General features: G+C 40.4%; 11 protein-coding genes, 1 long non-coding RNA gene and 1 pseudogene across 26 annotated transcripts; 7 read left to right on the top strand and 6 right to left on the bottom strand.

The window, feature by feature from the left end:
• Positions 1–137,723: 137,723 nt before the first annotated feature.
• LOC137281465 (mid1-interacting protein 1A-like) lies at positions 137,724–451,451 on the bottom strand. Of its 2 annotated transcripts, XR_010956738.1 has the most exons (2): positions 450,673–451,451; positions 137,724–137,733 (listed from the first exon to the last, which is right to left on the bottom strand). XR_010956738.1 is itself a non-coding variant. In XM_067812706.1 (1 exon), exon 1 carries the CDS (start codon positions 451,324–451,326, stop codon positions 450,838–450,840), a length of 489 nt encoding a protein of 162 aa, XP_067668807.1. In that variant the 5' UTR covers positions 451,327–451,451; the 3' UTR covers positions 449,428–450,837. The 2 variants fall into 2 exon arrangements, 1 of the variants encoding a protein (XP_067668807.1); XM_067812706.1 differs by lacking the exon at positions 137,724–137,733 and having other exon boundaries at positions 449,428–451,451.
• LOC137281462 (beta-1,4-galactosyltransferase galt-1-like) lies at positions 207,853–212,495 on the bottom strand. The gene is made up of 2 exons (XM_067812701.1): positions 211,775–212,495; positions 207,853–208,825 (listed from the first exon to the last, which is right to left on the bottom strand). Exons 1-2 carry the CDS (start codon positions 212,146–212,148, stop codon positions 207,931–207,933), a joined length of 1,269 nt encoding a protein of 422 aa, XP_067668802.1. The 5' UTR covers positions 212,149–212,495; the 3' UTR covers positions 207,853–207,930.
• LOC137282396 (uncharacterized) lies at positions 222,404–232,457 on the bottom strand. Its single transcript, XM_067814143.1, has 2 exons — positions 232,431–232,457; positions 222,404–224,604 (listed from the first exon to the last, which is right to left on the bottom strand). Exon 2 carries the CDS (start codon positions 224,597–224,599, stop codon positions 223,115–223,117), a length of 1,485 nt encoding a protein of 494 aa, XP_067670244.1. The 5' UTR covers positions 224,600–224,604; positions 232,431–232,457; the 3' UTR covers positions 222,404–223,114.
• LOC137281434 (D-beta-hydroxybutyrate dehydrogenase-like) lies at positions 246,126–288,490 on the bottom strand. 4 transcript variants are annotated; one of them, XM_067812656.1, is made up of 9 exons: positions 275,602–275,643; positions 262,633–262,832; positions 260,497–260,618; positions 259,539–259,661; positions 249,521–249,624; positions 248,198–248,270; positions 247,709–247,770; positions 247,148–247,198; positions 246,126–246,581 (listed from the first exon to the last, which is right to left on the bottom strand). In XM_067812656.1, the coding sequence occupies exons 2-9, from the start codon at positions 262,779–262,781 to the stop codon at positions 246,489–246,491; spliced, it is 777 nt and encodes a 258-aa protein (XP_067668757.1). In that variant the 5' UTR covers positions 262,782–262,832; positions 275,602–275,643; the 3' UTR covers positions 246,126–246,488. The 4 variants fall into 4 exon arrangements, with proteins under 4 accessions (XP_067668757.1, XP_067668759.1, XP_067668758.1 ...); XM_067812658.1 differs by lacking the exon at positions 275,602–275,643 and adding an exon at positions 283,217–283,248 and having other exon boundaries at positions 246,128–246,581; XM_067812657.1 differs by lacking the exon at positions 275,602–275,643 and adding an exon at positions 267,973–268,034 and having other exon boundaries at positions 246,128–246,581.
• On the top strand, positions 251,912–259,347 carry LOC137281433 (inosine-uridine preferring nucleoside hydrolase-like). Its single transcript, XM_067812655.1, has 6 exons — positions 251,912–251,983; positions 252,987–253,168; positions 254,373–254,547; positions 254,717–254,833; positions 257,755–257,888; positions 258,719–259,347. The coding sequence occupies exons 2-6, from the start codon at positions 252,989–252,991 to the stop codon at positions 259,046–259,048; spliced, it is 936 nt and encodes a 311-aa protein (XP_067668756.1). The 5' UTR covers positions 251,912–251,983; positions 252,987–252,988; the 3' UTR covers positions 259,049–259,347.
• On the top strand, positions 275,660–292,599 carry LOC137281436 (mannose-P-dolichol utilization defect 1 protein-like). Its single transcript, XM_067812660.1, has 5 exons — positions 275,660–275,798; positions 277,674–277,739; positions 280,715–280,847; positions 288,464–288,668; positions 289,885–292,599. The coding sequence occupies exons 1-5, from the start codon at positions 275,693–275,695 to the stop codon at positions 290,110–290,112; spliced, it is 738 nt and encodes a 245-aa protein (XP_067668761.1). The 5' UTR covers positions 275,660–275,692; the 3' UTR covers positions 290,113–292,599.
• On the top strand, positions 298,127–309,786 carry LOC137281430 (transient receptor potential cation channel subfamily V member 6-like). The gene is made up of 2 exons (XM_067812650.1): positions 298,127–298,235; positions 305,357–309,786. Exon 2 carries the CDS (start codon positions 305,382–305,384, stop codon positions 307,485–307,487), a length of 2,106 nt encoding a protein of 701 aa, XP_067668751.1. The 5' UTR covers positions 298,127–298,235; positions 305,357–305,381; the 3' UTR covers positions 307,488–309,786.
• On the top strand, positions 315,576–329,674 carry LOC137281431 (D-beta-hydroxybutyrate dehydrogenase-like). 3 transcript variants are annotated; one of them, XM_067812652.1, is made up of 9 exons: positions 315,576–315,661; positions 317,076–317,230; positions 318,756–318,880; positions 322,896–323,018; positions 324,299–324,402; positions 326,948–327,020; positions 327,699–327,760; positions 328,071–328,124; positions 328,839–329,506. In XM_067812652.1, exons 1-9 carry the CDS (start codon positions 315,647–315,649, stop codon positions 328,929–328,931), a joined length of 804 nt encoding a protein of 267 aa, XP_067668753.1. In that variant the 5' UTR covers positions 315,576–315,646; the 3' UTR covers positions 328,932–329,506. The 3 variants fall into 3 exon arrangements, with proteins under 3 accessions (XP_067668753.1, XP_067668754.1, XP_067668752.1); XM_067812653.1 differs by lacking the exon at positions 315,576–315,661 and adding an exon at positions 315,821–315,992 and having other exon boundaries at positions 328,839–329,674; XM_067812651.1 differs by lacking the exon at positions 315,576–315,661 and adding an exon at positions 316,043–316,202.
• On the top strand, positions 332,012–333,010 carry LOC137280886 (uncharacterized; annotated as a pseudogene).
• On the bottom strand, positions 337,108–340,374 carry LOC137281432 (transient receptor potential cation channel subfamily V member 3-like). The gene has a single exon (XM_067812654.1). The coding sequence runs from the start codon at positions 340,372–340,374 to the stop codon at positions 338,269–338,271; it is 2,106 nt and encodes a 701-aa protein (XP_067668755.1). The 3' UTR covers positions 337,108–338,268.
• A 23,971-nt stretch (positions 451,452–475,422) lies between the features above and the next one.
• Positions 475,423–519,010, bottom strand: LOC137281428 (LIM and senescent cell antigen-like-containing domain protein 1). 3 transcript variants are annotated; one of them, XM_067812648.1, is made up of 12 exons: positions 518,713–519,010; positions 494,315–494,425; positions 485,847–485,892; positions 484,642–484,708; positions 483,321–483,513; positions 482,429–482,506; positions 481,638–481,733; positions 481,337–481,391; positions 480,691–480,783; positions 479,719–479,767; positions 478,914–478,989; positions 475,423–478,445 (listed from the first exon to the last, which is right to left on the bottom strand). In XM_067812648.1, exons 1-12 carry the CDS (start codon positions 518,721–518,723, stop codon positions 478,331–478,333), a joined length of 990 nt encoding a protein of 329 aa, XP_067668749.1. In that variant the 5' UTR covers positions 518,724–519,010; the 3' UTR covers positions 475,423–478,330. The 3 variants fall into 3 exon arrangements, with proteins under 3 accessions (XP_067668749.1, XP_067668748.1, XP_067668747.1); XM_067812647.1 differs by lacking the exon at positions 518,713–519,010 and adding an exon at positions 510,690–510,855; XM_067812646.1 differs by lacking the exon at positions 518,713–519,010 and adding an exon at positions 502,457–504,463.
• On the top strand, positions 512,822–519,042 carry LOC137281429 (uncharacterized). Its single transcript, XR_010956737.1, has 3 exons — positions 512,822–512,935; positions 513,787–513,844; positions 518,951–519,042. It is a non-coding gene; the product is annotated as an uncharacterized lncRNA (long non-coding RNA).
• Positions 519,043–525,832: 6,790 nt separating this feature from the next.
• Positions 525,833–575,791, top strand: LOC137281424 (sodium/hydrogen exchanger 9-like). 7 transcript variants are annotated; one of them, XM_067812642.1, is made up of 20 exons: positions 525,833–526,097; positions 531,735–531,979; positions 532,841–532,918; positions 533,329–533,405; positions 534,779–534,876; positions 535,910–536,015; positions 536,540–536,678; positions 537,656–537,761; positions 538,438–538,526; positions 539,544–539,663; positions 539,879–539,990; positions 541,240–541,393; positions 542,135–542,195; positions 543,366–543,455; positions 550,876–550,955; positions 551,402–551,510; positions 553,469–553,606; positions 567,778–567,795; positions 571,118–571,136; positions 575,047–575,114. In XM_067812642.1, exons 1-18 carry the CDS (start codon positions 525,839–525,841, stop codon positions 567,790–567,792), a joined length of 2,076 nt encoding a protein of 691 aa, XP_067668743.1. In that variant the 5' UTR covers positions 525,833–525,838; the 3' UTR covers positions 567,793–567,795; positions 571,118–571,136; positions 575,047–575,114. The 7 variants fall into 7 exon arrangements, with proteins under 7 accessions (XP_067668743.1, XP_067668742.1, XP_067668744.1 ...); XM_067812641.1 differs by lacking the exon at positions 567,778–567,795 and having other exon boundaries at positions 575,047–575,133; XM_067812643.1 differs by lacking the exon at positions 571,118–571,136 and having other exon boundaries at positions 575,047–575,089.
• Positions 575,792–576,716: the final 925 nt, after the last annotated feature.

The raw sequence follows: 576,716 nt of genomic DNA, 5'->3' as shown, positions 1-576,716 counted from the left end.
CAAAAAAGTCCAGTTATCTGGACGATTTAATGTATTCGGGTATGCAGGGTCTCATTGTGTATTCATGTAGAAGTGACCATAAACTTTGGAGGAAATTATTGCTGTTACCAGATGTGTGAAGATCTGAGTCACTGTTGAGATTTATTTTGATCTTCTTTCCATTGAGACAACATCGCATATATTAGTCAGACTACGACAAATCTGACTCTAATTGTGATAAGTAGGTATCCAGATCTGTCAAGTAACATTGGGTTGTAGGCATCTGGAGCTTGACGATAGGCCATTATCATGTCCAATGTTAGGTGACATCATAAGGAGCTCAGCTGGAGATGTTCAATCACGTATGGTTCATTTGAACTTGGGTTCAGTATTATCAAGACTGTATGTGTGACTGACATTCATCACATGTACTAGACTAAGGCTTAGTCTCTGAATATATATAATTTTGATAGTAACAAACAAACCCATTTTAAAAGAAGCCTCAGGGAGACCCAAGATTACTGAGGAAATCTAGACTTGCTTCAGTTAAAGAGTGAAAAAACACACAGAGAAACAAATCTCCAAATTTTTTGAACTAAAAATTAAAAGTGAACATAATGCAGTGGACTATAAGGCTTTAGCACTACAGAGAAGGCTTGGCATAAGGCAAAATGTGTGGTTCAGGGATGGTGAGGCAGACTACCTGTGCCATTATGTGCTTCCTTGTTGGTGCCACCTTTAACTGGTTGTACCATGAATTACAACATGCTGAAGTGAAACCATCAACTGGAACTCTCACATTGTTGAGGATTAGAAAATGGTGGCCGGTAGTATGGGCAAAGGTCAAGGTTGAATGTGGTCACTCTCAATAGTGATATCATGTCTTTTGTTTTATGACATTTCCATATTTGTACAAAGTGATGGCAGTGACCTCCATAGTTTGTTGTTTGCAGCAAATGCTTCAAAACATATACCATTCTTTGTTTATAATTTTTTGAAAATTCTATCCATTTTAACAATAATTATGGTCATGCTACATTTCAGGGCATTATCATTTGCAGAAGCCCTACGTTAAAGTATGATGGCACCAGAAATTACAGGTTTCTGGATAAGGGAGGTTCCACTTCACACATGAGAAGTCAAATGTGCCTCAGTTTCCTGTCAGTGGCCATGCTGGCAACGTAAGTATGAAGGTGTCAGGAATAACAGGTTTCTGGATAAGGGAGGTTCCACTTTAAAGATGGTGACTAAAATGGGCCACAGTATCCTGTTAGTAGCAGCAGGAGTAACATGTTTCTGGATAAGGGAGGTTCCACTTTAAAGATCTTAACTAAAATGGGCCACAACCTCCTGTTAGTAGCAGTAGGAATAACAGGTTTCTGGATAAGGGAGGTTCCACTTTAAAGATGTTAACTAAAATGGGCCACAGCATTATGTTAGTAGCAGCAGGAATAACAGGTTTCTGGATAAGGGAGGTTCCACTTTAAAGATGTTAACTAAAATGGGCCACAGCATTATGTTAGTAGCAGCAGGAATAACAGGTTTCTGTTTCTGTATAAGGGAGGTTCCACTTTAAAGATGTTAACTGAAATGGGCCACAATATCCTGTCAGCAGCAGCAGGAATAACGTATGTTTAATATCTACTTTTGATGTATAGCAGATGTTGGTGTCTCCCAGGTGTTGGTTGATGCAGCAGATGTCAGTTATATCATGGCACTGTGACAAAAATGTTATTCTCTAGTAAAGTTAAACAAGAATATCAACCTTTGTCCACATAATGAAATGTGGCACTAAGGCTTACACAGGTGAAGTTTGGCCAAATTACATAATTGGCCTAAAATAGGGTTGGTGTCTCCTTAAATATTCCATTTACTGAAAATGTTATTAAAGCATGTAATAACTTCTCAGTATTCACCCTTATCGGCCTCATTGACCACTACATTGGTCAGTGTTGGACGTCAGCCACCCCTGTACTGTACACTTTCAGCAATAAAGGGAGATAGAGTACATCGGTCAGTGTTGGACACCAGCCACCCTTGTAATGTACACTTTCAGCATTAAAGGGATGTTGAGTACATTGGTCAGTGTTGGACACCAGCCACCCCTCTTCAGTATACTGTCAGTCTTAAACTGAGGTAAAGCTCTCTGGTCAGTCTTGGATACCAACCATCCTAGTACTGTACACTGTCAGTCTTAAAGGGAGGTAGAGTTCACTGGTGAGTATTTGAAACCAACCATCCTTGTACTGTACAACAGCATTAAAGTCTTTGGTCGTAGAGTACATTGGTCAGTGTTGGGCACCACCCACCCCTGTACTGTACACTGGTCAGTCTTAATCGGAGGTGGAGTTCACTCATCGGTGGCTGGAAACCAGCCAGCCCTGTACTGTGCACTGTTGGTCTTAAAGGGATGTATAGCAGACTGGTCAGTGTTGGATTCCAGCCACCCCTGTACTGTACACTGGTCAGTCTTAAAGGGATGTAGAGTACACTGGTCAGTGCTGGACACCAGCCACCTCTGTACTGTACACTGTCAGTCTTAAGTGAATGAGTGAGTGAGATTAGTTGTATGCCGCACTCAGCAATATTCCAGTTATATGGCAGCGGTCTGTAAATAATCGAGTCTGGACCAGACAATCTAGTGATCAACAATATGAGCATCGATCTGCACAATTCGGAACCGATGACATGGGTTGTCAGTCTTAAAGGGATGTATAGTAGGCTGGTCAGTGTTGGACACCAGCTACCCCTGTAATGTACACTGTCAGTCTTAAAGGGAGGTACAGTAGAGTGGTTATTGTTGAACACTAGCCACCCTTGTACTCACTGTCGGTCTTGAATGGAGGTAGACTACACTGGTCATTGTGAACTAACCACCCCTATACAGTACACTGTCAGTCTTAAAGGGAGGTAGAGTTGTACACCAGCTATCCCTGTACTGTACACTGTCAGTCTGTATTGGTCAGTGTTGGATACGAACCACCTTTCTACAGTACACTGTCAGTCATAAATGGATGTAGAGTACACTGGTCAGTGTTGGACACCAGCCATACCTGTAGTGTTTACTGTCAGTCTTAAAGGGATGTAGAGTACTTTGGTCAGTGCTGGACACCAGCCACCCCTGTACTGTACACTGTCGGTCTTAATGGTTTGTTGTGTACATTGGTCATTGTTTGATACCAACCACCTCTGTACTGTACACTGTCAGTCTTCAACTGAGGTAGAGTACTTTGGTCAGTGTTGGATACCGGCCATCCGTTTACTGTACGCTGTCACCTTTATGGTATGTATAGTACACTGGCCAGTGCTGGACACTAGCAACCCCTGTTTTGTTGAAAGTCAAGTTTAAAGGGAGTAGAGAAGCCTGGTCAGTGTTGTACACCAGCCACCCCTGAACTGTACACTGTCGTTCTGTAACTAGACTACATTGCTCAGTCTTGGATACGAACCACCCTTCTACAGGTAGAGTACTCTGGTCAGTGTTGGATACCAGCCATCCATTTACTGTACGTCAGTGTTCGATACCAGTCACAACTGTACTGTACACTCACAGTCTTAAAGGGAGGTAGAGTACAATGGTCAGTGTTGTACACCAGCTATCCCTGTACTGTACTCTGTCTGTCTTACACGGGTGTAGTGTGGATTCGTCAGTGTTGTACACCAGCCACCCCTGTACTGAACTCCGTCGGTCTGAAAGGGAGGTAGAGTACATTGGTCAGTGTTGTACACCAGCCAATCCTGTCGCTGTATGCATATCTCAGGCACAAATTCAACTTGGGTCGTAAATGTGAACTGCACCGTAATGTGCATAGATGTTGTTAGTAAAGTTACGCATTACTTTATGTCCTGGAATTACGCCACCTACCTAGATGGAGTAAGCCAGGCATAGTCTATCGACACCGCAGACGGCACTTGAACAGAAACAGGATATTCAGAGACAGAATGAACCTTTAGGAATTGTTTGACGATCTAGATCTTCATAGTCAGTTCAGGTCTCGGAGAGTCAACATATTTAGGATTGTTCATTTACTCAGAGATGACATCCACCGTAGTGCTCATTGCCTTGCACTTCTGCGCTACAGGTTCATTTCAGAATGTTGTCGGTGATACCATCAATGTGCACCAGTTGACCGTGAGCAGAGTTGTAAGGAGGGAGTACCTGTCACTTCAATGTAACATGAACAATGGGGTATTTTTCCCCGATGCCAATGAATTAACACGTATTAAAGACAGACTCTTTGCTCCGTGAAAGATATTTGTATGTTTATACACCCCAGTATAATTACATGTTGTCTTATTATCCCCTGGCATGTAATGTGGGGGGATATAGTCAACGCCTCATCTGTCTGTCTGTCCGTCCATCTGCCCATTGGTAATCATTTTGTTTCCCAGAGCTCAGAAACTGTTCTATGTTTTTAGACCAAACTTGATAGATATGATAATCTATAGTTGTGCCTTTTGCTATTTACAGAGTTTGGGCATTGTTATTTATTTTTTGTTGTTGTTTTTCCAAGGTACGTTTTGGTGGGGTGGGCTTCATTTCTGGAGCAGAACTACAAAGCTGTTCTATGTTTTTGTGCAAAACTTGGTAGACATATCAATCAAAACCAAAGGTGGTGCCTTTCGCTATCTACTGGTTTTTGTGATTTATTATTTTCTCGGTTTCCATGGAAACGTTTTGGACATAGTCTCAAAAGTAAGAGGTGTCTTTCGTTGCCGTAGCAGAACTCAAACACTTCTTAATATATAGAGGATACTAAACGACCTTCCCCGTAATACCATTTTTATTAAACGAGTTAATGATTTGGTATCAAATGAGCGAAAGTGAGTTTGATGCTAAATCTTTAACGAGTTTAATGAAAATGGTATTTCATGGAAGCGAGTTTTGTATTCTGTTTATTACTCGCCAACATAAATTGACAGAAACTGCGGCGAAATTGCCTACAGTGTGAGGACCCTCAGCTTTTAAGTCAAGCAAGGTCTAGTAAAATCTCGACATCAACATTAGCAGTGTGACATCACAACTTTGAACCATTTTGACGTCATACGTCAAGCGATATTACACTAGTGTAATGTTGAAATGAAAATATTACACTGCAGTATCTTCCACGGGCGAGTAATAAAAGTCAGTATAACTTGGTAGATATGTGTGGCAGACCCCAAAGTGGTGCCTTTTGGGATTTACAGGTTTTTGTGATTTATTACTTTCTCGGGTTCCATAGAAATGTTTCGGACTTAGTTTCAAAATGGAGGGATGGTCTTTGTTTGAGGAGCACAACTCAAAAACCATTTCATATTTTTCAGATATATGAGACAGATCTTGAAATGGTGACTTTTGCTGTTTAGAGATATATGGCATTTATATTTTTCTCAAATACCATGGAAACGATTCAAACTTAGTCTTAAAAAACATCAAGTAACCTTCAGATTATTTGTCCTGTCAAACATGTGGGGGCCAGGGGGATATGTCATCTTCTGATGACTCTTGTTCTGTCTGACAAATAATTGAGCCATATCCATGTGGTGTCTACATGTGTACTGCAGTAGATGAGATGTAAATATTTCACCATTTGTTCATATGAAACTTCATGTATGCAAAGCAGGAGAGAGACGTGCAGATCATGAGATAGGATAAGTATATAAATGTATAATTTAAAGTTCAAATTTCCAAAATCATCAGAGCCATAGATGCATCCAGGGTCAAGTGGAGAGTTATCGGAATGTATACCCAGGAGATTATCAAGGATGGATACATGATAATTCAGGTAGGTTGTAACTGATTGGTGTATCAAGGGTTTTAGGTGTGGCTGTGGTGTAGTGGTAAGACTCTGTATCAAATATTACAGAATAAATGTATTTTCTAGTAATGGTAAAGTGGTCCAGTAGAATGGGATGGAAATCAGATTCACGATAGCTTGGGTAGATTTGGTTAACACAGTATGTGAAGAGTGATTTGTAGAAATTTCATGTTTGAAAAAGAGCTGGAGTGGTCAAACAGACTTTGTTGTGAGCATTTCATGTTCAGGTTGGTTTTGTTAGGGTCGGAAGGGTTAAACGTAAAACTTACATGCAACAGTGTCCCAAAATGGTGAAATAGTGAAATGGAAGCCAAATACATCAGAGCATGGGTAAATGTTAAAGCCGTACATCTTAAGTGTGGATTGTATAGCGTCAGGTTAGTGGTATTCTCTGGAAATGGTCAAAATATCAAACAGATTGTGCATAAGGACAGTGTAGATGATTGTTTTGGTGGAATGGTGGTTAAAATAGCTTCAGGTTTAGTTGATGCTCGTGAACTGGCCCAGTACACAGACCAGATATATCCTAGGTTGGAGTTGTTTACTACTGGGTGACTTCAGGATGGTTTGTATAGCTTCAGGTTCAGGTGATACTTGTGAACTGGTCCAGTACACAGACCAGATAAATCTTAGGTTGGAGTTGTTTACTACTGGGTGTCTTCAGGGTGTCCTTAGGGTGGTTTGTACTGCTGTAGGTTTAGGTGTTGCCTTAGGTTAAACAGTGTTAAAGGTTACTGCCTGGAAATGTGCTTGAATCAGCTATGTCTAGTGAGTAGTTACTGCATAACAAGGTAGATTAATCCAGTCTTGAGGGGATTTACAAAGCTTAATGTTTAATGACCAGATAGAACATAGCATGAGAAGATTTGTATCACAGTGTGTCTTCAGTATTATAGCTTCAGGTGAAGGATTTGCTTAAGAAATGGTGAAGTAGTTAAAACAATTTTCTGAAAATGTTCATGTGGTCAAATAGATCTGTTTGAAGACCCCCTTGTTGTTTTAACACAATGCGTAAATGTGCGTCCAATTAAACGTGTGTCCAATACTCACACATGTAGAGAATGGACACAGAAGACCAATTCATTGTGTCCAGTCAGACTCAGTATATTATTCATTGTATCTACAACACATCCAGGACTTCATAATGTGTTTGGTTTGTTTCATGTAGAGCGGTTTCATGCATCATTTCACCCATTAGCCCACATGATCAATGTTTGTTAGTCGAGGTAACATGCTGCCCAACCCCTACAGGTGACACATCTACCACCCCCCGGACTTCCCCCTGATGACAGATCCCTTCCCCCATCTGGTGACACATGTACCCCCAAGATGACAGATCCCCCTCCCACTTCAGGTGACACATCAATGCCCCTGAGACAGATACCCCTCCATTTCAAGGGACACATCTACCGACCCCACTATCCCCAGATGACAGATACCACCTCCCCCTTCAGGTGACACATCTATACCCCCTCCCCCCAGATGAGAGTTTCATCTACCTTCAGGTGACACATGTAGTCAGACCCCCCCCCCCCCCCCCACACACACACACACACTTCAGGTGACACATCTATACCCCTGAGATGACAGATCCCCTCCTCTTTCTGGGGTGGGCGTCCAAGTGATTGTTGGTCGAGGCAAAATGCCGCCCCTCCCCGCAGATGACAGATACCCCTCCCCCTTTCACATGACACATCTAACCCCTCCAAGATAAGAAACCGCCCACTTCCGCATCTGCCACCAATGACAGGGACTCCCTCACCATGTGACCAGGTAGATTCACCCAGGTGACACATTCTCTAATTTCCCCCATCCCCACCAATGACAGGGACTCCCTCACTCATGTGACCATGCTCACCCATTCTCCCCAAGATGAAAGGGTCCCCCTTCCCCAGGTGACACATTCTTCCCCCGATGACAAGGACTCCCTCCCCAAGGTGACACATTCACCCCCTAGATCACAGGGACTCCCTAACCCAAGTGACACATTCTCCCCCTAGATCACAGGGACTCCCTTCCCCAGGTGACACATTCTTCCCCCGATGACAAGGACTCCCTCCCCAAGGTGACACATTCACCCCCTAGATCACAGGGACTCCCTAACCCAGGTGACACATTCTCCCCCTAGATCACAGGGACTCCCTATCCCAGGTGACACATTCTCCCCCTAGATCACAGGGACTCCCTCCCCCAGGTGACAAATTCTCCCCTTAGATCACAGGGACTCCCTACCCCAGGTGACAAATCCTCCCACGGGCATGACAGGGGCCTCCTCCCCCATGACACCATGTAGATTCACCTAGGTGATACATTCTCCCAGATGTCATATTCTCCCAGGTGACACATCCTTCCCCCAGATTACAGATTCTCCCCCAGGTCACTGTGTAGATTCACCCAGGTGACACATCCTTCCCCTCAGGTGACAGATCCTCCCTTACCCAAAAATGACATATTTCCTTGAGGTTTTCATGTTGTTTCATGAGTTCAGTTGGTGAGTTAGAATTTTCCCAGTTTGTCAAGTCAAAGTCAAAGACGTTTACTGTATTTCAGGTCTCCGGCCCATATACATTGGAGTTACATGCATTATGTATACTAAGTACAAAAATTAAGGGAACTGATTCAATATATAGTGAACATGAATGTGACACAAAATCTCTTAACTACTGTATCCAAGCGCAGCACATTATCCACTGGAAACTGAGCCATGTTTAACTTCAATGTCAACTGTACATGATGCATGTGCATTGCTTGTTGCACGTGCGAGTAAGCGTCTAAAATTCACGTTGTTGTTGAGTCTCTCTCATTGGAAAAAATGCCACCAAAACATTACATGTCAAATGCACAGAAATGACCAGCAGTAGACATGATAGAGGGTGGGCAGTCCCAGGATTGTGTAGCACAGTTTTCCAGGAAATGAAAGAGCATCATTCCATGTCTCATCAATGTCTAACGGATGATGTGAAACTCAGACCTGGTTGTGGATGACGTTGTAAAACCACACCAAGACAAGACACGCTCCTGAGGACTATAGCTCTGAATAACAGATTTGTCACTGCTCCAGCACTGAAAACTGAGTTCTTTAGAGCCACGGGTGTGCAGATTTCCAACTCTACCGTATGCAGTAGGTTCCGTGACAGAGGTCTCAAATCAAAGTCCATTCAAAGGCGTGGCCATGACAGCTAATCACAGGCATCTCCATTTACAGTGGGCTCAACAACGTCCCAGGCTTAGCAACCGTTACTGGAGAAATTTGATGTTCAGCGATGAGTCCCGCTTTTGTTTGAGGTTCACTGACGGACGTATCCATGTATGGTGATGTCGAGGGGAGCGTTATTGTGGTAACACTGTACAAGAACATGATTCTTATGGTGGTGTGGTCCGTCATGGTCTGGGGTGGAATCTCATTCGATAGGAGGACAGATTTGGTTATCGTCCATGGAAATCTGACAGGTCAACGCTGATGTTGTTCCATTCGCTCAAAGAGGTCGTCGAAACTTTGTCTTTCAGGACGATAATGCTCGTCCTCACAGGGCTAGAGTTGCATTAGACTTTCTGCAACAAGCCGTTACAACGTTACCATGGCCTGCCAAATCCCCAGATCTGTCCCCTATTGAACATTTGTGGGACGTTTTAGGGTGAAGAATCCGTTGCATGGATCCCGCACCAGTCAATCTTGACGAGTTAAGCACAGCATTACAGCGAGAGTGGGGCTTGATTCCAAGGGGGACAATCCAGTGATTGGTGTCCAGCATGCCGTCAAGGTGTTGAGCTTGTGTGGCTGCACGAGGTGGACACACTTGCTACTAAGTCTATCGAAGCAGTTTTAAAATTGTGACCAATAATGAAATTAAACATGCTGAACATAACCAGGGGTTCCCTTAATTTTTGTACTTAGTATATATAAACTTGTGTGCTTCTCACTATATATTAAGTCATCTCTTGTGTAGCCAGAAAAAAAGCATTTGAGGTTTTCGTTTTGGAGGGACAGGTTTTACTTTTCTCTAGAAAGACGCCTTCCCAGGTTTAACTTTTCCTTACTTTATATGAACATCAAGATTCAAATGATACATGAGTGTTTGAAATCAATTGAAATATATCATTCAATATCAAGCTCAAAGTACAAATGTTTTCCGAAGCGGGATTGGAACCACAAGTCTCTGATTTGTAGGCAAATGCTCTCATGGCCACTGGGCCGTTGAAAGTGGTGGAGTTCAATCATCTACTTACAGTTACTGCCATTAACTTCATGAAATGGTCATCTACATCGTAATTCTCCATCATGGACGGTAGCCTTCTTCTGGCTTTTGATAGACAATGTTAAAACCACCATCCCTCCCCTTCTGGTTTAATTTACATAAAGGGCAAATTGTTTCATATCTGTCCATGGACACACGTCTTCCTTCATCATTAAGTATGATAGTCCTAATCTAAATCGTATTAATTACTTTCTCAAATTTTGGGATGTTAAAAGTGATCTGTACTTTTCTGGTTGGAGTAGGGTTTTAAACGTTCGATAGGAATCATAGTGTGAACTATTATCTATAACCGAATGCCAGTCTGGATTAAATATATTAATGGCTGTTTCTTGGAATGGATACAAAAAATTATTCACATCACCAATTGACTGATTTTGCCACAAAGTGGAGACTTTTGCTATTTACAGGTTTTCGTCATTTATTATTTTCTGGGTTTCCATGGAATCAATCCGGACTTTGTCTCAAAAGGGAGGGATGGGCTTTGTTTCTGGAACAGAACTTAAACATTACTTAATACCTTTCTGCAAATCTTGACAGATATTAGGGCAGACCCTAAAGTAGTGCAGATTTTGGTGATTTTTTATTTCTGGGTTTCCATGGAAACGAGCCTGACTTGTCTCAAAATGTAGGGATGGGCTTCGTTTCTGGAGCATAACTCGAAAACTATTTAATATGTTTCAGCAAAACGTAAGCACATATTTGAGGCAGACCACAAAGTAGTGCTTTTTTACAGTGTTTTGGCATTTATATTTTTCCCAGTTTCCATAAAAACAATTTGGACTTAGTCTCAAAATGGAGGGGTGGGCTTCGTTTCCAGAGCACAACTTGAAAACCATTTTATATCATTCAACAGGTCTTGACAAATATATGAGACAGATCTTGAAGTGATGCTTTTTGCTGTTTACAAATATATGGCATTTATATTTTTCATGATTTCCATCTAAACGATTCAAACATAGTCTGAAAAAATATCAGGTAACTGTCAGATGATTTGTCTTTTCAAATGTGTTGGGGCCAGGGGGATATGTCATCTTCTGATGACTCTTGTTATGTACAGGGATGATAACTGATATCACCCAGCTGCATGGAAATATACCAGTCTTGAACACCTTGTTAAAGCACTTATTCAAAAATGGCATAATTATAGATTGTGAACACTTCAACATTTCTGCAACAGCATTGTCCAAACCAGCTGATTTTCCAGTATTGAAGTGCATCAACACATTTCCTGATCTGTAATGGGCGAATCTAATACAGGTGCTTGGTGGGTCTAAATTATTTTCAAATGTTAGACTTATTACATTATCTTGCGTGTCAGTGCATGTGCAAAAATTATTAAAAACAGAAAGCCCCTTTAAAATGAGCAAGCTATGATGTTTTAGTAGTTGTATTGCCAATGATTGGCCTGTCCTTGAATCTTCATATATATTTCCAAAATGCTGTTGGTGAACTACTCGATTTGCAAAGTCTTTCTAATTTACATTGAAGCAAGTTTGATTTGTTTCTTCTACACAGAGTTTTGTATCTATTTCTTTCCTTACTGTAGAGTCTCCTGTTACAATGTTTTTGAAATGATTAAAATTCATGTTTTCTAAAATTCCTAAGTGATTTTCGTGCAATCCTTCATGCAGTTTTACACTCACAGTTTAGCAGTAGCATCTTCTGGGGTTTCAGTGTATGTTTCTTCATGCAACTAGCAGACTCTACAATCATGCATATGAAATTGTCAATAGCATCTTCAATGCTACTGTCATGTTTATCTAAAAATGTCTGAATTCCATTGACATAATTCATTTTTAGATTTTCCAAAAAAGTGTGACAAAGAGCATCATTCCAAATGATTTTGTCAAATAAACCTTCTGAGGAGGTATTAAGATTCAATGTTTTCAAGTTAGGAAACCTACAGATTAGTTCCAGTGGCAAATGATGAGATTCTAACTGACCCCCTATATTCAGCTTGCCGATATAGTGAAAGAAGTCAGGGGAAGAGATGAACTAGTCATTAACACTATCACCTTGTTGACCCACAAAGACCATGAATTCACCTTGTTCGTCTCCAAACTCTGCTATTAATGATAAATAGCTTAAATGCATAAGAAAGGTCTAACAAGTTTTGTCTTAACTTATTGATGACAGTATCATGTGACTTCCTATTATTAACTGTGATATCCTCATCTTCATCATCTTCAATGTTGATATTTCCCCAGCTAACATGACATTACTGGGCCAGTGCTGGCATCGTTCTAGCCTGTAACATTGGTACTGACATAACGTACACCAGTAGAGAGCCAGTATTGAACCAGTGCTTATTTTCTTTTAGTGGCCTGTTACGAGCAAAACTGTACCGGACCACAGAGGATGGCTACAGTAAACACATCACCACAATGCTGTACTGGCCCAGTACAGGCAGTGCACTTCCTGCCTGGGGAATTGTGGGAGATTATCTCAGGACCATGTTGCGAGAGAGGTGGCCAAAAGGTAGAGGCTGACACTTGCCATATTTCTGAGTGTAAACTGATGGAATGTGACTCTAAATAGTAACAATCTTTGTTCTGAATCACTTGTAGAGACTAGTTTTGCTACTCACGTTAAGTGTTGAGCTAAATTTTGAATAATAACATGCAGTATAACTTCTGCTGAGACAAAACCATTTTGAAAATTTAAAACATTCGGGCATTCATCATGTATGCCATGTTTTTATATCACTCAAACCCTGTTTGTGTATCTAATTCAAAAACATAAGTTCATTTCAGGAGGAATTAAAAAAAAATATAAACTGATATGGATAAACTTGTGTTTTGTTCTCTGCCTTAGGCCAGTTTGCCAGTTTTCAAAATAGTACAGGCCCAGTTCCAGAATGCCTTAAATGGGCCTGATGCTCTGACTTCAGAACTGGCCCAGTTGCGTGATGTTAGCTGGGTCTATTATCATTGACAAAAACCTGTGGGTCATTACCCTCATCTGTTCGAGGACCCGTGAAGGTCCCGGGGTAGAATAGGCCTTCAACAACCCATGCTTGCCATAAAAGGTGACTATGCTTGTCGTAAGAGGCGACTAATGGGATCGGGTGGTCAGACTAGCTAACTTGGTTGACACATGTCATCGGTTCCCCATTGTGCAGATCGATGCTCATGTTGTTGATCACTGGATTGTCTGGTCCAGACTCGATTATTTACAGACCGTCGCCATATGGCTGGAATATTGCTAAGTGTGACGTAAAACTAAACTCACTCACTCACTCATCTGTTCGAGTGTTCATGTCACCACACAACAATGTATGTGAATCACGTAATTGTGCCACATTAGATAATAAAAAGGTTACATTTTGACGGAGACTGATTATAAGATGAACCCGCTGGTGGGTATGTATGTACATAGTAAATTAATATTTCTATCAGTTAAGAATATATCCTTTGTGAAGTTAAGACACACCAAGTTATCAAAGTCTGTTTTTATCAACTTACAAGGCTTACTGAGTGACTGATAGACACATGCACACACACCAGAAAGTCGTCCATACTCGGACGACTAGATAGCAGGGCTGTAAAATATATCGTAGTTTGCTAACCAATCAACGTCAGTAACATTATCAAGAAATGCTACTACCAGACATATAACTTGAAAATCAAGTAAATAATTCATAAAATCTGGGTCGTGTATTATGGTTTTTTTCACGTTCCAACGGAGGAAGTTAAATGTTCCCTCGCTAACCTCACTGAAAGGCTTATCGTAGTGCATGATAATGACCCAAAACACACTGCGCGCTACACAAAACAGTGGTTGTCGGGCGAAAATGTTCAAGTTTTAGACTGGCCCAGTTACAGCCCAGACCTAAACCCAATTGAGAATGTGTGGGGAGTCATGAAGGACAGAATAAACCAAAAGGGACTGAGAAATATTGAAGATATGAAGGCCGAGGTGGTCCAATATTGGGATACCCTGTCACACGATTACCTACAAACTTTGATGGGTAGTGTGCCTAGGCGTATTCAGGCATGCATTGCTGAGCGAGGAGGTCTAACAAAGTACTAAAACAAGACTGAGACTGTAAAAGGATGATGCTTTAACATGTTTATGTAAGTAAAACGCCAGAAGTTAATAAACGTAATGAGTTACATGACGCAACATGATTCTCAATAATTTCTGGGAATACTATATACCAAAAATACATTTTGGTGGTGCCTTTAGCTATTTACAGATTTTTGTCATGTTTTTTCCTGGAAACAATTCAGACTTTGTCTCAAAAGGGGAGGGTGGAGTTCGTTTCCGGAGCATAAATCAAAAAACGTTTCATAATTTTAGACCAAAATTGATAGATACAGTAATCTCAACCTATGGTTGTGCCTGTTGCTAGTGACAGATTTTTGGCATTTTTTTTGGTTTTCTATGAAACGTTTTGGTCTTAGTCAAATGGTGCAGAGTGTTCGTTCCTGGAGCAGAACTCAAAAACCGTTGAGTATTTTTCTGCAAAATTTTTCTTTGACAGTCAGAATGTAAAGTGGTGCCTTTTCCTGTTTACAGGTTTGTGTGAGTTATCAAATGGAGGATCTTGAAGTGGTGCCTCTCTGTTTACAGATATATGGCGTTTATATTTTTCTTGATTTCCATGGAAACAATTCAAACTTAGTCTAAAAAGTCATTAAGTAACTGTCAGATGATTTGTCCTTTCAAATATGTAGGGGCTGGGGGGATATGTCATCTTCTGATGACTCTTGTGATTTATTATTATCTCGGTTTCCGTGGAAACATTTAGGACAAAAAGTTTCTCAAAAGTTATACGTGTGTTTCGTTTCCGGAGCAGAACTAAAAAAACTTCTAAATATCTGTCAGTAAACCATGGTAGCACAACTCAAAAACCATTTCATATCTTTCAACAGATCTTGACACATATATGGTACAGATCTTGAAATGGTGACTTTGCTGATTACAGATATAATTTATACTTTTAACCTTAAGTGAGATATGATATGATATGATATGATATGATATGATATGATATGATATGATATGATACGATACGATACGATACGATACGATACGGTACAGTACGATACGATACGATACGATACGATATGATATATGATATGATATGATATGATATGATATGATATGATATGATATATGACATGACATGACATGACATAATATGATATTATGCACACAAATTTGACTTCAAGGTTCTTTACACCCGATCACAGTTGGGCTCGATCCTGACACCTCAACCTCGCTGGGTCACTAGCCTGGCACCTTAGCCAGCTCACCTACCATACCCCCTGTAACTATTCTTTTAAATATTTGGGGGCCAGGGGAATATGTCAGCTTCTGATGACCCTTGTTTCATTGTAGTTGTGATATGATGCTGATTACCACTTTTCCAAGATGTAAAACATCATTAATTTGGAAGAACAACAAGTGTATAGGTTAGATGTAAAGTATTTTTATAGTCCTCCTTTTTGGAAGCAATGATATTTGAATCCAGCAATCCAGCAGGACAAACGGACTTTTTCTGTAGGTTGGTGCATTGGATCATAGACACATTTTGGTCAGTGTCCAACACTGTAAGTAGTGCAGCAGCATCAACATGCACATGCTATGTAAGTTAAGGCTTGCTAAACTTATTTGGAGTGCAGAAGTCAACAGTAATCATCATGCTCATGTATTTTTGTACTAAGGTTTGGAATGTACAAATCATGTTTAACATTTTTCAGCCAGGACTATCATGGACATATATGATTAATAGTCATTCTTCTTTAGTCAACACATTATATAGGTTGAGATAGAAAAATGTTATCACTAAATATACTGCCAGTGCCCTGTTGCCAATACCTGTGCATTGTAAGGAAGTCTGTCTTCTTCATGCACTAGGCTGTTGTGTTTGGGAGTTTGAATCAAACTTGGTGCTGGTGTGTTTCAACACCCTTGTTTTTTGCTGTTTTTGACAATGTTTCTTTTCACTCAAACTCAACGAATATTGAATTATATTTAAAGTGACCATTAAGTGCACAAAAACTTACATTTATCTAAGAGTATAAATGACTTCACCATGATTCAGTTTATGTATATATATGACTATCAAATTCTGTGATGTTCCCACTTTCTTTTTTGTTGTTGTTGTTGTTGTATATAATGAACAATATACAATTAAGGAAGAGTCAGTTTTTGAATAGTATGTCCTTGTACCTAAAATGTATTTTTTCACATCCATAGCTAAGCCAGTCATGGTACATGAACATGTCAATAAATATGGATTAGTATCTGTGGCTTTTGCACTGAATGTGTTTCTCTACTCTTGTTCATTTTCAGTAAATTTTATAACATTATTAACATTAATCACATAATGTGAGATAAAAAAAAAGAATGGTAAACATGACATTATGTATTACTATACCTCTCCATATAGTGTGGCATTTGATAACAACAACAAAAAATAAACAAAAACATGTGAAATACAATTGATCCTAATGATTGATATTGATACATTTCAGGCACAACCTGCAAGAAAGAAAAGTAAGGAAGTCGCAGTGGCTGATCCGTCTAGACAGCTGACTTTGTGTGCTGGCGATTAGGGTGCAGGTTCAAGTCCCAGGTGGGACTCAACCAAAAAAGTAGTAGAATTTGTACTTTACTAAGAAAGTGTAATCCCAAATATGACATACATTACATCTGATCACTTCCTAAATGGCAGTGTAATCACAATCAGTTATGCCTTGATATGGGAACAATAAGTCAAACTCAATATTCCCTATCTCAGGGAAAGGTAGTTGACAAATATCAAATAAAATATGTGTGATCTGATATGAGATATCAAATGTGATTTTTATGGTCATATCTAAAGTTTTAGTCACAGATGCAGAAGCATCTTCCTGATGCCTGATATAAAGGAAATTATTGTTGATGTAATTATTACTGAGACAGATACACAGAAAAGATGTATTTGACTTGCACGTTTCCACTGGTGAGGCAGTATATGCTCAGCTTTCTGTGAACCCTTAGTGCCAATACTATATGCCATAGTAACAATCAGACAATTCCCTCGGCTCTGTAGTGGCATGGCTAATGACATATTTGTCATTTTTCCATTCAGAGAATAAATGTATTTGACAGTTCAAAGGCTTCTGACAGATTTTAGCCGTAATTGTCCAATAAGACATTTTTATGTTTGATGTTAAATTCATTATATTTTTCTCATATTTTCCTCCCTTCAGGTTATCATGACATTAAAACCAAATGTTTTTTATTAATGATTAACTTCATATGTTCACAGGTTGTTCACCATTCATCCCATGTTGGGTTGATCGCCTAGTCCACATCAACAATTTGCAGACAGCTTGGAATTCAGTTGATGTCTACTCTTGCTCTCAAGTGAAGCATTATGAACTGAGTGCAGCGGCACTGTTGAATTTCTAGATTTAGCATTTAGTTAGGGTAATTCATAGACCCACTTGCCATTAATTTTAAAGGCATGTGACGAAAAAAAAAGTTAAAAATCTGTAAAAAATAGAAGTCTTGAGCAAGTACATTGAAATGTTAATGACAAGTTTGAAATGCAGTTTGGTATCATCAGCCCCGAGAACATGTCCAAATTCCCTAAATTATAGATTTTGAAGGCGTTATTCCATTTTTGGTCTCAGTCATCTGACGAATAAAAAAGCTGAAAATGTGTAAAAAATAGAAGTCTTGAGCAAGTACATTGAAAAGTTAATGACAAGATTGAAATGCAATTTGGTATCATCAGCCCAGAGAACATGTCCAAATTCCCTAAACTGTAGATTTTAAAGACGTTATTCCATTTTTGATCTCAGTCATGTGACGAATAAAAAAGTTAAAAATCTGTAAAAAATAGAAGTCCTGAGCAAGTACATTGAAAAGTTAATGACAAGTTTGAAATGCAATTTGGTATCATCAGCCCAGAGAACATGTCCAAATTCCCTAAACTGTAGATTTTAAAGGCGTTATTCCATGTTTGGTCTCAGTCATGTGACAAATAAAAAAGCTGAAAATCTGTAAAAAATAGAAGTCTTGAGCAAGTACATTGAAAAGTTAATGACAAGTTTGAAATGCAATTTGGTATCATCAGCCCCGAGAACATGTCCAAATTCCCTAAACTGTAGAATTTAAAGACGTTATTCCATTTTTGGTCTCAGTCATGTGACAAATAAAAAAGTTAAAAATCTGAAAAAATAGAAGTCTTGTGCAAGTACATTGAAATGTTAATGACAAGTTTGAAATGCAATTTAGTATCATCAGCCCAGAGAACATGTCCAAATTGCCTAAATTATAGATTTTGAAGGCATTATTCCATTTTTGGTCTCAGTCATATGACGAATAAAAAAGTTAAAAATCTGTAAAAAATAGAAGTCTTGAGCAAGTACATTGAAAAGTTAATGACAAGATTGAAATGCAATTTGGTATCATCAGCCCAGAGAACATGTCCAAATTCCCTAAACTGTAGAATTTAAAGACGTTATTCCATTTTTGGTCTCAGTCATCTGACGAATAAAAAAGTTAAAAATCTGTAAAAAATAGAAGTCTTGAGCAAGTACATTGAAATGTTAATGACAAGTTTGAAATGCAATTTGGTATCATCAGCCCAGAGAACATGTCCAAATTCCCTAAATTATAGATTTTGAAGGCGTTATTCCATTTTTGGTCTCAGTCATCTGACGAATAAAAAAGCTGAAAATGTGTAAAAAATAGAAGTCTTGAGCAAGTACATTGAAAAGTTAATGACAAGATTGAAATGCAATTTGGTATCATCAGCCCAGAGAACATGTCCAAATTCCCTAAACTGTAGATTTTAAAGACGTTATTCCATTTTTGATCTCAGTCATGTGACGAATAAAAAAGTTAAAAATCTGTAAAAAATAGAAGTCCTGAGCAAGTACATTGAAAAGTTAATGACAAGTTTGAAATGCAATTTGGTATCATCAGCCCAGAGAACATGTCCAAATTCCCTAAACTGTAGATTTTAAAGGCGTTATTCCATGTTTGGTCTCAGTCATGTGACAAATAAAAAAGCTGAAAATCTGTAAAAAATAGAAGTCTTGAGCAAGTACATTGAAAAGTTAATGACAAGTTTGAAATGCAATTTGGTATCATCAGCCCCGAGAACATGTCCAAATTCCCTAAACTGTAGAATTTAAAGACGTTATTCCATTTTTGGTCTCAGTCATGTGACAAATAAAAAAGTTAAAAATCTGAAAAAATAGAAGTCTTGTGCAAGTACATTGAAATGTTAATGACAAGTTTGAAATGCAATTTAGTATCATCAGCCCAGAGAACATGTCCAAATTGCCTAAATTATAGATTTTGAAGGCATTATTCCATTTTTGGTCTCAGTCATATGACGAATAAAAAAGTTAAAAGTCTGTAAAAAATAGAAGTCTTGAGCAAGTACATTGAAAAGTTAATGACAAGTTTGAAATGCAATTTGGTATCATCAGCCCAGAGAACATGTTCAAATTCCCTAAACTGTAGAATTTAAAGACGTAGTTCCATATTTGGTCTCAGTCATGTGACGAATAAAAAAGTTAAAAATCTGTAAAAAATAGAAGTCCTGAGCAAGTACATTGAAAAGTTAATGACAAGTTTGAAATGCAATTTGGTATCATCAGCCCAGAGAACATGTCCAAATTCCCTAAACTGTAGATTTTAAAGGCGTTATTCCATGTTTGGTCTCAGTCATGTGACAAATAAAAAAGCTGAAAATCTGTAAAAAAATAGAAGTCTTGAGCAAGTACATTGAAAAGTTAATGACAAGTTTGAAATGCAATTTGGTATCATCAGCCCCGAGAACATGTCCAAATTCCCTAAACTGTAGAATTTAAAGACGTTATTCCATTTTTGGTCTCAGTCATGTGACAAATAAAAAAGTTAAAAATCTGAAAAAATAGAAGTCTTGTGCAAGTACATTGAAATGTTAATGACAAGTTTGAAATGCAATTTAGTATCATCAGCCCAGAGAACATGTCCAAATTGCCTAAATTATAGATTTTGAAGGCATTATTCCATTTTTGGTCTCAGTCATATGACGAATAAAAAAGTTAAAAGTCTGTAAAAAATAGAAGTCTTGAGCAAGTACATTGAAAAGTTAATGACAAGTTTGAAATGCAATTTGGTATCATCAGCCCAGAGAACATGTCCAAATTCCCTAAACTGTAGATTTTAAAGGCGTTATTCCATGTTTGGTCTCAGTCATGTGACAAATAAAAAAGCTGAAAATCTGTAAAAAAATAGAAGTCTTGAGCAAGTACATTGAAAAGTTAATGACAAGTTTGAAATGCAATTTGGTATCATCAGCCCCGAGAACATGTCCAAATTCCCTAAACTGTAGAATTTAAAGACGTTATTCCATTTTTGGTCTCAGTCATGTGACAAATAAAAAAGTTAAAAATCTGAAAAAATAGAAGTCTTGTGCAAGTACATTGAAATGTTAATGACAAGTTTGAAATGCAATTTAGTATCATCAGCCCAGAGAACATGTCCAAATTGCCTAAATTATAGATTTTGAAGGCATTATTCCATTTTTGGTCTCAGTCATATGACGAATAAAAAAGTTAAAAGTCTGTAAAAAATAGAAGTCTTGAGCAAGTACATTGAAAAGTTAATGACAAGTTTGAAATGCAATTTGGTATCATCAGCCCAGAGAACATGTCCAAATTCCCTAAACTGTAGATTTTAAAGGCGTTATTTCATTTTTGGTCTCAGTCATGTGACAAATAAAAAAGTTAAAAATCTGAAAAAATAGAAGTCTTGTGCAAGTACATTGAAATGTTAATGACAAGTTTGAAATGCAATTTAGTATCATCAACCCAGAGAACATGTCCAAATTGCCTAAATTATAGATTTTGAAGGCATTATTCCATTTTTGGTCTCAGTCATATGACGAATAAAAAAGTTAAAAGTCTGTAAAAAATAGAAGTCTTGAGCAAGTACATTGAAAAGTTAATGACAAGTTTGAAATGCAATTTGGTATCATCAGCCCAGAGAACATGTTCAAATTCCCTAAACTGTAGAATTTAAAGACGTTATTCCATTTTTGGTCTCAGTCATGTGACGAATAAAAAAGTTAAAAATCTGTAAAAAAAAGAGGTCTTGAGTAAGTACACTTGGATGTTAATGACAAGTTTGAAATGCAATTTGGTATCATCAGCCCAGAGAACATGTCCAAATTCCCTAAACTGTAGAATTTAAAGACGTTATTCCATTTTTGGTCTCAGTCATGTGACGAATAAAAAAGTTAAAAATCTGTAAAAAATAGAAGTCTTGTGCAAATACAGTGGGAAGTTAATGACAAGTTTGAAATGCAATTTGGTATCATCAGCCCAGAGAACATGTCCAAATTCCCTAAACTGTAGAATTTAAAGACGTAGTTCCATATTTGGTCTCAGTCATGTGACGAATAAAAAAGTTAAAAATCTGTAAAAAAAATAAGTCTTGAGTAAGTACACTGGGATGTTAATGACAAGTTTGAAATGCAATTTGGTATCATCAGCCCAGAGAACATGTCCAAATTCCCTAAACTGTAGATTTTAAAGGCGTTATTCCATTTTTGGTCTCAGTCATGTGACAAATAAAAAAGTTAAAAGTCTGTAAAAAATAGAAGTCTTGAGCAAGTACATTGAAAAGTTAATGACAAGTTTGAAATGCAATTTGGTATCATCAGCCCAGAGAACATGTCCAAATTGCCTAAATTATAGATTTTGAAGGCATTATTCCATGTTTGGTCTCAGTCATATGACGAATAAAAAAGTTAAAAGTCTGTAAAAAATAGAAGTCTTGAGCAAGTACATTGAAAAGTTAATGACAAGTTTGAAATGCAATTTGGTATCATCAGCCCAGAGAACATGTTCAAATTCCCTAAACTGTAGAATTTAAAGACGTTATTCCATTTTTGGTCTCAGTCATGTGACGAATAAAAAAGTTAAAAATCTGTAAAAAAAACAGGTCTTGAGTAAGTACACTTGGATGTTAATGACAAGTTTGAAATGCAATTTGGTATCATCAGCCCAGAGAACATGTTCAAATTCCCTAAATTATAGATTTTGAAGGCATTATTCCATTTTTGGTCTCAGTCATATGACGAATAAAAAAGTTAAAAATCTGTGAAAAATAGAAGTCTTGAGCAAGTACATTGAAATGTTAATGACAAGTTTGAAATGCAATTTGGTATCATCAGCCCAGAGAACATGTCCAAATTCCCTAAACTGTAGATTTTAAAGGCGTTATTCCATGTTTGGTCTCAGTCATGTGACAAATAAAAAAGTTAAAAATCTGAAAAAATAGAAGTCTTGTGCAAGTACATTGAAATGTTAATGACAAGTTTGAAATGCAATTTAGTATCATCAACCCAGAGAACATGTCCAAATTCCCTAAATTATAGATTTTGAAGGCATTATTCCATTTTTGGTCTCAGTCATATGACGAATAAAAAAGTTAAAAGTCTGTAAAAAATAGAAGTCTTGAGCAAGTACATTGAAAAGTTAATGACAAGTTTGAAATGCAATTTGGTATCATCAGCCCAGAGAACATGTTCAAATTCCCTAAACTGTAGAATTTAAAGACGTTATTCCATTTTTGGTGACAGTCATGTGACAAATAAAAAAGTTAAAAATCTGTAAAAAAAAGAGGTCTTGAGTAAGTACACTTGGATGTTAATGACAAGTTTGAAATGCAATTTGGTATCATCAGCCCAGAGAACATGTTCAAATTCCCTAAACTGTAGAATTTAAAGACGTTATTCCATTTTTGGTCTCAGTCATGTGACGAATAAAAAAGTTAAAAATCTGTAAAAAAAAGAGGTCTTGAGTAAGTACACTTGGATGTTAATGACAAGTTTGAAATGCAATTAGGTATCATCAGCCCAGAGAACATGTCCAAATTCCCTAAACTGTAGAATTTAAAGACGTAGTTCCATTTTTGGTCTCAGTCATATGACGAATAAAAAAGTTAAAAGTCTGTAAAAAATAGAAGTCTTGAGCAAGTACATTGAAAAGTTAATGACAAGTTTGAAATGCAATTTGGTATCATCAGCCCAGAGAACATGTCCAAATTCCCTAAACTGTAGATTTTAAAGGCATTATTCCATTTTTGGTGACAGTCATCTGACGAATGAAAAAGTTAAAAATCTGTAAAAAATAGAAGTCTTGAGCAAGTACATTGAAATGTTAATGACAAGTTTGAAATGCAATTTGGTATCATCAGCCCAGAGAACATGTCCAAATTCCTTAATCTGTAAATTTTAAAGGCGTTAATTAAATATATTGTTAAGGTGATGTGGCAAATAAAATTGTTCATAATCTCTCAAAATTTGAACTATTGACTAGGTAGAATCACAACTTCGTAACAAGTATGAATGCTGTTTACTGTAATAAGCTTAGAGAACATCTTCAAAATAGTTAAAAGAAATAGTTAAAAACCTCAGACAGTAAGAACTTTTGACCCAGTACATTCAGAAATTGACCACAAGTTTGAAATGTAATTTACTATCATCTGTACAAAGGAAATATTGAAACTCTATAAACTGTAGGGTTTGCATGCTTTATTCCAAGTGCATGGGACTAATGATTCATGTATAATGTAGAGTCATTTAAAAAGAAAGGTACAGCATCATTAAGGATGGGTATCCCAGAAACTACAAGTAATTCCAATTACTTGTATTATTTATTTCACCAGATTATTTATGTCACCATGACATGCAGTATCACTGTCACAGTTCTTAGGTACTGATTGCTGCAGTTGTATGAACCACCAGTGGCTACCACATCAGTACCTAATGTAAACACCCCTTGTACAGACATCCTCTGTCAGTTTTCTCCTCATATTGACAATCAGTCATCAAATCAGCAGGATTAGAATGTGCTCCATATTTTGTTTCTGTTGGCCTTTTTGTGACAGGTAGCTTCCTATCATGAGTTCATAACAAAATACCAGATTATTTTATAGCCCTGGGGCTTTTTTTATAGTGGTAGCTAAGCTCTTGCAAATACAAAGGGTATAATGTTCAGTGTCATAGAATTGTAAATACCACATACTGACACATTCATTGTTGGTTAGCCAATGGCATTACTTGATTGTTGGATTCTTTTCGACAGACATAAAGGTATGTGTGTATACCAACTTAATGACTTTAGTACTACATATCATTATGTTTAACATGGTATTCTTCAAGCCTACTACTTGGGAAGATATGCAGCACTGTTTTGTTTTGTAATAAAACACCTTCAACAAAATTGATTTCTTTTGTCATTTTATGGGAAAATGTGACAATGGTTATGTTTTACCTGGCCAGCTGACGCTCTACAACATTTCTGAATACACAGACAAGTAACACCATGATTTGGACAGAAAATGTCCACTGTGACATGTTCACTGAGAACATGATTCAGCTGTCAGTGTTCAGCTGCATTTATAGGATGCCACAGATATTACCTCAATGCAAATATTTACAGTTGATATCCTTGATTGTGATATGACTGGTATGATATGAGGCATCATAAACAACTACCTCTCATTTTACACTTTATTCATATTTTCAAAAGCTGTCCCAAACATGTAAACTTCTGATGTCTTAAGAGTCACATGTGCATGTGGTACCTTTTGTAAAATGTACTAAAGGTGTCCTTGAAAAAGTGCTTCTCATGATGTATAAGCACACCTATATTTCAAGTTTATTATTAAAGAACAAGACACAACCCAAGCATTGATCACCAAACACCAAATTCAGCTCCAACACTGGGAAAGTCTGCAAACAACCCACCACACTGCTGAAAGTGTGTGTATGGTTTTACTTCACTTTTAGCAATATTCCAGCAATATGACGATCGGGAACACTGGACTTGGGTCTCCTGTTGATCAAACACTTTATAACCACCCATGCTAGAGGAGTAGAATTCATGCTCTCAAATTTTCTTCAGGTACATGCTCACCCACACTGCTTAGTGGAAACAAAACAGGCTCAGTGCTGAGGAAAATGTATATATTTTATATATTCTTTGGTTTTATGAATTTACTGGAATCACTGACTGACTATATAAACTGTAATTATGACTTGACAACAACAACACTCCATTTCCATGTCAAACTCTTTCATACAACGATACATAACTGATACAGTTTAATGAATGTACAGTGGTAAACATGTACAAGGAGTGCTTTCATTGATTTTGTCCATGCCAACCCTGGGGGTCACTTGGTTGACTTACTTTGGTGTCATAAAGAACATCATCACCCCGCCCCAGCGGTAAATTATCAACGGTACCTTACATAATTACGATCGATTTCTTAACAAACATTGGGACATGTCTTTATTTTCCGTAGTATTGAAATGGTAGTTAGGTTGAAATACACTCTCATTGCACGCTTATCAACTTAACACGACTGAGCAGAAGTAAACCGAATGCTGTTCAACTGAGAAGTTGTGCGTAATAAAGACGTACGACCTGGTTACATAAGCTCCGCCCACTAATGATTATTCATGTTCAGTCGGGACTTAAGACCTGTCGGGGTTTAAGGGCTCTACAAACGCCTTTCTTATGCACAACACTGGGGAAGTGGGACATCTCTTGTCTTCTATCGGAAATAAGCCTGCCATGTTTCCATGCTCGCGTCGCGCGTCCTCAATCGTCCCGCCATCGGCAGTTTGTCCGAAATAAATCTAACATCCCAAACACAAGCAAAGGCTTGTCTAGTGATGTTGTTCACACTATCTTCAGCCATATATGGGAGGACATTCGACATCAAAATTGATAAGTCTTCTATGGCAGTGAGTGAGTGAGTGAGTGAGTGAGTGAGTGAGTGAGTGAGTGAGTGAGTGAGTGAGTGAGTGAGTGAGTGAGTGAGTGAGTGAGTGAGTGAGTGAGTGAGTGAGTGAGTGAGTTGCTGGTTTAAAAAATGTTGTTATTCCGCTTTTCCCCCTGATTTCTTTCCGGAACAGTAAACCAAGCTAATGAAATGTAAGGCCTTGTATGTCAGTGTAGACATACTTCATATTGTGTACCCAGAGTATCACCACCACATTTTACTCCATTATGCAGCAGTGATGTCACAGGAGTAAACATTTATCATTTTCGTCATCGTTTCATTTTTTGTTGCTGGAGAAAGTCTGAAGTGTTTTTTTCCAGCAACAGTAAATTTGTGCACATGCACAGAAGTTGAGCGCCACTATTTTCATCGTGTCTTGATGCCTCCACTGAAGAAGATCAGAAATATAAACTATAAATGTTTATGACTGGATTAGCCTTCCATAGATTTTTGAACCTAAGATTGTCAAGATATGACAAGGAAAACATTCTGCACGTGCAGCTCCATTCCCCTAAAATCAAGTTTCACACACTTGGTTTCACCGGTCTGTTGTGAGATTCTCCTTTCACTTTAGAGTTAGTTAACTACCGCTGAGAGATGGCAGGTGATAGGCATAAAAATGTTAGCATGTCATGCAGGGCCGTTGCAAGACAAGTGGGTCGTCATCACAGCGTCATCACCCGTTTATCTGCCAAACATAATCAAACCAATGATGTCAATGTGAGGCATAGATCTGATAGTTACCATCGAGTACCCAGAGTAGTAGATCACAAAATAGTGGGTGGTGCACGTGTATATATTGAATTGCACGTTTATATCTTCCTTTGGTCAATCTGTGTCTGTATTTCGGACATTTTATTATCATTGAATTAGCCATTCCTGGTAGTGTTAGGGCGGTCCCCAATAAAAAACACTATCACTCCAGGAATACGTCACTTGGTCCCTTAACTTATCAGTTTTAAAAAGAGATGCAATCACTCCAAAAAGTAAGACTGCCTCGTTTTCCATCAAGAAATGCCGATTAATGTTTGAATTGTCCCACCGTGACCTCATCCAGATGTCAAAGACAGTTAACCGCAGGATTATAATGAGGGCCCGGCCCTGCCCGGCCCTGCCCGGCCCTGCCCGGCCCTGCCCTGCCCTGCCCTGCCCTGCCCTGCCCTGCCCTGCCCTGCCCTGCCCTGTTAATGGATACTCAAAGTGCCACAGAAGGCCAAATGTTTGTTCATGGTTTGTAATGGTGTTTGCATGTTCCTGATGGACCGTACATATCATATGTTTAAACTACAAAAGTTCGATTCTACGCACGCACGCACGCACGCACGCACACACGCACGCACGCACAGAGAACAAATACATACACAGCTTATAAATTCCAATCATGTTGATATAATAAAGCATGTGTGGTTGTTTTGCCAGTGACACAATGTACATAGTATGTCCGACGTTGTCCAACATATTGCAACATCAGTCGGAGTCAAGCAACCATTCTGCCTTACCGCCCGTAAGATACGAGCTTTACTCACCCCTTCCGTTACAATACATGTACAAAGCATTTCAACAGTGTTTTGTCATGTTTAAACCTCGGAAGAAGAGGAGCTAGTGTTGAATAGCTAACAAGTCTTTACATGTATGCTTACGGACCGTTCATACGTTGTGGCTAAGTGTGTGTCCGTATGTACGCGCGTGTGAGCGCGTGCGTGTCGGTGCGTGCGTGCATGTGTGTGTCTGAGGAAAGGGGTTTAGGGGTGGGGGCTCGGAGTGAGTCAATCAGTCAGTAACTCTCATGCACGCTGCCCTCCCTCCAAAACATCCCTATGCATGCAAACAAAGAAACAAACAAAGAAACAAACAAAAACAAATAAATAACAGCCTTCAATAACACCCCATACGATATAAGATGCATTTCTCCCCTCCTTTAATACAATGTGGCTGTTACTGTTGCTGCATCCCACCTCTCTTAAATGTGCCGACAGCATACACCAAGGTTGGTTTGTAACAAGGCACATTCACCAACATGCATGAGCAGGCAGGGCAGGGCAGGGCAGGGCAGGGCAGGGCAGGGCAGGGCAGGGCAGGGCAGGGCAGGGCAGGGCAGGGCAGCCCTTCACGCACGTTGGGGGGTGGGAGGGGGCACGTTGGGGGGGGGGAGAGTAAGGTTGGTTGGTTGCATAGTATAGCATGGCATAGGATAGTGGCTGCTCTTGGCTGTTCCACATGAACTAATCTCGCTCTTTCACTCCCCTAAACTACATTTGCTGTTATTTAGGCTTCACATTTCCAAGATATTTATGGCAATGGGGCGGACCTCTCTTCTCAGTGTTAGGGACACATTAACTGAATGACAGTAAAACAAAAGTCTTTTGCAGAAAACCGTACTGATTAATCTTACTTTAAACAAACAGTCCTCAATAACCCTCGTAATTTTACCTCGCCAAAGGAAAATTTAAGTCTCAGAATCTTATTCAACTTAGGATAAGTGATGTCTAACAAACGATCAGATAGATTCAAATTGTAACTAATTTTTAACTTATGAAAGATGTCCCGAAAAACTATGCCTTCTTTAATCACGTGTACGCATGCGCACTTGTATTTTCCAGTGTTTCATTTTATTGAAAAGATAGTAAAATGAACTACACCACAGACGGAACTGCCAGCACACTAGATTTTATTTTAAGGGTTACAATGCATGCTTTTGTTTGCTAATATTGTCACCAATTTTCAATTTTGGAGCCTTTTTTCTTCAATGGCTAATTTCTTTTGTGTCAGTCCGATTGTAAGTGTCAGTAATATCCAGAGACCGAGTACTTAGACATGGCCTACACGCCCACTGTTATCTCTCCCCGAGATGGAAACAATCTCTCAGCTGAATATCTGCCGCCAGAACTGTTGTGTTCGCGACGTGACGTCATATGTGACTATGATGACGTCATGACTCTGACCATAATGACGTCACGGCTGTGTCTTGACATTTGGCTGTGTACTTGCACCCAGTTGTTCAGTAACAAGTCGAGTGACTTGTTTACAAGCATCAGCTACGAACGACTTTTGACTGAAACAGTTTTGTAGCCCTTTGACATACCCAAATTAATCTTTAAAGTATCGCTCAAATTATTTGATTCAAATATCCATATTTCCCCCGGAAATACCGTCAATGCACCAACAACACATCAGTTTTATTATATTTGTAAAAGTGAAATACTGTAAATACTGATGAAAATAAAAAATGATATTTTCACTGAGTAGAATAACATGTTATTTCACTGAGTAAAATATCACTTTTGCACACTTACCCGATCTCGTGATCATTTACAAACAATGATAAAAATATAACAAAATATAATATTTTGTGAATGTTGTCAAATAACATACCAGCTTTGTCAGACCACGATATGAAATATACATGCCATTTGACAACACTAGCAAAATATCCTCCACGTATTGTGCACACATAAAATATTATTTATCAGGTCACGTGACCATCGCTAGATGACTGTGTACAAAGTAAGCACATTGGCATTTCAAATTTTTGATAATTGGATTCTATGAACAATAATTCAATGAATTCATTTTATCATTGTTTCAAAGTGATGGGAGTGCGGCGTAAAATTCAACTCACTCACTCAAAGTGATGGTTTGCCGGCGTATTTGTTGTATGGGGTTCAGCCCTCTAACGCAAAATCAGTCAGTCAGTCAGTCAGTCAGTCAGTCAGTCAGTGTTATGTTATAGTATTCCGTTCTAGACCAGCAGACATTCCATGCGACCTTTGTATATGATAACAGTTACAGTGATATGTGTTTAAAGTTTGTTTTGCAGGTAGTAACGCAGAACACAAACACCCTAGCATGACAATACAAACTTTCTAGAAACACACTAACACTGTAACCATTCTGCAACCCTTTCATCTTGCAGTTTTCAGGATAAATGTATTAATCACAAATATGCTCTGATCACACGAGGTCATCGGTCTGTCGTTGGCTAGTGGGCAAGTTGACAGTGGTCAAGATATACGTGTATCTGGCGACCAGTTCGCAGTCAGCCAGCTTGTTCGTTGTAACACTGTTCCATGAAGTTATGCTACATAGTTATTTTCGCCAAGAAGAAAAGTTATTTACAGCGAAATCCAGTTCTGTATGTGAGAGTATATCTTTAGCAAATCTAACACATATCTTTACAAGAAATGGATAAATAATGCAGGTTTTCGAAATAAAATACAGGTTTTCTGTAGCCTACAGTTTCAACAATATGTAACAGCCAGATGACATAAATTTGTAATTTGATTTTGTTTATTTTGAGAGCGAGATGCTGACGAGAGAGAAAATATTGCCAGAACTCGGGTAAGAGTTCTCAATTCTTCATAACTGAGTGAACAGTCGCATTCGTGTGTTTATTTCAAGACTAAAATAATAACATAGATTCTGAACTGTGTACAATATTTTGTTCTTTGTAGAGGACTGTGTGACTCTGGGTTTGGTTTGGTTTGGTTTGTCTGTGTTAGTTGTGCCCTCAACGATTTTTCTGTAGCCCAAACAATCATTCAGTACCATTTCAGTGGAGATGTGATCACAACTGTAGCGTTGAGTGCTTTAAGTATTTGAAAGTAATATTTTACCCGCCATTGCCGGTTTCTGTTCTGCAGACCACCACGGGCATATCAGTGTCTTGCCATACCAACTGGGTACACTTATCTATAGTGGTGAGTTTACAGTACAGAGGCTATGTCGTCAGCACCTCCAGTTGTATGACGTCACGCCGCCAGCGATGACGTCAGGCACCCCCGACCAGCCTCGCAGCCTGTCAGCTGTAGATAGAAAGAAAGACGTTTATTCCCCACGTGGTACTTCGTAAAGGTGTTTCATAAGAAAGTATTATGACATATATGTGTCATAACACCTTCGAGTGATTTGATTGGCTAATACGGGAACTTTGACATACTGGTACTGCTTTCATCACTCATTCCATTCATGATTTTCATTCAAAAGTTTTCACACCAGAGAGCATGTAAAACGAAAACATTTCTATGGAATTACATAAATTTATTTCATTTAGCGTGGTTACTAGCATTATTTTCAATTCTATAATAACTCAAGTTTCTGTAATAAAAACGAAAACAAAACAATCTATAAAAATAAGTAAACAAATACGTCTGTAGGTCTCTCGGGAGTGTAAACAAAGATGGCGTCGCCCGTAAACGTTATTGATTTCGTCAAAGTTGGCGGACAATTGGTTGGAAGTGTTGTGAATATTATCAATAGATTGAATACTTTCTGCGCAGTTGCATCTCTATCACTGCCACTGTCTGCCGCATCCATTCGCGTCCTCCCCCCAACACATATTGTCACTGCCATACCTCCCGTGGTTTCTTATGTAGGGGTCGAAAGCACTTCCCAGAATCTGAACACAATAGGCTTCGTTCGGGGTTGAAGGTTATGTTTCCAGACCCAATTTTCGGTGGAGTCTTCAACATAAACATCGAATCTCGATAAGTGGGAATTCCAAGCCGAGATAAGAAGGTGTCACTGGCATCCTACGCAAAGCGTCGCCGAATTATTTATAGTAAATCGTCCTCCGATGAAGGACATTAAGCTCATTTATTTGAGACATATAGTTCCCTGTTATTCACATTCATCTTTACTGTTGAGTTTGCCGCTCCTAATTAAATGCTCCCTAGAATCTTCCTCTTTGTGAACACTTCTCAACATGACGACAAACCCGACAGTGATGGCCGACTGACGTTCAGGCAAGATTTAGGTCACGTAGTCAAGTTAAAAATACTTAGACTTCGCAAGTGATTTGATGAATTATATTATTGCTTTTGAAAGCAAATCCTCAAATGAAAAGAATTAAATTTTCATTACGACTTGATTATGTCTGAATTGGTTTAGTTTCTTGTGATTAGGCGCCGTATAGGAAATACATTGCCTCTCCTGGAGTGATGCGGTTGACATTCCAATCAGCAATATGATGTATTAATCCGCGTTACATGGTTCTATACAGGAAAGCAAAACATTGCTTTATTTTAACGATATGTTCACTTTTGAGAACGTGGGTAATAAATAGGATACAAAAACCCCTTTCATATCAAGTTTATGTCCCGAGACGTCCATCTCCTTACCCACCTGTCCAGGGTATACGTGTTACCCATCCCAGTCCTACACCACCCCAGACTGTCCCCATCCTCACCTGTTGGTACTCGTGGTCATGGCTGTTCACCGGCTGTACCTGCAGGAGATACACGATGGTGTCACTGATCATCTGTCGGCAACTCTGCCTCTTTACAACACAACCAGTGAGGCTCATCTTGCTCACAGACGGTGCTACAACAGACAACAGAGGATATTCATATAATATGTAACATGTAATAAAGTGAGTAAGCCAGGTTTCTATATGTTACATGTTCCATGTTAGCAATATTCCTGTAATATCTTAGTGCTGGACACCCGAAATCGGAAATGGACTATCCAGTGATCAACAGCATGAGCATCGATCTACACAAATGGAATACGATGAACTGTCAACCCACCCAATCCTGTTAGTTGCCTCTGACGACAAGCTAGGGTTGCTGAAGACCAATTCTAACCCGGATCTTCATAGATAGGAAGACCTAACCTGTATGCATATGACATTTGTAGACCAAGTTTATCAGAGTTGTTGACCACAAAATAATACTGACTAATAAATGAGAAAATTACTTTTGTTTTAAATCACTGACATAGAGACGAATGACACCGTACAATATAAATGGTGGTAAGACTAATGACAGAAGCATTAATGATCTTACTTGAGTGATTTTGTTGTGGAGATCGTGTATACGTGTCCAAGCAAGGTCCCGGCCAGCTTCATTGCAAGCGTAGATGCAGAAATCATAGCTTGTCAGCTCAGTCAGGCGATTTACTTTATGGTTGTGAGCAGGACCACTGTATACTGTTTGAAGACTGAAAAACAAGAAAATGTTTCAGAATTTATGAGTGAGTGAGTGAGCAGTTTGTTTTTACGCTGTTTGTCGTAATATTCCAGAAATATCATGGCAGGCTTCACACATGTTGATGTACATGTTACATCTGACCACTTGCTAAATAACACTGTGTAGTCATGTTGACATATTGTGTCCATCCTTTTTTGTTTTGAGGTGGATTGTAGAAGTACACGCCACACATATAGATATTCCGAGCATGTTACTACCAAAATAACCACAATATAGCACAGATATCCACGCAACTGGTACATGCTCAAGGCGTTTAAACTAGTGGTCCTTTCATCTTGTCCAGTTTCCAGTAGCCTCTGGCTGGTATACCATAACCTGTTAACGCATCCCTGATGATATCATCTACTACCAACCTTCCATCGTCCTTCGCCATCTCCAGATGATAAGTGATCATATCTGGATTTCGACCCTCACCCCACTTCAGTTTGAGACTGTTGGGCACGACATTGACACACTCAATCTTTGGTGGATTTGGAGGCCAAGCTTTAGTAGTTACTTTACTGAGGTGCTGAAAGCTCCCACACCAATACTGTTGACGGCTTGAATGCGGATTCTGAAATATTGATCAACATGTGCTGATAACTGATAACCTCAGGAGTCAACTTGGGTATCATAGAGGTGTATAAATTGTTAGTGAATAATAAAACTCATATGAAAGTATAATAATAATCAAGTCTGGACCAGACAATCCAGTGATCAATAGCATGAGCATCAATCTGTGCGATTGGAAAACTATGACACGTGTGTCTTAAACTTGTATTTCTTTTGCTGTTCGGTTTATCTGAAACCCACCTGTGGGTGGTCTCTGGAAGGAGGTCCTCAGTTGTGTACTGACGGGCTCAATGGAGAGGAGCTGTTTTCCACCCATGTCAGTGTTGCATGAGATGATGTCACTGCCGTTATTATTGGGTTCCCTCCACATCAGCATGATTGGCGTGGCTGTGATGTGAGGTTTGGTTGCAACAATAGACGCTGGAATAGACGGAGGTGTGACACAGGAGGACGAGACCACAATAAAGAAACTGTGAGTAGAGTTAAACTTTAATTGTAGGAAGAATATTAATTCAGTGGAATTAAGAAATATCAATGCGCGCCTGAGTCAAATTGGACAGACTGTTAAACTGCGAGTCTTGGTTTTCATTTTGTGGTGAATGTGGGGCGTGGGTGTGGGTTAGCAAACTCTAAGTAGCTGCCGCGAAGCCATCGTGCGGGTGTTAAACACCAACATACAGAGTAAACATGGAGATGACAGGGCCAATCCGAACTGCTCATATGCGCTATAAACCAACAATATACTTAGGGACAGACAGTGTCGTTATGTGCCTTATACCCAACCATGCAAAGGTAATGCCTTTATGTGTTTTTTTTATTGAAACATTACCCCATTAGTGCCCCAGCTTGTGGTCTGGCTCGCTCACGTGGTTGTCGTCTTTGCCCTCCCGTGAAGTTGTATGTTCATGCTATTGATCTCTCGATCGTATGGTCCAGACTCGAATGTGTACATATAAGCATCGAGCTTGAAAGGTACTGAGTGCAACATAAGACAATGAGCAGTGCACTGTGCAACACTGAAACAGTCACCCTACATTGTATGAATGGTAGAGAGGGGAAAACACTCATATGACATGGCTTGGAAGGAAGACAGGCTGGCTGGGGGAAAGGGAGGCTCCAATACATAAACAAAACTTGACACATGTTGGTATCCCCTGTGATACCGATACAATGAGAATTCTCCTAGCAATAAATTATTGGTGCATTTTTCTTTGTTGGTTGAAATAGATTTAAATAGATATTCTTTTTATCTGCCCATGACGTTGCTTAGTTAAGTTAAAAACATTGTAGTAGGTCTTCCTACACCGTATTAATGGAGGGGTTGAATAAACACCCATATCTCATGGGCAGAAAGGCCGTGCAGCTGTTTAATCTCTGAATAATGGTTCATAGTTTTGTACAATGTGCGACAAGTTCAGACATGTTATTAAAGCCACTTGAGCAGGATAAATTCTATTAGCGACGAAAAAAAGTTGAAGGCGTGATGGACACAGGAACTTTATGGTACCAAGAAATACTTAACCGAGTACAGTATCACTGGGCTGTATTTGTTTGTTTGTTTTTTCGTTTGTCACTCCCTATCTAGTAATGAAGCTGTTCGTCCATATGGTCTCACCCTCCCTTTTGGTGTAAATAACGTGTGGTGGACAGGTTCGAACCTGGTTCATTGTGTCTAATGTGTCCAATTCTGAAAACATCCAGGATGATACAGGCTGTGCTAACTAAATGACGCGGCCTACAATTATCTGAAAAACGGCCGTCCTCGGAAATCGCGTGCCGCCTGATCCAAGTACGATTCATTTTAGTGATGATCTTGTTAATACCCGGATGTAGGAGTATTTTTCATACTGTATGTGAAACAATATTTTCCGGAACATGCCTTGAGCGTTTCCAACCCAGGACGTTCAGGATGGGAGTTCCACGCTCTTCCATGGACGTCAGTGAACTTCACAATTTCCCTAGTGATGCTTACATTTGTGGTGAATGGCGATGCATGTAGCGTATTCTCATATCGGGGCTCTCACCACTGGGAGAATGTTTGGTAGTGGGAGAATGTTTGGTATTGGGAGAATGTTTACCAGTGCGAGAATGTTTGGCAGTGGGAGAATGTTTGGTAGTGGGAGAATGTTTGGTAGTGGGAGAATGTTTGGTAGGGGGAGAATGTTTGGCAGTGGGAGAATGTTTGGTAGTGGCTGACATCACATGGCAGAGCGGTGGGTGTGTCATTTTCTGTGTCAGACCTGCTGCAGACCTGTGCTTCAATCTGGACTAAAATGTTACATCTCTAGATACACAATATAGACACTGCCTCTGAAGCCGTACACGGCCTGTTTTCATCAGTCCTTACATTTACTTGGCTTGATATACTGTAATATACTTAGTCTTGAAAAGCTATCAGAGTAAGCACAGTTTTTATACCAACAAGTATAAATAATAATCACAAGAACAGCAATCATATGTTTTCGGAACCGATACATAGTTATCGCAACGTATTTTGGTCTGGCATAAAGACGACCTCGTTCAGTATAAAAATCCGTATCCCAGAACCTTATTATGTCATAATACTGAGAGCAGAAAGGTAATTTTAAAAATTGAAAGTACAAAAACGGCAGAATTTACTTTATTAATTTCATCTTCAAATAAACACACGGATGCGGCTGTCCACTCAATTGTGAAGAATTCATGGGCTTTGCCCGAGTTCTGGCAATATTTTCTCTCATCAGCATCCCTCTCCTAAAATACACAAACTGAAATTACACATTTATGTCATCTGTCTGTTACTATTGTTGAAACTGTAGGCTACTGAAACTGTAGGCTATTTAATTTCGAACAACTTACTTACTTACTTACTTACTTACTTACTTACTTACTTACTAAATGTGGAATGCCAGTCCGTTTATACTTTCTAAAGTCAGTCATCGAGCGACATGATGACGGTAACGTGACCTCGTAAGTAGTAGTTTATATCTGCCTAATTCAATTAACCATGCGCTTTTGATGCATTCAATGTATTTCTGGTGGCAATATGGATATTTGACGTAGAGCAATACTTTGAAGATTAATTTGCGTTTGGCAAGGGACTACATGACTATTTCAGTCAAAAGTCGTTCGCAGCTGATGTTTGTAAACAAGTCACTCGACTTGTAAACGAAACACTGAACAACAACTGGGTGCAAGTACACAGCCCAAGGTCAAGACACAGCCGTGACGTCAGTATGCCCAGATATGACGTCACGCCGGCAAGGTAGCAGGTCTGGCAGACGTCCAGCTGTTCCCAGCCGACGTTTGTAAACTAGACACTTTTCTTGTGTTAGCAGCAGCTGGGTGCCGAGACGGGGACAGAGTCATGACGTCAACATAGCCAGATATGACGTCACGCGACGAGCGCAACAGTTCTGGCGGCAGATCTTCAGCTGAGAGATTGTTATCACCTCCGAGAGAGATAACAGTGGGCGTGTGTGGCATTGTCTAAGTACTTGGTCTCTGGATATTATTGTTCCACAAGATGAACACCCATGACACTTACAATCGGACTGACACAAACGAAATTAGCCATTGAAAAAAATGGTTCCAAAATTATAAATTGGTAACAATATAAGCAAAGACAAACATTAAAATAAACCCTAGTGTTGGCAATTCCGTATGTGGCGTAGTTCATTTTACTATCTCTTAAATGAAATGAAACACTGGAAAATACGTGATTAAAGAAGGTGTAGTTTGTCGGGACAAGTTAAAAATTATTTACAGTTCGAATCTATCTGATCATTTGTAAAAGAAGATTTATTCTACGTTGAATAAGGTATAGGCGAGTATAGTCTTGCTACCACCTACGATTTATACAGAAAATTTCATCTGCCATGATTGCAACACCTCCTTCCCTCCATTGTAGCAATGGTAGGGTAATAAAACTCATATGATACAGGCTTGGAAGGCTAACTGGCTGATTGCGCCTGGGTAATGTTGTACAGTGTTGGACCTGAGAAACATAGTATCATAGCTACAGAATCAACAATAAATATATTGTGTGCCCGATATTGCGTAGGGAGATGATTACCATTATCATATTAGAGGATGTGATTACAGGCTGTTTGTTTGTTTGTTTGTTTTACTGTTTGTTTTCATACCTGGGAATTTTTTGGAGGGAGGGCCGCGTGTATGAGAGTTACAGCTGACTGACTCCCCTACGCCCCCTTTCTCAGACACACGCACACACCGACACGGACGCACAAACACGGACGCACAAACACGCACACACCCGCACACGCACGCACATGCACTCATGCACGCACACTTAGCAACAACGTATGAACGGTCCGTAAGCATACATGTAAAGACTTGTTAGCTATTCAACACTGGCTCCTCTCCTTTCGAGGTTTAAACATGACAAAACACTGTTGAAATGCTTTGTACATGGATTGTAACTTAGGTGGGGAATAAAACTCGTATCTGACGGGTGGTAAGGCAGAATGGTTGCTTGACTCCGACTGATGTTGCAATATGTTGGACAACGTCGGACATACTATGTACATTGTGTCACTGGCAAAACAACCACACATGCTTTATTATATCAACATGATTGGAATTTATAAGCTATGTATGTATTTGTTCTCTGTGCGTGCGTGGGGGGCGTGTGTGTGTGTGTGTCTGTCTTCCTGTCTGTCTGTTTGTGTGTCTGTCTGTCTGTCCATGACAACCAGTGGAAATCCGGGTTTAGAACTGGTTGGGTGGTCAGGCTCTCCCTCACATGATTGGCAGATGTCATCGTATCACAACTGCGTACATTGAGTCTCATGCTGTTGATCATTGGATTGTCTGGATCATTTACAGACCGTCGCAAGAACATCGCTCAGTGAGACCTTAAACAGCGACCAAACCAAACCAAACCATTTCATCCATGACGGGCTTTTTAAGTCATGGACACGGCATACAAATCATTGAAAAGTGGCCAGCCGTTCGCATGAACCATTTACTAGAGGCAATCCTTGGAATTAATTGATGTCCAGCAGCCAGGAGCTAGTTGATAAACTTGTTAGGGTGTAGAAACATTCAAACACGTCTGTCTACATTGTATTCATGGAAGGTGTGGAAGAATGTTCATATCGCAAAGTGAAAGTGAAATGTGGCATGGCATGGCTTCGTGTGGCATGGCATGGTGGGATATTGCATGGCATGATGGGATGTGACATGTCATGGCGGCACGTGGCATGGCATGGTGGAATATCATGGTATCGCGGCACAAGGAATAGTATGGTGGGTTATGTCATGTTAAATGTGGCATGGCATTTTGGAATATGGTATGACATGGTGGGATGTGGCGAGGTGGGTCTGGCATGGTGGGATGTGGCATGGTGGAATGTTGCATGGTAGGATGTGGCATGGTGGAATGTTGCATGGTAGGATGTGGCATGGTGGAATGTTGCATGGTAGGATGTGGCATGGTAGAATGTTGCATGGTAGAATGTTGCATGTTAGGATGTGGCATGGTGGAATGTTGCATGGTAGGATGTGGCATGGTAGAATGTTGCATGGTGGGATTTGCATGGTGGGATGTGGCATGGTGGAATGTTGCATGGTAGGATGTGGCATGGTGGAATGTTGCATGGTGGGATGTGGCATGGTGGAATGTTGCATGGTGGAATGTTGCATGGTGGAATGTTGCATGGTAGGATGTGGCATGGTAGAATGTTGCATGGTAGAATGTTGCATGGTAGGATGTGGCATGGTGGAATGTTGCGAGGTGGGTCTGGCATGGTGGAATGTGGCGAGGTGGGTCTGGCATGGCGGGTCTGGCATGGTGGGTCTTGTATGGTGGGTCTGGCATGGTGGGTCTTGCATGGTAGGATGTGGCATGGTGGAATGTTGCATGGTGGAATGTGGCATGGTGGAATGTTGCATGGTGGGATGTAGCATGGTGGAATGTTGCATGGTAGGATGTGGCATGGTGGAATGTTGCATGGTGGGATGTGGCATGGTGGAATGTTGCATGGTGGAATGTTGCATGGTGGAATGTTGCATGGTAGGATGTGGCATGGTGGAATGTGGCGAGGTAGGATGTGGCATGGTGGAATGTGGCGAGGTAGGATGTGGCATGGTGGAATGTGGCGAGGTGGGTCTGGCATGGCGGGTCTGGCATGGTGGGTCTGACGTGTGGGATGTGGCATGGCATAGTTTGATGGGGCATGGTGACATAAGAGGATGTAGTCTGGCATGGCAGGATGTGGTATAAGAGGAAGTGGCATGTTGTAATATAACATGGTGGGATGTGGCATATCAGGAAGTGGTATGGTGGCATAAAAGGATGTGGTGTGTCGTAATATAACATGGTGGGATGTGGCATATTCGAGATGTGGCATGGTGGCATAGGAGGATGTGGTGTGGCATGGTGAGGTGAGATGGGGCACCACTTGACGCCATCACATCTATCCACCCACACACCTTTTCTCCCCAACTGCCTTTCACGACCAGTGGCATGTCTCTGGTGTAGTTGTGACTAAAACTATTTTCACCGAACTACTTGGCACATCGTGAATTGTAGACAAAACAAGACTTGGTTTGCTTGTGCTTAAAAGTGAACACTCTCAAGAAATCATTATCTTTTCACCATTGATAGTTAATACCGATATTATAGGAGTGAAAAACGAGGCATTACCTTTGGAGTGAGTGAGTGAGTTAGTGAGTGACGCTGACAAACTCAAACCATTTTTTGTCAAGTCATGGCTGCGCGGGAGTATGAGGCGACACGATGTGCGGCCTTCTTGAAAACATGACGTCAGAACTGGCGATGATGACGTCACACCAGTTGTACTTGAACAGCACAGGCTAAAAAGAGATGACAATTCGTCACATCAAACACAGTTCAGTCAATGTAACGTACACATTTTATAACTGTTGAACTTTTGCATGGGTCTACACATCTAATTAAACATCTCTGCTAAAATGGTTCAGTTTCACTGAGAACTTATCCTAAATATGTAACAGTATTTCGATTTGCGAAGCGACCCTTTGTTTACATGGGTTGTAAGGCTCCGCGTGCTGTCATCGAAGCGTAATGGATAGCAAACGATGCAGCCGGTTTGAAGTATATATATGTATATGTATTGTCAAACCTTACTGATGCAGTGCTAGAAACATATGTACGTAACATGGTATAACATTATGAAAACCTTGTCGAATCGCTTGCCTTATGCCAGCCTCAACTTATTAATGAATGTGCGCATTTGTTTACAAAGAAGAGAAAAGTCCGATCACGTGATATGCAAATTAGCCTGTGGCAGTGATGTTATGCGAAGGACTTCTCTACGCCGGAGTGTGACTTGAACTCTGCGACCTTGGTCCTGAGACGGCTCAGTGCGACGCTTTCTGTGCACACATTTCAGTCAAATTCGGCATGAAAACCACTGAACCTTTGAGGAAGTTTTCTGCCCAACGAGCGATCGCGAGTGTGTGACACTAGACTTGAAGACAAAGAAATGCCATAAATTAACTCCTACTTTCCACTCATAAATTGACACGGAATGCCTGTAGAAAGTGGCCAGGAAATGAGTTTTATATGTTGATAAATTAATCTATAGCTAGTCACGTGACCATCGCCATAATGGTACGAAGCTGAACCAAGAGGCGATAGAAAAAATCATGGGAGTATTTGTCACCGTTTTCTCTCTTCTAATTTACAATTTTGGTTTGAGGTAAAAGACTTACATTGCCAGATAATCCTTGTATTTGTATTACAGACACAAGCACGGGCAGTACGAGGCATCGTGAGTTATTTACAGCTTCTGATTCAAACGGGTGTGCCAGTTCCAAAATAATACAGGGTATATATTATTCTTATCTCGGTTCTTACCCATATTTTTTTAAGTGACTTAACCTTATTCTTAAACATTTTGTTACATATTGCTCCTGATCTTTACGTATCATATCCGTATCTTCAATGATGACACGTTCAAAACGTTCATGCTCCAAGGCACACATATGTTACACAAAACACACATGCATACCTTTGTTTCTGTGAGCCGTTTCAAACTCAAAGTGAACTTGAATTCGAATCCGACTCGCTACCGACTGCACCACAGTCCACACTACCCTACACACAGTAAAGTTTACTATTTATACACAAAATCTTCGGAAGGATATTATTATAGCTCACATACCCGTGCAATTAGTGCCTGCTCAAGGTGCTGCTATTTGTTTCCCTCGGTCATTGGCTGTCAATTTCAACGTCACATTGTATTATCAGTCTCAACCCCTCGGGGAATGTACAGCTGTTGCTGTCTCAAGGTGCACTGAATGTATTGTGGCTATCGCATCCTAACGAGGTACCCATTCACAGCATAATCACAGTCCGTTGTCCATGTTCACTGAACGTTGCTGTACCCACAACTAGATGTTTACACATGTTCATGTGGTCATCGTCTGGTCATATACCAACGGATTCGTAGGTTCATGTAAGTACACAGGGATTTGCACTGTATACAGAGTGTTGTGACAGCGCTGTAATTAAAGAGTCTGCACGCAAAAGTTGACTCCAAGTTTTTATACACACGGTCACAGGTGGGCTCGAACCCGACACCTCAGCCTCGCTGGATTTCTATCCTGCCCACCGCCCTTTCAGCAAAATTCCAGCAATATCAAGGCTCGGGTCACGGGAAACTCACTTTGCTCATTGCACCAATGTGTGTAACGGAACCCAGGCCATCAGCCGAACGAGAGAATGCTGTACCCACTAGACTACCCGGCAATGTTTGAAGCCCACTATTGCTCAGGCAATGTTTTGAAGCCACGTTGGAGTCACGTGTTGAAGTCACCGGGCTGTACCATAGAGGATCCAAACTAAAGAGACATGTGCTGGTGCCAACCAACCAGATGAGGAACAAATATCACATGCATTCATGGATGATATTACAGCAGAGCCCCAGACATGAAAGGTTCCTGACGAAGATGACGATATATGGGCAAAAAATATTTACAGATAGTTTGGAGAATGTTTAGAATGGCCGCTGTTGCTGCTGACAGAAGGATCGCTACTGAGCGTTTGGGAAAGATCGTCATGATATCGATCACTGGTTTGTCCGGACCAGTCAGTTTGGATGGGGAATTGTGGTTGGATGTGAGTGGTAGAAAGGTGAGGTGTATATATGCCACGAAGGCCGCTATACGTGTGAACACCAGCCCTGGCTTTTAATGCGCGGGAGCGTGCGGACTTCCTCTTTGCCGCGACATGTACGTGGATTCTTACTGCCTGGTACCCCTGAAGCACGACTAACCGCCTATGTATTCATAATATGATGCCGTGCTTCGTATTTGTTTGATCCGTAGGTAATAAAAGGCACCAAGTGACAATCTTGATGGACGGACAGAGAGCGACGACAGACATGTCTGACAAATCAGCTGTATTCCGGAATCAAATAACTTGAGAAGATGGGGTGCTTGGGTTTGGGATGGGATAGTTGTATATCCCCAGCAGTACGTGCTTGGACTTGAAAATATTGGAAAGACTCCAGTCTGCTGGATCGTCTTTGACACTCGCTCTCTCTTTCAGGAAAGGTTTTCTTTCATGAAATTACTGATACAAGAGATTGAAATTCGGACAGTTTAAGACACAATTAACATATGATGTAGGATTTCAAATACATCAGTAGTTGTGAGACATTCACATCTTATTTGTACGATTTGGTAGCGTCCAGAGTGGTTTTGTTAACCATGATAAAATATTTTTAGAATTTCTCCATAACATTTCACTAGCATTTTAAGAGTTGTGAAACTTATTTGAAAAGCAACAAGTACTTACAGATATTTTAAAAAACGAAACTGTTACGAAATGTCCTGAAAATGTTTTGAAAGTATTATGTTCTATGGCGATTCATTTGCAATACAAACGATTAATTGTAAATAAAAGTGTTGAGTCGATTAGAAACTAGTGATATTTGGGACGCTTCAAACCAAGCTTACGGCATCGACTTGGGCACGGCCACATGGCTGCGCCAGAATAATCAAGCCCTCAGCCGACTGGAACCCCGTGACGTCAGAACAGGCGATGGTGACGTCATGACCATTGTACTTGAACCTTGGTGCAGTGGCCGGTGAAAGCGTCACTCAGTGTGACCAAATTTCAAACCGCCTCTGCCAGAAAACATGTAATTTTAGAAAACGTTTTCTGCCTAGCGTGTATGTGTATGTTATCACATTTGGAGTTGAACAACTGCCATAATTTTTCTCCTAACTTTCAAGTATTAATATAGACACGGGTGATTCTTCAAAGGGAGACATATCCGGAAAAAGAGTTATATTACGTTGAACGTTCGATCTACCAAGTCATGTGATCAGCGCCATACTTGAGAACCGGCGAGAGGGCCACAGCTAGTTAGATGATACCAGTTCACATTTGGAACATTGGTAATATATAGCACATTTGTTTTTGCTGCAACCAGCAATGTTTAACAAGGACATGTGATACAAACTCAAGTTCAACCGTAATTTCAGTGTTGCCGTATTTTCAAGAAGTATTTTCTTACAATTTTTTTTAAAAACATAGCCTAGCTGTCAGTGCTGGTAAGTGGAACAAATACGTGTAATTTCCTGTGCCAACGGGGGACTTGAGGAATAGATACACAGGAAGAATACCTGTTTAAAGCCATATTCTTCAAATAAACTGGGACATGATTTGTGAGCAGGCTGTTTCCAGTGTAAAGTTTGTCACCTGTTACAGTCATCGCAGTGAGTGTGCAAGCTTATTGTCCCAACTCAAGGATTAACTTTAACGTCCAATAAACACCACCAAACAAATAATTTAATGCTTTTATTTCTGAAGTCCACTCCACCAATATGTAATGTACTTACTAACATCATTTCTCATCAACTCTACCCAAACCACAGCTTAAATATATTTCCCTCCCAGGACACCATACGAATGTCAAACACACAACACGTCATTGTGGCTGGTGTGTCCCTGTCTGTAATGACAGTAAAGATTGGAATAATGAAGATATTCTAATGTAATCTGACAGTGTGAATTTGATGGAGGCATAATGTTAACCATACCTGTAGACAATACAACCAACACACAACACTTAATAGCCCATACATATGTGAACAAATAAAAAAATATCATAATTTTAGCAAACAGTACTTTTAATTATAGATTCAGTTCACCTGCACTGTGCAAAGGTCACAGCACACTATATCCCTCAGATATTCTGCAAGTGTAGCATCCTTACCTCATATCATCATCCACCCTTCTGATACCATGGACCCTGTTGTGACCATACACCCTATATAGACCATTCACCCTACAGAGACCATTCACCCCACAGAGACCATTCACCCTACAGATTCACCCTACAGAGACCATTCACCCTACAGAGACCATTCACCCTACAGAGACCATTCACCCTACAGAGACCATTCACCCCATGTTGACCATCAACCATGTACAAAGCCACACACAACTCCCCTCGAAGCTACATAAACCACCTTGAATACGTGCAACCCTTTAGAAACTCTACAAATCCACTATTTGGATGGTCTCTGATGTGTATGGTCACTATTTGACCACCAGACCATTTACAGAAAATGACTATCTTGTAACTTCTCAAAGCCTGTTAAGACAGGCTGTCACCTAGATCCACCCATAAGAGGATATATCTGGCGACTTTCCAAACTCAACTTAACCACTTGACCATTTGAAGAAAATGCACGTTCAATACATCTCTTTCATCCCAGTGATGTGATTGTCTTGAAGTTATCCAGCATCATTTGCTGGTTATAAGAGTGAGTGAGTTTAGTTTTACGCCGCACTCAGCAATATTACAGCTATATGGCGGCGGTCTGTAAATAATCGAGTCTGGACCAGACAATCCAGTGATCAACAACATGAACATCGATCTGCGCAATTGGGAACCGATGATATGCGTCAACCAAGTCAGCGAGCCTGACCACCCGATCCCGTTAGTCGCCTCTTACGACAAGCTGAGTCGCCTTTTATGGCAAGCATGGGTTGCCGAAGGCCTATTCTACCCCGGGACCTTCACGGGTGCGCTGGTTATAAGAACAAAGTGGAACAGGTTTGTTTCTGTGTTATGCAAACCATTATGTCCAACTTGTTTAGATAAGTTCAGGGTCTAAATCACTGAATTGACTGATCCAGACGTACATATTTACTCTCATGATATAGCTGGAAATATTACTGAGAGCAGAAAACAAACAACCATACAGACAAACAAGCATTTATTGTTATTCCATTCTATACTAAATTAAAAGAATTTTGAAGGTAACTGAATAGTGGTTGAAATTTCAGTCTTGAGTGTTTTGAGTGCACCATCTTTTTTGTATGTAATTACGTCAAACCTGCAGATCAAATCAAACTTCACTTACGGGTATTTTGTGAAATCACAAACGTCTGGTTATTTGCAGTCATAAATAATCAAGTATGGACTAGACAATCAAGTGACTGATATGGTGAGTGAAAGACTGCACCTTGTGATCTTACTCGACCCTTGCTATGGTGTATATAGTAGTGTAGCGAACACTTACATAAACTCCACCTCTACTCCTGGGTATATTCTACTTTAGAACTGACATAATCAGGTGTGGAGTAGACAATCAAGTGACTGATATGGTGAGTGAAAGACTGCACCCTGTGTGATCTTACTCTATGCTTGCTGTGTTTTGCCAAGAAAAATGAAAAAGGCCCATCTATATCCCATCGATTGTTAACGCTAATATGCCTATCAGCAATGATCATGCCTACTTGGTAGAGCAGTGAGCCGGCCTTTTAATAGATAAATAATGGCCCAAACACTAGTACTTGAAATGTGTCCTCTTTGATGGACTTCGGATTTGTTTCTCTTACGGCAACAGCAGAGACTGTTTACAAACAAGTCTACAGTCCCATATTTGAACCGCTGTACAGGACATCTACAAAAAATGTAACGTTTTTTTCTGAGTCACATTTCAATAACCTTCGCCCTCAGGCATTCCAACTATTTGTGTCCACTGTCATGAGTTCCTCAGTTAGAAAGACTTCTAACTGAGCTGGGTGCTGAGATGGGGGTTTCCACTGTTTTGGTGCTCTTTGTCATGTTTTCATACGCAACCATAGAAAAAGGTCCACTTAGGGTGATACGTTTCAATGAAAGATTCCAAGATCATGTAACTAACAAATAAGTTGGTGCCCTTACTTTTCAATAATTTGGACATTGACAAGATTTCACTAATTTCCCGTGAATTGAAGAAAAGCTATAACGCATTGTGTCTGGCAATTGATGTACTGTGCTGTCATACTTTCCATGTTAAGTTGGTGTCATAATTGAAGGAATGAGCTACGCATGTATGTTCATTCATTTCATTTTGTTGACGGTCATATGTTTGTGACGTAGTTGTGGATTTAGCATCACTGGTGATAATACATGTTTAATTACAACATGGGTTTAGGGACCCTGTAGACAATACCATGCAGAAATGATTACAGTTTCTACAATTTAAAATCAAAGAAACCTTTGGGGTTTTCTTTTATCAGTGAAGTCCCCGAGTTATTTTCATTGTAAACAATAAAATATCGGAATTTCTGCACAAAAACTGGATCTCCATGATGACTTGGTTTTCTAGTTTGTTTACGGGCCACTGGCGAGTGGTGGAGTACTACGGTGTGAGACGTCGGGCTATAAATACTTTTCTAGGTATGAAGAGCGGCTGTTACCTACAGGTACATACTTGTAAACTGTGAAAGATACAGCACAATACAGTACAGTACAGTACGGTATGTTTAGTAAAACATTTGATGGAAGGGAGATAGATGCAGCTTCTCTAGCAATATGCAAGGCGAGCAATGCCACGGGGTAAAGGGAGATAACTCTCAGGAGGTTGGCTAGAGGACGATTAGAAGATGGTAATGTGGCGGAACGTTCAGTGAAATGAAAGGCTCAAATGCACACGACTGCACAAAACTTTAGTAAACTTTAGTAAAACACTGTGTAAACTTTGACTTTCACTGCTATTCCGCCCATGACATCAAATGTAATTATTTACTTCTGAAGACAATGAAAACTGGTTATTCTTAGGGACCCACCATCTCTTTCCCCGTGACCTATAAAACACAGGTACAGGAGGGGGCCATGTTTTATTTTAACTGAGATAAATCAGTGCACTGATGTGTTTCTAACATTTCCAGACATACACCTCAAACTGGAAGCTACAAGAAACACCAACGACACACGCTGTCCTCAAGCCACTGTCAATTGTCACTGTACTCATGACAAAATACTCATGACACACAGTACTCAGTTGTCACTGTACTCAATAGTCACTGTACTCATGACAAAATACTCATGACACACAGTACTCAATTATCACTGTACTCATGAAACTATACTGAAGACAGACTGTAATCATGACACTCTTTACTCAATACACATTACAGCCAAGAAACACTGCATAATGTATTCAAGAGACACATGGTACTGTATTCAATAGTCACGGTACTACTGACACTACTCATTACACTGTACTCAAGAGACACTGCGTAATGTATTTAAGAGACACCTGGCGCTGTATTCAAGAGCCACTGTACTCATGAAACTATACCCAAGACAGACTGTACTCATGACACTCTTTACTCAATACACAGTATAGTCAAGAGGCAATGTATTCAAGAGACACGTGGTACTGTATTCAATAGTCACTGTACTACTGACACTACTCATTACACTGTGCTCAAGAGACACTGTATAATGTATTTAAGAAATACATAATACTGCATTCAATAGCCACTGTACCCAAGAGTCACTAAACTAATGACACTGTACAAATGCGATACTGAATTCACAGATTCTCAACTCAAAATATGTTGCGCTCAAAGCACACTGTACCCAAGAGACACTGTATTCAAGAGATGCTGTAATCTACATACACTGTAGTCAAGACATGCTGTAATCTAGATACACTGTACCCAAGAGACACTGTACTCAAGAGGTGCTGTAATCTAGATAAACTGTAGTCAAGAGATGCTGTAATCTAGATACACTGTACCCAAGAGACACCGTACTCAAGAGGTGCTGTAATCTAGATACACTGTAGCCAAGAGATGCTGTAATCTAGATACACTGTAGTCAAGAGATGCTGTAATCTAGATACACTGTACCCAAGAGACACTGTACTCAAGAGGTGCTGTAATCTAGAGACACTGTACTCAAGAGGTGCTGTAATCTAGATACACTGTAGTCAAGAGATGCTGTAATCTAGATACACTGTACACAAGAGGTGCTATAATCTAGATACACTGTGACACAAGATATGCTGCAATCTAGATACACTGTACACAAGATATCCTGTAATCTAGATACACTGTAGTCAAGAGGTGCCGTAATCTAGATACACTTTACTCAAGAGGTGCTGTAATCTAGATACACTGTACACAAGATATGCTGCAATCTAGATACACTGTACACAAGATATGCTGCAATCTCGATACACTGTAGTCAAGATATGCTGTAATCTAGATACACTGTAGTCAAGATATACTGCAATCTAGATACACTGTACACAAGATATACTGTAATCTAGATACACTGTACACAAGATATGCTGTAATCTAGATATACTGTACACAAGATATACTGTAATCTAGATACACTGTACACAAGAGATACTGTAATCTAGATACACTGTACACAAGATATACTGCAGTCAAGATATAATGTAATCTAGATATACTGTACACAAGATATACTCTAATCTAGATACACTGTACACAAGATATACTGTAATCTAGATACACTGTACACAAGATATACTGTAATCTAGATACACTGTACACAAGATATACTGTAATCTAGATATACTGTACACAAGATATACTGCAGTCAAGATATACTGTAATCTAGATACACTGTACACAAGATATACTGTAATCTAGAGACACTGTAGTCAAGATATGCTGTAATCTAGATACACTGTACACAAGATATACTGTAATCTAGATACACTGTACACAAGATATACTGTAATCTAGATACACTGCACACAAGAGATACTGTAATCTAGATACACTGTACACAAGAGATACTGTAATCTAGATATACTGTACACAAGGTATACTGTAATCTAGATACACTGTACACAAGATATACTGTAATCTAGATACACTGTACACAAGATATACTGCAGTCAAGATATAATGTAATCTAGATATACTGTACACAAGATATACTGCAGTCAAGATATACCCATATAAATATATGGTCACTGGAGACAGTGAGTCTGACCACCTGACCATTTCTAGATTCCTGTAACTGTTAATTACAAAAGCCACTTTCAACAAACAATGTAATGAGGTCTGTTTGACCACTTGACCATTTCCAAAGAAAGCCATTAGACTGGCGCCACCTCGACCAGTCCCTATAGCCTGCGACCTCGTGGTATCGCGGTACTTGACATATCCGTAATCGGAAAAGAAAGTCTGAACTTATGGGGCCTTTTTTATTGTAGAATCCTATTAACATGACATTTAATCTGGAAAAATTATTATTTTAACTTCGATAGTGTTTCATTGAAAGCCATTAGACGAACAGAGTCGATTAACGTTTACCAAAGGGGAGAACTCCATCATATCGCGGTACACGGTAACACCAAAATACATTCCCCATCTCATGACATCACTTCCGCTACATTTTTGCTAAAATTCACCGCGTTATGATGCACTTGGTCACTAGAGATTTGACCACTTGAGCAATACCTTAAACCTGAAGCTACACAAACAAACCTCAAGGCAGAACAAAGACATAACATCTACCCTTACCATGATGTACTTGCAATGAACACATTGTATTTTATGCACCTGACCATTTCCAGGGATATACCTGTAGCCTGAGGCCACACAAGGCATACTTGGCACACGCTGGAACTAGTTTTCTGGTCACTATTTAGAGAAAACCTTTAACCTGAAGCTGCACAAGACACTCAAACCCCACTGAAATAAATATCTGTCCATGGTATCATGTAATTAGTCACTTTACATAAAGCTTTCCACCACTGGATGTATCTTTATGAGCATGTCACCAGTTCCAAAGCCTTTGAACTGAAGCTGCATCCTCAATACATTGAATGAAGACTTATCCATGGTATTATGAAGCTGGTCACTTAACAATCTGTTTGAGTGAGTGAGTTACTGAGTTTGGTTTTGGGCCGATTTTAGCGAATGAATGTTCCAGCAATATCATAGCGGGGGACACTAAAAATGGACTTCACACAGTTTGTCCACGTGTGGAATCAACCTTGGTCTTCAGTGACAAGCAAATGCTTTAACCACTAGGCTACCCCACCTCCCCAGAGTGTTTGACAACTTGACCATGTCCATTGAAGAATCTTTAACAAAACGTATATAAATTGACAACCCTGTGCTGGTGTGTATCTAGTCTTTGTATACAGTCTGATGGGCCACTAGACTATTTGCACAGACTGCCTTTAACCTAAACCTACACCATAATTCACAGTAGTCAATACCTACCTACCTACCTACCTACCTACCTACCTACCTACCTACCTACCTACCTACTTACCTACCTACCTACCTACCTACCTACCTACCTACCGGGTACCCATAATAGAAGGCGTCTGATCACTACACACAGTCCATATGACAGAAAGCGCAGTAATTAATATACATGGCAGGAATCTGCTCACCAAACACAGTCCATCTGATCACTTGTCCATTTGTCTTGAAAAGGAAATTATGCAAACCACACTCAACACACAATGTGATTAACCTGATGGTGTATATGGCTACTGGCCCACTCCTCTGAAATATGTTTACCTGAACCCATAAAATTTGCTCTCAAGACACGATGTAATTACAATCCTCTACCACACTTATGGGACTACGCAGTCAAGTGTATTTAAGTTTGTGTGTCAATAACTTTGTCTCAGTAGCTTAACCAGTTAATCTCACCTGTTTCCCTTTCACAACAACACAATCACCTATCTTTGCTTACTCTCTTGTTTTCTCTCAGTGCCTGTTGTCTCGCCAAAGGTCCTTACATTTAACAGCAAGTCAGCTTACATTTGTTATTCAGGGTGTCTGATAACTAATCATTGTTGTACCATCTCTAGAGGTCACCTTACATTTGTAATTCAGGGTGTCTGGTCACTGATCATTGTTGTACCATCTCTAGAGGTCAGCTTACATTTGTTATTCAGGGTGTCTGATAACTAATCATTGTTGTACCATCTCTAGAGGTCAGCTTACGTTTGTAATTCAGGGTGTCTGGTCACTGATCATTGTTGTACCATCTCTAGAGGTCAGCTTACGTTTGTAATTCAGGGTGTCTGGTCACTAATCATTCTTGTACCATCTCTAGAGGTCAGCTTACGTTTGTAATTCAGGGTGTTTGGTCACTGATCATTGTTGTACCATCTCTAGAGGTCAGCTTACGTTTGTAATTCAGGGTGTTTGGTCACTGATCATTGTTGTACCATCTCTAGAGGTTACCTCATATTAGGACTGTATATGTCCTCATATTTTGTGTGTTTAGTTCAGTTAACTGTGGAAACACACACTGCTAGTCAGTATTTGTCTAAATCTCAAATCATCAAAGAGGCACCATGTGCACTTCATCTCTATACTGCTCTGTGCAGCCTGTTACATCCAGAAATATTGTATCCTGAGGTGTCACATCCCGATTCCCTGATTTGCCTGCCACATCCCACCATGCCACATCCCACCATGCAACATTCCACCCTGCCATATCCCAGCACGCCATGTCATCTTCACATCTCGTAAGTTTGAACAGACATCTTGCCATAGTCTCAAACGAGGGCTCTGTGGTTTAGATTACGGCTCTTTCTCTGGCGCTTGAGTGAGTTTGCCTTGCTCGTCACACTTCATGCATACACGAGCGTCTCAAAACATCAATCGGTAGGGCACGGCACGGCCACAAGATGTCAGGGTAAATTACATTAATATTAACTGCTGTTGTTGAATGATGGTGTTAACACATCAGCATCGACAGTCACTCAACTGCAAAATGTGAACATGTACCTCCCAAAAACTGTAAATCGAAAAAAAATAACCATTAAAAAGCATCTCCCTCGGCTAGCCGATTTCCGCCAGTCGTTTGCTCCCCAAGCATGCTGATAATCAGATGATCAGGCATGATAACCCATGAAGTCTGGATTAAGGAAACCAGTGGTCGATAGCACGAACAGAAAGCCATGAAGAGAAGGGCAAAAGCAGTCACCCCGTCAGTCTTGATATATTGTACCTGTACGAGCAGCCATGTCATCATGCAGTTCATGAAACCCGCTACGTAGTACCTACACCTTGCAGTTTGTGCCAAATAGAAGATTTCGTCGGGTATCGTATTTTTCATGCATTGATCGTGTTGACATAATACAACATTCGTGTATGTTTGGCCGCTGATACCATGTTCCAAATTGTGCAACATTATCGAGAACCAAGCTGCCAGAGTGCCTTCCTACCCGTGCGATATGAACATTCTCCCACACCCTCCATGAATACAATGTAGAAAGACGTTTTTGAATGTTACTACACCGTCATAAGTATATCAACTAGCTCCTGCTTGCTGGACATCAGTTAATTCCAGGGTTTGCCTCTAGTAATTGGTTCAGGCGAACGGCTGGCCACTTTTCATTGATTTGTATGCATTACTCTATTTATGTGCTTTTGTTAAAAAGCCCGTTATGGATGAGTGGTTTGGTGTAGTTCTCACACAGCAATGTTGTCGCTTTATGCATCGGTCTGTAAATGATCCAGACAATCCAGTGATCAACAGAATGAATATGAATGTACGCAATTGGGATACGATGACATGTGTCAACTATGTGAGAGAGAGCCTGACCAGTCGACTAATTCGGCCAGTCGACAGACGCACACACGCATAGACGCACGCACAGAGAACAAATACATACATAGCTTATAAATTCCTATCATGCTGTAGTAATAGAGCATGTGTGGCTGTTTTGCCAGTGACACAATGTAAATAGTATGTGCGACAACACATATTGCTACGTAAGTCGGAGTCAAGCAACCATTCTGCCTTACCTCCGTTAGATACTAGCTTTATTCACCCCTTCCGTTACGACAATGTAGATAAGCGTAGATAATAACAACAATTTCAACAGTGTTTTCTCATGTTTGAATTTCGAAAGGAGAGGAGCCAGTGTTGAATAGCTAACAAGTCTTTAATTATATGTTTACGGACCGTTCATACAGTATGGCTATGTGTGCTTGTGTATGTACGTGCGTGTGCGTGCGTGCGTCCGTGTCGGTGCGTGCGTGCATGTGTCTAAGCAAGGGGGTGTAGGAGTAGGGGATGGGAGTCAGTGAGTCAGTCAGTCAGTCAGTAACTCTCATGCACGCGGCTCTCCCTCTCAAACATTCCTATGCATTTAAAGAAACAAACAAACAAAACAAATAAATAACAGCATCTAATCACATCCTCTGATAATAATGTTAATCATCTCCCTACGCAATATCGGGCACAAGATTTTTTATTGCTGATTCTGAAGCTATCATACTGTGTTTCTCAGGTTCAACACTGTACAACATTACCCTCTACAAACAGCCAGTCAGCAGTCCAAGGCTATATGGTATGAGTTTTATTCCACTACCACTTATTTCTACAATATGTGAAAGGAGGTGTTTCAGTGTTGCATTCATGGCTGATGAAATTGTCTGTATAAATCGTAGGTAGCACCAAGGTCATACTCGCCTGCTACTGCATGAGACGGCAAACATTTCGTGGCTTCACCCGGGCCAAATGTAGCGATGCTGTGAAAAACAAGCAATAGGAACCACCCATGACCTTATCCCCCTCATTGCCTGTCTTGACCATGTACAACACCAGTTACTTGACAACATCCTCCATTTGATCAATGAGTGAGTGAGTGAAGTTCGTTTGGAAGGGGGAGGGAGGGAAGGAAAACACTTATTTCATGCACTTGGTCATCACAGCTCATTGACTCATGTTTGCAGAAAGTGCAGTTGTGTTTTGAGTAAGAATGGTATTTTCCGATTATTAATCGAGTTGATATAATAAAGCATAGATGTCTATGTGGTCGTCATGGCTACGATACTATGTCCGCGTTATCCAACATTCTGTAACATAATACCGAGCCAAGATATCATACTTCTTTACTACTGATACAATGGTGTAAGTCTTTCAACAGGGTCTGTTACTGTTGTTGCATCCCACATCTGTTAAATGTGCCGCCAGCATACACTGAGGTTGGTTTGTTACAAGACTCATTTAACAACATGCATGACCGGGCAGGGCAACGCAGGGCAACGCAGGGCAACGCAGGGCAACGTAGGGCAACGCAGGGCAGGGCAGGGCACCCATCCTCGCACTGTTCATGATCACTGGCTGTGGCTATGCTATTTTTAAGGCGAACTGCTCTGTGTACAAGTAATGTCAATGTACCCTTGCAACTCTGTAGTGTAGTGTTGTGTAGTGTAGTGTAGTGTAGTGTAGTGTAGTGTAGTGTAGTGTAGTGTAGTGTAGTGTAGTGTAGTGTAGTGTAGTGTAGTGTAGTGTAGTGGTGCGGTGTGGTGTGGTGTGGAGTGGAGTGGATATCCTGTGTTACAGTGTACAACATTATTCAGAGACAAACGGTCCGTCCGTCCGTCCGTCAGTCAGTCAGTCTTCTAAAGCCATATGATATGAGATGCAATTGCGTTGGGTGTGGGGTGTGTTGGGGGAAGGGAGGGGATGTTTTTTTTGGTTGCATAGCATAGCATGGCTTACTTTAAACAAACAATCCTCAACAATCCTCATAAGTTTACCGGGCCAAAGGAAAATTTAAGTCTCAGAATCGTACTCAACTTAGAATAAATGTTGTTTAACAAACGATCAGATAAATTCAAATATAAATAATTTTCAACTCATGAAAAATGTCCCGAAAAACTACACCTTCTTTAATCACGTGTGCGCGTGCGTACTTAAATGCAATAAAATAAACGACACTACAAACGGAATTGCTAAACACATGGGTTTATTCTAAGGGTAACAATGCATGCTTCTGTTTGCTAATATTGTCACCAATTTTTAATTTTGGAACCATTTTTCCTCAATGGCTAATTCTTTTGTGTCAATCTGAGTGTTACGAGTGGTCAACCAGAGACTGATTGCTTTGACATGACACACCCAACCACTGTTATCTCTCTCCGAGATGAAAACAGTCTCTCAGCTGAACGTCTGCCGCCAGAACTGATGTGCTCGCGTCGTGACGTCATATCTGGCTATATTGACGTCATGACTCTATCCCCGGTCTCGGCACCCAGCTGCTGTTCACAAAAGAAAAGTGTCTTGTTTACAAACAACAGCAGGAACATCTAGACGTCTGCCAGACCTGCTACCTTGGAGCCATGACGTCATATCTAACTATACGTGACGTCATGGCAGTGGTCCGACCTTGGGCTGTGTACTTGCACCCAGTTGTTCAGTAACTCGTTCGGCGACCGACTTTTGACTGAAACAGTTTTATAGCCCTTTCACATACCCAAATTAATCTTCAATGTATGGCTCTAATTATTTGATTCCAGCATCCATTTTACCTCGGAAATACCCTGAATGCATCAACAACACATACTTGATTGATTTGGGCACACATAAAATAGTATTTCTCAGGTCACGTGACCGTCGCTATGTCGCTCGCTGACTGTGTAAAAAGTAAACTCATTGGCATCTCAAAATTTTGATAACTGCATTTTCTGAAAAATAATTCAATGAATTCATCTCCTTTCACAAAGCACTAAGGTCATCGCAGGTCACTAAGGTTCCCTTAAATTAGTGCGTTGCTAAAGAATGGTTAACCTTAGTAGAGGTTGCTTCATGAAAGGAGCCCCTGTACAGCGTGCGTACCGTGCCGTGCCGTTGAATTTTTTAACTGACTCTCTTTCCTTCCCGCGTACGCACGCATGCACGCACGCTCACTATATATCAGTATATTGTAGAACGAAGCCCTATTTGCACATCGGAAGCGTACACTACCGTCAGTCTAGCCAAGTGAAGACTACAGTTGTACAGTTCTTTCCATCAGTCAAGAAATGCATCCAGTGAACATGAATCGTCAACATAGTCGGCTCTAAACAACACCACCAGTATTATTCACATTAACTCATACCCCTTGACTAATTAGCGTAAGAAATTGATACAGCAGCTTTAAAACTAAAGATACTTATTTTCCATCAGGAACATTTACATCAACGTTTGAGTCGCTCCACCGTGACGTCATGTAATTGTCAACGGCAGTTTATGTCACGAGGGTGCTGTCTTCCCATATGCACCGTTGGTCGTTCTACCTACCTTGCATACCATGTAAAACATACCTTATTGATAAATTACTTCAATTACGGTTACGAAAGATTCTCAAAGTGCCAATGTTTGTTAGCATTTTAAGAGATCGGTCATGACTAACCATCATTAATTAATAACTTAGTTCAAAACGCTCAAAATATATGGTTACATGTATATAGACATACATGTAGTAACTAAAAATACTTCTATACCCTGATATAAACAAGATCATGGCTATTGTTGTGCTGCAAAAAATGAATCATTTCGTACTTTTATCGGGCTGAAAGCCACGTCGTCTTAGTTTTCGTGAACGGATGTTTTTCAGATATTTGTAGGCCGCTTCAGTTAGTTAGTACAGCCTCTAACAACCTGGATGTTTTCAGAATAGGACCTATGAGGCACAATGAACCAGGTTCGAACCTGTCCACCACATCTTATTTAGATCAAAAAGAAGGATAAAGACATATAGACGAACAGGGTCTTTGATAGAGTGGGAGGGATGTGTCAGTGTAGCGTCTAACACAAGCAAGCGTCAGAACCTAACCCAAAACGTTTTCTAAGTTGCCCACCAACCAGCCAGACAACCAGACAATCAGGCAACCAAACAAACAAACAAACGTCAACCGTTACAAATTCTTAGACTCATAGTTTCTTTATGGTTTACAGTGGTCAGGTGTGGTGAATTCAGTTTAGGACTACTAGGTACCATAAAGTTCCAGTGTCCATTGCGCCTTCAATTTTTGTTCGTTGGTATTAGAAACAGTTCAGGGACACCATGAGCACAAGTTCACCTCTGTCAAGAAAAACATTGAAATCTATCGGCATCTGAGTTGATGAATCCTGCTCAAATGGCTATAATAACATGTCTGAACATTATACAGGGCCAAACATGTGATATGAGTGCTTATTCCACCCCTCCATTAATACAGTGTAGGAATACCTACAACAATGTTTTGACTTAACTGAGCTGCCTTATGGCCACATGAAAAGAAAATCTGTTTTAAACAACAGAATTCGCCATTAGTGTATTTGTATGAGCATCCTTTTTGTATCAGTGTCAGGGGATATTCGATATTCGTGAAGTTTTGTGTGGACAGTAAAGTCAAATGTAGTTCCATCAACCTCTCTCTCATATCTTTACGTCACACTCAGCAATACTCCAACTGTATGGCGGTGGTCTGTAAACAATCGAGCCTGGACCAGATGATCCACTGATCAACAGCATGAACATCGATCTGCGCAATCGGGAACCCATGACATGGGTCCACCAGGTCAACAAACCTGACCACCCGATCCCCTTAGCTGCCTCTTACGACAAGCATAGTCGCCTTTCATGGCAAGCATGACTTACTGAAACCCTGTTCTACCTCGGACCTTCACGGATCGCCGACAGTCTATATATATCCGAATCTAGACCAGGCGAACGCAAGCGGGAGTATACCACTAAAGAAGTTATCCTTCCATATTGTGTCAAAATATCAATCTGATACATATATATGCCCACACGATACCGAGTTTTCAGTCATACTACTGTTGCGCAGGAACTGTGTAGGGTTTGCTTTAAGATAACACAGAAATACTCTATTTTGAGCTCTACGAAGGCCGCATAATTATTGACGCTCAAACACCATAATTAGCACATTCCTAAAGAAGCTATCCTTCCACATTGTGTCAAAATATGAATCTGATACATATATATGCCCACACGATACCGAGTTTTCAGTGATACTACTGTTGCGCAGGAACTGTGTAGGGTTCGCTTTAAGATAACACAGAAATACTCTATTTTGAGCTCTACGAAGGCCGCATAATTATTGACACTCAAACACCATAATTAGCACATGCCTACAGAAGCCATCCTTCCATATTGTGTCAAAATATGAATCTGATACATATATATGCCCACACGATACCGAGTTTTCAGTGATACTACTGTTCCGCAGGAACTGTGTAGGGTTCGCTTTAAGATAACACAGAAATACTCTATTTTGAGCTCTACGAAGGCCGCATAATTATTGACACTCAAACACCATAATTAGCACATTCCTAAAGAAGCCATCCTTCCATATTGTGTCAAAATATGAATCTGATACATATATATGCCCACACGATACCGAGTTTTCAGTCATACTACTGTTGCGCAGGAACTGTGTAGGATTTGCTTTAAAGTAGCACAGAAATACTCTATTTTGAGCTCGACGAAGGCCACCTAATTATTGACGCTCAAACACCATAATTAGCACATGCCTACAGAAGCCATCCTTCCATATTGTGTCAAAATATGAATCTGATACATATATATGCCCACACGATACCGAGTTTTCAGTGATACTACTGTTGCGCAGGAACTGTGTAGGGTTCGCTTTAAGATAACACAGAAATACTCTATTTTGAGCTCTACGAAGGCCGCATAATTATTGACGCTCAAACACCTGAATTAGCACATTCCTACAGAAGCTATCCTTCCATATTGTGTCAAAATATGAATCTGATACATATATATGCCCACACGATACCGAGTTTTCAGTGATACTACTATTGCGCAGGAACTGTGTAGGATTTGCTTTAAAGTAGCACAGAAATACTCTATTTTTAGCTCGATGAAGGCCGCATAATTATTGACGCTCAAACACCATAATTAGCACATTCCTACAGAAGCCATCCTTCCATATTGTGTCAAAATATGAATCTGATACATATATATGCCCACACGATACCGAGTTTTCAGTGATACTACTGTTGCGCAGGAACTGTGTAGCAATTGCATTAAAATAACACAGAAATACTTTATCTTCAAGCTCGACGAAGTCCACATAATTATTGACCTTCAACAACCATAATTAGGACATACCTCGATAGGGCATTATTCCATATTGTGTCAAAATATGAATCTGGTGCATGTATATACTGAGTCAATACAGAGGTTCCAGTGATACTACTGTTGCGCAGAAAGTAGGTAAGATTTGCCTAACAGCACAGAAATGGTCTATATTCGAGCTCGACGAATGTCGCTTAGTTAGGGACTCCCAGTCATGTTACTTTCCACAGGCCTAGAGCCGCCGTCTTTTTATATTGTGTCAAGTTATGAAGGTGATATACGTATATGCTGAGACGAAACAGAGTTTCCAGTGATACTACTGTCACGACATAACTGTGTAGGATTTGCGTTAAAATAACTCAGAAATGGTTTATCTTTGATCTCGACATAGTGTACTGTATTGAAACAAACTTTGGTGTCTTTGTGGAAGTTGGTGCCTCAAGCCATAGAGAAAGTGATGACATTTTGCTATGCGACCTCTGTACATCATGAATAGGTACTGTTTTCGGCAATTTTCAAGTCGAGCCGACCACCTACATAACGGTGGTCTTTCTATTAGTGCTATATCTCCTTATGAAATTGGTGTATTTTATTGAAACTTAATGATCACTTTTTGAGTTGGTGTTTCAAGCCATAGAAACAGTATGAAAATTCGAACTCGATTGATTTGCGACCTATGTACCTTATGAATTGATACCCTTTCTTGGCCATTTTTCAGAAGGTCGAGAGGAGAGAGGAACGATAACGCCCTGAGACACACTGAGGCGGAAATATACAGAACTATGCATATCAGTTAAGAACAACATCATGACAGGATTTAAAATATCCCGTGCACCTTGAAACATTTCACATGAAAATCTAACGTTTTCAGCTGATTCTGTTTTCCCTAACATATGTATACTTCTGATGAATGGTAATATCTGGCTTGAACAGATTACCCTTGTTACAAAGAAGTCCACAACAATTTACTGTTATCGTTTCTATCAATGATAATCCTGCATAACTCCTGCTGAAAAAGAACCGTTTGTCTTTTCTTTCTTGCCTTTTAATACCTGTGTGAGTTTTAACACCGTCTCAAAATCACATCCTCACCATCAGCATGTCCTGAATGAACAACGTCAATACAGTTATCAAACACGGAAGTCGGTCAAATGATAAATACAATCTCTATGAGTTGTCTCTTTCGTTCCACACAAAGCAAGGACTGCTTGTCATGGCCGTGAACGGAGGAATCACGTGACTGAAATCGACACGTGAATGACATGCGTTCTGAATCTGACCTAGATACGACATCCAACTGTTAACATGATGTAAACATATTTTATGATATTACATAGTCAGCTACATCTGTACCGTTTGCATGAACACATGTAGAGTCATCTTTCTATGTATCGTTGCCACAACGGCCATTCACTATACTGTGGTTAAGTTACAACTCAAGTTTAGAAGAGCTCTACCAAAATTATACAAATGTCCACCTCCTGAGAGGATAATGTAAATATGGCCCACGTGTCGCTGCAATATCTTTCGCTTACTGAGTTTTCATCAGCCCCAGTCTTGCAAGGATATCCAGATCATCATATGAATGTAAAACATCCAAGGGTTGGTCCAAGAAATATGCGTATTCCACAATTTGTGTATTTGTTTACATATCATGATTCTTTTGGATATATAGAGACACATGTTTTTGCCGTTATTTACATTATGTGTATTTATGAAGTGACTCCATAGGCTCCATATGTTGCCACTATGTATTTATAAATATCTAACAGACAGCGCCATCCATGGCACTTACTCCATGGTCCTGAATCTCTCAGTATTAAATGTTCATGTTCGGTGTATTTTCGTATTTCAGGCGAATACGTGTCTAGACTTACTATATGTTTATAGCGGGTGCCACCCATGGGGCAGACAGGATACACTCACCTTTCAGGAACACCTGGTGTCATCAGTATTTCATAGTGATTCATAAACACATGCTCTGTCATAGTATGGCATGGTGGATTAGCTGATTCAGACCCGATTTGTTTACAAACAACATAGAGTTGTAACACTGATGAAACAAATCTATGCCCATGGTATAGTTGTAACCGGGATGTGTATGGCTATATTGGCGACCAGACACTGATTACGGGTTGTGAAGTCTATATCTTTATTGACAGACACCCTGAAACACATGTTTTGGGAATATAAACCAAATTCAGGATAAACATACAAATATAAATAATTATATAGAATCATTCCATCTCGCAGATCATTTCAAACATATAAGAGATAAATCTAATATGAAAACACTACGAACAGACGCACATTAAGCAATGCGGTAACAGTTATATTGCCATTAACACGAGGACTGAAACCGCCAAGAACGATAACTCCTCCGGCACTATACAAACGTTTCAAATACGTCGTACCAACGTATACACAAATGTAATGAACGTGTTAAGCACATTAGACAAAATCTATCAACTATGTGATAAACATAGATACTTTATACATGTGACACAATAATATTATTCATATTCGGTGAGTGACACTGGGATGTAGAAAAGCCATGCTTCCCAAGATGAATAGAAGGCTGCTACAAGGACAAGCAAACCAAAGTCTCAATATTCTAAATATGTATATATGCAAACTACACCGTCCTTAGATGTGATTACAGTTAAATGTTGTGGCGCACGAGAATACTTCATTAGCACGGCCAGCTTAAGAAGTAACAACGTGGAGTCAAATCAAATAACACACTGTACTTCAGCATTGAGAGTAACCTATGCTGAAACTTTTCTATGCAATATGAACTAATATTCAGACACACAATTCATCAAACCTAAAAGCATTGGCCTTATATGTGAATAATACACCATGGTAGTCTACTTACAAGAAATGCCTGTGCATACTATTTACAATGTACCAATGTACTGTAATTTCATTATCATGAAGAGTATGACTGATACTAATAACATTGTCATGTAATGCATTACACATATACAATACTTGAATATTGTTCCTAACTTGGATCTGAGATGTTCTCTGTCTGTTGCTCTGAGATGCTGTCGAATTGAAGTGAAGTGTAATGGCTGACATGCAAGTAGTATTTTTGTGTTTAAGAGAACCAATCGACACAAGGGTCAAACAAGTCAGAGGACACAACACAAGCCATGACACAATCTCTTGACACCCCATATACCTGCAATGGACTAAGCACAGTCTAAAAATAACCATAGTCTAACACTTAAAAAGGACACTACTTGAGTTAAAACTATAGACAATGACAACTTCGAAAGAAGCGACCCGTGAAGGTTCCGGGGTAGAATAGGCCTTCAGCAACCCATGCTTGCTATTAAAGGCGACTCAGCTCGTAGTAAGAGGCGACTAACGGGATCGGGTGGTCAGGCTCGCTGACTTGGTTGACACATGTCATCGGTTCCCAAGTACGCAGATCGATGCTCATGTTGTTGATCACTGGATTGTCTGGTCCAGACTCGATTATTTACAGACCGCCGCCATATAGCTGGAATATTGCTGAGTGCAGCGTAAAACTAAAACTCACTCACTCACTCACTCGAAAGAAGCCTGACTTCATACCTGCCACGTAGTCACAATTGTACAATCGACACTGGGCACAGATGTTGAATGACTGCGGAAAGAGTTTTGTTCCTTCTATTGAAGATATACGTCAAGGTGTATGACATGTTACCATTGATCCTGAACGTTCTTCCGATCTTGCTTGTATACAGCCATGACGATGAAACTGCAACATGGGTAATCTGATTTACTCGAGTTCTGTTTGTTTAATAGACAATGTAAGTAAATTGTTTCTCCAGACCATACAAAACTTCTGCACTGCCAAGATGGCACCATAGAGTTCTAGGTAAACTACGTATTGGTGCAAGGTATCATCCCACCTGGCCTGGTGTTTGTATTTTCGGGGTTCTTTATCACTGCCTTTTTATTTGACATGTACATTCAAGTGAAACATGAATAAACTGTTTTGTCTTGCTGACTTTATTGTTTTACACTTTCCTAGCTGCATGTATATATCACCGTGCTCTGTATAAAACTGTGTATTAACCTCAAAAACCAGTGATTGATATCAAGAGCATCGATCAATGCAATTGGGATACAGTGTCATTTGTGACCCTGACGACACAAATCAGTTAGTTGTCTCTTAAGACAGTTTCTGGACGCCAGTTCTAACCTTAATTTCCATGGACTTAGCGCTGGTTCCAACATGTTTTCTGAAAATACACTAATGAAATTAACAGGGGAACATTCAACAATACACCTAAACCTGAGAAGTGAATACTGCCATGTACCCTCTGCCATTCTGCACCAAAAGATAGGTTATGTGGTGTAGCTTACTGTTATAATTATATGAATTCATTACAATAAATATTCAAATAGTGCAATGCCAAAGTATAATAATAGACTAACAAACAAAACAAACAATTTAAGCCTACAAAAAAATCATTGGACTCCAGAGAAAAGTAGCAATAAACATTATAAGGGAAGCACTGTTGAAAATGTAATCAATGCCTACAAATTATTTACTTCTATTCATTCTTTTCATAAATATGCCATTGCCAGAGACTAAAGTCAAAACATTTCAATATTTATGCAGTTTTATTAACAAAGATCTCCCATCTGTTAAAACTACTTGAAGCATAGATAACTTTATAGACATCATCCAGAAATAAGCCAGTATGATAGATTAATTCATTATCTCCATTCATATTGAAAAAGGAGTAGCTACAGTATGCAAGGTAAACGTTCAAGGAAACTACCAATACAATTATCATTAGATATATATCTGTACATCCCCTTTATTTGCAATATCGACACAATCTGTCATCTTTTCCATCACAGTATATCTGACTGCTTATGTGTTGTTTAACGCCACAATGAGCAATATTACGCCTCTCTGTAAATAATCACGTCTGGACCAGATAATCCAGTTATTGAGGACATGGGGCTCAATCTACACATACTGGGATACGGTGACATATGTCAGTTAAGTCAGCGAGTCTGACCACCCGATCTCTTGGTAGCCTCTTAAACTAGCAGCAGTTTCCATTTCTGAGTCTCTCTAACGCCCCTTGTCATTTGCTGAGTTTAAATAAAATGGAAGAACAAAGTCTATGGAGTAGGATGATTAAAAGAACTCTCAAGCATTAACTTGTGAAGTAAAGATTGTGTCCGTTAATTCTTTCACAGAAAGTTCAAATTCAAGCATCAGCCGAGTCGAAGTTGTCACAATCATCATTTTCCTCCTCTGCATCATGGTGGAATAAACCATAGAATTTGTAAGTGGAGATGTAGTTCCAACAAGATACTGTGATGGAGGCAGGTTGTTTATGCATTAAACACGGCACTTTAATATCTGTCTTGAATGGAGCTTTCTGTCGAGACTTGAAAGTGGAATCAGTGATTAACTCATTCAATTTTATAATGCTAACAGCTCTAACGAACTTACTGACATGACATAGAGTTCTGTTAATAACTAGATTAAAACCTCCATGAGACGGCCAGGCAGACTAGAAGTTAAAGTTGACAGGTACTAAGGTATACAATATCAAGCGTCCACGGCCTACTAAGGCAGGAATAACGGCCGTTCAATGCTCGCTCTCCTCCCCTCCGCTCCCCCCTCCCCTCCCACCACACACACACACAGACACACGCACACACACACCCCTCCCCAATCCACTCATGCATTCACACACTCACTCACTCAAAACTGCCGTCAATTTGTTAAGACAGAAGTAGTTCCAGAAAGGTTTCTTTCGTCAGGTGCATTTAGTTAAAAGATTATAAACTTTTCATTGACGGATATAGAGGCGTGTGCCCGATCTCCCGCCCATCTGGCAGCAAGTTGGCATACTTTATAACGCTCTAACACAATAATACCAAGCTGGGATAACCCCAGCTGCATCCTAGACATTAGAAGGTTAATAGTCACATGACATATCCCATCAGGTACCCATTTTCTGCTGCGTAAACAGAAAAGATCTGGAGCAAACCGACTTGCCTAAGGTGATACCACATATATCACGTGCTTCGTTGTGGGGTAGGACCGAAGTCCTAGAAAGTCTCAGGAGTTCAAGGGCTCTCAGTGACCATACCCGTCAAGGTCCGGGTTAGAATACTGATCGTCAGTAACTCATGTCGTAAGGGCACCTAACGGGATCGGGCGGTCAGGCTCGCTGACTTGGTTGACACCTGAAAGTGGTTGTCAATCGATCCCATTCTGTTCATCACTTGATTGTCTGGTCAAGACTCGCTTATTCACAGAACGCCGCCATATACCTCGAATACTGCTGAGTGCGGCGTAAAAATAAACTCCCTCACCCAGTACCAGTGCTGCGTAGTTTCAACTGATTTGTGGCTTAGGCGCTCTGTGCAGGACCACACGCCACATGTAATTATGTATTACTGCAGATTGAACTACCCCACCCCAACCCCACATCACTTGGCGATCACACATGCCGATCATACACATGTTTTCCAGCAGAAGTTCTGCTGATCATTTGGAGAGTACCTCATTATGAATCTTGATGAACCGAATCTGTTTCCTTGTCAAAACTAATCTTTGATGTATATTTATATATGGATAAAAGTTCCTGCGCTGGAGACACAAGGGGATAGTTGTAGCAGACTAGTGTTTAAGGTGCTGGCTGGATCAGCTGGTTTGCCCAGATTGATCCTGACAAATATTGTGTGAAGCCAGAACTGTTATCCCTTCCATCATATATTGGTCGAGGAAATGAAATATTTCATAATCTGCGCTCATTCATCTCTCTGCCTGTACGACCATAATTCCATTATTTATAGAACATGTTAAAACGATCGCCTGTAGCACATGGAAATGTTTCATCATATATGTTTGACGAAAGCGGCACGCACGCATGCAAGCATACATGTATTCATATCAAAGTTCATAACCCAATTGCACAGATAGATGCTGATGATATTGATCACAGGATTGTCTCTGGTCCAGACTCAATTATTAAGACAACACCTCCGTAAATCTGGAACATTGCTGAGCAGCATAAACATACACTCACTCACTCACTCACTGACTCACTCAGTCAGAGGAAAGATACATGCTGGCTTGGGTAGATCTAGATTACCGGGTGTCTTCAGTGTGATTTGTTAAAGGTATTCTCTGGATTTATAAATTTACAGATAAACATGAGTGTTACAACTTACAAAATATGATATTTTTACAATTCTGTGCCAGCAATATCAATGTATTCATAGTTTCAGTAATTCTTTCATTCAGAATCTCCGGTATTAAGATTCATTCCCTTACTGTTTATAGTAGGAATGGGACTGTAAATCCTTTTGCCTCATCTGTGGATCAAAGTGTCATTACCATTGACCCGTGAAGACTCTGGTTAGAGGTGGTCCTTAGCACCCCACGCTTGTCGTAAGAGGCGACAAACGGCTGACTAGACTGTATCCCAATTTTTCCTACAGATCGATGCTTATGGTGCTCATCACTGGATTGTCTGGTACGGCTTAACTAGTGAGTGTGCCAGTTTAGTTTTACGCTGCACTTAGCAATGCTCCAGCTATATGGGTGGTCTGTAAATAATCGAGTCTGGACCAGACAATCCAGTGCTCAACAGCATGAGTATCGATTTGCGTAACTGGGAACTGGTGACTGTTAACTTAGACAGAGAGCCTGACGAGTCGACTCTATTTTAGTTAGCCACTATCTTGAGTTACTGAAGATCAATTGCTGTCTGTTTTGTTTGATTTTGCTCACATAAGGACGGTAGTGCGTTCGAAAGGCAGCAGCTTACTGTTTTTTTTTTTTGTTTTTTGTTTTTTTGTTTTTTTTTTGGGGGGGGGGGGGGTTGCACTCGCAGAAGAGTGATAACTCGAAACCTCCGTATTCTTTGAGTGGCATTTAGAAGTTGGTGTTTTAAACGAGGGCGTTTTAGGTATTTACATATATATTAATAATGGTAAAGAAGTTATTTATTCAACAGATTTCTCCTCGTTGTTCACTTCAAATTCTGTAATGTCAGATTGTTATCAAAAGGCCGTCAACACAACGAAGTCCGTTTGTTTAATAAGTTCATTTGTACAAGGTCATTGTAATTCTAAGTAAAGAATATTCCATAATGTAACATAAAGTAACCAAATTTCAAATGTGTCTTTTTCTAAACTTTTACACCCTGCAGGGCTGTATTACTTATCACATATATGGCTGCGTTTGAACGCCTGGCTCGTTGTTACTGGAGTATGTTCCCAGATCTCTTAATATATTTAGCAGACGTCAGAAACTTATTATCCTCGTCCACATTTGCAAGCAGAAAACATATCATAACTTGTCATGTGAAATAGTTTCAAATTCATACATTATACGCTCCTGGAAGTTGATAGAAGAGAAATGCCGTTCCTGAACCGTGACAACAGTGTTCCAAACACCCCTGTTGCGTCTGGCAGAAAATCCATGCAGCCAAAGTTTGCCTGAAACGAAGAATTTTTGTTTTCGGTTATCTGTGCCCTTCGCTATTTCCTACAAATCGATTTTACCAGAATTATTCTATTACTGAAACAAGCGCAACAGAAGACTAATACCCCACAAGACTAGCCTGTTGGGGGGATAAAGGGAGAGAGAGAGAGAGAGAGAGAGAGAGAGAGAGAGTGTGTGTGTGTGTGTGTGTGTGTGTGTGTGTGTGTTTGTGACATGCATGGGGGCTGAGAGTGGCGACAGACTTAATGGCATAGTCGGGGTTGGAAATCCATGTAGTGTGCCCCCAAGGATATGTCCGGGGGGTTCCTGAGTGGCTTAAGACGAAGGGGACTGTGCAGTGTGAATTTCGTGAGCTATCCACGGGGGTGGGGAATACTTGGTTAGAAGGAGCGCTATGGTCACTTTGGTGTGCAGCGCCCAGGGGCAGGGTATTTTCTTGCGGTTGGAGGTCAGTGTGGTTGGGTGTGTGTCCTACACCGTCTGACATTTACCGTTTGAATGAACAGATTAAACCATCACAAATTCGATGCCAAGCTGAGTCACTTGTGGTACTGTAGAGGGGTTTAGCGAGTACCAATAGTAAACCACCTCCCCAACGTCTTGGTCACCATTTTCATCTAAATGTCTTCAATTTTTTTACTTGTAAAGATTTAGAACTGCAAACCGAAAAACAAATACTATTTTCTTCATGGAAACAACTTCTTATGTAAAGTCGGGTGAATAAAGCTGGCCAATCAGTGATGACCATGGCATATATTTCTGTCGCGTTTGCCTATCAATCGGTACAGTTTTTAGCGGGACTATAAAGGAAAGCGCCTGCGTTATTGCACCATTCTGCTCTTTCTGTGGAAGACACAAGCATCATGCCATCAAGTGTCATCCCCTCCTTGGATCTCTTTGCAGAGTACAATGCCTAGGTGGCTGCCTGGACTTGTTTTGGATGGCCATAGAAATGAACAGGGCGATCTGATCGACCTTAACTCAAAGTTGGGGCTACTATGAACCACTCTAGGAATAACGACGACTGTAAACTAACCCGGATAGTGGGGAGGAGGGGTGAGGAACGGCCGAGGTTCTGCATGGTGACCAAGACAGGGATAAGAGCTGGTGCGGAGATGCGGTGGGAGTACGGGGACTTAAGGCCTGGAGTTCGACAGCACGTTTATAGAACGAAACATAAATGTAAATGGTGATAAAATATCAAAACCGAAATTGAATGTGGACTGTGTCATCTGGTTTTAAAAATCGTCTGATGCACTAATTACACCAGGACACATATGACATAAGTAATCATTACTAAATGCTTTTGAATTATCCCCTCCCTCCAGTAAAAAGAAAAAATGCCTTTGTGATTGTAAAGGCAGTAGGACTAATCTCTTTTCCCTCCCATAGCAAATCTAAAATTATTTTGGCTCCTTTCACAAGCTCCCCTAAATCCCGTATTACAAATTTAACATGACCGTAATCCTCCAAATTGAAAATGGAAGTATAAAAGAATCTCTGTAATTCAGTAATGTAAACAACACTGCACTGAAGCCTTACACAACCATAACAATAATTATAAAGTCAAGTACGATGTCTGTCGCCATTGGAACACAGCCGGGGCATTTGCACACCAATATTGCAGCGTTATATTTAGGCATATGGACGGGACATGAAGTCAGGAACTTCAATATTGTGAAACAAAAAGTAAATGTGCTTATGTGGTGAGGGATTCAAAGGCAGGTCAACTGGTATCAAAACATTACACAGACATTCTACTTTACTTGATTCTGATGTATACACATCTACTACTTTTGTACTCTGTTAATATCTGATTCCTTACAACATTTCAGTTATTTCCATATATTAATTATTGCAAAGTTTTTATAATTCATGTCGTAAGTTTATTTTATATAATATTTGTGTAAATTATTAAATAAATTCCCTTTGCGTATAACATGACGCAAATAAATATCCCGCCATAGCCCAAGCTCAGGGGACTTTTGAACCATCGAGACGTCTCCATGGAGATGACCTACAAAGAGCCATCCGGTCGACAGCTACGCAGACCAGCCAGGAATTTGGAAAGAGATGTTAACATGTTGTGGCCACAAGGTATGAAATTTATTTATTTTGATAAATGTCTTGTGTGGTGTTGTTACACATGTATAGTCAGTCAACAGTTGTAATTTGCTGGCTTCTCATGGTGGCATCTCTGTCTGGTCCACACTTGATTTTCCACAAAACACCATCACATGTAGCTTGAATTTAGTTGGGTGCAGCGTAAAACAACAGTCAAAGTGAGTGAGTATGGTTTTACGCCGTATTTAGCAATATTCCAGCAATATCACGCGGTGGACATCGGAAATGGGCTTCACACATTGTACCCATGTGAGGAATCGAACTCGTGTCTTCAGTGTGACGAACCATAGGGCTACCCCACCGCCCCCAACAGTGAAAGAATCGCAACAAAATCTATAAAGCAACTTGTACTGACACCTATCAAACACCACTCTCACTTTAAACTGAACAAATTTACAAACTTAGTTTAAACAGAATATTTTAGACAATAGAATATGTTCTTTAAAAAATCTGCAACCAATGCAGCAGAAATGTTTCCTGAAAATGTGCACACGTTACAGTGCACAAAGGGCCTTGATAGTTTTCCCTGTGTATCAAATAATGCTTTTTTAAAGTTTTAAACAAAATATTTGACAAAATTTTGAATATTTGAATTGTATTGAATTTTGTGTGATGTTACTGAGATAATTGATGGTATTTCCACTCAGAGTGTCAAAGTAAAAACTTACATGACATATGTAACATGAACTAGTTTTCTAATTACTCCATTACAGCTTTCTTAAAAAAGTATTGCTTAGCTCTGCATACAACCAAGTAATGACGATAATCCTATTGGGAATCATGTAGGAGTGAGTGAGTGAGTGAGATGGGTGAGTGAGTTTAGCTCTACGCCGCAATCAGCAATATTCCACCTATACGGTGGAGGTCTGTAAATAATCGAGCTTGGACCAGGCAATCCGGTGATCACCATCACGAGCATCGATCTGCGCAAGTGGCAACATCTTTCACCCAAGTCAGCGAACTTGACCTCCCGTTAGTCGCCTCTTACGACAGGCATAGTCGCCTTTTACGGCAAGCATGGGTTGCTGAAGGCCTAATCCACCCCTGACCTTGACGGGTCGAATCATGCATGAAGCAGCACGAGTGAGTGAGTGAGTGAGTTGGGTTTTACACCGCTTTTGATACTATTCTAGCAATATCACGGCTGAGGGCACTGGAGATGGGCTTCTTACAACGTACCCATGTGGGAATCGAACCTTCCAGGTGATGAGCGAACGCTTTGACCACTTTGACACTTTGACCCAAAGCAAACCTTGAAGGCAGCAGAAGTATTGGGGTCAGAGTATTGGGGGCATTAGTATAACAAAACATACGATTATATTTAAACTGAACCGGAGCCCAAGCGAGATGAGAGGAAATACGAACTGCTTCGTTTAGGTCTCTAGCATTGCAGGAACAGGAAACAATGCAATTCAGGGATTGTGAGTCTAAGTTTGCACTCTTCGTACATGGGGCGTGGTTCGCGGTGGTCGGAAGTGATTGAACGTGATTCAGTATCATGTACAACCCTGTGCCTTTTTCATATGACATTGAAACTGAATATTACAAATGGTTTCTACAAAATTAAACCTTTCGATTGATGGAGTATTTAGCTACATATATCAAAACGTATCAGTTAATATTGTTTCCTTTCAAAAATTCTAAATTGCTAACTTCTAAATAAACAAGAACCTATGCTAATTCATAGATCCTTTATATATGGTGATTTGCAGTCGGGGTGAAATACTGGGCGAGTGAGTGTGACTGAGTTTCATATGTCATGCGTTCTTATTCATAAATTTAATATACTGTTTAAATTACACCTAGTTTCTTTGTACTTTATTTTAGCCGTTGTTTAATCATTTCAATTTGTCTTAAAATATTTTATTTAAGCTCAATAAAATTTCTAAAATTTGTCAGATTGAAAACACAGGCGCTGCAGTGGTATGAAAGAATGTGGATTCGAAAGTTTATATAGCCTTACAAACCCGAATGCTAGGGTATAAAATGGGGAGAGTACAGTGATATTCAAAATCACTCCTTCCATTTAAGTGGCATGCTCGAGGTAGACTTCGTGAGTGTCGGCTCTCTTATACTGCATGTTTCACCTTGCCGCGTCAGTTTCAACCGCGACCATTCACACACAGTCGCTCCCACTCACGGGGGACGAGCAGCCTATGACTAAGCGGCCTTAGCTAGGTTATAACACTTGGACAGACTGTAGATACACGCCTCAAAGTGTTTGGTTCTGATGCCGATGTAAAGCCCATGCAATTCTATGTAATGTGTGGCAATTCTAGATTACTGCTTTTTCTGATTACCAGAAGAGAGTCTCTTGGCTCTTTTCCATTAAGTGAATCTACAGACTGTTAGTTATTCAGTAAATTTTTCAAATTTTAGATACCATATGTTTGTCTGTCCCAAAGGGAACGACACTGCTCCCATTCCAAGGAGACAGTGAGTGAGTGTATTTTTCCGCTGCTTTTAGCAATATTGCAGCAATATCACGGCGGCGGACACTAGAATGGGCTTCACACACTGCAACCATACAGGAATTGAACCCGGGTTTTCGGCGTGACGAGCGAACGCTTTAACCACTAGGCTACTTCTGTTTTCAAGGACGTCAAAGTAAAGATAGATATCTCGAGAGCGAGTGTGTAAACAATGGAAATTGGCACACAAGTGTTTTTACAACGGGTAACCTGTGAGGGTTCCAGTTTCGAATTTAGGTATGGCTGTTATAAGTATCGATAGCATGGGTAGGGCGATGGATGTAGATCACTGTGACCTTGTTGAATACCTGGTTAGATCGATGGTCAAGTTGCCCATCACTGGGTTGTCTGATCCGTTCTAGAACACTAGCAGACAACAAGAATGTTGCGTAGGTAAGGTTTTTTTTATTAGGGTGAAATGTTGAGCAAGTGGGTGTCACTGTGTTTTCCGTCCACCATGCGGGGACTGTATCCAGTATATTAGTTTGATTTGAAAGTTCAAATGATGTAGATGGGTGGAAGCTGAATTTTGTTTTGCATCTATGGGTACAGATGTGTAGCGCTATATAGTCATGTCAAATGGACTCTTAAACTCTACTCTACGCATGTGTTTGTAAACTACAGGGTCTCACCCGTGTAGATCTGGGTTAAAATGAAAGGTGATTGGGGGATGTTGTGGTCAGGTCCGATGCTCATTATTACAGGTATATCTGGTCTAGAGTTGATAATTTTACAGACCGCGCTATATATAGCTGGAGTAGTGCTGGGCGCGGCCTTAACCAATAACCTGGTAACAAACTAGAAGGTAGGGGCTTCATGTTGCGTGGAGACAGCCAGTTTCCCTTCACGGGGGACATCAACTTCCATATACAGATTTATATAGATATTGACCCGTCAAGATTTGGGTTAGATTTGATGTTGAACAGCTCATACTTGTAGTAACCATATATCCCATGTGCAAATATCATTCAGCGGTTTGTCTGGTCGAAACTCGTTAATTTACACAGAGAGCAGCTGAGTGAGAGAGTGAATTAGTGAGTAAGTTTTGGTCCATCACTCTCGTCACATTGTTTCCTAATAGAAATGATCCCTGAAGGTCCCGGTGTAGAATAGGCCTTCAGCAACCAACGTTTGCCAATAAAAGGCGACTATGCTCTAAGAGGCGACTGAAAGGATCGGGTGGTCGGGCTTGCCGACTTTGTTGCCACATGTCATTGGTTCCCAACTGTGCAGATCGATGCTCATGTCGTTGATCATTGGATTGTCTGGTGCATACTCAATTATTTACAGACCGCCGCCATATAGTTGAAATATTTCTGAGTGCGGTGTAAAACTAAAGTCACTCACTCCTAGCAGAAATAGCTTACTCACACAGTGGCCATATCGGCTTGCTTTTTCCATCTTGGTGTTAAAGCGGATCGAGTGCGGGATGATAAATGTTGAACATACATTAACTAAACCCAATGAACCTGCATGTAGAATATGACCTTATTATTTCAGTATCGTTGGTTACATTCTAGTTTTAATGTGTGTAAAGTTGTGATATTCTACTTATTTTTCTGTCCTTTATTGACAGGTTTTCATATCTTTCAAGATTGAGTTTCTTATTAGTCCATAGATTTCATATTCGGAAATATTGCCCATGTGCCTTTAAATGTTCACTCACTTGTTTAAAACATAGTCTCTAAATATACAGATGCCAATTATAAAAATGATTTTATAGAAATACGTCAGGTGGTGAGGCTGGCTGACTTGATTGACAGGTTATCGTATCCCAATTGCGTAGATCGATTCTTATTATGCTGTTGAACACTGGATTGTCTGGTCGATGATTTACAGACAATTAGACTAAAGCTTACCTCAGCTTTTATTAGATTACTTAGCACCACAACGTGGCAGGATTTAATCAGATTTTGTTGAGGCCATGGTTAAATATTTCATTCTGCCTTACTTATTTAAAGCTCAACAACAATACATATGGGCGCATTGCAGGGGTATAAATCAGTGAGGATTCGAAAGCTTTATAATCTTTCAAGCGATTGCCTGAGTATACAATGGGGAGAGTACAATGTATGCTACTGTACCCCTTCCGTTTCCGCGGCTAGATGCAGTGTACTCAGACCACAGTAGCACACAATTTAAAGCTTTATCTCTCCAATGCTGTCTGTCCCGGTGTGTCGTGTCAATTTCAGTCACGTGAATTTCGTGCAACACAGTCGCACCTACTCAGGGCAGAAGGGAACTCCTATGTTGAGACGGCCTTAGTCAGGTTATAGAACTTGGACAGACTGTAGACAAGCGCCTGAAACTGTTTGGCTCCGATACCTATGTTGAGGCGACGTCAGCCAGGATATAGAACTTGGGCAGACTGTAGATAAGCGCCTGAAACTGTTTGGTTGCGATACCTATGTTGAGGCGACGTCAGCCAGGATATAGAACTTGGGCAGACTGTAGACAAGCGCCTGAAGCTGTTTGGTTGCGATACCTATGTTGAGGCGACGTCAGCCAGGATATAGAACTTGGGCAGACTGTAGACAAGCGCCTGAAACTGTTTGGTTGCGATACCTATGTTGAGGCGACGTCAGCCAGGATATAGAACTTGGGCAGACTGTAGACAAGCGCCTGAAGCTGTTTGGTTGCGATACCTATGTTGAGGCGACGTCAGCCAGGATATAGAACTTGGGCAGACTGTAGACAAGCGCCTGAAACTGTTTGGTTGCGATACCTATGTTGAGGCGACGTCAGCCAGGATATAGAACTTGGGCAGACTGTAGACAAGCGCCTGAAGCTGTTTGGTTGCGATACCTATGTTGAGGCGACGTCAGCCAGGATATAGAACTTGGGCAGACTGTAGACAAGCGCCTGAAACTGTTTGGTTGCGATACCTATGTTGAGGCGACGTCAGCCAGGATATAGAACTTGGGCAGACTGTAGACAAGCGCCTGAAGCTGTTTGGTTGCGATACCTATGTTGAGGCGACGTCAGCCAGGATATAGAACTTGGGCAGACTGTAGACAAGCGCCTGAAACTGTTTGGTTGCGATACCTATGTTGAGGCGACGTCAGCCAGGATATAGAACTTGGGCAGACTGTAGACAAGCGCCTGAAGCTGTTTGGTTGCGATACCTATGTTGAGGCGACGTCAGCCAGGATATAGAACTTGGACAGACTGTAGACAAGCGTCTGAAGCTGTTTGGTTGCGATACCTATGTTGAGGCGACGTCAGCCAGGATATAGAACTTGGGCAGACTGTAGACAAGCGCCTGAAACTGTTTGGTTGCGATACCTATGTTGAGGCGACGTCAGCCAGGATATAGAACTTGGGCAGACTGTAGACAAGCGCCTGAAACTGTTTGGTTGCGATACCTATGTTGAGGCGACGTCAGCCAGGTTATAGAACTTGGGCAGACTGTAGACAAGCGCCTGAAGCTGTTTGGCTCCGATACCTATGTTGAGGCGACCTCGGTCAGGGTTATAGAACTTGGGCAGTTCGTAGCAATTGGTGAATGTAAGTGAGACGTCCTCAAACGAATATATGCACGAAAGCCCATGCAAGTCTAGATTGCTACAGATTCTGAAAATGAACTAAGTCACTTTTTTAACTAGTTTTTATTCCATATTATTTAGTTAGTTTAATTAACGATAAATTCACGGACTCGCTAAAACTGCACATTTAATCCAAGCAATACTAATTTTAGTAGTATCACTATCGGCCCGTGAAGACAACGGAAAGAAGTGATCTTCAGCAGCCAATGAGGGGACAAACAGGTCGTGTGTTCTCGCTCGCTGACTTGGGTACGACGCTGAACAACGAGCTTAAGGCTGCATCACATTGCAGCAAACACACAGTTTTCAAATCACATTGAAGCAGTCTAGGTCGATGCTCATAACGTTGATCATTGGATTGTCTGGTCCAGACTCGATTATAGAGCACCACCATAAAGCTGGATAATTGCTGAGTGCCGTGCAAACAACAAACAAACTTTAATGGCATAGAGGAGATGTTACATAGATGGGACAGCAAGCAGCAAACAATCACTCTTATTTTAATTTTTTAGCTGTTGCTTGTGGCCTCGGAGGGTTACTTCCAAAAATATTAGAGGCCGGACTTTTTTAAATGCTACCGACCTCCGCTGCTTCTGTGTGACCACACTTTCTTGTAGTACTGCAGTAAAGCCATGCGGGATTAAGATGTAGCACTGCAGATTGTATATGTTTGAAAGTCCGACGCTCAGCCCTCAACACTGGTGGTCACAGCACAGATGGCTGTAACTGATAAGGTTGGTAAGCCACTTCCCCAGGATCAGGTAATGATGCCTGGTTATTCGAGTATTACTGTTATTACGAATGTTCTGGTTAGAAGGGGTATGTCACTGAGTGAGTGAGTTTAGTATTACGCCGCACTCATCAATATTCCAGCTACATGGGTGCGGCCTGTAAATGATCGAGTCTGGACCAGACAACCCCGTGATCAACAGCCTAAGCATTGATCTTCGCAACTGGGATACGGTAACACCTGTCAACCAAGTCAGCGAGCTTGAACGCCCGAACCCCTTAGTGCGTGTCTTTGAAGTGTGTAAACTCAAATTCATGATGACGAATGAGGACTATAGAATAAATTTTAGAACTTGCACAATTTGTAAGTTTGTGCCCAATCTTAATAATTATGTTTGTACACTTGACATGATGAACGTTCTCAAAATTTAGGCATTGAAAGAGAAAAATAAAATCTCCTGACAACATATGACTGAAACATTGCCAACCCACCACCAAATCCTCTCACACCCTGTCCAGTTAAAGGAAAGACCTCCAGTCCAGTACATTGATAACTGTGTTCTGCAACTGTAGATCTTCAAGCTGACATCATTGTTTTCATCAGGTCACTTGACCCATATCGTATCCAGCCCCATGAGATATTTTATCGTCAATGATAAAACTCCATACTGCAGAGACGCCAACAAATTTACATTTTATAAAAAAAAATCAGACCAGGGCTCATCAAAATATCGGGATTTATATTTTAATTCTGTTTTTAATTTTATTGTTAATTTTTAATATTCAGTATCCTAACTCTATTTTTAACATGTCAAACAATATTGGTGCATAAAGCGGTAACGTCGGCATGAGACACTACATGTGTATGTATATTTCTGAGGAATGTTTGCTCCGAATCAGACAATCCAGTGACAATGTCATTAACAGTTAGCTCTATCTATGCTTCCACAAATATCTATCCATGAACGTTAAATTTAAAAAGTTGCGATGCACGTAACAAAAGTTGTAGGCTAAGATTTCGTGTACACGATATGTTTAAATGTGTTAGCGCCTCTACACATACATCGATTTTGAATTGCTTAATTGTCGCAAACATAAAGTATCATTTTAAGTTTTGGGTCAATAAATTTTCAGTTGACATTCTGATGCCTGTTCATCTTGCTCTTCGTCTGCATCCGGCCGCCATTATAAAGTTTCGTGACATCGCATGTATTTCTTTTTCTACATAGTGCAGAATCCAGTTGGAGTATTAAAGATCAAAATCGCTAATATAAAATTCGTAGATTTCACTGAAAGGAATCTATGGAATCTAGATACACAACCCGTCATTGAAACAGTCACCCTTTAGAAAACAAGATTTCAATAATGCCCCGATTTCCAGGCCACACTGAGATTTGACGTCTGCCACAGTCAGCTGAGTCACTGCCAAGATGTGAGGACAAGGGTAATGACGTCATGTTTGCATATTTGACGTCACCGGCTTCAGGCCGCCTGTAGAACGTATAGACTGGTTCCCCTGCCCTATTCCGCGCTGCGCTATCGCTGCAGTACAGTTGCGTAGCCAGCTTGCTGAGCGTAGCATAGGCAGAGTACCAGTCTATAGAAGGTAAGATATGCCAGAGACAGCTTTTTATGTCTTGTGCGACTGACCACATGATGGCTCTTACTACTAACGACCTGTCCAAAGGTCTGATATTACGCCGTGGTTAGACTAACATCAAGTCTCTAAAATGAGTGCACACAGCAATATTCCAGCGGTGACTATGTCGGTGGTCTGTAAATAATCGAGTCTGCACCAAACAATCCAGTGATCAATATAATGAGCATCGATCTGCGCAAATGGCAACCGATGCCACGTGTAAACCGAGTTAGCGAGCCTGGCCACCCGGTCCCTTTAGAGTAGAGTTTCCTTTTATGGCGAGCATGGGTTGCTAAAGGCCCATTCAAACCTGGACCTTGAAAAGTCGGGGAGGATGGGTCGCCTCATGGGGATCTGCCGTCTGGGGGAGGTTGTGTCATCTGGGGGGAGGGTGTGTCACCTAAGGGTCTGTCATCTGTGTGAGGGTGTTTCTCCTACATGGGTACCTACATGGCCTGTTCTACCCCGAACCTTCATATGTGTATAAAGAGTTCCAACATTTTAGTCATTCAGTATAACAAGAGCCCAGTGACTTTCCTTATCTAGACTTGCTACAGCATACAGCATGGACTGCACTGGTTCGGGTCCGTACGCATGCCAGACTATACCGGGGAAGTGATTTTCATAAACATTGCCGACATAATAGCATATTATTGAATCTACTTCATGAATCTCATTCCATAAATTATATTTTCAAATGATGAACACCTTATATGTTTTACAATATCATGTTAATTGTGCTGTGTAACCCTGACAGGCACTGAAAGTAAATAGATCTAAGCTTGAAATCAATGCATAGTATCATGCTGATAAACATTTTAAAAAATAAAAAAAAAAACAAACCCCAAAACATATACATTCTAACTAAAATAAACGGTAAGTGACTTTCACCTCGATTCGCCCAGTTAGAATATTAATGAAAACACAGAGACAGAAACCTTTTTTTAATCCGTGGTACTCTTGCTGCATGTCTATCACGACCTTGAACTTTCTTGAAATAGAAAATGGCGGCAAGGAAGGGAGCACTGGAAACGATCGCGTCGATTTTTGCAGTTTATGAACAAAATGCGACATGTCATGAGATATCGTAGTACCATGTGGATACATAAGGTAGTGTTTTAAGTGTTTGTACCTTTCAGATATATTTATTTTGTTTTGATTACGTTGTAGAGAGATATAGCACAGCAGGCATGCGACTGCGCCATCATCCACTGTTGCCAGTGCTGAGCGCAGCAGGGACAAGCGTCAACAGGCGATTGATCCCAACTCCTCTCGCGAAAAGGGCAGTGTTTGTTAATTATTATGACAGCTGGTAAATCTGAATTACCAAAAGTCTTTCATCCATTCATACGTCGTAAGTGTATGCGATGTGAATTCTGTTATTTCTTTCTATATTTGAACTTGAACAACATCGCAGGAAGAAATTCCAAAAAGCTGAAACTCAGATGGTCTCGCAGCCCAAAATGTGTGCGGTTTTTTAAATGGTCTGTTTCCGAGGTATCGTTTGTTATCCCCCCGGCATTTAATGCGGGGTGATATAGTCGACGCCTCGTCCGTCCTTCCCCCGCCCGTCCGTCCGTAATCATTTTGTTACCGGAGCATAACTCAGAAACTGTTCAATATTTTTAGACCAAACTTGATAGATATAGTAATCTCAACCTATGGTTGTGCCTTTTGCTATTTACAGATTGTTGGCATTTATATTTTTTTGGTTTTTCCATGGAACATTTTGGTGTTAGATTTATGGTGGGGTGGGCTCAAAAACCATTCAATATTTTTCTCCAAAACTTGGTACATATATCAATCAGAACCTTAAGTGGTGCCTTTTGCTGTACAGGCTTTTGTGATTTACTATTTTCTCGGTTTCCATGGCAAAGTTTCGGGCATAGTCTCAAAAGTGAGAGGTGTGTTTCGTTTCCAGAGCAGAACTCAAAAGCTGCTTCATATTTTTCTGCAGAACTTGGTAGATATATCAGTCAGAAGCTGAAGTAGTGCCTTTTGCTATGTACAGATTTTTGTGATTTATTATTTTCTCGGTTTCCATTGAAACATATCCTACATAGTCTGCAAATGGAGGGATGGGATTTGTTTCCGGAGCAGAACTAAAAAAACATTCAATATTTTTCTGTAAAATTTGGTAGATATATCAGTCTGAACCTATAGTGGTGCGTTTTGGTATTTACAGGTATTTGTGATGTATTATTTTCTTGGTTTCCATGGAAGCGTTTCGTACTTAGTCTCAAGAGTGAGAGGTGTGTTTTGTTTCTGGAGCAGAGCTCAAAATCTTCTTAATATCTGTCAGTAAAACTTGGTAGACATGTGTGGCAGACCCCAACACATGATGCCTTTTGCTATTTACAGGTTTTTATGATGTATTATTTTCTCAGTTCCATGAACACGTTGCTGACTTCATTTCCGGAGATCAGCTCGAAAACCATTTCATATCTTTCAAAACATCTTGGCAGATATACGAGACAGATGTTGAAATGGTGACTTTTTCTGATTACAGATATATGGCATTTATATTTTTCATGAATTCCATGGAAACCATTCTGATTTCGTCTAAAAACAAGAAAAGTAACTGTGAGATGATTTGTCTTTTCAAATAAGTGGGGGCCGGGGGAATATGTCATCTTCTGATGACTCTTGTTTAAAAAAGTTGAATGGTTCTGTATTTATTTATTGAAGATGTTTCCAATAAAACATTGAGGTAGAGGCATGTTTTGGGCAAACTTGATATGCCAAGGGAAATGTTCTTCTCGAGGTGCAATACCAGGAGTAAGGTGAAGTGAAGTTAAGCCTTGTTCCAGTATCCCCTGGAGAGATGGTCAGATAACCACCCCAGGGGCTTATGGTTGTTATTTCACATATGCCACAAGTTCTAAAGCATACCTGTTTTAATTGAATTATTGTATACTGTTATAACCATGATTATATATATTATTCTACGATGTTATTACCCTCAGTAACTCGAAACTAACAACTGAACTGTTAATACCATACATCAAGAAGGATTTTCTATATCTACAACACAGAACACAAAAAACAGAAAATATGCTTTTGGCATATTTTGTTCTGAATTTCGAATTTTGTGCCCCAAATTTGACATATACTGTGAGCAATGATAAGTGATTACTATCTGTTAAACATGCAATAATAAAGAATAACTGTTTCCTACATACAGTGCAATATATGGAAAATACGCTGTTGGTAAAAGTTTTAGTGAAATGTTTATTTTTGTATTGTTGAGTACAGATATTTTTACATGTTGATTATTTTTCTAAAACAGACAAGAGATGACAGACCCCCAGGTGACCACCATTCACCCAGATGACAGACCCTCCAGGTGAACACAGTTCCCTCAGATGACAGACCCCACAGGTAGCCACTGTCCCCTCAGGTAAACATTTTGTCCCCAGGTGACAGACCCCCATAAGGCGACCCCCAGGTGACATACTCTTCCCCAGGAGACAGACCCGCATAAGGTGATACACTCTGCTCCAGGTGGCTCCCTCTCCCCCAGGTGACATACTCTTCCCCAGGAGACAGACCACCATGAGGTGATACACTCTGCTCCAAGTGACAGACCCCCATAAGGTGACCCATGTAGATACCCCCAGCTGACAGACCCCATAAGGTGATCCATGTAGATAACCCAGGTGATAAACCCTCCCTCTGATGACAGACACCCCCAGGGGACACACCTTCATCTAGGTGACCCTCAGGAGGTGACCCACGTAGATCCTCCAGGTAAAACACCCTTCCCCGGGTGACAAACCCTCCCCCTGATGACAGAGTGAGTGATTGAGTTTAGTTTTATGTCACACTCAGCAATTTTCCAGCTATGTGGTGGCGGTCTGTAAATAATTAAGTCTGGACCAAACAATCCAGTTACCAACCACATGAGCATCGATCAGCGCAATTGGGAACCGATGACATGTGTCAACAAAGTCAGCGAGTCTGACCCCCTGATCCCTCTTATGAAAAGCATAGTCACCATTTAGGGCAAGCATGGGTTGCTGAAAGCCTATTCCACCCCGGGACTTTCATGGGTACCCTGATTATAGACCCTCCCAAATAACACAGCCTCCCACAGACAGCAGACCCCAATAAGGTGGCCCACGTAGATAACCCTAGGCGACACACCCTCCCCCAGACAGCAGACCCTGAGAAGATGACACATGTACCTCCAGGTGACACACCCTCCCCCAGACAGCAGACCCTGAGAAGATGACCCATGTAGATACCTCCAGGTGACACACCCTCCCCCAGACAGCAGACCTGAGAAGGTGATCCCATGAGGGTTCATTGTGTGTATATGGAGATGATCTATTTGAATGGCATTTTAGAAATATGTTGAATAATAAGAAAGAAAGATTCTTATTTTTATTGTGTATGATGCTACATTTTGGTATGGATTCATATACCGTTGTGAAGCAAGAGTGATAACGGTATAAGAATCCATACCAAAACGTCGCATCATATACGGTAGAAGAAGGTGTCATCCATAAAGGATGTATATATAGAGAAACTGGGAATCTTAGTTTGCACCGGTTTCTATCAGATCACGTCATCTGATAAAAATGGATGCAGTTTGTTCGCAACCCACAGATGTAATAACATGTCATGTGTTCAAGTAACACACCTGCCTGTCTCTGTAATTGCATAATGAGCCAGAGAAAGAACTCAGTGCACAAATCTATGTATTTGTTTATGGTGTATAGCCTCACAGGTGTTAGGTTGAAGTTGCATGTGGTCAAGGGTTGAAGTTGTGTATTGCATTTTGTCATTAGCAGACAGGCAGGCAGACACATTGAGTATTGTCTGAGACCGAGAAACCTTTCAGTTTTCGAGCAGAGCAATCTTTAATGACCGTAAGTAATGTATGGCGGGGGTGGGGTTGGGGGGAGGTTGATGATGATTATTATGGAGCTGCATGTTCAATGTGAATGACTACCCCCAGCAACCCCCGTGCCTCCCTAGAATAATATAAATGACCCCACCCCACCACCTTCCATAACCATAAATGTTAAAGTCCCTTTGCAGTGAAAATAGTATTTCCAATGCTAAGCTTTCTTGAAAACTTGGTTTGCAACTAAGTATTGGACCAGTGTATTTTTATTACTGCAGACCCAAGATGCTTGTAGTCACAAGAAATATCCCTGCACCTATCAGTTGCTGTGTTTTTATGAGTCACCTTTCCAGTTCAAGCCGCGTGAACCTAATCCCTGCACATGCACTACGTGTGCACCGCAGTACAGCTATTGAAATCACTTTTCATGCCAGGGCTGTTGAGAATTTGTTACTGTAAATCAAAACCGAAATGTGTCCGAATCTGCTAAGTTGTGTTTTGAGTTACATGTGATCTTTAAGATAATTTATTATGAAGATATTTATTCCCTGTAGTGTGTTTTGTGATGTAAAAATGGACTCAGTCCATGAGTGTTTGCCTTTTGCAGAGCAAGGCTCTTATTCTTGAAGCGTTCGTAGCCCCAAGAATTCTTTACTTTGATCGTAGCCAGTGTGTTATCAATGGGCATAAGAAGTTTGTTAGGCTATGAACATTTGGAGAATAGCTAGCCTGATCTTTAAAACCATTCCAATATTTGCTTACCAAACTTGGTACATAGATAGGTCAGGTGGTGTACTGGTGCATTTTGGTAGATTGGCCATTCTGAATTGAATATTTTGGGTGTTTCCATGGCAACAAATTTGCCTTTGACTCAAATTGGTGGTATTCCTCTTTTCCTGTAAACCGTTGTTTCTTTACCAAATTTCACACTTACACATATCTAATGGTGAACTAGTGCTTTTTGGTAGTTTCAGAATTCTGATTAAAATAATGTGTATATTTCTGTGGCAAAAAATTTTGGCTTCAGCTGAAGTTTGTGGTATTGCTCCCTTATGGAGCAGAACTTAAAAACCTTCATTATTCTCCGTCCACTTTCCTATATATATGCCAAAATAGTTGACTTAATCATAGCTTGTAGACATATTCATGAAGAGTATTTTGCCATCTAGGGGATATTGATGACTTTGTCCTCTTTGAAAATGTACGGATATTCATAGAGTACATCCCACCAATGACAGAGGCACAGAGTTAATAGTCTTAAATGATTAATTTGTGAAATGCATACTTTATTCTTGTATGCGCTGTATTGTCTAAAAAATATGAATTATTCGGGCCAGTAACGTGTCTAATGGGCCAGTGACATTCTTGGGTCACTAGCCTGACTGGGTAGTGACAGTTTGAATCTATTTCTAACACTGCCCATGTATATACCCAGGTGACAAACCCTCCCCCAGATGACAGACCGCCATGAGGTGATCCATGTATATACCCAGGTGACACACCCTCCCCCAGATGACAGACCCCCATGAGGTGATCCATGTAGATAAACCAGGTGACACACCCTCTCCCAGATGGCAGACCCCCGTGAGGTGATCCATGTAGATAACCCAGGTGACACACCCTCCCCCAGATGACAGACCCCCATGAGGTGATCCATGTACATACCCAGGTGACACACTCTCCCCCAGATGACAGACCCCCATGAGGTGATCCATGTAGATAAACCAGGTGACACACCCTCTCCCAGATGACAGACCGCCATGAGGTGATCCATGTACATACCCAGGTGACACACCCTCCCCCAGATGACAGACCCCTATGAGGTGATCCATGTAGATAAACCAGGTGACACACCCTCTCCCAGATGACAGACCGCCATGAGGTGATCCATGTACATACCCAGGTGACACACTCTCCCCCAGATGACAGACCCCCATGAGGTGATCCATGTAGATAAACCAGGTGACACACTCTCCCCCAGATGACAGACCCCCATGAGGTGATCCATGTAGATTAACCAGGTGACACACCCTCTCCCAGATGGCAGACCCCCGTGAGGTGATCCATGTAGATAACCCAGGTGACACACCCTCCCCCAGATGACAGACCCCCATGAGGTGATCCATGTACATACCCAGGTGACACACTCTCCCCCAGATGACAGACCCCCATGAGGTGATCCATGTAGATAAACCAGGTGACACACCCTCTCCCAGATGACAGACCGCCATGAGGTGATCCATGTACATACCCAGGTGACACACCCTCCCCCAGATGACAGACCCCTATGAGGTGATCCATGTAGATAAACCAGGTGACACACCCTCTCCCAGATGACAGACCGCCATGAGGTGATCCATGTACATACCCAGGTGACACACTCTCCCCCAGATGACAGACCCCTATGAGGTGATCCATGTAGATAAACCAGGTGACACACCCTCCCCCAGATGGCAGACCCCCATGAGGTGATCCATGTACATACCCAGGTGACACACCCTCTCCCAGATGACAGACCCCCATGAGGTGATCCATGTACATACCCAGGTGACACACCCTCTCCCAGATGGCAGACCCCCGTGAGGTGATCCATGTAGATAACCCAGGTGACACACCCTCCCCCAGATAATAAACCCCTGTAAAGTGGCCCATGTATATACCCAGGTGACACATCCTCCCCAGATGACAGACCCCCATGAGGTGATCCATCTAACCCAGGTGACAAACCCTCCTCCAGATAATAGACCCCCATAAGGTGACTCATGTATACTCCTACATGACAAACCCTCCTCCAGATAGTAGACTCCATAAGGTGACCCACATATACCCCCACGTGACAAACCTTCCTCCAGATAGTAGACCCCCATAAGGTGACCCATGTATACTCCCACGTGACAAATCCTCCTCCAGATAGTAGACCCCCGTAAGGTGACCCATGTATACTCCCACATGACAAACCCTCCTCCAGATAGTAGACCCCCATCAGAGGAGGAGGTCGCATCAGGTAACCTTTGAGATTGAGTAATCAGAGCACAGTTTACCAAATTGCGAAAGTTGCCATTTATGCATACCCTTTCAACTTTACGTTGAAAAGGTTTGTACGTGAATGATTCTGAATGCTATTTTCCATACAATCACACATGGAGTATGCCACAACAGAGAGTAAATAGTCACTGGAAATAGCATTTTGTCAATATTCAAGGATGTCAACTTGCAGAAATATTAGCTAATGATAACTACGCGAATGGAAACCCCAGTGCATATACAGAGTCAAATTTAGACGTCGCCCTTGTGCCATTGGTGCATGATAGTTAAAATGATGCACCATTCCTTAACCTGGTGGGTCTGATTGGCACACTATAAAAATAATTTGACTCATATCAATCATGTAAAGATAAACTCTCCAAACTGTTTAACATTTACAATATATTTTCACAATTCCAGGCGATAAATCAGCATTCATAATCCCCGCAGTGCTGTACACGACTTCCCCACATTTAATGCCATGCCTAATTCAATGCATGGAGCTTATAATACGTTGCTTACTCAAGTCATGCTGTTTTGTTACACATTAAGAGTTATGTCCCCTACCCGTGTGTTTCCCAGGTCTGTATCATTTGCTGTTTTTCGAAACAAAAAGAACAAAACCTGATAGAGAAAATGCCAAAACCGTTGTGAGGTCAGGTGATGACAGTTCCATTTATTAACTGAGATGAAACTATAAAAAAACAATGATGTGCTGATCAATGTTAAAACTGAGGATCAGTGGGGACAAAACATCAACCCGTTCATTCCAAATGAAATGGCAAGGTTTGTATCAGTGGGTTCCCAATAATGTGTAAATACAAAATAACTTGTGCACATTGTCTGAAAAATGGAAAGCATAATGTTTTCACAGATGGAACTGATAATTTCCGTACTTCCACGATCAAGAGACATGCTGATAGTGCTGACCATAAACTTCCTGTCCAAGCTCAATGGTTGAAGGGACAAATGAAAATGGCAGTGAAAAATATGATTAATTGTAAGAAAAGATAGCAATTGAATTTAAATTATCACTTTAATTGAACAGCTTTTTGCATGACAAATTCCTTAAAATTGCAGAGTGAATGTCTCCCTTGTCTTTTCTTAAGACCCACCTACAATGGCAAATGTCCCACTATTCCTGTTAACCAAGAGCCAATGGCCCAGTTCTTCTGAAAAGTAACTTAGACACTGCATATATACTGAAGGTCAAATATCTGTGATTTTTGTGGATTTTCAATTGTTAGACTCAGTATAGGAGTTTAAGGAATAATACAGAGACTAAATTTTCTTTGACTGGGTTCTTCTGGCTTATGGTTAAAAATTGTAAAAAGTATTCTCAGAAAATAGTTCAAGTATACTTACAGTGTCAAAGTACATACCAGCATTGGTAGGTTTTACCAATCTTGCAGTTAATGCTGTTGAAATGACCCAGTGATCAAGTATACTATTTAATGTCCAGATACATGCTAGCATGGGTAAAGTTTGCCAAGCTTCCAGTCACTGCTAAAGAATTGGTCAAGTGGTCAAACAGACTATACAGTGTCCAGATACATGCCGGCAAAAGTAGATCTTGGCCAGACTGTACAGTGTACAGATAGAGGCTAGAATCGGTAGATTTTACTTTGTGTCCATTGTGTCCAGAAATGGTCAAATGATGAAACAGACTGTACTGTGTCCAGATACATGATAGCATGTGCAGATTTTACATCACTTCCAGTTAATTCTGTAGAAAGGTCAAGTGCCCAAACAGGCTATACCGTGTCCAGATACATGCTTGCATGGGGAGATTTGACATAACTTCCAGTTAATGCAGTAGAAATGGTTAAGTGGTCAAATAGACTGTACAGTGTCCAGATACATGCTAGCATGTGTAGATTTTGCATGGCTTCCAATTAATGCTGTAGAAATGGTCAAGTAATCAAAGAGACTGTGCAGTGTCCAGATACAGACTAGGATGGGGAGATTTTGTATAGATTCCAGTTAATGTGGTACAACTTGTCAGGTGGTTATGTAGACAGCACGGTGTCCAGATACATACTAGCTTGGGTATATTTTGTCTAGTTTCCTGTAGAAATGGTCAAGTGGTCAAACAGACTGTACAATCTCCAAATGGATGCTAGCATGGGCAGACTTTGCGTAATGTCCAGTTAATGCCGTAGAAATAGTTAAGGGTCACATGCAGTGTAAAATACAACTTTGCAGATTATGTACTTACCGAAACAAATCATTAAAAATGCCAATTCAACCTACAAAGTGGGAAAAAAAGTGATGATTAAAAAAAAATCAGAGTTCTTACGATTCACTATATTTTCCCCAGCGCTGAGGGAAAAAGTGGTTTCAACAGCTGTGTTGCGCTGTGCCCACAGCACATGCGCAGTGAATAGGTTTGTGGAGCTTGAAACAGAATGCATGCCCAGAGTATGAGGTCGTGAGCAGTAGTCTAATCTTGACTGTGTACACAAACAAGTAAATGATCTACTCGTTACATAAGAAAGCTCACAGAGAAAGCTCAATGTATGTTTCGGTGACACCTTAATGTCTGCCTGCCTGTCTGCTACAGACAATATGCAATACACAGCTTCAATCATTGACCACATGCAATTTGAACTTGACACCTATCAGGACATACACCATAAACAAAATAAATTGATTTATGACTCGTGCACCTGTCCTGTCTCTACCGAATTATGTGATTAGGCAGGTGTGATACTTGTACACATGACATGTTTTTGTGTCTGTGGGTTGCATACAAACTACATCCATTTTTATCCACAGAGATATAGACGATGCCTCATCCGTCCATCCATCCGTCCATCCATCTGTTATTTTGTTTCCTGAGCATAACTCAGAAACCGTTCAATATTTTTCTGCAAAACTTGGCAGATATGTGTGGCAGGCACTAAAGTGGTGCCTTTTGGTATTTACAGGTTCTTGTGATTTCTTAGTTTCTTGGTTTCCATGGAAACGATTCTGACTTTGTCTCGAAAGTGAGAGGTGTGTTTCGTTTCCTGAGCAGAATTCAAAAACTTCTTAATATCTTGTCAGTGTTACTAGGCAGATATGTGTGGCAGGCCCCAAAGTGGTGCCTTTTGCTATTCACATGTTTTTCTGATTTATTATTTTCTCCATTTCTATGGAAACATTTCTGACTTAGTCTCAAAATGGATGGATGTGCTTCGTTTCCGCAGTAGAACTCAAAATCCGTTTAATATTTTTCTGCAAAATTTTGTAGATATATCAATCGAAACCTAAAGTGGTGCCTTTTGCTAGTTACAGGTTTTTGTGATTTATTGTTTTATCGGTTTCCATGGAAACGTTATGGATCACAACTGCTAGTGTGTATTATTTTGTTTGACAACGGTATATGAAAACATACTGAAACGACGCATCAATTACAAGAAAAGAGGGTGTTACCCATAAAGAATCCTACTTTCCTGTGACTCGTCATACTTTTAAAATGCCTATCAAACAGATCATATTTCTGCACACACAATGACGCTACAGTGTATCAGCAAATGAACCAGCCAATCAGAAGCCGTCGTTACACTTGAGTGCACATCCACCCGCTATGACTGGGTTCAGTCTCCCGAGGGCTTTGTTCCGAGGAAGGTAAGCCAAAGTACAAAATATTGAACTTTTGAATCACTTATAATTTTGTTTTTTTACAAGCAGCAATGTACGTTATATGTCATGAATAAGTGATAATTGTGTTTCAATTATGTTTGAATGTTTGGTTGCATGTGACCTTTAAGTGGTTAAACAGACGGTACAGAATGCAGATGCATTCTAGCATGTGTAGATTTTGTACAGTTTCCAATTCATGCTGTAGAAATGGTCAAGTGGGCAAACAGACTGTACAGTGTCCAAATACATACTACCATGAGTAAATTTGCTTAAGTTCCAGTTAATGAGACCCGTGAAGGTCCCAGGATAGAATGGCTTGCCATAAAAGGCGACTATGCTTGTCGTAAGAGGCGGCTAACGGGATCAGGTGGTCAGGCTCGCTGACTTGGTTGACACATGCCATCGGTGTATAGAGGTGAGATACATGCTAGTTTCAGAAGATTAGATTACAGGGTGTCTTCAGAGGGTGGTTTGTGTAGCTTCAGTTTAAAGGTTTCTCTGGAAGTTATGAAGTAGTTGCATGGCGTATAGAGGCCAGGTATGTACTCACTTGGGTAGATTTAAATTTACAGGGTGTGTTCAGGTTGGTTTGTGCAGCTTCAGGTTAAAGGTTTCTCTGGAAGTTATGAAGTAGTTACACAGTGTTTAGAGGCCAGATATGTGCTTACTTGGGTAGATTTAGATTACAGGGTGTCTTCAGGATGGTTGGTTTATGCTAGCATGGGTAGATTTAGATTACAGGGTTGTCTTCAGGTTGGTTGGTTTAGCTTTAGGTTAAAGGGGATGGTGAGGTAACCCAGTGGTTAAAGTGTTTGCTATTCACACCTAGCTAGGGTTTGACTCCCCTATTTTGTGAAGGTAGGTAGTACAGCTTCATGTTAAAGGTGTTTTCAGGAAGTGTTGGTCAGACAGACTCTATACAGGCCAGATATATCGTAGCTTGTGTATGTATTGATTTTGTGGGGATGGTTTGCACATCTTCAGGTTCAAAGCATTTTCTGGAAGTTATCTATATGGAGTGTGATCCAGGTGGCACACCCTCCCCCAGATGACTGACACCCATCAGCCCCAGTTGTCTTTAAGAAGAGTGACCCAGGTGACACACCCTCTTCCAGATGACTAACACCCCTCAGCCCCAGTTGTCTATATAGAGACTGACCCAGGTGACACACCATCCCCAAGGTGACTGTCACCCCTCACCCGAAGTTGTCTATATAGAGATTGACCCAGGTGACACACCATCCCCAAGGTGACTGTCACCCCTCACCCGAAGTTGTCTTTATAGAGATTGACCCAGGTGACACACCCTCCCCAAGATGACTGACACCCCTCATCCCCAGTTGTCTATGAAGAGTGACCCAGGTGACACACCATCCCCAAGATGAATTACATTCCTTACCCCCAGTGTGCTTCTATGGAGAGTGACCCAGGTGACACGCCCTCCCCAAAATGACTTACACCCCTTACCCCCAGTGTGCTTCTTTGGAGAGTGACCCAGGTGACAAACCCTCCTCCAGGTGACTGACACCCCTCAGCCCCAGTTTTCTATATAGAGAGTGACCCAGGTGACACACCCTCCCCAAGATGGCTGACACCCTTCACCCTTAGTTGTCCATATGGAACGTGACCCAGGTGACACATCCTGCTTCAGTTGAATGAAACCCCTCACCCCTCAACTCTCTATGTGGAGAGTGACCCAGGTGACACAACCTCCCCAAGATGACTGACATGCCTCACCCCCAGTTGTATATAGAGGGAGACCTAGGTCACACACCCTGCTCCAGTTGAATGAAACCCCTCACCCCCACTTGTCTATATAGAGAGTGACCCAGGAGACACACCATCCCCAAGATGACTGCCACCCTCACCCCCACTTGTCTATATAGAGAGTGACCCAGGAGACACACCATCCCCAAGATGACTTACACCCCATGGCCCCAGTGTATCTATATGGAAAGTGACTCAGGTGACACACCCTCCCCAAGATGACTGACACCCCTCACCTCCTCACTCTCAAAGGCACTTATCCAGGTATGTGGGTTGGGGTTGAATGGATCAGGCTTCAGTGGTACAGATTCTATTGGGGACATCGTCCGATTTTGCTGGCGGTTCACCGCCCATGGCTTGGTGATAAGTTCATCGTCGTCAATGGTGTCTGACTAGTTATGAAGAGGCTGGACTGGCTTGAATCCCACGTATGGCTTGACTGGGTCCTGGTTTGGACTTCTTAGTGAGGCTGATCTTCTGCCAGTAGGTGTGGGTGTCAAGCTGGGAACCGCGATATGCGGCGGATATGCGCCAAGCAGTCGTTTTTCCAACTGTAATTTTTGGCGTATATAGTGCACTCATGTCAGGTATCTGAGTGTATGTTATTATCCCCCGGCATGTAATTCGGGGGGATATAGTCAATGCCTTGTCTGTCTGTCCATCCGTCTGTCCGTAATCATTTTGTTTCCGGAGCATAACTCAGAGAGCATTCAATGTTTTTAGACCAAACTTGATAGATAATCTCAACCTATAGTTGTGGCTTTTGCTATTTACAGAGTTTTGGCATTTTATCTGTTTGTTTTTCCATGGAACATTTTGGTGTTAGTCTAATGGTGGGGTAGGCTTCGTTTCTGGAGCAGACCTCAAAAACCGTTCAATATTGTTTTGCAAGACTTGGTACATATATCAATCAGAACCTGGAGTTGTGCCTTTTGCTATGTACAGGTTTTTGTGATTTCTTATTTACTCAGTTTCCATGGAAATGTTTCGGACTCAGTCTCAAAATGGAGGCATGGGCTTCGTTTCCGGAGCAGAACTCAAAACCTGCTCAATACTTTTCTGCAAAACTTGGTAGATATGTGTTGCAGACCCCAAAGTAGTGCCTCTTGGTATATGCAGATTTTTGTGATTTATTATTTTCTCGGTTTCCATGGAAACGTTTCAGACTTAGTCTCAAAATGGAGGGAGGGGCTTTGTTTTCTGAGCAGAACTCAAAAACATTTTAAGATCTTTCAGCAACAATTGGTAGATATGTAGGGCAGACCCCAAACTCGAAAACCATTTCATATCTTTCAACAGATCTTGGCAGATGTATGAGACAGATTTTGAAATGGTGACTTTTGCTGATTACAGATATATGGCATTTATAATTTTCATGAATTCCATGGAAACAATTCAGACTTAGTCTTAAAAACAATAACTAACTGTCAGATGATTTGTTCTTTAAAACATGTGGGGGCAGGGGGGATATGTCATCTTCTGATGACTCTTGTTTACATAGCGTGTGAGGGTGTGAGGCAGTGAAAATTTTGTAGGGCAAGTCACGCAAGTGTATGACGTTTTATCCATGTTGGATGATTGTGACGTCAGCTGTTTGTGACGTCACGTTGTGTCAAAGTGGTTTTGACTAAGTGATCCTTAAGAGTTTTATTTTTGTGGTAAGCAGCATTATGTGGTGAGGGGAAAGTGTCTAGGCAGATGTCTGAGCCACTTAATAGCTGCCAGCATTTTCTGACAATGGCATTGAGTTCCATGTTCATGGGATTATAGTTACTAACTAGAACCATTCTGTTGTTTTTTCGTGGTTCTTTTGTGGGGGAGGATAAGAGAGATTTCCTGTCCTTAAAGTCGGACCTGTTTTTTTTTGTTGTTGTATATATTTCTTTGGATACCCCCGTTTTAGGTAGTACTTGATAAGGCTGAGGCAGTGTTTTTCATATTCCTCAGGAGTTGAACAGATGCGTTTCAATCATAGAACTTGACTGAAAGGACCTTTCATTTTGTCTAGGGTGACAAGATGTATACAACAAGTATGAATGTGTGTTGTTTTTTTCACAATAAAGTGTGAACTCCAGTTTGTGGAGGTCTTTATTGTATGAGACCCAGGTGTCAAGAAATGTAACTTTTTTCTTGAGAATTCAGCCGTGAAGTTAATTGTGCGATGTGCACTCTTGAGAAAATCGAGAAATGATAGTAGGAATGCAACATATGTCATATTTGGGATTTCACTTTCTTAGTAAAGTACAAATTCTAGTACTTTTTGGGTTGAGTCCCATCCGGGACTCGAACCCGCACCCTCAGAGTCAGACAACTAATCGCCAGCACACAAAGTGAGCCACCTAGCCTGCTCAGCCACCGCGACTTCCACTGAAAAGAGTCGGACAACTAGTGGTCTAGACTCCATACTTTGTGTACCCCTCTGATGAGTGTAAATTGGCACGGCTCCCATGGCCGAAAGCTATGATTACATGATTGCAGGCGTGTTTGTCCTGGTATCCATATCATAAAAATGTCATCTATGAACCTCAGGTAGAGGTGAGGTTTGTCTGGGCATTGGGCTAGATGTTTGCTTTCTAGTTCACCCATGAAGATGTTAGCGTAAGAGGGCGCAAGTTTAGTGCCCATTGCAGTACCCCCAATTTGGAGGTAGTGATACAGGGGTACTGAATCCAAAACCAATTCCTACAGTGGGGACGCAGCAGTTCACTGGAAAAAGTGATTGGTTTTCTTTCCTGTAATTCCGGCTTTGGAACAGATCCCACTTCACTAGTGTTTGTGTGGTAATGTGTCCCAAGGGTGATTCTAGATTAAGTTCCTACAGCTGGGTTGCAGCAGTTGACTGAAAGAAGTGATTGATGGAAAAGACAGGGTGAATTTCAACAAACAGTTTTATCGTTCGGTCCGTGTGGAGCTAAAAAATCCAATTTAGTTCCATTGCTTGGTGGTAGTCTCCCATTCAGGGTGTGCCTTGAGCTGAGTGATGATAGTGTATCGATGATCACTTTTTTGATGATAGGGTAGATTGAAGTGATGAGCGACAGGCTTGTCCCTCTTATGTGTAATATCTGCAAAATGCTCAGAAAGTCTTGTTCTGTAAGCCCTTTTAGTTTCACCTACATATTGTATTTTGCATAAGTTGCAATTGAAGAGGTACACGACACTGGCAGTGGTATTCACAGGTGGAGTATTTACGGCCCGTGTGGGTACTGTAAAAGTACCAAGAGGAAATGAAATTGCTACAAACTTTGCAGGAATGAGGGTTACATGCATCATCAGTAAACTGGGCTGATATTCCAGCGATTTGGGGAGGCAGACGTGGGTAGTTGATAGCAGCTCTGACTAGGATATCTTTCAGAGTTTTGTTACGGCGGAAGGCCGTAATAGGAGCTGAAGGGAAAATGTGGTTGCAGATGTCTGAGCCGCTGAATAAGTGCCAGCGTTTATGAATGATGTGTTTGAGCTCTAGGTTCAACAGATTATAGTTGCAAACTAGTACCTGTTTCTTGTTTAGCCTACAACTTGTGCAAAAGTATTTTTGATGTCAACATTTCACACTTTTTGTCAGTTAGGCTGTCAGTTAGGCAAACTGATATATGTGCCTCTGAGTGTGCGAAAGACCCATGAAGATGCGTGGTAGAACAGGTCTTCAGCAACCCATGCATGCTTTTTGTAAGAGGCAACTAAGGGGATCAGGTGGGGAGACTCTCTGACTTCATCGGTTCCCAACTGCACAGATCGATGCTCATGCCGTTGATCCCTGGATTGTCTGGTCCATACTGGATTATTTACAGACCACTGCCATGTAACAGGAATATTGCTGAGTGCAGCATAAAGTTAAACTCTCACTCACTGAGCGTGCGGAAAGTTGTGGAAAGTGTGCTTGAAGTGACTGAGATAACTTTTGGTTTATGCAGTATCACAAATGTGTCTTATTTTGAATTCATATTTCACAGTAAAATAGGACATTTCTTTTGCCAAATGCAGTAGTTTGTGTCAACGATACTGTATTCCCCATGTAGCAGAGGGTATGCCCTACAATTATGCGTGGTGGCAAGTTCAGTTCCTCATTATCAAGAAAAAAGCAGCAATCCACCAACTTATGTGGGAATCTGAAATTCGGCTTGAAAAAACATGACAATTTATCTGTGATAATGCACATAATAGCTTGAGTGTATAGAATTATATGACAGAAAAGTATTCCAATGAATGATGTAAACCTTTGTTGACAAAGCAATACCTTATTAAACTCCTTGGGAAAAAAATGGATGGTAGTCACCGAATGGCGGCCATGTGAAATTTTGACAAATCCAGTAAATTGGTAACCAACTCCAAACTGCCGGAGCTCAATGAACAGTATGATATTGGTGGCATAAAACTGTACTCACCCACTGCTGCTCAAGGTAAATGACCTAGTGATTAAACTATGTAGTGTACAGGGTGCATGAAACTGTGCCAATTGTTTTATCAAACATATAGCAACTGTATGTGGTGAACCCTCTGATCATATGTAGATTTTGTCAACAGGTTGTCTTCAGGGTAGTTTGTGGAGTTTCTGTATACGGTCAAGTGGTGAACCACAACCTTTGGTACTTTTTGATTCTATGTCCTGAGAGTGGACAGATGAAGGGTGGTCCAGACTCGATTATTTTCTGACTGTCGCCTTATAGCTGGAATATAGCTGAATGAGGCAGAAAACTAAACTCACTCACTCACTCACTCAGATAAACTGTGTAGAGGCCAGATACATGTTGGCTAGGGTCAATTTTGATTACAGGGTGTTCTTCAGTGTAGATCTGGTAGCTTTTGTTTAAAGATATTCCATGGAAATGGTCAAGTAGTCAAACTGTATGGAGGCCAGATACATGTTAGCTTGGGTAGGTTTTGATCACAGGGTGTTCTTCAGGGTAGATCTGGTAGCTTTTGTTTAAAGATATTTCATGGAATTGGTCAAGTTGTCAGACAAACTGTATATTGAAACAAATGTCAGACATAATGTCAATTTAAGACAAAGGTGCATGTTGAAAGATATTTATCTCTAGACATTCCATGGCATTACAAACATGTTTATGCCAGTTCAGATGTCATAATTTCTGGACATCAAGTACACAGGGTAATGACAAATACATGCTAGCATTGGTGCGCTGTCATTACAGGTTCGAATGTGTGGTTCTTCTCAGTCTAAATAAACTTAATCTTCGTGTTATTCTTTTTCACTCCAATACTGAGTCCAACAAACCCTTGTAGCAACTCGCGTCAGGTAATCTTTGAGATCATGCAATCAGAACACAGCTTATCAAATCGCGAAAGTTGGATTTCGTTTGTTGAGAGGTCAGTGACTGAACCCTAAACCCTAAACAGTAGCAGTTGTCTGATTGGTTAAATCCGGTATGATATATCGCAGTTGATTGGATGGTCATAGGTCACTGAAAGGTTACCTGACATGACCATCTAGAGTTTGTTTGACTCAGTATAGAAGTGTAAAGAATAATTCTGAGACTAAATTTACTTAGACTGGGTTCCTCTGGCTAATGGTTTAACATTGTAAAAAGTATTCTTTAAAAATGGTTCAAGTATACTTACAGTGTCAAAGTACATACAGCATTGGTAGAATTTACCAAGCTCGCAGTTAATGCTATAGAAATGGCCCAGTAGTCAAGTAGACTATTTAATGTCCAGATACACGTTGACATGGGTAAATTTTGCCAAGCTTCCAGTCAAAGAGGTAGAAAAGGTCAAGACGTCCAACTGACTAGATACAGGCAAGCATGGGTACAGTTTACTAAGCATCCAGTTAATGCTGTAGAAATGGTCAAGTTGTCATATAGACAACAGTGACCAGATACATGCTGGCATTGGTAGATTTTACATGGTATCCCATTAATGCTGTAGGCAGGTCATGTGGTAAAACAGACTGTCAGGTGTCGAGATACTTGCTAGCATGGAGGGATTTTATGGAGTTTCCAGTTAATGCTGCGGAAAGAGTGGGTGGGTGAAGTTTTACGCCGCACTCATCAATCCAAATATATGGCGGTGGTCTGTAAATAGTCATGTCTGGTCCAGACAATCCAGTCATCAACAGCGTGTCCATTGATCTGCACAATTGAGAACTGGTGATATATGTCAGCCAAATCGGTGGGCCTGATCACCTGATCCTGTTAGTTGCCTCTTTTACTCCCCTGACATGTAATGTGAGGGGATACTGTGGACGCCTTGTCTGTCCATCCGTCTGTCCGTAATCATTTTGTTTCCGGAGCATGACTCAGAAACTGTTCAATACTTTTAGACCAAACTTAATAGATATAATGATCTGAACCTATGGTTGTACCTTTTGCTATTTACAGATTTTTGGCATTTTTTTTGGTGTTTTTTCCATGGAGCGTTTTGGCGTTAGTCTAATGGTGGGGTGGGCTTCGTTTCCAGAGCAGAACTTTCAATATTTTGTGCAAAACTTTGTAGATGTATCAATCAGAACCTGAAGTGGTGCCTTTTGGTATCTAAAGGTTGTTGTAATTTATTATTTTCTCGGTTTCCATGGAAACGTTTTGGACCAAGTCTGAAAAGTGAGAGGTGCGTTTCATTTGTGGAGCAGAACTCTTCTTAATATCTGTTACTAAAACTTTCTAGATATGTGTGGCAGACCCCAAAGTGGTGCCTTGTGGTTTATGATGTTTTTGTGATGTATTATGTTCTTGGTTTCCATGGAAACGTTTCGGACTTAGTCTCAAAGGAGGGATGGGCTTCGTTCCCAGAGCACAAGTCGAAAACCATTTCATATCTTTCAACAGATCTTGGCAGATATATGAGACAGATCTTGAAATTGTGACTTTGCTGGTTACAGATATATGGTATTTATAATTTTCATGAATTCCATGGAAACAATTCAAACAGCCTAAAAAAACAATGAGTAACTCTCAGATTATTTGTCCTTTCAAACATGTGGGGGCTGGGGGGATATGCCATCTTCTGATGACTCTTGTTCATGATTTCCAAAAGTTTCAAAATTAGCAACCTGTGAAGGTCCTGGGGTAGAATAGGCCTTCAGCAAACCAATGCTTGCTATTAAAGGCAACTGTGCTTGTCGCAAGAGGCTTGCTGACCTGGTTGACATGTCATTGGTTCCCAACTGCGCAGATCGATGCTGATGTTTTCAATCACTGGATTGTCTGGTCCAGACTTGATTATCTACAGACCGCCGCCAAACAGCTGGAATATTTCTGAGTGCGGCGTAAAGCTGAACTCACTCACTAAAAAATTAGCGTAAAAAACATAAAGTAACTGTTAGATGCTTTGTCCTGTCAAATTATGGGGGCTGGTTGGATCTGTCATCTTTTGATGACTCTTGTTTATAGTTTTCAGTTAATGAGGTACAAATTGTCAAGTGGTCAAACAGACTGTACAGTACTGGAATGGGTAGATTTTGTATACACTTTCCAGTTCATGCTGTAGAAAGGTCAAGTGATCAAACAGACTGTAGTGTCCACATACAGGCAAGCATGGGTAGATTTTACATAGTGTCCAATTGATGATGTAGGAATGGTCAAGTGGTCAAACAGACTGTACAGCATCCAGATACAGGCCAGCATGGATAGATTTTACATTGTGTCCAGTTAATGCTGTAGGAATGGTCAAGTGGTCAAGCAGACTACTGTGTCTAGATACGTGCTGATGTGGGTAGATTTTGCATAATTTCAAGTTAAGGTTTTAGAAATGGTCAAATGGTCAAACCAGTTGTATAGTGTCCCGATACATGACATCATGTGCAGATTTTGCAGAGTTCCAGTTAATGCTGTAGAAATGATCAAGTCTTCAAATAAACAAGAATTTCCAAATTCATGCTAGCATGGGTACATTTTGTATATTCCCTAGTTTATGCTGCAGAAATGGTCAAGTAGTGAAACAGACTGTACAGTGTGCAGATACAAGCTAGGATTTGTAGATTTTGCGTAGTGTCGAGTTCATGCTGTAGGAATGGTCAAGTGTTGAAGCAGAATGTACAGTGTCCAGATACAGGGTAGGATGGGTAGATTTTGTGTAACTTCCAGTCAATGCTGTAGAAATGTGTAGGTGTGAAACGACTGTACTGTAGGAATGTGTCATGGTGAAACAGACTGTACAGTGTCGACATACCTGCAATGATAGGTAGATTTTGCATTACGTCCAGTTAATGCTTTAGAAATGGTCAAGTCGTCAAAGAGACTGTACTGTGTCCAGATACAGGCTAGCATGTGTAGATCTTACATAGTGTCCAGTTAATGCTTTAGGAATGGTCAAGTGGTCAAGCATACTGTACAGTGTCCACATACAGGCTAACATGGATAGACTTCTAGTGTCTAGTTGATGCTGTAGAAATGGTCAAGTGGTAAGAAAGAGTGTACAGTGTTGAGACCCATTCTGGTATGGGTAGATTTCACATAACGTCCAGCTAATGCTGTAGAAATGGTCAAGGGGAAAAATAGACTGTACAGTGTCCAGATATATGCTAGGAGGGGTAGATTTTGTGTAGCTTCCAGTTGGTACTGTAGAAATGATCAAATGGTGAAAGAGATACATGAGAGCTGGGAGAGATTTTGTGTAGCTTCCAGTTACTGTTGTAGAATTGACCCAGTGGTCAAGTAGACTGTACTCTGTCCAGATACATGCTAGCAAGGGGAGATTTTATACATGTTCCAGTTAATGCTCTAGAAATGATCAAGTGGAAAAATAGACTGTACTCTGTCCAGATACATGCTAGCCATGGGAGATTTTATATAGCTTCAGGTTGGTACTCTAGAAATGGTCAAGTGGTGAAATAGACTGTACAGTGTCCAGACACATGAGCGTTAGGGGAGATTTTGTGTAGCTTCCAGTTATTGCTGTAGAATTGGGCAAGTGGTCAAATAGACTGTACAGTGTCCAGACACAAGCTAAGAGGGGTAGATTTTGTGTAGCTTCCCTAGACAGAGGAAATGAGTCTAGCTTTAAGCTGCACTCAGGAATATTCCAGCTGGTGGTAGTCTGTAAATAATCAAATCTGGACCAGAAAATCCAATGATCAACAGCATGAGGATCGATCTGCGCAACTGGGAACCAATGAGGTGTCAACCAAGTCTGAGCGTCTGACTCTGTGATCCTGTTAATCACCTCTTATGACAAGCGTATTCGCTTTTTATTCCCCCGGCATGTAATGTGGGGGATATAGTCGATGCCTCGTCTGTCCGTCTGTCCGTCCGTCCGCCCGTCCATAATCATTTTGTTTCTGGAGCATAACTCAGAAACCGTTCAATATTTTTAGACCAAACGTGATAGATATAATCTCAACCTATGGTTGTGCCTTTTGCTATTTACAGTGTTTTGGCATTTTTATTTATTTTTTTGTTTTGTTTTTCCATGGAACATTTTGGTGTTAGTCTACCGGAAGGGTGGGTTTCGCTTCCAAAGCAGGAACGCAAAACCATTCAATATTTTTCTGCAAAACTTGTTAGATATGTGTGGCAGATCCCAAAGTGGTGCCTTTTGATATGGAAATTTTTCAGACTTAGTCTCGAAATTGAGAGGGGTGTTTCGTTTGTGGAGCAGAACTCAAAAAACGTTCAATATTTTTCTGCAAAACTTTTTATATACATCAGTCAGAACCTAAAGTGCACTATTGCCACTTACAGGTTTTTGTGATATATTTTTTTGTCAGTTTCAAGGGAAACATTTCAGACTTAGTCTGAATCCATTCTTTATTTTTCTGCAAAACTTGGTAGATATACCAACCAGAAGTTAAAATGGTGCCTTTTGCTAGTTACAGGTTTTCGAAATTTCATAGGTTCTCGGTTTCCATAGAAACGATTCAGACTTTTTTGCAAAAGTGAGAGGTGTGTTTCGTTTCTGGCACACATCTCCAAAAGTTACTAATATCTGTTAGCAAAACTTGGCAGATATGTAGGGGAGACCCTAAGGTGGTGCCTTTTGCTATTTACAGATTTTTGTGATTTATTATTTTCCCAGTTTCCATGAAATGATTCTGACTTAGTCTCAAAATGGAGGGATAGGCTTCGTTTCTAGAGCACAACTCGAAAACCATTCATATCTTTTAACAGATCTTGGCAGATATATGAGACAGATCTTGAAGTGGTGCTTTTTCCAGATATATGGCATTTATGTTTTTCAAGACTTCCATGGAAACGATTCAAACTTAACCTATTAAAACATCATGTAACTGTCACATGATTTGTCCTTTCAAATATGTAGGGGCCAGGGGGATATGTCATCTTCTGCCGACTCTTGTTGTAGCAAGCATTGGGTTCTTGAAGGCCTATTCTACTTCGGACATTCAGGGATCAAAATCATCAAGTAGACTGTGTATGGAGGCCAAATACATGCTTCCTTGGGTAGATTTAGATTACAGGGTGCGTTCAGGGCGGTTTGTGTAGCTTCAGGTCAAAAGGTATTCTCTGGAAGTCACAAAGTAGGGTGTGTAAAGAGGCAAGATACATGCTAGTAAAGGGTAGATGCACATTACGGGGTGTATTCAGGGTGGTTTGTGTAGCTTCAGGTTAAAGGTATTCTCTTGAAATTATGTAGGAGACTGTGTACAAATGCCAGATAAATGCTGTCTTGTCTAGATTTAGGTTACAGGGTGTCTTGAGTATGTTGTGTGTAGCTCCAGGTAAAAGATATTCTTTGTAAGTCAAAAGTAGACTGTGAAGATTCCAGATGCATGCTAGGTGGGGCAGATTTAGATGTCAGGCTTTTTTGAGGGAGGTTTGTCTAGCTTGAGGTTAAATGTACTCTCTGGACGTGTTCAGGGTGTGTTCAAGGTGATCTGTGTAGCTCCAGGTTAAAGGTATGTTTTGGAAGTAATGACACAGACTGTGTGTAAAGGCAAGATACATGCTAGCTGGGATAGATTTAGATCACAGGGTGTGTCCAGGGTGGTTTGTGTAGCAGTTTAAACTTATCTGGAAGTCATGATGTGGACTGTGAATAGAGGCCACATGCATGGTAGCTTGGGTAGATTCAGGTTACAGGGTGTCTTCAGGGTGGTTTGTGTAGCTCCAGTTTAAAGGTATTCTCTTGAAATTGTTAAGGTGACTGTATAGAGGCCAGATACATGGTAGCTTGGGTAGATTCAGATTACAGGGTGTCTTCAGGGTGGTTTGTGTAGCTCCAGTTTAAAGGTATTGGTTTGAAATCGCTAAGGTGATTGTGTATAGAGGCCAGATACATGTCAGCTTGAGTAGATTCAGATAACAGGGTGTCTTCAGAGTGGTTTGGGTAGCTCAAGTTAGAGGTATTCTCTGGATGTTATGATGTAGGTTGTGTATAGAGGCCAGATACATGCTAACAGAGGTAGATTTAGATTACAGGGTGTAATAGATAAGTGTTGAGGATGGTTTGACTAGCTCTGTTTTTAACTTACTCTTTGGAAGTCATGAAGGAAATTATGTATAGAACCTAGATACATGCCAGCTGGGGTAGGTTCATATTACACTTTGTGTTCAGGGTGGATATGTAGCTTCATGTTAAGGGTGCTCTCTGGAACTCTGGAATGAAGTGAACTGTGTATACACACCTTGGTTCGATATGTTCCCATTCACTTTGTATTGGCTCATCCTCATATCAACCTCTTATGATGTCATTAGAGGTTGTTTTCAGATATCCTCTTTGGGTATTATCTTGTCTTCCAAGGGACTTACAATTAGAGTTGTGACGATACGCCCATGCCACGATACGATACGTATCACGATACTGGTAGTCCGATACATACGATACAATACGTATCATGATATTTTGTCCTCGTATGCAGAAAAATAAAAGTACTGGAAATAATGTGCTGTTATGTTATCATTTCAGGGAAGGTATTCTTCTACCAAAAAAATAAAACATGTCATCGTGAAAGATATTTTATTAAAAATGTTTGGCATGTTTCAGTAAAGTTGTGTTTTCCCAAACAATGGAACAGCAGGGATCAACATTGGCACAACTGTCTTTTTTGCACAGATAACAAAAAAATTTGTGAAAATTATCTTAGTCAGGGCATGTCCATGACAATATTTACCACGAAAATAGAAGCATGATAAAACTGCTAAACTCACAACATTTTCAAAGATTTCGAAAGATGTGGCAGTTGCTCATTATTCAAGATTCAACATTAATGATAACTTAACCACATTAAAAATAATGAACAACCACTTGTCAAGATAAGTCAAGTCTGAAATTATTGCACTTGCATTTCACAAACATTTGTGGAATATATCAGAACAGCTGTTCCCTTTATGTAATGCAAGGTAGGGGTCCAAAGAATTAGAAGATATATTTTCTATTTGAAATAAAATCATGATACTCTTGTAGGAAATCTCTAAAACCATAATATCTTTCAATTTGAAGGTGGCTGTTCATTCATCATGTCCACCCCATCCGCTATTTTTTACTTGTAAATACTGCAAAAAGTTGGCTTTGCATAGTGACCTGAAACATGACCATCCCTCGCTGTCGACTTGTTTATTGTAACGATTTTATTGACTAATTTTTATCAGGTATGGTATAGGGTTATTTTTAGGTATATAAGTATCATGTTGAATCGATACACGACAATCGTATCGATGTATCGTATCGTATAGCTCTTGAATCGCGATATCTGGCGTATCGATTAATCGTCACAACTCTACTTACAATATCAGTGTTTACTCTCGGTTATACATATTCTCCCTCGTGAAAAACAACATTGGCAATTCTTGAATATTTCCCTCGACTTCCGTCTGCAGAAAATTCAAGAATTACCTTTGTCAAAATGACAGAATAAATGAGCAAGTGTACTTTTTATTACTTTTTCACCACAACATGAATGACAAAGTTTGTAGCGATAATTGCAGTTACCGTTGTTGTTATGTACATGTTATAACCGCCTTCATGTCTATAATTTTCAGATTTCTGGTTCAATTTTAGAAGTTAGACTCAATTCGTAAGACTTGCCCTCAACACTGCGGTGTCCCCTTCGCTCCAGTTGTTCAGGTATTCCTTTCTCATACAGCTTCATTGCTGTAGTGACCCTTAGAGAGTGATCTGCCATGTGTCCGGTTGTACCTGCTTTACGACAAAGTTTGGGAACCACTTTCTGCAATGTGTTGTGGCCAGTTGGTTGACGGCTGTGCCAGCATGTATCTGTAGGGTGTTGTAGTGGCATCAGGTAGAACATCTCATTCCTTCCATCTGTTGAACATAGACTCATGTACTTCTTGTACAGCATTACGTGACAACGTGCTTTACATGACAACGTGCTTTACATTCACTTGCATGGTGTGTTCCCTCTTTAGGAGTTATCTTGCGATGCTTAAGTCCACCTTGACAGGTCTTAGAGATATCTTCTTTGTACTTAAGATATGCTCACTTTCCGGTAGGTTCACACAAGGTAATCTGAGATGGCTTTTAACGAAGACTTCTGTGTTCGGATCCACTTCTCAGGGAGAAATGTTTACCATTTAAATACACCATAGTACAAGAACTCTGGCGTTGTGACTGCCAAGAAGTTTTAGTTTCCATAGCTGGTGCTCTTCATCGTCCCTAATAGGCTTGGCTTGTTTCTTCTTTTGTCCCAATCCAGTATTAGTAATTCTCTTAAGTTCACCATCAAACACTCGAATTCTGGAAAGTTGAGAATGTCCAGATCTTGCTTAGAGGTAAGTTGAATGTGAGAATGAAGTAACATAACAAGAAACACAAGTGAAGACAGCGGGTATATCTCTCCATTCTACTTTCTTACTTCCAATACAAATCTACTCAACCAGAATGTTAGTTCTTCTGTATCCATATTATCCAGAGTTTTCATAATTTTCTCCTTGTTGAATCTGTTGTTATTTCGCCGGATTGCCCATGTGTTATATGCCCATTTGTTTCTACGACGGGTGTTCATGGGTACAGCAGTGCAGGCTGTTAGTGTGTTTAGTTGTAAATTACATGTTGTGTTTAGGGTGGTTTGTGTATCTCCAGAGGCCAGATGCATGCTGGCTGGGAGGGATTTAGATTACAAGGTGTCTTCAGGATGGTTGGTTTATGCTAGCATGGGTAGATTTAGATTACAGGGTGTCTTCAGGGTGGTTTGTCCAGCTCAGGTTGAAGGTATTCTCAGGAAGTCATGAAGTAGACTGTATGGAGGCCAGATACATGCTAGCTGGGGTAGATTGAGATTACAGGGTGTGTGCATTATGTGTGCAAGGTGTCTAGCTCAGGTTAAAGGTAATTTGTGGAAGTCATGAAGTAGACTATGTATAGAATCCAGATACATACTAGGTGGGGTAGATTCAGATTACAGGATGTCTTTAGGGTGGTTTGTGTAGCTTCATTTTAAAGGTATTCTCTGGAAGTCATGACATAGAGTGTGGATAGAGGCCAGATACATGCTAGCTGGTGTAGATACAGAGTACAGGGTGTCTTGAGGGTGGTTTTTGTAGCTTCATTTTAAAGGTATTCTCTGGAAGTCATCAAGTTGTGTGTGGATATAGGCTAGATACATGCTAGGTGGGGTAGATTAAGATTACAGGGTGTCTTGAGGGTGGTTTGTGTAGCTTCATTTTAAGGTATTCTCTGGAAGTCATTACGTTGTGTGTGGATATAGGCTAGATAAATGCTAGCTGGGGTAGATTCAGATTACAGACAGTGTTCAGGGTGGTTTGTGTAGCTTCATTTTAAAGGTATTCCCTGGAAGTCATGACGCAGAGTGTTTATAGAGGCCAGATACATACTAGCTGTACTAGCTGGGGTAGATTCAGATTACAGGGTGTCTTCAGGGTGGTTTTTGTAGCTTCATTTTAAAGGTATTCTCTGGAAGTCTTGAAGTAGTGTGTGGATAGAGCCCAAATACATGCTAGCTGGGATAGATTCAGATTACAGGGTGTCTTCAGGGAGGTTTGTATAGCGCATTATTTGAAAGGTGTTCTCTAGAAGTCATCCAGTATTCTCTGGAAGTCATGAAGTAGACTGTTGTATAGAGGCCAGATACATGCTAGCTTTGGTAGATTTAGATTACAGTTTGTATTCAGAGTGGTTTGTGTAGCTCAGATTGAAGGTTTTCTCTGTAAGTCATGACAGAGAGTGTGGATAGAGGCCAGATACATTCTAGCTGGGGTAGATCCAGATTAGAGGGTGTTTTCAGGGTGGTTTGTCTAGCTCAGGTTAAAGATATTGTCTAGAAGTCATGAGGTAGACTGAGTATAGAGGTCAGATGCATGCTAGCAGGGGTAGATTGAGATTACAGGGTGTGTTCATTGTGGTTTGTGTAATATGGTTTCTCTTGATCGGGTTAAAGGTACACTATTGCCCTACAATTCATTCCCCTTATACATGTGTTCAATGTGTGACACAACCCATGCCAATCACGCTGGTCAACATGTGCTACCTGGTGTGCAACCAGTGACACGCAGTTCGGAGGGGTTAAACTTTTGACCAAAGGAGGACCCATCAAAGATATATGCAATCTTTTTTCGAATTCTTGAGACATGGAGTTCTGGTTGTTGAAAGGTTTGTGTAATTTCACATTAACATTGTGGGTTTGTATATGAGTAGATGTGTTGTTTTTAATGGTTTATAATTATTTATGATGGCTTCCATGATCTTGTGTGAATACTGTGGTCTTAATGCTGGGAAGAGCAGCATGGGTTTTATTAATTATCTATTACAGGTAGAGACGCATACACATCCCCGCACAGTCATGTGAAAGGGACATAATGGCTGATGGGAGAGGGAAAAACTTATTATTGACTGCGGAAGTTAAAACGTGGCAGTAGTGATGTTTCCACTCGTCAGTTGAATATAATGCAAATGCTACTGTCAACATAATGTCTAATCAGTCAATGCGACATTATCTGGACATTTACAGTTAGCACATATGTTAACCCTAGTACGAAATTCTGCACTTTTGATTTGCGATTACACGCTTATAATTTTGTTTGTTTGTGTACTTTTTCATAATCAGCACATTGTATGTCATGAATATTAAAGTGGTAATTGTGTCTTAATCATGCTTGTGTTTGTGGTTGCATGTGACCTTTAGAAAATGCCCAGCTTGAAAACTGAAATGTTTTGACTCTTGTGTATGGAAACAAGAAAAACATGTTGATTATGATTAAGCAGTCCCTTTCACAGACAGAAGTCTGTTTTATTGACACGTACGTGGCTGTGTGCCAAAGACAATATGCAATACATAACTTCAATCATTGACCACCTGAAATTTGAACTTAACACCTATCATGCAATACACCATAAACAAAACAGGTTGTGTTCTGTCTCTGTCACATTATGTAATTACACAGACAAACTATACTTGTACACGTGAGACATATTATGAACAGAGATTTATTTATTCGAGTCTTGACCAATACAACACATAGCTAAAATACATGAAATAAGATTTTTGTTGTATTAGCCACCCACATGGACTATGGGCACTTTTTGCCTGCGTTTATACTTAAATCAAAGAAACCAAAACAGACAACACATTCCTCTTACAAACATGACATATACACACTTCCTACAATCAGTATAACTCCTTCCCAACACTCACACCCACATGCACACACATACACACACATATACACACTTCCTACAATCAGTATAACTCCTTCCCAACACTCACACACACATACACACACATACACACACATATACACACTTCCTACAATCAGTATAACTCCTTCCCAACACTCACACACACTCCCAACACACACACACATATACACACTTCCTACAGTCAGTATAACTCCTTCCCAACACTCACACACACATGCACACACACACACACACACATATACACACTTCCTACAATCAGTATAACTCCTTCCCAACACTCACACACACATGCACACACATACACACACATATACACACTTCCTACAATCAGTATAACTCCTTCCCAACACTCACACCCACATGCACACACATACACACACATATACACACTTCCTACAATCAGTATAACTCCTTCCCAACACTCACACACACATGCACACACATACACACACATATACACACTTCCTACAGTCAGTATAACTCCTTCCCAACACTCACACCCACATGCACACACATACACACACATATACACACTTCCTACAATCAGTATAACTCCTTCCCAACACTCACACACACATGCACACACGTACACACATATATAAACACTTCCTACAATCAGTATAACTCCTTCCCAACACTCACACACACATACACACACTCACACACATATACACACTTCCTACAATCAGTATAACTCCTTCCCAACACTCACACACACATGCACACACATACACACATATATAAACACTTCCTACAATCAGTATAACTCCTTCCCAACACTCACACACACATGCACACACATGCACACACATACACACAGAAAGTCATGTTATGATGTCTGTTGCTTGCAAACAAACTGCATCTGCTCAACCATGACGGACATAGGGACTGGACTAATGTCCACCTTGTCAGAATTTCTCCAAGCTAAACAGTGGGACATAGGGAATGGTAGATGCCTATCACATGCCGCTTTTTGAAAATACCCCGATAGTTCTTGTCTGATTGCAATAAAGTATCTCAGCAATGTAGGTGATTCGGATTTTCTAATGTCACCATGGTATAGTGAATGATCCACTTTGATCCTATATCTGTGTTTTGTACCTTGATCTTTAATCATGTAAAAAAATGCTAAATAATGAAAGTCTGACATACTTGCAAAACTTCATCCGATTTGAATCACAGAAAGGCAACTGCAGGAAAGAAATTTGTGACAAATTCACAATATCTATTGTAGGCTATACATCATACATATCGAAAGAAAGTCTAAACCATTAAGAGAAAGAAGCCGCGACATTAAATTATGCTGATATCATCACTTGCTTCATAACGTAGTTAGTACCTACAATCCAACTGTTGCACTCATTGCAATAAATAAGTTGACTAGCCATAGAACTTGGTTTTCCTTCACCAATATACTTCTAAAATGACTCAAAGAATACATCTTCAAATCTAAACAATTTCATAAATTATTCTAGACAATGATGTGCAATCAATCAATGAAATGTAGCTGCAAGCTCAAGGGTTATAAGCATCTACAACGCACATATATAACTGTATCCAGTTCTTGTGTCTTTGTCCCAGTGGTATATGTACTGGGGAAGTATTGACATGAGCAAAGGTCTTCTTGTTTACCAAACCAGGTTCTCAAGGAATAAAAATATGTTTAAGCCATACCTCACTCTCTGTGCTAGACCCCTTATACCTGATGTAATCAAACAATGGAACTGCAAGGTCTCTTAGCAATCACTCTGATGCAACATGTCATATTTGGGATTTCACTTTCTAACTAAAGTACAAATTCTAGTACATTGCGTTGAGTCCCATCCAGGATTCGAACCCGCACCCTCAGAGTCAGGCACCTAATCACCGGCACACAAAGTCTAGCCTGCTCAGCCACCGTGACTTCCACAAAAATGAAAGTTAGGCAACTGGTAGTCTACACTGCATACTTTGTGTACCCCTCTGTACAAGTGTAAATTGGCACGGCTCCCATGCCTGAAAGCTATGATTACACAATGCCATTTAGAAAGTGGTCAAATGCAACATATGTCATATTTCGGATTTCACTTTCTTGGCAAAGTACAAATTCTAGTACTTTTGGTTGAGTCCCAACCCGGATTCGAACCCTCACCCTCAGATTACATTCATTCATACATTCAAATGTATGGCTGAGTGGGCTAGGCGGCCAACTTTGTGTGCTTGCGATTAGGTGCCTGACTCTGAGGGTGCAGTGCTGGGGGAAAATGACTGAATCACTTGAACTCCGATTTTGCAGGGTTTTTTTCATCACGTTTTTTTTTTTCAACTTTATAGGATGATTTGTCATTTTTGGTGATTTGTTTTGGTAAGTGCATATCGAAAGATATCAGAATCTGCAAAGTTGTTTTTTACTTTAATCATCCGGGTACTCATAGGGGAAAAAGAATAACAAAAGCAACAACCAGTCCATTGAAGTTTCTCTGGATCAGAACCCCTTCCAGTTACGAGTCCACATCGCTTGACTATATAACTGAAATGCAAAATGAATTTAGATTCATCAGCATGTTACTTTCCTTGTGGTTTGCATGTGTCTAAATGCAAAATTTCCATGTATTTTTTATTCATGCTATGCAGTCTGCGTTATTATTTTCCTTATATGTCGGTAAAACATACAGACATTTCTTCAAGATCAATTTCACGATGCCTTACACCTACAACACCCTAACAATAACATCTTACCGCAGGAATTCACTAAACAATAAAAATGAATAAACAACAAAACAAGCAAACAACAAAAAAAATACAGAACAAACGAGAAAACAGAACATGTTTCAAATTTCGTGGGACGATGATGCACTCAGCCTTCCTTGCCATTGATCATATTTACACTAACAATTTATTATGTCAATATCTTTTTGTGGTTTTCCAACAGCACCTGTGGTTGTCCCTCATTCCTTACCTTCCTTTGTCAGTGCAATTAGTGGTACCATGCTAATTAGCTAATGCGGATGAGCATGCTCTGACAATAGCGTCTCTTGTATATTGCAGTCAACAATGATTGTGAGCTGTCCCTTCTCTTGAGCAATTATTCAATCAACGACAGGTTTTTAAGTGTAGACTGGATCACTAATGTGTTGAATGCCTTAGTGAAGAGAATCAATATGGAACAGGTGCAGAGAAACATATAATTGATACACTTTTTAAGCAAACAGATTCTGATAATAATATTCAGGTAACTCATATTACTAGTACATGAACAACTGCATGCAATGCACATACTGGTGTATCATTCATTCATAACAATATCAAATTAACAAGTTTCTTTTGAAATACAATGACAGAGGTTTAATATGTTTTGTGTCAGTGGATGCTAATAATTGATGCATTTTGGTGGAAGTGGACGGATAATGATATTTAGGTAAAAGCGGTTCTCTGCTTGTCTTGTAATAAGGACAAATGAATAGAAAGCGATATTCCTCTTCAGTGCAACCAAGGAGACATTTTGTACATAAGAGTGCACTGGGGCTATCATAGCAATTGAATCTGTCTAACTGAACTTTCAATTTATGAGATGCACAGCGAAACTTACAATATACCCTCAACGGGACTTTTTCGGGAAACAATTCCAGAAAATACTTTTCAACATTTCAAAACAGATTTAAAACCACTGTAATGTGTACACTACCAACATCACAGAATGGTGTTCCTGTGACCGCTGGACACAAACTCAAACCTATCCTAATGCTAGCCCACTGAATAAGATATATATCATATAAATCTTGGCCTCCTAGTTAGCATAAAATTTCACATAACCAAATAGTGCAAACTTAAGTAAGCTACATCATGGGGAAGTAACAAAACAAAATCTAAAACTTATGAAATGCAAGAAGAAAAAAACGGACCACTAATTTATGAAATACAAAACCAAAACATAGAAATACACAAAACAATTACCAACACGTAGTTCCTCCCTGACCACTTCTGGTAAATTTCTGAATTCATAACCTATAAAATTTTCAGTCATGCAACTATGAGGTTTTTATCAGTGATTTTCGTCAAATTCAACTGAAACTTGGTCTCGTGTTATTCTCTAGAAGTCATGAAGTACATTGTATGGAGGCCAGATACACGCTAGCTGGGGTAGATTAAGAATACACGGTGTTTTCAGGGTGGTTTGTCCAGCTCAGGTTGAAGGTATTCTGTGGAAGTCATGAAGTAGACTGTATGGAGGCCAGATACATGCTAGCTTAGGTAGATTAAGATTACAGACTGTGTTCAGGGTGGTTTGTCCAGCTCAGGTTGAAGGTATTCTCTAGAAATCATGAAGTAGATTCTATGGAGGCCAGTTACATGCTAGCTAGATTCAGATTACAGGGTGTTTTCAGGGTGGTTTGTGTAGCTCCATGTGAAAGCTTTTCTCTGGAAATCATTAAGGCGACTGTGTATATAGGCCAGATACATGCCAGCTGAGGTAGATTTAGATTACAAAGTGTCTTCACTGTGGTTTCTCTAGCTCATTTCAAATTATGCTGTGAAGTCACACGAAGTCCACTCCCTTAGCTCTAGGTTACAGGTATTCTCTGGAAGTCACCAAGTGGAGTGTGTATAGAGGCCAGATACATGCTATGTGGGGTAGATTCAGATTACAGGGTGTATTCATTGTTGTTCCTCTAGCTCTAGGTTACAGGTATTCTCTGGAAGTCACCAAGTGGAGTGTGTATGCTAGCTGGGGTAGATATAGATTACTGCCAAGTGTGTTCCGAATGGTTAAATGTGTAGCTCAGGTTAAAAGTACTGTGGAAGTTATGAAGTATTATGAGTATTATGAGTATTATAAAGTTCACAGATATGGTAGCATGCTTTGTTTTATATTACAGGTTGTGTTCAGGGGGATTTGTGTAGCTCCTGACTAAAGGTGTTCTCTGGAACTCATGGCACAGACTGTATAAAGGCCAGATACATGCTACCTTGGGTAGATTCAGATTACAGGGTGTGTTTAAGGTGTTTTGTGTAGCTCCAGGTTAAAGGTCTTCTCTGGAAATTGTTAAGGTGACTGTGTATAGCGACCAGATGCATGCTAGCTATGGTAGATTTAGATTACAAGGTGTCTTCAGCATGGTGTGTGTAGCTTAAGGTTAAAGGTGTTCCCTTTGGATCATGAAGTAGACTGTATAAAGGCAAGAGATATGCTAGGGTGTTTAGTTTTACATTGTTGGGTGTGTTTGTGTACCTCAGGTTAAAGTTATTCTCTGGAAGTCATAAAGTGAACTATGTAAAGAGGCCAGATGCGTGCTAGCATATTTACTTTCACTTTATATAAAATGTATTCTCTGAAAGTTATGAAGTAAACGATGTATAGAGGCCAGATACATACAGCTAGGGTAGATTCAAGTCACACCATGTGTTCAGGGTGGTGTTGTAGGTCCAGGGTAAAGGTACTCTTTACTCACCAAGTAGACTATGTATCGATGCCAGATGCATGCTAGCTTTGGTTAATTTAGATTACAGGGTGTTTGCAGGGTGGTTTGTCTAGCTCAGGTTAAAAGTGTTCCCTGGAGATCTTTAAGTAGAGTATGTATAGAGGGAAGAGATATGCTAGGGTGTTTGGTTTTAGATGGCTGTGACTGTGTTTTGGGTGGTTTGTGTACCTCAGGTTAGAGGTATTCTCTGGAAGTCATGAAGTAAGCTGGAGGACAGATGCATGCTAGCTTTGGTAGATTTAGATTACAGGGTGTCTTCAGGATGGTTTTTGTATTTTGAGTAGAGAGGTTTGTCTGGAAATGGTCAAGTGTTGGTTGAATAGACTGTGTACGGTCAGCAAATGGATACTAACATGGGTAGATTACAGGGTGTCTTCAGGGTATCTCTATCTTCTGCATAGAGGTTTGTCTATAAATGGTCAGGTGGTGGTCAAATATACTGTGTATGGTCAGCAGATGGATACTAACATGGGTAGATTATAGGGTGTCTTCAGGATGTTTTGTGTATCTTCCATAAAGAGGTTTGTCTATAAATGGTCAGGTGGTGGTCAAATATACTGTGTATGGTCAGCAGATGGATACTAACATGGGTAGATTATAGGGTGTCTTCAGGATGTTTTGTGTATCTTCCATAAAGAGGTTTGTCTATAAATGGTCAGGTGGTGGTCAAATATACTGTGTATGGTCAGCAGATGGATACTAAATTGGGTAGATTATAGGGTGTCTTCAGGATGTTTTGTATATCTTCAGTAAAGAGGTTTGTCTGTAAATGGTCAGGTGGTGGTTAAATAGACTGTGTACAGCCACCAGATGGATACTAACATGGGTAGATTACACGTTGCCATCAGGGTGGTATGTGTATCTTCTGTATAGAGGTTTGTCTGGGAATGGTCAAGTGTTGGTCAAATAGAGTGTGTACAGTCACTAGACAGATACAGGGTGTCTTTAAGGTTGTTTCCAGAATTGATCAAGTAGACTGTGTATATGGGCCACATACATACATGCTTGGGTACAGTTAGATTCGGGGGTGTCTTTAGGGCAGTTTGTGAAGTTGCAGGTTAATGGTATTTTCTGAAAGTCATAAAGTAGACTGAGTATAGAGGCCAGATACATGCTAGTTTGGATAGAGTTAGATTCGGGGTGTTTTAAGGCAGTTTGCGTAGTTGCAGATTAAAGGTATTTTCTGAAAGTCATAAAGTGGAGTATAGAGACCAGGTACATGGTAGCTTGGGTAGATTTATAGATTACCGAGTTTGTTCATGGTGGCCTTTATAGATTCAGATAGCATGTATCTGAGTATAGAGAAAAGATACATGCTAGCTTGGGTAGAGTTAGATTACAGGGTGTGTTCGGGGTGGTTTGTGTAGTGTCAGGTTAAAAGTATTCTCTGAAAGTCATTAAGTAGACTGAGTATAGAGGGCAGATACATGCTGGCTTGGGTAGATTAAGATTACAGGGTGTGTTTGGGGTGGTACCTGGGATTGACATGGGCTGTGATATTGCAAATTTCTTGTGCCAGTTGCTATAAAATCACACTCAAATTTATCTGCAGTGATTTAAAGTCATGTCTGGTACATTGAGAAATAATTAAGTGTTTAAATCTATTTTATTGAGAAAGGTGTTGTCATTATTTTGTTCTGTGAAAGATATTCCTGTTACTTTCTACCAGTTTTTAATCTTTGACACATGAAACACAATTTGAAAGCATGGAACTTCAGACATCGTTACTCAATGCGGTCCATAACGATCTGTGTTGCAAGGAGTGTGGTAAACTCTGAACCTCGCAGTACTGTGTTGTGCACAGTGTAGCGCAATATGGAGTTCGTGCATGAAAGTGCACATTAAAGACTGCACATGAAAGTGCATTTGTTGTTTATTCCTTTTCTTGTGAATGATCATGAACAGTAAATCTCCTAAAAATCTTATTTTTTGTTGGTCCCACATGAGATTTTATCTCACATCTTTCCTGAGTCAGGTTTATCCCTGTGGTTTGTGTAGCTTCAGGTTAAAGGTATTATTTGAAAGTCATTAAGGAGACTGACTATGGAGGCCAGATACGTGCATGCTTTGGTAGGTTTAGAATACAGGGTGTGTTCAGGGTTTGTGTGTGGTTTGTGTGGGTACAGGTTTGTGTGGGTACAAGTTTGTGTGGGTACAGGTTAAAAGTATACACTGGAAGTCATTGAGTATAGTCACCACTATCGGCATGAGACACTGGGTTTGCTGATGTTAGTTTACAGACATTGGAATTACGAGAGTTCAAAGTGTCTCTGTCACCGGTCCCACCACCATTTTCAGTAACCTTTGATTATTGGAAGCGAGGATTCACATTCATCAATACATGTTACTATCACACCTTGGTAAGACGTACTAGCTTATTTTTGTGTTTTCACAATTTTGCTGAGATATTGCCAATGTGACATTAAATATTCACTCACACTTTGTTGAGACATTTTCAAGATAGTCATTGGTTTCAAGTCTCTCTTACATTTTCTACCAGTGTCATGAATGTAGTTAAGTACTCATAGTTTGAGACAAAATGTAAAAGTTCATTATCTATTGATAAAAGTCACCTTTTAGTGTGAATAACTGTGACTTGATGGCTTGAATGATCTTTGATTCATTGTGATTCTTGATTGAAGTTTCTGGAGACACATGCACATCTTCACTCATCAGTGGCAGGCAATTTAGATTACAGGGTGAGGGTGGTTTGTGTAGTTCGAGATGAATGGTATTCTCTCAAGTCATCAAGTAGTCACATACACTGTGTATAGAGGACAGGTACATGCAAGCTGTGGTAGATTTAGATTACAGGGTGTCTTCAGGCTAAAGGTGTTCTTGGGCAGTCATTAAGTATGCGGTATAGAGGCCAGATACTTACAAGCTTGGATAGATTTAGATTCCAGGGTGAAACATGATTCACGTGCACTGTGTATAGATAGAGGCCATGTGCATGCAAGTTAAGGTTGATTTAGATTGTAGACGAGGTGCGATACAGAACGGATGGTGTAGGAATGCAAGGTTGAATATCTAAGGCATAATCTAGAAATGGTCAAGTGGTCAGACTGAGTGTGTATAGTAGCCAGATACATACAAGTGAGGTTATGCCTTGAATACATTGTGTCTTGTGGATGGTTCTTGTAACTTCAGACTACAGATATATCCCTGGAAGTATTCACTGGATCTAGGACAGTTTGTTTAGATTGTGGTTGAAGGTATTTCTCCTGAATAGCTCCAGTTTCTCAGTTAGCATGGTGTTTACCATGTGGATTGTGTAGTCTAGGTCAGTCAGATGGTTGAACCAGATATACACTACGTGGGTATTGCACAAAGATTTTAGATGTTTTCAGTTTTGATTGAGGTTATCCCCTGACCTCAAGACCATACCCCCCAACATGACAAGATACAGCCAGATGGCCAGTGACACTCTGATATCAAGATCCACCCTCTTTGTCCCATCCACCCCCATGACCAGATCCATCCCCCATCACCAGATCCACATGACCAGATCCACCCACTTTGGAATGATTCACCCAGATGGAATTTGGTTTACTATTGATACAAGGGCAGTGGCCCATTCTAAATTGGAAGATGGCTAATAATTCTAAAAATGGCACATTGTCAACATCCACCCTTATCACCATATCCACCCTCATGATCACATCCACCGTCATGGTTATATCCACCCATATGATTAGATCCTCCCTCATGATCACATTTTCCCACGTGACCATATCCACCCATGTGACTAGACCATCCCTCATGATCACATCCACCCTCATGACCATATCCACCCTCATGACCATATCCACCCATGTGGCTAGACCATCCCTCATGATCACATCCACCCTCATGATCACATCCACCCTCATGATCACATCCATCCTCATGACCATATCCACCCATAGGACTAGATCCTCCCTCATGACAAGATCCACTCACAGGTCCAGACCCAGCCTTATGGTCACATCCATACTCATGAACAGATCTACTCTCAGGTCCAGATCTTCCCTTAAAACCAGATCCACCCCCATGACCAGATCCAGCCTCAAGGCCACAACCAACCATATGACCAGATCCAGCCTCATGGTCACATCCACCCTCATGACGAGATATACTCAGGTGAGCAGATCTGTACACAGAGTGTAGAGTCAATTTCTTGACAACAGAGACTAATTTCTGCAATTCTTGGTTAGAACTGGCCCCAGTTAGCTCTACTTTGTTGTACCAGATAATCAGGTTTTCTGATCATGAGATGGCCAGGATCATTGCTCTTGATATCGTTTACTGGATTAACTTCGGAATTCCAACAAAATAAAATCAATTCAGGAAATCATTATTTCATTACAGTTTACAATCACCATGTTTATGAATCACATGATTTAAAGTCAAGGTTAAATTTAAGGATCATGTCAGGTTAGTTTTTTGTAGTTATGAGAGATTAAAATTGTTGAAGTTGTAAAGTTACTTGATATGTTGTCTGAGTATTTCAACTTGTAACATTTTCTGGATGATGTCTGACAGATCCAAGATTCTGGCAGCTATTCAAGATTCATTCCAACAGAATATAACAAGGCCAAGATGGATCCAGGGTCCTGATCTGAATGAATAGTGTTGTGTATTAAGTAATAAGGTTTTTCAGTTTGTGGATGTATGTGACTGTTATCAGATTGTCATCATGATGAGGCTGAGGATTTTCTGACTGGAATGCTGTTTTTATTGAGCCATGTCATCAGTGAGGGTTGGGTTCCAACGCTTTAGGCATTCATGTAGAATTAAGGGCTGTGGACTAGCCTAGTGGTTAAAGGGTTTGCTTGTTATGCCATAGACACGGGTTCAAATAGCCATGTGTGTACAATTTCTCATATCCCCTGCCCTGATATTGTTCAAATGTTGCTAAAAGCATCGAAAACTAAATTCATCACTCATGTAAAATTTTGGCTACATTTGCATGCTTTTATCAGTTTTTGGTTTGGTCCCGATCCTCCATCACAAAGTGAAAACTTTGCATTCAGGAGGGATCCATCTTTAAGACAGCAGTGAATAAATAATGGAATTTGGACCACACAATGCAGTGATTGACATCTACATGTTTTGGTACAGTGATGTCAGTGGATAAAGTGAGCAAGAATGACCACATGATTCAAGTAGTATTGTTTTCTTAAGGCAGTTGTTGCTGAAGATGTTCACAGATGTAGCTGTAGCATATATGTCTTTTGGGTAGTTTGAATATCACCTGTATGAAGTTTATCTTTATTTGGACATGATAAAATGTCAGATAGATTTTTGTTGAGGCCAGATACATGCTAACATGGGTCTACATGGTGTACTCATCAAGACGTCACATAGACTGTTTTCTGGGTGGTTTGTGTAGCTTCAGGTTTAAGATATTCTCTGGAGTCATCAAGTCGTCACATAGACTGTGTCTTCAGGGTGGTTTGTGTAGCTTCATGTTAAAGGGGATGGTGAAGTAAATGAGGTTAGTGCGTTTATTTACACCTAGCTAGGGCTTGATTCCCAAATTATAGTAGGGTGAGTTGCCCAGCTTCATGTTAAAGGTATTCCCTGCATGTGTTGATCAGATAGATTTATACAGGACAGATAGATCATAGAATGGGTAGATGGATAAGAAAGTGTTGTGAGGGTGAGTTGCCCAGCTTCAGGTTAGAGGTATTACCTGGAAGTGTTGGTCAGATACACTTATGCAGGACAGATAGATCATAGAATGGGTAGATGGATAACATCTGGGTGAGTTGGCCAGCTTCATGTTAAAGGTATTCCCTGCATGTGTTGGTCACAGACTGTATACAGGCCAGACAGATCGTAACATGGGTAGATTTAGATAACCGGGTGTTGTGAGGGTGAGTTGTACAGCTACAGGTTAAATATATTCCCTGGAAGTGTCGGTCAAAGACTGACAGGTCATAACATGGGTATATATAGATAGCTGGTTGCATAGCTTCAGGTTAAAGGCTTTGTCTGGGAAAGGTCAAGTAGTCATCATACATCATAGCATGGGTTGATTTAGAGTGAGTGCCTTGTAAAGTTTCAGGATAAATGTTTTAGCTGGAAGTGGTCAAGTGTCAAAACAGAACACAATATTGAGATTCTTTATTACAGGGTGGATGGATGTTGAGTACAAGGTGTCTTAAGGGTAGTTTGTATAGCTTGGGCTCAAGGCTTTCTCTTAGAGTGTAGGGACAAGGATTGATGTAGCAAGGGTGAGCTTAGAGCATTGGGTGTCTTCACATTTGTTTCATGGTCAAGTGGTCAAAACATGCTGAGCATAGTGACCATGTGTGTCATGGACTGGTCAAATGGTCACAATATACTGAGTGTAGTGACGTTGTATGTTATGGACTGGTCAAGTGGTCACAATATGCTGAGCATAGTGACCATGTGTGTCATGGACTGGTCAAGTGGTCACAATATGCTGAGCATAGTGACCATGGAAGTTATGGACTGGTCAAGTGGTCAAAACATGTTGAGCATAGTGACCATGTATTTCATGGACTGGTCACGTGATCGAAATATGCTGAGTGTAGTGACCATGAATGTTATGGACTGGTCAAGTGGTCAAAACATACTGAGTATAGTGACCATGTATGTCGTGGAACTGGTCAAGTGGTCAAAACATACTGAGTATAGTGACCATGTATGTCGTGGAACTGGTCAAGTGGTCAAAACATACTGAGTATAGTGACCATGTATGTCATGAACTGGTCAAGTGGTCAAAATATACTGAGTATAGTGACCATGTATGTCATAGCAAGAGTGTGTGTGGATTCTAGGGTGTCCTCAGTTTGGTGTTTTGGGCTTGTGTTGCTCTAATACTACCCCTCATCCCCAGTTGTCTATATGGAGAGTGACCCAGGTGACACCCCTATATCCAGATGTCAGGTACCCTTCATCTCCCATTGTCTATGTGGAGAGTGACCAAGATCACACCGCCATACCCAGACGACAGGTACCCTTCATCTCCCATTGCCTATATGGAGAGTGACCTGGTTTAAAAATCCCTTACCTGGTAGCAGCATTATTTTGCATTGCTGTTAACCCCTCCCTCCCCATCCCATTACTGTCGTGGACCATATGGAACTCTCCTGACCCTCTCTCCACTTCCCAACCACCTGTTCACTAGTGGTCTATTGGATCAAATTTTCTAAAAGTCTGTGGGTCTGCAAGTTTGATTTTCATCAAATGTTCAAGTGTATCTGTCTGCAGTCTACAGAGTGACCCAGGTGCCACACCGTCCCCCAGATGAGTGATCTCCCTCATCATCAGTTGTCTATATTTGAGAGTGACCCAGGCGACACACCCTCCACCAGTTGTCTATATGGAGAGTGACCCAGGTGACACACTCTCCACCAGTTGTCTATATTTGAGAGTGACCCAGGTGACACACCCTCCACCAGTTGTCTATATGGAGAGTGACCCAGGTTACACACTCTCCACAAGTTGTCTATATGGAGAGTGACCCAGGTGACACACCCTCCACCAGTTGTCCATTGAGATAGATGTATGCTGAATACCACAGGTGACACACCCTCCTCCCAGATGATAGACACACCCCAATTCCCCACTACCCTTTCAGGTGACAATGTAGATTCTCCAAGGTAGTACATCCATCTTACATTCAAATATTTCGCAATTTTGCATCGAGTTAATTGTGGAGGTTTCTTAAGTCCCCTGACCCTGAGACTGTCAGTGAGTAGGGCAACTCTGGCCATGGCACAGATCCACTTCACTGTTGTCTGTATGGTGATGTGTCCCATGGGCGATTCTAGATTTAACGTCCTACAGTTGAGTCGCAGCAGTTGACCGGAAGGAATGATTGGTTTTCTTTCCTGTAATTCTGTCCATGACACAGATCCACTTCACTGTTGGCTGTATGGCAATGTATCCATGTGTGAAGATGTAGATTCTATTTTCTCTCCTTGGGTTTTTAAGGCATTTCCTATTTTGAACTGATTCAGAAGTACACATGATAATTGTTTAGAATTCAGAAAAAAAATTATTAGTTGAATATTGATTGTCTTTGTAAGTTGTTTGACCCCCAAATTTTTGGGGGAATCAACCACACCCACAAATATAACTGTCATGGTGAACCGTGGTTATCCATTGCCTTGTGTTGTCAGGTATTGCTTACTCATTTGTGAATGTTTTGGTAGACAGGTCAGCTACTGCTTTTGGCATCACTCATAATTTATATCAATCACTGGATTGTCTGGTCCTTCTTGATTAATTCCAGGCTAATAAACAATAAACTAAACTCATTTTGAGAAGTCATTATATGATTACAGCTTATAGTCCCTAAGTTTGTGTGTCAAGGTGAAATTCAGAGGTAAGTTAGAATGTCAGGTTAGTTTCTGTCTTATTGTAAGAAATTATAGTTCTGCATTTTGTAAAATTATTTATAATTGTTTATATACTCTCTTGTATTATTATTTGATCTCCTATTTACTTGATTATTTTTATGTGCTATACTTATGATATATTACCGTTTCTGGTGCCTGCTATTGTGATATTACTGGAATATTGCTGGCATAAACCCGTACTCACCCACTCATGTTCAGGGTACTAAACTCAACAAAAATAGAAACTTTACTCCTTTCAAAGTCAATAATTTGAAGATTTTGGAAAATGGGTTTGAAAAAAAAAATTGGATTGAATTCTCTTGTCATTAAAGATGCCATAGCAAACAGAACATGTTTGTCATGGAATCAGTTCCACCGGAAATGCAACTACGTTGTCCATGATAGAAAACTATGAGTCACAACTTAATGAAATCATGACAATATCAGGTCTGTACTCCATGGGCGTTCACAACTGCGATACAACGTCTCCTCACCACTAAACATAACCCTATCCAATCTTGCTAGGTCCATCTTAGGTGCTGTTGTGCCCAGAGAAAACATCGGCGTCGATGGAAAAGGGTTAGAATCGGTACACGATATGGTTGCCGTGAATGAAGATGAGCAGAGTGCAGGTAATTTCGAATGGTTTTGGCAGTCACTCGACCTCCAAACAATACATTCCCAGTGGATGTGGCAGTGACAAACCTATTACGCAAATGACATAAGACAATCTGTCGGTCTTCTACATGTGACGTCACACGTGGTCGACCATGACGGGGTCAGTTAGCTGTGGTGCCAGTTTGATGGACACCTGTCTGGAGATTATGGATGGTCTGTCGACTTCATCCCATAACCCTTGCAACATCAGTGACGGACGTTCCAGTATTCAGCATGCCAGTGGCACATTCACGCTGAATGTTTGACAGTTGTAGCATTGAAAGTTAATGAATAATTAACCATAAAACCGTGTTTTTCTGAGATGAGTCTCTGCTCGGCTACCATGAGATCAACCGCACGTATATCAGTAGGTCGCATGACTTGTGGCATGTGGAAACGTGATTTTAGCACGCAGTGCTCTCCCCCTTGCTACATGGGCTTGACCTGTAGAATGAATGTGTGACGTAATGCCCTTGACAATGCATTTAACCATAGTCACAACAAGAACTCTTTTAAGAAAAGTTTCAAAACACTATTTGAAAAATAATGAGAGTCAAGTTTTTATTTTTGCTGAGTTTATCTGTAAATGGCCAAGTGATTAAAGTAAGCAGAGTACAGTGACCAGTTGCATCATGGCCAGGTTTGAATGTAGGGTGCATGAAGCTGTGCCAGTGGATGTCAAACATAACGTCAGATATCAACTGTATGTGGTGAACCCTCTGAGCATGGGTAGATGTTGTCAACAGGTTGTCTTCAGGGTACCTTTGCAGAGTTCCTATAAATGGTCAAGTGGTGAACCATGAGCTACCTCATAGCTTAGTAGGTAGTTTTTGGTTCAGTGTCCTGAGGGTAGCCAGATAAACTGTGGCCCAGGCTCGATAATTTACAGACCGCCAGCATATAGCTGGAATATTGCCAAGTGTGGCATAAAACTAAACTCACTCACTCACTCACTCACTCACTCACTCACCCAGATAAACTATGTACAGAAGCCAGATACATTCTAGCTTGGGTAGATAGATTAGAGGGTGTCTTCAGGGTAGATATAGTAGCTTTGGGTTAAAGACATCCCGTGGAAATGGTCAAGTGGTGTGACAAACCGCGTATAGAGGCCAGATACATGCGTGCTTGATAGATGTGGTTTGGTAGATCGGGTAGCTTTGGGTTAAATTAGAAATGGTCAAGTGGTCTGACAAACTGTATAAAGATAACAGATTCATGCTTGCTTGATAGATGTGGTTTGGTAGATCGGGTAGTGTTGTGTTAAATTGGAAATGGTCTAGTGGTCAAGGTAGAGACCATGTGCATGGTAGGTTGTTGCTAGAGGATTTGAAAGCATGATTCTTCAAGCTTATGGTTACATGTTGTACAAGATATTCTGTAGACAAATGGACCTACAGTGTCATTAGATACAGACCAGCATGGGTAGATTTTACATTGCTTCCACTTAATGCTGTAGAAATGGGCAAGCAGTCAAATAGACCTAAAATGTCAAGGTACAAACCAGCATGGATATATTTTGCATAGGTTCAAGTTAATTCTCTAGAAATGATATTCTCTAGAAGTCATCAAGTAGTCACATAAACTGTGCACAGTGTCAAAATACATGCAAGCTTGGGTAGATTGAGATCACAGGGTGTCTTATGAGGGTGATTTGTGTGTGTTCAGGTTAAAGATATTCTCTTCAAGTCACTATATATATGCATAGTCGCATAGACTGTGTATAGAGGTGAGATACATGTTAGTTTGGGTAGATTTAGATCCCAGGGTATTTTAGGGTGATGTGTGCGTCTTCAGGTTAAAGATATTCACTTCAAGTCATAATGTTAAGTCACACAGACTGTGTACGAAGATTGGCGGAGCATGACATTCATTGCGTTTGAGTGTCGGGAGACATAACATGGTCTCTTATCATTTCATGTTCGGTAATCTGTTTATAAGTCATAAATCGGTGCAGCTTTGAGTTTGATATGAACCATCAGTTACCTTGTTTAATGTTGCACAATCATAGCCATCTATCATGACCGAATTAAACTATGCCAAAGCTTATTATGTGTTTGTTTGTTATGATACGACACGTCTGTCAACACTGCTTGACTAAGTCAAATCTAGTTTTTGGTTTGTTGATGATTGAAACTGGAGGACTACCAAACTTATGTGAGACTTTTCAAATAGATTTCTATCCCTGTTTGTGTATCTTCAAGTTAAAGGAATTCTCTGGAAGTCTTTATGTATTGTCACATAGACTGTATAGAGGCCAGATACATGCATGCTTTGGGTAGATTTAGATTCAGGGCGGTTTGTGTATCTTCAGGTTAAAGATATTGTTTGGAACTCATCAAGTAGTCACATTAGACTGTGTACAGAATCGAAATACATGCACGTTTAGGTAGATTTAGATCAGATGGTGTGTTTAGGGCGGTTTTTGTGTCTTCGACTTCAAGATATTCTCTGGAAGGCATCAAGTAGTCACATAAACTTCTTATTGAAGCCAGATATATGTTAGCCTGGGTAGATTTAGATTCCAAGATATGTTCAGGTATGCTCTACCTATCTTCAGGTTGAAGGTATTCACTGAAAGGCTCCAAATTGACCATGGATGGCGGCAAGATACATGCAAAATGTGGTAGATATAGATTTTAGGGTGTCTTCATCATGTTTTGTGTATCTTTAGGTATTCTCTGGAAGTCATCAAGTAGTCACATAGACTGTGTACAGAGTCAAAATACAGGCACTCTTGAGTAGATTTAGATCCCAGGGTGTCTTTTGGGTGATTAGCGATATTCTCTGGCATTATGTATAGTCTCATAGACTTTGTATAGAGGCCAAATACATGCTAGCTTGGGTAGATTTAGGTTATAGAGGGTGGTCAGAGTGGTTTGTTTATCTTCAGGTTACAGGATTTATAAAAAAGTTAAACACTAGCCATTCTTATTGCATGATGTCATTCAGACATTTTAATAGATGCCACATCTGCACCATCCAGTTATGAAAATAGTTCTAAAATGATAAATATGCAAGAAAACCACTTTAGCCCCATCCATTCATATGCATATTTCTTTGGTTAGCGGTCTACCATCAGTGAGTGTGACATCATAACCGAGAGTCTGCTTTGTGTGTTTACATTTCGCTATTTGATTTGAAAGTGACACGCAGTGTTTTGAATGAAGTGTTGTTGTGGTTATTTATTGGAAGCTGACAACTGCATATCCAGTTTTGATGATTATTCTGTTGTGTAGACAACACAGATGTGCATTTCCTGAGAAATTCTATTTGACAAGAAGGGCATAGATTGTTTGGTGTCATCGTGCAGATTTCGAACCCCTCCGCACACACACAGTCATCTGTGTTCGCAACATTTTTTTTTTAAGACGTGTAAGGAAAGACCACAGTGTTGGCCAAATATGTATACAAATAGGTAAAACTTTATAAGGATTCTTGTTTTGGGTATTCCTTTTGACATTCTAAACAAACACAATGGCCGAAATGTCAGCTTGAGACCGAGAGAGTTGCATTCCGGAAGTGGTGTTGGTTGCAGTCACGCAGGTGAGTTTTAGATGTAGTTGTTTTGGAGCAACACAAAGACTAAAGTAGTTATCTATATAAAGAAACAGTTGATGTAAAAGTACATCATCATTTGTGCTCACATTCTCTTTTCGATCAGAGATATATTTTCACAGTCACAGTAACTGTTCCTCGGTAGAGCCAAGTCATCTATTTCCCTAGACAGGTGTGTTGTGTGTGTGAGTGTTTGTCATGGTGGATGGTTTGGGAGGGGTTTGGGCAAGGACAAATGAGAACTTAGAACATATGGAGGTGGTGGTAAGAGACAGTACATAATTACTGAAAAGTAAGTAAAAGTGAGTCAAATCAGATCCTTTAGGGACTGGCCCTCAACCATGTGAAAATGGTTGAATTGTGGGGTGGGGGGTGTTAGGGCTTGATAAAACCTTGACTTTCTCTCACTTTTTCTCTCCTAAAGGCAATGTACAATAAATAAAACACAAACGGCTGCTCTGCACTGGCCTAAAACTTAGGTTTTTATGAACCCCATGTAAAAACATCATAGCAGCTGTTTATGTTGGTTTCTTTTGACCCACTTTCATTAATGGGAATCAGGAAAATATGCTCATCCAGATAATGTACACTTTTGGTGGGTTTCTTGGCAAATGTAAAAATGTTGATTAAATGCTATTCTTAAGTTGTACATGGCAGCACTTCACATCTATGGAAACAGCCTAGATGCCTTGGAAAACCCAAGAGGACAATCAGCTACCTCTACGACCAAACCAAGAGGCCAAGCCAGTGAACAAGAGACCAACTCGTGGTAAATATTATTCTGATAATCAATAATTTTTGCCTCTCTCCTCCCTTTTGTTGAACTGGAACATTGCAGTTTGAAAAAAAAAACTGTTCCTCTTACTGCATGTTTTTCTCCAACTTATGAGTCAACACGAAGCAAAAACGCTTGTTTTTAATCTTCATATTTATCTTTCCTCTTAGCATTTGTTAAGAGAAAAGTACAGTGGAACCCTGTTTATCCGGACATTTTGGTTTCACTCGAAAATCGTCCGAATAGCGAGACGTCCAGCTATCTGGATCATACAAGCAAAAATTGAATTTTTTTCATGTATGTATATCAATAAATCAACAGTCAATAGTAAAGACAGTGAATCATCAGAACATATAAGTGTACCTAAAATACATGGAAGGCGGAACGCAGGTTACAAGTTGTCAGGTTATCACAGACGTAATCATGTAGCATGTGTGAAGCTCAGAAACAAAAATAAAGTAAGGTAAGGGGGGTGGGGGGTAGGGGGTAGGGGGGTGGGGTGGAAGGGCGGTAAGGCCTAGTCCTGTGGGTTTTTTTTAAATTTTGGCAATAAGAATTGGTGGCCTGACTAAAATGTTGGGGTGTAAGGTTTAAAATGTTTTGGGTATAATTGGAGATGTATATGATAAAATGAAATTAAAATATGGGTGGTTGAGGGGGGTGACGAATTTGCAGTGATATATGTACAATGGTTGGGGGGAGTGGTGATAAGGTTGTGTTTTTAACACATAATGGTGTGTGATAAAATGTGTTTTTGGTATGAACTTATTGTTTGTGTATGGTAAAATATATTGTGAAAAGAAGGATTTGAATGGGTTAAAAGGTTAAAAATGAGCTGGAGATTTGGGAGGCTGCGGGAGGGGATGAATGGGTTGCCAGTAGGGGAGATCGGGTAAGGCAGAGAGCGTGTGGCTGGGCACGGACGTCGGAGAAGATGACCGCGCACCGGCTTGTGGGACCGTTAGGTGGCTTACGGTACAGGCGAGAGGTAAGATGGCGGACGTGATTGCGGGATGTTGTGACGGAGAATTGTTGGTTTTAAATTTTATGGGCTATGGAAGAGTTTAGAATGTAGGTTGCTAGAGCGTTAAAGATAAGTTTTGGTTAGCCGGGTTGAGTAATGGGTGTGTGTTATGGTGGTATTTTGGAGGAATTGTGCTGTGTAGTTGGATGATGTTCGTCTGTTGTTGTTTACATTGGGTGAATATGTGTGTTATTGTTTCTTGTGTTTTGCAGTGTGGGCAGAGTCCATCTGGGTGTCTGTTTTGTCTGTATAAGTTGTAATTTAGGTTGGTGTTGCGTGTGATGAGGGTGTCTAGATATGGGGTGTCTTGCTTGCAGATGGACTTGCTTGAGTTGATGTTTTGTGTAAAGTTGAGTGTAGATGTGTATGATTTGATGAGTTGTTTGGTTTCTGTTTTGGAAGTGTGGAATGGTATGTGTGGTGATGGGTGGGTGGTTGCTAGTTTAGCTGTTAAATCTGCTGTATTGTTGCCTCTGTTATGTGTATGTGCTGGAATACAGACTAGAGTTATATTTTTGTTGTGTTTGTGGAGAGAGCTGATTTGTTGGGTGATTTGATGGATAAGGTCAGGGCGGGATTTAGAGAATTTGTTTTGTAGTTGTTTAAGGGCTGGGAGGGAGTCGGTTATAAGAAGGAGGTGGGAGGCTGGGAGGGTGGGGATAGTGTGGAGGGCTGTAAGAATAGCTAGTAGTTCTGCAGTTGTGTTGTTTAAATGTTTTGTGAGGTGGAAATTTGTGGTGATAGGTGGGGTTGTTTGTACATGTATGCCTAATCCTGTTATTTTGTTTGTAGAGATAGATGCGTCTGTATATATGTGTGTATGGTTAGGGTAATGGGTGTCCAAGTGAGTTTGGATAATGTTTGTTTTGGTGTGGGTGTCAGGTTTAGGGGTAGTGTTTAGTATGTGGGCTTGTAGTGAAGTATCTGTTTTGGGTGGTGGTAGGTGGTGAATGTAGCTTGCTATGGGAGGTGAGTGTTGTATTGTATTGAGTTGGTGTGCATGCAGCAGACTGGATAGGTGTCAGTAAAATGGTGCAATATTTTTATTATTTTTGAATTTTTTTAGGGTGGATTTTTTTATGTTGGTGTATTTTGTTTTTATGGTGTTGTAAATTGGGTTTTGTTGGGGCCCCAGCCCAGTAATTGAGTGCGGTTTGATTTATTTGTTTACTGATTGAAGGGATGCCTGTGAGTAGGAGGAGTGTGGATAGGGGGGTGCCAGTCCTGACCCCTAGGGCTAGTTTTAGGGCCTTATATTGTATGGAGGTTAGTTTTTGGAGGTTGGTGGGGCAGAGGGAGTGCAGGACCGGGGCGGAGTAGTCCAATTTCGACTGTATGAGACAATGGTAGATGTTTATAAGTGTTTGTTTGTCGGCTCCCCATGTAGTGCCATGGATACATTTCATTAAATTTAGATCTTTTTGACAGATGTTGACCAAAGTATTGATATGGGGAGTCCATGTTAGGTGTTGGCCAAACGTTACTCTTAAGAATTTTGCTTCTTTTTCGAAAGTGATTTTTGATTGTTTAGGTGCAGTTTGGGTGTATAATTTTGCATATGCTGTTTTTTGAAAAGAATGCCCACGTTTTTTTTGACATTAATATGGAACCCCCAATTATGGGCCCAATTTTGAAGGTGGTTTAGCATTCGTTGTGCTTTAGAGGTTGCTTGCATAATTGAGGTGGAGGAAATCCAAAAAGAAATATCGTCTGCAAATTTAGCTGTGTTTATTTCGGGCCATTTTTCGGGGAAGATATCATTAATCATAAAGTTAAAGAGGGTTGGTGATAGGATGCTGCCCTGGGGGTGCCATTTTCTAGGGGATATGGGTCCGAAAGAGTGTTGTGGGTTTTGACTATTATTTGTCTATCTTTAAGGAAATGGTGAATGAAATTTAGAATGTCTCCGTGTATGGCATTTTGTTGAAGTTTTTTGATGAGGCCGTTGTGCCAAACCATGTCGAATGCTTTACTAAAATCTATAAAAATGGCCAATGTGTATTGTTTCTGTGCTTGTGCGATTCTAACATCATGCTCCAAATGCAAAATGTGGTCTATAGTTTGTCGATTTGGAGTGAAGCCGCTCTGGTCCTGTTTTATGAGATCATGGGATTGTATATGATGTTTTAGCCTATTGTTTACTATGGTTTCCAGTGTTTTACAAAGATGTGACGTTAGTGATATTGGCCGAAATGAGTCTGGGGAGTTGGCGGGTTTCCCTGGTTTCAGGATTGGCACCACCTTTGCAGTTTTCCAGGAGTGGGGTAGGGTTCCTAGGGTCCAGGTTTTGTTGAATAGTGTTAGGGTGAGAGAGAGCATGTGGGGGGGAGTTTGTTGATGATTGTGTTGGTGATATGATCTGGACCCGGGCCTGAGGTTGTTTTCTTGTGTTTGAGTGATGCTTTTAGTTCATGTATGTTTATAGGTTTGTTGAGGGGTAAATGTGAGTGAGGTGATTCGGGGGTGAAAGTGATGTGGTTTGCGATGTGTTGTTGGAAGGTGGGTGGGTAGTTGGTGGAGCTGCTTGTGTCCGAAAAGTGGGCTACCATTGCATTAGCTTTGTCTTTATTTGTGGGGTGTTCCGAATGGTGGGGTTGAATAAGTTTTTTGGAATTTCCCTGTATGGCTTTAAATTTGTTCCACAGTTTTCCTGAATTTGATGGGTCGAGCCTGAGGGATGAACAAAAGTTTCTCCAAGTTTATTTTGGCAGCCCTGATAACATTTTTGGTATTTTTTCTGAGTTTTTGAGTGAAATATATTTTTGAACGGTCCCTCTTAGCTTGGTTGAGGGCCTTTTTTCTTGCCTTCCTGGCATTAATGATTTCTGTGCTCCACCAGGGGACTGTTTTTAGTGCAGGTGTGGGCCGAAAGGTGGGAATGCATTTATTTGTGATGTCAATTATGGTGTTTGTGTAGTTGGAGCTAAAGGTGTTTAGATCGTGGTTGTAAATGTCTTGTGTGTTAATCTGTGTTCCAGTCTGCCTTTTTATGGTTGTATTTTATTTCTGTGGGTGGGGGTGTGGTGGTGTTAGGTTGGTGTTGTGTTTGTAGCTGATTTATTGTTATTTTGATGGGGCAGTGGTCACTGCCCCAGGTGTCTTGGTGTGCCTCCCATAGGCAAGCTTTTGCTAGTGTTGGTGTGATTATTGTTATGTCAATGGCGGAAGGGAGCTGGTAGGGGGACAGTGGGATTCTAGTTGGCTGGTTTTCGTTTAAAGTGATAAGGTTGTTGTTGTCTAACCAGTCTGATAGGAGAAGTCCGATTCTGCAGGTGTAGGGTTTGGTGCCCCATGATGGGTGGTGTGGATTGAAGTCTTCGAGGATAAAGGTGTTTGGGGTGGTGAATTTGGAGATGCTATCTAAGTCTTTTATGTTTAATTTAACTGAAGGACGTCTGTATACGTTTATGAAGGTAAGCTCTTTATCTTTAATGGCAGTTTTTATAGCCAGGACTTCAAGGTCTAAAGTTGGTATGTCTATTTCTGAATATGTTAACTGACCAGCCCTCCTGCAGGGGGGGGGGGGGGGGGGGGAGGTTATTTACGAGCCGAGGGTGTCTTTCCGAATATAAAAAAAGCCTGGTATTTGAAATCGTTTCTGGGGGATAATTTCGTTTCCTGGAGAAAAATTAACTGGGGGGCAATTTTGTTTTGGGCAATGAGTGCCTTAAGCTCATGCCCGTTTGCGCGGAGACTGTTCCACTGCATCAGAGCCATGATCACAGTAATTTGGAATAGGACTTTATAAAAGATCATGAGTGGGGCACATAATTTTGACAGATGGGGTAAGTAAGCTAGAGCAGCTTAGTGGGGGTGAGTTTATGAGAGAGTTTTAACAGCTATGAGTAGACTGGCTAGAGGTTTATGATATAGGTTAAGTTTGCGGGCTAGAGTATGTATTTTTTTGGCAGTGGGGTTGGTAGGAGGGCTATGGTGGTGATGAATTCTATGAGAATGTTTAAGTTTTGATTGAGTTTTGGGGGGGTGAGTGTGATGTTGGCGTTAACTGACGGTGGTGGGGGTTTTGTGTTTGAGTGTGCGGTGTTTGATGTTTGCTGGGTATGTGGGTTTTGTAGAGGTTGCGCAAGGGTTGGTTTTGAGGTTGGGTTTTTGGGGAGGGTTGGCAGTTTTGGGGAGGGGTTTGTTGGGGGGGGGAGTGGGGAAGTGGTGGTAGAGGTGGGAAGGAGAGGGCGTTTGGTTGTTTTGGGTTGGGTGGGTGGTTGGGGCTTTGGATTGGGTTGGGATTGGGTGGGTTTAGTGGGTTTGGGTTGTGGGGGGGGGGCTTGGATGGGCGGGAGGGAACTTGGTACGGGGAGAGGGAACTTGGTACGGGGAGAGGGAGGAGGTGGAAGATGTGGATGTGTTTGAGGGGGTTTGTGATGAGAGTGAGAGTAGAGAGTAGTGTGTAATGTGGCGGGGGGCTGGTTTGGGCAGATCAGTGTGTCTGAGGTGCTTGTTGAGTTTGAGTATCTGTGTCTGTTTTATGGGGCATGTGTTTTGATTTGCTGTATGTCCTTGTGTTTTACAATGTATGCAGTATGTTGTGTATGTGCATTCTGTTATGTTGTGAGTGTCTGATCCGCATTTTGGACAAAGGGGAATGTTTTTGCATGTGTCTGTGGTGTGATTGTATTGGTGACACTGTGTTTACATTGTTGGGGTTTTTTTATTACTGGGTGTACTTTGTATCTGAGTGCTCCGAATGTAATGTATTCGGATAGGGTGGTGGTTTGAAAAGTTAGGAATGTGATTTGGGTGTTTGGATTTGTGGATGAGGACTGCTTTGTGTTGACGGATTTGTAGTGGAGTATTTGGGGTTGTGAAGTAATGGTGTTGGCGATGTTGATGTAGTCTTGTATGTCTGTGTGGGTGTCCCGGCTATCTAGATGTATGACTCCCTGTACCTGGGTAAGCCACCTAGGGTGTTCCCATTCTGGAGGGAGGAAGAATGTGGGAAAGTGATTTTGAATTCCCTCCCGCAGAAGTTGACATATTTGTAGGTGATGTTTGATTTCTTTAGGCAGATGGCGAATTTATTGGCGGAGTAGGTTTGGTTTAGAGGTGTGTTGGTATTTGTGGAAAAGGCCAAGAGGATTAACTTGTTGGGTGGTGGTTTGGGAGGGGTCTCTTTAGTGCATGTTTTTTTTTATTGTTTTGCTGATTTTCCAAAGGGGAGGTTTGTGGGCGTTTTTTGTTTTGTTGTTGATTGTTACTGGGGTTGGAGTTGGGTGGGGGCGAGTTGAGATCTTGAATGGGTTGGTTGGGGACAATTTCCTCGAGCTCTAGGCGGAAATCTATGGGTATGGGGTTAACATTTGGTAATGGCGATGTAAGTTTGGGGAATTCTTTGGTGGGGGTGGAGAAAAGTGAGGATGCTAGTAGTGGTGAGCTCATGGTGCGGCATGGGGAGGGGGGTAGAGGGTAGGGGGGGTAGAGGGGGAGGGGATTGGGTGATGAACGAAGCAAGAACAATGAGACAATATATAGGTAAAAACATATGAGGTTAACAGATGAAGGGATTTTTTATGAGAATTTACAATTTAGGTGATGATAGGGTATATGATAAGAACTATGTACAATTGGTTATAACGATAGTTGATTGATAAAAGGGACTTGCCCCGTGGGGAGGAGACCCCAGGCTAACGGTGGCCTCGGTTGCGCTGGTCGGCGACTGTGTACGATAGTCTTTGATCGAGGAGGAGGTGGATATAGTCAAGATGGCGACGCCTTGGCTGGGGTGAGGGTTGAGGGCTTGGGCTTAGCTCCGCATAGATCAACTTCCAATGTTGGAAAATGAATGAATCAATGCATTGCCACAGATAGTAGGAGTTGATTTATAAGTGTGATGAACAGTACAATTACAATGTAGTTAAGCGTAATCCTACTTAACATGTGTTTTCGTTACTGATGACATGTTCTCACACCAGCCAAATCCTAATGAACAACCAGAGTGACACGTGCCCCTAGTGTTTTGATGGTTAATTAATCAATTCACATCAAATGCCTTCTGATAGATTAAGTATAAAATCACATATTCGTGCGGTAAACGGTATTGATGTTACACATACACTTGCACATGTGCACAGATCTTTCCGTCCGGCCAACTGGATCATTTTTCAATGGAAATCTATGGGAATGGTTTGAAAATTCACTGCAGGGTCCGGTTAAGCGAGTACAATTACTGAACATAAGTTTCGTTTCACATAAAAATCGAAGGCGGGTTTTCTGGATATGGGGGTCTGAGTAAATGGGGTTTGACTGTACATGCCGGCTTTCACCTCCATGATATTGGTGTACATACTGTATTCATTTTTTTGTCATAAACAGTTTGTATGCAAATAAATTCTTTGATTTTATCATCGTATGTTGGTGTCTTGATTTGTTTGCTAGTCTTTCTTTGCTACTGATCACACTTGACACATTTCTACTACAACACAATGAAGAAATTTCTTTTCCAGAAGCTGACAGTTAAAGAGAGCGATACAGTACAGATTTATCTGAATTTATTGCATCTATTATTCTTTATTATATCTATTATCAGCTGTTAAGAAGGTTACAGGCCTATATCATTTTAGATTTTGTGTATGTTTTGCAGATTTTGCAAATTTTGCAGATTACACATGCGGGGAAATTGAAGATGTAATAAATCTGATGTTTGATGCACTGATATAGAGTCTTTACTGATATACTCCAAAAACATACACTATTGAATTTAGGGTACTTCAGTTCATTACAGTAGTGGGATTGAACTTGTCCACTTCCATGATGGTAAAGATATCACCATAAACCTTTACAGATAAATTTAATGGGAAGACACATTTTATGGAATAAAGTTACTTAAAAACCTTAATAAAATAATGAACCCTAAACATGTAACTATTTCAGTGTTTACATTCCCGATGTTTACCGTAAGGCAGGCTCAATATATTGATCGAACATTGAGATTATCTTGTTTGCAAATTTTACAATGACTGCTGAAAAATAAATTCTGTATCTGATCAGATTTCAATGAACATATTATAGGCAACTGGCTTGCATATAGGACTGCAGTAGTCTATTCGAAACGTAGTCAGGATCGAGATCGTCCTCTGTCTGTATGTTGTCAACTGGTGGAATCATCGTCAGTATTCATGTCAGTCTTGCTGCTAGAAATACTTCAAAATGTAAACGGTTGTATGTATGTGATATTATCTGTGTCTAGTATGTCATCCAAATCCAGGTTTGACTTCCTAGTCTCATTTATTTGATAAACTAGAAGCAGACCTCAGTAAGCGAACAGGTTCTGTAGCTCTATTTTTCGTGTCTTGATGTAGTGACTCTCGGGCACAGGCTCTGTAGCTCTATTTTTCGTGTCTTGATGTAGTGACTCTCGGGTATGATGTCAAGCAACCACACGACCACCTACCTCATTTTCTTCCAAAATGGCGAAATGCTTTATAGATTCACATTAGAAGCTGTAGAATGAAATATTACGGTTTAAAACTTTATTTTGTGTATATTATATGTATCTTGGTGTTAATTAAGATCGAATGTCAACAATGTTTAAAGAGCTTTTTGAGAATCCTTTAAAGATATTCTGTGGAAGTCATTATGTATAGTCACATTGGCTGCGTATAGAAGCCAGATACACGCTTCCTTGAATATTTCTAGATTACAGGGTGTGTTCAGGAAGGTTTGTGTCACTTCAGGTGAAAGGTATTCTCTGGAAGTCATTATGTAGAGTCACATAGACTGTACATAGAAGCCAGATACATGCTTGCTTGGATAGATTTAGATGATAGGGTGAACATGTGTACATTGTTGTTTGTATGCCTTCTGGTTGAATGTATTCTCTTGAAGTCATCAAGTAGACTTTGTGTGGAGGCCAGATACATGCTTACCTGGGTATATTCAAGTACAGGGTGTCTTCTAGTGCTTTGAGTAGCCTCAAGCGATTGGTATTCTCTTGAAGTCATGAAGTAGTGATGTTTTACCTTGTACAGAGGCTAGATACATGCTAACTAGGGTAGATTTAGATTACAGGGTGTGTTCAGGGTGGTTTGTGTATCTTCAAGTTAAGGGTATTGTCTTTGTCAGTAAGGAGAATGAGTATAGAGGATAGATACATGCAAGCTTGGGTAGATTCAGATAACTGAGTGTCTTAAATGTTGTTTGTGTAGCTCCAGGTTAAGGGTATTCTCTGGAAGTCATCTAGCAGACTTTGTATGGAAGCCAGATACATGAGCTCTTGAGGAGAATGTGTATAGAGAATAGGTACATGCAAGCCTGGGCAGATTTAGATTCCAAGGTGTGTTCAGAGTGCTTTGTGTATCTTCAGGTTAAAGGTATTCTCTGGAAGTCATTATGTATTGTCACATACACTTTGTGTGTGTGGAGGCCAGATGCATGCACGCTTGAGTAGATTCTGATTCCAGGGTGTGTTTTGGGTGGTTTTTGTACCTTCAGATTAAAGATATTCTCAAGCCGTCATCAAGTAGTCAACAGGAACGTGTACAGAGTCGAAATATGTGTTGGCTTGGGTCGATTTAGATTACTGGGTGTCACTTCAGGTGAAAGATATTTTCTGAAAGGCATGAAGTAGACTGTGGATGGAGGCAAGATACATGCAAGCTAGGGCAGATTTAGGTTACAGGGTGTTCAGGGTGCTTTGTGTATCTTCATCTAAAAGGTATTCTCTGGAAGTTGTTAGGTATTGCCACATAGACTGTGTACAGAGGGCAGATAAATGCACAATTGGATAGATTTAGATTAGAGGGTGTGTTCTGGGTGGTTAGTGTACCTTCAGCTGAAAGATATTGTCTGAAAGTCATCAAGTAGTCACATAGGCTGTGTACAGAATTGAAATACATGTTAGGTTGGGTAGATTTAGATTCCAGGGTGTCTGTAGTGTGGTTTGTGTATCTCCAGGTTAAGGGTATTTTCAGGAAGTCATTGCATATAGTCACATAGACTGTGCACGGAGACCAGATGCATGCACTATTGGATAGATTTAGATTAGAGGGTGTCTTCAGGGTGGTTTGTGTATCTTCAAGTTAAAGATATTCTCTGGAAGTCATCAAGAGGTCACATAGGCTATGTATACAGAATCGAAATACATGTTAGGTAGGGCAGATTCATATTCCAAGGTGGCTTCAGGGTGGTTTGTGTATCTCCAAGTTAAAGGCAGTTTCTGAAAGGCATGAAGTAGACCATGGATAGACACATGAAAGCTAGGGTAGATTTAGGCTACAGGGTGTGTTCAGGGTGCTTTATCTGTCTTCTCTGGAAATCAGTATGTATTGTCACATGGACTGTGTACAGAGACCAGATTCATGTTAGGTTGGATAGATTTAGACTCCAGATACATGTACACTTGGGTAGGTTTAGATAACTGGGTGTATTTGATGTGGTTTGTGTGTCTTCAGGTTAAGGGTAGTCTCTGGAGGTCATTACATATAGTCACATAGACTCTGTACAGAGGCCAAATACATATGAGCTTGGGTAGATTTAGATTACAGAGTGTGTTCTGGGTGGATCTGTAGCCTCAGGCTAAAGGTATTCTCTGGAAGTCATCAAGTAGTCACACAGACTGTGTTCGAAATACATGATAGCTTGGATAGATTTGAATCCCAGGGTGGCTGTATGGTGGTTTGTGTATCACCATGTTATTCCAGGTATTCTCTGGAAGTTATTATGTATTGTCATATAGACTGTGAATGGATACATGTTAGTTTTTGTAGATTTAGGTGACAGGGTGTGTTCCAGGTGGTTTGTGTATTTTCAGGATAAATATCTTCTCTGGAAGTCATTATGTATTGTCATGTAGATTGTGTATAGAGGCCAAATAAATGGACACTCGGGGAGATTTAGATTAGAGGGTATCTTCATTGTTGGTTGTGTAGCGTCAGCTTAAAGATATTCTCTGGAAGTCATCAGGATTCGAAATACATGTTAGGTTGGGAAGATTTAGATTCCAGGGTGACTTCAGGGTGATTTGTATATCTTCAAATTAAAAGTATTCTCTTTGTCAGTAAGGACTATGTGTATTGAAATTATACATGCAGGCTTGTGTAGATTTAGATTACATGGTGATTAAGTGACCGGACAAGTGGGACAACCCCGTTCGAAAGTGGTTTGTGTATCTTGAGGTTAAACGTATATTCTTTGGAAGTTATTACATATAGTCACATAGACTGTATAGAGACCAGATACAGCATGCTTGGGTAGATTTAGATCCCAGAGTGTGTACAGGGTGGTTTGTGTATCTTCAAGTTAAAGGTATTGTCTGGAAGCCATTATATACATACATATAGACTGTTTACCAGATCAGATACATGCACTTTTTTTTGTAGATTCAGATTCTAGGGTGTGTTCAGGTGAAAGGTAGATGGGTTCAATTTCTTCTCCAAAAGCTACTTGCCACACGGTAGGCAGGTTTCGTACAATGTAGGTAATGCCTTTAATTTGGGCACTTAGCCTTGAAAATCCTGGGGAAATTATATTTGCCTTAAGTCTAGAAAAGCCTAGAAAAAGTCTTTTAAGCCTTGAATTTCAAGTTGACCTCTTGAACACCGTAGGCCAGAAAACCTGCTTAGGCGTCACCAGGATGCCACACTCAACAATATTCCAGCTATATGGTGGTGGTCTGTAAATAATCGAGTGTGGACCAGACAATCCAGTGATCAACAACAGGAGCATCCATCTGGGCAATTGGGAACCGATGACATCTGTCAACCAAGTCTGCGAGTCTGACCACCCGATCCCGTTAGTCGCCTCTTACGACAAGCATAATCTCCTTTTGTGGCAAGCATGGGTTGCTGAAGGCATATTCTACCCTGGGACCTTCATGGGTCTTTTTTCTAAAGGCAGTTGTTGCTGAAGATGTTCACAGAGCTGTCAGTGTGGCACAAATAAAGCCCAGGTTCCCTGTACATGCAACTTTAGGTTCATGTTTAATTTGGATGGTCAAGAAATATTCTAGTGGTGAAAACGTAGTGATCACTTATTACAGGGTGCGTTATGTGTGGTTTGTTTTGCTTCAGACTAACTGTAATTCACCCTGAAATGTCAAGTCTTCAAAATAGTAGCTGAGATAGATTTTGTTTACAGGGTGTCTTTTGGGTAGATTGCATAGCACCTATATAAAGTTTATCTCTGGACATGGTAAAGTGTGTCAGATAGATTGTATGTTGAGGCCAGGTACATGCTAGCATGGGTCTACAGGGTGTCTTACAGGGTCTTGTTGGTAACACTGACTTCAGAAACTGGCAAAGGCAAACAAACTGTGTAGTGTGGCTTCGTGTATGAATTTGAATTTGACTTTGAGCGAGTGGTGTGTTGAACTTCAGGTTGAAAAAAGGTCAAGCAGTTGAAGCAAATCCTTGTTGTTGCTTAAGTCCTGGGTTTGATTTCCCACAAAGGTGCTCTATAATGTAACCTGCAAAACAGCAGGTAAAAGCTTTCCTCCTGAAATGGTTTACATGGTCACATTAACCAGATCAGACACATTATGACTTGGGTAGAGTTTTGTATTACAGGATGTGTTTGATATTGTTAATCAGAGCTCCAGATAATTTTTCAAGCAGTTCAAGAGTAGTTGCACTTTTTGAGGAGTAACTATCATTTTGTATACTCCTACTAGTTTAAAGAATTGAGTATTTTTACACAGAATGTGCTTTTGTTATCGGTTAATTAGTATGTTTAAGTATATCAATATAAATGGTTCTCAATAGGACCAACTTTCTAGTAATTCTTATATTGCCAAATAGTTGACAGCTATTTTCAAACACTCAACATTGAAGTCACTATAACAGTATATGTATATGTAGGCATTGCTTAACATTTGTGGACACTGTTGTAGAGTTCGGGCGCCTGGATGAATAATCATGCACCACTCAATTAAGTTAACTGAGTAAAATACGAGAGGTATTATAGACCCATTGGGTACTAAGTGAATCTTGTGTGGTTTGGGTACTCCCAGATTTTGACTTATGAACTAGTCATACACTTACTAAAGTGACTAGGTAGGAGACAGCATGGATATATTTGCAATACACAGTATTGTAATGGTGGTCTGTGAGACTATGTAGAGAGGATGGGTTGATCTTCTCCTCCCCCCCCCCCCCCCTTCGGCATGTAATGTGGGGGGATATAGTCGATGCCTCATCTGTCCGCCCGTCCATGCGTCCGTAATCATTTTGTTTCCAGAGCATAACTCAGAAACCGTTCAATATTTGGCATTTGGCATTTTTATTTTTTTTGCTTTTCCATGGAACATTTTGGTGTTAGTCTAATGATGGGGCAGGCTTCATTTCCGGAGCAGAACTCAAAAGACGTTCAATATTTTTCTGCAAAACTTGGTAGATATATGTGGCAACCCCAAAGTGGTGCCTTTTGCTACTTACATGTTCTTCTGATTTATTATTTTCTCCGTTTTTATGGAAATGTTCGAACATAGTCTCAAAAGGGAGGGGCATGCTTCGTTTCCGGAGCAAAACTCAAAAACCGCTCAATATTTTCTGCAAAACTTGGTAGATATATCAATTGGAACTTAGAGTGGTGCCTTTTGCTACTTACAATTTTTTGTTACTTATTATTTTCTCAGTTCCCTTGGAAACGTTTTTGACTTACTCACAAAAGTAAGAGGTGTGTTTCGTTTCCGGAGCAGAACTCAAAAACTTCTTCATATCTGTCAGTGTTACTTGGTAGATATGTGTTGCAGACCCCAAAGTGGTGCCTTTTGCTATTTCCTATTTTTTATGTATTATTTTCTCGGTTCCATAAACATGTTGCTGACTTCGTTTCCGGAGCACAGCTTGAAAACCATTTCATATCTTTCAAAAGATCTTGCCAGATATACGAGACAGATCTTGAAATAGTGACTTTTTCTGATCACAGATATATGGCCTTTATATTTTTCATGAATTCCATGGAAACAATTCAGACTTGGTCTAAAAACACAATAAGTAACTGTCTGATGATTTGTCCTTTCAAATATGTGGGGGCCAGAAGGATATGTCATCTTCTGATGACTCTTGTTTATTTATTTATTTAGATTAGATTTGTTTGTGAACTTGATACCATGTCAACTCCCAATCAGCTGTCACCATTTGGAGAAAATGGTTCAGATACTTTTTTTCCAGAAGTACTTAGATTGATTGAACAGACTTGAATTGTGCTTGAATTATTGGCCATCTTTACTCTGTAACAATGATATTGCCTATGCTCCAAAATAACATTGTTTCATCAAAAGCTTGTGTCCAAGAGGATGCATATGTTACATAAATATGTCCTGCCAGAATTTATTGTGTCAGAAACGTGGGACTCAGGGTTAGATTCATTCCTGCATGTAGATACCTCCACGTGACATCCCTTCCCCCAGATGACAGACCCCACAGGTTAACACCATTCCCCCAGATGACAGACCCCAGAGACAAATACTGTCCCCACCCCCACCCCACCCCCTAGTGTAAAAACCACAACCCCTAGATGACAGGCCCCCATAAGTGGACCTATGTAAGCACCCTAGATGGCAGACCCCAGAGGTGTCACGCCCTCCCAAGATGACAGACCCCACAGGTAAACATCCTCCCCCAGATGTCACACTCTCCCTTAGATGACAGAGCCCCCAGATAGACTTCACTTGGTAAACTCCGACCCCTCCTACCCCTGAGATGACCCCATGAGGTGACCCATGTAGATATAACCAGGTGCCACACCTTTCACCAGATGGAAGAATGGTAGATGCCTCCAAAATGAAAACAACAGATGCACTTCTGGAAATGCTCAAGTGGTGGTCAAATAGACTGTACAGTAACCAGATGGATACAAACATGGGTAGTTTACAGGATGTCTTCAAGGTAGTTTGTGTATCTTCTGTATAGAGGCTTGTTCTGGAAATGTTTAAGTGGTGGTCAAATAAACTGTGTACAGACACCACATGGACACTGAGATGGGTAGATTACAGGGTATCTTCAAGGTTGTTTGTGTATCTTCCATAGAGGCTTGTCTGGAAATCGTCAAGTGGTGGTCAAATTGTCTGTGTACAGTCAACTAATATGGGTAGAGTACAGGATGTCTTCAGGGTCGTTTGTGTATCTTCAGTAGAAAGGCTTGATTGGAAATGGTGTAGTGGTGGTCAAATAGACTGTGTACGATCACCAGATGGATACTAACATGGGTAGTTTACAGGGTTTCTTCAGGGCAGTGTATGTATCTTCTGTAGAAAAGCTTGTCTGGAAATGGTTAAGTGGTGGTCAAGTACATTGTGTACAGACACCAGAGGGATACTAATATGGGTAGATTACAGGGTGTCTCCAGGATGGTTTGTGTATCTTCAGTATAGATGCTCGTCTGGAAATGGTGTAGTGGTGGTCAAATAGACTGTGTACGATCACTAGATGGATACTAACATTGGTAGTTTACAGGGTGTGTTCAGGGTGGTGTATGTATCTTCTGTAGAAGAAGGCTTGTCTGGAAATGGTCAAGTGGTGGTCAGATAGACTGTACAGTCACCAGATGGATACAAACATGGGTAGATTACAGGGTGTCCTGGGGCTTGTTTGTGTATCTTCAGTATAGGGGCTTGTCTGGAAATGGTCAAGTGATGGTCAAATAGACTGTGTACAGCCACCAGGTGGATGCTAGCATGGGTAGAGTACAGGGTGTCTTCAGGGTGGTTTGTGCATCTTCAGTATATATGCTGTTCTGGAAATGGTGTAGTGGTGGTCAAATAGACTGTGTACAGCCACCAGATCTATACTAGCATGGGTAGATTACAGGGTGTGTTCAGGGTGGTTTGTTTAACGTCAGGTTGTAGGTATTCTCAGAAAGTGATTAAGTAGACTGTGTTAGCTTGGTTATATTTAGGTTAGAGGGTGTTGGTTTGGTTTGTGTAGCTTCAGGTTAAAGGTATTCCCTGGAAATCATTAAGTATGGTCACCATTGTTGTTACTGCTGCTAGAATGTCGGCATGAGACACGGAGTTTGCTGACGTTAGTTTACAGACATTGGAATTGCGAGAGTTCAAAGTGTCATTGGCACCTGTCCCACCACTTTTTTGAGTAACCTTTTTTTTCAGAGTGAGGATTGACATTCATCAATACATGTTACTATCACACCTTGGTTAGACATATTAGCTGCATTTTTTTTGCGTCACGATATGGTTGAGATATTGCCAATGTGATGTTAAATATTAACTCACTCACTCACATTGTTAAGATGTGACATTTTCAGTGTAGTCATTGGCTTCAAGTCTCTCTCACATTTTCTACCAGTGTCATGAATGTAGTTAATTATTTATATTTTGAGACAAAATGTAAAATTTCAGCAATCTATTGATAAAAGTCACCTTTTAGTGTGAATAATTGTGACGAATGTCTTGAATTATCTTTGATTTATTGTGATTCTTGATGGAAGGCCCTGGAGATGGTCGCACGTACATTTTCACTTGTCAGTGGCTGGCAAATCTTTTTGCAAGCTAATAGATATATATGTAATTACAGGGTGTGTTGAGGGTGGTTTGTGTAGCTTCAGCTTAAAGGTAGTCTCTGGAAGTCACATGTAGTCACTTAGACTGTGTACAGAGGCAACATGCATGCTATTTTAGGTAGAATATTATTACAGAGTGCCTTCGGGGTGGTTTGTGTAGCTTGAGTAGTCACATACACTATGTTTTGGGGTCAGGTACATACAAGCTGTGGTAGATTTAGATTACAGGATGTCTTCAGGCTAAAGGTATTCTTTGGCATTCGTCAAATAGGCTGTACAGAGGCCAGATACTTGCAAGCTTGGATAGATTTCGACTCCAGGGTGCAAGCAGGATGTCATGAAGTAGTCACGTAGAGCGTGTATAGATACAGGCCAGATACATGTAAGCTTGGGTAGATTTAGGTAATAGACCAGATGAGATACAAAACAGGTGGTGTAAGATTACAAGGTTGATTGTGGAATATCTACGAATGCACAATCTAGAAATGGTCAAGTGGTCAGAATAAGTGTGCATAGTGGTCAGATGTATACAAGTGGGGTTATATATTGAATACATTGTGTCTTGTGGATGGTTCTTGTAACTTCATGTTACAGATATATCTCTGGAAGCATTCACTGGGTCAAGGGTAGTTTGTGGTTGAAGATAAGCAAATCCCCATTTGCTCAATTAGCATGGTGTTTTGCATGTTCATTGCATAGTTTGAGTCTGTCAAATGGTTAAACCAGATATACATTACATGGGTATTGTACAAAGATTTTGGATGTTTTCAGTTTTGATTGAGGTTATCCCCTGACCTCATGACCATACCCCCCAACATGACAAGATCCACCTGGATGGCCAGATACACTCTGATATCAAGATCCGCCCAGAGTACCAAATCCACCCAAATGGTCAAATCCACCCATATCTCCAGATCCACCCACATGACCATACCCAGCCTTATGACCAGATTCACTTCCATGACCAGATCCACTATCATGATTACATCCACCCACATGACCAGATCCACCCTTATCACCAGATTCACTTCCATGACCAGATCCACCCACATGACCAGATCCACCCTTATGACCAGATTCATGTCCATGACCAGATCCACCCACATGACCAGATCCACCCTTATCACCAGATTCACTTCCATGACCAGATCCACCCACATGACCAGATCCACCCTTATGACCAGATTCACTTCCATGACCAGATCCACCCACATGACCAGATCCACGCAGATTACTAGATCCACCCTCTTGGTCACAATAAATTATCAACCCACATGGCCTTATCCACCCCTTGAACAAATCCACCCTCGTGATCACATCCACCTTTATGACCAGATTCACCTTTATCCACCCTCATGATCAGATATACTTGGGTGAGAAGATCTGTACACATAGTGTAGAGTCAATTTCTTGGTAACAGACTAATTTCTTTGATTCGTGGTAAGAACTGGCCTCAGTTAGCTCTACTCAGTTGTACCAGATAGTCAGCTTCTCTGACCATTAGATGGCCATGATCATCGTTCTTGAAATCACTTACTGGATTAACTTCGCAATTCCAACAAAATAAAATCAATTTAGGAAATCATTATTTCATGACAGTTTACAGTCACCATGTTTGTGAATCACATGATGTAAGGTCAAGGTTAAATTTAGGCATACAATGTTGGATTAGTTTTGTTTTTTTTAATCATGAGAGATTATATTTGTGTAAGTTGTCAAATTACTTGATATGCTATCTGAGTATTTCATCTTGTATGAGTGATAACATATTTTCTGGATGATGTTTGACTTGTCCAAGATTCCAGCAGCTATTCAAGATTCATTCCAACAGGATATAACAAGACCAAGATGGTTCCAGGGTCCTGATGTGAATGAATAATGTTTTGTATTAAGTCATAAAGCTTTTCAATGTGTGGCTGTATGTGACTGTTATCAGACTGTCATCATGATCTAGGTGGCTGAGGATTTTCTGACTGGAATGTTGTCTTTATAGAACAGTTTCCATGCTTTCATCAGTATTTGGTTTTATCCTGACTTCCATCGATATCACATAGTGAAAACTTTGCATTAAGGAGGAATCCAGCTTTAAGACAGCGGTGAATAAATAATGGAATTTAGACCACACTATGCAGTGATTGACATCTACATGTTTGGGTTCAAAGATGTCTATGGATAAAGTGAGCAAGGGTGACCATATGATTCAAGTAGTAGTTTTTTTGCTAAAGGCAGTTGTTGCTGAAGATGTTCACATATGTAGTTGTAGCACATGGCCCCGGTTCCAGCAGATGCAACCTTAGGTTCAGGTTTAATATAGATGGTGATCTGTTATTACAAAGTGTGTCGGTGATATGTTATTACAAAGTGTGTCATGTATGGTTTGTTTTGCTTCAGGTTAAATGTAATTCACTATAAAAAGTCCAGTGATAAATGACGTACCTCAGATAGAATGGGTTTACAGGGTGTCATTTGGGTAGTTTGCATAGAACCTGTATAAAGTTTGTCTCTGGACATGATAAAAAGGTCCGTTAGATTGTATGTTGAGGCCAGGTTCATGCTAGCATGGGTCTACAGGTGGTCTGACAGATTATTTCTATAGGTTCACGTGCCTAGATTTTCGAGGCCTTGTTAGTATACGATAGTCGTAAGTGCCATCTCTTAAGATTAACTTACGACTATCTATGTGCTAAGGGAGCTTTGAAAATCTAGGCCCTGGTTGGGCCACACACATTTCAAATTTTTGAACGGACTGTGTAGTGAGGCTTCGCGTATTTGAATTTGACTTTGTGTGAATGGCGTGTAGAACTTCAGATTAAAATTATCTAAGTAGTTTAACCCTTTCCTTTTGTTGGTTAAGCCCTGCGTGGCTTGGGCAGAGTTTTGTATTACAAGATTTGTTCAATATGGTTACCTAGTCAAATGGAATTTCTAAAGTGACCAGATTGATGCCGGTATAGGTATATTTGGCTTTCAGGTTATGGGTGGATTTGGTTTACAGGTATCTTACAGATGTGTTTTGTACCTGCAGCATGTAGTTTTCTGTGGAAAAAATCAGTGTTGGTTAAGGAAACTATAGAGAGACCAGAAACATGCTTGCTTGGGTAGATTTTGATTACAGGGTGTCTTCAGGGTTGTTTGTTTACCTTCATGTTGAAGGTATTCTCAGGGAATCACCTAGTAGTCACATAGACTGTCTTCCAGATGATTTGTATAGCTTGGACTCAAAGCTATCTCTCAGAGTATTGTGACAAGGATTGGCAGAACGAGGGTGTGAGGGAGTGTGATTATAGGGTCTCTTCAGGCTTGTTTGTGTAGTTAACAGTAGAAATCTTTCTCTTGAATTGGTAGAATGGTCAAAATATGCTGAGTAAGGTGACTATGTATGTCTTGAACATGTTCAAGTGGTCGAAATATGATGCGTATAGTGACCGTATGCCTTGAACATGTACAAGTGGTCGAAATATGATGCGTATAGTGACCGTATGCCTTGAACATGTACAAGTGGTCGAAATATGATGCGTATAGTGACGGTATGCCTTGAACATGTACAAGTGGTCGAAATATGATGCGTATAGTGACCGTATGCCTTGAACATGTACAAGTGGTCGAAATATGATGCGTATGGTGACGGTATGCCTTGAACATGTACAAGTGGTCGAAATATGATGCGTATAGTGACGGTATGCCTTGAACATGTACAAGTGGTCGAAATATGATGCGTATAGTGACGGTATGCCTTGAACATGTACAAGTGGTCGAAATATGATGCGTATAGTGACCGTATGCCTTGAACATGTACAAGTGGTCGAAATATGATGCGTATGGTGACTGTATGCCTTGAACATGTTCAAGTAGTCGAAATATGATGCGTATAGTGACCGTATGCCTTGAACATGTTGAAGTGGTAAGTATAGTTAACATAGTGGTGAAAATGTGCTGAGTATAGTGACCAAGTACGTATTATCAAGAGTGTGTTTAGATTCTAGGGTGTCCACAATTTAGTGTTTTTGGTATGTGTAGCTCTAGAACTCAAAACCCCCTTGTCCATATGGAGAGTGACCCAGCGGACACACCCTACCCAGATGTCTGACACTCCTCACCAAATACACGTTACCTTGGGTAGATTTTGAGTCCAGGGTGTGTTCAGGGTGGTTTGTGTATCTTTAAATTGAGGGTTTTCTCTTTGTCAGTCTAGAGAATGTGCATAGAGAATAGATACATGCAAGCTTGGTTAGATTTAGATTCCAAGGTGTCTTTAGGGTGGTTTGTGTAGGTTCAGGTTAAAGGGTATTCCCTGAAAGGCACCAAGTAGACCATGAATAGAGATACGTGCAAGATACGTCCACATACCACTGGCCTGTAAAATTACCTGGGGCGATAACCAAATCATCTGTGGTTAGTTGTCATGGTTACACCTTAACTTCAGACCTCTGCTTTGGAGCCTGTTACTTTGAGTAGAATTTGAAATGCGTATCCCTGAAGCTCTGCAGAATTCCCACTTCAAATCTGGGGCAGTGGCAAACCGTTTCCTCAAAGCTATGGTTCTCAGGAAGGTGTCTTGTCTGGAGGTGGATTTAGGACGTCTTTCTCTACCAGTCCTCATTTTAACGTCCCCTGTCTGACAATAAAGGTTGATGAGTCGTGAAATAATGCTTTCGGACTTACTGAAGAACCGAGCAACAGCATTCTGTGATTGTCCACCCTCTGGCATTCCACTGGCCTGCCATGTCTGTTCCTTCATCAGGTACTGACGAGGTGGCATTTTCGCAAGTGATAAAGGTTCCTGTTTGCCTACCGTCAGTTTTATGGCCAACAATGCATGTGCGGTTCATGATCCATGTGTATCAAGTACAGGGAGCAGGTTGCTACTTGTAGTGTCAGTCTGAAGTGGATTCAAACCTGAGTTGGAATGCAATCAGCACGCAACTTTTCTGTATCAATCCTTCTACTGTAAGTTGACATCAGGATTTCCCTTATTTCTTGTGCCTCATATATAGAAGTCAGATTCAGGTTATCTTGGGTAGATGCAGAATACAGGATGTCTTCAGTATGTTTTGTGTATCTTCATGTTATCTTTGGAAATCATCAAGTAGTCAAATAGACTATGTACAGAGTCGAAATGCATGTAAGCCTGGGTAGATTTAGATTCCAAGGTGTGTTGAGGGTGGTTTATGTATCTTCAGGTTAAATATATTCTCTGGAATTCTTCAAGTAGTCACATAGAGTGTGTAGAGAGTTGAAGCAGAGGCAGCTTGGGTAGATTTAGATCCCAGACTGTCTTCAGGCCTATCTTCAGGTTAAGAATATTCTCATGATGTATTGTCATAAGTCATTATGTATTGTTACATAAACTGTGTAGAGAGGCTCGATATATGAACAGTTGGGTAGATTTAGATTCCAGACTGTGTTCAGGGTACTTTGTGTAGCTTCAGATTAAAGGAATTCACTGAAATACATGGAGAGATTTCAGACAGGGATGGAGACAAGATACATGCACGGTTGGGTAGATGTAGATTACAGGGTGTCTTCAGCATGGTTTGTATATCTTTAGTTTGTATTCTTGAAATAACATGTGACTTGAATCTGATAAAAGTCTCTCAGCAAGATTAACAGCATGATCATTAAAGAGGGAAAAATGGTTCCAGCGTCCTGTTTTGAATGAATAGTGGTAATAAAGCTTTTCGGTGCGTGGATGTTTGTGACTGTTGTCAGATTGTCATCATGATCAAGGTGACTGATGTTGTTCTTACTGGAATGCTGTCTTTTTTTAGCAAAGCAGTGAGTGAGGATTGTATTCCAATGCTTTTGGGGTTCATGTAGATGTTGGGATAGGGCGACAGGGTAGCCTACTTGTCAAAGCGTTTGCCCATTACACATAAGACCCGGGTTCATGTCCCCACATGGGCACAATTTCTGGTATCGCCTGCCCTGATTTTGCTTGAATTTTGCTGAAAGCAATGTAAAAGTGGACACACTCACTCGTAATATTTTGGGTTTATATGCATGCTTTCATCAGTATTTGGTTTGGTGTTGACTTCTATGACATAAAAACTTAGCAATCAGCAGGATTCCAGGTTTAAGACAGCTATAGAGTTCTTGTTCTATTTCACAAAAAATCCAGTTGAAACAAATGTCAATTCCTCTATTTATTCTTCATAAATGCTGAAGTTTGAAGATTGACTGAAATAACAAAAAACAAATCTAAGTTTCTGTCCACAGTGAACTATAGAAAATGGCTGACATCCATTCACTGACAGAGTTACCTCCAAAAGCAAATAAAGACACTCAAAATTACCAAATTAGAATAATGCTACCCAAATATATACAACAATAAGCTTGAGTACATACCATTTTGTTTGACCTCCACATCCATCCAATCTAGTGTGAGACACTCTCACAGCCCAACTCTCTCAACCATATGCCTCTTAGTCACCCATGTGCTTCCCAGACACCCATCAAGAGTTACCCGACTCATCTTAGCCAAGGTAACTGAATCACCTCATAAATCCCTCTCTCTATCACCTCATAAATCAATCAATTAATCAATCTCTCTATCTCTCTGTGTGATATTGTCACATGGCTATAACCAAACATTCTCATTCTTACTCTATAACTCCTATGCACATTTTTATACATACATTAACTCACACTTTCATAATTTGATACTAACACTCAAAAACCTATACACTTAGCATACAAACTTAGTACACATATCATTTGCACTCAATACACTCACTCATGCTACCTAAATGCAACCACTCTAGACATTCATACCAACTTATATACAAACAAAATTAACCTGTTACCTGCACACTACAACAGCAGTGAATAAATAATGGAATTCGGACCACACTATGCAGTGATTGACATCTACATGTTTGGGTTCAAAGATGTCCATGGATAAAGTGAGCAAGAATGACCACATGATCAAAGAAGTTTAGTTTTCTTTCTAAAGACAGTTGTCGCTGACTATGTTCACATATGTAGTTGTAGCATATATGAGCCCAGGTTCCCAGCAGATGCAGCCTTAAGTTCAGGGTTTAATTTGGATGGTCTAGAAATATTCAAAAAGTAGTGATCTGTTATCACGGGGTGTGTTATTTATGGTTTGTTTTGCTTCAGTTATATGTAAATTCACTATAAAATAAAGTTTATCTCTGGACATGATAAAATGGCGTCAGAGAGATTGTGTATTGAGGCCAGGTACGTGCTAAAATGGGTCTACAGGGTGTCTGACAGGTGATTTCTGTAGGTTCTGGTTACTGACACTCATTCCAAAATGGTGAAGTCAAACAGACTGTGTAGTGTGGCTTTGTGTATTTGAATTTGACTTTGAGCGAATGATGTGAAGAACTTCAGGTTCAAAAAAGGTCAAGTGGTGAAAGTGTTTCCTTGTTGTTGCTTAAGTCCAGGGTTTGGTTTCCCACAAAGGTGCACTAGAATGTCATAACTGGACTAGGTAGGAGACAGCATGGATATATTTGCAATACACAATATTGTAATGGTGGTCAAGCAAACTATGTAGCGAGGCCAGGTACATGCTGGTGTGTGTAGATTCGGTCTACAGTGTTTGTTATGAATATTTGTGTGGCTTAAGTATCAAGGTTTTCTGTGGAAAATATCAGTGGTGGTCCGGGAGACTATGTAGAGAGACCAGATACATGCTAGCATGGGTATGTTTCATGATCAGATTAACCCCCATGACCAGATCCATCGTCATGGTCACATCCACCCAAATGACCAGTGATTAAATTGTTTGTTATTTACATACACCACATCAGTGTTTGACTCCCACATAGGGCACAATGTGTAAAAGCCATTTCTGGTGTCACCTGCTCTTAATTGCTGGAATATGTCTGAAAAGGGTGTCAAACTGTTCTCGCTTGATCACTCACTCACTCACTCACTCACTCACTCACTCACTCAAATAGAATGTATACATTTCAGACAGAGTGTTGCATGGGTGGATTTGGATAACTGGATGTTGTGAGGATGGGTTTCACAGCTTCAGATTAAAGGTATTGTCTGGAAGTGTTGGTCGGATAGACAGTGTACAGGCCAGATAGATTGTAGTCTGGGTAGATTTTTATAAGTGGGTGTTGTGGAGGGGGGGGGGGGGGGGATGGGTGAGTTGGACAACTCAGGTTAATGGTATTCTCTGGTAGTGGTGGTCATCAGATAGACAGTGTACAGGCCAGATAGATAATGTTTCTGTAGAGGTCATGAAGTAGAATGTGTTGTGAGAGTGGGTTTCACACCTTCAGGTTAAAGGTATTGTCTGGAAGTGTTTATCAGTTAGATAGTGTACTGGCGAGATAGATTGTAGCGTGTGTAGATTTGAATAGCTTGGTGTTGTTAGGGTGGGTTGCACAGCATCAGGGTAAAGGTATTCTTGGGAGGTGTTGGTCAGTAAGACAGTATACATGCCAGATAGATTGTGATTACACGATGCCATTTAGAAAGTGGTCAAATGCAACATATGTCATATTTGGGATTTCACTTTCTTAGTAAAGTACAAATTCTAGTACTTTTTTCGGTTGAGTCCCATCCGGGATTCGAACCCGCACCCTCAGAGTCAGGCACCTAATCGCCAGCACACAAAGTCAGCCGCCTAGCCCGCTCAGCCACCGCGACTTCCACAAAAATGAAAGTCGGACAACTGGTAGTCTAGACTGCGTACTTTGTGTACCTCTCTGATGAGTGTAAATTGGCACGGCTCCCACGGCCGAAAGCTATGATTACACGATGCCATTTAGAAAGTGGTCAAATGCAACATATGTCATATTTGGGATTTCACTTTCTTAGTAAAGTACAAATTCTAGTACTTTTTTCGGTTGAGTCCCATCCGGGATTCGAACCCGCACCCTCAGAGTCAGGCACCTAATCGCCAGCACACAAAGAAAGTGAAATCCCAAATATGACATATGTTGCATTTGACCACTTTCTAGTAAAAAAAGTATGGGACTCAACCGAAAAAAGTACTAGAATTTGTACTTTACTAAGAAAGTGAAATCCCAAATATGACATATGTTGCAGATAGATTGTATTCTGGGTAGATTTGAATAGCTTGGTGTTGTTAGGGTGCGTTGCACAGCATCAGGTTAAAGGTATTCTTGGGAGGTGTTGGTCAGTAAGACAGTATACATGCCAGATAGATTGTATTCTGGGTAGATTTGAATAGCTTGGTGTTGTTAGGGTGCGTTGCACAGCATCAGGTTAAAGGTATTCTTGGGAAGTGTTGGTCAGTAAGACAGTATACATGCCAGATAGATTGTATTCTGGGTAGATTTGAATACCTAGGTGTTGTGAGGATGGGTTGCACAACTTCAGGATAATGGTAAATTAAAGTTACAGGTTTCTCTAGAGGTCATGAAGTAGAATGTGTTCAGAGGCCAGATACATGCTAGCTTGGATAGATTTACATTGCAGGGTGTGTTCAGGGTGGTTTGTGTGTCTTCATGTTCAAGATATTCTCTGGAAATCATCAAGTACTCACACTGACTTTGTACAGGGTTGAAAAACGTGCAAACTTCAGTAGATTTAGATTACAAGATGTATTCAGGGTGGTGTGTGCTTTTTCAGGTTCAAGGTATTCTCTGGAAGTCATCCAGTACTCACACTGACTTTGTACGGAGTTGAAAAACATGCAAACGTGGGTAGGTTTAGGTTACAGGGGATGTTAATGGGGTTTGTGCTTTTTCAGGTTCAAGGTATCTCTCTGGCAGTGATAAAGTAATGACACAGGCTGTGTATAGGGGTCAAATATATTCTAGCTTGGGTAGATTTTAATTCTAGGGTGTCTTTAACCGTGGTTTTCAGGCTAAAGATATTCTCTGGAAGTCAAAAAGTCACATGCTCAGGACAGAGGCCAGATACTTGTTGACTTGGGTAGATTCAGATGCTAAGGTGTTTTGTGTATCTTCAGGTTAAAGGTATTGTTTGGAAGTCGTCAAGTAGTCACATACCCTGTTTGTAGAGGCCAGATATGTGCTGGCTTAGGTAGATTTAGACTGTTTACTATCCATCTCAGCTTGGGTTGGTGGCTGTCTGTTGGCATGGTCAAGTCTTCAGATAGACTAGATCAGTTCATTAACTGGATTTTTGCTTGTATGAGTTAGATGACAGATTTTCATATCTTTTAGCTTCATGTTAAATTTTAGAAATGATCATCAGTAACCCATGGTTCACAGTATCGGATGGTCAGGCTCGCTGACTTGGTTGACACACGTCATCGAATCCCTGTTGTAGATTGCTTATGCAGTTGATCACTGTATTGTCTCATCCAGAGTCAGTTATTTACAGACCACCACCATATAGCTGGAATATTACTGAGTGCGGCTTAAAACTCTCCTCACTCTGTCACTCACGCTTTCAGTACCGGCTGCACTGTGCCTTTACACACTGACTTGTGACCTACTTTGTTCCATTTTAGGTGTACAAGTATTGCTGAGGAACATGTCGGTTGAAGTAAAATCTGTAGCATTGAGAAAGATGTCCTTGAGCCAATTAGATGGCATAAGCATGTCATTGCACCTTCCTCAAAGTGTTCAAGTCTTTCAGAGCTTTGTCTGTTCCTTCTTGTAGAGTTCCCAGCCTGTAGTAATATACTTGATAAGCACACCCTGTACTGTGAGCTGATTTCCAATATTATCCCCCATTTTGAACTCCAGAGAATGGTGAGAAGGTCCACCTGTTCGTAGTGTAGTCTGGTTGCCCCCTGGACTTTTCACATCTACACCTATACACTTGAACCAGTGGGGCAGTAGGGTAGCCTTGTGGTTTAAGTGTTTGCTTGTCATGCCGAAGACCTGGGTTCGATTCCCTACATGGGTACAGTGTGTGAAGCCCACTTTTGGTGTCTCCCACCATGATAGTACTAGTGCTAAAAGCGACATAAAACTAAAGTGACTGACAGACTCACTCACTTTCAGCCAGGCACCAGCCCAGTAGAGCTTACTCTGAAATTCCACTGTGGTGATGAACATGTTGTCAGGTACCGTTTTGCAGGTGATGCTGATTGCTTGTGACACATTCTCCTTACTGGTTGTATTTATATTGTCTCTGCAGTCAGTATTCATCTTGCATTGCTCCATACCCGTTTCTATTACCAAATTCAATATTTCCTGTGTATGAGTGGAATGGCGGTGTTAGGCCATCTGTAACCTCTCTCTTGTATTCTTATAGGTGTGCCTTGTAGACAAGTCCATGGCAGTTTGCAGTGATTCACATTTCAGCTACCCTTTCATTGTCGACTAGTCGTATACCCTTCAAGTCGTCTTGTTTCAGGTTGTGCGTCTTGAGGTAGAGATGCCGTCACAGCCAGGAGTTCACAGTCCTCAGCATTAGACCTAGACAGTGTGTGGTATCTGTGGTGGAACAAGTGAGAAGTCTTCAACACTTGTCCTGGTCAGTTCAAGGTATCTAGGGTGGCACAACTGAGACGTCTTCAGCACTTGTCCTGATCAGTTTAGGGTATCTTAATGGTGGCACAACTGAGAAGTCTTCAGCACTTGCCCTGTCAGTCCAGGGTATCTGGAGTTGCGCTTTTGATTCTTCAGATTCAGAGGGAGTGGTCTTGGTGCAGTGTAACTTGATTCACTTGCAAACTCCTGTTATTGTGATTTTATCTCAGAGAACCAGTGAGGTCTGATTGAAAATGCCTCTTCTCTTCTCTTCACTTCTTTGTCTCTTTTTCCCACCTTCCAGCTCTTTCTCTCTCACTGACTCACTCGCTCACTCGTTTGGCTGAATACAGCTACCTGAACAACCCATCAGTTTACTCAGAAAAGTTAGTGGTTACGCAGTCACATGCAGGTGTCCTAGTATATTGTCCAGGGTGACACACCCTCCCCAGAGGACTGACACCCCTCACATCGAGGTGTCTGTGTAGATTGACCCAGGTGTGACACACCCTCCGTAGATGACAGACGCCCCTAACACGCAGGTGTCCATGATGTTTGACCCAGGTGTGACACTCTGCGAAGATAACAGACACCCCTCACCCCAGATGTCCATGTAGATTGACCCGGGCGACACACCTTACCCCAGATGACTGACAACACCCCAGATGTCCATATAGATTAAACTAGGTGACACATCCTACTACAGATGACTGACACCCCAGCTTTCTATGTAGACTGACATGGTTACACATACTCCCAGAGGGTAGACATCCCTCACCTCTAGGTGTCCGTGTAGATTGACCCAGTTGTGACACTCAATTTAGATGACAGATAATCCTCACCCCTAAGTGTCCATGTAGATTGATATGGGGACATACCCTCTCCGTTTGATGGACACCCCTCGTCCCCAGCTGTTCATGTAGTTTGACTCAGGTGTGACACCCAGCCTGGATGACAGACACCCTCACCCCCATCTGTCCATATAGATTGACCCATGGTGTGACACTTTACCCAGATGACACATAACCATCACCCGCATGTGTTCATTTAGATTGACCCAGGGTCACACCCTTTCCAGATGACTGACACCACTCCCAGATGTTCATGTAGATTAACCCAGGTAATACACCCTATCCCAGGTGACAGACACCCCTCAGCCCCAGGTGTTTATGTGTAGGAGAAAACATGACTCCGAGGTTTTGGTAGACAATGTAAGACCATCGGGGTCAGGAAATCCTGAGGGGCTCTGTTCGTATGAAGTTAAGAAAAGTAAAACCTGGGAAGAGGTCTGTCTAGCCAAAAGTAAAACCTGTCCCTCCAAAACAAAACCCTCAAATGTGATTAATCTGGAAAAACGAGAGATAATCCAACATATAGTGAGAAGCACACTTTAGGTGTATATGTAGACTGACCCATGTGACACACCCTCTCTGAAAGTTTGACACCCCAGGGGTCCACGTAGATTGACCCAGGTGATACACCCTATTCCAGATGACTGACACCCCTCATTCCCAAGTGTTCATGCAGACTGACCCAGGGGACACACCCATGTCCAGATGGCATACACACCTCACCCCCAGATGTTAATGTAGATTGACCCAGGTGACACACCCTATCCCAGATGACTGACGACACCCACACCAACCCCCACACCTGCAGGCTTCCATGTAGTTTGGTCTAAGTAATACTTCCTGCCCCCAGGTGACAGCTGCAGTCCCCCACTGCCATTTTAGATGCCCAGATACATGTCACAATGTGTAGATTTTGGAAAACCTCCAGTTAATGCTGTAGAAATTATATCAAGCTCTCAAATAGACTGTACAGTGTCCATATACATTCTCAAAGCGAGACCTGCGTTTTTCACACAAAAATTGATAAAAACACGTAAGAAATAGTTTGCCAGCTTCATTTGGATGCATGGATTCTGATCTACTTAATTTCAAAAGGTACCTTAAAACAATAACATATATAAAGAACCAATATATTTGGAAATGATTCGCGGTTTTAGTGAACGTATTACTTGCAAAAGATTTGGACGACACAGTTACTATTTTATTTCTGCACGCACTCACACAAAACCTACCGGGAACACTGCATGCTAGCATGGGTAGATTTTCCCAGGCTTTCATTTAATGCTGTAGAAATGGTCAAGTGGTCAAAGAAACTATACATAGTCCTAGTCCACAAGCTTTGGTAGATTTCGATTAAAGGATGTCTTCAGGGTGGTTTGTATTGCTTCAGGTTAAAGGGATTCAAGTCATCAAGTAGTCACATAGACTGTGTACAGAGACCAGATACATGCATGCATGCATACATACAGTGGTAGAGTTTTTTTTCAGGGAGTCTTTGTTGTGGCCTTGGCTTACACATTTTTAGAGGCTTGCCCTGAAATTTTTAAGGGTTGACATTGTCAAGAGCTTGTGCATCACAGCTTGAGTCCATTACAGGGTGTTTTCAGGGTGGTTTGTGTAGCTTCAGGTTCAAGGCTTTTCTGAAATGTTCATGGAGTCACTTTTGACAGATTTGGTGCATCATGGCCTGTGTTGAGTTTTTGTACAGTGTTGATTGCAGGTACAACATACACAGCAATGGTAGATTTTGACAGTATTTTGTCTTCATTTTGTGTAGCTTCACACACCATACCCCAGATGACAGACACCATCTCCATCTGCTCTGATGATATAGTTTGACCCAGGCGACACATCCTACCCCAGATGGCTAATACCCCAGGTGCTCATGTAGCTTGACTCAGGCGACACACCATGCCCCAGATGACTGACACCCCCCACCCCCATGTATTCATGTAAGATGTCAGACACCCCTTACCTCCAGGTGCTCATGTAGCTTGACCCAGGTGACACACCTTACCCGAGATGACTGACACCCCTGACCTCTAGGTGCTCATGTAGCTTGACCCAGGTGACACACCATACCCCGGATGTCAAACACCCCTCACACCTATTTGTCCATGTAGCTTGACCCAGGTGACACACCATACCCCACATGTCAGACACCCCTCATCCCCAGGTGCTCATGTAACTTGACCCAGGTGACATACCATATCCCAGATGTCAGACACCCCTCACCCCCAGGTGTTCATGAAGTTTGGCCCAGGCGACACACCATACCCCAGATGTCAGACACCTCTCTCCCCCAACTGTTCATGTAGTTTGACCCAGGTGATACACCCTACCCCAGATGACAGACACTCCTCACCCCCAAGTGTTCATGTAGCTTGAGACAGGTGACACTCTCTACCGGAGATGACTGCAAGGTCTTCCATGGAATTTCAAGTGATCAAGGAGACTCTATGTACAGTTCGTAGCAAAGGTAGGTTGAGATTACAAGATGCCATTGGGATGGCATGTTTAGCTTGAGGTTGAAGGTGTTACTGCTGAATTGGTCAGTTTATGATAGACTTCACAACCACCAGATTCCTTAAGGTTTAGATGGAAGGGTGTGTTGAAGGGGGTTTGGGCTGGTAAATGTTTCACATCCTCTAGGCAACATACTAAGAAGTGTTTCCATTATAGTAATGATAATGATAATAATGTGCACTGAACCCAAGCTGCCTGTGAGGTGCTAGAACAGTCATGGCCATCTCATCACAGAGGGTATCAAGCTGCCTGTGAGGTGCTAGAACAATCATGGCCATCTCATCCCACAGGGTATCCCTGTCACTTGCATTATCCCCCCTTATGGGTGCCTCCATTGACATGTTATACCCATACCTTTTCCTTTTAGTCAGACAGCACTACTGCAGAGCTTATTCTGGGATAATGCACTGATGATGAACCTCTTGTCTGTAATAGTTTCTCAGGACATGCTAACTGCTTATGATACTTTCTGCCCAGGCTTCAAAAAGTTGTCAAATAGACTGTCCACTGTCCAGATACATGCTAGCGGGGACAGGTTTCGTATAGGTTCCAGTTACTGCTGTAGAAATGGCCCAGTGGTCATGTTGACTGTACAGTGTCCAGATACATGTTAGCCATGGGAGATTTTGTGAACCTTCCAGCTAATGCTGTAGAAAAATGGTCAAGTGGTGAGAGAGACTGTACAGAGTCTGGATACATCCTAGTAGGGATAAATTTTGTATAGGTTCCAGTTAATGCTGTAAGAAATGGTGACGTAGTCAAATGGACTATACAGAATCCAGATACAAGCTAGCAGGGGTAGATTTTGTGAACCTTCCAGTTAATGCTGTAGATATGGTCAAGTGGTCAACTGTACATTGTCTAGATACATGCTAGCAGGGATAAATTTTGTATAGGTTCCAGTTAATGCTGTAGAAATGGTCAAGTGATCAAGTCGATTTTACAGTGTCCATGCAGATACATGCTTGCAGAGGGAGATTTTGTACAGCATCCAGTTAATGCTGTAGAAATAGTCAAGTGGTCAAAAAGACTGTAGAGTGTCCATATAGATTTTGTACACCTTCCTGTCATTGTGGTCAACGTGTCCAGATACATGCTAGCAGGGATAGATTTTGTATTGGTTCCTGTTAATGCTGTAGAAATGACCAAGTGGACAAACAGACTATACACTGTCCAGATAAATGATGGCAGAGGTAGATTTTGTGTAGCTTCCTTTTAATGCTGTGGAAATGATCAAGTGGTCAGAGAGACTGTATATTGTCCAGACACAGGAGAGCTTGATACATGCTACCTTGGCAGATTCAGATTACAGGGTGTCTTCAGGGTACTTTTTGTAGCTTCAGGTTAAATAAAGTATCTGGAAGTCATGAAGCAGGCTGTGTATAGAGGCCAGATATATGCTAGCTGGGGTAGATTTAGATTAGAGGATGTGTTCAAGGTGGTTTGTCTAGCTGAGTTTAAACTTATTCTCTGGAAGTCAACTGTGTATAGAGGTCAGGTATATGCTAGCTTGGGTAGATTCAGATTATAGGGTGTTTTTAGTTTGGTTTGTGTAGATCCATGTTAAAGGTATTCTCTGGAAATCATGAAAAGAACAATATAAAGAGGCTGGATACGTTCTAACTGGTAGATTTAGATTACAGGGTGTGTTCAGGGTGGTTTGTCCAGTTCACATTATAGGTATTCTCTCGAAGTCACCAAGTAGAATGTGTAGAGAGACCAGATACATGCTAGCTGGGGTATATTAGATTTCAGGGTGTGTCCAGGGTGGTTTGTTTAGCTCCAGGTTAAAGGTATTCTCTGGAAATTATTTCGGAGACTCTAACAGAAGCCAGATACATGTTGTCTTGGCTAGATTTAGGTTACAGGGTGTCTTGAGGATGTTGTGTGTAGCTCCAGGTGAAAGGTATTCTTTGTAAATGAAAAAGTAGACTGTGTGTTACTAAGACTCCAGATGCTTACTAGGAGGGGCAGATTTAGATTTCAGGGTGTCTTCGGGGTGGTTTGTCCAGTTCAAGGTTAAAGGTACTGTCTGGAAGTCATTAAGTAGACTGTGTATCGAGTCAAGAGATATGCGAGGGAGTTTAGGTTTAGATTAAAGGGTGTGTTCAAGGTGATTTGTGTAGCTGCATGTTAAATTTATTGTCTGGAAGTCACCAAGTAGACTGTGCATAGAGACCAGAAACATGGCAACTGGGGTAGATTTAGATTACCAGGTGTGTTCAGGGTGGTCTGTCCAGCTGAGTTTAAACTTACTCTCTGGAAGTCATGAAGTAGACTGTGCATAGAGGTCAGATACATGCTAGCTGGGGTAGATTTCGATTACCAGGTGTGTTCAGGGTGGTCTGTCCAGCTGAGTTTAAACTTACTCTCTGGAAATCATGAAGTAAACTGTGCATAGAGGTCAGATACATGCTAACTGTGGTATATTGAGATTTGCAGGGTGTCTTTTGGGTGATTAGTGTAGCTTCAGGTTAATTTTATTCTCTAGAAGTCACCAAGTTGACTGTATAGAAACCAGATACATCCTATGTGGGGTAGATTCAGATGACACAATGTCTTCAGGGTGGTTTGTGTAGCTTGGATTAAAGGTATTCTCTTGAAATCATGACACAGGCTGTGTATAAATGCAGGACAAATACTAGCTTGGGTAGATTCAGATTACAGTGTGTCTTCAGGGGGGGTTTTGTCGAGCTCAATTTGTAATTATTTTCTGGAAGTCCTGAAGTAGACTGTGCATAGAGGCCAAATGCATGCTACCTTGGATAGAGGTTACAGGGTGTGTTTAAGCTGGTTTGTGTAGCTCCAGGTTAAAAGCATTCTCTAGAAATCATTAAGGTGACTTTATATAGATCAGATACATAGTTGCTGGGGTAGATTTAGATTACAGGGAGTCTTCAGCTGGTTTGTGTAGCTTCAGGTTAAGGCTATCCTCAGGAAGTCATTAAGTAGACTATGTAGAGAGGCCAGATACATGCTGGCGTATTTACATTCAGCTTACATGGTGTCTTCAGGGCGGTTTGTGTAGCTGTGGTAAAATGTATTCACTGTAAGTCATGAAGTAAACGATGTCTAGAGGCCAGATACATGTTAGCTGGGGTAAATTCAGGTGACACCGTGTGTTAAGGGTGGTGTTTGTAGCTCCAGGTTAAAGGCATTCTTTGGAAGTCACCAAGTAGACTGTGTACAGATGCCAGATGTATGCTAGCTTCCGTAGATTTAGATTACAGGGTGTATCGGGGTGGTTTGTGTAGCTTAGTGAAGTAGACTATGTATAGAGGTCAGATACAGCTGACTGGGGTAGATTCAGATTTGCAGGGTGTCTTTAGGGTGGTTTTTGTAGCTTCAGGCTAATGGTATTCTCTAGAAGTCATCAAGTAGAGTGTGTACAGAGGCCAGATACATGCTAGCTGTGATAGATTTATAGTCAAGGGTGTCTTCAGGGCTATTAATGTAGCTTCAGTTAACTTTGTTCTCTGGAAGTCACGAAGTAGACTGTACAGAACCCAGATACATCCGAGGTGGGGTACATTCAGATGACACCATGTCTTCAGGGTGGTTTGTGTAGCTCAAGTAAAGCATATTCTGTGAAAGTTGTGAAGTAAACAATGTATAGATAACAATGTAAACAATGCAAGATACATGCTAACGGGGGTAGATTCAGGTGGCACCATGTCATCAGGCTGGTTCATGTAGCTTCAGGTTGAACGTATTCTCTAGACGTCATCAAGCAGACCATGTATAGAGCCCAGATACAGGGTAGCGTGTTTAAAGTTACAATACATCTTCTATTCAGGGTGGTTGGTGTAGTTCGAGGTTAATTTTTTTCTCTGGTAATCATGAAGTAGAGTGTGTATAGGGTCCAGATACATGCTAGCTGGGGTAGATTCAGATTACAGGCTGTCTTGAGGGTGGTTTGTGTTCCACCAGGTTAAATATATTCTCTGGTAGTCATGAAATAGAGTGTGTATACGGTCCAGATGCATGCTAGCTGGGGTAGGTTCAAATTACAGGATGTGATCAGGGTGGTTTGTGTAGCTTCAGGTTAAAGGTACTCTCTGGGAGTCATGAAGTAAACTGTGTATAGAGGTCAGATGTATGCTGGCTGGGTTAGATTCTGATTTGCAAGGTGTACTCAGGTTGGTTTGTGTAGCTCCTGGCTTAAGTTATTCTCTGGACATCGTGAAGTAAAGTATGTGTAGAGGCTAGCTGGGGTAGATTTAAATTACAGGTTGTCGTCAGGGTGGTTTGTGTAGCTTCAGGTTGAAGGTACTCTCTGGAAGTCATTAAGTAAGGAACATGTATGTATAGAGGCCAGATACATGCTAGCTGGTGTATATTTAGATTACAGGGTGTGTTCAGTGTGGTTTGTTTAGCTCAGTTTAGACTTATTCTCTGGAAGTGATGAAGTAAAATATGTATGTATACTTACAGGGTGTCTTCAGGGTGGTTTGTGTATCAAAAAATGACATATTTCCTTCAGGTGACCATGTTGTTTCTTGAGGTCAACTGGTTATTTAGGATTTTCCCAATTAGACAACATATGGTTTCATAAGCACATGATAGACATACTGTTTAGCTGCCAAATGTCATTGATCACTTTTCTTTAATGTGGTGGATTATGCAACAGGGGTTGTATGTGATCAGTAGACAAGGGGGAGATAATTTAGAACATTAGGTGGAAGAGTAAGCACCCTTGGTTTGCTTTTTGGCTATTGAAGCATCAGTGCCCAGCGGCCTACAAGGACAGAAACTGAGTGATAGCATACATGATCACCATATATGGAAGCCGTTTTATGAAAAGGATACCACATGTTTTTGTGAAATAGTGAAATTGTTCATGATTATTAATATGTTTGTTGAAGATAATTTTCCGAGATGTCATGTGATGTAGAGAGAGCTACCTTTGGTAGATGAGGTAGCACTACAGTGTCACTCAGTTCATTCAAGGTATTTAATACCTATGTAAGTACATCACAGTGGATAATTTGCTCAGGAATTGTCTTTATCCGTATATATGTTGGCATGTTGTGAGGATAATAACCTTGCAACAAGTGGAGTGTTTCCAGTGGTTGTCCACCTTTGTTCTGATTGTCTCAGACAAGAAGTGTGATCCCTGAGTAGTAATTGTACCAACTGCCAGTAAGATACCGATGCTGTTGAAGATGAGGGATGTCATTGCGCTCGAAGGCAGCAGCAATGGCGTCATGCCGTGAAACGGTCGCGTCTTTCCGTATCGAATGTTGCAAGTTTGAAGTAAAGACATTTTTTGATAGAAAAGAAAAATTAAGTGTAAATATAAACCCTCAGATCAGAAATAAATCGCGTCTATAAATAAAATAAGCCGCATGATTATTGTTATCCGTTCTTGAAGTCACAATAGATTTCGGAAGAACGAAGTGCAGGGCAGTTTTGGCGCGAGAATTACTTCATCATACCAACAGCGTATAATTTCTCTTCTTATGAACAATTAATGGCAAGAATTACAATATTCAGGTATGAATATTGAAATTAGAACTTGTCAATATACATGTCGTATTATTGTCAACGGCGGGGATCCCGTAAAAACATGTTCTGAGTTCACGTTCCGTTGTCGATCATAACTTGGAAGAATAGTTCATGCACATGTCTCCGGTCATAAATTTTATTTCATTAGTCAAAACTGACGTAGTTTTAGGGTCATATCGTGCTGGACAGGGAGTGACAGTGGAATGTGTTCTAAAATCGAGAGCATTGAATGTTTTCAACGAGAAGATCAACTTGCAGGTTAAGAAAGCTGTCAGAAGCATGGCGATATGAAAATATTTTTCCACATTTCTTTTATTTCTAGTACCGAGTCGACTGTTAATGTTTTTGACTGTTTTATGTTTTTGCTTCTTTATAAACTTTGCGGAAGACGTCCTTACGATAGTAAAGTATCTGCATGTACGTCTGATCGTGAGCAATCACGGGAGAAATTCAAAGAAATGAGACAATTTTGACAGGAAAACTTTACTTTATGGAGTAAATATGAATAAGGAAGACAAGTAGAAAACTTCCACAGTACCAACTGGTTATGCAGCTATTTTACGAAGGTAAGTTTTACCTTGAACTGTCCCGATGTTACTAAAACAACTCCTGTTAGGCACAGAATTGTTTAGCGTTCTTTCATGCATTGTTTGTTGTGTATATTATGAAACAACAACAAAAGTTATTAGACAAACACTAGTAATGCCACGAGAGATTGGATTTACTGATAATTTAAACTTAATTAAATATGTTGAAAACTAAGTTTATGCCTCATCTGTAATTGTTTACATAACAACTTATCAAACATAAATAAAAGTATTGAAGTTTGTAATATTTATTCTGTATTTTCTTTTTAATGTAGTTTACTCTGGAAATTTGTAGTGAATAAGATTAAACTTACTTCATGAACAAAAACTTCATGAAGTAACATATAACTTCATGAAGTATGAAATAACTTCATGAAGGTGAAGAAGTCTTCATGAAGTATGTCTTCATGAAGTAACAAAACTTCGTGACGTGTGAAATTACTTCATGAAGTTGACGAAGTGTTCATGAAGTGTGTCTTCATGAAGTAAGTTCATGAAGATTTAAGCTAAAGTTGATGAACACTTCATGAACTCTCCATGAACTCTTCATGAACTTCATGAAGACTTCATGAAGTCATGAACTGAGTTTCGCAGCGTCTGAAACCAAAGTTAGTCACTGAGCTGAGTCTTTCATGGACTCTCTGAACATTTATAAATATTATTTCAGCAGGTCTGTCTGTATTGCTCAAGCACAAACTGACCCAGCAAAATTGTCTTGTATTCATATGCAGCATTTAGATTTTAGTTTATAAGTCAGGGTTCTTTGTCATAGCCTACATATTATGTATGTCTCCAAGGTAAGAGTGTATTATTGGGTTCAATAAACACCTGTCAAACTGACTCTGACTGGAAGGGAGATAATCCAGTTCATACATCAGTTTGGTGGTAATGTAAGAGGCGGGTGAAAGTGGGAAATGTGGACATAACATGGCTCTTGCTTGAGCTGTAGGGAATATTGAACTCATATTGCAGGAATGAGCTGGAGTTCACTGACATCAGAGTTCTTTGTTGCTCAAACACTATCTGACCAAGGAGAACCATCATTGAATTATTTTGCATCGGTCCAGGTAGAGTTTTTACATCAGGGTCTTTGTCATAGACTGAATATTATGAGTATATAAATATTATTTTGGCTCAAATCCTCTCAAATACTAGGGAACAAATCTGTGGCTTGCAGTGACTTCTTCCGTTCCAAGTACAGTTTCTAGGTCAGTATTGGTTTGAAATAGAATTGAAACTGGTTGGCATGACATGACATGACATGACATGACATGACGTTACATGGCAGTCGGGTACTACTTGCATACTCTCCTGTCTTTCTCAATACAAGTTTTGAGCTTTGTCGTCTGCATAGGGTTCAGTCATGTATCATCAATATTATTTATCTTCCTCAGGATGGAACACGTTAGGGTTCAAGGCTGTGGTTTTTGTTACCCCTTAATGGTCCTACGGTTAGAGTGCTATTCAGATAAAGTCGACACCTCGTCTGCCGTCCATCCCTCTGTCCGTCCGTAATCATTTTGTTTCCAGAGCATACCTCAGAAACCGTTCAATATTTTTAGACCAAACTGGATAGATGTAATAATCTCAACCTATAGTTGTGCCTTTTGCTATTTACAGAGTTTTGGCATTTTTATTTTTCTGTTGTTGTTGTTTTTCCTTGGAACATTTTGGTGTTAGTCTAATGGTGGGGTGGGCTTCGTTTCTGGAGAAGAGCTCAAAAACTTCTTATATCTTTCAGCAACACTTCTTGAGCTGAACTCAAAAACCATTGAATATTTTTCTGCAAAACTTCGTAGATATATCAATCAGAACCTGAAGTGGTGCCTTTTGCTAGTTACAGGTTTTTGTGATTTCTTATTTTCTCGGTTCCATGGACACTTTTTGGACTTCAAAATGGAGGGATGGCTTTGTTTCTGGAGCATAACTGAAATGCTTCTTAATATCTTTCAACAGATCCTTTCAAACATGTGGTGGCCGGGTTGATACGTCATCTTTTGATGACTCTTGTTTTAAAAAAGCAGGAGCATATCCTTTACTTGGCAAGTTAACACTTTCTCATTTTGGTTGTAGGTTACATGATTTTTTGAAAGGACAACAATGAAAAATTCATGGGCATGATAACAATGCTTAACCGGTATATTGCAGTTCGAACTTCACAGTACTATATATTGCGGTATACTTTTTGTGAACTGGTTCACCCGATATTATCAGTCATTTTCGTGATGCAGCCGAAACTACTAATAACATTCGTATTTCCTTTATATCATTACATGTTAACCGACTTAAGTAACCCCTACTGATGCAACAAGGATATTGAACAATGGGCTTACTAATTTATCTGAATGAGAAAATGAATGGCAGGTATCATTTTGTCCGAAAAAAGAGTGGCTATGTTAAATTGGATATGCAAATCAAATATCTAGTGAAAAAACTAGTCCTTTAAAATTGCTTTTTGAGTCTTAGATATAAATTAAACAGAAACGGCTTAGAAAGACTGCGTATATAGCAGGGTGTGGAGTCATTCCACAGATGACCTTACCTTGTCAGCTTGCTGACGGGGTTAACCTCTTTGGTCATGTGGACAAGGCGTCCGACATGGGATCAAAAGGTCCGTCGTTCGAATCCCAGAATGGGACTTGGAAATTTTGTGGCCACTACAGGGGACTCGGAAATTTTGTGGCCGCTACACATATATCATTCATCCTTCCTATCTTTGACTACTGTGACTTCATTAGGAATTAGTAAACTCAAGGACAAGGATTAGTACTAGAAAGACTGATGCTCTTCGTACCACAAGTGAGACCGTCTGGGGTTTCAGTCATAAAAAATGACGAAGAAACTAGTAAACCATCTCTCTTTCAAAGAAGAAAGCATCATAAATTATGTATTTTTTATAAGATGGTACATGGGTCAGCACCAGAGTACTTAACAAGGTAAATGTTAAAAATGTGGGCCACAAAACTCTTTTTTGCCTTCGCAGTGCCAGAGACACTCAAGACAGTCAAAACAAAAAGCACTAGACTTGTATAATGCTATGAATCTCTCCTTTTATCTGTCATACAAGGCTCAAATAATCTGGACGAATCTGTAAATCGGCAGAATCTTTGTCTAAATTTGTTTTATATCTTACTAATCACACTTGCATTTCCAGAGCTATAAATACTTTAATTTGGCACAGGCTTTTCACAAATCATCATTTGGAAACTGAAACTAGGACACAGCATTTTAAATTTACACCGGTTTGAAAGACATACAAACACTTCATATTTTTGTCATATTCAGGTGACACAACTGACAGACAGAAGCACGCACGCATGCACCCACGCACGCATGGTAGGAGATCTTCATCCCACTTCAGGTGATAGTGCAGCTTTACCCAGGTGTGACATCATCTCCCAGGTGACACATTCTCTCTCGATGAATGAGAGGGACCATCACCCCACCCCACTCCACCCAAATGAGAGGTTTTCCCTACGCCAGGTTACCATGTAGATTTTACCATGTAACACACCCTCCCCCAAATGATAGGGACCCCTCTCCAACTGACACACCCTGCCCCAGATGACAGGGACCCCTCCACCTGCTGACACACCATCCCAGCAGATGACAGGACCCCCTGCCCAAGATGGGACATCCTCCCCTCAGATGACTCCCTCCCCAGGTTACCATGTATATGTAACCAGATAACTCATTCTGCCTCCAGATGACAAGGACCCCTTCCCCATTTAACACCCCCTCCCACAGATGAGACTGGCCCGTCCCCTATGTGACACAACCTCCCTGCAGATGACAAGGACTCCCTCCTCAGCTGACACATTCTCCCCCTAGATCAAAGGCACCCCCTACCCCAGGTGACCTCCACCCAGATAACAAGAATCCTCTCCCCAGCTGACACATTCTTCCCCAAGATGACAGGGACTCCCTACCCCAGGTGAAATATCCTTCTTCTGGGATAACAGGGACACCCTGCCCCTGGTCACCACGTGGATTCACCCAGCTGATACATTCTCGTAGATGACAGCGACGCCACTCTCAGTTAAACATGTAGATTCACCAAGATATCACATTCTCCCAGGTGACACATCATCCCCCAAACGATGGATCCTCCCCCAGGTGACCATGTAGATTGACCCTAGGTGACACATCCTCCCCCAAATGACAGATCCTCCCCCACGTGACCATGTAGATTGACCTAGGTGACACATCCTCCCCCAAATGACAGATCCTCCCCCAGGTTACCATGTAGATTGATTCTGGTAACACATCCTCCCCGACCCTGGTGAGATCCTTCCTTACCCCAAAATGACAAGTTTCTTTGAGGTGATCATGCTCTTTCATGAGTTCAGATGGTGAGTTAGAATTTTCCCAGTTTGACATGGTATAGCAAAGCTCCAGATATTTTTTCAAGCAGTTGGGTAGTTACATCCGTCTGTTTATGTATGAGTAATTGCATTTCTTAAGGAGTAACTAGCATTTTGTATATTCCCACTAGTTTAAAGAATGTGGTACTTTTGTGAAGAGTGTCTTCCTATTTCTAAATATGTAAACATAAGTGGTTTTCAACAGACCTAACTTTTTAGTAATTCTCAAGTATTTTCAAGTAGCAGGCAGTCATTTTTGAACAGGCAACATGGAAGTCACATGACTACTACACTCATCTCCAGGCAGTGGCTATGACTGTAATAGCATATGAATATATAGGCATGACTTCACTTTTGCTAACGCTGTTGTAGAGTTCGGACTCCAAGATGAATTATCATATGCAAACCAGTTTAGTTGATTGAGTAACGTATGCCTATTGGGTTTTAAGTAATTCTTATGCGTTTTTTGTACTCCCAGATTTGTAATTAATTGAGGAAATGTGATTTTTAAGGAGTAAAATATGCAAATACGCACATTATCTGGAGCTGTGATATAGTTTTCATTAACACACCATAGACATAGCATTTTTCTGCCAAATGTAGTTGATCAGTTTTCTTTGTTCTGCTTGAAAATGCAACAGGGAGTTTATTTGTATCTGGACAGTAGACAAGGGGGAGGTAATTTAAAACATTTGGTGGTAGAGTATGCTCCCTTTGGTGTGCTTTATTCTTATACAGCATTGTGAATTGTCTGTGCCTAGCTGGATACAAGGCCACTGCAGGGAAACCAGTATTTTAAAAAGACATAAAATGTTTTCTGTAATAATTAAAAAGTTCATGCTTATGAATATGTTTGTATGATTATGAATAGGTTTGTTGAAGTCATGTCTTCTGAGATGCCATATGGTGCAGAGAACAGCTACCTTGTTAGACTGGGTAGCACTACAGTGTGACTAAAGTTTCAGTGGTTACCTGCTGTGTTCAGAGGGTGTCTCGAGTAATGACCTGCAACAAGTTGAGTGTTCCAGCTGTTGTCCCAGCTGTGTTCTGAGGGTGTCACAGGTACCAGAGGTTGTATCCTAGGGTAATAATTGTACGGACAGCCTGTAGGAAAGATCTAAGATGTCATTGTTTTAAACCAAATCTAGTGACTGAGCTAAGAGAATCTTACATCAACGCTCTCAGCACTTTTGTCAATGTGGCTGACCATGGACATCAACTGACCAAGCAAAATTGTCCTGGACTAATTTCTTCATTTCAGTTTCAGGGTATAAGTCAAGGGTGTTTGTCATAGCCTGAATATTAAGAGTTTAACATTCAGATTCCAATCCTCTAACTGAAATACTACAGGAACGAATGTGAAGTCCCGCTGTCACTTCCTTTATTCCAAGTACTGCCATGGTATGGGCGGGACAGCCTTTTGATGGTTAGGATTCCTTGCTATGAGAGGGACACCACTTTCTGAGATCTTGGGGTTAGGATGCCATGGTATGGATGGGACACACCTTACAGAGTCTTAGGATCAGGCTGGCATGGTATGGGTGGTACACCCCTTACAGAGTCTGAGGGTTAGGCTGGCATGGTATGGGTGGGACACCCGTTACAGAGTCTTAGGGTCAGTCTTCCATGGTATGGGTGGGACACCTCTTACAGAGTCTTAGGGTTGGGCTGCCATGGTATGGATGGGACACCCGTTACAGAGTCTTAGGGTTAGAGCATGATCTTATGGGTTGGGCATCCTTTTTAGAGTCATAGGGTTAGATCATGATGGTATGGGTGGGTCACCCCTTTTAGAGTGTTAGGCATAAAGCATCATGGTATGGGTGGGTCACCCCTTTTAGAGTGTTAGGCGTAGAGCATCATGGTATGGGTGGGACAGTCATTTTTGTGTCTTAGGGTAAGGGCGCCATAATATGGTGGAAGACCCCTTTCAGAGTCTTTGGGCCAGGGCGCGATAGTATGAGTGAGGCACCCTTTTCAAGCTCATAGGGTTAGGATCTCATGGTATGGATGTGGCACCTCTTTAATGCTTTTTGGTTAAGGTTCCTTGCCATGTGAAGGAAACTACTTTCCAAGTCTTAGGGCTTGGCTGGCATGGTGTGTGTGGGACACCCATTACAGAGTCTTATGGTTAGAGCACTATGGTATGGGTGGGACACCCCTTTTAGAGTCTTAGGGTTAGGGTACCATGCTATTTGTGGGCACTCCTTTAAAGGTCATAGGGTGAGGGTGCCATGCTATGGAGGGGGCTAAGTTTATGGTGTTCTGGGTGCTTTGATATGGTTGGGGCATCCTTTTAATGCCCTAGGGAAAGGGTGCCCTGTGGGTGGGGAAGTCCTTTCTTTCGTAGGTGCCATGGTATCGATGGAAGACCTCTTTAGAGGTCTTAAGGGTTAAAGCACCATTGTGTAGAAGGGACACCACTTTCAGTATCTTGGGGTTAGTGTGCCTTGCTTTGGGAAGGACACCCCTTTCAGAATCTTCGGGTTGGGGCACCATGGTATGGGTGGGTCACTCCCTTGATTGCCTGGGGTTAGAGTGACTTGCTGTTGGAGTGACATGCTTGTCACATTCTTTGTGGGTTTAGGAGCCAGGGTGGAGGTCGACACCCCTTTCAGTATTGAAGCAGGGTTTCATTCCCTACATGGGTTGTGTGTGAAGCTCAGCTCATGTCTAGTGTTCTGCCATGATATTGCTGGGATATTGCTAAAAGCGGAATAAACTCCCAGCCATATTGTCCCAGTGTTCGGATATGTACAAAGAAACTTCTGTATTGACAGTCATAGCCACAATAAATTCATGTTAATAGTTTGCTCGTCAAAGAAAACAGATTTCATTTGAAATACCATAAGATGAGGCATTGTCTTGAATAGTGGCTTTGATGACAACACGCACAGTGACTGAGTATTATAGTCCATGGCATGAAATTGTGTGAAGAAAAACTGAAGTTCTCTTATCAGAGTACTTTTTTTATAAGGATCTAAATCATCAGTGCCATTACTCCAGTTTTGTGTATAATTGTAAATTGAGTGGCAGGTGCAACCTGTTGTTTAGTGCCACAAGTTTATTTCCTACCTGAGGTTGCACGGTATATAAGACAGTCCAAGTACATGTACATGTGTTTATTCAAGTAGTAATGATCATGAACGTTTTGGATTTCCCATGAGTTATCCAGACGATTTACAGCAAATGAATGTATCTGTGTATCCTGGGTCTCACTGTACATTCAAGTTGTAGTGATGCTACACTTTGGAGTAAATTATTGCTGTTAGCAGATATGTTAGCAGATATGTAAGGATCAATTACTGAGATTTATTGTGATTTTATTATCCACCGGAACAACGAAGTGGTGGGTTAAGCGACCAGGTATTTATTTGTATCCAACAGTAGACAAGGGGGTGGGGGGTAATTTAAAACATTTGGTGGTAGAGTATCCTCCCTTTGGTGTGCTTTTGTCTGATTCAGCATTGTGAATCACCTGTGTCTAGCTAAATACAAGGCCAGGGAAACTGAGTGATAGCCTGTATAGTTATTGCAGGGAAACCGTTATGTAGAAAAAAAGACATAAAATAGTTTTATTACAAGCAGGGGGCGCCTCGTCTGTCTGTCCGTCTGTCTGCCCATCCGTCCGTCCATCCGTCCATAATCATTTTGTTTCCATAACTCAGAAACTGAGCAGAACTCAGAAACTGTTCAGACCAAACTGGAGAGAGACATAATAATCTCAACCTATAGTTGTGCCATTTGCTATTTATACAGTTTTGGCATTTTCATTTTTTTTTGTTTTTCCATGGAATATTTTCGTGTTAGTCTAATGGTGGGGTGAGTTTCGTTTCCCGAGCAGAACTCAGAAACCTTTCAATATTTGTGTGCAAAACTTGGTAGATATATCAATCAGAACCTAAATTGATGTCTTTCGCTATGTACAGGTTTTTGTGATTTATTATTTTCTCGATTTCCATGGAAACATTTTGGACATAGTCTCAAAAGTGAGAGGTGTGTTTGGTTTCCGGAGCAAACTTCTTCATGTATGTTCTTGAGTTCCATGAACACGTCGTGGACTTCGTTTCCGGAGCACAACTCGAAAAACCATTTCATATCTTTCAAAAGATCTTGGCAGATATATCAGACAGATCTTGAAATAGTAACTTTTTCTGATTACAGATATATGCCATTTATATTTTTCATGAATTCCATGGAAACAATTCAGACTTGGTCTAAAAACACAATAGGTAACTGTCAGATGATTTGTCCTTTCAAACATGTGGTGGCCGGGGGGATATGTCATCTTCTGATGACTCTTGTTTAACTAAGGTAGAGTACACTGGTCAGTGTTGTACACCAGGTGCGCCTGTACTGTGCACTGTTGGCCTGTATTGGTCAGTGTTGGATACGGACCACCCTTCTACAGTACACTGTCAGTCTTAATGGGATCTAAAGTACACTGGTAAGTGCTGGACACCAGGCACCCCTGTGCTGTACATTGTTAGTCTAAATTGTTTGTAATGTAGATAGGTCAGTGTTGGATACCAGCCACCCCTGTACTGTACATTGTCAGCCTTTATGGTATGTATAGTACACTGGTCAGTGCTGGACACTAGCAAGGCCTGTACTGTACACTGTCGGTCTTTAACTAAGGTATAGTACACTGGTCAGTGTTGGAAACCAGCCACCCCTGTACTGTACACTGTCGGTCTTTAACTAAGGTATAGTACACTGGTCAGTGTTGGACACCAGCCACCCCTGTACTGTACACTGTCGGTCTTTAACTAAGGAAGAGCACACTGGTCAGTGTTGGACACCAGCCACCCCTGTACTGTACACTGTCCGTCTTAAAGGAATGTAGAGTACATTGGTTAGTGTTTGATACCAACCACCTCTGTACTGTACACTGTCAGTCTTCAGCTGAGGTAGAGTACTCTGGTCAGTGTTGGATACCAGCCACCCCTGTACTGTACGCTCTCAGTCTTAAAGGGAGATGAAGTACACTGGTCAGTGTTGGACACCAGCTATCCCTGTACTGCACACTGTCCGTCTTACATGGGTGTAGTGTGGATGGGTCAGTGTTGTACAATAGCCACCCCTGTACTGTACTCTGTCGGTCTGAAAGGGAGGTAGAGTACATTGTTCAGTGTTGTACACAAGCGAACCCTGTACTGTACTCTGTCAGTGTTAAAGGGATGTAGTGTGGATTGGTCAGTGTTGTACACCAACCACACCTGTACTGTACTGTACTCTGTCCGTCTTAAAGGGAGGTAGAGTACACTGGTCAGTGTTGTACACCAGCCAACCCTGTGTTGTACTCTGTCAGTGTTAGAGGGATGCATGTAGTGTGTATTGGTCAGTGTTGGACAGCTGCCAGCCCTATGGCCGTATGCATGTCTCAGGCATAAATTCAAATCGGGGTGTAAAGAGGAACTGCACTATAATGTGCATCCATGTTGTTAGAGAAGTTACACCTTACTTCACGTCCTGGAATTACGCCACCTACTTAGGTGGTGCAAGCCAGGTGCAGTCTGTCGATATTGCAGACGGTACTTGAACAGAAACAGGATATTCAGAGACAGAATGGACCTTTTGGAATTGTTTGATGATCTATATCTTCATAGCCAATTCAGGTTTCGGAGAGTCAACATATTCAGGATTGTTCATTCTCTCAGAGATGACATCAACCGTAGTGTTAAACAGAGATCCACTCTATCTCCAAAGTTGCCTTGCACAGTTTTCGTTGCCTTGCACTTCTGCGCTACAGGTTCATTTCAGAACATCGTAGGTGATACCATCAATGTGCACCAGTTGACCATGAGTAGAGTTGTTAGGAGGGTGTCCCTATCACTTCAGCGTAACATGAACAATGGGGTACTTTTCCCAGATGCCATTGAATTAACACGCATTAAAGACAGTCTCTTTGCCCCGTGAAAGAGATTTGTATGTTTATACACCTCAGTATAATTTCATGTTGACTTATTATCCCCTCGGCATGTAATGCAGGGGAATATAGTCGATGCCTCATCCGTCCGTCTGTCCGTAATCATTTTGTTTCCCAGAGCACAACTCAGAAACCGTTCTATATTTTTAGACCAAACTTGATAGATATCACCTCTTGCTATTTAAATCAACTTGGAGCCTTGCCAGTGGCACCGGTGGAACCCCACGGGCGGCTGAACCACTGCCAAAACACACACAATGGTTGCTGACGTCATAACGTCAATCATCAACACTTGCCCACTGTGACATCACACAAAAGCCACTCACACAGAGTGTATAAAGAGCTGCACAGCTAATGCAGAATGGTCTGATGAGTTCACTTAGAACGAAACCGGTCATCCCCTGCGACTAAAACAAGTGCCTATCCCACTCCGATGGGCCCACCGTCAGTTTCTCTTGGGTGGATTTGGTTAACACAGTACAATGTCAAACAGAATGTTTTGTGAGCATTTCATGTTCGGGTCGGTGTTGTGAGGGTCTGAAGGGTTAAATGTAAAATTTACATGTAGCAGTGTCCAGAAATGGTGAAGTGGTCAAATGGAAGCCAGATACATCATAGCATGGGTAAATGTTAAAGCAGTACGTCTTAAGGGTGGTTTGTATAGCGTCAGGTTAGTGGTATTCTCTGGAAATGGTCAAATTATCAAACAGATTGTGCATAAGGACAGTGTAGATAATTGTTTTGGTGGAATGGTTGTTAAAATAGCTTCAGGTTTAGTTGATGCTCGTGAACTGGCCCAGTACACAGACCACATATATCCTAGGTTGGAGTTGTTTACTACTGGGTGTCTTCAGGGTGGTTTGTATAGCTTCAGGTTTAGGTGATGCTCATGAACTGGCCCAGTACACAGACCAGATATATCCTAGGTTGGAGTTGTTTACTACTGGGTGTCTTTTGGGTGTCCTTAGGGTGTTTGTACAGCTGTAGGTTTAGATGTTGCCTTAGGTTAAACAGTGTTAAAGGTTATTACCTGGAAATGTGGTTGAATCAGCTGTGTCTAGTGAGTAGATACTATGTACGTAGTAAGTTAGATTAGTCCAATCTTTAGGGGGTTTACAAAGCTTAAAGTTTAATGACCAGATGGAACATAGCATGAGAAGATTTGTATCGCAGTGTGTCTTCAGTATCATAGCTTCAGGTGAAGGATCTGCTTAAGAAACATTGAAGTAGTGAAATCAATTATCTGAAAATGTTCATGTGGTCAAATAGATCTGTTTGAGGACCCCCTCTGGGGTTTAACACATTTCGTAAATGTGGTTCCAATTAAATGTGTGTACACTACTCACACATGTGGAGAATGGACACAGAATGCCAATTCATTGTGTCCAGTGGGACTCACCATATTATTCATTGTGTCCAGTGGGACTCAATATATCATTCATTGTGTCCAGTGGGACTCAATATATCATTCATTGTGTCCAGTGGGACTCACTATATTATTCATTGTATCCACAAGACATCTAGGACTTCATAATGTCTTTGGTTTGTTTCTTGTAGAACAGTTTCATGCATCATTTCACCCATCAGTCCACATGATCAATGTTTGTTATGAGGTAACATGCTGCCCTGACCCCTTCAGGTAACGCTCCCCATTCAGGTGACACGTCTACCACCCCCTTCCCCCCAAGTAGACAGATCTCCCCTCCCTCTTCAGGTGACACATCTATCACCCTCCCCTACCCCCAGACGACAGACCCCCCTCCCACTTCAGGTGACACATCTATCCCCCACCCCTACATGACACATAAACACAACAACCCACCCACCCAACCCCCACACCCCCCACACCCCCTTCAGGTGACGTATCTATACCCCTTAGATGACTGATCCCCATCCCCTTTCAGGTGACACATGTACCCCAGAGATGATAGATCCCCTCCCCCTTCATTAGACACATCTACCCCCAACATGACAAATACCCCTCCCCTTTAGTTTACCCATAAGATGACAGATGCCCTACCCTTTCTGGGTTGGCGTCCCAATATTTGTTGGTCGAGGTAAAATGCCACCCCTCCCCTTTTCAGGTGACGCATCTCACCCCTCCAAGGTGAGAAATCCCCCACTTCTGCATCTGCCACATCCTCCTCCTTTCCCCCATCCCCCCATTCCCACCAATGACTCCGGATCCTCACCCATGTGACCAAGTAGATTCACCCAGGTGACACATCCTCCTCCTTTTTCCCATCCCCCCACCAGTGACAGGGACTCCTTCACCCACGCGACCATGTAAATTCATCCCGATGACACATCCCCCTCCTTGCCCCCATCCCCCCATCCCCACCAATGACGGGAACTTCCTCCCCCATGTAACATGTTGATTCACCCAGACATTTTCCCCCAGAAGACAGAGACCCCTCCCCCTGCTGAAACATCCTCCCCCAGACTCCCTCCACCATGTGGCCATGCAGATTCATACAGGTGACATATCCACCTCCTTTCCTCCATCCCCACCAATGACCCAAATTTCAGCAGATATTTGAGGCGGACCACACAGTGGTGTCTTTTGGAATTGACAAAGTTTTGGCATTTTTTTTTTTCCCTTTTTCCATGGAAACAATTCGGACTTCCTCAAAGTGGAGGGATGGGTTTTGTTTTCGGAGCACAACTCAAAAACCATTTCATATCATTCAACAGATCTTGGCAGATATATGAGACAGATCTTGAAGTGGCGCCTTTTGCTGTTTACAGATATATCGCATTTATATTTGTCATGATTTCCATGGAAACGATTCAAACTTAGTCTAAAAAGACATCAAGTAACTGTCAGATGATTCGTCCTTTCAAATATGTGGGAACTGGGGGGATATGTCATCTTCTGACTCTTGTTATGTATAGGGGTGATAACTGATATTGCCCAGTTGCATGGAAATATACCAGTCTCGAACACCTTGTTAAAGCACTCATTCAAAAATGGCGTAATGATAGATTATGAACACTTCAACAATTCTGCAACAACTTTGTCCAAACCAGCTGATTTTCAATTTTGAAGTGCGTCAACGCTGCACAGATGTTCTGATCTGTAATGAGTGAATCTAATGCAAGTGCTTCTGGGTCTAAGTCATTTTCAGTTGTTACACTTATTGTATCATCTTGCATGTCAGTGCTTGTGCAAAAATTATTAAAAACCGAATCATTTCTAAAAACCCTTTAAAACGAGCAAGCTATGATTTTTACTAGTTGTATTGCCAATGATTGGTCTATTCTTGAAACTTAATATTTGTTTCCTAAACGCCTTGCTGAACTGCTTCATTTGCAAAGTCTTTCTAAATTATGTTTACGCAAGTCTTCTACACAGAGTTTTGTATCTGTTTCTTTCCTTACAATAGAGTGTCCTGTTTAAATCATTACGATGTTTTCTAAAATTCATAAGTGATTTTCATGCGTTTTTACAATCAAAGTTAGCACTATCATCTTCTGGGGTTTCAATATACGTTTCTTCATGCATGTAGCAGACTCTACAATCATGCATATGCATCAATTGCGTCTTCAACACTACTGTCAAGTTTATCAAAAAAAGGTGTGAATTCCATAGGCATAATTCATTTTTAGATTTTCAAAAAAAAGTGTGACAAACAGCATCATTCCATATGATTTTGTCAAATAAACCTTCAGTATTAAGATTCGACGTTTTCAAGTCAGGGAACTTACAGGTTAGTTACAGGGGCAAATGATCAGATCTGATCACCTATATTCAGCTTGCCGATATACTGAAAGAAGTCAGGGGAAGAGATGAAATAGTCGTTAACACTATCTCCTTGCTCACCCATGAAGGCGAATTCACCTTGTTCATGTCCGAACACTACAGTTAATGATAAATAGCTGAAATGCATAAGAAAGGTCTGTCAAGTTTTGTCTGAAGTTATTGATGACAGTTTCATGCGACTTTTGATTATTAACTGTGACATCCTCATCATGTTCAAATACACCAATGTTCATATTTCCCCAACTAACATCACATTGCTGGGCCAGTGCTGGCATCATTCTGGCGTGTACCCATCATTCTGGCGTGTACCCATGGTACTGTGCGCCAGTATAGAGCCAGTGTGGGACCAGTGCCTATTTTCCTTTAATGGTGTCCCTATCAGGCAAAACTGTACTGGGCCAGAGGTCTCTGCTTGTACTGAGCCTGTTTAAGGCCAGTGTGCAAAATGTATGTGAGTCACATAATTCTGCCACGTTAGACAATAAAAAGGTTACATTTTGACGGAGACTGATTATAATAAGACGAACCCACTGGTGGGTGTGTATGTACATAGTAAATTGATATTTCTATCAGTTAAGAATATATTCTTTGTGAAGTTATGACATAATATGTTTGGTTGTTTTTTTCAGCGTACCAGCTTCACTCAGTGACTGATGGACATACAGAGATGCCACCTTCCATACTGAGACAACTTGACAGCAGGGCTGTAAAATATATCGCAGTTAGCTAACCATCAGAAACTTTATCAACAAATGATTGTACCAGATATATAACTTGAAAATCTAGTAAATAATTGATGAAGTCAGGGTCATGGATTATGTTTTAAGTCCATTCATGTTCCAACAGAGGAAGTCAAATGTCCCATCATGACCTTTACTGACAAGCTCATCGTAGTGTATGTATGTCCTCACTACCAGTGTCAAGGCTACAAGTTCCATATGAATTAAAGTCAAGGCCTTGGCTGACGTCCTAAACAATGGGAGATGAAGGTTCAGTGTCGGTACGAGAAAATCTTAAGGATACACTTTCCACTTTCTCATTTGGGGCATTGATGTCATTGTACATAACGTCATGGTTCTGTTTTACCTGGTTAATGTCTGACTTGAGCTCACTAACCCTTTTATCCAGATCAGTGCATTTTGAGTTGATTCATTTAACTTCAGATTTCAAGTCGGATAGTCGTGATTTGATGTCATGTAGCTCGCTCATTAAAATATCTCTTCACTCTTCCAGTGTAAGCGGTCTGGGGTTAGTTTCGACGTCGTTTGAACATGTCAGTAGCAGTGATAACACCCATGGGTAGAGCTTGGCCTCCAAACAAGCAAGTCTGCTGTGCATGTAGGGCATGCTGCGATGTCATAGACAAACCTGGGTCACATTCAAAACTTGTGACGTCAAACATTACACAAAAGAATGTCGTTTAACATTTAAATTTTCACACCAGTTTATAACACAGAAAGATGCTGACAAATGGACCCCTACAGTAAGATCCAGATAAATAGTCTAAAGGTAAAATCCGAGTGGGCCAAGCATTTTGAGTACTCACTGTCTGTGTCAAGTGTGACTTGTCAGTCATGTACCCGTCTGGTGGGTAAAAGATCCAATTCTGACTCTGTACACCTTGATTCTAATCATATTCTCAGGTACAGAGTGTGATCATACACTTACTGACACACTACACCACGGAGGTGTATGTAAAGGTTTGGTTTAACACTCACGCCAGCAAGGGCACATGATACAATTTTCATTAACACACCATAGACATACCATTCAGATGCCAAATGTAGTTGATCAGTCTCTTTTGTTCTGGTGTATAATGCAAAAGGGGATTTATTTGTATCTGAGCAGTAGACAAGGGGGAGGTCATTTAGAACATTTAGTTGAAGAGTGGTTTTTGTCTGATACAGCATTGTGAATTGTTTGTGCCTAGCTGGATACAAGGCCAGGGAAACTGAGTGTCAGCATATATGATCATTGCAGCGAAACCATTATTTCAAAAAAGGCATATATTTATACTAAAGTATTTTCTGTAATAAATAGTTCCTGATAATGAATATGTTTTTATGATTATGAATATGTTTGTTGCAGCCAAGTCTTCCAAGATGACATATGGTGCAGAGATCTCAGTGTCACTCAGATCAGTCAGGGTGTTTCTTTGTGAGTACTTCAAAGGAGTTTTAGTATGCTGTTCCTTTCAACAGGAATTAGCTTGATCTGTCTGTGAGGATAATGACCCTGCAACAGGTTAAGTGTTCCAGTGGTTGTCCAGCTGTGTTCTGACTAACGGGATCGGGTGGTCAGGCTCGCTGACTTGTTTGACTTCTTCCTTTGGCTCCCAGTTGCGCAGATTGAGGCTCGTACTGTGATCACTTGATTGTCAGGTCCAGACTCGATTATTTACAGACTGTCGCCATATACCTATAATATTGTTATTATTATTGTTAGTAAGATAGAGATGTTGTTTAAGATCTGAGATGTCATTGTTTGAAACCAAATTTAGTGACAGAGCTAAGAGAGTCTGACATGGGCATTCTGACATTAATATTTTTGTAGCACCTTTGTCAATGTGGCTGACCGCAAACACCAACTGACCAAGCAGAATTATCCTGGATTAATTTCTTCATTCCAGTTTCAGGGTGTAAGTCCATATGAACACTTAAACGTTTGGATTCCAATCCTCTGACTCAAATATTACAGGAACAAATCTGAAGTCTCGCAGTCACTGTCTATGTTAGTTATATTAGTTGAGACACTTACGTGCTGCCATGACATGACAATCGGGGAACTACCTGAGTAGTTTCCTGTTCTTCTCCATACAAGATGCTATCTTTGTCATTTGCATAGGCTCCAGTCATTCATCATTAGTATTGTTTATCTTCCTTAGTTTGGAACACAGGGTTAGGGTAGCATGCTATGGGTGGGATACCCCTTTAAAGGTGTCAGGGTTTGGTAGCCCGCTATGGGTGCAACACACCTTTAAAGGTGTCAGGGTTGGGTAGCATGCTATGATACCCCTTTAAAGGTGTTAGGGTTAGGGTAGCCTGTTAGGGGTGGAACACCCCTTTAAAGGTGTTAGGGAAGCATGCTGTCTGTGGAATACCCTTTTAATGGTGTTAGGGTGCCATGCTATGGGTGGGATGTCTCTTTAATGGTCTTAGGGTTAGGGTGCCATGCTATGGGTGGGATGTCTCTTTAATGGTCTTAGGGTTAGGGTGCCATGCTATGGGTGGGATACCTCTTTAATGGTCTTAGGGTTAGGGTGTCATGCTATGAATGGAGCATCCTTTGGAAACTCTTAGGGTTAGGGCACCATATTGTGGGTGGGGAGCCCTTTAATGTCATTGGACCAGGATGCCTTGTTATTGATGGAACACTCCTTTCAGAGTCGTAATGTCTGGGTGCCGTGATGTGGTTGGGGCACCCCTTTAATGCCCTTTGGTTAGGGTTCCTTGCAATGGGAGGGACACCCCTTTCCTAAGCTTAGGGCTAAAGCACTATTGAATGGGTGGGACACCCCTTTCAGTGTCTTAGGGTTAGAACACTATGGTATGGGTGGGGCACCTCTGTGAGAGTCTTAAGGTTAGAGCACCATGGTATGGGTGGGGCACCCCTTTCAGTGTCTTAGTGTAAGGGTGCGATGGTATGGATGGAACTCCCCTTTTACAGTCTTAGGTTTAGGGCACCATGGTAGGGGTTGGGCACTCTCTTGATGACCTAGGGTAAGTGTGACTTGCTATTGGAGTGAGATGCTTTTCACATTCTTTGTGGTGTTAGGAGCCATGTTATGGGTGGAGGTCGACATCCTTTTCAGTATTGAAGAAGACCTGGATTTAATTCCCTTCATGGGTACAATGTGAAGCTTATGTCTTCTGTTCCTGTCATGGTATTGCTGGGATACAGATGAAAGAGAGATAAAACTAAAACCTCCCACTCCTGTCCCTGCCCCTGAGCCCATCCACACGTGCTGTCACTTCACAAAGTTCCCTGAGTGTGACCTCTGCCAGCAGCCATATTCTCCCAGTGTTCAGAACCATCAATTCGGGAACCTGTATTTGTGGGAATAGCCACAATAAATACATGTTCCTAGTTTACTCTCCAAACAACAGATTTCAGTTGAAATACAGAATGATGAGGCATTGGCTTGATTAGTGACTCTGATGACTACATGGACATAGACTGAATATTGTAGTTCATGGCATGAAATTTTGTGAAGTAAAAGGAAGGTATCTTATCAGAGAATTTTTTTCACAATGATGTTCTAAATAATCAGGCACAACCTGTTCTTGTCTGGTACCACGATTTTATTTATTACCTGAGGTATCATACACTTACTGACACACTACACCAGGGAGGTGTATGTAAAGGTTTGGTTTACCACTCACGCCACCAAGGGCACATGATACGTGCAAGAAGGTCTTAAGACATTGAATTAAACCGTAATATACATGTGTATATTCAAGTAGTAAAGATCATGAACATTTTGAATTTTTCATGAGGTGTACAAAAAACAAAAAAATAAAGATATCTGCATTATTTGCACTAAAACGAGTGTTTCAGACTATCCAGGGTCTCATTGTATATTCACGATGTCAGCATACACGGTGGAGGAATTTATTGCTGTTAGCAGATATGGAAGGATCAATCACTGTTTGTATTTCCTGTGATCCTGTTATCCACTTCAACATCGAAGTGGTGCCTTTTGCTTGTCACAGATTTTTGTCATTTTTATTTTTCTTTGTTTACATGGAAACAATATTATTCGTACATAGTCTTAAAAGGGAGGGATGGACTATGTTTTGGAGCACAGCTTGAAACCTTCTCGATATCTTCTCCAGAATATGTGCAGTAGACCTCAAGAGTGTTGGATTTTGCTATTTACAGAGTTTTGGCATTTACATTTATCCCGGGTTCCATGGAAACGATTCAGACCTAGTCTTGAACAGGAGGGTTTCCAAAGCACAACTCAAGAACCATTTGATATCTTTCAACAGATCTTGGCAGATATATGAGGCAGATCTTGAAGTCGTGCCTTTTGCTGATTACAGATATATGACATTAATATTTTTCATGACTTCCATGGAAATGATTCAAACTTAGTCTAAAAACACATGAAGTAACTGTCACATCATTTGCCCTTTCAAATATGTCATCATCTGCTGACTCTTGTTTGTTTTGAAAAGAAATATTTATTCGGTTATTTTCTTATTTCATTGAAAAAATATAGTTATAACTGTCAGAGGATTTAAAATGGACATTTTAATGCTGATATGTCCCCCAAGGAGGACGTTTTCTGAAAAACAATTTCCCAATTTGTCATAATATGGTTTTCATTAACACTAGACTACTGTTTAGCGGTCAAATGCGGTTGATCAGTTTCCTTTATATTTTTGGATAATGCAACAGGGGATTTATTTGTGTCTGAGCAGTAGACAAGGGGGAGGTAATTTAGAACTTTTGGTGGAAGAGTATGCTCCCTTTGGGGTGCTTATATCTGATTCAGCTTTGTGAATTGTCTGTGCCTAAGACTGGGCCCTAGGACTGGGTGTCTGCGTGACAGCATACATAATTATCGCAGGGATATGTAAAAAAAAGAGACATCAAATATTTTCTGCAAAATTTAAAAAAATCATGATTATGAATATATTTGTATGATTATGAATACGTTTCTTGAAGCCAAGTCTTCTGAGATGCAGAGAGCAGCTACGATGGTAGACTAGGTAGCACTACAATGTCACTCAGGTCAGTAAAGATGTTTGTTTGTAAGTACATCAAGGGATTGTTGGCAAAAAAAGCCTTGTCACAGGAAATTACTTCATCTGTAACAGTTTGGGTGTTCGTGTGGTTGTCCAGCTTTGTTCTGAGGGTGTCGCACGTACAGAGATGCCAACAACTCTGATTTTGGAGGAGTTACTCTGATTTTCAAATACAAAATCTGCTCTGTACTTTATAAATTTTGTGTGTTTGAAAGAATTTTAGTAAATAGCCATTTGAATTATTAGTATTATCTGGTTTTGGAAGCCCAGAAATTACATATCTCCAGCAGACTAAAACCACCCCCCACTGTCAAAAGAGGCCTCCCCATCGCACGCTCACCCCCAACTTGCAGCTTTAGGGCTTGAGACTTGCTTTGGGCAAGGCATCACTCTGTTTACATTTGATTCAGGTTTGGCATGTCTGTAGGTACCAAAAGGCTTGTAATAGTACTGACAGCCAGTAAGTCGAGATGCTGTTCAAGATCCGTAGTGCCCTTGTTTGAAACTAAATTTAGTGACTGTGTGAAGAGAGTCTAGCATGGATTCTCTGAACATTAATATTATTTTCAGCAATGTAGCTCAAACACCTGACCAAGAAGAAATGTCCTGCATTAAATACTACACTCAAGTACTACAGGAACAAATCTGAATTCTCACAGTCACTTCCTTCAGAGTTGCAGGCTTACGGTGCCACGCTATGGGTTTAATACCCCTTTAAACGTCTGAGGGTGAGGGTGCCAGGCTATTAGTGTAACACCCCTTTAAAGGTCTGAAGGTGAGGGTGCCATGGTATGCTGTGGGTGGGACACCATTTTCAGAGTCATAGGGTTAAAGTGGCATGTTGTGGGTGGGGAACCCCTTTAATGCCCTAGAGTTATTGTACCTTTTGTTGTAATATCCCTTCCACATTATATGTGGCGTTACGAGCCATGTATACCTGGGGTATATTCTGGAATAGGTCATAGTTCACCCCCAGCCCAGATAATACGTGTAATATAAGTGATTAAGAATGCTGCGATAATTTTCTTGTACTTTTTACACAATTAAACACTATGTACAATGCTAAAATGAGCTGATACATTCTCTAGACACAGAGCATAATAAGTCTTGGTTTTCAAGCTGAAAGTGGCAGGGTATGTCAGCCACTGCACTGACAGACCAACGGCAATGTAAATTCTGGGCTGCTACACCCTGGTTTCATTCCCTATGTGGACACAAGTCTGATGTTCCTGCCTTGATGTTGCTGGGATATTGCTTAAAACAGTGTAAAACAAAGACCTCCCACTCCTGTCCCTGTTCTTTTAACCGTCCACATGTGCAGTTCCTTCACAAAATCCTCTGATGTTTGTGGTCAGAAATGTATGGAGAAACTTCAATTTCTGTATTCAAAGTTAGCTTAAGAGAGTAATTTTTATGCAGTGATGTTCTAAATCATCAGTGCCATTACCCCAGTGTTAAGTATAATTGTACATTCAGCAGAAGGTGCAACCTGTTCTCGTCTGGTGCCAAAAGTTATTTATTTAAGGTTGCACCATGTGCAAGAAGGTCTTAATTCATTAAGTTAAGCAAATCTTATACATGTGTAGATTCAAGTAATAACAATCATCAGCAATGGGTATTTTCCTTGAGGTGCACAAAAAGAAAAACAATTCAGTTATCTGGACGTTTTTCGCAAAAGCAAATGTATCTGGGTATCCAGGTCTCATTGTATATTCAGGTAGAAGTGACCATACACTTTGGAGTGAATTATTGCTGTTACCAGATATGTAAAGATCAGTCACTGTTGAGATTTGTTGTGACAACATCATATTGGCAAATACCACTACGACTACGACAAATATGCCTCAAAATGTGATATGTAGGTATCTACATCCGGCAAGTAACATTGGCTTGGAGGCATCTGGAGCTTCTTAATGTAGTTAAAGTGAAAACATGTTTGTGTTGGTATGATCAAGGGTTTGCCTAACATTTACCAGACTGAATAAATATGGAGCAAACCAACTTGTGTACCAATGTAATCACTTGTGAAGCACTTGTGATCCTTTTGGTCTGTCTTCACAAATGGATCTAGGGATGGTCATGTGGTTGCTGGTGCCACTGCCATTGGCTCCAGAACATCTTCAAAACTGCCGTATGGCGAATCTGTTTTTACAGCAGAGACGAGTGCCATATAAACAGCTCTAAAATATTAAATAACCTGTCTAATTATACACAGGTCATATTTTCAGATTCTCAATCGTGTATCCTGGGTGTTAAAAACATCTTCTAAACATTCGTTTTTATGTAAAATTATTGAATTATTTAATGTTATTGCTACTGGCGAAAACAACATTGTGTGTTGTAGGTAAACAAGCCATGCTGGAATATCTGGTAACACTGGCTGATGCTGCAGCTAGAGCAGCACTCAAGGAGACTGTGACGCCACTTCTGCTTACAAACTGATCATCTGTGCTAACATCTGTATTTAATGCAAAAGTGGCACTCTCGAAGTAAATATGAATAAATTACTTGAAAGTCTTGTTATACCTTCTTGGGTTGTCATTTCAGCTTTGAAGAAGTCAGTATGTGACTGCTGGTTTGGTCATGCTACATATACTCATAGTACCTGTTGATCGGTGCATTCATTTATAGCTGACACGGACAGTATTATCATTAAAGCACCCGGATGTTATAAAATAACTGTGTTTTAAAGGGATGTGGGGTACACTAGTGAGTGTTGGACACCAGCCACCCTTATACTGTACACTGTCAGTCTTGAAGGGAGGTAGAGTACATTGGTCAGTTTTGGAAACCAGCCTTACCTGTACTGTACATTGTCAGTCTTAAAGGGAGGTAGGGTACACTGGTCAGTTTGGGACTCCAGTCACCCCTGTACTGTTCCCTGGTAGTCTTAAAGGGAGGTAGAGTACATTGGTCAGTTTTGGAAACCAGCCTTACCTGTACTGTACATTGTCAGTCTTAAAGGGAGGTAGAGTACACTGGTCAGTTTGGGACTCCAGTCACCCCTGTACTGTACACTGTCGGTCTTAAGGGGAGGTAGAGTACATTGGTCAGTTTGGCACTCCAGTCACCCCTGTACTGTCCCCTGGTAGTCTTAAAAGGAGGTCGAGTACACTGTTCATTTTGGGACTCCAGCCACCCCTGCACTGTACACTGTCGGTCTTAAAGGGAGGTAGGGTGCATCGGTCAGTTTTGGAAACCAGTCACCTCTGTACTGTACACTCTCAGTCTTAAAGGGAGCTAGAGTATACTGGACAGTTTCGGACACCAGCCATCCCTGTACTGTCCCCTGGTAGTCTCAAAGGGAGATAGGGTACTGTGGTCGGCGTTGGACAACAACCACCTCTACACTTACACAGTCGGTCTTGAAGGGAGGTAGAGTACATTGGCTGACAGTGTTGGCTATCAACCTCCTCTGTACTGTACATTTTTGTTGAAGGGACTATGGTCAATCATTACTCTTTTTGGTCTCCATGACGTTCATCAATGTGAGACAGACAGGATGCACATTCACTAAAAGTATGTGTTTGTTAAATATGATTCCCTACACAGTCTTTAATATATCTAGGTATTATAGTTGTTTTAAAATTCATCCCAAATTCTTTGGTACTGGTGAGGTTCCAAAGCGCATAAAATATATTAGTATATTAATTATGCTATAATTCTAAAATAAAAATTTAAAGACATACATTGACTGCGGTTTCTTTCAGTTCTATAATTATTTACCACTGGCAGATGTTTTTATCATGACATTGAAGATGAAAATGTTAACGTATTTATAAAGAGGACCACTTTTTCAATTGATTTCCCGTCTAAACTGCATTTCATCCCTGTTGCGCCACAGAAATTGAAACCCAGCCATGAATGTTTGAATATCATCCAGGTACCTATGAAGTAAAGATAACAAGTCCCAATATCCGAAACGGGGGGAATTTTGTAGGACTGGTAAAAAAATTGACCAGCCAGTCCTGTGGAGAGGCTAGATTTTCTACATCTTTCACTACAGTAATCGAAACCCAGCCTACAATTCTTAGCTATCAACCAAGTACTCAAGGGATAAAACAAAAGCAACAACCATACCAAGGAAATTGCTCTGGATCAGTATCGCTTTATAAGAAAACAGTTATGATGTCAGTTTGTACAATTCACTGTTTTCAAATTTCAGCTGATAGCTAAGTTTCATTCAGTTTTCACTGTGTTTCTCTCAGTTCATTTCTGCCACCTGAAGCCAGGGTAATTCTACTTCCGGTTCTGGCGAATTGTACTTCCGGTTCTGACGAAATCTACTTCCGGTTCAGACGAATTGTACTTCCGGTTCTGACGAATTCTACTTCCGGTTCTGACGAAATCTACTTCCGGTTCTGACGAATTCTACTTCCGGTTCAGACGATTTCTACTTCCGGTTCCGACGAATTCTACTTCCGGTTCTGACGAAATCTACTTCCGGTTCTGACGAATTCTACTTCCGGTTCCGACGAATTCTACTGACAAATTGTACTTCCGGTTCTGACGAATTCTACTTCCGGTTCTGACGAATTCTACTTCTACTTCCAGTTCTGACGAAATCTGCTTCCGGTTCTGTTGAATCCTCCTTCCGTATTGAAAAAAAACTCAACTTTCGGTTCTGACAGACTGTACATCCAGTCTTACAATACTTTAGATTGTACTTTTGGCACCAGAGTCCTGTGATCATCTACTAACAGCCTGTACGTGCGGCTTTGTCAATGTGTACATGTTGTACTTAAGGCCTGTACATCCTGACCCGCTCGATGTATGCTGTAGATGTTCAGACTCTAAACAACAATGAAATGTGTCATGAACATAATGAATAGTTTGATTGTTAAGAATTTGCCAGTCTGACGGTGATATCACCACATTAGCTGTTACAAGAGGACCACCTTAAAACAAGCTGCTTGTGTGCACCGGAGTATGTAGGTCTGTCTGTCACACAGTTCGCTGTGCAAGTAATAGTGTAACTACTACAAGCAAACACGTTTCCAAGCAACACAAGGTTCTTTAAGGGTCAAACATGGCTTTGAAGTTTTTTCGAGATAATTCCGTTTTACATGACTACTCTGAAATTTAAGACCTATTTCTTGATAAGCCTATCATTGGACACATCAAGTGAAATGAATACACAGCTTAGATTGTCAAATAGTAACTAATCTTTTACTGTATGGAGGATATAAGGTGAAAAACATACATGTGCCTTCTGTGATCACGTGGTGTGTGCATCCGTACTTATATTCTGTATTTCACTTCATGAAATAGACGGTAAATGAACACATCCACAATCGGAATTGCGAGACGAGAGTTTCGAGCCTAGCCTAGCCTAGCCTAGCCTAGCCTAGCCTAGCCTAGCCTAGCCTAGCCTAGCCTAGCCTAGCCTAGCCTAGCCTAGCCTAGCCTAGCCTAGCCTAGCGGTTAAAGCTTACGATCATGATGCAGAAGACCCAGGTTCGTTTCCCGCACGTGGGTGCAATGTGCAAAGCCCATTTCTGGGCCCCCGTTGTATCGCTGTAGTTTTGCGAAAAGTCAACTAAAATCTCTCTCTCTCTCTCTCTCTCTCTCTCTCTCTCTCTCTCTCTCTCTCTCTCTCTCTCTCTCTCTCTCTCTCTCTCTCTCACTCACTCACTCACTCACTCACTCACTCACTCACTCACTCACTCACTCACTCACTCACTCACTCACTCACTCACTCACTCACTCACTCACTCACTCACTCACTCATCTGAGAACAATCATATACAGAGACCCAAGAAGTAACACATGCCACATACGCCCACTGTGAACGAATTTTGACTTAATCAGTCACCGTTTTCCATACCCAAATTAACCCTCAAAGTATTGCTGTAATTATTTTTTTCAAATGTCCATATTTCCCCCAGAATATATTTTCCCCCGAATGCATCAACAACATATATACATCTTGTTAATTACTAGGTCACGTGACCGTCGCCGTGTAGCTCCATGGCTGCGTCCAAGGTAAATTGATTGGCGTTTAAATTTTAATAATTACAATCTATAGACAGCAAAATCTGTATCAGTGTTTCAGAATGATTGTCTATTTGTGTATTTGTTGTAACAAAAGACGTCAGCATAAATTATTGTATTTGCAGGTAGTGATACATAACACAAACACCATACACTTGACACAATGCAAGTTTTCAAGAAACATAGTAACACTTTAACAATCTTCCAATCCGTCCATGTGTTCATCGTAATAAACGTATTAATTATCGCTTTCATCGTCACAAATATGCCCACGCACCTGACCACGGGTCGTAGGTAGGGATGTGCAATCGACAAGTCGACAGTAGTCAATATACGTACGTACGTGTGTCTCGCTCGCGGCATGCCAGCCTGTGGTAACATTTTCCCATAAATTTATGTAACGTTATTACATAGTTGTTTTCGCAAACAAGAAGCGTTATTTACGGTGAGATCCAGTTCTGCATATGAGAGTATATCTTTAGTAATTCTATGACATATGTTTACAAGAAATAAACAGTTCACGTGCTCGAAATAAAATACAGGTTTGCTGTTGTCTAGAGTTTTAACAACATGTAACATTAATTTGTATTTTGTTTGTTTTCAGAGAGGGATGCTGACGAAAGAGAAAATTTAGCCAGAGCTCGGGTAATACCTCTTGATTCTTCATATTTGTTTGAACAACCGCATCTGTGTGTGTATTTAAAGAAGAAAAGAATAAAATAGAGTCTTAACTCTGTACAAGATTTTGTCCTTTGTAGTGGATTGTGTCATTCTGTGTTTGGTTTGTGAGACCACATGCAGCAATATTCCAGCAATATGACTGCAGTCTGTGGCACTCCAGTTAGTTACTGACATGTTGAACAATTGGGATAAGATGAATGACAGGATAGTCAAATCAGCGAGCCGGACCACACGATCCCGTTAGTCGCCTGTTGCCCGGATCTTCACCGATAGCTATCTGGACCAGCAATGGTTTTGGTTTTGATTGGGAAGAGCAATCTGTTCATTCTGCTACCTCTTTTTAACTGAGTTTGTGAGTCGGCTTAAATGTATTTATGAACAGAATTGGTACAATTCGCTTCAAAATGGCAGCAAATCCATGTTTTATTCTTATTTCAATATATCACTATCCAGGGCATTGTATTTAAATGTGATTTACATTAAAAAGTTTAGAGTAGCACTGGCGCAGTAGTTCACGTCATTTAAGTATTGAAACTAAGGTATTGTAATATAGATACAAATCATAGGTTATGTTTCCAGTGCGATGAAGGTTATGTTGAGGATGAGCACCACTTTCTCCTCGTGTTCCAAATTCAAACAGCTCCGCTTGAACCATTTACGAAAAGCCTTTTATACCACCCAAGTAAAGCCAAATTCGAACTCCTGTTTTCCCATACACAATGCAAAAGTTGTATTTAAGCTATGTTCTCTGGATGGTCCAAGAGGTGAACGTGGAATATTTTCTTCCGTGGTCGAATCGGGACTGTTGCACTGACGCCATTCAAAAACGTTCAAAGTGTATTACGTACAGTACTCTATGTCGCGAGTGCACCCGTAGGCGAATCGGAACTACAGTGGTTGAACATTTTGGACTCTATTGCCGTTTTGGTTACCGTACCCGGTATTGTTCTGTCTTGTGATTTAGGATAGGATAATATTTGGACTTTTTTATCCATACAGTGAAACATAACCGAGTACATTAAAATCATATGTTGCACGTGCGTAATAAATCCTAAAACGACTTTGATTGGTCAGTTATCCGAGCATGACCCCATTAGAATGTGTAACTACTTCTTCATACACAATTTTTACGACATATTTACTACGAATGTTCAATCTCGCTACTACGAGAACAAACCAAAGAAATGCTGTCAAATACAAAACGTTACAAACAAACAACTTTTCACACACCGTGTTTATTGATGGCTCGATAACGACAAGTGGAACACACGTCACTGGCGACAAACGGCTGACTAATCACAGTGCCCGCAAACATTTCATTCAGAAGTTGCACGACATTAACGCAGCTCCAACGCAAGTCATGCAAGCGTCTGGACATAACAATGTACAGAGTGTGAACAGCTATTCACATCTTTCTTATACACAACACTGGGGAAGTGGGAAATCTGTTGTCCTATATCGGAAATCAGCCTGCCATGTTTCCATGCTCGCGTCGCGCATCTTCAATCGTTCCGTCATCGGCAGTTTGTCCGGAGTAAATCTAACATCCCAATGCATGTCGTATACGAACACAAGCAAAGGCTTGTCTACTGATGTTATTCACACTATTTTCGGAGGTCAGATATACGGAGGACATTCAAAATCAAAACTGAGTCTTGAGACCGTTGCTGGTTTCAAATATGTTGTCATTCCTATTTTCCCCTTGATATGGTTCCGGTACAGTACACTAAGCTAATGAAATGTAAGGACTTGTATGTCAGTGTAGACATACTTCATATTGTGTACCCAGAGCATGACCACCACATGTTACTCCCTATAGAAGCAAGCGCCGTTATGCAGCAGTGATGTCACAGGAGTAATCATAGTTTCATCTTTTGCTGCTAGAGAAAGTCTGAAGTGTATTTTTCAGCAACAGTAAATTTATACACATGCACAAAAGTTTTCATAGTCTCTTGATTTCACCACCGAAGAAGATCAGAAATATAAACTATAAATGTTTATGACTGAACCTAAGCTTGTCAAGGAAAACATTCTGCACGTGCAACTCCATTTCCTTACCATATGAATCTTGAAAATCAAGTTTCACACACTTGGTTTCACCGGTCTGTTGTGTGATTCCCCTTTCACTCTAGAGTTAGTTCACTACCGCTGAGAGATGACAGGTGATAGGCATAAAAATGTTAGCATGTCATCCAGGGCCATTGCAAGGCAAATTGGTCGTCATCACAGCGTCATCACCGGTTTATTTCCAAACATAATAAAACCAACGATTTCAATGACAGTCATAGATCTCGCTATGACACTTACCTTTGAGTATCCAAAGTAGCAGATCACAAGAATAGTGGGTGGCGCACAACTTTTGTGCATGTGTATACATTGAATTGCACATTTATGTCTTACAATCTTCCTTCCTTTGATCAATCAGTGTCGGTACTGTTGTATGGGACATTTTATTATTATAGAATTAGCCATTCCAGGTAATGTGAGGGCGTTCCCCAATGACAAAAAACCAAATAAACAAAACTATCCCTGTTTTATCCAGGAATACGTCACATTGTCCATAATCCTTAACTAATCAGGTTTAAAAAGAGATATACTCACTCCAAATAGTAAGAAAACTGACTCGTTTTCCATCAAGAAATGCCGATTAATGTTCCCATGTGCACTGATGGCCGTCCTAATTTGCAGGTCATGACGATAATATTACTTACATTATATACAAATCTATGTTAGTCTACACTCAAAGTGCCACAAAAAGGCCAAATGTGTGTTTGTGGATTAATGGTTTTTCCATCGTCCTGATGGAGCGTAAATATCGATTGTTTAAACTACACCAATTCCGTTCTTATCATCACTCACCATGTTCAAATAAGTAATGCCATGATAAATTCCCTCGCCCTCCGAAAATGCACACGTCTGTTATGTAATGTGTCAAGTAATAAGTACTGACATTTAACAATTTGTATTGAAACACGGTCTGTATTAAGATTAGGAAAGTGTAGCAAATATTCAAACCCAAATGGAAACGCCTGCCTTACATTCAGTGGATATAATGATTCTAAGGATATAAATAATTTTGCACCAATGTATGTTTTTATTTTCCGACAGGTTGACAAATATCATCTGCCAACAGTTGACGAGTCGTCGATCGAACCATGAAATATATTCATGTCTAAATACAGTAATGTTTAAAACCTGCCAGTTCTGTACACAAAAAATATGTTTAAAAGTATGTTTAAAACTTGAGCATTCACGTTGTACATGCTTATCCGTTCAACATTTACCCGAATTTTTACTGTGCATGGTCTTTTAGCATCCCCTAGAGGGTGGACACGTAGACGGTGCACACGCCTCTGTGCGTGAATATGATGGTTGTCTGCTTCATCTGTGGACCAAAACAGGAATTAGACGGGATATGGCTTAGCTCTCTCTCTCTCTCTCTCTCTCTCTCGCTCTCTCTCTCTCTCTCTCTCTCTCTCTCTGTGCGTGCGTGCGTGCGTGCGTGCGTGCGTGCGTGTGCGCGCGTGCGTGCATAGTTTAAGAAATGACTTAAAAATGCGCTCGATTCTCTGGTTTAGGAGGAGAGGGGAGGACTGAATTGGTTACGGGAGTGGGAAAAATAGAGACACTAAAGCATTAAGCACTACAGTGTCCTATTTTTCATTCTATGGACAGTCAGTTTCTTTATTTATTGTGTAGATATTGATACATATAAGTTCATATGAAATCACTCAAAGATCGAATGATTCCCGATAGCTTGAATTAAACAAACCTAATAATCAAAGAATGTATATGTACTATAACATTTATGCAGCACAGTACATCGTGTTGCATTGCCCATGTCGATATACAGCTAGTTTGGGAGGGTTGGGCGATACCAGGCGACATATTACCCAAGCTACGCACACCCTTTCCTTTCACCTCTGCGTATATCTTATCATTCATACTTCGGGTAATGTTTTGTGATTCTTTGTACACGTGTATGTACAGAAATGTTACAATGGTACGTAAACCTTTTGGACATCCACTAAGCATGTGATGTTGCACTGTCCTGTATGGGTAGCTTACGACTGGTTTTTAGATATTTGTAGGCCGCTTCAGTTAGTTAGCACTGTCTCTCTTAACAAAGAGGAGGAAATGTAATTCTAGACACAATCAACCAGGTTCGAACCTGCCGAACACACTCGTTACTTTCATCAGAAAATTTAAATACTCGACGCTCTCTTGGTAGATGTGTGTATGTACCATTCCATGTGAGAAACAACTTTTAACTCATCAATGTTTACCTCGCCATCACCACCCAACATAACTATTTCATATGCTATGGCTATAACAGGTAATGACAGTGTATAAACGCCACGCCACGCCCGGTACCAGAATGTTCCAAAGTTCCTGAGTCTATCCAGCCCTCAACATTGTTTTCTTCAACTTTGTTTTCACACCTTCTTTATTAGATCTTTATCATGAAAGATAGTACGGGCTCACGGAAATTATGAAGACAATTTCAGTTCATTAATCACGCTCAAATGGCTATAATATCATGTATAACATATCCCAACTTACCGCACACTGTACAACACTACATAACATTACTCTGGTCAAACAGCCGTACTGCCTTTCCGCCCGTGATATATGAGTGTCTATTCCGCCCCTCCATAAATACAGTGTAGGAAGGCCAGCAACAATGTTTCAACTTCACTGACCATCTTCCAGAAATTTTTTTTTTTTTTTCAGCTTACCAAAAAGGAAGAAACAACTAGAGAAATAAAACATAATAGGTAAAGTACCAATGTCTAGAAACATCGCGTGTTATGTCCAACAATGTACACATTGGCTGGCTGGCTGGCTGGCTGGCTGGCTGGCTGGCTGGCTGGCTGGCTGCGGTCTGTAAATTATGGAGTCTGGTCCAGACAATCCAGTTATCAATTGCAATTGGCTACCGATGACATGTGTCAACCAAGTCAGCAAGCCTGACAACCCGATCCCGTCAGTCACCTCTTACGAAAGGCATAGTTGCCTCTTATGGCAAGCATGGGTTGCTGAAGGCCTATTCTAACACATTTAGATATCCCCCGCCACACGGTCAGTCGGCCTGCCATGTGATAAGAGTGTTTTCACCCCTCTACCATTCATACAATGCAGAACGAAAGTATTTGAATTTTGCACTGTGCACTTTTTTCACCTAGCCACCTATACGACTACGGTCTGGAAATATTTGAGTTTGTACCAAGCAATTCGGTGGTCAAAAGCACGAACGTCCATGCGCGCGTGGATATCGGTGACCTGAGAGCAACAGGACATTGTACTTAGTTTTCACAGCATGTGAGCGGTTTGGAGTTCGATCATCATCATCATCATCATCATCATCATCATCATCATCATCATCATCATCATTTTGTAAATGATATTTTCGCAAATCGGTCCTAATTTCCTATTTTTCTTTACCCCTTACACTCAAGATTAAGATCAGGGAGGGAGGGAAGGAAGGAAGGAAGGAAGGAAGGAAGGAAGGAAGGGAGCAAGGAAGGAAGGGAGTAAGGAAGGAATGAAAGAAATATCAAGTTACTTCTTGACTTTAGTATGTTTGCATATCTTGCATCAGTCTTCCAGATACACGAGTGGTGTTACAGAAACAGTGCATGTTACCTTGGATACTGGACCCAGGAAGCTATGCGTTCAACACTGTACTGTCTGACTGAAGTCTTGAGTGGCTATGACACTTCAAGACACGGTCACACGCACGCATTTTACTGAAACAAATGTTCATAGTTAAGACATAATGATATACTGAAATGGACTTTCTTCATTGAAGCTACGGAAATCTAGACTTGTCACATTTTGTAGACTTGCATAGGCTTTCTTGGATATATTTGCTTCAGGGTCTGTAGACAGACTTACGCACAGTCAATCTTCCTTCCATGCAGTTGCTGACTTGACTGTGTGTCCAGAACGCCACCCTATAGTCGCCATGGTGCCGGGTGCGGCGTTGAGCAACATACCACCACCACAATCACCACCACCACCACCACCACCACCACCAACAACAACAACAACAACAACAACAACAACAACAACAGCAACAGCAATAGCAACGTACAATCACAACCATTTAAGCCAATGAGATATGAATATTTTTCCTTGTATGATTACGCAGAAAGAACGTTTTTCAGTGTGGTATGGTGTGGCTGATAAACTTGATGGAAAATGCACTTATCGTCTTGTCCAAATAAGGGGTGGGGTGTCGAAGGACACACAAGTTTGGCTCCATAAACGGCAGTTTTCAGATACTTGCATCAGTCACTCTAACCAACCGCGTACGTTTCTACGTTACACTCAAAAACAACTAAACACATCCATGATCAACATGGGCACATCCATGATCAACATTGGGACACGCTGCTCAGTGTGCACGGTCGAGTTTCTTTCCATGTCACAATCTGTTCATACTCGCACTGACATTAATTCCTTCCCCCAAACAAGGTATTATAGGTGTTTAGCATAACCTAACAGTCCGTTGCTGAAGCTCGACACGCAAAACAAGACATGAACTTCCATGAAGAAAACCCAACGTACGCAACAACAACCTGCACTGGAGGGTCTACAGCAGACTATCATGTAGGTATCATCGCGGCTCTTCAGCTCATCAATGGTGTACTGTGTACAAATTAGCTTCATTTCATTATACAAACTTGTAAGCTTTATCTTGGCTCTCCAGCAGGCATGCAGCTGTAACACATGCGCATCTTACATTTATCATCAGAGTAATCAACACCTGCAACATATCAACATAGCTTCATTTTGAAATACAAACGTATTGAGCAAAAGAAAATCAAAAATTCATATTGTTAAGTGGCCGTGATATATTCCAGCGAGAATGGCTAATTCAAATTGAAATATAATTTCATGAGACCAAGCATGGCTATTTTCCACAGCTCAGGTTACATGCAACGCGTAGTCGGATGCAATGCTGACAGATTGTTTCACAGTACCGCCTCACGAAATTTCACAACAAAATAAAAAACACCGTTCATGCCATAATAGTTTGACTAATTTTACTAATGCGCACGTTGGCATTTCTTAATGACATCAAGGTAATGTCCTTTGTATATTTAAAGTTTGATAATCCTCTTGAATGTTTCTTGATTGTGGTTTATGAAAAGAATGTATTACGTTGTCGTAGCGCTCATTCATGTACATCCTGCTTCCCCTTCATTTCCTGCATAGGAATACCAGATGTCCACAAACAGTGTACATTGTTTAGAACATGAGCTTCAGGTGCATTGCTTCTTGAAAAGAGGAGCGCTGGAAGCTGGAAGCAATTAAAAGCTGGACACCCTCTTGGTTCTTGAATGATTAAAAAAAAAACGTGTCCAAATTGCAATAAGGAATGTTATTGTCGCAATCACAACAAGAACCCCCAAAATATTTTCAATACGTTTTGGGTCGTATGCATAATTAAAGAACACTGACCCGGAAGCTGTCGTGTTTACCACCAATTCCATCGTGTGACTGCGCTTTCCGGAATCAGCTTAGGGTCCGAAAATTCCACAGCCCGTGGTCGTGGCCAAAATTCTTGGCCTGAGCGCCAAATCGGCATTCCCGACTGGAACCATCGACATCGGTGGCAGAACACATCACAATCGGTGCCCTTTTTGGTTTTCTTGAAGGCACTTTCGGACACCGTTGCACCACCGCACCACCTTACCACCTTCCCATTCGCATGCCAACCGACCAATCGCCTTCGGCCACATCCTCAACCAGACCACTCCCTCCCCTCCGACACACATCGGAATCTCTTCGCCACAACCATCTTCTTTCGGCTGCTTTTGCAACCCACCAACCAACAGGTATCTACCACGCATCTAGAACACACTGGCCAACATGGCCAGACTTCAATCTAACAAACCCCAACTCGCATTTCGCACCACACTGACTGCCTTCACTTCATTCATCTACCATATATGGTCACGTAGTACTATCGCCCAACTCTCACCCACACACGCCTACTACGTTCGCGCTTTTCAGATACACTTCACCTGTATTCAGCCCTTCCACCATTAATTGTGCACAAACTCACTTTATTTTCTCTACATGCACCCATATTTTACAACGTATTCTCATTTTTATCACAGTTCCAATTCATCTCTCAAACACATTTCCACTTTTCACATTAACACACAGCAGGTCACTGTAACCTGCATTCCCAGGCATTCCTCCGGAAGCCGGAAGCAGCATGCCGCAAGTGCCAATCACAGGCCACGTCCCAATGTTTACCTCCGTCAGCTGATCATGGCAGCGTAGGAACGGAGGGCTTGTAGTCGCTTTGTTACGCCGTCGCTGGTTAGCGACGACTGTCACATGAATCTGGAGGTAAGTACATTAGTGTCTTTCGCGCCACATTTATTTTATTATTCATAACGCCCGTATGACTGATGTCTTTCTAACACTGCCATGTTTTGCAAGTGTACCTCTTTCGTGCAAGACAGTGTCACCCGTTTTCGTGCCGCTATGCCAAGTGGTTTTCGTGGAGAGGATGCAGGCATGGAACTTCTTGTGCTCTGCTGTGTATGATACATGAACCACCGTGCCTTTCAACGTATAACTCAACAACTCAAACAGAGCACAAATATCATATATGTTCCCTCATTCCCAAAACGTTTTACTTACTTTTTGGTTCAGTGCCCAATCTTATTGTACCAGCGCTTCGTTTGCTTTGGTTTTGTTTCAGTGTTTGCTTCATGTATTTTAGGAGTCTACGCATTGCGCAAGCTAATATCCCCGGGGTAGTTCGTGGCACAGAGCACACAAGGTCAATTGTCCCTTATGAATATTACTCACCTATGTCGTGTTTATGAAGGCGCATCTAATACAGTACAGTACACTCTGTTCAGCATTTCTCATACCAATGAACAGTTTCATTCTGGACAGTACAGAGCTGGGTTTCTTACAATCCGAAATGTACAGTAATGGTAGCCCATACTCAATAGAATTCCTTGCCTTTATTGTCTGAGATTGCAGCTTCTATTCGTAATGTATCTGTTTTATCAAGTCTACCACGGGATGAGTAGAAAATTACCCCAAAATTGTCCTTCTCCATTTGTACTTCACCTACAATATTTCATTCATGTATACAGTTAAAACACACTACAGTTTCTGGTCGTTGCTCCGTTCTTTGTTCCATTCTGCTCTAGACCTGTCCTGTTGCTGAACCTGTTGCTGAACCTGTTGCTGAACCTGTGCCTGAACCTGTTGCTGAACCTGTGCCTGAACCTGTGCCTGAACCTGTGCCTGAACCTGTGCTAAACTTGACAGCCAGTAATGTACTATGTGATGTAATGTATTCTGTGTTCAGAGCACACACATGGTAACCTTGGTAACAGTTCTGTAATTATTTCACCATTGTACGAACTCATCATCAAGAAAATGTGCAGAATCAATGCTTTGGGCTACCATGGTTTCCGACCATTAGTATCTGTACAGCAATGTGGGATCATCTTTGTTTATTTGGATGGTAGTAAGTGGTGGTCATTGTGTTGGATGTTGTTGCAGACCCTGACTGAGATGACGGTGCTGCCACTGACACAACCTCAGCAAACACCTCTACACAGCCCCCAGCGAGGGAAGATTGTGCAGTGCAGGTACGTTTGTATCTCCTAGGTCTGTCACTGTGCTCAATAGTGTTAGATACGTGTTATGTACAGTGTTTACTGCATTGTGCATCCCCTCTCCTCCTCTATTTTGCAAGGGATGCATTTTGCTGCCAAGCTCAGCATATGTTCACAGGCTGACCCAGGCTGCTAGCTGTGGGATATGGTGGTGATTACCTCTGCTTTCTGCTTTCCTGGGTTCCTCCGTGTAGTTGCGTGCAGATGGTGTCTTGAAGATGTTGCAGGAGGTGTCGAACCATGGCTGATGAATCTGTGAGTGGTGTGTGTGGATTATAAGTCGTCACTTCTGGTTTTTGTAGAGGGATATTGGTGAGGAGAGCGATGGCATCATCCCCAAGGGTAGATCACCCTCAACTGTATCCTCAGCTCTTGGATCCCCCTTTCCATCCAACAACCCTTTCCGATGATTTCTGTTCTGTTTGAATGCTGTCTTGACATGTGTCTTAACACCTGCTTTTAGATGTTTGTGTTGTTAACAAAGGTTCTTGAAAGTCAAGGTTTGCTGAAATGTGCCCATTATTTGCAACAAGGTTTTTTTCTACATACATATGTATGAAGTAATGTATACCGCATCTTTATGTGACGAATGAGACTGGTCTGGTAAATATTTCCCGTGTGAACACTTCACTCAGTGATTACAAATGTGCTAATTTTCACCATGATCCTTGCCGGAAATGGCCAAATATTCTTTGAATGTCTTCATTTACTGTGGCCTATGACTAGTTAAGAGTCATGAAGATAAGATGGGTGTTTCTCCAACCAACTCTCTCCTAAAATGTATATTTGTCATGTCATGTTAACAACTGTCCCTTCACGTTGCTGCCAGGATACTCTGTAACTCTGTCTGTGGCAAATATCACTTCCATAATGAGTAATTACACATAGACTGTATATACATCATGAATGGTTTTGGTAGTCAGGAACTTTGAGTTAGTTGCCTCCCTTACACTACTGTTTTCTTCCAGTATTTATAGGTGTCATATTTACCATGCATTACCAAATTTCATTGATTTACCCCATTTCAAGTATTTACGGTTTACAAAGACATTACAGTTTGATTTAAACACTGATATTTTTCAGTAGTAATTCTTGACAGAATTTACGACCTTGTATGTTGAGTGAGTGATGTGATTTGATTTGATCCTCCAATGTCTTTGTGTAACTCTTGAATGTTCCTGACAATTCCTGTCCATTCTTGCTTACATTATTTCACTGAATTCCTCAACCAAATATGTGCCAAAGTCATTATACCCTGGTGTTGTGAAAACTGTAAAACGATTATGAAGGTAGTTACCCTTCCAACTAAACATGTCTATTGGCCCAGTATATATATTACTTGGCTGTATTTGAGATTAGGCCTTTAAACCTGTAACTTGTGCAATTGTTTCTATTTTCAGTTGCTATGATTAGCAATGATTACTAAAGGTGATCACAGTATTTTGTAAAGTCAAGTTAAGAAATTTCTCCTGTGCAATTCCAATTGTTTTTAATTTCATTATGTCAAGAAAACACTTAAAGCTTCCGTTGAAGGTGCGTTAATGATGGTAAATATTAAGCCTCTCATTGTGATTAATCTGCTTTAGTAAGTACATGTAGCTGACTTTATGTAGATATTTCATATATTATTGTAGCATGTTCCTGGGCACTGTTCTTTGTTGATGTTCCCCAAGCAACTACCAGCATTTGTATGTTTCTAGGACTGCAAGGAAAGGTGAACGTGAAGAAACTTGCATTAACCTGTTGGTTTCTGATACTTAGTGTTTGTCATGTCTGGTCAGGGCTGATTGGGATGAAATTTATTCTGTTACATTAAATTCTTACTCTCTGCAAGTCATTCAAAACGTTTCGTGAAGACAGACAGAATTTTGGAGTTAAATGTTTGACAAATCTTATGCTGAATGTAGGATTGTTTTTGAAAGGATACAAAACCGGTACTTTCCAAGATCTTTCTGCTGTGGTAGCTTTTTTGCGTTTGTCTTTGACCATTTTGTTTAATGTAAGCTTCTAGGTTTCTCCCGGTGCCTCAGTTGCAGGTTCAAGGAGACATAGATCATGTCGATTTTACTGCCCTTGAAGCTGGGAGGCGGTGAAGGAACAGAGGCATGGGCGAGAAATGGACCTCCAGAGAAGATTCATCCAGGAAGCTTATCACAAACCGTCCGCACAATATGCGGAGGCACACGACCTACTCCCACCCCACCCCACCCCACCCCACCCCACCCCACCCCATCCCATCCCTTCATACCCCACCCCACCCAGCCTCTTGCCAGTCATTGCATGATCCTTCCGGTTCCCCCACCTGTTACATCCATGGCAGGTTTACTTGCCTTAGTTATGAATCTAATTGAAGGGATAAATATGGTGGTGTGGACTGCAGTGATTGGCTTTTGTCCTACTTAATTCACTCCCCTGACAGTCTCTCAGCCTCCTCTCCTCTCCTCTCCTCTCCTCTCCTCTCCTCACCTCACCTCACCTCACCTCACCTCACCTCACCTCACCTCACCTCACCTCACCTCACCTCACCTCACCTCACCTCACCTCACCTCACCTCACCTCACCTCACCTCACCTCACCTGTACAAGCTTTGTGTTCTGGTGCAGGGAGAAAGTCAACAATTAGATGTTTGCTCATTTCAAATGGGTTTGGTATCGTAAGGAAAACCAAGGAGTTTGGGATAAGTCACTATTTCTGAACTATTTTCAACCATTGACTGCTGGAGGTCAAAATTGGTGGGCAAATGTGAAAGAAAGTTATCTCTTCATTGGCAACAGAAATCTTCATTTGAAATGGAGTTGTATTTTAGTGTGTTGCAGCTAGATAGCTATAGAACAGCTTTAACCAGAATCAGATTTACAAATTATGCTTTCACAATCAGAATTACTAGTGAAGAGACAGAGTGTTCAAGTACTGTACTGTTTGACAATGCCCCAAAGTACTTGAGGATGAAATTTATTTTCTTATTACTTGCCCTCAATATGATGATCTTCGATCCCAACTGTTGAACATTTCCCATTATCTCTCCAATGAATGGAAATTTGTCCACATTATAACGTGCGAGAATCGGTCATTATTAGCAAAATACATCTTGAAGGCCTCAAGTGTGAGACAAAAGTACCCCTATAATCTGATGCAAGGGAGATAACTCCATCCTATTTCACAGACCATCTTGTCCACCTACAGCTGTTATGGTTCAGCTGTCTGACTTGTAACAACAACATAACATTGATCCCATTGATCGCTGTATACAAATATGATTTGCCATGACTCAATATGCCTTTTGTCCAGAATTTTGCTTCAAAATTGTCATACATCAATCTCGTTCAAGCTACTTTCCAATGCAAGAGAGTTTACTCTATCAACTTTTGTATTATCATTCTGTCAACTTATTATCATTAATATTCAGATGTGGAATGTTTCTGCTTGCATAAATATGCCAGTTACGCTCTTACCTAAAAGCACAAAAACAATTTGTTATATTGCTTGAACCCGGGACCTAAGTCCACTGCTACCGAAATAAGTTGAACTTGAACTTGAACTTGAACTTGTACAAGTGATTGATTTGATGTACACAAATTTAAGGAGGTTATGGCAGATAGTACTGTCCGAAATTTAGCACTGTAAAGTTTAGAATCCTCACACACAAGACAATTAATGGTACCTGCTAAGGGAGACAACTCACAGGTTTACGAACGCTTCATCTACTTTTGTTCATGGTAAACTTAATCATTTTATTTGTTCATGATGTACATTGTGATTCGAATTTGAAGGTATCGTCGCCTGAAGACGAACTGCACCTTGTTACTTCGTGCTGCTGTATAACAAGATGAGAAACAAGTTTTTACCAAGTGTTTGTAAAAGTGTGGCTCATAATACTATGTTTGAAATTTTAGCACTGTACATTCTAAAGTGTACACAAGTCACACAGTTGTCTGTGCACAGCAATGGGAGACAACTCACCATTGTACGAACGCTTCGTTTAGTTTTGGTGAAGGGGAAACGTACCATTATAAACGATAATGATATACTTTGTGACTTGCACGTATGTGTACTGTATGTGTGCATGTACTCTGGAGGCGTGTGAAACTGAGTAAAGAATGTGGAATACCCCAGCGGGGGGAATCGAACCCAGGTCCATGGGGTGACGAAGGAAAGCTGAACCACTATGCATTCCTAAGGCCACTCTTTCATGTATATAGATGTGTGTGTAAACATAGCAGGTGTTTAGTGTTAATAACATTGTTATGGCAATAAGTCGGTGGGGTAGTCAAGTGGTTACAGCCTTCGCTCGACATGTCAAAGACCCGGATTCCATTCCCCACATTGGTACAGTTTGTGAAGCCCACTTTCTGGTGTCCCCCTCCGTGATATTGCTGGAATATTGCTAAAAGCGGCGTAAAACTAAATTCACTCACATTTCATCTTAGACCGTAAGCTGCTTTTTGACCCATATATTAGAACCACTTGTTCACAGGTAGTTGAGGTTCCTTGCAATGAAAGTTTTACTGCTAAAAGCAATACGGATCTCCTCTCACTGTTCTGTTTCTGAAGTACATGTATCTTATAAGGTGTTCTCCGGTCACGAAGGGAGCATGGCTAGAGGTACCCTCGATGAACACAAACAAAGATCGAGGGTACCTCAACCCATGGGCCCCAAGAGACCAGTGAACAACGTATTTATCTTACCGAACACCTCAAGGTTAATTTTGAACTGTTTGAAGTACGGGCAAGAGATCGCACACTTCAGCCAACCTGGGTGAATCAAACAGTTCGAATCTTGCATCTTGCTGTTTTTTCCCTGCAGGTATTGTCCTAAATTAGTAAAGTCGCTGAGATGTAATTCCCCTTATCAATATTCATAGGGACAACATTTGAATGTTTTGTCAGAATTAATGTATGGGAAAGAGAGTTAAATGTTTTCGTAGCCATCGCTAGATTTTTTTTGCAGAAAATCAGATTTAGAGTTATCTCCCTTCCATCGATTTCTATTTGCGAAAAGCCATCGATAATTTCCGTGCATCATATGTCTTTTAATGTTATTCGAGATAAGGGCGTAACTACAACGATGTACCGAATGAGTTGCTATTGGTAGTGGGGTATATTGCAATGTACCTCGTGTGTAAGCGAGAGCGCTAAGCCAATTAGAAAACATTTATGTGTGAGGTAAGATAAATGATGCCTTAAAACAGTTGCTTGAAATAGGACAAGGTAACTATAATAGCACAACCGCGGGCTACTGGGAAATGAAAGTCTTGTCATGGACTGTCTTGTCATGGACTGTCTTGTCATGGACTGTCGAGCCATAATATACAGTTGGGGGAAACATGTGAAAGACTCATTGGTGATGCACTTGTGTGTTGCTTTGTATAATCACGGATTTATTTCGTTTAGTTATATATTTATTTTTCATGCGTATTTCGTTTTTGGAAACTAAGAACGACAGCAACTTTCATTCATTTACAAATACTACTCAGGTACCGGTCTATCCCTTTAGGCTAAGCGTGTGTTTTCATGTAAGCGTGAGTTTTCATACAATGCATCGTCAGGAATGAATATATAAGATTCGGGAATATAAAATATTCCTAGTTTAGTCTCCGTAAATAGTATGACATACGGTGGCAACGCTGTCTTCGCTAGGCTTTTCTGGGTCATCGTTGATAGAGCTTGTTTGTACGTCGAGAACAGTAACATGAAGTGTAAAAAATAGAGTAAAAAAATGCTAGGCATTCAGGATAGCGATGCCTGAAAGTCACCAGCCCACAAAATATATTTTAGCAAAATATTACAAAAATAGGTGATAATAAGACATTGTCGGCATGACATGAGTTTCATCATTTTCAGTCTAAGTAAACTTAGTCTCAGTGTATTTCGTTACACTCCACCACTGAGTCCAATCAAACGTGAGACGGTTAAATAGATTTAACCAACCAGACAACGGCTACTATTTTGGGATCGGAGGGTCTTTCAAAATATTCAGGTCACTGACACAGATCTCTTCAGAAACAAAATTGCTTGATATATTGCATGATCAGTTGTGGCGAATCTGTAAATCGATTATAGACAGGCGTCATGTAGCTGGAATGTCCTGAGGTGCAGCGTTAAACAACAATCAACCAACCAACCGAGAATCGAATCAACGAACAGTCTGCATTTGAATATATGACTTCAAGACTTGCTTGACCAGGCCCCCCTAAGTAATTGAAGGAATTACAGCAAATTTGAAGGAATTGCATCTCAAATGGAAACAAACGCAGCCCACTCGCGAAACAATTGCAGCAATATCGGTAATTTAGCGGTAATAATGGAAACACATCGGCCCTATCGGAAGCAATGTCGGTAATACTGGAAACACGCTCGGCCATCTTCGGAGATTTTTCGGTCGCGAGCGGAAACTCACGCAGCAAAACATGGCGTCGTTGGAAGAAACACCCGTCTCGGTGAGTTGTGTTTTTCGTTCCCACTATTACATTTTTATACCTATCCATCTTTGACAACCCGTGTTGAATGCGTTTAGTTATGAGGTGTTGTCGGGGCAATAGCTTATGTTTTTAGGAAAAGATAGTCACTCTAGAAGAAAAATGTGTTTAAATTTGTCAATTGCACTTCATAGAAAGAAAAATTATGGCTCATAAACTTCTTCATGGCGCACGTTCATGATGTTCGTAATCATCGGCACGACTTCGATGTTCAGGTGTAAACAATCTCCAGGGGCATGACTTGTGACACTGTTCTGCAGTGACAATCGTTTCCTAAAAACATAAGCTATTGCCCCGACAACACCTCATACCTAAACGCATTCAACACGGGTTGTGATGGATAGGTATAAAAACGTAATAGTAGGAACGAAAAACACAACTCACCGAGACGGGTGTTTCTTCCAACGACGCCATGTTTTGCTGCGTGAGTTTCCGCTCGCGACCGAAAAATCTCCGAAGATGGCCGAGCGTGTTTCCAGTATTACCGACATTGCTTCCGATACGGCCGATGTGTTTCCATTATTACCGCTAAACTACCGATATCGCTGCAATTGTTTCGCGAGTGGGCTGCGTTTGTATCCATTTGAGATGCAATTCCTTCAAATTTGCTGTAATTCCTTCAATTACTTAGGGGGGCCTGTTGACTATCCTAGAGTTTGGTTTTACTTTTCCTAGTAAGTTACTCTTCGCTGATCTCAGTTGTCGATTACGCTGATAAGGGCTGAGTAGAGACTTTAGATATTGAGGTGCGTCAGAATGATTGTGACTAATGTAAGTGGTTGCATATTTTTTTAATTTTAAAATTTTGAACTGTTTTCTATCCTTAATGGGAGTCAATAAGCGTATTCTTTCAGTACTGAGTGTTTAAAATGTGATAAATCTTTTTGACTCTCTCTATCAGTTCATGGCCGTACCGTGTTGCCGCTGAATCCTTCACCGTCTTGATTTTTGCATCAGTGAATTGTTTATAATGAAACAGTAGGCCCAATGATTCATTAACCACTTCACGGGTATATCCTTTCATTATGTCCTTCACTTCATGTATTTCAACATTATGCACTCTCATGGGGTTAACAATGAATTTGGCACGAAGGTTGTATTTCCATATCACCGTCTGACGCTGCCGTTTAAGAAGCATGTAGAGGCCGAATATTTTGGCTATTTGAATATCAGCACTTCTCATGCCATCAATGACGTCTGGACCGAGTTTATGCAGGAATGAATTCCGGAAGATGAATGCTCCTGCTCTTGAGTTGCGTTCAAGGAGGCTGTCCAAGAGTTGCTGCCATGTTCGGTGTTTGTATGGCAAGAGGATCTCATCAAGATCCTTGAACACGATGTAATCAGACGTATGCATGTTCCTGTAGAAACAGTCTCGAACGGAGGCGATCTGCCCATGATAATGTACATCAACATTTGGTATAAACCACGGAACTACTTTCACCACTCCGGCATCTCTGTACATGCGCAGAACAGCATCCACTTCCGGTGTAGCAGACGTGTAATAGATGGTAAAGTCACTTGCGCCTAGCATCTGGTCAAATTCAAGAGTCTGGACGACTTCTGTCGTGTGGCTGAAATTTGAATGAATCGGTGGTATGCAGACTGTGAATTTTGATTTAAAACTTCTTGTTGGTGGATAGTTGATCTTCAAGTAGTTGTTTGGGTTCCCTGCCGCGGAAAGCCCAATAAAATGTGGATAGCTTCCTTTCTTTAAAGGACAGGTTATTTCAAGGGTGTTGAATCTGGAATAAAAATGGGCGACATTAGTTAGATAAGAGTGACATATGATTCCGACTGCTTCCTCAACATTTCCGTACATTTCTATATATTTTTATAATTTAATACAGCTTTTGGACTTGCGCGTTTGGAAAAGGGGTCAGTTGTTTGATGGGCTTTTAGGAGTTGGAAGGTAACATTACAACGTATGGTATTGATTTACATTTACATATATTTACACCACGATGTTTTCGGGCTATTGCTTGCCCCTTCAGCAGTAACCCAGAAGCGTCGTGTTGTGAATATTAAAGAAGTTGTAAATCCATATGGTGATTTTAGTGGTCTCTCGTCGGGGTTGTTAACATTATCACAACCGAGATTTTCATTATATACATAAACTTGTCATGTTAAATTAAAGTGTAAATATATTGTTCATATAGGTGAAGTTGAAGGTCCTGTTTCGATGCATCATTTGGGTACAGCATGTGAAGCCAGTTGCTCAATTACAGCTCAAACGACAGCCTCTCTGGCCAGATCACTGTTCCTGTTTCGTCTGGATTACTTAACATCCGACTCGTGGACATATCTGGATATCAGCTGAACAGACTGCAGATGATACAGAACAGAACAGAACAGAACAGAACAGAACAGAACAGAACAGAACTTCTCTGCGTTGCCTCCGTGAAAGGATTGACTTTAAGATCTTATCTTTAGTCTACCAGTCTCATCACAACACTGCCCCTGCCTATCTTCAGTTGATGTTTGTCCCTCTAGAAATCTCCGATCAACTGCTCTTTACTGTATCAGAATATAAACTGAAATAAATTTATTTCGCAGCTCGATCCTTCTGTCATTCAGGCGCTTCATCGTAGAACTCTGTCCCTCAAGAGTGCACCTACGCTATCTGTCTTTAAATCTGGATTAAAAACATATGACTTCCGACGCTACTAATTGCTGCCATTACTGTTGCACGTCTTTTGTAAATATGCATATTCTGTTATGAGCTCTGAGCATGCCCTCAGTGATGTGGAACAGACAGACGCTTTATAAATGTCCCTCTTGTCCCTATTATTATGTTGATATTACAAATATATGTCTACATTGACTAGTCGGTTGTGGCCACAAGGCGAATTATACAGGAGCGTGTGTTAGAAATATATAGCGTGAAATGAATGTTAATATTATATAACCCATTCAGTGGTTGTCAGGTCATGCTGCAATATGTTTGTATTCTTCCGGGATACGTGCTTTGTCCTATTCCATTCGTTGTTACTGCATAGTGTGCACCAATCGGCCAAGCGTTGAGGCTATATGAAAAGACCTTTCATAGTAAAATATTCAACAAATGGTTATCTGAGTAAACTAATTCTGAATATTTGTGTTGATGTGAATACATGACGATAATTACCAGAGATGCCATACGGTCGTCTAGTGGTGGAAATTGGATTTTGGGCCAGCAGTTGTTACGTTAATCAGTCAAAGCAGAACTATTTTGAATAAATTCATTCCGAGCGAAATACAACCTGGCACGTTTGTCAACAACCTTACAGTGACTAGAACAAACGGTTAGGATGACATACTAGTAAGTGGCTATAAAACAGGTTATGATGACATAAGTGACAATAATAAAAGGTTATGATGACATAAATGGCGATAATCAAAGGTTATGATGACATAAGTGACTACAATAAAAGGTTATGATGACATTAGTGACTACAATACAATGTTATGATGACACAAGTGACTATAGTAAAAGGTTATGATGACACAAGTGACTATAATAAAATGTTATGATGACATTAGTGACTACAATAAAAGGTTATGATGACACAAGTGACTATAATAAAAGGTTATGATGACACAAGTGACTATAATAAAATGTTATGATGACACAAGTGACTATAATAAAAGGTTATGATAGTATTTAACTTTTCATTACGGCAGCTCCTAACTCCCACGCATCAATAGTTCTTGGATGACGTTCAGTTCAAGTGTAGTGGTCGCAACGCTTGGCCGATTGGTGCACACAATACAGTAACAACGAATAGAAAAGGACAAAGCACATATCCCTGAAGAATACAAACATATTGCAGCATGACCTGAATGGGTTATATAGAAATAACTTTCATTTCACGTTATATACACGCTCCTCTATAATGGATCTAGCTTGTTGTCACAGTCGACTATTGACTTACGGTTGCGACAACGGGGTTGCCAGTCGGGCAAGCAGTTTATTCAAGGAGTAAGAGAAGTATGAAGCAAGGCCGACTGGGTTTGTTTGTTAACTAATCCCACATGGCCAGGTACGGGTGTGTTGGGGGTGATGGAGGAGATGACCAAGACACAAGTGGACTATCATTTGTATTGTATGTTAAGCACACAAAACTTGACAAATTTATCAGTCACACCTAATACATGGCATACACAGCTGTACAGTGTAACTGATGGTTCATACACAACTGACTTTGAAGTCCAACAAGATGAGAAACAGTATCTCCATACTCCATCGTGGTGTTCCTTCCTGCTTGAAGATGGTCCATTGTCGCTATAGTCAGTGATGGCACAATATAGCACAACCACTATCATTACCACCATCAGCACCAGCACTACTACTACTACTACTACTACTACTACTACTACTGCTACTACTACTACTGCTACAATGGCGGCGGGGTAGCCTAGTGGTTAAAGCGTTCGCTCGTCAAAGACCCAAAGACCCGGTTCGATTCCACAAATGGGCACAATGTGTGAAGGCAATATTTGGTGTCCCACGCCGTGATGTTTTTTTAATATTGCTGAAAACGGTGTAAATACATACAACCACACCTCCTTCACCACCACCACCAAAACTCCTCTTCCTCCTCCTCCTCCTCCTCCCCCTCCTCATCCTCCTCCTACTACTACTACTACTATTACGACGACGACGATCACCACCACCATCAAGAACAGATGATGATGATGATGATTATACTTACGCCATTCCATGATGATCCCTCATTTGATGTATTGTACCTGCCACATGTTCCTCCCCAGCCTCCACCTTGTCCGTGACGTCATCAAGGAAGTAGTAGGAACACACCACCCTGCCACTGCTCAAGGTTGGACCTACGCTGACGATTCTCACCAGGTTGTCACGGCCAGTGTAATACGCGCTGAAGACGAACAGATCCGCCCAACCGCTGACCGATGTCCATTTGTGATTCACGACCGGTCCAAAGGGCACCAGATCTACCGTCATCCAAACATATACACTACAGCTCACGGCGCATAAAAGAATGAATAATGTTTTCTTCTTGAATATGTTCTTCATCTGGGCCAATCGTCTCCTCTGCGGTCTAAAACAAATCATGACTTTGTAAACTCGTAAACTGGAACTTACGACCGTGTAGGTTTTCACCAACAGGAACCAATCTGCATAAGGGTCAATATGTATTCATCCCAGAAGTATCACAGGTTAGTACGAACATGGCTATTGGCGTTCTCCAATTTCGAAATTCATTTGAACTTTGCTTATGCCATAATGAATTCTAGTCAAACGTTATGACAGTGAATGAATCCATCCAGGTAAACCCAGGTATCTCCATATCCCAATCCTGGGGGCCCGACAATGTTGTCCTTTTCCATCAAAGCCTAACAGTATGCAGGAAGATCGACCTCGAACACAACCCGGGCCTTCGCTTGGTTCAACGGTACAACAGCTTATAGCGAGACTACAGATTTGCATAGCTCACTGTCGCGGGCCGCCGCACACCCGAGTCAGCTCATGAATGAATAGTGTTGGCTGGTACCTCATGGTGACACATTGTCTGTGTGTGCAATATGTACAGACACAAACAAAAGGCGATCCCCTATTCCGGGTGCAAATATTGTCGTACTGGAGAAGGGGTGAGAGGGTGTTACCTAAAATGTATTCAGGCGCGTGAGACCGATAGGTGGGTGAGCTTTATATTTAGATAGTTTTGAGGACAACCTTTTCAGCAACAATCGTGTGAAGCCGGGGCTTTGTTAACATTGGTAGCTATGCGTTTGATATTCCTTCCTATAGGGAGGCAAATAATGTGTTGGAGAAGGGTGGAGAGGGTGTTCCTATAATGTATACCTTCCGTTAGGGGTGCAAATATTGCCGACTGTTTTCCGCATTTTCTACCATTGTTTTATTTGCGATCTGTGCAACGCGTAGACAAGCACAAGTAAAACATGCGAATATATTAAACAAATAGATAATATGTTATGTAGTTTTATCCTCAAGGAATGTGTTTGCTTGAAGCCATCATCTTGACCAATGTGATTATTGTAAAAAACACGTGACATGTCTGTTTGCATTTGAGGCCATCATTTCAGTAGGATTCTGATCTTACTCATTTGGGAAGATCGATATATCACAGGACACAGAAATTGTTTTGTTACTTAAACACTGTACAGAACAACATTTCTAATTTAGATTTCCGTCATATGCCGATCTCAGAAAGCAGTTCAGTTGAAAATATAATATCCGTTATCCTAGTTTACACAGATATTTCGTTTAAGTTAGGTAAAAATGGAAAAAGTGACAGTGTATACATGCTATTTACCTCCTTTTCCACACTTTTGCTGTATATTGTTTATGTTAACCACGATAATTATTACAGTTTTAATCATACCTTGTCAGTGGCCTGGTCAGGGACTAGCACCCTATTTAAGAAATACAGTTCGTTCTACCACCATGTATAGTGTAATAAAGCACACTTTCGCCCTCAGCTATTATAGTTAAAGCACGAGTTCGATTACGAGGGGGCAGACTGGAATGGCGCAGTGACGTCAACACTTTGTGACGTAATGCAAAAAGTGCACATTATCGTCTGATAAAGTATTGTCGACGTCTTTCACCGAAGCATCTTAGAATGCACATTAATTAGAAATAATTATTCTTTAGGTTTTCACTTAACAATATTGGTTTTCATTTTAACCGAGAATAATTTAAACATCAACCATAACTTCAGTTTTGCAGACATTAATTGAACATAGAATTGAGCTGTTCGAGTTGTTACATACTAGCAATGTTTTTTTTCTGTAAATCTGTGCCATAAATGAAGTGCAAAAATAAATCCACTGGGCGTTTCTAGGACTTCAGTCCTCTCCTATAACGGAGCACACGCGATACACGTGGTCTCACCTTAGGCAAATACGTTTGGTCAACCTGATGCAGGCTCGAACCCGGCGTCGAACTGATTAGGTGACGTCTTGGTTAGGGATCCGACGCCATTCCTTCAGCAGAACAGCTGCGTTCCTAGCCAGTGACTGATTTTGGCGGTTCCGAAAACGACGTCCCGGTTATTCTCAATGGTGCTCGATTAAGGACAGATCTTGAAGAGCTGGAACTTGTTTTCGCCACCAAAGTTCACTCCTCACCACTTTCGCTGCTGCCAGAGTGGCACAGCCTTGGTTCATCTCAATCTGACACGTCGGTGTTGACGCGTCAACGTCATGCCCTTGAAAGGTCGATCGGCACAGAGAACATGAATGCGGAGCCGTCTGGTCACACTCTGTCTGCTGACTGGATGTCCAGTATTGTTGGCGCATGATGACGTCACAGTGACGTATCGGTTCCTCAAGCGCAACACCCGTAAATACCAGTCTTCATGTTGTTTAAAGACCTTCAGTTTGTCACTCTTTGGCCTGTCTGCAGCACTGCCAGTTTGTCGTAGACGTGTAACAGGTCTTCCGCAGGTGGTTTTGCAGCATCCCATGTTCTTAACCACATGCTCTTGTGTCTGTTCCATCTGTAAGATACCGACTGCTCTCCTCCTCTGCTCTGGTGTTAAACGAGGCATGTTCCTGGTTGTCAACCGGCGAAATGATGTAAGAAAATAACTTTATGCACAGTTTCCGTTTTATTCGTGTAAATTCGTTTATTTTTTATAAAATACGAAATGCAAGTGTAAAATATTCTCTGGGAATAGACATATCATGTTCGAGAAAATTTACTGTCTTTTTTATTTTGACATTTATTTTGGCCGCTGGTTTATTATGCCATCGAGCCCAAATTACACATCAATGCTCGACCACGCTCATTGGGTTAGTTACAGAACGCCGCCATGTAGATGGAATATTGCTGCGGGCGACGTTAAAGAACAAAGAACGAAAGGAAAGAAACAAACAAAATGTGCAATAAGTATGTGGCCACGCTGTATTGTGAGTGAACATAAGTGACATTCTCAAGACACTGGAAATGTTTCTGTATTTTTATCATTATGTAAGCAGAGGTTAGTTGATTGATCAAAACTAAATATTAGTAGCATTATCATGGATTCGTTCAGTCGCGTGCATTCCTGTTGATAATCACATTTTAGAATTAGTGCAAGAGACATCTATGTTTGTTAAGATTAACTGCTTTACCAATACAATGTAATATCAGGTGGAAAGAAGCTTTGAACTCTGATATATTTTGTAAGGTTTGTAATGGTACATGGTGATGAAGTACACTTCCTGCTTGAATGTGATAGACCCGTGAAGGTCCGGGGTAGAATAGGCCTTCAGCAACCCATGCTTGCCATAAAAGGCAACTATACTTGTCGTAAGAGGCGACTAACAGGATCGGGTGGTCAGGCTTGCTGACTTGGTTGGCACATGTCATCGGTTCCCAATTGCGGAGATCGATACTCATGCTGTTGATCAATGAATTGTCTGGTCCAGACTCGATTATTTACAGATCGCCCCCACAGCTGGAATATTGTTGAGAGCGGCGTATAACTAAACTCACTCACTCACTCACTTTAATGTGATAAATATGCATCAAAAGGGAAAGTGAACTTACCTCTATCGAATAATTTAATGATTTAATTTTTAGCTTGTATATGAATAAAGTTAAAATAAACTTCCAACGACAAGCTACTTTTATTAAATTGTGTTAGATTTATCAAATTATCTTCAAAATGTCGGTCTTCTGTAAACTGACAACACAATGTCTGCCTATTGCCACAAGCAAAATATTTGTATTGTTTTTTGTACATGGGCCGATGGCCTACAAACTGAAATAATCTTCTTCGAGTGCATGGTGACTGACAAGTGGCAGAAAGTTATTTCTTTCTACTTTGCTACCAATGGTATTTACATGGAATATACAAGGAGTGTATCATATATACAAATGATTGTTCGGTCGGTTGGATATGTATTGTTACCTGCCATTGTCGGAACACGGTGACCTTTCTCCCTAAGTCGGGCGACGACGACATGTCTATGTGTCTTGGTCTATCAGCGTACGGAAACCGCCCAGCCTATTGACTGCCAGGCGTTGTCCGTGTGTGAGCAAGTCACAAAACGTTTTTGTCCCTTATATATTTTCACGGAAACGACTGCAATATATATTGCTCGGCGTCTGGCCCAGTTTTCCTTTTGTGATTTCTTCATGAATGATTTTTGGTACCTTCATGCATTCAGTGCATTCAAAGTGAGTTTGTATGACAACTTGAATACCAGCGTTTCTCACTAGATGTTATGTATGGCTGCATGGAAACGTGGACCCGCTTTGGACAAGTGGTTTATGTTGCGCATTATGTTATTTTTCTGTTGTTAGTTGTGATCATGGGACCCAAGACGATTCGGGTTAGAATCTTCAGCAATCTATGGTTATGGTAAGAGGCGGCTAGTGGAATCGGGTGGTCAGGCACACTGACTTGGTTGACACATGTCATCGCATCCCTGTTGCGTAGATCGATGCTCATGCTGTTGATCACTGGATTTTCTGGTCCAGACTCGATTATTTACTGACCGCCACCATGTAGCTGGAATATTGCTGAGTGCGGCGTAAAACTAAACTCACTCACTGTTGTGACCATGGTAATAGACGCGATCATCGTGTCTCGTTCAGGGAGCTGCTCAGTCTTCAAACAGCTGGTGGGGCGGTGGGGTAGCCCAGTGGCTAAAACGTTGACTCGTCACACAGAGGATCGGGGTTCGATTACCCACATGGGTACAGTATATGAAGCTCATTTCTGGTGTCTCCCGCCGTGATATTGCGGGAATATTGCTAACCATACTCACTGCATGACCTCAGCTGGTTTTCGAGTTTAGTTCTTAAACAATACAACAGTCGCTATTAGCGTCAATGTGGTATAACACCTTGGGCCAGAATATGTTCTCTCGTGAGGGAGTGATTGAGTTTTATGCCGTTTGAGCGATATTCTAGCAATATCACGGCGGGTGACACCAGAAATGTCCTTCACACATTCTACCCATGAGGGGAATCCCTTTAATACGCTTTAACCACAAGGCTACTCATTGTCGGATGCCTAAATCTGCGACATTCAATGGCTCCAGTATGCTACAAAAATCTCAGTCGACTGTGTTTTATGTTGTTAACCTATAACATGCGCATAATAAAATCACAATATCCCACGCAGGGCAATATAAAGGATATTTGTGGTGCCTTTGTAAACATTGTGTGGTTACTTTCTTTTGTACGTCAGCCAATATGACGAGGGTCTGTAAACATTCAGCAATATTCAAGATGTGCGTTTGCAGTAATAACAGTGGCTTACTATAATAACAGTGGCTTGTCTCGAATAATAGTGGCTTTTTTCTAATAACAGTGGCTATCTCTAATAACAGTGGCTTGACGCAAATAACAGTGGCTTGTCTCTAATAACAGTGGCTTGACTCGAATAACAGTGGCTTGTCTCTAATAACAGTGACTATCTCTAGTAACAGTGGCTTGACTCAAAAAACAGTGGCTTGTCTCTAATAACAGTGGCTTGTCTCTAATAACAGGGGCTTGTCTCTGATAAGAGTGGCTTGACTCGAATGACAGTGGCTTGACTCGAATAACAGTGGCTTGTGCCTAATAACATTGACTTGTCTCTAATAACAGTGGCTTTTCTCTAATGACACTGGCTTGACTCTAATAACAGTGACTTGTCTCTAATGACAGTGGCTTGTCTCTAATGACACTGGCTTGTCTCGAATAACAGTGGCTTGTCTCTAATACGTGTGGCTTGTCTCTAATACATGTGGCTTGTCTCTAATAACTGTGGCTTGTCTCTAATAACAGTAGCTTTTCTCTAATGACACTGGCTTGACTCTAATAACAGTGACTTGTCTCTAATAACAGTGGCTTGTCTCTAATGACACTGGCTTGTCTCGAATAACAGTGGCTTGTCTCTAATACGTGTGGCTTGTCTCTAATACATGTGGCTTGTCTCTAATAACTGTGGCTTGTCCCTAATGACACTGGCTTGTCTCGAATAATAGTGGCTTGTCTCTAATACGTGTGGCTTGTCTCTAATACGTGTGGCTTGTCTCTAATAACAATGGCTTTTCTCTAATAACAGTGGTTTGTCTCTAATGACACTGGCTTGTCTCGAATAACAGTGGCTTGTCTCTAATACGTGTGGCTTGTCTCTAATACATGTGGCTTGTCTCTAATAACTGTGGCTTGTCTCTAATAACAGTAGCTTTTCTCTAATGACACTGGCTTGACTCTAATAACAGTGACTTGTCTCTAATAACAGTGGCTTGTCTCTAATGACACTGGCTTGTCTCGAATAACAGTGGCTTGTCTCTAATACGTGTGGCTTGTCTCTAATTACATGTGGCTTGTCTCTAATAACTGTGGCTTGTCCCTAATGACACTGGCTTGTCTCGAATAATAGTGGCTTGTCTCTAATACGTGTGGCTTGTCTCTAATACGTGTGGCTTGTCTCTAATAACAATGGCTTTTCTCTAATAACAGTGGTTTGTCTCTAATGACACTGGCTTGTCTGTAATAACAGTGGCTTGTCTCTTATACGTGTGGTTTGTCTCTAATACGTGTGGCTTGTCTCTAATAACAGTGGCTTTTCTCTAATAACAGTGGCTTGTCTCTAATGACACTGGCTTGTCTCTAATAACAGTGGCTTTTCTCTAATACGTGTGGCTTGTCTCTAATAACAGGGGCTTGTCTCTAATGACACTGGCTTGTCTCTAATAACAGTGGCTTGTCTCCAATACGTGTGGCTTGTCTCTAATACGTGTGGCTTGTCTCTAATACGTGTGGCTTTTCTCTAATACCCCCTTTTGGATCCGTCCATGTACTTTGTACACTTATGCTGTCCTTTGTTGGTATTGTGGAGGATAACGTTTCGTTTGTGATGTCAACCTACTTCCCTTAAGTTAAAGGACCATGAAACTGCACGAAACTGCGACGATGCAGTGGCGTATAGACATTTCAGCGCATGCGTGTAGTAGTTCACTTACTGGCCTCAAAACTCTCCCCTTAGATGATCCCCATGACTTAGAATGTAGTGAATGGTTTTAATCGGTTATTCAGTCAATGTTAATTTGTGACAGCTGTATTGAATAATTAGACTTCATGTGAATCATTTCAATTCACAATTTGTACATGGTATGTGCATGCTTGTGGTCGAAATGTCTGGTGAGTGACTGCGATGTCAAGATAGTGGGTACAGAGCGGCATTTTGTGATTTAAAATGACAAGGGACTGGGAGGCCGGTATGCAACTTGGTTACGGCCTACAATTAATTATGGTGGGATGTCACGTCACAGTAGAAAGCAATGAAAATAACTATTGTATCCATTGAGGTACTGACGTTCGTTGATTGGAACAAGTCAAAATATTCATAATAGAACAGTATCGTTTCCTGTTTACTGGGTTCCGTCCTGTTGCGCAACTCAGGGCGATTCCAGAATTATAAGACTTATTCATTAAACTGGATACATATGATATGATACGTATAATGATTATATTATTATATATTGCAACACTAAGCTCCTTCTAATCCTTGCAAACACGTCGTACAACGTGCTCTGAAAATGTGACGGTCTGGTTTTGGTACGAACTTGATATTGTATCACATTGTGTGTTACAGAACTACACTGAATAAGCGCAAAATTCTTCCTTTCAGTTTACTCTAACTTCTGCAGCACTTTCACCAAGGTGAAAATGTGAGGGTGAGCTCTCTGCTTTCTCCTGTTGAGGTGGGAATGCCAATTCTCGAGATGGTTGCTCGTCCTCGTGTCTCGGGTCTCGAGGTGGTTCCATAATCCGACCCGGAACTTGACATTGTCATCCACCCAGGTGCTGGTGACGTGGCCATGGAAGGCGTCCTTCTGTGCAATGGCAGGGGCGTCATTCATGATCTCGGTCCAGGTGTCTTGAACCATGGCCGCTGGAAGGAGGGGAAGTGCTGCTGTTCTTCGCACCCAACTATTGACTTTAGGATCCTGCTGGTAGGCTTCACGTACTGAAGACGAGAGTCTCTACCTTCCTCCAGAAAGCCCGAGTGTAGTGGAAGTAGCAGCCACGGATGTCACAGTTGGGGACCAACAGCGTTGATGGCGGCAATTACAGAATCAGCCTGGATGACATCAGGCTGAAGGAGGGATCGTGTTGTCTGTTGTACATTGTGGCTCAGGAGACGTAGCTGACGTTCGTAGGTGCGGCGTTGGCGGTTTGGCAGCAGACAGAAGACAGAAGCAGATGATCTTGTCGGCCTCTCCGTCGTCTATGCAAAGAAAGGGCAGTCCATCAGAAGTTTCCTTGAAGCAGTCTGGTAGATCCACCTGGCCGAACATCTTGAGAAGTGGCGGCATCATCTTTCGTCTCTGCTTGAGTCCACTCTTCACTGAATAGAAGTGCTTGCCTGTCTCTGCTTCATTTCGGTCCAATCTTGAAATCTCCTCGTCGTACATGGTCGGTACTGGCGTCGCCGCAGAGCACCCGTCGCCGCAGAGCAATGGCAATCTTCAGAGCTGCTTGATCTTCCTGTGGCTGGTTTTGTGGGGACTGACTTCGAACAAACTGTCCGACTGTGATGCACTTACCAAGGCAGCCTCAATGAACACACTTCCAGTGTACGCAGGTCTGTCGTCTGTCGTTGAGTCTGTATCTGTAGCCATCTAGTAGTATCTGCCGTCCACCTTTCTGTGATGTACTCGACTTTCTTTGGGAAGCCATGTTTAGCACCGAAGAATTTGGTTACAAGCATTTTAAAGCAATACATTGTCTTTCTCTCTAAGAAAACCACTCCCAATAAATTAAACATTTCCTTCTCACTTTGTTTTATCCCTCAATATGTGTTTCTATCCTCCAACCCTATGAGATCAAGCATAGGGGCTGCTAATTGTTCTTTGCCCTCTGCTCCCCTAATCCAATTGTACGCATTAGTGCACACTAACCGGTACAGTCCACTTGAGTGCAGGTAAGCGTATCGCTGTCACAACAAACTTTGTAGCTATTATTCATTGTAGCTATTTGTCCATGTAGGCATTAGTGCACACTAACCGGTACAGTCCACATGTGTGCAGGTAAGCGTATAGCTGTCACAACAAACTTTGTAGCTATTATTCCCTGTAGCTGTTCTACCCTGTAGGCATTTGTAGATCAAACCACGAACAGAGCGATACCTAACATACAAACATACAAATGAATGAACACGTTATATAATACAGTGGATATGAAGTTTGTCCATTATGTTTTCGATAGCTTAGATTTTATGAGCGCGTCTTTTGAGAGTAAAGAAGCGCCATTACAATCATACACTTGAGTTTCTCAAGAATTTCTCTAAAAGGCAAACAATCTGTTAAAACAACACTTCATTCGGTCTCTGCTTGTCTTTGAAGACCTACCCGCTCAAGAGGCCACTAACGGGATCGGGTGGTCAGGCTCGCTGACTTGGTTGACACGTGTCATCTGCTCCCGATTGCGCAGATCGATGCTCATACTGTTGACCACTGGATTGTCTAGTCCAGACTCGATTATTTACAGTATTGATGAGAGCGGCGTAAAACTAAATTCACTCACTCATTTTGAAGACCTGTCACATTAAAGGGTTGGTTTTTTTTCTGAGAAACATTATCGCAACAGAATGAGGCATTTGATTCGTATAAAACAACGTTACAGATAAAGCAGCGTGGCACAATGGGGACCCAAGTCATCAGACATTGCAATATCCATAGATTGTAACCGGTAATTGGACATTAAGGTAGCCCAGTGATTGAAGTGTCCTCATGACCCAGGATCGATTCCCCACATGGTACAATGAACGAAGCCCATGTCTGGTATCTCCATGGTTACACTGTTGTAATAAAGCGCCGTAAAACCATACTCATTCACTACCACCGGTACTCGTCCATATGCCATCTACAAAGCGGCGGTGTGTAAACCAGAACATCTAGTGATCAACTTCTCTAGCATCCAATCGTCACGAAGAAAAGACGGGTTCGATTCCCTACATGGGTACAATGTGTGAAGCCCATTTCCCCCTGTCGCGATATTGATGGACTATTGTCTAAACGCCACACTCAGACCTTCAACGTGTCATCGTGCAAGTGCATCCATCACAACACTTGTTGACAAGCCATTACGGATTGTGAGACGGCACCTGAACGTGTCACTGGCATACATGGCGCTGAGTTGACGTTCCTGTTCCTCACCCGTTGGGGTGGACAGGGTTGGGATGTAAGTAAAATATTGCTTAAAGCGACAACGCCATAACTGTTCTGGTGCCCACCACAGTGATATTGCTGGAATATCGCTAAAAGCAGCGTAAAACCAAACTCACTCACTCCACGCCATAATTGCAGCTCTGATGCTCTGGTCTATTTTCGGAAACAATAACACGAAAGCAAGGTGCTGAATCCAACGATTTTAATACGAATATCATACACTTTCAACAATTTTACCATAAACACATCACACATATTTGACACATAAAAAAACAAGGACCACAGAGAGTTCTACCGGGAACACATCGAGATAAACATAGTTCGAGGGAATAGGGAGTGCATTTATATGTCACCGGTTGAGCAGAATGTCCTTCACATCCTAGGCGAATGGATGTACAGTGACGCAATGTGAAAAATCAGAAATATATCATTTGACACGCTACCCATTTGAAATAAAGGATCAATCCTTCATGCCATGACAGAAATATGAAGGAATCGTTTGGTCTTCGACTTGTTTTGAGTTGTACATCACCTCGTAGGTCACTGTTTGAAACAATAAATTACATCGAATTATAATATGTTTCGAAATATATTTTACAATACAAATAAAAAAATATTACAAGAAAAGATAGCAGCTATTCAATGAATATATACTATTATGCTGACCTTGCAAAATCTGGGTTCCGATCAACTACAGAGTTACGACAGGTGGTTGCAAAGTCATGAACGCTTGGTGCATCGGGACACAGTTGTGCGAGTCTCCGTCATGTGCATTCAAGGTCATCTCGGAATGTCTTAAAAGTTGGGGCAACGTGACCTTAGATGACATTAAATCACAGAAGCGGTTACGTTGATGTATATACAGGTCTTCATTGTTGGCAAGTTGGGTCTCCTGTCTAAGGTGACACTCTGTTAACGCTCATTCTCCATACCAGGTTCCCATCGATTTCATCCATGCCCATCCAGTCAAACCAGCTGGTAAAGCGGGCCCATGTCCCGTAAAAGTAGGGGTTTGGCTTGTCGAGGTCGGACTCTTTGAAGAACAGCGTTAGCATATCTACCGACCAGATTTCACGACCATTGCCCTGAAGGTGTGTCGTGTGGGATGTCTTGGCCTGCACTGACACTTTCTCAAGATGAGGCACCGATATCGAGAAGACATCGTCTTCCTTAAAGATTTCTTCTCTCTCGCCTGTAAACTTTGGCACGCTGACGGTGGCATTGGTAAAGGGGTTCTGGAAATATTGCAGTTCCTTCAGCGTTATTGGATCACGGAAGACCCCCGATACTTTGACATTGAGGAAAATGTCTGGGAGTCCAAAGTTATACGCCGATGCTTTGAACGTACCTGTGAGTTTAAAGAGTTCAATGGACTGTCTACCCGTAATTTCGCTGTAAATACTCCCGTTAAAGAATACGTTGGTGCAGTCTTTCGTGAACAGGGGTTCAACTCTTGGGTCAAGACTGTTGGCCTTTGGGGTGACGTGTTTTGTAATATTGACGGTTGGTAGAATTATGTCTGGCAGACCTTCTTTTCTCCGGCTGTCTATGACCTCTTTGATAACTTGCCATGTTGTCTCCGGAATTGGATTAAATACATCTGGGGGTTCAAAAAACTGGGGAAAGTTAGACTCTACGAACTCGTAAAGGTCTTCGGATAGATCTTTGAGGCCATTGAGGCACTTCCAGTTGCTTGACTGGTAATACAGATGACCCGGGGTGTCCCCCATCTGCATCCAAGGGAGGTACTGGGCACGTCGAAACCAAGACCCCGTCATGTTGAGGGAGGAGATGTTGGTTGTCGTCAAGACGTCGTAGTCGGAGTAGTACTGGAACAGTTCATCCGCTTGATAGATTGGACCAGCTGAGAATTCTTTATAATGAACAGGATCCAGTTGGTTCGGGTATTGTAAGAAGATGTCACTAGTAAACCCAAACTCCTGTTCTGGGAATCGAACCGTTGGGACTACCTCCACCCCGTACGTGAAGTTCATGTCGACAGGGTCGTTATGAACGTGGAAAATCTCGTTGCTTTGCTGGGAATACACGTTGTGCCAAATGTAGATTATCTCCCCTGTTACAATGTCTCGGTATACGAAGACTTCTCGCGTGAGCGAGAGGTAGCCGTTTCCGGTGTAGACCTTCCGGCCGACGTTGAACCCTTCAAAATAGAAGAGTTTTCTCAGCTTCTGCGAAGGTTGACGGCCATATACTGTTCCGTTACCGTAAAGTACGCCAACATCCACCGAGTCAGACGATCCGATTACTCGGATAAGGCTGTCTATGTTTGTCTTTGGGTCGTTGATGTCAAACGCTGTTGTTACTATGAGTACGACTAGGATTAGAGCAGGAAGTGACGTCGCCCATTTCAGGACAGCCATGTTGTCTGAAACAAAACAACAGAGGACTTTGGTTCGACATTTATAACAGATACTATATGTTGATCTGTTTTACTGGGTTTCGATCCGAAGGTAACACAACACACATTTTCTGGTGTCACAACACAGCATTTCGAACGAACGCTTTAACCACTTGGCTACCTCATAGCCCGATCTCATTAGTGAAACCACTGACTTGGACACAGTGATAAAGCTAGGATCATGTTCAGACCAAACCTGTGAATCCACGAGTAGTGAATAATGGCGCGAGGATACGACATTTATTTACGATATTATTTATTTATTTCTTCACCGAAATCCACATTACGCTGCGTCTACTTGCCATGTTAGGGACCGTCCGTAATTTATGACTAGGGGTGATGATGATATTTATGGAAGAGCGTGTATAATGTGATTTACCCCCATCCCCATCTCACTCTCTCTCACACTCACGCCTAAAATTAATCTCCAAAGTAAGTGACACCCGACAATCCCGCCTCCCTTCCCATATATTTCAAGCTTAATTTATATATATCTTGATGTACAAATTATGATAGGTCCCTTACTTATCAACGTTGATGTATCGATGACCTATTCTGTTATTCACCCACATCAAAACTGCACAAATGCTTTCAACGACACACACATGCAAACACATGCAAACAAATGCACGCACGCACACACACACACACATGCACATATAAGCACATACACACATACCTCTTTCCCAACGTATGTCTGTCTAGTGACCTGTCAGTAGTGACCTCTCACAGTTATTGCACGGAATCGAGGTCATTCCCTATCAAGTTACGTTCTGTGTAACACTGCTGACCTATATATCGGTTGTACAAATAATCATATACCTGTATAGGGGTCATCTCAATAGTTGGAGACACGGCGTGTCCCGAATAGGGGTCAGATCAGTGAACACAGGTGAAGGTAGATAGCACATAGGAATGATATAGTTCCTTTCAAAAGGTTCAGACCCAGTTATATATATGCTTACGTGGTTACATCAAAGACTGATTTCTCCACTAACTTGAGGGAACCAACTGCAAATCTTATGCAAATAAATCGCACGCGGATCATACATCAAATTGCTGAAAAAGGTGCAAATATCGTGCATGTGAATAGCCAATTTTCACTGATTTTTATCATTTATGAACTCTTTTCAACGTTACGAATTTGTTTTACAATTACAACAGTTCATGACATTGTGTAAACAGTTCCTTTAGGCAGTATGGAATATTTAGCACAGTTGCCTGAAGCAAGTGGCCATATTTATACTAGTGAGTGTAAACATTTGAAAGGAAGTTTCTTGCACTTGCCAGTTGCAGGGCTGCTGGTGTAGACTGGGTTAATAGCATTCGCGCGATCCCATGTGTGAAACCTATTTCTGCTTTCCACTACCTGACACTACTGGAATAGTGCTATTGTAAGAGTGCTGCTCACTCACTACCTCAGCCCGCTACAAGACACATTTCATTTGTTAATTCATCAGTTAATATGGTGAACGGAGGTCATTGGTGATAATGTTTTTCATACCCTCGAAATATTTCAACAGCTTTGTTTTTTCACAATTCGATACCGCTGACTCGAACCTAAAACGTACATTTATAGCATATGGAAACTTTATTTTTTTCATCAGTCGCTCCTGTGGTACCACTTATAATTTATTTACGATTTTAAAAATTCTATCTTAAAAAAATACAATCCGAAGCACCATGTGTGTACTTTCTTTTGTACGTCAGTATATTCACCAAGTGAGTGTGTATTGTTTTATGCAGCTTTTAGCAATATTCTAGCAATATCACGACGGGGTAGAAATGGGCAGCACCCGAATACCCATGTGAGGAATCGAACTCGGGTCTGCGGCGTGACAAGCTAACGCTTTAACCCTTAGGCTACCCCCCACAGTCCCTTATACACCAAGTACCTATGTGAATGCGTTAGTGTGCCATTTAAGTTTGTGGTCAATCACCGCACACTCTAGTTTTTCGTGTGTACCGGTCGTCCTGACGGCTGCTCCGTGTGGTCCGACAGGGCAGCAAGTGCTTAACCTTTCTGTCCAAACAGAAACACTCAATGTATTTACCGACAAGCCAAAGTCAGCACAACTTTGAATATGAGTTTTTCAAAGCATTATTCCGTCACTGTACCAAAGTATAAAACATATCTGGGAGTGTCTTATTAACAGTTAATGACAATCTTTATACTATTTATGGTATAAATTTATATTCACTGCTGGGAAAAAGAAAGTACACTTGAAACTTTAGTAAAATAAATAAATAAATAAATAAATAAATAAATAAATAAATAAATAAATAAATAAATAAATAAATAAATAAATAAATAAATAAATAAATAAATAAATAAATAAAAACTTTATCAAAATGTGTCCTGGCAGGGCTGATAAAATCCAGAACCCATATTACAGCACGGATCAATTTAAGTGGACACAAAAGCCGTCCAACAAATACGAATGTATATATCCCGGTAAACAGTGGTTGGTTAAGCACTGTAGGGCTTCAGTTTCACCGGGAACGGAAGAAGGTATGCTAGCATGGTAAGGATGAAAACCTATCTGGATGTACCGAGACAGAATCGTTGTACGTCGTTATCAGGGAGGACAATACCTGAATGCAGTCATGATCCTCAAACTGGGTTTGGGTTTGGAATGGGTTTGGGTTTAGTCAACTTTTGACGACCATTAATGGCGCAGATCCTTTCCATATGCAATACACATGATGATTTCTGGGCTGCAGTGAGGGTATATGGCATTAAAAAAGTGTTAGAGAAATACTAATACTTTGATGTACAAATATATATTTTTAGCCTTGCTTACAATCATCGTGGTGCTACAATCGTTTTGTGCAAGTGGGCCCTGGTTTACTGGGGAGACGAGGACTTTGCCCCTGTGGTACTTTCCACTGATAACTCGAGATACTGTCCAGGCTTCATCGTGGCCTAGACTACGAGAAAAAAATTCATGATTCTTACATAGCCGAACGTGATCATATGTTGGTAGTACCTGACCACACTTCAGTGTGATAACGTACGACATCTTCGTGACAGGGTCTTTGATATCTCTGTGATCAGGAGACAGATGTCCGCATGTAATGTCCACCCCTGTCACCAGATATTACCCTTTTGGACACATCTGGAGGCAGCTGCATATTGGAAACCAATAACGCTTGTTCTTTCGGCAACCTGACAGGTCTGTGACACAAGATTAAAACAATCTGCCTTCGACAACCAAGACGACGGTAGAAGGCTGCGATAAGGAAAGCATCTCTTGTCTTGAATGGATTGCTTCTGAGTGTTAAGTCGTCCACACCCTTTGGCGGCTGTTATGGCCTTTTACATGCCACCTTTTTTGCAGGGGCAGTGGGGTAGCCTAATGGTTAAAGCGTTCGCTCGTCACGCCGAAGACCCGGGTTCGATTCCCCACCTAGGTACAATGTGTGAAGCCCATTTTCTGGTGTCCCTGATATTGCTGGAATATTGCTAAAAAGCGCCGTAAAACTAAACTCACTCACTCAGGCACCTTTTTTGCATTGCGTGACACAATACATACTTTCGTTCTTGAAACTTGTATTTACACAATACTGTGTTCGGCTACCTCAGTGGGCCTGGAGTATAGCCAAGAGGTTAAAGCGTTCGCTCGTCATGCCAAAGACCAAAAGGGGCGTAAAACTAAACTAAGCTCACCATATCACTCAGGCACGCAATTTGATGGTACACCTTAAAAGGCGATCCTTTGGGAGTATAACATACGCGTATCACAGGTATGAACACAGAATAACAGTGTTTAATTTTCATTTTGTATGCGTTTGTTGGTGATGAACTTTGATCATTTTGTAACTTACTGTCAGAAAATTTGAAACATATTTATAGGGAATGTGGATGTGTGAAAACATTCTGGCTGAAACTGAAAGAATATATCAATGGTAAAACAACAGAAAAAGTTACCTTGACAAAATATATAGGCTTAATTGGCGGAAATAATACTGACCTAATGAACCATATACTTCTTGTTGGTGAATTATACATCCATGTATCAAGTATTAAAACCTTCAAGTTAACACTGAATAATTACATTTTATTGTGTTCATTAAAATTCCGACAATCTGATCGGTTAGCTGGGAACATTTCTTTTGATTTCATTTCCCAATGAATTTAAAAAAGCTAAGCCACGCCCACCAAACCGGACTACTTTCGGATTCATACAGTTTGCACATTGGTTTTTAGTTTCATACCTCAATGCAACGAAAGAAATACACAGTCAATCCTTAAATACATTTCTAAAAATATTAGCTTATATTTTCAAAACTGAAAAATGTATTGCTATTAAGAATAATAAAACATTACAATTTGACCGAAAATGGTCACCACTGTTGCCGTATTTCCAGTATGTATAATATCTACCCATATGAACTTCTGTCTTATTGTGTACTTGTACTGTTGCATTATGTATTTTGTGTATTTGTATCTACTGATTTGAATGAATAATAATAATAATAAAAATGTTCATATGCTTTATGACATTGCAGGGAGTGAGTGAGTGGGTTTAGCAATCCTCCAGCAATATCACGACGGGGGACACCTGAAATGGGCTTCACACATTGTACCCTTGCGGGGATCAAACCCCTTTGCAGAAAACAAGAAATTACTAGTAATTAGTCTATCCACTGTCCTAAACGTGACACGTGTGAACGTTAGAGTAATCAGTAAAACATAGTTACTACCACTGCAGATTAGATTACCAGCAACGCCGGACAAAGTTCTCTGGGGTCAAGTTTCAATTAACCTGTATCCACGTGTCAGTCAGGTAGTCCGATTGTGAGTCAGGCATCTTCGTTTTTTAAATAATTATATTATTTCAGGTAAGTTTTTGGATTTATTTTGTAAATATGTTGATCAATGTAAACCTGAAACGTCCTGAAATTATAGAACAAGAAAGACGGAATGAGGTTAAAAAACGTCTAAAGTGGATGACTAACATTCACCTGATTGGTGGGCGTTGTTAAGTCAATCCTGGTAATAGGTTAATCTTTTACATAAGCATGACAGTGTGTTGTACAATTATATACCAATGACACACTTACAGATAATGGAAATGTAATGAATATACATTACCAAATATCTGTACCTAATTTTAGCGCGAAGAAAATAGTTCTTAGAAGTGAATGTTGCACATTTTTAGATCCTTTTACCAACATTTTTCAGTTTCTATTTAATACTTTCTCACACGGTCTCTCATAATAGTATAAAGTATGGCTAGGTACTTTTACTCTTGTTGAACTCACATCATATGTATATATTGTGTATATTCAGGGAGACTTAGATAAACTGCTGCACATGTCTGTCTACATTTCATGATGTCAGACCTGGAGCTGCTGTGGTGGGATCCTTGTGTTTTTTCAGATCTATGAAACGTCTTTTAGCTCCTCAGAGTAAAGGGGCGATTGGTTAGCCTAATGCCCAAAACGTCCGTTCGTCACGCTGGAGACCCGGGTTCGACACCCCACATGGGTAAAATGTGTGAAGCCCATTACCGGTGTCGTCCGACGTGATATTCTTGGACTATTGCTAAAAGCGGCGCAATACTTAACCCACACACTGACTGACCTCCGTGTAAAAAGATAGCAATGAGCTCTCAGTCCCTTCTTTGACTGAGGTACTGAAAACGTGGATCGTTGAACATGGAAAATGTATGCGATGTTTCATGACGGACCGCAAGAAAACCTTTTCCGCGTATTGTAATTTAAATACGACGTTGATGTTAATAAGAAAACAGACATCTTGAACAATATGCCTGACTGTTATTTGCAATGTTGAAAACCAGTTACATGTACATCGTATTTCCTGTAAGACGGAAGTCCGATCTTTGCATGCAAAAGCTAAAATCTATAAAGATTTAGGCGAATGTTAAGTAGTTCTGGGAGCGGAGTGGAGTGGAGTGGAGTGGAGTGGAGTGGAGTGGAGTGGAGTGAACCGGAGCGGAGTATAGCGGAGTGAAGAGGAGTATAGCGCAGAGGAGCGGAGGAGCGGTGTGAAACGGAGAGGGGAGAGCGAAACGGAGAGAGTGGAGCAGAGTATAGTGGAGAGAGCGGAGCAGGGTATAGTGGAGAGAGCGGAGCAGAGTATAGTGGAGAGAGCGTAGCAGAGTATAGCGGAGAGGGCGGAGCAGAGTATAGCGGAGAGAGCGGAGCAGAGTATAGCGGAGAAAGCAGAGCAGAGTATAGGGGGGAGAGAGCGGAGCAGAGTACAGTGGAGAGAGTGGAGCAGAGTATAGTGGAGAGAGCGGAGCAGAGTATAGTGGAGAGAGTGGAGCAGAGTATAGTGGAGAGAGAGAGTTGTGGAGGTGAGGGACCCGGAGTAGAGTGGAGAGGAGCGGAGTTAAGTGGAAGGTAGAGGAGCTGAGTGAAGCGTGTGTGGATTTACACCGCTTTTTAGCAATATCTCAATAACGTCACTACGGTGGACACCATACATGGGCTTCAGACAACGTACTCCTGAGGGGAATCGAACACTGGTCTTCAGCGTGACGAGGGGACGCTTTAACCATTAAGCTACACTCCCACCCCGCTGAGGTAGCCGAAGACAGTATTGTGTAAATACAAGTTTACCTTAACTAAGAGATCACACACTGCCCCTGTTTGATGCCGTACGTAAAATGAGTCACACTGCATCCTGCTCACTGGTTACACCTGTTATGTGTTGTTTGCGCTTATTCAATGTAGTTCTGTCACGCACAATGAGATTAATATAATATCATTTCAGTACCAGACAGATAAAGCTTTCTAGCGGCAGAGCCTCGTTTTGAGATTTCCACGATTTCCAGATTTCTGTTTGTCAGAGCTCGCTGTACGACTGAGTTCGCTGTACGATGTGCTTGAGGGGATTAGAAGGAGCGTGGTGTTGCAGTATTCAAATACTTGGACGTATCAAATCATACTGATTGATATTTATGTACCCAGTTAAATGAATTAGTCTAAACATTCTGGACTGGTTATCGTACTAAGTTGTGCAATAGGACGGAACCCAGTAAAACAGGAACGAGACTGTTCTGTAATCAGTGTTTTGACTTGCATAGTCTTTTGTCGAATCATTTGGCTGTCTGTGAACAATATGTCGAAAATGTTAATCTTAGAAAGAAATGTACTTTTTTGACGTTGCTATGACAACAAAGCTACAAGTGTACTCATAATCGTGTTATTCCGAGGCACTCTTGTTGCAGTGGAAAAAATATAAGTAGGTGACAATGTTCAGAAAGACATTAAGACAATGCAGGTCCAAACCGGTAACTGGCGCAGTCCCTCCTCGCGATAGATATCTGACGTTTACTGTTAGTCTAACATCATAATGCCTTACCTCGGGAAAAATAAACGTTGAATAAGTGCAATTAAACGTCCCTTGTAATCTTGTATATTTACAAAAATAATACCTAATAACACTAATTCAGTCGCCCCGGGTCGTTTCGAAAATAGATTTCTACTTAAAATAAAACGAAAATGAAACGCTTTTTTGATTAATTCTATTGCCGAAAATTGCCAATCACAATCTCAATTTTTCAAAAATTATACGTGAAATAACACGAAATAGGACAAAACGCACACTTCCTACATAATAACAGTTATCTTGATGATAAGTCCAATACGACGGCACAAAACGGGTTAAATGCATCATCAACGAAGAATGCTTATCTGTAACGGGTATATTTGACTTCATCAGTGGCAGGTCACGCCTGTTTGTCACAGACAGTACCTCGCCAAATATGGTCACATGACCAGTGATGAACACCACAGCTACAACAGCGTGGACTACCTACCTGAGTGTTGTGGTCTCCGACTCACCCCACAATAGCCCACCAGACAATGCACGGTGGTTTAAATACGCTGACTTCCGACCTATAGGCTGTTTCATAATTGTTCTCCACAGGTCTGAGTGCGGCTTATCACTGCCGATATATGATCAGGTTTCGCGGACGCCTGTCAAATATGACCACGCCTCCACGACCCCGTGTCGTCGCGGCGGTAGCTGCCATTTATATGCTATACTACAAGTTACACATTACAACCTGTCGATGACGTATTGTGATAGATTGCATTGGCATTGCGAACTATGTACCAAAACATCACTGCGCTCTAGTATATTTCCTATACTATACTCTAGGCCTCCTGGCCCTGAAATACAATAACCTTCTGTCGGTCTGTCTGTCTGTCTGTCTCTCTCTCTCTCTCTCTCTCTCTCTCTCTCTCTCTGTGTGTGTGTGTGTGTGTGTGTGTCTATAACAGATTACAAAACGAAAACGGGTTGGGAGCATGCATAACGGCGGAATTCGAAACAAATACGGATTGTGATCTGGTTCTTTATACATTTCAAAACAATTAAATAAATGACAGTATCTGAATGTATGTAATAGTAATAAATAGTCCGTTAAAAAGGCGCTCATATCTAGACACACTGCCTGCTCACCGCGCTACTTATATTTCAATACCCCGGGCATTGTCGTACTCTCCGATACTTTTTCAACTCCCCGCGGATCATACAGCCACGCTGCCTGTTGGACGCAATGAACCAAACACTCACATTGTCAGCACATTCTGACTGGTACCCATTTTACAGCAGGGTGAACTGAGACACTGTGGGTCAAAGTATCTTGTCCAAGGATACTAGACAAATGTGCCCACCTCGGGACCGAAACCTAAGTGTCTCAACCGGGAATCGAACCCGGGCCTTCAGCCCGATAGGCTGACGCCTTACCACGGCACTATATACTGTAAATCATGAAATTAATGCGTCATAATGCGAGTGCGGGGGTCCAGCCTGAAATGCGTCGCAAAATTAATGTATTAAGTATATGATTGAGAGGAAGGGGATTAAAGGTTTTGAATCAGTGTTGGATTTGTAAACAATATAAGATGTAGGAGTTAACAGCTATAAGTGGAATAAGTGAGTGAGTTTAGCTTTACTCATCAGTATTTCAGCAATATCAAGGAGGGGGACGCCATTTCTGGGGATCACACATTACACCCATGTGAGAAAAAGACCCGAGTCTTCAACTACTAGGCTACTCCACTTCCCCAGAACAGCGCTGGGAATCAGACAGCAGCACTGGACTGGACCAATGTCTCCTTTTCAAAATTAATCCATATATTATAGATAATCCCTAGATACCATGTATCGCAGTGTAACCCTACTTAGTATACTCACACACTGGTGGTGGTGGTTTAGTGGTTAGAGTGTCCGCCCTGAGAGCGAAAGGTCGCGGGTTCGATCCATGACCGGGTCATACCAAAAGCATTAAATTCTGGTACTTGTTGGTTCCTGCCTGGTTCTCGCCATTAATGGGTAAAACAAGGACTGGTCGGCTCGGAGTCAGGGCCTGGAATTTCGAAGCTCTCTTAGCGCTAAGAGAGTCGTAAGTTTACGTTAAGTGTATGGCACCTACGACTAACTTCTCAGCTCAGCAACAATATTAGCGTTAGGATAGTAGAAAGTGCCATACATTAACATTAACTTACATCTTAGCTCTGAGAGACCTCCGAAAAACCAGGCCCTGGGTATAATGTATCTGATCATGAGGGAGGTAGTCATGCTCATCTTCGGCATGGTATCTCAGAATAGAAACAACTGAAGTCTGGGCCAGTAAAAGTAGCCACACATACACAATGAGAGAGTGAGTGAGTTTAGTTTTACGCCGCGCTCTGCAATATTCCAGCTATATGGCGGCGGTCTGATAATAATAGTAGTACTGGTAGTAATAGTAATAGTAGTACTAATCGTTAATGTCGATTAGTATTATTATGGTACAGTGGAAGCTGTCGAAACCAGCATCTGTCCAATCCGGCAAGTTGTCATCACCGGCCTAAAATCTCAGTCCCATGCAAGACTTGTACATTCACCATCAGCTCTACAATCCGGCACATTGTCTAAACTGGATGATTTACTTAGTCCCAATGAGTGCCGGTATAGACAGCTTCCACTGTAATTAAGAAATACAGTTCGCTCAACCACCATGTATAGAGTAATAAGGCACACTTTCGCCCTGAACTATTATAACGCTAAAGCGCTCGGACGCTAGCCCTGAAGTATTATAACTTTACAGCACTCGGGCGCTAGCAAAGCTACTCCCAAGGATGCCGAGTTCTTTTCAGGCGTACATTTTCATAAGGTTTGAAAAGTGAACGTTGTGCTAAAACTGAGGTCGCGTGGACTTGAATCTGCTAACGGCTATAAAATTGCACAGAAATGTAGAATATTACATTTTCTTCCCGTTGGAGTAAGTATAAGTGCGACTACCTCAGTGGTCTGAGAAATAGATATTGCAATATGTTCCTGTGCGTCAAAAAGCTGTAAGTTTGCCCTCTTTTCATCATGCACCGATTACAGCACTGTGCTACGATTTTTAAAAATTTTGCATCCTGACGGAAAGTGTGGGCGAAGAAAATACAACCTGATGTCTGAACGACATAAATGTGTATGAAATGGATTTATGTGGTAATGCATAAAATACATTAAAAATGATTCGCAATAAATGTCAAAAATGGATTTTCCACTAAGGTGTCAAACGACGTTAGAGAGGTAATACGCGTATAAAAACAGGGGGACGTAACTCCGCAACGCACAACACTAGGACCATTTAACTCAAATCACTTGGAGAAAATGTGTTGCAAACTATTACAATAGAAAGTTCCCCAATGTGAGCATATACCTTTTGGTAGTTTCGCAAATTAAAACAAAAGATGACATTGGACTACATGAGAAAGAAAGTAATAGAGATTTGGATGGCCCTATTCGATATATGTTATTTCCCATTTTCTCCTGTTTGTGCTGTTGCATAGTTTGTGCATTTTGTGACGTCGGAAAAAGACAGCATTGGTTTGCTGATTAGTATATGTGTCACGTAATCTTCACTAATTGTATAAAAGGCCTCGTCTTCCATGTCAGAATTCAACACTCTTTAACCAAAACATAAAATGAATGGTTTTACCATTTAAATAGTGTCCTGAATATATAAACAATTATACGGTTTGACTGCGTATCTTATTTTGAGCAAACGCGCACCTGTGTGGCATAAATTTATCGTAAATGAAAAATGATATTTCACAGCACCTGAATATTGTTTTGGGATATAAATGTTCATTGTTAATGATTATGTTCCTATTTCTCTTCCTAGGTATGCGATGAAAGGTGCTCAAAGATCGCTTTTACGTATGGAACTATTAAAATATGGATCTTTGGTTGGTCCACCTGGTCAGTCAATGTTCATAATTCTTTTGTCTATAAAACGACACAAACAAATTTGATGAACAAGGCAGTTCCTCTAAACATGTGTGCACATACATTTTATAAAATGCATAAATCGCTTTCATTACTATTATCAGGTTTACTTATAGGGTTGAATTAAATCGCTGTTTATCAACCTGTTCATATGAAACTACAAGATTAGTCCCAGCATATTGTACATCACAGGAACTGAAGCACATGTTGCTGTAATGGCTACATATGACCTTCTAACACTTGTATAAAGGTTAAAATATGATGTACTACACTAAATGTGCCATTTTCCTTTGTAAACAGTATTCAAACAATAAAAAACTTTCAGAGAATAAAAAACGCATATCCGACACTCATAAAAATAAAGTAGGGGAAGTTCATTTTTCTTATTTACGATTAAAAATATTTAGGAGATTTATCACCGTTTGCACTTCCTTACAACCATAGTTAATTGGAATATATATGTAGTCGCTTTTGAAAAATGATTGGTTTATGGCATGTAATTTGCATATATACGATTTTCATTTTATAACAAACGACTAGAAGCAAACACTAACAAATGTGTGATGCAAGATGAGTGTCAAAAATATTTTTCTAATTGATTTCTTGAAAAAGCATCAAAATCATGAATGCGTTGTGCGCGTGCACATCATGCATTGTGTTTAGGGGTGGCAATAGAGGGAAATGACGGTGCGTTCATAAGATGTCTGTCCTTGAAACGTTTGTTAACGTTTACACTTCCTATGCATATTGAAAGTTCAGGTTCCCCTACTTTATTTTTAAAGAGTATATATCCACGTATGATATGATAATGAACAAGGATATATGTAGATACTGAAATTAGTTTCACGAAAAATATCTGAACGATACACAAAATATACATCACAATACTGGAAGTCATCACCTCAAAGAAATTGCCTAATATGTACAACGATGTTAACGTTTGACATCACTACCTATGACTGATTTCTTACAAAATGATAAGCCGTTTTCACTTTTATTGAGAAACTAAAGATATCTTCAGTTGTTTTAAAGATATCTTGATTTGAATTGAAGATATCTCGAACTGAGATAATTTTAGATATGTCCAATAAAATTCATGATATCACGAAGTGAATTAAGGATATGTTGAATTATATTAACGAATTCTTAAAAAAGAATTGCTGATATTGTAAACTGAATTATAGATATTTCTAATACAGAAAATGTACTGAGGTATTACTGACATATAAATGTCTTAAACATGTCTTGAATTGAACTGAAGATATCCTGAAATGAACTGGAGATATCTTGAAATGAATTCAAGATATCTTTAATAGAAACACATTCAAGATGTCTTCAAATACTTCCGGCTACATATCCGTAAATACTTCCGGTTCGGAAAATGGCGAGTGACCATGCATGTACATTTCGCACATGCGGCCCTATACAGTGAAGATTTGATCGCGGCCGAGAACACTGCCTTTATATCCTACTCGCCATAAAAGGCGACTGAGCTTGTTGTAAGAGGCGACTAAGGGATTGGGTGGTCAGGCTCGCTGACTTGGTTGACACATGTCATCGGTTCCCAATTGCGCAGGTCGATGCTCATGTTGTTGATCACTGGATTGTCCGGTCCAGACTCGATTATTTACAGACCGCCGCCATATAGCTGTAATATTGCTGATTGTGGCGTAAAACTAAACTCACTCACTCACTCACTTATATCCTACTCAGATTTGTCGCCGTTATATGGCTGACATAATGCAGATGCGATGTAAAGCTCAGAACAAACCTGTTTAGATTCCCGTGGCCGATTACCCCTCGTCCTACACATTTTGGAAACATTTCCCGTCGGGTTATGACTGAAATGTGGATATCGATGTACTTACAGATAATTTCCCTGTTCAGACACGTAACTGTCATTCATTTCTGACTATGAATTTAGATAAGAATAGGCCGGTAAACCGTTCATTCTTGTATCAGCGGTACGAACTGACATGTTGACATGTGCGCAGTCTCCAAACGTCTATAGATAACAATAGGCCGGTAAACCGTTCATTCTTGTATCAGCGGTACGAACTGACATGTTGACATGTGCGCAGTCTCCAAACGTCTATAGTCCGTTTCTGAAGTGTTGTCATCATTGGTGGCACGCATTGCTCACAAATATTCCCCAAATTTAGATTTCTGTATTGTTTAAACAAATTCAAGCAAACCTAAATTCATGATAAGCAATTCATTAGCTATTACAATCATACGGTGCATTTATCTGGACAATATAGTTTATTTTATTGACTATTTATACTTGAACACGTGCTTATTTGTTGCCAGCATTCTATGACTAATTCAATATTGGATCAAGTACATTACAAGTACACGTATGGACGACCCAACACTCTCTGACAGACTCACAGGGTGTATATTTTACAGTAACACTGATCCCTGTGTGAAGAATCACAAGACAATTTTCGAAAGAACCGTGCTTGTGAGACAATATCCGCACTTCATTTAAATTAAACCTGTTTAGACGATTAGAACTGGTTAATCCATATCAAAAATCGGTATGCTTATATCTTGAACGGGAGTTAGGTATGCTTATCAACATACATCCACAGAGAGAGAGAGAGAGAGAGAGAGAGAGAGAGAGAGAGAGAGAGAGAGAGAGAGAGAGAGAGAGAGAGAGAGAGAGAGAGAGAGAGAGAGAGAGAGAGAGAGAGAGAGAGGTGGGGGGAGGGGACACGGGAGGAGTAAGTATCACAGTGAACCAAATTATTTAATTAATTCACTTTGGGGAGAATGAAGAATGAATTAATTCACCCGGAGTATGCAATATTTACGTATTTGAATCTGCACGTTTGTAGCGACCAGATGTGGGTTACGACCATATCTGGGATAAACAGTCCACAATTTCTTAAAACCCTATTTACTGCAGTACTGCACTGCTGCACGAGGACTCTTCCCTTGATTCAGGGATCGTTTGTACGTAAATATGAGATGTTAGTAATCAGAATGATTTTGACTATGTTTGTATTGTTCTTGTTTTTGTCGTTTTCATTATAAGTAAGAGGAGAAGCCAGAAATGCTGACAGTTATCGTTGTACTGTTTTACTTGACCCGAATCGCAAAGTGCCGAGACCTACTTATGGGTCGTTTTGACGTCTCCATATCCAAGGTCGCAGTCAAGGGAAGTAACTCTGCTGTACGGAGCGTCTTGGACCACCCATGAACCGTATGAAGACTCTAGATGAGATGCTAGATAGTGGTGACGATCCCGTGGAGTTGGTGTAGTTGGATAGGCAGCCGTGTTTTTACGTGCGCAGTAAGTTTTACGCCTCAGAATTGACATACGATGACATGTGTCTACCAAGTCAGCGAGTCTCACCATTCAAATCCCGAAAGTGACCAGTTTTAACCCCCGGTGACCATCTGCAGAAATTCTGCTCTTAAGTTGGAAGTTACATTTACAATATGAGCGTTAGCTAGATATCGGTTACTAGATCATCGCATCATGAATATTAGATAGATAAAGGTAACCTCATGGCTGTCCGGGTGTGAGGTCAGAAAACTCTCCGGCCAGTGAAACTCCGGCTTAGAATGGTTCTTCATAAACCGATACATGTAACATGATACCACGGTGATGAGGCTTAACGACCTCCACGACAGATACATGTCTTCGTATGTCAATCACCGGATTGTCTGGTCCTGATTCGATTGATTAAAAACAACATCTAAGCTGTTTCTGAGTGCGCTGTTTAGCAAACAGCAAGATTTTCGTTTGAGACAGAATTTCGTGCACGCTGGACAGATGATGTTGGGTCATTAGGCCAGTAGCGTTGTAAGTCTTAAGAGGTCGATATACTAGAGATAATGTAAGGAATGTTTGCTGAATATCGGTTACTGGATCATCGCATTAGGGCATATTTACGAGATAGATCTATGTCACCTTACCGCTTGGCACGGAAAGGTCACGAAGATCAATGATGGAATACATCTTAAACAACTTGTGTTCTTCGTAAAAGGCGACAGATGGAATCGAGTGATCACTGAGGTTGATGCGTGTTATTATATCCCCATCGCAGATGAAGGCTCATAATATCAATCATTGGATTGACAGGTCCAATGTCGATAATTAACAGACAGCCGTTATTTGCTTGTGCGATGGCTAAGCGCGACAAACAATACCAAATTAACATATCAAACCATAAAACGATCCCCAGTACCTTGTGCCTGTCGTGAAAGACTGAGTCTAGTTTTACGCCGTTTTAGCAATAGTCCAGCAATATCAAGGTGGGATACGCCAGACAAGGGCTTCACACATTGTACCTAGGTGGGGAATAGAACCTGGGTCTTCAGCGTGACGAGCGAATGCTTTAACCTCAAGGCTACCCCATCGCCCTCACACATTGTACCCATATGGGGAATCGAACCCTGGGCTTTGGCGTGATGAGGGAACTCTTCAACCACTAAGATACACTACAGCCCCGACAGAATAGGAATGGGGGGGATCAGGTAGGTTTGATGTCAAACTCCTCACCAACCTGCACTTGATGGCGTCCAATAATGGAGAAGGCGGTAAATATTGGTGTCTTATTAAGGGTGATTCGTCTAGATTGTTGACCGGTCACCGTGATACAGCCCAGATACTGTTCCCTGCGACGTAAACAGCACACTTTTCTCAGTACTGTGGTGCACGCATGTTTCCACCATGATAATTACATGTGACATACTGCCAGCAATCACGTCCCGTTCAACTACACTAGGACTGTTAAAATTCTAATCTGATATATTTATTTTCAGGTATATATTTTCACCTTCCCGATGTCTGGCTACATTGGACATACTGACAGACTTCTTGATTGAAAGAAAATGACATTCCCTTGGAGGGGGTCGTAAGACATAACGCACAATTGGAGAAGGTTATGGATTAATAGACATCTAATAATGACGTGATTACTGTGTATTTTTTCCCAAGGAGAGTCCTATACTAATGTACAAGGACTCGTGAGGGTAAATCCAAATTCTGACACGTACTTGCGGCGGATCAACGTTCACCAGGACATAAAAACTCACATAATCCATCGAGTTTAATGGGACCTGTAAGTCTCGGGAGGCGCTACTTCCGGTACTGAGCTTGTTTATGGCTCCCTTTGAGAGCACCAACTTGCGATATGCGAGACGGGGCCCAGCTTATTTCTGGTACCAGATTTCCGGTGATAAACGTAGTTTTCAAGAAACACTTCTGGTTCCAAGTAGTGTTTCGGCAAATATGACTTTACTGGACCGGTTCAGGTGTACAACCAAGCTTGGCTGTCACAGCTGTCGATAGTCGTAATGGTTGGCTAATTTGGGAATGGTTAGACCCACAGGGGTTTGTATTGCTGAAAATAATACATCCTGGGTCCAACAAGCCTACACTGACATCCACATACAAAAGGGATGTAACGCGCACAAAGTTGTCGAACACCCCACTCTCGATTATGGGCGAATTCTGGGTGGGAAATTGTGGAACATACAGTCGCGATAAGTGAAATAAAGCCAGATAAATTCCCTTTCGAATGAATCCAAAATTATCAAAATCGGTGCGCTATGTACCGAGTAACTTTTTTGCTTGGAACTCGGGAAAAGACAACCTTTTCATTTGTACCTGCCTACGAAAATCATCGCCTCTCGGGGAAGAAATACGATGTATTTCACATTAAAACACCCGATCGGCGAAAAACAACATTACAGTAATCGCTAGATATTCCGTTTTCGCTCTACAACCCCGCAGTTGAAATATGTTATTCTTTTACCTGTAATACACGACTTTCTTGGGAAATTAGCGGTATCGAGTGATGGAGTCCACCATGTTTGTCCTTCACCCTCAATAGGCTCGCACCAACACGATACATCGCACCACGACATAAAAATAATACTGGTGATTTATATTTGACCAATCAGAGAGCAGCGGCTGTATGTTCCACAATTTCCCACCCAGAATTCGCCCATAATCGAGAGTGGGGTGTTCGACAACTTTGTGCGCGTTACATCCCTTTCCTTCTTTATGTGTGTATGGATATCAGTGTAGGCATGTTGGACCCAGGACGTATTATTTTCAACAGTACAAGCCCCTGTGGTTAGATCGAATGTTTTTTATTCCTGCAAGCATTATCGGTTCCTTACTGTCACCTGAAAACCATGAAAATGCATGAAATATTGTTTGTCACCGGAAGCACTAAGGTCTCTCGAAGCGTCGTGACCTACGTATGGGAACCTATCTTTACGAATCATTGTTTCGTGGCCGGTCGTCACAACACCAAACATGTTTTGCATGATTTGCATACGGACGATAACATATATTTGAATACCGACCAATATCATGAGTGATTGAGTTTAGTTTTACGACTCACTCAGCAATATTCCAGCTACATGGCGGCGGTCTGTAAATATTCAAGTCTGGATAAGACCGCTGGCGTGAAATAAGAGTCGAGCTGTATTGTTATGCTGGAACAGTTTGCAAAAATATCGGCGAAAATAGATAGACACCCGTAATCGTTTCGAAATGTTTACAGAATACTGATTGTAATATGAGGAACTAATTTTAAAGGATGTAATATTTAGGTCGTTTTCTGGTGCTTTGGGTGACTTCATCAAAATACACCATCGCATTCGTCTCTCTTTGCTACCGATAGTCAAAATTTAGGCGGTCAACAGTCGATACAGAGTTTTGTCCCTTACACGTGTCAGGATCCGATGACCAATGATTATGATTCTCAGTTCGGATCACATGCCCACGTTCTGCCCAAAAGCCTGTAACATTCATGGCTTCGTTAAAAATAACATTCACACGACATGCTATGTTGCAACTGAAAAACCTTAACTCACTGATCTTAATTCCAATTTCTTCATACATATTACCATTATCAAATAAGAAGTTTCAATAATCATTGTCAAATGTATTGTCGCACATCTGGCAATCAGTCCAAATGACCCCATTTCTGTTTTTGCGTTTGGGCATAAGATATTTTCTTATTAAAAATCAACAAGATGATTTCACACTTTGGCCGTTTATCGCTCCACCAATACCGTTTTCACGTGACAAGGGTCATCCAACGGATGTAAGCCTCACCTAACCAGTATACATAAGACGATAAGACTAAAATTAAACATTCTTATTTGGAGAGATAAAAACAGATGAAACCACAAAAGAATATTCCCAAACTGTCTTTGACGGGACACATACAGGTGACGTCTCCTGCAAGCCTTAGACTGGTTTCTGTTATTTCCCGCAGCGACGGGAAGATCTGGAAGGAAAAACGAAGCCAACTTATGCCTGCCGTACAAGACGCGTTAAGGTCCGTTTATTACCCGTTCCACAGATACTGCCAGTAGTTAAACTTTGTTTTCCTGAGGTTTTACAACAGCAGCAGCAGCAACAGCAACAACAACAACAACAAAAGAAACATAAATAAAGTTATAATAAAAATTAAATAGAAGAAAAAAGGCATCATCAATAAAACAAAACAGTTGCACAATAAAACCAAAGATTAATACAAAATAAATAATTACCAAAAAGTCACAAACAAACAAACAAACAAAAAACTCCACTCCGCTCCAAACTACCAAAAATACCAACCAATCACCCCGCTCCCAGCCGCAACCCAAATTTTATCCCGCCGAAAAGCAAAACAAAAAAACCCTCACAAACACAAAAAAGCACAAACATGCTCACGCCCCCGAATCCCAAACAAAAACAAGAACCAAAAGCAAAACCCAAACAGCCTGTGACCCTCACTCCAGATAACATATCTGAACTCAGTTTCAGCAAGGTGATTATCGACTCTTGACCCCGCGTCACATGTGATATTTACTTAGAGGACAGTTTTACCTTACCAACAATGACAGAACAAACAACCGGCGTGATACAAGATCAGGAAGTAGGGGTACATCCACCCGATCACGTGCTCACACACACCTGGGGGTCTATTCCCAGTCATCCGAGTGCTTCCATCAAGCACGTGATTATGTTTTGCTGTTATCCGCAGATAACGTTGACCTATTGAGGATCAATTCCCTTGGCTGTCTACAGGCGGAATGAGTACTCGGGAGAGGAAGGCCATTGGGTGGGGGCAAGATGGTGGGAGGGGGTGCTGTTAGTTTTACCTCAAGGGATTGTTCCGTTAAACGACCCTAGCAGGTCAGCAGGTCAGCAGGTCAGCGTTATCCTGGGTGCATGTGTACTCATTACGTTACGGTCTGAGACCAAGGTGCAGTATGAAGTAATGTGATCAAGGCGTGGAATCACCTAGGTGAAGACACAGGATCGATCACAAGGTTGAACTAAAATGTAGCCGGGATAGGACAAGGAAATATGCAGAAATAGAATATGATAAGGGCAACGATTAAAGAACTGACAATGGAAAATGGCCAAAGAAAATGATCTAGGTATAGAATAGAATAGTTGATAAGAAACATCACTATCCAACTAACGACCCCCCCCCCCCCCTTTGTGGTCACGTAAAGAAAGCAAAGAAGGTTAAGCATTCCGATTTTCAACATTAAAATATTTAACATTACATATTATGATGCATTTAATACTAAAATATTGAACAGTGGCGTAGTCCTTAACGTATTTCGTTAAGTATCCATGAAAATCACATCAGCATGATACTGCCCTGGGCACACGTTAATTCTTCAATATAACTTCATATGTAAATGTCATTATATGATTCGCTGCACAACAACAAAGTGGAGTAATAAATAAAATCATATAATTTAGGGGCATGGTGGTCGAGCTGGCTAAAGCTGGCTGGCTGACAGTGACATCCAATGATCGATGGGGAAACAAAACGGCCTTGAGCAGGTGAACTGGATAAATAAATAAATAAAGGAATGAATGAATGAATGAATGAATGAATATATAAATAAATAAATAAATAAATTTTCACGTACGAGGGGAAGTCAATAAGTTCATAGAAGTGGGTGCTGATATATCCTTGGTGATGTTGTCATTGGTGTCATTATTGAGTTGATTCATCTGTGACTGTATACTGATACCCAACCTTCCTCGAGCATTTACTTGAGAATTAGAGCCTTTAAAAGACGATTACCCTGCACAAATCATGGAAACCTCCAAAACTGAGTTTCGTGCAGTTATCAAGTTTCTCACTAAAGAAGGTGTGAATGCAACCGAAATCCACAAACGCATGATCAATGTGTATGGCGAGGAAGCCCCTCAATATTCCACTGTGGCAAAATGGTCAGCTGAGTTTAAGCGAGGTCGCAGCTCCTTGGAAGATGACCCACGGTCAGGAAGACCTTCTGAAGCCATTACAGAAGATACAATTGCCCGGATCCAACGCTTAATTATGTCCGATCGGAGAATAAAGGTGGACGAGATAGCTTCAGAGTGTGGCATTTCACATGGAAGTGTTTGCACAGTGATCCATGAACACCTGCACATGTCCAAGGTATCCGCAAGATGGGTCCCTCGTAACCTAAATGCACATGATCGTCACCAGAGAGTTGAATCCAGTCGTGAGCTGTTGGACATCTACAACGCTGATCCTGATAACTTTCATGCTCGTCTGGTTACTGGGGATGAAACCTGGATTCATCACTGGGATCCCGAAACCAAACAAGAATCCATGCAGTGGAAGCACAAGCATTCTCCTGCACCCAAGAAGTTCAAAACACAACCTTCTGCTGGCAAGATCATGGCAACCGTTTTCTGGGATTCAAAGGGTGTGATTCTCATAGACTATAAACCACCTAAAACTACGATCTCAGGGGCTTACTATGCTGACTTGTTGAAAAGATTGAGAGCGGCCATCAAAGATAAGAGGCGTGGGAAGTTGACAGCTGGAGTCATGCTTCTCCACGACAATGCACCAGTCCACAAGAGCCGTGTTGCACAAGCTTCTCTTCAACAATGTGGCTTCGAACAACTAAACCATCCCCCATACAGTCCAGATCTGGCCCCCAGCGACTACTATCTGTTTCGCAATTTGAAATCTCACTTGCGTGGAACAAGATTTGCCAATGATGATGACCTCAAGGCAACAACAGAGGCGTGGCTGAGGGACCAATCTGAAGACTTCTATTTCAAGGGCATAGACAGTCTCAAAGACAAATGGGCAAAATGCATCGAGGTTCAGGGAGACTATATTGAAAAATAAAACCAATATCACAACCATTGTGTTCTGTTTTATATCGAGTTCTATGAACATATTGACTTCCCCTCGTAAATCCAGGTGGTTTGACCAACAAATGAGAAAAAAAGTCTTTTTTCGAAAATTTTATTCTGAAATTTCAACATAAACATTCTTTTCGTACAATAGTTATGAACGTTGATGGAAATAATACAAACGAACTTGTTTCGTCTGGGATAACACATTTGCTCATACGTGTGTTTTTCTCTACGAATCTCGAGTGTATTTCTCCCACAAATGTACTTCATACTGACTTCAAACGGATAACCAAACTGGAGTAATGAATGTTGGATGTCAGAGGTGTGATGCTTCACAAAATGAGCTCCGTCCTTCGTGTCGCTCTGGTCATAGATGGCATCTACATAGACTATATCAACAGAATCTGATTACGTAATGGATTTAGTTTCACTCCTCTTGTCCAGCTTGACTTTGCGCTAGTGAGCAACGTTCCCGCCGTCCATCAAGATGGCGCTTGCCGTCATGTTGTCGGCTGATGATGTGCACAGGAAGTCAACAAGACCACACACCTGTAAACAGACATGAGCGACAGGCCAGGTTGAGGTCAAGGTCAGAGATACATTCGTAAGGCTAATAACACATTACGTTCAATAAATATCTAACCGATAGTTCAGGTAAATATAAATAAAAAATAATGTGTCATATTTGTAGATAAAGCCATGACTAAGAAACAGATGGTGACTTGTCCAAGTTTAACAAAACCTCAAACCTGGCCTTGACCTTTGTGAAAATGTCTTTAAGAATAGGTACCGTTCCTCGGAAAGGTATGTCTTTAAGAATAGGTACCGTTCCTAGGAAATGTACGTCTTTAAGAATAGGTACCGTTGCTAGGAAACGTACGTCTTTAAACTCATGACAAATGGATGACCACATTCTGGATATTGCAACCGGAAGTATATACGTGAGTTTGACCTACAACCTAAAGCTTCAAGGCCATTTGCTAAACGAATACAATAGAGACGTCCACAATGAAAGCCACGGAAGTCTGAGGTCAGTCATCTTTGCGAAGGCTATGGAAAAACTCAACAGAAATATCTACGGTAGTCATTGGATACCTACCATAAATGTATCTTACCTCTTCAATTGTGACAGCTTTCTTGGTTGGATGCGCATTGGTGAAATGTTCCTACAAATAAATAAGTCTGTCGTCAAACATTCTAGAACACATAAGACTGGTTGGCAAAGGTTAAATGGTCGTCCTTTTGGTATAATGTGACCATCCCGGAAATATTTTTAGAAAGATTCTGTGTCGTGGGGACAAAGGTGGCCTCACGATTCCGTTTCAGGCACTTCTCACACAGAAGTTCCGACCTTCTGCTCTCCAGACACGTTTGATTCCACTACAACACGTAGTCGACAGCTGTGTGGTAACACGAGCTTTGAATTTTGTCTACGAGGTTTGTTTGTTGTTGTTTACTCGCGTCTGGACAAGATAATCCAGGGATCAGCAGCATGACCTATGGAATTGGGAAACGATGAAGAATCTCGTCAGCGAGTCTGATTACCTTATCCAATTGGTCGCCTCCTATCTCTAGCATAGGTTAATGAAGACCAGGTCTAACCCGGATCTTCACAGGTCACGAACATAAGACGGTAGGGGAGAGGGGAGGAGAGATATTCAAGAAGGTTTTCTTACCCTCGCAGCCTGGAAGCTTATTCCCTTTTCAATAGACAAATCCTCCATCTGCCGAATAGCCACTGAAAAGAAGATACATCACGAGTGTTACCCAGAAGTCACAACTCTTCCGGTTTTTGTTTATTGCTTATAGCCGCACTCAGCAATATTCCAGCTACATGACTACGGTCAAATGATGGAGACACGACAATCCAGTGATTGTGGTCACTGACATTATATTTAGATACCGATTACAAAATTTGATTATGACAATAATGTCAATTGAATTTATCAATCCAGAATCCCGTGCACCGTGTTCTCCGTTGACATTAATTGTGATATGAATCGAGTCTGGACAAGACAATCCAGTGACCATCAGGACCTGGCTACTCAATTTGGATACGATAACAAGTCAGCGCTTGTTACTCGATGTTTCTCGCCTCTAAAGACAAGCAACACCAAACAGGTTCAGAGCACTATAAATAAAATTCGAATACATATGTGACGTACTTGGAGCATCAACAAACCCAGGGCAGATCGCGTTGCACGTCACGCCGAATTCAGCAGCCTCTAGCGCCACGCCCTGTGAACAGCGAACGAGTGAGAACACATAAAAGCCGAAGGGATCGCTATGGAAGTAACTCCACGCTAAGCAGTCCGAAACAGTTCTAAACGATATGCATACATTTGTACATATACACTAAACGTCAAAAGAACCGTTACCCTCTTTTCTTCATGAATTGCTTAAAAACTATCAAACGTAAGTAGGAAGGTATTTGTTGACAAGAAAGCTCAACAACACAGCTCTATGCAAATCACGAAACATATTCTTGCGTTCGTACTTAGGTGAAAAGCATCTTTTTCAGATAAGTTATAAATTGTCCAATTTTCGACCATGCCGAAATATACCAATAACACTGATTTTAGATGTCCAAAAGAAAGGCTGAAATATCATTCTGTGTTGAGACAAAGACAGACCATTTAAAGTCCAAGACCACTTTCCAACTATTAAAACAAGAAACAACCGTAAAGTGTGTAAAATTGTAAAAGAAAAATTCCTATGATTTCAGTCTTTGAAACATTTTATGCTGATCTGCATTAGTATAAAAATGTAACACATTTTTGATATTGTGAAAAAATATATTGTGTTTAGGAACATCTAAAATGATTTTTGTTATCATTATTACGTGCAAAGTAACATGTTTCCATTTTCCGTTTACACATCGCAGTATCAGTCGCCAAAACGTAGCAATATTCAAGCAGTATTTGCATCAATTTCACGTGTAGAATGATTCTGTGGGATATAAGGAGATACTAGAATGCATGATATGATACACTAGTATGAGAAATATGCCACGATTAACAACTGAAGAGAGAAAAGAGCCACCGGAATTGGTGCAGATGGGGTCCACATACAATGCTGTTTCCAACGTCTCACGCTTATAAGATTTATAACAGTCTGGGGTCACCGTACGCAGACCAAGAACAGTGGACGTCCACGCATCACAAAGCCAGCCGAAAATACATACCTCCGTCATTATGGAAAAATGGTAACGTTTCTTTCGGCGTTCAGTCTACACAGGACGTAAGCTTGTATCGATTGCAGAATATACCTGGGCCCATATTCTCGAAACGTTCGTAACCCTAAGAATTCTTAACTTTGATCGTAGCCAATGTGTTAAGTATAGGCTTAAGAAGTTCGTAGGGCTACGAACGTTTCGAGAATAGCTAGCCTGGACACCTCTTGGAATATGTATCATCTTTTATCCTTGACCTTGGCATGCAACGTTTGACCCAGACCTTGACCTTCAGGCTCGCAAATGGACTACTGACCTTAGTGAAGCCCACGAGACCGGATTTAGCTGCGGAGTATGGAGCTTTGCCATTGGTGCTGATCACTGCCATCTGTGACGACATGTTGATGATGCGACCCCAACCTGTAACATACGTCAAAAGTCGTCACGGGGATGGTGAATACATTATGTTTTTAGGTACCTGGGCATACGGTGTGTGGAGTGGACGGATTTCCTTGTGGATGTGTTGCCATATGTAAAAGTTGGTGCGAGGGGTGTATGGGTGTGGGTGGCGGCGGGGCGTCGATATCGCACGGGTGAGTGAGTAATTTGGGTTTCACCTTACGTTAATAGTCCCCTTCACACTTGAGGCGGAATGAGCAGGAATACTGTTAGAATATGATTTTCTGGAGATTCCTGGAAATTCGAACCGTTCTAAAACATCTTACTGCATTACAACTATTCGGATCAATTCTTGTACCATGCCCGAATGTTTTGAACATGTTCAAAACTTTCGAGGTTCATTCGAAGTGGACAAATATCGAACGGCATTTGATGTGCAGTTTAACTGCATTCTAAAGTATTCGTACCGCATTCTAAATATTCAGAACATATTCGAGGGAGAACAGAAAAGACAAGTCGTTTCAAATCCTGTCAGGATGTCTTGAATGTGCCTAGAATGAGTCGGAATGTATCTCGATTGGTGCTGAACTTATGGAATATTCTTCAAATGTATCGGAATATTTCGACTGAAGTTGGAATACAACTTGACTGTACCTCAAATATACCCGGAATACAGACAGAACGTGCCGAATTCTCTTCAAATAATCCTTGACTTCACCAAAACACCACCGAATTGCATAAAACGTGACCTCCTACCTCTGACAGCATTTGGGAGTCGCATTCATACAAAGCTTGAAAAAATGTTTATTTTGACATTCTCACCCGAATGCGGTACAAAGTGTGGCCGATCCCTGTCAATTCGAAATAAGTGTGAAGGAGCCTTTAGCAATATCACAGCGGGGATGCCAGAAATGGGCTTAACGGACGATACCAATGTTGGAGTCAAACCTGGATCCTCGGCGTGAGAGGTGTTGTTGGACATATGAATATGCCAAATTAGAAGGTCATGAATAACGAGAAAGGTATGGTGGAAACTCTTGCCTGCTTGAACCTATACCGAAATGTTGCGTCGTAATATTATTACGACCTTGTCATCCATAAAGCATGACACGTTTCTTGTTGCTGGACATGTTCGATAACTCTTTAATCACAGGGCTACCCCACCGCCCTTCTAAGGTGAAACCGACACGAAAAGATCAGAGTGAAATCAATCCAGTGCATCAAACGTCAAAGTGCCCAACCAGTTGACGTACAGCTTAAGAATGACATGTGCATGCTCGATGGCATTAAAACATTTATGTAAGGTTCACTGACACTCAATGACACAGATGAAATCACTAATAAAAAGACATTCCACAGTCAGCCACGTTCAACTCCGAATACATAGAACATAATCAATACGGAGATTCAGATGTTGCAGGACTGAATGGCTCAGTAGCACAAAAACAAACACGAACCAATAATCATATTTCTGTTCTTAGCTCTATGTAAAGTATAAGTGAGTGAGTGAGTATGGTTTAACGCCGCTTTTTGCAATATTCCAGGAATGGGCTTCACACATTGTACCCATGTGGGGAATCGAACCAGGGTCTTCGGTGTGATGAGCAAACGCTTTAACCACTAGGCTACTTCACCACCACTGCAAATTATGAGCACGAGACCATATTGTACAAAGTTCCCGTTTGAACATGCTGACGACATATTAACCGTCACATTCAGTCCTGATGAAATGTAACAAACCAAGACTGAAAGATATTTCTTCACTCAAGTTTCCGAATAAGTTGTCCTTATGAAAGACCATTAGATATACCCCGTAAGCATACTAAAACAACAACAACAACACCCCTCACTGTCGATGAAATGAAAAACAAGTGACGGACCTGTGCGTAAAGTTTGGGAGTGAGTGTCATTTCGCTCAAAACTGACAATTTCCGAGTCCTGTCACCTGAAAAATCTGTTGGCCAAATATCAGAACCGATGACAGAATGACTATTTAACATAATCTTTTTACAAAAATATCTTTTGTTGTAATTTATCACACAATGCGTTCAATTAAACCTAGAATGTTGTTAGAAAATAGGTCATCAGAGTGCGTGTGCTTTCCAGTGATCCCTGTGATTTCCTGCAGCAAATACATCGCGTGCCCGCCCTTGTTTTTCTGACAGGCTCATCATCAAGCCAGCTTGGTTCCCGGGTCGACACTGAAGCGTTGGCGCAGCACACCCCGGGAACCAGGTGGTCGTGCAGTCACTGTGGGTCAGTATCGTCCGCGCAGCATCAAAAGGGGACCAGGCTAGCATAGCAGATCACGTGATTTGAATATTCACCAGTGACCTTCGTCTCTGCGACCTGCGAGCCGCACGGACAACAGTGTATTGAGGTATCCGTATTTATTTATAGTCAGATCATGCTCGCTGATTGTTTGACTGAAGGATGTATATGATACTTATCCTCATGATTTAAGATGCCATTAGAAACATATCCTTTAGATTCACATACTTTGACCTCGTTCAGTGAGCAGTGAGCTCAATTCCATGACCTAATTTTTGGACAAATGCATCATCACGCCCAGTTACATGCAATATTCTATAATTAATACTACCACGATCGACATAGTTTGGAAACGCAACCCTATGTTTTGTATGTATCATTTCTGTAGGTTTTCATGGCATTATTGTAATTGATATCAAGTCCGTCGTTGTGCTGTAATGTAAAGTATAAAACTGCTTTACTATGCTAATCGTCGCATCATGTGTACGAATGAAGTACTGTTTAGAATGAATATTCATGATAGTGCAGTTTTTTCAAAAGAGCTTCTATTGGCCAAAATAGAATGTGTTCTAAATAATGCAAATCAATGTCGTCACATTAAATAACATAATAATAATATTTCAATCGTTTTACATGTATGAAGCATAAAGTAAAACTGTCAAACCTACTGAAGATTTGAATCAAAATATTTTAAGTAAAGATATCGATTTCACAATTGATACAATTCGTGCGAACGTTGCACATGGCATGGAGCTAATAAGAAAAATTAGCAGTCTACTCGCCCTGTCTGAGTATGAACTATCGCTTCTTCATGATGAACTTGACATGCTTGGCCAAGGATTTGTTTATTGTTTAACGCCACACTATTTGACGTAAAGACGAGTCTAAATAAACGCGTCTGGACCAGACAATCCACTAACTGACACAATCAGCATCGATCTAAACAACTGGAATCTGTCCATCAGGTCCGCGTTCCTGACCACCCGACCTCGTTACTCGCCTTTTACTGTTGATCGCTAAACCTATTTACTCACTTATTATAACTTCCCTACACGCTGGAAAAAATACACATATTTTTCGTTAAATCTTTTCTCTGTTCTTGACTGTTTCAGAAATGGGAAGAAAACTAATTTTGGACGTTGACACTGGCATCGATGACGCAGCCGCCATTATCCTGGCACTGAGTCACCCGGATGTGGAAGTGCTTGGTGTCACGTGTGTAAGCGGCAACGTCCACGTGGATAAAGTCATTGAGAATACATTGAGAGTTCTCAAAGTGTGTGATCGACTAAATGTAAGTATTTCGGAAAAATGGGCAAGAAATTTTAACTATTCTATTCTAACTATTTTCGAAATACACAAGAGTTCACAGGAATATTTTGAAAACCATACATATGAAGATCGGGATGCCTGTGTATGAAATGAAGTCTGCCCGACCGACCGAGAAGGGCCACATTTCCACCATACGGTCTATAGCTAGCCAGTCTGATGGTCTGGTAGAAATGTAGGTGAGTAACTTCACAACATCTGGCTGTCTGGTCAGGTAACATTTCAGTTACCGTATTTTGGGTCAGTCAGTTTCCTTTGCCAGAGACATTCACTTGCGATCACATAATAAACATGTATGCAGTCTACAGTCTTGATATCTCAATATCTACAAATGAAATTAATAATCGTTCATGGCTTCTCGTCATATTACGAGGAAACAGTGTCTGATGACAATTACTGATTATCCTCGCAGTGACTTGGAAGGAAATGAGTGTATAAACGCAGCACTATATGTAGACGCTTTACATTTCAGCCAAGATTAGAATACAAAGGTTGCAAAATGTGTCAGGGGACGTATACTTAGCTAGGATAGATCTTCATATTATGAACATATGAGAAGAACGTAACATTCATCTTCAGGCGACTAACGGGATCGGGTGGTCAGGTTCGCTGACTTGGCTGACACACGTCATCAGTTCTCAATTGCGCAGATTGATGTTCATGTTCTTGATCACTGGATTGTCTGGTCCAGACCATTTTCCATGTGGAATGTTCCTAGTCCGTTCTTGCTGAAAACGGGCTGTGGGATAGCCTCGTGGTTAAGGCGTTCGCTCGCCACGCCGAAGGCCCAGGTTCGATTCCCCACATGGCTACAATGTTTGAAGCCCATTTTCTGGGGTCTCCCGCCATGGTTTTGCTGAAATATTGCTAGGAGCGGCGTAATGCTAACTTACTCACTCTCTCACTCTTGCTGAAAGAAATCCTGACATCTTTGATGAACAATGGGTAAGAAGGCTGTAACATCCCCACTTCCTATCCAACCCATACATATTCAAGACTCAGTTGAAACATGTATTTTTTATTAAATCCCAGTCATATTTTTTCAAATATCACTTGCAGTTTCAACCAAATACTGTGACATATTATGCTATAGGCTGTTGATGGATAGCGGCAAGGACGCATTGAGTCTCAACCAATATTAGATAAAACTCAGTTCACGCCATATTCAGGTTCCGGTCTTCAGGGGAGCGGATTCCCCGATTATACCTCACAACCGTGAACCAGCTTTCTTCCATGGCAACGACGGACTGGGGGAAACGGACTGGGACGAAGAGATCGACACAAGTGTCGTCCAATCAGAACATGCCGTCAATGCTCTTATTCGATTGGTCAACATGTTTCCAGGTACAAGGTCGTAAATATTACGCAACGTGGCACCAGCTGTCACCCTTCTCCAAACTACGTATTTATGAATTTTTTAACGTATTTTTCTAAATTGAAATATTTTTATTATGTTTTATTATTCAGCAGTCACGTGGAAAAGAAATCACATATTTACCATATTATCGTACAGGGGAGATTACTCTAGTTCCTGTTGGACCACTTACCAACATTGCACTGGCACTGAAAATAGACCCGGAGTTTGGCAAGAAGGTGAAGAACGTCTACATCATGGGTGGTAACTATAAAGGTATTATTAACCTGTTAACACATATAATGGGAGAAAAGCGGGCCTGTTAACACATATAACGGGAGAAAGGAGGGCCGGCATCCGCTCTCGACGGAACTGAGAGAATGTGTATTGCACATTTAATGTACCTCTGACATTTTCAAATGTGGGCCCATCAATGGAATTTTTTTCAGCAAATAAAATGGGCAAATATTAGTAACAATAGCAAATATACTCACTACTTGCAAAGGTAACGCAAGTCAAGTATAAAGAATTCCATGAAAAAGAACCGGAGTGACTTTAGACTGTATTAAAGGTCACATTTAACCAAAAAATACCACAAACAAACATAACTAAAACACAAGTATCACTTATTCATGACATATGATATACATTGCCGATTGTGAAAAAACAAATAAACAGAATTATAAGCGTAGAATCTCGAATGAAAAGTACAATATTTTGTACTTGGGTTTACTTTCCTCGAAACGAAGCACCCGGGAGACCGAACCCGGTCACAGCGGGTGGATGGGCACTTAAGTGCATTTATCATTGACTGGTTCATTTGCCGACTTAAGACGGCTCATTGGTTATATGTAGACGCGATCTGTTTGACTGGCATTTTAGAAGTATAGTGCTAGTGAGTAATAAGAAAGTAAGATTTTTTATGGATAACAACTTGTATATGATGCGAAGTTTCGGAATGGATTCATATACCTTTGTCAAGCAAGAGTGATAACGGTATAAGAATCCATACTGGAGCGTCGCATCATATACACTAGAAGTTGTTATCCATAAATAATGTATATAGAGATGTTGAGTTTTGTAAATACATGCTCTCTGCATATCCGTTCGATCCAACAAACAAACACGGAGATGGTGAAAGACTACGTGGCTGGAAACTGTCGTTCGTCCAAGTACAAAGCAGGACTTGAAACTAACAATCTGATTTTGCACTGGTTTCCGTCCGATCCAGTCATTCGTAAAAAATGGATGCAGTTTGTCTGCAACCCACAGACATAATAAAATGTCATGTGTACAAGTATCACACATGCCCCTCTGTGTAAATACATCATGTGGCACACAGAACCTTGCCATAAATTAATATATTCTGTTTATGGTGTATAGTCTGATAGGTGTTAAGTTCAAATTGCCTCTGGTCATATTGTCATTAGCAGACGGGCAGGCAGACACATAGGTGCCAATCAAACAGACACAGAGTTTTGTCTGTGACAGAGACAACTTGTCACAATCAACATATTTTCATATTAACACCATTTCAGTTTTCAAGCTGAGCTACTGTAGCAATGAAAGTAGCATTTCTAATGCTGCACTTTCTTGAAAGTTTGGTTTGCAAATCTGCCAGTATGGGACTGCAGAGCTAACATGATTGTAATCACAAGAATCATCTCTTGTTCTCCAGCGTCGAGCACAATCACTGCAGCGCAGCACAGCCGGCGAAACCAATTTTTTTCCCAGCGCTGGGGAAATTTAGTGAATCGTTTGAACTCTGATTTCGCGGGGTTTTCTTGATCGCGTTATTTTCAACGTTATAAGTTGAATTGGTTATTTCGATAATTTGTTTCGGTAAGTCCACACCGAAAGGGATCAGAATAAAAGCTGTGCATGTGAACTTTAAGATACCTTCCCAGCTTCGCTCAAATGGATCAAGTATAGGAATGTATACAGTGAGCGGAGAATACAGATTATGTACAATGATTTCTCCGCAGAAAACGTCACAGTGAGTGGAGAATAAAGACATGTACAATGGCTTCTCCCTAGGTACAGGAAACGCCACGATGAACGGAGAATACAGACATGTACAATGGCTTCTCCCTAGGTACAGGAAACGCCACGATGAACGGAGAATAAAGACATGTACAATGCCTTCTCCCTAGGTACAGGAAACGCCACGATGAACGGAGAATACAGACATGTACAATGGCTTCTCCCTAGGTACAGGAAACGCCACGATGAACGGAGAATACAGATATGTACAATGGTTTCTCCCTAGGTACAGGAAACGTCACGATGAACGGAGAATACAGATATGTACAATGGTTTCTCCCTAGGTACAGGAAACGCCACGATGAACGGAGAATACAGATATGTACAATGGTTTCTCCCTAGGTACAGGAAACGTCACGATGAACGGAGAATACAGACATGTACAATGGCTTCTCCCTAGGTACAGGAAACGCCACGATGAACGGAGAATACAGACATGTACAATGGTTTCTCCCTAGGTACAGGAAACGTCACGGTGAACGGAGAATACAGATATGTACAATGGTTTCTCCCTAGGTACAGGAAACGTCACGATGAACGGAGAATACAGATGTGTACAATGGTTTCTCCCTAGGTACAGGAAACGTCACGATGAACGGAGAATACAGATGTGTACAATGGTTTCTCCCTAGGTACAGGAAACGTCACGATGAACGGAGAATACAGATATGTACAATGGTTTCTCCCTAGGTACAGGAAACGTCACGATGAACGGAGAATACAGATATGTACAATGGTTTCTCCCTAGGTACAGGAAACGTCACGATGAACGGAGAATACAGATATGTACAATGGTTTCTCCCTAGGTACAGGAAACGTCACGATGAACGGAGAATACAGATATGTACAATGGTTTCTCCCTAGGTATAGGAAACGTCACGGTGAACGGAGAATACAGATATGTACAATGGTTTCTCCCTAGGTATAGGAAACGTCACGATGAGCGGAGAATACAGATATGGACAATGGTTTCTCCCTCGGCATAGGAAACGTCACGGTGAGCGGAGAATACAGATATGCACAATGGTTTCTCCCTAGGTATAGGAAACGTCACGGTGAGCGGAGAATACAGATATGCACAATGGTTTCTCCCTAGGTATAGGAAACGTCACGGTGAGTGGAGAATACAGATATGTACAATGGTTTCTCCCTAGGTATAGGAAACGTCACGATGAACGGAGAGTTCAACTTCCACTCGGACCCGGAGGCGGCCTTCATCAGCCTGCACGGCCTCAGTAACATCAATATTATCCCATGGGAGACTTGCATGGACGCAGAGATTCCATGGGTGCGTATATGTATTCCTGAGTGAGTGAGTGAGTGAGTTTAGTTTTACGCTGCACTTAGCAATATTACAGCTATATGGCGGCGGTCTCTAAATAATCGAGTCTGGACCAGACAGTCCAGTGATCAACAACATGAGCATCGATCTGCGCAATTGGGAACCGATGACATATGTCAACCAAGTCAGCAAGCCTGACCACCCGATCCCGTTAGTCGCCTCTTACAACAAGCATAGTCGCCTTTAGTGGCAAGCATGGGTTGCTGAAGGTCTATTCTACCCCGTAATTATTCCTGAGAATATGTAAGGGGGCATGGTGGCTAGGGGTGCTAAGAATATCAACTGTGGTGCAAAAATACAATAAATTCTTCTCTGTGAGAAAAAGCCCAATTATATTCCCTGAATAAATAGTTTGTCTGCCCGCCCGTTACCTGTCATTAAAGTGATATACAAATATTCGTATATCGATATTCCCTAATGGAAACGAGATCCCCCCAAAAAACTACATATTCAGGCGGTAAATGTACACAAAGTCACATAACCCAGAGGAAAAGTCTTGTTTTCTCTATGTTCAGATGCAGTTACGCTAATTCAGTAGGTACAGATTAGATAATTCCTCCTCAATACATTTTGCACATGGACGTTCCATTAACGGATTACAACTTGAGAAAACATTGGTGGATTGTGATGATATTAAAATTAAATATATGATTCAGCCCAGTTGTTATCAAGTCACGCTGACAGCTGACACGTTTTTCAAATTAACGAAATAATTAGTCTCATGTCAATATTTATAAGGCTGATGCACCATTTATAGAAACATCCTTCTTCCATAGGCCTCATACGACAAATGGATGTCAGCTGACACTCAAAAAAGCAAGTTTGTGGAGAGAATAACGAATTACTGGGTTGTGAAACGCGACTTTCGGAATACACGTGCGGGCATCCGGTTGTGCGATCTGAAGGCCATGGTTGCCTGTATCGACGAAACGGCGATCTTGGAAAAGAAGAAGGTTTATGCAACGATAGAACTTTGCGGCGCTGTAACAAGAGGGCAAATGGCTGTCGACTGGCGGGCACATTCTACCGAGACACCAAATGTCACCGTTGTGACTAAACTATGTACCGAGGCTGTGGCGCTACTGTTTGCAGATGCCCTGAGTTGATGAAACTGGGAACTGTGTTCGCAGTAGCCCAGAAACCGGTATTCGCCATTGCGAGGCGACTATGTAGATACAGTGATCAGGTTTGACTTGGGAGATGACAAGTCATTGAACCCCGGCGGCGAGAGGGTATATCTTTCTTATGTCTGATCCAAAATACTGTTTTGCAAGCTACTCTCGTGTTGCTGTAATATTGCTGAGTTGTTCAGTAATCGAAAGAATTCTCTGCCATTAGATATTAATGTAGACGAAGTATTAGGTGAAAATGTCCGGTTATAATAAACAGCCCTTTGTAATTATAATTGTCCCTTTTTGTTATGGAGCTTCACCGCTAGCTTTGACCTGTGAAGATCCGGGTCAGAACTGGTCTTCAGCAGCCCATGCTTGTCGTAAGAGGCGACAAACAGGATCGGGTGGTCACCAACCGATTCTGAAGACCAATTCTAACCCGGATATTCAACATTAGAACTCTAAATCACAAGATGGCACTCACCCTTCTGTTTCATCCGTGGCAGGAAGTGTTTGGTGAGAAGAAATGGCGCCGTCAGGGTTATTGCAATCATCTGGTTCCACTTCTCCAAGGGGTAGTCTTCGACGGCTCTAACGTACTGAATACCTGGAACATCGCGATGACGTAAACTCAGTTGGAGTGAGTAAGGTTTTACGCCGTTTGGGCAATAATCCAGCAATATCACAGTGAAGGACAGCACAACTGGGCATACCTATGTGGGGAATCGAACCCAGGCCTTCGGCGTGACGAGTGAACGCTTTATTTACTAGACTTACCCTCCGGTTACAGGTGTGAACTTCCCCGATGCAGTTCGAAGCAATATGTGATTGATTATTAGGTTAAAATATCCGGTTATAATAAACAGTCCTGTGTAATAATTGTCCCTGTTCGTTATGGAGCTTCAGAACTGGTCTTCAGCAGCCCATGCATGTCGTAAGAGGCGACAAACAGCATCAGGTGGTCACCAACCGATTCTGAAGCAATATGTGATTGATAAAATGTAATTAAGTTATGAATAAACCTTGTCGAAGATAATAGCCTCTAGCGACAAATATACCATTGAAGTCAGCGAGCATTCCGATCCAGTCGGGTGTGACATCATTCCATGACGGAGTGATTGTAACAGTGGCTGCATGCCCCAAATCGAGTATTCACTGTCACATATTGTTAGATAGTCATGAGCAAAATATTTTAGTCAGTACCTACCGAAGTGTTACCTCGCCTGATTAGCTCTGCAGTCATCGGCTATTATAAAACTTACCTTTGCTGTTTTGATGACATGCCTCTGAGATTGTTAGTTCAACTGCACTGAATTGACGTTATGCCGTTTACGTTTTCAAAACTCTCCTAGGCCTGTGTTCTGATTTCAAGGAATATCGCCGAGATCGTAAGCTCGCCTGTGTTCTGATTTCAAGGAATATCGCTGAAATCGTAAGCTCACCTGCATTGTTAACGAGGATATCAACCCCATCTGGGTGTATATCGCAGACCTTGTCACAGAAGTTTGCTATGGACACAGGGTCAAAGAGGTCAGCAGGAACATAGTCAACTCGACCTTTGTATCTGAAACACGCAGAGTGAGTGAGTGAGTGAGTGAGTGAGTGAGTACTTCAACGTTCCTTTAAACATCATTTTAGTCATATAAACATTTGTCAGTTTAATATGACGGGCGATGGGCGACCCGGGTTCGATTCCCCACATGGGTACAAAGCATGAAGCCCATTTCTGGTGTCTCCTGCCGTGATATTGTTAAAAGCGACATAAAACCCAACTCACTCACTCACTCACTTCATACGGGAGGAAAGCCAGACGTGAAGTAGGCCTTAAACAGTACCACCCAGAGGCACGTGTACGATACTGACAAAACTGCATATACATCAGTGTTAGTGCAGGTAGGAGATGGATGTTTCTAAGCCCATGTCTGAGAGGGAAAATATAGCAATGGTAGCGATGATCAATAATAACAAAGACAACACCTGTTCACGAGGGTGGGTATTTTGGCTAAGAATGGGTCATCGACCACTCGTGCATTTCGGCTGCAGTGACGTCACACGTGGTCAGAGCTAGTGAGTGAGTATAGTTCTATTCTAGAGCATTAGCAGTATTCTAGCAATATCACTGCTGGGGCAACCAGAAACGGGATTCACACGTTGTAGGGAATCAAACCCGGGCTTTAGGTGTGACGAGTGGACGCTTTAACCACGATTCTACCAAACCTCCCCATACCTTGTCAGTCTTGGTGATTTGCTGAAGGTGTGAGCGTCACAACATGTGCCAAAGTTCTGTTGTTTTTCATGTGACAGGGAAATAAGACCAGTAAGTTATGATATACTGAATTCCCATGATATACTGAAGGATATCACCTCATATACACGTCTCTGACAAGCACACAGTCTTCATGTGGAATCTCATTAAGGCCACTTAAAAATATTCTTATTTCTCATCACTTCTTAAAAAATAATAAATAAACAATAATAATGGCTATTTGGATTGCACCTTTTCCACACACTCGCGCATGCTCAAAGCGCTAACACATTATTACCCCGAACAACGCAAGCTGCCTTTGAGGCGTTAGAGGGTAATTAGTCTCACGACATATTTCACCGGGTACCCATTTTCTGCTGTGTGAACAGGGGCAATTTTGAACAAGCTCATTTGGCTGAGGTGAGACCACATGTGTCACATGTGCTTCGTTGTAGGGCAGGAACAAAGTCCTAGAAACCTTCTGGATTCAAGCTGCCAAACACGGTCACCCATCCAAGACAATCCGCGCAGAACGTTTCTAAGCTTCAACTGAGTTGTGACCTGAGCTCTATGCACAGGACCGGTCGGTCAGGCGTAGTTCATTTTTACATTTACTTATTTTCATGTCCATAGTCCCTTAGATTTCTGTGGAAATGCTTACCTTTCTCCGAGAAAAAAAATCAAAACTCAAATTTGTGGAACATACATGTACATTTTGAGATTGAAAGTAGCATTTTCTCTAGTGTAAAAAAACATCAATCAATCAAAATAAAAAATAAAAAAAAAATCTTAGGGCCGGGTCGAATTTTTGGTTCGGGTGGTAATGAGAAGCAAGAATATTTTTTATATATGGTCTAACAGAGAGGGATTTTCAAAATCTGTGTCTAGCCTCACTATAAATACCTCAGTTGCACACCTTACCTGTTACATATGAAGATGTGGTATGATTTACATAGCCACACGCATGTATAAGTATTGCACATAAGCAAATCTACTCGTATGTGCACGGGAATGGGGCTATAGAAATGACGTAAGTTTAGAACGGACTTGGAAAAGTCTCCCGCGTCCCGGAGTATGGCCCCGTTTGTGAGCGTTGCACTGTCGTTGCCTTGGTTACAGTGTACGCCACTTCCTTATGGGTGATCGCTTGCTTTGTGAACATTAGCCCCTTCACGTCACACGTCTTGACAATGATTAAAATTTACGACCCCGTAGTGGATCATGAAACCATGGCGACCTCTATTGTTCTTCATACTATCACTCACTGGTCTGAAGTTTCATACTGATAATTTTACAGTCAGTGGTGATGCAGAGTAGTGAACAGTATTCTTACTTTTTTAAATCCTTCAGGATGGAATCGATGAGCTCTTGGCTGCCCAAACCAGTCAAAATGATCGAACATCCTTTCTCTGCGAGATGACTGGCTATTCCTAGACCAATGCCCGTTGTGGATCCTGTTACCAAGGCAACTTTACCGTCCATGTCTGTCTGTGACGTAACGGATATGTGTGTCTTGTCTTCGGGTGTGCACCTCTGAATGTAGGAACATGCTTGTATGACAGTCGTATATATACAACTCAAGACTTCATTAATTACATAATACAAATGTTTCGTTTTCCTGTTATCGCCCTCAACATCCCAGGGCGTCAGTGGTTTATCGGCAGCCCGCTGGGTGGTTGTGTCATTGTTTCAGAACTGCCGTCAAGTAGGTTGTTATCTTCCATGTGTGTTGACACTGTGACGCAAGGTTAACGCACGTATTGAGTCAAGATATCCAGTGATTGATATCACGAACATCACATTACGTCATTTTGATAACATTACGTGCATTAACCAGGTCAGTGACCCTAACAACATAACCCCGTTAGTCGCCTCTTACGGCGAGTACAGGTTGCTAAGGAACAATATCTTACCTGCGTTCATTACCAGACGTGTTTGATGGTGGATTAACAAACAAGCATTGTTACTAGACTGAAAATCTCCTGTTCGCCCATATTGTTCTGGGGAGGTATAAATATCCACAAACACTGCTTAGAAACTATAGGAAAGTGGCGAAGTGGGCGGGTTAATTGGTATTGAATATGACTAGTAGAGGAGGGAGTCGTCACTTAGTGTGTGTGTGTGGAGGGGTCTCGAAATGTCAGGGGAAAAAAAGGCCACCTCAGGCCTGTTTGTGGTGGTGGAATTTATCCAAAGCTGATTTGCTGATTTTGCAGGTTAAGTGAACAAAACTAAAGGTATTCAATGCATCTAAAATGCTTGTTAAAATATTTTCAGTTATAAAATCTGTACGTCTAGACAATCTCCAACCACTATAAACGCTCTCAACCCAGTTGTACTGCCATTCGTGAGGAATCCTGACATTGATCCTCAAAGAAAGTCACGAAGTCACGTTCAGCCTGTCCTTCGAATTCCACTGTAGCAGAGAAGCACTTGCTGATATATGATTGTTTGAGAGCTATGACAAACCCACTCATGTGAGCTTACTTGGGCTCAGATAACATGCTTTACATTTCTGATACTTGATTTTTTTCCTTTTGTACATAGCGAATGGCTTCGCGTGTCAGCATAGCGCGACATGTACTTTACATGCGCTAAGGAGGAGGGCCGTGCGATAGAGGTTGAAACACGTGCACAGCTGTTGTTTTCGTGTAGATCGAGATTTTTGTTCGCATATTCCCGTTCCCAGGATCTCCCGTTATGCCGTTTCGGATCACGTGACAACATACGTGTTTCTTACTTAAACGATGGACACATTTTTTCGTATATTAACAAACTAAACTGTAAGTTCAGTACTATTAAGATTTTGCTTTTCAAACATTCGTTTTTGATGAAAAATGATTCCACTTCTTAAAGGAGTGTCGCCAGAACACATGTATTTTGATGCGCGAAACGAGTGTCAAATCAGCATGTTCCATTCTCCGGCTTTGAAGAAACGTGATGAGGATAAAAATAGTTTCTAACACTATGTTATGCATAGAGCAATGACTACCTGCACTAACCGTTCCGTTACACCCTAAGTGAATTCCGATATTATCGATCACCTCGTCGCGCCCTACTGATGATAAACCTCTGTCTTCCACTTACCAGCAAGTACTTGAGAGCTGATTTCCACACGGTAGGCTGGTATAGGAGGATTTTCCACTGACACACGTATGTGAAACGGACTTTACCTAAACAGACTAATGGTGCCGTGAATAAGACGCCAGTTATCTTCCTGGGCATAGATTTTCGAAGCTCTCTTTGCGCTAAGATAGTCGTAAGTCAATTTTAATGAATGGCACTCATGACTGTCTTAGCGCTAAGAGAGCTGCGAAAATCTAGGCCCTGGTATGTTAACGACGTCGAGGTGTTCGTCTATGGTAGGGCATGGGATTTACGACTCCTTAGCGCAACGGCCGCTATAAGTCTGGGTTCAAGTCTGGAGGTTAGGATCACCGTAGTTGTGTGTCTGTGTTACGACTACCCTAGCGCAACGACCGCTGTATTAAGGTACGACTGTTACGCGTACGGTAAGGGCGTTACGATCATCCCAGTGCTACGACAGTAATACGTCTTTGTCACGGTAAGGACATTACGATCACCCTAGCGCTACGACGGCCATACGTCTATGTTACGGTAAGAGAGTTACGATCACACTAGTTCTACGACTGTCATACATCTATCTTACGGTAAGAGAGTTACGATCACACTAGCTCTACGACTCTCATACATCTATGTTACGGTTAGAGAGTTACGATCACACTAGCTCTACGTTTGTCATACATCTATGTTACGGTAAGGGAGCTGCGATCACCCTAGCTCTACGACGGCCAAACATCTATGTTACGGCAAGGAAGTTGCGATCTCCTTAGCATTACGACGGCCATACATCTATGTTACGGTAAGGGAGCTGCAATCTCCTTAGCATTACGACGGAAATACATCTATGTTACGGTAAGGAGGTTACGATCACTCTCGCTCTACGACAGCCATACATCTATCTTACGGTAAGGGAATTACGATCACCCTAGCTCTACGACTGTCATACATCTGTGTTATGGTGGGAGAGTTACGATCACATTAGCTCTACGACTGCCATACATCTATGTTGCGGTAAGGGAGTTGCAATCTCCTTAGCATTACGACAGCCATACATCTATCTTACGGCAAGCGAGTTGCGATCTCCTTAGCATTACGACGGCCATACATCTATGTTACGGTAAGGGAGCTGCAATCTCCTTAGCATTACGACGGCCATACATCTATGTTACGGTAAGGGAGCGGCGATCACCCTAGCTCTACGACAGCCATACATCTATGTTAAGTTAAGGAAGTTGCGATCTCCTTAACATTACGGCGGCCATACATCTATGTTATGGTAAGGGAGTTGCAATCTCCTTAGTATTACGACAGCCATACATCTATGTTTCGGTAAGGGAGTTGCGATCACCCTAGCTCTACGACAGCCATACATCTATGTTACGGCAAGGAAGTTGCGATCTCCTTAGCATTACGACTGCCATACATCTATGTTGCGGTAAGGGAGTTGCAATCTCCTTAGCATTACGACGGCCATACATCTATGTTACGGCAAGGAAGTTGCGATCTCCTTAGCATTACGACAGCCATACATCTATGTTGCGGTAAGGGAGTTGCAATCTCCTTAGCATTACGACGGCCATACATCTATGTTATGGTAAGGGAGTTGCGATCTCCTTAGCATTACGACAGCCATACATTTATGTTACGGTAAGGGAATTACGATCACCCTAGCTCTACGACTGTCATACATCTGTGTTACGGTGAGTGAGTTACGATCAACGTAGCGCTTAGATCCCCGTAGCCAAAAATATTCCAGAATATCCGATAACATGAAAGTATCTTTGCCTGGGCTGCAATATGGATACAGACTGGTTGTTTAACGCCGCACTCAGCAATATTCCAGCTACATGACGTCGGTCAGAAAATAATACATGTAGTCTGGACGAGATAATTCACTGATCACCAGCGTGAGCATCGTCCTATGCAACTATGATAGCACATTTGTCAACCATGTCAGCAAGCCTGACCACCTTATATGCCGTTAGCATGAATAACGACAAGCATGGGTTGGTGAAAATCTCTAATCCGGATCTGCATGGGTCGGGCTGCAATATATTTGGTCAACCATTGGACAAGTCTCTGCTCCTCCCGCCGCCACAGAATGGCAGGGAAATTCTAAATTTATTCACTCACTTACAAGCTGTAGACATATCACTGTACTGAATGCATTGAGGTAACTTTATATCAACTAACACTTTAACCGTAATTAGGGGCAAAATCTAATACAAAGACAGTTTTCTACAGCAATCTTATTGCGGAGTCTAGCCCAGTGGTTAAAGCGTTCCTTCGTCACACAAAAATCCCGGGTTCGATTCCCAAGATGGGTAAATTGTTTGAAGCTAATTTCTGGCGTCTCCGGCCGTGATATTTCTGGAATATTGTTAAAAGCGGTGTAAAACCCAACTCACTCACTCACTCACAATGATAACATTTAACGTAATACATGTACAGTGGAAGCTGTCAAAACCGGCACTCACTGGGAATGAAGAAATAATCTGGTTTAGACAATGCGCCGGATTGTAGAGCTGATGATAAATGTTCAAGCCGTGGACGGGGCTGAGATTTTATGCCGGTGTTGACAACTTGTGTCTAGTACCTTTCATGAAAAAAATAAGAAAAAAAACCCCAAAGTATTAGTCACGGCCACATGCATATTCTAAGGATTAAAACCATGTTGGCAGATTATCTCTTAAAAACGTCATTCATGACTGTTAAATGTAAGAAAACCAGATTATTGTCTTGCAGTGCCTGGGTGAATATGTGGAACATATTCATGGACGTTGGGGTCGATAAGCAGATTCTGATCTCGAGTGCCGTACACGTAGGATCCAGCCAGAACTATATATATACTAAGTAAAGAGACAAAGTCCACAATAACACTGAACAAGTTTTAACCATCAGACCTTGACCTTGTGTCTCTGAAACAGACCTTGACCTTGTGTCTCTGAAACAACCATAGATGACTACTGTTATCAGCTGATTTTCGAAGTAGCACAACTTGTGTTTTATCGGATGTGACTTACACATGAAAATGTGCACTTATGAATAATTGCTTGATTGCCGTTTATGAATACAGTAATGCCAAGATTTGCCATAAATGACAACTCCACTATTCTGTTACGACGTTACCGTTCCCTTTATTAGGTATTTAAAGAGGATATTTTTACTCAACATTCATACTCTCTAAACGCTCAGTTCAACAATACAGGCCTAAAGGGATTAGATCTTTGTTTGGTGTTTAATATCACACTCAGCTATGTCCAGATATATGGTGTGTAAACAATTGACCTTGACCAGACAATCCAGTGATCAACAGCATGAATATCGATCTACGCAAATGGAACACGATGACATGTGTCAATCAAGTCAGGGAGTCCAAGTCACCCAGTTCCCTGCATTAGCTGGGGGAGACCAATTCCAACTCTTCCTGGGTGGTACATAAAGTTCTACTGAAACGTCGCATCATAATACAATTTAACTTGCCACCGATTAAACATATTGCCCTTAAATAACACTAAATATTGCTGAGAAAATAGATGTACATCACGATTCTTTCGGATAACTAACTCGGATAACCGTCAAAACGTACCTCAGACGTACACTGCCATACAGCACTTCGTAACACCTTGCAGTGCAGCGTTTGTCACTGAACAGAAGGTGTCGTTGTTACACATAGTGTCTGCGATTCTTCAGTTCTTATCTTATCTCACAACAGCATTCCATGTACCCAGACAACTGTCGGTCTACACCCAAAAAACACGGAATAACTCGTTTCACACATTTGCCTGAATTGCGTAGAACGATGCTCATGCTGTTGATCCCTGGATTGTATGGTCCAGAATCGATTACTTACATACCACACCCATGCGGCGTAAAATGAAACTCACTCACTTGTTTTTTTCTCACAGAAATTTTGATTTCAAGATGATAACAAAATAAGATATACAATACAAACAGATGAAAAATAACACTAATCACCCAAAATTGAATTATAAGAATAGTCTGTTTGTGGTGAAAACGAACCAATGAATATCACTTTAAGCGAAAACGTAAATCAAATAAAGTGAATTTAAGATAGCGTATCCTTATGATTTTAACTTGCGAACTGAAAATTTAAATCTTCGAATTTTATCCAACTTGTATAAAAGTTGTTTAACAAACGATCTCAGTTTCAAATCTCTTGTATTGTTTATTACAAGGGGGTAAGCGCAGCAGCTGGAACAGTGAAACAATCTACGTGTGGTACATGCTGAGTGTTAACTTAAACCAACCCTGCTTGTTCTCGGTGTTTCATTTAGTATGCATACCCCTCGTAATACAAACCAATAATAGCAATTTGAAACTATGATCATTTGTTAAACATCTTTAAACCTTAGTTTAATAAAATTCGGAGATTTGAATTTCCAGTTGGCAAGGTAAAGTTAGGAGGATTCGCAATCTTATTTGGCTTTATCTGATTTCATTTTTTGTTTAATGTGAACTTCATCAGTACGTTTTCATGGCAGATTATATAATCAGATGAAATGTTCATTGAGCAGTTATCCAACCTGCAAATGTTAATTCATGCTTTCATTAGTATTTATGTGGTTCACGTTTTGACAGTATAACTGAAAATATAAAGTTTGCACGGCATACAGCATTTTTATTGGACGAAAGGGCTCTCACGTGACTGCGAAACTGACGTTTAAAAGTGAACGAACGACACATACGATGTTCGTACGTTTTTGTCGAGACTGACGTCGTCATTGGCGGCCTACTTCCACCGTTCTCGGGCTAACCCATGGAAATGATCTACACGAACAAATTCAGGAATGTTGATTGTGATCATTTACTGTAGGGATCCAGGATTGAATAAGTGTTCTGGACCCGGCTGTTCAAAACTCGGTTATCTCAGCCGCCGGTTAACTCCAAACAGCTGGTTAAATCTTTAACACCGGCTTTAGCTTAACGGAACGTTAAATATGTGCCAGACTTGCTTCAGTTAATGCACTGTGGGAAGGGATGGGAGCCGCGTTCGAAATAACTCCTCCGGACTGGAGGACCTGCGCTGGTTGTTACTGTATCGGGTCGGCAGTTTCAAATATTTGCAGGCCCTGGTGGCATCTTTTCCCACAATTCCTTTCCTTTCTTAACGTTCTGGAATCATTCCCGAGCCATCATTCTACGATAACTTACAGTTTCACTTCCTGGTATTTCAGCGCTCTGCGCGTAAAAATGTCAACGTCAGCCTTTATCAAATAAAACCTTCTCTTAGTGCCACTGGCTTCGATTACTGATTTTGTACAAAATGTTTGACACTGTGTACAGTGTAGTCTATTTTGAATTTATTGGATTGACATTAACAAGCTGTGCCTGCAGATTTCATTCAGGACCTGTAGATTTTAAAGCCTGCAGGGGGCAGCAGGCCCTGATAGCCAACTGGCAAACTGGCAAATTAAAGTATTGCAAACGCTGAATGGGCGGAAGGTAGAATAACAGCCAGTCTCTGAAATGAAAATATTTTGCAGGAAAGAGTTTCTACAATGAAATACAATACAATAAAAAGGAGCCCAGAGACTTTCTTCGTTTTCAGAAACTGTGGTAATCTACACTTGCCAAACATTCTAGACTTGCACGGGGTCGATTGCGTATATTTTTCAGGGACTGTATGACAGACTAGTCGGAAAGGAAAATAATGCGTCTCTGGGACTGACATTGTCACATCAGGGTATTGATTTCTATAGCGGCGGGGAACATTTATAAAAATTTTAAGTTAGTGAGTGAGTTTTACGCCGCACTCGGCGATATTCCAGCTATATGGCGGCGGTCTTTAAATAATAGAGTCTGGACCAGACAATCCACTGCATAAGCAACGATCGGCGCAACTTGGAACCGATGACATGTGTCAACCAAGCCAGCAAGTCTGGGAACCTGATCTCGTTAGTCACCTCTTACGACAAGCATGGGCTACTAAACATTAGTATTCTTGAGTCTTTCTCGGGTAATTCATGAAACAAATAGTTAATGAGAACACAGGCTGCAGTCGTATATGTTGACATGATTCACAAGCAAATGACAATATACCGTTATGTATCTCGGAGGTCACTGCAAGTATTTATGGGTGTCCTTCTACCTGTCAACAGAGACATCCGAGTACGCCAGACTCGTTAAGTTATCAAATTATACACTGACGGCGTAATAGCATACACATAGTGGAGATATCACCCGTGGGACTTCGCAAACCAGTGACGTCAACGATCAACCTTGTCCCACAAGACGTTCAAAGGAGGTCTGGCCTCGCAGTTTCATTTACTTTCTTGGGTGACAAACTTGTGGTTGATACCAAGAGCACCACCCACATTGTCAGATATAATACAAGTATGGTCTGATCATTCAACTCCTTTAACAAATGTGCCCTCTGTACTTTAAAGCCGTTTTGAATAATATTTCAGTTATAACACGCCTTATGGACGGGTGAGAGAGTGAGCTCGATCTAACGCCGCTTTGAGGGTTATTTCAGTTATAATAGACCTTTGGGTCGGAGTGAATGAGTTACGTTAAAGCTGCTTTGAAGAGTATTTCAGTTATAAAACGCCATTGGGTCGGAATGAGAGAGTTAGGTTAACGCCGCTTTGAAGAGTATTTCAGTTATAACACTCTTTGTGGTCGGAATGAGTGAGTTAGGTTAACGCCGCTTTGAAGAGTATTTCAGATATAACACTCTCTATGGCCGGAATGAGTGAGTTAGGTTAACGCCGCTTTGAAGAGTATTTCAGTTATAACACTCTCTATGGCCGGAATGAGTGAGTTAGATTAACGCCGCTTTGAAGAGTATTTCAGTTATAACACTCTCTATGGCCGGAATGAGTGAGTTAGGTTAACGCCGCTTTGAAGAGTATTTCAGTTATAACACTCTCTATGGCCGGAATGAGTGAGTTAGGTTAACGCCGCTTTGAAGAGTATTTCAGTTATAACACTCTCTATGGCCGGAATGAGTGGGTTAGGTTAACGCCGCTTTGAAGAGTATTTCAGTTATAACACTCTCTATGGCCGGAATGAGTGAGTTAGGTTAACGCCGCTTTGAAGAGTATTTCAGTTATAACACTCTCTATGGCCGGAATGAGTGGGTTAGGTTAACGCCGCTTTGAAGAGTATTTCAGTTATAACACTCTCTATGACCAGAATGAGTGAGTTAGGTTAACGCCGCTATGAACAGTGCTGAACACTTAAAACAGTTCGGCAGGTGACCGATGTACATGAGCCATATCGCCCTTAACTGTCATAAGGGCAACTCGTTAGCCCAGTGGTTCACGTATCTGCTTGTCTAAGTCCGGGTTCGTATCCCTACCCGTGTACAAAGTGTGACGTGAATTATGGAGCTGGAATATATAATGCCTGGGCCTAAAAACATTCGTTGTGGTTCCGATTACCCAACCGAATGTCAATCTTGTTTAAAGATATCGATGACCCTGGTACGACAGTGTTTGATAAATGCATTAGCGTCACCAACCGTTTCAGATAACCAAACAAATCCAAAGCCGTATCTAAACGAAAGTTTACAAATACGGGTTGCTCAAGTATTTTTTACCCCTTAATATCAAGATGGACAAACATTATGAAGGATTTGGGGGGCCGACGATTCATTATTTTACATCAGAACAGCGAGAATAAGAATAAGAACTTATGTACAGAGGTAATCTCCCATATTCAGCGTAAACCATATCGGTGGGACAGGCCTAGTGGATAAAGCGTTGGCTGCTCACGTCGAAGACTGGTTCGAATCCCCTCATAGGTACAATATGGGAAGTCCATTTCTGGTGTTCCCCGCCATGATGTTGCTGAACTACTGCTAAAAGCGGCGTAAATACAACCGTAGTCAGTCAGGGTAAACCATATTATTACGGGCAGACATACCAACATTAAAAATCCTTTCACAAGCAAGATGTTGAATCTTTTCAGTGGCATAAAATTCCTTGTAGTCCAAAATCTCAGATACATAATGCTATACTTGGGAATCAATCAATTTGAAAAAAAATATAACCCATCTTTTCTAAGACCGAAATCGATTGAACTAAGGCCCCTTTCCTTCTACTTGTCAAAGTAACAATAGATGCATTCAGACTTATTGTATATGTACACAGCATTCCTAAATATTTATATTGGTTAACGACCGACTCGATGACTTGGTTGACACATGTCGTCCTATCCCATTAGTCAATGCTCACGATGTTGATCACTGGCTTGTCTGGTCCAGACTCGAATATTCAACGATGTCATATAGATGTAATACTGACAATGCGTCGTAAAACAGCAAACAAACCAAATAAGTAAAAGAGGTACTTGAACAAGAAGTGGTACCTTTTGACCCGTCTCGGTAAATGACCCCGACCTTAAGCTCTCGGGTAGACGCTGATTATCTACATCACGAATGCGATACAGTTATGTATGGAATCCGTCCAGACAGTAATGATAACATTCTCACCCACATACCTAGATCAGCAGAGGTATTCACTAGCCACGTGCCGTGACATATCGTATGAAACAACCGACTGTCGACATCACTTTGATAAGCTGTATAAAAACATTCTTTTTCTAACTTTCTAGACACACTCACGGTTCTACCTCTTTAGCTTTTAGCGTTAATTCTGTTATTAAAACACTTTTTTCTAATGTCCGCGTGATTTCACGGGCACCGCACGAAGGCCGCACGGTCATCGTGCGGGTATATCACGATCACCGTTCGAGATATTTTAACTAAATTATCGCGCGTCTACCGCAAGATCACCATCCGGCCTTCGTACGGTGGGCGGTGGCAGAGCGATGCCACCTGCGGGCTACAGGCTTACGATTTTTTTTTCAGATTTCTCAAAGTTTGCTGTTTGTATTACCGTCAACGATATATTTTTTAATTTGTACCCTACAATAAATGTAAACTTGACTCCTGAGAGTTTCTAGGACTTCAGTCCTTCCTCAAGTGAGTTTGTTCAAAATTGCCTCTGCTGACCCATCAGAAAATGGGTACCCGGTGGGAAAAGTCATGTGACTATAACCTTCTTGCGCCAAACAGACAGCTTGCGTTATCCGGGGAAATAAGATGCCTGCTTTGACTGTTAGCGCTATGAGTATTCACCTCGTGAGTGGAGTTTGGCGCGATATAAATGCACATATTATTATTATAAAATTAATGTTTACCTAACAACCTTAGTTTTCAACACAACACAAATGCTTGATAAACAATGACAGAACCTTAACCTGTACTGAGAGTTCGGTCCAAATTCACACCAATTTATCCCATTTGTGATCAACTCGTGTTATTCCGCGACAAGCCGACTAGCGATCTTCGTGGTGGTTACGGAAAGGGGCGAGTAGTGACGATTGCAGTTTATCTCACATTGCGATTGGTTAATACTTTGAAATGCTTAAGATCTGGAAGTCGCGGTGGCTGAGCAGGCTAGGCGGCTGACTTTGAGTGCTGGCGATTAGGTGCCTGACTCTGAGGGTGCGGGTTCGAATCCCGGATGGGACTCAACCGAAAAAAGTACTAGAATTTGTACTTGAAAGTGAAAGAAAGTGAAATCCCAAATATGACATATGTTGCTTAAGATCTGATTGGCTGGTTTTACATCTTGATCTGGCTGGGATAAAATTATCAGATATTTTGGTTGCCGTAGAAATTGACCGCCAATGTAATCCTTACTCAGCTGCAGGTTTTTCAACTAACCTCTGGGTTCACTGATGATCACACACAGGAGATTTCTGTGACGTCATATAATATGCTGGTAATTACTAATGTTCCAGTAATTGTCCGCATGAATTGTTTGTTGTTTTACGCAACAATATTCGAGCTATATGGCGGCTGTCTGTAAATTATTGACCTTGACCAGACAGACCAGTGATCAACAGCATGAGCATTGATCTACGTAATTGGGATACGATGATTTGTGTCAACCAAGTCAGCGATCCCGAAACCCCTACTCGATTGTCGCCTCTTACGACATGAGTTACGAAAGATCAATTCTAACCCGGAAGGCAGAGGCGGAAATAATGCTGATCAGGGATTGTGAGTGAGTGAGTGATTGAGTGAGTTTTGTTTTACGCCGCATTCAACAATATTATGATCCATCTATATGGTGGTGGTCTGTAAAAATCGCAGTCTGAATCAAACGACCCAGTGTTCAACAGCATGAACATCGATCGATGCAACTGGGATACAATAACATGTGTCAATCAAGTCAGCAAGTCTGATCCCGTTTATCGTCTCTTATGACATCCACTGGTTGATGAAGATCATGTCTAGCCAGGATCTTCACGGGTTAGGGATTGTGACAGACTAAAAGTGCTATAACTCTTCTCTTCAAAGTGTCCGAGTTCGTTTCTTCAACTACTTTCTACTAAAAATGTAACGTTTGGAACAACTATACATTGTACTTGAAATTTGACAAAGTACTATTGTTCGCTCTGTATTGAGTAGTTATTTTGTTTCTCAATGAAAACTTTCCATTTTAATTTCATCCTTATTTGTAAATATCGCCCAAGATAGTTATTAGGGTTCTTGATGATATATAAAAGTCACAAGTAACTGATATAAGGCATCAATCATTGAACACGTCAGCTAAGGACAGTTTGGGTATATCAGAGACAATATGTTATATGGTCTCTGGGTATATGGAAACGAATAACGGAACACAAGAAAGTACAAGAGATTCTTTTCTGTTTTCCATGTTTTTAACGACAGTTGTGTTGCACCAAGGGTGAAATTCTGGAACTAAGTAAAGGAACTCTTGTACTTTCATATTTTCCCTTAGTCGTGTCCATGAGTATACATACGTAAACTGGATTAACATCAAACAACATCTGCAGCATTCATATTAGATGAAACCCTGTGCAATGAGAGCCTGTCTATGGAATCTATGCAATAACGACATTATTCGGGTAGGCCACGTATTGAAAAACATGCTATGATACGAACATAGGCTGCTATTTGTAAACGAGGACTGATACTCGGAGGATAATTGAAAGTGTTGTACTATGAAGCGTACATATAATATATTCTATCCTGGCGAAGGTTCCCCAGCCAGATAACAGTTTTGGATCCCATGTTTTAAGCGCACTTTTACTTTAGCTGTCCAATACAGACGAAAACGCACTGGCAATTTACATGGATATTTGTTTTGAAAATGCTCAAATTAAAGTATAATACCCAACAACGCAAAATATCTAACTGTAAATTTGTGCCTACCTGTTAAAAGTAGGTCAAGTAGGGAAAGCTAACTCTTGACATAGGGGCGGGCAACTCTCAGCTCATTTCCGGTATAGTTGTCTGCTTAAAAATGGTGAATTCGAGCATCGTCCCGACTTTTCTTGTCAGCTGGGTTCAACTTATTGTTCCGCCGCCATGCTTCGACAAATTTTTCATCGACTTTGACTTCCTGGACGGTACGTTGATAGTTCGAAATGCATATTGGGATAATTTCTCCCTTTGATCGTAGGTCGACACGAGACACTTTGAAACGTGTCAATCATGCTCCCTTTGAATGACACAATCGGATTGTTCAAAGTGCACATAGCGCATTGTTCACGGCTACAAATCAAGCTATTACTCTCAGTTTCATATTTTGCTGAGAAATATCACTTATGAAACTACATCTTGTGATGTTTGTTTTGCCCCTGACATATAGAACAACCATGCATATTTATTATCATCCTGTTACGGAGTTTTTAGCCCATAGAGGGACATCCGTTGATTTCTCCCTAATCGCATGAGCATCTGTAACACATGACAAGTTTCTAACTTGCAAGAGACGACTAGATTTTAAACGCAAGCCGCAAGTGTCAGTAAACATTTCGTCATAGTCCGAACAAACACAGCTGTCCGAGAACTTACAACATCTGTTAAACACACTACAAATAACATGATTTATTAATGGGCTCTGCAGAAATGTATAATCGATTACATTTCTGACACTACTTATGGCTTGATTATTGATCTGTATGAACACAACATTGCAGGACTCAGCGGGTTTGCATTTGACCAGGTGCATCATTGTTAATCTCCTCTACTTCCAAAGCAGTGAAAGAGGCAGAATGCGTGCCACATTAACATGATTAGAATCGTCTTATGTGTGCCACTTGTTTCCTTTGGGTTATTTTTAGGATTAGCTCAGCTACTTTGTGTTCACAAACATGAATGCTGTTCATGTTAGTGAACACTATATATCTTAGTTGTAGCTATATAGGATTAGTCTGTGTTACTCCAGTCTCTATTGAAAGCCATTGGACCTTATGGAAAAAAAAATTGTTGAACATAGTCATTAGAGGTGGGATATATGAGGCTGCATTATGATGCATATGTTGTACTGTATTGCAGTTTGCAGTATTGTTACACAGCTTTTCCACTAGTTCAGGCTGAAGTAACTGTATCACCTCGTACATGTGTGCCAAGTAATCCGGGCTGAAATATTGATGAATCAGAAATAGTATTGATGGGAAGAATTATTAGTGATAGTTTATTTATGGCATCGATAAAATCATTCATAAACTTCTGTGATGAAATGGAGTTTTATTTTGCTAATGCAATACACCAGGTCAGCTTTTTATCATATGCTGCTTCAAAATTATATTAGTAATTGATTTGCATGATTTTGGGCAATGCCTCTTGAAATACCAGCAGTTTAATATCTAGTGAAGTATCATATGAAAAGTCTCTTCTTGACAATGTTCAAAGTGTGTGGTGACAGTGTGCAAAATAATTACTGGTCCACTAGCCCGTGCCTAGTAAAACTGCACTCAGGCCAGTTAATCTGCACAGTCATTGGCTAGTGAATTTTCATAGGGTCATTTTGTAGCTATACACTCTGTCGAATTTGTTAAGGTATAATACACTATTAAATCATGCAAGACCAATGTCCATCATATTAGAAGCTCCATGGTGTAACCAGTGTCATCTTACTTTCATCTATTTTTGTAATCATTCGTTTACTTTTGACATATAAATTTTGTGGGTGAGTAACTTTCAGGCATAGCTAGCCAGACAGGCGAGCAAAATTTGGAAACTGTCTCACACACTGTGCGGTGACTCCAAGGAATATTAGTGGGAGGGGGAATATTAGGGGCAAGAGATGTTTACATGGAATGTATAAGCAAAGTGACATTTAGAATATCAGGTTAAGATATCTTCGTACTCATAGTCATTTATTAATATTGTTTGTGTGTAAATATGTTGCATTTTCAAACAATCCTAGGAAAATGAATTGTTGGAATCCATTGCCAACATAAAATATCATTCTGTATTTGTTTTCTGTTTATTTTCAGGACCATGTTTGAAGATTGTTATAAGTAAATGTCTGGGATTTGCCATCATCGTCGGGTCCTGTATAGGTGAGACATCCAGGGCTTACTCTGGGATCATAACTTTAACATGTCAAGCAAACTGGTAAATGGGTGGTCGGGTAGCCTAAGCGTTTGCTTGTCATGCTGATTCCTCACATGGTAACAATGTGTTAAGTCAGTTTCTGATATACCATGCAATATTGTCTGGGTCTGGGTTTGATTCCTCACATGGTAGCAATGTGTTAAGTCAGTTTCTGATATACCATGCAATATTGTCTGGGTCTGGGTTTGATTCCTCACATGGTAGCAATGTGTTAAGTCAGTCTCTAGTATACCATGTGATATTGCTGTAACTGGAGAAACAGTTAAAATTTCTCCATTTCAGATGAAGTGCAAATTTTGTACTGTTAATGCATCCAGTACATTGATAAAGTATAACATTCTTTTCATTTTATATGGTCTAGTTATCAGTGAAATATTGGTTATTTCTGCAAGACCTTAAAGGTAGCTATTTATTTTATCTCTGTAATACGTAAATTGGCAAACTTGGCAAACTATATTCTATTGACTGAAACTTGATCTCAGAGCCTGTGAAGAACTAGATCCATGCTTTTTGGTCAATGTTCCAATGTTTCCAAACCACCAATGTATTGAGATCATACTTTTAGGATAATCTTGCTTAAATCTTCTTTTCTGTTTGTGCATTATGTCCAGGCAACTTTAAAGGTCACATGCAACCAAAAAATCAATTACAATTAAAACACAATTATCACTTATTCATGACATATAATATACATTGCTGCTTGTAAAAAGACAAATAAACAAAATTGTAAGCGTACAATCGCGACTCAAAAGTGCAATATTTTGTACTTGGGCTTACTTCCCTCGAAAGGAAGCCTTCAGGAGACTGAACCCAGTCATAGCAGGTAGGGGTGCACTCAAGTGTAACGACAGCTTCCGACTGGCTGGCTCATTTGTTGATACGCTGAGGGCGCATTGTGTGTACAGAAATATGATCTGTTTGATGGGCATTTTAGAAATATGGAGAGTCACAAGAAAGTAAGATTCTTTATGGATAACAACTTCATTTATTGTACTTGATGCGTTGTTTCTGTATGGATTCATATACTGTTGTCAAACAAAATCATATACACTAGAAGAAGTTGTTATCCATAAAGAACGTATATGGATATGTTGGGCTTTGTAAATACATGTTTTCTGAATTTGTGTTCGATCCAGTCAAACATCATCTCCGTAGAGATGGTGAACTACTGCGTGGCTGGAAACTGTCATTTGTCCAAGTACAAAGCAGGACTTGAAACTGACAAGAGTTTGCATCAGTTTCTGTCACATCCAGTCATCCGAGATAAAAATGGATGTACTTTGTTTGCAACCCACAGACATAAAAACATGTCATGTGTACAAGTGTCACACCTGCCTAATTACATAATGTGGCAGAGACAAGACTCGGGTGCACGAGTCATAAATCAATTTGTTTTGTTGATAGCGTCTAGCCTGATAGGTGTTAAGTTCAAATTGCATGTTGTCAATGATTGAAGCTGTGTATTGCATATTGTCATGAGCAGACAAGCAGGCAGACATATAGAGGTCAATAAACCAGACACTGAGCTTTCTCTGTGGTAGAGGTGTTTACCACAATCAACAAGTCTTTTTGATGTAACGAGTAGATTATTTACTTGTTTGTGTACACAACCAAGAATAGACTACTGCTCATGACCTCATACTCTGGGCATGCATACTGTTTCAAGCTCCGCGAACCTATTCACTGCGTATGCGTTATGGATGCAGCGCAGCACAGCTGTTGAAACCACTTTTACCCCCAGCGCTGGGGGAAATTTTATGAATCGTTTGAACTCCGATTTCGTGTTGTTTTTTTTATCGCGTTTTTTTCAACTTTATAGGTTGAATTGCCATTTTTGATGATTTGTTTCAGTAAGTGCATACCAAAAAGTATAAGAATCTGCAAAGTTGTGTTTTACTTTGCATGTGACCTATAAACAAACAGCTCTCGGTATTCAGATAGATTACTAGTAAAATAAACCAGCTCATATTTCAGAAAAGCAACATTAATGGATGTGAACTTCTTTAAAGTGAATAACACAACGTTTTTGGAGTGTATGCTTCCTGAAATGAAGGAGTAGGCATGCATACACCTGATGAAGCAGCAGGCATGCACACACCTGATGAAGCAGCAGGCATGCACACACCTGATGAAGCAGCAAGCATGCACACACCTCATGAAGCAGCAAGCATACACTCCTAAATGTTGTGTTATTCACATTAAAGAAGCTCACACCCATAGTTTACTTTTCTTGTGGATTCCACTTCTAAATGCCCTTCAAAGATTTTTAGCTAATTTGTTCCATGATTCAGTGGATATGGCTTATGTAAGGATATCTTTCATGACATGGATGGAACATGATACAAAGTGTCTATGGAATTTTGTTTTTTTATTTGGAAATGATGTAGAGGAATTTCCTATCAAATGCTGGTGAATTCATGGAACTGTCATGGCTGCATTAGGATACTGATTGAGGCAAATGTATTGATCAGATGATACAAAACGAGTAGTCTCTAATACACCATCTGTCTTGTGTCTGTCAATAACAGCTGTCTTATTAGCTGTGATACACTTTGATGTATAAAACGACTATATCACATATATCAAACTAAGAATAAGTCATCAGACATTCAGGTTTTATGTTTCCATTTTGCTTGATCATATTCCTTCACTGTTTTCCTTCACAAATCACATAAGATTTACTCACTCACTCACTCATTTTTTTAAAAACTCACTCTTTCACTCACTCAGTCTTTCGTGCTTGTCCTCTCAAATATTACGTGCAGGGTGTTACAGAAGAAATTTAAGAATTCTATCCATCATTCTCTGTGAGATTTTGCATTTTGCTACATAAATCTGATGTCTTCAGTGGTTTTAGGATAGCTGAAGTTAGAGAAAATGTGTATGTTTCTGGTAGTATAATACACCTGATTGTTTCCAGTCAAGGTTCCCCAAGTGGCGAAGATTCTGGGCGCCCGGAGTGGGGAGGGAATCAACCTATACGCCATCACATGTGAACTCATCGCCATATCGTCAAACTGGGCTTACGGATATGCTCTCAAATTTCCATTCAGGTAAACCATGAGGTCATACAGGCCCAGACTGCATACATATTTTGAGGTCGTACATGTTATCAGGAGATCACGCTAGTGGCGTAATGCCCAAATAATCACTCAGAGATTTCACACTATTTTTCAAAATCTCCACTCATAGTTTAGTGAATGATTTGCTGCAATGAACTCAAAGAGACAAAATCATAGTTTGACTTATATAGCATATTACCTGGGAGTAGAGGCGGACTGTTCGTTATAAGCATAACTTACTATGTTCTATTGTTACGAGAGTGTGCTTTCTGTAAATTGCAATATTATTGATTGTGTGATAGTTATTATTGGGTCACAATGTTTAGAGTTGCGAGTGATAGTATGGGTCATTTCGTATCACAGTTATATTATTTTAGCGGGACACCTTTATGGTAGCCCTTTAGATTTGCCTTCCTTTAGTATGTGTTTTGACTGTTGGTAAACACAAGGCCAAATGAGAAAGTTCAAAGTTAAAAGCAATGCGGTGTCACAGTGCTAAAACATTCAAGAATCTGTGACTGTACATATAAGGCTGGTCGTTGTGTTGACCACACACACATGGATTTACAGTCAGAGTTATTCCTCTGAGTTGTGTCATCATTCGGCCTACCTGCATCAGCCTTCCTCTTCGTCAGTGTTCAACCTACATTTAAGACCACTTGCTGAGTAACATTTAGTGTAACCATTTCACTGAAAACCAAGACTTGGTGAATTGATATTACATTAGATTTGACTCTTGTCTTGTACTGGAAACCTCTGTTATGAATATTTGTGTCTTGCTCTTGTCTGCTCAATACATAATATTGAATATTTTAGACTTGTTAGTGTTACATTTTGCTGGTTCTGAGGGGATTTCTTAACCCTTTTGCCAAGCCAAATTATTAACTGTAACACTGTCTTTTTAAATATTTTAGTATTTTTATACATATTTTCATTCACTGTATGTGCGGGATCATGTGAAGCATTGACTGTCCCAGGTAAGGCTTGCTATTGATACAGATCAATATTCGTTAACTAAATATCAGTCAGTTATGGAAAGGTATTGGAGAGGTACCTTTGAGTTTGAGCAAAAAGTTTGAAAGCTATGTTTTGCATAACTTGCGAGTTGTGAAATGTTTTTGATGGAACAAGGTTCTGAACATACAACAGATTTTTACTAATTTTAGTTTAGATTTTATGGAAACGCATGCACCATGTGAATGACCCCTTAAAATGAATGTAGTAACGTACTCCCCCCAAAAATTGCTGATACCCCCTATGTACAGAATTGATGCCCCCCTCTCCCAAGAACACAATAGAATATAGTATATTCACCCAGAATATGCAAATGAATACGCAGACTCAGATGATGATGGTATTTCGTCTCTCGAGAAAAAGATACTACACATTATGTCAGATTTTGGAGATGATGTTAAATTTATAATTATTGGTGATTTTAATGCACCGACTGTTGAAGAGCCAGATTTTGTTTTAAACGATGATACTCAACATTTGCCACTCCAGGAAGATTATAGAAAAGACAGTTTTGACATGAAAAGAGTATCATGTGATAAACAAACAAATAATTTTGGTAGAAGTCTTCTCAACTTGTGCAAAGTTTTCAGCCTTCATATTACTAATGGAAGGAAACCTGGTGATAAACTTGGTAATTTCACATGTATCACCCATTCTGGAGCCAGCATTGTTGACTATGTACTGGTATCGAGTGAATTATTTACTAGAATTTACGACATGAGTGTAACACCGAGGTCAGAGTCTGATCATCTCCCTATATCATGTCATCTCAGTGATGTCACCAAGCTTATGATAAGCCAAGCTGCGCCTAGCATACCCCTCTTGAAAGTGCCAAGATATATTTATAGCAATAGTGATAGACAACATTTCACTGATGTGTATACTTCTGGCAAAGTGATGGGGATGATCTCGGAATTCCTGGAGTATTTAGGTGGTGATATCAATCGTGCAGCCACCAAACTGTCTAATATTGTTGCTGCTACAGGGAGACAACTCAGACCGACCGTCTTTAATGTTCGAACGACTCTCAAACAACCACCCTGGTTTGATAACGATTGCCAACAACTAAAAACCATTAAGTATAGATGCCTTCACAGATTTAGGAAATTCAGCTGTGACGATAATCGAAGGAAGTACTTAGAATCAAAAAGAGCCTTTAAAAAGTTGTGCTGTCTCAAGAAAACTGAATTCGATAAGAAAGAAGCAGACGAGATCGCCTATGCAGCAAAACATGGAAATTGCAAAGAATTTTGGAAAAGGATAAAACAAGCATTTCGCACAAGTAATGACTCATGGGTTCAAGCCCAGGACTGGCAGTGTTACTTTAAGACGTTATTGAATCCTACATTATCCGAAACTACCCCTGTCTTCGATGAACATGTCAAATACTTTCTTGAACACCATTCGTGCCATGACTGTGGTGGGTTAGCTAACCAGGACATCTGTCTCAATGACGAAATTTCTGAAGCAGAAATTAAAAATGCAATTTCTAACCTCAAAAATGGGAAAGCACCTGGTACAGATGGGGTACCTCCGGAACTTTACAAACTGTCATCGGAGCTGATAATCCCATATCTGAAGCTGTTATTCAATAAGATCCTAGATGAGGGTATATTCCCATCACACTGGAATATTGGAATGGTCTTGCCTATATTTAAGTCGGGTGATAAGACTGAGCCATCAAATTACAGAGGAATTTCCCTACTAAATATCATGGGAAAAATCTTTACAACAATAATCGAGTCACGACTTAGAAAATGGACTGAACTCAATGAATTAATATCTGAATGTCAAGCAGGATTCCGTCCACAATATTCTACTACAGATCATTTATTTACACTACAGGCATTGTGTTCCAAATACTTGGGTAAAACAAAAGGTCGTTTCTACTGTGGATTCATTGACTTTAAAAAAGCATTTGACTTTGTAGACAGAGATAAATTATTATACGTGCTCGTGCAATGTGGATGTCATGGAAAGTTATTTATCTTACTCAAAAGCATGTATGCATCAGTGAAGGCCTGTGTTAAAGTTGGTAATTCAAGAACAGTAGCATTTGATACCTCCTGTGAAGTAAGGCAAGGATGTGTCTTAAGTCCCATACTCTTTATTCTGTTTATTAATGAATTTGCCACCGAACTGTACAGGTCTTGTAACAGTGGAGTGTTCGTTACACAGGATATACGAGATCTACTGCTACTAATGTTTGCCGACGACATCGTCCTTTTTGCCACGAGTGTTATTGGTCTGCAACGACAACTAAGGATCCTGGAGTCATTTTGTGTAAAATGGGGACTGGAGTTGAACTTAAAAAAGTCAAATATCATCGTATTTCGAAATGGCGGCATTCTTACAAAATCGGAAAGATGGTTCTTCGGTAATCAGCCTATGGAGGTTGTTAGTTACTATAAATATCATGGGATTGTGTTTTCATCAAGATTAATATGGACAAAAGCGTGTGAAACCCTTGCACAACAAGCAAACAAAGCCTGTCTTTCATTGTTTAGAATCTTTAGGAAAAACCAGGAAATAACATACTCTACGGCACGGATGATATTTGACACGAAGATAGCACCAATACTACTCTATGGAGCTGAAATTTGGGGACACAAGTATTCAGATTCAATGGAAAGGATTCAGATGAATTTTAAAAGATTTCTCAAAATTGGAAAATTTGCATCCAACAAGGCCATCCTCGGTGAACTTGGACGTTATCCAATGTATGTCTTCAGCCAAATCAATGTAATTAAGTTTTGGTTCAGACTGTTACACATGAATCCACAGCGTTATCCCATACAGTGTTATAAGATGCTCAAAGTGTTTGACGATTTGGGCAAAATTAATTGTGTGTCAAGTGTGAGATCTATTTTATTCAGAAATGTGTTTTCACATGTATGGCTAAACCAAGGCGTTGGCGATGTACAGTTATTCATCCTAACCTTCGAACAACGCATCAAAGATATAGCCTGCCAGACTTGGCATAATGATGTTTGTAGCTCAACTTTTCTAAAACACTATTCACAATTCAAATATAACCTTCACTTGGAACCGTATATCACTGAATTAAAAAACAAAAACCTAATATGTGCATACTGCAAATTCCGAATTTCCCACAACAATCTGAAGATAAACAAATTTAGATGTAAGAAAGATGCCGCAATAACAGACTTTGTGTGTACAGTATGTATTGCCTTGGAAGTTGAAGATGAGAATCATGTCTTTTTCAAGTGTAAATATTACGAATGTTGGCGTGAAAAGTATTTCTTACAACTTGGAAAAGTGTATAGAGGTCCATTAGCCTTAGAATCAATCCTCAAATCAAGGAACAGTCAGGTAATATATTTTACTGCCGTATTTTTGCATAATATATTCCAAGCAAGATCTGCACATAGTTGACCACTGTACATCGGTTAAATAACTGTATAACTGTATTATAGGTCACAAGGCCGATAATACGCAAATAAACTGTCTGTCTGTCTGTCTGTCTGTCTGTCTGTCTGTCTGTCTGTCTGTCTGTCAAAAAATAGGTGACTCTCCCCAGGACACAATAGGTGACTCTCCCAAGGACAAAATAGGTGACTCTCCCCAGAACACAATAGGTGACCACCCTTAAAATCATCATCACCCCCTTCTTCCCAATTTTCACTACTACACCCCCCAACAATAAATTATGAACAGTCCCTAAGAAGCAGACAATGTTTAAAGTCCTACATTTGTATACTCTGTGATTAATTAAAACTTAATTTCAAACTTATATGGTATATGATCAATAACACACTTTTCGTGTCAATAATTATTTATAATTTTGCCTTCTGACAATATTTCCCATGATTATTCATCTTAAGCAGAGTGTACCTAGCCCCAGATGCATATTCTAGTCACAAATGATCTGAGGCTGCTTACATTAAGTCTGATAAATCAGGTGAACTCCTTCAGACCTTATCGGGGGTTGATGGGACAGCTTAGCGGTTAAAGTGTTCACTTGTCATGCTGAAGGCCTGGGTTCGATTCCCACATCGACACAATGTATGAAGCTCGTTTCTGATGTCCCCTGTTGTAATGGTGCTGGAATATTGCTAAAAGTGATGTAAAACTGAACTCACTCATACAAATATACCCCATGGAATGGTATGAACACAATATAGTTCGAACTAATTCTCACTCACCTACCTGATCGTATGATGCCAAGTTATCAACATTCGCAATGTAAAAAAGGTTATATATATGTGAGTGATTATTCTAATACAGAATATCAGATAATTATCACCTGTTGTTACCATGGTAACAGATGTGCTTTTGGATGTTATTGATTACAATGTAAAACAGCAATATTGTGAATGTAAATATTAAGGTATGTTTTATTTTTTTGTCCAGTCGGTCGAACAGCTGTATTATGAACTGCCCAGTTCATCATGTTGACTTACTTCTTTAGGTGTGGACATTTCTCCAAATGAGGCGTTTCAGTTTGTCCTGTCATTTCTGAGAGCATTAATAAATTCAAACATAAATTATAATAAGGATTTCTTTCTCATGTTAATTGCAAAGTGAAACTGTTTCATGGTTTAGTACCAAATTTCCCATTCTGCCTGACAGTCCAGCGTTTTGAAATGTTTTTACATTTCATTGCTTACAAAAAGTCATATGTAAATAGAGTTCCAGGTATGCGGTGAATATTTGTATATTTGCATCATAATTCACCATTACCCACTTAACTATGCATGGCCAGTCAGTGTCTCCATTGTCAACTGTTTGTCTATACAACTGTATCTTTCCGAGGGCAGTTTTGGTGAATCAAACCTTGCATGAATTCAATCGTTTTTTCACAGTCACTGAAGTCACGTTTTGATGAATTTATTATAAAGGAGTGTTTTTATTCGAATTCACTGAATTGAGAGGCATTTTAGAATTTGGGACATACAATATTAAACTGACTTTATGCATAACAACATTTATTCTGTAACATGTAAAAAGTATTTTTCGTTTTTGTTTCACTGGTGCAGTGTCCCCTGGTGTGTCCCCCCTCATGTCCCCTGGTGTGTCCCCCTCATGTCCCCTGCTGTGTCCCCCTCATGTCCCCTGCTGTGTCCCCCTCATGTCCACTGCTGTGTCCCCCTCATGTCCCCTGCTGTGTCCCCCTCATGTCCCCAGCTGTGTCCCCCTCATGTCCCCTGCTGTGTCCCCCTCATGTCCCCTGCTGTGTCCCCCTCATGTCCCCTGCTGTGATATTGCTGGAAAATTGCTAAAAGCACAATGAAACCATACTCAATTCACCAAATACAGTGAATAGTATAAAAAAGATTGCTAATCAGTAATATTGTTGATCGGAATAATTATTCATTTTTTCGAAATGAAAATTGTGTAATTGATAATATTATAAGCAAACCATTGCAATGAAATAATTAAAGATTTTACTCAGCAAATACACAAAGTTTTGTTGGTAATCTAAGCATTAATATGTCACAACACACCAGCTATGTGAAATAATCTGATTTCATTCATTATGTTAGTCATTTTTGCTCAAAGCTACCTCACCGATATTTTCATTAATCAGTCAATGTTCATATGATATCTGTTAGTGAATGAGTTCAGTTTTATGCTGTTGTAGCTAAGTTCCAGCAATATCACAACGGGGGACATCAGAAATGGGCTTTGCACTATGTGCCCATAAAGGGAATCAAACCTGGCCCTCGGCATGACAAGTGAACACTTTAACCACTATGCTACCCCACCACCCCTGATGATCTATGTTGATGTCTTGTCTTACTGTCCTATTAATGAATAGGATATCCACTGCCCATTTATTCTTGTATTCATCACCCAGTATTTGCATTGTATTATTTGTGATATCATCATATTTGTCTCATACTGGATTTGCTGCAAAGCTAATGTTACTGACTGAATCTTGTCAATTCCCAGAGAACAGGGAAACATGCATGTTAAGTCCAGGTTTCTGTCAGGAAGACGTACATCATGGTTGTGATATATTCTACCTTGCCCATTTAGAAAGCATAATTCTTAGTGGAGGAAAAGAGCCTTCCTTTTCCTCCCACAGGCTTAGCAGGATTTTACATATCTACTTAATGATTTGGTCTTTCAAATTTGTGGGGTCCCAGGGATATGTCATTTTCTCATGATTCTTGTTCATTTGTGTTCGAGGTTATTTATTGATAATTGATACATAGTTCAAGATCATCTATCTCTGTTGTTTACATCTACAGCCAGTCCTTTTTGTGTCTGTGTCTATGCAGCCAGGTGATACAGGATGTTGTTCATATCAATTATTTAAAAGCTACTGCTGTGAGGTTTTGATATTGAGAGCAGATGTAAACATTATACAGGGATGAGAAATTTCCGCGGATCCGCGGAAATCCGCGTTTTTTTACATCCCCAGGGTCATTTTTCTGAAACGTCTAAATATATATACAGTGTTAATATTGATTTTAGAAGCCATATTTAGTGTGTAAAATGCCAAAATCCCAGGACCCCCGACTAGTTTTCAGCTGTAAATGAAAATTTCCATTCTCATCCCTGATTATACAAACAAAGCATGTCTCTCACCTGATCATATCCTGATTATGTTCAATCTGTTGCAGTGCTTATGGTGAGGCAGTGTTCCTGGCTTTCCAAACAGCGCTTATTGCGATGCTGGTTCTGTTCTACAACGGCAACACACCAAAGGCCATCATCTACGTCACAGTATATGCTTTCAGCATGATCTACCTCCTATCTCCGATGGCATCAATGGCGTTACTGTCGATGTTGCAAGCTGCCAATTCCCTTATTATTGCCATAAGCAAGGTGATGATAGTTAACAGTTATTTATTTCAACGAGACTTGGTACATTACAAACAGAATTTCTAGCAACACAGTAACTCTAGTGTTCATTTGTATACGTGCCTCTTATGCATGTATGTTTACATCGTACTTATGTCTCTTTACATCCTTTACATGCCTCTTCTTTCCTGTTTCCCTGTTCAGATTCCTCTGCTTGCCCATTGATATTCCTCTGCTTGCCCATTGACATTCCTCTGCTTGCCAGTTGACATTCTTCTGCTTGCCTGTTCAGATTCCTCTGCTTGCCAGTTGACATTCTTCTACTTGCCAGTTGACATTCTTCTGCTTGCCTGTTCAGATTCCTCTGCTTGCCCATTGACATTCCTCTGCTTGCATATTCAGATTCCTCTGCTTGTCCATTGATATACCTCTGCTTGCCCATTGACATTCCTCTGCGTGCCAGTTGACATTCCTTTGTTTCTCTGTTCAGAGTCCTCTGCTTGCCCACTGACAATCCTCTGCTTGCCCATTGACATTCCTCTGCTTGCATATTCAGATTCGTCTGCTTGTCCATTGACATTCCTCTGCTTGCATATTCAGATTCCTCTGCTTGTCCATTGATATACCTCTGCTTGCCCATTGACATTCCTCTGCGTGCCAGTTGACATTCTTCTGCTTGCCTGTTCAGATTCCTCTGCTTGCCAGTTGACATTCTTCTGCTTGCCTGTTCAGATTCCTCTGCTTGCCAGTTGACATTCTTCTGCTTGCATATTCAGATTCCTCTGCTTGTCCATTGACATTCCTCTACATTTCATTGACATTCCTATGCTTCCCTGTTCAGTCATCTGCTTGCCCATTGACATTCCTTTGTTTCTGTGTTCAGAGTCCTCTGCTTGCCCACTGACAATCCTCTGCTTGCCCATTGACATTCCTCTGCTTTTCCATTGAAATTCCTCCGCTTGCCAGTTGACATTCCTCTGCTTGCATATTCAGATTCCTCTGCTTGTCCATTGACATTCCTCTGCTTGCATATTCAGATTCCTCTGCTTGCCCATGGACATTCCTCTGCTTCCTTGTTCATATTCCTCTGCTGATCTGTTTAATCAATTATTTTTAATGACTGATCAGTTGTAATGAGCCAGTCTTGAATTGTGAGATTTTAACCAATTCCCAATACTTGTGCGATGTTATGGAAACAATCAATCACTCCAGAATGTGAATGTATGTGATGTTGTTTCAGATTATCCAGGCAGCTGCGAACTATCGGAACAGCAGCACAGGGCAGTTGTCAGCTGTTACCGTCACCTTGCTGTTTCTGGGGGCGTTGGCTCGAATCTTTACCTCTGTTCAAGAGACTGGAGATTTCCTCGTCATCTTTTCATATATAGTGTCCAGTCTGTTCAATGGGATCATCTTGTTTCAGATACTGTATTACTGGAATGTTAAACCTAAGCAGAAGAAGCAGTAGGGTGTGTCTTAAACTTCGAAGGATATATATTTTGTCCGAATACATAGTTTATTAAACATTTAGGAAGTATGTTTTGCGTGATTAGTTTACATCATGTTGATATACGCAAAAGAAACATATAAAAAATATTGTCGTTGTTGTGAGGTAAATTTCCTTTAGAGTTACCCTTGAACAAAGGTCAAAAGAATATCCAGAATTAAAAACACTATTTCACACCACACTTCTCTACAAATAAATAATGCATTTCTCTCATTAATATTAACTGTCAGCCCTCAGGAAGCTATCATGTGAGTTATTCCAATTCTTTTTAACGTACTTAGATTACAATGTTAAATGAATTGATGCATTGCTGCATTAAATGGACTCTCATACCTCTACTGGTTGAACATTATTTGAAGCAAATCACACAGTGTTATGTCCCTTGGAGCGATCTTTATGAATAACCTATAACTCCTTTGTCAACAGAACTCAGTCCTAGACAAAGTGACTCTAATGTTTGGTGGAAAAATGTATGCACAACTTGTTATTGAAACCAGTTTGGCAAATACTGAGAACACTGTATGTGATGGATTTGATATACGCAGCAATTGTATACATTCCACACATGGCAAAGTGTTTACTGTTTGGAAGCTATTCCGCCTCAAAGTTTCAGTTATCAACTTCAGTGAAGATGTAGAGGATATCAAGTCTTGTATTGCATAAATAGGAAGTTAAGGTGATTTTGCCTATGCCCAAATATGTATAATAAAGGTCAGATTATTGACGAAAATGTGTGACATTGTGCCTTTAATATATTTTAGACATATTTTAGTGTGTTTCTCTTTTTTCCATTTCTTTTAGATTTCATGTTTGTGCACTAAACCTTAATAAGCCTGACCTCACAAAATAAGTAAATCTGAGGGTAAATAACTTCATGGAACTATTTATGTTGTACTCTTAGAAGTTTAAATACGTCTTCATTTTGTGATGTTTTGGAAAGAGCGATTTTGATATTTTATTGTATAAACGTTTATGTCATGAGTGGGGAGCGATGGGGGAGCCTGGGGGTTAAAGTGTCTGCTTGTCATACAGTAGACCCGAGTTTGATTCCCCTCACGGATACAATGTGTCAAACTCACTTCTGGTGTCCCTGCCATGATATTCATGGAATATTGCTAAAAACGGCTAGATCCATACTTGTTGCCATTAGTTTCACTGCTTTTGAGAAGAGAGATTTGATATGACTGTAGTTAGGGTTGTTTGACACAACATTCCTGGATGTGTTGAGTGTTGGCTTGTGTCATTGTGTCATTTTGTCAGGTCTTGGTGCGAGCTGACACATAGTCACCAAGTGATACCTTGCAGAAAAACACCAACATGAACCAGATGTTAAGTACTTACGGTATTGCTCTTTGGTATAGTAAAGAACTTTATTCTATAAATTGAACTTTTAACTTCAAAAGTTGATATTTTCTTTGACTTTTCAACATGTTTCAAGGCTTGAAAAAACATCTGAAAGAAATTCTAGCTCTTGGTGACACTTTCATTTTTGTAGCTTTGACTTTCAGAGCATCCTTCAATCATGAACCTTACCAAAGATCTCCAAATTTGAAGGACCATTTTTCATGAAGTATATCATCATTGTTTGTAGCCAGTAACAACAACATTGTCTGATAAATATGACAGTATTGAGGCGTTATTGTATGATCATCCAAGGCAATCATTACCTTTATATGGAACTGATTTTAAGAGGGAACATATCTGTCATCTATGCGGAAATGGCAGCCTGGGGAGACAGCTCTTTATGAAGGGTAATTACTCCGTGTTACTTAGAATTGCTGAATATAAAGGGTTTGTCCATGTAATATGTTGGGGCTGTGAGGTAGCCTAGTTGTTAAACTGTTTCCTTGTCACGCCAAAGATCTAGGTTCTGTTCCTTACAGGTTGTTCAGTTTGACATCTAAGTGTGAAGAAATCGTCAGCAGTGTCCAAACTTCACAAATAGGTACAGATGGTTTAACGTTTTCCCTATTTGAGACTTTAGGCAGCGAGCTCCCTCATTTGATGAAGTTAACTCGACCAGCTGTTTGTGCCATTTGACCTCTTGGGTCATGCATATGTAGAGTAGCTCAGGTCAAACTGAACAACCTGTACATAGGTACAATGTGTCCATTTCTGGTGTTCCGTGCTGTGATAATTCTGGATTATGGCTAAAAGGTGTGAATTTTAATTTACTCACGTACTCATATATGCTCTCAAAATTAGTTCCATGTTCTTACATCGAATATCTTCGGCTCAAAGAGGGTACATGCTGTTGGTTACATGTTTTGGTTACATGATTCCTACTTCAGAGTATTTTGTAAGCAGTGTGTTTATGTGTATATTAATCAACCTGGACAAAGGGGCCAGTGAATCCTATCTTGTATCAGTATTCTGATGTCATTGTTCCGATTGTCAGCTGTGTATACTATACTCTGATGTACACTGTGAATAAATGATGATTAATTATTTGTATTATTGATAGTAGAAAGATTTGCTCACTGACTGTTCGAGACTGAGTTATTATGAAACATTTTTTATTACTCGCCCGTTGAAGATACTACAGATACTACAGTGTATTATTACCCACATGGTACTTCGTAAAGGTGTTTCATAACAAAGTGTTATGACACATATGTGTCATAACACCTTCCAGTGATTTCACTGGCTAATACGTGAACTTTGACATTACTGGTACTACTTTCATCACTCATTCCATTCATGATTTTCATTCAAAAGTTTTAACACCTGAGAGCAAAACGAAAATACTTCTATGGAATTAGATAAAATTTATTTCATTTAGAGTGGTTACTAGCATTATTTTCAATTCTATAACAACTCAAGTTTCTGTACATAAAACGAAAATAAAACAATCTATAAAAATATGTAAACAAATGCATCTAGTAGGTCTCTCATGAGTGTAAACAAATATGGCGTCGCTCGTAAAAGTTATTGATTTCGTCAAAACTGACGGACAATTGGTTGGAAGAGTTGTGAATATAAACATGAGATTGAATACCTTCTGTGTGTTGTTGTCAGGACTGCACAGTGACACACAACATCGAAAGACGTGCGGCGCTCTTGTATCTCTATCACTGTCAGCCGCACCCATTCGCGTCCTCCCGCACAATTATGGAGGGGTCAAAAACACTTCCCAGAATCTCAACACAATAGGTTTGTAATCGTCTTCGTTCGAGATTGTAGGCTGTATTTTCAGACCCAATTTTCGGTGGAGTCTTCAACATAAACATCGAATCTCGACAAGTGGGAATTCCAAGATGAGAAGGCGTCACAGGCATCCTGCGTAAAGCGTCGCCGAATTATTTACAGTAACTCGTCCTCCGATGAAGGACATTAAGCTCAACTATTTGAGACATTCAGTTCACTATTATTCACATTTATCTTTGCTGTTGAGTTTGCCGCTCCTAATTAAATGCTCCCTATAATCTTCCTCTTTGTGAACACTTCTCAACATGACTTGCCCGACAGTGATGGCCGATTGACGTTCAGACAAGATTTAGATCACGTAGTCAAGTTCAAAATATTTACACTTCGCAAGTGTTTTGATTAATTACATTATTGCTTTTGAAAACAAATCCTCAACTGAAAAGAATTAAATTTTGATTACGACTTGATTCTGTCTTAATTTGTTTATTTTCATGTGATTAGGCGCCGTATAGGAAATACATTGCCTCTACGCAGCGTACGTTTTCCTGGAGTGAAGCGGTTGACATTCCAATCACCAATATGATGTATTAATCCTCGTTACATGATTCTCTATAGGAAAGCAAAATAGTGCTTTATTTTAACGATATTTTCACTTTTTAGACCGTGGGTAATAAATAGGATACAAAACTCGTACCCCTTTCATATCAAGTTTATGTCCCTCGTGAAATAAACTTGACATGAAAGGGGAAGCTCGTCTAATATCCCATAAATATTTTTACGGCAATATTGCACTACTGTAATACCGCTTGACGTATGACGTCAATATGTTTCAAAGTTATGACGTCACAATGCTAATGCCGATGTCACAATTTTACTGGCCCTTCTTGACTCGGGGAAAGCTGAGAGTGATCACACTGTAGGGAATTTCGTGGCAGTTTCTGTCAATTTATGTTGGCGAGTAATAAACACGCTTCCGCAAAATATCATTTTAATTAAACGAGTTAATGATTTCGTATCAAACGAGCGAAACGCTCGTTTGATACTAAATCTTTAACGAGTTTAATAAAAATGGTATTACACGGAAGGTCGTTTAGTCTCCTCAATATCTCAGACATAACTTTGCAAGGCATACTGGATGTCCTAAGATAGGCCTATGTGAAGGTAGCTATCATGAGTAGCCTCCCTTTAGGTCAGCGGGTAGTCTAGTGGTTAAAGCGTTTGCTCATCACACTGAAGTCCTGGGTTCGACTCATCACATGGGCACAGTGAATTAAGCCCATTTCTGGTGTCCCCCACCTTGATATTGCGGGAATATTCCTCCAAATGGCGCAAAACCGAACTCGCTCACGCACCCATCTCCATTACATAAAAATATTTATTGACCAAAAGAACTTTTTCAAACATTCAACAGTTCAACAGTTTAAAAAAATATTGAATGACTGCTCCCTTTCCCTCCCATCTTCATCCACGTTCATTTAAGGATGCACATTGCTCAGTCGCTTTTGGTGACCTTCCCATAATTTTCATGACCACGTCGACACTTTAAAGACTCCAGCATGTTAAGCTACATGTTAAGCTTTTCGGGAAGATATTGTAAGAATTGCAGTGGGTACAAGTGTGTGAGGCCCATTTCTGGTGTTTCCGCTGTGATATCCTTGTGATGTTGCTAAAATTGGCGTAAAACCATATATACTCACTCTCTCACTCACTGTATCACAACTGGCGTAGAAAGAGGCAACTGAGTGGATCGGATGGTCTTGTCGTAAGATAGGTTAGTAAACCATGTCAAAACATTGACTAGAGAACAGTCTCGTTTCCTGTTTACTTGGTTCCGTCCTATTGCGCAACTCAGTGCGATAACCAGTACACAATTTTTAAACAGTGAACTGGATGCATAAATATTAATCAGTATGATTTGATAAATCTATGCAGGTGAATATTGCAACACTAAGCTCCTTCTAATCCTAGCAAACACGTCGTACGGCGTGCTCTGTCGTAAAGCGAGCTCTGACAAACGGAAACCTAGAAATCAAGGAAATCTCAAAACGAGGCTCTGTCGCTAGAAGAGTTTGGCGGTCTCTGACGGAACTGATATTACATCAACCTCGTTGTGCGTCACAGGATTACGGTGAATAAGCGCAAAAAATACATAACAGGTTTAACCAGTGAGCCAGATGCATTGTGACTTACTTTACGACCTCATCAAACAGGGACCGTCTGCAATCTCATAGTTAAGATATGCTGCCTGAACCTCAACATAAAGTATAGAAAGACGGTGTTGTTAAAGTTTATAATTACAATTCATTTATAAATATTTTCTTATGAAACAAGTAATTCAGTTAACTAGAATTGTTTGAAGTGTCGATTTACACTTTCACACGAGAAAATTCGGATCGGCTGAAAAGTAGGCCAGCGTCTGATTAGGTTAATGAGACTTATGTTTTGGTATGCCAATACCAGTTACCCACTAAGACGGCCGTTCCGCTCTACCGGGGTTGATGTGTGCTCAAGTTACACACTCGCTCGGTCCGCCTGGGGCTGCTAGGAGTGAGGGATCTGACGATCGGCTCTCATAACTACCACATTGCATTGATGTACTGGCACTCCTGCATACAATAAATAACTCAACACAAGGCTCTATACTCACATAGGTTTACTCGATCCCTCTCTTCACTACAAGCAGAGACCATCTATTATATGGTCTCTGCTACAAGTGACGCGTCCAGGACAGGATAGGACAAACTGTTTACCAGATATTGAACAGATCGATCGCAATGTAAACATTCTGCTGTCTCTGCAAAAGCACCACTCTAGTGCTGACGATATCTTTTTAAGGAGTCCGAGCCTGCTCCACCCATGCCACCCTATACAATCCCCCCAATTCGTTAACGTTACATCATTCCCTGGTCTCAGGTAGTATGTTTGGAAATATTCCTCGATCAAAATCCATTTAATTATTTCTTTAAGAAGCCCTCGTCTTAATGAAACTTATCGTCTTCTTTATACCTTATCTTTTAGCCAAGCAATAGTAGCATTGATCATATGACGAAATAACCTTATGTCTGAATAATAGACCTCTGGTAAGTTTCTTGTGCAACTCATGCAATTTTAGCCTTCTGACAGTTAGGCTGTCTGACATGTAACATTAATATATTTCTTAGTGCTGCGTTAGGCAACAAACAAAAGCCCGTACTGTTAACCCGCGTACTGTTAACTCGCGTACTGTTAACCCGCGTACTGTTAACCCGTTTATCGTCATGCCTGTTTATTTCTTTTTTTTCTCTATATGTGAGAACGTGACGATCTTCCCGTGGCAATGAAATATTAAGAAGATAAAACGGAAATTATGCCGACTTATGCAGCAAATAAATGTATAGCTTCGACGCTAGAGTTTAATTTCAGTTTTAACGATCTGCCTGTATCGGTTAATGAGTCTCCCTGAGCCAACTCCTGACACTATCACTACCTCTACACCTGTCCTTAACCCAACCGCTACCCATGTGCTAGACCCAGTCATTACCGCTGTCCCTGTCCCAATTTCTATCCCTGCCCTAATTACACCCATGTCCCAATCCCTACCCCTACCCCTATCCCAATCACTACCACTACTCCTGTCCCCAATACCTACCCCTACTCCTACTCCTGTCCCAATCTTAACCCTTACATCTGTCCCAATCACTACCCCTACACCTGTCCTTGACCCAGTCGCTACCCCTGCTCCTGACCTAATCACTACCGGTACTCCTGTCCCAATCACTACCTCTACCCCTGTACCAATCACTACCCATACTCCTGTCCCTGACCAAATCACTGCCCCTACCCTTGTCCCCCCACATTGTCCTGTCCTGCCTATTTGCACACGTCTCTAGGGTACCAATGAATAGTTTAAATGTTAATTTCTTTTAAAAAATAATGTATAACAAACATGGGCCATTAGACTTTTTTTCTTCGGAGGACAGAACTACTGAACATCCATGTACTCAGCATTCAGCCCAGCCTTGGAGCAAGGCTATGCCATGCTCTGCTTATGCAGGGGTTTTAACTACAGATCAGATTACATTCTGAGATAAGATTGTTCTTTCAAATCTCGGGGAATGCTGCTCAGTCCTAGAGAATGTGCAGTGTGCATTCAGAATGTCATTTCAAAAAGAACCTTGTCGGGTTTCAACTGGGCATGTTGCTACGAGCGACGTGTAGCTATATATTTCTGATGATTACGGCAAGTTAGCGGGGACAGAAAAAACATAATAGAAAGCTTCATTGCATAAGAACTGTGTGTTTCAACATCTCAACTTCTCACAAACGGTACTGTCATATCATGTAATGTTACTACCCTGAAGCAGCCGTTTCGAGCACATGCGTCATTAATGAATTATAAGTTTCTCAATCAATCTTGTTATTTTTACATATTAATCCATCACCATAAATATGACACAGCATGTTGTATATGTTTTGAAAACCAGTACCGCTTATCAAGATGGTCTCTGTAACATGTATCATTGTGTTGAAAACAAACAAGGATGAAATCTGGAGTTGTTCACTAGGGGATTTCGGAGATGATCATCAGCTTTCAAGTATTTCAACGTTACTTCTACTATCAACTATTTTCTCGTTATTTCAAGATTTTCAGAAACCCTTTTCAACTTCGGTCAAATTCACATACGCTGCAAAGGTGGCACCGTTAGGTGTCCGTAGATAACGCCGTTTTATTGGGACGTGGTCCCTTACACGTCCCAACACGATCACAGATCTCCCAACAGCCCTCTTATCGCTATCTGAATGTCACATCAAACAGATCAGTTCTATGCTTGGAGAAATTGTTTCTGTTAAATCTGACAGGGGGTTTGGTTGCAGCCTATTGCAAGAGCTGCGCCTGTTTATCGAAGGTGTACCTGTACGACAGTCCTTATAATCAGCTGCAGCTGCATTGGTATTGAGTGAGTAATTACTTACTTATGCTTACGTGTGGATACATTTTTCAGACATGGGCATATTTTATTTTAGTATCCATGTACGTACGAGGGAAACAGCCATCGGTTGAAACATGCTCAAGTAATGGCTCGTAAGCACCATATCCATATTCATGAACCTCTACCTTATTGACATGAAAGTAAAGATGAAAGACCCGACAATTTTCAGGATAATGGATATTTTTCTTCATTATTTTATTTTCAAATTTTATCTGTTTGTTTTTCACTTGTATTTCAAATAAATATTTTTCAATCCATTCTAGTGGATCTTGCCAGCTTTCTGACATAAACTGTAAAAGGTGTTGATTCTATTTGTTTATATATTTGTATATATGTGTCTTTATGAGGAATTCTATCAAGAATACAGTATTGAAACTATCTGTGCTTATGGCTACAAGATGCTAGAAATGGTGTAAAATTATGTCTTTTTCCCCAGTTCAGTTTGCTATCTGTGTTCAATTCTGTGTGATATCTGTGTTCAACTCAGTGTATTGGTATTAATAATTTAAATGGCACGGGGAATCGTAGCCATTTACTCAGCAGTGGTACGGAGACTCGTGGCTATTTACTTTGTTATCACTCTGCAATCTTACAAAGCCATTTACTCAACTATTTTACAGAAACTTGTAGCCATTTACTTATCAATCGCACGGGTCATCGCAGCCATGTGCTCCGCATTGGTACGGCGAATCGTAGCTATTTACTCCGCACTTTTACGGGGACTCGTAGCCCTTTACTCAGTAATCCTACTGAGAATCGTAGTCCTTTATTCAACAGTGTTACGGGAATCGTAGCCCTTTTCTCAACAATATTAACGGGGAATCGTATCCCCTTACTCAACAATCTTACGGGAATCGTAGCCCTTTACTCAACAATCTTACGATGAATCGTAGCCCTTCACTCGGCAATCTTACCAGGAATCGTAGCCGTTTACTCAACAATCTTACCGGGAATCGTAGCCCTTTACTCAGCAATCTTACGATGAATCGTAGCCCTTTACTCAACAATCTTACGATGAATCGTAGACGTTTACTGAGCAGTGTTACAGGGAATCGTAGCCGTTTACTCAACAATATTAACGGGGAATCGTAGCCCTTTACTAAACAATCTTACGATGAATCGTAGACGTTTACTGAGCAGTGTTACAGGGAATCGTAGCCGTTTTCTGAACAATATTAACGGGGAATCGTAGCCCTTTACTCAGCAGTGTTACAAGGAATCGTAGCCCTTTACTCAGCAGTGTTATAGGGAATCGTAGCCCTTTACTCAACAATCTTACGATGAATCGTGGACGTTTACCCAGCAGTGTTACAGGGAATCGTAGCCCTTTACTCAACAATCTTACGATGAATCGTAACCCTTTACTCAATAATCTTACGGGGAATCGTAGCCGTTTACTCAGCAATCTTACGATGAATCGTAGCCCTTTACTCAACAATCTTACGATGAATCGTAGACGTTTAATTAGCAGTGTTACAGGGAATCGTAGCCCTTTTGTCAACAATATTAACGGGGAATCGTAGCCCTTTACTCAACAGTCTTACGGGAATCGTAGTCCTTTACTCAACAATCTTACGGGGAATCGTAGCCCTTTACTCAACAATCTTACGGGGAATCGTAGCCCTTTACTCAACAATCTTACGATGAATCGTAGCCCTTTACTCAACAATCTTACGATGAATCGTAGCCCTTTACTCAACAATCTTACGGGGAATCGTAGCCCTTTACTCAACAATCTTACGATGAATCGTATCCCTTTACTCAACAGTCTTACGGGAATCGTAGCCCATTACTTAACAATCTTACGGGGAATCGTAGCCCTTTACTCAACAATCTTACGGGGAATCGTAGCCCTTTACTCAACAATCTTACGGGGAATCGTAGCCCTTTACTCAACAATCTTACGGGGAATCGTAGCCCTTTACTCAACAATCTTACGGAGAATCGTAGCCCTTTACTCAACAATCTTACGGGGAATCGTAGCCCTTTACTCAACAATCTTACAAAGACTCGTAGCCATTTACTCAACTATTTTACAGAAACTTACAGGGAATCATAGCCATTTACTCATCAATCGCACCGGGAATCGTAGCCATTTACTCAACAATCTTACCGGGAATCGTAGCCATTTACTCAACAATCTTACCGGGAATCATAGCTCTTTACTCAGCAATCTTACGACGAATCGTAGCTCTTTACTCAACAATCTTACGATGAATCGTAACCCTTTACCCAAAATCTTACGGGAATCGTAGCCCTTTACTCAGCAATCTTGCGATGAATGGTAGCCCTTTACTAAACAATCTTACGGGGACTCGTAGCCCTTTACTCAACAATCTTACGGGGACTCGTAGCCCTTTACTCAACATTCTTAGGGGGACTCTTAGCCCTTTAATCAACAATCTTACGATGAATCGTAGCCCTTTACTCAGCAATCTTACGGGGAATCGTAGCCATTTATCAGCAGCGAAACTGGAAGTCGTAGCGATATACTCAGCAACAGTAGGGACAATCTGACGGACATTTATTCAGCAATCTGACGGACATGTATTCAGCAATCTGACGGACTCGCAATCATTAAATCGTTTACTCATCAATGTTTTCCCTGCATAATGCAGATTGCCACCGGGCAATCCCATAGCTGAGACGTGTTGATCTTGGCGTTTCTGTGTTTTCGCTGTTTCGTTTTCTTTCAACGTGTTACTGAATATCCTAGAAGGGACACTTGTACCGAAAAAAAAAAATGAAGCAAAAAGTGGCGTGACAATCCGACAACGTGATATTTCGGCCATTTCTCTCGGCGCCCTCACATTAGTCAGACAACCCATTAGTTAGGCACTTGGGAAACCCTAATTACATGTTGAGTGAACAAATTTGCATATTCTGTCACCAACTGAGGAAATGGACTGATCACCTTTTACCCCATTTGTTAGACATAAAGATAAGGCTGAGATTATATGAGACCAGTTTTATTAACTTTAATATCATTTTCATGGGGTAGGTTTCCTTGTGCCGGTACTACTAAACGTATTTCGTGCGCATGACCGGAATGAAGCTTAAAGTTAGCAGGTTAGCGCACGGTTAGCAGGTTAGGGTTAGACACTACTATACAACAACAGTGTTATCGGTATAAGTAAAGTACTGCTTTTCATAATGTTTGTCCTTTTGTCATAACATCACATGCTTTTAAGTAAAAGTGACACATTCACTAGTACTACTGGCACGGTATGGAACTGCGAAGTTAAATGCGGCCAAACTTCACGAACCTTCATAAAAAAAGAATAAAATAAAAAAATAAATAAAATAAATAAAAAAAATCTTAAAAAAATAAATAAAAAAACAGCATCTAAATACTGCTTCTCACTCCAACTGCTCTTTCTTTTGGCCAATGAGGTGGATGATCCAGTGTTTGCCTTGCAGACAAGCCCTGCCTGCAAGCTGCAGATCCTAAGGACCCAGAACCACGAAGGGGCGTGGCTTTTGATCACAATGTGTATGCGCTGAATTTCATATGGAAGTAGTATTCATGGTTATTGTCGGTGAAAAAGCTGTCGGCTATAAGTACCTACAGAAAAAAAACGTTGTGGGCTCGAGTGGTTTTCAGTCAACTATGTTGATCTCCCCGTAGACCTTGGCAGAGGAGCTGCTCCGAAGTCAATTTGGACAGTACTTCAGCTTTTCGGCCTTCTCAATTTTCTTGAGAATGTCGATTAGTCTGCAGACACACGGGCAGCGACTCGAGAGGCTGACGTTTAGAAGGCTGTTAAATCCCTCAAGGCAGTTATTGGTCCTCGTGTGGAAGGCCTCGTGATGGTTCCACAAGGACAGCCTAAACAGAGTGTCATCATCCACCCACGACCATGTAGTCGCTGAAGGTAACGGCGGCTGGGACATCATGGAAAGAGTTTATCACGTCAATTCAGACATCCTGGATGATTGCCAGAGGACGCAGAAGCAAGACAGACGCACTACGAATCCACTTCTCAACTTCAGGGTCATCACGTTAGCTCCTTCACCATGAGCGAAATGAAAATGAACCAGTCTGAAGTGCATCCCCAGTGCACACAAGTCGTCCTTGTCTTGGTCTTGTTGTATTAGATAGCGATCAAAGGACACCTGAATTGTGCCTCTGTATGATGTCCCGGACTCCGCTTTCTGCAAACCTACCATCATCTTCAGTACTGACATTTTGGGAAACACACGTCCATAGTCAAGTAAATCCGCCCTGAGTTGAGAAGTCAGTCTCAGGATGCTATAATTGTTTGCATTGGTTTGTTAACAAGAATAAATAGACCACACCATCAACTATTCACACGGTTAAAAGTGATTACACTTTAACAGCCAAGGCTGAGGAGTCTGATCTTATTATGCAAAAGATAAGCCATCTAGGCCCAATTAGGACAGGTACATTATCAATTAGGTGTATGTTTGACTTTTAGGATGTCTGATTATGGAGGTATCACCTTTCTCTCATTGTCTGTATATTTTCTTTCTATTCATAGTCCAAATGGGATACATAGCGACATAGTGACATTTTTCAAAGGTAAAATTAAGTCATGTTGGCGTATTGTTGCCCCATCTACTCAGGGTTTGACTTCTTGTATTATTACTGGAAACTGTGAATGCATGACGTATGGGCCAGGACTTGGCTTCTTGTATCATTACTGGAAGATGTGATTGCATGACGTATGGCTGAGGACATGGGCTGCTTGTATCATTATTGGAGGATGTGATTGCATGACGCATGGCTGAGGACATGGGCTGCTTGTATCATTACTGGAAGATGTGATTGCATGACGCATGGCTCAGGACATGGGCTGCTTGTATCATTACTGGCAGATGTGATTGCATGACGTATGGTTGAGGACATGGCTTTTTATATCATTATTGGAGGATGTGATAGCATGACGTATGGCTGAGGACATGGGCTGCTTGTATCATTACTTTAAGATGTGATTGCATGACGTATGGCTGAGGACATGGGCTGCTTGTATCATTACTGGAAGATGTGATTGCATGACGCATGGCTCAGGACATGGGTTGCTTGTATCATTACTGGCAGATGTGATTGCATGACGTATGGCTGAGGACATGGCTTTTTATATCATTATTGGAGGATGTGATTGCATGACGTATGGCTCAGGACATGGGCTGCTTGTATCATTACTGGAAGATGTGATTGCATGACGTATGGCTCAGGACATGGCTTCTAGTCTCATTACTGAAAGATGTGATTGCATGACGTATGGCTGAGGACTTGACTTCTTGTATCATTACTGGAAGATGTGATTACATGACGTATGGCTGAGGACATGGCTTCTTGTATCATCACTGGTGGCCGTGATTGCACGATGCCGGGCCCTACTAACAATCAATGCCTGGTGACAGCATCCTGCCCAGCTAATGCAGTCCATGGGAGTTTCCTATGGCTGAACGATATGTTTAGTTTCTATTACGACAGCAACGGGAATGTATTTGGAACCGACGGTGTCAGCTGGAGGTTTCAAATGAAATATTCCCGTGCTTCAAATACTCAATAACACCGGGAAATTGGCCAACACATGATGTTTATCGACATTGTAAACAAAAAAGTAAACCAAAGGGGTTTTACTGTCTGCACTCGTTTACATGGAGTAGGGGTACAGCTGTGAAGTGTCATCAGCTGGCCGTTTCAGCTGGTTCCCATGGTACTGTCTGGAGTTGCTCATTTGTGACGTCATTCTAACTTTACGCCATAATATGATTTGAATGACGTCACCACAACAAAACAATTGTTTACGTGCAACATATGTCATATTTGGGATTTCACTTTCAAAGTAAAGTACAAATTCTAGTACTTTCTTCGGTTGAGTCCCATCCGGGATTCGAACCCGCACCCTCAGAGTCAGGCACCTAATCGCCAGCACACAAAGTCAGCCGCCTAGCCCGCTCAGCCACCGCGACTTCCGAATGAAAGTCGGACAACTGGTAGTTTGGACTGCGTACTTTGTGTACCCCTCTGATGAGTGTAAATTGGCACGGCTCCCACGGCCGAAAGCTATGATTACACGATGCCATTTAGAAAGTGGTCAAATGCAACATATGTCATATTTGGGATTTCGGGCTGAGCGGGCTAGGCGGCTGACTTTGTGTGCTGGCGATTAGGTGCCTGACTCTGAGGGTGCGGGTTCGAATCCCGGATGGGACTCAACCGAAAAAAGTACTAGAATTTGTACTTTACTTAGAAAGTGAAATCCCAAATATGACATATGTTGCATTTGACCACTTTCTAAATGGCATCGTGTAATCATAATTGTTTACGTGTCAATACGCAGTGAATAGTCTTGCAGTTTCCGGGAATCTAATACCATTTGATCATGTTTTTCAACCAATCAGATTACACAACACAGTAACTTTTGGTTTACAATACAGTTTTAACGGGATTTTGAAACCTTTATTCGTATTGAGCTGTGGCCCACCTCAGAGAGCAAGTGAGTGAGTTTAGCTTCTTACGCCACAATCAGCAAAATGACAGCTATATGACGGCGATCCGAAAATATACAAGTCTTGACCAGACAATCCTCTGATCAACAACATGAACATTGGTCTACACGACGGTATGTGTCAACCAAATTAATCACCTCTTAAGACAAGCCACCTTATACACAAAATCTACATTTGATTTTTATCTTTCCGTAACTTACAGGCAATATCCAATTTCATTACATGAATGTTAGAAAAGAGAACGTGTCAAAAGCTAACTGGTTGCTATTTGGGTTATTTCCAGGAATCAAAACTCAGAAGCGTACAGATTTCCCGTTGAACTTTGTATCCAAATTAATGGACAAGGCTGCGGACGAAACTGATTTGATTCATTATTCCGAACAGAACTTGTCGAAGAACCAAGATAAGACTAAGAACAAACCAAACTGACTGATGTGTAGATAAAGTTATACAATATATTCTTATTCATTTTTATCTCAGACAGAACAGTTTATTTGTGATCTCATTTTCTTTTTGTAATCTCATCTGTAGACAATATCCAATTTCATTTCACGAGAATGAGGATGTACCAACAACTAACTGGTTGTTTTTTGGTTAATTTCCAGGGCTTAAAACTCAGATGAGGGAAAGATGTCACGAAAGGGAAAAATCATGTTGGACTTAGCATCCATGTTAATGAACAAGGCTGTGGAGGAAGAGGTTGTGATGCGATATTTAGAACAGAACAAGGGAAAGATCAAACACATACTGAGCAATGATAGGCAGAAGAACAAGCTTAAAAAACGACAAGAGTCAGATTCCGGAGAGTCTATTCTTCATATAGCTGTCAGCTGTCGGAGGAATAAAGTTGCCAAGAAAATCTTTGAGTGTGATCCAGATTTAATCATCTGTGGTAGAAAGGATGAGGACTATCGTGGACAGACGCCTTTCCATGTTGCCATAGCCATGGCCAATCCTGAAACAGATGAGGGACAAGATCTGGTGGAAGCCATGATTGACACACTCGAGCATAACGATCTGCTCCGTCAGGCGATGGAATGTAGAGTTTCCGGAAAGAAATTAAGAGGTACTGTTATGTTAGGAGGGACGCCTTTGTCCATTGCTGCTTTGGATAATAATGAAACTATCGTTGACCTTCTTCTGGAAAAGGGCGCTGATCTAAATGCCTCGGACACTTTTGGTAATACCGTTTTTCACTCGCTGGTCCAAAACGCATCTTTCTACCCTGAGAAAGAGCTCAATGTTCTGAGAATGTTTGACAAGTTGGCCAAGCAGAGCGATGAGAGCAACAGGCAAAATGTACAACGAGAAAACGCTCGAAAGCTAACAGCACTGCATCTTGCTGCTGAGCTGGGTCTGTATAACGTGTTTAGGCACATACTTGATCTGGAGGATGCATACAAGTTCTTCTCCAGTCATGACGGTGTTTTTGATATCTACGAATGTGATATAACAGAGCTAGATAAAGCAACCTGGGACAGAGCCGTTCTGCAGATGTCACCTGACTACCGTAACACAGAACACAGAGCTGAGGGATTGCCAAAAGGCAAGCAGGACTCGTGGATAAACAGCTACTGGAAGAACCGGAGACATAATACGAACCAGAGTATTTTGGAAATCATTTGCAGTTTGGAGTTAACGACAGCCTGTGCGTTTCTGAACGACTTCAAGGTCCATGAAGTGGTATACCAAAAGTGGAACAGGTACTCACTCTTCTACTACCTTTTCCTCTTTCTTCACCTGGCACTAATGGGCATCCTAACCTGGTATTTGGATCTCAAAGTTGACGCCATCATGAATCCAGCCACGGCACAGAAGCAAACCTTGGTGGGTTTGAGTATCTTCTCAATCGTCATCGGTCTCTTCTATATTATTTTTGAGTTCCACAGGAGTCTCATATCGTGGCAGCCATTCCATCTAACAAAACTGCATCACAATGGAATGTACCAATGCATCTTTGTGCTGTTTGGTTTAGCATTACTGATAGACGCGTCGTGGAATGTTGTAAATGTGACTAACAATTACTGTCTGATAATAGCATTGATCCTTGGCTGGTGGTCAACAACCTTCTTCCTGCGTGGAATCAAGCCTTTGAGCCACTTAACAGTTATGCTGCAAAAGGTTCTCTATTGGGATATGGTGAAATTTATACCAATCATTTTCATAATGATAGTAGCATTTACAAGTGCATTGCACAGTTTCTTTGCGGAGACTCGTCCTGAGATGTTTGGAAACTTCTCTGTCAGCCTACTAACCACGTTCAGTCTCATGACTGGCCAAGGACAGCTAGAACAACTTGAAGGTTCGAGTCATGGATCTGTCACAGTCTTTGCTGTCTCAGTGATAGTCATTCAGATATTCCTCCTCAACATCCTCATCGCCATCATGTCCACCACATGCGAAAGCGTCAAGAATTCAAACAACCTCTTGTGGCTTCAGAGATTGTCCATCGTCATATTCATTGAAGGGATACTACCAAAACGGCTGAAGCCACCCATGGGAAGAGAGGATAAGACAGGTTATGGCAGTACCAGATATCTTATTGAAATTAACCGCTTGCAAGATGAACACTCCAATTACAACAAGAGCGTTGAACAGAATGGCAGTGCGAATATTACAGAAAAGTTGCGCAACTTCCTGAACCAATCCAAAGTTGGGGAGACAAGAACACGCCCGAACGGCACAGCGCCCCCTGTCCAATATCTGGACATTGATAACTATGGTAAGAGCACATGAACAAATAAACAGGGACAGTATTGTAATTTAATAATCATTCTGGAAGGTCACTGATAAAGTTACAATCAGTATCTGTCGGGAAAACCTTGATATGGCTGAACACAAGCTCTGTCGGATCGTTGTCAAAGTAGAAGTATCCCCAGTGATTACGTACAATTGTTTGATTCTTACATATTGCATGTTGTGATGTGTTTGTAACAGTTTGATTGATTCCAAATGTGGTGTTTATGTACATAGTTCTAGACACACCTATTGCTAGAAAGTAGAATCTCATTATGTAATTTATTTCTGAAAACGCCATGATACATATTTCTGACTATTTAGATAAAGTCTTATGGCGTTTCTTTTTAACTTAGAGTTTGAACCGGAAATTACCAATGTTTGTATGAATGTTAAATGTCAGAAATTAGGATTACAAACCATTACGTCTCCAGTGTCAAATAAGGTAGATGTAAATATTATAGTGTTTTGAGAATACTTCAGGTTTGATATTTTTCAGCAGTTGAAGAAACTGGGTTGTTATAATGTTAATTATTATTGGTATTCCAATGTATACCGATCATTTTCGTAATGATACTAGCATTTACAAGGATAACCTCCAACACACACACACACACACACACACACACACACACACACACACACACACACACACACACGTTTTTACGTTTTTACTTCCGCATTCCACGTTCATGTGGTGTCTATGATTCTGGACGTATAATTCTTTTAAACTTTGGAAACTCATTTTGCAAAATATTTGTGAAAACGCCATAATACATACATGTATCTTGTAGTTCATCATGTTTTAATGCACTAAATTAATAATGATTTTTATTTATGCAGTCTAAACCGAAAATTACCAATGTTTGTATACATTTATGGTCTCTTTTCTTCACTCCTCAATGCCGCGTGATTAGTGGACCGATTCTATAAAGAAGGAAGGAAAGTGTAGGGGAGGAAGGTGGAAGGAAGGAACGTGTAGGAAAGGAAGGTGGAAGAAAGGAAAGTGTAGGGGAGGAAGGTGGCAGGAAGAAAGGAAGTGGAAGTGAAAGGTCACATGCAACGTAAAATACAGCTTTGCAGATTCTGGTACCTTTCGGTGTGCACTTACCGAAACAAATCATAAAAAATGCAAATTCAACCTATAAAGTTGAAAAAAACATGATGAAAAAAAGCCCGCGAAATCGGAGTTCAAACGTTTCACTAAATTCCCCCCAGCGCTGGGGTGAAACTGGTTTCAACAGCTGTGCTGCGCTGCGTCCATAACGCATGAGCAGTGAATAGGTTCGCGGAGCTTCAAACAGTATGCATGCCCAGCGTCTGAGGTCGTGAGCAGTAGTCTAGTCTTGGTTGTGTACACAAACAAGTACATAATCTACTCGTTACGTAAAAAAACATGTTGATTGTGGTAAGCAGTCTCTGTCACGGAGAAAGCTCAGTGTCTGGTTTATTCACACCTATGTGTCTGTCTGCCTGTCTGCTAAAGACAACATGCAATACACAGCTTCAATCATTGACCACGTGCAATTTGAACTTAACGCCTATCTGACTATACGACATAAAGAAAATAAGTTGATTTATGACTCGTGCACCCGAGTCCCGTGTCTGCCACATTATGTAATTAGGCACGTGTGATACACATGACATGTTTTTATGTCTGTGGGTTGCAAACAAACTACATTCATTTTTTACGGATGACTGGATCTGACGGAAACTTGTGCAAACTCTCAGATTCAAGTCCTGCTTTGTACTTGGACGAATGACAGATTCCAGCCACGCAGTAGTTTACCATCTCTACTGACATGATTTTTTATTGGATCGAGCGCAAATTCAGAGAACATGTATTTTCTAAACCTAACATCTCTATATACATTCTTCATGGATAACAACTTCTTTTCGTGTATATGATTTTGCTGGACAACAGTATATGAGTCCATACTGAAACGACGCATCAAGTACACAAAAAGAAGTTGTTATCCATAAAGAATCTTACTTTCTTGTGACTGGCTATACTTCTAAAATGCCCATCAAACAGATCATCCTTCTGTACACACAATGAACCCTCAGCATATCAGCAAATGAAACAGCCAATCGGAAGCCGTCGTTACACTTGAGTGCATATCCACCCGCTATGACTGGGTTCGGTCTCCCGAGGGCTTCGTTTCGAGGGAAGTAAGCCCAAGTACAAAATATTGCACTTTTGAATCGCGATTGTACTCTTATAATTTTGTTTATTTGTTTTTTAAAAGCAGCAATGTATATTATATGTCATGAATAAGTGATAAATGTGTTTTAATTATGTTTGATTTTTTGGTTGCATGTGACCTTTAAGGACAGATGTTTGAAGGAAAGCCTCATGAGAGAGGACAGATGGCTGAAGGAAAGACTTGTGATGATGGACAGATGTTGAAAGAAAGACTTGTGAGGACGGACAGATGATTGAAGGATATACTTGTGAGGATGGAGAGGTGGTTGAAGGAGAGAGTTGTGAGGGAGGATAGATAGTTTAAGTAAAGACTTGTGAGGGAGGATAGATAGTTGAAGGAAAGACTTGGGAGGAAGAACAGATGGTTGAAGGAAATACTTATGAGGAAGGACAAATGGTTGAAGGAAAGACTTGTAGGGAAGGACAGATGGTTGAAGGTAAGACTTGTGAGGAATGACAGATGGTTGAAGGAAAGACCTGGGAAGGAGGATAGATATTTGAAAGAAAAACGACTGAGGGGGAGGACAGATGTTGAAAAACATATACATGTATATCAGTATTATTGGAGTGAAGGAAAGACTAGAGGAAGGGCAGAAGGTTGAAGGAAAAACTTGGGAGGGAGGATAGATAGCTGAAAGAAAAACGACTTAGGGGGAGGACAGATGTTGAAGGAAAGACGGGAGGGAGGACAGATGTTGAAGGAAAGACTTGTGATGAAGGACAGATGGTTGAAGGCAGGGTGAATTGTGAAGGGAAGTTGGAAGCAAACAAGGAAGGAGGAAGGAAGGAAGGTAGAAGGAAATACATGGAAGGAATGATAGATGTGGATGGAAGGATGGATGTGGCATGAAGAAATGTGGAAGAAAGGACGGTTGGTAGAAACGAGGAAGGTGAAAAGAAGGACGAATGGTAGAAGGAAGGAAGATGGGAGGAAAAAAGGAAAATGAAAGGAAAAAACGTTAGAGGAAGAAAGGTGGAAGGATGGAAGGAAGAATTTTGATGTATAGATCGTATACGGAACTAAGGTGGTAGAAAGGGTGGCGGAAGGAAGGGCGGATGGTGTAAAAGGTGGCCTTGTGGTTTAGACATAAACTAAGAGATCTTGTTCTTTGGTTCGGTACCTTGAATTTCATAAGAAAATGTCCACATTTCGGGAAGCGTCACAAGAGAAAAAAGTCTCAGCCACCATGCAATATAAGTACACATCTGAGTTGTAAAGTGTTTATGTGTACATGAACTTTATATGAAATGCACTTGTTAAAGTTCTTGTTTATTTTTTTTCATGTCGCTTGAAAGGGTTCATGGAGATTTCCTGTATCCCCTGATTTTTGTATTATGCTTAAGGAAAAATCGATATCTTGGTGTGACACCCAAATGCCTTTGACGAGACATAATTGTTAGGTTTTGTGTATTGTATGGTTTCTCAATTTATTATTATACTTACTACGGTAAATTACGGTAACCATTTCATTTCAACACTGATCCAAATTCATATCGCCTTTGATTTCTGAAATTTACCAGCGTTTTTTGATAATGTACAGGGAATAATACACTCTTCGCAAAAAGCAAGTGACAGGCAGGGGTGGATACAGCTTTTTGAGAAAGGGTATGAACACTCTTGACAAAGTGGGGTGGGAGTAGGGGATGGGGATGGGTGTGGGTAACGGGATTCAAACATAGGGATTATCTTAAGGGTGATTTTTGTCAACACATATCGAAATTAATATATCCATATGATTGGAGTGATTTCTAATAGTAGTTGGTGCCATGTAAATCAACCAGGCATATATTTCTATTATTGGAGCCCTTTCTAATAGTAGTTGGTGCCATGTAAATCAACTAGACACATATCCCTATTATTGGAGTCATTTCTAATAGTAGTTGGTGCCATGTAAATCAACCAGGCATATATCCCTATTATTGGAGTGATTTCTAGTAGTAGTTGGTGCCATGTAAGTGAACTAGACATATATCCCTATAAATGGAGTGATTGTTAATAGATGTTGGTGCCATGTAAGTCAACTAGACATATATCCTTATGATTGGAGTGATTTCCGATTGTAACTGGTGTCATGTAAAGCATCTAGAAATATATCCTTATCATTGAAGTGCTTTGTTATGCACAACCCAAAAGTTTACACTCACTAGTGCAAATGTAGCCTCTTTTTTCAGTCAGCTAGATTTTGCAAAATATTCCATATTGTTTAAAGGTACTGCTTAAACATGACCTGAAATATTGTAAAACAAATTCGTAACGTTGAAAAGATTAGCGCCATGAGTTCAGTAAATGATAAAAATCAGTGAAAATTTGTAACAATTTGCGAATGTTTAAGAAAGTTTTACACCAGAACGCAGCTATTCACATGCACGATATTCGCTCATGCATGTCAGCAATTTGACGCATGATCCACGTGCATGTCGGCGGCATAAGGTTTGCAGATGGTTCCCACCAAGTTGTTGGAGTAATTCATCTTCGATGTAACCACTTAATTATACATAACATATGGTAAATAGTTTAAGGGAGTTTAAACATTTGATGGATACAGGTTGTTCTGCTTGCCTGGAACTGCTCGGCCTACATGTGCATGGCCCGCACGAGGCAGGTCGAGTTTACTTCATTAATAGGGGAGCAGTTGCTATTGTTGTTCTATATACATACATGGAGACGTTACAGTGAGTGAGTGAGTTTAGTTTTACGCCGCACTCAGCAATATTCCAGCTATATGGTGGCGGTCTGTAAATAATCGAGTCTGGACCAGACAATCCAGTGGTCAACAACATGAGCATCGATCTGCGCAATTGGGAACCGATGACATATGTCAACCACGTCAGCAAGTCTGACCACCCGATCCCGTTAGTCGCCTCTTACTGGAGACGTTACAGAACTTGTCCCGAAAAACAACTCTTCTTAAAAAGCAACCATTTCGTGTTTTAACTGAGTTGTTTTCACATTCATTAGCTATCTAGTACAGTGTGCATTACATATAAGTCAGTTACTTTCAAAATCCGATTCAATGCTGCTCTTCACTGCTGCTCTTCACTGCCTAAAAGTCCGAGTAGGAAACATGAAACCAGCTATAATTAGTTAAAGGATGTTTCAAGGGATCAAAGTCTGGGAGTCACCCAAAGTTGAATTCGGGTGCGAAAGGTGATCATCATTTTAGTTTGACATCTTCTCACCTACTGGAATATTATTACTGAGTTGACTCAATGTCGCTTATTTATTGTGTTCAATTGATGCCACTAGTTAATCCAGTCACATCACACATAAGGCAGCATGGCGTATATCTCAAACAGCATTTCCATCATGGCAAATGCACAGCTTAGTCACTTTCTACATTTTCGAGATGGCACAGTTTCTTCTGAAAGAGTAGAATCTGAACGAAACACGGATGCCGGAACCAGGCAGGTCAGAGGTTCACAGCTAAAAAGGCCAAGTACCTCCACATTCACGATTGAGTCTCATCACCAGCAACTGAAGTAACTGGTGACCCCACTCTTATGGAATTTACTGGTTCGGTATTGCATTTATTAAAGTTAAGTTAAAGTTTAACCAAAAAATCCATGATGGTCTTGTGCAGATCAAGTATTATTTGTTATGTTATTAAAATACTATAATTCCATTTACAATTGAGTGCTTTATTGTTCATAAATGAAAAATGATAATGGTAATTTTGCTAAATGTGCACATGAATGTTTCCTGATATTGTTTAAATGTTTTAATTTCATTTACAATTTAGCGCTTTGCTTTTAGTATGACTATACACTTATTCCGCTTCTTTGTCGTTTCTGTTTTATGTATAACCCATGTAACTGTAATTTAATCCCACTGTAAACAGTCAGTGGAGCGTAGAGACTGTCTGGGCCTCCCTAGCAATTGTGTTTTGATACGGTGGCGATGGTCGACGTTCTGATAGTAAACCCTACACGTTGTTCAGTTTGGCCTGATCAAGTCTATACTAATGCGTTGCGTGATCGTGGCACAACTGGTTGGGTCTATTATTGTGAAGGGGTGCGCCTTTGTCAGATGACTGTCGACATGTCTAGACAGCCGAGACGAGGTCGCCGTTTGACATCTCAGTGTTGAGAAATCGTCAGCAATGTCCTTTAAACAAAACTTTCTTTAAACATTTAGCTACAGATGGTTCAATGTTAAATGGCTTTTAGTAAGTGTCCTTTGACATACAATATAATCGCACTGTAATATTTTGCATAAGTCATGGTTTGCTCCAAATATCCAAATAAGTCGCTTTGGCCTTTCGAGACAAAAAGCATTGTACCGATGTTTACGTTTCCTATCTCGTTACCACTGCCACTGTAGTTGCAGCAGTCATTTTTTAATTATGGCTGAGGAAAAATGGTCGAAATGGTACATAAAACGATAACCACGTGCACTTGAATGAACGCTCTCGGGATCCAGTGATATGGAGATCCGCTCTAACACACACAGACTAGTCGGACGGAGTTTCCGCGTCGTCGACGTTAGTGATAAGAGGTGATACGCCGAATGTTTGCTGCATACATCAAACACACGAAGAGGATAGAATTTCGGTGCACTCTGGACACCTATTGAAACAAATAGATCGTTTAAAAACACAGTTTTAAAGAAGCTCACTGAGATGGTTTAATGTATGTCAGTATGCAATGGCAAAACGTACTCTCTCACTCTCTCTAATAAGAGCATTCCGTGTAAAAGATGAAACAGATTATATCGAAGGCCTACCCTTTATCGATCAGTAAACAAACGTTGTTACCCCCTACATGAAAGCCGTGCATATTGTATTTACTAATAAGTGTTGTGTTCAGGAGGTGAAACCTTCCAATGTACGTCTGTTGAGCCCTTAAACCACATACGTCGCCTGGGACGATCCGGGTTAGACCTGATCTTCAGTTGGGGGGATATTCGTGCTTCCCAGGAAATAATTCTTCTATGACCCAGGGTCGGCTAATGGTATCGGGTGGCCAGACTCGTTACCTTAGTTGACAAATGTCATCGTTCCCATGTGCGTAGACCGATGCCCATGCTGTGGATCACTGGATTGTCTGGTTCAGTCAGAATATTTACAGAACACAGCCGTATAGCTGGAATATTGCCGAGTGTGGCCGAAAACAAGCCTCTCTCACCCACCCACTCACTCACTCAGCTGACGTGCAGCAACCCTATAAGGCACATTACTTTCATATGCTGTAAAACTATTAGTTGATCACGAAAACACAATACCTTTATCATTTACTTTACATTTTACTTTACATTTTACTTTACATTTTACTTTACATTTTTTACATATTTACTAACTCCGGATTATTAGCAATGATAAAGATGCAGATCAAATTCACAAACTGCATTCACACTGAAATCGTTGAAATACACACTCAGTCATTACTATAACCAGAAACCACATTATAAAGGTTAATAATGCATGGTCTGTTTAATAACCAAACGCGTCAACCTAATCCAAATGGTCGACACCCTGTACAGACACCGTTCAGGAGACCATTGTTTACGGTGGCGTAGACGTGGACTGGTTCCCCTGCCCTATTCCACGCTGCGCTATCGCTTCACTACAAGCTTTGTGTAGCCAACTTGCTGAGCGTAGCATAGGCAGAGTACCAGTCTAGCGTAGACAGCTTATTAGTGACAACTGTTACTCAGGACAATACTCTTTTAGACAAAAGACTGAGTATTAATCAGCAATAATAACATCCTGACAACTGACCCGTACTGAGATGCAGTGGCTATGAGATGCGATGGTACCAGGTATATGGCCACGCCTGTGCCATATGTATTCAAAATCGTCAATCCAAGACAAAGAGCCCTTGATTATATACAACTAAACAGTTATGTGTACATGGTATAACCTGACTACCCCTAAAACCACAATGAACCTACCCTATAACCTGATTAAGCCATGGCCGTACATTTGCAAGAGGGATAGACAGACGACTAATTGTAATGGTAGTAAACAAGGTGAGGTTTGTGTGCAATGCTATAAACCAATCCACCGTGCTGGTGTACACAAATCAAATATCATTTGTGATGATAGATTCCATCCTCGCTACAATGGAAATGATAAAACGCTTGCATTTTCTAAGTAATATATGTAAATATATGCGAATGAGGCACGTTGTTTGTACAAGTGAACCGTTAAGTACATGTATTTACATATAGAATGTCTTGTGTGGGAGAATGTCGGACACAGATATCAAAGGTCAGAGCGCTATCTTGCTGAACGCCTGGTTTTGGTAGACGGTCTTGTGGGAGGAATACATGCATTGTTGACAGTTATTTCGTCACGACGGTACGTGTCTCTTTAACTAAACGTCACTATAATGTTTAATGTGATTCGTGAACCTCGAGCTCCTATATGACAGTAGCGACAGACGGGTGATTTTCCCTGACACTTTGTTTTTGATTGTCCAGGATGCTTCATGTGTGAAGATGAGATGAGGTGAAATATAATTCACGTCATATTCAAAGCGGTCGTTCTTATATCATGACGTGCACGCACGTGAGTGTGTTTGCTTTACTGCTTTACTTGATGTGTCAGTACTTACGATGTTGCTATAGTGCTGGTCTGCTCAGACACAGTAAAGGGACACACATCCGATCAATTGTTATCTTATCACAAAAATGGCGGACACCAGGTAGAGTAACATAAAATACCATTACTCATTACTGTCTGGCTATGACGCCGCCAGCGATGGACAATGACTGTTCTCCGGCAGATGTTCCTTTTGGAGGAGGTCCAACGTGTGATTTGAACACTCATAGTTACTGTCGTGCTTCACATTTGCTCCTGTCACTGTTGTTTAGCTGTGTCTAGCACGTCCCATGGTCGTAAGCGATGACTAACGTGATCATGAGGCACGCACACCGAGTCATCGTTTTTTCCCTTCTCTCCTCAAATATTCTAGCTATATGGCGGTGCTCTGTAATTAATCGTGCCTGGACCAGGCAGGCCAGTGATCAACAGCACGAGCATCGATCTTCGCAATTTGGAACCGATGACATGTGTCAACCAAGTCAACGAATCTGACCACCCGTTCCCGTTAGTCGCCTCTTACGACAAGCATAGATCAGTTGTAACCAGGGTCTTTACGGCTCCAGGAAACAGAGACAAGTAATGAGGTCAAGCTGATGAGTGATATTGTGAACAAAATGCTCCCAGCGTATGCACACAATCAATTAGAGGAGTCGGACCATCCGATCGATTTACTCGTCTTTTTCGAGGTTTATTCCAATCTCATGGCACTTAAACAAAGAAAAAGGTCTGGAACTCATGCGAGTAGCATATTGTTCTTTTATTCATCCTTTGGTCCGTTGTTGCAAAATAATTAGATATCACTCCCAAATACTCACACAGTACTTATTTCGTCTGCAGAACTTCATGGAAGGCAAGGTTGCACTGGTTACCGGGTCGACATCCGGGTTCGGCTTAGGCATAGCCAATCAGCTTGCAGCGAAAGGATGTTCGATAATTCTCACTGGACTAGGTAGTCAAGAGCTGATAGACTCTATTGTCAACGATTTCAAGAGGTGAATAAAATATTCAGAATTTACCCACAGCATCGCTTAAAGGTCACATGCAACCAAAAACATCAAACATAATATAAACACAATTATCACTTACTCATGATATCTAATATACATTGCTGCTTGTTAAAAAACAAATGAACGAAATTATAAGCGTACAATCGCAATTCAAAAGTGCAATATTTTGTACTTGGGCTTACTTCCCTCGAAACGAAGCCCTCGGGAGACCGAACCCAGTCATAGCCGGTGGCTGTGCACTCAAGGGTAACGACGCCTTCCGACTGGCTGGTTCATTTACTGATACGCTGAGGGCTCTTTGTGTGTACAGAAAGATGTTCTGTTTGATGGGCCTTTTATAAATATGGCTAGTCACAAGAAAGTAAGATTCTTTATGGACAACAACTGCTTTTATTTTTGTACTTGATGTATCGTTTCAATATGGATTCATATACCGTTGTTAAACAAAATCATTTACACTAGAATAAGTTGTTATCCCATGAGAATGTACAAAGAGATGTTGGGTTTTGAAAATACACGTTCTCTGAATTTGAGTTCATCAAATACAAAATCTCAGCAGAGATGGTGAACTACTGCGTGACTGGAAATTTTTAAAGTTAGCACCAGTTTCCGTCAAATCCAGTCATCCGAAAAAATGGCTGTAGTTTGCTTGCAACCCACAGATATAAAAACTTGTCATGTGTACAAGTATCACACCTGCCTAATTATATACTAGTAATGTGGCAGAAACTGGGCTCGGGTGCACGAGTCACAAATCAAGTTATTTTGTTTATGACGTATAGCCTGATAGGTGTTAAGTTTAAATTGCCTGTGGTCAATGATTGATGGGGGTCAGTGGGTGGGGGAATTAAGTGAATCGTTTGAACTCCGATTTCGGGGGCTTTTTTCCATCGCGTTTTTTTTCAACTTTATAGACTGAATTGACACTTTTCATGATTTGTTTCGGTAAGTGCATACCCAAAGGTATCAGAATCTGCAGAGTTGTGTTTTACGTTGCATGTGACCTTTAAGTAATTTTATCAATAGTATACAAGTTATCAAAATATCTACATATATCAATGCTAGCAAAATATCATGATTGAAATTAGGAGAAACGTTCATGTCCATGTATACTTAGTTCACATGATGCCGCAATCTAAATTATAAATTAATTATAAATCTAGCTAAATTACATGACGGCGGTCATATGTAAGTGAGATAATTTCTAACACCTTTTTTCCCCCAAATTATCTAATAAGATTCTTATACTTTGTTATTACAATAACAATAATATTGTTATGACATTGAAACACGTCTTTGTCTTTTCAACTTAAGCTTGTGAAGAACCAAGTATTATCACGGCTTGAAGTGAGTGAGTTTAGTTTTACGCCGCACTCAGCAATATTCCAGCTATATAGCAACGGTCTGTTAATGCTCGAGTCTGGACCAGATAATCCAGCGATCAACAGCATGAGCAACCTTTTGTCTAAACGTCTTTTGAGCAGTAAATGTACAGTTTGGCCTCTTTCAGTAAGTACACAAGCAGAGTAGACTTTGTTCCAGTCGACCTGAGAACCACGGAGTCCGTGCAGGGATTCTGTGATAAAGTGACTTCGCTGTATCCGAATGGAGTGGACATACTCGTCAATAACGCAGGTAAAAGGTTTCACCCAGAAGGAGAACATCAGATACAATCATAATATTGTCAACTAGTGTTTATTCATACCAAACTTTTGCTTTTCCCCCACATTTGTTGATCTTGTGAATGTGACAAAAAGGACGCACTCAACAATATTCAGATTTCAAACAAGCAACAACGGACATGATAGCAGATGATTAACGATCAACGTTAAACGTGATAGCTCGAGTGCTCACCTATGTCAGTGTCGCTGTCTCCTTACTGCTGACCACAATGACATGACATAGCATGACATAGCATGACATAGCTGTATTACTGAGACGGTGAGATAGCTAAGTGGTTGAAGCGTCCGCTCTTCGCGCCGAAGGCCAAGGTTCGATTCCACACAAAGGTACAATGTGTAAAACCCATTTCCGGTGTCTCCCGCCGTGATATCGCAGGAATATTGCGTAAAGCCATCCTCACTCACTGTGATAGTATGGTTGCCTTTGTTTACCCCCCTACAGTCATGCAAGATGACAGTGTTGCCTTATGGTTTAAGTGTTTATGAGTGAAACCATAGACCGCATCGATTACCCTGGTTGTTGTCTGAAGCTATACACTAAATGCCAGAAGGAACGTTACCACCTTGCATTTATTAATTATTGAAAAAACAAAATATATAAAGATATGTTAAACGGCATTAGTTTACAAGAAAGAACAGCACAACTTTATGCAAATCACAAAAAAGAAAAAAATAGTAATAATTCTAATAAGTAATAATTAAAAATAATTAGTAATACATTCATATTTAGGTGAAATGCATCTTTTACAGACGAATTAAATTGTCCTATTTTCGCAAGGCAAAACATTGATTACAGAAGTCTCGTTTCCTGTTTACTGGGTTCCGTCCTAATGCGCCACTGAGAGCGATAACCAGTCCAGAATTTGTACACTAATTGATTTAACTGGATACATAAATACAAATTAGCATGGTTTGATACTTCTACGCACTTGCATATTGCAACACTACGTCCCTTCTAATCCCTTCAAAACATGTCGTACAGTGTGTTCTGTCGCACAGCGAGCTCCGGTAAAAGGGAAACCTGGAAATCGTGGAAATCTCAAAACGAGGCTCTGTTGCTAGAAAACTTTGTCGGCCTGGTACGAAATTGATATTATGTAAGTTTCAATGTGCATTAAAGAACAGATGCATTGTGAATCATGCATTTTTTACGACCTCATCAAAATGGGGTAGTCTGTGATTTCTTAGATAAGGTATGCTGCCTAAACCTCGACATAAAAAATTACGGTGTTATTTAAGTTTAAAATTAAAATTCATTTGTAAATATCATTTTCATGTGAAGCACGGAACTGGAATTCAGTGTCACCAGAGTTGTTTGTGGTGTCTATTTTCACTTTCACACGAGAAAATTCGGACCTGCTGGACAGTAGGTCATTGTCTGAATAGGTTAATGAGACTTGTGTTTCGGTATGCTATGCCGAAATAAACCAACACAGCGATTCAGATGTTTAAAAGAAAGGTTAAAATAAAATTATGCTTTGCGACAAAGATAAACCATTTAAAGTTTTCATTTTTCAACCATTGAAACAAGAAACAGCTGTTGTAGAGTGTGTACAACTTATAAAAGAATCATTCCAGAGATTACAGTCTTTTAACACATTTTCTGGTGATTTGCATTAGTGAAAACAAGTACAGGGTGTATTTGATGTTGTGAAAACGTGTTTGGGAACACCTAATATCATCTATGTTAACATTTATGCTTGCAAAGTAGCATGTTTCCATTTTCTGTTTACACACGGCAATACCTATCGCCAAAACGCAGCAATATTCAAGCAGGATTTGCATCCGTTTCATAAATTGGGATGGTGCAGATTGGAATGTCAAAGCTCCCGGATGCCACTGGATCACGGTTATAAGACGAATACAGCGCAATAGTGAGACTGTGTTCACCGTGACAGATCAAGAAATGGACGTCCACGCATCACAACAATAGCTGTAGACAGGTACCTCGTCATTATGGAAGGAGGGTAACGTTTGTTTTGGTGTTCAGTGTAAAATGGTACCTCACTGTACCCCGGGTATATAGAAGTCTCGCGTTAAACAAGCTCTGCAGTATATACAATGTCACATTCACCACGATTCCTTATTGAACTTTAAAATAAAATTGACGACTGAATCTTACATTAAACAGACGATTGAAATTTATAGCAAAATTAATGACTGAACTTTACAGTAAATGTAACGATAGGAATTTACTATAGTCATGGAAAGATTTAAGGGAACGCGTGGAATAGCTGTGACTTTTAATCTTTGAATCAGTAAGAGAAAAGTTCATACAGATAAAAAGGCTTATGTCAAGTGATGAAAATCAATATCGGGTGTGTGCCCCATGTCTCTGGGGAACTGCTTGGCATCGTCGTGGCATGCTGGGAATGAGTGTACGGATGGTACCAATCAGAATTCTACGCCATTCCTCCTGGAGAGCCAGGAAAAGTTCATCCAAATTGTTGGGTTGAACAGGTCTGTCCCGAACACTGTGGCCAAGAACATCTTAAAGATGTTCGATGGGGTTAAGGTCAGGACTTTTAGCCGGCCATAGCAATGCCCGGACACCTGCAGCCCTCAGTCTGTCCCGACAAACATTAGCGCTGTGAGGGTGGGCATTGCTGGACATTGGACATTGGACAACTCGAACATTGGACGTGCTGTACGCTCAAAGGGGATCACAATCGGGTTCATGATCTCGTCACGATGTCGTACACCTGTTATCCTGCCATCAACACGCAAGATCTGTTTTGTGGTTAAAGGTAAACCCACCCCACACCATAACAGAGCCCCCTCCATAACGATCATGCTGTTTGATGGTGCAGGCACTGTGACGTTCTCCAACGCGTCTCCAAACTCGAATCCGACCGTCATTATGGTTTAGTGTGTACCTGCTCTCATCACTAAACATGGTGTATCTCCACTGACGTACAGTTCTTCCTCCATGGTTCCGTGCCCACTGCAGTCTCAAGCGCTTGTGTTGCTCAGTCATGTTGATTCCAAGCAATGGACGGCGGCTTTTTAGACCAGCTGATTTAAGACGATTACGCACTGTACGTGAACAAATTCTGACGTGTGTTCTTCACCTGAATTCCGTATTGATTTTGGAGGAGGATTTGAACCTGTCTCGCAGAGCAGTAAGGCGTAGGGTCCGGTCATCCCGTGGGGTGGTTTTCTTTTTCCGTCCCCGACCACGCCTCATGTTGACGTCACCAGTCGCTCTATAGAGATTCCAAAGTCTGGATATCACGCTAACAGGCCTGTGAAAAGTTGTTGCAACCTGTCGTAATGACCTTCCACCATTAACAATGTCAACTGCCTCCCATTTCTGTGCCAAAGTGAAGTACTGTCTCGCCATGTTAACAATGTTTTTAACCGTTGTGTTTGACAGTGCACATACATGTAATGTATAAATCTAAGTGCATATAACTTTAGGAGCATGTAGTGCATGGAAAGTATTATGGTGGGTTTGAGTGAACTGCTCTTCACGAAAACGATAATACTTTGGCGCTGAAGTTAGTAAACAGAAATTTTGAATTGCCCTAAGAAACATGCGTTCCCTTACATTTTCCCATGAGTATAATTATAAAACTGACGACTGAACTTTATACTAACATTTACGATTGAGTCAACAGTAACACCAGCGACTGAATCTTACAAGTGACGAATGAAAGATATAGTTAAGCCGGCAGCTGAAGCTTGTAGTATCATTCAACATTGAGATTAATAGTAATATTGACTATTGAATATTATTATATTATTACAGTCGAGAACTGAAACTTACAAATACACTGGTTGGTATGCATGGCTGATTTTGTCACCCCTAGCAGTAAAATAAACTAGTCCACAGCGTTAATAGATGGAAAAAGCTAATGAAGAAAAGAATCGGCCTGGATTAATTGATCGTCCACTGTAGGGATGTAGGTGAGTCGTTTGATGCTCGTGACCTCTAGGAGTTGTCATCTCATCTTGTCATCTGGTAGGAACAATCTACAACGCTCCGGTGGAGGAACTGCCTCTTGACAAGTGGAATGATGTCATGACGGTGTCGGTGACGTCACCCTTCCTCCTCATCAAACACTTCCTTCCGGGAATGAAGAGAAAAGGTGAATATCGTGATAAATGAGCGGAAGTCATTGTAGACTATAGACTGAGCCAATTAATATCAAACCTTTTACTGCCATGAAAAATATCTCTGTGCGTTTCTAAGGATGAGACCCGTGAAGGTCCCGGGGTAGAATAGGCCTTCAGCAACCCGTGCTTGCCATAAATGGCGACTATGCTTGTCGTAAGAGGCGACTAACGGGATCGTGTGGTCAAGCTCACTGTGCTGTAAAATGTGAAGATTTGTTTTAGAACCTTCTATTGATTGTTAGAATTTCAAACATACGCACCTGTTTGTTGACAAAACGGCCTCCCTGATCCAACTGTTTTCTGGCGACCTTACGGGCGTCTTGTGATGATTGCACGTGCATTCCAACAGGTTTTTAAAACCATAATCCGCTATCAGTTCACAACAATACTATTATACCTGTATAACTAATCAACTGTAATCTTTAAAACTGAGCTTGTATTTCACATCTCTGGGAATATTTTAGTCTGACTTGTTTGGGGTCATTCACATATTTTTCCGCAAATTCAGTCAGAATTCCTTTTGGGGTATGATTGCAAGGTTACACGAATGTTCAGTTTTCGAAATAGTTTTTGGAGTTTCTGCTTTTGGATTTAACATAGCAATTTTAAAAAAAATAAAATAATAGGTTTATTTGCACATATTTTTAGAAACCAGAATTAAAACAAACAAACCCCATTTGTAATTAGTATATCCTTTTCAGAAACATAATTGGAAATGTAAAGTGAACATGTAGTGATAACTACGTCAGAATGTCTTTAACAAATATGTTCTCTTTCTTTTTGGTGTATCAGTGGGGTTTAATTTTTTTAAAAGGAATAAGCAAAAAGCAAACAAAAAACAAAACAAAAAAACAACAAACAAACAAACAAAACAAAAACAAAACCGAAATACAAGGTATGAGTCCGTGGATGATATTAAGTACCATAGGCATCAAATAGGAATAGAGTTACCGTTCCTGTTTGAAGTAGTTCTGCCGCCAATGTTAATACGCCAGTATGAAATCCTTCGAAGAGCCACGAGTCGCTATTCGTCATGACCCGGAATAACACGAGTTGGTCACGAATGGTTGCGACAATGATTCACTGTCGCTTCAGGTTCAACCAGGCCTGTGTGATTAATGTTCACCGGAAGGATTCAAATCTGGCGTGGACACTCAAATCTGGCGTGGACACCTTGTCTCTATACATATTTATTGTATTCGCAATTGTATGCAATATATCGTTATCGGGTATCGTTCCCGTGATGTTGCAGGTTGGGGACGCATTATCAACATGTCGTCACAGATGGGGGTCATCAGTCTGGCTGGTCGTTCGGCGTATTGCGCATCGAGATCGGGACTAATCGGTCTTTCTCGGGTACTTCCGTGTTGTGTGATCACCTGATTGTTGATTTGTAGTTATATTGTGACGGAATTGTAAATTGTCTCCCAGGTTTACATGACGGTACTTTGTTTGACACAAAACGTTTAAACAAGACTTTGTGTTTCAGAGTAGCGAATTACGTAAGGTTCCCGAATTTATAGCGTTCTTTTGAATGATCATTCGTTACCTGTTGTGTCTCTCATGGTAAAAAGGGGCGGAGGTGGTGCTCATGATCAGTTGTGGTAGCGTCCGCTCGCCACGCCGATTCTCCACATGGGACAGTGTGTGAACCCCGTTTGAAAGGCGGTTCGATCACCCATTTTGTGTTGGGGAGGTGAGTGAGTTTAGTTTTACGCCGCACTCCGCAATATTCCAGCTATATGACGGCGGTCTGTAAATAATCGAGTCTGGGCCAGACAATCCAGTGATCAACAACATAAGCATCGATCTGCGCATTTGGGAACCGATGACATGTGTCAACCAAGTAAGCGAGCTTGACCACACGATCCCGTTAGTCGCCTCTTACGACAAGCATAGTCGCCTTTTATGGCAAGCATGGGTTGCTGAAGGACTATTCTACCCCGGGACCTTCACGGGTGTTGGGGAGGTAGAGGGATCGTCAGTTTTGTACACATAACTAAACCAATAAACGCTGCACCGTTTGATTTACTGTCATGCGTATTGATGTATTGTTTAGTGTGTGTGTGTGTGTATGTGTGTGTGTATGTATGTATGTATGTATGTATGTATGTATGTATGTATGTATGTATGTATGTATGTATGTATGTATGTATGTATGTATGTATGTATGTATGTATGTATGTATGTATGTATATGAATGTAGACATGGTTTCTGACAGTGTGCACTCTGATCATGGGTTTGGATCATGATTTTACCCCAAGTGATCCCGACCCGTGAAGATCCGGGTTAGAGTTGATCTTCAGCTTTACATTCTTGTCGTATGCGACGACTAACGACATCATGTGGTCATGTTCACGCCCTGGTTTACACATGCCATCGTACCCCACGTGCATGGATTGATGCTCGTGCTGTTGATCACTAGATTCTCTGGTCCAGAAGCGAATATTTGCAGGTATATTGCAGGTATATTATTAAAAACAAACAAACCAACGACCTTAAGTGATTCCACTCCACGAAATTGTACCATTATCGAAATTCTGAAGATGGCATTTTGAATCCATTACTATGATGGACCGGTTATCAGGTTTAAAAATATCCATAGTTTTATGTTTTCTGTATCTGACTATCTCCCGTGACATCCCTCGCTGTTACGTAGTATAGTCAACTGGAGGGCGAGTTAGGATTAACTCATCGAGCACAGTTGTCTACAACTTGCGTCAGTTTATGCCTTACACATGAAACAGCCGAATTACTTAAAGAACGAATATACTGATATTTTTGTACTCTTTTAACCATTACATATGAAAGACTTGTGGTTAGTCTTAAGCGGAATACCAAACTCATTCTTAAAAAAATCTTGTGGTTAATTCATACTGAGCGATTGAAAGTTGCCAAAAAGCCGTCTGCTTCTCTCTCACCCGTTAACGAAAATCACAGACAGGTTACGTAACTCTGTCGCCAGAGCTCTGCGCTGACGTCATATGAGGAACGATTTTCAGTTAGTTGTATAGAACATATGTTTGAAGCTCGTCGTTTTACTTCTCGACGTGCCGAATTGTTGTGTTGCCGTCAGTTGCTCTTTGTGGTCGGATGATTTTTTAATTATAAGAATATTTTGACTTGTTAATATATATATAAACGTAAAACGACACCCATAACTTCACATATATATATTTGAAACACTTCACAGTACAACATATCTAGATATATAGATATATTGTACTGTGAAGCGGTTCAAGTTCAAGGGTCATCTAAAAATGTTCATAGTTTAAAAAAAATCATTAATGCTCGCAATGACACGATCGGCTATATCTAGATATGTTGTATTGTGAAGCGTTTCAAGTCGGAGGTTATCTAAAAAATCCGTTATCCTCGCATTGACACGAGCGCCTGTGGTCACCATGCATAAATTTCCATCGGACCCCGCAGTTCCGGCTAAATGGGTTGTTTGTGAGTGCGAAGCGAGCGTTGTGAACGCCTGCGGTATATACTAGATGGTTCGCCCTCAACCTCGCTTCCAGGACAGAAAATGCTATTGAGATTTGTTTTCATCGAGTTAAAAACCAAATCTGCTTACTACTCTTAGTAAGTCATTGCAGACCAAAGAGAATTTTCATGAACATACCGATTTCTTCCTTGGACGCGAGGTTGTGGTCAGTAACGTATATACACGGGGTCACGTACATATCTGTCGAATTTCTGATTTCAATTTCAGAGTAGTCAAATGCATTCGACCGTTGGACAGTACAATTTGTACCATTTGCGTCATTGCCAACAACTTGCCCCCACCCCTCACCCCCTCACAAAGTCCTCACGTGACAAGACATAGCACTAAATTGAAACAAAAAATTAATCGACGGATTAGGCCGTAACCATTTGTACTGACTGTGTTGATAGTGCGTGGCTCTGGAAGCAGCTCCTTATGGAATTACATGCAACGCCATCTGTCCTGGATTTGCCAACGCTCCAAGTAAGTATTGATTATGATGATTCTGATTATTATTATATCAAGGAGTAAACTGCTTTTCGTTGGACATGCGTAGATGTATATGTATGACAGGAGCTATAGGGGCTATGTGGTAGCTTAGTGGGTAAAGCGTTGGCTCGTCACACCGAAGACCCGAGTTTGATTCCCAAGATGGGTACTATGTGTGAAGCCAACTTCTGCTGTCCCCTACTGTCATATGGCTAGAACAACGCTGAAGCTAACTAACTCAAACTAACTCGCTCACTCTCCCAGGAGCTACAGAACAGTACAAGAGACAAGCGATAAATCTAGGCTAGGAGGCAGCATCTTGTGTGGTTCGCTCCAGATGCACCTGCAAACAGGAAATTAAACACATTCAGTGAGAGTGAGTGCGTGAGTGAGTTCTACTATAACAATACAAGTGGTGTGTGGTTCGCTCCAGATGCACCTACAAACAGGAAACTAACACATACAGTGATTACGTGTGAGTGCGTAAGTGAGTGAGTGTGTGAGTTCTGCAATGACAGTACTACTGTTGTGTGGTTTGCTCCAGATGCACTCGCAAAAAGGGAAATAAACACATACAGTGTGAGTGAGTGAGTAAATGAGTGAGTGAGTTCTGCAATAACAGTACTAGTGCTGTGTGGAGTCTTAATCAGACGTATGTTTGCTCTGTTTCAGTGAGCCACGGGCTGATAAGGGATTACGCTAACAAAAATAATCTCACGTTCGACGAAGCAATGGTATGTATTACAACGGTATCGTACAGTCAGCAAAGGGGTCTCTCCCCACCCCTCTGCATATTGAAACTGTCTCCGCAATAAGCTTGAATATAGCATCAGTATTGCTAATCAGTATTGCTTCTTACATTTAGTTTTATATTTCAAATTCTTCAAGGCCACGAACCATTCCTGACACCACTGATAGTCATGTGACAATTTTGACGATATTGACATTTTAAGTATGAATTCATATCCACCTTGAATACGGCATTGTTGATGTATTTCCTGTTCATCTTAATAACATTCTAAAATATCTACGTTACCATTTCAGCAAGTGTTTGTGGAAAAGAACAACCCCACCAAGAAACCGGTGGAAATTAATGAGGTACTTCTGCTTTACCCTTAACTGGATTAATTCTATCAAAACTCAATTTAAAGATGTGAGCAAATTAATGTTTAAATTAAAACGGCCTAAAACTAAAACTCATTCACTCGCTCATTCAATATTTAAAGTTTTGATGACGATAATGCTAACAGTCAAGGGGAGACAAGTTAACCAGACTTTATTTTTCAGAGTAAGGGAGATAATCCCTTACACCTGTTTTCACCAATAACGTAACAGTTTCAGTTGTTTCTATCTTACAATGACACTAACAATGACAATATTATGATACTGAGTGACAAATGGTTAACTTCAAAGTACTAAGTATTATCACGGGTCGAGGTAAGTGAGTTTAGTTTTACACCTCTTTCAATATCGTTCCAGCTATATGGTGGCGGTCTGTAAATAATGTGTCTTACGACAAGCATGGGTTACTGATGATCACTCCTAACACTGATCTTGACGGGTATCATGGCTTGAATGTCGAAACGTGCAATATATTCGTGCAATATCAAGGTGGGTTTACACCAGAAATGGTCTTCACACATTGTACTCAAGTGGGGAATCGAACCTGGGTCAGGTTGTTGTTAAAACAAGCCAACGTTTGAACAATACGCCTACCCTACCGCTCACAATGGATATGAGTACCACTAAGTATAGTTTGCCGGTCTTAAACGGAGGCCTTTAACTGATGGACTGACGGGTTGTTTTTTTCAGATATGTGGTCTGGTGGAGTTCCTCTGCTCTTCTTCAGCTTGCAACATGACCGGTGCACCCATCCTCGTTGATGCAGGATTTACGTCACAGTGACAACGATGACGCGAGCCTTCTCACATTCGTCAACAAGGAGTAATTTTCAGTTGTAATAAATGCTACTGATATTATGGAAAAGCACAACGAATGATGAAAGATTTCAGCATTGTTCTTCAATTATGACGGCATAAAACTATAACGATCAGCAGTGACAATTAGGATATATGAGAGAGGCTAGACACTTCTCAGGCGCTGACCAGGGTTGATCTTCGGACTTCTCATCTCAGATGCTAGCCTTGATTGTTGGTGTTGTCCGTTGGTCTTTGTTCAGCGCCATTCTGTGCCTCAAGATGCCTCTCTGTAGACGTCATCGACGGTGCTGCTTGTATAGGAACTTTTCCCCAGGCACACGTGACGACCAGTCAGTTTTGGTGGCAGTTTGCCAAATCACCACGAACTCAGTTAAGTCTTTAGCTGTTCAATTAGCCGGTCATTAGTCAGTCAATACATCAATATCCGTATCTTGTCAATTTGCCCTCATTATCACAAGCTCTTGACCAGCACTGACCGAATTGTGTCTTCCATGGAAACCAAGCGTGCCTGTCTATAAAACCTCCAACCACTTTGGCTGTTACAAGAGTCGTGTCATGAATAACACGGAATTGTCAATATATTTGCTGAATACGTAATACTGAAAGCATTTCAGCAACATCACGTTTATGTCAGCTTAGGGGGTGTTTAATGGGTTTGCTCGCCACAAAAAAACAAACAAAAAACAAACAAACAAACAAACAAAAAAAACCCGGGTTGGATTCTCCACATGGGTACAATGTGTGAAGTTTATTTCTGGTGTTCCCGTCATGATATATGCAATCGGTACGGCGTAAACTCACTCACTCACTCACTCGATCACTCACTCACTCAGACACCCACTCACTCACTCAGTACACAGTCCGTTATTCGTCAGTTCGACATAAGCGTAGATCACTGTATATGACGGCGGTCAGTAAATAATCGAGCCTGTTCGCCCCTTCTCTGTCACACTAAGTGAGTGAGTAAGTTTAGTTTTACGCCGCACTCCGCAATATTACAGCAATATGGCGATGGTCTGTAAATAATCGAGTTTGAACCAGACAATACAGTGATCAACAGGATGTGTATCGATCTGCGCAATTGGGCACCGATGACATGTGTCAAGCAAGTCAGCGAGCCTGACCACCCGATCCCGTTAGTCGCCTTTTATGTCAATCATGGGTTGCCGAAGGCCTATTCTATCCCCGGACCTTCACGGGTCCTTTCACAATGAATGACTACTACTTAACAGTCAATAAAAATGTCCTTTTTGAAAAATACGCATGGCTTGGAACAGGATCCGAATGGTTTAAGACGTGGCGTAGATTGTTTGATGAAGTTGTCTCGCTCGCGTGATCCACCATTTAGACTAACCAACTCTCTGTTGTGAGCAACGCGCGTATTCCTCTATCACGTGACTCAACGAATAGAGGGATATTAATGATATCAGTTACTCCTGTTCTGTGTCGCAATATGATAGTACTGGGCCACATCGTGTTGATTACGAACCCTTAACATGTATTGTTATCAAGCTATCTGCCGACATGGCTTTTCATCGAAACGTAATCTCCCCATGTGATATGTCAATATCACGGGACTTATGACTACACAATGGTTGATACGCATTATCTGGGTATATAACTCTCAAGCAGTTCAGCGAATGTTATCTCTACACCTCACAGCTTGAAATACAAGGTAAAATGCTATTTTTTATGTTTTAATGGTTTGCTCTGGTATTAAGGAAAACGGGAGTGAGTGAGTGAGTGAGTAAGATGACGTTGGTGTAACAATACTTTCGTTATAGCACGACATGTCGCAGGGAGGGATGAACTCTACGGGTATCGGACAGAAATAAGGAGATTTTAAGGGCTCACTTGCAGTTTAAAACATTGTCACTTGGACGCAACGTTGTCGACACTAACGTCAGTGTTGTTGTCACTACAGTTGTCGTTAATGTTGTTGGTCACTCAGCTGAGAGGCATTACCTACTACTAGTAGTAGTAGTAGTAGACGACTAGTAGACGATGACGTCGAGGACGACTGCGACTACAAGTGCTACTACCACTACTGCTGCTGCTGCTACTACTACTGCAACTACTACTACTACTACTACTACTACTACTACTACTACTACTACTACCACTACTACTGCTACTACTACCACCACCACCACCACCACCACCATCACCACAACACCACCATTATCCCTGCTACTACAGCTGCTACATTCAGTTGTACTGCCACTGCTACTACTGCTGCTGTTACTACTGCTGGCAACATTATCACTTGAAGCTGTCAATGTAGAGACATATGCCAGATATATAAGATACTGGTTCAAACTTCTAAACATGTCTCAAAACAGGTACCCCCAACTGTGTTACAAGATGTTAGTAGGTTTAGATGCAGCTGGTAGAGAAAGTTGTATTCTCCAGGTTTTGGAATAGTGTGGAAATGCCAAGGTGTTGATGATGTGGGTTGCTTTACGTATGAATTTACGCGTAGGGTTAAAGGTTGTTATACACAAAACATAGTGTTCTGAGGTGTCAAACTGCTCCAAACTAATTTTTTATGCAAAGTTCTAAAATGTCACTTTTTCCTGAGCTATACCTAAGCAGAATTGGAGAACTCGATATTATGCAAAATACAGGCAGAAGGCAGGGTATGGACAAAACATCCGTTTTGGCCCACTCTGTAGTTTAAATGCTATTGAAAATGAAATTCATTTTGTGTTTGTCCTGTTTATCATGATATACGTCTTAAATATTTTCCCTATTTACACGTGCGTACAATTAATCACAGTCAGACTCTTTTGTTACAGTCCTCTAATATTTCACTGTTAAAAAACCTGGCAAATTCTGTCACGATCGTCATATCTTTAAAATTTATGAAATGCAGGACCGATTGTAAATATTTGCATGTAATATGTAAGTGGGCCTGAGACCGTATTGCTGAAATGAATGAATTGAATTGAATTGTACTGCCACAGCTACTACTGCTACTGCTACTGGTAACACTATCACTTGAAGCTGTGCGCCACATCTTATACCCCTCGTCTGTTATACAGGATGTGGACTTGCCCTCTGGGATCCTGCCCCGGCATCAAGTGTCACCCGCTCCTGTTGTACGTGTCAGTCATTGTTATCGTTTCCCTCACAGCATATCTCAACCTGTCCAGTTTCAAATTCGGTTACCATAGCAACGACCTTGACGGCGTTGGTCAAGCGGCCATCTCTGATGTGGCAGGTGACTTTAACCCCGTCGTGTGCAGCACCTACAATGTGACGTCGGCGAATCCGATGGACGTTTTCCTCGTGAAAGGAACGCCAAGAATAGAACATGGAAATATTTCCAAACTGACAAGACAAACAAATGATTTACTTCCAGGAAATTTTGTAAACAGGAATTCCTTCTACCTTCTTGAAGGTTCAAAGGTTAAACTGACAGCGTGTATTGAAAATGGGAGCCAGGATGAAGACATTCAGATTTTTGTGTTCAAGGGAACTAACTCTTGGAACGGATGGACATTAGGGACTGGTTCTTGTAGTGACTGCTCAGTGCGTGTTATTCCCTTGAGAACAGAATGTAAAGACGGGAATTTAATTTTTCAGTATGATATCGTACACAGAGACACGTACTATATCACTGTCACGAAGGATAACGACCACACCATTACCTCCCTTGACGTTTCCGCGGAGCTGGAAGTGAACCGCACGACCTTTGACACCAGTCATGCGCAACAGGTATGTGTCGCTGCAACGCAATGCGTGCTGGATTTGACTGCCGGTGACACCGAAGACGTTGTGATAGAGTCTGGCGAGCTTTTGTCATTCGGCACAAATTGTGGACAACGTGTTGCGTTCTGGTTTGGAGTTTTTGCCGTGTTGCCTTTGGGTCTTGTCATAGTAGGGGTCGTGGTATTCCTCTCTTGTCGGAAAAAGAAACACCCGGCCACAAGTACAAGGGGAGGCAACTCCGAGTGCGATGACACAGTGAAACTAGTCCAGGGTAAGCGAACTGTCGCGTATGATTCAGTTATCTAAACGACAAACGTTCAAATATTATGATTTGATGGTGCGGAATGTGAAGGGTCGGAATCCTCCTCTGGAACTCTTATACATGTTTCATCTTGTATGAACAAATGAACAATAGTGATATTTCATGTTGTTGAACCAAGAAAGATAACTGGACTGAGTGAGTTTAGTTTTACGCTGCACATTGCACTGTTCCAGTGATATGGCGGGGGTCTGTAAATAATGGAGTCTGAACCAGACAATCCAGTGATCTACGCAATTGGGTATCAATGACATGTGTCGACCAAGTCAGCGAGACTGGTCTCCTGATCCTGTTAGTTGCCTCTAACGGGTCGCTGAAGGGTTGCTGAAGGGTTGCTGAAGATCAGTTCAAATCCGGATCCTCAATGATTTTATGCCACGTTAGCAATATTCCAGCAACATCACAGACACCAGAAATGGGCTTCACACTTTGTACCCATGTGGGGAATAGAACCCGGGGCTTTGGCGTGGCTAGGGAATACATTATTCCACCCATCGTCCCTGCTGTACATGTCATAGTCCACTGAAATGTTTTTTCCAAACTTTCTTGACAAACTAAAACATTATGACACAGATTCCGGAGAAAGTTCTACCAGGAGCATCCCTGTGCATTGGGGTGAAAATGTGTATGAACCAAGTACTCTCCTAGGATGGTGGTTCGAATCCCTGTGGACGTTAGTACTTGTTGTTGCCCTGCCTAAAACTAGGAGACTGGTCGGAGTTAGTGTAATGTGCAGGGAGTTTCAATGTTAAACTGTGACTTGGTATCCCAGAAAATATTGTTTTAAGATATTCCAGCAATACCACGACGTCCCTATTTTCCGGCAAGAAGTGGATAAGATTAATGCTAATTCCCATCCAAACATGTGGTCACCCCCCCTCCCCATAACCCCCACAGACTGGTGTAGGTTCTTTCACATGACATCTACAGTCATCTTAAGTCCAATGGTACGTAAATACTCCTTACTGTTAAAGATGACACAGACTACAATCCGAAGAAATTCCACTGATAAAGATTTATTTCCACATGTTTTACAGACACTAATTATCAGAAATCACTTCATTCATAAAGATATAATTCTAGATAGGTAACATGATATCAACCAATCACTACTGAAAATCACTCAAATGAAAAGATAAGTTTGTACAAGTTTTCACAAGACACTATCTTCTATTAGAAATACATCTAATCATAACGATGTGTTTCTGGCCAAAACACCAGCGCAAAGGTTGGAAGTAACAACTCAGGCAGAGATGACAGTCTACGAAACGTGAACAAAAATGGAGAACACACTGAACCCTATTCCCACACATAAAGCCACTGCAATAAAGTCACATCGTTCCTGCACCACCATAAGAAAGAAAACCAGATCGATCATGTTCTAGCCCGCCAACGCTGGAGGGGCTCATTACAGGATGTGAGAGCAAAACGAGGTGCAAACGTTGGATCTGACCACCACCTGGTATAGCAAAGGCAAAGATGAAACTAACAACAAGGGAAAAATCAACTTAATCTTAGGACCAGATTCAATCTAAAGAAGCTATAGACAAGGGGAACCAAGGAAGCATTCGAGATACCCTTACAAATCCGCTTTGAGGCTCTCCAGGAAGAGGAAGATAATGAACATCCTGTGGAGAAAACTTTGAACACCCTCAGTCAAGCCACAATACACGCCAGTGAAGCAATAGTAGACCAGCTGCATATTCCCCTCAGCCTTATATGACCCAATGGTGAAATCCCAAGGACCAATGGTGACTGGAGGAAAGATATCCTTGTGAAGCTGCCAAAAGGCAGCGATACATATTACACTGAGCTCTGAGGAAAGTGGAGAGACATCACTTTGTTCTTTATACCTGGTTCTCAAAAGAATCATACAGGATCTGAGTATGGATTCAGTGTAAGAAGGGTTCAGGAGAGAAAGGTGATATGCAGACCAGATAGGTACTCTCAGGATCGTCGTCGGTCTTCCTCTCTTTGTCTCCTCTCATCCACTTTGAAAAGGTGCTCGGCAGCATTCGACGGCGTGGACAAAAAGTCTATATGGAACACCCTACAACACCATGGGGTCAACATAAATAAACAATTTACAATATTTTTACGTGCAAAGTTGTCCATGGTGGTAAATTGTCTGAAGGATTCCGAGTAACAACGGGAGTTAGAAAAGGTTGCTTGCTATCACCTCTGCTATTCTTGTTGGTCCTTGACTTGGTCACAAAGGAAGTTAAAAGGAAAGGTTTTTAATGGACTCTCATAGTAGACGTGAGGACTTAGGCTTCGCAGATGACCTTCCTCTCCTTGCACACAAACTCCAGGACATGCAAGACAAGATGGGTGCACTGGGATCTGTCTTCAGCCGAGCCAGCCCCAAGATCGACGGAGATAAATAGCAACAACCACTACAAATTAACGGATAAGTAATTGAAGATTCCATCGACTTCACCTACCAGCACAACGAGTGGCAGAGACGAGGATGTCACGGCTAGGATTAGAAAAGCCCAATGTGCTTTTACAACATTAAGACCGATCTGTTAATTTAAAAGCTCTGTCTTAGCTCTGAAAACCAAGCTACAGATCATCAGTTCAAACGCTCTTTCTTTCCTGCTGTATGAAGGTGAAGTGTAACCCCAGCGCCTTCAAAATACAGACTTTCATGAACAAGTGCCTTTAACAGATCCTCCGTATCAAGTGGATTGATAAAGTCTTCAACCTTGACTTGTGGGAAGCAGCAGTCTGTCCAAAAAGGGTCTGGAAAAGGTACACACGGAAACTGGCTAAGCTGGGAGCATAGACGGTGACCAGTAAGTGTGGAGGACAACTGCTGAAGCCCTATACTCCTCAAGGAGTAAAGAGGACTAAGTGTAGTAAGCTAAGTCATTCTGTTGACATTTCTCCCAACTTCCATCCTTCCTTCCACCTTCCTTTCTTCCAACATATCCTCACCTCAATCAACCATCATACCATCTCTTGGCAGTGAACTCATGGAGGAAAGATAGTCATCATCGGATCGAGTTACATAACACTGAAAACATATTCCACGTCTTCAAAAACTACACGATTTCCATAATCAGTGTCAAACATCAAAAACATAAATTAACAATGAATGGAGTTTCAAATGTAAACTTATATGGAAATTATACCTATCGCCAACCTGCACAGAACTCTTAAGATAGCCACTGTTGTATTAAAGCCTAGGTGTCAATACTATGCTTTACGTTCATTCTCATAACTGTGTCCATGTCTTTCCAAACAGAATGAAGCTTTCTGTACCTATAATAGTTTTTTTCCGCCGGAGCGAATGACGAATAAGGCGCTGTCTGGGGTTCAGTTGTTTATTCTAATGGATCCAGTTGGATACTGATAGTTTCAAGTTTCAACTATTTATTGCCCTGAAACATTTAGGCAATTATGACATTTCAACGTATCACATGTCAGCCTTTACATTATGTGAACTAAAAGTTACACTTAGTACATTATGTCAAATACACTGGATTTAGACTGAAACTACAACGAATTTCATTTCATTGCCTTGTTGTACAAATGCCCTCTAAAATATCACATAATAGTATACATATTCTCACAGTACATAAAAAGATAAAACCAAGAGTAATACAGCTTAATATCATGAAACAAAATACTCAGACATGCACTCACATATATATGGTATACAGCCTATCGAGCACATGGCGCCGTCCTCCCCAACCACATGGCAATCGCTACAGTCTGTAGTACACAAACAGTACAGAAATTCAGTCACAAATCGCTTATTGGGCAATGATAATGTGCAAAGAATTGTATCATGAAGTAGAACAATTTAGTCTGAAAAGTAACTACAAGTTTGTAAAGATAATGTTACGTTTATATAAATATTACAGATTTATTAATGCTAATTCAACTACAATTAGAACACAATTACAGTTAAAAAGTGCTACAATGTTTCACTATGAATTAGATGATAATTCCCGCCTCACCCATACCAACAAGCACTGTAAAAATGCCACGCCAACGAGAAAATGGCTCACCTGTCTATCTCTGTATCCCAATGTGAAGTGAAGGTTAATTGCTCAGGTGCAACATGTGGAACCCACTGTTTGCCAATCAACCAATCATAAATCAGCATACGTGCTCACATGATAAACAATTGCTAGTGTCATGACCTGACATGACCTGACATGACACAACCCCTTGAACTATGAGCCTTGTCTGACATCCTTGACTTATATAAGAAATCTCAGAATAAAAGCATTTCTCATGAAATGCTACCTGTGCCATCAAGATACTTTATGAACTCTTTTACCACAAATAAACTGAATAATCTAAAAAAATACTACCACCTAAAACCTTTTTATGAACTGTTTTCTTTTATCTATATATAATTTTTTTATTTGCATTTTATAACTTATATTAAAATGACCACAACCATAACATAATGACATCCTTAAAACACAAGTGGGAAATTGATTCAAGCGTTTGTTAAATAAGTACATGATATATAGAGAATTATAACTCTACTATTTCATCACTGCTACATACCTTCAACGCAGCTTTGTCCACTTAAACTATTTGTAGCTCACACAGCAGAAAAATCCAGAACAGAACATCTGACCTGGCTGGGAGTGCTTTCAATATACATTTGCAGGTATGAAGAAAGTTAAAGTGGTCCTCTATGATGTATTTCCAATTTGAAATGACCCAGAAAAAACATAAAAAAGAATGTGACAACAATAAGTCAATAACTGAGTTCCTTAAACTGCTGAAAAATATCAAACCTAAAGTGTTACCAAAACACTATATTTACATCTACCTTATTTGACACTGGAGACGTAATGGTTTGTAATCCTAATTTAACATTCATACAAACATTGGTAATTTCCTGTTCAAACTCTAAGTTATAAGGCATAAGACTTTATCTACATAGAAATCATTATGAATCTAGTACAGTCAGATATCCTTGTGCACAACATATGTATCATGGCGTTTTCATAAATAACTTCCATTTTGAGATTCTACTTTCTAGCAAATGGTATGTCTAGAACTATGTACATAAACACCACATTTGGAATCAATCAAACTGTTACAAACACATCACAACATGCAATATGTAAGAATCAAACAATTGTACGTAATCACTGGGGATACTTCTACTTTGACAAAGATCCGACAGAGCTTGTGTTCAGCCATATCAAGGTTTTCCCGACAGATACTGATTGTAACTTTATTAGTGACCTTCCAGAATGATTATTAAATTACAATACTGTCCCTGTTTATTTGTTCATGTGCTCTTACCATAGTTATCAATGTCCAGATATTGGACAGGAGGGGCTGTTGTCTCCCCAACTTTGGATTGGTTCAGGAACTTGCGCAATGTCGATTTCTGTTCGACGCTGTCCTTGTCACTGGAGTCTTCATCTCGCAGACGGTTAATTTCGATCAGATATCTGGTACTGCCATAATCTGTCTTATCCTCTCTTCCCATGGGTGGCTTCAGCCGTTTTGGTAGTATCCCTTCAATGAATATGACGATGGACAATCTCTGAAGCCACAAGAGGTTGTTTGAATTCTTGACGCTTTCGCATGTGGTGGACATAATAGCTATGAGGATGTTGAGGAGGAATATCTGGATGACTATCACGGACAAAACAAATATCGGGACAGACCCACGTTCTGCTGCTGTCTCAAGTCCATCTACTTCGGCCTGACCAGTCATTAGCTTAAACATAGTGCTCAGACTGATAGCGAAATTCCCGAATGAGTCAGCTGCAGTCATGGCCATCGAACTGTGCATTGCACTTGTAAATGCTATCATCATTATGAAAATGACTGGTATAAATTTCACCATATCTCCAAAGAGAACCTTTTGCAGCATTAGTGTTATGTAGCTCCACGGCTTAATTCCACGCAGGAAGAAGGTTGTTGACCACCAGCCAAGGATCAATGCTATTATCAGACAGTAATTGTTTGCCACAGTTACAAAATTCCACCATGCGTCTATCAGTAATGCTAAACCAAATAGCACAAAGATGCATCGGTACATTCCATTGTGATGCAGTTTTGTTAGATGGAATGGCTGCCACGACATGAAACTCCTGTGGAACTCAAAAATAATATAGAGGAGACCGATGACGATTAAGAGGCTACTCAAACCCACCAAGGTTTGCTTCTGTGCCGTGTCTGGATTCATGACGGCGTCAACTTTGAGGTCCAAATACCAGGTTAGGATGCCCATTAGGACCAAATGGAGAAAGAAGAAAAGGTAGTAGAAGAGTGAGTACCTGTTCCACTTTTGGTATACCACTTCATGGACCTTGAAGTCGTTCAGAAACGCACAGGCTGTCGTTAACTCCAAACTGCAAATGATTTCCAAAATACTCTGGTTCGTATTATGTCTCCGGTTCTTCCAGTAGCTTTTTATCCACGAGTCCTGCTTGCCTTTTGGCAATCCCTCAGCTCTGTGTTCTGTGTTCCGGTAGTCAGGTGACATCTGCAGAACGGCTCTGTCCCAGGTTGCTTTATCAAGCTCTGTTATATCACATTCGTAGATATCAAAAACGCCGTCATGACTGGAGAAGAACTTGTATGCATTCTTCAGATTAAGTATGTGCCTAAACACGTTATACAGACCCAGCTCAGCAGCAAGATGCAGTGCTGTTAGCTTTCGAGCGTTTTCTCGTTGTACATTTTGCCTGCAATTGATTTGTTTGTGGTGTGCCAGCTTCTCAAACATCTTCAGAATTTCATCCTCCTTTTCTGGGTAGAAAGATGCATATAAAACCAGCGAGTGAAAAACTGTATTCCCATACCTGTCCGAGGCATTTGGATCAGCGTCCTTTTCCAGAAGAAGGTCAACGATAGTTTCATTATTATCCAAAGCAGCAATGGACAAAGGCGTCCCTCCTAACATAACAGTACCTCTTAATTTCTTTCCGGAAACTCTACATTCCATCGCCTGACGGAGCAGACGGTTATGCTCGAGTGTGTCAATCATGGCTTCCACCAGATCTTGTCCCTCATCTGTTTCAGGATTGGCCATGGCTATGGCAACATGGAAAGGCGTCTGTCCACGATAGTCCTCATCCTTTCTACCACAGTTGATTAAATCTGGATCACACTCAAAGATTTTCTTGGCAACTTCATTCCTCCGAGAGCAGACAGCTATATGAAGAACAGACACTCCGGAATCTGACTCTTGTCGTTTTTTAAGCTCGTTCTTCTTCGTATCATTAAATCTGTAACTTTTCAGTTTGGTTTTGTGTTCAGTCTTTCTCTTGTTCCCCAGCACGTTCTTTTCTAAATTTTGAATCAACTCAGCTTCGTTCACAGTCTTGTCCATTAATCTGGATACAAAGTCCAACATGAAATCTCTTCTCTTCTGTGACATATTTCCCGCATCTGATTTTTAATCCCTGGAAATTAACAAAAAGGCAATCAGTTAGTTGTTGCTACATCCTCATTCTCGTGAAATGAAACTGGATATTGCCTGCAGATGAGATTACAGAAAAAAATGAAATAAAAAAAAAATAGATAGTTCTGTCTGAGATAAGAATAAATAAGAATAACATGGAATGTTTCTACACATCAGACACTTATGACAACTCTTCCCGTAATAATACCGGGACTCAAGCTCAGGGCCAGACACCCTGCAAGCACAGTTTCCAGTAATCATACAAGAACTCAAGTTAAAAGCCAGACATCTTGCTATCACACCTTCCAGTAATGATACAAGAACTCAAGCTAAGAGCCAGACATCATGCAATCACACCTTACAATCATGATGCAAGAAGACAATCTAAAAGCCAGACATTATGCAATCAACTCTTCCCGTAATGATACAAGACCTCAAGCTCAGGGTTAGACACCATCCAAGCACAGTTTCCAGTTATGATACAAGACCTCAAGCTCAGGGTTAGACACCACGCAAGACAGTTTCCAGTAATCATACAAGACCTAAAGCTAAGAGCCAGACACCATGCAATCAACTCTTCCCGTAATGATACAAGAACTCAAGCTCAGGGTTAGACACCATGCAAGCACAGTTTCCAGTAATGATACAAGAACTCAAGCTCAGGGTTAGACACCATGCAAGCACAGTTTCCAGTTATGATACAAGACCTCAAGCTCAGGGTTAGACCAAGACATTTTCCAGTAATCATACAAGCCCTAAGGCTAAGAACCAGACATTATGTAATTACAGCTTCCCGTAATGATACAAGGACTCAAGAGCCAGACATCACGCAGTTACAACTTCCCGTAATGATACAAGATCTCAAGCTAAAAGCCAAACAATATGCAATCAACTCTTCCCGCAATGATACAAGAACTCAAGCTAAGAGCCAGACACCATGCAGTCACACTTTCCAATTATGATACAAGAAGACAAGCTAAAAGCCAGACATTATGCAATCAACTCCTCCCGCAATGATACATGAAATCAGCACAGGGCCAGACATCATGCAAGCACAGTTTCCAGTAATCATATAAGAACTCAAACTAAGAGCCAGACATCTTGCTATCACATCTTCCAGTAATGATACAAGACCTCAAGCTAAGAGCCAGATATCATGCAAGCACATCTTCCATTAATGATAGAAGAAGTCAAGCTCAGAGTCAGACATCATGCAATCACACCTTCCAGTAATGATAAAAGACCTCAAGGTAAGAGCCAGACATCACGCAGTCACACCTTCCACCTACAAGAACTCAAGCCCACAAGGGCTATAATATCATTAAGTACTGTCATTATGAATACATCCGAGTTTCAGAACAATATATTTACTAACAGCTAATCAACTTTAATCATTGGTCAGACGTTTCTGAAATCGAGGATGAAGACGTGCAATGGATGCGACGTTTCGATGTAGATTCTAAAACCGCTATCAAGCTAAAGATGCAAAACATATGCATATGGAGACACATATACATGGCGGGGATGTGAGTTTATACAACAGAAGGGGTTGATGTGTAGTGTGTTGAGATGAGGCTTGAGTGGGTAAGGGTGGGTTTTCTTGATTAGGTTTGATTAGTTGATCGTAAGCCGTTGGGATGTAATAACTTTAATCTCTGTTGATTGTCGGGCTGAGTCGTTTCGAGTTGATTACCTGTAAGAGTTTCCTTGTCTTGTTAGCTGACCGGTTGGTTTCCATGGTAGGACAGGACACCACACATTTTCAGCTTATTATCACATATGTTTTCTTTACAAAATGGAATCGATTTCTTAGGATAGGCAAGAATGAGTATTCTTAGCACTGGTGTTCTATATTTGACATAAGGAAGTGACTAAAATGCTCCCATTGCTTCCATTTCAAAAGCTTTTTATTAGCAGCATAAGTATCATGTCAAATCTTAAGTTACAGACAGACGGAAGGGAAGAAAGACAGACAGACAGACATTTTTATTCAGTGAAAGGCCATCGGCCCAGAATACAATCTTGATAATGTGTAACACATGAACACATTTCACAGTATGTACGGTCTGTGTCTTTTATTTACATGAGTTATCTGCCCCTAGCTAACAAGACGTGAGTCTCTGCGTTCCCCGATTAGAATGTCTAAAAGTTGAATTAAACATGATCTTCGACATTCGTGAAGACATAACAAAGTGATATACGGAGCATCAGCTAACATCTTCGCTACAAAATGGTTTCCATCGATGTCTACAGGGCAAGAATTGAACTACTTAAACAACCAAGAGGCACCCGCCAAGTAACACTCGAAGAACATGGCGAGTATTCACCAACAGTTGTCGGATATGATCTACATTTTAGACTTCTCCTGTGTGCAATGCTATTCTCGCTGTATCTCGGAATGAGCTTTGCTCTTGTTTCCACCTGTGAAAATTTTGATTTATATTCATATTTACCACAAGAACATATTTATGAAGTTTGTTATGTCAGTGACGTATCGCCAGGAGACACTGACTGGCCAGCTTGGCCAATTTACCCTCAGGGGACGCTGGACCATTGTTTTCTTGGTGGTAACCCTTTGCCGGCTGGGGTTGTTCATCATAGGATCCTTTGTTCTAACGACATAGAGATGAATCCCGGGCCCCTGACGCTTGAAGAAGTCAAGGAAACTCTACTGAAGGAAGTACGTAATGTGAAACGTGAACTTGGAAATCAAATTACCGCACTTCCTACCGAGGTCCCAGACCTGGGAAAACGCTCCGACAACCTGGAAACGAAGTTATCCAATCTTCAAAGCGACTTGGATAACATACGCCACAACCAAGAACTCATAAACGAGGACGTCAGTCTGGTAGAAGATGGACTACATGGAGCAGAAGGTCACTCAGTTCGACAGTGAGCTCGACAAGTTGGAGGCCTTCAGCAGGCGGGATAACGTCATTATCTACAACGTGACGGAAGAGAGGGACGAGTCCTACACCAAATGTGAGTCCAAAGTGATCGATGTCTTGAATGAACATGTTAAGACTAAAACATGGAATAACAATGATGGCGCCCCCACCTCCGTAGTGATGGTTCCAAACCAAGACCTCTTATTGCTAAGTTACAGTTTAGCGAGGATAAGGTTGACATCTTGAAATCTCGAGCAGCACTGAAGAGTAACGGCTACGGCGTATCCAGTGACCTCACCGTCAGACGACGTGAACAGCTAAAGAACGCGAAGGAACGGGGGCTGATAGGATGCTTCAAGAATGGAAAGCTGATTACAAGGTCACGCGATGATGAAACTCCACGCGAAACGGAGACACCCCTGAGAAGGGAACGACCAACGAGAAGTATGTCGCAGCGCGGTGGAAAGAAGAGGAGGTAGCAATCAGGCCAGGCCCAGGATCCTTTCACAGAGGGAACTACGAAGTTAGACACCGGTAATATTTATCACGTGACTTTCCTATCTTGGAACATTCATGGTCTATAAAAGAAACTTGATGACAATGATTTTGTTAATTACCTTCATTCATTTCACGTTGTATGTTTGCTGGAAAGTTCATCACAGACTTCATAAATCTAAACTGGTTAACAGGATACCGATTGTTTTTCGCCCCTGCAGCTAAGCTGTCGACATCTGGCAGACATTCAGGTGGTGTATGTGTATGTGTGAGACAGGACATTGCAAACAAATGTGCTGAACCGAAGGCCGAAATCAACAATCTTGTGTGTTTGAAGTTCCCCAGATCTGTGTTTAATCTACCAAATGACTTATTTCTTGTTTGTATATATGTACCCCCTGCGAACTCCCCTTTCTATGACCAAGTACTGATTCAAGATGTCTCATTGATAGACTAGAGTCGTTTTTATTGGACATCTGGTCTGATATGTCTATTTCACACGTACTGTTATGTGGCGATTTTAATGCTCGTACTAGTAATGAAAACAATCCTATTTACGAAGACCGTGATGAACTTGGTAATGATGATGTCTATACAGATGTAGATAATGTTCCTGCTGACCAGCGCGTGTCCCACGACAGTGTGGGTAACAAATTCGGGCGTGTGTTACTGAATCTGTGTTACGTTTGTTGTTTGTTCATAATGAACGGCAGAGTAGGAGACACAGGTAGAGAGTTTACGTTTGTTGGAGAAAATGGCTCAAGTGTCGTTGATTATTTTCTTGCATCTGCTGATTTGTTTGAATTCGTATAAAAATTAAATGTTGGTGATACACCTGATTCTGACCATTTTCCTCTGGAGTTGTCGCTCACGTTCCCTTCTACTTACCGGTCTAACCGGACAGTGGATTGCGCTGAGAGTTTTAGGAAATTTGTATGGGATGCTTCCAAGCAGGATGATTATATAATGTTTCTCAAAGGAAGTCTGGATGCCAACAAAGATTTAATATTTAGTAAATTAGATACTTCTCTTGAAGAGGGCATAGACAATTTTATAAAGTGTATTTTAGATTCGGCAGCTTGTAAGAGGAGACAGTTTAGACAAGGTGGTCTAAACCGTAAACCGAAATTCAACGAAGAGTGTATTGTAGCTAGATCAGAATCTAGGAAGGCCCTTAGGCAGTTTAGACGTTATCGCTCTGTGCAGAATTGTAGACGGTTTTGTAAAATCAGAAATAAGTGTAAGAGTGCCTGTAGAGCTTTCAAGCATGAAGTGCAAAACACAAGGCTATCTCGACTGAATAGTACCCTCCACAGTCCAAGGCTATTTTGGCAAAATATTCGCACCCTCCAAAGAGGCTCCCTACCCTTATCGAGTATATCACATGCAGAATGGTTTTGCCACTTCAGGGACGTGTTTTCTAAGGACGATATTATCTATGATGCACATGATGATACAATAGATACAGATAATGGATGTGACGAGTTTAGTGATGTTGATAAGTCTCTGCTTGAGTCTCCTATTACAGAATTAGAAATAGTTAACGCTGTATCTCGTCTCAAAGCTGGAAAGTCTGCTGGGGCGGATAATGTTATTCCAGAGATGATCAAAACTGCCTTGCCTGAGATAATGACGTTCCTTGTCAAAAGCTTTAACTTGGTATTTGACTCCAGATGTTTCCCGTCTGAATGGGCTAAATCAATAATTGTTCCAGTATTTAAAAATGGAAACAAAAATAACCGTAACAATTATCGGGGCATCTCTCTGACAAGTGTCGTTGGCAAAACGTTTGTATCTATTATCAATAATAGGCTAACCAGTGGTCAGATATGAGAGACCTGATTCCAGATTCACAAGCTGGGTTTAGAAAATAATACTCAACCTTTGATCATATTTTTACTCTATACTCAGTGGTCGAGCGATGTTTAACTTTTAGTAAAAGAAAATTGTATGTAGCTTTTGTTGATTTTAGAAAGGCTTTTGATTCTGTAGATAGAAATAAACTGTGGAAATGCCTTAGAAATAGGGGTCTTAAAGGCAAAATGTTTGATATTATCAGATCAATGTATTCAAATGTAAAGTCTTGCGTTCGATGCGATAATGTTTTCAGCGACTATTTTGATTGCCCTGTTGGTGTACGACAAGGTTGTGTTCTAAGCCCCATACTTTTTTCATTCTTTATTAACGAACTATATTTTGATATTATACTCTCTGGCAGGCATGGCATCCAGTTATCTCCTGATCTTGCTGAACTCTTTTTTTTACTTTTTGTTGACGATGTGATCCTAATGTCAAACACTGTTGTTGACCTTCAGAGGCAAATTAATAAACTATCACATTATTCAGATAACTGGCGACTTGACGTTAATCTCGAGAAGACCAAAATTGTTGTTTTTCGTAAGGGTGGCCCAACGGCAGCTGTAGAGAAATGGTACTTTAAAGGTGAACGTATGTCCGTTGTCAACGAATATAAATATCTAGGGATATTATTTATACATACACTAAATCTGAATAAATCTATCATTAATTTGGCAAGTAGAGGGGAAAAGGCTTTACTACAACTGATTTCTGTTATACCGGAGTTGGGGGTTGTTGGTCCCAGTATATTCTTCAAGTTGTTTGATTCCCAAGTGCAGCCTGTTCTCCTCTATGGATCTGAAATCTGGGGCTTCAAGAAATTTTATGTCACCGAAAAGGTTCACCTTCTTGCATGTAAAAGGTTTTTAAATGCTGGTATGCCTACCCCTAGTAGTATGGTGTACGGTGAATGTGGGAGATACCCTTTGTACATAATTTCTTACTCTCGCTGTTTAAAGTACTGGGGTAAACTAATAATATGCCCGAACATCGTCTGCCCCAAAAGACCTACAATATGATTGTTCATCTTGATAATATTGGTAAAAACACTTGGGCAACCAATATTCGCAGTCTTTTGTTTAGATACGGCTTTTGGATTCGTCTGGCTATCCCAAACCCTGGGCGATGTTAATGCATTTGTCAAACATTTTCGTACCAGGGCTATCGATATCTTTAAACAGGACTGGCATTCATCACTATATGAAAGTTCAAGATATGACTGTTATCGTGAGTTTAAATATCTACTTGAACCCGATCGTATCTATACAACCTACGTAATACAAACCTTCGCAATGCTTTTATAAGCCTGAGACTTGGTCTAAATGAGTTATGTATCAATCAAGGAAGATGTTCATCCATCATAAAAACACAAAGGCTCTGTCCATTCTGTAAACTGTAACACTGTTGAGAATGAATTTCACTTTTTATTCACTTTTTATCTGTCCTGTATTGTATATAATGATTTAAGGCAGATGTATTTCCCGCCATGGCTACGATCATACAAGAGTGCTACAAAGCTTTATTCAATACTTTCAAGTAAAGCATCCCTATCACAACATGAGACAGCTCTATTTATTCATCGTGCGCTCTTATTGAGAAGAGATTCACTGTAACGTGTTATATGCTGTATATGTTGTACATACTATACATATATGTTTTGTACATGGGCCACTGGAATTCATGCAATAAACTTATTGATGGATATTTACATGATATAGGAATAAACATAAATTTATTATCATATCCATATTTTCACTTTGTAGAATAGATATAAAATATATAATTGTGGGGGAGTCACTAAAATGTTTCTCAATATATTTATTCCTGATACTTGAGTATGCATCCCATACATATAACACATGCCATTCATCTTCATTTAATAAAGTACCATTAGATTTACAATATACACAATATCTTTCATTATATTAATATCAGAATACATCTGCCCCTTTTCACGGCTATTCTAAATTGGCAACATCTGAATCTAGCAAATATAATTCTTAAATATGAGGAAGCTCATTACATAACATGTATTTCTCTGCAGGTAACAGAGATTTAATATATTTATGTTAAGTACACTTACCATTGTCTTGTAAAGATGATTGCCATGACTGGAATACATTTAGGAGATAAACGTCATGTGTTGGCCAATTTCCGGGTGTTATTGAGTATTTGAAGCACGGGAATGCATTTGGAACCGACGGCGTAGTGTTTATGTTATTACCGCTGAACTACCGATATCGCTGCAATTGTTTCGCGAGTGGGCTGCGTTTGTTTACATATGAGATGCAATTCCTTCAAATTTGCCGTAAATCCTTCCATTTCTTGGGGGTGCTGATGAGCGTCAATACACGGCAGTACACGTGACGACGTCAAACGTCGGATGACGTTAGGGAAGAGCGTTGTAATTCATAAAAGAGGCTTTGTTCCAATTCCCGGAAGTTGAATGGAGACACAGGGCGGTTGGTTCATATCCGGTGAGTATGCTGTCCATTGCAAAGCCTCAACGTTGACGTTGGCGAGGAAGTTCTGAGTCAACCCTGTCGCACTGGTCGATTCCACGAGTCTGTTTTTCATCTCGATAATGCGGTGCATTCAGGTTTGCTGGAATGACTGCGAGTTTCGTTTTGTCTTCACTGCAAATTCCACCCCAAACTGTAATGATAAGAGACTTGCACACAGTCTATGAACACTTAGCCAGGTGAGCCAGACCGGTTTCCTACACGGATGTGCTTGCCTTCTTGTGAACCGCGCACACACACCTTGTACACATCGCTTTCAGCGTGCTGTTCAGTTGTCTATTGTTGATCCTCGTCCTTGCGTCACGTTGTTACATGGTGTCAGGAGTGGTTTCGTTAGAGGAATGGACAAACTGCATCCACTCTCACCTTCGCCTTTGAATCTTGGGAAGATCTGGCGTCAGTTCAAGCAACGGTTTCAGCTGTTTTTGATTGCTTCTCACAAGGACGGGATGGGTGATAAATAGTTTTTGTCTGCTATTGGGGAGGATGCACTTGAGATTGATAACACATTTCATTTTGAAAATGAAACGGATACTAAGAAACCTCAGCCAATTATAAATAAATGTGAAGCTTATTGCAATCCCAAACGTATCATCACCTTTGGGAAGCACATATTTGTTACCTATAGCCAGAAGGAAGAGGAGAAAATAGACCTGTTGTTACAGAATTAAAGAACAGAGCAAAAACATGCGAGTTTGGAGATTTGCATGATTCTCTCATCCGAGATAAGGAACTTATCCACTAGACTCGCAGCAGGTTTATTCCCTGGTTTATTGAGCAACAATCAAAATCTGGGTTCCTGACTCCGAGGGTGCGGGTTCGAATCCCGGATGGGACTCAACCCCAAAAAGAGTACTAGAATTAGTACTTTACTAAGATAGTGATATCCCAGATATGACATATGGAGCAATCAAAATCTGGATGTCGAAAATCTAATTGGAAAAAGTCCCAGAGTTCTAGTTCCCATTCGTCTGCGCAATCTGATACATGCTATTGTGGATTTACACAAGCTCCTAGAAGATGTCCTGTGTCTGGAAAATGATGTGATAAACAGAATCACTTTGCTACAGTTTGTAGGTCCAAAAATCAGTCATCGAAAGTAAAGTTCCCTTTGTTGAGGAAATCCAAGATGAACTCTTTGTGGATTCAGTTGATACAGATGTCGTTTCTGACAAAGACTTGGTAGTCTCCTTGCAAGTCAATAACACTCTCTTGCCAATGAAACTTGACACAGGCCATCAAGCTAATATCCTTTCTGAGAAAGATTTTAACAGGCTACTTGAGAAGCCAAGATTGCGTCCCTCGAAAACTAAACTCACTCTCATGTTGATATTCCTGTAATGGGTCAGACAAAGCTACAATGTTGTCACAAGAACACACAACTGGATCTCGTCGTGTTTGTTGTAACTTCAGAGGATGTCTATTCCAGGGTTGAAAGCATGTGACCAGTTGAATTAGGTACGTTTTGTTCTCCCTGTTGATGATGAGCTACCTCTAGATAGAGATGTAGTGTTTCAGAAACGTGCAGACGTGTAATGATTTGCACACAGTCTATGAACAATAAGCCACGTGACCCAGACCTGTCCCCTACCGAATGTGCCTGCCTCGCACGTGCTTCTCGCGAACCATGTCACCTTGTACACATCGCATTCAGTGTCTCAATTAAACTTGTGCTGTTCCGTTGTGTATCGTTGGTCCTCGTCCTTGTGTGACGAAAATTAAACTTACCGAAAATGCCTCAGTTCATGAAAGCAATTTTGTGCCAAACGTTTACCTGTCTTTTTCGATACACACGCTACCATCCTTCCTGAGAATGCAAAATAAGCTCTCGTCGGCAAACATGACCCATTCCCAGCCTAGCCGTTGCCAACATCGAAGACGCCTGGCCCACTCCAATCTGTTGATTCGTTGTTGAGGTCCGCCATAACACAGTATGGTTTGTCGACTTATCATGAGTCCCAGTGCCTTCCTTGCCGCTTGATGAAGTACCCGGATGTGGCGGTCCTAGTGGTCACTAGTGGTCCGCCGCTTCCTGGTCTCTTGTCCAACGTGTTTGACGCAACTGCTGCACTCAATTTGGTGACTGATTTGCGCGTGCATCCTACCCTTTTGGAGACGTGTGCGTTTCCCCAGGTTGCACAATTCCTACGACTCTCTCCATCTATCTCAATAGCTGTCAAACATGGCATTTCACTTGTGTGCTTTTAGCTGCTGTGATCCCAACGTGTTGAGCGAGGGGCTTTATACCGGTGCATTCCGTGCGCGTTATTGTCTGAATTGATCAAATGTCACCGGATTTTTTGATCGAATACTTTTGGTTTGGAACACTAGAAACGCTCAAATATGTTTTCATATTATAAGAATACTTAAGTGAAAACTGTATTGAAAACACGGTTTGTATCGATTTATAATAGACCGATCCAGTCTGTCAATCAAAGCTGGCGCATGTATATATTTCGGCCAATCAGCAGGCCGGGCGCGCATTGTGGATTTGTCACACTTATTTCCGGGGTCAAACGAAGTCTCCGAAGCGACGTGCTTCGAATCATGCCACTCACATTCGCAATATCTTTTATACATTGCTGCTATTTGATCACTACCTTCAACAGAACCATTTTAGTGACGACAAAAAAAAAAAAAATTAAATAAAATAAATAAAAAATGAGGTGGATCGAGCACTTAAATTGTCGGCACCATCGTTCTCGAAACCTGCGTCTGCTCGAAGTTGAGACTTTGCATGAATTTCCACATTTTCGCTCATGTGCAAAACCATTACCAATGGTTACCTTACAGTTTAAGGTTTCGCAAGTATTCCAAATACGGATGTTTGCCATTACTTCAACACTGTTTTTGCTTAACGGTTTAGTCAATACTGGGCATTGATTTGGTAGACACAAGACAGGCGAGAAGGCCGTGACGCAATGTAAACAAATCCGACAACGGTCTAATTTCGGTTAGAGACGACCAAAATTTCAAAACATGTTACATTAAAGTACAGTGTGTTGGATATGGTTGCCTTTGATCTGACATAATTTACAAAATTGTCACATATTTTATGATGTGGTCAAATTCAAAAGCACAATCTGAAGGGCTAGTGTGCAGTACACTATCTGTTAACAGCACAAAATATTTGAGGAGTAATATTTTTTAATCTAAGGGACAGTGTAAGCAGATGTCTATCACGAAATATCCAAAATATTAAAAGCATTTCAAATGAGTGTCTATAAAACCATGCCTTAAATATTTTGGAATTTCTATAAAGAGATGTGGGTCGAGACGAAAACTATGCGAGAAGAATAGTGACTTTCTGGAATATTGGAGGGAATTAAATAAAATTGCATTTCTTAACTAAGGGAATATTATTTGTCTTTAATTTTTGTTACAATATAATTTTTTTTCATGCAGGAAAGGTACACTGATACAACCGTCATTTTCATTACTTTACTGGAAATGATAGCAAGAGATCCTTTAAGAATCTCGCATCCTTTAGTAAACGTGGAAAGGTAATAAAATAAATAATACTATAATTAATTTATATAGAACCGGACATGCTTAGACAACACTATCGACATGTCATGGCAGAGCAATAACATGGCACTAACTTAGTTTCTTGGCTCCTGCTTTACGATGTTTTGTTTTTTTTAAAAATAATATATTCGCTAGTGAGATTCGTCTGAAAGTGATTACTTGTATCGTAACTCATATAAAAGTTATGTCAACATCCAGAGAGTTTGAAAAAAAGACAATAACAAATGCTACGTTTTGGCCACAAACTGGTCTGGCATTATTCAGTCTTGGAACCGAATAACTTACAAGCTCACAGTTGACTATTCATGCAACTGGAATGAATATTGAAACATAAATTTAACCCAGATTTGATGTAATGCTTCTTAGAAAACACCAGCTTTTGGGGAGGTTACCAGTGTTTCATGAGTGAGCCAAAGTGTTGTATATTAAGATGGACAAATTGTTCAAGATTTATTGATGCATGGTTATTTGGAAAATTACTGGTTTTCACTGGTCACACTGGTTTGCAGGATGTGAATGCTTTAGGGCGTTTTTCTAAAGTTTGTTAAGACTTTTACCACATTTTGAAACAACTTTAATATGTTTTTGATGACATTAGTAAGTACTCCAGAAAAGGATATAGATCAGATTTTGTGTTATGTCTTCTAGGGATATGGTCTCTGATATAATAAAACAAAGTACTAATCCGTTAGTAATTATCTCTGAAGAAACCTAGTTAATTGTTTTGGTAATTGTGGATCCTCTGTTCAGAGATTTCCAGTGATTGTTTCTGGAAGATGGGTCAGTGCACAGGTGCAGAGTGTATCTTGGATCTTCTTTGTTATAGTGGTGTTATATACCTGAACATAAAATCTGGCAGTTCATGAAGTCCAGTATTGTGGAAGTTTGTAAATTAGGATTCTACAACAAAGTATACACAGACAAATAAACTGTAGAGGTTGATTGAAAAAATATATTTCCATATATTCAGTGTCATTTTAGAATGGTGTACAGATTTGAAGAGGGAAATTTTACTGAGATTTGCTGAAGATTAGCTGCTGAATATTTGCTTTTGGGTATGTTCGGATACATCTACTAGTATGGATATATATTTTCTGCTTTGTTGGTCAAAAGTATAAACTCATGATTTCACCTAAATGATTGAACTAAATTTGAACATCGGATAAAAGATCGAGCTGAAGGCTCCTCGCGCACTGTTGACAATCTATTTATAGATACCTAAACGATCAGCAGCTTGAACATGTGGTTGTGTTGACGGTTATTGTAAAATTACGATAGGAATCTAGGAATAAAGCAAACAACATACTTTCCTGCTAGTACCTTAGACGTACGTGAAATGCCAGATAGATTAATCATTTGGAAAGAAAACGCTGGCCGAGACGATTTTTCATCGGGCATGTAACTCATTTTCACTCGCTAATTACAGTCTGTCAAATAAGATATATGGAATAATATACGCAAAACTTTCCTCTTTAAATATCATTCATAAACTACGGATATCAAAGTACCACAAGCCGAATTCATCAACACCCTTCTCACACGTTTCGCTGGCGGTGACGCCATTGTCAGAGGTCGTCACCATAAACCTAAAAAAACGAAGTGGGCGGGGCTTATCGGCCCGGACTGTATCGGTCTATTATTCCACCGTAGTATAGTTTCTTTTGGACGTTATTTTATTAAGCTGAAGTTTCAAGAAGTTTTTTCTTACAACACTCCTGTCTATGGTGGCTGATTCGGGCCATCGCTTTATCGCCCTGTAAAATCTGGGCGACATAGCGACAAGCGATAGTACAACACGACATTACGATATGGTGACACGATATAACGATATACCGATACAGCCAAAAGCGAAATAACGATATCACAACACGAAATGACGATAACAAGACACGATTTGGCGATAAGAAGACGCGAAATTGCAACAACTCGACACGACATTGCGATAACTAGACACGAAATGGCGATATCACGACACGAAATGGCGATAAAATTGGGCGACATTGCGATATGACGATAAAAGGTGACATTGCGATAAAGAGACACGATATGGCGATACAGTGACATTGCGACATAGCGATACAGCGACATTAATATAAGATATTGCGATATTGCTCCCTTTCCATTTGTGAAATGTGGAAAAGCGTGTAAGCTGATTCAGTTTTAGAATCTGATATGTGGAATATGTGAGATAAACCCATTTGTAAAACCATCCAGTTTACAGAAATAGCTACATCCAAAAACACGATGAGTGATGACATATTTCAAACTGTAATAGTTGTGCAGGCCATGGCCATGCTAACTTTGTAGGCTACAGGATTTCACCAGAACAGATTTGGCATCATAAGGGGCCTTTTTTTGTTCTTCAAGAATGGCGGTTGCTTATCAAGAAATGAAAATATGATCATAAAGAAAAATTGTAGAAGACTTTTTATTCTTGTATCATGGAGTTAAATGATCAACATACGAAGGATAGATTCGGTATTTCATGTTTAACTGAAAAGGAGAAACTAACGCAATATCAGCTGAGAAGATCTTTTAATGACACTTAATATAAGACATTTATTGACCAGCTTGTCTGGCGGCGGGCGGGTTTGGTGTTGGAGGGGAAGACGCCATTGATGAACCTTTAAATGACTTGGTTCTGTCTAGACATTACGTTTGTGCATCGTGCTGGGTGAGAGGTTCTAGTTAACCCGAACCATACGGAAAGTACCAAGGTTTTGCGAATAATCACTTTTTAAACAACATCGCTGATTGCAGAGAGAGAGAGAGAGAGAGAGAGAGAGAGAGAGAGAGAGAGAGAGAGAGAGAGAGAGAGAGAGAGAGAGAGAGAGAGAGAGAGAGAGAGAGAGAGAGAGAGAGAGAGAGAGAGAGAGAGAGAGAGAGAGAGAGAGAGAGAGATTAGAAACGAATACTTCACGGAACTGATTTTGCATGATTTGCAAGTGTCTCTTGTAACTATTGTCAGATGTTGAAACATACAGCATCACACAATGAAGCTTTCTATCATTTCATTGTCCTTCTCTATGCGCCTTTATGATTGATGTGGAGCCTGTCAAAACTGACCATGCAGGGAAACACTTACTCAGTGTGGCTTGTGGCAACTTGCTTAGCTGAGCCCCTGTAAGGTTCTTTGTTTAAAATCATATTCTTAATACACATTGCATATTCCCCGGGACTGCACAGTGTTCCCCGAGAATGGGTGATTCCACATAGAAGAACAAACAATCTAACAATACAGTCTGATCGCCCTTTCTTTCATTGACGTCAGCCCGTGGATGGGTGTCTGTGAGATCACATGACAGAGTACTGTTGTTAAGTGCTAGGAACAAACAAACAAACAGACAAACTGTGGAAGTATTGATATTGAAATCAATCTCTAGTGTTGACGCTGAATAATTCTGTCGCTTGAATGAAGATTTCCGCTAAATATGCCTGCATTATTCTGCTGTGCCTTCTTAGTACTTCATTGATATTTCACTAACACGGGAATATTGCCACATGTCACGTGGAGTGTGAGTGAATGAATTTAGTTTTACGCCGTGTTTAGCAATATTCCAGCAATTACACATTCTCTTCCCACAGAGGTTACTTGTCATATCTTCCTACGAACTTCTGTTCTAATACGGTCATATTTGCTGGTTCTCATAAAATCCTCTAGCGGCAAATAATCGCAACTCGAAGTATCTCCCTTCTTTCTGTCCAATCAGAACGCGTGATATATCGACCTACATCCAGCTTGACTTACTGCGATTTGTGTTGATGTGACACACAAATTTAATAGCTAGCTTGTTTGTTGTCAACGAGGGCGATGGAGACGCTATTGAATCGCCATTCATGGATGTGCTCTGTCTGGAAGAAACATTTGCTCCTCGTGTTGGGGAAGAGGTTCTAGTTTTACCGATGCATAAGGAAATAACAACCGAGGCCTTACTGATGATCACTTTTGAAAGAACGTCGCTGATTGCACATTTAAATCAGATGGCATCCAATCGCGAATCTTGAACATTCGCACCATGAAAGAGCCGTATTTGAACAGAGGTTCGTAGGAAGATATGACAAGTAACCTCTGTGGAAAGAGAATGGTAATTACACGGCGGAGGAAACCAGAAAGCGCCCGTGAGATGTGGAGTTGGATACCGAAGCTATACAAATGTTAGTATGTATGAATGTATTTGTACAGGATCTAATGATCAGCATCAAATTGAACAAATGGACACCGAGCTCCTGTCACTCGATACATGAATACCTGCCAGAAACGATACAGATATGCGGTGGCTATTTAATCTGTTCCATATCTGTCTAAAGTCATATGAGGTGAAACAAATGTCCTGTGCTCGATTTCCAAATACTTGCCACGCACGCAGGAAGAAGATATCTGTAAGGGCGAAATAGCCTTTATACATTGTACCATACGTTATATAGCCTTGTATATTTCCCACTGCTCTGCATGGTACATTGTACCATATGTTATATAACCTTGTATATTTTCCACCGCTGCATGGTACCACACGTTATATAGCCTTGTATATGTCCCACCGCGCTGCATGACACCATACATTATAACCTATTATATTTACCACTGTGTTGCATGGTACCATACCTTACTGCCTTGATATTTCCCACCGATCTGCATGGTACCATACGTTATATAGCCTTGTATATGTCCCACTGCTCAGCATGGTACCATACGTTATAGCCTTGTAAATTTCCCATCGGGCTGCGTGATGCTATACGTTATAAACTTCTATATTTACCACCATTCTGCATGTATACTTCTGACTCTTCTGTACGGCACTATATTATATTATGACTCGATAACGCTCTATAAAATTCACCAGTAGAATACGGATTTGTTGTAGTTACCTAACAGTGTAAGGAAACTATGGAATTACCCAATATTATAAGAAGACTAGATTTAATTACCCGGTAGTATAAGGATACAGCATAATTACCATACAGTATACAGCTGAGCCATTCACATTGTGTGAAATTGTACTACCATTAGTATAAGTAAAATTCACCAGTAGAATACGGATTTGTTGTAATTCCCCAATAGTATAAGAAAACTATGTAATTACCCAATATTATAAGATAATTATAGATTTAATCAGGACAAGGATACAGCATAATTACCATACAGTATACAGCTGAGTCTCAAACGTTTGTGGAAGTCACAATATGAAGTGAGAAGTTGTCCCTTATGATCATTTTTCGAATCTGTAATGTGCTATTACGTTAGCACTAATATCCGTATAAAATGCTTCAAATATATAGTTGCCACAAGATCACCTCGAATTAATCTAAGGGGCGTCAGAGTTGAACAAGAAATACAGAGAAACAGGTGGCGTGAAGGACCTGACGAGATTGGGCAGGCCAAAATGCACGACACTCTGAGAAGGCTGGTGCATCAGGAGACAATGTCTCAAGGAAAAAGGTATTCGACCCTGAATATAATTCGGGGTAGTCTGAAGCAACCACTGGGCGGGTGTCAGTAGAATGACCACCTCTAGCAGGTTACATAGATAGCGTATGTACCGTGAAGAAAACCGCTGCTAAATAAAATCCAGCGAAACTGGCGACTCTGCGTGTGCACGAAAGGTGAGACGTTTTGGAGTGCCACAATGCAAGAAGATACTGTACTCTGATGAATCTATCTCCAGTTGCTTTTTTTGTGCAACAGAAGGAGAATTAAGGTCCGAAGTTCAACAAACGAGAGAAATCGTCGATATTGCTTGCAAACGACCATGACACATCCGCCTCAAGGTATGTTTGGGGTGTGATATCTGCAAATGACTCGATGTGCAGAAAAAGGTGATTGGGACGTTGAACAGTGTTCGATAGTAATGTACTATAATCAAGGATATGGATATTAATGGTCATTTTTCGGAAAGAATACTACTGATTTCCTAGCTGCCAACGGCATCTAGGTTTTACCTGGCCCGGGAACTCCATAGGTATGAATCTCTTTGAATCGGTGCGGGACATCATTGGCAATAACGTCATCAGAGACTCTCCGACATCAAGGACTGTGGACATCTGTCCAAAAAGGCTGGTACAGTTTAACTTTACCTCTGACAATCTGTACCGCAATATGATGATGAGGGTAAAGGCAGTATTCTCTACAAAAGGTGGGGCAACATGTTACCGATTGTATTTCATGAATAAATACTTATTTCTAAACTGTCATTTATTTATTTATTTATTTGTTTATTTGTTTATTTGTTTATTTATTGAGACATATGATTGCTCAGTAATATCTGAATATCTGACAAATCCACAAAGTTATGGGATGCAACTGTAAAGACACATTATAATGAAAGGTGGGGCAACATGTTACCGATTGTATTTCATGAATAAATATTTATTTCTAAACTGTCGTTTATTTATTTATTTATTTATTTATTTATTTATTTATTTATTTATTTATTTATTTATTTATTTATTTATTTATTTATTTATTTATATTATTTATTTATTTATTTATTTATTTATTTAGACATATGATTACTCAATAATATCTGACGAATACACAAACTTATGGGACGTAACTGTAAAGACACATTATGATTACCCAACAGCTGAAGGACACTTCGTAATCACCCAAATGAGGACACGCATGCGCACGAATGGGTGTCTCGGAAACGCTGCGGACAGGTATACTAAAATATTTTTGATAAAACACAATTGTTCAATGGCATTTACCAAACATGTCAGAACACCCAAGCTATTCTCATGCTGCTAAACATACCTGCTCATACCTGAAGCTTGTATCTAAATTATATGAAAGTGAAAGTACTCACTCAGTACCAGTGCAGCTGCAGCTGATTATAAGGACTGTCGTACAGGTACGTCTTCGATCAACGAGTGATGGTTTCTAAAGTACCGTTAAACTTCACTGGTCTGTTACTTATAATGCAGCACTTGGCTATAATCCAACTGCGGTTCAGATTTTCCAGACTGAACTTGTCCCAACAGCCTTAACATGGCACAAAGGGTAATGCAACATTGAGATACTCTCTGTGTATTTGAGCTCTGTGAGCAGATTTGTGAAGCTGTTGTAAATGCACAAGACATAAAGGCGTTACCTACGGAAGGCTAACGGTGCCACATTTTAAAATTAAATTAATTAAAAAAGTTGTTTGTAGATGGCTTAAAGTAACGGAAAAATAAATTGATAACCAACCTTTCTTACTCATCCGTAAAGATCAACGCAATGGAAACATTACAATGGCACTCAAGAAACCCCATATGAACCTCACCCAACGTCTTTGTGATCCTCTTGGATGCCAAATTCGGTCTTGAGATCCATCTGTTCGAAATCTGCGGGAACTGACGGAGCACCTTTTTGATGAATGGTGGAGGATGCCAGTACGGGGAATTCGACGCTAGATTGCAAGTATGAGGAAATTTGTAGATGCTATCCGCGCCACAACCCTTATATGAGAAGTGTGTCATTCAGGACGGTGGCGTAGTCATGGTAACCAGCCTGTACGGCATTGCTGACATTATGGTAGTCTCCTCAGTTTTGTTTTCGTTTTAAAATGAGTAAAATATGTTAAAATTGCTATTTTAATTCGCGGAATCTGTTTTCCACATATATCATGTAAGAAAGTGGGTGTTGTGTCATTAATGGTCATGCGTATAAATGTCAAGGTTCATTGCGATGAGAAATGATAGACATTCAAAACATGGAAAGTACACGAGTTCCTTTATTCTTTTCCAGGTTTTTAGCAAGATTTCTATTGCACCGACTGGGAAATGCATAAAGGAACACTCATACTTTCATGTGTTTCCCAATTTGTTCCTATGAGTATATATGCATCATTGCTAAGACTCGTGACATGGTGAAACATACAGCCGTATACAACGAAGCTTTCTATCATATTTTTCTTCTGTCCCAGCTAACTTGCCATAACTAACTCGAACCTGTCTACATTGCGGATGTACCCACACTTTCTTTGTAGCAATATGTTTGGCTGAGACCCAGTAAGGTTCTTTGTTTGACAACAATATTATTAATGCACACTCCTCATTCCCCGGGAATGCGTAACGTCCCCCGAAAACAGCCTTCTTTTCATGAAAGTCACTCCATTTATGGGGCTCCTCCTGCTTGTCTATGAGACCACTATCTGATAGGCGCTATGAAACAAACAAACAAACAAACAAACATGAATCATCACACCAGCCATCTACCCGGTTGTGCAGTAAAGATCGTGATTTTCACTCTGAATATGTTTTGTGAAGGTCCGGGGTAGAATAGGCCTTCAGCAACCCATGCTTGTCATAAAAGGTGACTATGCTTGTAAGAGGCGACTAACGGGATCGGGTGGTCAGACACGCTGACTTGGTTGACACATGTCATCGGTTCCCAGTTGCGTAGATCGATGCTCATGTTGTTGGTCACTGGATTGTCTGGTCCAGACTCGATTATTTACAGACCACCACCATATAGCTGGAATATTGCTGAGTGCGACATAAAACTAAATTCACTCACTCACTCTGAATATCCAGTCTTGGTATTTTGAAGCTTGATCATGTTTGTTGCCACGAAAAATTATCATCACAGGTTTTTACGTTATTAAAAACTTTCATATTCATCCTACCTGTTTCATGCGCAATTTAGTTATTATAGGGATTAATGGAGGATTTCAAACTAGGGCAAAACAAGTTTCTCAGTGAGAACCTAAAGTGATGCCTTTTGCTATTCATTGTTTTGTTTTTTTGTGATTTATTATTTTCGTAGTTTCTATGGAAACGTTTCGGATTTAGTCAAAAGTGAGAGGTATGTTTCGTTTCCGGAGCACAACTCGAAAACTTCTTAAAAGTTGTCAGTGTAACTTGGTAGATATGTGTGGCAGACTCCAAAGGGATGCCTTTTGCTATTTACACATTTTTGTGATTTATCATTTTCTGGGTTTCCAACTACTCGGACTTAGTCTCAAAAGAAGGGATGGGACTCGCTTCCGGAACTTAACTTAAAAACTTCTTAATATCTTTCAGCAACACTTGTCAGATATGTGGCCCAGACCCTAAATTGGTGCCTTTTGCTTTTTACAGATTTTGACGATTTAAATTTAATGCCACACAACTCGAAAACCATTTGATTTCTTTCAACAGATCTTTGCAGATATATGAGACAGATCTTGAAATGGTGCCTTTTGCTTTTTACAGATTATGGCATTTATATTTTTTATGATTTCCATGGAAACGATTTACACTTAGTCTAAAAAAAACATAAAAAATTTCAAATATGTAGGGTCCGGTTGAATATGTCATCTTCTCATGATTCTTGTTTGTACAAGCTGAGTGGTCAATGTAAGGACCTAGGAATGTTCAAATTTTGTCAAGCATAGAGTGAACAGTTTAGGAAAGGGAATCAAGTAATTTGTTGAGATCAATTACCAATGAGTCACTGGTGTCAACTTGACGTTTATCTTGAAAGAGTGAATATGATTGTGATAGCAGTACATGTATGTATAGCATATATTGTACCGAAAATAAAGAATCCAGTCAATTGCATGTACGTGTAAATACAGAATTTATATCCCCTTATATATCGGCAAAATAGCTATTAAGAATTAATGTCATGATATAAACCAGCTACAATGCATGCTTGAAAAGTATTCAAGCAAGGAAACATTAAATTTTCCGACTTTCTGTATAATCCGACATCTTTTGCAGGTCCCAGTGAATGTCGGATTATACTGTCCACTGTCTATGTCGATATTTATCTTAACCGCAATCTTTATTAAGACAATTCCTATGTTTGAATCCCGTTAATAAAGCGGTGGTCGTGCACTAAGCGCAATCACGTCTGAAAATCTCTTGCAAAATGCAGGCAGAAAAAAAACGTTTCCACGTAATGCATGTCGGACATGTTAGTGGAGACATTCACTATAAAAGACAAAAACAAATTCATCATTACAATTGGAAATTTACGACGTAAAGCAATATTAAAATGCCACGACTGAATGCCACCGACCGAATTATCTCCATTGGACTCGAAGGAAGGGAAGTCCCATTCTGCAGTTGCTGGACCCTTCAGCGTAGACCATAGCACCATGCCTCGATATATCATCGATATACCCGGTTCCTTTTGACCCCAGCTCGACCCAAAGTAGGAGATCAAGACTGATCACTCCTGCACAGGACCGATTCCTCAGGGTGTTTCTTCTTTGTCACCAATGTGAGATTGACATCCAATAATCCAATCAGTCTTTTTAAGGAAAATCGGTGTCAAATTTTCAAGGCTTTTATTTCTTTCTATGAATCCGCATACATCATTTGGTTTTGTTAAATGTCTATAGGTTTCTTAAATCGATATAATTCAAGATACATCTCTTTTGATTAAGCTTATATCGCCCACACATTCTAAAAAGTTTTAAAATTATAGTACTGTTTTGGTTGCGTCCTATCCAGGATTCGATCCCGCACCCTCACCACCTGAGGGACACAACAAGAAAAGTAGTAGAATTTGTACTTAAATGATGATAAAGTATAATCCCAGATATGACATACGTTGACTTCATCTTTTTTTTTTCATCGTTTTAGAGCCAGTCCACGTAATTCTTCTTTAGTGTGTATTTGCATCTGATGATGATTTACATCTGTCTAGGGTTAGCTCCATCATGATTGTGTTACCTTTATCATCGGTATGTGTATTTATCTACTTTGAGCATTAAATAGCGACTGGCCCTATGGTTACCCGTAAATGAAGGAAAACGCTTGGTTATGACCCATCTCTTCCTCGATAGTTTGTTTCTCGTTAATATGATTCTCATTTACACACGTCATGCATAAATGACATTATAACTAAAAACAAAATCAGCTCGGGCTCATGGTAATAGGGACCCGTGCGTGCCATAAAAGGTGATTATGCTCGTCGTAAGAGGCGACTGAGCGGATCTGGTGGTCAGGCTCGCTGACTTGGTTGACACATGTCATCGGTTCTCAATTGCGCAGATCGATGCTCATGCCGTTGATCACTGTATTGCCTTGTCCAGACTCGATTATTTACAGAGTCACCTTTTATGGCAAGCATGGGTTGCTGAAGGCCTATTCTATATATCACGCCTACATGTACGTTCCAGCATGTCTACCTGAATGTTCCAGTATGTCTTCATGTACGTTCCAGCTTCTCTGCAGGCACATTCCAGCATGTCTACATGTAAATTTGAGGCATGTCTATATGAATGTTCCAGCATGTCTACATGAATATTCCAGCTTGTCTACATGAACGCTCCAGCATGCCTACATATACATTCCAGCATGTCCACAAGTACGTTCCAGCAAGTCTACATGCATGGATCCAGCAAGTCTACATGAACTCTCTAACATGTCTACGTTTTAGAATGTCTACATGTATCGATCCAGCATGTCTACATGTAGCTTTCCAGCATGTCTACATATACATTTCATTATGTCTACATGTAACATTTCATTCTGTCTCTGTCTCTGTCTACATGTACATCCCAGCATGTCTATATGTAACGTTTATTAAAATTAAGTGGTCCAGCATGTCCACATAAACGCTTCAGTATGTCTAGATGTACATTCCACCATGTCTACCTGTACTTTCCACTTTTTCTGCATGTACATTCCATCATGTCTATAGGCACTGCTAAAACATGTCAACATGAATGTTCCAGCATGTCTACATGAAACGCTCCAGCATGTCTAGATTACATTCCAGAGTGTCTACATGTGCATTCCAACATGTGTGCATGGAACTTTCCACGACGTCTACTTTCCAATGTGTCTACATGAATGTTGCAGCATGTCTAGATGCAACGTTCCAGCATGTCTTCAAACAACGATCCAGCATATCTACATTAACGTTGCAGCATGTCTACGTGTAGATTACAGCGTGTCTGCACGAACCCTCCAGCGTGTCTACATGTACATTCCAGCAGGTCTACATTTTACTTTCCAGCTTGTCCACATGTACATTCCAACATGTCTACATGAACGCTCCAACATGTCCACATGTAACGTTCCAGCATGTGTAAATGAACGCTCCACCACGTCTACATGTAACGTTCCAGCCTGTCTATATATAACTTTCCAACAGGTCTGCATGAATGCTCAAGCATGTCTATATGTAACGTTCCAGTATGTCTACCTGAAACGTTCCTGCATGACTACATGTCAGACTGTAGCATGCATGAACGTTCCATCATATCTACATTTAACATTCCAGCATGTGTACATATAACTTTCCAGCATGTCTACATGCAAAATTCCAGAATGTCTACATGCACTGTTTCAGTATCTCTCCATGGACGTACATAAAAAAATGTCTACATGAAAGCTGCAGCAACACTACCTGTACATTCCTGTATATTTAAATGAACTCTACAGCATGTCTACATGTAATGATCCAGAATGTACGTTCCAGCATGCCTACATGAAACCGTCCTTAAATGTCAAAATGAAAGTTACAGTATGTATACATGTAACTTTTCTAGAATGTGTACATGTGAGTTTGTAGCATGCCTACATGTACCTTCCAGCATGTCTACATGTATCGTTCCAGAATGCCTACATGTTACGTTTTAGAAAGTCAAAGTCTACAAGTAATGATCAAACACGTCTACATATAAATTCCGGAATATCTACATGAACGCTGCAGCATGTCTACTTGTACATTCCAGTATGTCTTCATGAACTCTCCGGCATGTCTACATGTAATGATCCAGCATGCACATTAAAGCATGGTTACATGTACATTCCAGCATGTCTCTATGGTCAGCATGTCTACAGGTAACGTTAAAACCTGTCTACATCTAACGTTCCAGGGTGAACGCTTCATTATGTCTTGGTGTACATTCCAGCATGTCTACATGTACGTTCCAACATGTCTACATGTAACGTTCAAGTATACCTATATGTACTTTGAAGCATGTCCACATGAATGTTCCAGCATGTCTACAAGTACATTCCAGAATGTCCATATGAACGGTCCAGCATGTGTACTTGTATACTTTAGATATAATGTTCCAGCATGTCTACATGTAATACTTCAGGGTCTCTACATGGACATTTCATGCATACCTACATGTACATTTCATCACGCCTACATGAACGTTCAAGCATGTCTGTTTGCATATTTCCGAATGTCTACATCAAAGCTCCAGGATGTCTACATTTACATACAAGCGTTCGGGATGTACATTCCAGCATGTCTACATGTAACGTTCCAGCATGTCTACATGTACGTTCTAGTGTGTCTACCTCTAACGTTCCAGCATGTCCATATGTACGGTTCAGCTTGCTTACATAAATTATCCAGCATGTCTACATGTACATTCCAGCTTGTCGGCATGGACATTCTACCATGTAGTAGTATATACAATGGGGGTTTTGGCTCACTTTCAAGAAATGTCTCTACAAAGCCTTATTTACTAAATAAGGCTTTGGTTGGACCATTAGCTCTTGCTACTATTACCCCTACTACAAAAAAGTTGGCGGTAATTACTGTGCCTATTACCGTGTATTGGTTGGAGGTAACACTGTGCCGTACGGTACGATCAATAATTCTTCTCTTACAAACCCCCTACCCGGCCCACCCCTCAAGTAGTACAAGTTAGGTTCGTCGGCTTTCATATCCACTTTATCTATGTTGTAAGTTTTGACTGACCATATAGGATCGGTGGCTCGCTTACGGCTATCGCCCTCGTGTTCCCCCGGCTGGTATAGATACCTCACTAGGGCCCTATCTGGTATCTGTTTCTCCTTCCCACGCAATGGAGCGGCCGACTCTGCAACTATTGATTTTAGTTTGATAGCGTCTGCCGGTTTCTTACCGGTGAGACGGGTGACTTCATGGTTGATTGCCGACACCACCTTGGATAACCTCGTGACCCATTCAGTCGATCGTTTTCCAGGGGTGGCCATCTCCCTAGCATACTGATGGCCGAACAAGCGCTCAGCCAAAGTCCTATTAAATCTTTCAACTATGGCTTGGCTGCGATGGGCTCCGGCCGTGCCACGCCTGACCTTTGTATCGTGTTTGGCTAGCAGTTGTGACACGGCACCCATGAACTCCCGTCCGGGGTCAACTTGCAGCTCTGTTGGCCACGTCAGCGGGCTGCGTTTGTATATGCGTTCGAATCCTCTGGCTACCTGGGCCGAATCTTTCGTGGTCAAGGGTTCGGCTTCCTTGTAACGACTGGCTACGTCCACTACGGTTAAGGCATACTTGTACCTCTTGTCGTGGGGTAGGAACAGTAGGTCTGCCTGGTGAACGCTATTAGGTATGTTAATACCGAACCTCCTTCTAGGCACGTAGCGTGGTGCCGGCAAATAGATCTGCCACAGGGCTTGTTTTTCAAGCCACGCTTTGGCTTCCTCCGGGGGTACTCGCGCTATTTTAGCTAGCTTATCTACTGCGCTAGCTCCTTTCCAGTACCCACGCGGGCTGTAGTAAATAGCCTCAAATTTTTTCATGTCCATACGCGTATGTGTTTATCCCATCAATAGCTATCCAACGTTTAGTGTCCATAGGCGACAGGGACGTCTTGTTTATAGTCAGTCCGTATATCTTATGTCCATCACTTCTAAGTGTGTTCATTTTATGTCTAAAGGTACGGGTCTTGAACAGGGCTTCCTTGAATCTGGCGTGTTTGATGTGTTGTTTCACCACATACTTCTTAACCCCCTTAGCCTTCCGGATCTCACTATTGTCGGCTTTCAGTATGGAGTACATCTTAGGTCTCAAACCTATGTACTCGGCTATGGGCGTGCCAGCACACTCGTCCTTCATCTTACCTAGGACCTTTTTATTTACTGTACTGTGTATGGCATGGGTCTTAGGGTAGTCGCTGGTGTCGTATAAATCGAGGTGTTTTTTCATGTCCTCGTACACGTCCTCGGTTCGAATCTCCATCAGCAGGGAATCCGTGTCAGTGTACAGCACTTCACACCTGTCACCGTACTGTTTCTTGAGCTCGTTGTAGTAAAAGTCGTACATCAGGTGTTTGGATAAATCGAGGATGCTCATCCCCACGTAAACAGGCCGGTTGAATTTTATGTGGCTTTTCTTCATGTGTAGGGCAACCAGGTTGTCTGTGAATATCTTACTACGGTTGAACGCAGGACTGGCTATCAATCTCCTGAGCTTGTCTTCCTCACTCGACCGAACCAGCTTCACGGTCACGCGTTTCCTCAGGTTCTCCATAGTCTTACCAAACACCGAGTTGTTCATGAGTTTGTAGAGATTTTTCTCAAAATCACTGGTGGCTTTTTTTCGTAGGTCTGTGTTCATTCTAATGTAGGGCTCCATCCATGGGCTCTGGTCGAACATGAGCACCCTGTGTATTTTGGTCAGCCTCATACCCAACGACAGGTACAGCTGTAGGTTGCGATAGTGAACGATGTACTTGGTCTTATTCATTAAGTTAGGCACGAGTTTTTCAACGTCTGTCACACGCCCACCTGACAAGTTATGTTGGTACTCAGACATCCAGTCTGGGTTAACCCTCATACGTTCGGGGGCCAGGGGGTAGCTGTTGTGTGATGTGTGTAATTCCTTGGTATACTCTAAGTCAACCTCGAGGATATACCCTTTGTTTGAATCTGGTGCAACCCCCATAACATCAACGTGGGGTACCCATTCGAATCCCCCTGTAGGTAGATACTGGCTCATGGCCCAGCCGTACAGGTTGTTTGCGTCGAGGTAGAGAATGTGATTGGTTGGTTTGTTAGGATCGTAACCTTTCACGTATTGATTATTTGCTTTCGCGCATCGTTTGGATACCATGGAAATCCCACCTCGCAAGCCTTTCTCAATGAATAGGTGCATGTCGTAATCTGTGAGCAATTCCAAATTAACTCCGGTCTTTTTAAGCAAGGCGTCCCACGACAGACCTGGGCTGGTGTAATACCATGCGGGATCGAGTTTATACTGCTTTAAACACGTCCGCCTAAACGTCTCAAACACGTCGGCTAACAGCAGTACATCTGTCCTCAAATACAGGTCGTGATAATCACCCAGGTTCTTACAACCCAGTTTATTCCATACGTTAGTCGCGTGCGAGTAATCATCTCGTGAGACGGACGCCTCATTCAGCTTGCTATAAAAGCAGTCAATAGGGGGTAGTCTGGTCTCGGTGAACTTGACCCAACTATCCATGTACTCATAGGGGTACACACCCTTCCTCATAAGCAGGGGTCTAGTCTCAGCGTCTGTGTATCGATCGGTGATAGGGAAGGTATTGTTGGCCTTGACCAGACTGTCGAGTGACGACAGGAGGAACTGAAACGAGTCAATGAACCTAAGTCCATTTAAGCTGAAGGAGATGTATCTCTCCATGTTGTTGGGGATGCACGTTATATTACCATCGATTTTCGCGATGGCCTGCATGATCAAGTGTGAGTCGTACCCTCTCAAGTTGTGAAAGACAACGGGGATGTTTATTGTCTTAGGGTTGATTTTAAGCTTGAGGTTGCACGCGTTGTGAGCGGCGCCTCTATACTTACCAGTTATGTGGCAGTGATCTCTCACCGAATCACCGTTAAGTGGTGAGTCACACACGTGACAGTTAGTGCTACTAGCGTGGGCTAGCCTGTCGACTCGAGTCAGACGCATGGGAGCGATTTTATACAATGCATTCCTAATAATTTTTTCTTCCTCCTGCAAACACTTTAGAAACCTTTCAGCCGCGTCAGGGCCCCTATACACTACCGGAGCTTTCGTTTCCCCGTCACAACGGACGACAATGTATCCAAACGAACAGGCTTTATGCTCTTGTGTCTTGTGGGTGAAGCTACCACTGGGAGCCTCGCCGGCGGCACCACTGGGGGGTGTGGGGGTATCCCCCACAACTAAGGCTTCGAAGTCGGCGTATATGATATAAGGCACAGACATTTGGTTCTTGTGGTTACTGAATTTTAGGATATTATCACCTTCCTTAGGCATGTCGACTCGTATGGCCGTCTGCCCCACACCTTGACAATCATCCCGGTGGGATTCTAATAAATCAGCTCGGGTGAAGCCATGTAGGCATCGTTCACAGAAGTGGGTCTTTTCTCTGTGTGCCGATTGATCATACAACAGCCTGCTAAAGTGTTTTATCCATGTGTAGTGATACTTGTCACCTCGCTGGATCATGAATATATTGATAACTTGGCGATCCTTCACCTGGCTGACCCTGTGTACTATTGTTGTGTTACCTTCGTGCCCAAAGACATTTATAGCCAGATTATTCTGTTTTTCTACTTTAGTGATCTGGGATATGGGGGTGGGTTCATCTATACCATCCCAGTTGAGACCATCGTCTTGGGGATAGCTAGAAAGCCTATCTGAATTAGCGCCAGCTGGAAATAAGGCTGACCTGATAGCTAACCTCAGGCAATCGTTTCCTCTATTCTTAACGTTTACTATGGCATGTTTGTTCCTATAGTAGGGGGGTAAGGCTAGGTATGATCCGCCTCTGAACGGCACGTAGTTAGCTATGTCTAGATAGACATTATCGATTTTATCTACAGCCCACCCGGACCCCAAGTGTGTGTAGCGTTCTAGGTATTCTCGTATCTGCTGAAAACTGGTATCGATTGATGCGTCAATGGTCTCTGTATGTGTGACGACCTCTTGTTGACCTCGGAAGTAAGGCTGAACATATTCAGTGGCCCCTGTGGGGCCCCCAACCTGCTTATCGAGCGACATTTTCACTGTGATCTGAAACTTGATACTTCCTAGGTTATTTAGTTCCTGGTTGACCTTATCAGCTATCAGAGGCTTGATATCTGTAATGTCTATGTTTCTATCAACGTGCATGCGCCAACCTCTCAAATAGTTACCTACAGCGCGCTCAGTGCGCACGAACTGTAGGTCAATAGCTCTATTCTGTCGTAATAATTCTACAAGCTGTGGTTTTCTCATACGGGAATACCCACCTAAACCCAAATCGTGTGCCTCGGCTTTCAGTTGTTTTATAGTGGGGCGTGCTACGGGGGCATGTGATAACAATGCGGTTAACCCGGCTCTCCCCAGGTTTGAATAACCCGTGTATCCAAGCTGTTTTGCTTGAGTTTTTAATTGTGTTACCGTAGGAGGGACTTCTAAACCTAGTAATCTCAACAATGCTGACTTCCGCATTCGAGAATACCCGATCACACCTCTCTGTTTTGCGACCCTCTTCAGCTCGCGTACAGTAGACATAGTGTTTACACCTAAGAGAACCAATGTCTAATTGCTTCACAGTAAAGGGAGGTAACCCTTTCACGCACTGGAGTCTATCTTGAGCAGTCACCTACGTTCTTTTATGTAGCCTTTTTTATTCTCGTAGATGAGTTGATGTCTGACTACGTTCGCTCCGTGAGCTTTACATAGACAGTAGTGCCCTTTAACCCCGATACCACACACAGAACACGTGTAGTTAGGACTTCCCATATGGAAACAACAGAACCCCTGATTCCTGCATTTCCTACCACAGGCCTCGGTCTTCCCCATAAGTATGTATTCGCATCGGTATGGAGCGGGTCTCATGTTTACTTATATAGGTATTTTAATTTAATTGCTTCGCAACCAACGCAGTAGCTGCTATACCCAACACTATGAAGCCCAGTTCACGATTCATTTGTCCCTTGGATGGTGTGTAGTAATGAGCGAGTGTGGGTTTATTGAGCGGTTCCAATTGTTTACCAGTTAGTAGGTAGTATTCTTTCATTGCTTCATCAACATCGTTGAATGTTTGAACGGCATGGTTTTCACGCTTGAGTTGTTCGTTAATGAAATCGATCCTCTGGAGGCGTTTTTTAGCGTACTCGGCCTGTGCCTTTTGTAAGTTCTCAATAGCGAGATCGTGTCGCTTCCTTTCTTCCTGTATTTCAGGCCCATCTCGCAGTTTCGAGAAGAGGAAATTACTCCCGGAAAATGCCAGGGCATTCACTAACGCCCCACCGACCATCATAGCTATCGTGGCCATCCCTATATTTATTTCATTATATTTTCAGGTATGATCCCTTGTTTTACTAGGATGTCTTTTGTGGCCATCGCCATACCAAGGTTCATTATGAGCATACCCATATCCTGCAGGTTGAAATCTAGCTTGATAGTTGGTTGTTTAAGCACCATTTTAGTCAACCGAGCGTACCCTACGGCTAGACTGGCGACCACTGTGGCGTGGTATGCGTCGTTGACGAACGTTTTCCCCTCAGACATTATGTATATGATATAAAATATTAAAATTATAACATGATATGCGGGTCTACCGTGGGGGTGGGTGTTGGGTGGTGGCTCACTGTGGGAGGGTACCCCCACGTATAACCACGAGATAGCCAAGGCAGCAGTTACACCTACAGCCAACAACAGTCGGGGGTTGGTCACTTTATGTTGGTTACACCACCGTTTTTTACCGGCAGCTACTCTCTTAGGATTCTTCTGTCTGGTTACTGTTGGGGGTACCCCCACTGGGGTCACTTCCCTCACTGGTTCCTGTGAAGGGGTCTCCACCGTCACCTCGGGAGGGGTTTCCCTCACTGGTTCCTGTGTCACTTCCGTCACCTCGGGAGCAGCATCCATCTATACTATTATTATTATTCTTTCTCTCAAATTGACAATGTTTTGCCGTGATAATCGCCGCCGTCACTGGAGCCAACAACATACCATATTTGTGGTACAGCCCGTAGCTGATAGAGCTCACGGCGTGTTCGATAAAAGGGTCTTTCTCGAGGTCCTCCCACAGGTAAAGTCGGCGCTCTGGTGGAATGGGAAAGAAGTATGACACAATACCGGTGTATATCTGGGTCATAGCCGATCCTATTGTTTTTGTCATTTCTGCTCCGAGCCGGGACTCGTATCTAGCGTACAGCTTATCGATTTCTTCGGCTGACATTTTGTGAATTTTATCCGGAGTGTAGTCTCCAAAGTAATGTTTGGCTTTGCCGCCAACAGCCAACGCCACCAGTTTCTCTCGCTTGTCATCAGTGGGGCCTGCCGGCGGCGTGGGGGAACCCTCCAACGACAATTGTTCGAGCAATTCCTCACACTCCATCTTATAATATAACAAGTAAGATTTAGTTTTAACTATATAATACCCGATGCAGACAAAACACAGAGAAATGAAGGTAAAGTTGCACACGACAAACACTTCAAATATCATAGCTATATACTTAGCTTTGCTTAGCTTTGCTTAGCATACTATATATGCTACTGGTTGGTCGGTCTTGAGCACGAGCTTTGCGTGTTTAGTTTCAGCGAGCTGTTTCTTCACCCGTTCCCGTTCTAATTTGCTCATCACATCGTTCTCTCTCAAACACTCCTCGAACGAATCCCTGTCCTTGCAGTGAAATAAGGCCACCCATCGTGTCTGCTCCCTGAGGTCTTTCAACACCGAGTTGAACTTCTGCTTTAGCACCCAGACGCTGTGATTTGCATGCCGGCCGGAGAAGGCCAGGTACGATAGCATGTCTCTCTTTTTTGTTATCTCGCGATTAGCGCTGCAGTCGTCCAGTATGAACAGCGTCGGTTCCCCTTTAAATTTCTCGTGAAGAGCTTTCAACCAGTCCTGCAGGCATGTTCCAGGGTCGATTTTGTGTACGTCCGGGTCCGTCATCACCCAAGGTCGCGCGTACGTTTTATTCATGCTCAGAGTAGGGCACATGATAACGATGTTATCGAACACATCCTTGTAGTAACCCTCCAACATATCCAACACGAAAACGGTCTTCCCACAGCCAGTCTGCCCGCACACTATGGTGCAGTGTGGGTCAGTGGGTAGTTGTGGGTACCCCCGGGGGGTGTGGGGGTACCCCCCATCAGTAGATGGCTTGCACGAATCTCCCATTGTCTATATTAAGTTGCGCGTCCATAATAACGTACAGATATAATTTCAACTTACCAGCGGGTTGAGCCTTCTTAGTAATCTGGATGGTTATCCCTTCGCTGCCGTTATCTATACGGCGCCCGCTACCGTGCAGTTTATCATCATCCGTGGATCGCATGTCCAACCATAGGGCGTACTTGGTGGTCAGGTATTCACCGATCTGCACGGAGCCGAGGTCCAGGTCCTTTGTTATGTAGTCCCCCACTGGTAGCTTTTTTATCTCATCCCACTGCTGGTGTGGTCTCATACCATGACTGAACAGCTGGTTGGGCACGCCCTCGATGGTAACTTCCACATTTTCAATCTCGGGGTTGAAAAACTTCTCGCTGTCCCTCCGGAATGGATCGTAATACTCCACGGGGACGACCAGGATACCTTTCATCGATCGCGCCGGCATGTTCAGGTTGATATTCCACACAGTGTTGCTCTTATCTCGCACAACTGATCTATGTCTCAGTACGCGATCGTACAGGATAGCCATCTTCCCAGAGTACTGGCTTCGAACCTGCCTGGCCAGCTCCGGGCTAGTGACCATGTCGAACTCCAGAGAGATGTTGTCTATGGCATAACTGGCCTCATCACCGTTCGGCGTACGCACTACTTTGCTATAGTCGTTAAACGTGAGCTCGTATTCGAGCCTATCACCCAGCGCGGCCTGGTAAAACGGCGCGTGTCCCGTGAGCGACTCGAAGTCGAGCGGCACGCAGAATCGATTCCCGTATGCTCGAGCGATGGCCTTTTCACCGTCCGATAGCTTGTCTTGCTGGTCTTGCGTGAAGACATACCCTATGCGCGCCCGGGTTGATTTGCTGATGCCCTGGTACACATCATTGACTCGTTCTCCCTCGCTTTTCCAGAGATCCTTGTAGCAGTGAAACACGTCGCTGTCGTCGATGCTCAGCACCTCGTTACCGCTGATCTTGACGGTCGTTTTCTTGATGATAGCTCGACCCACGTTACGCACTAGCTCGCGTTTGTCGTTGTCGGAGGTCAACGTGATATTGAACGCCAGTCGAACAGTGCCTGGTACAATGAGGTCATTCTCACCAAGGTTTGGAAATCTAACCAGCAGAGTTTGATTCTGGTCTATCTTGCTGGGATTGTTGGTGATGGTCACCGACTGTCGCACGGCTCTGGCCCCTAATGGCTCTCTCAATCTTCTGAAAGGATCTAATTTTCTACCGTACATTGTTATATAAATGAAATATATTTTTAATACTAATGGATGAAGACATACCTATGGATGATATGTGGGACGATAGTGCCCAGGCATTCAATGATGACCAGGAGACCTCATTCTCGCAAAGTGATGAGCTCCTTAAAGGCGCCGTCGACAATTATTACAACGCAGTTGAAAATAAATCCAAACTCAAGCCGTTGGGAAGGAACTATTCTGATTTTACCCTCAGCAATGGCACGCTGCGTTTGAAGTCTCGCCCGGAGATCGATCTCATGAATAAACGCACTAGAGAACCGCTTGCTTTATCAACATTGGCCGGTAAATATGGGATTGACTTTATCCGCGATGAACTAGGCTTAGAATATTACGGTGGCGCGCGACCTAAGATTCCTCCGAAGTTAGTTCAAGGTCTGGAAGGCATCAGGGACGCCCCATCGGATCAAAACATGACTTATGATATTAAAAAAGTGTTGACCGACTACGAGAACAAACCCTTCCCGGGTCTCGAAATTACCTTTCAGGAACTGCGGGGGTTGGACCTGTTGATGCAAACCATTCGTGGTCAGCTCTGGAAAAGCACGGCCAAAATGAGTGAGATAGACGACCACATCGCCTATGAAAAGAAAAAACTCGGTGAAACTGAGGACGAGTCTATGAAAGCCACCATCGAGGAACGAATACGTAATTTGGAAGATGAAAGGCAGACATGGTTGGAGACAGCGTCCGGCTACAAAGAAAAGCTTAGATCCCAGGTCAGCCGTGTGCGGGAAACCATCAATCAAGTCCTCCACCGAGACACCACGTTAGCAGACAGGATTCGGATATTATTCCGGGAGCAAGGGATCACCATCGCCAGTATTCTGACTGCATTGGATTTCATTATATCAACCCTGGTGGTGTCACTGACAGGGGGTACCCCTGTTGGACCTACAGGAGGCGGCGGAACTCCAAGTGGCGGTGGGGGTGTTAAAGACTGGATAAAAAAACTCGGGGAAGGCCTAGCTAAACTAGCTGGTAAAGCCGCCGAAGCCCTTCCCGGCATCCTGGGTAGCATCGTCTCGTGGTTGTTGGGCGCTCTGGCTAAAACTGCCATGTGGTTCAGTCAAAACATGTGGGCAGCCATCGTCGCCGTGGCGGGTCTGGTGTACGTAGCGGCTAAGAAATCTTTAACCAAATAAGTCCCAAAGCTACCCCACCAACCACCAGGGCCGTTTTACTATCAATATGCTGCTGAGCCTGAATATGAGAGTGTGTGGGGGGTACCTCCACATGAACTTTAGGCTCCGGCGGTGGCGCCACTATACCCGTTTCACGTGGTGGGATGTGTGGGATATAGGTGGTGTTAATATCGGGGTTGATACCCAACTTTTGATCCTTCGTGGCTATGACTATTTCGTTGTTATAACCCACCACTTTTTTTACTCTCAGTTGCATATCATTCGGAGCCATGTACAGCCCCACGGCGAACACGTAGTCGACTTTCGACCTGGCGTATTCTGACACGTTTTGGTAGCGTTCGATAGCCCGCGGGAGATCAACTGGAGAATTGATAGCATCCTCAACGTTGACAACGAATTGTTTCTGAGCGTCGTAAGCAGTTCCCTTACCGATGATGTTGGAACGCGTTTGCGACTGCGCGCCCAACAGCGCCCACACATACGTTCGAATCGAGTCGTTCAACCTGACTACCCCGGCATGAGTAAACCCTTTCGACGTGTCCAGCATGAACATTTTCCACCCGTCTGCGGTTGACTGCTCCACTTTCTGGATTTTGAAAGCAACACCACCTTTAAAGTCCATACGATCATCCCTCCATTCATTACTTGACAAAGCATAGCCCTGCTTAAGTATACCTCGTCTCACTAAATCATCACTAGCATCTTTCACTGGTTGTGGCCCATATTTGGCAGGTTTATGAACAAGATCCTGTAGTATATGGAAAAAACTATCCGAACTAAACATTTTTCGTTTCATAAAGTGTGATAGTATATATTGGTTAAATGCTTTTGCCGCGAACCCATCACTGTAAGGAATACCCAACCCGTGGTTCGGCCCCGGCAAACGCCAATCCGTCTTCGGGTTTATTTCGAATTCGTTGCAAATACGTTCGTAGGCCCGTCTATCGTACGGGTTGTTTGTTGCGTCCCACGCTTTGTCCTGTGGGAGGGGGGCGCTGATCTCTTTAAGGATACGTCTGACCTGGTAGTACACGTGGAACTTGAACACAGACTGACTCAGCGGTCCACGCCGATTCTGCCAGAACTGCATAGGGTTGTTGAACCAAGCGTGGACTGCCTTGACGTTAGTCACCGAAAGCTTATACTTATCAGGCATATCTTGTACAGACTAACAGAAACAAGACGGTGTCAAATCATTGCAACGCAGGACAACAGGATGTCATGCTGGTCTATTGGGCGAGGGCTTGACATTCACGGTCATCAGTCGACTTGTTCAAAACACACAAGACCCCAAATCACTATCAAACCAAGAAGGTTAAGGACTGATCAAAGCCAGGTCAGCCCTCAAAGGCATTTCAAGTTGTGGAACGACAAGCCTTGGGAGACGTTAGCCTTTCACTACAAATGGCGTCCTGAAGCACCCATTGCTCCCAAAAGACATATGTGCAATGGGACTGTAAGAAACCAGATAAAGGCACATGGGATGAGGACAAAAAGGGTGATCAAGCGTCCATCGTTGACTAGTCTACAAAAGAGAGCTCATTTGGAGTGGTGTTTACCCCGACGTAACTTGCATTTGATGTCCTGGAGGACGGTGCATTGGTCGGATGAGAGTAACTTTTTATTGCACGTTACAAACGGGCGCCTACGAGTTTGGGGGACAAAAAAAACCCAGTGCCTACGGGTCTAAGAACATCAGAACATTATCTCCTCGTGGTTGTGGATCTGTCATGTTCTGGGGTTGTCTCTCCGATGACTGTGGTCTGGACTTGGTAACTGTTCGTGAAAATCTCAATGGCGACTACGACATTCAGGACATTGTGGATCATGTTTGCAGGAACCATCGGAAGCCTCTCTGGGGCATTCTTGGACGTCGAGTGCAAGCACTGGATCTGGCATATTTTGAAACAGCAGTCATTCGTGCACAAGGTGGATGTGCACGCTATTACCATTTCTCATGTGACTTGTCTGAAGATGACAGAAAACATTTTCAGACTGACAGGCATTAACCTCTCCCATTTTGGAACACTGCAACCCCATAGTCGGACAGGGATATATTTTGCTGGCAAATATATCGTTGACGTTTTCATGTAATTCAAATGCATTCAAATTTTCATGATTTTGTTATTGTTTAGTCCAAAGTGGCAACTTTCAGGAAACAATGGAGTTTAAGTTTTCCAGTATACATACTAATTGTAATGGTCAATTAGTTTCCAGGCAATATGAAAACATCGTGGGATGCTTAGATAAGTTCCATGTGTATATTTCCAAAAATATTTTTTCAAATCTCCATTCCAAGATCGAGCCGTGACGTAAATCTCACCATCAAGATGGAGATGACAAGATATGGCGAAAGAAGAAGGAGAAGAAGAAGAAGAAGAAAAATCGTCCTTTACTTCATGTACTAGTACTGACAGAGAGTTCTTGAAGTGTCTGTTCCATCAGATTCACCATTTCTTTCTTGACTTGTCATCTGTTATATGACATGTGGAAGAAAATCAGTTCAAACCAAGTCTGTAGCATGGGACTGGCCAAACTACAGGTTCCACTACACTAAATTTATATCAATATCACATGCTGCCCGAGCGAGGACAGAGGCCTGTGACAGCTGTGATTGGATAAAATAGCGTAAGATGTGTATGTGTTTTAAAAGCACATCCACCCTGTTATTAAAACTGACCACAATTTTAAGTATTTAGTGCTGTCATTTTATCACCATGGGTTATGCTTATGTGTGTACATATATTTTGAACTATGTGACATTCGGTGCGGAGCTGGGGTTTCATGTGTTCCGTTTCCAAGTTGGCCACAACTTGTGTTTTATTGTAGCTTAGAGGCCAGACTGTGCCCATGTGTACATGAAATGGCTGTTGATAGCCTGGATTTTTTTTTTTAAATATAAGGTTACTATGGAAGTCTATGGGAAAACATTTGGTGTTGTGTAACCTACAGTCACAGGGAAGCACATGAGGAGTGAAGAAATCCTGAGGGTTTTATTGTTAAAAACCAAAACCAGATTAAATTATCAGTTTGATGTCATTCTCATCCCTCCTGATTTTAAACAAAACACCCCCTCCCTTAGCGTTTATAACATTATTTTTCCCACGGTCAGACCAGACCAACGTCGGACACTTATGTACCTAATCACCTTAAATACATAAAAATCCACTCTGACAAAGGGTCACACAGCGGTCAAAGTCACAAAAGGTCAAAGGTTATTCCATCTAACTTGCATGCGTGCAACATGCATGGCTTTTACGGTCGGCCCTCTTTACAGCAGGACAAGACCGCTAGGTCACAAGGGGCCAGGGTCCCGTTTCACAAAACTCTCGTAAGCCTAAGATCTCGTAACTTTTCTCGTAGCATTTTTACCTCCTATGTTACAGTATACCAGGTACAAATGCTACGAGAAAAGTTACGAGATCTTAGGCTTACGAGAGTTTTTTTGAAACGGGCCCAAGGATTGCCACTAAGGCAGCAGGGTGTAGAATGGATGGAGAAGCCAGCATTCTCGCCAAAACTCAACCCAGTTGAGTATATACCTGGGATGAACTCGGCCATCGTATGTACGAACACACTTACAAACTGGACTCCCAAGGTTTCTTTATGAACTTGATAAGGAGCATGAGAGCAAGGTGAACATTTTCGTCATATTTTGGGAGTGTGGGATGTGTGTGGGGTGTGGGATGCGGGCTGTGGCGTGTGGCGTGTGGCGTGTGTTGTTGGTCTATACAACTGATGTTTGCTTGTGCTGTTTGAACGTTTTGTCTGTATGTCACGTTTACCAACACATTAATCATTAAGATGACAATCTTCGTTCCATTATTTCTAAGAACATTTACCTGCTTGTGCTTTATATAATTTGACCCTGTATTAATGACGTCCGGTCTAAACATTTGCTCGTCACACCGAAGACCCGGGTTCGATTCCAACTTGGTTACAATGTGCTGCTCACAGCCGTGATGTTGCTTGAATATTGCGAGAGGCGACATAAAACCATACTCACTCACCCAGTCTTACGACAAGCGTGGGTCACGCGAATTCTTACCGGATCTCCACATTCATATCATGGAGGCAATAAGGACATGGAAAATCGTTGGGACCCTGGTCACCTTGGCGCAGGTCCCCTTCAACTATTGTTTCATAGATAAAACAGAAGTTAGGTTTGCACAGTACAATGCACAATGTACATGAAGACAGCGCATGGTTCGAGCTAATAAACTACCCAGTGGTATGCTCTAAGTGGGACAAAGCTGCGTCTCGTTATATAATCAACATGAATGATTAAATATTCATGAAAGGATTAATGTCTTAATGTTTTCATGAACATTAATATACACTTTATCATATTATTTCTGTGTCTTAAGAATGGAAAAGAAAACAATCATCAAATTTTCATCCGCATTATGCGGAAAAACTTTGACTGTTGGAGAAGGTGGCGGACGTTGGCTGCCTACAATCTTGTCTACCTCGGTTAGACATTAAATTAGCTGTTCTGTAGATTTAGAGCAAAGCTAAATACTCATTTAAGAAACATAGCCATATAGTCTGAGTTGACCAGTCGTAATGTCGTGAAATAAAACACATACCTTGATGCGAAACGTCCGGGCGAGCGAACACTCTGAAGTCTGTTTAGAAATGGATGGTTTGACTAGTTACGTAACTTGTTTGCGTTATGTCTCTAAGGCAATATCGATCTTGTCTCATATTGTTGAACAGCTTTTCCAGTGAAGCGCTGATTCCAAGAAACAGCGGGTTGTAACGAAAAACTCGCTGATGCGTGCAACGCCGCACATAGTTTACAGTAATTATTCTCCGTTCAGTCTGGGAGGAACAGGTATGATCAATATCGCTTCAGCAACCGTATGCTCAAAATGGTTGGCTTCGACTGAAATGATGACCACTGGAAATTCATCATATAGGAAAGACCATGTAAACAATACAATATATCACAGTACTGTGGCTGACAGCATGATGACTCGTGTGAGTGAATGAGTTTACGCCGCACTCAGCAATATTCCAGCGATGTGGCGGCGGTCTGGAAATAATCGAGTCTGGACCAGACAACACAGCATTATCACTGGTGTACACAATCGTGAACCGATGACATGTGTCAACCAAGTCCTTGACCACAGGATCCTACGAGTAACCTTTTATGACAAGCATGGGTTAATGAATATTAGTCCTAACGTGGACCTTCACAGATGAATTCAGCTTAATGAGCTATATTATATCTATCTCCACGGCATCATCTTTTGGGAGTTTAACAGTCTCTGGAAAAGTTGACATATATCGAAACGGCATCTTATTAGATATTGCTACGATTACTTTTTTATGCTTAAAGGTGTCCGTGAAAAAATCCGAGTGAAGACAAGATTATGCAGTAGAGTTTAGTTTGCAAGGGCCGTCAATGAACGTTGTGTCCTATATGACTGAAGGGTCGGTGGTATAGCCAAGAGGTTAAAGCGTTCGCTCGTCACGCCGTGGGCCCTGGGTCGATTCCCCACATGGGTACACTGTGTGAAAGCTATTTGTGGTGTTCCCCGCTATGATATTGCTGGGCCCGGGTTCGATTCCCCACATGTGCACACTGTGTGAAGGCTATTTCTGGTGTTCCCCGCCATGATATTGCTGGAATATTGCTAAAACCGGCATAAACACATTCACTCACCATATGACTGAGGGTATCTCAGTAACTCAGCGGCCCATGCTGAAGGGCCAGGTTGTCAGGGGTATTGACAACACATCTGACAACTAGTAACCTGCTATGAATTTCAGCCTGTACGTATACGTAGTAAATAATTACAAGCGACATCGATTGCTAATCGATTTATTTAGCTTTGAAGCGAGGCGATTGTCTGAGGGCAATCACGTATCCAGTAGACCACTGATGTGTCCGATGATGTAATTATATACAGAACTTTTTATATCACAAAACCAAATGCATAAAACTGTGCGGTTGTTTTTTGTGGTGAATGAGTAAGGTTTACACCGTCTTTAGTAATATTCTAGCAATGTCGTGGGCTGGGACACCAGAAATGGGTTGGAGAGCGACAGCAAGCAACATATGGTAAAAAGCAGTATCTGGAGTCATTCATTCACTCATTCATATCGATACTCATGTTGTTGATCACAGGATTGTCTGGTCCAGATTCGATTATTTCCAGACCGCAGTCATACAGCTGGAATATTGCTGGGTGGGACAACAAACTATTTATGCATTCATTCATTCACCTTTCTACTATCCGAGCTGGATAATGCTGCCTCACCAACTTTAAGCCATCCTTTGCTGTACGCCAATGCTGTTGTCCCTCTCGACACCGGTCACGTTTCCGGGTATTTGAGTTGGTAGCCTACTGCCAGTATGCCAGAATGAGTATAAGCAGTATAAACTTTACAGCTTCATCAATACTTCTAACATATTGTATGATAACAATGAGTTTGGTTTATGATAACGGATACATTCAATGATCGCCCATGCTGTCAACAACGTAATTCCATCAGCGCTCCTCGGTTTCTGATTAACGGGGTTTTTGTGGACATAAGTTGATGCACATTGACATGTACACTTTAAATGCACCATTCTCATTTCGTGTCATATTTCTGGATCGCATATGTATGTTTTAGAAACACCAGAAAGCTTAATACAAGTTTCATTTCAATGTGACATATGTCACGATATGGCTGAAAGCATGATGGTTCCTAAATAGAGATCCACTTCCAGCTCCGAGCTACTATGTTTAATGACTTTATTACCCACGTGGTACTTCGTAAAGATGTTTCATAACAAAGTGTTATGTGTCATAACACCTTCGAGTGATTTGATTGGCTAATACTTTGACATTACTGGTACTACTTTCATCACATACTCCATTCATGATTTTCATTCAAAAGTTTTCACACCTGAGAGCATGTAAAACGAAAACACTTATATGGAATTAAATAAAATTTATTTCATTTAGTGTAGATCCAAGCATTATTTTCAATCCCATAATAACTCAAGTTTCTGTAATAAGAACGAAAATAAAACAATCTATAAAAATAAGTAAACAATTACGGCTAGTAGGCCTCTCGTGAGTGTTAACAAATCGCTCGTAAAAGTTATTGATTTGGTCAAAATTGACGGACACATGGTTGGATGAGATGCGAATATAATCAAGAGATTGAATACCTTCAGTGTGTATGTTATTGGGATTGCACAGGAGCACACAACATCAAAAGGTGAGCGGCGCTCTTGTATCTCTATCACTGTCAGCTGCATCCATTCGCGTCCTCCCGCACAAACATATTGTCACTGCCATGCCTCCATAAGCACTTCCCAGAGTCCGAACACAATAGACTTGAAATCGTCTTCATTCGAGGTTGTAGGCTGTGTTTTCAGGCCCAATTTTCGGTGGAGTCTTCAACATAATCATCGAATCTCGACAAGTGGGAATTCCAAGCCGAGATGAGAAGGCGTCACTGGCATTCTGCGCAAAGCGTCGCCGAATTATTTACAGTAACTCGTCCTCCGATGAAGAACATTAAGCAAAACTATTTGAGACATACAGTTCCATGCTATTCACATTCATCTTTGCCGCTCCTAATTAAATGGTCCATATTACCTTCTTCTTTGTGAACACTTCTCAACATGACGACAAGTCCGACAGAGATGACCGACTGACGTTCACGCAAGATTTAGGTCACATAGTCAAGTTAAAAATATTTAAGTGTTTTGTCGAGTTAGATTATTGCATTTGAAAAACAAAACCTCGATTGAAAAGAAGTAAATTTTGATCCCGTCTTTATTTATTTTCTTGATCGGTTACAGGATATACATTGCCTCTACGCAGCGTACGTTTTCCTGGAGTGAAGCGGTTGACATTCCAATCACCAGTATGATGTATTAATCTGCGCTGTACGGTTCTATATGGGAAAGTGAATGAGTTTAGTTTTACGCCGCACTCAGCAATATTCCAGCTATATGACGGCGGTCTGTAAATAATCGAGTCGGGACCAGACAATCCAGTGATCAACAACATGAGCATCGATCTGCGCAATTGGGAACCGATGACATGTGTCAACCATGTCAGCGAGCTTGACCATCCGATCCGATTAGTCGCCTCTTACGACAAGTACAGTCGCCTTTTATGGCACGTATCGGTTGCTGAAGGCCTATCCTACCCCGGGACCTTCACGGGTCGCACAACAAATGAAAGTTCTTAATGAAAACCAGTCAACCCTACCAACAGAAATCACAGTAGTGGTGGACAATGTGACACCCGTGGCACACACGCCGAGAAAAGTCCTTGCTGCATTGATATACATGGCGAAAACAGAACTTAATCGAATGACCAAGCTTGGAGAGGTCGTCAAAGAGACTCAAACCACAACATGGGTAAATAGCATGTGGTGAACCTAACAACTTCATGGTAGATCCAAAAGCTCTCAATCGGGCCATAAGAAGAGGATATTATCATATGGGAATTGTCGAAGAAAATATGTCACGAATGCAAGGTGCCAAGTTCCTCACTGTTCTTGGATTTTGGCAGATTCAGCGTGATGAAAGTGTGTATCGTCAAAGGGATTCACTTGAGTCCTTTTTGGAGTGAAGTCGGTTCTGGGGGTATTTCACAGATCCTGGAAGGCTTGTCAGGCACAGAATGTGTTCTTGACAACATTCTGGTGTAGGATACAGATGTCAAACGACACGATAAAACACTTCATGCTGTTCTGAACAGAAATGCAAGCCGATAATGAGGTCGCATATGTATAGACCTTTTGAGTCAGGAAAGGACAGATGAATTCTACAGAATTGCCACATGAATATAAATAGTACACTTGTTTATCATGTACTAATACCCAACAGCTCTATGATACTTGAACATTTTCCGGACTCCACCAAAAACGTTGTTTAAGAAACTATTTTCATTGAAAAACACAAAAGTTGTTCTGCGCGGCGGGGTAAAACCATGGAAACGGAACAGCCAGTCATGACGGGGGACCTTTCGGTTCCTAGTCTGTCGTAGTGTCATAGTCACGACATAAAGGGATGACAAGTAGTGCCACAATTACCTGTTGTAACCCATCCCGAGACCAGTAACCTTGTTCAATGACGTCAGCTACCTTGTTGACACAGTTTTGCCAAGTTTCAGTCGTGATTTTGTAGAGAGATTCCTTAACCGTGCGATCTGAAATTTGTCGAGCCATGATATCATGTCACCTTTTTGACTGTTCGATTTCGGAGCTTTACTATCGGGGTATCCTGCATGCTGTGGTATGGGGCATACCACATACCAATTTTGTAGAATGATAAAATTTGCAATTCATCGGTCCATTTCTGACTCAAACAGGCTGAAGCCAGATCCCGAAAAGGTAAAAGCTGTCCAAAAGATGCTAGAGCCTGAAGATAAAACAGATCTGATCAGTTTCCTCGGTATGAAACAGTATCTGGGAAATACCAATATGTCCAGTGAAACTGCAGCTCTACGGGATTTATTGCCGAAAGGCATTGCATGGCACTGGGAAGAAAGCTACAAACACGTTTCAAGTATTTGAAGCAATGGGACCCCACTACTACAGTACTTTGATGATACCATGCCAGTAACATCATCTGTGGATGCAAGTTAGAAAAGGCTGGGACAATGTTGATGCAGGCTGACACACCTGTACCGTTTGCTTCGAGGTCAATGACAAGTGCTCAAAAGAAGTATGCACAGATTGAGAAAGACATGCTCGGTGTCCTACTTGGATGTGAGACGTTTCATCGGTACATCTACGGATAAACATTTCAAGTAGAAACAGATCACAAGCCCCTTGAAATTATAGTTCAGAAACCCCAGTGTAGAGCTCCTCAGAGATTGCAGATAATGTTTGTCATGTGTACATAAGTATGATTTTGAAGTTTCCTGCTGACCTTGTCAAAGAACTAATTGTTGCAGGGCATATCTTCACGCCAGCAATGTTTCTGTTGATGAAACCGAGTGTGATGTGAACCTCATACCAAAACCGTAGGTGACTTCAGAAACATAGAGCGAATTCAAGATTGGCACATCGAATGACCCACAACTACAACAGCTGAAATCTGTGATTCTGTGCGAATCGCTTGAAAAAAGAAATGATGTTCCATCAAATGCAGAGATTACTTAAATATTTTAGAACGTACAGCTGTTGACGACCTCATCTGCAAAGCCAACAAAGTTGTAGTACCTGAAATTTTTCATACAGAAATGTTAAACCGAATCCATTATGCTCATTTCGGACTGGCAAAGTCTTGTGCCTGGAATTTGCTTGAAAACAGAAATACATCATTTGACCACGGTCAACCTATTATCAGCTCAAATGCTAATGGGGAATTCCCTTGAACCAGACGTGAATCTAAACAAACATGGAGCTTTTTCCGTAAGTCCTAAGAAACCAAGGAAAGCAAGCTGGACGGCTTCCGAGATAGAAATCTTGGTATCTGAGGTGGCGAAGCGGTATCATTTACTTTCCAGCAGCTTCACATCCACAGTTACGTTAAAAGCCAAACCGAAAGCGTCGTGGGACGAGGTGGCAGCAATTTGAATTGACACAGTGACTCGGTTTTTGAAATGGTTTTGCATAGGCTACTAAATGACTTGAATAACCCATATATCTACATTATTAACCTTTCTGTGAACTGCAATTAACGCAACACCCTTGTTCAACGTATTTACTTAACAGTCTAAAATCTGATTATGGCTGTAATAATTTTTAAAATTCTTGCTATACAGAATAAATGCCAGTAGTGGAGCTCACCGAACATGGGAAGAAATTAAAAAGAAGTGCACAGATTTGAAGTACGTGTGAAAATTCTTAGATGTATGATTATCCTATATATCTAAAAACTATGTTTCAAGTGTTAGTTCATAAAAGTAATTTAAAATTAAAGGAGGTCAACAACGAAATAGACATACGAGAAATGTGAGCATTCCACTTCCATCAAACGACATGCCAATCGCACTGACGGGAGGCCACCCTCTAATCAGAAAGATATAGCCATGTAATTGTTAATTATTGGATATCAATATCTGGAATGAAAACATACGGTTTTTGTTATGATTCGTAACATTATAACATATCTGAGATTGACCTCTTTGCCGGATAAATGTGTGGGCTTTTTAAAATTATTATTGTTCCTGTAGTAAGTACGTCATATTTTTTCCTCTCCTATTAGATTTTGTCACTGATGCCGAAATGTCATGCTGATGGGCGTTAGGCGGTATTGACAGTGAAGAATGTTAGTATGAAATCTGAAGATACATAACTGTGTTCGTATTAAGTTCAGTATGGAGGTGTTGTCAGTTGAAGTTCAAGTCTGCTTTTAGAGTATTTCACTTATGATGCAGTAAGTAGTATTTGTGCACTATGAACCCTAATGTTGCAGGATTCACCGTCCATATAATGTGCAAATGTAGTGAATTGACGTCAGCAATAACAATTTATTATCAATTCACATTTAAATGTAGATAAAACAAAATTTACCAAAGACTCTCATAACAAATGATTTCCGTTACCCCAGCAAGTAGGGTATGTATTTAAGGCAACATGTGCCATTAAATTAAATGATGGCTAATTTTGAATATAATAATAATCAAAACGATGTTCACAAATATTAGTGAAATATGTTGGAATTCTGTCAAGCATACTGTTTGGATAGAAGGACTCGCTCAAACAAAACTCCGTTCATGGACACTCAGTAACGTCCGCGCGAACGCATTTGAAACTGACACTTTTCCTGCTGAAATCCGTGCACTTCGGCGTTCTACTTGAATGAGAGCTCTCTCTACATATCGAGTGTCTTTGGAATGTGTTCGTGTCTAATTTGTAGACGTATGATTGAAAAAGTTAGAGATTGCACATTTGATGTAACTTTTGTGTCGTGTCATATTTTGGACACACATATTCCTATTGGGAATAAAACTATAAACTATAAAAATTAAGAAGAGTGCTCTCTTCTCAGTTGACTCCGCATTTACCAGCTTCCACTGCGTACAAAATTTGGTAGCACAGCGTGGTTGTTAATCATGCCTTGTTTAACACTTTCCTTATACGTATTTCATACTTTTTGGACAGTGGATTTGATATTGGTGGTTGTATCATGTAAACAATAGAATATGTGAGGTAACTACACTGGTTGTGTCCCAGTGTGGTTCTTTTGAACAGTGTATATAGTGTGAACAGATCTGATTAATTCAAAATGTCACAGTCAAGTGATAAGTCCCCGAAAGGGACTAGGAAAGTTAGTACTGGTGCTGAGATCACATTAGAAACTGTAGCAAACCTTTTCCTTCCCTCCCCAAGACAAGATGAAAACAATGACGAAGATAAAGTTAAAAACACTTTGGTGAAATCGGCATTTACTAAATCAAAGGAGATGCTAGAGAAACTGATTTATAGTGAGCAAATCCCGTCATTGATAAGGTCAGTGCTTGTCAGGCTAAAGCTCTTGACGTTATGGGTGAGCTGTATGTGTTGTCTGACTGTTTAAGTGATAAAGATAACAGCGTGAAGATTATGCTTGAAGGTGAACATTTAGATGTGGAAGGCACAGCGGCTCAAAATGAAGCCCAGGGTTATCTCAAATCAAGGTCAGATGCTACATGCAACTGCTCAATGAGAGGTAAAACTGAACCCATATCTCCTACTCCCCAACATTTACAATCACCTCAAACTCAAGCTTCTAGGGGGGCGGTGGGGTAGCCTAGTGGTGAAAGCGTTCGCTCGTCACGCCGAAAACCCGGGTTCGATTCCACACATAGGTACAATGAGTGAAGCCCATTTTCTGGTGTCCCCCGCCGTGATATTGCTGGAATATTGCAATTTCGTAAAACTAAACTCACTCAAGCTTCTAGGCAACTTATTGATAGCTCTGATCAGAAGACACATGTCCACTCTCACTGTTATGACATTGGCAAAGATATGTGGAAACAGTTAAAGCGTGTATCGACTCCAGTATTTACTGATGACGCTAAAACATATGAAGCGTGGAAGGCAGCATTTATTGCTTGTATCGACCAGGCACCTGTAACTCCAGAGTACAAGCTGTTGCGTCAGTACGTTGGGGGTGAACCTTTGAAGGTCATTCAGGATTTAGGACACAGTGCCACAGCATATTACGTCTCTTTAGAGAGGTTGGATGTCATATTGTACTGCAACTAGTTGAAATATCTAATTTCGGACCAGTTCGTCCGGGAAAAGCGGCTAATGTTCAGCGATTTGCAGATATGTTGGATTTGGAAGTAGTGAACATGAAAGAATCCGATAAGGTTGAGGAGTTAGGTTATGGCTCATTGCATGTACAGCTGCTAAAGAAAATGACAGAATCAATGATTGGTAATTACCAAATATTGATCTATGAGACTTAACGAGAGGAGTCGGTTGAAGCTTTGCGTGAGTAGGTATTGATGGAAGCAGAGTTTCGTATTACAGTGGAAGCTGCTTCAACCAGCACTCATTGGGACTGAATAAATAATTCAGTTTAGACAATATGCTGGATTGTAGAGCTGATGACAAACGTGCAAGTAACGGATGGGACTGAGATTTTATGCCAGTAGAATTGTCCGGGAATCAGTGGTTGTTGCCACATTTTCCTGTCGTAAAACCAGATCGGACAACCATCAAAGTGAAAGTAGTTTTTGATGCATCAGCAAAGTGCCAGGGTATATCTCTAGATGATACCATACATCAAGTTCCAAAACTCAAAGGTGATTTGTTTGAAATCCTTCTCCGCTTTCGCAAATATCCCATTGCATAAGTGAGTGACATTGCAGAAATGTATTTTCAGATAGGCATAACTCCTGCATATCGTTCTTTCTTCGGGTATGTCTGAAACAAAAATCCCTGAAATTTATGAATTCACACGAGTTGTCTTTGGTGTAAATGCTTGACCTTTCCTTGCACAGTATATCTCCAGAGAGAATGCTCGTAGACGTGAAGATGTATTTCCAGGAGCTGAAGAAACTACAGCATGGACTTGGTGAAAGATATTAGGGAAAAGTAAGACTCTGTACAGACAACTTACAGAACTTTGGAGCAAAGGTGGAATGAAGTCCAGAAAGCGGATGTCGAATTCACCCAAGGTCTTGGAGATCATTCCTGTAGAGGACAGGGCACCAGAAGTGAACTTGATAAATGATGAGTTGTCGTTTGTTAAGACACTTGGACATGTTGGGATTGGTCAGAATGATGAGTTTTGCTTTCGAAGTTCCTCCTCAGATGATAAGTTCATACTTACCAAATGGATTTTCTTAGGGAAATTGCAAAGTTGTTGATATACTTGACTTCCTTTTTTCATTTCATATTCGGGCAAAAGTTATTATGCAATTGCTTTGGTTTTGTGGACTGGATTGGGATGTTGAACTCACAGGCGAGATGAAACGAAAGGCATCAGTGTGACTTTTAGAAAGGTAAGAGTTTAGAAAATTAGGTTTCCTAGATGCTTGCAACTGAACCTTACAGTTAAGGAACAACCATTGCATGTTTTTGTTGATGCGTCAGAAGATGCTTATGGCGCACTTGTCTACTGTGTAAATACGTACCAAAATGGTGAGGTTTCCAGCCAGTTTGTGGCTTCCAAGAGCCGTGTTACTCCTTTGAAAACAGCCTCGACCCCTAGGACTTGCATTAATGTCTGCAGTGCTTCTGAAAGACTGTCTTCGGAAACACTGACAGGTTGTTTATCAGCAGAAGAAATTCTTGATGCAGAAAAGCAAATAATAGTCACAATGCAAAGAATAGCATTTGAAGAGGAGTATTCTGCATTAAAAGGTTCAAAGCCCTTGACCAAAAATAGCAAATTCTTAGGTATGGATCCTTTCATTGATGATGATGGTCTCATCATTAGATCACTTGGCAGACTTAAGCATGCTGAGTTTTTGCCATACAAAGCAAGTTTTCCAGTAATCTTGCCCAGAACATACAGGGTCACCAAACTGATCGTGAAGCAACACCATGAAGATGCCAATCATGCAGTTAGTAATCATGCATAAGTTATCTCTTGTCGACGTTGTCATGCAAGGTTTGGGTCATTGCTGTGCGCGAGGAAATAAGGAAATGGGAACGCGAATGTGCATTTTGTCGTCGTAGAAATGCAAAACCTGACACTCAGATCATGGCTCCGCTCCTGAAAGTTCGTCTGAAGCAGTCTCTTTATCGTGCTTTGAACAAACGGGTCTGGATTTTGCGGGTCCATTTATGACATTTTGGGACGTGGAAAAGCAAGAAAAAACGTTATCGTTGCCTGATTACTTGTCTTGCAGCACGTGCAGTTCATCTTGAAATGGCGTATGAACTAGATACTGGTTCATTTCTCAATGCCTGCTATAGAATGACAAGTAAACGAGGATTGCCATCTGAAGTGATTTCTGATAAATTTACCAACTTTGTTGGAGCCGCAGTTGAAATGAAGCAACTAGTTTCCAAGCTAGATTCAGACAAAGTGAAACAAACTTTAGCAAATCGGGGTGTTCTTTGGCTTTTCAATCCACCTCAGGCTCCAAATTTTGCAGGTGTGTTTGAATCAATGATTAGGTCAGCAAAGACGGCTATTTTTGCTATCCTTGGGTCTGGAGATATTACCAATGAAGAGTTGATAACCGCTTTTGACGCTGCAGAAGGACTCATCAACTGCTATGCTCTTACACATCAAAGTGCACACCCTGCTGATCATCTTCCATTAACACCAAACCACTTCTAACATGACCAGTGTGGTGGAATCTTTGCACCAGATACGGCAGACACTACCTCTTTCAGTCCCAGAAAGAGATGGAGAAGGGTTCAAGAACTAGTTCGCCATGTTTGGAGAAGGTGGATGAAGGAATGACTACCTTCTTTCCAGTGTAGAAGGAAGTGGTTCACTAGAAGCAGAGACCTTCAGGTTAACGATGTAGTACTTGCCATTTCACCTGATGCACCACGCAGTGCTTGGAACATAGGAATAATTGTCAAAACATACCCTGGTTCAGATGGACATGTGCGTGTAGTGGACATAAAAGCTGAAATGAAAATTATAACGAGGCCAGTGTCAAAAGTATGTCTATTAGAGGTAACGAGACAGGATAGATGGAGAGGATGGACAGGACCAGATAAAGAGGAAGGACAAGAGAGGCAAAGAAAAGAGGAAGGACAGATGTAAAGTAAAGTGAGTGTTGTATATACTACCGAGATGTGATGATTCATATTCAAAAGGATTCCAGGATTGGTGTTATATCTGTGCAGGTTGACTAATATGTGTGTATACTCATGTTTTGAAAATGAGCTTCATTTTTAGGATTGGACTTTTGTGTATCTTCATGTTTTGAAAACAAGTGCAGATTAGCACGTGGTTGTTTTCACTTCGGTGTTCTACTTGAATGAGAGCAGTCACATTTTGGTAGCTCTCTCTACACATAATCGAGAGAATGTGTTTGTGTCTAATTTGTAGACGTATGATTGAAAAAGGTGGAGATTGCACGTTTCGTGCATCTTTTGTGTTGTGCCATATTTTGGACACACTCTTGTAATGTTGTGTTTGGACACACTCTGATAATGTCTTATTTGGAAACTAATCGAATTGTGTGTGTAAAACTATCTGTGCATAATGGGGTTATTCATATTGGGAATAAAACCATGGAATAGAAATTAGGAAAAGTGCTCTGTTCTCATTTGACTCCGTATTTACCAGCTTCTACTGGGTACCACTGTTGTTAATGTACCGGCCTTACTTCCATTCAGATTCCATTCATTTGGTGTGAAAATGGAGAGATCTATGCTGGACAAAATAATTTAGGGATATTGGTAGTTTTATAATTGATATTTCATCAGATTGACAATGAAGAAATAGATCATTACTCATAACTTCAAAATTTACATTTATCCCTAACTATTTTTGTCCAGTATATTATGATTGGTCATATAAAGCAAATTTTGATCTGTATTATCAGTTTTTTAATTGATTTTGTGTAATAACTCAAGTAAGTAAAGCTTGCAATGGATGTCGTTGTTGACAATTGATTTGGTAGTGTGCGCACTTGTGACGTGTGTGAAGACATTGTTCACAAGCTGCCTCCTTGTGTTAGCCCATCTTGAGGTTGAATAACAGCAGCGTGGATTTGTTATGCTTCTTCATAAAAAAATCTCCTCATCTACCTCAGGTGGAGGTGGCAGTCTCACGCCGATGTAAAGATTATGAAGATGCGCAGCAACATACACTATTTTGTGGCTAACCTTCACACTGTTCCACAACGCACGTGTTGATATTTTGTGTGGAGCTGTCAAGTGTTCCGCATTTAAATATAATTCATGATTAACAAACAGTCTAAACACTATCATTTTCTATTTCAACTTATTAAAGAAAATATTAAGTAAAAGTTATTGGCTATAACACTCTAAAGTAAATACCTAAATCTTGACTTCAAAAGGCCAAATCCTCTTTCCACAATATTACAGGTTCAACAGTGTTGTAATTCTCTTCAGCATGGGTTTGTGTATTTAAGAAAAGTACCCATTGCCAAGGACACATAAAAACCAATTTGATGATTATTACAACCAACATTAAACTATCTTTAACGACAATGTTAATGCATGTAAATTATTTGTTTACCCTTAGTCTCCAAGAAGCCAACCGTCAGGAGGATTAGTCTCAAACTCAATGCCAACAGCAGAATTCTGCAGGACTAACGAATCATGTGTCGGTCCTGGCCACTTGGAGACGACATTCAAAAATCTGTTAATAACAATATTAACATGATTTATTGCTATTCTTACTTTTCAAATTTTCATTACCAGTTCTGAAACAATGCATTCACAGAAGAGACTATTACAGTCATTTGACATTGCTTGTACATGTATCTATAAATGAGTGAAGGTCTGAGAAACATAACTTCATAGCGACAGGGACAGATTAGATATTACTATTATTACAATTGTATTTTACACATATTCCTCAGTTTTAAGGTTTTAGGGATTTTTTGGGGGGTATTTTTCAAGAGTGTGACATACATTTGTCTATATCATACGTAAACATTGTTACCTGAATTGTTATTTTCACTTCTTTATATCTAATAATTGGAAAGTTTTAACGGCTAATTTCCTGATTTACACTGACATTAATCATGGAAAATATTTAATATAAGACCATTTATGTCCCGCTCGAAGAAAACCTCATGATGAGCCCCTTTCCTCATGTCAAATTTCATAACCCAAAGCATTACCCCCCAATGTGATTAGTTACGGGAGCTTGAATGAGGGCCAAGGTCCTTTGTGATTTGGAGATGCGATGTTTTGTCCACGTGGAATGAAATATTTTGCAGTTTTCGATCTTTACCTGGACATGTTTTTGTCTGAAGTTGTCTTTGGTTCATTAGTGGGTATTTTCAAACACACCTCATGTCTGCGTCGCATATGGTCTGCATGTTAACGGCATGATAGCCCTTTCGGCACATATACACGGCTTCCTCTCGTTGGCGGGACACCTCTTGATGGGGATAATGGTCCCGTCAATGGCTCTCATAACATTAGGGAACCCAGAAATGGCAAAAAACTAGCACTTTACATCCCTTCTGGCAGCGACATCTTTGGGGAATGTTCCGTACCGAAGTACAGTGAAGAGGGCGTACACTGTCTCGCGTATCGTTACTGAAACGCTTGACTGTGAGACGCCATTCATATCGGCTAATTCACTCTGAAAAAGAACCTTTCTCCAGAAACCGTAATGTGATTAATATTTGAATTTCTGGAGGCAGGTGCACTGAACGCTGGGTGTACCGCCCGAGATACGGCCCCACCATGTCAACCAACTGCATGATAGCCATGCGTGGTATTCTGTATCTGCTAATTATCTCAGCATCATCAAGCGTGTCGAGCCGACGGGTCTCTGAACACTTGGGGCACTTACATTCTTCATGTCCGTCTTCATCAATCAATCTTAGCTCTATGTACGCCGCCATCATGCTTGAAGATAAGACCATGAAATAATGCTATGACAGGTATGAACCAGTCGTAGTTTTTGGACATAGCTGAGATATCTTAAGTGTTGACGATAGCTTCGAAAATATGCATTTACGACAGTTTCATTCTTACGTCAGAACACAGGCAAGTGGGTTGAGCAGCATAGAGAAAATGACCAGTTTCTTACATGCGAGCGAAGCGAGCAAAGGTTGGCAACGAACTTTCCTCGCATAAGTTCGAAAAATATTTTTCATGTGAAAATACAATATCGCTAGAATCAAAAGTATACACCCATTTCTTCACTGGGTTGTGTTCTCATATTTCCAAACCCATGTTTAAGAATTTCTCCCGTGGAATATTTTTTTATTCAACATTTTAAGCGAAACTCGTGGTAGATCAGACCGTTCTTCTCCTCCATTCCCCCTTCCAGCATCCCGTTCAACGGAGTGAAGGAACCGGAGGGTATTATTCCATATGGAATACTTACAGACAGTTACCTCCCCTGCTGCATTCGCCCATTACGCCAGAAGTGTTTTTATGTATGTGTATGAATAAATGTTACGAAAATTCTAACAATAACGACGACAGAAAAGACAAATAAACCCCAACTGTTTAAAAAAAAATGGGCAATATGGTATTTCTTTTTAATTTCTGCTTATTCTTGTTCCGTCACTCCGTTCATCCGGAAGCTGGCAGGGGTAGTGGAGGTGAAGAACGATCTGAAGACCACGAGTCGGGCTTAAAATGTTGAATAAAACATATTTCACGTTAGTTATAAACATGGAGTAGGAAATGTGTGAGCACAACCAAGTGAGGAAATGGGAGTGTACCTTTGATGATGGGGAAATTTTATTTTGAAATGAAAAACAGTTTTCGATCGGAAGCGAGGAAAGTACGTTGCCAACCACTGCTCGCTTCGCTCACATAAATGACGAATCGTCATATTCTCTATGTTGCACAACCACATTTGCGCCACAATTTGCTTGTGGTCAGACGTTAAGACACTCGTAGCGGTAAGACAGTTTCGAAAATCTAGGCCGGACAGCAAGTCAGAATTCAAGAAAGGTACTCATGGAAGCGAAGAGCTGTCAAATTAGTTGATACTAATACTTCAAGATCCTACAACGTAACGACGTCAGATGGACGACAATATCGACGCAATCGACGTCATCGGTGCACAACTGCTGAGAATCCAAAAGCTCAGCGAAGTCTAGAATGTGAAGAGACTGTGAACTGTGATGCAGACAATAAATCTGAGATTACAGACACTGTCTGTCACCAAACTAATAGATCTGGACGGAAAAGGAACATGGCGGAACCATATCATGACAGATAAGAACTATGACAGAAAGTCAACGTGGCGGAACCATATCGTGACAGATAAGAACTATGACAGAAAGTCAACATGGCGGAACCATATCGTGACAGATAAGAACTATGACAGAAAGTCAACGTGGCGGAACCATATCGTGACAGATAAGAACTATGACAGAAAGTCAACGTGGCGGAACCATATCGTGACAGATAAGAACTATGACAGAAAGTCGTCCATTAAAAAGATGATGGGTGTTGAATGTTGAAATTCAAGTTAAACAAGTTGAATAGTATTAATTGGTTGAAATCATATTTCAATATATCTTTCCAAGTTTGAAGAAGTTGAAGAGTTTATCTTCTTATTGTGAGAACTTATATAAATTGATAGTTAAATTTCAAGAACATATATCACACAGTAGCATCACGTGACCATACTCTGCGCCTAAAAAGTGTCTTGAGCGGAAGTTTCGTACGGTGTCCTCAGTATCGGTAGGTTTTTCTGCACGTGCCTTACCCCATCCCCAAACCCCCACCCCCAACCCCCACCCCCATAATACTGATTTTTACCACACAAGTAAGTAGTTGTTTAATAATACTGTAATTGTTAATATTTTAGAGGTACTCTGTACACAAAACACTTAACGTTATAATCTTAAATGTTCGCTTTGTCTATATATCGCTGAAAATCAGGCCAGTGTGTAATGTTTCGCAAATCATGTTGATGTGTTACCATTTATCATAATATATTTAGAATTAAAAGTTATTTTGACAATGTTTACTTCTAGACGAAGAGTTACCGAAGACACTGTGAAAGTCTCATCCAGATAGAGCACATAATACTTGCGCAATCTGCGATGAAACGAACATCAAGTATTTCTATGTGTGTACGATGTCAAGATGAATTTTGTAAGATGTGTAATTTTAGACACATTATTATCCGTGATACTTTTTGTTATAAGTATGGAATTCCAAAGTGCCAGCGTTTTTTCATGTTTTATGTTTTGAAGGATTTCACGCCAGGCCCAGTGTATTAAAATTTTCGAAACTAAACGACGTGTCGTTATTCTGTGTTCAACAAGGCTCAGTATGTGCAATTTGGTGGTAATGAAATATACTGCTCATTTTATAATATGTCTGTGAACTAAGATCTTGATTTGAAGACGACTATAAAAGTCTGCTGACCAAATAAAGCAGAAGTGTTGAATGAAAGATTCATTAAGAGATGTCAACAGCATCAGCTCCGAGCTGATTCAGCATTACACTGATATGACGTCTGTAACATCAAAAAAGCTAAAGAGAATTTTTCATCATTTTCCTTGAACATACAGATATATGTTGTGTCCAACCTGGACTTTACAGCTCTAGGTTTACATCTTTAGTAATGTAGTAATGTAGACCTAACTGCCCAAACAAAGTTTCATTGATAGACCTAATCTCTGTGATCCATGCGTTTGCATGTATCCGAATGGTGTCAAACAAAATCTTTGAAGGGCATCTATAAGTTAGAATTTACGAGATACACATTATCATTGACTGCAACTTCACAACATTCTAAATCAAAGACGTTGAAAAGCCCTGCCAGGAACCTGTGTTCCAGCTGGCATAACCCAAAGGGTCATTAAGACACGCAAACCTCCCCACCACAACAAAATTTTGATTCCATAGTTTTCAACATGTCTTTATTCAGACACGGGTGTTTATTCCACTTATTCTGAATAAATGCAATATAAAGTGTCAAGTACATAAAACGTCAAACGTTATTGCTCCATTTGGGGTTAACCGGTCCTGCTGCAGAATATATAGACTCCATGTCATCTGGAAACCGAAAAAAGTGCAAAGTTACTAGTGCAGACACTGTAGTGTGCACAGTCAAGACATGCTTGAACATCAAGACATATACAAATTGACATTATGGGGCTTGTAACTTTACAGGTTACATCTCGTGACATAACTACTGAAACGAGTTGAAATTTTCACCAGCAGATGCCAGAATAAAGATCATGTGAACCCACTGTCAATTTTTATAAAATTTCAGACATTGACTGTTCAAGATGAGGTTCTCAATCACAAATGCTGTGTAGTATGATATGATATATCACGGAGTTATTAGAACCAGTGGACATTAACGACGAAACCATTAAGTGTTTTGTGGACAGGGTAACTCTAAAGTCTTAACAACTGCAGTATTATTAAACAACTACTTAATTGTGTGGTAAAAATCAGTATTATGGGGGGTCCACGTTCAGAAAAACCTACCGAAACCGAGGACACCGTACGAAACTTCCGCTCAAGACGCTTTTTAATCGCAGAGTATGGTCACGTGATGCTACGGTGTGTATATCGCTTAGACGAGCTGAATTCGACGTTGCATATCAGAACTGATGTGTTGTCATATCAGATATGATTATGGATAATTGAGTTTATTCAAAATTAATAACTTAAGTTCGCTGTCACGATATGGCTGAGACATTGCCGATGTGACGTTAAATATCAACTCACTCACTCACTCCAAATATCGCCATATATTTGTGTGTGTTTTGACTTCAGAAATACCTCTTGCGATTTTGGACAAAACTGAGACGTAATGGAAGTGGCTTTACGTTCAAGTGCACATAACTTCTGACGTCACATATTTGTGATATGACGTAATGTATGACGTACTACTCAACACACATGGTAATGGCGCCACGTCGTGTCCTGTCATAATTTACACTATGGTTGACTTCGCGCGAGACCATTGGTGACTGACCCGTGAAGGTCCCGGGGTAGAATAGGCCTTCAGCAACCCATGCTTGCCATAAAAGGCGACTATGCTTGTCGTAAGAGGCGACTAACGGGATCGGGTGGTCAGGCTCGCTCACTTGGTTGACATATGTCATCGGTTCCCAATTGCGCAGATCGATGCTCATGTTGTTGATCACTGGAATATCTGGTCCAGACTCGATTATTTACAGACCGCCGCCATATGGCTGGAATATTGCTTAGTGCGGCGTAAAAGTAAACTCACTCACTCACCCCATTGGTGACTAGAGTCTATCTATACACAGAACGAAATCAGTATGGATAAACCATAATGACGTCACATACGATCTATAGCTCGACCGACGGCAAGGCGTGGGTTACTCTGGATCCAAGATGGCGTACAATTTTACAGACAGTCTCTAACAAAACTGAAATGAAATCGAAATGAAATAGTGATGTTTAATTATCCATGGCAATTTTTAAGTATGTTTTAATAAGCACTTCTGGCCAAAAAAGCCACAACATGTATATAGTACAAAAATTGGCACGTTGACAAATTTCACCACATCTGGTGCACTTGCTATCAATAACTTTGATTACCATATAATAGGTCTAAAATCCCTTGGAGGTCATTTGAGCGCACACTTACCGTTATTCTCGTGAATGAATATTTCATTATGTGTTACAGATGTCAGCCGATGGAGAGGAAAACGCCTCTCTTCAACACCGACTTCATCGTTGGACCTGTTACATTTGTCACACTAAATAGCATCAACACACTTGACGCCCAAGAAGCAGCCAAAAAATCACCCATTTGATTGATGCTGAATATAAGTAAGTTGTAGTCAATGTATTTTTTGGAAACTGATATGCTGATATTATAAAACAGTGAAATTCAAAAGTTTTCAAGTTTGGACACCAGACACCAGAAAGAATATAATTTCTGTACCTTGAAACTAATGTCAGCTAAAATTATCAGCTTTTGCTATTCTATCTTTGTATTTTTTTATTTTGGTCAGTTACTACTTCAGTGTGTTACTTGAGTAATAATTACAATATAACTGAACCATTGCTGAAAGCCATGTTATGTATTAATTCACTCATTCACTCAGGAGCTCTTTGATGCGCTAGCTAAGCATATTTTGTTTGTTTGGAAAAGGAAATGCTTACTCCCATTTGCTTCTGTTTAACAGGGTCCTCTTAAGGTGTCATCACTGTGGCTTTGTCTTCCATCCAGCCTGTGGAGAGTTTGAAATTGGTATTGACCGACAAGCAGTTAGACATTACTTCACTGCCTGTGCCTTGAAACATTTACTTCCACTAGAACAGTATGAACTGTTTCAAGGGTTACCATCATCCTGGAAATAAGAACAAAAGCTGGGGTTTATGATTATAAATTCAAGAATAGGTTGGGGGAATATACAAATTGTCATGCATTGCAAAGATGGTGAGAATACTATTTCTGACAATGTTAGCCTTGTAATTGTTGGTTTGATTCATAGGGGAGTGGTTAGAGCACTAGTCTTGTGTTTGGCAGCCTTAGTGCCAGGGGTTTGAATTTTGGTAAGGCATACACAAAATTAATATTTCATTGAGTGTGTCCATGTAGCTCAGAGATTGATGCTTACATGAAAGCCATAAACACTCGCTCATTTGTTTTCTGTTCATATCTTAAAGATACATAACAAGTGAAAACATGTACAAGTATATGCAAGATAATGTCAATTACTTCTTAACAGGTTATGTTTGCCTGATTACATTTTGTTTGTTCAGCAATCAAGTAAAGATCCTTGTTAAGAAAGGAGGCAAAGATGTCGTCATTCCTTGTCCAAGGGATATTCCTGATCTTTCGAAATAGTATTCGACATCACTGAAAACAATGGCCTAATAACCGCACATGAATACATTGGCAGTAATATGGCACTACTTTCGTTGCATGAATTTGCATAATGGAAGCTAATTTGTGTGATCCTGATTTTTTTCTTGGTGCCTTTGACAACAGTTTTGGAGATGATGAATTGTTTAAGGAGTTCATGAATGATGAAAATAAATATTTCATTTGTTTACCTAACAGAAAGCTTACATGCTTTTTTAAAGTAATGATTGAAGTGACATAACATTTCAGCCGAGCAAAAACATTTATTCAAAAAATTACATACAAAAGGACAGTGTTGATATGGTAAGTTCTGGTAATTGACTAATAAATAAGACTCAAAAGTTTTTGTAATTCTTAGAGACAATATTTTTACTTGCGAATAGGTTTCGACTTTCTCCAAGAACCTGAATCCAATCAGGTTGACAATGCGGCTAACACTGTCAGAATATCAGATCTGGCCTCGACAAGCGAGCGTCCATCAATATCGGCTGTCCAGAGTGGCACCAGCTGTCGCTTTGCAACGGTCAAGGATGATGAGCTACAACAAATCATTGATGGGTCTTTATCAAAAGCATCAAGCAGAAATACAGTCTCGGGAGTTAAACTTCTTCATGGTACATCCTTCCGACACTTTATAAACAAACAAGAAAAAATTCAGAGTCACCTCCCCTAAGTAGACTTGCGAATAGGATTTCACAAAATGTTTTTACCCACCATAATACATGAAGCACACACGTAAACACGGAAAACCATGCGAATTGACATACATTTTAACGATACTGTACAAAACTCTACTGCAGCATGGATAAAAATCTACAATATCTGCTATTTTAAAGAAAATTCGCTATCCCAAATGATGAAAAACATCTCCAAGAATGCAAAGTTGCCACACACATACACGAATCACTGCCTTCGCGCAACAGCAGTAACTCTACTGCCCCATGCCGGAATTGAAAACAGGGAAATTTGCAAAATCACTGGACATGAAAATGATCAAAGTTTAAAGTCATATTGCAGCGAATCGGGCAATGCACAGAAGAGGTCGTACTCAGCCATTTTGCAGGGGTCTGATCGCGAAAACAAGCAAACAAATGCCTCTGCGTGGATTCTCGTGCCGTTGCCACTCTTTCAATATCTAGGCCCTCTACACACTTGCAAAGTTCTTAAGTTGTGTCCGTAATGGGAATGTTTCAGAGTATACACAATTCCACCATAAATGTCATCTTCGTTCATCAAAACTAGGCCTAACTTGACACGATGACACCCATGCGGTGATTCATGATTGGACCAGTCCACGCAGTTACACGAGGTGGACAGGGTAGCAAAAAATGGATTTCTTTCATTGTTATTGTACTTCCAGGGGATATGACAGTAACTGAGATTGACATAAACACATATGTAATAAGTTATTCATCAAGTTCATTTAAAAATATGACTGAAAATTTTGTTTAGTGTATTATTTTTAAAAAGTTATTTATTTCGAGCATGACGTAACCTATCTGCCCCATTAAATAATAGAATAACCCTTCTGCCACAAAGTGAAGTGGATAAGAGATACATTTTGCTTTTGAGGTTGTTAGCAAATGTATACCATCCACTTGGCATATTTTGTGTTCTGTGATTTCCACAGCTCTCTGATAATATCAAGTGATTACAGTACTTCAAATATTATGTTTGTATGTTTTTATAACTTCATAAAACTGAGCACTGTGATTCAGCACCTGTAGTGCATACTCACAGATTCACTGAGGTGATATAGTTATTAAAGTAAACGTTGCCTCCATGAAATCGGTTTGCCAAGTTTCATTATGTCAATCCCTCCTATAGGGATACTTGTTCTGAAAGAACACTCTTCCACCGAACTGAACCTTCTTCTGAACCTTATCCGTGCTTTCATGTAGGTTTGTGATACAGACACAAAACCAATGTTGTGGTCCAAGCACACGGTTCAGTGGGGTATATTGGTGAATTGTGTGTAAAAGAAAATCCCACTCACTCATGTCAACTAAACACAGTCTTTGTTTTAATGAGGACCAGGAAGCTAAAATGCTGTGGTGCTATTTTTCTTCTTTTGTTTATTTTTTAGACTTTTACAAAGGTTCTATCATGTGCCAAATATGGCATTTTCTAAATTGATCCTGTCTAGACGTACTGTCGTTATGGGTGTAATACATGTATAGTGGGGGCTGTCTAAACCGGTATTCACTGGGACTGAAGAAATAGTCCAGTTTAGCCAATGTGCCGAATTATTGAGCTGATGATAGATGTACAAGCTACGGGTTGGACTGAGATTATATGCTGGTGTTGGCAACTTGCTTGATTGGACAGATGCCGGTTTTTGACAGCTTCCACTGTATACTAATAACAATGTTAAAGCAACGTTAGTTTTTTCAGAACTCCTTTGGAAAGTTGTTTCTCCTTTTGTTAATAAACTCTTGAAAGTACAAGTAGCTGAGATTTTTTCTGTACATTAGTATCACAGAAGTTTGCACGTTTCATTCACATGGAATCCATATAAACTCCAAAGTAGCCTCATCAGTAGGAATCAGACATATCTCATTAGCTGCAGTCGTCTAACCACACTATGGCAACCATTCTGGTAAATGTTTTGATAGTTGTTTAGATGCAGTAGTCCATTATTGCTGATGATGTGTTCAACATCATCATGTGCAAGACACAGATGTTGTGACAAATGCATGCTGCAATTATCATATAGCAGACATCTTCTGCATTGTGAAATGGGATTTCTCGAAGTTTTCTAAATCTGCCCTTTAGATGACCTATAGCTCTTTCGACTTTGTCGCTGACCTGAGAATTTCTTGTTGAAACTTCGTTGTTGACGTGTAATGTTTCCTCTACATCTGAAGGTGTAATAAGCCAGTTTCTAAGACTGTAGGCATTGTCAGCAAAAAAAATGTTGACCATTGCTGAAAAGCTGTCCTCTTACAGCTTTTTGATAGAGCATGGAATGGCGCAGAACTCCTGGCCAACCTGTATTTGCACTGATTATGTGCAGTTCATGATTCTTGCCAGAATTAAAATAATCCACAGTTACCTGGTTACAGCAACGGTTTATAATGTTTGATTAGTTCTGTGTGATCTTACCTTGTTCGCGTTATCACTATTGCCTTGATGACGTGAACATGTGACAGAAACTTTTATGTGGAGGATCACCTTGGGTATGAGTAGTGAGAAGGAAGCCAAGTGACGTCACTCATTTATAAACATTGTGTTGTGTATTACGCAGCAAAGATGGGAAAATATGAAAATTCAGTCTATTCAACCGTGTAATTTCTTACATGGTGTGTAAGAAACAAACTACTGCAGTTATCTTGAAACAACTCGTTGTAAGATACACGGTATCTGACAGACACCTCTGTCGTAATCCCCATATAACTGAACAAAAATAGTTTGGGATATATGTAAATTTTGAAATTATGAATAACGATCTATTTTTCATTGACACACTGATGAAATATTCATCATAAAAATACCAATATCCCTAACTTATTTTGTCCAGTATAAGTATACTGTGCTAGGAGGTATGGCTAGTGGAAATGGCTGTAAAGTCACTGATTATGACTGTCATGACGTCATAACCAAATTTTACTATGGCCATTGTAGTTACAAAATAGGTTCAATATGTCATACATATGTTAACGAAATTACATGGCACACGGTTAATAATGTGGAAGATAATAGAATATTAAATCCTCCGAGAAAGGGGAATGTCCCAAAATGGCTTAATATATTTGCGCACATGTAAATACGCGATGTGAATGATTTATTCAACGTGTTTCGCACTCTGTCTAGACTGGGCGTCCTAATTCCCCCGCTCACGCACATACGCGCAAACGTAGGCAAACACAGAAACACAACAAGGGTACACGTAAACAATTACAGGCACACCTTCAGTCATACACACAGTCAAACGCGTTACTAGGCAGGCATGTGTGTATATGTACGTATGTGCGTGTGTGCGTGCGTGCGCCCGCGCGCCCGTGCTTACGTGTGTGTCACTTAAGAACCTAAAAGGCAGCGTTTCCCTTAGACTGAAAACATGTTTTTAATCTATCCATTAATATTGCAGTTATAAACTATAATTTTGAATATTTTTGTTTTTTCTGGAGGACAAAAAAGATGCTAAATACGTCATTTGGAAGGTGTCATTTACTTTGCAGGAACCGCGATTCGAACACTAAACTCTCACTCTCACGACGTTTCGCAGCGAAAATATTTCCTGGGCGCCTGCGCAGAGCGTTATCTGACTATGTTACTATAAATAACCCCCTACCTCACTATCGCTTCAACCTTTCACACAATTTCTCCACAAAATGGTTAAGCCTTGGTTGAATGATGGAAGCAACCAGTCGCTTGTTTGATAGCATTGTCAAGATAATTGAATCACAGATGTGCAGATAATGGGGTGTAGGTATTTAGGCTTACAATGTCGCCGGCTGAATCGAGGCCGGCCCAGTCATGTGGATACTTCGTGTTGAAATGGTTCAAAATAAGTTACAGGCACTTACTTTAAAGGGTTCGAATCCCTTAAGATCCACAGGCGCCACCCGGCTTTTTTTCAGTGCCAGATATAAAATTCCACCAAATAAATTTTACTCAGTGGATTTAACCTAACAACACCGACAATTATATCTTATGAGAGAACGGAATATCTTGTACAGTGCGTCTAACTTAAAGGAGCGGACCGATGAATTGAAGTGTAACTCGACAACTAATAAAGATAAAATACCCGGTGAAATGCTGATTATAATCAAAACACCAGACCAACTCTGTGAGGATTTTGAAGAATTCATGACCTGAAAATATAAAAGTTGTTTAACAAACTATCACGAAAATATTGACAGAGTTTACGTATTTGTTACGGGGTGGGAGTGCAGCGAAAGGGACAGGAAGGTTCGTACTCTCCGCGCCCTGCCTGAACGTTGAGTTTGGCAAAACAGGCAAGCTTGGTTATGAAGTTGCTGTCGATATTTCCATAATTCCTAAAAAAATCCTAAATAAATATTGGGCTTGAACGGAAATAGAAAATAACTAGATTTATAACATTACACTTTGTCAGGAAAGCATGGACTCACAAAGGAAATTAGACGCATTAGTGTCCAGCTATATGTATTGTGTTCTCACTCCGTAACATTATTTTAATGTCGCTAAATATCGGACAGGTGAACAGTTTCATGGGATAACATGAAATCGGATTAATTTAAAATATTTTATTTTAATTTTTTTAAACAAATAAATAATATTATGTCATTACAAATAACATCATCTAACTATACCTATCAGTACATGCACATCTGTGACATTAATATGGATGGAAGGATGGATGCATGCATGCATGCATGCATGTATGTATAGTTAGATGTAGTGTATACATAGGCTTTACAATCTCACCCCTCGGAACGAGGATGTGGTATTTGCTCTCCATGCAGGATGACCCAACAAATATTGTGTGAGAGATGGCAATACTTTAATAGATACACAGTAACACTTGGTATATCATGACAAATAATCAACTCTTTCTACCGTTCCTGATTTTTGGACTTACTTACGGCACTAACCAGATGGTTTTATCCAAAAACAGATTTCTCCACTAACCTTGGGGAATCAAGCCCAAACTTTATGCAGATGAACTGATCGGGACCATGCTGAAAAACATACATATATCGTTTTGGTGTGCTTGTGCGTGTGCGTGCGCGAGCGCGAGCGCGCCTTGCGTGTATGTTCCTACATTGAGGTATATAGGCTTTCTAGAAACACCTCAAGTTACTGGAAACAGTCCCCAACAGCCAGAGAGTCCCAAACATACACATTCCTAGTTACAATTTCACCGTCTCACATCTTAACAATTTCAGTTTGTTCTTTCATCTGAAAATGCTCTCTCACGAAATATTCTTACATGTATTTAGTTTTTCTTCTTCTTATTTTTTTGTGGTCAAAATATATTTATTTTATTTAGGTCAGAGGCGAATGATAATACATTATTCAGCCAGTAGGGTAGTGTGATCGCAAAGAATATGATTGTCCGTAAACGACTACACGCCTTCCAAAGTGAAAAAACACATTAATTCCATTGTCTGTGTGTGTGTCTGTGTATGTTTGTCTATGTGTGTATGTGTGTGTGCACGTCTCTGTCTGTGTGTCTGTGTTGTCTATGTGTGTATATGTGTGTGCACGTCTCTGTTTGTGTGTCTGTATGTGTTTGTCTATGTGTGCATGTGTGTGTCTGTGTGTGTTTGTCTATGTGTGCATGTGTGTGTCTGTGTGTGTTTATCTATGTGTGCATGTGTGTGTGCACGTCTCTGTATGTGTGTCTGTGTGCGTTTGTCTATGTGTGCATGTGTCTGTGTGTGTTTGTCTATGTGTGTATGTGTGTGTGAGCACGTCTCTGTCTGTGTGTCTGTGTGTGTTTGTCTACGTGTGCATGAGTGTATGCACATGTCTGTATGTGTGCCCGTATGTGTTTGTCTATGTGTGCACATGCATGTGTTTGTGCACGTCTCCGTCTGTGTTTGTCTATGTGTGCATGTGTATTTGCACACCTCTGTCTGTGTTTGTCTATGTGTTCATGTGTGTATGCACGTCTCTGTCTGTGTGTGCCAGTTATATTCGGACATTTAATGTAATTTCCATAGACTATCATGGTATTTCAGAGTACATCAATAATTTTCTTGAAATGAGTTTAGGATGGATCTTTGTAAACTTTGACTTGGCAAATGTGAAATCTTCTGTATTTTGTGCACACCATTTCAGTTCAATTTTCCAACCACTGTTCAACTAATGACATCACGTTTATCAATTTACGCATGACTGCACAATGCACTACCCCATAGGCAGCCATGTTGAAGGAGTTCACGGCACTGGACATATGTTGATTAAATTGTTGCCATTCCATAAATACGTAACGAAAAATTAAACGGAAGGTATGTGATTGTAGGAAAGATAACTTTTCACAAATTCGTTTGACTTGGAACTTACGAAAATTAAATTCATGAAACTTATTTTGCTTCTCTAAACATGTAAGTCTATGCGAATTAGAAATATATCTGGCATGGGTCTGTATATAATGTATATTACTTTATTATCACAACTCTGTCTGAACTGATTCCGCACATACAGACTCAATGTGTAAAACCCATTTCTGCTGGAAAGTGATGTTTCTGGAAAGTTTCGAAAATCTCTCATTCATTTCCATAAAAAGACGAACACACTCAAGACATGTACGTATAATGTTTAAATACGGATGTGGAGGAAATTAAATGTACTAAATATGCCTTGTGGACGATGACTTTTTACTTCGCAGAAACCGCGATTCGAACCTGCAGCAAACATACAGCCACAGAGAATGCGCGGAGCGTAATCTCACAATGTTACTATAAATAACCCCCCTGCCTCTCAGTCGCTTGAACGTTTCACATGAATAAGCACATACAATCGTTCATAGAACCATGTGATGACACTGTTAAGATACGCATGTTTGTCACAGATGTATACGTCCACATCGCTATGGTCAGACGTATCTACATGTATTTAGGTTTACAATCTCGCCACCCGAATCGAGACCGGCGTGTGGATACTTCGATTTGAAATGGTGCAAAATAAGTCTTGTTAACTTACCCTACAGGGTTCGAGTCCTTTGAGATCCACAGGCGCCATCCGGCCTCTTTTTCAATGCCGCATTTGAAATTCAACCAATTAATTGTTACTAGATGGATTTGACCTGATTTAAATTGTATAACACTGGGAATTAAATCTTAGGAGAGCACGGAATATTTTGCAGTAAACAGATTCCCTTGATTTATCTGAAAGCAGGCGATGTTGTCCTCGGTTTGTGCTTTCCGAGCCATGACCGAACGTTGGGTTTTGCCAGCCTACACAGGCAAGCTTGTTTGTGAATTTTCCTATCGATATGTCCTTAATTCCTAACAAAATCCACCCTTGGGCTTGAAGGGAAATGGAAAATAACTGGATTTATAACAATATGTCATTACACTTTGTCACGAAAACATGGGACTCACTGTGAAAATTATACGCATATTGTACTGTCAGAAATATAAAAAAACTTTTTGGGGGCTAGCTCTGTATCCGTAAAATTTACACAATTGCAAATAGGATATGTCGAAATAACTCACTTCGGTCCAACTGGGCATTTAGTGGGATGCAAAAGAGGATATCTAAAAAAGCATGTAAAATCGGGAAAGATACGAATAGCTGCAGAAAACAATAGATCAGACTAAAGATGCCAATAAGGTCGCTCGGCCATGTATGACGACGGACCGTCGACAAACCTAGTATGAAATGCATGCGCTGCCTACTGCCACCAGGGACCATCTCAGGGACTTTCTGTGATTCTTCATTTGTGTTGAGTATGTCTCATCTATTGATTAACATCTTGTGTGTCTTTCTTTCATAAAATGTAGGTTGGTATACGTAAAAGAGTATGATACCTGATACCACTAGAAAAGCATCGTATTAAATGTCTCAATATAATATTATCTAAATGGCCTGACCATCCAAGATCGACAGGACTGGATATTATTTGTAAATTGTTAAGACATGCCGTGTACTTTCCCAAGTTTAATTCCCCAAGGGATTATCATAGGTTAGCTTATTTCTCTATATCCCAGCCCGACCAACATCGTCTGCTACACCCGTCCTGGTGTTGCTTTTGAGACGATCCCTATTACCTGTTTTTTTTATATTGATAGTGAGACTCCGTGGTAGCTACATCCTTCATAGTTTCGGGATGAACATTAATATCTTTACGACAGCTATCGTTTATAAAGAAGCAGAGTCTACTTTCAAAATTGTTATTTAAAAATCGCCTTTGTAATACAATGTCATTGCACACTCATTTGCATGAAGCTATGGTCTGTTCCAAAAAGTAGCTTTAAACTTTGAAAACATCCGCATTGCTTATTTCTACACTAATCCTTCTTCAGTTTTCTATTTTCCTACCACTGAAAACATCGCTTATAATGAAGCAAAGTCGGGCTTCAAAATGGGCATTTAAAAAGTGTTCTTTGTAACACAGAATCACCGCACACTAACTTGCGTAAAGCCACAGTCTGTTCCAAAAGAGTCGTTTTGGACATGGCTCATTTTTGCACAAATCTTTCCTCAGTATTTTCTTTTTATTACGTTTTCAATCTCCCTACCACTGGAACTGTAGTTAGGTCGAACTTTCTTTAACAAATACTTCATACTTTCAAATAACTACATAAATTGCAGAGATAAATGTGAAAGAAATGTGAACTTTCCGACAGTACTGTAGTTATGTATTCACCTCTCAGTTTACATAATTTTTCTAATATAGGTAAATATCAGATAGGTGAACAGTTTAATGGGAAAACATGCAGTTAATGCATTAATTTAAAATATTACAAGTTTGTTCTTTCAAAAACCCATTTCGTTTGCAGATCCTGGATTCGAACCTACAATATTCACCACAAGCGACAACCAAAGAGTAAACATACCATGGCATGCGCAGTAGGTAAAATCAATATGTTACTATAAATAGCTCCCTACCAGTCTATTGCTTCAACTTTTGATCGTCAAACGTTGTGCATGTCGCAAGTATTGGCTTAATAAGTGAATGATCCAAAAGTTTATGTGATGGCATTCCCAATATAAATAGTAAAGTCACAGATGACAGTATAGTTAGATGTAGGTATATAAGCCAACAATCTCGCCTGTCTGAGCAGGGCCGGCCCAGTCATGTGGATACTTCGCTTTGAATGGTTCAAATTAAGTCTGTCACACTTACCTTAGAGGGTTCGAATCCCTTAAGATCCACAGGCGCCATCCGGCTTTTTTGTTAATACCAGATCATTTCCAGTGCGTTATCGCATGTGTATCTCGATGTTAATCGTTAATTCTATTGCCTAGGTATGTGTCTGTGTATGCATGTGAGCATGTGTGTATACACGTCTCTCGCTGTGTGTATCTGCGTGTAAGGATACAGACTCTTTGCTAGTTATATTCGGACATTTGATGTAATTTCCATAGACTATGATGATATTTCAGAGTACATCAATAATTTTCTTGAAATGAGTTTAGAATGGATCTTTGTAAACTTTGACTTGGCAAATGTGAAATCTTCTGTATTTTGTGCACACCATTTCAGTTCAATTTTCCAACCACTGTTCAACTAATGACATCACATTTATCAATTTACGCATGACTGTACAATGCACTACCCCATAGGCCGCCATGTTGAAGGAGTTCACGGCACTGGACATATGTTGATTAAATTGTTGCCTTTCCGTAAATATGCAACGAAAAAGTAAATGGAAATAGAGGCGATTGTAGGAAAGATAACTTTTCACAAATTTGTAAAGTGTGACTCGGATCATAAGAAAATTAAATTCATGAAAATTATTTTGTTTCACTAAATTAACATGTAAGTCTATAGGAATTACAAAAAATATATCTGGCATGGGTCTGTATATATTATGTATCACTTTACGTCCGTTCGCTCATTCTCACAACTCTGTCTGAACTGAGTTTGATTCTCCACATACAGACTCAATGTGTAAAACCCATTTCTGCTGGAAAGTGATGTTCCTGGAAAGTTTCTAAAATCTGTCACTCATTTCCCTAAAAAGACGAACACACTCAAGACGTGTACTGTAATATGTACGTATAATGTGTAAATACTTTTGTTGAGGAAAAAAAAGTACTAAATAGTTTTTTTGGGCAATGACAATTTACTTTGTAGAAACCGCGATTCGAACCTGTAAATTCATTATCAGTCACCTTTGCGACACCAAACATTCCAACCGAGCATGCGTGGAGCGTAATCGCACAACGTTACTATATATAACTCCCCTGCCTCTCAGTCGCTTGAACGTTTCATATGACTAAGCGTAATAGTCGTTCACGGAACCAGATATGTATGTGATGACACTGTTAAGATACGCATGTTTGTCACAGATGTATATGTCCAGATCGGTATGGTCAGATGTATCTACATGTATTTAGGTTAACAATCTCGCCACCCGAATCGAGGCCGGCCCAGTCATGTGGATACTTCGATTTGAAATGGTTCAAAATAAGTCTGAAGAACTTACCCTAAAGGGTTCGAATCCCTTAAGATCCACAGGCGCCATCCGACTTCTTTTTCAATACCGCATTTGAAATTCGACCAATTGATTCTTACTAGATGGATTAGACCTGGTTTAAATTGTATAACACTCACAAATAAATCTTACGAGAGAACGGAATATCTTGTAGTAAACAGATTCCCTTGATTTGTCTGAAAGCAAGCGATATTGTCCACGGTCTGTGCTTTCCGAGCCATGACTGAACGTTGGGTTTTGCCAGCCCACACAGGCTAGCTTGTTTGTGAATTTTCTATCGATATTTGCTTAACTTCTAACAAAATCCACCCTTGGGCTTAAAGAGGAAATGGAAAATAACTAGTTTACTCGTACAATAGGGGAAAATACGAATGGCTGCAGAAAACAATAGATCAGACTAAAGATGCCAATAAGGTCGCTCGGCCATGTATGAGGACGGACCGTCGACAAACCTAGCATGAAATGCATGCGCTGCCTACTGCCACCAGGGACCATCTCAGGGACTTTCTGTGATTCTTCATTTGTGTTGAGTATGTCTCATCTATTGATTAACATCTTGTGTGTCTTTCTTTCATAAAATGTAGGTTGATATATGTAAAAGAGTATGATGATAGCTGATACCACTAGAAAAGCATCGTATTAAATGTCTCAATATAATATTATCTAAATGGCCTGACCATCCAAGATCGACAGGACTGGATATTATTTGTAAATTGTTAAGACATGCCGTGTACTTTCCCAAGTTTTATTCCCCAAGGGATTATCATAGATTAGTTTATTTCTCTATATCCCAGCCCGACCAACATCGTCTGCTACACCTGTCCTTGTTTTGCTTTTGAGACGATCCCTCTTACCTGTTTCTTTTATAGTGACTCCATGGTAGCTACATCCTTCATAGTTTCAGCATGAACATTAATATTTTTACGACAGCTATCGTTTATAAAGAAGCAAAGTCTACTTTCAAAATTGTTATTCAAAAATCGCCTTTGTAATGCAATGTCATTGCACACTCATTTGCATAAAACCATGGTCTGTTCCCAAAAAGTCGTTTTAAACTCTGAAAACATCCGCATTGCTTATTTATTCACAAATCTTTCCTCAGTTTTCTATTTTCCTACCACTGAAAACATCGCTTATACTGAAGCAAAGTCGGGCTTCAAAATGGGCATTTAAAAAGTGTTCTTTGTAATACAAGATCGTCGCACACTAACTTGCGTAAAGCCACAGTCTGTTCCAAAAGAGTCGCTTTGGACATGGCTCATTTTTGCACAAATCTTTCTTCACTATTGTCTTTTTATTACGTTTCCAATCTCCCTACCACTGGAACTGTAGTTAGGTCGAACTTATTTTAACAAATACTTCATACTTTCACATAACTACATAAATTGCAGAGATAAATGTGAAAGAAATGTGAACTTTCCGACAGTACTGTAGCTATGTATTGACCTCTCACTTTACATAATTTTTCTAATATAGGTAAATATCAGATAAGTGAACAGTTTAATGGGAAAACATGCAGTTAATGCATTAATTTAAAATATTACAAGTTTGTTCTTTCAAAAACCCATTTCGTTTGCAGATCCTGGATTTGAACCTACAATATTCACCACAAGCGACCACCAAAGAGTAAACATACCATGGCATGCGCAGTAGGTAAAATCAATATGTTACTATAAATAGCTCCCTACCAGTCTATTGCTTCAACTTTTGATCGTTAAACGTTGTGCATGTCGCAAGTATTGGCTTAATAAGTGAATGATCCAAATGTTTATGTGATGGCATTGTCAATATGTATATATATTAAAGTCACAGATGACAGTATAGTTAGATGTATGTATATAGGCTGACAATCCTGCCTGTCTGAGCGGGGCCGGCCCAGTCATGTGGATACTTCGATTTGAAATGGCTCAAAATAAGTCTCGAAAACTTACTCTAAAGGGTTCGAATCCCTTAAGATCCACAGGCGCCATCCGACTTCTTTTTCAATACCGCATTTGAAATTCGACCAATTGATTCTTACTAGATGGATTAGACCTTGTTTAAATTGTATTACACTCACAAATAAATCTTACGAGAGAACGGAATATCTTGTAGTAAACAGATTCCCTTGATTTGTCTGAAAGCAAGCGATATTGTCCACGTTTTGTGCTTTCCGAGCCATGACTGAACGTTGGGTTTTGCCAGTCCACACAGGCGAGCTTGTTTGTGAATTTTCTATCGATATTTGCTTAATTCCTAACAAAATCCACCCTTGGGCTTCAAAAGGGAAATTGAAAACAACTACATGTAGATTTATAACAATACCCTCTTTACGGTTTGTCACGAAAACATGGGACTCAAAGTGAAAATTATACGCATATTGTACTGTCGGAACAACTATCCAAAAAAAGCATGTAAAATCGGGAAAGATACGAATAGCTGCAGAAAACAGTAGATCAGACTAAAGATGTCAGTATGGTCGCTCGGCTATGCATGACGTCGGACCGTCGACAGACCTGGCATGAAATGCATGCGCTGCCTACTGGCACCAGGGGCCATCTCAGGGACATTCTGTGACTTTTCATTTGTGTTGAATATGTCTCATCTATTGGTTGACATCTTGTGTGTCTTTCTTTCATAAAATTTAGGTTGATATATGTAAAAGAGTATGATGATACCTGATACCACTAGAAAAGCATCGTATTAAATGTCTCAATATATCTAAGTGGCCTGACCATCCGAAGATCGAAGATGGGCAGGAATGGATATAATTTGTAAATTGCTAAAACATGCCGTGCACTTTCCCAAGTTTTATTCCCCACGGGCTATCATAGATAAGCTTGTATCTCTGTACCTAGCCTGACCAACATCGTCTGCTACTTCCGTCCTGAATTGCTTTTCAGACGATCCCTCGTACCTGTTTCTTTTATATTGAGAGTGAGACTCCATGGTAGATACATTCTTAATAGTTTCAGCATCAACATTATTATTTATAATTATCATTTATAATGAAGCAAACCTAACTTCTACATGGTTATTTAAAAATCGTCTTTGTGGTACAATATCATTGCACACTCATTTGCATAAAGCCATGGTGTGTTCACAAGAAGTCGCTTTAAACTTTCACAACATCCGCATTGCTTATTTCTACACTAATCTTTCCTCAGTTTTCTGTTCTCTTCCACTAAAACCACCGTTTATAATGAAAGTCGGATTTCAAAATAGGCATTTAAAAAGTGTTCTTTGTAATACAGTATCATCGCACACTAACTTGCAAAAAGCCACAGTCTGTTCCAAATAAGTCGATGTCGACATGGCTCATTTCTGCACAAATCTTTCCACAGTTAAGTCTTTTATTACGTTCCTATCACCCTACCATTGGAACTGTATTTAGGTCGAACTTACTTTAACAGATATTTCATACTTTCACATAAATTGCAGATAAATGTGAAAGAAAAGAGTATTTTTCTATTTCCGACTGTAATGTAACTATGCATTTCCTTTCACTTGATGTAATGTTCTAATATAGGTAAATATCAGAAAGGTGAACAGTTTCATTGGATAACGTGTAATTAATGCATTAATTTAAAATATTACACGTTTGTTTTTTCAAAAACCCATTTCGTTTGCAGATCCTGGATTCGAACCTACAATATTCACCACAAGCGACCACCCAAGAGTAAACATACCATGGCATGCGCAGTAGGTAAAAGCAATATGTTACTATAAATAGCTCCCTGCCAGTCTATTTCTTTAACTTTTTATCATCAAACGTTGTGTATGGTTTACATATTGGTTGAATAAGTGAATGATCCAGCTGTGTTTGTGATGACATTGCCAATATATATAGTAAAGTCACAGATGACAGTATAGTTAGATGTAGGTATATAGGCTTACAATCTCGGCACTCGAAGTGAGGCCGGCCCAGTCATGTGGATACTTCACTTTGATTGGTTCAAATTAAGTCTGTCACACTTACCTTAGAGGGTTCGAATCCCTCAAGATCCACAGGCGCCATCCGGCTTTTTTTGTTAATACCAGATCATTTCCAGTGCATTATCGCATGTACATCTTGATGTTAATCGTCTTTTCGACTAATCTTGATTTCTTTCTTTGAGCCGTATTTGATCGTTACAATATTTTGTGGACAAGACATACACGCAAGGTATCTTTTTAAGTTGCCCAGGAAAAAAATCAGGAATAAAAAAAAAGTTAAAAAGAAAAAAAGAAATAGAAAACAATCAGATGAATACGAATGTAAATTATGCGTTAAGCCTACACACCTGTTTATATTAAGCACACTTTGTATCAGTAGTTCTATTAACATGGTGGAAATGCACAATATTTTATAAAGATTCTATGACAGAATATTTTATTGAAATATCGAAATGCTACACGTGCCACATCTTCAGTCTGCCAAAGGTCACACTGATAACGAAGGTCCAAGACCAGTATCTTGTAAGTGTCAACAGATAGAGATAGGCTAATCCAATTTATCGTGTACTTCACTCGTGGTCACACTGATATCGAATGTCCAAGACCAATATCTTGTATGTGTCAGCAGATGCATCATGTCTTTCGCTTGTCAACGCCGTTGTGGTCAATTACGTTATGAAAATCTTTATGTAAATCTGACAGATAGAGTAACTTAACTTCGCAGTAGGTACGTTATCGGTACTCGAATTAGGCAATAGGATTTAGATACAACAACTTATCAGCAATATTATCAGTAAACCCGATTAGCTATGACAACTGGGAAAGGGTATAAAACAGGGACGACCACAGTCACAAATCATCCTGTGACTGTGGCGTAATAAACTCCTTGCTTATTCACTCAGGTAAGACCCTTTACTTTCTTCTACCTTGGAAAATCGTTACCATTACTGTTCAATGTTTTCTGCAATACATTTTTGCTATCATGACCACATGTTAAGATCCTTGGCAAGGTCGTTATGTTTAGGTGGAACGTGGTCGTTAATATATTTTAGACTGTATTACTCTCTATTGCTCTGTTCAGGTGCGGCGAGGTACCCTAGTGGTTAGAGCGTTTGCTCGTCACGCTGAAGGCCCGGGTTCGATTCCCCACGTGGGCACAATGTGTTAAGCCCATTGCTGGTGTCCAAAGCTATTGCTGAAATATTGTTGTGTAAAACCCAACTCGCTCCCTGTATTGCTGTTCATGTTTTGTCTGTTTGATAATAGTGGTTCCGTGGCTGTCGTAGAGCTTGTCGTGTATTGTTTCAATTGATGTATTATGAGTGAATATCTTCCCATGTTGAATGATACTTGTATAATGTATAGAGTGTGTTCGACACTGTGTATTTCATTATGTACTGCGTAATGTTGTTTTGGATATGCTAGTATTATAAGATGTATGAACGAAATTGTGTTGATGTTATGTGTTAGAAATGTGTCTTGATTTATGTAGTATGTGTCGTGTATATCGACGTATGATGATTATGTACTTTGTACATCAGCATATAATGATAATGTATTTTGACACCTGATTACTTATTGTCAATATGTTCTAATAATTATTTGTACCTTATCATGTAGAAATGATCCTGTGACTGTGGCGTAATAAACTCCTTGTTTATTCACTCAGGTTCTCGTGTTGTGTGTGGGTTGGTATAGTTACACCTCCTAGCTGCTAAGCGAGCTGATTCCCCAAACTCGCGAGTTAACAGTTCTCTATTTCGTTCCCTCGAAATATAGAATTAAATATGAATAGTAATGAGTGATAACTTCACTACTGTGATTTAGTTTATTTGAAAGTTTTTAACTGTGCTTTGTGTTAGAAATGTCACCTTTATTCTGTTTTTGTTTTTTTCATTTGGAAATCTACTCTTTTGAAATATTCCCATCGAGTAACATTTTCAAACAAATCCAGTTTTTCTTCTATTTGAATCTATATAGTCAAGACAAAATTAGTGATTTTATTCACGACAGACACAAATAATATTACATCATTCCTCTAGTGGAGTGTTATGAACAACACAAATGTGACTGGTCGTAATTTTGAAAAGGAACGCGTTCATAGCAAAGACTCACCGTCTATTCCAATTTCCGTCATCACTTCAGTGCCATATTAAACCTGTGCATATTCAACTTTTGGAGTGAGTGAGTGAGTGAGTGAGTGAGTGAGTGAGTGAGTGAGTGAGTGAGTGAGTGAGTGAGTGAGTGAGTGAGTGAGTGAGTGAGTGAGTTCCGCCGTACTCAGCAATATTCCCGCTATATGGCATATTAAACCTGTGCATATTCAACTTTTGGAGTGAGTGAGTGAGTGAGTGAGTGAGTGAGTGAGTGAGTGAGTGAGTGAATGAGTGAGTGAGTGAGTTCCGCCGTACTCAGCAATATTCCCGCTATATGGCATATTAAACCTGTGCATATTCAACTTTTGGAGTGAGTGAGTGAGTGAGTGAGTGAGTGAGTTCCGCCGTACTCAGCAATATTCCCGCTATATGGCATATTAAACCTGTGCATATTCAACTTTTGGAGTGAGTGAGTGAGTGAGTGAGTGAGTGAGTGAGTGAGTGAGTGAGTGAGTTCCGCCGTACTCAGCAATATTCCCGCTAAATGGCATATTAAACCTGTGCATATTCAACTTTTGGAGTGAGTGAGTGAGTGAGTGAGTGAGTTCCGCCGTACTCAACAATATTCCCGCTATATGGCATATTAAACCTGTGCATATTCAACTTTTGGAGTGAGTGAGTGAGTGAGTGAGTGAGTGAGTGAGTGAGTGAGTGAGTGAGTGAGTGAGTGAGTGAGTGAGTGAGTGAGTGAGTGAGTGAGTGAGTGAGTGAGTGAGTGAGTGAGTGAGTTGTGATTTCCGCCGCACTCAGCAATATTCCCGCTATATGGCGGTGGTCTGTAACTGATCGAGTTTGAACCAGACACTCCAGTGATCAACAACATGGACATCGATCAACACAATTGGGAACCGATGGCATGAGTCAGCCACGTCAGCGAGGCAAGCATGGGTTGCTGAAGGCCTATTCTACCCCAACTATCACGGGTCTCAACTTTTGGATAATTAATTAGTTCCACAATTGTTGTATGCATTGCTGTGTGTATAAAAGGTATATTTTGAATTTCAAATATCCTCAACCATTAGCATTTCTGGGAAAATTTGAAAATTCTAAAGTCAAATCAGAAAGATTAAATTTGTATCATGATAGAATGTAACATATAAGGAAGAGAGCTTTTACGAATGTCCACTCATTTATTATGAGGAACACAACGTTTCGGAGTATATCCTTCTTTGGAATGGTGGTAAATGTTCCAGTGAGATGAATATTATATTACCATCATTTCCAGCGTATAATCTCTGCTCTTGTATTATTCTGCAACGTTTCGGAGTATATCCTTCTTTGAAATGGTGATCAATGTTCCAGTGAGGGGAATACTACCATCACTGCCGTTGTAGCTATAATCACCTTTTTGTATTATTCTGTCTTACAATGTGTACTGCCACAGTAAGTGTTTTAAACAAATTTGTATTCATTTGAATGAACTGGGATTGGAGAAGGAGCGTTTCAGCATACCCTGTCCCCGCTCCCATACGAGATATGATTCAACATGATTGTGAAGTGTATGTCTGTTTAAAATTGGACACATTATTTATACTTTGCTTTTGAGTCCACCAATTAATAGAGTCAAGCCATTTAATTTAATCCCTTTGAACTGTTTTAAGTTTATCTGGCCTATGCAGAGTGTGTTGTTTTTAGGAAAACATCACTGATTGCATACACACGGAAGTACTCCACTGAACTGAGTTCAAGATTAGCGGCAAACTTTAATATGTGATTGGATTTACTTCAGTTAGAACTTTCAGTCTCAAGTGAGCTTTGAAACTGTCAAACTAAACCAATAATGTTTTGAGAATTAGGTAAGTCGCAAAAATATCATGACGCAAAAACGTCTGTTGGTCGCCATTCGCAAAAATATCTTGACGCAAAAATTTCGTGATTTACAGTAGTGAAAACGGAGGATATGACGACGTCGATATTGACTGTTATGTAAATAATATGTGTACACATATTATATTAAACTTCAACTATTTTCCAAGTAAACACAAATAGAGAATTACGGTGTCGAACAAGTCGTTTGTAGAAATATAAATCAATCATGAGGTTTTTATTGAGTTAATTTAATTATTTACGGTAGGAAAGCGTTGTGTGTTTTGATGTACTGCTGGTGTGATCCCTTTATATTGATCTGTATTGAGTTGTAAACTTAGGTACAATACACTGGTTAAATATATCACAATAATATTGTTTTACGTTTGTTTATTTCAGACCGATCGAATTCCGGTTTGATCTCTCATTTTCCATTTTGGCATCAACACGTAGCTCACTGGAAACCTCAACAAGTAATATGGTTCTTGTCAGTTTGCGTTATAGAATTCCAAGAGCATTTCAAGTATCAAATTCTGTAGTCACGTTTCTAATCTTCATCTCAAGAGGTAATTCCATTAGGAAATACACTCGGGATATATGTTCAATTCAACCATAAAATTATAGAGTGGTTTTAACGAACTTTAGATGCTCAAATGATTTTATAAAATCAATAGATCTAGATAATCCATCGGGGCTGATTTTACTGACGCTTTATGTGAATTTTGTATGGCAGGGGACGAAGATAAATATCATAAAATATACACTCATAAAAACAAAGTGAACACATTAAAGTACAAGAGTTTCTTTGTTTATTTCCAAACCCTCACTCACAGTGCAATACATACCTTGTGAGAAAACCTGGAAAAGCTAAAGGTAACACTTGTACTTTCATGTGTTCCTTTGTTTATTTCCAAACCTTCACTCAAAGTGCAATACATACCTTGTGAGGAAACCTGGAAAAGCTAAAGGTAACACTTGTACTTTCATGTGTTCCTTTGTTTATTTCCAAACCTTCACTCAAAGTGCAATACATACCTTGTGAGGAAACCTGGCAAAGCTAAAGGTAACACTTGTACTTTCATGTGTTCCCTTATTTGTTTCCATGAGTATAATTAATTTATGATCACTGTATTGAATACACGCAATGAATATACATAATAAATTCGTTGAGAACTGGTTACGAGGATGAGCGGTGTTATATCAAGGTTATACCATAATGTATATATCACGGTTATATCATAATGTATATATCAAGGTTATATCAGTATCATATTTGAGGTGAGGTAAAATGGGGTTTAACGTCCAACTTGAATAGTTTGATCATATGGCGACGCGCATGCGTGTGTATGGGTGGCTGCTTGTACTAGCCAAGACTTCAGTTGGTTTTATAGTGCCAACTCACTGAGATACCATGTCGTAGTTAAGCATGAATACCCCTCGCAGACACATTATACTGAGTCCAAACCGACCAGTCCTTTGACCATCAATTCCGAGTGCCAGGCAGGGACCAACACGTACCATATTTTACCGTATTTTGGTATGAAACGGTCGAGGATCGAACCCGCGACCTTCCGCTCTCGGGGCAGACACTCTAACCACTACACCATCACAGACGCGGTGCAGAATGTTTGGGGATTACCCGAAATGATAAAGGATGTGCAAATTAGTGTGAAACTCACAAGAAGGACGTGTTGGAGATTCGAATCCACGATGAGAGATTGCAAAAACGCCTAAGACAAGGACCCTACTATAGTTTCTCAAGGGCTAGATACTATTTAAACCATCAGACCTGTATAGTCCGAAACAAGCTTTATAACTACGATGCATTACTGAGATTTATTTCATAAGGAAATGTTACAGGAGCTAAAGGAGACAAACAGGTGATTTATCTTACTGTGAAGATTGAGGAACCAGTCGAAGTTACCGTGACACTTTTTGGCTGACATATTTCGCTATCGTAGATCGCAGAGCGGCGCATAACACGTATTTCTCGTCTTCAGTGATGCTTGCACTAAACGGTTTAATCACTGCAACTAACTAAACGACCGCCGACATAGCTGGAATATTGCTGAGTGCGGCTTAAAACTAAACTCACTCACTCACTAACTAAACCTATACCAACAAATTGGATAGCAAGGGTGTTATGATCTTCTTATGTTAGCAGACATATATATATATTGTTGTACCGCCGAATTAATGAAGCAAAACCATGTGTAACAAGCCAATCTGTTACCGCTAATTAACGTTCGGATACGGAGACTGAAGCATCGGATTAATGAATCAACAGGTAATGAGTTTAAATAGTAAACAAGATTGGTTACAGCCAGCTACTGTTCGGATATCGCGGGAATCGGATTGTCGGGGTCCAGACTAACGCGGCCTGACTGTGTGTATATATATTCAACTGGTGTGGTGCATGCGCGTATTGGAAAGTCGTGAACTCTTTTCCTAGATTAAAAAACGAACACATTCAAATATGGTAGCTTTTTCGGGTGGCATCGTGGTATATTCCACTCGTCGTACAAACTGATCATATTCGAAAACATAAGGAGCTTTAATGTTCGCCTTAAGTTGACCCGCTTGTTCTCTCCACTGTTGTAGTCCGTTTGGCTCAAAAGCGTTCCGATGAATTGCAATCTAACACGAAAACTAACAAACATAAAATACTCAGTGAATCGCTGATCATTATCAAAACACCATACCACCTCTGTGAGGCTTCTACAGAGTTTTTCTCTCAAAAATAAAAAGGTTCCATGAATATTGATTTGAGATTTCAAATAGTAGTCTCTTGTCTAGATTAGACAGATAATGTACGAAAAGTCTTGATTTGTTCTACATGCTTGCAGCCTTTGAAATACACCCCTACCCCTCCCATCACGTGACTAGAAAGAAACTCAGAATACCTAGTACAATCCATTTGCGACAAAACAAGCCGATGAGTCGTTAAGATCGTGGGCAATACACGTACAAAAAGAGACTTTAATGAAATAAACATTTTTTATAATAACTGTCCATCGGTGTACCTTGCCCTAGAAAAGGTAACAAAACCAGCTTTCAGGTTTTTAATTGATTCAAGAATTACAACTGAACGGAGGTCTTTAAGGAATCTTTTCTCCGGAGGCGGTGCATCCTGTGCCGACAGATGCTCTTTGTTGCTGTCTGAATTCTTTCCTTTGAACGAAGTTACGTATCATTTGGTGAATGTGCGCACTCTCCCCAACTCTGAGGACTCTGTGCTTGTCCCCAGCACGAAGGGCAAATGTGCTTTGGGTTATAAACAAACTTTCATCGGGATCCATCTTTCTTTGCAAACAGCCAACAAGAACAACTGAATTCTAAGTAAGCCATGTACAGAACACTTCTTCATTTTTATATGAAAACCCGTAGATTAGTTGAGCTCGTGCAGCGCGACACTTACGTGTGCATTGCGCTTTAATGTTGCGTCCGAGGGACACTTACCAAGTCAGAGCACGCTACGGAAACACCAATATACAGTGAAGATTAGTTGACCTTACGGCCTCGAACGAGCCTCACGAGCGAAACGTATCGACGGATTTCAGACTTTCTCCACATATTGACACAGTTCACTATTTGTTAGTGAGTGAGTGAGTTTAGTTTTACGCTGCGCTCAGCTATATTCCAGCCATATGGCGGCGGTCTGTAAATAATCGAGTCTGGGCCAGACAATCCAGTGATCAACAACATGATCATCGATCTGCGCAATTCTGAACCGATGACATGTGTCAACCAAGTCAGCGAGCCTGACCACCCGATCCCGTTAGTCGCCTTTTACGACAAGCATTGTCGCCTTTTATGGCAAGCATGGGTTGCTGAAGGCCTATTCTACCCCGGGACCTTCACGGGTCTTGTTACAAGGGAGGAGTACAAAGAAGGGAACAGTCAGGTGTGCAAGAAAAGGTTAGTGACGACGCAGCACAGGTTAATGACTTTATTAATAGCTTTGTCGGCACTTGTGGACGTGCTTCTCGAACACCTGGCTGTGCCTTTCTCCGCACTCCTCCCTCGTAACAAATACTAAACGGTGTCAATATTTTAATGATAGTTTGTGACACAACTTTATTTTTTATTGTTACGACAAAAAATCTGCAAAAGCGTCACAGAGTTGGTATGATGTTTTGATTATGATCACCGTTTCATCGAGTATTTTATGTCAATTATAAGTTTTCGGGTTAGATTGCAATTAATCGGTAAGCTTTGGGGCCAAACGGTCTAATAATATAACATTTTATAACATTTTTATATAAATGATATCTGCTTTGGTGCATTGTAGTATTCTGAGCCGGTGCTTGGTCCATGTACAGTAAAACATGGATATAGCGAGCAAACGGATATAGCGAACAAATTTAAAAGTCCCGTCAATGCTCCTTTTATAATATCATTAAAATTATACGTGAATAACGAACTCGTGAGTAGCGAATTAACGGTTATAGCGAACTGATTTCCTGACCCCAAGCCCAATTAACGACGTGAGTAGCGAACTCACTCAGTGTCAGCTCAGTGTCAACTCAGCGACTTAGCGGTATACATCAACCATGTGGGCGGTGAATCAACATTGTTTAACCTCGTTGGCGGTGAATCAACATTGTTTGATAGTCATTAATTAATTAACAAAAGAAACACATCGTGTTTAAAAGCTTGACTGATACACAGATCATGTACATAAAATCAGTACAAAGTTTGAAGATACAGTGTGTGACGTGACAGAATGTGTGTCGTTATATACAGCTGCATGAACACTGCCATCTATTGAGAGACAGAGGAAACGCTTCGGTCAGGACCTGCTGCTCCGGACAACAACACTTCTAAATACGTATACGAGATGTCCTTGGCCGCCATAACCTTGAATACTATACTGCGTGGAATAACGGGGTGTCATTGTAACTTTGGCAAATGTTCTCTGTCCATGGTCATATGTTATGGTCATCTAGTTTCATTGTCAGATGAGTGAGTGAGTGAGTTTAGTCTTGTGCGCTGGACTCAGCAATATTCCAGCTATATGGCGGAGGTCTGTAAATAATAGAGCGAGGACCAGAACATCCAGTGATCAACAGCATGAGTATCAACCACTGCAAGTGCGATACAATGACATATGTTATCCAAGTCAGCGAGCCTGACCAGCCGATCCCGTTAGCCGCCTCATACGCCAAGTGTGGGTAACTGAAAATCAATTCTAACCCGAATATTCACGGGTCCGTATATGATTGTAAGTAAAATACATCAAAAACCTCTATCCACACTGAATATAACATGGGTGGTTTAGTACTCAGTGAGTACTTGACAAAGTGTTGAAAAAGATTTAAACGAACTTTAAACCAGAATGAAAAAAGGAATTCAGGGCGTCGATGAGGAAAGGGGATTACTTCAAATTATGGAAATATCCTTATCATAAATGACGCCATGAACGCGTTAGGTTATGGACCTCTCAGCTTCCTTAACAGAGAGACTCTGTAGTTCTTGAACTATCGCCATCATCTGAGGCGAAGGTTTGTTTAAAGGGGAATAACTCTCTTCACCCTGTTACTCACAGCCGCCGAATGCTGACAATCGGCGTGCGAAATAGTTCCTAGAGTTTGCTAACCAGTCGGGTTTGCTATGCCTGAACTAGCCAATACTTTGAATGTAGAAACTAAGCAAATGAGAATAAGATAGTGTCACCATACACTGGTTTTATCATTATTTTTTTATTATTATCAGGCGATACTCTAGCATGATTTAAAAGTGTGTTACAACTTAAAAAGTCGGTGAGAGTGATATATTACTTGCAAAATGACCTCATGAAAATTTACTAGCCAGTCGGGCTAGTGGAGACTTACTGGTCCGGCTGGATTTTTACCAGCCACGGGCTTGCAGGCTAGTCGCTATTTCATACACTGACCACAATCATTCACATTGCTGACGTTTGCTGGAATGGTGAGTCACCGTGTACCAGACATTCGTAATCGAAATTTCGCTTTCTGACTTTGAAACAATGACACAAGAAGTATTATTATTGCGTCTCATTGAACATTTGAATAGTTATACAATATCTCCAGATTCCGGAGATGAGCCCGACTAAAGTGTGGTGTTTGCAATCCAGTGAACTCACGACCAAGAAATCCAGGGTTACAAAGACTACAAAATACATGTGATTACCCCGGTCTCCGAGTCATGGAACGACTATTGATGTTGATTAATGCTGGTTTGTTCAATCATTAGTCAAACTGTAATATTACTTTTATACAATGAAACAATTACGCATGCGCACTCACTCACTTAAAAACGCTCCCAAGCAGCGCCACCTGCGCCTATGACGTCACCAGACGGGAAGCGCCAGGTCGGATACACTTCAGTCTCTGAATGAAACGCCTGCACGTTCTTGGATCAGACGCAAGAATTTCTGGAACTGAGCCTTCGGCCCAGTTCCACCTCACAAGTAATGCGGTTGATGCCAAACTTTCTCTATACTTAGACCAAATCCTTTCTACACTGTTCTCGATTGATCTTCCTCTCCAGACAAGCGTTAAGCCATGAACGTGATGTTGAAACAATGTTTGAACCAAATGATTGTTTTCCAACATTCATATTTGGTAAGGCGAAAGTTCCATCCTTTCACAATTGTCGCAGTGGCTTAAGGGGCAAAGAGTTGCGTCCCTTAGCGCTAAATGGATCCTGTTAGAATCCAATATCTCCCTGATTATCTTGTGCTGCTTGCCTGCTCACCACAGTATCTACCAGGAGACGTCAAGAGTTGCGTCCCTTTTCCCCTCGAATGCCCGAGTTCGAATCCTAGATTCCCCTGATTGTATAGCTTGCTTTATCTCATAAATATCCCTAGGTAATTCCTACGGTTTGCTGGGTTTGCTGCGATCTCCTACCCGTTCCTTCCACCTGAGGGTGGTGAGGTAACCTAGTGGTTAAAGCGTTCGCTCGTCACACCGATGTCCTGGGTTCGATTCCCCACAAGGGTACAATATGTGGAGTCCATATCTGGTGTCCCCGCCATGATACTGCTGGAATATTTCTAAAAGCGGCGTAAAACCATACTCACCCTTTCCACCAGACGTCCAACACGCCCTGAGGACAAACAACATTTAAACAATCGCTTTATACAGGACTGCAGGTAGTTACGAGGGTCATAACTGGTCTTCTATAACCCAGGTTCGATTCCCCACATGGGTACAGTGTGTGAAGTCCGAATCTGGTGTCCCCCGCCAAGCGGCGTAAGAAAGTATTCACCCATTAGCTGACATTTACCTGTCAAATCGTACCGGGCAGTCAAAAAAGTCCCGTTGTTTCATGTCAGAAGCTTCTGCCACGGATACATGTTTTGGTTAAATGACAAATATGGATTCGTTTTTTAAGTGTGAGTTAGATTAGTTCAAGGGAGGTTTGGAAATGGTAAGTTGGAGGACTAAACGATGAAGAGCTACCATATTCCTTCTGTATATCTAGAATTCTTGTGAACCTTTGTGAGAGTAGTGTACTCCGTTTATTGCTAACGATGCTTAGGACCCTTGAACGCCCAGGCTTGAACTGGTCTTCACCCAAACCGTGCATGTCATAAGATGCGACTAACGGAATCAAGTGGTCTGACTGGCTGATTTGGCTGACTCATGTCATTGCATTCCAGCTGCGGACACCGATGCTCATGCTGCTGATCACTGGATTGTCTAGACCCGATTATTTACGGACCGCCGTCATATAGCTGGAGTATTGCTAAGTGTGGAATAAAAACAACAGCCAACCAACTAACCAACCAGTATGATTGTTTGCGGATATACAGCACTATTTTATTTCATGGAACGTTGTACAGTGATTAACAGGAGCATTTGTCACTATTGCAGCATATCCGGTCACTGCAAGATAAGTTAACCGTCGACTGTGGTTCCAAAACATAAACCTGCCACCTTCATAACACCTGCATCCCGTTCGGCATGTGAACGTTGTCACATATACTCTTAAACAAAGTAGTATTAAGTCTTAAACCTGAACTTTAAAGCTGTATAGGAAGCCGTAGAGTTAAGCAACTTTTCAACGACAGAACACCTTATAAACGCACCGCCATTTCTCTGTATCATTACCCCTAAACACAACACATGGAATGCACGTGCCTACCGCGGTAGCCCCATTCAAGTGCAAGAGGTGTCATTCTTGATTTTGACAGTTTTCAAGAAGGTTAATAAATCGTAGTTGATTATTAATTTTGACAATCATCTTGGATCGGACAGTATGATTTTATTTTATTCTTTTGAAAATTGTACACATGCAAACTTCAGGTAGTACACCAATCATCTTTCAAGAGCGATTGCTGTACAAACAGCTATGATCTCAAGGAAGTGCAGGTGGTGGTGCACTATCAAAACATTCATTTATATCACATCAGCACTGACTGACTCCACGATATCTCCCAATACTTCCAGTCGTGAAAAGCTAAATTAAAAACGAACTTCCCCTACTTTTCGTGAAGAGTATATATACATTTAACTACACGCCTGGGTGAGTAGCCATGCTGAATAATAACATCGCAAACATCAATGTTGACACAGCAGTAACATGACCACATGCGTTTTCGATTCTTTTGTTGTGTCTGTTAAAATTTCTGCACCCTTTAACAATCCACCTCACGCCATATGTCACGTGATGTCACGTGACACCGGTGACAGGCGCGTTAATGACGAATCGAGCGTCTTCGGTAACAGGTGACAGGCCAGTTTATGAATAAGTAACAGTGACTGTCGTTTATGGCATAAGTGTTTCAAACTATCGGAGCATATGGTTTGGATTTCGGAGTGATATTTGAATTTATTTTCCACTCTTGATTCTGTAAGCGTGTTTGTTGAAAGAGAATCGATATGTTGCATGCATCATCAAAACTTGTATTATATATGTCCGAATCCAGTATATGGTTGAAATAATGTTGAAATATTGAATATGGTGCCAATTGTGGTGGAAAGTGATGGTTGCTGTGACAACGTGGTAGACCAAAGCACCCGTGGTTGCATGATGTTGTACTTGTATTGTTCATTATTTGTCAGTTCGTATTAGTAAACACAGAATTGTCGTTTATTTATTTATTTATTTATTTATTTATTTATTTATTTATTTATTTATTTATTTATTTATTTATTTATTTATTTATTTATTTATTTATTTATTTAAGTTGTTGATTATTTGAGGGAGTGATTGGTTGGTTGGTTGGATATCTGAATGAGTGAGTTAGTCTTGTATTAAGCCGATTTCAACAGTTCCGTTACTTCGATGTTCGTGAACACACAATACTAAGAGAACGCTCGCTATTCACATTGTACATGTATACTGGACACAAATAGTCAGGGATATGTGTAAAGTTTTAAATTATGAATAATGATCTATTTATTCACTGACACACTGATGAAACATCAATCATGAAAATACGAAATCCCTAACTTATTTTGTCCAGTATATATACTAGCATTTCAGTGATAGCACATTGTGGCAACTCAGTGTGGGAAGATAGATTCAAGTGACGCAGCCTTCTTCACTACGTTGGTGAAGCCAGGAGAAAAGGTCGAAACTTAGAAAACCACTCAATACCTTTAGCTAGTAGATTCCACACAAGATATTTACAAACTGCCTTCGGGAGGGTGATACATTAAGCCTCGCGGAGAACTGTAACGGTTGCGCACTAGTGATAAAAAACCCGTCAACTTGGAAACTACAACTTCATTGGCAGTCATAACATCAACCGTCATACTTAACTTTCGGTTGTGTTCATGTGTTCATTGTTTTCATATAACTGTTGTTGTTTTCAAAATGTTGTGTCTGTTAATTTCTATAAGATTTAAGTAAGATTCGAATATCTCCTTTTTCGAAGAGTATAAAGAGTAACGTCTGATCGTGTATTCTAGATCTGCTACTTAAGCCATGCAATAAAAAGGCACATTTCATCATCCCATTAAATAAAGGGAAACAACCCTCCCGTTGTCATAACAGTTCACACCGGGTTACAAAATATAACACAAACAGACCAGCCGACCTAGCCAATCAGGTACCTTTGACCTGGGGCAAGCTCATGGCGATGAGAGGAATTAACTGTGTGTACAGCTTCAAGAATGGTATGTCCACCCACGCGACTGCTGGGGTCACAACCACGTGTACATGACGTCACAGGGGGTGTGGCTTGTCTTTGTGGCCATGCAGAGGTGGGATAGGACGAAATACTTCAAACTTGTTCAGTTCAATGTTTATGTTTTGTTAAACAACGATTTACTGAATACGTTATAAGTAATCAATTTTAAATGACAAAATCAAACTGGAATTGAGCACGTTAATTGCATGTTTAGATGTTGTAAATCGGAATGGTTTGAACAGAATGATTTGTTATGGGGACAGACACTGCGTCGATGGTTGTAAAATACAGTGCTTTTTCATGTCCGTGGTTGTGATGAAGATGATTTTTCTCCTCGAAACAAATACGATGACAACGGTTAGTGGTTGTATTTGATTTGAGTGTTTCCATCTGTTTTTCTTGAGTGCTAGCTCCATGATGGAATGCGGTGGAGGTTATACACGTTTACAGCCTTGGTGAAATCCACGTGTTATGGGTGAAGGGTAGCCTAGTGGTTAAATCTTTCACTCGTCACGCCGAAGACCCAGGTTCGACTCCCCACATGGATACAATGTGTGAAGCCCATTTTTTGTGTCCCCACCATCGTGTTGTTGTAATAGTGCAAAAATAAACTTGGCGTAAAACCATACTCGCTTACTCACTGTTGATGTCATGTTAAAAAATGGCATACAGAATGTCTAACCATCAGTTCAATTCACACACGATACTTTAAAAGCGGCGCAAAATCCAACACTCACTGTCACTCAAAGGTCACTGTCAAACTGGTACGTTATACTTGACCTTGACCCAAGGAAAGTGCATCAGTGCATGTATTCATGCAAATGGATTGTGGCGAAAGGCGTGACGTGTTCCTTGATATCAGGACATTTGATTGTGATATGTATTGACACAATTACGCCTGTCACTGGGAGTGACGAGGTCGTGTCATTTGGATAACAAGGTCTTGTCACTCTCATCATAGTTGGTTATCAGATACTACAGCAATCGTATCGTCAAGTCATTTTTTCATACTTCAAAATGGACCCGTGAAGGTAGAATAGGCCTTCAGCAACCTATGCTTGGCATACAAGGTAACTATGTTTGTCGTAAGAGGCGACTAAAGGGATCGGGTGGTCAGGCTCGTCGACTTGGTTGACAAATCTCATCGGTTCCCAATTGCGCAGATCGATGCTCATGTTGTTGATCACTGGATTGTCTGGTCCCGACTCGATTATTTACAGACCGCCGCCATATAGCTGGAATATTGCTGAGTGCGGCTTATAACTAAACTCACTCACTCAAACCAAACTCAGACTAAACTGTAGCCGAGACGTTCATACGAACAAAACGGACGTACGTGCAATCAGTTAAATGAAACACTTTCCGAAATACGTACGCTGATTTTTTTTTAAAATATCACAGAAGGTGTGCATTTTCATCTGTACATTAGTTCAGGTCATTAATGTACACATAACCAGTTTAATTATTGTGCACGATTTATACATTTAACCTTTGATAAATATACACACTTTCATAAATAACACACACAAAGAGCCACAACCAACAACCTGCCGTCTTTATCTCGTCGCTGTACGACTCAGAAAACGCCGATACGGCGTGAAACTCAACTCACACCGGACTCAAATGACCTACATCAACACAAACAACCTAAAACTGGACTGAAACAGGGCTCGAAAAGAATTCAAACATGATTAAAACAGTATCCAAACAGAACTCAAACAGTACTGAAACTGGGCTCACAAAAATGAATCACACAGATGTCAAACAATACTCGAAACGGACTCAAAAAATTCTGAAAAAGCACTCAAAACGTATTCAGACAGAACTCAAACAGGACTTAAACGGAACTCAAGCGAGACTCAAACAGGACTCAAAAGGGACACAGACAGGACAAACAGGACTGTTTTAACAGGCTACATTCAGCTACTTCACGCCCCTGCACATCTCATACAGACATTGTTCAAGTTGTTAAATGTTTTATAACATAAACATACAGCTCCGTCATTGTGTGCCATGGATTAAAGGATTCGCCGGACCATGTCAAACTGACCTCAAACTGATCCTTAATTATCTGTTTAAAAACTGCAGGCACAGTGTACTGCCTTATCAAGCTTATCCGCATGTTTTTGTCCACGTTAATCCACTGCAAGTGCCTCCTTGTAAATTAGCCTGTTTAAACGTTCAGTTAATACCTATTTGCTTTCTTTGAACTTCAGCGATGGGAACGACCACACAGTGGTTGTCTCCTAGTCAGCATTGTCTTTCAAAGGCTATGCTCGCCCACTGTCAAGGCATTGTGTATTTATGTTCACACTGTTAAACACGAGGATTTTCTTCTGTTTTGCTGGTCGCATTGTTGTCTATTGTTGTCAGCGTTAGATTGATTAATGTGTGTTTTGTATAACGAAGGCCATGTGCAGATCTGTCGTAACTGTGGTAACATTTACCGGCAAGTTTTCGTGATGCTAACGTTTGAAATGCTCAGAAATGTCACTCTTAAATACCCAGTGACCATGGTGTCACAATGTCACATGTAAACACAGAAGGGACACAATGCCACATGTAAGCATAGAAGGTACACGGTGTCACTTGCTAAAGCTAATGAACACAATTTAAAAATGTCACATTTTCAACATGTCATTTTCAACATTTTAGACACGAAGGAGGGGGGGGGGGGGGGGGGGGGGGGGGGGGGGGCACCATGCCACTTTTAAACTCGGATGGGACACAATGTCACATTTGAACACAGAGGGGACACAATTTCACACAGCAGTGCCAAGTTGGACACAATACCACATTTACACAGAGGAAGGACACAGTGTCACATTTAAACACAGAGGGGACACAGTTCACACAGTAATGCCATGGTGGACACACTAAGAGATCACAATGTCATACATAGATAACAACAGATCACAATGCCATACATAGATAACAACAGATCACAATGTCACACGTACATAACAACAGATCACAATGCCATACATAGATAACAACAGATCACATGTCATACATAGATAACAACAGATCACAATGCCATACATAGATAACAACAGATCACAATGTCACACATACATAACAACAGATCACAATGTCATACATAGATAACAACAGATCACAATGCCATACATAGATAACAACAGATCACAATGCCACACATACATAACAACAGATCACAATGTCATACATAGATAACAACAGATCACAATGCCATACATAGATAACAACAGATCACAATGCCATACACAGATAACAACAGATCACAATGTCACACATACATAACAAAAGATCACAATGTCATACATAGATAACAACAGATCACAATGCCATACATAGATAACAACAGATCACAATGTCACACATACATAACAACAGATCACAATGTCATACATAAATACATAGTGATCATAGTGACAAATAAAAGCATCAAATTGGACGCAAAGGCACACGTATGGAGTTAAAGACCACAATGTCACACACACATATGAAGAGATCATAATGTCACTCATAAATGCTCACTACGTCACACATAGCTAATTAGATATCACAATGTCACATAAATACTAGGATATCACAATTTCACACATAAATACTAAGATATCAAACCGTCACACATAAATAATTCGATATAACAACATCACAATAAATAATTAGATGTCACAATGTCACACAAAAAGACTTAGATATCACAATTTCACACATAAATGCTAAGATATCACAATGTCACACATAAATATTTTGACATCACATTGTAACGCATTACACAGGGTCATAAATATACTTGTTTATACATTGTCATACTCGTTGTAGCACGGTCGTAACTATACTCATGGGTACAGGGTCAAAAGTATACGTGTTAATATAGGGTCGTGCATATACTCGTGGGTACAGGGTCAAAAGTATACGTGTTAATATAGGGTCGTGCATATACTCGTGGGTACAGGGTCAAAAGTATACGTGTTAATATAGGGTCGTGCATATACTCATGGGTACAGGGTCAAAAGTATACGTGTTAATATATGGTCGTGCATATACTCATGGGTACAGGGTCAAACGTATACGTGTTAATATAGGGTCGTGCATATACTCGTGGGTACAGGGTCAAAAGTATACGTGTTAATATAGGGTCGTGCATATACTCATGGGTACAGGGTCAAAAGTATACGTGTTAATATAGGGTCGTGCATATACTCATGGGTACAGGGTCAAAAGTATACGTGTTAATATAGGGTCGTGCATATACTCGTGGGTACAGGGTCATAAGTATACGTGTTAATATAGGGTCGTGCATATACTCATGGGTACAGGGTCAAAAGTATACGTGTTAATATAGGGTCGTGCATATACTCGTGGGTACAGGGTCATAAGTATACGTGTTAATGTAGGGTCGTGCATACACTCGTGGGTACAGGGTCAAACGTATACGTGTTAATGTAGGGTCGTGCATACACTCGTGGGTACAGGGTCAAACGTATACGTGTTAATATATGGTCGTGCATACACTCGTGGGTACAGGGTCAAAGGTATACGTGTTAATATATGGTCGTGCATACACTCATGGGTACAGGGTCAAACGTATACGTGTTAATATATGGTCGTGCATACACTCATGGGTACAGGGTCAAACGTATACGTGTTAATATATGGTCGTGCATACACCCATGGGTACAGGATCAAAAGTATACGTGTTAATATATGGTTGTGCATACATTTGTGGGTACAGGGTCAAAAGTATACTTGGGAATATAGGGCCATACATATACATGTGGATGAAGGCTCATTAGTATACTCGGATATATAGGGCCATACATATACATGTACTCGTGGGTACAGAGTCATATAGCCTAAACAAGGTAAGAGGTGTGGAGACAGAGAATAACATGTATACAAACAGAGACTGGAAGGTAGTGATGTATTTTCATTTGAGGAGAGAGTTCGGCTGAGACTAATCCACTGCTTCACGTATCACGCGCTCGTGACGACATTGGATATGTCAATATCCCCTGGATATGTCAACACTTCGGAGAGAGTATTTGGTGCATGCGTGTTGTCAAATAGGCCTACGTCGCTGGCGTCCTACTCACTGACCCTCAGTTTTGTGGGTTTAAGTCTCTGCTTATGACGTAAACTTGCCCAGGTCAAAGGGAATCTGTTTATATCAGATTAGATAACACCAGATGACCTGCAAAGTCTTTTTTAAAAGTTTTTAGATTTACGACGCATTCAGCAATATCCTAGCAATATGTGGCGGTTGTCTGTAAATAATCGAGTCTAGACCAGACAATCCAGTGATCAGCAGCCTAAGCATCGATCTATGCAAATGGAATACATGTGTCAACCAAGTCATGGAGTCTGACAACCCGATCCGGTAGTCACCTTTCACGACAAACATGGATGTCTGAATATTCAAACGACGAAGAAGATAGGATGATTATGATGATGATGATGATGATGATGATGATGATGATGTGATACTATTGTTACAAACGACAAAAGGAAGACCTTGTTGTTTTAGTGGATAAAGATAACAGGATGAAGGCAGATTGGGCAAATGTTGTGACAACTGGAGAGCAGGAGACAATTGTGGCACTATATGATACTTTCATATGGATAATATAAAAAGTCTTCTCTTTCTCAACTCTGAAACTGTATTCGTCTCGTGGAAAAGTAATTCAGCTATCCTTTATTGTTCTCTTGTTCTCTAGAGTGGGTTTCGCTGAGCCCACAAAAGTGTCTGTCCCTGAAAGTTTGGTCAGCTACTTTGACATCTTTCTAAAACTAGTAATCTGCATCCATGTGTGTACTTGAGACCAGGGCCCGATTTCTCGAAACAAACTTAAGTTTTAACTCAAATTTCAACTGAGTTGAAACAGCTGAATTTTTATCTCAACTGCATTTTTTAGACTACAAAAAATCCAAACAACTAAAGAAATCTGTCCACCAAATTCAGACTGTCTACCATGTTTGAGCTGGATACCAATTTCCTTTCATTCTGGAAAATGCTTGTTCCTGCATATTCTCAAATTTAAGCAAAAACTTGAACTTAAATCAAAACTCAGATTTAAGTTTATTTCGAGAAATCGGGATCAGATATCCACACATGTGCTAATGAACCTGTGCCCTCATACATCATTATAGTAACATTTGTATAGCGCCATTATCCAGCTCACATGCTCAAAGGCTCCTTGTTTTTCTCTCGATCACTGGATGGAAATCTCAAGCGGCACATCGTATTATCAGTCACAACTCCGTGGGGAACACGTAATTCTTGCAGCCACTATGCGCACCGAGTTAATGTGGCTTCCATCCTTACGACCTACCCATTCACGGCTGGGTTGACAATACTTTGTCCAAATTGACTGCATGTCGCTGTACCCGGAACTAGGTATTTGCACGTATTCATGTGACTACCATCTGGTTATCTGTCAACGGGTTCGTGAGTTCTTTTAAGTGCACAGGGTTCTGTACTGTACACTAGAGGTTGTGACAACATTAACACTGAAAACGTCTGCACACAAAGCTGACTCCAAGGTTTTCACACCCGTGACAAATGGGTTCGATCCCTGCACAACCAAGCTCGCTGGATCACTAGCCTGGCCCCTCAGACAGCTTGCCCCATCTCAACGAATACGCATGGCCTTAGACTGTTTCTCTCATTCTAGAGAAAAATATAAAGACGGAGTCCACATAAGTCAAATTGACATCAAGCATCGGTCTGGGTCCATCTAGATATTTTAATGTTGCAGATAGACAGTTTTAAATAAGACCACTCTATATCTGGAACTAAAGGTTAGTCTGTGTGATATGAGTACTGGCATGCAGGGAAGCCGCCGCAGGTCACGTTGGCCTGTTATTCTGAAGCTGCTGCTGATGCAGGTTGGTAGTAGTTAACGAGGTAACCAGGCGTTCTCACCAACATCACGGCAGCGTGAGTATGTTGACCTTTACGGGAGAAAATGTGGATCATTATAGTTGTTGTGTCAGTTGGATAAGTGCCACTTATCCCGATCAGCTGCCCAGCAATCATGTTGACAGGGAGGACAACACAATAGTTGTGTTTGGCCGAGACTGTGTTCGTACTTGGCAATAACTGGCATTTATTATTACCATAGCAACCGGCTCTGCGCCTGATAATGTATTTGCAAGTGTAAACTTTCAGTATGTATTCACTGGTATTTGAGTCTGATAGCTTTGGTGTCGTATGAAAAGATACTTTGATTTTTTTCTGTGGAAAGGTAAACTCTGACGTCTTGCTTTCTACTCAAAGACAGTCTACGAAGTTCGTGTTTTGGCGTACTGATTTCCTGTACCGTACCGCTCTCTCCTCCTACAAACAACGCCCACCGTGCCAAGACCCTCTGGCCCCATTGACTGACCAAAACCCTCACCATCAACGGACCATATTTTGTTCCCCATCAGTCCCCACTCCATCACAACAGACCATACCACTCCATGGCGACATTGCCACACCATCATATCCCGCTATGACGCAACGTATCGACACCACATACCATCAGCACCACCAGACATTCTCGTCCCTCAACGCCACGTCACGCTACGTCACGCCAAGGTACGCCACGCTGCGTCACGCCAAGCGTCACGTCACGCTACGTAAAGGCACCACATTACTGCCACGCCACCCTATGTAAGGCCACGCCACGCGATATCACTGCCCTATGTAACACTACGCCATTCCGCCCCACGTAAAGTTACGTCACCTTACATAAAGTTACGCCACCCTACGTAACACCATGCCATGCCACCCTACCTAAAGTTACGCTACGCTATGTAACGCCACGCGATATCACCACTTTCTGTAATACCACGCCACGTTTCCCCACACGATATCACCACCCTCTATAACACCACGTGATTACACCCGACGTAATGTTACACAACGTTATGTAACGCCCCGTCCCGCGATATCACCACCTTCTGTAACATCACGCTACGCCAACATATGTAACGCCACGCCACGCCGCGCCGCGCCACGCCGCGCCGAGGCCACGCCGCGCCACGCATTGTTACACCACCCATTGTTACACCACCCATTGTACCGAAACATCGACATCGCGAGCCGATAGCCCAACACAACATCAGTGCGCATCACCACGCCGATTGTACGGCACAAAATATCATTCAGGCTACCATGGCAACCACCATGCACAGCGTAATAAAACCGGGGTATTAAAATGCCCCCGTGGTGTCTGACATACAGCCGATGCACAGACACAGCCTACAACGTATTGCTAAATGGAAACACCAGCTCTATAATCCAACTAAAGCTATATAATACACACTTGATCAGTCTAAAAGGACGTACGTACGTACGTGTTATTTGCGTAGGGCGTCGGACAAATGAACGGGAAATGAATTGTAATGAAGGCTAAATCACTTGATGAACACGGAAACCCATAAAAAGGTGTCTCGGTATACTAACCCATTGAAGTCAAGTATATATATACTCGCTTTCATTTTATGAAAAAAATGCATAAATGCATAAATAAATGCATAAATGCATAAATAAATAAATAAATAAATAAATAAATAAATAAATAAATAAATATACTACAAAATATTTCTTTATTGTGGTATTTGTCAGTCAAACCGATTTTATAGAAATCCAGAGACGCATTGTGTTGATTTTGTTTTAAGCATATCCAATAATATACATGTTTTTGTTTCGTTTAAAGCAATTTTCCGGCTGCATGCCGATCTGTAAATAATCGAGACTGGACCAGACAATTCAGTGAGTGACATCGAGAACAAAGATCTATGCAACTGGGATACAATGACACCCGTCAACCAAGACCGTAACCCAGGCGAACCTGACCACCCGACCGAGAAGCGTGTGTTGATGAAGATCAGTTCAAACCCGCATCTTCACGGGTACACACACGCACGTATGTGTGTGTGCGTATATGTGTGCGTGCGTGTGTGCGCACACACAGGAGTGGATGATATATTCCCAATGTATATATGCGTGTGATATTGTATTAATAGTCATTGTACTTGCGTGCATGCTTGCATATTTGTCAGCAACACAAATGCCAACATAGTCTACATATCTGCATTTGTACGGCGATATTCCCTTTGACACATTTTATGCAGTCGTGCAACGCGATATGTTTACACAGGTAGACATAGATGTGGGTTGACACGATTCCTATCATAACTCTGAGCCACCAGCTGACAACACAAACCATAAGACAACGAGTGCTTCGATTAACAGAAGCTCACAGTTAAACTGCACAGGCGCAGGACAGGTCTATTTAATCAGAGAACCGTACACAGTTTGAATCCGATGCACAGCGTGACATTGATTCAGCATTGTTTTGCTAATTGGGTTTCCGTGGGTAACAACCTTCAGCCATTCAACAAAACATAGAGCCACTGAAGCACGGTGGCGGTCCTTGGAGATGACCGTTGGTTGACCCTACTTTGATAAGCTTGGGTAGACTTGATGACAACATGACGTCCAAGCGCGTTTGTTGCACACAGCGAACTTCGTTTGTTTTGTTTGGCGTTTGTTTGGGGTTTTTTTTTTTTTTTTTTGTCACGATCTTTTCCTGTTTTTGTTTTGTTTTTTGGTTTCTTTTTTTCAAATTAAACTGAAGGCCAAAAGAAAGCATACACACATATTTAACAGTGGGTAAAATACCACAAAGTGGGAACGTTTGCTCCTCGGTGATGTTCGTACATAATACATGTCACCAAGTTGTATTTTGGATCTAAAACTACAGTGTTTTGCTGATAGTTTCCAACCTTGCAACCTGTTGATAAAGGTTGTAATATTTTGTTAAATATTCGTGACCATGCCGTGATATCGCCAAAAGCGACGTCAAACTAAACACTCCTTAACCGGTTTGACACGTTCCGGAGTCAGAACAACAGTCCTTCCTTGCTCCGTGAGGAAAAAGCGTGAATTATGAATTTACGTAAACAAGATATGAAAATCCGGTTTGCTGCACAAATTGTATTCGTTCTTTTTGTGAAATGGACTCAACTTACAGACCTGCAGAACATGTTTCGCATAATGATGGACAAATACTCTGATTAAGTTACTCTGACTCAATGCGTGGGTGCATAACAACCACCCGAATATCAAGTGATTCTCAAACTGTGTCAGATGACAGATAAGATAAGAATAGAATATCCTGTCACACACTATGGGCAGATGGCTGCACCCAGCACATCTACCCGTTCCATGATCAGAGAGTATCAGTTACAGCTAAGGCGGGACCAAATATAGTGTCACGGCGCTAAAGCTCACCTGAATGAGTCACCAGTTTCAAATATGAACGTCTGCCTGTTGTTTAACGCCGCACACCGAACCATTCCAGCTATATGGCGGTTTGTAAATAATGGTGTCTGGACCAGACAATCCAGTGATCACCAGCGTGAACATCGATCTACGCAACTGGGATACGGTGAGATGTGTCAACCAGTCATCGAGTCTGACCACCCAATCCCATTCGTCTTTTCTTACAAGTATGTGATCCTGAAGACCAATTCTAACCCGAATGATCAGCGGTTGTCATGTAGTGACGGCATGGGGCAATTCTAGATCTTCATGAGTTTAGAATATGGACAAACATACTGACTCACTCTGGCGTCAGTACTGAGACTGAAGTCATTTCTGCATTATCACTGAGGACAAGCTGACGTTAATCTGGCAGTGACGACACGAGGAAAACAGTACCACAATTTCAGCGAAGAAGTTCAGAGTCAAGTATTTCGTTCCGGAGAATTTGACAGCGGTGTCAAGGTCAAAATATCTCACAACAAAGCGGTATACGTGATTGAGTCGAATCCTGTTACTAACTTAACCGCCGTATTAAACAAAATAAATATACATTTAGAGGGATTATTATCACAATCAAAAGTCAGCTGTATAATAACATGGAATTGAGTTGAATTTCGCGAATTATGTCATTAAATGTGGGTACAGATTTTCATTGTGAACAAAAAATGAGAGATGTTGCGTCTCTGCTGACAATTATTTTCGAACCGCTTGAAATGTTGTATTTTTTTGTGTGTATCACCGTTCATTGGGGACAAAACACGTACAGTTTCGGCCTTAATTGGTCCGCTGGGTTTAGAAAAGATAGTATTTACAGAACAAGGAAATTACATTTGATTGAATTTAGGATAGGGGTCAAATAAAGGTCAGAATTTAGAATGTCGGAAACTACGAACATACATCAGATTGTTTAGTAACACTATTAGGGACATACGTGTATTTAACAAATGTCGTTTGAACGAAAATGGCCGAGAAAGTTTTCAGTATGGCCGAAGAGAAAAGGTCAAATCAATGTCCACAGTATAAATACTTAACAGGATATGAAAAAGCAAATACGCATGTTTCATTCCAATTGCGGTAGCGTGGTAGCCTAGTGGTTGAAGCGTTCGTTAGTCGCGCCAAAGACCCGTATTCGATTCCTCACATGGATACAATGTGTGAAGCCCGTGTCTTGCGTCTTGTAAGCGTAAAACCACACTCAGTCACTCTGCTTATGGTCTTAAGTAGAAGTTTCAATATATCAGCACCTGTATGAAGAGAAAATGTTGATCACGTGTTCATTGGTATGTCGTATACTGTTGTGTTTTGGGGTTTTTTTAGTATTGACGTCGGATATATCCGACTAGTAAACCACAACACTGAGCACCGTCACAACTACACGCATGGTTCGGACACTCGTGAATCCGGGGGCTGAAGTACACGGAAAGCTCGTGCAATATATATGAAATGTCACTACAAAATGATTACAGGTACGTCTGTCTGCAAGAAGAAAATGTTTTTGGAGAAAACCCAGAGCAGTTATCGAATCCAAGTGAAATATACCACCCCCACCCCAAGTCCCATCCCCAAACAGTGCGATCTCAATAGCGTTTTGCAGCCCTTATCAATAATACATGGATTTCCTGTTTAGAACCAACTTTGGGCGATTTAACATGAACGTTTGTGCGCGTGCGGCATATTCATCGCATTGCCTGTCACTGCGTGCTCGTGCACAGGTGTTCACAGCAATTCACAATGAAAAAGAGGCCAACAAGGGTGTGACGATTTAATCCAAACTGCGCATCGGCTCGGGCCAATCTCCACAGAACGATCCAAGCAATATGATTGTCTAATTGAAATAACTAAACATAGATTTAAGAAGGAGAGAGCTCATGTCACACGTTTGTGTACGATGAAACTGAATTTTGGTTGATGTATATTATACTGACTTAGCTCTCATTCCGTGATCGAGTGAGTGTGTGAGTTTGGTTTTACGCCGCTCCTAGCAGTATCCCAGCAGAATCTCTGCTTGGTACCCACGTGAGGAATCGAACCTTGGCGAACAGAGTGACTAGCGAATGTTTCAGCCATTAGGCTACCCAACCTCAGAAGAGATTGGGACAACTTGCCTTGACATAACAGGGCGGATACAACTTTATGATAGAGAGGGGTGTACAACATTGAGAAAGAGGGGTACATACTTGCAGGAGAGTTTGAAAGTGCATCTAATAACCTTTCAGGACAAAAATGGGGCGCACTCCTGCTCCTACCCACCACACCCCCACACCCCCACCCCCACCCCCACGCACACTAAACCAGCTCCCTCCCTAAAGTCAAGTCTATCATATTTCTGTTTCTGTCAGTCTTACACTCACCATTCATGTCCCCACACGCGCAGTGAACATTCTTCCTGCCACGTGTGTAACATCAGTGTAGCTTTTTCCAAATAAATATATCTACTTGACTGATTGTCTCATTGTAACCTTGACTGATGACATAACAAGCACAGTCACAACAAAGGAGAGATCACTCTCATTTAACCTCAAATCTAGTACTTTCCACACAACAAATAACAGTGGCTCAATGCGTCACAATATTTTTATGGAGCTTATTACAAAGATAATAAAACATATATTTAGTCCCTCCCTATCTGAAACGTGTCAGAATATTATTTTCTTAGTATTGTAACTAAAATTTCACTTGTAACGTGAAAATGCACAACTGCATACAAATCATGTCATCACCCGCTGGACTATCTTGACAGCTGAGATAATACCGTAGTGATATATTTTAGAAGTAAAAAAAAATAATGTAATTCCCGAAGAATAGCTTCATGGCAACTGTAAAGCATTACGCTGATCACGCCGCATACAAACATCATCGTCTCTGTGTTAAGAATGATTTGTGGTGAGTGAGTTTAGTTTTCTGCCGCAAATGTTGTATGGGTTGTTGGCCAGTCCTCTCTGTGTCACAGCTCGCTCACTCGCTCACGCGCTCACGTAAGATAACCATGTCAGAAGGCATAGGACACATCGAGTAAGGCACAATATCGTCATTGTACTTTCAGTAACGTTTTATCATTCGAGGTCAATAACAGTTCACAATCAATCCTCCCATCTACTGACCTTGTACTTAACAGCCAACAGCCTACACTGACTTTTGCACGGACTATACGTGTGTCAGGCACTGAGTTGACTTCATAGTCGGTTGTTTGAAAAACGCATTCACGGAATTTGCCGAACTGGCCCGAGTTCTACCGATCGTGCGTGTAAGAAAAAGCGACATTGCAAACTAACTAGGATATTGTGATATAAAAATCAGATAACAAATACCATTTACTAACATTACTGCATAAGTGCATCTCTGCCCGTTACGTAATGCGTTGTGGCTGTACAAGCCACACAGAATTTAAAGACATAACACTGTATCCGAGAAACTCGCAGTTTCGTCATGATCTCATATCGATTATTATCCATTAGTATGCATTCATGAACCACGCGTGTGTGGTTTCACGTATTGCACGAGGAGCACGCGTCACCATGAGCGGCCTGAACCCTGGACTCATTAGTACTGGAGCACCGTTACCGATTGCAGTATTGTGGGAAAGTAGGTCGCGATGTAACTGTATATTACGGTCTTTGCAGATAATAGATTTACAAAGTCAATTACAATATCACGTTGCGGCTCTGTACAGATTGAAATCGACAGACGTCATTTTCAACATTCGTGCGTTCGAATGGGGTCTATTTCAGGATAGATATAACGGCAGAGACAGGCAGTTTCTTGTCTTGAATATGACAGCTGTTAATGTCAGCATCTTGATATCTACAGTTGGTAACTTGAAAACATAATACAAAGAGATACGTGCGTACGTAATTCATGAATGTGAACTTATTCAGACAGACAGACAGACAGACAGACAGACAGACAGACAGACTTTGCCCTTAACGCTGAAAAGCTGAAGGCTGGGGATCCAGAGCCAAAACAAGTTGTGGGTCCTGATCAGAATGTGCAGGCCCTATTTTTTAACACTAAAATAGGAAATAATACTCTTAATTATTGGGGATGAGAAAGCTGTCGAACATGAGGACCAGTAGGCCCCTTAGGTAGGGTAAAGTAGGCGAGTTGTTAAAAGGTTCCTCCGCCACATCGAAGACCGGGTTCTATTCCCGACATGGGTACAACGTGTGAACAGCCATTTCCGGTGTCTCCAGCAGTGGTTTTGCTGGTATATTGCTAAAAGCGGCGTAAAACCCAACTCACTCAGTCCAATTCTCTTCATCACGGTGTATGGTATAACCTTCCCGGGGTTGATGACCTATGGTGTCCCCAGATAAATCACAAGGGATCTAGCTGGAGGGGTGTTGTTTTCAGTCTGGAGTAAACAACATGATGTATATTGACTACCCAGAGCTGACTCGTAGTAGTAAACCATATACTTAACCTGTCTGTGCCGCACTACAACACATTTACTTGACTGAATTGTATGTCAGCTACTGCTTGAGGCTACCTCACAAGTTACACACGGTAACATACAGGGTATATACTCAGCAGATTGTGGGTTACGACCGAACTGAAGGAAATACCCACAAGTGTGCGTACGTGCGTGCGTGTGTATGCGTGATCGAGACAATGTGTGTGTGCCCTCAGATTTAACACTTATGGCACTGTCCTCTTCCTTGTGAGATATATTTTAGAGATTACACTCTCTCAGTGCACTCTCTCAGCGGTGGCTGAGTGGGTTAGATGGCTGACTTTGTGTGCTGGCGGTTAGGTGCCTTACTTTGAGTGTGGAACGAATCCTGCATGGGACTTAACTCAACAAATGTATACTAGAACCTATACTTTATTGAGACAGTTTAATAACGGCTGCAACATTTACATCTGACCACTTTCTAGCTGTCAATGTGTATTCATAACTCATCTTTGTACAGTAATATCGTTTTATTGTGTGGGTGAAAACATATCCGGCATCCAGATATATATCCCAATCCAAACTTAATCCGTAATCCATCACGCAGAATATCAAATGGTAGGTCCAAAGTATGGCGTTCCAAAGAAACTATTTTCCTAACAACATTAACTTATTAACGACAAGTGTTTCTATCCAGGTTTCAACGCAGTAACCTGTTTTGATAGACTCCGGCTATCCGGAAGTTTCATTTTATAATTCCTTTGAACATTATTTTAAGAAAAGGAAATTCTGTGTGTTTCATTTTTGTTTTGCTTTGATTTTTTTCCCCGCTTCAGTATGTTACATTACATCCTTGGCCAGGCCAGACATATATTTTTTGATAGCACATCAACCACAATAGTCGGACTGACATGACATCAACATGTTGACAACGTTACCAAGTTATACTACTATAATACTTGAAGATCCGCTTAAATCTTCATCAACTAGTGTGGGTTCCAATCCCGCGGATAAGGCTCAAACCGACTAAATAAAGGTGGGGTGCATTTTATCAAACAAACCAAAAATAAATCCATGCCTCAGTAAATCCATGTTCACCCGGATGATGAACACACACACACACACACACACACACACGCACGCACGCACGCACGCACACACACACACACACAGAGGTAGATAGAAGATTGCGTCTTGGGCAAAATGTGTCAGCAGGACTCGCGTTAGTGTGTACTCAATTTTGAAAGACAAGCATGCAAATCTTGAGAATAAAATATGTTGGAAATGAACCAAGAAGCCCAGTATGCAATGAATTTAATATAATTGGTAATTTTAACTTTCTTCCTGTGAGCTTTTTACTAGCCAAAATTGTTACTTTTTCCGTGATTTCTTTTCCTTGTTTTCTTTGTTTCGGATTACCCATCACATGAACTAATCCATCAACCTCCTCTTGTCGATGTTAAGGCAATGCAGGAGTGGTCTTTTTTCTGGGCCCACACAAGGATGGCTTCACCTTGAACAGAGCTTTCCAATTTTCAGAATCAAACACCCTGTATAACCCACTCCCCGCAAAACCGGCCGGATTCTCCCTTAAACGTTCTATAACCATTTCAGACAAATGACTACTTTTTACTTTTCATCCGATCCGAATAATCTCGTGTGTATTTGAAAAGAGACACTACATTCGACTATGGTTACACTGAATTCCAATACATTGCTTCATAAGAAAATGGCAGTTGCAAATTCATCGTAATTTCAAAGTTTAATAAAATCATATTTCTGTATTTAATGACAATGTTTAGACAGCATGTCGTTCACTAAGACGTCACAGATCTAGACTGCCCCTGTTGGATGAAGTCGTACAATGATTCAAAACTCATCTGGCTTTCTGGTTACGCCTGTTATATGCTCTTTGCGCTTATTAAGTATACTTTGGCAACGTATGTATCAAAGATGTATCAAAATTAATATTACTGATTAATATCAATAGATCCAGTTGAATGAGTTAGTCTCCAAATTATGGACTGGTTATTGTACTAAATTGCGCAGTGTGCGCACCCCCACTTTCTCAAAAAGCTGCATCCGCGCCTGAGTATTCAACAGTGTAAATACAGTACATTAAGTGTAGGGGTGCTCCATTATCTGTTTATGTTCGTGAGTAGACAAAATGGGAATAGTCATATCTGGATTAGTCAAAATGGTGTGAGTGAGTTTAGTTTTACGCCGCACTCAGCAATATTCCAGCTATATGGCGGCGGTCTGTAAATAATCGAATCTGGACCAGACAATCCTGTGATCAACAACATGAGCATCGATCTGCGCAATTTGTGTGTGTGTGTGTGTGTGTGTGTGTGTGTGTGTGTGTGTGTGTGTGTTCCGTTTATTATTCCAACGCGTTTAGTGTCACAATACGTTATCAGCAACGCAACGTTCAAAGGGTGAATTCAGGAAATCCAGCTCCTCCGGTCGCCTTGGTGAGAGTGACCTATCTACAGCGTGCTAGCTTACAGGGTAATATAGCTCTTCCCTGATCACCTCGCCAGCATGACTGTCGTAATGTCGGTGGTGTGGGCGGTTCACACATTCAACAACGTGTTAAGGAATGCTCACAGAGGCGTTAAGATATTTAGTCTCGTAAGCCAGTGAGTTACCTGTTTTCGTTGTAGCTGAATCATCGTGTCGTCCTGTATGCCGGGAATAGGAACAACGCTTAGTCTCTGAATACGTATAATTTTGATTGTGAGAAATAAACTATTTAAACTGAAAAGAAGCCCCGGGGTGACGGGACTAGTCTGTCGTACAGACCCTGAAGTATATATATCCAAGAAAGCCCACGCAAGTCTAGAAAATGTGGCAAGTCTAGATTTCCTTAGCTTCAGGAAATGAAGAAAGCCTCAGGGCTCCATTTCATTATATTATTTTTTTTTCACCATGAACGTTTTTTCAGTAAAATATGTTCATTTCAGAGACTAGCTGTTAGTCTATGACTGGACCTGAAGCTGGGGAAATCTAGACTTGCTTCTTTTATATGGCTTTCAATTTGTAGGGTGGCTAGGATGGGTCGAACGGTAAATAATGTGATTCGGGAAGTGTGAGACAGACTAACAGTGAATATGAATGGCCAGTTGCAATGAGTATAGCTAGCCAACGATGTGACGTAAAGATGCACAAAGTAAAGTCTGTCTTAACTAACAGTTTATTTTGAAAACCCGTTTCTCCTGTGTTTTGTTGTCGAGATTGCCGGAAGTCGTTCTGTAGGGGATAGAAGAGGCGGATGCAGGGTAGACGTGATCTCTACCACGTTTGAAATGTTGTAAATTTGTGCCAAACAGGTGGGTTTTTTTTAATTTGGAAAGACACCTGTCTGCAAAACGTAGCTGCTCTGAAGCGGAATTTGGAAACTTTTATCAGTCTAAAATCAAACAATATCATAACAAATATTAACCAGTATACTGACCAATGTATGTAATGTTTCCATAAAACACTGCTGACTAAGTTTTCAACTTGGAAATAAATAAACACAACAAATAAACAATTATCATATTCCTGTCATGTACGGGTTATTTATGTACAGTTAGTTATGACTCATAATGGAAATTAGGTTGTGTTAGAAGGATATCACAGATGTAAGTGCAACTTCTGGCCTGACAAGCGTCAGGCTGTTCATGGATTGTAAACTTCTGAAGGAGTTGAGAATGCGATTTCACATTCTTCCGTTGTAGTACTTGTACGCCCTGCATGCAAATTTTGCATGGAATTGCAAAGTACAAATATATTTTGAGTCATGATGTTAAAAATATAGTCGCGTAGAGTCAACGATGCATGTTTGTGGAGATGAAAAGAAACATGGCTCTTATGCCATGAAGTACTCATTAACCTAGTCACTATAGCAACTGATGAAGCATATTGTTTTCCCTACTGCCTAGACCTCCCTGCAAGGCTAAAGCCCTAAATGGAGCAAGTCTAGATTTTCTCAGGTTCCCAGGTCACCGGGGCTCCTTTTCAATTTATATGGGTTTATTTGTGACTATAAAAATTATATACATCCATCGACTTAACGTCAGTCTACCGACTACCCAAATACAGTCTGGTCGCTTTCAAACAAATACGATCCGACCTTGTGCAGCAGACAGCAGTGACTGTACATACCAACGCATGCATGCGTTCATAATATCCCTTTGGTTTAGAATTTGTCAATGGCAGTCTATCTTGTCAAACTCCTGTTCATGTCATACCATGGGGCTGAATCAGGGATTTGTTGTCGTTAAAGCGATGACAGGACGTCCTCGCTATACCGCGCCCAATTACCCGACATTGCAATATGCATGTCTGTCGTTGAGCCAATCTGTCATTAAGAAGGGTTACGACTGATGTTGTTAAGTTGTTTTATGATGTTGGGCATCATCATCATCATCATCATCATCATCATCATCATCATCAGTTTAACACGAAATTAAGGTAAATGTCCGACTGGAGATCAATGTGAACTTTAAACCCACGAACACTTTTTATATTTGGTCGAGGCGAGTCAGGTGAGTTTTTGTCCACTTTTTCAGCACAAAAAAATGTATTTATCTGCTATTGCAGATATTTGCCCCTGCTGTCAACCATTAAGCTGCCTACCCGTGACACGTTTGGCGTATGAAATGCGTCGTTGGTGCTCATGCTGTTGCTGCGTAACCATGGTAACGCCGCCCTCAGCAATACGTTGGTTGTACACAGGCGTCCTCTATATAACAGTCTGCATAAGACACTTTAACTACTGGCAATGTGAGATTTACGGAGTGTTGTGACATGACAGACAAAGATGTCTTTATATTCGACATCTACTCATTCAGATCAAGACAGTTCTCAGTGAGATGAGTTTTAGACTTGATACAGAGGGGCATGTAATTTTTTGGTCACTGAGTTCCATACTCGCTGGTGGTCAGCTCAGTTGGGTACCCTAAATATTCTTTGATTGACCAAATAACTTGTACCCACCTCATTCACACTCAGCTGGGTATCCTAACTGTTCTTTGATTGACCAAACATAATTTAGTCAAAACGTTGGTTTCCGTGTTTGTTATTAATATTTAATTAGTAATATGAGAAACGATAAGAAAGTCCGCAAGTTGCCATGTTTAAGTTCTGAAATAGAACCTATGACTATACCTGTTGTTGTATCTATTCCAAGTTGCCTCTGTGGTAAGATTTGACATTTTTGTGTGTACGCATGTAAGATAAAATTTATTGAGTATTTACAAAACTTCAAGCTTAGTGTATACAACAGACTTCAAGGAATTGAATTTTCACATAAATATTTGCAGTATTTACGCAGACGCGCAGCTTGTTTGTACCCCTGAACGTATTTGAATGCTATTCCAGTTACCTCGTGGTGTGTCAGCTTGAGGAAGTAATGCGTGTCTTTGACTCGGTTGTCATACTGGTATGGTGCTGATGACCCTTTCGGGTGAACCGGGATTCGAACCCAATACGATAGTTTCTGGTCGCAACCCTACATGTCGGTTTTGGCTTTCGAAGGAACTTGGGCACCCGTGAATAACACTGATTCATGTCTGTCGCAATAGGTTCTTCCCATGATACAATCACTGCTTGTGGTGAGTTCATGATTCATCATTTAGTGTCAGTCACATGCATGTTTGCCCCTTGATGCAATCAATGAGTAACGTTTGTACCCCCTTCGGTAGAAATCAAAACATTTACCACTTTAACGGGGAGTGAATAAGAGCTTAGCATCATGTCAGCAATAGCATTCCGAGGACACTACAAATGGGCTTCAGACATTGTATCCATGTAACGAATCGAACCCGGGTCCTCGGTGTGACGAGAAAACGCACATACCACTCGGTTACCTCGTCGCCCCTTTGTACGATGTTTGGTGTACATGCCTCGGTTAAACAAACGATGCTAATTTCGTTCAAAATATTTATTTACAAATGGAATTAATGAGACGAGTTGCGGCTCCACATCACCGGGATTGCACAAGCCTGAGAAAATGGATACATCCAGAAGGGTGCTGGTCACACGGACCAGTGCATACTGACCAATCGGACACACCCCTGGTAAATAAATTACTGTATATGTACATATGTCAGTGTAATACACGTTGGTACTACACGGCAGTCTAAACGGTTTAGCATGGCAGATTCAAACTCGGACAGATTAACAAGTTCAGGTGTTGAATAAATTTTGTCTAACAGAATAGCGAGTATGATTTAACGTCGCCTTTAGCAATATTCCAGCAATATCATGGCTGGGGACATTTAAACGACCTTCACACTGTAGACGTGTGGGGAATCGAACAGAGTTTTCAGCGGACACTTAAACCACTGGGCATCACTGTCCCCGTCTGACCGAAAGCTGTATACGTTTTTCTACGTATGATAAACTGTTCAGTGAGACCGGTCGTCTTTTAGCCATGGCAACGGTTTGAATCGAGTTAAAAACAACAAAATTTACTGCAATTTTCCTTTTATAAACAGCTTTCAGAAGTCATTCCAAACAAAACAACGAGTTACCATTGTACCGGTTTTCACACCCAACCACTGAATCCTCAATATATGCAGGTGTCACCCGTTTTCCTGGAAACTCTGCCAAATGTCACTGTATATGAATCAACCATACCAACAGCTGAGCATGTTCAAGACAGAAAAACAGTCCAACCCGCCCTGTTCAACCGGTGCTCGAATGCGCTTGCAGCGAAATTGTTCTAAATGTTTGTTCTCAGCACACAGTGCTGTCTGGGATTGAGTCCACCTGGAACACAGTTCAGTGTCACGCAACACCACCCACCACAGACAGAATCTCGACTCCACCACAATTTGTTCTAGAAAAATAATTCCTTTACACCCGATCACACAAAGGTGGTAATTTCATCATATCCGTTTCAAATAAAAACAACTGTTTCAAAACAATTCATTAATAAACAAACTGCACGGAATAAAAAAATACACAAATTAGTTTTAGATATTACGACACCAGTCCTTTGAATTATTTCGTTTCGTCAGTTCATCGGATGAGATGTTCTGCTGGTTGCACGCTTGGTTCTCGTCCTAACACTATATCGAGATATCGTGGCGTGTATCTGGGGCGTGCCGCTTGTTCATGCCGGAGTTACTAGCGGCGTTGCATAGCACCTCGCTACCCTGCAGGACACATCGGGTAGCGTCTGTCTATTGAATTGCAATGTTTTGCATTTGTTAGCCTAGCGACGTCGCTCTCCGTCTGTTGCGTTCGGTCGCCTCGCTTCTGTACACGCCGCTCATTCTCATTATGATAATGTTCTGCAGATTCCAAACACACACATACCTTTCCAAAATCCTCACAGCGCAAACGATGATACTGACGACGTTTGAGTGACATCGTTCTCATATCTGCTAGACAAATATCTAGCAGTTTCTGTCAAATGATGCAACAAATCAAACAGACCTTTCAAGTGATGTCTAAAAGCTGCTGCCGTTTTTCTTGAGTTGTTGCCATTATCGTCCGACTCGCTTTCTTCTTTCGTTGCCTCTTCGCTCACACCGGTCGGGGGGCCCGTGATAATCTCTTGTTTGATAGCGTTCAGCATTGAGTAGAAACTGTACAAGTCCGCACCGGCAGGTAACGTGGGTAAAACCGCTTGGTTGTTGTTTTCCACTGTTATTTCGGGCCTGGCTGTGACTTCCATGTCTCTAAGCCGGCATGGTATCATAACTGTGTCATCCATTGCATTTACAGCTTGCACGAATCGATTGAGTGCCGCCAGCAGCGACTGTTGGTTACTGTCGCTAGTATGATACACTGTGTTCTCACGTCTGTCGTTCTCCATTGCGAATGTTTTCTCTCAAACGAACACCGATGAATGATACCGAATAGTCCACGATCACACTTTTATAAAGTATGTCTGTCGGTGTGCTTCTTACACTCTCAAGGTTGCCGGTATCCACTGTAAATTGATTATAGCAATACTTTGTTCCGGGTTCGTCTATCGCCGCCCTATGGAGGGGTGATAGGTTGTATGAATATTTTTCAAACCAATCGCCAAGATTCCTAACTTCCTCAAAACATTTGCATCAAAGACAGATTTATTTTTATTCTCGTAAATAAATCTGATTATGTTGTATGATTTGTTTGCACTTTTTTATTAAGAAATATAGATCGACTCACCCCCATAGAAAATAATGAACTAGTCGACACAACAGCTGAGAGGTTAGGTCAAAGTACGGCTCGCTGATTGGCTATTGCTGATCATGTTCTCTTGAAGTGATTCAGCTTCGAAGGGCGAGGTTGAACTAACACACCGAAGCGGAATTCCACATGTTAGTAGAGCAGGAACGAGTAGCAGCTCGCGCATAAAGCCGCTGATGAAATCGCCCGTGTAAACCGGTGCGTTGGGCCCCGGATAGTTGCCGTAACGACCGAAGCGTTACGATCAGCTCTCCAAATCCAGCTCTCCTGTCACGGAAACTGTCGACTTTTCACGACTTGTGTGGCATGGTTCGCTGACGATGATCTGTTGTGAATCGGACAATAATTGCCTGTTTTCTACAGTTTTACACACCTATTATTAAGAACAAAGCTTTTCTTAAGCCAGCATTGCCTTATGCGTAATTCAGTAAACTAAATAAGATAATAATGAGTACTTAGTATCACATTCATTAGGTAATATTGATGTACAGAAGACATCAGGGTGACAACATTTATCTGTTAGCATGTGGGCGGATTCAGGAATTTTGAAAGGTGGGGGTTCGAACCCCCCACTGGCTCCGCCAAAGAAAACAAAAATCCCTCAATGTGATCGTCAGCCATTATCAAAAGGGGTTTCCCTCTCTCTCTCTGAGACTGTCCTGTCTCACTTATACCCGAGAAGGCAGCGTAAAACTAATCTCATCATCATCAAATATATTTCTTGAAAATTCGTATCCGAACGAAAGCAACTCTTTCGGTGTTATTTTATACATTTGTGCATATACTAAGTATTTTAAAATTTCATAAAATTGCAAACCAAACTGATTAAAAACAGGTTGTCCCATTTTATCAAGTCTGTATTTCCGCCCTCCCTTCCTCTTGTTGGTTGAGATTGAAAGCGAGAAACATAAACTATGGATGGCCAAAACAGAATTTTCAACACTACTTGCAGGTAAGGAACACACGCACGATAGATGACATCAGGCACGATTTGATTCAGGCGGTCGTGAGGTAGATGAATCGGATCATTGCTTGAATATGACAGATCACGCCATAACAAACTGTCTTGTGATTATCTATCAGAGTGTGTGTCACATGTAACCAGTAATTGAATCTGCAATGTCACCGAATCCTCGATTTTATTTACATTTAGGCGGATGTGTGTCAAATCATGTTTATTTTTGTGTACACACATACCCGTATGATTTGGTCTGTAGGTGTTCATGTTTTTTTTGTGTGTGTTATTGTGTTTATTGGTAATTGCTTGTTGTTTAACGCCACACTCAGCAATATTCCAACTATATGGCAGCGATCTGTAAACAGGCGAATCTCGACATGACAATTCAGTGATCAACAGCATGAGCATCGATCTGTGGAAATGGAATACGATGCCACGTGTTAACCAAGTCAGCGACCCTGAGAGCCCGATCCTGTTAGTCTCCTATTACAAGTATGAATTACTGATCATCGCGGTACGTGTCCTTAATAATAAATGTGTTTTCCGTGTGATCGTTGCTGTCTGTGTCCATGTGTGTGTGTGTGTGTGTGTGTGTGTGTGTGTGTGTCCACATGGGCATGTATCTGTGTTCAGTTGTATGGTTGTCCGTCATAATACATTTCATACAAGTATGTACAATAATTTATGTTTATACTGTGTGTATTGTATACTATTACATAGTCTAAAAGTTTTAAAACTAGAGGTCGAATGAGGATGGCCGTTGTTTGCAAGGTTAGGATGTTGCGTATGGAACCAATATTTCGGAGATGGAAGTTACATGTTTTGCATAAGTGACCGATATGACTTTTCATGGTAAGATCTGAGCACAAATAAACACCAAGATATCTTACAGAGTGAGAGAACGGCACTGAGGTTTCTCCTATTTAAATGGAAGGAAGCTGACACTTATGCTGTCAGCAATACTGACGGCTTCTCTGTTTAATATCGTTTTTTACGCCGCTTTTAGCAATAGTCCAGCAATATTACGACGGGGGACACCAGAAATGGGCTTCACAAATTGCACCCACGTGTGGAGTCGAACCCGAATTTTGGCGTGACGAGCGAACGCTTTAGTCACTAGGCTACCCCCACCAGGAACTTAAGATACGACTGAACAGCAAGTTGTAGTGATTAGGCATGATTGATGCACGTCATCGTGTCCCAGTGAGCTTTACGGATCTGACTCGGTACTTTAACTTTAACCTCCCTGACCCCTTCACTATTTTGTCGTCGATATATGGCGATACCGATACGACGTTAGATTTTTATTTTCATGGTTGATGGTCGTCGTATCTCAGTCGCGTACATCGATTTAAACATAAAGAACCACATCTTGTAACTAAAACTGTGGGTCCATGTCTTTGATGACTTTATCTTTCACCCAGCAAATTATTGCAGTTGTCTAGCATTTTCCTTTAATCTCTGGATTGTGTGACCAAGATTGTTTACAGTTCGCCGTCATATGGTTTCCAAAATGCTGAGTGCAAATCTTAAGAACAAACAAAACAACAATGATGGAAAATAATTACAAACATGTAATTCTAACTGATATTGGCATTCCCAGTAAACATGACCGACAGCTGTGAGTGAGTGAGTGAGTTAAAATTTACATCGGCAATATCTCAGCCATATCGTGACGAGAACATCTAATATCAAAATTAATTATATGTCTACAATAAAACCTGTCAACGAAAGACAGTAAAACAACTTGCATATCACAAATGGAATTAAAACTAGCATGGAAAGTTAAAAACAACATCACCATTAGGACAATACACTATAAAATCAGGCTATAGATCGCCAACAACTGAAGGTAGATCACCAAACTAGGGACCATGGGGACTTACAGTACCTTTGCTACCTGCATGGACTCTAGTTGGATTTACACCATCTCTTCAACCGCTGGCGAGTATACAAAATGCTAACCAAAATTAAAACAACAAGAATACTACGATTAAAAACCTGGTAGATTTAAATTTACATCAAATGTTTGTGGACTTACGTACCCCCTCAGGAGGGCAATAATTTTACAATACTTCAACCCACTTTGAGGGTACAGCCACTAACAATTCTAGTTCCTAACCTAAACTACCAATCATTAAAATACATTTATATACTGAACATATTACTCAAAATTCAACCAAGAAATCAATTTCCTTTACAAAACCAATAATTAAATGAGCGCTGACTGTGTTAAAAAGATCCTTAACAGTTTTTACAGTAAAATACTTATCCCTTATGACGGAGAATTCAACACAGTCAAGCAGGATATGCTTGACCGTGGTTCTCTCATCACAAGGGATACAAAACGGAGGATCCTCAACCTTTAAAAGGTATGCATGAGTGTATCTTGTATGGCCAATACGACATCGTCGCAAAATGACTTCTTCAAATCTGGACTGACAACCCAAGTATGTATAACCAATGTAGGGTTTTATTTCATGTAGTTTATTTATACCTACTTGGGTGTCCCACTTCTTCTGCATCAGATCACGAGTGTAAGCTCTAATGCTAGCTTTGTAGTCAGAATAAGAAATGAGAAGTGGTGTCACAGATTTGTTGAGTGCTGCCTTAGCAGCAAGATCAGCCATTGCGTTACCGGAAATGCCAACGTGGCTGGGTAACCAACAGAAGACGATGTCGTATTGGCCAGTAGCAAGATCATTATATAATTCAATAATTTCACTTAAAAGTGGATGTTTACAAGAAAGATTTTTAATCGCCTGAAGGCAAGATAGAGAGTCGGAATAGATAATATATTGTTTATGTTTATGGCGTCTTTGAATATATTTAAGAGCTGTTAATACGGCGTTAGCCTCAGCTGTAAAAATAGAACTGTTGTCTGGTAATCTAGAAGATATTGTTCTGGATCCAATGACAGTGGCACAAGCTACTGCGCCACCGTCCGTGGACCCATCGGTAAATAAGGATTTATAACTGCTATATTTATGTTTCAATTCATTGTATTCTTGTTTATACTGTAATTCATTAGTTTCTGATTTTTTAAAAATGGTCAGTGTTAGGTCCACTTGGGGCCTAACCAACTGCCAAGGAGGAGAAGAAAGAAGGCGGGAAGGAGCCACATTTTCCAGCTCAATGCCGGCAGCAGCAAGAAACGGTTTAATTCTTAAACCAAGAGGCGGTACAAGCGAAGATTTCATATTGTATAAATCCTCACACAGAGGACTGAAAACACAGTTATATGCAGGGTTTGACTCACTGGAATATAATTTTGTTACATACTGTAAAGCTAGTTTGATACGTCGCTGCTCAAGAGATGGCTCATCAGCCTCAACGTACAGGTTGTCAACAGGTGAAGTTCGAAAGGAGCCAAGACAAAGTCTTAGACCTTGATGGTGAACAGAATCTAAAAGTTTTAGGTTGCTTTTACAGGCTCCACCATACACAATGGAGCCATAATCAAGTTTTGACCGGATCAGTGATCGATAAAGTTGCAGAAGGGTAGCTTGGTCCCCTCCCCATTTAGAATTTGAAACGACTTTCAACAAGCCAAGTGCCTTCAGGCATTCAGTTTTGAGGGATTTGATATGTGGTAGAAACGTTAAATGTGAGTCAAAAATTAATCCCAAGAACTTGGCCTCCGTTACAACTTTATGGGAGATCCATTTAGAAACAGTTCTGGATCGTTATGCGGTTTATATTTTCTACAAAAATGTTTACAATTAGTCTTGGTTTTAGAAAATATAAAGCCGTTTTCAAGACACCATTTATCTATCTTGTTTAAACACAATTGCAGTTGCCGTTCAATAGTATGCATATGTTTACCACGACAGGAAATATTAAAATCATCCACAAATAACGATCCATCAATTGAATCGTTTAAAACTTTGGACAAACTGTTGATCTTGATGCTAAAAAGTGTGACAGACAAGATACTGCCTTGGGGAACACCCTGATCCTGATTATAATGGTCAGACAGAGTAGAGCCCACTCGGACTTGAAATTGCCTATCTTTTAAAAACTGAGATATAAAACGAGGTTAACGACCCCTCAACCCAAAATCATGTAAATCCTTCAAAATGCCATGTTTCCAGGTGGTATCATACGCTTTCTCGAGATCAAAGAATATTGATACTGCATGTTGCCTATTTATTATTGCATTTTTGACAAAGGATTCTAGGCGTACCAAGTGATCAATGGTACTACGATTCTTCCTGAAACCACACTGAATATTTGTTAGAAGGTTATTGGTTTCAAGATACCAAGTTAATCTATTGTTTACAATTCGTTCCATGGTTTTACAGACACAACTCGTTAAAGAGATTGGTCTGTAATTAGATGGATCAGAATGATCCCGGGCAGGTTTTGGAATAGGGACTACAATGGCATTACGCCACGAAGTTGAGAAATTCCCTGTTGTCCTTATTGTATCAAATATATTCAAAAGTGTTCCCAAACATGATTCAGGTAAATGTTTCAAGAGCTGATAGTGTATATTATCAGCCCCTGTTGCTGTATCATGAGCCTGCTCAAGGGCAGTTCGTAGCTCACGTAGTGAAAATAGTTCATTGTACTCTTCACCATTGTCTGAGTTAAAATGAATTGTTATCTTCTTCTGTTTTGCCTTATGCTTCTGAAACTCCTTTGCATAGTTGGATGAAGAGGAATGCCTGGCAAGTGTTTCGCCAAGCTTATTGGCAATGTCAGCTTTTTCCGTCAATAAATTATCACCCTCCTTCAAATGGTGGACAGCAGATTTTGAGCCTTTGCCTTTTTATGCGTTGAATCATGTTCCACACCTTTGACATCGGTGTGCGTGAATTAATGTGGGAAACATACTTTCGCCAAGACTGACGCTTATTTTGCTTAAAAGCACGTCGAGCCTTGGCATTTAAAATTTTAACTTTATCTAAATTATGTACTGTAGGGTGTCGGCGAAAATATGTTTCTGCCTTCTTCAAACTCTTTCTGGCTTGTTTACAGTCCTGATTAAACCATGGTTTACGAATATGTGGAATTGCAGAGGACCTAGGTATAGTTTCATCAGCAATAATTTTCAGTTTATCAGAAAACAACTGAATTGGATCCTGAGCAGAGGAAACAAACATCATATTTCAAGTTGTCAGTACACATTGTTTCAAATAATGGCCAATTGGCCCCGACAGCTGTGTATGTATCACCACTACAATAACACCTTCCACACGTGGGTGTCACAGGCGTCACGTGTGTTGAACAACACGGAAACAATGGCAACACTCGAAATGAGGGGCTACATAGTGTGTTTATTTCACTTTGATTTGAAAACAAATTAAAACATGACAATAAAGTCATAACAAGTCATTCGACACCATAGTGTGGGCTCCATTAGCGCTCACAAACAAGCACCCACCGCCTGCTGGAGCTATTTGGCACAAATATGTAGTGTTTTATTAAATTGCTGACAATGCAAACTATTTTATGGGGCACCTGACCGATTAATTATTGACAGTAAAGATTTCCTTGAAACTCTGTCAGTTTATTTTTTATTACATTTCTCTAGCTACCCATATCAGCCAGCATCCAATACAAACTTACCAATCTTAAATCTTTGAAGGACATTTAGAAGCGGAAAGCATACGAAAAGCCAGATTTATAGATGTCAGCTTCATCATCTGATGAAGGAGCAAGCATACGCTCCGGAACGTTGTGTCATCCACCACTAAGAAGTTGACATCCACAAATCTGACTTTTCTTACCAATCTTGTTTTAGATCTCTCAATATCCTAACTCCAAAGTATCTGTCTGACCTGATCACCAGATATCAACCCAACCGAAGTCTCCGATCTGAAAATCTTTGTCTTCTTCCTGACCCACACTTTTAGTCCAGAACCAGGTTTTGGCATCGATCGTTTCAGGTAGCAGGACCCACTCCCTGGAATCAACTTACAACTGCAAACAAATTTAAACTGAAGACATACCTTTTAAGAAAAAAAAAACATTGTCTAACTTTTAATCCTCGAGTTGTCCGGAGAGCGCTACTGAGCAGTACTTTAGGACTGGAACAGACGCGTTTGATGATGATGATGATGATGATGATGATGATGATGATGATGACGACGACGACGACGGTGATGATGGTGACGACCACGACGACGACGATGATGTTTTTTTCCCTGCTGATAAAACTTGGAAAAGGAAACGAGTACACTCAGCAAACTTCGTTAGGTGACAAAATGTGTTTGAAATAAGTAATTCGAAATATGTAGTGCAGTTGAGATGAACTGTTATTTATTATTCAAATTGTAAAAATCAAAGTACACTGTAATGGCGCATATAGGTTTCATATACGGTATATATACACCGAAAAATAACAAGTCTTTTACTGCATCAATTTGAAGCTGAATTCGAAGTGAGTGCATATGCTTCCAATATATGAAATATAGGAAAACCTTTGTCGAAAGTGTGTAACATGATGCCTTTAACAGATTGTGTTTGTTTGTTAGCTGCACTCTTTGCAATCTTTGAATAAGTATGTCAAATAAGGGTAAATAACGCTAAAGCCACAAAACAACGTCTACGTACTGTAGGTATGTTGCCATAGGAACTGGTGAGAACGACGTGACCAGACAAGGAATTGATCCTTGAAAGACGTCGTCTCATTGGAGACAGCAGGGGGAGTGAATGAGTGAGTTTATTTTTACGCCGTTTTTAGCGACATTCCATAAATATAACGGTGGGAACACCAGAAACAAGTTTTACACATTGTACCGATATGCTGAATCGAGGCGTGACGAGCGAACGCTTTAACCATTAGGCTATCCTATCGCCCCGGAGTGAACAGGACAACATTTATGATTTGTTACGGGTCGGTCGTTCAGAAAACATCCATATTCCATTGGCACATCTACGGAATTAACAACTCAATTTTGTTTTCACGTCACCGTCAAGCACGCCTAGCCCAGCATCAGAGTGAGTTGAGTTTTACGCCGCTTTCAGCAATATTCCAGTACCTTCACGGCGGGGGACGGAACACCAGATAGTGTCTTCCCTCGTTGTACCCATGTGGGGAATCGTACCCGAACGCTTTGACAACTAAGCTACCCAATCACCCAATGCAAAGAACAAAGATAACAGCAAATATTATTAAGTGTCACAATGAGTGGGAAAGAGTCGACACAGACAATTATAAAGGGATTCAGACACTGATTCCTTGTACATTTTCACTGATGGCTCATGGCTTCATCTCTGAAACAGCTAGGTCGGTCATGCAAATGTCTGTCGGAAACCAGGTACATTTTAAGCAGCGAATGCTTCAGTTAAGGGATCGAAGTATATATAATGTTATAATGGTATGGCGTCTCATACATGAATGTTATTGGCATACCTTACGCAAATGCACGGAAGTTCGTAAGGTTGTGATGAAATGTGTCTGGGATGAAATGGGTGGACGCCTACGACAGGACCAGAAACAGCCGATTCGTTTCGGCCAGTGGTGTTTTTCATTGCTGGAGTTAACTGTTTCACTCCTTTCTTCTCTCACCTCTCACACATCCCCTTTTCCAGGATGTATCGCTATGTCTTCTGTTTCAGGTGTACATTTTGTCAGCGAACTGCCGTGACAAAATAAATGAAGCAGAGTTAATTATTTCTGTTAGTATAATTAAAGTTCGGGACATGATGAAATGAAGTAGGAGTGATCATTAACCTGTTTCCAGGTGTACATTTTGTTTAATATCGCCACGAGCATGCAATGAAAACAAATATATTTCAAAACAGCGATGGATTCCAGAACTGACATGCCCATGAGGGGACGGTGTAAAGCTGATTTTACAACTCTGTCCTATCAGATACAAGAACTTCTGTCTTTGTTGGATTGTTTGTTTGGTTGTTTGTTTGACGCCGCAGTCAACAATACTCCAGCTATATGACGGGGGTATGTAAATAATCAAGTTTGCACAAGACAGTCTAGTGATCAACAACAAGAGCATCGATCTGTGCAATTGGGATCCGATGACATGTGTCAACCAAATCAGCGAGCCTGACGACATGATCCCGTTCGTCGCCTCTTACGACAAGCATGGGTTACTGAAAATCAGTTCCGGATCTTCACGGGTTGCATGAACACAGACACGCACATACAATTACAATTAAGGATATGTCAAACATCAATAACAATTTCTTCGGATGGCAAACACATATTAAACATTGGTAGCAAAGACAATTAAAACGTAATAAAAACACAACTGCACATGCAATAACGGACACATATATAATTTGTACACACACGATATCTCTCAAACACATGTCTTTGTACAAATGTTTTTCACATTTCTGCGTCTGTGCAAAACTAGAACATGATTTTGTCATCGTTCATATATGTTTGTTAAACTGCGAGATTCTTTTGTTTACATTTTGGGACACGTGTGATTCATTTGTAAATTACATCCTAGAAATTATCTGCACTCCGCCCACCAAAGGCAAGCATTCAACTAGCATGCGGCGCCTTTTATATGTATGCCTTCGACTGAACATGCCCCAGTCACGCTGAACATATACAGTTGACTGCGCATGTGCAGTGACACAGGTCTGTCTCGAAACTGTACATGTGCTACACCTCTGGAGGTCCAGTCATTGTTGACATGTCCCAATGTTAATTCCCTAGTTATCCGTCAGATGGGTGACACAGTCGATACTTGTGTTTAGGTTCAATGCTGTCCACGTTTGCTGCTCATGAGTGTGATAAAATAAACTGCATTCCTACTTTATATGAAACCAAGGTCGTAGAGAGTGAGTATATGTTAAAAGCGTAATGTCACACTGCACGTCTCTAAGTGTAATGCAAAATGCATTTCTCGCAAGAATACTATCAGAACTCAGGGAAGCTGCGATATATATTTTTCAAAACAAATCACGTATTTAGATTTCATATCACATTAAACACTTCTAGTGACGTAAAACAACGATGCATTAAATCAGGGATAATCTACAATGTCATATAGTCTTCCTGATTAAATCGACTCTCGAGACCTCAAATGGCCGAATATTATTTTCCGGCGAACCCCATGGAGTTATGTCTCTTGAAGCGGTCTTTATGAATATCCTGCGCACAACTTGTGATTGAAACCATTTCGGCAAACACCGTCAACACCGCGTGCGATAGTTTTCGATGTACAAAGCAACTGTCTATATTCATACAGGGCAATTGTTATCTGTTTGGAAGCTGATTGCCTCGAAGTTTCAATTATCGATTTCAGGCAAGTCGTTGATGATAAGTCTTTTATTGCATCAATAGGAACAACGTGAGTGAATATGTGACATTGTGCCTTTAACGCTGCAATCAGAAACATGTACTGCAATATCACTTGACCCGTGAAGATCCGGGTTAGAATCGTCCTTAGCGCTGCTTGTTGATGAACACCACACTCTGCAAAATTCCAGCTATATGGCGGCGGTCTGTAAATAAACGAGTCTAAACCAAACAATCCAGTGATCGACAGCATGAGCGTCGATCTACGCAACCTGAATACGATGTATATCAACAAAGTCAGAGAGTCTGACCACCCGATCAGGTTAGTATCCGGTTACAAGCATAGATTGCTAAGGCCCATTCTAAACGTAATGTTTACAAATATGGGTGTAAACAACAAATATATAGCTCTATCCTAAATAACATGTCGTCTACGGCCACGGCTACACCTAGAGGTAATGCTACATGACAAACGACGTCATCACGTCGCCTGCAGGTCACGCTCCAACACCAATCAGTTATTTATGTGTCACTATATCTACAAAGGAATATACACCAGTTTTTTACATTTCCTCAGTCTGTTATATTTATAAATCCCTTTCTCAACTGATCAAAGTAGTGTTATCGCAATATTTCCATGGAAACAGGCTGCTTCACCTGTTTTTACCTGACAACCAGTTTTAACAGTTTTACTGCTCTAAATAAATTACAATAATTCATCAATGACGAAATTATTTTATGCGCGACAATGTAACGTCGAGTGTATTCCTTCTGTAACAAATAAATCGATACTATAGGGTCGAACGAAAGAAACTAGAAAAATCGAATATGTTAGAAAGTGGCTTCGAACATCAAACATGTTATACACGTTTTCTGTGGCCATATCGCTCTTCTCACATGGCGCCAAAGAAATATTTCTAGAAAAAAAATTGGATGTTACATCTGAACACGACCAGCAAACGAGGTCTGAGTGAGTGGGTATGGATTAAGGTATATTCATGCAATATCAAACCCAGCTTTCGGAGATACACTATGCGAAGACCATTTGTGATCCCCAGCCGTGATATTACTGGAATGATGATGAAAGCACTTACTCACTCATGGAGAGTTTCAACTCCGGAAGTCAATGTGAGTGACAGAGTGACACTGGCTACGGTTCTGGCCATCTACGATGTCTCTCTCTCTCTCTCTCTCTCTCTCTCTCTCACACACACACACACACACTATCGTCAGGGCAAGCATAGTTAAATGTAACTGATGAATGAAACCACAACAGTTGAAATTTAGATGTTTAATCTTCTATGGTAATATGCATAATAACAGGAGCAGAAAGAGAGAAGGGAGACGGAGGGGAAGAAGGAGAGACGGACGCACACACTAGCACATGCACATAAACAGTGAGTGAGTGAGGGTAGTTTTACGCCGCACTCAGCAATATTCCAACTATATGGCGGCGGTCTGTAAATAATCGAGTCGGGACCAGACAATCCAGTGATCAACCGCATGAGCATCGATATTCGTAACTGGGAACCGATGACATGTGTCAACCAAGTGAGCGAGCCTGACCACCCGATCCCGTTAGTCGCCCCATATAAACTGTGAAACAAAGACATACACACATCAGAGAAAAGTCTCTCTGTCTCTCTGTCTCACACACACGATCGATGCTCATGTTGTTGATCACTGGATTGTCTGGTCCAGACACGATTATTTACAGACCGCCGCCATATAGCTGGAAAATTGCTGAGTGCGGCGTAAAACTAAACTCACTCACTCACTCTCTCTCACACACACACTCACAGAGAGAGAGAGAGAGAGAGAGAAAGAGAGAGAGAATCAAGCACAACGTTGACTTCTCACAACCCTGTAACTTGGTGTCACCGTTTTTAGAGATTCTGTAAAAGCTTTAAGATATTTTTTTTCTTTCACGACCAAAACAACATGCAACCAATTGTAAACACTGGTGCATGCAGTTTGATAGAAAAAAAACATAAATAAAAATAAATAAAATAAATATTGTTGATAATTGCCCTCTTTCACAACTTCTAATTAACTAAAAATAAGTATAAAAAGATACAGTATAAATCTAACAGTGAACTAAATTTGCTACGCAACTTTGTTTTTACCGTTGCTACATTCTTAAAAGTCCCCTATGAACACGTGAATGACCGGTACATGCGGTGTGTTTACGTTAACAAAGATGAATGACTGTGACTCATCACGTGAGTCCCGTGCCCGTATAGACCGTGATTCCGCGCTACCTGCACGTGGCTGTCATGTGTTTCTTCCGTCGACGAAGACTTGACTTTCAGCTCGGGGCGATAAACTGGAGCATGACTTGGAGCCGGTCTTTTGAACGCAACCACTCACTCGAGGTCACTCAACTCGTCGGTTGACAATGCTTCAATTTTCTTTCAGTGTTGTTTTGCAAGATTGTTGCTTTAGCGATGGGAAGCGATACAAATCATAAAAACCTATATTGTAAATAAACCTTTCAATGTAGCACTGTCAGCATAAGCGGATCCAAAGGTAGGAGGCGGGTTTGAGCATCCCTTTTGTCCTGAAATTTTGTTATATGACCACTGAAACTCGAGTGAAAATGAGGTCTGCACACACCGCTTTTCTCAATAGTGTGCACCCACCTTTCTCAAAAAGCTCTATCAGCCACTGGTACAGAAGCTGAGAAACTCGTCACCCTTGTCCATTCGATTAGATGACTTGGTAAACTTAAATCTTAAATACATTTTGGAATTGTGGGTAAATGTGAGACAGATTCGTAATTTGCTTCAATAACTTTATGTCAAGAGGACTGAAATAGTTCATAATGCTTCGTAATCTATAGGAATGTTTCATACATAGCGTTGTAGAATGGTTGTAGATGAGTTACGTCAAGACACAACGTTGGTATTACGTCATACTATGTGTTATTTCACATCGTAATAACAACGTTGGTATTATGTCATGCTATGTGTTATTTCACATCGTAATAAGAACGTTGGTATTACGTCATAATATGTGTTATTTCACATCGTAATAACAACGTTGGTATTACGTCATACTATGTGTCATTTCACATCGTAATAACAACGTTGGTATTACGTCATACTATGTGTTATTTCACATCGTAATAACAACGTTGGAAATTCACGTTGAGGGAAGATTATGCTCACAACGTTTAGACGTCGTGTCTGATAACTTGGCGTCACGATAGAGTCTTCTGTAAAACTTTTCACTTTAAGCTTCTTTCTTCACTATTCAGCGACAGCTTCAGCGAACACACGACTAAAACAACATGCAAATTGATGAATGAACATTGACGTGAGTTTCTGCTTTGTTTCTTATGTACTGTTCACTACGGTGAAAACTGTTCGACTATTAACGTCAAACAGAACGTGAAGACAACGTACAATACGTTAGCGTCAAATAACGTCACGTTGTGGCGACGTCCACATGACGCATCACAACGTCAAGCGACAACGTTGTGACAACGTAATTGGGAGCTCACAGAATAGCCTCGTAACAACGAAAGCGTAACGAGGCAACGTTGAGACAACTGAAATTGTCAGCGACTTAAAAAATGAAATACACTCCAACACATTTAAACGAAGAGTCATTGTACTGATTGTTCTGACAGTACATCAATTAAGGTAAATCAAGGTTGAACGGCAAACAAATCAGTCATTTTGTATTGAGCCACTGTATTACCGGAACATTTTTGGGTGCGGCTTTAAGCAAAAAAGTACAAATTATACCAGAGGTGACACATATCAGCTCAGGATTATTGGACAATATATGGTTGCAAATATTTCGATACAAGTTTTTCAGACATAGATTGTGACGTCATGTGTGTAAATTTCATGAGAATGTACGTAGACGTAAAGTATCATCTGCGTATATGTAAGTTCTGTTTGTGTTTAATCAAGTCTGGACCAGACAGTCAAGTGATCATAATCACCGACCTACGCAAAAGGGATTCCGTAGATCGATCAGTGGGATCAGATGTATGGCGGCAGGCTGTAAGTAATCGAGTCTGGACCAGACAATCCAGTGATCAGCAGCACAAGCACCAAAACTGGTCGCCTTTTTAAGGCAAACATGGCTTGCTGAAGATCTACTATACCCGGATCATCATGGGTCTGATGTAACGTTAGCTGGAGCAGCACTGTCAAACAAATTCAAAGGCGTATTCGCTGTCACATGTTATCGAGTACAGGTTATGTTAAAACGTTGATCGGTCGAATGACAAATACCATAATCTTTGAGAGGTATTTTAGCAGTTGTGAAGATGAAAGAAAACCAAGTTCTATGCACAGTCAACTTCTTTATTGCGGTGGACCTGTGAAGGTCCCGGGGTAGAATAGGCCTTCAGCAACCCATGCTTGCCATGAAAGGCGACTATGCTTGTCGTAAGAGGCGACAAACGGGATCGTGTGGTCAGGCTCGTTGACTTGCTTGACACATGTCATCGGTTCCCAATTGCGCAGATCGATGCTCATGTTGTTGATCACAGGATTGTCTGGTATAGACTCGATTATTTACAAACCGCCGCCATATAGCTGGAATATTGCTGAATGCGGCGTAAAACTACCCTCACTCACTCACTCACTGTATTGCGATTAGTGCGACATTTCGGTACCGTTATCAAGCAAATTTCATGTTATTATTTTCAATAACCTAACATTAACATCATTTCCAATGAAACACTTTTACAATTGTCCGTTAGAATACATTTATTGTGTATAGAAAGGGAAATAATCACATACGATAATTAACTTTACCTTTGAGCATTAAGAGCAAACGCTGTATCGGGTTCCATATATTACGTCAGTTGCCCTTCAACGGCCTTGACCTCCTCGATACGTTCCCACTTGTCAACAGTGGCGGCGTGACATGACACACGGCTATAACGAGGAGCTCACGTGTCTACGGGCTCACTGAGAGCTTCGCACTCTCTTCTTAATAACGTAGATCTGTTTTGAAGCACCTGACATAGCAACCGTCTAAAGTAACGCAGCTATGTTTCCGTCGTTTTGACGTACTGAAACCTGTGATCAGATGTATTTGTTTGTTTAACACCATACTCAAGAATTGTTCAACTTCACGAGGGCAGTCCGTAAATATTCGAGTCTGAACCAGACAGTCCAGTGATTGACATTAAGAGCGACCTTCTCAATGATGTGTTAACTAAGTCAGCGAGACTGACCACAAGATCCTGTTAGTTGCCTCTTACTACAAGCTCATAGTCGCCTTTTGTGGTAAACATGGGCTGCTTAGGACGGATTCTTATGGGTGGCTACGTCTTTGGGTTTTACGGTACATATTCTTGGGTTTCAAAACTTGTAGCAATTTCAAATCTCCTTGGCGTTGGGCTTAACTTACACTCGAAGCTTGCACGGCGCATTTTAAAGAATCCCTTTTTAAAGCGATTGTCTAAAATGTAAATTTTATTTGATCTATTTAAATACATGGAACAGCTCTTTAATGTAAAACTTTGGTCCAGTTGAGATAGCGTCATTGTTGATGAAAATCCATCACTCTGAAGGAGTTATCGTGACATGCACAGTGAGAGCAAGGAGAGAGTGATAGTGGGAAACGACTTTCACGAGTTCCACGTGGAGTGCTATTGACAGCCCTTCAACACCGACGAGAGGATGCAATGTACAATGTCTTCAAAAGCCTGTCACTATCAACTGTCATCAATTTAATATCGTGATGTATTTATCTGATACCGACAATGTTCAATGCTCTCAGTGTGCTCCTGATACTCGTTTACTCTGATAATATCCTCTAAATACTTTTGTAAGCGAACATCACTTTCTAATATCAAAATCTGCAAGACATATTTGTCACATTTAATTTTTGAGAAACTGGGCGAATAAATGTTCATCCTGGACACTATGTTCCTGAATAATGTTAAAGAACCTTGAAATGTTGGTTCAGTTCTTGTTTGGTATGTTAGGTATCTGACTGGTACATTGTTCTTGTTGGAAAAGACATCTGAAATATGCAGATACATTTTACCCGTGACGGTCTTGCTAGGAATTGCTCTTCCACAACCCATGCATGTATTAGTCTCATTTACATCAAGATCCCGACATGTAGCTGTGATACTACCCAGTGTAAAGTTAAATGACACACGCACACGCACACGCACACGCACACAGACACACGCACAGACACAGACACATACGCAGACAGAGGCACACACATGAACGAGCACGAGCGCACAGACACAGACATACAGACATCCGGCGTATATACATATATATATATTTCTCTGTGCGGGCGAATGGATGTTTGTGTGTCTGTGTATATATACATATTATTCCGTACCACTTGTGAATTCGGGCTAGAGTGTTGATCTGCAAATGCACATATGTAAATGCGAAAACACGCCAACATGGACATGTTTTAATCCCAAGCCATTTCAATATAGTGTCGTAACCGGACACACGCTAATGTGGACGCGTGTTAACTACGTTAATCACGACATGTATTGATGCATACCCTCGTTAATCAGAACATATGCGTTAATCTGGACATGTATTAACGGGCACATGTGTTAATCCAGACATGAAATAATGCTAACACATTTAAACGGCAATGTTTTGTGTTTGTGTGTTTGTGTGTTTGGATGTTGTCTTTTTATATTTTGATCCCAATGTCTTTATAAGCCAAGTTTTGCTGTATACGGTGTACAGTTAGAATCAAGCAGTTTCAGGTAGGGAATAATTGATGACTCAGCATGCTGAAAACACAGTCCCCATTAACATCACTGCAAAAATAATAGTTCCATTTTCTGTTCTCAATGACCATTTTAATCAAATGAAATTGATTCTTGTACTCAATAATTGCTTTTTCCCTACGTCAGCACATTAAATGCAATAACATCTCATTCACCTGATAATATTGACATATACGAGGTATGTATGAGATGTTTTCAAGCGGAGGCGACATATTGTAATTGGCTTTTATTTGCAATTTCTGTTAAATGCCATCAGCTGTTATTTGCACATTCATTAACCCAACCTATTTGACATGATTTTGATGAGTCGGCAAATATGGGCCACTTTAATGATTGGTTATGTTGTTGTTTTACGCCGCACTCAGTAAGTGTCCAGCTGCAAGACGATGGTGTAAATAACTGAATGTGGACCAGACAATCCGGTGATCAGCATCTTGAGCATCGATCTTCGCAGTAAGGGTACAATGATATGTGTCAACCGAACCGGCGAGTCTGACCACCCGACCCCGTTAGTCGCCTCTTACGATTAGCACGGTTTAGCTGAAGACCAATTCTTGCCCGGATATTCAAGGGTCCTAGCAATCAATAAACGGGGTGCGCTGCTCTCACAATGGTTCACAAGAATTTCAGACGTGCAGAAGGATAGGGCGTGGTAGTTCTTCACCATTTTGTCTTCCAAGTAGTCATTCCCAAATCTCCAACTATACTAACGCACCTTAAGAAACGAAACCACATCTGTCATTTAACTAAAACATTTATCCTTGGCAGAAGATTCTGACTTAAAACAACGGGACTTTTTCCTGTGAGAGCCCGGTATGATTGGAAAGGTAAAGGTCAGTGAGTGAGTGACTGAATTTAGCAACATTACAGCAATATCACGGCTGGGGATACCATTAACGGGTCCCCACTTTGTACCCATATGGGGAATCGAACCCGAGTCTTCGACGTGACGACCGAATGCTTTAACCACTGCCCCAGATGTCAGTGACATTATACAAGAGATATAATCAAATGACACAGAATCATCGTTGCTATTTAAGTTCGAAATATTCTGTAATATTCTGTTCAATATTTTTAATATGAATTGAATGAGGTTCAAAGAATGAATATGCCAAAACGGTGTTAAGAGTTTGTGTATATGGGTTCGCAAGTCAATGGAAAACATGTATCACAACGTGCGATATACGTACGTTTCGACATGATTCTGGTGTAAACAATAATGTGAAAATGATATTTCCCATATTACAAAAAGAAATCGTGATAAATCCGTTATATATTCTGTACATTTGTCCAACATATGAGCGGACACATTTGACGAACTTCGGAAAGTCGACATACTCCGATCCACGTGGAGAAAGAGCTCCTTGGTATTATTTGTTGTGCAACAACGCATCAATGTTGCCATGGTAGCGTTTCCGGGTTGTGATATAGATTGAGACGTGATTGTAATGAAGGACCATTCACTGACTTTCCAAGTAAACCTCGCTACGGCCACAGTTTCCTTGTTGGCAATGCTGTATTGATCCAGATATTAAAAGGCGAGCATCAGGTGTCAGTCAACGTAGTTCAGCTCGTCTCTGGTGACGTTAATCACAATGGCGCGGAACCATAAACAGAACGCCTGGTGTTGACTGGACTCCTAACCCTCCATACATTTAATGTTCCTTTCAACAGTTGTGTCTTAAATACCTCGAAAGAAGTGCGAATATGTGTATCAACCCAATAATACTCTTGCCTAACTAGTAGTGAGAGAGCGAATCGTGGTTAACGCCGCACCAGCGATATGGCAGGTATTCACGGCGACTCAGCTTGTCTGCATCACTACTCAATGTTCGGTAGGTATAGCACTTTCAATAATATTTCTACCACCTTCATTGTGAATCAGTGAGTATGGGTTTATACCGCGTTTGGATATATCACGCCGGCCAAGCACCTTAATAACAATAAAAATAATGCGAACATACCGATATAGAACATTCATTACCCCTCCAAACATTCACTGTTCGTACCAGACATTCAGTAACCATCAACTCGCCAAGCCGCTGTTACAGTACTGTAGCCCCAACATGAAAAGCAATAATAAAACTTAAGAAAACAGAGCAGACACTGGATACACAAAGCAATATTCAATACTCACAATTATTAGACATTGGATACACAAAGCAATATTCAATACACACATTAGACATTTAATACAAATGGCAGACATCGAATACATACACAAACATTCAATACATATACGAAACATTCGATACACATTTCAAAGATTCAGCACACCTACCTAACATTCAACACATTCAATACATGTACCAGAACATTCAACACACGCACTAAAACATTCAACACGGGCACTAAAGTATTCAAAACACGCACCAAGCGTTTAATACACGTATCAAACATTCAAATGACGTAGCAAGCATTCAACACACGCACTAAAACACACGCACAAAAGCAAACAATGCACGTACCAGACAACCAATACTCGCACCATTCATTCAACTCATGTACCAAATAGTGAGCACTTGCACTAGACCTTCAACACTGAATTAATTTCGTAATGCAGGTTGTACATTGCGTACCGACAGAACGCAGGTGTCATGAAGTGACGAAACAATGATGAAACGATGAAGCAGTGTTTTATCAGGTGGATCAGAGGGGGCGGTGTGCCTAAAAGCGAGGTGTCGTCAGACGTATATGTGGGAACAACGCATCAACTGGCACCTTCATCTGGCCGTGGTGAGAAATATGACCTTCGCCTGGCCATGGTGGGAACTAGGACCTTCACCTGGCCATGGTGGGAACTGGGACCTTCACCTGGCCGTGGTGGGAAACTAGGACCTTCACCTGGCCGTGGTGGGAAACTAGGACCTTCACCTGGCCGTGGTGGGAAACTAGGACCTTCACCTGGCCGTGGTGGGAACTGGGACCTTCATCTGGCCGTGGTGGGAAACTAGGATCTTCACCTGGCCGTGGTGGGAACTGGGACCTTCACCTGGCCGTGGTGGGAAACTAGGACCTTCACCTGGCCGTGGTGGGAAACTAGGACCTTCACCTGGCCGTGGTGGGAAACTAGGACCTTCACCTGGCCGTGGTGGGAACTGGGACCTTCACCTGGCCGTGGTGGGAACTGGGACCTTCACCTGGCCGTGGTGGGAACTAGGACCTTCACCTGGCCGTGGTGGGAAACTAGGACCTTCACCTGGCCGTGGTGGGAACTAGGACCTTCACCTGGCCATGGGGGTAACTGGGACCTTCACCTGGCCGTGTTGGGAACTAGGACCTTCACCTGACCGTGGTGGGAACTGGGACCTTCACCTGGCTATGGTGGGAACTAGGACCTTCACCTGGCCATGGTGGGAACTAGGACCTTCATCTGGCCATGGTGGGAACTAGGACCTTCACCTGGCCATGGTGGGAACTGGGACCTTCACCTGGCCATGGTGGGAACTGGGACCTTCACCTGGCCATGGTGGTAACTGGGACCTTCACCTGGCTCTGGTGGGAACTGGGACCTTCACCCGGTTATGGTGGAAACTGGGACCTGGCCATGGTGGGAACTAGGACCTTCACCTGACCATAGTGGAAACTGGGGCCTTCACCTGGTCATGGTGGGAACTAGGACCTTCACCTGGCCGTGGTGGGAACTAGGACCTTCACTTGGCCGTGGATTTGGGACCTTCACCTGATTGTGATGGGAACAATATGGGATCTTTGCCTAGCCGTAGTGGGAACTGGGAGGGTATTGGTATACCGCTATAGTCCAAACCATCTATAGGTATGCTCAAAGTACTTGCTTTCTCTGAGTCACAGGATGGCAATCTCAAGGGCTGCTCGTATTTTTCAAGCTCAACTCCCTGGGGAACATACAACATGGCGTATAAGGTCAGAAACTATTTACAAATGATATTTGGGCCATTTGCACAAAGTATCGGACTTGAACTAACTGGACAAGAAGGGACGGTCGCATTTTCTTCTTTGAATTTACAGGCTAACCATGGATGTGTTACACTGGGTTCTCATTTACACCCGCTGAGAGAGATCAAAGGTATTTTATGCGCGCTTCTTTCGTCGTCAGTGAAGAAATTGTACGTTGTATATTCTGTCATATTGCTTATTCATGCTTCGCTTTGTCGACAATAAGCACACCTACGTGTGTATTGGACTCCTTTTGACACTCCGTCCGTTCTAGGAGATTTTCCTGTTGGGGACAGGCAATGGTGTCAGTCAAGTAGCAGACTAATCTTTTGTGCATGGTTTCTTGTGTATACCGAGAGAGGAAGTATGTTGAAATGTATTTAACATCTCACTTGATTATCATTCAGAATTCAAGAATACACACGTGAAGATCAAGGGCAAAAGGGGTCGTCGGCAACCCATCCGTGCCACAAAAGGCGACTATGCTTGTCGTAAGAGGCAACTGACGGGGATAGGGTGGTCAGGCTAGCTGACTTGGTTGACACCACATAGGTCCGAACTGTGTAAATCGATGCAGTGTTGCTGCTCACTAGACTCGATTATTTACATACCGCCGCCATATAGATGGAATATTGATGAGTGCGGAGTAAAACTAAACTCACTCACTATTCATGCTTAAATGCAGTGTCGTATCTCAGCGAGCTAGCACTATTAAACCAGCTTAAGCCTGGGCTAGTACACATACACACGCTGGGTGAAATATTCTTAAGAACGACTTTAATCGCTCATCACCTTACCTCATCACAGGTAAACCTGTATTGGCAAGTGAGTGAACTGTCAAAATGACCTACTTTTCAGCCTATCCGAAGTTTCTAGTGTGAAAGTGAAAATAGACACCACAAACAGCAATGGTTACACTGAATTCCAATTCCTTGTTTCATAACAAAATTATATTTTACGAATGAATTTTAATTTAAGACTTTAATAACAGCGTACTTCTATATTTCATGTCGAGATTCCCGCAACATACCTTAACTAAGAAATCACAGACTGGCCCTGTTTGATGAGATCGTAAAATGATTCACAATGCATCTGGTTCGCTGGCTACACCTGTTTTGTGTCTTTCGCGCTTCTTCAGTGTAGTTCCGTAATGCAAAATGAGATTAATATAATATCAATTCCGTACCAGACCGTCAAACCAGACCGCAGAGAGTCGTTTGAGATTTCCACCATTTCCAGGTTCCCGTTTGTCGCTGTAGGACAGAGCCCGCTGTACTAAATGTTTCTTAGGATTAGAAGGAGAGTAGTGTTGCAATATACAAGTGCTCAGACGTATCAAACCATACTGATTAATATTTATGTATCCAGTTACATTCATTAGTGCAAAAATTCTGGACTGGTCTTCGCACTAAGTACCGCAATACGACGGAACCCAGTAAACTGGAAACGAGACTCCTGTACAATGTAGTCAATGTTTTGGCTTGCAATGTTTTGTTGTTTAAAGGGGCACTGATGCGGAACAATTTCCGTGGACTGGTGTAAACTTTTGTTATTGTTTTTCTCCCGTGAGTACCCGGATGATATCCCAGAATTCGTGACTGGTTCGTGACCTCTGCTGCGAAGTCCGTAAGCGCAATTGATAGTTTAATTATAGACAGATCAACTGAGGTGAAGTCATTTGTACTTCATTACAAATGTATTATGAAAACAAATGAAACACTTTGAAGGTTAATCATCTGCCTGTGGTAGAAAAACATATTAAAACATTACTACTGCGGTGGCTTGTAAATAATTGAGTCAGACCAGGCAATCCTGTGATCAATTTTACTTTCAAAGCAAACGCACTCACACAATAATGTTTTGGGAGAGAATTATTTACATTTTACTCCGATTTCACTCAACAGACGTATCTAGCTATCACGATTAACCCCACACATTCATTTTCCTAAAACAGCTCTGTGAATATATAAAATTATTCCCAGGAGTATTCAGTTAAACTTGCCCGTTTCGGGACTATTTCCTCAGACAGGGGATTGCTCAAATCTAGGATTCGAAGAACCCACACTGCCAGTGCCAGCCACACTGCCAGTGCCAGCCACACTGCCAGTGCCAGCCACACTGCCAGTGCCAGCCACATTGCCAGTGCCAGCCACACTGCCAGTGCCAGCCACACTGCCAGTGCCAGCCACACTGCCAGTGCCAGCCACACTGCCAGTGCCAGCCACACTGCCAGTGCCACCCACACTGCCAGTGCCACCCACACTGCCAGTGCCACCCACACTGCCAGTGCCACACCAAGTTATAGTGATCTGACCAGGATGTGACTTGATCAAACAGACGTACAAGATATCAGCCCCACCGAAGTCTCACATTTGAAAATCTTGGTCTTCTTCTTGTCCCACGCTCATGTCCAGCACCCTGTATGGAGATGGATCATTTCAGGTGGCAGGACACACTCTCTGGAATCAGCTCCCACTGGAGCTACTAAGCAAAGTAAACAACCTGCAGATTTTCAAATCCAAACTTGAGACATCCCTTTTTAAGAAAATCTACCGTGCCTAACTTTTCTTTGTATTGTAGTTTGGAGAGCGCTACTGAGCAGTACTTTTGGACTGGAATGCCACATAAGTGTTTTCATGATGATAATGACGACAAGAATCTCAACTTCACTGAACATTAACAAATTCACTGACAATTCCTACATGTCATCCTGTATTGAAGTGCAGTCTTATCTTGATCACTTGAAAGTGGCCACTCTGTATACAAGCTGTGATCATCAATGGGAGCTGTAGACCAATTCCTATCATCAACCATTATGTTTGAATTGAGGAAGAATTGAGGAACTGTATGTATTTGAAGATGATTTTGCAAACTCTAAAAAACAACGAACATGTTTCTATAGTAACAGCCCATTTATTCGTAAAGCCATGCATGGGGTCAGAAGCAACATGTACCAGGGGTAACTGTTGTCATGAATGATATATATGACGTAAGCACACATGTCTGACTTGAAGAGTCTCCATACTCACAAATGAATCTATCAGTAACAATGTAACATGGTGCTGATGTTCTGATAAGCTGATAAGTTCTTAAACTATTTACAATTCATGCTTTGGTCACTTACACAAAATATTCTTGTTTCATCAGACTTGAACTAACTAGGTACCAGGGAGGGAATCATTCAGGGATGAGAGAAAAAAAAGAGGAAAATGAGATGCGGGGGGTGGGGTGGGGGGGGGGTCTTCCTCTTCAGATTTAGACATGCACAAAAATGACCCCAGTGCAATCAGATCTGCACAATTTTGAAACTTCTCATCCTGTATTATCCTTCATTTAACATGTTTTGTGGACTAACATGATCATATCATAATCTCTTCAAGAATGATTTGAATATTTCATAATTCAAGTCACTATTGAAACTATGTAATTTTTTATGAGAATGAACCAACATGTACAAAGTTTGTTGTTTCATTGGAATCACCAAAAGCACCGACTCCAAAGCTCTGACAGCAAGTTGTAACTCTCTCCAAGGAGCTGAGAATACATATTTAACGTAAACTGATTAATGAAACATGGTTATAGTGTTGTGCACCTTGGGTTGCCCATGGGTTGGTGGGTCTGGACCTATGAACCACAGTCTAAACTATACCCTTGATGAATCTATGGCTCGGCCCTATGATCTTATTACCTCCCTTGGCTGTTTCATTTATAAAATCAAATGTCTATACTGTGAAGTTGAGCATACCAATCACAACCTACTTTTGCCTCTTAAATTATTTAACCGATTGAAGTTAGCAACACAAATGATGCAGAGATACTCTGAAAGACATATTATTTCAAAGTTTCATACTGGTCAATTTGTCTGTATGGCTTCCACCAAAATCTAAGTTGCACTGAGAGGTAATTAAATTATTGGTCTGAGCCATAGATGCATCTAGAGGGAGATTATCAAGGATGAAACCTCCAAGTTAGCAGATGAATTACACACACTTGTTAATTTCACATTTAAAAAATATAACGCTATCAATAACCCATAAAAAAACATTCTTTGAAGTTAATATTATTCCCAAAATGTTTATGCTATGTTGGCGGATTCTTTACAATCTTTCCTTTTCCCCAAAACAATTTTTTTCATAAAAAACCATAGGGAATTATGTAAGTTTCTCATCCTTGATTACAAAATCCTTACAGATGATAACTTCTTCTCTTGACCAAATTATAAGGTCATATTCTGGTACCACAGTAGCGTAAGATGAAACAATGCATGAGGTAGTGTCTGATTCATGTAATTTATTTTAAAAATCCATGATAACATCAATCACAGATTATCTTATCTTTATGTATTGTAAAGATTATAGTAAATCAATGTCCAAATATCGCAAGGAGTGGGTTGGGGTATACACCACTTTTAGCAATATCCCAGCAATATCATGACAGGGACACCAACGATGGGCTTCACATGTTGTACCCATGTTGGGAATTGAACCCAGGTCTTCTATGTGACAAGTGAATGCCTTACCCACTGAGCTACCCCTCTGCCCCAGCAAAGACTTCGAACTGTTCACACCTGGATCAATGTAAACAATATACACATAAGGCAGAAACAGTCCTTTATCAGTTCCACCTGGACAATGCTTGAAATATATGTCAGTTTTATTGCTCTTAGACTTTACAATCTGGAGAAATTCCTGAACATTCTTAAGTCAGATCTCCATTGCATACGGTATCATATGAAAGACAAGATGACAGCCTTAGAACAATCAAGGCACTGATTTCCTTACACTGATAAAATGTGTAGACTGAAAATTAAATTAAAAATCACTTAGTTCCAAGTTTAAGAACTATCTACTAAGAAATGTTTTGAGAAATGATTCCCCCCTCCCACTTGATGCCAAATTAATCCTTGAGGAATAAAGAAGCTGAATTGCCTCTACCAGTTCAAATATTTCCTGGAAGTTTTCCAACCAATAAAGCTTCATATCAATCTAGCCTGGTAGCTTGTGTGACGTAGGTGTGAAAGATGTCACTGACAGCAGCTATATAAGTTTCAATGTGTCACACACACATTGGCTTTAATTTCCCTTCATTCTTCCTGTCATAATTCATCTGTCTAACTTTCATAACAAGAAATGAACGACAAAATCTCACGTCAGTAGATAGATTCTAACAATGAAATACCTTTCTGAAATCCATACCAAAAAAAGAGACATTTCCTGGAATGATACCTGAGAGGTTGCATATTTCTGACAGACTTGAAAACAGGTACATTTTATCTCTAAAATGTAACAATTATTGAAATCTACTTTCATCACATTATTCATAAAATTTAAGACAATTTTACATCTAAATAAGAGTTTCTACAAATGTTTGGTTTTCAGTGTAGAAATTAAAAATCAAAGGTTGATGTAGTTGATGAAGATTCTATAATGAGCACCTGCACAATGAGTGAGATTTTACTGAGACAATACAATGGTAATATACTCGGAACATGCTTAAAAATACAAACATACACTTGAATACAACAGTACCATGTTTTTGTAAATGCTCCTTCAAATAAATAGCATAAAAATGTATCACATGCCATTATATGTTTAATCTAGACCTAGGTTTGTCCTTCGTGCTATGATCTGACTAAGACCAGTCTATTATGACATAAAAAGCTGACTGTCAAATCAGCTTTCTCAAAACCGAACTTGCATGCAAAGTCAACAGAATAGTCTCCCTTGACAAGGTGAGTGGTCTCCCCTTGTGAACGGTAGACTAGACATTGCTGAGGCATCCTCCTGATGATTGTGTAATGTTCACTTCTTTGCTGCTTCATCGTAAGCTTTCTTCAGCCGCTTCTTCAGTTCGCCCGGGAAACGATCGTAGCAAAATTTGCATACAGGCTTCAGATCAAATTCAAAGAACTTGGTTCTGAAAATATACACATGGAAAAGTGAGTTTTCTTCCCCCAGACTGCAAACCAAGCAGGTGACAGGGCTTCAGATAATTATTGGAGCCAATGTGTATTTACATGTAAGCCAATGTGTACTCACTTGGCAATTATGTTTCCTATGATATTCCAAGGGTAACAGATCTGTAGGGTATGATTAACCACAAGAGTTTGCTGGTGAAAATATGAACAATTCACAGTGATGTTTCATGCCATGTTTTACAAAAAATTCAATGCTGACCTTGACCTTTGATTAATCTTTACAAGAACATACAAATTCACAAAACGGATGAATCCTTGAGAGGAGATATATTAAGTTTAAAGTGAAATTCCAGGCTGTCAATAACTGTGTTTGGACAATGACTGTGAATAATGACAGCACGAACAAAACCTGTGCCTGTTGCTTCACAAAAAGGAACTGGAACTTCCACAAGATGAGATCTACTTACTTCTGACTCATCTTGCGGTCGCAGATGGAACAGGCAAAATGGTTGACACACCAGGCTTTGTTGAAGGCACTGAACACTGGAAACAGAAATATGATTTCACTAGTCATCATCCTCATGTGTATGTCTTTAAAAGGTCTGTGAGAGTTATGAACATCTTAGCACTAAGACTACATCATGGAACAAGGCAGTCAATGCATTTTCCAAAACATATGAAGTGATGTCACAAACCTCATTAATGCTATCTGTTGCTTAGCAAAGAACGTCTCATGCTCATGGGGGCACATGGGCACTATGAGCAATATTCCTGATATATGGTAGAGATATGTACTCAAGACAGGACCAGACATACCAGTGATCAACAGCATGAGCATCAGTCTATGCAACTGATGACATGATGAAATGTGTCAACCAAGTAAATGAGCCTGACAAACCTATCCCGTCAGTTGCCTCTTACGACAAACATGGGTTACTGAAGATCAGTCCTAACCCAGATCTTCACGTGTTCATGCATTTTCATCTTAAAATGAAGGTAAAGTGTCAAGGAAACTGACTGAATTAGAAGCTACAGAAACTCTAAAGTTCTCATACTCCTTCCACCCACTGAGATTCCTTAGATATAATTTGCAATGATTTTTATTTTGCAAATATGATTTCAGAATCTACTGATTAAAACATCAAAACCAAAACAATCTGCAAATGAGACGTTTACTTCACAAAATTCTGAGAATCTATTGATCAACTGTTATAAACAAGAGAATCTGATGCATTTTGAATGTATAATGAGATAATGTCTGTTTCCTCTTACCATCCCCGTTGATGATGTTGTTGCACACAAAACAGATGTTACCAAACAGCTGAAAAAAACAGGACACGGCAATGAAAATTACATACTCTACATATTAAAGTGGTAAACTTTATAACTTTGGCTATTGATATACTTCACAGAGAATGATAACCATTAATGGAAAATCGATTGATTATTGATACATATTGGAGAATCCCCAAAACAAGATATTCCACTGCAATGGCAAGTGGTTGCACATCTACGTGTGGATTAACAAAACAGCATCAGAAGCAGCCTTGGAATAAACATATGTCTGTGAATTATTTGGGACAATTAAAACTTTTTTCATATCAATAGTTTAAGTGTGATATTATTTTCACAGTTTTCATAAGTAATTACTGACAATTCTTCCCATCGACGATACTACTGACCATCAATCCTTTCAATCCTTCAATCCTTAAGACTGACATCAACAAAACCTCTTATAATGGAGACATGATACCTCTAAATACGCAGACGAGATACCTCAATGTGGGGGACAAGACACCTCTCAATTGCGGGGGACACAATACCTCTAAATACAGAAACTGGATACCTCTAAATACGTAGATAAGATACCTCTCAATGCAGGAGACATAATTCCTCTCAGTGTGGGAGACACGATACCTCTCAGTTGGCAGGACACAATGCCTCTAACTATGGAGACTGGATGCCACAACACTTCTAAATATGGAGACACAATGCCTTCAATGGGTAGACAAGATGCCTCTCAGTGGAGTGAGCACGGTTTTAAGCTGCTCTTTGCAATATTCCAGCAATACTACAGTGGGGACACATTAAATGCGGAACTGAACCTGGCTGTTTGGTGTGATGAACCAATGCTTTAACCACTATGGAACCTCGCCACCCCTACCTCTGTCTGCGCATACAACAACAAGTACAATGGAATATCCACGATGCTGCTGTAATGGTGATGTGAGACGAAGGACTCACTTGATGGTAGTGGAGTTCACAGTAGGCCAAACCCTTCTTCTCATAATGCCGGGTACCCAGGAACGGCTTCTCACACTTGGCACAAACAAAATGCTGCAAGAAACGGAAAACCCATTTAAACACAACAGAACAAAGTGACCCTGAGCATGGATATACATACTGACAATTATTACAACTTAATTCAGAAATGCTGATTGCACATCAGAATCGTACAAGCAACAAACTCCTTATGGAAATTTTAACTGACGCGCACTCATGCATAATGGTTTGTTTCCTTTTTACAACACACTAAGCAAATATGGCAGCAGATTGTTAATAAATGAATCTGGACCAGACACTCCAGTGATCAACAGCATAAGTATCAATCCATGCAACTGGGATACAATGACACATGTCAACCAAGGCAGTGAGCATCACCACCCAATCCCGTTAGTCGCCTCTTACGACAAGCATGGGTTACTGAAGATGAAATCTTACCCAGATCTTCACGGGTAGCCATGCATGAATTCTCACAAACACATATATACGCATGATAATCAAACAGAATAAGTTTTACAACTTAAAATCAGCAAAAGTTATCACAGTTATTTCTAGTTGTAAGATGTGCCTGGAGGTAGGGAATGTTTTCACGACAGCAGTATCTCACCTCGACATGCCAGGACTTGCCGAGTGCATGGACCACACGTTCTTCTATAGGACGTCTGGAACAGACAATTCAATTTTTATTGTTTAGTCTTGTGTTAGATATTTGACAGACATTGTAAAAACTAATCTGCTTCCAGTAAACCTGGTAACAGTTTCCAATCCACTAACACCTATACCTTTTCAAGTGATTAACTCATTTTTCCAAACAAATTAATTTTAGAAAACCTGAAACAAAATAGAAGCACATGGGGAAATATTTGCATGAAAGACCCACATCATGGTGTGTTAAAGATATTACATACCTACAAGCTCCACAGATGGGTATACCCATCTTGTCATGACAGCGTAGACAGTACAGTTCATTTCCCTTCTCCCTGGCATCAGACTGGAGCTCCTGGCTGGAATAACAATCACAGACATTGACATACGAGTTGGCTTGATGGTTAATGCTGCACGTAAAAATATTCACTTTATATGACTCTGGTCTGTAAATATTCACATCTGGCCTGGACAATCCAGTGATCGACAGCATAAGCATTGATCTATATAGTTACATTAATCTTGCACCAATATCCTCTATTAGACATCTGTTTTGTTGTAGTGAAAAGAGTGTAGTCCTAATTCCTGTGGACAAAGCTCTACACCATAAATCTACAGACTATTGACCAAGACATAAGAAAAGCCAGATTTATGGATATCAAATTTTATTGTGGATAACACGTTTCGGGGTGTATGCTCAATCAAAAGAAGATTTATTGTCCAAGACACCAAGCCACATGACCTGAGCCATTACATCAACCCATCCATAACCAATTTTATCCCTGAATCCTCACAGGTTCCCTTATCTGGCTAGACTAACAACTAGTCTCTGAAATAAACATATTTTACAGAAAAAAGCTCACAGTACAATAATGATAATAATATAAAATATTATAATGAAAAGAAGCCCTGAGACTTTCTTCATTTTCTGTGGAAATCTAGACTTGCCACATTTTCTAGACTTGCATGGGATTTCTTGGATATATTTGCTTCAGGGTCAGACTAAAATTAGTTGTGCTGGCACCACATGTCCCCGTGGGGATTGAGTACGTACCCACAGGAGTGGCAATTGAAGTGATAGGGGTGATATGCCTCCCCTTTGAACTTGATGTGACCCTCCTCGATTATCGAGCTGAAACAAACAGAGCAAAGAAACATGTCACTGCGAAAGAGTGATAAAGAATTTCCAGTGATAATATTTTGCAACACTGAACATAACAAAACTCTTCAAAATACATGGATTATTTTGTCATTCACCTCACACCACAATAAATGGGGAAACCCGAATGATTTTCAAATTTATGACTGTTTTTGTCTGTTTCATCCACTCTGTGATGTAACGGAAATGATATATTTGTTTATAATAAATTGTTCAGTAGTTCATTTTGTTTATCTTAAGATATTTCAGTGTTTTTATTTTATAAAAGAATAAAAGGTTTTGATGAAATATGAACAATTTATATCTTTTTGAAAGGAAAATATTGGACTGTAAGCTGTTGAATGTGCCTGGTATAGACAATGGTCGTAACAAGTGGCTGTTTGCCAAAGGACTGACCCAATTAATTCATGGGATTCACAAAATCTCTTTAGAAACCAAAGCATTTTTACATACAATATGCGACTCAAATGACATGCACATCCAATGTGGTAAATAATTATTGCCAAGTTCTACAGAATTGGTGATTAAAGGGGGACAACTCTTACAGCCCTCAATGACTTGTTACGGACACAGGTTAAATTTGCACCAGAAATGCCTTAACAAGTGTTAGAACTCTTGTGGAATTTCCACATCAGGATTAGAATGCTTGATATCTGAATCTGATTTTATATTTCTGGATGGGGTGTGGGTGTTCAACAACCTAACAATTTGACTTTGACTTTCAAGTTTAAAAACCAAAAGCATTCTCCTTTGGACATTTCTAAATCTGTAAAACGATTTGACATACTGGCATTTGTGGCAGACATATTTGCCAAGTCCTTTGGCTTTTTCTTTGGCATTACATTCTCGACACAGTGCCCGGTTGGCGTTCTTGACGAAGCCGATATCAGCGAGGGCTCCAGTGCACAGCTCACAGCGGAAGCAGTCTGGGTGCCAGCTGTTGTTCATTGCCTTGATGACGCGGCCGATGATGAACTCACCTGGAAGAGCATACTGATCATAAAGCAGACGATGAAAACAGCAATTCTCATAGGGAGTTTTGAAGTTGTAGATAAAGGTGTCAAATAAAATATAACCAGTTCATATTTTCAAACCATTGGTTGACAGTGTGGATAAGAAAACACCTGACAGAATGTAAGCAATGTTATTGCCAGATGTGAATCCATGCTTCAAGGGCAGGGCCCTGCAGTCTAAGTAAACTTAGTCTTAGTGTATTTCGTTACACTCCACCAATGAGTCTAACAAAACCTAGTAGAAGGTCGCGTCAGGTAACCTTTGAGCGACCAATGACCGCCCAATCAAACGCGAGAGGGTTAAACAGATTTAACCAATCAGACAATGGCTACTATTTTGGGATCGGAAGAATCACGTCATTGACGCAGATCTCTCCACAAACAAAAATCTGCATATAACACAGTTATTTGACCTGCAATATATACGCTTTGGGGTTTCAAAAATCCATGACGAGTCCCAAAAATATATTTATGGTTGTGATAATAGCAGTGAAAATTAAATCAGATTTTTGATAAGTTCATTGTACGTCAAGTAGGCTGTTTTACCAATTAATTACAAAGGACTTGGCAAATATGTCTGCCACAGTGTAGATTTTAACTTAAACAATAGCAGTTATCAACAAATTTGCTATATATTGCAAAATGTATTGTTTCAAAGGAGTACTGTGTTATATTGAGATCACACCCAGACTTTCCCAGGCAGAAAAATACACTTGACTTGACATCAGGCAATAGGTTGTTTTCACCCCTTTGTTAAAGAATAGGAGTTAACCTAAGGTTAACCTTAGTAAGGTTGCTTCGTGAAAGGAGCCTCAGGTCCCTGTCCTGTTCCATCAAGTGACTAAATGAGTGTATGAGTGAGTTTAGCTTTATGCCACACTCAGCAATATTCCAGCTATATGGCAGTGGTTGTTCCATAAAGTGATGTGCATAATAAGGCAACGGTACACCAGTGTTAAAGTCTAGGAGTGGCGATCACCTCAGCACTCAGCTTTGTGGAATGGGGACATCAGAGGTTCACTACTCTAACCCGGTCACTCTACTGGATCTCCACACACTGACCGCTGCTACAGTGTCTGTGTATCTGTGACTCACCACAGCATCCGCAGCAGGGAGCAAAGAGTACTTGGAAGTCACGTTCACAATACTTCCTGCCTTCATACTGAAACAAAGGAACAATGCTGGGTCAACATGGTTATACTGTCATTGTTCTCAACTTGTCATAAAAATCATTTCAGTTTAAAAAGTGATACATACATACAATACAATGCACTGTTCCCTCCAATTGTGATGAGCAAATTAACCACCAGGCCACCCAACCTCGTCCTAAACCCAGTCAACTACCTTTGCTATATAAACACACACTACAGTGGAAGCTGCCTAAAACGGCACTCATCGAACCTGAAGAAATATCCACTTTAGACAACGGTTATTGAGTTGATGGTAAATGAACAAGCTGGTGCTGACAACTTTCTGGATTTTGACAGTTTTCTCTGAATTCCTAAAGCAAGTATGTCCAAGAAGGTCCACCAAAGTAAAGAAAATGTGGCAACACTTGGGTTCGATTCCCCACATGGGTACAATGTGTGAAACCCATTTCTGGTGTCCCATCACTGTGATATTGCTTGAATACTGCTAAATGCGCATAACACTAAAGTCAATCACTCACTGAATCAGTCAAGAACTTGTGAAGATCTGGGGTACAATAGGCTTTCAGCAAGCCATGCTTGCCATAAAAGGCGACTCTGCTTGTTGTAAGAGGCGACTAATGGGATCCAGTGGCCAGACACGCCAACTTGGTTGACACATGTTATCGGTTACAAAATGTGCAGATTGATGCTCATGGTGTTGATCACTGGACTATCCAGCCCTGACTGGATTATTTATAGATCACTGCCATATAGCTGGAATATTGCTGAGTGCAGTGTACAAATAAACTCAGTCACTTCAATCAAGGGACACAACTCTTCAAAGCAAATTGTGGTTCATAAGACGATTGTTCCCCTATGCTTATAACAACCAGTCAAAACTGCTCTAACCAAACTGCAACAGGTTGCCGCTATGTAATCCCTTGTCTTCCGATCAATTTAACACAAGTGCAACAAACATTATTGTTGATTCACTTAATGGTCACGTAACCTGTTACATCAGTTAGCAGAGCAAACACAATCAATTACTGTGCCAGACTGGCAATACATTCTGTGAATGGCTGTTACGGTCATGATCCCTATAATTGATAAAACATGTAGAGAAGGTCTGGTGGAGGCTATGAATTCATGTTTGAGGAAACTGGAACATACCTCATAGAAAATTCCATCAGGGAATGGCTGGAAGCACTGGGCACAGCTGACAAAACAAAAATTTTGTAATTATTGATTTTGTCACCATGGATACAGAACTTCCTGAAACATGCAGGCTAGTCAAGTCATGCTGACATTTTCAAATTTATGCTTTCCAATATTTTGTAAAAACATCAGACCTACTGTGAAATGAAAATGACTATTGAATGTTTGCCATCATGTTTTCAAATATATTGTCAAAATATCAGGTAAAATATAATTCTTCAAAAAAGAATTACTGTTGAGGTCTACGAAAAGGCAATACATAACTATGACATTTCAAAAGTATTCTATCATACCAGTATTGTGTAAGTGGGTGAATGGGGTTCACAGCATATCATCACAGCTATATCATGTGAGCATGCTACCACAAACCAGTGGATGACAGTGTGAGCATCGATCCACCTGCTGGGTACAATGACACAAGGCCATGTGATGTGAGAATGTCTTCCCACGTGACCACCATTCTGACCTCCCAATCCTCTCGTCAGCTTAGTCAAAAATGAGCAAAAATGGACCAATCTCCGAATGGCATCATTCTTGTAAATCAAAACATACATTTTAACTGATGAAGCATTTCAAGTTAAATATTTATTCTTGACTGTTTGGTCTAGTAGGCCCAGCTAGTCCTAAATAACGTTCAGTTTGTCGCTTTTAGCAATATCATGGCAGGGTATACCAGAAATGGACTTCACTCCTTAAGCCCATGAAGGGAATCAGACCCGGGTGTTTGGCATGACAAGCCTTGACCACTGGGCTACCACACTGCCCCTTTACTGACAATGAAGCTGACAGCCATGTTCAGGCCAGTTGAGAATTTGGTGTGGACGATATTCTATAAGTACATTTTGCATGAGTTGCAGAACCTACCTCTAAATGATTTATTTATGCAAGCCTCCTTACCTCCAATGCTGCTTGTATTATGTTAATTTATATTTTTCTACTTACGTCTAACTAATGATATAGTTTCAAAAATTCAACACACACATTAGATTCAAAACTTTAGCACACAAAAACAACATGGATGTGCAATGAAAGTCACAAAAGATGAAGATCAGGCTGTACAACACACATCTTTCTTAAACCTGAATGACACTGAATGACACAAAATGATGAAGACCATGAGAATGTTTAGAAGCAGTGCAGAAACGAAGCCAAGCTATATCAGCAGAGACACCAGCACCAAACCAAAATCTAACAATTTCTAAACGAAATAATCTAAACTACTACAAATTATTTACATCTATCTTACACACTTAACACTACATCTGAAAACTGCAAAGGATGATGTTAATTTGTGAAGACATACACTATGACAAAGATTGAAACACGGTATGTATTATACATTCAAAATTTTAATAATATTCTTTTGGGGTAAGAATTGTGAATCTACAGAGTCGGTTGAACAATTGTGTAGGGAAGTGAATGGGCTGATAGGCAGGTAGTGGGTGTATTACAGAATGTTATCAAATCTGAACCAGACGAACCAGTGGTTGAAAGTATGAGCATGGATTCAAGGCACATGTGGTTCTGGCGTCAGCCAACATATCAAGGTGACTACTCCACAGTTAGCTCTTGACAGTGAGACACTGTGGCCATCTGATCCCCATCTAGCTGCCTATACAGCAGGATCTGACTGAAACCACCGCAGATGCAGAGAATAATGCACCCTAGGTGGTCAAGGGTAATGTCTACATACTATCAACATAAATACCCTGGAGTCATCTACAAACTTTGGCTTCAGCGACATTGCCATTTCTAACGTTTTTTTGATTGGATGAATGTCATTGTGAATGAGCTAGTTTAGTTTTATGCCGCTCTAAGTAATTACTCCATCTATACGAAGATGGTCTCTAAATAATCAAGTCTGCAAAAGACAATCCAGTGATCAACAGTATGAACATCCATTTGTGCAACTGGGATACAATATCAAGTCAGTGACCCTGACCACCTGATGATCCTGATCCTGATCTTATGACAAGCATGGGCTAGTTGGGATCATTTCAAACGTGGATCTTCTCAGGGTGAACGACTGTAATATGTGCTCATGATACATAACACTCAAGTCTAAGTCCAGGGTATTTACAATAATGAAATGGTTACATTACACCCTTGATCGGAGATGCTGGAGGTCTTAAGGTTCCAGGTCTGGAGGATAATAGAGTGTGGAGGTGGATATGGATGTGAATGTGAACATGGATGGGGATGCAGATGTAGATGCAGATGATCTGTTGACCCAAATACCCAGATGACAACTTCTGCAACAATTTATAAACACAAACCTGCACCATAACATTTTGATTGGACAATCCAAGTGGTTTTTACAAGGCTTTCAACCAATCAGAGACCAAGTACTTACACAAAACATGATGGATGCCAAACTTGGCCGTGGTAGTTAACCATTTGTTCCTGTGCCTCAATATCCTCTCCGCATTTAGAGCACACGGGCCCTCGCGGCTCACTGGATCCATTGCTGTTAGATTCAGATATGAAACGGGTGATGGCATGAAGATTATATTGTTACACAGCCCCAAGCCAGAGTATTACTAAGCATGGTCCAAAACCAATACATAGATATGTGAATACAAGATGCATAAAGGATATAGTATCACATGCAAGTGGTGTTGAATTCAAAATAACTCTTTGAAAACCTTGAAATCCTCCATTTTGAACAATGGGGAGATAACTCCAAATGAGGAATGGATACAATAAATTAGGGGAGCTAACACCTCATTCCAGGATGTGAGAATTATGGACAGATTTCAAGGTTCTCATTTGAACTTCCACAGAATAAAGAAACACTTATCAACTTCAAGCCTTCATGATTTAATAGTGTTAAAAAATATACTTTCTAGACATTAGAAATGCATCCAAGCACATAACAAGTCTACTGTCAGAGATTTATTTAAAAACAAGAATTTGCTTCACATCTGACACACAGCATAAATAGAAATATTTGAAATTCTTCTGAAAAGCCAATTGATTAAACTTCAGTCATGTTCAAACATGATCATGAAAGCAGAGTCATGTAAGTAGAGTTGTAAATTCTACCCAAATAATGCCTCTGTGCAAATTATTGTTTTTAACGAAAATACCTGGCAGTTGTTATAAAATCAATTAGACCTTAAGTACAACAGCTGCAGAGATTCTATAAATATCTACTCGTCTACAAAGGTATTACATCAAACCAGTACGAGAAATGAATGGTGCGGCACAATGCAGAACTAAATAAGCCAATCAAGTAGAAACAAATACCTCAAAATGCTACATGCATGAGCACGTTTATTGACATTCAAGGTCGTTAGATGTAATGTCAAGCTGACAATTCAATAAATAATAAGAAGCACTAAGAGGATTAGTTTAATATTTCAATGATTTAAAAAATACTAGAGATTAGATTTTTGTGGATGCTTGAGCTGAGGAAATATGATCCATGGTGTCTTGCTTATATATGTACAGAAAACTGAATTCCCTCAAGACTACAGGGCTAGTTTAGGTTCAGGTTACTGAATGCAACTCATGCTTTTCATGCTAATGCAGTAGCCTGTTTAGGTAGGAGGAGCTGGTCAGTGATTGCATAGTTGATTTTAATGGATAGATGGCTGGATGGATGGCAGGAAGGATGATAGATAGACAGATGGCAGGAAAGATGGAGGATGGATGACATGATGGATAGATAAGGAAATCTGTTTTATTTGACACTGTAGTGATTCTGTTTATATCAACCACTTGGACCAAACAAACCAGTGATTCACATGCCGAGCAATGATCTGGCCATCAATCAGATATCAATCCAGTTGCACACTGACACTCCTGAATAAGCTGATGTCTAAACCCGTGACACATGGGATATGACAGGGCACGTTGATGTCAGGAAAACACCAGAATATCATTTCTCACGGAACAGACGATCTTTCTACCCTTATACCATTGTATAGAAAGATATGCCTGCTTTTTTCAAGGAAATAATCTTCAAACTGACCTTGGCAACAGCGGTCTGTATATTTCCCTTCCTGCATTCCCTCATGATCAAGCCATAGTGAAAAATTAAGAAACAAATAAACTGATCCAGCTTTCTGTTGCTTATGGCACTACTTGAACAACAACTGGCAACAAATGCTCCTTGCATTGGGTCCCACCAACAACACCAAGTTGCCGCCATTTTGACTGTTAACCACAATCTCACACACATGCAGAGTTAGACATCCAGTCTACTGTGCTAGGTTCAGGACAGGTATCTATTACTTGTATCTGTTACTTGTATCTGTTACTTGTATCTGTTACTTGGTATCTGTTACATGGTTAGACCCTTATCTATGGCTAGACTGGTGAGCTTGTCAGTCACAACATATACTCATGCCAGTACATAATCCATTGATATACCTTTTGTACAACACTACAAGAAACAAGTATTATCAAGTCCATGAATAATTACAATGAAATATATAGAGATGAACATGAATCATGGAAACAGTTGTTAAGTCGTGAATATGACATGAATATGAACTGATGTGAGATACTAGAGATGACGCAGTGAGATTATGTCAATCCACTTAAACACAATGTAATTCTAACATTATTTCCAATCATTCTTTCTAAAACCATGCATTAACACCAAAGTTTGGGTGATGGCATAAGGCTACCTTATCTTTTTGCATACATGTTTATTTGTTTGTTGGGTGTTCGCCACTGCAGTTAATACCATAGTTATAAGATGGTGGCCTGTATATACCACACATCCTATCGATGATGTGACCAGGTCCACCAAGCTACCCAGCAAAACCAGCTGCTACATTAGGGTAATACTGAAGACCAGAATAGCTTCTTGTAACCAAGATTCCATAACAGCCTTATTTGCAATGCTAAAGAATTAAATGAAGCAAGTCTAGATTTCTCCCAACTCACGTGGGCTTCTTTTCAATCTAAATGGGTTTATATATGCATATACATTCTGACCCTGAATCTCTAAGGGTAACTATCCCATCTTGGGGCCTATTCTGACCCTGTTTCTCATGGGTAATGATCCTATCTTGGGATCTATTCTGACCCTGATTCTCATGGAGTATTGATCCCATCTTGGGAACTATTCTGACCCTGATTCACCATGGGGTAACTGCCCCATTCTTACATAAATTGACCAATTTGACAAGCATACCTATTTTGTCCTTGAAAACCCAGGAGTATGGCATGATGGCACTTGTGTCACTCATTTCAAGTTCAGGAGTTATCAGGTCAGATATCAATTGGTGAAGGCCACATGGGGCCCAGTTCATAATCACTCATTCTGTCAAACATGGGTGTATGGGCACAACCCTACACATGACCTTTAACCCTTACAATGTACAACAGTGTCAGTGTCTTAGGTGGGTTGAAGAATCAGGGTCAGTCTTGAGGAATAAACTATCATACCCTTACTGCTCCAAATTCATAATGCACTAAATTCTAATATGCCCAACAGCAGTAAATGTCAGAATTTGTCTGACTTGATATATCACTCTTGAGATGAGCCACTGCTGCTTTATTTAACATGCATATGAAATAATTATGTTAATTTTCTTGTTTACATATTCATTCCTGAAGGACATTAATTTTATGTGACTGTCACTGAGTGTATAGGTATGACATTTTCATTTAATACAGATAATGTTCACATTTTCAGTCATTCTGATAATGTCTTAAGACAATGGATGAAGTCACATGCACCCCTTAAATCCACATCACCGTATCTGAAGAATGTAGGCAAAACTTACCAAGGAGTAGCTTTTTAGTAAAACATTTATGATCAAATCAACTGTGTACTGAAACTACAATAAATACTTCAATGCATTCAGATCCTATACATGTTCTCCATTAGCTATACAGTCAACCCACGTTTAAATAATCATTTAAAAACCCTCTGAACAAATGATTACATACGTCTAAATCACAGTGTTCATTATCACTACATTGCTGCAAGGGAGATGATTATGCATGGTCTAAGGGGCTTCATTATTGTTGATGTAGGGAGCGGCTCACATAATCTTTGATAAGATGGTCCTATCATATGACAGCAAGTGTAGCACACAGCCAATAAACAAGACACATCCTCATATCAAATTACGTAAACAGATTATTGGCAGGGTCATGATACTGAAGTGGGATTTGATCTGATTTCCTGTAGATAACGAAGACTGGATGGCTGTCATTCCTGTGAAGGTTAACTCTAACGTGACCCAAATCATGGTTACACTGGATTGACTTACATGATACAAAATTGTCTCCATTAACTATTTTTTCATGTACAAATCTGGTTTTGATACAAGTAAATAAGTATAATTGTTTGAAATATAAACCATATTTTATTTTTATCACAACTAATTCATGACGGTGCTGACAGGGAACATGTCTAGAAGACATGTATCTGTAGAAGAACAGTGAGTTTTTAAGATGGAAGAAATACTGGGATTAGTTTAGATCAAATATGAAAACTTTATTCTTAAAACACTCCATATAACTGTCGTGCATCTGTTTTTACACAACAATGCTAAAATTCTACAATCTGCAATGTTCATTGGCATGATTATGAATGTTTTGTAATGTTGGACATGTTTTATTTTTTCTCTATTATATTCAGCAAATGTCTCTTAACATATACGATAAAAGAAACAAAAGCAAATATATTTTTAAGTGAGAAATCTAGACTTGCCAGAGCATCCAATAGAAATTTGCTTGGGATTTGATATTCAGGATCTGCAAGAATATTTGTCTGCATGACCATAAATCTGAAGACAATAATGTATAGAAATTAACTTCTTTATTTAGTTGAACAGAGTGTTTCAGAGTATATTCTTACCCTTTCATCATTCACCTGATGAGAAGTGAGACACTGTTTTCTTCAAAGAAAATCTTTACGTGTATGACATCTAAATGCTCTTTAAATATACTTTAAATCTGCCTTAAACTACCCTTAATATCAATCACATAAAACTTAGTTCTTAAATGACACATCCTGAATGCCAATGTAATACAAACTTTCACCGTATAAGATGGGCGTGTTTGATTAAATTGTTGGGACAGTATTTTAAATCGGGTTGTTTAAACAACACCCTATTCATTGGGAATGTTCCCAGATTTGCTTTCATCCAGCCAAACAATGTACATAACTCAACATACAAAACCTAATTAAATCAATCAGCACAAAGGAGCACCATGGAGATGACTGGATTCGTATGAGAAAGGGGTATTTAAGTGTCATTAAGTTTTAAAAACAGTTTGGAGAGCTCTGGAGTGTGACAAATGCTTTGTCCTGTGTTGGGAGAGCAGTATGGGGATATATCTACCACTGTTCTAGAAACAGATCTGTTCATCACAGTTTGTGACCTTCATGAGTGTGTGGAACTGTAGCAGTGTTTGTTAACAAGGTTTATTTATTGTATTCTTTCACAACTCCATTCTACAACAGGAAAAACATCTGTCTGGTTCCCATTGTTGGTAAGGGTTGTATACGTTTGTGAAATAATTATTTTAAATTAGTGAAAAACTTCACCAGATGCTTTCCATGAGGCCTGGTATTAACTGAAAACAACTCTGAAATCTTCAAGATACATTGCAAATTAGCTTTTAAATGATTCTAAACTTGAAATTATTTCAAATTTGTATGCTTAATGGGCAAATACAGTACTTCTTATCCAACTCAATGTTACTCTAAATTTTTAGCTAAAATGTACCTCTTTTCCTGATCAGTTAAATACATAAAATAAGGCCCACAAAAGCTACTTCCTCTGATGACTCTGACCTTTTGCCATAGATTGTAACGCTGCATCACCACTGGGGTTGTGTTATGGATAAATTATGCGTGGATGATATTTAAGCGTTGCTATCAGATGAAATGTGCCTAAAACTAGACTAGAATCTTATCAAGCATAATGCTGTGGGAATTCTGACAGTTTTAGACAACCTGCTTGATAAGACAAACAGCAACTCTCTTCTTCATTTTATCATGTTTATCATTTTATCATGTTTATCACTATAAGTGCTATCAGTGATGCATGATCGTGATTAAACCTGGGGCTTATGCGACATATCACACGTAACATTTCACCCCAAGTCTGTGTACTTAACCATTAGATATATTATTGACAGCTGTTTCAAGTACTTCTCATATCTGATAAACCAAAATGTGCCATCTTGATTAACTACATGTATATAGTATATATATGTATATATAGTATATATATGTATATATAGTATATATATGTATATATAGTATATATATGTATATATAGTATATATATGTATATATAGTATATATATGTATATATAGTATATATATGTATATATGTTAATAACAGTAACAACATATGTGAAAATGTTATTAAGACTATCCTTGATATACAGCTCTAGCCTATGCCTATTACCACGGTTACGTTAACATCACCATGACAACTCACACGAAACACTGGGTATGCCACACTTCTCCATTGGAGTTGACGATCTGTTCCGTGGCGGAGAAGCCATCACCACACCGTCGGCATATTGCATTGCCCAGCGACATATTCGTGCTGCAAAATAAACAACAATATTTACTATCTTCACTGGTGAAATACTGGTCACAATCAACAACAATATTCATTACAAACACTTGTCAAATACAGGAAATAATAAATGACAGCATTCCCTGCGGTCAAATACTGTAGATAATCAGTAACAATATTCATTGTGAATCAAATGTGATCACTGGGCAAATGATGGACATAAACTGTAATATAGTTTGGGGGACCAAATGCATGAATATGGAGGTCTTATGGTCTGTTTGCTTGTCAGTTATTTAGTTTGTTCAAGTGTTTAGTGAAACACTCATCAATATTTTGGCTACTGGATGGTAGACTGTAAAAACTACATCTGGAAAAGACAATCCAGTGATTGAAATCATGAGCACCAACCAATGAAACATGGATACAGTAGCAGTGCAAAGTCCACTAAGTCAGCAAGCTTGACCACTTCATACAGTTTGTTGCCGGTTGCATGCACAGGTTGCTGAGGACAAATTTATAAGAACGCTGATTATTTCTATGGGGCATGGTGGGCCAGCTGGCTAAGGTGTCAGGCTAGTGATCCAGCAAATTTGAGGTAAACAGATGGTGGCCACATGAATACATGCAAACACCCAGCAACGTGCAGTATACATGGACAAAGTAGTGTGACTGTCTTCCATTTCACACAGCTATGAATGGGTATACCTCATAAGGATGAGAAAGTCGCAGCAACTTGATGCCCCTAGAGGCTGCAAGAATTGTAAACTCCCCAAGGAGTTGAGATTGGTAATATGATGAGCCACTGAGATTGACATCCAATGATTGAGGGAAAAAATACCAGTGCCCTTAGCATGTACTAGCTGTGTGTATATGTGCGCTATATTAATATCCTATAATAGTGACTGACTGTTTATAACACGCCACATCTTGTATCCAGCAAAACACAGTCACTAGGCATGATTATGAATTTGTATGGGGAAAACATGAATAACAACCTGTAGCATATTTCCATCATGTCACAACCCAACTTTATTTCCTGACTTGCAATGCAATTTGCTCATTAATCTCAAGCATGTTACATCAACTGATGGTGGAGACAAACATTGTGTCTCCCATACAAACATGTTTGCACATTCAGTATTATCTGTCCTCCAGTATTGGCTCATCCAAGATACATTGTTATATGAGTATAGACACTGGTATGCATGCCATAAGTAAACATAACCTACTCCAGACATGGTGGATAATAATTTGGGCATTACAGGGTATTGAATATATCACTTAGCACCTGATATCAAGCACTTGAGCTGTTTGTCTTGCCAAGTACCCGATTACCAAAACAAACAGCGAGAGTAATCTCCCCCTTATCAGGAAAAGACTGAGGATCTGGCCAGGCTGAAAAGGGTCAGATTGCAAATCAAAGGTGGCCAGGATTTATAGGGCAGTGGTGTTTCAAAACTTACTATTTAATAGCAACAGATCAAAGAAGTCATATGAACGTGGTGGGCAAGGGTGGGTGATGCTGAAGGTGTGGGTAGGTTGTGGTGCTATAAGGTGTGGATAACAAGAGGTTGATATAGTGAGCATCATAATCATCTCCAGTTTGTCGACTCACAAGTTACGTAGACCTGACCATCACATCCATGAAGATGTCTGGTGTGAATATGGTGTTGTTTAGACCTTCTTAGTAAGTCAAGATAAGGGACATGAATATAATTCCTTGCCACAGCCAAACATCACTTCCAGTGATGGCACTCTATTGTCTTTCCAGGTTCTTCTGCAACCAAGTACACCTTTTTGAACAGTTTCACTGCACATGCAAGGCAAGGTATTGTCTGTCAGCTGCATCCCACTTGATTTCAACAGAAAATATCAAATATTAAGATTATATCTAAGTCTATATTTGGTCAGTTCATAAGCTGGATCAAAACCTCCTCCTTGGTTTTGTTTGAAAGAGTAAGTCCTTGGCTTTGAGCTAACGTTTTCAATCCAAACTAAGGGTGGTTTTGATTCCTCATGCCAAAAATTAAGCTGTTTCAAGGTTTCAAAGATTTTAAAGTATGATAGCAGTAAATTTCAATGGTCCCAGCTCACACTTACATGTGACCTCTTGTCACCAAATTACTTTATATTCCTATGAAATCCATCATCACATTAACATTGTAAAGCGCCATGATTGAGTGTGTACGCTGTACTGTACACTGATATCATAAACTTTCAATTCCCCATACAGCTGACAGGCTTCAACGCCTTTATCTCCCTACACCTCTCATGAAGCCCTCACATACTGGAGATTCCGACCTCAACATTCAAGTATTTCATGGTGACCCCAGGTCACAGCACGGCAGCCACTGTGAAAAAAACTCTGTTTGTGGTTGACATAGAAAGATGGAAAGATTGAGATCCTTCAGAATAAACAATGAGTGAGGTGCCTCATGCCTCAGTGAACCTGGTTACACACGCTACACCTCAAACATAAAAATCTCCTACAGAACCAATTCATTGGTCCTGTTGTCAATTCATGAAGTATTTTTTAACTGTTGTGCATTATGTTGCCAACACATGGAAGATAAAATTACTCTCAATGACTTCTGGAAGTGTGCCTCAATAACATGCCTGCAGTTTGGGGAAATGCTTTCAGAAATTTTGAAATTATCTGATATAAAATTAATCTCTGCAGAAACCTGACATCACCACAAAAATATACCTTTAGTCATTCTTATTAATAATGAGAATATTAATAGAGCACCTTTTCCAGGCTAGATATCCAGGCTATATCTTAACATGATCCCATTACACATCTGTATGTACAAAAGGTTCAAAACAAAAGATGTAACAATTCAAAGAAAGACGAGATAAGGGTGGGATGGTTACATTCCTGGCAACAAAAATTTGAAGAATGAAAACTGGCTTCTTAAAATATCTTTCTTCTTTGTCTTTTGTAAAAAATAAAGTAAGGAAAGGCCCGATTCAAATTTCACAGGATCGACATCTGGTTGGAGCTGAATGTTTTCCTATGTCCTGCTATAACATCACCCACTCTGACTTACAGACTCATTCCGTTCAAATTGAGAAGATGTTAAAATCAAACGTTATGTGTGGTGTTGTGTACAGGACATATGTCACGAATCAAACACTGTTCTACAAGCACTAAAGGGGTACCCGATGGGATGGGATGACAATACCTTCCAGCATCTCCAAGGCACCAAAGGCTTGACTTCTTGCGAAGGAAAATAATATTTTTGAAAGTACAAAGAGTATGGCATTGTGGGACTGTAAACACAGCAACCGTTTCCATGTCTCTGTCTGAGTCGAAAATAATTCCATTGAAAAGCATAAATATGATGTTTCCACCAGGGATGTTAGTGGGGAGAAAGAAAACAGCATGCTTCGGAGAAGTTTACTGTAGAAGCCTGTCCACGGCAATGACAACTGACATGCATCGTGACATCAGTTACCTAGGGTGTTCTGACAACAAGGGAGCAGACGAGAATGGCATAGTGACACCATGTAAAAAGTGCTCTTTATCGCCTAATAATGTACTGCTGATAGCTTTGATCTTTCAGCGAAACATCTTAGAAATTACTATATGTGGTCCTTTCAGTTTGCAGAGAGAAAACAACATGCTTATATCTTTTCATTCAGAACATGGCAATTCCATCCATATCACATAGCCATACATAAATCTGGACACAAAATAAGTTCATGTTGCCGTAACTACAAAATATTCAGACTATAACTCAAGTCGTATATGCTTTCATCACATGTTCATATACATCTATTTCACAGATAATGCACACCCACAATACTTTACCAGGATAGCTGGGTCAGCTTCACCAAGCTGTTCTACATTTCAGCATAATGTTGAACATATTCAATGCAGAAGTTGAAGAGAAAAGGTGACGAGGAGATCAAATTTCCTATCTCCTGACAAATCACAAATCTGATGGTGTATCACCATGTTCACAAACATGAGTTGCTGCATGACACAGGAACGAGGATACTGAGACGGAATATAACAAACGTTCTAGTGAGTGTTGCTTTTGGAAGAGAAGGATATTGAATGATGTGCTTTAGGAACAATGGTAATGTGAAATTTATATTTAGAGAACTGAGTTTAAACTTTAGATGCAATCACATGCCTGGCAAACATGGTGGGAGCCAGTCGGGTTTTACACTGCTCTGAACAATATTTCAGCAATATCATGGCGGTGGCCACCAGAAATAGGCTTCACAAATTGTACGCATGTGGGGATTTGAACCAAGGGCTTCAGCAGGATGAGTGAAAGCTTTAACCTCTAGGCTACACCTACCAATCCAGGCAAGCATGGCAGTTGTGATACATTAAGAATATTCTGCCATAGAAGCTGACAGACTACTTCCTTGCTGTGATTAAACAAACAGTAACATTTTAAACACTAAGTCATAACATTATATAACTATTAATGGACAGAACTATTTATCAAAAGAAGCATACCCAGCTGAGAGAATTATGAGGAAAAGCAAAACAGTTTCATAGAGCTCTTTTCATCCTGAATTCATAATTCATGATTCAGGGGACAACTGGGGTGTGACTATAAGAGAACATAAATTCACTGAGGTGTCATTTTCATGGTTACATTGTCTGGCTGTGGGTGGCTGTCAGTGTCAGGCACAGCAGGGGTGGGGAGTCTTGCAGGGGAGGGGACACAGTTAGGTCACACTGTATGTTGATAGTCCTTGTGTCTGCTGGGGTCTTGGGGTAGGGAGTCTTGCAAGGGTGGGGAATCTTGCAGGAATGGAAACATTGTTAGGTCAGACTTATTCATTCATGCATTTAATTCCATGAATTAGTGGAAATTTGCCATCACTGTATATAGCAGATGGTGTATGATACAGGTTAGAAGTGGAGGTGATCAGACTGAGGAGGTGCCACTTCTGTGTGAGGTGGGGTAAGGGGTAGGGCATGGTCAGGGACGGTGACAGTCCCTTGGCATAGTGTGTGGCAATGGGGATGTTTATCTGCAGATGGTCTATGATGTAGGAGGTAATTAAAGGAAAATGGATCAGACTGAGGTGACTGAGTCCCTAGAGTTGGTCTTGTCAGTTCTTGGAATCATTGGATGAGGCACAGTCAGGGATAGCACCAGTTCTCTTGCATAGTGTATTCAGTTGTTATGTGGGTATGCAGAGAGGGTGTCTTTTCAGAGGCAGTTTATATGGCTGGGATCAGACTGAGGGGGTGGCAGTCCTTAGTGAGGTGGGGGGGGGTGGGGGTGTCTTGTCAATGGTCAGAGTCATACGAGGGGTTGTGGGAAGGTGACAGTCCTTTGGTATGGTGTTGTTATGTTGGCATACAGGGAGGGGGTATTTTTCCTGAGGATTGTGTATCATTTAGGGTGTAATTCAAGGAAGGGATCAGACTGAGGTGACAGTTCTTTGAGCAGTAGGGGGTCCTGTCCTAAGGGGACACCCAAAGTCAAATGATGAGCGAGGCTTGATTATGGCCCATAGTTAGGCCGGACTAACACTTAGTCTCTGAATAGATATAGTTTTGATTGCAGCAAATAAACTCATTCATATTGAAAAGGAGACCCAATGAGATGGGAGATTCAGAACCTGAGGAAAACAGGAGATTTAACATTGCTGGGCAGCAGGGAAAATAATGTGGTTTAGGACCAGTGAGACAGGCTAGGACAAACTGGGCTAGCAGTGGTTTCTTTGTAATAATCCCGATAAAGATCATTTAAAAGGTGGATATCAGGCTTAGGGAAATCATGTATGGGCTTAAGGGGGTGGGTATCAGGCTTAACGGGGTAGATATCAGACTTCTGAGGGTCAGGTATCAGTCTTCTAGGGGTCAGGTATCAGAAATGTGAACACACTATCAGAAGGATAAAGCTAAATCCAAACTGCTGACATCAGAGAAAGTTAGACGATAACCATAAACCATGATGGGAGGTGTCCCTGTCGACCCAGAATAATTTTCACAGCTGATCACCCCCCATCTCTATATAGACAGACTGTCCTATCCACACCCAATCTAATCCCTCAAGTAGACACTGTCCATACAAGCAGGCCATTTTGTATCCACTATTTGTCTCTGGGGTTCACACCCCACTGCCTCCTAAACAGTGTTTGTTGGACATATCACCAAAAGGCTGATCCTACACAAACAGCTATTTGATCAGGTATTAGGAATTTGCCGTTAGGAAAGGCCGATCTCTTGCACAAAATAACAACAAACAAAAGCCTGGCACTTTCTTACCACTCAATCAACGACGAACAAAACGGCCCATCAGTGTTTAGGATATGGCACTGCCTCTAGTCATTAGGCAACAAAGTAGAATGTTTGTGATATATTTTCTCATCTGACCACCACATAGGATCTGCTACATGAGGTGTGTTAATATCACTGGAGGGTATTTACCTTCTTTAAGATACACAAGGATAGAATGGACATTAAACAGGTTGATAAGCTCAATTTATTTGTGTTGACATAAGTACTAAACACCTCTGGTATCAAACGCTTACACCGTCCTGAGCTATAGCACTCCAGTTTACTTTCCACTTGAAATGGAAACAAAGGAACAAAGGACAGACAAACATATCCCTGAGTACATGTGTGGTTTCTTGCTCAAAACAGAATACATCTTACAATGAATGATATTTTTAGGTGCTGTGGCTGAGCACGTTAACCTTCTGACTTTGTTAGTGACACCACTGAGAGCCAAACCCACTGTAGTCTCCTTTATTAGGGGCCTGACTGTGTGGGTGTGGATTTGAAACTTGGTTGGGACTTTACCCAACAAATGTACTAGAAGTTGTACTAAGAAAGCGCAATCCCAAATACAACATACGTTATAAGTGATAAACAAATACACATATAAACAGGGTCTTTTTGTCCAGCCTCACTTGGAGTTGTTAATGCTTATGGGTTTTCATCACACTCAACAGCATCTACTATCAGTAAGTTCTTCACACACTTTCTATTTGATCACAGTACTCAAACTGGACATGTTTTCATAAGCAGTCTTCAAATGTTTTGGTTGTCTTTTTTTTAAGAAAATAATAACTATACACAAACAAATGAAAAAAATCCAAAACAAATAAAACAAAAGTTTACTCAATAACCATAACTGTCCCAATGAAGCATCATAAGTATGTTTTTAATCTGCCTCGACATTTTTCTCAAGAGCTAAAGACACATAGATAATGCTCTGGTTGTGGGAGATCTCAACCCGTGGAGTACCTTGGTACTATATGTATAACAAACCCTGGAGTATTTTCCAGGAGTAGATCCTATAGTTGTGTGTAAACAACCTATCTAGCATACCTATCTTAATCCCAGTACATCCATGGATGAGGCGCCCCCTGGTGATGCTGAAACCCAGCCATAACAACACCCCGTACTCTCCAACTAGGCGATTACACCCTCAGTAACAACACCCTCGACCCTCCAGCCGGAGTGAGTGAGTTTAATTTAACGCCGAACTCAACTATATTCCAACTTTATGGCAGCGGTCTGTAAATAATCGAGTCAAACCAGACAATCCAGTGATCAACAGCATCAGCATCGATCTGCGCAAATGGGAACCGATGACGTGCCCGCCAAGTCAACGAGCATGACTAGTCGCCCCTTACGACAAGCATAGTCGCCTTTTATGGCAAGCATGGGTTGCTGAAGGCCTATTCTATCCTGGGACCTTCACAGGTCCCTCTAGCCAGAGATCGACTGAGGCTCCATCCTTGAGTGAGTGAGTGAGCGAAGACCATACTTTGTGTGACAGTAGACAAATACTACATTTCATCACAGTTTATATACGATATTATCAATGCCACAATTTTCATATGGATAATGGGTAATAATTGGTTAAGATTTCATTGATTGATCTTTGAAGCGAGCCACACAAACTACTAAAAATACATACAGAATATAGTTATATAATTCAAACATTAAGTGCAATCATCAAAGTACAATCATGGCCTCCTGTGTTTCTCAAAAAAGAAAACAAAGTCTAACTGTGAATAAAAAGTCCCCTAAACACATTCATTGTCATCAGCAATGATATGTTTTACCTTTCTTTATCAAATCTCAGCAGGTTGAGGGTAGCGAGAGCCTGATCAAGAGGATCATCACTGTCTTGGTTGGCGATACGGCGCCGCTGGAACAAGTGACTGTCTGTCGTCTCATTCAGAGACTGAAGTCGAAGTATCTTTGCTGCCATGGTGTTAATGCACACAAGCACGTAAATGCTGACAGCACACGTAACAACTACCACAAAACTCCCTCTGCGAGAGGAACACAGAATCCAAATGTCACGACAAGAATCTTACAACCTGTGGACACACCTGAAAATACCTGTGTCAATATATACTTGTTACCCTGGAGGACATGGGCAATGATCCCAACTCCTCCCAGCTCTGAAACCTTCACCACAGCAATACCTAGCACTGCAGTGATCTCAACAGGGATGTGCTTCTTATAGTAATTGCAAACATCATGTTTCTTGATAATGCCAATTTTCAAGCAATAACTACAAGTACATCTGACCTTGAAGAAAACTGTTTCAAACCTGTCTGCAACTGTTTAATGTTCCGCTTTTCTCGGAGTATTTGATTTCAATGTTAATGTTCTATTATGATTTTAGCCAATGTTGATTGTTGGCAGCTATTTCATGTCAAAGGATGAAAAATACTTTGTCAAATATATTCTGACAATGTCTTTGTAATACTTGCTATTAGCAGTAATGTTGAACGAATGGAACCCATCAAGTGGTATTGACAGACTGTATTAAAGGCTCTTGGTCGAGCATGTCATCTTAAACGCCCATTTCAGCAAATGTTGCTGTTTACTCTCTCAAGCAGCTAAGTGGGCACAAACAGAAATAGACCCTACAGTCTGACGTTCCCCTTACTGGGGTACAAACCACATGACACAAACCAAAATATGGGATGATTAAAGCTACAATTTAAATTTTAAAAAAAGATTTCTGAACGGTTAGCCAAGAACGAGAGCTGAAAACATAACTTCCCTTTTCAAGACTTATGTCTTTTGTTTAACAAATAATACAATATAGATAAAACTTGGAAAAGTTTCAAGAAAAAAAATACTTTAATAATTATTAAACTTAAAGGAATAATGAGTGCATATTTTCCTATAAGGAGAATGAAAACAGTAACAACAACATTAAAAATCCAAATTCAAAAGAAACATGGGGCAATTACAAAATCTGAAAATGTACTCCAGGCTAAACTACAAATATCATTAGCAGAAGACAGATTCAACTTGAGTCTGAAATCAAACAAACAACTGGTGCCAAACTCTTTTCTATATGAGAATATACAATGACATCAAGTGGAATATTCAAATGCTGCAAGTTAAGAAAGACCTTCAATTTCCATATACACTCCTCTCTAGCCTGACCAACAAACTGAGGCACAGGTGCTCCAAAGGAATTTCAACAACAGCAGCATCCGAGGGCAGTATCATTCATATGTATTAAGCATCCCAGATAATCAGTGAAAATGCATCCTTCTTCCTCTTTTGGCATCAAATAAACTAGTCCATATGCCAACAGAAATAAACTTCCACTTCACCGTAATCCAAATGAATTTAACGCAGCTCGTAAAAACCTTTCCTCAAAGAAATGCAAACATGCCTCTCACAATGTCACAAAAAACCTCCAAAACAAGAGTTATTCACAACCTACGATCAAGCCCACTGAGCGTGTGTCTGTGTGTGTATCTCTACACCAGGTACACTACCGTAAGGGAATATGTTCTAAGCTCCGCCTCCACCCGAGCTGACCCAGATATGTCTACCTGTCGTCTGCTTCACTGTTGACACCTGAGCATGTCAATTTCAGTTCGTAAATATCACTTTATCTGCAGCACACTTGTGGGAAGTAAGACTTGATAGAGCTGTAAGAGCTGGCAGCTCAGTGTGGATCTTAGGCGATCCAAGGGTCTAACACACGAGACCTGTTGTAACCCAAGCGTGACAGAATTCCTGCTATTGTGAATAATACTGAGAGGACACGGTGTGGTAAAATACATTAGCATTACAATATTGCAGGCCCATCTGCCGCTTGTTTAGCTGATGACAGACAGCAATGTAAAAGTTTTACTCATGTAACACATTTCTCTGACACATCGCCAATGAAATCAACACCTGAGCTGTTTTGAATTATGGAAACGGACAGAATCATAGAATTATACACAGGAGATGGTGTCTGATTCAGAGAGCGGTGAGTTGTCACAGGACGTATATGATTCGTCATATGTTCATGTTGGCATAAAAAATATCTGTTTCAGGTTCATGTATAACATATGTCATTCTTCATACTTCTATAATCTGTCAGGTTTGACAGTGTTGTGAAGCATTTGAAGGTGACTGACTGATATTTATAATGTTTCATGTAAACTAACACATTCCTTGCATTGTTTCAACAACTGTGCTGTTGCTTGTATTATTTGAAATGTACACCAGACGTTGCTTAATGACATACAGAATGAGAGATGTAACGGATTGTATCTTATATGTAATACAATCATACCTGTCATTACATATCTGAGAGTTAGCCTGGTGGTTCAAGTGTTCACTCGTCACACCATAGACCTGGGTTTGATACTCCACATCGGCACACTTTGGGTGTCCAGTCTCGTGATATTTATTGAGTATTGCTAAAAGCGGTGTAAACCCAAACTTACTCATTATGTATCTCCACTCCTTGGGGCTGAAGATTATGTAGATCATTGATGACAGCTTTAAATTTGGGATGAAACTGCTTTAAATGTTCACGGTTGAATTTCTGTTGCTTGAATTTCGGTATCAAAATGCACTTAACATACAAAGTTGATATCTCGGAGTCTTGAAACAATAGTTCTTTGATATTTTTTTCTCTCTTATAATGATGAACTTTTTAATATTGAGAGACAAGTGTCAGAATCCAAACTTAACTCATGGGCAACAAACAATACACTTTGCTAAGTTCAGCCCTTCTAATCAAAGTCAGTGAGTGAGTGAGTGATTTTAGTTTTACGACGCACTCAGCAATATTCCAGCTATATGGCGGCGGTCTGTAAATAATCGAGTCTATACCAGACAATCCAGTGACCAGCAACATGAGCATCTATTTTCTCAATTGGGAACCGATGACATGTGTCAACCAAGTCAGCGAGCCTGACCACCCGATCCCGTTAGTCGCCTCTTACGACAAGCATAGTCGCCTTTTATGGCAAACATGGGTTGCTGAAAGCCTATTCTACCCTGGGAACTTCATGGGTCCCAATCAAAGTATTGTTTGCGAGAGATAAATGCAATATCTCATACCCTTCTTCACAAAGTCCTAGCAGAAAATAACCACCTCAGTGGGAATGTTAATCATATCTACCATCTAGTCTTGATATCACAAATAGTGGATAAAAACAAATAGTCATGCGAGGATGCACAAGACCACAAGAATGGCTTTATTTTCTGGTTGATCATGGGTAAACTGTGTCTGTTTAGTAAAGTGAAGATGTTAAGGTGTACAGAACAGAATATGATAACACTATCTTTTTAATACTCAGATGTTATTTTTTCATTTATTGATCCACTGAATAAATATCTTAATACAAATGCTACTGATATTTTCAATGACTTAATGTCATTGCGAGTTATCTGTTCTGTTACGATACATTAATTACCATATTTTCTCTAATTAACACCTGGGCACTCATGTTTTCAATGGTCTTCCAGACTAGATGCTTATTAGAGGCCCGCCGCTAATTGCACTTAATAGGTGTAAGTAATTGTTGGAAAGTGTTTAATCGAAGTTAGTAGGGGACCATTCTTTAATAAATATATCATTTCATCATGAGAGAATACACTTATAAAAACATGTACCCAGCGCTTTTTAGAGGCCTGTTATTTATTCTTAAACTGCTGCTTTACCCCAGGCACTTCTTAGAGTGCCGGCATGTAGAAGAGGCCTGGCACTTACCCCTACCAGAGACCAAGCACTTATCAGAGGAACAAAGTTAGTGTGGTCAATATCATTCTGTGTGTGTGCGTGCATGCATGTTCTATCTATGATTTACTGATATATCTAAAAATAAAAATCGGGAAACATAACATAAACATCCCTTTTCAGGGATGGGAACAGGTGAAAGTGACTGCAGCTAAAAATCAGCAGGCCCCCAACAGGGTCCAGATCAGGTGATTTTCATTTAAATATGTATTTTTCCGTGGATTTGCAGAAGATTGCCATCCCTGACGTTTGTCAATATTTTCATGAAACGGTGTACTTAAATAATATTCCTCAATGTATTTATAGATTTATAATAGTTTTGTCCTGAACGTAACTCATACATTATAATTTTGCAGTAGGTAATTATCTATCTTGGACCCCAGTTTAAAGCCTTGGACCCCAGTTTAATGTCTTGGACTCCAGTTTAATGCCTTGGACCCACAAAATTTCAAACTGTCTTTTGGCCTTAAAAACATCCAGGTCATGACACATCTCTGTCTTCAAGCAAATAAATCCTAAAAACATCCTAATCCTTGTTTCAGAAAAATAACCCACTCTGGCATATGATCTACTTTTCAAAAGTTTCACAAACGATGTGGTTTTAAAAACCCTGTGAACAATTTCATTAACATAATAGGCCTAACTCTTACCCGTTGTCATAGAAACATGACAAATGATGTAAACGGAGGACAATGCTGTGCAGCATCATGCTGTTTTTTTTATTCCTGTTCACAAGTGCCAGCCACGTCACAGCTTCGCACCACACCCTTGAATACAGCCAATTAGTTTGCTGTGCAGGATCAACAGCCTAAACCCCATGTTTAAATAATCAGCATACAATGACCTTAATTTAAATGTCCTCCCTGGTAGTGTTAAAGGCACATTTTATCAGTCTGAAGAACAACTTGAATTATGTAATTTTGTTTTGTTTGTTGTTTAATGTTCAAAGTTAACAAGTTTAGGTGCAATGATCTGCTTGTTTCTTGTCTACATACAGGGCTGGGAGGAAGCCTACTGGTCAAAGTGTTTGCATCTCACGCAGAACACACGGGTTCAATTCCCCACACGAGTACAATGTATGAAGTACACATTTTTGGTGTTCCCTGCCTTGATATTGCTAGAATATTACTAAAACCAACATAAAACCTCACTCACGTTTCTAGACACTTTTTGTTTATTTGGCTGTAACCCCCACCCCACCCCTCCCAAAGAAACTGCTTATGATACATGCAAAGGATAACATTCAACAGTTTAGTATGAGGTTTGAAAAGTAGTTTAGTTTATGAAGGCTTGACAGTTTTGACAATGAGCTGTAAACTCAGGTCGAATATGACATATATGTTTGCTAGGTTATTGAAAACAGTGGGTATTGCTGCTGTATACTTCGACAATGGTTATCTGAAATTGTAAAAGTAACCCAAAACATCAAATTCATCAAACGCGGAACTCAATACTGATGAAATACTGTGTGAGCATTATTCACTAAAACCACTATTCCAAAAGAATCACATTTAACTGCACCAAAAGGAAGCAATACTGGCAACAGTACTACACCAAACCATTCCTAAAAGCAAAACCTTTTCTCCTGAAGACTCATTTTCCAAAACCATAAAACTATTTCTTTAAAACATGCTGCTGGCATTTTCTAACAACAGGTGGTGGGGAGAGGGGGAGAGATATATCACTATCTCATTCAGCCTTCACGGTTAGGTCAGGTGAAAACATAGTCTTAATGTCAGAGGAAAAGAAATGTTTGGAATGAAGTCCTGACCTTGTTATAAACTAATAAATGAGGTCATCCCTCTCATTTGACACTCTAGGACTGGAGGGGCAATGTGAGATATATATCTGTTTGTTCCAGAGTAAGTGTACAGTTAATCATATTGCCCCAAGACAGGAGACACACTGGCCCTTAACAACAGCGATATCGTCTCAGGTATCGTCTCACGTCACCTCAGACTCAGAGATTATCAATACTTCAAAGGTAACTGTTTTCTGTCATGCTTTGTTGTGTTTTTCATGCTTGTAGATATAAAACTCAAAGGTGCATGACCACTATAGCAGCTAATTTTTTCCCTAAAATATTATGGTTGTCAGCACAGAGGTAAAGTGAAGCTTGGCAATCAGGAAAGTGTAAGTGGTTGAGTGAGTTTTGGTCTATGCTTCACACAGCAACATTCCAGCTTTGTGGAGTCAGGACCAGACAATCCAGTGATCAACAGCAGGAGCATCAATCTACGCAACTGGGATACGATGACATGTGTCAACCAAGTCAGAAAGCCTGACCACACAATCTCGTTTGTTGGCTCTTACCTAAACCAAGGGTTGCAGAAATAAATTCTAACCCAGATCTTCATGGGTTTATCGGGATATAGAGGGACATTAGCTCTGAGCTCAAACCCATCTTTATTCATTATTTTGATATGGTGATATAGGATTATCAGTAATTTCAAAGCTAAGGATGTCCTTCAATAATTCTACAATTACTTAGTTCTGTAGGAGGATTTATAATTTCAAGGAAGATGAAACTGTTAAAAGATATTCCTCACCATGTTTAGAGTAATGAAATCTAATTCCATCTTCTCTGACTGAACAAACTTTGGAACTAACTGTGCCGGAAGCACTTGTTCAGAAGTACAAGTTAATCTGACATTTTCAAAGACAATTTTTCATTTTCCTCCTACTGTATACAGAAACAAAACTTGTCTTGGTACAGTCGTTTATTTCTGAGACCCAAGAGGTTAAATCACAAAATCCAGAATAATTGGCCAAGTCTAGATTACCTCTGCTCTAGGAAATTAAGAGCTCCAGTGTAGGTAGTCTGGCCTGAAGCATTCACAATATGGGTTCTGGTAAGACCAGAGTAAACTGGGTAATAGTGTGAACAGAGTTACCTCCCTTGAATATGTTGATGGATGATATTTATTCATATGTAAGTGATGCACCACACCTTATGTCAGTGATGGTATCCCGCACGTTTATGAAAGAATTAAATTAACAACAAACTGGGTGTAGGATGTCAAACAATTTGTAAAAAATATTTTGAGGTCATAGATTTTTTATCTATTGCATATCAATAGAGTTGGATATTCCACAAAACTGCCTCTGTTTATGTGAACCATTCTCCGCCCATCTGAAGATGAGGTCTGAATCCTGTTTGGAGGTACAAAATCAATACCAGATTTTGCAGTGAAAGAGCGGGGCTCAATGTGGCGGCCATGGATGTCTGTACTTACGAAGGTCAGGCATACATGGGTAGAGATTTTTGTCTACAGAGATTGGTCTTACAACCTAGGAGATAGAGGTCAGTCTTCAGGCTTTCTGAGGTGGGAAAAAGAACTTGCTGCTGAGGCTGGGGCTTGGTCCGAAGCCAGGGATTGGCGGCTGAGGCAGGGCTGGACTGGGCTGCAGGATTCGGGCCGGGATAGGGGCTGGGACCAGTGTTGGGACCTGGGCTGGGGCCGGTCTGCACTACTTGGGCTGTAGGACCTACAGCAGGGGCAAGAAAGGGTATATGACAGGATTTCAACCTGTTGACACATACACCTTCCCAGATCCCAGATTGGGTATTCTGAACCAGTGAGAACACATCTCCTTTAAATAATTCATTTAGAAATGCTAATCACAAAGACTTCTTATTTACACTGTTCATGTGTCGTTCCCTGTGTCCCATGCTGCATAAGGTTACAACACCAACACACAAGCCTAAGTTAACTTACATGAAGCAAGGCACCTTTGTTCATTATTCAAGGGTGTGTAAATGACAGCCATAATACATCAGTAAATACAATTCTGGACAGATATGCAAATTCTCTTTACCCAAGCTGCAGGTTACACTGGGTAATTAGGTAGAGCACTGTTATACTATTCACACAGATGAGTTTTGAAAAATGATCCATGTATAACTGCAAGAAACTAAAATGAGTAAAAACCAATAGTAAATCAGTATCAGTAAGTATTTGTTTTGCTGCATATCATACTCAGATCATGAGCACCTGACATCCATGAATGTATTTCATGTAATACATTTTTCAATACCACCAACTGTTTTTTACTATATTTATAATATTAATAATAATTTAAACTCAACTGGCTACAGACCCACTGGTGGGGTGATATTTACTTGTTGAAAAGCTAGCCTTTGCAAATGTCCTTCACAAATTAAACATCCCTTACAATGAGCCCATGGACCATGAGAATTCTGTCGGAAAATTACCAACAGAGTTTTCTGGAAACTACATATGTAATTGATAATGGCCATGATAAATAAATGTGTGCTGATATACAGAGAGTCTTACTTATACTCAGCATGACTGGACTGGTCCATGGTGGTGTCTTTGAAGGAACAGACGTCTCAGACTCAAACATTGAAATATCTACCAGTAGTGCATCTCAGTGGGGGCATTTCCTTGTGAACTTGCTGGTGTACATATCTTGCTCTTGTCAGACCGGTAGAAGAAATCCCAGACAACATCACTGGTTGAGTTTGGGTGACTGTTCTGCATCCATGAACCTGTTCCTGCTATATATGTTAAGTATTTGGACTGACATAAGCTTTGCTTGAACTTGCAAAATAACATTCTATCCAAGAATGAAATTTTTATGCATGTTTTCACTAAACTGTTTCATATTGGTACAGAAAATTGGTTGTTTTAAATGTTCCCTGAAAACAGACTGTTCTCCCAAACACAGCCATGAGCAACAAGTCGCATGGTGTGTCCATTTGCAGCTTCCCCTGAGTTAATCACAGTCGCACCAGATTGGGAGGAGGATGGTCATCTGAAGATTAGGGTCATCCTGTGAGGGTGAGGTGTAACCAATCAATAAACTTCATCTCCGTGATGAGCAGTGCTGTCAGAACTGTGGCCATGGGTAACATCAATTTGATAGTATACATCCATACACTCCATGACACCATCAAATGGAGCTGGAGTCACAGACCAGATACTGGAATGGACCATTCTGCCTGGTTCACACAGGCCATACTCAGAAATAGCAAACTGAGAAACTATCCACAGGTTAAACTTTGTTTTAGTATTTCAGTTTTTGTTTACCATGAATTCAAAGATGTGCAGATCTGCCATTTGGAATTTTAGTGAGCCACCAAGATGAAGACTTTACATCCATTTGCATGCCTTATCATAATGTACAAAGCATAACCTTACAGTAACCAACGATTTAACTAGGTGTATCACCAACAAATTGGAACACAGTCAAATTGTTCAGTCTTATGATTTTATTGCTCCTGTTATCGTAAATTCTTAGAAACCAGGAAATTCTCCATTCAAATTGGAATTTTACCAGTCAGTTCGTGAAGGCTTGGATGGTGTAGATTGTTTTTCTGAATCTGTATTTCAAGTGCCTGCTTTTAATTTTCAGAAGTACATTGCAAACTGCTGTGATGGTTCTTCATTGTGGATGCTTCTAATACTATAGCAAAGTTAATGTCCCGAACTTATAAACCGTTGTACTTTTGAAGAAGGGAAACATTATTAATGCAATTTTGATGCATGAAATATGCAAAGTAAGCAATGACACATCCCATGGTCTTAGCCTCTTTGACACAACACCCAATACTATAGGACAAGTCTCTTAGCCTCTTCGGCACAATACCCAATATATGAGTCTCTTAGCCACTTCAACACAATACCCAATATATGAAAAGTCTCTTAGCCTCTTCAACACATCAACCAATGCATGACAAATCTCTCAACAGTATAACCAGGAGGTGCTATAAACATAAACTGTGACTTTATCATGTCAGTAAAACCTAGAAAACCCAATATTTTTACAATAAAAACAAACCCGAAATGCTGACAGCAGCTGTTGTTTCCGCTCTGCATGTAAGCAACCTACAGATGGAAGTTTCACCATAAGTTAACAGTATAAGTAAAAACCCAATGTGGTTCCTCAGTAATGACACAACTTATGTTTTCTCTATTACTTCATGTAGACACTGAGGGATGAAAGGACAGGAAAATTCTGCATTTCTGTCTGTGTTCTATTCAGTGAAGGCCTGATATAGCAATATGCCTCTGTAATATGCAAATATGAAACCTTGGGAAAAATAAATACATTTAACTCTATCTATATTGAAAAAGAACCCAGTGAAATGTTAGATTCAGAACATGAGGAAAACTTAATCTTGCTTCGTTTTGGGCATGTGCATGTTGGGTTGAAGGAAAATCCATTTGGTTCAAGCATAATGTGTTCAACATGATGGTTCAAGGACTGAGAGATTAACAAACAACATGGCTTCCTGTATAGCAGTCTGGATCAAGCAAACTAGTCCCATGGGAGCAGTTTTTATAAAACATCTTTTGGAAGTGCTGGACCAAAAGAATAGGCACAACCATATCGGTAACATCGGATCATGATTTCAACATAAATATGAATGTTTAATATTTGTTTGTTTATTGTTTAGTGCCAACTCAGCAATATTGCAGCTTTATGAAGGAGGACTGTAGATAATCAAGCCTGGACCAGACAATCCAGTGATTGACATAATGAGCACCACTCTACCCTACTAGGAGATGACAAAAAGGTAAGTGAGACTGACCATTAAATCTCAATAGCTGCATCTTATGGGTTGTTGAAGATCAGTTCTGACCAAAATCTTCATGGTTCTGATATTTAACAGGGTATGGTCTTCACCCATTACCTCACCAAACTGTTGATGCACACATGTTGTGCATAATATTGATTCTGGGTGCTACACAACATGGCATGCAAGTCTAAACACACTGCTATCAAATTCTCTCATTAATTCTTCCCTATGTCAGCCTACTCGTTATTCTCATTAACTAAGAATGTTATGGGGGGCACCTCAAAACCAAGACACAAATTATTCATTCTGACTATCTTTACCCTTGTTCTAAACTTCTAAAAGCATCAGCCTGCATCCCAAACTCACAAATCTACCACAATGAACATGGTAAGAAAATACCCAAACAAACTTTGACATGGGCCCTCTGCTGGTGAGTCTGTCTCATTCTACATACTTGTGTTGGGAGTATCAATATTGATCCCATTAGTCATTCTTCCCTATGGTGCTAAGGGCATCAGCAACCAGTCATCAAAGCTTCCACCAAGCTTCCTGTCCCAAATATGCCTATATAAGGCCCCAATACATTAATAATTAGGTAATCATCCCCAGCCATCTCACCACACACACAAAGTCACAACATCATATTGCCCCCAAAGTAAAAAACACAGAAAAACATGAACATGCCTTTAACAAACTGACCAATCAATTGTTTTTTTCAGTCCTGACCATTTACTATACAGTTCAAAATTTGCATATCTAAGTACAGTTATAATGTGGTGGTGATTTGAGTTCATTTTAAGTAATCTAACAGTTGCTTAATATAGATCCTTTCTTGACTTTCTTTGCAGAAAAGAACAACGGTTCGAGGAGAGTAGGTCAGGGTTTGACCATCTAATGATTCATACTGTGAGTATTGTGTATGTCGACTGAGTATGTTGACATGCTGATGGCAGCATCACAGAAAGCTTTACGTTGTGGGGATCCAGTTTGAAACCAAATGACCAACAGCACTGAAATAAATCACTGCTGAATGTAGTCTGAAGCCCAAATCGATTAAAATTCTGTTCGGCCCAGAAAGTACAGCCAAAAACGATTTATATGAAAATACCATAAAAACATTGTTCAACACATGGTTCAAGTAACAGATTGCTGGAAAAACTGACAATGAAGTAACTGTTCTGGATCAGTACATGTCAATACACTTTGATACGGTACATAATACACTTTGATACAGTACATAATACACTTTGATACAGTACATAATACACTTTGATACAGTACATAATACAATAAATGTATTTATGATGGGGTTACATCTGTCCCAAGCACAGCAGGTGATACCTAAAAACATTTTAATTGAAATTATAACTTACACATATTTCCACTGGAATGAAAATCTAACAGTTAAGGTATTGTGGCCTTGGATTTATTACACAGTTAGTAATTGCCCGACATAACAGAAGCCAGCTCTCCCCACTCAACATAGCAGCAATGGACTTGAGTTGTAAACTATTCCTTGTGCCTGTTTCAAGGCATTACATAGTTTTAGGAGCTATGTATATACTCAACGGGTTTGCTAGCCATCCATTTGTACTGTTAACCTTTCTAATGTTTGCTGTTTTAGGAAGAAAAAAAACATTCAGCATTTCAACTGCATATAAGGAGCTGATCATAATTTATGGCTGGGGGAAGGAAGGATGGGTTGGGGGGGTGGGTAGAGATTGATGATGAACTTAAGGGTGGGATCAACCATTTTGTTTAGGGGATGGGTGTGTGTTGGATCGGGGTGGGGGTATCAATTCGGTATTGATACATGCTGTACATTGTACATGCTGCCCCGTAAAAAATCATCACTTTCTTTCTCTGTTGTCAAACTCAACCACTTGTAACACCAACCAAAGGAATGTAACTCTGATTTGGTTTTCACATTCTTTATTATCAACAATTGGCTGAGTTTGAAATGTTTCCAGTGTTGTTAACTGACATCTAACTCAGCACCTATTGAAACTATTGAATGTTGACTCTAATGTTTACAAGAAACTAGGGCTGTCTATCAATTTGAGAGATTGATAAAGTTGTTAACTAAATATTGATCAATTATTGATAAATATCGGAGAACACCTTCAAGAAAAAAGTCCTGAAAAACCCCCAAATATTCTATACTTTATGCATTATCAATGACAGTTTTCCTACAATAATTGTTAGAGGTCACATGCAGCGTAAAACACAACTTTACACATTCTGATACCTTACGGTATGCACTTACCAAACCAAATCATCAAAAATGCCAATTCAACCTATAAAGTTGAAGAAAACGTGATGAAAAAAGTCTGTGAAATCGGAGTTGAAACGATTCACTACTTTTCCCAGTAATGCATTTTACATATCATAAATATGTGATAACTGTGTTTTTATTATGTTTGATTTTTTGGTTGCGTGTGACCTTTAATAACTCGATCAGTCGACAATACATTGGATTATCAATATTTATAGTCAGCCCTGGACAATCATGTCTATCTTTTCAAATTATTATCGAGACTGTAAACAATTGTGAAACACTGATAATTCAACAATATATATCATAAAATTTCTACTTAGTGATACTGATAGTCACTGAGCACCTGTACAGGATGATGCAAAGTCTACATCTACGATCCTTGCTGATCATATGATGTGTGAATGAAGTAGCAATGTATGCAGTGTAAGCATGTGGGGAATCAAACCTGGGTCTTCAACGATATGGGTAAACGGTTCACCACCAGGCTACCTCATCATGCTCATTGCCCCTGCTTGGCTTTAACACATCTCTACACAGTAGTGGCCCCAAAACAAGGTACAGCACCATAAACAAAATCATTTTCTCTGAACACACTGACTTGAGCTGTGATGATATATCGTAGTACCGATAATCGTGATACTTTATTGGACGATTAATGATACTTTTTTCTTATTGTGATACGTATCATTGACCTTAAAATTGTTAATTTTCATTAGAAATTGATGGTTATGTCAAAATTTACACTGTTACTTGATATCAAATTACATGTTTTTAATGAAAATGACTAAAGATAGCATACCATGATGTGAATTGAATCTTATCATCCCAAGATACCGTGACATGTACCGTATCATGAATTTTCTGTATCATCACACTTCTAATGCTGACACTGACTTCTGTAAATTCTATAAAAAAGTTTACTTGGTTTGCTTACAACAAAGTAAATAAATCTATTCAGATGTTCAAAAGACAATCATAAATAGTGACATGCTGTCATGGTCATGACACCTAAAATCTTCATCACTTCTTTCATGTCCACAGAGTTTCAGATCATGCGCGTATTTCCGTATTTTACTCAATAAAAATCACATTTACTCAATTAATTACAAATCTGGGAGTACAAAAATATGTGTCAGAGTCACTTAAAACCCAATAGGTCTACAATATCTTGGGTACATTACTCAGTTAACTGAACTGACTTGTGTATGATTTGTCGTGGCGCCCCAACTCTACAACAGTATTCGCTAATGGTGGACAATGCCTATATATACATATACTATTATAGCCATAGCCACTGTCCAGAGTTTACTCTAATAGTCACATGACTTCCATGTTGAAATGGCTGCCAAATGTTTGCCAATATGACAATTACTAAAAACTTTTAATCTATTGAAATGCATTTATATTTTTATATTTAGAGTTAAGAAGCCAATAAGGATAAAAACGTCTGTGTAAAAGTACTCAATTCTTTTAACTAGTGGGTGTATACAAAATGCTATACAAAGCTCCTCAAAAAATGCAATTACTCATACATGAATAAACATGGCAGTAAATACCCAATTGCTTGAAAAATTATCTGGAGCTCTGTGTCCGTGTTAAATATTTCAACAACTCACATGATATACACATGTTGTATTACTACCAAATAGACAGATTTTTCTCCAAAGTCTCAGAAAACTGAAACCATTAGCTATGTTTACATCATTCAGTTCTGAATTACCTGTTGATCAGGACCAGCACTTGTATCCTTGCATGGATGTCTCCGTTGACTTTCAGAGCATTAAACATGTGCTGTTATTATACTGGGCTGATACAAAGGTCTGATACAAATTTATGCACTGCCATTGAGGCACATTTGTGCAACAGCTGTCCAGAAGACTTTGCTTTTGTACAAACAGGGAGATGTTATGTGACTGCCCATGATGAAAGTGGAAGAAATTTAAAAGTATGCATGCACTTTTTCTGAAAATGTTGTTGTCTCAAATATAGATGGAAAATACTTTTATGCCAGTCATAGGATTTTGAAAATGAACTCGTAAAAATCATGACTTTCTACCGAAATATTCCTCTTGTAACATGACCTCGAAATAGCAAAAACTTCTTGTGAAATTTCTGCTGCAGACTTGGTTCTGAATGTCAGTTTCTGAGCAGACACTGGTGAATTCCCTTGCAGCAGCATTAAATGCGCCCACAATAGAATGCATAACTGAGTGATTCTGGTTATAGCAATATTCCAACAATATAATGCTGGGGCGCCAGAAAAGGAGTTCACACATTGTTCACATGCATGTAAGGAATCGTACCCAGATCTTTGGGGTGATGAACGAACACCTTAACCACTAGCCTACCCTGATGCCCCAGAGCCCATCATAGCAAATCTGCATAGAGATACCAAACTATGGTATACATAAGCATTCAATATAGAATCTGAAATCAGTTGGCATCACAACAATAACAAGATGACATCACAGATTAACATACAGGCAACAAATAATCATTTGTATGTTATTTGTAAGTTGTGTTGAGACACATGTATTGAAAGTGTGTGCAAATACAATTTCATAGATTTCTCATTTGTAATCGAAAGTAACTGAAAGGCCTAAAAATATCAATGTTTGAACAACTCCATTGTTATCTGATTATGTTCTGTTTGGATATATGTTTTCGAGCGGCACTGTTTACTCTCACTGAAACAAAGTGTGTTGCATCACAAAGGTGTAAATCACTTGGATCATGTCTTGTGCTTTTGACTAAGTAGTTCCACCCTATATATTGGACATAATTTTAGGGCTTTGGTTATTTTTTGAGAGTCCTCTAGTAATTGTTGTGTTTGGATTTGTTAATAATTCTACTAAATAATTCTATAAATATTATTGGGGATGGGGGGTGGGGGAATGAGAGGAACTCCTACCGGGTGGGATGTCTTAAAGTTGATAAGGCATGAAACAATACTCATTTCTTCCCAAATCATATAAGGTAGGGATGATATAAACATGATGTAACTTGTAAGGATAGATTGATGACTGCCTGTTTGAGGGTTAAATTATGTAAAATGAGAATTCAAATCTGATAACTGAATTGTAAAATAACGAATACTTTCTGCATTCCATTCAAGAAATGTCACGTGGAATTTAAATGACTTAGTTTGACAGATGCACAATGCAGTTCTCTCCCTTTCATTGTGACTAACATCAAAGATATTTAGTTTCGGAAATGCATCCTTCCGATCTCTCAAGTGGACTTGAGACTAAAGTGAATCGCCATCACTTAAAGGTCTCTGGCTCAATGCCCATCCTCCTGATTTGAACAAAGCCTCTAACTTTACTTACAAAAGTAAAAGAAAAGCTGGAAAAACATTAGAGGACGGGTGCGAGAGAAGCCGATTGATGCCAGTTTCTCATCCCACGAAGATGTATCAGTGAACGATATCAGCAGACATTTCTGAAAAACAGCCGCCCAAAATACGCGGTAATTGTGATCTTTCAGTTTTACTTACCTTCCGGTCATATAGACAACTTTATGACAGTTCAACTCTGAGGGGATGCCTTGAAAATATTAATGAATTCCAACCAACATGGTTGTCGGATGTGAAGTCACTTCCGGTAGTCAAATATGGAAATAGTATCAGGTTTCCTGCTATCGTGATAAGCTTTATACATTGTATTTTTTATCCGTGGTTTTGTTAATATGTTCATTGGCACATTGTGCACACCTAATCTTTTCTCTTCCACCAGCTCCAAGAGCCCAACTTAGCTGTTTCGACTGAGGGAAAAGTGATCTAAGGGAGGTAAGCCATGTTTACTGTGGGAAAATCAGGTACCAAAGATGAATCGTATCTGGACACGCGCGTATCATTTTGAACTTAAACGCTTTAAAGGATTACACTGAAGATGCACTACAACAAAACTAAACGAATATTTTGTTTGATTTATGTAGTATACAGTGCCTGGCCAAAAGTGAGTCGTTTTAGTTTTAGTGAAATTCCCATAGACTTGCATTTTAATCAACTTTTGCAGGAATTATTTTTATAAATTTGGTTCCAGTCGAACTGCGTTCAGTACTTATCTACCAAGTTTCCGATGACTATTATGAAAACTGTAACTATTTAAACAACATAAATTAGACATACCAATCAGGTTTAAGATGGCTGTAAATGAGATAGATCAAGCTCTACCAGGGAGACTATATATGGATGTTGTATGTTATCCCTGGTTCTACTTAAGCATAGGCGGATCCAGAAGGGGGTGACACCCCGACCCACACCCCACCCCCGTCCAGAAATTTTATAACAAGACCATTGAAACTGAAGAATTGAAAATGAAGTGTACATCCCCTTTTCTCAATAGTGTGTAACCGCCCCTGTTATATGGTCAGATGTCATTCGATAACTAATCAACGGAAAGATGAATAAAAATTATGTAAACGTACTAAAGATGATTTCCATTTTTTTTTCAGATTGTCAAACTAGAATGACTTCAACTCAGTTTATGAAAGTCATTCTTGCAGCAGCTTTTTTAGTAATTAACATGTTAAGTCTATGGAAATTTCATTAATGACTCACTTTTGGCCAGGCACAGTATACACTTAATACCTCATAATTATGTAAACGTACGGACGAATTAGCGTACACTGAACTTAACGAATAAAGACATAAATGCCACGTATAACGTTGTTTTGCGTTTGTTTTCCACAATCTGGATTATTTTTAATTTTTATGAACTGACAGTGTTCTTTGTTGAGAGCAACATTTTGTGTTTGTGTAAGCGAGTTTAGTTTTAAGTCGCCTTTGGCAATATTCAAGCAATGTCACGACCTGGGACACCTGGGCCCCGTTTCACAAAGCTCTCGTAATTCTAAGAGCTCGTATTTTTCTTGTAGCATCCGTAGCTCCTGTGTTACACTATAGGAGGTACAATGGCTACGAGAATACTTAAGATCTTAAGATTACACGAGTTTTGTGAAACGGGACCCAGTAGTGTTTTAGTCTTTGAATTGAAACTAGTGTAAGATGTGTTTTGTTAAGTGTTTTTCAATATGTAAAAGATGGGAACCCAGAGAACCTGCTAATTTTCGGTGTTTGTCTACACTCCCCAAACTATTCTACATGTGACCAATATATATTTTAAGCTTCTTTATTCTTTCCACACGTTTTGGGAAATTACAGATAAGGTGGTTATAAACTGGTCTAAACTGGATGGCACAATGCTTTCTTGAATAAACGACTGACTGGTTGTTATTCCAACGCCGCGCTTTACAGAACGGCGGCCTGTAAATAATAGAGTTTGGACCAGACAATCCAGTGATCCACAGCGATGACGTGTCAGCTTAGTCAGCTAGTCTGACCACCCAATCCCACCCACCCGAACTCTTAATATGAACGGGTTGCTGGAGACCAATTCTAACACGGATCTTCACGGGTCTCTTGAATAAACATGGTATGCTCTCTGCTTTGGCTCTGAAGTACCCTTTGGTGAATGCACGTGGGAAATTGTGAACTCGTTCGAACGGCCAGTCGTTCGCTAGGTATGTTACAGGTACCCGCAGTTTGTGGACAGTTTTTTTTGCCGGAAGTCACGATCATGACTTGTAAGCTGATTGCACAATGACTATCACTGAGAAAAAAGGGGAGACCACTAAGGATCCTCTCACTGAGGTGCTCCATAAACCATCTCTTTCACCAAAGCTGTTCTTTACTCGTGAGTGGGAATGGTTTTTACGCCGTTTTATTTATAAATATTCCTGCAATATCAAGCCGCCAAACACTAGAAATGGGCTTCACACATTGTGTCTGTGTGGGGACTCGAACACAGACCTTCAGCGTGACGAGCGAATGCTTAAACAACTAGGCTACACCACCGCCTCGTTCCATACGAGCGTGTGATTGAGTATAGTTTTACGCCGCACTCAACAATAAATAGCGGCGGTGTGTAAGTATTCGAGTCTAGACCAGACAGTTTAGTGATCAACAACATAAGCATCGATCTGCGTAACTTGGAAGCGATGACAGCGAGCTTGATCACCCGATCCTGTTAGTCGCCTACGAAAGGAGTAGGGCACTCTGTATATGTATTCAGCCTGTTCAATACATTCTGTTCATTCTGTCTTTCTATGGAACCTGTATAATGGGAATGGTTTCTTTCCATGGGTACCATTGTCTTGTCCCCACGGAGATTCGATGTTCGAGACGGCCCATCCTACAAAGCTAGGCTTGTTTTATCAGCGATTCCGTGAGTCAGATGATCCTGCACGCTGAGAGGGTTTAGAGAAGGTCATCGTCTGGCCTGCAACGAAAAATATCGTTAAAAGTCAATTTATTAGAGTTATTATACATATATTGTGTTTGTTTTATCACCCGTCAACTTCCGAGAAAACCTTTTTAAACATGTCTGCTTCGAAATCCATTATTTTCAGACCGCCTTTATAAATCTGGATTATTGCTAGCTTGGCGTCAAACTCTGACGTCTTTCAGAATAAAGTATTCCATCTGTAACTATTACCGTACAGTATTACGGGTGTATCACAATACACTATTCAGAAGGAACGGTTTGCTATGTATTTTTTCTCAGAACAGGTATGTTCAATCACAAAAGTGCATGAGGTTGTGTGATTATATCCAGGTTAAAATCTGCACAGACTTTCAGTCACAGTGAAGTTTTCCAGTGCATATCATTACATACAATAATCCCATCAAAAAAGAATACACAGTCCCTCTAACCTCAATTCGGGATTATCACAACCATAACATGATATGGCCACTGTATGTAGAAAATATGCTGTGTATCTGAGCTCCAGATAAGGCGCGTATTTGCGTATTTTACTAAAACAAAAATCACATTTACTCAATTACAAATACGGGAGTACAGAGAAACTCATAAGGATCACCGAAAACCCAACATCTCTATAATACCTTGAGTACTTTACTCAGTTAATTAAACTGGCTTGCGTATGATAATTTGTTGTGGCGCCCAAACTCTATAACAACGTTAGCAAATGTTAAGTGATGATTATATAATTATACATATACTATCATGGCCGTAGTCACTGTCCGGAGTGTACTGTAGCAGTCACGTGACTTCCATGTTGTGTGTTTGAAAATGGCTTCCAACTGTTTGGCAATATGAGAATTACAAAAAAAACTTAGGCCTATTGAGAAGCATTTGTATTTATGTGTTTAATAGTGTGACTTGCCCGTTAAGGGTAAGAAACTCTGTGTAAAAGTACTCGATTCTATAAACTAGTGGGAGTACGCAACATGCTGGTTACTCTTCACACAAACAGACATGGAAGGAAATACCCAATTGCTGGAGAAATTATTTGGAAATCTGTGTGTATGTATATACAAAGAATAACACTTAGTATCAGACACAGACGCTCCCGGATTACGGGCACCATGCAGAATCACAAAACATTGCAATGAAAGATATATGCCACTACACAAAACCTACAACAGTAAAACTGTAACCGGTATGGCACAAAAGCGGACCGCTGAATTGAGTGAGTGAGTGAGTTTAGTTTTACACCGCACTCAGAAATATTCCAGTTATATGATGGCGGTTTGTAAATTATCGAGTCTGGACCAGGCAATCCAGTGATCAACAACATGTGTCAAGAAAGTCAGCAAGTCTGACCACCCAATCCCGTTAGTCGCCTAGCTCTTACGACAAGCACAGTCGCCTTTTATGGGAAGCATGGGTTGCTGAAGGCCTATTCTACCCTGGACCTTCACGTGTCCCGGTGGATTGAAGTCTAAACTATTGAAACTCGAAAACTAATGAACATAACAAACTCAATGAAACGCTGATCATAATCAGAACACCATACCAACTCTGTGAGGTTTTTGCAGAATATTTTTCCTGAAAATTAAGAAAAAAAGTTGTTTAACAAACTATCATTAAAATATTGACACAGTTCACTATTTGTTACGAGGGAGGAGTGCAGAGAAAGGGACAGCCAGTTGTGCATGGAGACGGCGCAGCACAGTTTATGAATGCATTACTTTCTCGGCACTTGTGTGCACGTACTTCGCGAACACCTGGCTGTGCCATTCTCTGCACTCTTCCCTCGTAATAAACAGTGAACTGAGTCCGTATTTAATGACAGTTTGTTAAACAACTTTTTTAATCATCAGGACAAACATTCTGTGAAATCATCACAGAATTGGCATGGTGTGTAGATTATGATCAGCGTTTCATTGAGTATGTTATGTTTATTAGTTTTCGAGTTAAATTGCAATTCATCGGTCCGCTTTTGAACCAAACGGACTTACATGATTGCTGGACTGGTTAAAAATAACTGATTTTACGAGCGCTTTTCTCCTCATCTGTCCAGCTGATTTGATTTCGTTTGTTATTAGTAATCTGATAGTGAGTTAGGTTTTATACCGCTTTTGGCGCAGAAATATCACTGCGGGTGACACCAGAAATGAGTTTCACACATTGTATCCATCCATATCCATGGAATCGATCCCGTGTCTTCAACGTGACGAGCGAGCACTTTCGCCATTTGGCTACCCGACCACCCATTTTGACTGAAAACAAAACATCCATCGAAATTTTTTTACTGGTTAATTTTTATGTATCAAAGTATTGATATAAGATTTTTTTAACGTTGAAAGTGCAACCTTGATATGATAATTTAACCACGGTCTTGTTATTTGAGCTAAGGATATTGCTTCAGGACGCGAGGCACGGTCTTGACACAAATTCTGTTAGTTATTTAATACGGCAGTCGACAATATTCCAACATGGCGGGGGTGCAGACAATCCGTCGATGTACAGCATGAACACTGATATAGGCAACTGGGATAGGGCAAGTGTCAACCAACTGATCACTCGATCCAGATTGTCGTCTTTTGCGAGAAGCATACGTTGCTGAAAACCAATTCTCAACCGGATATTCACGGGTCTTGACAGAAATGGCACCTTTAGTAAGGTTTGCATTCTCTGCAAGAAATCTACCAAGACTCCTCTGCAAGAAAATACTAAATTGCGCCCCGTCAAACATGTGAAGTTTGGAGCCACACTGAAACGAGTTGATTTGACATGAGAGTGAACGAGCTATGTTCTACGTAGAGTTTACCAATATTCCATCGATATCAAACTGTATCCATGTTGGGGATTGAATCCCGGTTGAGAACTGAATCCGCGTTTTCGGTTTGACGAGCATGTACTTTAGCCACGAGTCTACCCTTCCGCTATATCGCATATGACACGAGTTTAACACTCACCGTCAAAACTGTCATGCCTCGATAAACTAAATTACTTTTCAATGTACTTCAGCTTAACTGTTCCTGTGTTATCCTCAAGCATGTGCCGTAAGAGGTGACCCGGGATCGGATGGTCTGGCTTGGCTGACACATGCTCATGCTATTGATCACTGGATTGTTTGGTCCAGACTCCATTACTGACAGACATTGGGCATATAACTTAATATTGTCGAGTGCGGAGTATAACTAAACTCACTCACTCACATTACTGTTTAGGTCCCAATTGTTCACTGTCCTAAATTCAGAAATCGGAACATCAGCCAAACCAACTAACTCTGAATGAACCTAAATGGCAAACGTTACAATTTACACGCCAGACATAGTCTGACATACAAATCGATGACTCTATGTGCTGGATTAAGACAGTTGGTGGGCGGTTTGATGTGAATAGTGTAATGTGACATCACGCGAAGATGAATATAATGAATTGATAATATCAGACCTCCACATTATGACGTCACAATGCATATACTCTAGCAAGTGCCCGTCCCATCATGCTGTTACGGTAACGCAATTCTATTTATGGAGAAAATTTTAGATTGGAACAGTATTATTGATTCAAGACTAGATATTACTTCAGGGTATTTTAAATCGGAATTTCACTATTTGGTATGCGATAAAATGTATTAATTGTCATGGAAATATCAATAATCAATGATTTCCCAGACTTTAATTTGGACAAGCGTATTTGATTTCTCAGACTATAGAAAATATTGAAATCAATGTGTGAGATTGGTTTCACCACAATGGGACAAAATGCGAAGCCTTTTCAGTTTTGAGTTAGTGATAACTGAAATTCGTTTCCACCAGTGTATTTAGCTAGTAGTCGGGACCAAACACAGTTCGTTTTGTCAGTCAGTTCGTTATATAAGGGTGTTCAGTATAAACGCCGTTTATTGCAAATAACAGTAGCAGTAGTGATATGTCCCCAGTAACGAGCCATGAGCATAGTTTGGGTAGCATGTATAGCTTCATTATCTTTTCTTGTCACGACTAAGCTCCGAACGTTCCAGAATCTAAAATGTCGCTAAGTGAATTGTTCTGGTCAATAACCCAAATCAATCTGCACTTTGTCCTAGTTCTGGACAGCTATATTGCGTGTGAGCCTAACGACACACGCTTGGCACCGAATCATTCCACGTCATCGGAATGAAAATGGCAAATGCACTCCCAGTCACTGTCATCGGCCCTCAAAACAAACATCCCAAACGTACATATGTTTCACGCTCCTATAAACATACTGAACAAGTGGTGTGAATATAGCCCTCGAGTCACCATCTCGTGTTCTTATGTCAAAAAATATAACTGTAGGTCATTGCGTTTTAACCGGAAGTAGCAAAGTGGGAGTGAATTCAGCATGGCGGATTGTGGAGTGATCGCTGTGATTGTGACTGTGTGTTGTTGCATGTCTGCAGCGATGGCGGATCAGCCGGCAACTATATCGCCTGCAGCATCAGATATTCAGAAAGAAAAGACTGTTGCACTGCAACACACTACAGATAGTCTTACAATTTTGATGTTGCTAGGACTTCTAATGTTGACAATTTTGACAGTCTGGCTTTTCAAGCATCGGCGATTTCGATTTGTCCATGAGACGGGACTTTCAATGATATATGGTGGGTTTGTAATGCACGAAGTAAACGTTGATGTTCATGTCGTTGAATATAATATTTCAATGTCCTTTCTGATCGTATTTGTTATCTGACTGTGGTTGTATTCTGTTTCGCATCAATATCAGCTGTTTTGACAAAACCACAAAACCGAGGGTGTGGCCTTAGAAACAGCAACCTCGTCCTCTCGCATTTATCAAAATAAAAAACGTGATATGTTTGCAGACATATATACCCACCCCAGTGTTCAAATTCTGTATGATTCTTTATTTTGCGTGAACTTTGCGTAATATTTCCTTGTCAAACATGAAACACTATTATTAGTTTTGCTGTGTCCATTTGTAGTGTACAGCAGATTCTATGTAATACAGTGGCAGGCTTATCTTGAATGTTATTGTTAAACAGTAGACAGACAGTAACATACAGAACAAGTTGAAAGTGATGAAATGATTAATTCATGAAACAGGGAATCAAGTCATTGCAGAGTTTTATTTGCTGATGAATTGTAAGGAGCAAAATAGATTCTGTACCGTTCATCATTGCCAGGAAAATCTTAGGTGTTCATGTTGATGATTTACCTTCTACTTTTACAAACCATCCACTAAGCCCCCTCAAGAAGGATTTTATCTGACGATCTCCATGTTTTATTTCCTCTTACAATTTGGCTGGCAATACTTAGTGCCGTGTTTTGAAACCAATAGATTTAAAAACATTTTGTACCATCTAGTATTAGGCTTTTAGATGATTGTCAGATTTTGTTTTACCTCTGTGAACTGTATGTACTATGTACATGCATGTGTCATTTGTCTTATGTTGCTGTATGTGTCATGTATCTTATCTTGTTCAGTTGTGGACTCTCAGATGTGAAAAGAATTTTCCCCTGTGGTTAATAAAATATTGTCATAGGGTTGATGACAGTGAAGATATTCTCGTAAATTTAATTCTTTTCCAATTTAAATGTTTGCTTCTCATTGATTGAATTCTACTGCCGAAAAAATATCAGAATTAATGTTTGATTCCTATCTATGGTTTAACAAGTTTATGAATGTCTCTGTGACCTATATGCTGTGCCAAGGCTGTGAATACCTATGTGCCATAGTTGCTGTATTCAACCACTTATTGGCAAACAAGGATTAGTTGGACCAGAGTAGAGAATGTGTTAACAAGAAGTAATCGGTGCAGAGCAATGAGCAATCCCGTTCTGTTTGTGAAAGGGAGAGCAGATGTAGGTTAGTGCATGTGCAATGCATGATGATGAAATTGATTCCACATGAAGCTGCGCATGCCCTGCTCTTAAGACTCTCACGTGGTAGGTGTAGCAGCTACACTTGATCACGGATCACAGACAACTTGGGGCCCCTTCACCCACAAATGCATGCGCCAGTGGGCATCACTCATGCATCCTAATGTGGGTGAAATGTCAGGTTGGTGCTCAACTTATCCTTGTTTGCCAGTATGAGCAGAACAGGTAAAAATGTATGATCTATTTTATTTTGTGCCATGGCACCATGTGAAAGGGATCCAGTTAAACTCATACAAATGATAATGTTGTGACCAACATGAAGACATTTGACTGACTGCATTGTCTTTATTTAAGAAGTTTGTTTCATTTTTCAGTTCTGGTGATTTCTTCGTTTGCGACAACATGTTTGTCCTGGTTATTTCTGTATGTTTATCATCTAACATGGAAGGAGAGCACTTCAGAAATTGTGGCATAAACACCAGTTTAGCTACATTTCATTACAGTTATGTTGCCATGGTAACTGAACCAATAAATTGATATGCCAGGTATGAAGTTTCTTGCTAGAACTGAAAGTTTGATCATATACTGGCCATCAGTGCCTGGATGGAATATTGATGAGTGCAGCATTGAGCAACAAGCACATGATTTCAGTATCCTCATTGGCAGATCCAAAGGGGTGGTGTGGGGTGTGGAGGTGGAAAACAAGGGGGCTCAGACAGAGGTTAGATATGTCAGTCATAGTGTTCTGTTAGTTGTATTTGTTTTATGTCAACCTCATCAGTGTATGAGCTATGTGGGTGCTTCTTGTTATGTCTTTGTATCCCTGTTGCTTATATTGATATGAATGCTGTTAGTTAAATGATTGTCTGGTCCAAACTTGATTATTTACAGACCACTGTTAAATGGTTGGAACTTTGCTTTTGATGTTCTTCACTGATAGTGTAAACAAGATGTTGATGTTAACAAATATAGCATTGTCAAAAATCCTTGTATTGACCACATTTATGGGATGCATTTATGTATACTGTGAGATCTCAGATGTCCTTGGTTTATGCAAAAGGATCTATGTGCTACGAGGGCTGGTCAAAAAGTTCTAAGCCTGCATAATTTCTAGACTGTTGACACCAACTAATCTTAGGCATGTTGTTTTTATAGAGTTCTTCATCAGCATTTCCAGTTAATTTACTCAAATAGATCTACTAGATCGTAAGCAGCAGGCCTCGAAGCACACTGGGGTATACATACGAGTACAACGTGAGAGATGTTGAGGGCTGGAGTTCTGATTTTACATGACAATGCTTCGTCTCACACCACTCGATTGTCAAAGTCTGCAGTACATCATTGTGGCTTCGAAGAACGTCCTCATCCTCAATACTCACTTGACCTGGCCCCAGGCGACTTTCACCTATTTCCATAACTGAAGGAACATCTCCATGGATAACGCTATGCCTGTAATGATGAGCTCAAATCTGCTGTACTCGTATGTATACCCCAGTATGCTTCAAGGACCTGCTGCTTTCGAACTAGTTGATCAATCTGAGTAAAATAGCTGGAAATGCTGATGAAGAACACTGTCCAACAAAACTCCTAAGATTAGTTGGTGTCACCAGTCTAGAAGTTATGTAGAACTTTTCGACCAGCCCTCGTAATCACCTAACAGTATGTTGTCAAACAATTCTATGAATGCAGCAGGTTAAACTTGATTCATGCACTATTTAATCTGACATTCTGTTATAGAGTGTTATCCATGGCAAAGTGGCATCTGAACTGACTTTAATCACAGTGTGTTAGTTCAGAATTTCAAGCCCTGTGAACATGGTATCTGTTAAACAAACACTTTGTCTAAGTCAGTGCTCACTAAACATCTTTATTTGGCACTGTAGTAATTGGCTGCTAGATGAAAAATGATAATAATTTAGATGATATACAGCGTGTAAACAAAAGATCTTTGGACAATAGGTAAGGGATGAGGTGAAAATCCCTCATCTATTGTCCAAATATCTCAGGTACATCCATCCAAAATTAATTATCATGTGTTGCAGGCTTGACGATGACAGTAGAACATATGTTGAAACATCGTCTATACAGAATAAAGAAGTTCCTCATTCTCCGCTCACTAAAATCAATTCTGTTAGGAAGGGTCAAATTCAGTTTGTGATGCAGATGAAACTTGAAGCTACTGTCGACATTCAGGAATGTAATTCAATACAGTATGAAGGGTGTATTAGAGCTACTGTTGCTGCGCTATTCAATACTGCTTCAGAGCATATATTTAATTTCAAAATTACCAGCTTTTAGTTTACTGGACACATGTCACAATATTTTGTTTGGTCAGCAGACTATCTCAGAGATGAATTGGTTTGTTGTTTTATGACACCTCACATTCCAGTAATTTGATTGAGGTGATCAATTCATCTTTGTTTTACGTTACCCAGAAATATAATCCGATATGCATAAGTGTATAGAGTGGATGCTGAAATATCATGGTATAGATGCTGAAAAATACAATATACTGTGTACTCTAGGATGCACAGTGAAAATTTTGTGATTAGAAATATAAGTTTATGTAATTAAAGTTGTCATGGAACGTTAAGTACAGTCTGTTGCATCCTCATATTACCTTGTGAACCCATGAAGATCTGGAGTAGATTTAGATTTGGTATTCAGCAACCCATGCTTGTCATAAGAGGTGGCTAATGGGATTGGGTGGTCAGGCTTGCTGGCATGGTTGGCACACATCATTGTATCCCATTTGCGTAGATTAATGCTCATGCTGTTGATCACTGGACCCTCTGGTCCAGAGTTGATTGTTAGCAGACTGTCACTATATGGCTGCAGCAACAACCAACCAACCAACCAACCATTACCTTACAGTACCCTTGTGTTTCATGTAAAGACTCTTTGGATTAGTAATTGGGGGTCCTGTAGAATCCTAATGTTATTGGTCAAGGTAAAACCCTGCAACTGTGGGTCAGATAAACCAGTGATTGATATCATGAGCATCCCCCAACACACTTATGACTCTTTCTCGTCCAGAGGTATACCAAACAGTGAAGGAAGTAGACATTTTGTGTCACAAAAGTAGCTATGGACAATTTCTTACTAGGATGGAGCAGAAATTTATACGCAACAGGGCAATGTGATATTTTGTTAGTAAGAATGTATCTGATGTTGCGTATGTATCTATTACCTAGAGTAATTCCCGGTTGATATGAAACATATTATATCACTCACCTGACACCTGATCATCCCTTATGCATGTGTATTGCATAATAACATGTGCTATAAACTATGCTATTACATTTACTGTAGACCAGCTAATAACATATACCTTAGACCATGTAATAACATACTACAGTCCATGTAATAACATACTATGGGTCAGTTATTAACATATGCTATAGATTATATATTAACATGCTATGGACCAGATAATATGCACTTTTTGCATTACATCAAAACGCCTTTGTGTCACTGCACGATTCTAGTCTGCCTCCTCGTAATCAAATACAATTACATTGCATTACATCATAGCGTAACTGACGTCATGATGCATGTCAGTTGCCATTGCCTCGTACAGCCTGCAGCAGTGAATTATTCGTTGTTTCCCATTTATCACTGGTGGAAACATTACGTTTTTGTTTTCCAACGGATAAAATGTCTCAGTTCGACTCAAAATGTAATCGTGACACAGTAATGCTCGCAATGTTTACATTCCTACAGTGCAGTCGTGGAATGTCGCTTGACTGTCTGGATGTGCTGATCTAAATCTACGTTGGTAGTAGAAATGTGACATTCATATTGCCCTGAATGGTTTATTTTAATCACAGATGCAGTTATAATAATTTAGAGACGATATTTAACCCAAATGTAAACCGTCATCAAACTGTTTAACATTTGTTGTTTGGTAACGTTCATCTTAATGTAGGGGGACAGACACATCAATAGAACAGTGTGCCAGTTAGCTCTGTGTGAGGATTCATAACTTAGGTCACCGACAGTTTGTTTTCTACCTTAGATTAATAGTAATTATCATAAGAAAGTGTTAAATTTTTTATCTTAGAAAAGAAATACAGTTTGCTCTACCATCATGTATAGTGTAATAAAGCACAATTTCACCCTGAACTATTATAACACTACAGCACTCAGACACATGTATTCAGTAGTTCAGGGTGCAAGTCTGCTTCATTATACCGTACAAGGTGGTAGAGCGAACTGTATTTCTTAACAATAGACCATGTAATAACATGCTTTGAACAGGGTAATAACATATACAATGTTTTATGTGCTATAGACTACATAATAACATATTTTATGGATCAGGTAATAACATGTATGACAGACTGACTTAACCCGATTCAAGTGTTTAGGAATAATGTGTATGGTTACCATGGTTACAGGACTGATTGTTGGCGTGATCATCAAGTTCATCTATGCCACACCCACGCCCTCTGTTACCCCAGATGATTCCAAAGTGTGGGCTCTTCTGTCAAACAACTCCAACACTACGTTCTACTCTGGGAACGCCCCACCTTCACTGTACATGAACCTCTCAGACAGCAAGAACTCCACCGACATTAAGACTTTCAAGTATAACCTGACGAGTGATGGGTCTGCCAATCCTGAACCCATGCTGGAGAAAGCCGTGAGTGTGCTATCTGCCTGAGTTGTGTTGACGTGAGCTTTAGGTGTTCGGGGCAGAATATTGCCCAGTATGACCCTGGGCAAGATCTAGACTTTTTTGTACCCCACCCACCTGCTTTTAAGATCGCTACACTGCCATTGCATGCAGTCAATTAAAATATCGTCTAAACATAGTCATGGGTGATTGGCATATCGATCACCACTCATGACACCTACCAGTTCTTTATTGTTACTTCTTCAAGTCGATTTAAAGTCGATTTTGACCCTCAACTAAACAATCTTGACCCATATGGCGGACGATAGCAAACGTCGACCAATGAGAGGACTTGCTTTAACCACACCCCCATTATGTGGCCTTAGCGTCCTTGCTATTGTCCGCCATTTGTGTCAAGATTTTATGGGGTTTTTTTTAAAAAATTAATCCTTGCAATTACACGAGGCCCTGTGGTGTACATGGCAGAGTAGGTCCCAGTAAGACCCTGTAGAGAGCTGTGAGTGGTCGGTTAGGGTTGTGTTGATATGAGCTTGAGGTGTACATGTCAGAATAGGGCCCAGTAAGACCCTATAGAGAGCAGTGAGTGTGGACTGTCTGTTACGTTGATGTAAGCAAAATAGGGTCCAGTAATACTCACCAAATTTTGGTGCATATGTAAATATTGAAGAGTTTTCCTACTTGGTCATTCTACCTTCATTGGTAGTAAGAACCCTTATCACCTTAAGTCTTTTGATATCTGTGAAAGATTATAAGGAAGTGATAACTTGATTGTGTCTAGACTGAATCAAGTTAAGTGTATGTAGATGAACAAAGTTCTTTTTCTGAATAGATGAAGTTATGTCAATTTAACATTCGTTCTTTCTACAGGTGACATTTGAACCTGAGCTGTTCTTCAATGTGATGTTGCCTCTGATTATATTTGAAGCTGGGTACAGTATGAAGAGAGTGAGTATTGCCCATCTGTCTCTGTGGGAAGGTTATCAGTATTGAAATTGTTGCTAGTCCTATCCTAACTCAAGAGCAGCCAGAAGTCAACTTGAGTTCTTCACAAAATTAATTCAAGTGGGTGCCAATTGTTTCAGCTACAGAGTGAGCGAGTTAAGTTTTATGTGGCTGTTGGCAATATTTCAGCCATACCACAGCAGGGGAACCAAAAATAGACTTAACAGTGAGGCAACTCCACCACCCAAACTGTATTTGAATTCCATCAATTTAGGTGAGCTGGAAAAGTACTTGACTGAATATCATTTCAACCATTTTTGGAATAATATTTACACAAAAGAATTAATTAAAGTGAAATGAAAGTTGCCATCTATGATAGTTGGCGAATGCATTTTTATTGTTTTGTCTTTCAGCGACATTTCTTCAAGAATCTTGGGGCCATTATAATGTTTGCCTTTATTGGCACCACTATATCCTGTCTGGCTGTAGGGTAAGTGATATACCAATCATGAGGTGCACCTATGTACCTGACTTACACTTACGGAGGGGTACACAAAGTTCATAGTCTAGACCCTTGTCAGACTTCCATTTTGGTGGAAGCCATGATGGCTGAGTGGGTTAGATGGCCGATTTTGTTTGCTGGAGAATAGCTGCCTGACTATGAGAGTGTAGGTGTGAGTCCCAGAAGGGAGTCTACCCAACAAAGGAAGTAGAATCTGTATTATACTGAGAAAGTATAAATCCCAATTATAACATTTCTGACCTCAAAAGCATAATATTATCAAAGTAATGATTGGTCAAACGTAATGGATGACCATGGGTCAGTGTGACCCAACAGTACAAATCACTGTTCATTATGTCCTTCACTTGTTTGTATGTCAAGTGCTGTGCAGATTTGTCTCTGGTTTAACAGGGTCACAGATAATGGGGTGTACAGGTGTAGTGTACATAATGAGATAGGAGATAATATAAGATTTCAAGCGTATCATGCATGCACATAAACACCTTTGTATGTCTAACACATATACAGTTTCATAACTGAAAAGTTGTTTAATATATTGAATAACAAACCACATGACTGGCTCGCTCACACAAAACATGTCAGTACTCCCTCAAATTCTCAGTACACATCTCTTGCAATATGAGGTGTAACTGCACTCACACCCCTAAATGTTATCTAGGGTCTGTAAACATAAAGTGTGCATCCCACTATATATTAGGTCAGCTCTTGTTTTCCCAGAATAAACGCATTTGTGGCTTTTGTTTTGGAGGGACAGGTTTTACTTTTCATTAGTAAGCCTGCTTCTCAGGTTTTACTTTTCATTAGTAACACTGCTGCCCAGGGTTTACTTTTCCTTACTTTATATGAACATCAACATTCAAGTGATACATGAGTGTTTGAAATCAATTGAAAAATATCATTCAAGATTAAACTCAAAGTACAAAGGTTTTCCGAAGCTGGATTAGAATCGCAATTTTCTCATCCGTAGGCAGACGCTCTACTGCACGGCCATTGGGCCGACGAAGGTGTAGGAATTAAATTGTCTACTTAGAGTCACTGTCCTTAAATTGATTTTATACGTGCTTCAGTTATTGTTATGTAGCTTCATTAAGTGATCATCTACATTGTAATTACCCATAATTGACGGTATATATGTTGGAGAAAACACTTCTCCTCGGTTTTGGTAGACAATGTAGAACCATCAGGGTTGGGAAATCCTCCCTCCCCCTCTGGTTTTACATTGTCTACCAAAACTTCGGAGGCATGTTTTCTCCTATACTTAAGTGGTTTGAGGATCACTGTAAGTGGGTGCTCTCAGTCTGTGTTGGTGTACGTTGTAAACTGACTGTTTGTGTTTACAGGGGGACGATGTTTGGACTGACACGTATAATGTCCTATACAGAGTTCACTCTCAATGACTGTTTCTTCTTTGGAGCCATCATCTCTGCCACAGACCCAGGTATGTCCAACAGTGTTGAGATGAAGTCTAAACAGTGGAGTCCTTGACCCTGGACCCAGGCTGAAGGGTAGCCTTGACAGAGGGTGTGTGACCTGGTTTTGAGGGGTAGCCTTGACAGGGTGTTTGACCCAGGTTGAGGGGAGCCTTGACAGAGGATGTGAGACCCAGGTTGAGGGGTAGCCTTGACAGAGGATGTGTTACCACAGCTTGAGGGTAGCCTTGACAGATGGGGTGTGACCCGGGTTGAGGGGTAGACTTGCAGTAGGGTCTGTGACCCACGTTGTGGGTAGTTTTGACAGATGGAATGTGAACCAGGTTGAGGGTAACCACGACAGAGAGTTTGTGACCTGTGTTGTGGGTAGCCTTGACAGAGGGTGTATGAACTGCGGCTGAGGCTAACCTTGACAGAGGATGTGTGACATGGGTTGAGGGTAACATAGACAGAGGGTGTGTGACCCAGGTTGAGGGTAACATTGTAGGAGGGTGTGTGACCCGGGTTGAGGGTAGCCTTGAGAGAGAGTGTGTGACCCAGGTTAAGGGTAGCCTTGAGATAGGGTGTGTGACCTGGGTTGAGGGTAGCCTTGAGATAGGGTGTGTGACCTGGGTTGAGGGTAACATTGTAGGAGGGTGTGTGACCTGGGTTGAGGGTAGCCTTGAGATAGGGTGTGTGACCTGGGTTGAGGGTAGCCTTGAGAGAGAGTGTGTGACCCAGGTTGAGGGTAACATTGTAGGAGGGTGTGTGACCTGGGTTGAGGGTAGCCTTGAGATAGGGTGTGTGACCTGGGTTGAGGGTAGCCTTGAGATAGGGTGTGTGACCTGGGTTGAGGGTAGCCTACAATGTAGCACCTGATAGTTTTTGCAAAATAACATCCACTCTCCTGATTTGCGCTTTTAATGAAAAATAATTCAAGGCGTTAATGTTTCAGCTATATTTTGAGAGGTCACGTTTTAATAATTGTTCACATGTAACAAACTTGCGTGTTCACATCAGATATGTTTACACAGTGTTTTACTAGTTTGTGTACTATTTCAGTGACGGTACTGGCACTTTTTCATGACCTCCATGTCGATGTGGATTTGTACGCAATTGTGTTTGGAGAAAGTGTCTTCAACGATGCAGTGGCTATAGTTTTATCTGGGTAAGGACGTCTCTCTGACTCAACATACACGTTGCATTGGACATTTCTCTGACTCAACATACAAGTTGCATTGGACATTTCTCTGACTCAACATACACTTTGTATTGGCGCGTCATGATAATAAATTGAAGTGAATTGTTCGTGTATGATGTTTTGTGTATTTTAGGGAAATGCATGTTGAGTATTTATGTTACACAAGTGCCCAGTTGTTTCAGTCATTTTTCACAAATGCTAACTTCTAGAAAAGAAAATAGGGGATATTGCATCGAATAAATATGTACTGAAATATTCCTTTGGCCCAATATTGCACAAGCTTGAAAGAAGAGGTCTGATTCTGGTTTAAGTTATTTGCCCAGCTGATTGAAATTATTCAAGTTTCAATTTGATATTCAATAAATCCCAGATTACCACCAATAGTTTAGATACAGTTGGAATATTTCTGAGTGCGGTGTTATTCAACAAACCAGCTAACCAACCAGTATTAAAATATTCTACATGTATGCTTCAATGATTTGATGTTTCAGATCTGTGGAAACATACGGACAACTCTCAGGAGGGAAAAAGTTTAATGCAGAGGCATTTTTTAAAGCTCTTGGCAATTTCTTGGGAATATTTGGTGGTGCTTTTGCCATTGGATCTCTCATGGGATGTGCCACAGCACTTGTATCCTTGTTGAAGCTTGTGAAACGGGGAAGTAAACTGAATTTAGCAACTTTCAGATACTATGATCTTATACTTTAGGACATGCTTTAGCTCTACGCTGGACCTACCTGTGATGGTCCAGGGGTAGAATAGGCCTTCAGCAACCCATGCTGCCATAAAAGGCGACTATGCTTGTCGTAAGAGGCGATTAACGGGATCGGGTGGTCAGGCTTGCTGACTTGGTTGGCACATGTCATCGGTTCCCAATTCCGCAGATCGATGCTCATGTTGTTTGTCACTGGATTGTCTGATTCAGATTATTTACAGACCACTGCCATATATAACTGTAATATTGCTGAGTGCAGCGTAAAACTATACTCACTCACTCACTCACTCTATGCTGGACCAAGATCAGATTTGAAAAGCGAAAATGGCATAAAACAGGCAATGAAAATGGTAGATGACTTTCATCTAACAAAGTGTTTGACAACCACATGAGTTAAAATGGATGGTGAGTGTTTTGCTGCTAGACACATTTGACGCAGGAAGCTGCACAATGCCCTGAAGTTTGATTATTGAATGTGTGACATTAAAGATTTTACTTTAAAAAAATCAAGATTGATATTTCCCTTTGGACTTGATTCCACAACAATTTACAATTTCGAATTCACAATAATTTATTCTAACTTAACTTGTCCTAAGCATTATCGGGTTTAGGGTACTTTTTCATTATTTGTTGTTAATATTTCCATAATCTCTACTTTGTCACTATCTTACCCTTGTCTGTGGGTGCCCCTAGATAGTAATCATGTAAGGTTAGCATCCCCTCATGCTGTCTTTCGGTGTTGAAATTGAAATATTGTTGGAATAACATCCCACTCCGGTGGTAGTATTTTAGGTGTAACACTTTAAGTATATGGCTTACAAATCCACATACACTACCATTCACAATCATGGCATTCTCTCAAAGACACAGGATAGATCCTTGACTAATGCAGATCACAAAGTTCACAAAGATCCGTGACTTCCCGCTGCTGGAGACGGCACTCTTCTTCCTCATGTCATACAGCTCCTTCCAGACAGCTGAAGTGGCTGGGCTCACGGGTAGGACACACTTTCCCTTCTCCACATCCATTCCCCATTCTCCCCTTTACATCTGCCCTTGACCCTCCCAGACTCCCATATATCGACCAAGACTAAGTAAGATCCTCCCTGAGTCCCTTGTGTCCGCCCAGACTAAGTAAGATCCTCCCTGAGTCCCTTATGTCCACCCAGACTAAGTAAGATCATCCCAGACTCCCATATGTCCACCCAGACTAAGTAAGATTCTCTTACACTCCCTTATATCCACCCAGACTAAGTAAGATCCTCCCAGACTCCCTTATATCCACGCAGACTAAATAAGATTCTCTCACACTCCCTTATATCCACCCAGACTAAGATCCTCCCTGACTCCCTTATATCCACCCAGACTAAGTAAGATCCTCCCTCACTCCCTTATGTCCACACAGACTAAGTAAGATTCTCTCACTCCCTTATATCCAGTAAGTAAGATCCTCCCAGACTCCTTATATCCACCCAGACTAAGTGACTCTAAACCTCTCCTCCCCAGACTGGGGTTTGTGGGGTAGCCAAGTGGTCTAAGCGTTCGCTTGTCATGTTGCAGACCTAGGTTTGATTTCCTACATGGGTACATGTGAAGCCCATTTCTGTTGTCCCCCTGCTGAAATAATGCTTACTTCTCTAGACTGTTTTCCAGAATGTTGTTTTGTTGTTGTAGGTATTGTTGCAGTGTTATTCTGTGGAATCACTCAGGCCCACTACACATACAACAACCTTTCTGCTGAGTCTAAAGACCGAACAAAACAGGTATGTTAGAGTCTGGGGATTCGCATGCGTTGAAATCTAGCATCAGTGAAGAGGACTCCAAGGCAACATCATTATAAGGGCGCCTGTGAAAGTGCCGGGGTAGAATTGGCCTTCAGCAACCCATGCTTACCATTAAAGGCGACTTTGCTTGTCGTAAGAGGTGGCTAATGGGATTAGGTGGTCAGACTTGCTGACTTGGTTGACACATGTCATTGGTTCCCAACTGCGCAGATTGATGCTCATGTTGTTTTTCACTGGTCTGGTCCAGACTCGATTATATAGCTGGAATATTGCTGAGTGCGGCGTAAATATAAACTCACTCACTCACTCACTCACTCAGTAAGAGATTCACATTCAGTGTGGACCTGAGACCAGTGAAGGTCCGGGTTAGAATTGATCTTCAGCAACCCATGCTTGTCGAGAGAGGCAACTAACCGGATCAGTTGATCACCCTTACTGACTCGGTCGACATACGTCATTGTACCTCAATAGCGTAGATTGATGCTAATGCTGTTTATCACTGAATTGTGTGGTCCAGACTTGATTATTTACAGACCATCATCATATAGCTGGAATATTATGAGTGTGTCGACATCGGCAGTATTACATAGCCATATCGTGACAACATGAGTGTGAGAGATGGAGTGAAGAGCATGTAACATGTTATAGGATGTAACTCTGCCTAAGTAAACTCATAAACATAAAGAGACATTCTTAACCACACGATGTGTCATCATTTTCTTTCCCAACTGAATTATATAAAGAGTTTTCTAATTTTGTGGCTTGAATGTATTGAGCAAATGCATTTTTATGAAAGGCATTGTCTCTTTGCTCATTCTCACTGAAGTAAATATGGAAGTGATTCATTATATTACCTTATGATGTAGTGTTTTAATTGAAATATGAAAGTCCCCGTCATAACCCTGAGATGTAACGTTGAAGATGTAGATGTTTCCTAATTCAAATACCAAAGGAAAATTCCTCCAGGTTGGCTCATGATGTGTTTTTCGTCCACAGTTGTTTGAGCTGACAAACTTCTTGTCAGAGAACTTTGTGTTCCTGTACATCGGAGTGTCCATCTTCACGTTTCAAGAGAGCAGGATTCGTTGGGATGCTGGATTCATATTTGCTTCATTTGTATCCTTTTCCTGTTGTATTTGTGGTGTTACAAGGTTGAAGGCTATGTTGTGGATGGTGGGTGGAGGTTAAAGGCTGGGGTGAAGGTTGAAGGCTGTGCTGTTGGTCGAGTTTGAAGACTTTTAAGATTGAAGGCTAAGGGCTTTGGAGGTAGAAGGCTGTCGTGTGGGTGGAGACTGAAGACATGATCAGATGTTTCCTTAGCAATCCACCAGCTTGCTATAATCATTGGTAGACTTTTGAATATCTACCCATTGTCCTTCTTGCTGAACCTGGGGAGAACCAACAAGATCGGCTGGAACTTCCAGCACATGATGATGTTTTCAGGTAAGTACTTAGCCTTACATACAAACTACACCTGCTTTCAGAACTCTGATATATCTGCCTCAGCAATACAAGTGGTATTTATGAATATGTCTGCTTCAAAGATACAAGTGGTATAGAAACCTATTACCCTTAAGATAAATTTTTAAAATTCTGATTGGTCCGTAGCCAAAGCGTACAAAGTTGTGAAGGTGGATTTGCCGGTGAAATCTGTCACGTGACACTCTACACTGGTTGTACAAATGGCCTTGATTTTTAGATGGAATTTGGCTGCTGAAGAGCTGATAGCTTCAAAATTTTAGTTTTGTCGCCTACAATTATTAGTCTAAACTGAGATTTAAAATTATTGTCATAATTTCCTATTTGTTTGTGTAAATAAAAATATGATAAACATGAAATGTTTGTGTATTCTTTAACTAAACCTCAAATTTGATTGTTTTCGTCATAAAAAACAAAAAAAGTCATCACTTAGAGAAAATCACAGTGAAAATTTTTCATCTCATTCTGTCAAAGGCTGGATGTTGTTTTTTAAAGATAAATGCAGTAAAGAGATCTTAAAGGTGATATATTTGTCATAGTGTTTTGCAAGGTTTTTTGGAACTCCTCGATATCTCCGGGGTATATGTTCCAGTAAGTCGCCACTATACCCTGGATGCATCTACAGCTAAGCCCGATAAATGTAGGCTGGCCTTTTATTGAATCAGGAGTATACGCCTGGAAATTGAACGAACCAATCACAACTAACTTCCGCTTTTTAAATTATCTAACCGATTAACTTGGCAACACGAACTATGAAGAGGTTCTCTGAAAGACGCAGAAGGAGTTCTTGCATATACTTTTTTTTAAATTGTCGGGCCAATTAATGTGTCTGTATGATTCCCCCAAATCTGAGTCGCATTGCAAACAAATCTTTGCAGATGTGACCACTGTCTTTGTTGACACTGGCAAGTTCAGGTGTAACGACTGCTTAGCCGATTGGCTACTGTGAGAATGCGGAGCCAGCAAAGGGAGGTAATAAAATTTTCGGTCTGAGCTGTAGATGCATCCAGGGTATAGTGGAGACTTATCGGAACGTATACCCTGGAGATATCGAGGATGTATGGGGCTGTAAGACCATTGTAACTTCTGTATTGCTGTGCCTGAGTGAAAACAGAATTTACAAGGGTCTTTCAGTCCAGTTCACCCTTTCAAAACACTGTGTGAGTAATAGTTTTCTGTTTCCAAATCCCATGTAATTTATATCTGTCTGCAGGTTTACGAGGCGCCATCGCCTTTGCCCTGGCTATACGTAATACGTCAACAGTGCCACGGCAGTACATTGTGTCAGCGACAATGATCATCGTCCTGGCAACTGTAATCCTGTGTGGAGGCCTCACTACTCCAATGCTGCAGTGGCTCAAAATAAGGTGAGATCTCAAAACTTTCTCAGTTCACCCAGCAGAAAATGGGTACTGGGTGGGATGAGTCATATGACTATTAACTGTCTAGTGCCTGACAGGCAGCTTGGTTTGTCCAGGGTCATGATGTCGATCATGTTATATGGCTTACATGTGTTGTGTGGATTTCAGTGTGCATGTTGTTATTAGAAAATATCAAACAGGGGATTGAAATATTAACGAGTATCGAGGGCTTTTTAGTGAACCTGATAGTGGGATGATAGGATAGCCTTGTCGCGCTGAATACCTGGGTTCGAATCCCAATATGGGTACATTGTTTGAAGCTCATTTGTGGTGTCCCCGTTATACTATTGGTTTAATATTGCTAAAGGCCACATAAAACCTCACTCACTCACTCACTCACTCACCGAGCCTGCCAGCAAGTCCTTGTTTACTGTGTTGATCTCAATATTGGTTTTAGGGGTCCCAGTTATGTGATATTCCACCATGATGTGACTTTTTAGCTGAGAACCTCATGTCACAATGACCCTTTATTTGCTATTGCAATGACCTGATAATCATTCATAATGTGATGTAACCTTGACCTCTATGATAATGTGACCTACAAATTTGATTTCATCTTGACCGCAAAAACAATATTACCTCTGTATTTTATGTGACCTTGACTTCAGTGACATGGATAGATGTTGATATATTGTGACTGCATTAACAGTGTTACCTTTATTTATGTGACCTTGACCTTTTCTCCAGGGTGGGTGTGGATGAAGAAATGGAAATGCAACAGATGCCTCCCTCCAATGCAGTGAGGAGTGTAAGTACTTACTTTACTTACTGTACAGTACACACTCATATAACTGATGCACTAACTCTCTAACCTGAAGACATATCAGCCCCCATTTTTCATTAATCACAAGAATGTGCTTTGTATATCGAGTAGATATCTTCTAAAGTTTTTGACCTGTGAAGGTTCGGGGTAGAATAGACCTTCAGCAACCCATGCTTGCCATTAAAGGCGACACTCACTCACTCTAAAGTATTTTCCACCAATTTTCTGTCTTCTTCGTATATTGAAGAGATATAGTCCTAGTCTTTTTCTTTATATTGCACTTTCATTTGAAATGGTATGTAATTATTTGAGATAATGGGTGGAGAAAGTCTTTCTTAATTAAACAAAAGGTCTGCGAGGTGAGGTGTATGTATCATAATCTTATGCTGTGTTACAACAGTGGGGGTACCCCAGTGTTGAGAGTCTCAGCTTGTTCGGCCAAACACTCAGTTTCAATTCTTCTAATGGCTGCAGTGTCTGAAACCCCATTTCTGTTGGCTGGAATATTGCTGAAGCAATCCTAAAACATCACTCCGTAAATGAAAACCATAAAGTGTTTGTCTGCACTAACATTTTGAAGTTGCATACTCTTACTTACTTTGATGTTTTAAATATATTGCTAGTATGCTATATAACTATATGCTTGACATGACTAACAGACTAATTATTTTTGACATGTATTGGTATTTTTCTGTATGACTTTATGCTTTTGTTTATTGCTTTTCATTTTCCTTTGAGTTTTATCACAGGTGCTGCAATATTATTCTGATGTAATTTTACATTAAGATGATTCAACTTTGTTTCTTGTTCAGAAGTTTTCTGTCTGTAAATTTGCTTGAATTCACTTAAATATTACTTAAATATACGCTGTAAGAAGAAATTTTCGTAATTTTTGTAATTTCTGTAACTTTAAAAACAATGTATGTTTTACATCTCTTGCTAAATATAAAATACGTCTCTGGCTATCATTTTTCATGCCTGTATGTTGTCATGGAGAATGATAAAAATGATTATGAAGTTGTCTGAGAAATGAAATGTATTAATTCCAAATGACTTCAACTTTTATTCATAACATGAATACAATTTGTCAAGCTGGCCTTGACATAATGCAGAAACAATGCAATGGTTACTCCCTGTCTCTGTCTGTGTGTCTAGGCTATGCAGAGCCAGCGTCAATACAGCACAATGAACAGTCCCTCTGATGACCAGCCTCCCATGCCCCATGTCACCACGGCACACCGGCCGGTTGGTTATTTCCCCCCAAAACCTGTGCATCCCTGCTTGGTTTTCATGTGTCTTAGATAGAGTGATATTTCTAGCACGAAAGCTTTTCTGAGAGTTATTTCCCTTGGTTCAGTGTAATTTAGTGGATTATACAATTTGATGGTGAAATACTTCTTTTATACCAATGTTGTTCACTTGTGTTCAGTATGTTTACAAATAAGAAGTATTCATCAAATTACTGAACATGTGTAAGTGTATATACACAATTGATGAAATGCCACAAGGGAGATAACTCTCCGACCACTTCTTGTTGGAAGTTTAATCACACATCATCCATCATGACTCATTAAGAATTTTGAAACTTTGTTTCATATTTTGTGACCTCTTTCACTTCACATATATCTGTTTCTCACCCACTTTCTATTTCCACATCCATTTTCTGTTTTGTTACATGTTTTAATTGCTGGTGTTTTAAAATGATTAACTCCTCTTTTTTGGTTATGATTGATTTTAAGTTATTTTTTGTGATTGTTAATTCTACACTTCACTCCCACATCACATTGTCTACTGCAGGTGGAAATGTTTGTCTTTGTATGTGATAGGGTACTAACCAGGGTTTGTCAGAATGGTAATGTATTTTGTTTTTCATGCTTCATTTCACTTTGAACCATCCTGCACTGCTCAGCTCATTCAGTCAGCAAGTCCTCTTATGCTTTATTCTGTTAATTCCCATTTTGAGGTCATCATTGACCTTGACCTCACATTGGCCTCAGCTTGACCTCACCTAGTGACCTAGCTTTGTCCATGTTTAATCTTGGAACAGTGCTTTGTCTTTAATAGGCACATCATGTGTTTCTTAGCAAAGTAAAACTGTCACTACAGAATACAAGACCATCGAGACAATTTGCTTCACAATTTGGAGAATTCTTGACCTTTGATGACTTTTTTCATGTTTCCATGTGTGACATTATCCATTCCTCTGGTCCCTGTACAGTTTTCTTTGACTTCACAGTTTGGAGTGTCCTTGAACTTTGATGACTTTTATCATACTTCCATGTGTGACATTATCGATTCCTCTGGTCCCCATACAGTTTTCTTTGACTTTGACCTGGTGAACCATGTCATGACCTATATGGGTTCCTTTGACCTTCACCTCGAGTTACCTGGGTTGTTGTATGTTTTAGTACCAGGGAGATGATGATATCGATGCCACACACTTTTCTCATTATTGTATTTTTGTTTATTTTTTTTTTCATGAGTTTGTTTGGCACATCAAAGATGTAACACATTACTTCATCAATACTTTGCAATTCCTTTTACTATTGGTATTCTTTTGGGCAAAAGTCTGTAAACAAAGAGGGAAGGAACACACGTCTGTCATAGTATTATCTCCCGAACAATGAAGATTGTTGCATTTTTGCATGCGGTTCATAATCAGATCATCCTAGCACTCTTAATGAAACAGTGGCACTTCTGTGTGATGTTGTCAGTTGCTTTGGGGGGGATATTGAGTAACCTGCTTGATCTTTTGCCCATCATGCCAAAGACCCATGTTCAATTTCCCTCGTAGGTACAATGTGTGAAGCCCATTTCTGGTGTGCCATGTTATGATATTGATGGAATATTGCTAAAAGTGATGTAGAAATAAATTCGCTCATTCTGATTGTCCTGTGTCAACATTACTGACCAGAAACACTTGGGAGTGCCTTCATCACCCAATGCTCCCTCCACAGGCTTGTATTGGGGTTCATCGATCTGGTTTCAAACAAAGGATCATGTCCGAATCCAAGCCTACTTCCACAGATTTCTAGGTCTGTGGGAAGCAATTCTGTGATGTTGGTTGTGATGCCTGGAAAACACATGCCTTGAATACAGATTATGGTATTCTTGAAATGACGTAAACATGGATGGACTTGTTTCACAATCCTGTGGAAAACACAGGGAATTCCGAAGCATGAAGAACTCCTCTAGTAGTAAATAGTGCTTTTCTGTTAATATTACTTACATTTAGAGAAGATACCATGGAATGTATGCCTCAAAACATTTCATATTTGGAGTACAATGTTCAATTAAACATTTCGTATCATTGCGGCCATACATTGTCAAAGCTTGATTTCAGGGATGGCCTTACATTGAGAGAACTGGGTTTGGGAGATGGGTTTACATTGAGAGAGCTGGGCTTGAGAAATGGTCTTACATTGAGAGATCTGGCTTTTAGAGATGGTCTTACATAGAGAGAGCTGTGTTTGAGAGATGGACTTACATAGAGAGAGATGGGTTTGAGAGATGGCCTTACCTTGAGAGAGCTTGGTTTGAGATATTGCTTTACATGGAGAGAGCTTGGTTTGAGAGATGGCTTTACATTGAGAGATCTGGGTTTGAGAGATGGCCTTACCTTGAGAGAGCTTGGTTTGAGATATTGCTTTACATGGAGAGAGCTTGGTTTGAGAGATGGCTTTACATTGAGAGATCTGGGTTTGAGAGATGGCCTTACATGTAGAGAGCTTGGTTTGAGAGATGGGCTTACATTGAAAGATCTGGGTTTGAGAGATTGTCTTACATGGAGAGAGATGGGTTTGAGAGATGGCCTTACATGGAGAGAGCTTGGTTTGAGAGATGGGCTTACATGGAGAGAGATTGGTTTTGGAGTTGGCCTTACCTAATGAGAGATCTGTGTTTGAGAGATGGCCTTACTTTGAGAGAGCTGGATTTGAGAGATTGCTTTACATGGAGAGAGCTGGATTTGAGAGATTGCCTTACATTGAGAGAGATGACTTTGAGAGATGGCCTTAGATGGAGACATCTGGGTTTGAGAGATGGCCTTACCTTGAGAGAGATGGGTTTTGGAGATGGCCTTACATGGAGAGAGCTGGGTTTGGTGGACACATTGTGAGTGCTTGATTTAGGAGACACATTCTGCATGTTGTGTTTGGATAAGGATCACATACCGAGAGTGCTGTTTTTGTAAGCTGCGACACACTGACAGTGCGAGAAGTGCCACACATTAACTGTGCTAGCGATGAAAGCCACATGTTGTGCCGTAGGTCGACTGACACAAACCTTGCTGTGTTTCAGTTTGAAGCTGAAGAAGGCCAGTCCCTTGCTGGCTCCCCCCTTTTAGAACAGGTACACGTGAACCGAATGACACTCTAATCTTACTGGCATCTGCCTCCATGCATTTCAGTTTGTAGCATTTTTCCTGGTCTCATTTTGTAAAGCACAATGTTTGTTCTGTTGTTTTGCTTTGATTTCAGTGTAGTCAAATTTATTTATTTCCATGCAGTCCTTATTTGACTTTCATTTTGGAGGTATCACCTTTCTCTCTTGGGGCTTTGTCTTTTCAAGATTAGACGTTGACTGTAGATGGATGTTATTTATTCTGTGTGAGTTGTTGGGTGGTAGTGGTATTTTGTGAGTTTTATTGCATACTGAGTCTTCGGAGTCGGTAAGTTTTTTGGTTTGTTTTATCGATTATGTGGAGTTTGGGACCATCGTAGACAATGGTGAATGATTACTTTTATCAGGGTGTTTGTTATCATTCAAGGCATTACAAGTTTGGGTATTTTTTATCAGCAAAGCAGTTCTGAAAACTGATGTTGAATTAGTCTAGAGCTCAGTAACTTTAAGTTGAAACATTCAAGAATATGAAAGACCATTGGTTGAATCATTTGAAGAAAGTTAAAAACTGTTTGTTGAATCATTCCAGAATATGAAATGTTCTGGGAAACTTGTTTAAGAATATTGCAAAATCTGGGTTAAATAGGTGTGAAAGGTTTTAGGAATTGTTCACAAATTTGAAAGACTTCTGGTTTTAACATCCCATAATATGAAAGACTAGGTTTTCTTGTCCAAGAATATGCAAGATTTTTTACTATACGTTCCAAGAATTGAAGCATTTACATTGAAATTTTACTCAATACAAAAGCTCTTCAGGCAGAATTTTGAAGAATTGAAATTCTTAAAGTGATACATGAAAGAATGTTGGGTTTATTTATCAACATTTTATGATCTAATGGCAGAGAAAGGTTAATTTTGAGAGACTTGATTCAAAAACAAATGTGGTTAAAACATGTTTCGCCAATGACGTTCTTAAGGTTAAGAAGGAATGATGAGTATTTGTTCTCATTGTTGTGGGACAATTTACTGTCATTTCAGCTTTTATGTCAAACTCGGCATCAGGCTTTTTGTTGTCAGGCTTATATTTTGTCGTTCATGATTATCAGTTTCTGGCTATATATCCTGCAAAAATGATATATTCTGATATATTCTTGATTGAAAATTGTATATCAGTACATTATTCTTCATCATCATCATCATCATCATCATCATCATCATCATTCCCATTTTCACTACTAACAGGGCACTGACAGCTCGACTTTCATTTTCATGTCTGACACATTGGAGTTGAATGGGAATTATAATCTGTTTCATTTTATCTGTTATGCCATTCACGCAATGTATCAGATCTCTTATTGGCTTTGATAAAAATCTTGGACCCATTATACTCCGCAATGTAATGTTTTTAGCTAAACAACTCAAAGCTAAAAAATATCCAAAATATACATGACTGGAACATGCAGCCATGTCACTTGTGTGTAAATGTGATTACTTCATCATTTTAAAATCGGAATGTTGGTCCATGGACTCGAGACATATTTTTCTGAAGTGTGATTTTTTAAAATTCCATTATAGGAGAAATTGTGCAAACGCAATGAGAAAATTGAGCTGTACAGTTGCGTCTGATCTCGTCTCTAACTTGTCTTCCTACGTGGACGCTGGTGTTGACATGCAATGTAGTGGATCTGTTGGTTTGGTGTATTTGGGCAATTGGTTTAGAAGTTCAGGAACATACACAAAATGAGTGCAATGTTAAGAAACACAGCACCTGAATTTTTAGTCCTTACATAAAAAATTTAAGAATTCTTATGCATTTGTGTTACCAATGTTGAAGACGTTATTAATTGAAAACCATGTTACTAATTGAAAACCATGTTCCTGAAATGAAAGCAGATTACACGAATACACCAATGTAGTGGTTGTTATTGTGGATGTAATAGTCTTTTGTAGTTAATCCTGCGGAAGCAGTGCTGTAGTCCAGCAATAATATCCGTTGCATAATGGATTTAGAAAGTCAGGGATTTGCTAGACGTCCATCCTTGGCACACAGGGGTAGAAGCTGTCTGGAAAACTGGGAAATGCTTTTGACAATGAATTACAGTGAAGCCCCGTTAGCCCAGACCCCACTAATCTGGATGTCTCATCTTCTGGAAGATTTCAGCTTGTTTTACCAATGTATGCCTATTGAATTTGCCTTGATAGTCTGGAAATAGGTTTCAGGAACCGGATGCCAAGTAGCTGTAACAAATCAGTAAAATGAACAGTAAATTGCTTCACAGTGTGGACACTGGAAGTCGTGCTCACGAATTGTAACAACACCTCCTGGTGATGTTTACTTTACTGGCCTCAATCAGTGGGAACAACTCTATAACATGCAGTTGACAAGGTGATCTCTATCTCTTGTTAACATTTGAGAAATGTCATTTAAGGGTTGTTGTTTTAATTAGTCATTAAAAGTTTCCAACAGAAGTCTATGTGATATCGGCACAATACAAAGGCGTGGATGACAAGAGAGGTATAATTCAGACTTTCAAGACATTCTACATGAAATGCCGAGAAAGTCTGGTGACATATTGTGAGACAATCGTTGATGAGGTGTCACTCGGTGAAATTGTTGATTTGATGAATTCAAACAAATACAAACAACCATGAAAGACTTTTTGCTATGACTGTAATTTGTCCTTGTGCGTGCTATTCATTGTTTTATAAGCGATTAATTGAGTACTCTGGTCGATTTGCAATCTGGATGAATTGACTGAGAAATGCAACTGTCTGGATTAGCGAGACTTCACTGTAATTTTGTCACTATTGTAAGACCACTCTATCAACAACTTTGTGTCAGACAATACAACAGTGACAGGTGTGTGTTTGGTAGGTGAAGAAATGATTTTATTTACACATGTTATATGATAGGTTTTCTTCATTGGTAGTTCCTGATGTTTTTAAGTATCAGTTCTACTAATTAAGTGATTGACAGTGTATGAAGTAAGATAAAAAACCCACACCATCATCAGGGCTGGTATCTTCAAATGTAACCAGCCCGAACTGGATTTAACCAGACCAGACAATCCAGTACTAGTGTCAAATGTAACAAGAAGATTTTAAGATATGGTGACTTTACTCGGATGAATTGATAATGTTATCTAGAATTTTTACCGCACTATTTGGTTGGCTAGCTGTAAATTTAAACCGCCCATCAGAAATCTAGCCCGCCTTGCACAGTCGGATGGGCCTTATTTCATACACTGTTATTGGCCAGTGGACTTAAGAAATTGAAGTGTTGGACATTTTGGGAATTCAGTACAGATCTGTATAATTACCCCTGTGGACCAAGGACTGGGTGACAAATCTCGGTCTTTGGCATGTGAATGTTTTAAAATGAGCCTGTGTAACACATGATGAAGTTTTCTTCATATATCTGTATCTTAATCTCATTATGGACACTCCGGAGGGACCTGGAATTTTTTATTTCTAATAACAGGAGGTGCTTTTTCATTCTTCCAACAACCTGTTATATTATAGTACATCTGCTGTACATTATAATCATGTTTTTGCAAAAATTGGAACAAAATGTTTTAGTGTTTCTTGAATTTTTGTTTTTGAAGAAAAGTCCATGTCCAACCGGAATAGAACTGCTTTACCCTGTCTTACATTTACAATGTATGAAATATGATAGGTTCTGCAGTAAACCTGAAAATATCATGCAGAGCAGATTGGACATATTGCCTTAATTGCTTGTGAACAGAAGTGTGAGAATTGTTGCATTCCTGAATAGACAGTGTTCTGTAACCTGCATAATATATTACAAGCATTGGAACAAGATAATGTTTTTCCAAATCAAGTGATTTTAATAGTTATTAATTTTCCATTTAATCAGTGACTAAGATATAGTTCTGATAGTCACTATCTCTGATAAATGTAAGTTTGGGTGTCACCTCCAAGGGAGACCACTCTCACCTCCCACATGGGTAATAGTGTCAGCTATTAATAAACATTCAGCTCCAGATTCAGAAACATACCTTCCCATAATGCTACCTATCTGCTACGTCTGAAAACTAAATTTTATATTTTGTGCAAATTGTAAACTAATATAATAAGACATTAATTAATACCTGGAATTTGAATTTTTGTTTGATTTAAGAAAGCAAGTACAAGATATATAAAAACTATTTTCTAAAGTCATTTATATGTCTAAGTTGTAAGGAATGACTGCTAGCTATGTTTAAGATTGACTAATATATGCTGTTATGATACATCTGCGTGTGTCACCTGCGACTGAATTCTTTCACCACGTGAGATGTAACCTTTGTGATTCGTTGTATAGGAGCCAGGAGACCCTGTGGAGGTACCGAGGACAAAAGGGAAAGCTTGGCTAGTTGCCAAGTGGTATAACTTTGATATGGTGTAAGTATGTTATCAGATTTACCTCAGACCCTTGGAGATCCAGGGAAGATTTGGTCTTCAGCAAACCATGTTTGTCGCAATAGGCGAGTAATAGGATCGGATGGTCAGACTCGCTGAGTTACTGAATACTGAGTAAAACAACAAACAGTTTCAAAAAGGGATGAAGAAAATACGTTTGCAACTGAGATCGAGCCAGTATGACCCAAGATAGATGTTTAAGAAGAATAATGATTTAGAAGAATTGTAGTTTTTTTTCATTTAAGAATGTACATTTTCCTTAAAAAAAACTGTATCAATGAATTCAAGGGCACTGAGAAAAAAGGGCACTGAGAAAATGACAAATAATTTGAAAATGTTTACTCAAAAAAGATTTTATAGTTCATTTGAAGTTGTTAAGTAGGGAACCTTTTGATAACATTTATTACAACCATTGCATGTATTTTCAGGTTTATGAAACCGTTTTTAACAAATTGTCGACCAACGCTTATTGAAACGTTACCGAAATGCTGCTTACCCCTTGCCAAGCTGCTGACCACAGAGGAGCAGATGACACAGGTAAGGACTGCAGATTTTCTTGTTACCATTATCAACCATAATTAGCAGTCCCTTCTGAGGGCATCATGCCTGTGTCTATTTGAAAACCCAGATGGCAAATGGTCAAAGTCAGTGGTTCAAAATGTTTGCCACTTGCCACAGAGCAGGTGACTTTAAGGAAGTAACTTGTCCTGACTAAGTTTCCACTTGCCCTGATTTTTATGATATAATGACATGATGATGTAATTATGAAAGAATAAATCAACTGATGTTGATGTTTACTGGACTGTAGTAGCTATTTTAGTGGTCATAAATAGCAAAGAAAGATAACTCTACTTTGTTATTGTGAAATTTAATGGGTACTTTTTTTAGCAGATATGAAATGCTATAAAAAATTTATTTGCAGTTTGAAACTGTAAGCTGAAATTTAGTAGCCCATGGACAAGTAAGATACCATTATTCGATTGTCTGAAATGAAAACTGATTTGTCCTGGGGATCGGGCGATGTGATTTTTTAACCCCTGAGGCTTGTCACCACAGACAATTCTCTGCTTATGTTGCGAATATTCAAACATTTGCAAAATTACAACTTTTGACACACCAACTTATTTTTTAGAAAAAACGTATCAAGATTGTCTTAAATATGAACTTTTTGTCCTGCCAGTTTTAAAACACAAAAAATACTGACAATAGTGAGAGACTGACTTTAGTTTTTACACCACATTGAGCAATATTTCTGAAAAATCATGGTGGGGTACACCAGAAATAGGTTTCACCATGAACCCATGTGTGGAATCAAACCCAGGTCTTAGGTGTGTTGAGCGATTGTCTAACCACTAGACTGTGTCTGCGCCTGTAAGATTAACATTCTTCTGGAGTACCAACACAAATCCAGTATATGATCATAGCACTGGACTGTCAGAATTCTTTCATTACTTTGTTAAAGGGGCAGCAGTGTAGCCTAGTGGTTGAAGCATTTGCTTGTCACGCCGAAGACCCAGGTTCGATTCCGCACATGGGTACAATGTGTGAAGCACTTTTCTGGTGGTCCCTGCCTTGATATTGCTGAAATATTGCTAAACGCAATCATCAAGGAAACTAATATTTTTAGTATAAATAAACAGGGTCTGTTACTTGCATTTGTTGCATGCACTGGAGAAAGGTGATCTTTTACCAAGTCAAGTAATTTTAATTGTTATTTAGTTTCCAATCTTAATCAGTGACTAAATTTAAGTTCTTATGGTCACTATCACTGATAAATGTCAATTTGGTTGTGACCAACAAGGGAGACCACTCTCAGCTGTGATCTTAACAAGTGTATGAACCATTTATCAGTGATCTGACTACGCAGTGATGGAAACTTACCTGCCAATAATATGTCATATAAAATTCTTTCTTTACTTTGGTAAAGATCTTGATTGTGATTGTTTTAAAACACTTATGATTGAAACATCTGAATTGATGACTACATCATTGAGAAAGCAAATATTTTTAGAAAAATTTCTTTTTCTCAATCATTTTTGTAAACAGTTGTTTCATTATTGTCCTCATGAGTTTCATGGTTGGGTTAGTGATTACAATCGATGATTAACTGTTCAGCTGTGATTATCTATCTGCATATTGTGAGTGATATCCAGATACAACGTGTAGCACATTATTTCCTGACAAAGGTAATCTTTATATATTGCTCTCATGTCTAGGTTATGGCTGTCAGTGGGTCAGAAGGGGTTAACAAAACCTGATTTACACATTGATGTTTGTGAGAATGATTTGTAATCACCCTTAATAACATACTTACGTTTAATATCTAAGACAGTTGTCTGAGATCTGATTTGCCCACAATTAGGACCCCATCACTGGGGGTCAGCTTATGTATGAAACACCGTTTTCATGCTGATTTTAGTAGTCAAGTTTGGGAGTGGGTGTATGAGATCAGCTTGTCTATGGAAATATACGGTATATATTTTGGATATTTTCAGGGCGAGTCTCATCGTGACAATGACTCTGACACTGACATGATAATTGACCACAGTCAGCTGTCTATCGGTGAATCAGAGCTATCCTCCATACCTTCGAACCATGCAGAGAACGATACCAGCAGGAAACTACCCATGCAAGTAAGTACACTCTGTCATGTTGTATATGTGATGTGAACAAGCGGGCATGTTGGTTGTCAGAGGAAGAATGAAGTGGCTGCAAATCTTGTATTACACTGAGACGGGCATAATGAAAAATATGACACAAGCACTTTGTAATATGAACACAAGAAGTTGCTATCCATAAAATTGTCATGTATTAATATGAACACAGTGGTATTAACAGGGGACCAACTTTGACATTGACATTTTTAGGTAGCTGACAAAGATGTCCTTAGTTATACTGACACGGGCATTATAAGTTAGCTGGCAAAGGTGTCCTTAGTTATAATGACAGATGTATTATTAGTTATCTGGCAGAGGTGTCCTTAGTCATAATGACACAGGCATTACAAGTTAGCTGGCAGAGGTGTCCTTAGTCACAATGACACAGGCATTACTAGTTAGCTGGCAGAGGTGTCCTTAGTCATAATAACACAGGCATTACTAGTTATCTGGCAGAGGTGTCCTTAGTCGTAATGACACAGGCATTACTAGTTAGCTGGCAGAGGTGTCCTTTGTTTCAATGACACTGTCATCATGAGTTAGCTTTCAAAGGTGTCCTTAGTTTTAATAACAATGGTATTCGCTGACTGTCATTCTGATTTTTGAGACTGGGGGCAATACAATGTCTGAAGAAGACTTCTGACAGTCATCCTACCCAATGATGGAACTAGTATTATCATGACACAGTCATTAAAAGTCAGGCAAAGGTGTCCTACGTTTTGATGACACTGGAATTAAGAGGTAATTGACAAAGGCATCCATTGTATTGAATGCACTTGCATTATTATGGTATTGTTAGTTTGCTGACAATGAAATCCTGTGTTAATTGAGATACTGGAATTATTATGGAACTGGTATTATTAGTAAGCTGACAAAGATGTCTTTCTTTTAGTGATGTCAGTCACAGGTATCATGCACTTTGATTAAACTAGAGTCATCAATGGTAGCAGGGCAATAGGGTGGCCTAGTGGTCAAAGCGTTCGCTCATCATGCCGAAGACCTAGATTCAATTGCCCACTTGGATATAATGTACGAAGCCCATTGCTGATGTTTTTGGAGTATTGTTGCAAGTGGCTTGATGGTGACACCTTTTAAATTGTTTTGATTCAACAACCATGATCTCAAATGGAATAGTGTAACTTGAAAGACTGTAGATGTAGTTCTTCCTTTGGGAAAATATCATGAGACTGCTTTGAAGAAAAGGCATGTCACACGGATAATGTGAAGGTCAATAGGCAATTTTTCTAGACATTATTCTGTAAAATATCAACATAGGTTGGCATCTACTTCAGTAGACATAAAATCTACCTCATTTCTCGTTGTAAACATATCTGTGTGTCTTGGCTGCACCAGGTTAGAATTGGACTTAAGCAACACACTCTTGGAGGCAGCTAAAGGGATCAGGTGGTCAGGCTGGCTGACTTGGTCATGTCATTGTATCCCAGTGGTGTAGATCGTGACTCATGCTGTTGATCACAGGATTGTCCTGTCCAGATTCAGTTATTTACAGACCTCCACCATAAGACTAATATTTCTGAGTGTCATGTGCATGTTGATTTAGTATTAGACATGTATACCTCATGAAATGTTGCATGCATTAACAGTCGGTAGATGTTGTTTAACAGACAGCGAATATTGTTTCTGTCTATGAATAGTCAGCAGACAGTGAAAATTATTACTGTCTTATGAATGGTTAACAGACAGTGGATATTGTTTCTGTCTATGAATGGTCAACAGACAGTGAATATTGTTACTGTCTTATGAATGGTTAACAGACAGTGGATATTGTTGCTGTTTGAATGTCCCCACTTTCATTGAGAATCAAAAGCTGGTATTCATAGAAAACTTCCTTTACAGAGTAACAGTGTTTCTGCTTTTACCAGTGTTGGAAAATGATGAAAGGTTGTATAATAAAACCAAATTTTGGAAGGGGAGATAATTCACAACTTAGATTAATTATCTCCCCTTATCTACTTAACATGAACCATCCTATCCTGTGACACCTTTGTCACCTTCATGTTATCACCACTGCTACAATAGATGGAGTGATTTGTACACCTATGTGGATATCTATGGGAATTCCATTATTGTGAACTGAGAAGATTTACAATTGATTTACTATATACTGAACTTGAATTTGTGTACAGATGGATTTGTGATAACACGCTGGTTCAAAGGTGTGAAACTTTTCACATGCTGTTTCACTGCTTCAAGTACATAATAGTTTAAGTAACCAACATCTCTAACAAATTACCTGGGGTATGTGTATCAGGTGTCACAGCCTCTTTCACTTGTTCACAAACACAAGTCAGCCGATTATAGACTCCATGCATAATTACAAAAAGGATATGTAAATGGTGACAGTATATTAACTGGGCTCTTGTCTAACCAGGTAGGCAGGTGGCATCTAGTAGACAACATGAAACGTAACATTCATTGACCCTCAATAATTATAGGAAAATGTATGCTGGACTATGGAACAGACTAAATCTTGGCCGAAATATTAGTATATATATTTTCTCTCAAAACTAACTTATAAGGGGAATGTGCAAAAAATTAATAACTTGGCATTGGTAATGAGACTACCACTGATGAGCACCTGTAAACATGTATGTAGAGATCTGTACACAGTGTGTGAAATAGCCCCAGGCATTCTAGCCTGTAGCTAGTAGAAATCCAGTCGGACCAGTGAATTTCCATTCACTGGCCCGACTTGCTTGTGAATTTTTATGATGGTCATTTTGTAAATACATCCCTCTCTCCAACTTGTTAAAGGTCACATGCATCCAAAAAATCAAATATGGTTAAAACACAGTTATCACTTGTTCATAAAATATAAAATGCATTGGTGATTGTGAAAAAAACAAGTATACAAACTTATAAGCGTATAATCAAAAGTGCAATATTTTGTACTTGGGTTTACCTATCCCAAAACAAAGCAGCCACAATACCGGACCCAATGAGGGCCGGTGGATGTGCACTCACGTGTAACAATGCCTTGTGATTGTTCATTTGTTCATTTGCCGATACGCTTAGCCTGCCCTTTGTTTATGGCTTATAAGCCCTATGGGTGTTAATTTCAAATTGCAGATGGTCAGTAATTGAAGTTGTACATTACATATAGTCATTAGCAGACAGACAGGCAGACATGTAGGTGTCAATAAACCAGACATTGAGTTTTCTGTGTGACAGAGTCTGCTTATCACAATCAACATGTTTCTTTTTTCATGTAACAAGTATATTATTTACTTGTTTATGAACACAACCAAGATTAGACTACTGTTCACGACCTCACTACACATGTGTTATGAGTGCAGCGCAGCATAGCTGTTGAAACCACTTTTCCGCCAGCGTTGGGGGGAAATTAATGAAGTGCATACCAAAAGGTATCAGAATCTGCAAAGTTGTGTTTTATGTTGCATGTGACCTTTAAGTTACAATACTTTTAAATCATGCATGATTACGGCCTGATATAAATGTTCATCATATTAACAGCTTAATGATGAAACCTGTGTTTACATTCAAAATTTTGGGCTTGTGGAATATTTTGTAGGCTAGTAACTTTCAGACATATAAAGCCTGTGGGGCTAGCAAAATTTGGAAACTGTTTGGCACACTGTTTGTACCACATTTTTGTCAAGCACCTGTTTTCTGAGAATACTAAGCTTTCTTCCAGTACCAATAGTGGTAGTCACATACCCTGAACCACATTGTTTTTCCAAAATAAAGCAAGTCTAGGTTTCCCCTGAATGTTTCAACTCACACAGGCACCTTTTCAATTTAAATGGATATATTTGCTAGTATGAAAATTATATAATTATATTCAGGGACTAAGCATTAGTCAACAACAGCGGTACCTTCAACAGTGTAGAGAGCTCCACAAGTGGGCTGTCTCTGTGAGGAGCTTACTGTTACATGTGATGTTTCAGAGCAGGGTATTTTTGGTGTCTGTTGATTCTTCATCTTGTCTAGATGCCACTTTTGTTTTGGGTGTTATTTCATGGCGTCGTTTCTTGGGTGTGGTTTTAATATATATACTACTCAACTTTTGACAGGGATTATCAGATATGGCTGTATTTAATAGAACACTTTGATGGAAACAAAATCCTTATCAAAAGTGGAGTAGAATGTAAAACTTGATTTCTGAAACTGATTGATTATTTTGTCATTATAATGCTTCATGTGTTGCTTGTTGTCCATTGATTTGTAATTTCTTTTTCATATACAACATGGGGTCTATAAAGAATTGAAGCGAAGTGTATTTAAATGTACAATGCTATTAGACTGGCAAAAAAATAGTAAATACCCCACTTTTCTGCTGCCCATTTGAACAAAATTTGTAGAAAAGACACCACTTAGTGTTGAGTTGGTTATCTCATGCCATTTCAATTTGATGTTCGAGAAAAGGGTCACTGATCAGTGGGTTATCTGGTCCAGACTTGATTATTTACAGTCTGCTGCCTATATATATAGGTGGAATATTGCTGAGTGCGGTGTAAAACTAAACTCACTTACTCCAAAAGAGTTATCTTTTGGTGCTCGCATGCCTACAGGACATACCTCTGCACAGCAGAATGCACAAAAATTAGACACAGAATGTCAGTGTAGGGCAGTTTATGTTTTAAATTTTAAAGAAATGGAACATTTTAGTCTTTTTCAACCCAAAAAGATCTAATAAAGAAATGATTGTTTGACAAAGCAACATATTAAGGAAGATAATGACAACTGTGCTTAATTCTTAAGTATTCTTAATACACACACAAAATTGTCACAATTTTACGTCTTAAGAGTGCCTTATTATTGTATTTCTATGACTGTTTTGTCAGTGAGTCTTCTGGGTGTCTTTGGTTTCCTATTTTGTTCTTCTTTTGTTTTTTCCAAAGATGGATGTGTTTGCAGTCGATAATGGCAGCGACGATCGACCAATCACACCGTAGCTTTCATCATTATGTGTTAATGTGCTGAACAAAGTAAGTTCCTGTTGCAAGCTGATTGTCATGGACTCAGACCCATTCTCAGACTCTGAAGTTCCACAGACAGATGAAGTTGTAAAGATTTTCCAGCATTGTAGATGAGTCTTTCAGACTTGTTTAGTTCCAGACCTGTGCCATATAGCTGGAATATGCTGGGTGCAGTTTTAAAACAAACAGACATATCCAGTGCTTCAGCCAGACAGCATAATTGTGGGATTCCCGCCAGGTGAACTTACTTAGGTGCTCTGTTTATAAATGTATGTGCCAACAATGATGAAAATTTATAATTTATAGTGTTTTTTACAAATCAGACATATAATTAAGTCTCAAAATAAGAATGTTTTCTTTGAAAGCAATGCCAAACATCCCAGAATTCAAAACAAGGCTTCTTAATTTCTGCACATTGCTAGTATGCTTTCTTGCATACAAAAATGTAATATGAGTCACTGTAAGGAGCTCATTTTGCTGTTTGGAGCTCGACTTGATCTATGGAGACAGACAAATTCTCAGATTGTAAATATTTGATATGTATCTCAGTGAAGCGGAGATGAACTTAATAAGTGAACAAAATAGTGTTATTTATAGTACTTCATATGAGAAGCATTTAATGATAACATTGAGAGATTTATAGAATTGTCACTTTCGGTTATTGGGACTCATTTTCTAGCGGTAGGAAAATATTGCTGCAGCACTGTATGTAGTCCTTCCTTCCTCCCTCCCTGCTTCCCTGCCTCCCTCTCTTTCTGTGTGTGTGTCTCTAACTCCTCTCTCTCCCTCCCTGTGTTTTTTCAGTTGAGATAAATTTTGGTGAACCCTCATGCTGTTTACCTATAATAAATGACAGTTACCAATGATTGTATCTTAGGAATGAAGGTTTATTGAGTACAAGTGTACCTTTAGGTGATGCTGTTTTGTTTTGGTGTTCTTATTGGTGTTGTTTGAGTCAGTATATGAAGAGATTTATGAAGAGATTACTTTTGAAAGAGAGGTTTTGATTCGTTTTCATGAAATTATACGCTATCGCTATGAGGATTTTATCATTTTTTGTCATTTTTTGTTCATATATTTTGCATTTCAAAGATTCTGATTGTATTCGTGTGTTAGAGACACTGACACAGAAATTATTGAGACACCAACATTGTAGCTGTATTTAATCTAACTCTTAAGTGATAAACTGGAAAGGAAAATTTATTAAAGGCTCTTTTAGACTTGATCAGTGAAATAAAGTCCAATTTCTTTTCCAAAATGATGATTTCATTTTCTTAGCTGAAAATATTTTGTGAATCCTAACAACTTGGCTAAATATTCAGATATTACTTCACTACCTCATTAGTCTCTTTGGCACATGGGTATGAGGACACAATATGTGCCCCAGGACAGACTGGATATATACGATCAATCTTACAGGGTTCACACAGCCTGGAATCTGGACATTTGATCCTATAAAGCCTTGAATTGTGTTAGCTTTCACTCCTTAGTGTGGATGTTGACTATTTCTGTTGTGGAGCAAAATACTCTGATGGTTGGTCCCACAGTTGACCAACCTTGTGTTGATTCAACTATGTATGTGGTCTTCTGTATCTTCTGTATTTCTGTATTTCCCAAAATATTTTGATTAGACCTTAATCGGTCCCTAAAAGGCGTTAAATTTGATGGCTGATGACCTGTACAGACCCTGTATTATAAGCACCTGGTACAAAGCCTGATAGCTTGAATGACATTATTGAATACTGAAAATATTCAGTTTGTATCTTGAATGGTATTTCAATGTGTTTAATGCATATCACCAAATTTGTAATTAATTGTCCATCCACCTAAATATTACATTCTTCACCCGTTTGGAAAGAAGGTAGGGATTTGAAAAAGAAATGGAGGAGCATGTTCAATGTGAATGCCCCATGAAAATTTATGTTCAAAGTAAGTGAGATGTATTTTATATGTATACTGAACCGCAAAAAAAATGCAGTTTTAAAAAAAATGCAATCTCTCAAACATGTTAAACGTAAGCATTCATTTTCATGTCCTCTATTCATAAACTTGACAAAAAGCCAGAGTTGTGTTTCTTTAGCTGTTTTATATAGTTCTATAGAACTTACTTTAGATTGGACATTGAAGAGGCGTGAAAATGGCCTTAAATTTAATGGCTGATAATCGGTATGAACCCTGTACATAAGACTATAGCGACTGCATCAATTCATCACTTAGTGCATCTCAAAAGCTGAGTAGAAATTGCAGATACAAATATGTTTAATACTTTTTGAAATAATATTAACAGGTTTTTACAAACAAAAGGTTTAGGATGTAATATATGATTATTTATGATAAAACATGTCTGTATATGATACCTTGCAAATTAAATCAAAAACAATACCTGCTATCCTGGTACACTCAAACTGGCATTAAACAACTCACTCAACATACTGTCTCAGTGTATAATTTTCAGCAAAGTAATCACCAGGTATTTTTGTTAGTTATCAGTATATGAGTTGATAAATGTCCGGTCGTGGTCTATGCAAACAGATTACTAGTACCTATTTGTGAGTGTCATCCTCTCGACAAATTCATTTTTTTATTTGTTTTACTTGCCAGTGTGTGTTTGCCAAAAGGAGTTTTATACCTCATTCATACTTTATGACTTCTTGGTCCTGTCTAAGTAAATGTAGGCTCATTATTATTATTTACGTCACAATATTGAGTCTGATAACTGGCAGGACTTACAAAATGACAACAAATGCAAAACCGCACAAAACAAAGATATTTGACCTCCAGCATAGACACTTAGGGTTTTCTGATGCCATGGTTATCGTTAGCTATTATTTTTGTGCTGACATCCATGAATATTGACAAAAATGCTATTTTCAGTGTCTGTTTACTTGCTGTTGTTAACAATAGCACCCTTTTTTGTATCTCTTTTGGAAGTGATTGTGTGTAAAATTGTGTTCAGAATTGTTAAGTACAAACGCTTTCGAGGTAATAGTTCTGACATTGTGTTTGACTTTTAACATTGTGATTTTGTAAACTGTGTTCTGATTGGTCAATTCAAAAGGTTAGCTGACATGACCTTCTGCTAAGGTTTTGATAGACTCAATATAGCAGAGTAGCGAATAATAGGGAGCCTATTTTACTGAGACAGTTATTAGTCGTATTATGTTTCAGATGTGAAGATAATAATACTTTTGATACATGAATGAATTTTGTGCCTGTATTTTCATGATTATATCTTTACATGGCCAAGATCTGAGATAAAACTTCAATGCGATCTCATGCATAACTAACTTATGAATGGATATGTACTAAATGTATTTTGTATTTATTATATGACACTTTGTGGAATCAACCTCTTTTGTTTGTGAATATTTTGTAATTCAAATATGTCTCTGAGTCTGTAGTAGGAATACAGTAAAATTGAGGTCTGCAGTTGTCAGAGACTCAAAATTATTCATTGGGTTGAGGGGTAGTCTTGTGGATAAACCATTCACTCATCACATCGAAAACCGTGTTTTATCCCAGTCATGGAGATAGTATAAAGCCAATTTCTGGTGTCCGTGATATTGCTGGAATATTGCTAAAAGCAGCATGAAACCAAAACTAACACACTAACTCACTCCAAGTTTTTGGTGCATAATTGTGTGTTTTATACTAGCAGTTTTTGATACATGAACATCCCTATTTAACTTGACTGGTGTACCTCATGTGGATGTTGTGTAGTCAGGACCAGTTTATTTGGTCTGTGTGCAGAGGGCAAACTGATTTGGTTAAAAATGTTAAAAATCAAATTTTTTTCTTGAAGCATAGTATTTATGTGTAGAAATACAAAAATGCTTTAAGAAGCATGTTTTCAATCAAACACAACCTGTGTTGTATTTTGTAATGTTTTAATCCTTTCGCATGACTTATTTGTAAATAGAAAACAATTGGTCTTTGCTGTCAGTCACTTTTTGTGGTCAAATCAATTATGTTCAGGCTGGCTAAAAAGATAATCAGAAATATCATCAATGGGGAAACTTGTTAATTATTATCTGTGTATAATTGTGTGTTTCATTGATAATATAATACAGAAATGTTTCTTGTAAAGTATAGTTATTGTTCAATTCACAGTGATGGGAAATAGGTTAATTTCTTTAAGACTTTTTTGTCATTTTTGGTCAAAGGTAATTTTCTATATTTATCAATACGTGCTTCTTATTAATGATAACTGATTGGTTTATATTCACAGATGATATCTTTGCTTCTATTAAGTAAAGAACATAGGGAGGACAATGATCCATCTCAGTGAACTGTGTGGGGAGTTGCTTCCCTTTGTGTGTCAGAATCCTAAGAACATGAATCTATGGTCATGATTCTTGATTTGTCAGTGACAGACCTTTGACAAACATCTTGCCTCTGAAATGAATATATTTTGTAGAAATCAAAATGTCCATAAAAAATAGTCACTAAATAAAATGAAATCTAGATTTGCCACGAACTCTATGCTTGCATGGGCTTTCTTGGATATATATTTTTCAGGGTCTTTATGACAAGACCATAGCAGATTTGAGCCCCTTTCACATGGCGAACTCAGCACTAAGTTGACAGTGATTTCTATACTTTAACCTGAACATACAACAGTCGTAGTGCTATGATCGCATTGCGAAAAGGGCCCTTGTGCTAACAGGCTTTTTGTAACTGTCTAAGATATGCATCGGTGAGGGCTGTCATCCCAAATCAAGCTGGCTTGTCATGATACTATGGAAATACTTTCAGAGTGGCATTAATCCAAACTCACTCTCTAATAAAGTCCAAACTGTGCAAAATTGATAAGAAAAGACAATCTATTTCTCATTCATTATATGAACACGTCTCAGTTTTTTCATGACAGTTTCAAAACATTTTCTTAGTTTTTTAATCACGTAGATGTAGTTGGCCTAAATGACTGTTATCTGTTTTTTTACTCCTGCCATGACAGATTAGCTACATCAGTATCAGAAATTTTGGAATACCTTCACTTTCATAAGTCAGTATTTCATAAGTGAACTTCATCTTCTTACTGTGTAAATGAGGCTAATATTCCATCCCCTCTGGGTAAAAACATAATTATATTATACATATTTTTATATATTTTGTACCATAAATATTATTATCATGTCTGTTCATGTAACCACCATTTCCCTCCAACTAATGGTATTTCTAATACATTTGAGCAATTACTTCTAAAAGAAGATATTTTTGCATGAATTTTACCAACTTGGTGTAAGGGTACTGAAATGCTTGGTCAAAATCTTTACCAGAATTTCGGTGTATGTTACCATAGCAACACACAGATGACAACTACTCTGGGTGAATTTTTATGAAGTTTGGAAGAATGTTCTGCCTGTGTGATTGACTAAAACATATCATGAATTCTGTCAGGGTAACATCATTCTGCTTCAGAATGACACACCTTGCTATAACTGAAATACCCTTGAAGATCCATTGCCAAGATATACCATGCTCTCTTAGTGCTAAGATAGTCTTACATTAACGTTAATGTATGGCACTTAAGACTATCTTAGTGTTAAGAGAGCTTTTGAAAGTATATAGGTTAGATTTGATCTTCAGTAACCCATCTTGGTCATAAGAGGCAACCAAAGAGGTTTGAGTGGTCAAACTCGCCGACTTGGTTGACACATGTCATACTATCCAATTTGCAGAGTTTGATGCTCATGATGTTGATCACTGGATTGTCAGTCTTGATTATTTATAGACCATCACCTTATAGCTGGAATATTGCTGAGTGTGGCATAAGACAAAAACTCACTCTCTCAATATGACTAAACTACTGATCAAGTAGTGTGCAACCCACAACCCACCTTTCCCACTTGTTTGTTGACTCACAAAGTGTTATATTTATAATTATGTTGTCATGGTTTGGAGATTGTTGTGTCATAAATATGTGTAAACTTGACAAATGTATGTGTTTGTTAAATGATCTGTACTTTGAAGCGTGAAGTGTTTTCTGTGATTTTTTTTATTACCTTATGCATAATTAGGGCCAGTAAATTTGATGTGGAAAGATGATTTTAAAATTATGATCTCAAAGATTCTTAAATCCAAAGAAAAAATTGGGAGTGGAATTACCACTGGAAATTAATAAATGTGAAAACACAATACCATACTCCCTGGTATGGACCAGTTGTCTGAGAGGGGTCTCATTGTCTGTTCTGAGTTGTATCCCCTTTGTCACAGAAGATTAGGGTTCAGATTGGGTCAGCACCATACCTTTGCTTGAAGAGTTTTTTTTACCCATGAAGATCTGGGTTGGAATTGATCTTCAGTGTCCCATGATTGTTGTAAAAAGCAACTAATGGGATCAGGTGGCAAGGGTTTCTGACTTGGTTGACACATGTCATCCTATTATAGTTGTGACGTTGATTTTCATGATGTTGATCACTGGATTGTCTGGTCCAGACTTGATTACTGTCATATATCTGGAATATTGCTGAGTGTGACTTGCTGTGATATTACCAAGAAAATTGGGGCCAAGGTTCGAAACATGGTTGTACAGGGTTTGTATTTCCTGAAATGAGGTCAGCTAAATAGTTACTTTTTTACCAACATTAAAACATTAGAATTTTTTCAACACAACTGGCATGTCCAGAGATCAGTGTATATTTTTCAATAAAGCAACATGTCGAATGATTTTCATCTAGCCCTTTCAAGCAACTTTTGTAGCTCCATTTTCCCACAGACCCTGAGATTTACCCTGATCCTTTACAAGAGCCATTTTGCTAGCAGTCCTCAAGGGATTTGGCCTCTCTTAAACTGAGACCCTTTGCAGTGTTAAAAGTTGAGAGATCTGTACCACTGTGGAAAATATATATCAATTATTATCACATCCAGTTCCTATCAATGTTGAGCATGAAGTATTTTCTATGGTGGACCATTGTCAGCCATTAATACACACAGATTATCCAATTGGATAATCAAATTACTTATTATCCTGGAATGTTCTGATCAGATTACCTCAGAATGTTTTGATCTCATTACCACAGAATGTTCTGATGTGATCACAGGATGTTCTCATCTGATCTACACTAAATGTTCCAATCTGATCACAACAGAATGTTCTGACCTGATCACAACTGAATATTCTGATCTGATCTAAATAGACTCGCATCCCCACAGAATGTTCTGATCTGATCTGAATACAGAATGTTCTGATGTGATCACCGCAGAATGTTCTGATCTGACAGTCACAATGTTCTGATCTGAACATATCACAGAATGTTCTGATCTGATCTGATGACAGAATGTTCCGATCCGATCCACATAGAATGTTATGATCTGATCACCACAGAATGTTCTGATCTGATCACCACAGAATGTTCTGATCTGATCTGATCACCACAGAATGTGCGGATCAGACCTTGTCTACATTTAGAACAGTCCATGCTGAATTATTGTGCATAGCTGCAGTTGACATGACTCATATAGTGACATGTACCCAGCTTTGTACAGCTATTGTTTCACTGTTAACATTTTAAAACTGAAATTGGTTGCTATGGATACTATGTACATCAGTAGGAGGTGGAGCAGCCTGTGATTGCATACATATGTGATGCTTTGAGATAATACTTATTTATTCTTTATAGAAAATAAAACAAATTGATAGTTTGTGTTGTTTGTTTGTATATTATCCTGTTTCATTTTCCAACACTGGTGTTATCAAGGTTGTGTGATCAATATGATCCACGTTAAGTAAGACCATGCTCTGTCTGGGATCATGACATGGATAAACTTTGATTACACTATAGTGACATATTGGTCACTGAATCACAATTGTAATCATGGTAAAGTAAGATTTTGTGTTGTGGGTCACAGTTGTGATCTTGGTAAAGAAAGATCTTTGTCCGTGTATCACAATTGCAAAGTTGGTTAAGTGACATTTTGGTTTACCTATCACAATTTGTGATCTTGGAAAAGTAGGATCTAGTTTTGTGTGTCACAGTTGTGATCTTGGTAAAGTCATGTGCTATGGAACACAGTTGTGATGTAGATAGAGGTCTTATGCTGCGTATCACAATTGTGATCTTTCTAGAGTAAAATCTTGTTCTGTATATCACAATAATGATCAAGGTAAGGTGAAATCATTGTCTGTGGTTCACAGTTGTGATCTTCATTATGTCACGATCTTCCTATCATCAGAACTAACATGAGCAGGTGTTTTGAAGATGATATATCGGTAGGTATGTCCTTGTATATTCTCCATAAAAGAGGCATCAGATCAGTAAAGACTATCTCCAAACCTAACATAGTGTTGTGATGGTACAAGTCTTGCAAGTGTCAGTGTGGGGAAGTGATATGGTTTCAAAGCTACTGAATCCTGTCCACTCCACTATTGACACAGAGTACACATACAAAACACCTTACAAGGAATGAATTTTGATGGAGCATATGTGTAACAAAAGGATGTGTGGCTTTGGACATCTAAAATATAAGCAAAGGTTAAAAGTGTTGTGAAGTAAATGATATCGTCATTCACTCTTAACGTACTAGCCAGCTGACTTGAATGCACTGTTAAAAGATTTAGCTCCCCAGTCAGACAATTGTGTTTTTTAAAGTAATTAGTGATAAATGACACAGGTAAAATATAGCCTGCCCAATTGTATTGTTCTTTTACTAAAGATGGCAGTTTAACTCAGTGATTCGGTCTCTGTGATTGGCTGAATGCTGAGATGAGGAATGACATCATCCCATGAATGAAGTACCACACATGCAGTTCTGAAGGACACAGTGACCTTTTTTAATGTGATAACAATTAGGGCAGCACTTTTATTTTCTTTGTTTCTCATTGCTCAACCAACCAAATTTTGTTGCTGACTGCCCAAACCCCACCCCATCCAAAGAGACGCTTTTTTTTCATTCCAACACTGTTCACTTGAACCTAAGACCTACTGCCTTGTTATGTATGTTAAAATTTTAATCATTCGCGGACGCAGTCCAAAGGACGTGAGGAGTTGTCATAAGAATTACAATATATGAGAATCAAGAATATTATTCAGATAATTTTGTCTTATTATGTTTCCCCTCCTCCCTCGACTGACTGGCCCATGTTCAGAATTTGGTTCCTTCGAAAAATACATTTAAAAATATGCTGCCCTTAATGACAATAATCCTGACTTCAGTGTGATTGAATCCAACTTATTTTTCACGCAGTTATTTGATATTTGATTGGTGAGTATAATTAATTAGCCTGATCTACTTTGAGGAAGATAGTACTAACTTTGGTTGATGTGTTAGCATGAGGACTGACTAACAGTTTGACGTAATGGAAGGTGTGTGCGGGCTTGTCTCAAAACCAACAGGCCTGGCTTCTAAAGATGCTCATAGACTGACTTTGAGACTGGTAACCCCTTGCGCATATGGACACTGCGAAAACCACCAACCCATAGCTGACTGACTTGCGATGTATATGTTGTGTACTAAAACTGAATATACTGACATGGCCTTGCCTTGCTTTCAGGTGTGGTCCTTAATCCATCAGTTTACACTTTAGAGCAGATCTCTTGGAAGTATTAGATAGCCCTCTGCATTTGAAATAGTTTTTTTTCAGTGTCATTTTGACCTTGTTACATGATGCAGTGTTTGCCCTTATGTCATCAGTCATTTCTTTCTGTAGAAAGGATGTGGGGTAGCCTTGTGGTTGAAGTGTTAGCTTGTCACACCAAAGACCTGAGTTTGATTCCCCACATGGGTTCAACATGATAAGCCCATTTCTGGAGTCCCCTGTTGTGATATTGCTGGAATATTGCTAAAAGTGGTGTAAAACCCAATTTACTGAATATTCTGTAGAAACAAATCATTGACCTGATATTGCAATGTAATAATCTTACAACAGTTGAGTTTGTGTGAAGTTATGCATCAAGGAATTTAGAATTTTTTTGCTGCTTCTGCATGTGCAACATTGTGCATCTGTGTGCATCCCAGATAGTGCTTCACTGTATTGCAGGTGAAGCCGGATTGTGATGAAGGCTTAGCAGTGTTAAGCCACGGTCAAGTGCCATGTTTGCCTAAACACTGAAGCCTGTTTACAGTCTTGTGTCTCTTGTAATGCTCTCCCATGAAGATCCAGGTTATAACTGATCTTCAGATGCTTGTTGCTTTGCAACAGACGACCAACAGGAACTGGTGGTTAGGCTATCTGATTTAGTTGACACATGTCATCGTATCCCAGTTGCATAGATTGATGCTCATGCTGTTGATCACTGGATTGTCTGGTTTGGTTTCAGTTATTTACAGATACAGTCACTCAGATTGTCAACAATATATCCATCAGTGGTGCGTTGTTTGGGACTTACTTACAGATCAGTATGTTGTAGCTGTAGAATGGCTGATTCCAACAAACCAGAAGAATGACCACTTTATTGTCAAATGTTAAGATCTGTGAGTGCTCCATACGTTTTGTTTTGAAACAGCATTAAGTCTGACATTAAGCCAGCAGTACCCTAACTTCTGAAATGCATTATGTCACCACTGTTTTACACTGAAAAAGGGGAAGTGGTGTAGTCTAGTGGTGAAAGAGTTTGCTCAGCTTGCCAAGGACGCGGGTTTGATCCCCTACATGGGTACAATGTATGAAGCCCATGTCGCGTGTCCCCCCGTGATATTGGTGGAATATTGCTAAAAGCGACCTAAAACAATACTCACTCACTCCAGTGCATAACAGATGTCTATTCTCCGTCATGCTCTCTGGAGCAGAGATGTCTTCAGCAATATTCGTGTGATATGCTGTTCATCGATGAATAATTGACTCAGGACCAGACAATCTAGTGACTGACATAACAAGCACATAGCCTGTCCACCCAATCCTGTTAAATCACATCTTTGAAAAGCATGAGTTGGTGAAGATCAGGCCTAACCCAGATGTTCATGGGTTTAACCATATTTGTCATGCAACCAGACATTGTCATGCCATTGAGGCCATAAAGAATGATGGTAGTGAATGAATTCTGGGTTTATATGCAAACTGAATGAAGTGTTACTTTGGACGATGGTGAAAGAAGCAACAGGGCCTAGATTTTCAAATCTGTCTTAGCGCTAAGATAGTCGCAAGTTAATATTAATGCATGGCACTTACGACTAGCTTTGCGCTAAGAGGGCTTAAAAAATCTAGGCACAGAGGTCCTCTTGTAAAAGTGACATTTCTGTGTATTGTTCAGTTTGATGTTAAGCTTGGGTTTAGTCCTAGAAGATTCAAATATTTGTTCTTATTTTATCACAGTCAAGGAAATGTGACCTGATCTATTTTCATTTCAGAAAGTGCATGCTGCTAATGCTGATTCTGTTTTCTTTTTACAAAAATGTGAGATTGTTTTAACTGTGTGTTCAGCAATAATGCAATGTTTTGCCTCATGTAGATATTTCACACTACCATTCAGATGCTGAATCAACACCAGTATATTCACCTGATTATTTACATGCTCAAAACAAATCAACATAACTATTCACCGAAGTGCACACAACTACCATGTTCTTTTAGTATAGACAATGTGCACTACATTATGTGTGTAATGTACAGTCAGGCCATGTTAATCCTGACACTTTCCTTTTTCATCAAAAACGTTCAGATAGTGAAACATACTGACTGCTAAAACAAACTTTTATGAACACCACTACAGTAGTACACTACGACAATCCAAGGAAAGAACATGGGAACGCAGGTACATGTATCAAATGACTTTATTACTCTCGTAGACATAACAGCTTGAATGTTAATAAAACAATCAATCAATGCATACATTGATGTCTTGATAGATTATACAGACACATAACAATCAAAACTCAAATACTCACTTGAGTTGAAAGAAATCTGTGTAATTAGCTGATCTGTTACGCTGATTTGCGGCTGGATATGGAGAGTTAAGCTCGGGATTAATGAATCAACAGGTAATGAGTTATTGTGTGAATTGGATTATCGGGTTCCGAACAAATGCGACTGTTAAGGACAGAGGTAAATACACAAGGAATGATAATAAATAATAATAATAGTAATAGTCCATTTATAAAGCACCTTTCCGTGCTCAAGGTGCCCACAAGTAGGAACACAGAATAGAGGTGCGAATGATTTTGAATAGGTGAGCCTGTAGAGAGAAGAGCGAGAGGAAGAATAGACTTAGCAGTGTCTAATTTCAATAGGAAGGCTACACAAGAAAAATACATGAAGCTTACAGGTTTGCAAAAGTTATGACATACACTCAGACAGAAAGTGAATGAAAATCAACTTACATATTCTCACAGGTGGAAGACATACATAACATGGATAAATGAATCCCAACTCACAGATAAACAGAAAAGAGACAGTAAATGCATGAATTGCAACTCACAGATACACAGAAAAGACACAGGAGATGCATCAAGCATAAGTCACAGATTAACAGCGGTTATGCTGGTATTGTATGCTGAAGTACTGTACAAGATACAGGTGTCAGCGTCCTGCCTGTGGCTGATTCTAACCTGTAGTGATTTTTGTGTAACGTGTGTTGTTGTTTTGTTCCAGGACGCAGTTGATGCATGAGGTAGATATTTGGTTTTGATGTTTAGCTCGGCTTCGGTTCATAGCACTTGTTGTTCTCTAGACTGTTTCAGCCTGTAGTCTTACCACATAGCATGATATGTTGTCAGCACAAACATGCCTCTCTTGCCAACATTTTTATTTTTACCATCTTGATTTATTTGAAATGTCGGGTGAGCTACAGTGCCTGTGTTTATGTTGTGTGAAAATCTTGTGACACTGACAAGTACATTCCAACCTTTACCATGTTTACAGGAAGGCAGTGCCCTGCATTAGGCTATGCTTGTGCTATGGGATACAGTGATAGACCAGCGGTTAAGTGATCAGCATGCAAAGGTTTCAATACCCGACATGGATCTCTAGCTGACTGACTGACTCACCCACTTACCTACTCACTCATCCACCAACTCATACACTCCCTCACCCACCTACCTACCAACTTGTACACTCATCCACACACTCATTCACTCACTCACCTACCTGCCAACCTATCCACTTGTCAACACACTCAATTGCTCAGTTATTCACCTACCTACCCACTCATCAACCCGCTCATGCACTCTCTCACCCACCTACCTACCAATTTTTCCACTCATCCACCCGCTCATACACTCTCTGACCCACTTACCTACCAACTTGTCCACTTACATATTTACTCACTCACTCACTCACCCACTTACCTACCAGTTGTCCACTTACTGACACACCTACCCAATCATCCACTCACTCGCTCACTCACCTACCTACCAATCTACCCAGTTGTCCATCTACCCACATTTCCTCATTCACTCAACCCACGAACTCACTCACTCACCCTCACACTCACTCATTTAGATGCTTTATCTTCTCACTCACACAGGTATGACCACCCTACTTAGCCTGTGTATCGTTCATGGGTGACAGAAGAATGTATTCTGCTTTTTTGTCCGATTTGCCCAGACATGGTGATGTTTATAATGGAAACTAATGCTTTAAGGAGTTTAAATCAATGAAAGCGAGAATGAAATAAATGTAACATAGTTTGTAGAATGAGAAGTCATTTCAATTTAATTGTTTCCACTGAACATTGGATAGGTGATCTAGTTAGGGAATGGAATAAAATTTATGTCAAGGCATTTGTGAAGAGTAATCATGAAAAACAGCTGTGCATGTTACTGCAGTATGAAAATGTGCCAGTAAATTTGAAGCACTCATAAAATATATATCTGTTGCCATGAGTGATACCTGGAAAACACAGTTCAGCATCCTCAAGTCTGAAGTGTATTATGTATCCACTGTTTAACAATGCCTACCAGGGAACTATTCTCCAGCATATTTATCATGTATTTGGGGTAGCCAAGTGGTTGAAGTGCTTGCTTGTCACGCTGAAAACCCAGATTTGTTCCCCACATGGTTACAATGGGTGAAGCCCATTTCTGGTGGCCCCAGTCAGGCCCCGTGGAGGTCAAGGCTAGAATTCTGAGTGAGAATTTTCCAGCTATATGGCGGCAGTCTGTAAATAATCGAGTCTGTAACAGACAATCCAGTGATCAACAGCATGAGCATCGATCTGCGCAATTGGGAACTGATGACGTGTCAACCAAGTCAGCAAGCCTGACCACCCAATCCTGTCAACAAGCATAGTTGCCTCTTACAACAAGCATAGTTGCCTCTTACGACAAGCATAGTTGCCTTTTATAGCAACCATAGGTTGCTGAAGGCCTATTCTACCCCAAGACGTTCATGGGTCGGTTAGAACAATGACCTTTAGTAACCCATGCTTTTTGTAAGAGGCAACTATTGGGATCAAGAGGTCATGCTTGCTGGCTTGGTTGACACGTCATCAGTTCACAGTTGCGCAGATCTTGCCCATGCTGTTGATTACAGGATTGTCGTGTGCAGAGTCGATATATTAACAGACCGCTGCCATATGGCTGGAAAATTGCTGAGTGTGGCATAAAACTAAACTCACTCACTTCTTCACTGTGTCTGAGTTTTATTCAGGTGTTAGTGTTTCCTTTCATCTGTCCTAGAAGACTGTTTCATGGCACTCCTCACTGCACTCATCCAGGCACTCTTGCTGGCACACAACTGGTCTTGGTGAAGGTTGGGTTGTGGTGTACACAAATTGGTTGAGGATGCTGTTTTAATGCATTGAATATATATATGTTTTTAATACACTGAATATTTTTCAATAATTTGGCCAACCACATGTTGGTAAATAATTTGCTCCATATCTCAGTAAATGTTTGGATACTGATCCAATTTGATTGGTTGTTCTAGTGTGATAATTTATTACTCAAACTCTTTATGTCCGAAATGAAGAAAATTCTTGTATGCATGCATTATATTGTTTTTAAGAGGAGAAGGTTTATTATGAACTTACTACATTCATGCAGCATAGCTTCTTTATCTTACCTGGATATTAACTTGTATTGTGGCCTGTTTGTTTGCTGTGTGTTTGTGAAGATCATTTGCTCAGAAACTGCTTGGCCAATGAACATTAGAATATACATGCTTGATCTTGCAAATGATGACACCTTCAGTCCGTTTGGCTCAAAAGTGGAGCTATGAATAGCAGTCTAAAATGAAAAGTGATAAGGCCAAACCAATTTTATTTCATGTTTTACAGATTTTTGCACTCATAAAACCCCATGGCAGGAGGGAAAAAGAATATCTAATCAAAGTAATATTCCTTCTAAATGTTCAAAGTATTTTAACTTTGGCAGTTTATGAAGTGCATAAAAACAAAAACAAAAAAACACCAATCTGAAAAAAAGTTTTTCTTGTAAGTTTACATTTTTGGCCAAGAAAACATTAGGATTTTATTTTTTGAGTGGGGGAAAATACTGATTTTGTGTTTTTCCTATTCTTGAAAAAATATGGCATTTGGATCCATAAAATGAGAAATAAAATTGCTCTGGCCTAAACATATAGTACTCATTGAAACGCAGATCATAATCGAAGCATCAGGCCAACTCCGTGAGGCTTTTGTAGAATTTAAATCCTAAAAATAAAAAAGTTGTTAGCAAACTATCATTAAAATATTGACACAGTTCTCTCTTTGTTCTCTCTGCACTCATAACAAATAGTGAACTGTGGTATATCAATGGCGCTGAACCAAATGTTCTCTTGTGGTGATATGCAAGCGTTTGGACCATGCTGAAATTTGATGCTTTTTTGGGGGGTATTTGGAGCTAACTTAAAACATAAAAGATTAAGGCCATATGTTTGTCATTTCTGTTCCACTTTTTTTTCCACCGATGTTTTTGTATGAATTTTTTACCTTGTTTTGACCATGGATTTGTCTCAGTGAATTGACAGACAGAACTCCAAACGTAGCATGCATATTTCTTCTTAGAATTTATTTTCATGTGATCTTATTTTTGTTAAAGACAGGGCCAGGTAGGCTACAGTGAGCTAAAATGTTAAATGAGTGACAATCATAACACATGACTATGCATTCATTGTTTCTTTGTAGAGTGTGTGAATGGGAATTAGGGTTGCAATGGTTTGCCATGCCATGGATTAGTAGGTATCGCGGTACACAGTTCTCTGTTTGATACAATTCGGTGTGGTTCATTAACAGTGAAATTCGACAGCATAAATGTTTTCATGGAAAGGCTCTGACGGTTTGATTAGAGTTTCAAGAAGAAATCTTCCTGGAATTGGAACTGAAACAGAAGTGTTTTTACATGATCTCATTCATCCATTTGAACTGTTGACAATTTAGCGGCACAGAATTGTAATGTGCGTAAGGTGAGTAAGATGATATTTTCAGTACTAAAACCGAACACACTGTATTTCAAAGTGAATTTCATTGTATCAAACCGAAAACAAAATGCTGCAGTATGAATACAGTGTGGTGTACCATTTCAGCCCTAATGGGAATCACAACCAGTTCAACTTCTACAATGTTGTCTTTCTATTTCCAGGAACCAGAAACGTATGATCTAGGACTCGGTCACAATAGCCAGCCAATGAACTTAAGAGTAAACCTGCCTGGTCCAGCTGGCGACAAGGTGTGAGAAGGGGAGATTACTCTCACTATGGGAGATAAATCTTGTCTGTTGAGATTCCAAAACTGCCCATATCTTTCAGCAAACAGGAATTCCATGACTGAGTCTTCGGAATGGAGTTTTCTTTGCCCGAATGCACAGTGCTGTGAAAGGTTATCTGTTGTAGTGGCGTGAATCTGTTTAAATATTCCTATTTTGTGTATAGCTTGTGTTTACAGTGTTCATACTGAGTAGATTCTCACAGTTCAGAAGAAGATTACCGATGTATGTTTCCCACAGACAGTAAGACTTGATTTTGCTATTGTCGTGTGTTTTAGATCGTAAGGCGTAAGTAGGTTTTAAAGTGTAAAAACTGTTGATGAATACATGGTAGCCATGTAGTCCCTGAAACATACCGCATGTTGGATGACCTGAGCTATGATGGTTAAGCTGAAATATCGCACAAGATTTGATGAGAATATGACACAGATTTGAACTTGCCTGGATCTGAGGGGCATGTTGAAGATGAGGTGGGATGGGGAGTTTATTATTTATACCTGTCAATATTCATTGAATAGAAACCTTATGAAATAGGACTGCCTTAAGTGAATGTTTGCATTTTACTCCATTTTTGTCATGAGAAGTCCTTGGGGTAGCCTAGTGGTTAAAGCATTCATTCATCATGCCCATGGCACTGATTTGATTTCCCACACGGATACAATTTGTGAAGCCCATTTCTGGTGTCAGGGTGGAAATAACCCATTGCTCGATGCCCCAGTCCAGTGTTTTCTTTCTATTGGGCAAGGAAATTGGTATATCACTCTGCACCAATGTCCAGCTGACTTTCCAGTGTTGATTATGCTGTTTATTTAATAAATGAACAAGATAGAGGTATAGTGGAAAAGTTATCCAGTGATTTGACGTGTGCCACTGTAAAGGAGTACACTAGCAATTTTAAAGTTATTTCCAGCCCTTGGTGTCCCGAGCTGTGACACTGCTGGCATAATGCTAAATGAGGCGTAAAATCCAACTCACTCACTTAAAACGTGACTTCGGGTTAACGGTACTGAAGGTGGGTTGATTCGGTTTTCTTACCAGCACATCTAGTTATTCCTGGAATAATATTAATTTGGTTTCAAACCAACATTGACACTGATTGACTGAAATTTTATCAGTATTTATTTTTTCATGCATCAGCTTTGTTTTATACCACAGCCTATGCCAAGGCACAAAAATCTCCACACCTTTTTTATCTGATGTTCTGTTTTAAGCATAATTAGGATCGTTTTGTTGGACTCATCTGTGTATGTTTTATGTTCTTTCAAACCAGCTGACTTTTCATTGGTGCAAATCCTGTTTTGTTCTTGTTTTTTGAGGATTTGATTGTTTTGTTGAGCTATTTTGTCAAAAGGTTCTTTCGTTTTCTTGGTCTTTTTTGTTGTGTATTATGTTGGGAGACTTAGACTTGTGTCACTTATTTTCAGACACGTGACTTAATTTCCATAGACTTACATGCTATTTTAGTGTAGTATAAATAATTTTCATGAGGTGAGTTCAGAATGGATCTTTGTAAAATTTAACAGGCAAATATGAAATCAACTCTGCCC

This window comes from Haliotis asinina, chromosome 4, assembly GCF_037392515.1.
Source record: "Haliotis asinina isolate JCU_RB_2024 chromosome 4, JCU_Hal_asi_v2, whole genome shotgun sequence".
In the NCBI taxonomy this organism is placed as follows: Eukaryota; Metazoa; Mollusca; class Gastropoda; order Lepetellida; family Haliotidae; genus Haliotis; species Haliotis asinina.
The sequence above is the reverse complement of the archived record's forward strand: the minus strand, read 5'-3'. Positions and strand labels throughout refer to the sequence as shown.

Coding starts and splice junctions, on each gene's coding strand:
- LOC137281462 (XM_067812701.1), bottom strand. CDS start 212,148: ATGATTTGTTTTAGACCGCAGAGGAGACGATTGGCCCAGATGAAGAAC. Junction 208,826..211,774: donor AGGGATCATCATGGAATGGC/GTAAGTATAATC, acceptor TTTTTATTCCAG/ATTCAACACCCTTGAAATAA.
- LOC137282396 (XM_067814143.1), bottom strand. CDS start 224,599: ATGGCTGTCCTGAAATGGGCGACGTCACTTCCTGCTCTAATCCTAGTC.
- LOC137281433 (XM_067812655.1), top strand. CDS start 252,989: ATGGGAAGAAAACTAATTTTGGACGTTGACACTGGCATCGATGACGCA. Junction 254,548..254,716: donor ATTGGTCAACATGTTTCCAG/GTACAAGGTCGT, acceptor ATTATCGTACAG/GGGAGATTACTCTAGTTCCT. Junction 257,889..258,718: donor TGGACGCAGAGATTCCATGG/GTGCGTATATGT, acceptor CTTCTTCCATAG/GCCTCATACGACAAATGGAT.
- LOC137281434 (XM_067812658.1), bottom strand. CDS start 262,781: ATGGACGGTAAAGTTGCCTTGGTAACAGGATCCACAACGGGCATTGGT. Junction 259,662..260,496: donor TATCCTCGTTAACAATGCAG/GTGAGCTTACGA, acceptor GCGATGTTCCAG/GTATTCAGTACGTTAGAGCC. Junction 246,582..247,147: donor AAGCTGTCACAATTGAAGAG/GTAAGATACATT, acceptor GTCTGTTTACAG/GTGTGTGGTCTTGTTGACTT.
- LOC137281436 (XM_067812660.1), top strand. CDS start 275,693: ATGGTGAATTCGAGCATCGTCCCGACTTTTCTTGTCAGCTGGGTTCAA. Junction 277,740..280,714: donor CATCGTCGGGTCCTGTATAG/GTGAGACATCCA, acceptor GATTGTTTCCAG/TCAAGGTTCCCCAAGTGGCG. Junction 280,848..288,463: donor GCTCTCAAATTTCCATTCAG/GTAAACCATGAG, acceptor AATCTGTTGCAG/TGCTTATGGTGAGGCAGTGT.
- LOC137281430 (XM_067812650.1), top strand. CDS start 305,382: ATGTCACGAAAGGGAAAAATCATGTTGGACTTAGCATCCATGTTAATG.
- LOC137281431 (XM_067812652.1), top strand. Junction 324,403..326,947: donor GACTAATCGGTCTTTCTCGG/GTACTTCCGTGT, acceptor CTGTGTTGATAG/TGCGTGGCTCTGGAAGCAGC. Junction 327,021..327,698: donor TGGATTTGCCAACGCTCCAA/GTAAGTATTGAT, acceptor GCTCTGTTTCAG/TGAGCCACGGGCTGATAAGG.
- LOC137281432 (XM_067812654.1), bottom strand. CDS start 340,374: ATGTCACAGAAGAGAAGAGATTTCATGTTGGACTTTGTATCCAGATTA.
- LOC137281465 (XM_067812706.1), bottom strand. CDS start 451,326: ATGGAGAACGACAGACGTGAGAACACAGTGTATCATACTAGCGACAGT.
- LOC137281428 (XM_067812646.1), bottom strand. CDS start 502,605: ATGGCAGCAAAGATACTTCGACTTCAGTCTCTGAATGAGACGACAGAC. Junction 481,392..481,637: donor CCCATCTGTGGAGCTTGTAG/GTATGTAATATC, acceptor TGTCTGTTCCAG/ACGTCCTATAGAAGAACGTG. Junction 479,768..480,690: donor GTGAACTCCACTACCATCAA/GTGAGTCCTTCG, acceptor TGTTTTTTTCAG/CTGTTTGGTAACATCTGTTT.
- LOC137281424 (XM_067812639.1), top strand. CDS start 525,839: ATGGCGGATTGTGGAGTGATCGCTGTGATTGTGACTGTGTGTTGTTGC. Junction 543,456..550,875: donor TCACCACGGCACACCGGCCG/GTTGGTTATTTC, acceptor TTCGTTGTATAG/GAGCCAGGAGACCCTGTGGA. Junction 553,607..575,046: donor GCAGGAAACTACCCATGCAA/GTAAGTACACTC, acceptor TTCTATTTCCAG/GAACCAGAAACGTATGATCT.